Here is a 576,716-nt window from a genome sequence, read left to right as displayed (position 1 = left end):
AGTTTGTCCTGGGGGGTCTACACCCAGGAAAGTACACCCAGGGCTCCAGAGGGAGAGGGCAGTGCTGAGGGAACACCATCAGAGAGAGAACCCCGCTGCCCTGCGCCACCAGAGGGAAAGCCACACAGCCTGGCGCCATCCCTGGTGGAGAAAGGAATGGAGTCATTGCAGGAATACAGATCTGGGTGCTACCCAATGGAGTCGCCACGGGCAATTCAGAGTGAGCTGACTCCTGATCAGGGGAAGCATTGCTGTATCGCTGGGTCAGGTGAGAGGGCCGATCGGCCATTATCTACTAATGTTCATAGGAACTGCAGTCTCTGACCATCTCCTGTATCATGTCTGCAGTCTCTGACCATCTCCTGTACTATGATTGCAGTCTCTGACCATCTCTTGTATCATGTCTGCAGTCTTTGACCGTATAATGTCTGGGGGCTCTTTCTGGTGGTGTGGGGGGGGGCGGCATTGAAGGGCCCGGCCTTGGGGCGGCAAAGGGAGTAAATCCGGGCCTGATCCCGTACAAATCTGTCAGACCTTGGTGTAATCGTGTGTAGCCAAGTCTGTTCGTTTGAAAGTCCGTCGGAAAGACCGTCGGACCTTTGATGCCGAAAAGTCCGCCCGTGTGTACACGGCATTAGAAAACAGTGACTTTCCTAAGCCCAGTCTCTGCAAAGAACTATTACTGCCTGAGAAAACATGAAAGAAATAGGGCGGGTCTAACCAGGACTGAACTAATTAGCTCTAAACAGGAAGGGAGGACAAGGGGAGATACCAAATCACATAGGTAAACAAGTTGCAGTGGATTTAAATCCATGGTGTCCGTGGCCAGCAGAACAATAGTAACATGATACTGTTTAATACAACAGCAGAAATATACATATAAATAGGGCAGAACAGTACAAAACTATATAAACAAGAAGGAAAAGGTAGGTGAGAGGGAAAGAAGTGAAGGAAAGAATCCTCCCTGTTGTGTCATTGGATTCTGACAGTGGGACTCCCCCACTGTCAGAATACAATGAACAAGGCTGAAGCCGATTGGCTGAATGAGAAAGGCCATGGATCAAAACAGGTCAAATTTCAATCCATTCATGGGCAGCTTAGGTCCTTCTATAAAATTGGGTTATGGTGGTAAAACAGGGTTAATGGCTAGTTCATTGCTAAGCCAGTGTTTGGACAAATATTTGGTTAACTGGGTACAGTGCATAGATTTTCTTTGTTGTGTCAGTTTTATTGTTAACATGTCTCTAAATGACTGATACTGGGTGGTCATTTATTTCTTTTCGAGAATCCTGTACGTTCACAAGAATAAAAGGTTAATGCATTTCTATGCCTTTTTGTTTTCAGAGTGCATAATGCTTTTATAATTTTAGGATTAAAACATTATTTCTTGTCCTTGTATATAATGGTTTTCTTAGAAAAGACATTTCTGGATAAAATTGTATTCATTATCCCTAATCCCCTCTGGAGAAGAAGCTTCTGATATTGCTATGTAAAGACAAAAGTGCTTTCAGCCTAAGTAGTTTGAGAGGAGTAATTTGGGAATGTGACGGCACTTTAGCGTATCCATGATCCATTCTAATTCATCGTGATGCCATATAATAACTTCGTTTGACAAACAAAAATTGGTAAATGTGTATGAAAAATATTTACAAAAAAAATGGCACAAGGAACTATGATGGCTACTTCCAAATAGACTTAAATGTTAAATCATGGAAATAAGAAACCTGAATGATTAAAAAAGTTTTGAGTATAAAAAACAGAAACATATTGTTTCTTCTATATATTGTGACACCAATGCAGATTTAATATGACAAAGATATATGTTCTTTTTAATTCTGTTTTACTGAGTTTTAAAATAGTAAAAAACAAAAAAACGAAACAAAAAGAGGCAAGACAGTGTATAGTATACCATTAATAGAAACAGCCAATACAGCAGGGACGTGCATTGAGGTCAGTGGCTGGTGAGGCACTGGCTAGTATCAGAATCATATACACACAGGTTACATACACCGCAAACATTAAAGCCTGAGTAAAAATTCTAGCACTAGACCTCCTCTGTAACTCTAAACATGTAACCTGTAAAAGTTCACTCTGCGTAACATCATCTTTCATAGTATACAAAAAAATCTAGCTAACTTTAGTGGTTTTTTTTTTCTCTTTATTCATGAAACAGTTTCTTTAAAAAAAAAACGTGTTTGAAAAATTGCTGCGCAAATACCGTGTAACATAAAAAGTTGCAAAGACCACCATTTTATTCCTTAGGGTGTCTGCTAATATATTTTTATATATATATATATATATATATATATATATATATATATATATATATACACGGCTGTGTATGTCGGCGGCGATCGTGGCGAGTACACAAAGCTGCACTGGCAAGGCTGCACTGGGGCAAAGCTGCACTGACAAGGCTGCACTGACAAGGCTGCACTGACAAGGCTGCACTGGGGCAAAGCTGCACTGACAAGGCTGCACTGACAAGGCTGCACTGGGGCAAAGCTGCACTGACAAGGCTGCACTGACACAGGGAAGGCTGCAGATGGACACCGATAACGCTGCATTGATGGGCATTTTAATGTAAGTTTTTCTTCCTTAAACTTTACTCCTAAAAGTTTTTTTCCTTAAAATTCCCTCCTAAACTTGGGGTGCGTGTTATACGTTGATAAATACGGTATATATACATACATATTATATATATATATGTTTTGGGGTTCTCAGTAATTGTCTAGCAAAAAAATTATGGTTTTTACACGTAAGAGAGAAGTGTCAGAATTGGTCTGGGTGGCAAGGGGTTAATTACCATAAGTAAGTAATATACAAATAATTATTATTTATTGTTTTTAAAGTCATTTACTTTATTTTCAAAATCTGTACTCAAGCAGGTGGCATAACGGACAAATTACTAAAGTTTGAAGTTATAAATTCAAACTACTTGTTCACCTGCCAAACAACAGTGAGCTCCTAATTTCCTGTAGTGAGCAGACAATGTTGCATTGAAGACTATTGTAGTATTTGCATCAATCTAGACTTTAAAGGTGTCACACCATCAGTCATAAAAATACATTTGTTGTAATCTCATTTACAGATCGTATCAAAAATGATACAAAAGATACCATTAAGGAAACAATTTAATGTACTAATATTTCCGCCAATAGTATCACATACATTCACTGTATACCTCCAAAAGTTTTGGCAAAAGTGTTTGCAACTTTCAGTCAAAAAATGTTTTCTCTTTCAAATTGCATTGTTTGATTGTAAGTTAGATACACATTTTGAAGCTCTTGTCTACTTCTTTGCACCATATATACATACACTATATTATCAAAAGTATTGGGACGCCTGCCTTTACACGCACATGAACTTTAATGGCATCTCAGTCTTAGTCCATAGTGTTAAATATTGAGTTGGCCCAACCTTTGCAGCTATAACAGCTTGGGAATACCATAACATCCATCTGGGAATGCTGTCCACAAGGTTTAGGAGTGTGTCTATGGGAATGTGTGACCATTCTTCCAGAAGTGCATTTGTGAGGTCAGGCACTGATGTTGGAGAGAAGGCCTGGCTCGCAGTCTCCGCTCTAATTTATCCCAAAGGTGTTCCATCGAGTTGAGGTCAGGACTCTGTGCAGGCCAGTCAAGTTCCTCCACCCCAAACTCGCTCATCCATGTCTTTACGGACCTTGCTTTGTGCACTGGTCCAAATCATTTGGTAGAGGGGGGGAACTATGGTGTGGAGTTGTTTTTCAGGGGTTGGGCTTGGCCCCTTAGTTCCAGCAAAGGGAATTCTTAAAGCATCAGCATACAAAGACATTTTGGACAATTTCATGCTCCCAACTTTGAGGGAACAGTTTGGGGATGGCCCCTTCCTGTTCCAACATGACTGCGCACCAGTGCACAAAGCAAGGTCCATAAAGACATGGATGAGCGAGTTTGGGGTGGAGGAACTTGACTGGCCTTCACAGAGTCCTGACGACAGCCTAATAGAACACCTTTGGGATGAATTTGAGCCTGCGAGCCAGGCCTTCTCGTCCAACATCAGTGCCTAACATCACAAATGCGCTTCTGGAAGAATGGTCAAACATTCCCATAGACCAAGTGTTACTGCAGTGCTGGTTTGTCTACGACAAGGACATACTAGGCTGCTGGTGCTTGCCAGTTCACCAGAAGGATGAGCGGCGCTAGCACTGGCTCTCCGCTGCATACGAGAACCATGCGGTTGTTGCACCTCAGCAACAGAAGAACGGGGTTGGGTACGCCTGATCTTAGCAGGGACCGCTACTCCATCGTCAGAGCTATCTGTCAGGGTGCCGCTGCTCTCTACAGGTTCGTATAGTGAGCCTGAATCAGATTGTGATTCTGACAGTGAGGCTTCCCCTGCGCTCTCCTCTGTCTTGGTCAGTATTCTGTAGGCCCATTCATTAGTGTACCTTTCGTTTGACATTTTGGCCACTAAATTTACAGGTACAGCTAGTGTGACTCACAGGTAAAAATACACCTGGTTGTCAGAGACTGCTTAAATCGCTACAAAAAAAAAAAAATAACTGTTAGTTTTAGCAGGGATCAGGCCTGACTCTGCTAACGCTGCAGTTTTGTGTGCTGTGTTTTGTAAAGTGAAAAATCAGAAAACTGCACTTGGTCACACTGTGGCAGGGAGTAAAAGGGTTAACTGGGGGGGCGATCAGGGGGTGATCAGGGGGTTAAAAGTGTGCCTATATGTCCTGGTATTAGTGTAGTGCTTGGTGTACTCACAGTAGATGTCTTCTATTCTCGCTCTGGAACCAAAAGGGCTCCACGAGGGAAGATGACATCACTTCCTCTCCTGTGTTTACATTACACAGGCAGAGGACAGTCTGTCATTTGCCAGAACTGATCAGCAGGTCCAGGCCAGAAATCATTGGCCTGGGCCTGTAGACTGATCCATTCTGAAACAAATCCGATCGCTCCTGGGGATGGTGGGGGCGCGCGCCCCCCTACTCGTGGGCACGCACACCGTACCAGTGCGTTGTTTTAAGCAGCCGGGCCGCCCTGCCGCAGTATATGTACAGTGGGTGGTCACACTGGTTAAAGCTGAACTTAAATCATCTTGTATTTTGCCTTTACTAGTTCCTATACACTCCCTTATGATAATAACGTTTTTAAATAAAATCTTTCATTTATCATTACATACATGTCATCACTGTGTCTCTGTGCTTCTCTTTATGCAATACAGGCAGATTATGGATAGTGGGAGGGACTGGAAGGATAGCTTTATAAAACTGTCACAGCACCCTTCCTCAGTTCTACTCTCAAGAACCCTCCGACCTGACGCAAGCAGTGGACTTGCTTTTGGGTGCAAATATCAAATACCTTGATGGATGCATATCAGTTTAGTGGAGTGAATATTTGCATGCCAACTGTCCTAGGTGATGACCACATGTGATGCTGAGTCTCCATGATTGATAAAAACTGAAATCCAATTATTGAAAGGGGCAGACCAAGGATAGTAGGGCTTGGGAGCAAAGTGTTAGATGATGATGGAAATCTGCCAGCCAGGAAATAAAGCGGGCTCTTTTTTACTTACGACAGTAAACTGTGAGAAGATCACAGTGTGTGGTGAAATCAGAGTAAGACCATAGACAGTGCAAATTTCTTTCCTGCAACCACGAGTTGCAGGAAAGAAATTTGCATAATTCCCCCATCAACACAGACAGTGCTGACAGGGGAGTCCGTCCTGCCAAGCTGGGAGAAGGCGGGGGAAGCCGTCCTCGCCAGGAGAAGGCAGTGACTTTTGCTAGTGCTAATCGCAAGTGAATCCAGCAGGCTGGCTGTACCCAAGTTGATCGATAATCAACTTGGTACATTCAGCCTGCCCATACATGGTTGAAATCTCGGTTGGTTCCTGCTAAACCGGCCGAGATTCAAACTGTCTATGGCCAGCCCAAGTAAAGAGAGGAGCCTGTACAGCTTTGCAAGAATTACATTTAGATTTACCTGGTAGAACTTTTTACTTGGCATGATACATCAAGAGTCAATTTTACAATATAATTAATAAAATGTATTTTACGCTTTGAAGTTAAAATGATATAGTTCATCATACATCTCATCAAAATGAAATCACCATATATTACAATGGTTTAATCTCACTTAGCTAAGCACTGTGGTAAAATATTATTTGTGAAATAATATGCAAACTGGGTGGAAAAATAAAAAAAAAAATTACAAATTTCTCTAGATGCAAATTCCTGAATGACTGAAGTCAGCCATTCGTTTTACTTTCAAGAAACGCATAATCGTAAACGCTGGATTGTGGCTCAGGGGGAAGTTGATGCTTTTTTATTGGGAGGCATTTTAAAACTCATTTTGTGGAAAGTTTCATTATAGTAGCAAGGCTCATTACGCAAGACAATTAAATTGTTTCGTCTTTTTTTTCCTTCGCCTTTCGAAGACATTGCTGAACATGCATGGTGACTGTTATGATAAATCATTCATATGTGATGTTGGACAGAAGGTACAAAGCTATTCTTTGCGGGTATATTTTCCTTAGTAACCTTGAAGCACCTTTTCAAAAATAACCTTGCACAAATGTAATAGAAACCTCCCAGATATATTTGTTTGTATTTTAGTTCCATCGTGTCTGCTGAAAACCATCTTGTCTCTTGAATTTTCCATTTTTAGGTAACATTTTTACTTTTGTAAAATCATATAGGTATAGTTTTATACTCTTGGGCTCCTTTGATTTTCTTTAGCTCTCAAAGGTTCCTATGGCAGGATTTGTCTGGTGTGCCCTTCTACCACCCCCTCACAGAATGAATTCTGATGCAGCAGAGGACTCCTTTGCCAAGGCAGGTGGGTGGAACTGGGAACCTCCGTGTGCCAAATGTCTCATGCTCATTACATGTTTAGAATACATTTAGAGTGACACTTTTGGTTTTATATTGAACAGTTAGCAATGTTTTTAATAAAGCCATTTTCTTCCAATTTTGTATACCTTGATATTTTGTAAGAATGCACGCAAGGTTCCTTTCTTGAGTGACAGGTGACCTTTCATGGTTAAAAACGGGGGGTACAAAAGGTAAAATGATGGGTGAATCACAAACACATCTGCTTCTGCGTAATTACATCTTATGCCCTCGCTTCGGATCCAAGAGGAACAATGCCCTTTCTCATTGTAGCCACCTTGCAATGTTTATGGATGTAATCTAATACTGTCATTTTGACCCGGCTTCCACCTCCCACCTACACTCACTTTACTTTGCATTGTCACAGATGCTTTTATAGAACTGCTGATTTCAGGTGACAAACAGACATTTCATCTTTCTGGAAAAGGAGAACCCTGTAAAGTGTTCACATGGTGGGCCTAGCTGTCTCACCTGCACCAACAGAAAGATGTTACTGTCATGTACAAGGTTAAGACTAATGCCTGGTACACATGATGAGATTATTGGACAAATGATCGTCCGTTTTTTTTTTTTTTTGCTTGCTAATCTCATATTGAAAATGAAGAGGTTACTAAAGTTACGAAAATTCTACTACGGCAGAATAAAAATTCGGAAGTAATGTAATGTGTTGTTTTGTATTTGTATTGCATTTTCGAACAAAAACAGTACCGATTAAACGAACATTGTATGCTCCGGTATTGTGCAGAAAAAGTTTCATGTTTGTCCCATCGGATAATATCGGATGAACTGTTGTGATCTGCTCTCAAAAGCTGTGTACTAACAATAAGAATATTGTCACTTCAAAAGCGGTATTTTTCGTATGATTTTCTGATCGTGTGTACGGGCCTTAAGGTTTCATGTACACTGGCCTACATTTACCGTGGCTACGGGAAAACGCAAAACATTCTGTGTTTTCCCATGGCCAGTGGTCAAAACCTTCCTAGAGGGGGGTTGAAGCTCACTTAAACACGGCAGCTCCTAAACTGCTAAAAGGCTATGTGAACATTGACACATAGGCTTTTATGGAGTTGAGTTTAAGAGCTTTGGCAAAAAAAAATGCCAAAAGCTCCTAAACTCAAGTTTAGGAGCTGCCAGTGTAGGCTAGTGTACATGAAGCCTAAGGGGGCCTCTCTTGCACCTCCTGTCCAAAACCCTGGAAGTGGCAACAGGGAATGCAATGACACAGTGGAAGAAGGGCCAGTGTTACAGGCAGTACTGGATCTGTCAATGCTAGAAGGTGTGTGGCTTGATTGACTTTAGACCACTGGACAGGAACTAGATGCAGGAACACTGGGGTACCAGAGCAGGAGACAGGAAGTGGACAGGATACAAGTTGAGGTCGGTAACAACTGAGCAGAAGAGGTACCAATTCAGGAGACAGGATTGAAGTTGAGAGATGAAGCCAAGACTAGTAACAGCCAGGCAACCTGTCATGCAGCGTTCAAGTTTTTATAAGTCAGTTGGCACCAACACCAGTACAGAGCAATGAAATTTTAATATTCTTGCTTTTTTTTGGACTGGCTGTTTACCACCAACATTACAGTAGATTGGGTGAAGTTTGTTGTGGATAAATTATTCACCAGCAGTTAAAACTTATTGACTTATTTACTTGTTTATAGCTAGTCCTACAAGTGCAATATATAAAGAAATTGTACAATAAAACAGATCGTGATTTCGGTTGTTCTCTGCTCATACATTTTAAATACATTTTAAATAAAAAAGAAATACGTCACTGGTTAACCATTTGATGTTTTTTTTTTTTTTGTTTTTTTTTACTGGAGTGAGTAAAAGCTGCACCACACTGCATTGAGATGCTTCTTATAGCTCTGGGTTGGACAACACCAATATGGTATCTGTCAGAAACATGTAAATGCTCCTGTTCTTTGACTGCTGCTGGTCTCATTCCAGCATCCTGGTTTTGGTTATGATGCATCCCTGTCTATCTGTCCACCTGCAAGGTGATTGATGTGGTCAGTCTCTGGGTAGAGACCAATTATGATTGAAGCCAGCCAAGTCTGCAATCTCTTGCTTGTGATAATGTTTGTAATATGTGTTCCAAGATCTCTGTTTGTCTGCCCTGCTAGATTGGATTGCCTCACTGAGGACCTCGGATTGGATATCTACTATTCCCTGGACTCTGCCTGCCTTTGACTATGGATTGACCCCGACTATTCAGAACATTGCCTGCCTTGTACCTGGAATGTCATTGAACCACTCTGCCTGTCTGCCAACCGCAAGTACTCGTTTGCTTTGCTCAGTTCACACCTGCCTTGGCGTGGTAGCCAGGCACTATATTTTACACATTGTGTATAAGTCCTGGGGGCAACCGAGTACTGGGAGGCCTGCTTGCCTTATAGGAAAGGGGGCTGCTATAAGTGAAGAACATAGAAGCCAGCTAGAGTGTCTGACCACCTGCATTAGGGGTAAGAGTGACAGTAACTATGTTTATAGTTTAACTGCTTCCCAACCACCTCACGCAGATATACTGCGGCAGAAGGGCATGTACAGGCAGAATCATGTACCTGTACGCTGCCCTTTAGGAGGCGGCTTGCGGACGGGCGAGCGGCCGCCCGCCGGCCGATGCAGTGTGCGCACGTCCGCCGGGAGCTTCGTGAGAGTGATCGCGGGTCCCTAATGTCCTAATGTAATGTAAGTCCTAATGTAAACAAGCATTTCCCTGTTCTGCCTAGTGACACTGTCACTGATCACAACTCCCTGTAATCGGGAGCAGTGTTCACAGCCCCCCCCCCCCACAGTTAGAATCACTCCCTAGAACACACTTAACCCCTACAGCGCCACCTAGTGGTTAACTCCTTCACTGCCACATTTACACAGTAATCAATGCATTTTTAATTGCACTGATCGCTGTATAAATGTGGATGGTCCCAGAATCGCGCCAAAAGTGTCCGATCTGTCCGCCATAATGTCACAGTCACAATAAAGATCGCAGCCATTACTAATAAAAAAAATTATTAATAAAAATGACATAAAACTATCCCCTATTTTGTAAAAGCTATAACTTTTGTGCAAACCAATAAATAAACACTTATTGCGTTTTTTTTTTACCAAAAATATGTAGAAGAATACGTATCGGCCTAAACTGAGGAAAAAAAAAAATTTTAATATATTTTTTGGGGATATTTATTATAGCAAAAAGTGAAAAATAATGCGTTTTTTTCAAAATTGTCCCTTTTTTTGTTTATAGTGCAAAAAATAAAAAATCGCAGAAGTGATCAAATGCCACCAAAAGAAAGCTCTATTTATGGGAAAAAAAACACGTCAATTTTGTTTGGGAGCCCAACCGCGCAAATGTCAGTTAAAGCGACACAGTGCCAAATCGCAAAAAGTGCTCTGGTCTTTGGCCAGCCAAATGGTCCAGGGCTTAAGTGGTTAAAACAAAAGTTTTTATCCACATATTTGTTCAAAAAGCTGGATCATTGAAGATCCTAAAATTGTTAAGGCAATTGTATAAACCCAACCATAAAAAAAATTACTCAAAAAATGACCAATCACAAGATAATGGACCTATTCACCTCATAAATGGCCTATATCTCTATAATAACCACTTTTTCATAATGATTTTGTGCAGTCTATAGAATATTGACTGAGACCCTTGATAGGGATATAAACGCATCACCAAGAAAGGTTGAATAAAAAGGTGTACAAGGTTTAAAAGTGATAAGAATATAAAAGCATCACCAAGTAAAGTTGAATAAAACAATCTAACAGTGCAGTGCAACTAGAGGCGAATTCTAATTACCAATTAGACAGTGATCAGTTCATAGGGTCCAGGGATCCAAGGTGATTCATGTAGTGAACCAAAGTGAGCGACGACACACCAGAATCTGACGTCCCTGGGTGAAGCCTTTAAGGGCACGGCCATCACACGCCCACCAACGTCACGTAGGCGTGCACTGCAGGAGGGAGGCGAGCTTGGCTGGGCAGAGAATCGCCAGGCGTCGGTGCCATTACACTCCTCCATCTAGATGGCACTGCCGTGGAAAGGAGGGGCGGTGGGGCGGTGCCAACGCAGTGACACGGCACCCACAACACACAGAAGGTGACGTTGATTCATGGTGGAAGGGGAGGAGGAGTGTCCGCGGCATGCATCACAGCTCCCGGGAGGGATTGGAGCCAGAAGGCTCCTAAACCAGATCACATGACACACTAAAAAGAACAAGGAAGGCTGTTAATCAAGGGATGGGGTAACAGTCCCATCCTAAGGGTGTTGGCCCTAGAGAGACATGGAATTAAACAAACCAGTAATATGAGTATAATTACTAGATGTGTAGATGTTATCAGACCTAGCTAAACCTAAACTACGTGCTTCTATCCCTATATTACTATAAGGTAAAAGAGAACAGTTGGGACTTTATATAAGGCATTGATCTGGTAAGGTCAATTGCCTCCATCCCTATCTATATGTCAAAAAAGAGGAGAAAGGGGATTGGGACTTTGAATGAAGCACATAGGTAAAAAGAATTCAGTTTATTATATGAATTAACATACAAATGCATAATCATGAGTACCGTATATACTCGAGTATAAGTCGAATTTTTCAGCCCTTTTTTTTGGGCTGAAAGTGTCCCCTTCGACTTATACTCGAGTCACCGCCGTCTGTCTGCATGATCATCGTGTCATGCAGGCAGACGGCGGCCGGCGTGTGATGATAGTGTTTGGCGGCTATTCCAGCATTCAAAAGCCACGCCTCCTGCTCGTCTGTGATAGGCTGAACAGCTGTCAGTGTACAGCCTATCACGGACATTCTCTCATCCTCGTCCGTGGTATGAGAATGAGAGGATGTCCGTGATAGGCAGTCAGCGGTCAGCCTATCACAGACGAGGAGGAGGCGTGGCTTTTGAACTGTGGAATGGCCGCCGAACACTATCATCACACGCCGGCCGCCGTTTGAGGATGGAGATTGCCACAGGGAGGATGGAGATCGCCACAGGGAGGCTGCACAGGACACAGGTAGGCTGCACATTCACACAGGACACATGCACACAGGACATGTACAGGACACATGCACACAGGGACAGGACACACATGTACAGGACACACATGTACAGGACACATGCACAGGGTACAGGTAGGCTGTACAGGACACAGGAGGCAGGCAGCTGCAGATGGGCATTGTTGACCCTCTGCATTTCTCACCCTCGTCTTATACTCGGGTCAATACATTTTTCCCAGTTTTTTGTGGTAAATTAGGGGTCTCGACTTATACTCGGAACGACTTATACTCGAGTGTATACGGTAAGTGTATATCCAATACATTTATAATAACTGGTACAATTCATAAATTATATACTGTGTCCCTATGATTCAATTGATATCTGTCAGTATGTATAATTTTTGATATTAATCGTTTACAATCATGTGGCAACCTGTCTATATTGTATGTATAGCTATACAGTTTTATGAATCGTACCAGTTATTATAATTGTATTGGATATACACTTACTCATGATAATGTGTTTGTATGTTAATTTATATAATAAACTGAATTCTTTATACCTACAGTATCTCACAAAAGTGAGAACACCACTGCCACTCACATTTTTATAAATATTTTATTCTATCTTTTCATGTGACAACACTGAAGAAATTACACTTTGCTACAATGTAATGTAGTGAGTGTACAGCTTGTATAACAGTGTACATTTGCTGTTCCCTCAAAATAACTCAACACACAGCTATTAATGTCTAAACCTCTGGCAACAAAAGTGAGTACACCCCTAAGTGAAAATGTCCAGATTGGGCCCAAAGTGTCAATATTTTGTGTGGCCACCATTATTTTCCAGCACTGTCTTAACCCTCTTGGGCATGGAGCTTCACAGGTTGCCACTGGAGTCCTCTTCCACTCCTCCATGATGACATCACAGAGCTGGTGGATGTTAGAGGCCTTGCGCTCCTCCGCCTTCCGTTTGAGGATGCCCCACAGATGCTAAATAGGGTTTAGGTCTGGAGACATGCTCGGCCAGTCCATCATCTTTACCCTCATCTTCTTTACCCTCAGCAGTGGTCGTCTTGGACGTGTGTTTGGGGTCATTATGTTGGAATACTGCCCTGCGGCCCAGTCTCTGAAGGGATAGGATCATGCTCTGCTTCAGTAAGTCACCGTACATGTTGGTATTCATGGTTCCCTCAATGAACTGTAGCTCCCCAGTGCCGGTAGCACTCATGCAGCCCCAGACCATGAAATTCCCACCACCATGCTTGATGTAGGCAAGACACACTTGTCTTTGTACTCCTCACCTGGTATCCGCCGCACACAATTGACACCATCTTAACCAAATAAGTTTATCTTGGTCTCATCAGATCACAGGACATGGTTCCAGTAATCCATGTCCTTAGTCTGCTTGTTTTCAGTAAACTGTTTGTGGGTTTTCTTTTGTATCATCTTTAGAAGAGGCTTCCTTCTGGGATGACAGCCATGCAGACCGAATTGATGCAGTGTGCGGCGTATGGTCTGAGCACTGACAGGCTGACCCCCCCACCCCTTCAACCTCTGCAGCAATGCTGGCAGCACTCATACGTCCCAAAGACAACCTCTGGATATGACGCTGAACATGTGCTCTCAACTTCTTTGGTCGACCATGGAGAGGCCTGTTCTGAGTGGAACCTGTCCTGTTAAACCTCTGTATGGTCTTGGCCACCATGCTACAGCTCAGTTTCAGGGTCTTGACAATCTTCTTATAGCCTAGGCCATCTTTATGTAGAGCAACAATTCTTTTTTTCAGATCCTCAGAGAGTTCTTTGCTATGAGGTGCTATGTTGAACTTCCAGTGACCAGTATGAGAGAGTGAGAGTGATAACACCAAATTTAACACACCTGCTCCCCATTCACACCTGAGACCTTGTAACACTAACAAGTCACATGACACCAGGGAGGAAAATGGCTAATTGGGCCCAATTTGGACATTTTCACTTAGGGGTGTACTCACTTTTGTTGCCAGCGGTTTAGACATTAATAGCTGTGTGTTGAGTTATTTTGAGGGGACAGCAAATGTACACTGTTATACAAGCTGTACGCTCACTACTTTACATTGTAGCAAAGTGTAATTTCTTCAGTGTTGTCACATGAAAAGATAGAATAAAAAATTTACAAAAATGTGAGTAGTGTACTCACTTTTGTGAGATACTGTAGGTATAAAGAATTCAGTTTATTATATAAATTAACATACAAACGCATGTGAGCACCAGCAGTTGTGTCTACAAGGTCTACAGGTAAATCGCATGCATAAATTATGTTAATAACACACATAACGGGAAGATTAATGAATGATCTGGTGGCAGGGTCTTTAATTTAGTGCTGTGACTTTTAGGGTAACAAGTTCTTCTGCTCACTTTGCCCGCAGTGTCTGCACTATCCCTCCTCTGCCGGTTATAATAAGGATTCCAGACCACAGGTTTGCTTTAAGCACTTTTCTTTCTACCATAGTTATTTCAGCTACATTGTACCATTCAATCTCTTTAAATGACTCTTTGCTATTGGAATTGTATCGCCAGAAAACAAAACAAGTATATAATGTAAAAATAAACGCCTCAGAGAACACAATTCCCAGGATGTCTTCCCAGGCTAAGTCAGTTACATATTCACTTTTGAAATGTGTTCATCAATTTTACCAGCGTTGGACTGATGCATAAAGATTGCAAGGTGCATTAGACTGGAAATGTGCCACTTCCTGAAGTCACATTACCGTCAACAAGCCATTATAATTACTGGAGAGCGATGGTAGTCATTCCAGCCTGGAAAAGCATGTCATTATTCAGGCAAAAATGTTTCAGAAAAAATAAAATAAATTACCTATAAAACATTATTTACTTAAAGATAAAGTGTAGACTGCTTAAAGCGTATCTAAACCCAGAAACAAAAATTTAATATATGACAGCTTACCCATCCTTAGATTTGACGGCTGCATTTGTTTTCACTTTTCAGGATAAGAGCTTTTTCATTGAGTACAGAACATGCCTATTAATCCTTCCAGAAATGCAAAGAAATCAGAAATATCCTTATCTTTGAGTATGTAGCGGTACCCCCGTAGAGGCTGCTGGATGTTGTGGTCCCACTTGTCACCTTTGCCCAGCCCAGCATTCAGTTTCCATTCACCTTAGAGGCAATGAACAGTCCATATGTTTGTTTTGTGTTTTATTGAGGGGTTTTCAACTTAGTTAGGGTAAGAGAAATTATGGGATGCACAGAATCAATAGAAAAATCAATTGAAAGATCAGCAGGAACCTCTATTTACTCTTCTAGCTGCCTCCTCCAGCACAACACGTATTTGCAGACTGTTTCTCTCTCTCCTGTACAATACTTGGTTCCTGGTACAGCTAGCACATGGTAGGCCCAACTCTGACTCTGTCAGGCCTTAGCAACTGCCATTTGATATAGCTACAAAATAGAAAAGTCTTTAGTGCTAGCTGACCTTCGGTGGACTACTGCTGCCAGTCAGTCCTCTTCAGACCCTGCCAGCCCTCCTGGCTGCAACTGCCCAACTCCACTGCCCATGACATCACAGTCTCTCTTGCTGTCTCTACATCCATCCTAGACTGCACACTCCCAGTCCACTCCGGCATGCCTCCCCAGCTATCCCAACTGTGCCTGTCACTCATCAGCCCTCCTGGCTGCACTCCGGTGGATCCCTCCTGGAGGCTTGCCCAGCAACACTAGCTCCCGCTGTCTTTTTCTGTCCTTCTGTGCCTCCTGTCCAGATCTTCCTTTGTTACTCAGAAAGGCTCCAACTTACACCCAAACCCCTCAGGCCCTAGGTCACCCCCCCTCCCCTCCCAGACTGGGGAGTGCCTCAAAGGCCCCGACAACCTAGTGCTCCATTTCCAGCTTCTCCTACCTGGCTCCTCCCCAGCTGGGCTGACCCTGGGTATATCAAGGAGGCCTGTCCCCTGCCAATCCCAGTTAGGGATTGGTCAGAGCTGCCTGAGACACCCCAGACAGCTCCACCTTTCTTCCCCTCCATTCTTCTAGAACCATCTAGAAGCCAGAGGGAGGTAACCGAGAGATGATGCTATCTGTGAGTCACCAGCCTACTCTGAGCCACTCCCTGCCCACACAGATCAACACAAACAGCTTATAGCTAGGCCTGTCTAAATTTACCTGCTTTGACAAAAAAAACTCACCTCTAGCACCTACCTAGGTAGATTTATATGTAAATTACTAATCCCAACAATCCACCATGTAATAGTGGTGAACACGTCCAGCCTGTGTAACAGCCATTGCTGCTCCCACTGATATAATGGAGAAGGAAAGTGTGGACACCATGGGGCAAGAAGTTAGTTAATTGAAGGACTACCAGGTGAAAATGAAGGGGGAAATAAAAATGAATGTTGTAACCACAACTAAGGACTGGTAGGCTGTAATATATAACATTTGTGTAGTTTTTCAGTCTAGATACGTTTTAAAGCAACCTGTTAGCCCATTAAAGGGCTAATTAAAGGTTTAATCTCCCATATACTCCCAGTATATACTTACATATCCTTTACTTCCCTGCAGGTCTGTTAAGCTTAAGGAGCCAAAGGAAATACCTGGTATTGTTGAGTATGGAGGAGCATGAAACAGTGCCCTATGAGACAGTGCTCCAAAAGACAGTACTCCATGAGACAGTACTCCATGAGACAGTGCTCCATGAGACAGTGCTCCATGAGACAGTGCTCCATGAGACAGTGCTCCATGAGACAGTGCCCCATGAGACAGTGCCCCATGAGACAGTGCCCCATGAGACAGTGCCCCATGAGATAGTGCCCCATGAGATAGTGCTGGGCCACTCAGCACTATCACACAGGAAGTCCATAGCCCTGTGTAGGCCACAACATAGGGCTTTCATTTGGGTCTCAGTGACATGGGAATGAAGGGAAGAAAATATGTGCTGCTGGGGAGGTCTGCATTAATGTCAACCTGTTGCTTTGTCCTGTATTGGCAAGCACAAGTTTGCTTTAACTATGCATGCTAAAATGCAGCTTTACATAGACATTACGTAACTGGGTTACTATAGTCGTTTGTTGGACACTTCTAGACAATCATTCTCTGGACAGAATAGCAAAAAAGAAAAATATTTTCAATTTCATTGCTTCGTTGTTTGTCCATAGCCATGTTTAGACTGCTTATGCTACGTCAAGAAAGCAATGGAAAAGCTAAATACATGAGTACACCTTTCCACCATATCAATGTGACCAAAATTTGTAACTCCAGTCTGGTTCAGGTGATATAATCAACACTGTGCTTCTGGGAATGCTTAACAGAGAGTAAAGTGGGGTACACACTATGAGAAATTCTGAAGAAAAAATCTGTATGAGGAAGGAACGTTCGACTTTCGTATAGTGTGTATACAGCTTTCGATATCGGCTTAGGACTTTCCATATGAACATTTCCATATGAAGGGACAAACTCCAAAATGTTTCTCGTACATGAACAGAACTAATGATTTTTGCTTAACGTGTACTGTTTTCGTAGGAGAAGAATTGGATATGAAAGACTGCACATGTTCAGAAACAACAACAAAAAAAAACCTTGGCGTTCGAGAATTTTTGTACAATTTAGTACCATCTTGGTTTTGACCTGCTGTGAAAAAGCAGACGATCGTTCATCCAATTTTCTCATAGTGTGTACTGGGCTTAAGCAATATCCATGGGCTATATATTCAAGCCTTCCTCAACAGCACATTTACAATTAGTACATTAAGCCTCTATTTTACAATGTACTCACAATATTCTGACTCTTTAAAGCTTAAAAAGCCCAATTTCAGCCATTTTTTATTTTGTTTTAAAAAGTGTAGGTTACCATTATTGCAAATTATTGTTTCTGTTTGTGACCCCCCATTGGGGAGATTTTCTGTCACTTCCTGTTCCTGTGATGCTCACACAACAAGGGAGTGCGGGTATCACCAAGAGAGGAAATCACAGAGGGCAATAAAAACATTGGCAGAAGTTCTAACCCTTACTCAATATCTTTTTGTCTTTTCCATGTGTTCCCATTGGAGAAAAGTCCTCCCAGGAAGCGGGGGTAAATCTCAACAATAGGGACACAGCAATAAAAGCAGACAGAGACACTAACCCTTTCCTGCTCTATACAAAAAAAAAAAAAATTTGGGCTGAAATTGGGCCTAACACGATCTTAGGCAAAACATTTTTTAACAAAATAAATAATTGTTTGAGGTACACGTGAAAAATTTGTGTATGGTTAAAAATGCTATTATTTTATTTGTAATATACATTTATTGTTGCTATATATGTAAAGTTTAACCATAAAAATTGTTTAATTTATGTGCATGTCGAAAATCATATTTTTTTTCCATTATGTATATTTGGGATGTTGGTACGCTTTAAAATGTGTTGAACAGGGGAGTCTTTAAATACTTTGTTCTATTATTTGTTTAGTTTTGGAGAGGGTGAGGAAGGCTTAGAAGTTCTGTGGGGTTTTACTGGCTAGCTTCTACAGTTTATATAGTAGTTCTGTAAACTTTAAGAAGGTCATTATAAGATCAATGTTCATGTTCACTAGAGGTGTCCTCTCTTCAAAATACATAAGACATAAAGACATACATAAATACATAAGAGCATCTATTTCTACAGTACATGATGGAATTGCACTTTGCGCAATGGTTAATTTGGGTTCTTTGTCTACAGGTTTAAAACATTAGGGAAAATATATATTTTTTTCTTCCAGACACCATACCTAAAAACAAACTGTAGACATTTGTATACTAAATAGATATTTAGTTGACTTTTTTAACTTAATTTTTTTTTTCTCTGACATTTTCCTTTAAATCCAAGCAGGTATATGCATTTCAATTCAGTACAGCTTTAGTTTAACTATTCATTACAGATGTATAAGTCTTGCTACAGTGCTTCAAGTCAGATGATGAAAAACTAATTTCTTCAACCAAAGATCAAAATTAGCATTTTAAAATTTTTCAAACAAGTCAATTTTTTTGTTGTTAACTGACTCCCAACATTCACTGATTCATGGCTGCATGGATTAGCATATTCATAGCACGAGTGTAAATGGTATCATAAAGTAGGAAAATGGAGCACTGTTGTATGAAACAGAAGCACAACATTGCTTAGGAGCCGAGATAAATGTTTCAGTGAGCTGGAATGACAATGTATGCAAATGAAGGCGACGGTCCAGGAAAAATGTTCAGTTCTTTGGGTGTGTAATTGTGCTGTGCTGGCCAGAAAACTCTCCGAGGACAGGAGCAATATGCAGTGAAACTTCTCTCAGGTTTTACAGCATGCAGAATTGCATTTTATTTGCTTTTTAAAGTTGAGTCAACCTAAATCCGATATTACTGTGGAGGATTTAATCTATATGCTTTGCTTCAACTCATTGATCTTGTTGGGAATTTCACCCAGAACTTTCATAAAAGTAGAACTTCACCCAAAACTTTTCTTTTTGGATGGAAGACCTCAATGTTTTAGTTCTTAAAGGGAATTTCAGAACTATCCAGGAAAGGAAAACGTTTGAACTAAGAATGATACTTCTTTTTGACACGAAAAATAGTGGCCTGAATTTAGATATTGGTTTCCTTACACATTATGCTAAAGTTTTACGACCCCTCTGTGACTAGTATCCCCCCCTGCATTCTATAGCTCTCTCCTCTGTCTTATCTCACTAACTCTGCTGCTATCTTTATTACCATTGATTTGTATGTGTTTGTTTTTCTCTTTTATTTTTTTTTTCCTTTAACATTCTGCTTAAAAATTTGTGAATCAATACTGCTTGGACCTTGAAGAAGGGGACATACCCCGAAAGCTTGTCCTGAAAAATTGTATGTTAGTGCAAATTAAAAAAGTATCACGGACAGTACTCAATTTTCTCTGTCACAATTGCACTAATACGGCTACAATCAAATCAAGTGGATGGAATGGGGAAAGGCTCAGGGTCCTATTGAGTGTTAATTTGTTGTTTGTGAGTTTGACGCCAATGGAGATATTTTCCATTTCCCAAATCCTGCCACGACAGCTAAAACTTACCTGTTGGCTTATTCTCTGAAATGTTTTCTTCAAACAGAGGAAGTGATCCTTGCATTATTGTAGAGCATAAATATGGCTGCCGCAGAAGAGCCAATAGTGAGAGCAGATCTCACAGGGATCACAGACAGCAGTAATGCTGAACATCAAATGTTCGTTTTTCTTCAGTGTTGAAGAACCAAAGCAGTCATTCTATGGCCCATTCCCTCCATGTGAACAATTTTTGAAGGCTACAAGGACATCCATTACCACATACTATCCATCCTAGAAAAGGTAATCTGCTTTTTCAAACATGCTTGGGACAAACATAGATCTATACTCAGACAAAAAAGTTAACACAAAAAAAAAAAATTAATAAATAAATAAAAATGGGCAGACTCGATGGATTACTCTGTCTTTTTCACTTTTCCATATTTCTATGTTTCTATCCAACCTTTCCTCATTTTACCAAAAGCTATGTATGATCCCTAGATTGGGGTAACGGAGGTAAGGCTAACTGACATATTTACATGTATCTCACCCCAAATAGAGGTCTGTAATTGTTAACAATTTTTGAAGGCTACAAGGACTTCCACTACCACACCTTATCCATGCTAGAAAAGGTCATCTATTTTTTTCATATATGCAGTTATATTGCCAAACTTCAAAAGCAAAAATAAGCAACACTGATATACTGATAGTTGCAGCACTGGTGACAGTGGAAGAAAAGATGAATGGATAATGAGCCCTTGACATATTTGGGGACAGGCCAAGCAGCCCCCACCCCAACTCTGCTAATAGTAATAATGCATCAGCAAAAGTAGCCATCAATCACCTGGCTAGAGGACATAGTAGATTTAATCCAGGCTTTTGTTGGATCAAACTGCATACCCCTTACATTAGATGTGCCTTTATGATGACCCTTGTGATACATCCTGTTATAGACTCTCTAATTATATCTATGGAGAATACAGCAAGAGCCAAGAAAAAAAGTCAACAAGACCTTTGAGAAGATAGGCCATCCCAGCGTCATGGTCTCTGAGAATTATAACAAGCTAGCTGTATCTGTTCTGTGAAAAGCACATTGTGGTATAAACCACCTAGGAGCATATTTGGTACATCTGTGATCTCTTCCTGTACCAAAAGACATCCTTTCGGGTAGCTGTCTGTTATAAGTACTGATTTGATTTAATCGTTAAAAAATGGGCAGATGTACTTGCTCAACATTGATCCATTCATTTTTATTAACATATACATTTTCCCTTAAAATATTTTTGTATGTATATGCACAACTATATAAACTAAGCCAGAAGAAAAGGCTTTAGCATTACATACTAGCATTATAGATTATTTTATGGATCATTAATCTTCAAATCCTGTCCAGCTTTATTTGACTAGAGCATTAGCAGAAATAGATAAGACTATTGGATTAAAAGCAAACACTTAAAGATGTCATTTTAATGATCGCTCAGAGTGCTGTCTGGAAAGAAGAAATTCCAGACGTATTTTTTAGGACTTGTTATAACTATTAAAAAAAAAGTTGTTTTCAATATTTTTAAATCCCCCTCCAGTTTATCATGAATGCTGCTTGACTCATCCACCTTACTAACTGATCTGTGACAGCTGCTCCTCTCTGCCAATCCCTTCATTGACTTTCACTAGCTCAGCATATAACTTAAAATACATCACCAACCTCGTCTACCATATCACCCAAATTGTCTGCACCGCTCCTGCCAAGACCTTCTTCTCTCTAGCTCCCAACTCAACTCCTCACACACTTATTTCCAGGACTTCTCTAGAACCGCCCCCATCCTCTGGAGCTCCCTACCCCAATCCGTCCAGTTATCTCATACCCTGCCTGCCTTTAGTGGATTCCTTAGGCTGTCTGTTCATTTATACCCGACTACCATCCAATTCAATTATAGATAAAAAAAATCAGAGCACCAGGGGTTTTGTTATGATCTTCCTCAAGGCTATAGTGGCAGCTAAGAAAACCCCACAATCCCAATGGGGAAACAACATATAAGACCCCTTTCACACTGGGACGATTTTCAGGCACTTTAGCGCTGGAAATAGCCTCTGTGCTTGCGGGACGGTCCAAAAAGTCCTGCAAGCAGCATCTTTGGGGCGGGTTGGGAGCGCTGTATTTACCGTTAACCATACGAGCACTCAGTGTGTAAGAGGTCTAAGTAAAAACAGCGCTCATTGAAAATAAACAGAATGTACTTCTAAAGGTCCAATCCAAAAAGTGTCCTTCCAAAGAATTTATAGAATCCCCAAGTACAGGAGGCAACATCACTGGAGTTGTTTGACGCATTTTGGACTTGGGTTGCATTTCATCCATTTCATATCCTATCTTTCTATTACCCCTTCTGTAGGAACTTTATTTGAACATGGATTCCTCTGGTGTGCAATAGGGTCCCACTGGATATTCTGATACTTTGTCTATTTGTGTCTTCTCCCGTGGGGGGTCCATTACCATCTGTCCATCTTATCTTACTTCTTAGTTCCGTCAAGGAATCAATTTATTTAATTTTTTAATTGTTTAATTTTTAATTTTTACTTTTATTATGCAGACGGCCATCCACCCGGAGAACACACTAATATATAACATAGTGCCCACTAATGGCGAGGTGTGCAGTGTCAATATAAACTCACTGGTCCCTCATATGCATTTTGACATTGAATGACTACACCAGGTATGTTGGGCTCTTATCTCTGGTAGTCGTGATATGCTTTGATGTCCTGTGCTCATATATACACCTCTTACCTGATTATTACCACCTCCTGCTATCTTGACCATTGGTCTTTTTGATTACATGGGTTATCTGTGTGATATATATGTATACTCTGACTGTTATGTGTTATCTGACAGTGTCTCTTTGCAATTTTAGAATGTATTTTGAACACTAAACTTTCTGAACCCTTGGCCCCTGAAGAAGGTATTGGAACATCTGATACCGGAAACGCGTCGGGCATTTATATTGTATGCGATTTTACATAACACATTGGTTTGTCTTATGCAGCACATGTTGTGCATCCTTTCATATATGTGATCTTTTGAATTTGCATTTTAATCCATTACATTAAAGATTAATTTTATATAACCTTTGAGTTGGTGGTCCTTTTAAAGTCCCAACTAGGGGGCATCTACTTCTATTTCTATTAAAAGGGATGGGACCACCATACTCTATATGAGATGATGGGAGCCTCCTTCTTGGGAATGTTATAAAGCCTTTGGAAGGACACTTTTTGGACTGGAACTTTAGAAGTACATTCTGTTTATTGTTAGTGAGCGCTGTTTTTACTTATATGCCATCCGATCTGCCAAGCATTTTTAGCACATCAAATCGGATCAGATGTCGGCGGGTGTCAAAGGACACATGTCTGTTGACACCCGCCACTCTATAGTGGAGACTGGAGGGTCCGATCAGGTCCACCTGAAAAACTGACAGGTCCTGCCTGCATTCCAGCCCTCAGTTTCTGGCTCTCCTTCATCACGCTACCATCTAGCCGACCAGGACAGTCGCAGGCGTGGCCGAGACGGTTCTCAGCACAGGCCCAGTGCGGTTTTTAGATTACTGGAAGCCTGTAACCTAATCATGTGCTTTATATTCACTTCTCAAATGTGAGTTTTACTTATTGTGTTTTTAATTAAATATACCAATATTCTACACTCAGAGGCGCCTGTACATTCTTTTTTTGCATGTTTGGAGATCGCTTCCGCTCCCCTACACAAAGCCAGCCCTGAATCAGTGGACTTTTTTTATCCTTACTCCAGGAATACAGTTTAATAGCTCAAAGACTTTTTTTATGATGGGTTTTGTATCACGGTAGAATTACCTTCGCTTGCGCCACTATTTTTATGTTTGAACCGATTGGTTCGCCCCTGTGAAAAAGCCCTACAAACTAATTTATTCAGAGGAGCCTAAGCTGCCTCCATCTAAAAAACTGTATGTTGACAACCTCCATCAGCTTTTCCCCCACAGCTATCACCTCTCCCTCCCTTTTAGATTGTAATGCCGCGTACACACGACCGGCTTTTCCGTCGGAATGAGCTCTGACGTTTTTTTCGACGGAGTTCTGATCAAGTTCTGCTGAAACGGACTTACCTACACACGATCACACCAAAGTCTGATCTCTTAGAACGTGATGACGTACGACGGGGCTAGAAAAAGGAAGTTCAATAGCCAGTAGCCAATAGCTGCCCTTGCGTTGTTTTTGGTTTGTTGGAATAGCATACAGACGAACGGTTTTCCCGATAGGAATTGATTCTGTCGGAAAGATTTAAAACATGTTCTATTTCTAGGTCCGTCAGAATTTTCGAAAGGAAAAGTCCGATGAAGCCCACACACGATCGGAATGTCCGATGGAATGATTCCGTCTGACCTTTTCTGCCGGAAAGTCCGGTTGTGTGTACACGACAAGCAGGGTCCTCCTAATTCTGTATTTAACTGTATTGTAATTGTACTGTCTCCCTTTATATTATTAAGTGTTGCACAAACTGTTGGCACTATATACAGTAATTTCTTTATAATCTAATCGCCTCTATGATCTTGGGGGACCAGAACGACGTTATAACGTCACTTCCGGTCTACAGCTGAAGTAAACATTTTTTTTTTTAAAGCAAAAGATCCAATTTTTTTTTGATCTTTTGCTTTTAAATGTAGAGGAGAGATTTGGGGTCTTATAGACCCCTGCTCTCTCCATAAAGAGGAGCTGTCATCCATTTCTATTACAAAGGATGTTTAATAAAAGTGATTAAATAAATAAGGAAAAAAAAATTTAAAGCGCCCCCATCCCTCTGTGCTAGCGTGCAGAAGTGAATTCATACATAAGTCACGCATGCATATGTAAGCAATGTTCACACCACACTTGAGGTATCGATGCGAACGTTAGAGCATTGCTTATGGAGATTTTTAGGTATGGTTATCGTAGTTTGTCGCCATTCCACAAGCGTGCACAATTTTTAAGCATGACATGTTAGCTATCTATTTACTCGGTGTAACATCAGCTTTAATAGTTGACCATAAATTGGGTTATGTGTTGTGTTTTTTGCATTAAAATTTATCAAAGTGTATTTCCCCCCCCCCCCAAAAAAAAACACCACGTGGCATAAAAAATTGCAACGATAGCCATTTTATTCTCTAGGGTCTATATATAATGTTTGGGGGTTCTAAGTAATTTTCTAGCAAAAAATACAAATTTTTACTTGTAAACAATAAGTGCCAGAAAAGGCCTGGAGTGGATAGTAATAATCAGCAGTTTTCATGCAAATAATACCTGGGTATCTTGCCTTAAAGTTCCTTGTTCAGATACTTACTGTTGTAGAGAGAAAATCCTTTGTCTCTTTGTCAAAGCTTTGCGCCTAAATTGTCAGCCTGCCACACATTGTCACAATGGACATTACAAGCAGCTGTGCCCATATACAGTGGGGACGGAAAGTATTCAGACCCCCTTAAAATTTTCACTCTTTATTATATTGCAGCCATTTGCTAAAATCATTTAAGTTCATTTTTTTTCCTCATTAATGTACACACAGCACCCCATATTGACAGAAAAACACAGAATTGTTGACATTTTTGCAGATTTATTAAAAAAGAAAAACTGAAATTTCACATGGTCCTAAGTATTCAGACCGTTTGCTCAGTATTTAGTAGAGGCAGCCTTTTGATCTAATACAGCCATGAGTCGTTTTGGGAAAGATACAACAAGTTTTTCACACCTAGATTTGGGGATCCTCTCCAGTTCTGTCAGGTTGGATGGTAAACGTTGGTGGACAGCCATTTTTAGGTCTCTCCAGAGATGCTCAATTGGGTTTAAGTCAGGGCTCTGGCTGGGCCATTCAAGAACAGTCACGGAGTTGTTGTGAAGCCACTCCTTCGTTATTTTAGCTGTGTGCTTAGGGTCATTGTCTTGTTGGAAGGTAAACCTTCGGCCCAGTTTGAGGTCCTGAGCACTCTGGAGAAGGTTTTCGTCCAGGATATCTCTGTACTTGGCCGCATTCATCTTTCCATCGATTGCAACCAGCCGTCATGTCCCTGCAGCTAAAAAACACCCCCACAGCATGATGCTGCCATGCTTCACTGTTGGGACTGTATTGGACAGGTGATGAGCAGTGCCTGGTTTTCTCCACACATACCACTTAGAATTAAGGCCAAAAAATTCTATCTTGGTCTCATCAGACCAGAGAATCTTATTTCAAACCATCTTGGAGTCCTTCAGGTGTTTTTTTTAGCAAACTCCATGTGGGCTTTCATGTGTCTTGCACTGAGGGGAGGCTTCCGCCGGGCCACTCTGCCATAAAGCCCCGACTGGTGGAGGGCTGCAGTGATGGTTGAGTTTCTTCAGCTTTCTCCCATCTCCCAACTGCATCTCTGGAGCTCAGCCACAGGGATCTTTGGGTTCTTCTTTTCCTCTCTCACCAAGGCTCTTCTCCCCCGATAGCTCAGTTTGGCCGGACGGCCAGCTCTAGGAAGGGTTCTGGTCGTCCCAAACGTCTTCCATTTAAGGATTATGGAGGCCACTGTGCTCTTAGGAACCTTAAGTGCAGCAGAATTTTTTTTGTAACCTTGGCCAGATCTGTGCCTTGCCACAATTCTGTCTCTGAGCTTTTCAGGCAGTTCCTTTGACCTCATGATTCTCAATTGCTCTGACATGCACTGTGAGCTGTAAGGTCTTATATAGACAGGTGTGTGGCTTTCCTAATCAAGTCCAATCAGTAGAATCAAACACAGATGGACTCAAATGAAGGTGTAGAACCATCTCAAGGATGATCAGAACAAATGGACAGCACCTGAGTTAAATATATGAGTGTCACAGCAAAGGGCCTGAATACTTAGGACCATGTGATATTTCAGTTTTCCTTTTTTAATAAATCTGCAAAAATGTCAACAATTCTGTGTTTTTCTGTCAATATGGGGTGCTGTGTGTACATTAATGAGGAAAAAAATGAACTTAAATGATTTTAGCAAATGGTTGCACTATAACAAAGAGTGAAAAATGTAAGGGGGTCTGAATACTTTTCGTCCCCACTGTACATTGAATAAGCATTGCCACTTGTAATGTCCATTGTTGCCGCTATCAGGAAACCTGTCCTGTGAAATGCCACGCAAACCTGGTCATCACTGGTCATGGGCAAAGATGTGAGAGTCCCTTTAAGGAACCCAAACCCGATAGGTAAATAAATTCTGAGTCTTCAGTTTTCATTTTTTTTTCGATTGATACAACAGGTGCATATACGTTGTAGAATGAGGGGCCTAAGGTATTTAGAAAAAGCAGCAATTGTATGTGTACAACGTGGGTTTTTCTATGGCGTGTGATTCACTAGTCATGGGTCTTTCAGCCTCTGCATGCTAATCAGCAGCAAAACAACCCCACAAATCAGCAACATATCACCCCCTACAGAGATGCCAACTGCAAAGTGTAAAGCACAGTAGTGGAAGTGGGCACAGCTTTGTGAAAGTGGGATTGCTAATGGGTGTTAGCAATTTAGCAGTATAAAGCCTCCTGTGCATGAATAGTCAACTGCATTTTATATGCTGAGAACATAAAGCTTTGCTGGTGAATAGCATCATTTTATGATATATAACATTGGAGGAATAATGAACTCTTTTCTAGAAAATGTACTATACAGGATACTGTATAAAACCACATAAATACTGTATATATCATTTGTGTGTCCTTTATGAGAATAAATGCATTTAGGGTAGTAGAATGCATAAGGAATTAGAACTTTTGTTTTTCCAGTACAGTTAAAGATTCAGTTAGCACCCAGGGTGCTTTTTTTTAATATATAACTGGTCCTCTTTTTTAGCATTTCCCAGCTTCCTTGCCAAATTCTTAAAACAGAAAATAAGTACTGGTAGGTGCACAATCGTACCTATTTGGACACATCCAAGGACATTTATTGTGAGCTTTAGAGCCCATTTAGGTATATGCGTGTGTGTGCAGGTGTGTTTTTTGTAGTGTTCGGCAGATGTGCATCAATATGCCTTTCCTTTGTATGTGGGCATACATTATTAACACTCATTTTCACTTCCAATAGATTTTTATTAAGCTTTTTTAAACTACAATTATGTCAAAGTACAAGTAATGATGTAAAGTAGCAGGCGAATGTGACCAATGCACAATTACATGCCACATGCTTGTTTTCAATGTGTTTTTCATATTTCAAGAATCATGACCAAGGCTTGTTAATTTCTTTTGCCAACGCTTAAAAACGCATGTAACATACATTTTGTTGTGTTGCCATTGACTTCTATGAGTGTTCTGGTGCACTAAAACACTGAAAAAATGGACATGTTGTATTTTTTAAAACTGCCCTGTAGTGGTGAGATGGGAACAGATAGTTTTTATTGTGGGGAAGTTGGACACATGCCTTTTAGCGTGCTGCAATGTGAGCATTATAATGCCACAGAGTAAATGGGTACTGATGGCACCCTCCACAGTAGCAGCTACTTACCTTCCCATCAACCTTCTGCTGCTCTATTCAGCTCATGTGGCTGCTGCCTGGCCCGGCGCTGTCACATGGAGTTGCTTTGTTCAGAGCTTATACAGGATTAACTTTTATAGGGCAGGTGAAGCCCATGAAAGGGATCATTTTTAAGTTTCCTGGCATTGGGCTTTAAGAAAGACAAAAACAGAACATTCCATAGCTCAACTCACCAACCAGTCTGCCAACCGACCAAATTAACCTGTCCAACAGTCTGCGTTAAAAACAGGGGTTTAGTTAGCATGCATTTGCAAATGCATGCATAAGCTGCAAGGCCTCTTCACGGCACCCTGTGTATGCTTGCAGTCCTAACACTACTGAATTTATAAGTGTCTCCACAATGGAAGCACATGCATTAAATGGATAGATGAGAGCAGGTGGGCCTGGAGGCAGCCCAATCCCCCTTAAAGGAACAGGAGCACACTGGACACCCAGCAAGAACACAATGGCAGCAAAGGTGTACAGTGTGTCCCCGGTCCAATATACATCAGAAACAAACAAATGGCCCCTGCCCCCACCTATAACTGGCCTTCACAGCAAGGAGCACATGGAAGGGCTATCACATGAAAGACAAAAATAAAGGTGAAGGGCAGGGCATGAAATGTCCCTGCCCCACCACCTGTGGGATCGTGGCAGACCTACTTTTTAAATTTAAATAAAGTTATTTAAATAAAAATAAATAAATAAATAAATAAATAAATAATTATTAATAAATTACTTACCTCTGATTGGTGATCGAGTTTGACAGTTGCCCCAAACGGTCCTCTGGCACGAGTATACAGCCTATAAAAGGAAGAGGATGCGTCATTACTGGGCAGAAGACGGCGAGGATTTGAAGAGGAGCACATCCCACCCCCCCTTCCCTGTCGTGGCCTTATTTATGAGGTTTTTTATGTCCTTTCTTGCAAAGGGATAATTGTTTTTGGTTTTACATTATATAGCTTGAGTTTACATGGCTGAGCTATTTATATATATATTTATATTGATATGCTATTTCAAATATGCTTTTAACTCACGTTAAGTGTGTTTGATAATTTCTGATTATAAGTTGATATTTTAATTATACTTTATACCTATAAATAAAAGGTCATGGCCATTTCAAACCACAGGCATTTCTATGTATTATTCTTTAAAATATTATATTAGATTATTAAATATTAGTTGTTATTGGTTATGACTACGATCCCACAGAACATTCCATAGCTCAACTCACCAACCAGACTGCCAACCGACCAAATTAACCTGTCCAACAGTCTGCGTTAAAACTAACTAAACCCCTGTTTTTAACGCAGACTGTTGGACAGGTTAATTTGGTCGGTTGGCAGACTGGTTGGTGAGTTGAGCTATGGGATGTTCTGTTTTTGTCGTTCATGTGATTGCCCTTCCATGTGCTTCTAGCTGTGAAGGCCAGTTATAGGTGGGGGCAGGGGACATTATTCAATATTGAGTTGGCCCACCCTTTGCAACTATAACAGCTTCAACTCTTCTGGGAAGGCTGTCCACAAGGTTTAGGAGTGTGTCTATAGGAATGTTTGACCATTCTTCCAGAAGCGCATTTGTGAGGTCAGGCGCTGATGTTGGATAAGAAGGCCTGGCTCCCAGTCTCCACTCGAATTCATCCCTAAGGTGTCCTATCGCAGGGGTCTCCAAACACCGGGCCATGGCCCACTACCGGGTCGTGGTCCCACTGCAGCCGGGCGGCGGTTGCGGCGGGGGGGTGGATGGCATGAGAGAGCAAGGTAGGTGGGCCGGCGGATGAGAGAGCCGGCTGGATCAGAGAGGTGGGCGTGCTGATGAGAGAAGCGGGCTGGTGAACAGAGATGACATCATCTCTCTCCGCCTGCCCCGCATCACCGCTCTTCTGCCCTCACAGCGCGGGCCTCTTCAATGTCAGAGCTGCGGCGGGGAGCAAAAAGATGACATCATCTCTTACCGCCCACCCCACATCACCAATCTCCTGCCCTCACTCAGAAACGACCACTGCACAGAGGCCTGTGGTCGATGAACCAGTGTTGACACCAATGCAGTGACATTCCTCATCTGGTAGCATTGGCATGCAGCGTGGCAAGTGACAATCCCATCTGGTGGCAGGCGAAATGGCAAGTGACATTCCGCATCTAGTGGCAGGCTACGTGGCAAGTGACATGCTCAGGGCTCCCACTGATTCTGCATTATGGTGAGGTGAACTATTTCATTTTATATTACAGTTTAATAATAGAAATAATGTGCTTCAATCATCCTGACACCATATCAACCATGGTGCTGTGATGATTGAAGCGCCAACATCAGCCATTGCCCCGACAAATTGCTCGCAAAAAATCACTTGCCCCCCACCCCCGCCTTGGCACAATTTTCTTCCACGCAGCCGGTCCCTGGTGCCAAAAAGGTGGATGACTGCTGTTCTATCGGGTTGAGGTCAGGACTCTGTGCAGGCCAGTCAAGTTCCACCACCCCAAACTTGCTCATCCATATCATTATGAACCTTGCTTTGTGCATTGGTGCGCAGTCATGTTGGAACAGGAAGGGGCCATCCCCAAACTGTTCCCACAAAATTCAGAGCATGAAATTGTCCAAAATGTCTTGGTGTGCTGACGCCTTAAGAGTTCCCTTCACTGGAACTAAGGGGCCAAGCCCAACCCCAACCCCTGAAAAACAACCCCACACCATAATCCCCCCTCCACCAAATGATTGGCTTGCACAGAGTCCTGACCTCAACCCGATAGAACACCTTTGGGATGAATTAGAGCGGAGACTGCGAGCCAGGCCTTCTCGTTCAACATCAGCGCCAGACCTCACAAATGCACTTCTAGAAGAATGGTCAAACATTCCCATAGACACACTCCTAAACCTTGTGGACAGCCTTCCCAGAAGAGCTGGAGTTGTTATAGTTGCAAAGGCTGGGCCAACTCAATATTGAACCCTACGGACTAAGACTGGGTCATTAAATGCCATTAAATTTCATGTGCGTGTAAAGGTAGGCGTCCCAATAGTTTTGGTAATATAGTGTATGTAAGCGCTGTATAAATGTGTATATGTAGCTTGCCACTAAATACTTCTCCACAAAAGTTAAGGTGTCTTTATCTTGCACAGATGAGAGCTAAACAAGCCAGAAACAGCTGCACGGACGTTACATGGATGGCTCCATATTTTAGGCCAGTGGTGCTCAGCTCATCAGCAGTGTATTATGTTCAATTCTCATTCCAAAATCACAGATGAAAAAATTCCGATACATTAGGTTTCAAAGCTGGAAGGTTTCGGCTCTGATAGTTTTTTGTAGAGAAATCTTAGCGCTGAGTAATGCTCTAACCTAAGTTTCCCTCACACTAACCCTCTCTTATGTACACTTAAAGCGAGTTCCACCCAATAGTGGAACTTCCGCATATTCGTCTCCTCCCCCCCTCTGGTGCCACATTTCGGGGGGGGGGGAACGGGGACCTGCTTTTGACAGGTCCCCTTCCCCACTTCTGGAGATGGCGCAGCAGTGAAGCTCGATCCCCCTACTCCGTCCTCCACTGCCAGGCCAATTAAAAAAGTGCAGCGTGCTTCGCGCATGCGCAGTGGGGAACTGGCTGTGAAGCCGAAAGGCTTACCGGCAATGGCGGTGGTAGCACCCGGCAGCTGATCCGAAGATCAGCTGTGGAGCCGACATCGCGGGCTCCCTGGACAGGTAAGTGGCCATATATTAAAAGTCAGCAGCTGCAGTATTTGTAGCTGCTGACTTTTAATTTTTCATTGGGTGGGCGGACCTCCGCTTTAAAGCTGAAATTGTGTTTTTAAATGGTCACTTTTTTTTTTTTTAGTAAAATACCAAACATAGTATACTTACCCGTTCAGTACAATGGTTTTCTCTGGACCCTTGCTGGCACTCCTCGCTCCCCCCCCCCCTCCCCCTGCCGAGTGCCTCCATTGCAAGCCAGTTGCTTGTTCATTGACACACAGAGTGCAGCTCAGCCCCACCTTCTGCTCCCTTGTCACTGGTTGTGATTGACAGCAGCAGGAGCCAATGGCTTCCACTGCACTCTCTGAGCCAATGAGGAGGGAGAGAGCCAAGAGAGACATTGCTTTCGTGCACATAGCTGGATGGAGATTGGGCATATAGCTCCCTCAGGAGTTTGAATGTTCACACAGAATGTTTATCTAAGGAAGATCTCTGATTCTACACCATAAATCATTCATTAAAGAGTATGTATACCTTCTGATGGTGTGCTTTATGGAATTATTTTTGTTAAAGCCAAAAATGTATGAATTTATGTTATTCCAAATATGGCTGTTTGGGCTTGTCCTGGCCTATATGCCATTTGTGTTATTTATGTAGGAGCTCTATCCCCTGTGTCCGCCCCACAGATGTTATGATGCCCTTGATGTCCTGCCATGCGTTGCTGTGAGTTCAATAGATACGCCTTTACGATATATCGAATTAATTAAATATTATCGATTATTAAAAAATATATGAACACTAATGGATACTGATATGTATTTATGTTATATCTAGCAGAATATGATAACTAATAATAGGGTCTTGAGGAAGCTACGCATTTAGCGAAATGCGCTGACCTTTGGATGATTAAACAACTCACACACTTCCAGCTTATTGCTTTACAAAATAAGTATATTTGTAGAAGGTGTTATGTGATTATCTGTATTATATTTAGGCTTTTTCATTATGTTTTTATATTAATGTGCACCTTGCAATTTTTTGAATTTCAATATGTTGTAATTTTTTTTTATATTTTTATGGAATTTGTTCCTGTTCCATGCTATGCCATTAAAGTCCATTACAAGCAGGGTGGGTCCCTGCAACCCTTTTTTCTAACCTGATAAGATGTTATTTCAAGCAAGTGGGTCCTAATACAGATGAGAGAGCCCAACACCAGCTCCAGGGGTGAAGGTAAAATAGCACTTGGCACCCAGGTGTAATAAAGCAAACTGCTTACCAGATAACAAGGACCCTCAGATTATAGAGATTATTAAGCTCATAGATATAGCAGGCAGATAACGCAATCTTTCCAGGGCTAAAATGATCACCAAATAACCAGCACCAACACGCATGGGGAAAACATATCCTCATAATATTAGAAGAGCTTCCATAATGTAACACGTTCCAATAAAAATTATTTTTTAAGTAATAAACTCACTCGCGGCTTCCAGCGCGCTGACGTCATACATCATGGATCCCGCTTACGCATTTCATCACAATTGATATTAACATTCAATTTGGGAGTGAATTGACTTTCCTGAATGAAAGCCACATTTACTGTTAGAAATTTGTTTATTTAAAAAAAAAAAAAATTTACTCTTTCAAATTTTTTCATTACTTTGACAAAACGAAAAGAAAATCGAAGAATGCTCTAAACATTAAGAAATGTGAGTGAAATTCTACCAGTGTAATGCCAGCTTAAAACTGTAGTGGTGTTGTTTGTCTGGCTGTGCCGGTCTGTGTAAATCTCACGAATGGAAGTACAGAAATACAAATGCTTTGCAAGTTAAGCAGTTCTTTTATATGTATTTTATCTGTTCAGCTTTAAATCCTTATTTGCATACTTACCTCTATTGCACTGGAATCCTCTGTGCCAAAGAAATCCCATTTACTATTCTGAAATTGTTTCCTTTACTCATACACTTGTGCGCTTACGTGCTTTTGGTGAAAGGTTTTGTTTTTTATTATTATTATGCAGTTGTGCCCTTACCTGGTACTGGGGGAAGATAAACTACATACCTGCCAACATACCCAATCCCTGTAACGCTGTCACCCCCACCCAGAGTGCACACTTAAAATGGAGGTCCCACCCCCTCCCGACCATGCCCACTTTATGTTTGGTCCTTTCCAGATCCTGCCCCTAATTATGTGGGAAGTGCCCTGCTGCAGAGACAGAGCGATTTTCTTTCCATGCAACCAGTCAGTGTTGACAGGGGAATCCCTCCTGCTGAGCCATTGTGTAACCAATTAAGGGCCAAACCTCTTTTTGAGGTGTGTTGTTTACAAGTTAAAAACATTTTTTTTTTTTTGCTAGAAAATTACTTAGAACCCCCAAACATTATACTTTTTTTTTCTAAGAGAATAAAATGGCGGTCGTTGCAATACTTTCTGTCACACTGTATTTGCGCAGCAGTCTTACAAACGCACTTTTTTTGAAAAACAAAAATACACTTTTTTGAATTAAAAAATAAGACACCAGTAAAGTTATCCCAATTTTATTTTTATATAATGAAAGATAATGTTACGCCGAGTAAATTGATACCCAAATTGCGCCCGCTCGTGGAATGGTGACAAACTTTTACCCTTAAAAATCTCCATAGGCAACGTTTAAAAAATTCTACAGGTTGCATGTTTTAAGTTACAGAGGAGGTCTGGAGCTATTGCTCCCGCTCTACCGATCGCGGCGATACCTCTCATGTGTGGTTTTAACACCGTTTTCATATGCGGGCGTTACTCACGTACGTATTCGCTTCTTCACGCTCGGCGGGACGGGGTGCATTTAAAAAAAAAGGTAAGCCCTCTCCCGCCACCGATAAAAGTGATCTTGCGGCGAATCCGCCGCAGAGACCACTATTATCGGAAACTGGACCACCGGCTGAACAAGAGGATACTGGGGTTATGGCAGTTAGCTGCTGCCATAATAATGATATCCCCCTTCAAAGTAAGGATGTATATTGGCGTGCGGCGGTCCGGAAGTGGTTAAAGCGGTTGTATACCCGCAAAAAAATGTATTATTTTTTTAAAAACCTGTAAGGCAAAAGGCTTACCTTAGAACGAGGCGTCAGCAGCTGATTCCGGTCACCGCCGAGGGAGCTGACATTTCCCCTCGGCGTGTCTTCCAGGATCGCGGTTCCAGTGCTGTGAGTGGCCAGAGCTGCGATGTCGTCACTCACGCGTATGTGCGCGGGAGACTTCTTTCCGGCAAGGCAGAGCCATCTTAATAGCATCATGGGCCCCTGAGCAAAGTAATCCTCTGGGGCCCCTACAATGGAGACAGCCAGGGCCGGTGTTCTGCCGAGAAAGTTCCGCTCGGCGGATAAGTTTCCCCCTCTACTGCGCCTGCGCAGTAGGATCCGGCGGAAATAGCCGAAGCGGAACAGCTGAAAATCAGCTGTACACGGCGCCTGTAAGAGGGCCCCTCGCGGGCTCGCTTCGCTCGCCACGCTTCGGGCACGGCCTCGCTTCGCTTGGCTCTTTTAGATTCCCCCTCTAGGTCCACTTGGATGGTGGGGAAGGAACCTGGACCTAGGGCGCAGGCGCCGTGTACAGCTGATTGAAGCGTTTGAGCTTCGGCTATCTCCGGCGGCAGACAATAGTTCGTACTGCGCAGGCGCTGCGCCTGCGCAGTACAGGGGGGAACTTATCCGCCGAGGGAACTTTCTCGGCAAGACACTGGTCCTAGACGGGGTGCACGGGGTGCAGTGCACCCAGGCGCCAGAGAGGTGGGGGCGCTGAAGCGCCAGAGTGCTCTGGGGTCTGTACTGGGGGTCTGTACTAATGGAGGGGGGTCTGTACTAATGGTGGGGGGTCTGTACTAATGGAGAGGGGGTCTGTCCTGGGGGGTCTGTACTAATGGAGGGGGGGTCTGTACTAATGGAGGGGGGTCTGTACTAATGGAGAGGGGGTCTGTCCTGGGGGGTCTGTACTAATGGAGGGGGGGTCTGTACTAATGAGGGGGGTCTGTCTTGGGGGGGTCTGTACTAATGGAGGGGTGGTTTGTCCTGTGGGGGTCTATACTAATGGAGAGGGAGATCTGTCCTTGGGGGGTCTGTACAAATAGAGGGGGGGTTACCTGGGGGGGATCTGTACTGAGTAAGGTCTGTACTGAGGGAGGGGTTTATACTTAGTGCGGGTTCTGCACTGACGGAGGGGGGTCTGTACTGAGAGGCGACTATAGTTGGTGGAAGGGGGGTGACCCTAACCCTAGTGAAGCCAATGCAGCTGCGGGCTCTCCTTTCCCCCCTCCCTCTCCTTTCCCCCCCCCCTCTCCTTTCCCCCTCCCTCTCCTCCTGCGTGCTGCTGTACTAGTGAGCGGTGCTTGCCAGCACAGCTGCCCACTATGTTTCTTCCCCCGCCTTCATATCAACCAGGGAGGAAACAGAATAGAAAAAGGAGCAGAGAAGAGGATTGTGGGACATATAGTCCCGAGGACTGGCAGCCCCACTGTAACACGGAAACTGCAGCCCACACAGCATGCTCAGCTGAATGGGAAAGAAAGAGAGACAGGACCCTGGGAACGCTTTCAGGGAAGTGCACCCAGGACTCCAGAGGGGGAGGACAGTGCTGAGAGAACACCATCAGAGAGAGAACCCCGCTGCCCTGCGCCACCAGAGGGAAAGACACACAGCCTAGCGCCATCCCTGGCAGAGAAAGGAATGGAGTCATTGCAGGAATACAGATCTGGGTGCTACCCAGCGGAGTCACCATGGGCAATTCAGAGTGAGCTGACTCCTGATCAGAGGAACCGTTGCTGTATCGCTGGGTCAGGTGAGAGGGCCGATCGGCCATTATGTACTAGTGTCCATAGGAACTGCAGTCTCTGACCATCTCCTGTAGTATGTCTGCAGTCTCTGACCATCTCTTGTAGTATGTCTGCAGTCTCTGACCATATCTTGTAGTATGTCTGCAGTCTCCTGTTCTATGATTGCAGTCTCTGACCGTCTCTTGTATCATAACTACAGTCTCTGACCATCTCCTGTACTATGTCTGTAGTCTCTGACCATCTCCTGTACTATGTCTGCAGTCTCTGACCATCTCCTGTTCTATGATTGCTTTCTCTGACCATCTCCTGTACTATGATTGCAGTCTCTGATCGTCTCTTGTATCATAACTACAGTCTCTGACCATCTCCTGTACTATGTCTGCAGTCTCTGATCATCTCCTGTACTATGTCTGCAGTCTCTGATCATCTCCTGTACTGTGTCTGCAGTCTCTGACCATCTCCTGTTCTATGATTGCAGTCTCTGACCGTCTCTTGTATCATAACTACAGTCTCTGACCATCTCCTGTACTATGTCTGCAGTCTCTGGGCATCTCCTGTACTATGTCTGCAGTCTCTGATCATCTCCTGTACTATGTCTGCAGTCTCTGGGCATCTCCTGTACAATATCTGCAGTCTTTGACAATCTCCTGTACTATGTCTGCAGTCTCTGACCATCTCCTGTACTATGTCTGCAGTCTCTGACCATCTCCTGTACTATGTCTGCAGTCTCTGACCATCTCCTGTACTATGTCTGCAGTCTCTGATCATCTCCTGTACTATGTCTGCAGTCTCTGACCATCTCCTGTTCTATGATTGCAGGCTCTGACCATCTCCTGTTCTATGATTGCAGTCTCTTACTGTCTCTTGTATCATAACTACAGTCTCTGACCATCTCCTGTACTATGTCTGCAGTCTCTGGGCATCTCCTGTACAATATCTGCAGTCTCTGACCATCTCCTGTACTATGTCTGCAGTCTCTGATTATCTCCTGTATCATGTCTGCAGTCTCTGATCATCTCCTGTATCAGGTCTGCAGTCTCTGATCATCTCCTGTATCACGTCTGCAGTCTCTGATCATCTCCTGTATCATGTCTGCAGTCTCTGACCATCTCCTGTATCATGTCTGCAGTCTCTGACCATCTCCTGTATCATGTCTGCAGTCTCTGACCATCTCCTGTATCATGTCTGCAGTCTCTGACCATCTCCTGTATCCTGTCTGCAGTCTCTGACCATCTCCTGTACTATGTCTGGGGGCTCTTTCTAACAGACTGTCAAGTCTCTCACTTACCAGACCGGTGAGTCCACTTGGGCAGAGGGGAGGCTCCCTTACGTATCCGACTTGGTAGAGCAGACAGGAGGCCCACGAGTGCGGAGTGGTATGAGAGCCTGTGCAGAAGTCCGTGTTCCGGAGGTTAGCAGTCTTCAAACAGCAGATGATAGTCAGCGGCACAGACAACAGATGCTGAACAGGAGCTGGAGACAGGTTAGTGCACAAGCTGGGTTTTGGCAACAGGCGGGCAGCAGAGGTACAGAAGGAGCGGGCAGAAGCGAAGTCAAACAGGCCGGGGTCAAATGCAGGCGGAGGTCAGGAGAGTCCAAAAGGCAAGCCGGGTCGTCAACAGATCAGGAACACAGGAATCACAGGAACTAGGAACAGGAAACAGGAAACAGGAAACAGGAACTAGGCACGGAGCTGTTGATCAGGCAGCACTGATCAGAGGGAGAAGCAAGCCTAAATAGGCTGATTGGTGCCAAACGCCGTGTTCGTGCACGCACTGTTACGCACAGGCACCCGCGCACCCGCACGCACCCGAGCGCGCCCCCGGACAGCGGCATGCACACCAGCGCCACCAGGCGAACGCATAGCAGCGCCCATAGGCATACGTGCCCGTGCACCACCGCGTCCCCCACGGCCAGCCGGCATGCCAACACCAGTGCCCACAGAAGCAGCCGCAGGAAAACACGCAACGACGCCCAATCAGGTAAGCTCTCTGACAGTGCCCCCTCCTCAAGGGCAGACACCGGATGCCCACATGGGCCAACTTGGAGGCATGTGAGTCCTTGAAAGCTTGCAGGAGTTCCCCGGCATGCAAATTATCTTCTGGTTCCCATGAATTGTCTTCAGGGCCATATCCTTTCCACTTTATGAGGTATTGGGTTTGATTTAGTCTTTTTCTGCAGTCTAATATTGCCTCTACTTCAAATTCCTCCTCGTTGTTTACAAGGATGGGTTTGGGTGGACCGACAGTACGGCCAACAAAAGAATTGGGGATAACCGGCTTTAAGAGAGATACATGGAAGACCGGGTGCACCTTCAGGGAATTCGGCAGATCAAGCTCGTAGGCAACATCATTAATTTTCCTCCTTACCAGGAAGGGACCCAGGAACTTAGGGCCTAGTTTTTTGGATGGACATGCCAGTTTTAGATTGGCGGTAGATAACCATACTGGGTTACCAGGTTCCAACACGAGTTCTCCACGCCTCTTTTTGTCAAACACCTTCTTATAACCTTCTTGGGCCTTGGCCATGATATCTTGTAACAGCTTATTGTTCACCGAGAAGAAATTCAAGGTCTCAGATACTGCAGGAACAGAACATTCAGGTATTGATCCAGGTAAAAAGGTCGGATGAAAGCCATAGTTGGCATAGAATGGAGTCTGGTTGGTGGCTGAATGCAAGGAATTATTATAAGAGAACTCCGCAATAGGGAGTAGGGGGGCCCAATCATCCTGGGAGAATGCGGAGAAGCAGCGGAGATACTGCTCCAGCGTCTGATTCGTCCTCTCAGTTTGCCCATTGGACTGGGGATGGTAGGCCGAGGAGAATGCCAACTCAATTTCCAAGGAGCCACAGAGGGCCTTCCAGAATCTGGAGGTGAATTGGACACCACGGTCAGAAACTATATTCTTCGGAACTCCATGCAGCCTGACAATTTCTTTAATAAACATATCAGCCGTCTCCGTGGCCGATGGGGTACCCTTCATTGGGAAAAAATGAGCCATTTTAGACAATCTGTCTACCACGACAAAGATAGCGGAGAAGCCTTCTGATGGGGGGAGTTCAACGACAAAATCCATTGAGATCATGCTCCATGGTCTCTCTGGGACTGGGAGAGGTTTTAACAGTCCCCAAGCTCTGGCCCGGCTGGTTTTGCTTCTAGCGCAAGTATTGCAGGAATCAATGAACCTTCTACAATCCCTGATGAGATGAGGCCACCAGAAGGTGCGTAGTACCAGATCACTTGTTTTTCGTGAGCCGAAATGTCCAGCTAATTTGTGATCGTGACACAGTTCCAATACCTGTACCCTTAGTTCTTCGGGGACCACAATCTTGTCTTCATGCCAAAATAGGCCATCCTTGGTACAGGTCCCAGCGGGCGGCGTCGCCCCCATAGAAGCCCGTCTGATTCGAGAGATTAGATCTTCCTGAAGAAGCAAGAAATTCTCAGGGGGAAGGATGGTATCTGGAGGTGCGGTTTCTTCCGAATCATGGAACATTCGTGAGAGTGCGTCAGATTTAATATTTTTGGATCCGGGTCTGAAGGTGACATGGAACTGGAATCGAGAAAAAAAAAGTGCCCATCTGGCCTGCCGGGGTCTTAACCTCTTAGCCGTTCTCAGGTATTCCAGGTTTTTATGGTCCGTGTAGACCAGTATGGGATAAGCAGCACCCTCCAGAAGGTAACGCCATTCCTCCAAGGCCGCCTTAATAGCTAGGAGTTCACGGTCACCCACATCGTAGTTTCTCTCGGAAGGTGAGAGTTTTCGTGAGAAAAACCCCACAGGGTACAGAAGAGCTTTGGTGCCTTGTCGTTGTGAGAGTACGGCCCCTACTGCAATTTCGGAAGCGTCAACTTCCAACACAAATGGTAGAGCTGGGTTGGGGTGTTTCAAAATAGTGGCTGAGGTAAATAGAGCCTTGAGTTCCTCGAAGGCCGACTGCGCCTTAGGAGTCCAGCAAAAGCGACTTCCCTGTTTGGTAAGTTCAGTAATAGGAGCGATTATCAAAGAGAACCCTTTTATGAATTTTCTATAGAAGTTGGCAAAGCCAATAAAACGTTGTACCCCTTTCTTATCAATAGGTGCAGGCCAGTCCAGGATAGCAGATACCTTTTGGGGATCCATCGTGATGCCCTCAGGGGAGATGATCAGGCCCAGAAACTGAATGCATTGAAGCTCAAACTCACATTTCTCAAGTTTTGCATAGAGCCCATGTTGCCTAAGTCGGGTGAGAACATTTCGCACATGCCTGCGGTGGTCGGTCAGAGAGGCGGAGAAAATCAAAATATCGTCCAGATAGACTATGACATAGAGGTCTAGGAAGTCACGGAATACATCGTTGACAAAGTGCTGGAAGGTGGCTGGTGCGTTGCACAGGCCAAAGGGCATGACAAGGTACTCATAGTGCCCGAATCGAGTACGAAAAGCTGTTTTCCACTCATCCCCTTCTCTTATGCGAATTAAGTTGTATGCCCCGCGGAGATCCAGCTTGGTGAAAACTCTTGCGGTTCCTAGTCTCTGGAATAACTCGGGTACTAAGGGTAACGGGTATCTGTTCTTTACAGTAATTTTGTTTAATTCCCGGTAGTCGATACAGGGACGTAGGGTGTGGTCCTTCTTCTCCACGAAGAAAATGCCTGCACCGGCTGGAGATGTGGAAGGGCGGATAAACCCTTTCTTTAAGTTCTCGTCAATGTAGTTTTTTAAGGTGCCCAGCTCCTGCTCAGTTAGTGGAAAAATCCTTCCAAAGGGAACTTCGGTTCCAGGTAAAAGTTCTATTGGGCAGTCATAAGGCCTGTGAACTGGAAGAGTCTCTGCCCCTTCTTACTGAAGACATCCTGGAAGTCCCGATAGGCCTCGGGAAGAGATGGGCAAAGTTTGGTATCCGAATCCAAACAAAGACATTGAGTCGGTGAGACGGGGGTCCCACGTAAGCAATGTTGCCTGCAGTAGTCAGATGAGAATTGGATTCTTCCTGTGGACCAGTCAATGCTGGGGTTATGTGCCTGTAGTCAGGGCATTCCGAGAATGATTGGGAAGAGAGGGGAGGAGATGACATCCAAACGTAAGAGTTCCTGATGTTCCGGGCCTATGGTGGCCAGTAGCGGAACAGTCTCACAGGTGACTGGACCTGAACTAAGGGTAGAGCCATCAGCTAGGAATACTGCAAGACCCTGGGTCTTAGGTTGAAGAGGAATGCCATGATTATTGACAAAGGTTTGATCGATGAAGCCACTGCATGCTCCAGAGTCAATAATGACCAACACCGGGATGTTCTTTCCGGGGAGCTGTAATATAACAGAGATAGTCAAATGGTTACCAGGTTTGGGCAAAACAGATGCACAAGCGGAAGAAGATGTCAGACACTTACGTATCTTGTTAGGGCAGGTCCTCACAAAATGTCCTTGTTCCCCGCAATACAGGCATAGGTTGTGCGTACGTCTGCGCATCTTCTCTTCCGGGGTAAGGGATGGCCGGAGCAGGCCAAGCTGCATGGGTTCGGGTGCTTCCGTGGTTGAAGTAGAGGAGAGAGGCAATTGGTTGGGGGAACTGGGAACTCTAGGGAGCATCCAAATAGGACGAGGGTGAACAGAGGACCTCTCAGAGCGTCTTTCTCTCAGACGTCGGTCAATTTGAATAGATAGGTTAATAAGTTCATCCAGAGTCTGGGGTATTCCAACACGTGCCAGTTCATCCTTAAGGGGATCAGATAACCCCATCCGAAATTGATGACACAAGGCAGCGTCGTTCCACTCTGTATCAGAGCTCCAACGACGAAACTCAACTGTGTAGTCTTCGGCCGCTCTGCGGCCTTGCTGCAGGGAATGCAGGGCTGCCTCAGCAGTAGTAGTAAGTTGAGGGTCCTCGTACAATTGGGACATTGCCAGAAAGAAAGCGTCCAGGGTATCTAAGGATCTGGACTTCTGCTCCAGTAAATGATGAGCCCAAGTCTGGGGCTCGCCGGACAGCAGTGCAATGACAAATCCCACCTTAGTGGCGTCCAGAGAGAACGTGCGAGGCTGTAGCGCAAAGTAAAGCTCGCAGGCGTTACGGAAGGCCCGGTATTTGCTACGATCTCCAGTAAATTTCTCAGGTGTGGGTACCCTGGGTTCCGGAGGAAGCATTACTACGGAGGGTGCTGAGGAGAGTCCGGCAGATGGTGCCCCTTGGGGGGGAGGAGCAGCTGAGAGGGCTTGGACCTGACCCTCTAATCTGGTGTAGCCTTCTTGTAGGCTCTTGACTGCTTGGGTAAGGCCCGCAAGGTGCCTACAAAGTTCATCCATGGGGGAGGCCCCCTGCCCGGACTCGGTCATGGCTGCCTGATACTGTCAAGTCTCTCACTTACCAGACCGGTGAGTCCACTTGGGCAGAGGGTAGGCTCCCTTACGTATCCGACTCGCGGCCCCTGGTAGAGCAGACAGGAGGCCCACGAGTGCGGAGTGGTATGAGAGCCTGTGCAGGAGTCCGTGTTCCGAAGGTTAGCAGTCTTCAAACAGCAGATGATAGTCAGCGGCACAGACAACAGATGCTGAACAGGAGCTGGAGACAGGTTAGTGCACAAGCTGGGTTTTGGCAACAGGCGGGCAGCAGAGGTACAGAAGGAGCGGGCAGAAGCAAAGTCAAACAGGCCGGGGTCAAATGCAGGCGGAGGTCAGGAGAGTCCAAAAGGCAAGCTGGGTCGTCAACAGATCAGGAACACAGGAATCACAGGAACTAGGAACAGGAAACAGGAAACAGGAACTAGGCACGGAGCTGTTGATCAGGCAGCACTGATCAGAGGGAGAAGCAAGCCTAAATAGGCTGATTGGTGCCAAACGCCGCGTTCGTGCACGCACTGTTACGCACAGGCACCCGTGCACCCGCACGCGCCCGAGCGCGCCCCCGGACAGCGGCATGTACACCAGCGCCATCAGGCGAATGCATAGCAGCGCCCATAGGCATACGTGCCCGTGCACCACCGCGTCCCCCACGGCCAGCCGGCATGCCAACACCAGTGCCCACAGAAGCAGGCGCCCGAGCACCCGCAGGAAAGCGCGCACCAACGCGCCCCGGCGCGCCCCGGCGCGCGACGACGCCCAATCAGGTAAACTCTCTGACACAGACTCTCTAACAGAAGCCCTCTTTGTGTGCATCAGAGAAACTCCCCTCCAGGTCTCATTAGTGTACGCTCTTCCTGTATTTTTTTTATTGTTAAAAGATCATGGGAGGATCCTAAGGTAACAAAGACTTCTTAGGGGAGCATCTCTGTGTTTGAGTCGTTGCCATAGAAACATTTATAAAGGGGAGGAGTTGGTAAGATGACCACGCCCATGTGGGGGCGCCAGAAATATTTCTGCACCCAGGCGCCGGTGACCCTAGGATCGGCCCTGGAGACAGCACAGGTAAACAGACATCAAGTAGGTAGGAGGCAGACAAAGGGAGCGTCCCCTTTTGGGTGGAGCTCCGCATTAACTACATGAACAATCATTCTGTACAGCAAAGAAACAGTGGTAAAATACTACATACATAAAGTAACCGAGCTGTCCTAAAATAAAAAATCAGCACAAGGAACATAACTTACAGTCAATAGGATGTGTCCTTATCTTCCTCTGTCTGTGTGCCCCCCCACCGTTCTAACCTTCTGGTTAATACAACAAATACAAACTAAGAATGGAGAACAGCCAGACGTTTAATGCTCTGCCTACTCCATTCATAGATAATGTTTCATTTATAAAAGCTCTTATACAGCTTCTTTGAATAGAGGAGCTGGGTGGAAGGGGCATGCATAGTTGGCATTCTTGATGAGACCCCCTTAGTTGTATTAACCCAGCTGCACTAGAAGGTTTTGGTGGCGGGGGAACAAACAGAACAAGACTTCTAGTAACAGAACAGCACAGGGGATACATCCTGCTGACCGTATGATATGTCGCTTGTGTTGGTTTTCATATTATTAATTTTAGCTACACTAATGCCGCATACACACGATCGGACCGCCAGCAAAAGTCCGATGAGAGCTTTTGGTCGGAAAATGCGATCGTGTGTATGCTCCATCGGATTTTTGCTGGCAGAATTCCAGTCAGCAAAAGGTTGAGAGCAGGTCCTCTATTTTTCGGTCGGAAAAAGTTCCTATCCGAAAATGCGTTCGTCTGTATGCAATTCGGACGCGCAAAAAATCACACATGCTCGGAAACAATTCAATGCATGCTCGGAAGCACTGAACTTAATTTTCTCGGCTCATCGTAGTGTTGTACATCACCGCATTCTTGGCGGTCGAAAGTTCATAAAACTTTTGTGTGACCGTGTGTATGCAAGACAAGCTTGAGCGGAATTCCGTCGGAAAAACGATCCAAGTTTTTTCTGACGGAATTTCTGATCGTGTGTATGGGGCATTAGGCTTTAATGTCCTTTTCTGAGTAATAGGGGGTACACACGGTCGGACTTTGTTCGGACATTCCGACAACAAAATCCTAGGATTTTTTCTGACGGATGTTGGCTCAAACTTTTTTTGTCTACACACGGTCGCACAAAGTTGTCGGAATTTACGCGGTCACGTACACCACGTACGACGAGACTAGAAAAGGCCGGTTCAGAACCAAGCGCGGCACCCTTTGGGCTCCTTTTGCTAATCTCGTGTTAGTAAAAGTTTTGGTGAGAGACGATTCGCGCTTTTTCAGACTCGTGGCTTTCAGATCGTTTTCTGCCGTTCAGTTTGTGCTTGTGGGTTTGTATCTGCTCTTCAGTGCGTGCAAGCAAGTTCCGCGTGACTTTAAGTAGACATTGTATTCTTGTTTGTTCGTTACTGGTTTTCAGGTCGCTCTTCACAGGCCTTGCTGTTCTTCAGTGCGTTCTGTTACTTCGTTCTGAGCAGCCGACCGTTTTCTAGCCATGTTTCGTATGCGTACTCCTCGTAGAGTTCGTGCTGTGCGGGGGCTTGGTGTTGGGGTCCTGACCTTGACACAAGTCCAGTCCATGAACAGGGTGGGGAGGAGTTCATGGACCAAGAATTGGTTGCTTCAGCGTGACCAGTTCTCTCATATGCCTTTGCTCCGTGAGATCCGTGAGAATAATCCTGATGATTTCAGGAACTTTCTCTGGATGACGGACCCCGTGTTTCACCGTTTGTTGGCTTCGCTGACCCCCTATATCAGCAGGCAGGATACCTGCATGAGGCAAGCCATCACTCCGGAGCAGAGGTTGGTCGCTACCCTGCGGTATTTGGCCACAGGGAGAAGCCTGCAGGACTTGAAGTTCTCGACAGGCATCTCCCCCCAGGCTCTGGGGATCATAATCCCAGAGACCTGTTCTGCCATCATACAGGTCCTGCAGAAGGAGTATATGAAGGTAAGATTTTTATCCTTTTATATCACATTTTATTGTATTTAATGTTTGCTAATATATTGTATTTCTTTCCTCATTCCCTAATTACCATGATTGTAATATGCTATGAATGTCCCCTTTGTTCTCATGCATGCTGGATTTTTATGTAATTATTATTTTAGGTCCTTCATACATATTTGCCCTTCAATAACCTCCCCAGCATGGTGTCTCCTGGCCTATATTCACCTCATGTAGTCACTTAACAATGTATTTTATCAGCTCTATAGTAGTGCTTTACCCCAAACACCCCCTAAAATGTTTGGAAATGTTATTTTTGATTTAAATTCTGGCAGAGTGCCAGAGGCTTTTTTTTGTTGGTGTCCCCAAATAATTTTTTGTAACCCTCCCTCCCCCAAGTCAGCTGATCCCAATTCTCTATGTATCCTCAATCATCTATCTGCTGACTTTGCCAAACCCATACACACTATACCCACCTCTTTACTGGTCAGATTTATGGATGAATTGCCCAAAGCATGTAGTGCAAGGGCCTGCCTGTATACTTTCCAATGGTACTGTTTCAAGTTTTTGTATTCTATTATTATCTTGATAGGTAATAGCAGAATGTCCAAATGTCCTCAAATGTGTACAATGTGTATTTATATCTTTGTATTATGACACTTCTTACCTGTCCAGTGGTCTGCCAATAGCGTAACTAAGGAGGGGCTGTTCCAGGTAATACCCATTATTTAGGCATTCAGCTCTCAATGAAGTGAAGAGGGTTACCTGTCCAAGATTCCCCCCCCATAATGTTAGAAATGACCTATGAGAGGGGGGGAGGGGGAATATGATAGGTGTACCTTATACTTTGGCCTTTTTAAATTCCCCTTACTAAATGCTATCTGGAGGTTGCCACATAATGTTTGTGCCTAATCTGCTTGCCATGTTTCTGTGAAAAAATAGTAATGTTTATTGTTTTTTCCTCAACAGTTTCCTTCCATGCCACAGGAATGGCAGACTGTGGCCTCCCACTTTGCCCAGCGGTGGGACTTTCCTAACTGCGGAGGGGCAATTGATGGGAAACACGTCCACATCGTCCCACCACCCAACTCGGGGTCGTACTATTATAATTACAAGGGGTTCAATAGTATAGTGATGTTGGCGGTGGTGTCGGCTAATTACGACTTCCTGTATGTGGACGTGGGGAAGAATGGCCGGATGTCCGATGGTGGAGTCATCGCCCAGACGGAGTTTTACAGGCGTCTCCAGAATGACAGCTTGGACTTGCCAGCTCCAGAGGACAATGTTGAAGGACTCCCATTTGTGTTTGTTGCTGATGAAGCGTTTGCGCTGGGGGACCACCTGATGCGGCCATTCCCAATGAGGACCCTCACCCCGGAACAGAGGGTTTTTAATTACCGGCTGGCTAGAGCCCGAAGAGTGGTGGAGAACACATTTGGAATCCTGGCCAGCCGGTTCCGACTATTTCTGACACCCATCCATATGGCGGAGTATAAACTGAACCATATTATACTGGCGTGCTGTGTTCTCCATAACTTTTTAAGGAAACATTCGTCCAACTATGCTGGCTCAGTAGGGCCTGAGGCTGGAACCCTACATCAAACCACACTGACGGCGCTTGAAAGTGGCCGTCCTGGCTTGCCCTCCCTGAGTGCCCGTGATGTCCAGTTACGCTACCTGGATTTCTTTGCGGGTAGGGGGGCTATCAATATGCCAGACAATCTGTGAAGCCTTTTTATAATTAAAAAAAAAAAGAAATTCTTTGTGGACATTTACTGCTTGTGTTTGTTTTAGCTGACCCTGACAGAAATGTGTTGAGTCCAGAAAATGTCGTGATTGTGTTACCTTATACAAAGCACTGTTGGCTGTTATTTCCTAAATGCAAAAACACATTTCACTACAAGTGCACTTGCAAATGCACTGAAACTGCACTTGTAGTGCAAAGAGGATTTGCCCTTAGGAAATAACCCCCATTTTTGCAGAAAACAGCAATTACATCACCCCAAAAGTGTTGTATTGTAGTGTTGAGACAATAATCCACACATTCTTGAGTAAGCAACTTTTTATACCTGCACAATCACATGTGCATTTACCAAAGGTTTTTAAAACAAACCAACATGTTTGTTGTATAACAATTTTTGCAGTAGCATTATCAAAAATCGAAATGTCCATTTCAGATAAAACAGGCCTGTGTAAAACCAACAAGAAAGCCAAAAACTTACAAAGTTCACATTAGGTAAAACCTGAAGGCTTTTTCAGACATCAGTATTTAGGAACTGGGTTTGATATAGCGTTCAGATGGGGGGAAATCACCCCTGGAAAAGCCAAATTTGGAAGATGCACACCAATTTACGAATGTCAACATGTGCTATCTGCCATCAGGGGGGATCAAGGGACGTGTTTTGGGGAAGCAAGCCCTTCCTCAACGCTACTTTATAATTGAGGAAGGGGTTGCACCCCCAAAACGCGTCCATTGATCTCCCGTGATGGCAGATAGCACATGTTGGCACACTGTGTGCATCCTCCAAATTTGGCTTTTCAAAACATTGCAAAAAGATTTAAAAGATTGGACCACAATCCAAAAAGTGATTTTGTGGGGTTTTAAATTCGCCCCAAAACATCAATGATGTTATTATTTTTTTTAATCACATCATTGATTTTTTGCTGTATGTTTTGCAGTTCGACATTACACCCCATGATCTCCCCGATCAGGATCTGGGCACTTTCTGATGTGAAACGTTCTGGATCCCTCACATCACGATCACCTAAAAAGAGAGAAAGAAAACAAAAACAGGTCTCAAAAATCTGCCACCATCCATCTCTTTTACCTGAGCCTGTGGTCGCAGACACTCACCTGTTGTGGTGCCAATCTCCACCACATCTTCTTCTTCCTCCTGCTCTTCTTGGGTTGGTGTTAGTTCCCCTTCTTCCAGAGGTGGAGGGTCTGTGGTCTCCTCGGATGAGGGGTGTCCTCCGAGTCTTTTCTCCCCTATGTAAAACAAAAATGGTATAATTAGCACACAGATATTTGATGGCAGAACTAGAAATAGGAAACATTGCTTGGAAGTGGGGTACAATTGTCAATTTTAGCCGAGTTCCAAGATGTATTTTTTTTATTGGCCTTTGTCAAGCTGCAATACTTTACCTGTTTAGTACAAGCTTCACAGATGGAGACCCCCCTATAGTATACACTGGAGCACCTGTGTGCCCCCCTAATAAAAATGGTGTTCTTGTGTCCCACACTAGTGCTCCAGTGTCCAGATGTGAAAACAGCTGCTCAGTGTCCTCTCCTCACACACAATCTAGTTGGCATTTCATTCTAGTAACAAACCCATCTACACAAACAACTATTTGGCATCCAAGTAGGCCCAAAAAAAATGTGGGAAAATGCATATGGCCTAAACAATGGTGTTTTAGAGGACGAAAGAAAAATGTTTGATACGAACGAATAATGGGCCCATGAACATTAAAGTTGCCCTTTTAAACTGTACAATTAAGAACAGAAAGACAGAAAGAATAGGAACATAGCACAACTACTTACTTTTTTGCAGCACTCTCCGGATCTTTCGGTACTGCTCTGGCTCTCTCAATTTCAGGTCCGACCACCGCTTCCTGAGCTGATCTTTCGATCGTCGTACCCCGAAATTCTTCTGCAGACTTTTGATCACTTTCGCCATGATCTTGGCCTTTCTGATATTGGGGTTGGGGTAAGGCCCATACTTTCCGTCATAGTCGGACTTCTTCATGATGTTGACCATCTCCAACATCTCCCCAAAGGACATATTTGTGGCCTTAAAACGTCTCCTTCTGGATCGGGACGTGTCCGGATCTAGGCTTTCCTCCTCCTCCTCCTCGTTCCCGCAATTAGCACGCACCTGCTGTGACTCCGCCATGTGCTCTTCCCCCACTGCGCCGAACGAAAAGGGGCAGGGAATAGACTAGAAAGAACGTCAGGGGCGGGCGGAGTTACACGCATGCGCAGTGTGTATAAAGCGTAACACGCGTGCGTATTACGTACGATCTGTGAGCGGAGGAAGGAGCATTGGACGCACCGATCGTAAGAACGAAGGTAAGAGACAAACTTGTGCCTATACTGCTTCTACATTGAAGCCTATATTGTAACAAGATTAGGAGAGTTTTGTCTGACCTTAGGCTTTGTCTTGTGTTGTGTCTTGCAGTGAACATGGATATCTTAGTGAAAGACAATGACTTCATGTCAGTATTCATAGATATCTTAAGGGAGCTGCCCTGTCTGTGGGAGATTAAACACCCCCATTACAAGAACCAAACAAAGAGGAAGGCAGCACTGGTGCAATTGTGTGAAATTGTGAAGCAGGTGATCCCCACGGCAGACATCACCTTGTTAAAGATCTTCATTGGTGGCCTGAGGAGCACATATCTAAGGGAGCGCAAGAAAGTCCTGGATTCACAGAGATCCGGAGCAGCAGATGACATCTATGTCCCCAGGATGTTGTACTACGACAGGCTGCATTTTCTGGCAGGCCAGACTGAACCCAGGCCATCCCTCTCCAGTCTTCCTTCCACGCTTCCTTCCCCCCCGGCTGAGGCTTCTGACGCCCAACCTGGGCCTTCCAGGCAACATGTGGAGGAGCACAGATTGAGCCAGGTATAGCATTCCTCTAAATATTTCTGCTTGTCCAATCAATGATGTTAACTAGATGTTAGTTGGGAGTACTAATTTAGGATTGTGATTGATGATGCAACAACTAAAACCATGTCCCTTTTTCATACACAGGGAAGTCTCAGCCAGGAGGTGGCCGGGCCGAGACGGCTGGCTGATCTGCAGGTCCCTCCACCCCCCCTGAAAAGAGAAAGTGGCAGTAGGAGGAGTGCCCTAGAGGAGGCTACTGGAGGACTCTTTTGGAGGGCTACAGAGGTCCTGGGAGCACGACAGACCGTGGAGGAGGACATTGCTGCCGTCATTGCATATAAAATGCAGAGGATGGAAGAGGGACAACAAGTCATGTGTGAGGCGCTCATATTGGAGGCTCTTAACAAAGGTATGAGGGGCCAAATGACAGCTCAGACACACCTTTGCGATGGTCCTCCTCTTCCTCCTGCAGGTCCTCCTCCTCGTCCTCCTTCTCCTCCAGGTCCTCCCAGTCCTCCTCCAGGTCCTACTCCTCCTCCTGCCACATCTCCAACTGCACAGCCACAGCCGGGAAGGAAGCGTGAAAGGAAGACCAGAAAGTGAGGACCCTGGATGCAGTCTGGTCGGCCAAAAAATGCAGCCTCTTGTGGTACCACAGCCTGGGGACACACATGTCATCTGCTGCTATCCGGATCTCTGCGAATTCTGGACCAGATTGCCCTCCCTTACATATGGACTCCTCAGGCCACCAATTTTGATGTTCAAGAATTGATGTCTGCCGTGGGGGTCCCAGGCTTCGCTAATTTCTCCTGTTGATCCAGTGTTGCCTTCCTCTTTGTTTGGTTCTGAGCCCTTAATAAAGGATTTTTGTTTTGAATTATACTCTCCTATGTGTTTTACTTCAAAAAGGACACTTTGTGAGGATTCAGGTACATTTCAAATATACAATGTGAAATGAACAAGGGACACCAACACCAAACAATCTCCTTGAGATTAAATAATAAAAGATATCAATGGTGTTGGGGTAACTTGACACACAAAACACACACAAAAATATTCTGGAGTAAAAATAAAAATAACATTAAACAAAGATCAGCCTTTGAAAAAATTCAAACATTAAAAAAAAAAGGCTTAAAAGGCTTAAAATCCCCAAAAAAATTAAATAAAAAAAAAAATTCTGTCAGATGTGACAACTAATAACAATATATTCAGGGAATCCCAATAAAAAAACAAAAATAAAACTTTGTGAGAAGTGTGTGTGAATATGAGCAGCAAAACTACTTCATTCTTGTCACATTATAAAGAAGAAGAGATTGCGCTGTATTAAACCATTTTTAACATTGCAGCGTGACGAAAGTGCTGTATCCATTGCGAACGCTAAGTTTACCAGAACGAGCTGTTCCGTCTTGGAATTTCTTCTGAGCATGCGTGGCACTTTGTGCGTCGGAACAGGCCACACACGGTCGGAATTGACGTGATCAGATTTTGTTGTCGGAAAATTTTATCTCCTGCTCTTAAACTTTGTGTGTCGGAAAATCCGATGGAAAATGACAACACGCTCCGATCGGACATTTTCCATCGGAAAATCCGACCGTGTGTACAGGGCATTACTGAGCATGCTCAGTAACTCAAACAAGGGTGATACAGTGATTTCAGGAAACAGCCAAAATGAGAGCACATAGATGAGGGCTTATCCCAGCAAATGTGGGACAGTTGTCATCTATGGAACTATTGGTATGCCTGGAGAACTGGAGTTGAGCAAGCTTGTACTGTAGCTTATGCTTTTGAGTAGCAGTTTTGGATACATTATAGGGGACATACTCAAAAAGAGTAAATGTTTTGAATCCCTATATAAGAAAAAAAACCTTTATTTTTGATGTGAGGTGAATGTGAATGTATGCACTGGCAAGCAGCAGCTACCATAGAGATTCACATATCCCATTATTTTTATTTAATTACAGCCCTAGGTAGCACTAGGTTTGGACCACGGATTCATCTTGCCGGCATTTGCCGACACTTATTTTATAATTCCAGGCCAGCTCAGTTAGTCCCTGGCAGAGTGCTATGCCCTCAAACTGCAAAGGAGGGAGTCACTGTGCAATCTTAACTCCTCATTGTTGCCTGTGTCTCTCTTTGTAGCTCCCTGTAGTAAAAAAAAATTACCATTTATTCACAACCCCTACCTACATTGACAGATTGGGGAGTCTCTTGTTGCTGGGGGGGGATTATAACGTTGCTTGCTGATGAAGAGTCTATTGATGATGGGCGGGGGGGGGGAATCTATTGCTGCTGGGGGTGTTGTTTTTCTGGGAGGGGAGGATCTACAGTATTGTGATAGGGAGGGGTCTTTTGTTACTGACTGTTAGGGACTCTATTGTTGCTGGCGAGGGTATATTGTTGTTTGGGTGGATCTATTGTTGCTCGTGGGGAAACTATTGTTTCTGTAAGGGGTCTTTTGTTGCTGGGGGGATCTATTGTAACAGGCAAATCTATTGTTGCTACGGAGAAACGATGCTGCTGGAAGGGTCTATTGTTGCTCTGGGATTCTGTTGTTCTTGGGGAAATCTATTGTTGCTAGAGGGGGGTCTGTTGTTGCTTGGGGGGAAACTATTGTTGCTAGAGGGGGTCTGTTGTTGCTGGGGGAATCTATTGTTGCTAGGGGGGTCTGTTGTTGCTGGGGGAGATCATTATTGGTAGAGTGGGGTCTGTTGTTGCTGGGGGAATCTATTGTTGCTAGGGGGGTCTGTTGTTGCTGGGGGAGATCATTGTTGGTAGAGTGGGGTCTGTTGTTGCTGGGGGAAACTATTGTTGCTGGGGGGGTCTGTTGTTGCTGGGGGAATCCATTGTTGGTAGAGTGGGGTCTGCTGTTGCTGGGAGAATCTATTGTTACCAGGGGTCTGTTGTTGCTGGGGGAGACCATTGTTGGTAGAGTGGGGTCTGTTGTTGCTGGGGGAATCTATTGTTGCTAGGGGGGGTCTGGTGTTTGCTGGGGGAATCCATTGTTGGTTGAGTGGGGTCTGTTGTTGCTGGGGGAATCTATTGTTGCTAGAGGGGGTCTGTTGTTGCTGGGGGGAGACCATTGTTGCTATAGGGGGTCTGTTGTTGCTGGGGAAATCTATTGTTGCTGGGGGGGGGGGGGTCTGTTGTTCCTGGGGAAATCTGTTGTTGCCGGGTAGGTCCATTGTTGCTGGAATCTAATTTTAGAGACAAGGAGACATGAGATGATGCTCAGAGGTGGGTATGGGGTGGAGACAAGGGTGACTCGGAGTGGGTGAAGTGTACCTGCATCTATACTTCAGAAAAAAAAGCTATGCTTGTAACTAACTTCTGTGTCAAAAAGGCAATGCTGCACTTTTGTAGACAGAGGCACACAAGCCTTGCACTTCCTCTTTGCAGTAAAGTGGATTCTTTTGCTTAGGCTGTCTTTCTACATCCAGGAGATTATCACTGTCAAAATGTGTGTTCTCACATCTGTTCCCCAATGCTATTTATTTCTTTATGTTGCTAACCTGTCAGCTTGGCTGCTCACTATGTTTTTTTTTCGTTAATCTTGTTGTTTAATCTATATGTCTGGATTTGTGCCGGAGATGATGGGGAATTGCACAGACTTCTGTAACCATGTAGAGTAGCAGTAAAACCATAATCTGCATTTGCAACTATTAACATGACTGGCTGGTGCAATGTTTGGGTCATTTCCTGCATAAATTACATTAGGGTGGTCTATTCATAAAATTACATATTGTGAATTGCACCAATGCTCTAACATAGTTACATAGTTAGTAAGGTTGAATAAAGACACTGGTCCATCTAGTTCAAGTGTCTGTGTGTGTTTATGTAACTATCATGTTCCATATCCATGTACATTGAGTTCACTAGGAAAGACATCTAAAAGTTTTTTGAATTAATCTTTACTCCCTGCTGACACCACCAACTTTGGAAGGGAGTTCCACATCCTTAACGCTCTAACAGTAGAGAACCCCTTACACAGTTTAAGACAGAACAATTTCTCATCCGACTTATTGTGTGGCTGCGTGTCTTCTTTAGAGACATAAAATGAAATTATTTTCTCACAAAGATACAGTCACTATTCAAAGATTTGTATATCACTATCATATGCCCTCTTAAGCACCTTTTCTCCAGAAAGAATATATTTTATGTTAGGAGTTCCTCATAACTTCATAATGGAGGTCCTCCAGCCCCCTTAATAGCTTTGTGGCTCTTCTGTGAAATCTCCCAAGTTCAAGGACATCCCTCCTGAGGATTGGAAACTACAACTGTATGGCATACTCAAGATGTGGCTGAACCAGAGTTTTGTAAAGTGGTAGAATTATATTTTTTTCACTTGAATCATGCTAATAGTCTGCTAGTTTTGTATTAAGCAGCTTAGGATTTTATGGTATTGCTGAGTCTGTGATCGACAAGGGCCCCCAGATTCATTTCCATCCTCAATTCCCCCCAGAGGTTCTCATTCAGCGAGTATCACACATTCATATGTTTAGCTTCCAAGTGCATTACTTTATATTTTTCAATTTTAAACCTCTTCCATCATTTAGCTGCCCACCTCTCTATTTTATTAAGGTCTTCTTGTAAAGTTGCTATATCCTGTTATGAAGTTATTGCCCTGCTTTGTTTTATAATATTAGCAAACACTGATATTTAACTTTTTTTTCCAACCTCTATATCGTTTATGAACAAGTTAAACAGAATTGGTCCAAGGACAAGGCCTTGGGGTACACTGATCACAACTCTAGACCATTCAAAAAAAATGCCATTATTCACTACTCTCTAAATGCACTCTTGCCACCAGTTTTCTATCCAGGTACATACAATATCATCAATAGACCTTAATTTGTAAATTAAGCATGTGTGGGATGCCATATCAAATGCCTTAGGCCTCTTTCACACAGACGTTCCAATGGAGTCCGATCAAAACCTCCATTCTTCTCTATGGAGTGGCGGGTGAAAACAGACATGTGTTCATTTACATCTGCCTACATCCAATCCTATCGCATCCGCCAAAAAGAGAGCAAGCGGATCGCAGCCACAGTCTGTAAAGGAGGCTTAGGGAAATTTAGATACACTATGTCCTAGAATATTAAAAGGTTGGTCTGGGAAGAACTTTCATAAATCCGGTTGGTTACTACTAATAATACTATTTTCCGCAAATTCATGGATATGGTCCTTTAGCATTCCTTTCAATAGTTTACATACTATCAGTGTTAGGCTTACTGGTCTGTACCAGGTATATACAGTATCTCGGCCCTTTTTTTTTAACATTGGTACCACTTTGCTTTTCATCAATCTCCCAGTACTATTTACTATTCCAGTCAGTAAGTTGTGTATATATATTATATATTAGAAATAATGGTCTGGCTGTAACTTGGCTAAGCTCTTTGAGAACTCGGCTCTTTGAGAAGGGGTAATCCATCTGGTCCTGGTGATTTATTCACATTAAGTTTTTCTAGTGTTTATTTTAACACAGGTTTCTGTCAGCCAAAAGATGATATCCACCATAATGTTATTGACATTACTGTCTTGTTTATTATATCCCCTCTTTTTTGTCGTATAAACCAAGGAGAAGAATGTATTTAATACAGTTGCTCTTCCATGCTTTGCTACTTCCAATGTCAAGTTTATTGCCCAATGCTTTGGGTGGAATGGCATGGTTAAAATGTATAAAGGCATTTTTTTTTAGTTTTGGATATAGTAGGTAAGTGTTAAATCTTCTTTTAGGTTTTCATTGATGTCTGTGACACCACAGGGGAGATTCACCCATTTATTTGTTCCGATGACCTATGTCACTGAGTCAGAAAATGACGGGAGATCCAAAATTTTACCGTTGTCATCAGAGCAAGAGGTGAGGGAAAAACTACCAATGGGGGCACCTGTTCCCTTGACAACTCTTTTATGGTTCTTTTACACGGGTGGCCAAGGGACAGTAAAAACAGGCAGCCAAGCCACCCTCAACCGATCACGCAAAGTCACCAATACAGTCAGCAGGGTCTGTTCACACGCCACAGCAAATTTAAAGCTTGTGGTTGCGGCACATTAGTCCCAATGTAAATTGCGGTTTGGCAACAAAAAGAAGAAGGCATTGAAGAGATAAGAGGATCACCTCCTGAATGCCTGACAGTGGCTAAATGGATGAAATCAGTGTGAACCTACCCTAACATGGGAATTCCATTCACTTTAGAGACTATTCCTCTCATTTCCAATTGCATCTCTATGACAAGCAGTAAGGGGAAAAGTAAAAAGTTTTATCTAAAAATAAAAAAGTTTTGCCTTTACTTTCACTTTAATCATACTTGCAGAAGGCAATGTATTCTGGAGCTGGAAGTGGATAAGCCCTGCCTAAAATGAAGTAAGAGCATTGTGTGTAACTATGTAACTATGTGTGGACTGTCTGGACCTAATTTTACACAACTGGGGATGTAATTCATTTTTTTCAGATGCATTAATTTTATGTCTTGTCATGAGCAAATTTATAATTAACATCAACGTGATACATTGAAGCAGAAAAAGTCAAAGATTTTCCCCCAGAAGTTATATTTATGCTGGCTCATTAGGTCATTTATAATTGCAGGTCACAGTGGTGGCCCGTGCATTGTGGGCACACGGGCGCCGCCCACCCTGACACCTCCGCCGCCCTCCCTATTCATGTGCCTGGCCCCTTTCAGGACGCTGGATACATGAAATACTATGGTGGGGATAGGCGGGGGGGTGTATTTTGAAGCACGTGATTAGAGCCAGAGGCTCTAATAAGCTTCAAAATAGGGTGGGCTCGATCCCACTCTGTTGTGTAACATAGCAAACTAATTTTCGCCATTTTCACATTATCGTTCCTCCCTGCCATTTAGGAGGCAGGTCAGTGAGACCTGTCTCCCGATTGGCCAAAGCATTAGGTGCCTAACGCTTTGGTGGAAGAGGAGGCACGGCGGAGGAAGCCTGAGGAGCTGAGCGGACACAGGAGTTGCCGCTTCCTGCCATTGCAGAAGAAGAGGAGGAGAGCCCCGTCACTCCAGGAGAGGAGCAGAGCCCCACCACACGATCGGTAAATGCCGCCGGACCGGCCGCGGGGGGTTAGTTAAAGTGACAGCCGGGGGAAACACGCCTGGCTGCATATGATGGGCACAGTGGCTTTATTTGGTGGGCACAGTGGCTGCACATGATGGGCACAGTGGCTTTATTTGGTGGGCACAGTGGCTGCATATGATGGGCACAGGGGCTGCATTTGATGGCAAAGTGGCTGTATTTGATGGGCGCAGTGGCTGCATATGATGGGCACAGTGGCTGCATTTGATGGGCACAGTGGCTGCATATGATGGGCACAGTGGCTGCATTTGATGGGCACAGTGGCTGTATTTGATGGGCACAGTGACTGCATATGATGGGCACAGTGGCTGCATTTGATAGGCACAGTGGCTACATATGATGGGCACAGTGGCTGCATTTGATGGCCCAGTGGCTACATATGATTGGCACAGTGGCTGCATTTGATGGGCACAGTGGCTGCATATGATGGGCACAGTGGCTGCATATGATGGGCACAGTGGCTGTATTTGATGGGCACAGCGGGTGCATATGATGGGCACAGTGGCTGCATTTGATGGCACAGTGGCTGCAATTGATTGGCACAGTGACTGCATTTGATGGGCACAGTGGCTGCAATTGATGGCACAGGGGCTGCATTTGATGGGCAAAGTGGCTGAATTTGATAGGCACAGTGAGGCAGCAATTGATTTTTTTTTTTTAAGTATTTTTCAGAATTTTTCAGTTTGTTTGCGCCCCCCAGAAATTTTGAGCACCAACCGCCACTGGCAGGTCAGCATTGAAAATTACGACTATCCACTAACGTGCTAATGGTGTTGACCAAAGGTGTTCTAGCTAACACTATCTGTGATAAATACACAGCTCAGTTCAATCCCAAAGTCATTCCCTGTTTACATACGCTTCACTCCATGATACCAATAATGGTCCCCTTGTCTGACCTCCAGTTTGTAAACCAGAGGGGGTTCCCTGATTGCATGAATGAAAATTAGGGAATTATAAGAGAGATACTGCTACTGCCATTCATAATTTTATTAGCTAACATACAGAAGGTATTGTAACTGCAGTAATGCAAATACATATTCGGTCATTATAGTGGGCCTATCATTAAAAAAAATTACACTTTATGAATCAGCAGGGCACAAGTCAACCATACCAAATACCATTATGTTGATAAATAAAAAGTACCTATTTGTTGCCATGCAGGCGGGTCAGATCACATTTTCTGTGTGTTGATATTTAAGGTAACATTAAAGAAGAAAAAGAAAGACCTACAATCTCAATGTACCGCCATTCCTATAGGTAGAGACAGGAATAAACCTACAGTAGGTGCCAATCAGAGACTGTTATGTGTAACAGGATGAAGCCAGCTTGAAAACACAAATGTAAAGGTCAGAAGACCATACCTATAGTGAAAACAAAATGGCAACACAGATCCCATTCTATACTATACCATTATGTGTCTAATATTGGGATTTCACTATAGCCCTTATGAAGGGAATCCACTAATACACTGAAATGCGTTGGTAAAATAGAAATCTTAACTTTTAGTGAGAATCATTTATAGGATTTGCCATTTTCAGATGTAATTTTTAATATTCAAAGCAAACCAACTCATCTATCCATGTCTCCATGCTTTCTTTTGTTGCAAAATCACATTGAAAAATATCCCCTAGTAATTTTAGCTTCCATCTTGAGTAAGGGCAGATGATACTGGTGGCATTTACTTCCTGGAATTCATCTGCCATTGGCTTAGACATGCAGGCAGGAGGGTGTTCTTAGCTGAGAAAGCCAATTTTTGCCTAGGCCAGAAACCAGGAAGCAACTGAAAAGAATTAAAAAAACAAACATACTGAACACAAGTAAATATAATATACCCACCTATTTATTTACTAAGGCTAGCAGCATAAGGATTAAAATAGGTAAAGTTAATTGAGAGTTTAGGTCCCCTGTAACTCCTTTTCCCACAACTGCCTGAGTTTCTGGACAGCGAAAAAAGTTTCTCAGCTTCCTTCCCACAGAATTTTAAATAGGTTACACCTAATAAGACAGAAAACGATCTGAAGCCAGGTAAGTAGTCCTCAACCAGTGGTGAGATGATTTGAGCTTTGTGACATGGTGCATTATCCTGCTGGAAAGAGCCATCAGAAGATACACTGTAGTCATAAAGGGATGGACATGGTCAGCAACAATACTCAGGGAGGCCGTGGTCAGAGGCGGCTCTAGACTTTGTGAGGCCTTAGGCAAAACTTAGACATGAGGCCCCACTAACTCCCATAATGGGAAAATAATATAGGTGATAAAAATTAACTATATGAATGCATATATTAACAGCCTTAAATCCTACAAACTCACAGTTTCTATAATTTTCTCTGACCAAGTATTCTTTATTCAACTATCATTAAACATAGGATATCTCTCATATATACACACACACACACACACACACTTGCTCATTATCCTTGGTGCTGTCTCTTAAATGTGAAATAAATTTGTCAACAAAGTATAAAACAAAAAGAAAATCATTTTACAACATATTCTTGCACATAACCTGTTTAATGTAACAACAAGTATGCAAAAAGTGATTTTACTGTGCCCAATCAAATGCAGCCTCACTGTGCCCAATCAAATGCAGCCTCACTGTGCCCAATCAAATGCAGCCACACTATGCCCCTCAAATGCCACCACTGTGCCCATCAAATGTTGCCAAGGGACAAATTACGCGCAGCCGGTCTGGAGATTCACCGGCCGCTTATGGTGGCACCAGTCCCCCCGGCCAAGCATGCCCATAATATTTACAAGTGCGGCGCTACATACAGCAAGCCGGCTGCCTGCCCGCCTGCCTGGGCTGTATTTGTGCAGGAGGCGGCCGCGGGAGCTGGGACTCGGGATGATGGGTCAGGGGGGGACTTTTTTTGTGCGGGGCGGCTTTTTTGCCGCCCCTGCAAAGTGCCGCCCTAGGCCTGAGCCTTGTTGGCCTAGGCCAAGACACAGCACTGAGACAGGATACAGACCATGAGACAGACAGGGCACTGGGGACAGACCGTGAGACAGACAGGGTACTGGGGACAGACCGTGAGACAGACTGGGGGCTGGGGACAGACCGTGAGACAGACTGGGGGCTGGGGACAGACCGTGAGACTGACTGGGGGCTGGGGACAGACCGTGAGACAGACTGGGGGCTGGGGACAGACCGTGAGACAGACTGGGGGCTGGGGACAGACCGTGAGACAGACTGGGGGCTGGGGACAGACCGTGAGACAGACTGGGGGCTGGGGACAGACCGTGAGACAGACTGGGGGCTGGGGACAGACCGTGAGACAGACGGGGTGCTGGGGACAGACCGTGAGACAGACGGGATGCTGGGGACAGACCGTGAGACAGACGGGGTGCTGGGGACAGACCGTGAGACAGACGGGGTGCTGAGGACAGACCGTGAGACAGACGGGGTGCTGGGGACAGACCGTGAGACAGACGGGGTGCTGGGGACAGACCGTGAGACAGACGGGGTGCTGGGGACAGACCGTGAGACAGACGGGGTGCTGGGGACAGACCGTGAGACAAACAGGGTGCTGGGGACAGACCGTGAGACAGACAGGGTGCTGGCGACAGACCGTGGGACAGACAGGGTACTGGGGACTGACCGGGAGACAGACAGGGTACTGGGGACAGACCGGGAGACAGACAGGGCACTGGGGACAGACAGGGAGACAGACAGGGTACTGGGGACAGACCGGGAGACAGACAGGGGGCTGGGGACAGACCAGGAGACAGACAGGGTACTGGGGACAGACCAGGAGACAGACAGGGGGCAGGGGACAGACCGGGAGACAGACAGGGTGCTGGGGACAGACCGTGAGACAGACAGGGTGCTGGGGACAGACCGTGAGACAGACAAGGTGCTGGGGACAGACCGTGAGACAGACAGGGTGCTGGGGACAGACCGTGAGACAGACAGGGTGCTGGGGACAGACCGGGAGACAGACAGGGTACTGGCGACAGACCGGGAGACAGACAGGGTACTGGGGACAGACCGGAAGACAGACAGGGTGCTGGGGACAGACCGGGAGACAGGCAGGGTGCTGGGGACAGACCGTGAGACAGACAAGCTGCTGGGGACAGACCGTGAGACAGACAGGGTGCTGGGGACAGACCGGGAGACAGACAGGGTACTGGGGACAGACCGGGAGACAGACAGGGTACTGGGGACAGACCGGGAGACAGACAGGGTACTGGGGACAGACCGGGAGACAGACAGGGTACTGGGGACAGACCGGGAGACAGACAGGGTGCTGGGGACAGACCGGGAGACAGGTAGGGTGCTGGGGACAAACCGTGAGACAGACAAGGTGCTGGGGACAGACCGTGAGGCAGACAGGGTGCTGGGGACAGACCGTGAGACAGACAGGGTGCTGGGGACAGACATGGTACTGGGGACAGACAGGGTACTGGGGACAGACAGGGTACTGGGGAGTGGGGATAGACAGGGTAAAGACCATGACCATGAGACCATAGAAGACAGGGTAATGTACAGACAGCATTTAGTAGAGATGTGACATGTGAGTGTACAATACACTATACCTGCTCCTCGGTCCCCTATCCTTCTAAAGGCAGCATGAGAAGCTGGACACTGGACAGGTGAGTGATGTTTCTTCAAGCTCCCTGCAGGCTGCAGTGCAATCTGGGAGTTGTAGTGTCTGCACAGCACAGGCACCAGAGGGCCAAGTCTGTTCTGTGCTGTGAAAAACTACAACTCCCACCACCATGCACTAGGGGGGACAGGCTAAAAGGACGGCGCCGCGGCGGTGGAGCATGCTATTGGAGGATGCTGCAGCCTGAGCCGACTGAGCCGAGAGCCGTCTGCGGAGCCAGGCTCAGAGTCATCAGCTCACTCACAGGCAGCGCCGGCGGCGGCGTCAGTCGTGCAGCGCTCGGCTCGCTCACCCCACACTGCCGGCTTGTCAGAATGTCCCATCCATCTTGTCAGAATGTCAGGCAAATTAGGCAGCCGCGGCCCGCGAGGCCCTTAAGGGGGCGAGGCCTAAGGCAATTGCCTAATTTGCCTAATTAAAGAGCCGCCTCTGGCCGTGGTGTTTAAACAATGCTCAATTGATATTAAGGGGCCCGAAGTGTGCCAGGAAAATATCCCCCACACCATTACACTACCTGTTGTGGGGGATATGTAGGGAGATAACTGTTGATACAAGGCAGGATGGATCCATGCTTTCATGTTGTTTACACCAAAATATGACCCTACCATTTGATGTGGGCACATGGGCGCTGCCCCCCGACATCTCCGCCGCCCTCCCTATTCATGTGCCCAACCCCTTTCAGGAAGACAGAAACATGAATAACTATGGCAGGGATAGGCGGGGGGTGTGTATTTTGAAGCACGTAATTAGTGACAAGTGGCTGCATTTGATGGGTACAAGTGGCTGCATTTGATGGGCATAGGTGGCTGCATTTGATGGGGCACAAGTGGCTGCATTTGATGGGCACTAGTGGCTGCATTTGATGGGCATAAGTGGCTGCATTTGATGGGTACAAGTGGCTGCATATGATGGGCACAAGTGGCTGCATTTGATTGGCACAAGTGGCTGCATTTGATTGGCACAAGTGGCTGCATATGATGGGCACAAGTGGCTGCATATGATGGGCACAAGGGGCTACATTTGATTGGCACAATTGGCTGCATTTGATTGGCACAAGTGGCTGCATATGATGGGGCCCCAATGGCTGCATATGATGAGCACAAGTGGCTGCGTATGGTGGGCACAGTGGCTGCATTTGATGGGCACAAGTGGCTGCGTATGATGGCCACAGCGGCTGCATTTGATGGGCACAATGGCTGCGTTTGATGGGCACAGTAAGGCTGCAATTGATGGTGGTGTTCAGTATTTTGCAGTTTGTTTGCGCCCCCCCCCCCCCCCAAAAAAAAATTTTGAGCACCAGCCAGCACTGGCGGGCAATGTTTTTTCAATCTTCAGTTGTCCACTTTTGGTGAGCCTGTGCAAATTGTAGCCTGTTGTTTCCTTTTCTTAGCTGACAGGAGTGGCACCTGGTGTGGTCTTCTGCTGCTGTAGCCCATCTGCTTCAAGGTAAGATGTGTTGTGCGTTCAGAGGTGGTATTCTGCATATCTTGGTTGTAACGAGTGGTTATTTGAGTTACTGTTGCCTTTCTATCACTTGCCCATTCTCCTCTGACCTCTGACATCAACAAGGCATTTTTGTCCAAACAACTGCCGCTCTTTGGATATTTTCTCTTTTTTGGACCATTGTCTGTAAACCCTAGAGATGGTTGTGCGTGAAAATCCCAGTAGATCAGCAGTTTTTCAAATACTCAGACCAGTCCATTTGGCAACGTTCAAAGTCACTTAAATCCCCTTTCTTCCCCATTCTGATGCTTGGGAACTTTAGCAAGTCGTCTACACTACATCTAGATGCTGATTAGCAATTTGTGTTACCAAGCAATTGAACAGGTGTACCTAATAAAATGGCCAGTAAGTGTATATGTATGTGTATATTTATATAGATATATATATATCTATATATATATACGTATATGTGCTATGGGTGAGTCGCACATGTAGTTCTAATGTAACAAAGTCCCAGGTCCCTTTAGGCCTAATGGTGACCTCCAGAGTCAGGGACAGCTGACATCCTTCTGTGTAGAGTGGGTTGCAAGGCATGGTGGGTGTAATGCAGGATGAAACGATGGGCGCCAGACACTTTTAGAATGCAAAGAGATTTATTGTCTCTTAAACAGAACTGGGGAGAGAGGGTAAGGGCCAGGACACCCTTAACTAAATGCAATGTTAATTGGAAGACTCTGAGACTTCTATAAGCAGACAGCTATACAGGTGAAGACCTCCAGCCGGACACCACTTCTGTATAGGTAGGACACTGTCTCCTATGGCAACAGTCTTGTAGAAGTTACTAACTGTAATTGTATCCAACTATTAGCAACTCAAACAGTTCTTAGCTTACCCCACACTCACTGTGGCTCTTCACACAAGGAGCTCCCAGTCTCTCTCACTAGCTTTCAGATCCAATAGCTACTGGATCCCCTGAGCTCTTCCACTGTTAGCACTCAGTATCTTCCTCAAGCTTCACCCTCGCTTCCCTCCTGGGTCCCTAGCTTAACACTCACCGATGCTCCACAAGCATCTCCTCTGCTGTCCCGCTGGGTCACTGACTTGGCACTTACTGAGGTTTTTTCCACTTCTTCACCGTCCCCGGCTGGCGAAAAGTCTGCTCTGGTACTAGCTACAGCTTACTCACGATGGTCTCCGGTCACAAGGTGGATGGTCCCTTAGTGGCGACAGCTTCCCCTTCACCTCTGATCACAACTGATTCCCCGGCCGGTGGAACCGTTACTTCTGGTTGGACTACAAGCCTGCAGTCCCACTCTCTGCTGCTCTCCTGCTTTTGGATAGGCCCTCAGATAGCCTAGCACCCAGATGTTCCCAGGATAGGCCTAAGGCTTACGGCCTAGCAGCCCGGGGCAACATAACACACGTCCACCCAGACAGCCGTCCAGGTGGCACAGAACCCCGATCACCTGACTCCACCCAAATAAATAGGCTCTCCCAGCAGGCCAAGGGACCCAAGAAAATTCGTGTCCATTGGCTGAGACACCAAATTCATTCATAATCTGTTCTTGCTATGCCCTTGTCTTATACAATGTCACCAGATGCCAGGCCATCTAGTGAAAGATGTGAAAAATAGGGAAAAAAATTGCGCTAAGATAAATGTTAAATAGAGCTGTATCCGTAGCACGGCCCCCCAAAAGCTGCAATTCTCATGTAAACATGAATACAAGAAAAACAATCGGAAAAAAAACAGAATAGCGCTATCAAAGTTTGATATCAATAATCAAAAATAAATCTCATACATACATCCATTAATAATGAATGCCTAGAGAACGTTTGAATAAAAACCAAAACATCTACATGTGCATAAACAGATTAATAATAAACCGAAATATGTGCTATGTAGATAAATTGTGGTACACAAATATGAATATGAGTCAACAGTTCATGAAAAAATCCCATGAAATTATAAAAAAGTGAAATAAAAATGTTAATAAATTGATGATGAACATCTAAACACCCGTGCAGAAAGTGTATAAATGAAAAGTCCATAAGATGTAAGCTGAATATCATCAGAAAGATGTTGGGTGAAGGTTTTAGTTGAATCCACCACCAAAACAGCAGAAATGGACTCTTACCAGAGCTCCATGATCCCCCATAACAGAGGATCTAGGAGTGCATGTATAGAAATACTGGATGGCTTCAGGAAAACCAGAAAACCTCAATACCGGGCGGTCCCCTCCCGACCAATCAGATCACGGTGGAACTCCTCGTCTGCTGCCACTTCTAGCAATGTCTCCAGGCCATCTAGTGAAAGAAGAGAGAAGTGCAGCAATTCCAGAATTAGGGGGAAAACAATTTATCTCCTAACAATTGGCAACTATCACTTGGCAACTAAATTTAATAGCAACCCTGCCTAAACATCAGGGTGCTACACTAACAACAGAATTGGACTTCCAAATCAAGCATGCTCCATACTTACTGCTTTCATAAAATCAATCAATAGATAAGGAGTCCAGATCTAGTCAATGATCTCTTTACTTATATGTCCAATGCTTTATTGCGATATGTAAATTTGTACACTTGGATATACAATTAAAGAAAGTATTGACCATATCTGGACTCCATATCTCTTGAATGATTATATCTCTATCTATACATTTTATATGTAGCAGGCATGTTGTAATGCAATTTCTCCTTTTGGCCACAAGATGGAGACAGAGAGATGCTGACTTGGCATTCCAGAAAACTCAGACACAAAGCACACTGGGAAAAAGGGGAGTTTCAGGATGTGTTGGGGGGGGGGAGAGAGAGAGAGAGAGAGAGAGAGAGAGGGAGAGAGAGAGAGAGAGAGAGAGAATGAATCAGGAGCCTGAACTAGCACCTGGGATTATCGTTGTGTCATCGCACAGAGGATTGGTAAGAGGGTGCAAACCCATCATCCTCCTTGACACCATACTGGCACTGCATGCAGACACCAATTTCCCTTTTTAGTGTCACAGGATGCTTGCTTGGAGCTGCCATCTCTAGTAGTTTGCCCTTTTAAAACCCTACCTACCGAAACATTCTAGAGGATTACTGCTCCCTGCAAGGTTGTTTAAACCTACTCTTTTAAAACAAGGGCCCCACCGTTTGCTAGCAGAAGACACTAGTATTCTTCACCTCAGGACCTGCAACATTACAGAACTGTGCTTACTGTACTTGTGTAACCCTTTTCTTTTTATTGTGTGTTTGCCTCTCAAAGGTGTTTACGGCCCAGAAGGAGCTGAGCAGTTGACAAGTCTTCTCTCCTCCCTCTTAGCACCTGTGTTAAGAGCATATAGATTACTGCCCTTTCTATACCTGCGGTTGCTAAATATTGTAGGTTGTCTTTTCTAATGTATTAGTTATTTGTAGCAAGGTTTAACAGTGTTGTGAGTTTCCATATACTTTAAACCGTGCTAATATATTCAACTTGTTTATCACTACCAGGTGTGTGTCTATTTTTGGTGATAATCCACAGCCAGGATGACGGTATTTACCGCATGTGTCCTTAAATGTGTTTGCAGAAATATACAATATATATACATTACATATATTTATATACATATACAAGAAATATATATATATATATATATATATATATATATATTATTTTTACTTCTTGAATAAAGAACCTGTCAAATAGTCATGCCTGAGTACTGACAAGTATTCAAGTATTTTGCAGGGCAGTGCTGTTTTGTGAGCTTTTTATTTTTACATGATAGAGTTCTTTGTATAAAAATTGAAGTCACATGAACCTGTTATTGTAGTCTTCCATGGTAATAGAGCATTGAAAACACCTGTCAGCATATGTAACAAGTAATTTTTTGTGCTTTGTATTTATTACCCTAGAGAGTAACAAGAGGCATAAACTCTAGAAAAATACTGTGTGCCTTTAACCACCTCAATACAGTGCACTTACACCCCCTTCCTATCCAGACCAATTTTCAACTTTCAGCGCTCTCACACTTTACAATTACTCAGTCATGCAACACTGTACCCATATGAAATTTGCGTCTTTTTTTTCACACAAATAGAGCTTTCTTTTGGTGGTATCTAATCACTAGTGGGTTTTTATTTTTTGTGCTATAAATAAAAAAAAACTTACATTTTGTGAAAAAAATGCCCTTTTCTTTGTTTCTGTTATAAAATTTTGCTAATTAGTAATTTTTCTTGTTTTGGCCAAAATTTATACTGCTACATATCTTTGGTAAAAATAACCCAAATTAGTGTATATTATTTGGTCTTTGTGAAAGGTATAGAGTCTACAAACTATGGTGCCAATCACTGAAAATTGGTCACATCTGATCAGGCCTTCAGTACATCAGTTGTGTATCTCATTTCTTGAGACACTAACAAGTCAGGAAAGTAAAAATACCCCCCAAATGACCCATTTTTAGAAAGTAGACATTCCAAGGTATTAAGTAAGTAGCATGGTGAGTTTTTTAAGTTGTAATTTTTTCCCACAATTCTTTGCAAAATTAAGATTTTTAAATTTTTTTTATTTTTACAAAATTGTCATATTATCAGGTTATTTCTCACACACAGCATATGCATACAACAAATTACACCCCAAAATACGTTCTGCTACTCTTCCTGAGTATGGCGATACCACATGTGAGAGACTTTTACACAGCCTGGCCACATACAGAGGACCAACATTGAAGTAGCACCTTCAGGCGTTCTACAAGCATAAATGACACATCTCATTTCTCAACCACCTATTACACTTTTGAAGGCCCTGGAGCACCAGGACAATGGAATTGCCCACAAAATGACCCCATTTTGGAGAGCAAACACCCCAACGTATAATCTATGAGGCATAATGAGTCTTTTAAAAAGGTTCATTTTTTTCCAGAAGTGTTTAGAAAATGTGGAAAAAAAATGAAAACGCATTTTTTTTACACAAAGTTGTCAATTAATAAGATATTTCTAACACATAGCATGTATACAGCAAAAATTAGACCCCAAAATACATTCTGCTACTCTTCCTGAGTATGGTGATACCACATGTGTGAGACTTTTACACAGCCTGGCCACATACAGAGGTCCAACATTGAAGTTGTACCTTCAGGCGTTCTAGGAGCATAAATTACACATCTCATTTCATTCCTACCTATCACACTTTTGAAGGTCCTTGAGCACCAGGACAATGGAATTACCCACGAAATGACCCCATTTTGGAAAGCAACCCCAATGTATATTCTATGAGGCATTGGCTGCAAATAGGAACTTGGGTATTCTGATGGGCTGCAGATAGGTACTCGGTACTCTGATGGGCTGGAGACAGGTACTCGGGTAACTTGATGAGCTGCAGACAGGTACTTGGGTACTCTGATGGGCTGGTGACAGGTACTCGGGTATTTTGATGGCCTGGTGACAGGTACTCGGGTACTCTGATGGGCTACAGATAGGTACTTGGGTACTCTGATGGGCTGGTGACTGGTATTCGGGTACTCTGAAGGGCGGTGACAGGTACTCAGGTACTCGGTACTCATATGAATTGTGACAGGTACTCGTATGGACTGCGACAGGTACTCATATGGACTGTTACAGGTACTCAGGTACTCGGGTACTCATGGACTGTGACAGGTACTCAGGTACTCAGGTACCCTGGTACTCATATGGACCGTGACAGGTACTCATATCGACTGTGACAGGTACTCAGATGAACTGTGACAGGTACTTGGGTACTCGGATGGACTGTGACAGGTACTCGGGTACTAAGATGGACTGTGACAGGTACTCGGGTACTCAGATGGACTGCGACAGGTACTCGGGTACTCTGATGGACTGTGACAGGTCTCACTTCAGCCCTTTTAGAGTCACTGATCTGGAGCAAGTACTGTATGTAGATCAGAAAATTAGTCTTACCAGCTATACCGATTTACCCAGTACAACACCAGTGTTCAAACATGACTGGTGTATTGCTGATTTTTGTCTGCCAAGACCAAACCATACTTCCCGCCTTACCCACCTTATGTAAATAAGACACGACCACCTTAGAATGGATTTTAAACGGCCATAGCAGCCTTTTTATTAACAAAACACAATTCAACAAATATATCTTTTATTACATTCCATGAAAGATAAACTTTACCACTAATGTATAATACTGACTCTCTTAAATGCAGGTATTTGGAGGCAAGCATGGTCTAACGAAACGGCAATTAGTTACCACATTACCACCCGATACAGCCCCAATACTGATATCGCCATACTGACGTCACATCTACGGGAAGGTACCCATACCAAAGATGGGCCCAACCCATCATTCTCCACAGACAATTTTGACCATGCCCACCTTCAAAAGCCTGAAACTCCTGCCCCCTGCTATGACATCAGCTATACCCACACGCCAATAGCGTGCCCAATGGAACACCACCGCCCACCAAAGAGACCACGGGAAAAGAAACAACTGAAAAAGAACTTCATTCAACAGTAACAAATAGGGGAGGGAGGAAAAAGTTTCTCCTTGGCTGACCAAACTCTGACCCTCAATCAACTCCCACTTCTTACTAGACCCCTAATGACTCCTCCCAGCCACACCCTGCTACCATCCAATCAGGTTGGCCTCTAAACCTGCCTAGCTACAGCCTAGACTGCAAACACAGTCATGTAGGCCCTCCTCTTAAATGCTGGGCATCCCGTTCCAGGCCTGCTCTTGATGGATGTATTGCTGATTTTTGGCTGCCAAGACCAAACCATACTTCCCGCCTTACCCACCTTATGTAAATAGGACATGACCACCTTAGGATGGATTTTAAACAGCCATAGCAGCCTTTTTATTATAAAAACACAAATCAACAAATATATCTTTTATTACATTCCATGAAAGATAAACTTTACCCACTAATGTATAATACTGACTCTCTTAAATCCAGGTATTTGGAGGCAAGCATGATCTACCGAATTGGCTGTATCAAGCACCAAGTTGCTTACCACGGCCCCCAGCTGCAATTACACAAACTCGGGGACAATTAGTTACCACATTACCACCCGATACAGCCCCAATATCAATATCGCCATACTGATGTCACATCTACGGGATGGTACCCATACCAAAGATGGGCCCAACCCATCATTATCCACAGACAATTTTGACTATGCCCACCTTCAAAATCCTGAAACCCCTGCCACCGATGCCCAAGTGTGACACCCCTCTGAATAACCTCCTGTAAATTCAAGAACCACAAATCTATGCCGATGGCGTTCAGGTGAACCCCATTCCCCCTCAAATAGATCCAGTTATCCCCTTCTAACTCCAGAAGGCACAAGGCCAGGCCGCCATTCCTGACAAAATTATATTTTTTTGCTACTTCCTTGTTCATTTTTACCCGAGCCTTATTGAGCTTATCCACGGAGCGGGCCAGGCAGATATGGCCACAATGTCTGAACAAACCAAAATGGTGTCTGGGAAAAATGATCTCAAGCACAGGAAATCCAGTTTAATGTCCCAGCTCAATTCCTGTGCCTCCCGGAGCCCGAGATCGTTACCCCCCAACATGCAAAAGTAATATGTCCGGGGGCCGATCCAATCTGGATAACGATGGACTTCCGTCAACTGCCGGGACCGCAGGATGCCCGGGACACCGATCCACCTCACACTGGCTGTACTCCGTGGAAACCCCAACTGCCTGCTCTCTGGTCTGACTGCAGCCATCTTGGCACCCCAAAAAACGTAGGAGTGACGAGTATCCACACCAAACATTCTCTGCCTGAAAAACATAAAATTGTACGTTTCACAAGCAACGTCCAGAATGCAAAACAGACAGAGACAAACAAAGAACCAACCAGAACAATGACAGACAGGAGCACAGGGAAAACAGAACAAGAAGCAAACTTATAAGAGATGAGGACGAACATATAAACTGAAATGCCGGGATTCCCAGTGCCCAATGCTCTGCAAAACCCAATCACCCAGTCCCCATCTAGCAGCCTCTGTGGCAGCTCTAATCCTGAAAGAATGGGAAGCTAAGTCCGTAGGAGTTGACCCCACAGACAATAAGCACTTCCTAAAAAACTGAGATAAACTGAATCTGCGACAACGCCGAACCGTCGGCATGTGTCAGAAAAGAAAGGCCCACTTGACCTGAGCTTCAACCAATCGATCATGGCAGCGACCGGGCAAGAAGAGGAATGGGGAATTCGTCCGAGCGTGACATTAGACCCACTGCCCATTTGATCAGTCTTTTACCTTCGAATAAACAAAAAAAACCCTGTCACCATGAACTGTGATATCTGAAGCCCCCAAAACTCCCCCAACACGGGTAGACAGACTGACCAGTTCCCCCACTCGTAGGGCCCTAAAAAAGGCCATAATGAAAGTGGTCCTAAAAAGAGCCGCTTCGAAAGAAGAAGAGCAAATGTTAGGTAAATGCTCCAAGAATACTCCCAGAATGTCGAAGGTAACAGGACAACGAGAATCCAGAACACGCCCACCCTTCCTGTAAACCAGCAGAGCTTTTTTAACCAAAAAAGATTTTGTGATGTCTGCCAACCCTAAAAGCCGAAACAAAAATGCCAGGCGATGCCATTTTGCGATTCACCAAGGAAATAGAGACTCCTTCGTTGAAGTTCTTGCCAATGAAATATAACAAAACATGCAACCGGTCCTCCTCCTGAAAGCACCCACCCACAGAACTTACCAACTCGTACCATTCCCGCCAGACCTGGTCGTATGCTGTCCACGTGGAAGGACAAACTGACTGCAGAATCAAACCTGCTACGGTGGCAAGGCGACGTTCCACAAATGACTGGGGCACAGAATTCCGAGCTGCTACACCTCCGGTACCAACTGACAGTATTTTTCCCACTGTAGGCAAGAAAGGGCATCAGCCACTGTATTAGTCACTTCGGCACATGGACAGCATACACAAGAGCATTGAAACTCAGACAGTGTAGAACTAAACGCCTAAGCAACCACACAACAGATGGAGAAGAAGCCGTAATGGAGTTAATGGCATTCCCTACCCCCAGGTTATTGCAGTGAAACCGGACACGCTTGTTCCGGAATTCCTGGCCCCATATCTCAACAGCCAACACTATGGGAAATAATTCCAACAGCACAAGGTTGTGGATCAAGTCAGAATTACTCCATGCCTCTGGCCATCGACCCGCGCTCCACTGGCCCCTAAAATAGGCCGCATAGCCCACATCCGTATAGAGGTCCAAATCAAAGTTGGACACCGCCACCTCCATCCACAGGGACCGCCTATTATATTTGTCAAGGAACATCTCCCAGACGAGCAGATCATCCCGATATTCCTTGGTTAGTCTCACAAAATGGTGTGGGGAGTTCGCCCCAGCAGTGGCCGCCTCCAGTCGTCAGCAAAACACTCGACCCATAGGCTTGATGCGGCATGCAAAATTGATCTTTTGCAATTTTTTGCAACAATGAGCACCGATAACTGACCCACAAAGATCTTCCTGCTCATCCACGGGTAGCCAGCATTCCATCCGAATCGCATCAATGATGATACCCAAAAATTTCAGTTCCTCAATTGGGCCATTGTTTTTTTCCGGTGCAGAAGGCGCCCCAAAAACCTCAATCACGTGCTGGACTGTGGCCAACAAAATCTGGCAAGTCCTAGCCCCGGAGGGGCCGATAACCAAGAAATCGTCCAAATAATGAACTGTAAACCAGACAAATCCCGCACCACCCATTCAAGAAAGAACCTGAAAGTTTCGAAGAACATGAAATGGCGCAACCCATCAGGAAACAACAATCAACAAAATATTGATCCTGCCACACGCAACCCAACAGACGGAAACTCTGTGGGTGGACGGGCAGCAATTGGAAGGCCGCCTCAATGTTAGTTTTGGCCAGTAATGCGTCCTTGCCAAACTTGCAAAATGGTATCGTCAAAAGAGGCATAGGACACCACACACAGGTTAGGAACAATTGCGCCATTGACCGAACCGCTTGGAGGGTTGGATAGATGGTGGATAAGGCAAAATTTATTGTGTTCCTTCTTGAGGACCACCCTGAGAGGAGAAACCACCAAGTCGGCTAGCGGCAGGAAAGAAAATGGGCCAGTTATCCTTCCCAAGGACACTTCCTTAGCCAATTTCGCGGAAACCACCTCAGAGCGCAAGTTCGCCACCACTGGAGGGACACTAGACATTGTACAGGGAATTAAAAAAACAACCGTATACCCCTGCAACAAAAACTGTGCAGCGGCCCTGTCAGGATACCTATGGAGAAAGGGCACCATTTTTTCCACCCGCACCGGAGTTTTCCCCCTTTCCAGCATTGGTCGACTTACCCTTTCCTTGCTTAAAACATTTTGACAAGAGGTGAGAGCCCTCGCATCCGGAGCATGCGTGACAATAACGTCAGGAACCCCTGAATCTGCAGGTCCCGTAGTTAAACTACCAGCAGTACCCCTTTCTTTGTGTGGTCGATGGCGCTGAGGTAGCTGCACCCCCGGCTCCCCTTGAAAGGGATGGGTAACGGCCCTGGCTTGGGTCATCAGTTTCAACCACAAGCTTATGTCATGTGGTCCCACCTAAGGGAGGGCCTAACCACCTTACGCTGCCTGAACTACTCATCATAGCGCAACCAGGCCACTCCCCCATACACGCGCTGGGCCTTACTAATACAGTCGAGGTAGCAAAAAATAGCAGAGCAATTCTCCCGTGCCTTCTCACCTATCAAACTGGCCAGGATATTGAAAGCCTGAAGCCAATTCCCAAACGGCAGAAGGGAAAAATCTCAACATATTCCCCTCATTCAGATCTTCTCTCTCACTTCCAGCTTAAGATGCACGCCTAATGGGCCCTCAAAGCAGACCTAAATTTTGCATCGCACTCTGTCGGAGGCCCCAATCGCCTTCTTGGATTCTGATGCTGCCTTCTGCACTCCATTTGACAAAGCCACAACAGGATCTGAGTCAACCGAGCCAGCTTTTCCACCGCTAGTCATTGCAGTGCCCCCTGGGGCCTTGACAGGAAGTACTGGCGGCACTGGTTTGGGTCCTGCGATGGGTGTATTCTGGTCCCCCGCAGTCGTCCAGGCTGAAACCGGCAAAACTACCTGAGGGGAAGCTACACCCGCAACACTGCGCACTAACAGCTCCCTGCACCCGAACAACCAGGTCTGAAGCACCTGTGCCATTAAACCCTCCTGCCCAGCAGGCCCTGTCGGAGCCGCAGCAGGGGGACCACCCAAACTACTACGCCCAGAAACAGGAAGCTGAACAGGGGGTTGCACAGAACAAACAACATGAGGAATGACATGGCATAGGGACAGACATACAGTCAGACTTACCAGGTTGACTCGGTATGTGAAGTCACACAGCCGTGCCTCTGGATCCCCGCTGATCTCCGGCTCCAGCAGCAGCTTCTTCCTCCTCCCCCTGGGACACCTCCCCAGCCTCCAATCTATCCTCATTGGAAGCAGCAGCAGCAGTGCCCAGGGAAGGTATTAACACTGTGAGCCCCGGCCAGGCGCTTGCTGATTTATTTATTTATTTTATTTCTTACCACTTCAGCGAACTCTGTCGAGAGACTTTTTTTCAATTTAAGTTAATTTTTGTCCCTTCTCGTTTTCACATCATTGTGACAGTTATCAAAAGCTTCTGTCATTTATTTATTTTCTATTATCCTTATATATTAAGCCTCTATTCTTCCTCCTACAATTACTTAACCCCCCCATACCCTTCCCACTCCCTGCCCATTTGGTTTGTTTTATTCTAGGCCCTCTTTGTTTCCGATTCTACTCAGGTCCTTTCACCCTTCATCATCTTTTCCAGGTATTTTTCCGAGATTTTAAAGTTTTTCCATCTTCCTCATATTACATGGTTTTGGTAAATCTAAAGACAAAAAGAAAGAAAAAGATCTGCAGAAAAATCAAAACATGTGTACGGGCCTTAAAGGCCCGTACACACGCTTTGATTTTCGGACGTCAATTGTGTTACGACGACCGATCGTCCACTAATCTTACCGTTAGTACGGTGCTTTCGACAGCCGATTTCACTTTTTCGGCAGACAAAAGCTGGATGTGCAGACTATAAAATTTTTGTCGGATGTGAACTCAACGTCTGATTTCCATTTCATTAGTATGATTTTCATACGAAAAAATCATAAGAGCAAGACTACGTATGCTCAGAAACGAAAGAATACATACAAAACTATGCAACATGCTACGTCACTTCTAGCGTTGTATTCTGTCAAACGAAAATTCTTGTATTGTTAGTAACCTCTTCACTTTCGACATGAGACTAGCATGCCACAAAAATCAGACGTTCTGTCGTCTGAAAATCAAAGCGTGTATACGAGGCTTTAAGGTGAGAGGGTACAAGGGGTATTCTGCAGGTAGAGGGGTATTTGTACTGGGGATATATGGAGTTTAGTAGAACTGCAGGGGTGAGGGCATTGTGGCTGTTTGATCAGGGGAGAGTAGTTTGGGCAAAAGGGAGTGAGAGTTATATATGTTTTTTCATTTTTATCTTTTGTCCTGAGGTTTATGTGTGTCTGCGGGACTGCCACATGTGTCAAAATAGTTAATGCATATTTTGTGGATACAATGACTACAAAGAAAGGTCATTGTATACATAGAGGAGGCTTAAGCTTTTTTTAACCATGTTTTAAGTTATGCCTATCTGTTCAGTGTGACATAGCTAGGCAGGGTGTACCTTTTTTCCCCCTTTGAAAAAGTCAGAAGTCCTTTTCTTCAAATACTGTATGTTTCAGGCCAGTGACTCAAAGATTTAAAGTTAACCATAATAAAGAAGCATTATCAGGAGCATGTCAGCAATGGCAGACTTCATGCTTTTCCCATGGTAAGTCACTTTGAAGCAAACCTGAAAGCAGGGCTGCTTTATTCTAATGCCCCGTACACACAATCGGACTTTCCGACAACAAAACTGTGGATTTTTGCTTAAAGGATGTTGGCTCCAACTTGTCTTGCATACACACGGTCACACAAATGCTGAGGATGACTTCAGTATACTGAAAATTCATATACCATCCAACCAAGAAGTCTGTTAATGTGGACAACCATTACATACACTGGAAAAAATACTGGACCACCAATGTATAAAATAAACAATTCCAGACCTCCTGCCCTGAATTATATCACTGTAGAGCAGTGTTTCTCAAACTTTTTTGTCTTGCAGCACACCAAAAAGATCTAAAAATTTTCATGGCACACCTGAAAAGATTTAACAATTTTTGTGGCAAAGACCTTATTTATTTTTACATATATATTTAATTTTAAATTTAATGTGAAGGATGTGCCTGCTTTCGAGAGCAAATCAGATTTGAAGCGATTGTAATCTTCTTTGTACTTTCACTTGCTTCCTTGTTCATTTAACAGTTTCTCTTTCAGAGTTCCAGACTTGATTAAGCATTTCTCCATGAAAAATGAACAAACTGTATTTATAAGCATCAAAGTGTAATGGGACGGTCTCTATTATAATAATAAATTTGGAGTGATCGAGTGCTCCCAAGATCTCGCACAAGTCTCGCGTTACGAAAGGAACCAATGAATAACAGACTGATAGAGATTGCATTTTTATATATGTGACTTTTTTAACTTTTGCAACATTGATTTACCATTTAATTTTTTGATATGTTCAAGGTTTCAAAACGCTAGCGATTTTAAATATTTTTCAAAACTCCCACAACACACCTGCAAATCTCACGTGGTCGCAGCACACAGTTTGAGAATCACTGCTGTAGAGAGAGCAAAACTTCATGCCTGCTAAGACTTTTAGTTCCACCAATCAGATGACTCTCTCCCTCTTCTTTGCTCTGTCTGGTGTTGCCATGCATTTAAATTTTGAGGGTATGAAAAGATGGAATGGGTCCCTTGAGATGTTAGCCCTGGGCTCACCAGTGTCTTAAAACAGAGCTGATAAGAACTGCGTTCATGTAAGGCATACATCTACAAAGAGTATATACCATCCTTAAAACTAACAGCTGGCAACACAATAATCACTTTGAGTTTTTTATTTACTTATTGTAAGCACGTGTCCACAAACTGAGATTCAGCACATCAACATGTGCAATATGTTGTTGTTTGTCTGGGATTATGAGTCTTCAAAGAAGAGAGGTTAGTTGGCAGGGCTGCAGCCCATCTGTTTCACTAGCCACGCTCCTGTCCAGAGAAATGTCCCTGCCAGATCTGGCCATGACACTTCAGATTCAACCTTCCCATATCAACTTAATGCATTCCACTTCTATCACATTTGTGTCAAATGCATCTCACTTGGAATCTCTTGTAAGAATCCTGCTCATATTTAGAGGGTCAACAATGCCATATTTTCTATGGTATCTCTAAGTCAGATTCGCCACATTTTGTTTTCAGATTAGTTCTAAAATAGATTTCTTTTGTTGGCAATTGTCTAATGTATTGACTCTTTACTCAAAAATATATGAACTTCTTCACGCCAGCCACACATATTTATGCCGAGCAGCCGCATATATGCGGCCCTGTGAAACCACTTACCATGCTGAGAGTGCACTCCCTGCGTGCGCCCAGCACAGTAGCCGGCAGTTACCGCAAAGCTCCCTATGCATGCAGCCAGATTGCTATGGGAGCACTCAGTAAGGGGGAGGAACCAGGACGTTGGCGGGGGCCCTGTGAACAGGAGGATCAGGGCTGCTTTGTGCAAAACCATTGCACAGAGCAGGTACTGTAAGTTTAACATGTTTGTTATTTTTTTATAACAATTTTTTTATCTTTACAATTACTTTAAGATTATATTTGTGATGGAATATTCTCAGTGTCGTTGTTATATTAAATTATCCCTGTACACCAACTGAAATGCACCTAGCAGTGTAAGGTCCTATTTACATCAGCACATTGCGCTAATGCACCTTGCTGACTTGCACGCTTTTGCGCACGTCAAAATGCATGGTAACCAAATACGATGCATTTTGGTGCAGCACAATTTTAAAAAAGACCCATTTGTTTATTTTGTGCGATTTTCCTTCATAGGGCAAGCCCATTGAAATGAATGGGCTGCCCTAAACACGACACGTGCGATTGTACAAAATCGAACATTTGAAATTTGAAATTGAACATGCATAGGTGTGAGCAGAGCTTAAAGTGGATGTAAACCCGATTCATGAAATTTGAGCTGGACAAATATATCTGCAGTGTTTTCTTATCTTTCTTCAAAGCACTATGTCCCGTGGCTTTCTCCTGCTCCGTTCTTCTGTTATCAGCATGAGAACTTCTGTGGAGATAAAACCAGCCTGAGTTTTGTGTCAGGGAAAGCAACTTTACTCACAGGACAGCTCTAAAAGTCTCTGCCTATGTGGAGGCAGGGTGTGTGCCTTTCCTCCAATCAGCTGTCTCCCAGTGTAATCTAGCACTACACTGCTACTGCTGAATGAGGAAGTGGAAAATCTACAACAATGTGCACTTTCTAAAAAGTATATAAAGCTGAAGACAGCAGAAATACATGTACAACTTATGTAGGTAGATTGGTTTCATCTCTCTGTATCATCTGAGGCTGTTCACTTTACTGAGTATATGTGAAGGTTTACATCCACTTTAAGGCCAGCCATACAGTGCATGAGTCGAATTCCGAAAGAATTTCTTCTGAAATAATTTTTGTGCAAATTTCACACCATTAGTATATCACAGCAATTGACGATTTTCGTGCAGCCATCGAATTTGAGTGATCGGACATGTTTGAAATTTTTTGAAAAACTAACAGTTTTTTAATCAATGATGGGAGAATCATGTGAGAAATATAATCGGAAAAAAATGCGCATGAGCACAAGAAATTTCCAGGAAAGAAAAGAAAATTCCCGGAAAGAAAAGAAGATTCCCGGTCACAAAAAATATTTTCTGTAGCAACATGAGGTCAAATTGAAGGCTTGGTTGGTCGAATTTTAAAATCAATGGTGGCACCAACGGATCACAAAACACACAAAATTTCTGATTTTTAAAAGAAAATTTGTTCAGAACTCAATCCATGTAAGGCCTGCATAAATGATATTGTCAAATTACATGCTGGGGTCTTACAACACATGCCTTGATGAAACACGTGAGATGAAACGAAGTTCAAACATTTGGAAGGAGTTGGAGCTGAGAATACTACAGTAAACATTTTGGAATTGGTAGGTGACCAGTAACGGCTGCTCCATTAGCGATGCAGGGGCGCCGCCCCCCTAATCCATGCGCCAGGCCCCTAATCTACATGCAGGGTGCCAGACGCATAGATTTAATTGGGTTCATTTTTTTAAGAACATGATTAGAGCCTGAGGCTCTAATTGGCTTAAAAAAAGGGTGGGCTCTGCACCCGGAGCCCACCCAGTTGTGTGACAATAGTGAATTAATATTCGCTGGTGGGCGGACGAGCGAGCGACAGGCGAGGTGGCGATTGGTCTGTTTGTCACTGTACCTATGGCACTGTAGGTGACAATGATAATTTTCCAAGTAAAACATCTTTAACGTGGAGGACACAAGGAGAACCAAGTGGCAGTAGCCTTTAAAACTCAAAACCAGGGTTTTCTATTTAATCTCAGTGTCTCTAACAGTACCTGGCCCTTGTGAGGGGGAGGGGTATGTAAAAGACATTATCATTAGCGTTATTCATTTTCAAGTGCATAGATCCTTTCATAATTATGAAGGCAAGTAACGATCTTCACAGGTCAGCACAGTGGAGCTGGTAGTGGTGCGAGTTTTAATAAAAGTGTTGAGAGACATTAATTATTCATCAGCACCTGCTCTCAATGTAAAAGACTCAAATTCATATTATGCATCAGGAAAGCATGTTTCAATCACCTTTATTTTTAATGAGTATATTGAACGCAACCATGATAGAATTTACCAACTATTCTAACAGGCAAAGTCATATTCTGAAAACAACAAAAAGAGATAAGAAAACAATAAAGAAAAAAGTATGAATAAGGTAAGATAGTAACCAACGTTTCAAACAAACTTGCAATGCTTTGCTGTTGTACTGCAGTACCTTGGCAAGCAAAGTACGATATCTCCAATGATGGGAAAGAGGGACACATTATAGCATGAATTATGTAGGCAAAGGACACAACCCTGCCACCCTTCCAGTCACCCAGACCATAAAGCTTAAAGGGAGTGTAAACCTTCGTGGTTTTTCACCTCAATGCATTCTATGCATTGAGGTGAAAAACCTCTTGCAGTGCAGCAGCCCCCTAGTGCCCCCGTTTTACTTACCTGAACCCTCTTTTTCTCGCGCTGGGGACGAGCACACCAGCTCTAGCCGGTGTCTCGTGTCCTGATTGGCTAGATTAATAGCAGCGTAGCCATTGGCTCCCGCTGCTGTCAATCAAATCCAATGACCCGGGAGGCGGGGCCGAGTCATACATTCTGCGGCTATGGACGCCGAATGCTGGGAGCGCGCCCGCAAGGTAACCCCCTCGGGAAAGCGCTTCCCCGAGGGGGTTATCTGATGCGGGGAGGAGTAGCGAGAGCCACCGAGGGACCCCAGAAGACCAGGTTCGGGGCCACTCTGTGCAAAACGAGCTGCACAGTGGAGGTAAGTATGATATGTTTGTTATTTTAAATAAAAAAAAACCCCTTACAAATCACTTTAATGAGCGAAAAAATGATTGGTTTAACCCAAAATTGCTTTTTTTGAATCAATACTTTTCCTTCATTTTGGCTTTTCAAAATAACAAATTGAATAATTTGAAGGTTATATAATGGGTTAAAGTGTTACCCGGGACCCTGCATTTTTTATATCTGGTCTCCCACAGTACACAGAACATGGAAATGCAATTATTTTAGTAAATATAAACTGTTAAATACCCTTTCTTGTGACTTCTATCAGTGTCTGGTTAAAGCTTGTAGGAGGAGTTTTTATTCTACTCTGACTCTCCTATGAGGCTGCAGGACCCCTGACCCTCTGTCTGGACAGTGCTGATTGGCCTTGTGCTGATCACATGCACCTTCCCCAACAAAAAAAAACTCTTTAGCAATACACACCAAACTGAGCAGGTGTAGAGTGACTTCAAATGCTCTATTTTCCATGATGCTCATTCACTTTGCAGTGTAGTTGAGCATCATGGGATATGTAGTTCCAGAACATCTGGAATGCCAAGGTTCACCATCACTGCTCTATACTATCAGGAAATGGATTGGGGACAGAGGGAGAAAGGGAGGATCAGAGAAGACAGGCTCAAACAGCCTTTTTAGTCAATGCGGAGGATTAACCCCTTAGGTTTCAAAGTGAGTATAACAAGCATGCTTTACTGCATATACAGACTGATATTACTGTTGTGGGTTTAGTAACACTTTAAATACAGTACAACACTATTTTCACTTAAAAGGGAAGTGTGAGTTTTTGAAAAAAACAAAGTGATGTTACAGAACAAAGTGCACTTCAGTGACCCACAGGAGAAGTAGGGCCAAAAGAGATTTAAACCCCAACTCCAGGAAATCGGAAAACTCCCCCTTACAGTGGGTTTGCACCTACACTGCAAGGTTTAAACCTACAAAATAGGATTAATCCTCACTAAAACATACAAGCAGCCAGCAAAAAAGAACGAGATATAAAGTCCTTGTATATAATCTCATATGAACTGCAATGCTATAAATGAGACTACTTGAATGTTGAAGTATACATGTAATATTAACGGGCCATTTCTTCCACAACAATCCTAAAAAATTCAATCCTAAATTCCCGGGGATCAGTCCTTCAAGCTGATGGGGAAATCTGTGCACAAAAGTGTTTAAGTGTATCATGGACACCAACCACTACCAAGTGATCTAGGTGAACTTTTAGCAGACAGTAGGACCTGGCGTATACAACGGTCAATACACATTTGCTTCCATAATTAAAAAACTCCAGCACTTTCCGCTTTTCCCTAGTTATGCAGGGATGGTGAATGCTCTCCCAATCCATAGGAAAAAATTACAGAAAGGTTCCAAATAGTTTAATACCATTGATAAAGTGTATTAAAATAATGGGCAAGTTGTAAAACCAGCCATCTAAAACTTACAGCAGATGCTGTCTGATACAAATGCACATTGACGTCTATGTCTGCGAGGTCCACCCAGTGTACACCCAGATCACTTGGAAGTGGTTGGTGTCTTTTATACACCTAAACACTTTTGTGCACAGATTTCCCCATGTCTTGAAGAAATTTAGGGTTGGACTTTTTAGGACTGTTTTGGAGGATATGGCCTCTTAATATGAGATGCATATTCTGACACCCAAGTAGACTCTTTTATAGCTTTGCAATTCCTATGACACTGCAAAGTTTAACTATGTTGATTCTAGAGCAGGGGTGTCAAACTGGATTTTATCACAGGTCGCATCAACATTATGGTTGCCCTTAAAGTGATTGTAAAGTCTTGGTTTTTTTCTAATAAAAATAACAAACACGTTATACTTACCTGCACTGTGAAGTGGATTTGCACAGAGCAGCCCAGATCCTCCTCTTCTCGGGTCCCTCTTCGGTGCTCCTGGCCCCTCCCTCCTGTTCAGTGCCCCCACAGCAAGCAGCTTGCTATGGGGGCACCTGAGCTGAGCTGCAGCTCCGTGTATCCATTCAGACACAGAGCTGCCATTTGGCCCCGCCCTCTCTCCTGATTGGCTAACTGGGTTTGATTGACAGCAGCGAGAGCAACGGCGTCGCTGCTGTGTCTCAGCCAAACAGGAGAGAGAGTCCCGGACGGCTGAGGCACTCATGGACATCGCTGGAGAGAGATGGGGCTCAGGTAAGTATTAGGGGGTGCTCGGGCGGCTGCTACACACAGAAGGCTTTTTATCCTAATGCATAGAATGCATTAAGACAAAAAACCTTCTGATTTTACAACCACTTTAAAGGGTCGTTTGTATCTGTAAGACTAGATGTCTAGAGCATCCCACCCCCCTTTACATCAGATGGCAAGAGCCCCCCACCATTAGAAGTCAAGAGTTCCCCACCCACCCTTACATCACAGTGCACCACCGTTATCTTGTGATGCTGCTGAAAAGAAGCTGGGGGCGGAACTGGGAAGGAGGAGGACCAGGGTCTGGAGGAGGACCAGAGGATGGCTGAGGTCAGCTGAATGCATAGATCAGAGGAGCTGGAGATGAGGGGTGCTATGGCTGCAAGGAGAGGATCTGTAGGAGGAATTATGTCCTCCTCTCGACTGCCGACTGCAGAGATGAGCCTCTCCTCGTTTGCACAGAGAAGTGCAGGATCTGGTCAAGGAGTTCTGTCCTCCTCTATTGCTGACTACTGAGACAAGGTGGGGGCAGAAACAAGGGGGTTGCCGCAGTTGTAGGAAAGATGCGAGGGCCACATGAAATGGCCTGGAGGACTTGTGTCGGACTGCGGGCCTTATGTTTGACACACGTGTTCTAGAGGAAAGTAAAAACAGTTTACTTGATCCTCTACTCCTCTGGCAGATGATGCTTTAGCGATCAATTGTCACTTTGCGTCATCATGTCCAATGCTTACCTTTGGACCCTACATTAGTCTTTATGATGTCAGGACCTTAGACAGCTTCAGCATGGTGGAGAAGACACTCTAGGGACTGGTCTAGCAGCATTGAGGAGCAGATGACTGAGTAAGTAAACCCCTTTTTTTTTGTGCCCCCTAGTCCTAACCAAACAGTTAACCCTTTCAGTGTGGACACAGCCCCGCCACAAGGAAAGTTTTTTAAGTTCCCAGGAGTTGGGTTTTAAATAATATATTTTGTATAGTGATCTATATACTAGGCCAAACAAAAAGGGACAGAGGCATTTGGTTTCAAAAGAGGGACAATCGCTCCAAATGGGGAATAGTTGGAAGCTGTGCAATACTATGCTACCTGTGGGGAACAAGACTTAGTACAGACCAACGCTGTATCCTGGCCTAGGCCAACAAGGCCCAGGCCTAGGGCAGCACTTTGCAGGGGGGCAGCACAGAAAGAGTCCCCGCCGGCTTGCGCTACACTGTTAGTGTAGCACCAGTCTTATGGGGCGGACTGAGAGGCAAATTAGTTTAGCGCCCCTATAAAACGGCCACACTGCTTCCGGTATGTGGGCGGGGCACTGCTTCCAATGTTGACTGTCCTATCATCCTGGACCACAAACCTTCACACTGTGCTATATGTTTTCTGCCGGTTATATCTATTTAGTCCTCTCCATAAAATTATCAGAAATTTGTGCTTAAAGTAGAACTATGGGCAACACTTTTTTTTTCATTTTGGATAGGGAGTAAGGGAGGGTTATAACCCCTGTCAGTTTATTTTATACCATCCCAATCCCATTGCAGAGATTTCCCTTCAATTCCTGCCCCATAGCCAAACAGGAAGTGAGAGGAAATCTATGCAAATCAAGGGAATCCATTGCCCACCCCTTCCCCCCCAGGCCCTCAGAACTAGTGTCCCCACTCGAAAATTTCAGGACGGATCTTAAACAGCAAGAGGTGTGGCCTTGACAGGAAGGGGTGGGACATATTTAAATTAGGGGGTGCACGAGTTTAGTCAGGCCTAGGGCAGCACAAAACCTAAATACACTACTGGTACAGACATAGCAGCCCAGGGAGCTGCAATGGGACCAGGAGGGTTGGATGAGGGCCAGTAGAGTGGGAAGGTAGCTGGCACTACTCTCAGTGAATATTACTATATTGCAGGGAAGTATGCTTTTTTTTCCCAGTCTAGGCTGACTATGAAGATCCAGGCTATTGAAAATGACAGGTCCCATGATTGGGCTTATGCATTTGACCTTAGCAGTGAGAGAAAAAGCATTCTTGTCTGTGCTGTTCTGCAGGGCAGTAAACAATCTAATCTCCTTCTGCTGGCTTGTTCCCCTCTTTACTTCTCTAGGCAGTTTTCTCCTACTCCAGTCTAGTCTCTTGAGGTCAGTGTGTCCTTTACAGCCGACCCTGCAATAAAATTGATGGCCTGCAAGGTCCGCTCATTAGGTCAGGGCGCCCTCCCCTGTATAAAAAGCTATATATTAGAAAGGAAAAAATGTACCAGTGGGCAAAAAAAAAAGTTGGAATAATCACTTACATAAAGTGATACTAAAGATGAATTTATTTTGAAGTATTTAAGATGCTGTCGAAAAACCTTGCTATTTTTCCTGCTCCTTGTTGTATTCCAATGTCATGTTCCTGCAGTTTTCTTGTTCCCTGAGCCCTGGTGCTGACATCTGCTTTTGGGGTCGCTCTGTTCCCTTGCAAGTTCCCACTAAGCCACCCATACATGCACACCTCCAAGAGACAGACCGCAAGCCTAAATGTGATGCTGCCTGTGAAATGCAGTAGAAGTGACAGTCAACATGATCTGTTCAGCACCAGTCAGCTGTTTAATGAGTGTTCTCTGTCATTGTAACTTGTACCATTCAAAAGCAGTGGCGGCTGGTGGTAAATTTTTTTGGGGGGAGCAGCAAACAATCTACCCGCCGCCACTCCCCACCACCGCGATAGGTCGGGTTAGAGGTAACCCCCCCGTCGGTCACCGGCCTCACACTTACCCCATCTAGGTAACAGGTAGTTCCTCTGGGCAACGTCTCCTCCTACTGGTGCTTCACGGTGGCTTCCCCTGCGTCTCTTCCCTCCTCCTCCTCGGCAGCAAATAGGATCGCTTCTCGGCCAATCAGGTGACGGGTCTCAGGACCCACTTCCTGATTGGTCAAGGAGAATCAGGAAGACAATAGTGAATATTCATTTGCTATTGTCACACAATTGGATAGGCTCGGGGCGCAGTGCTGTTCGCCCCGAGTCCACCCTTTTTTGAAGCCTTTTAGAGCCTCTGCTTCTAAAAAAAATAACCCCATTGGGATCCATGCGTCCGGTACCCCGCATGTAGATTAGGAGATGAACACATGGATTAGGGGGGCGGCGCCCCTGTGCCCCGTATGGGAGGGCCACCACTGTTCAAAAATTCTGGAACTGCAGCCAATCAGGGGGTTCTGATACTGTCATATGACAATGCTAGCTCTTTTCCAATTGGCTGCCGTTCCAGAAGTAAAAATGTAGAAGAAATAGAAATTACAGAGTTCACTCACTAAATGGCTGACTAATTGATTAATGTATGTATGGCTGCAGACTAAACACAGTACCCTGAGAGCCTGGTGAGAGGGGGGAGAACAGAGGGGAAGAGGAGGAGGCATGGAACACAGGAACAGACATGACAAAGGGACACAGCTTTACTAACTTCACACCAACCGTTTGATGTCAGTGTTCCTCAGCCCCTGACTGTATCTGTGTGTACACACATAGCAAGACATGCACTGTGCTCTCTCATCCAAGGTCTGTGTGTACTCATGTGGGAGGAATTTTTTTTATTGATCTTTTAGGTTTTTGTAAGTGAGACTCTCATTCACAGACAGTGAAGCAGTGTTGCCAACTTCCCGCATCATTTTTTACTGACAAAACATGAACATTTTACTGGCAGAGCATATTTTTTTACTGACAACCTGCAAAGTGACCAAACTCTGATTAAAAACTAAGATAATCGCTATTTAAACACTATAAACACACTATAGAAACACTGACAATACTCATAACAAGTAATTTGCCTGATTTATACTTAAAAAGTTATCATAACATGACAAATTATTAGCCCTTGATATCTACAGACAATTGTAAAAATCAATGATTTTTTACAAAATGTCAGCAAATTTAGTGATGGTTGGCAACGCTGTTGTGGAGTATGTTGTGGGTACAAGACCTGCAGACTGTGTACAGTGTATACTGTATGTAAGTTTATACTCTAACCATGCTCCTTTAGGCTAACTTTCACACTGGGCTGGGCGGGTGTCGTTTTAGCAGCGCTATTCGGCCGCTAGCGGGGCTGCATCGGCGGTTTGCCGGCGCTGCCCCATTGTTTTCAATGGGTAGGGGCGCTGAAAAGATGCGGCTTGCAGGACTTTTTTGACCGTCTTGCAAGTGCACCGCTCCAGTGTGAAAACCCTCAGGCTTTCACACTGGAGACACAGGAGAGGCTCTTTACAGGCGCTATGCAGACGCTACTTTTAGCGCTGTAGCACCTGTAAAGTACCTCAGTGTTAAAGTAGCCTTAGACCTGGTTCACACCTATGCATGGATGTAGTTCACATCTGTACATTTTATGGAAAGGGCCAGGGACTTTTTTCTGGTTTTTGGTTCCATAGACTTCAATGGTTTAGGCCCCTTTCACACTGAGGCGCTTCTAAACCGCCAGTAAAACACTGAGGGCTTTTGAAGAGCTTTTCAGGTGCTTTTAAAGAGATTTCTATTAATTTTAATAGAGAGGGGTGTTTTTTCACCGCCCTGCCAGCGCACTGCCCCAATGTGAAAGCATTCATTGATTTTAATAGAAATAGTTTTCGTGAGCTTTTCAGGCGCTTTTTTTTAGCGTGAAAGTGCCTGAAAAGCGCCTCAGTGCAAAAGGGGTCTTAAAGATGTGTATTGAAAAAATGAAAAATGCACCTGCAATATGCAAACTGCAACCTCCACAAGTGTGAATCAGTCTTTAAGCCATGCCCAATATTCAGCATACTTTAGCCACGCCCATTATTGTCACAGCAGGCATTGCTAACTGCATATCTTCTCCATCCTCCCGATTCCTCCCCATTCTTCTCATGGTGGCTATTTTGCAGATGAATCCATCTCCCTTTACTATCAGGAACTGACTAGAACACTGGGTCTGCTTCCTGGAACATGAGACAGGAACTTCCCAGGATGCAGGTAAACAGGGACCATTAAAATGAATTGGACTTGGCTTGTTGAGCATTTTAGAGTTACAAGCAGAAAATTGCTCAGATGTAAATGGGGCCGACCACAACCATGCAGACCAGTTTGATGCTGTGTGTGGCGTATGGTCTGAGCATTGACAGGCTGACCCCCCCCACCTCTTCAACCTCTGCAGCAATTCTGGCAGCACTCATACATCTATTTCCCCAAGACAACCTCTCGATATGACGCTGAGCACGTGCACTCAACTAGTTCTTTACCATGAGGTGCCATGTTAAACTTCCAGTGACCAGTATGAAAGAGTGAGAGCAATAACACCAAATTTAACACACCTGCTCCCCATTCACACTTGAGACCTTGTAACACTAACGAGTCACATGACACCGGGGAGGGAAAATGGCTAATTGGGCTTGATTGCGAGAAGTCATGTGGGGGACACAGCAAACGTGTGGAAGAACATCCTCTAAATACAAATGCACGCCACACTTTTCAGATATTTATTTGTAAAAATAGTTGAAAACCATTTATCATTTTCCTTCCACTTCACAAAATTTCAAGGGGTGTGAATACTTTTTCAAGGCACTGTAAATGTAATTGCAACACTGGCCTTTTTGTAATGGAATGTTATTACAAATATCCTTTTACGTTTTTAACCACTTAAGGACCAAAAGGATTTGCCCTCTTAATGACCAGGCCATTTTTTGCGATACGGCACTGCGTTGCTTTAACTGACAATTGCACGTGCAACGTTGCACCCAAACAAAATTGACGTCCTTTTTTCTCACAAATAGAGCTTTCTTTTGGTGGTATTTGATCACCTCTGTGTTTTCTTTTTTTTGCGCTATAAATAAAAAAGTCAGACAATTTAAAAAAAAAACAACAATATTTTTTACTTTTTACTATAATAAATATCTAAAAAAAATGTAAAAAAAATTATTTCTTCATCAGTTTAGGCCGATATGTATTCTGCTACATATTTTTGTTAAAAAAAATCACAATGAGCGTATATTGATTGGTTTGCAGAAAAGTTATAGCATCTACAAAATAGGAGATAGATTTATGGCATTCTTATTATTTTTATTATTTTTTTGTTTACTAGTAATTGCGGTGATCAGTGGTTTTTAGCGGGACTGCGACATTGCAGAAGACAGATCGGACACTTTTGACACTTTTTTGGGACCGTTGACATTTATATTGTTATCAGTGCTAAAAATAGCCACTGATTACTGTATAAATGTCACTGGCAGGGAAGGGGTTAACACTAGGGGGCGATCAAGGGGTTAAGTGTTCCCTAGGGAGGTGTTTCTAACTGTGGGGGCAGTGTAGTGACTGGAGGAGGAGACAGATCGCTGTTCCTAATCACTAGGAACAACAGATCTGTCTATCCTCCCCTGACAGAATGGGATTTGTCTGTTTACATTGCCAGATCCCTGTTCTGTCTCTCTCAGGAGTGATCGCGGGTGATCGGCGAACATAGCGGTCGCCGGCCATGCGCACCGCCTCCGGCATCACGCAGTGGGCGTGCCCCCTAGTAGTCTTAAAGCGGCCGACGTACAATGACTGTGATTTGCCCAGGAGAGCCAACCTGCCGCAGTACAACTGCAGTGGCTGGTCCTTAACTGGTTAATCTGCTGTCATGTTATATAAACTGCAATGCAGTATGGCAACCTGGAGGCGTTCTGTACGTAGTCGGTATACAGAACACCCCAGAAATGTTATTTTATGCTTGCGTGATTGACTCACTGATTTTCTCAGAAGTGTGCACTGAGATCTAAGTCAGATTTTAGGCATCCTCTGCTACAAACATTTTTTTTGTAGTGAGATGCTCCTAAAGGGTTATCCAGGGCCATCTTTAAGGCAGGGCAAAAGGGGCAGCTACCCTGGGCCCCACCATTGTTGTGGAGCCCAAAGTAGCTGCCTCATACTTGTCAGCTATCCCAGTTTAAATTCCCTTGTCCCTTGAAGTTTTAGTCCGGTGCTGTGTCCCAATATCTCAGTGTGAATTCCTGTTACTAATGCTGCCCAGCTCTGCCCTATTGCCGTCTACAGATGACTCACTTTCAGACCCTGTGTTTACATGTAAATAACCTGCATTGATATGTAAGTAGTGACAGCATTAATATGTAAATAGCCGTTGACCAGCGGCATCGATATGCAAGTAGAGGCAGCTTGCATATGTATATCATGCCCCCCTGAGGTCATATCCACCATCACTTCTGCTGAATGCTGCCCACTGGGGAGGTAAAGGGGCATGTTTGAAAGTCCTGCCTACAACTATAGTCATTAAGCTTAACATCAGCCTGTTCTGCAAAGGTAAGCAAATTGGAGGTGGAACCCTTTTTCAAAATAACATGGTGCATGTGAATATGCACATCTCAGCAGATGTGTGAGGGTGTCATTAACAAATAATGGCATTGCTGTGTATCTGCTAAAGAACAGCGCGTTTCTGTGGTGTCAGGAAAGCGGTTTTGCATGCGTTCCCGACACACACAAATTTGAACGCAGGCTAAATGTCTCAGTTACATTGGTGCTCAGTGAAAATCTTCCCATTACATTGGGGATTGGTGTACAATCCTTTCATTTACACTAGTGGCCAGTGTGAAGGTCTCCCTTACATTGGTGGTCAGTGTAAATCCCTCCTAACATTGGTGGCTACAGTGAATGCTCCTATTACATTAATGGTCAGTGTAAATTCCCATTACATTGGTGGCCAGTGTAGAAACTCCTCTTTATATTGGTAATCAGGAAAAAAAACTTGCATTTGTGGTCAGTTTCAAATCCTTCCTTACATTGGTGGTCCATGTAGAAGTCCCTTTTAAATTGGTGGTGATTGTAAATCCCCTTTACATTTGTGGCCAGTGTAGAAATCTCCCTTTATTGGTTGTTCATAAAAATTCCCCCCTTACATTGGTTGCCAGTGCAAAACCTTCATTACATTGGTGATCAGTGGCCATTTGCCTTTTCATTGGTGGTAAGTGCAGAACTGCCCTTCCATTGGTGGTCAGCATGACTCCCCCTTTACATTGGGGGTCAGTGTAAATCCCCCCTAACATTGGTGTTTGGTGTAGAGGTGTCACCTTACATTGATGGTCAGTACAAATCTCCTCGATAATGGTTGTCAGTGTAAATTCTCCCTTACATGGAGGTCATTATATATTCATCTAACACTGGTGGTTGGTTTAAATGCTCTTATTACATTGGTGTCAGTGTAGAAATCCCTCTTTATATTGGTGGATGGCTTAAAATCCCCCATTACATGGTGGTCAATGCAAATTCCCCCTCACGTTGGTGGTCAGTGTAAATCCCCCCTCGCGTTGTTTGGCATTGTAAATTCCCCATTACGTTGGTGGTCAGTGTAGGATCCACCACTATATACTTGCCCAAGATTTCCAGCTTTGCTCTACATGATTCACAATATGCCAATGTACTGCCTCCTAACTAATCCCACCCCCCCCACCACTGCCACTGATCCCATCAATCCCTCAGCATTGCTACTGATCCCAGGAGTCCTAGGATCCCTAGGAGTTTTCTGTCTATTGATGGGTCCCCTCACCTTCCCAGTTCATGTTGTGTAGGCAGTGAGCAGTGGCGGAAGTATAGGGTTCGCTGAGGTCACCATGATAAGAGGGGCGGCAAGGGCGGCCGAACTGTAATCGCCACTGCAGGGAGCTCGTCACATTGATTTGACCTAAAGTGAAAGCACAGTGTGTGCTGTGCGCTTTGTTTCTCCCTACAGTGCAGTACCCGGCAGGAAGCGGTAAGGTAAAGGACTGCTGTTTTTTATAAGGCTATCTATCTACTGTATGTATGTTTATATGTGTGTGCATGTGCGTGTGTGTGCATGTATGTGTGTGTGCATGTATGTATGTGGGTGTGTGTGTGCATGTATATATGTGTGTGTGCGCATGTGCATGTGTGTATGCATGTGCATGTGTGTATGTATGTGTGCATGTATGCATGTGTATGTATGTATGTATGTATGTGGGTGTGCATGTATGCATGTGTGTGCATGTATGTGTGTGTGCGTGCGCATGTATGTGTATATGCATGTGCATGTGTGCACATGTATGTGTATTTGCATGCATGTATGTGTGTGTGTATGCATGTGCATGTATGTATGTGTGTGTGTGTGTGTGTGTGTGCATGTGGATGCGTGTGTGTGCATGTATGTATGTATGTATGTGTGTGTGTGCATGTATGTGTGTGTGTGTGCATGCACAGGCATGTGAGTGTATGTGCATGTATGTATGTGTGTGCATGTACATGTATGTGTGTGTGCGCATTTGTGTATGTGCATGTATGTATGTGTGTGTGTGTGTGTGTGTGTGTATGTATGTATATGTGTGCATGTATGTATGTCTGTGCGTGCATGTGCTTATATGTGTGTGCATATATATATGTGTATTTATATATGTGTGCATATATATATATACAGTATATGCGTGTGTATTATGTGTGTATTTATATAGATTGTAAGCTCTAATGAGCAGGGCCCTCTGATTCCTCCTGTATTGATTTGTATTGTAAGTGTACTGTCTGCCCTCATGTTGTAAAGCTCTGTGCAAACTGTTGGCACTATATAAATCCTGTATAATAATAATATGTATGTATGTATGTGTGTGTTTGCATGTATGTGTGTGTGTGTGCATGCACAGGCATGTGTGTGTGTGTGTATGTGCATGTATGTATGTGTGTGTGCATGTACATGTATGTGTCTGTGCATGTGTGTATGTGCATGTATGTGTGTGTGTGTGTGTGTGTGTATGTATGTATGTATATGTGTGCATGTATGTGCATGCATGTATGTGAGTGCATGTGCTTATATGTGTGTGCATATATATATATATATATATATATATATATATATATGTATTTATATATATGTGCATATATATATATATACAGTATATGCGTGTGTATTATGTGTGTGTTTATATAGATTGTAAGCTCTAATGAGCAGGGCCCTCTGATTCCTCCTGTATTGATTTGTATTGTAAGTGTACTGTCTGCCCTCATGTTGTAAAGCTCTGTGCAAACTGTTGGCGCTATATAAATCCTGTATAATAATAATAATAATAATAATATATATGTGTATGTATGTGTGTGTGTGTTTAAATGTATGTATGCACATTTTATGTATGCTCTTTTAATCCTGACCCCCTATATGCGTACAAACAGAACAGATTTTTTTTTCTTGCTTGTTCATAGTACCAGCAAAAAAATGCTATTCCTCTGAAAAGCGATCCATGCTCAGATCGCTTTTTATAGGCATTTGACGGCCGGTAAAGGGGCAATATGTTGCCTCCTGACCGCCTGTTTTAACCCCTTAAATGCATCATCACTATGCTGCAACTGCATGCAGTGCACACAGTTGCAGGGTGGTTGCAGTGCAGCCCCATTCACCTAGTATACTTCAAGAGTGCCCTGGCTGGAAAAAGATTGAGAAACACTGGCATAGAGGAACCATTTTCCTCCTGCAGCAGATGAATGCCTGGGGGAGGGAGAGGAGGAGAAGCGGGGAGGGGGGGCAAATGGAGAAATCGGTTCCTTTATATGCAGCCACCCACTTGCAACCAGGACCTGTTGTTCCGCCACTGGGCTCGGAGGAAAGGGCCCTCTCCGGGTGTCAGGGGGGCCCTTCATGGTTTCTTGCATCGGGGCCCTGAAGGTTCTAGTTACGCCACTGGCAGTGAGGATATAATCTGCTGTAACCTTTAGCAACCAATCAGTGAGCAGTAATGATGTGCACTAACCTCTTGCAACTAATCATTGAGCAGTAATAATGTGCAGTAACCTCTAGCAACAATTAGTGAGTGCTAAGGATGGCCAGTAACCTCTAGCAACCAAGTGAACAGTATTGATTAACAGTAATCTCTAGCAACCTATCAACAAGCAGAAGTCATATGCTCTAACCTCTAGCAAATAATCAGTGAGCCATAATATGTTCTGTAACCTCTAGCAGCCAGTCAGTGAGCGGTAATGATACACTGTAACCTCTGGCAACCAATCGCAATCGCTGCCTGATCTGATTTAGTAAACTGCTATATTTTGTATGTCTCAGAGTACGTGGAGAAGGAAATTGCATGGAAGGGGGGAGGAGGGGCAAGAAAATGTTTGCCCAGGGTCCAATCAATATTAAAGGGGGCCCTGGGGTTAAACAATTCTAAAGGGATGCAGACCTTGCAGCTTTTCTCATTGGAGCACTGCAAGTGCATCAGCTAGTCAGTATTGAAAAATCACTCTCATTCAGAATCAGTATCCAATAGGCATACGAAAACAAACAGCTTTTTCTTCAGAGCAGAAACAGGTAGGAATCTGAAACAAAGTTTGTTAACATCCTTGCAATATACTGTACATTGATCACCCAGAAGGGGTTGTTGTTTTTGTTTTTTCAAGAAAAGTGAAGTTGCTCCTAACTTTTATTTTCTTGTATGTTCTAATTTAAAGTCTTTTTATTTTATTTCCTAGAACATGTTTTCAGTACTACAAAGAGTTTATCACTGCAAGAAAGAAAATATACTATACCCACCCCAATTTAATGCAGTATTAAACTCAAAAGCAAACATTTCTACCAATTTTTAGATGTGATGGTTGCATTAATGTTCTTGTTTAGGCTTTCTTTCTTCTATTTCCTTGTTGTAATCCAGCCAATAAGTCTGTTGTTTCTCAAAAGAACAATCTCTTTTGCAATTACAGGAATGAGACAAGCCATTAAACAATGACAGATGTGCTTACAATGAACAGCTTTTATTTATTTATGTAAAACCTTTATCCTTAAAGGAAAAAAATGTTTGTTTAAACTGCTTATAAAGTGTTAGATGGAGTTTGGCTTCAATTTGTTAGTGTATTTAAATCTGCTAGTACATCTAACACTCCCATCCCCAAAGACTAACAATGCTGCTGTCCAAATTTGCCCCCTGTGCTCATTCATCCAGAGTGGAGGCACTCTAATACAGGAGGTGTGTTACTGGCCAGATCATCAGGTGAAAATAGAGTGAAAAAAGCCTAAAAAAAGAAAACAAATGCAGCCATCGCATGTATTGATTGGTAAAGTCCAATACATGACATTTTTGGTTTGGGTTTTAATGCCACTTTAATTACTAAATCTAAGGGTAACACTTCTAAGTATTAGTTTATTACCTGTTTCACAGATCACAGTTCTCTCTTTGACAATGCTTTCGGTGTAATCAGTGATAGAACTTTTTTTATTGGTGGAGAGGGCAGGAGGGGGTGTGTCCATCTTGCATCATCTTTAGTTACAGCTCAGCCCGGAGACTTAAGCTATTAACTCCCACAGTACCAGAAGTCCAGCAGCAGGAAGAGGACAGGGCAGCCCTTCAGAGAAGATTTCTAGAGAATCCAGGAGCCTGCAGATTGTGGGACATACTTCATTACAGGTGTAGCGGTACCCCCTGTAGGGGCTGCTGAAATGTTGGATTGTCAGTCACCCTGCCCAGACCGGCATTCACCTCTCAGACACTCAGAGACATAAAACAGTCCATGTTCTTTGTTTTTTTTGTTTTATTGAGGGGATTGAACTTGGATGGGGTAAGGGAAATATGGGATACCCATTAGAATTAGTAGCACTTGCTTGGGACAACTATATACAGTCCAGTATATAGACTCCATTTCTCCTCCTGCACATCACTTCCTCTCTAATCTTCAGGTCTTTCTCCTCCAGCACATCATTTCCCCTCCAATCTTCAGGCACAAAGTGGTTAGGCCTGACACTGGCTCAGCCAGTCCTTTAGCAATTGCCCTTTGTAGGCAGGGACCGTGGGCCCCTATGGTATAGAAAAATAGAAAGTCTCTGGTGCTAGCTGTCTTACACGTGGATACTGAGCCCAGTAAGCCATCTTCAGGCCCTGCCAGCCCTCCTGGCTGCAGCTGCCTCTCTTCACTGCCCCTTTCAACACAGTCCACACTTCTGGTTCTGCACCCATCTCAGATTGCATGCTCCCAGTCCTCTCAGGCATGCCTCCCTAGTCCTCCCGACTGTGCCTCACTCACCTCTTGGCTGCGACCAGTTGTCCTCCCTGGAGTCTCTTAGGAGTGGTCTCTCCTGCTGTCCTCTCTTTGCTCTCTCTTGTGCCTCCAGTCCAAGATCTCTTCATGCGTTCCTGAAGGTGGTCCCGACTGCACCCAAGCCCAGGCCCAAGGTCACCCCCCCCAGACTGGGGACCTCCCTCAAAGGCCCCGACAGCCTCCACACTCTCTCACTCCAGCTCTTCCTCCCAACAACTCCTCCTCTGCTGGGCTGACCCTGAGTATTTAAAGAGGGCTTGCCCCTTGCCAATCCAGGTTGGGGATTGGTCAGGGCTCCCTAAACACCCCAGGCAGCTCCACCTCTCCTCTCCACCTCTCTTTCCAGAACTTTCCAGCAAACTCTAGAAAGAAGAGGGAGGTCTCAGTGATGCTGCCTGTGAGTCACCAGCTGCTACCATGAGCCCCTCCGAGCCAGCCAGGCCTGCCTAAATTTACCCATTCTAGAAAATCCTATCTCTAGCACCTACCTACCTAGAGGGTGCTACACAGGTAAGTGTTTTTTTCTAAACTTCAGCATTGCGTCATGTGGATTGGATAGAAAAGAGCTCAGCGCCCATCTGCAAAAAAGCCAAATATCGAATAGTCTGTGATATTGTTCAGATCCCTTTTGTATACAAACCATTACGTGTTCTTATAACTTTGTACCATCTAATTTAGTCCAAATGGTGTGAAACCACTGAATCAGATAGAAATGGAGATTCAGTGGACCACTCAAAGCTTTGAAGTATTTCCATTTTGTATAACTGAATTTTTTTACATTCTGGCTATGTCTACCCTTCACAATCTTCTGCATGTCTTACAAACACACCAAATTTAATCACACCTAGACAGCTTCTGTCTTCCTGGTTCTCTCCTACCATATAATCAAGGTGTCCAGAGCAGGAAGTTTCCCCAACTTTTGTGAGATGTTGTTTGACTTCCTATTTCGGAAGAAAATGGCCTGTCATACTTGTCTCCAGACAATAAGCGATTGTGATCTTCCGTACAAATGAAACATTTTTATGGCTCAAGGCTTGATTGCTAGTTCTCTCCATAACTCAATCTTTGAGAGCTCGAATGAAGGTCAGTAAATGAGAGTCAGATCTTAAATCTTCAAAGTCATGACATGAACAAAATGAATTCTTATGAGAGGCTAAGTAATTATATTACCTTTTGGATGTGAAATGAAAATGGTCCCCCGGACAAGCACAGTTGAGGAGTCAAGTGCTTGTTTCAGGTATTACATACTTATGAGAAGATGAATTAAACCACAGAGGCAGAATTTGCTTCATAATTGCAAGATACCAGAATTCAATAAATTATTTTAGGCCTTTTCTGCATTTCTTTGTTATTATCTAGATCAGTATGGTTAACATGACACCATAGGTGAGCAGTAGATGGCCATGTGCCTATAAAACTAAATTGTGGACATCCGGATACAAGCTTTTTTTTGTACCAAGAAGAAAGTATATATTTTTTTCTTGATATCAGACAGTGTATGCTGATGTTCTACACTGGTGTGAATCATGAATACTTTATTGTCTAATGAGAGGATCAGGACCCTGTAAGATAAAAAGTGAATTCTCTAAACAACATGCTATTAGTTGGTCTCTGTCCTTCTTTTGCATACATGTGCTCTCTCCCTCCAACCCATACATTCCTATTGGCCCATTGCTATGATGGGCTGCAGCCTAAATCTCCAGGAGCCTCCAGGTAATCCCTGCTAGTGCCTGTTTTTTTATTTGTTAAATTGACAGTCACTTTAACTCCCATCTACCTGAACATTTACATTTAAATGAACCCACAACACCTAACCACTAAAGTGAGCCATTGACCCTTAAAGGGTAACTCCACTTTCGTGGGGAAAAAAATAGCAAATAAAGAAAAAATAATATAGCATATATTATTATTATTATTATATACAACTGCAACACAAGTCATATTGTAATTGAATGTTATTAAATGGACGGACGGCCCTGCGCTGCCGGAACTGCTCGTCGTACCTTAGGTATGCCGATCCCCAGTACACTCGGTGAGCCTCTCCGATGGTGTCTATGTAACAAAAAAGAGCTGAATGGTGTTCAGGGCTCTTCTCCCCTATAATGCTCGCCATAATGGCAAACGACTGCAGCCAGTTAGCGAACGTCCGCGGAATCAATCTGTACCTCCGCTTCTCCTCATCCTCCTTCTTGGAGTTGTCGGGCTTGAGCCTATCCAAGTTAAATTTCTCTAGGGGTAGTAAAGAGAAGATCTCCACATACTCACCCTTGCAAATTTTTCCCGGACTTCCTGTTTCAAATGTGCCCCCAACGGCCCCTCAAAGCACACGTATACCTCACATTTTGCTGCATCAGCAATCCTGACCACATCCATCCTACCCGTGACCTCCTGCGACGCTCCAGCCTTCTCCACCTGCCTTCGTACTTACCGACACCGTGGCTGGGGGTGCTACAGTAAGCTCATAGGGGCAGGTGTGATACCTGTGACCGGGGAGGGGGCCACTCCGTTCAGCCCCGTCCCTCTGCCACCCGCCATAGCCCTGCCAACTGACTGGACCCACAGTGACACCTGCTGGGGCTGGTCTCCCTTTCCTCCCGCGAATCGCTGCACAAAATCCCACAGACCACCCAGCAAGTTTTGCAGCTGCGCCTCTGTCCAGGAAGTGGCAGGCGGAGCGCCCACCACCTGTGGGCCAGATGCCTGCAGCAGGCTGCGGCTCTGGCAGGCACTGCAGCACTCCCATTCACTACACCCAACAACCCACACAGTGCAGCATTAAAATAATTTGTAGATAATGCAATGGACTTCGATGGCGAAGATTCCGTCCAGGAACACCACCCGCGGAAGCCGATGGGCGCTTTACCGGTGCGCCTGACAGTTACCGTGCGGGGCTCCTACCGTGGCACACAGTTCTAGGGGAGGGTCCCGGTGAGAAACGCTCCAGAGGCCTAGCCCTCCAAGCCCGTTGGGATTCCTGTCCCCCCGCTGCTGACCCTGATGCCTGATCCTGGAGCAGAGAGGACACTTGGCTGTGCAGCCACTCCGGTCCCTGGGTCGCGGCAGCCGCCCGCAGCTGGGCCAAGATCAAATCTACATCAGCCGTTGCACTGACGTCCAGCAGCGTGGAAACTGCTTCTTAATCTCTCTGCCCCTTCCACTGCTGCCCAGGAGCCCCACCTCCCCTTAAATAAATGAAACCCCTCCCACTCTGCTCATTTACACCAATCCTTCTACTCCCCTTCCTTGCAACAACTTCCTTGCTATTAACCCTGTGTTGCCTCCCCTTTACACACTGTCATGCCCGACCCTTCACTATTTGTCTCTTCTTTTGCTTTCGCTCTGGGCCTCACTTTTCCTTTGCTATGAAGCAAGTAAAAGAATCAAAGTACCGCACATGTGCTGCTTTGCCTGTCAAAGAAGGATCACAGAGGGTGCTGGCACTAATGTGTCATGTGTGAGGACAGGCAGATGTCTTCGGGCTTGTTGTACTCAGGAGATATCCACCCTGCTGTGGTCAGCTTTACTGATTTTACTTCTATAGTTACCGGCAGCAATCATAATGGAAAATCAATCCGTACTATTGTGGAACACCTACAACAAAAAAGATTACAGTGTTTACACTTAACAATAGATAGAACACAGATAGAAAGGGCTGCAAGGGCTGGGGGAGTGATAATAACGGGGGATTTTAACTACCCAGAAATTGACTGGAGTAATGGCACTGCAGGAACAGGTAAAGGGCAAAAATGTATGAACTTATTAAAAGACAATTTCACAAAAGTGAGTACACCCCTCACATTTTTGTAAATATTTTATTATATCTTTTCATGTGACAACACTGAAGAAATGACTTTTCTACAATGTAAAGTCGTGACTGTACAGCTTGTATAACAGTGTAATTGTGCTGTCCCCTCAAAATATCTCAACACACAGCCAGTGGCATCGCTAAGGAGTGGCTACTGGGGCTATAGCCCCAAATCTGGGGCCCATAGCCCCGAGTCCCTTACCGGGTGCAGCGGTGCCGGATTGACATAAGGGCGTATCTGCCATGTTTGCATCGGGCAGCATTCTACAGGGGGCAGCGCCGCACGTACGCCCGCCCACAGAAGGGATACTAGCAGTGGGACTGGGCTGCCGATCAGTCAATCCCAAACCTAGGCCACCACAGAGGCACTGATATACCAGAATGAGAGCCACCATAGCGCTGGCTCCATCTCTGCCCCCACCTCCACCACTGACTGAGGCTCTTACTGGTCCGAATACTTTCCGTCCCCACTGTATATACATGTGTATGCCTGCCCAAGCTTATGACTTTCTTTACTTCGCTGCTATGGGCTCTAGCCCCAGATTTTTGTAGACCTAGCAATGGCCCTGCACATAGCCATTAATGTCGAAACCGCTGGCAACAAAAGTGAGTACACCCCTAAGTGAAAATGTCCAAATTGGGCCCAATTAGCAATTTTCCCTCCCCGGTGTCACGTGACTCGTTAGTGTTACAAGGTCTCAGGTGTGAATGGGGAGCAGGTGTGTTAAATTTGGTGTTATCGCTCTCACTTTCTCATACTAGTCACTGGAAGTTCAACATGACACATGGCAAAGAACTCTCTGAGGATCTGAAAAAAAGAATTGTTGCTCTACATAAAGATGGCCTAGGCCAGGGATATGCAATTAGCGGACCTCCATCTGTTGCAGAACTACAAGTCTCATGAAGCATAGCAAGACTCTGACAGCCACAAGCATGACACCCAGAGGCAGAGACATGATGGGACTTGTATATTTGCAACAGCTGGAGGTCCACTAATTGCATATCCCTGGCCTAGGCTAAAAGAAGATTGCCAAGACCCTGAAACTGAGCTGCAGCACGGTGGCCAGGACCATACAGTGGTTTAACAGGACAGGTTCCACTCAGAACAGGCCTAGCCATGGTCGACCAAAGAAGTTGAGTGCACATGCTCAGCGTCATATAGACCAAGATAAACTTATTTGGTTCAGATGGTGTCAAGCGTGTGTGGCGGCAACCAGGTGAGGAGTACAAAGACAAGTGTGTCTTGCCTACAATCAAGCATGGTGGTGGGAGTGTCATGGTCTGGGGCTGCATGAGTGTTGCCAGCACTGGGGAGGTACAGTTCATTGAGGAAACCATGAATACCAACATGTACTGAGACATACTGAAGCAGAGCGTGATCCCCTCCCTTCGGAGACTGGGCCACAGGCAGGGGCATTACTAGGTGGCAAAAAGACCAGGGGCTTCAGCCCGAAGTCCGAGCCCGGCACCAGGGGGGTGTTACCTACCTGACACCCACTGACCTACCTGACGCGCACTGACCTACCTGACATACACTGACCTACCTGACACACACTGACCTACCTGACCCACACTGACCTACCTATCTGGCATACATTGACCTACCTGAAATAAACGACACACACTGATGTACCTGACACACACTGACCTACCTGACACACACTGACCTACCTATCTGACATACACTGACCTACCTGACACACACTGACCTACCTGACATACACTGACCTACCTGACATACACTGACCCACACTGACATGCACTGACCTACCTGACTAGACTTCAGGTGACGTGACCTCCTCCTGCAGCTCAGCAGCGCGCCCATTCTAGTAGATTAGACAGCAGGCACTCCAGGCAGCCAGAGCCATTACAGGACAGGACAAGAGAACCGCCCACCCGAGTGCTGAGTGGGGATCTTCTCACAGTGGCGCGGGGGCCGCATTGTAATTCCCGCCTTCTGGAGCCTGCAGCGCCTCTGATGGATGTCACATGTCCCGCAGTCCCAGCATTGGACCAGTGGGACGTCCATCATAGGCGCTGCAGGCTCCAAAAGCCAGGACCTGCTATGTCACTCGGCCACGCTCGGGGTCAGATAGGTCCCCGCTTGGCGGAGGCGCTCGGGGCTAATAACACAACTGTGCATGCCCAAGACCCGGGGCTTTTTTGGCCACCGTCAGCCCCCCCTCCCAACGCCACTGGCCACGGGGCAGTATTCCAACATAACGACCCCAAACACACCTCCAAGATGACCACTGCCTTGCTAAAGAAGCTGAGGGTATAGGTGATGGACTGGCCAAGCATGTCTCCAGACCTAAACCCTATTGAGCATCTGTGGGGCATCCTCAAACAAAAGGTGGAGGAGCGTAAGGTCTCTAACATACATCAGCTCTGTGATGTCGTCATGGAGGAGTGGAAGAGGAGTCCAGTGGCAGCAACCTGTGAAGCTCTGGTGAACTCCATGCCAAAGAGGGTTAAGGCAGTGCTGGAAAATTGGTGGTCACACAAAATATTGACACTTTGGACCCAATTTGGACATTTTCACTTAGGGGTGTACTCACGTTTGTTGCCATCAGTTTAGACATTAATGGCTGTGAGTTGAGTTATTTTGAGGGGACAGCAAATTAAAAAAAAAATGTGAGGGGTGTACTCACCTTTGGGAGATACTGTACCTCCCAACTTTTGAACTTGAGGGCATTTCAGGGAGCCAGTGAAAAAAAGTGGGTGTGGCCAAACATAATAGTGGGAGGGCTTATGGGCAGTGGTTAAACAATACCTGGGCTTTCTTGTACCTATAAAATATGCTTTGATTGCTGCACCAGAAGCTGAAGTCTCAGGGATACATATAAACCTCAACACAATAGTTAGACAAAAACTTCCAATACATCTGGTTTTGTATACACTGAAAATAGACAGAGAACTTAAAATAGAGGATTATGAAGGACCTGAGGAACCCTGGGATGGAGCCAAAAAATAAGTACTGCAGTACGTGAAGCACATAGTAGCAGATGATGGTCATGGTCAAGCTGCACCTAACAGTGGGAGTGGCTTAAAGAGGGGTAATTAAATGGAAGCTGAGCCTAGTTGCTCTATACAATGCAGCATTGCTTGAACAAATAAACATCAAAAGGAAATCTTATCTCAAATGTCAGAAATATGCAACATATCACTTGTAGGGGAGGTAAAACCGTGGCTCAACCATAGGGTTTTACCACCTCGCCAAGTGCTCCCCCTTTAGCTGCAGAGGCAACAGTGGGGGGTGTACATATGCTGTAGCAGCGATGTTTTGCTTTGTGGCTGTGGCAGGAGTTATATCCCCTGATGCATTGGCGGGCATTACTGCTCACTGACCATGACCCATTCAAGTGATTGGTGAAGCTGTGCAAAACACTAATCTTTCAAATCGTACCACACCAAACCACATAGTACAGCAGTACAATTAATGGCATCTGCATGCGGAGCACGCCTTTCCTGCACTGTGTTCCAGTGTAAATCAACCCTTAGGGAAAGAGAGAGAGAGGGAAGGATCACTATGGTATATGGAAGAAAGGAAGGAGGGATCACTATGATACATGGAAGGCAGGAAGAAAGGATCACTATGGCACATGGAAGGCAGTAAGGATCACTTTGGTATATGGAAGGCAGGAAGGATCACTATGGTACATGGAAGGCAGGAAGGATCACTATGGCACATGGAAGCCAGGAAGGATCATTATGGCACATGGAAGGCAGGAAGGATCACTATGGTACATGGAAGGCTGGAAGGAAGGATCACTATGGCACATGGAACGCAGGTAGGATCACTATGGCAAAGGTAAGGCAGGAAGGATCACTATGGTACATGGAAGGCAGGAAGGAAGGATCACTATAGCACATGGAAATTGCATAACGTGCATAAATTGCAAAATGCAAACCAAAGTGCATCAGAGACTAGTGTCCGAAGAGCACCACTAATGTATTGAAGAAACCACTAACAACAATTGACATCAATTTGTTCAAAAATTTATAAATAGATGAACACGTGTTACGCTAATAAATTATCAAGTTACATAAGAAATGTTAATACATATGTAAAGTGCAGGGTGCAATTTAAAGTGCATCAAAAAGAAGTGTCGAAAGAGTCAAACAGGCCAATGTGATGACAAATCACTTAGGGAATCTTGCATTAATCAGGCATAAGGCAGGTCATACGCTCCCATTAAGACTTGGTATGAAGGGCTCAGTTTATGCAGTTCAATCTCCCATTCCATGGATCCATGTAAAAACATATTGAACATCCACACATAGTGTAAATCTGTAATACAGTATACTGTTTATTTAAAAAGTGTTAAGCACACTTAAATGTAGAAAAACAGCACTGTAGGTTAAAAATAAGCTCACAGAAGATGATCCTCAAAACGCACTGATCTTGATAGGGACTAGACCCGATGCATTAAGTCAAATCTGACATTATCTGGGGTGAAGGACCCTTCTGGGCATTGCGTTTATATAGATAGAATGACCAATTGAAATTCATATAGTAATTAAATAAAAACATACACCTGGATCACTATAACGATCACTGTCTAGTGAAAAATGGCACCGGCCGTGTGTTCCAAGCCTCATTCTGAAGAGTGCATCCCGCAATTGTATCGTGACATAATTTCGACCATGTCAGGAAGGCTGCTCATGCGTATAATACAAATTACGTCAACCATACAGCAGAGTGTCTCTCCCAAAAGACTCAGCCGTCCAGGTGGGACTAGGCATGCATTACAGGTAAGGAAGCCTGGAAGTGGAACCAGGCTTGCTTTGGAAACCAGCTACTGAGAATACTAATGTAATGCACTTCATTGAAAAGGTACATCTCAATAGAAAACAGAGACAGGGTAGCTATTTGCATTAGAGAGATTATAAATAATCAAAGTTATTATATCAAATTAACCCCCTCAGGATCCCCTTAAAAGGCTAGAGAATCAAGAGAGGGAAACAATGTACAAGTATGAGTGTCCATTGGGTAAAAGAGAAGAAGAATAAATAAATGATAAGAAAGAATGTAAAAAATATACATAGAATAAAAATAAAAATCTACATCAATCAATTGTGAATATTGCAAAACAAAAAACAAAAAAATAAAAAGAATATTAACCCAAAGGGAGTCATTATGCTGTATTAATAAAAGCATTGATGTCCCGCTCCACATTCATATCATGTGGAAAGTAGGACTTCAACTCATAGATCCAAAACGTTTCTAATTTAGAAACCCCTCTCTTGATGGAGCTACCCCTCTATGAGGACACATATTTGTCAATCACCAAAAATGTTGTCCCTGTTGGGTCCTTGTTGTGGTAATGTAAATATTGTTTGGGGACACTATGAGTACCCCCTTCTTGATGTTTTAGATGTGCTCATTGACTCTTGTGGACAAGGACCGGATAGTCCTCCCCACATATTGCTTCCCCCAAGGATAGGTCAATAGGTAGACAGTAGACTATATTTTTGGTGGCACATGTGGTTAAGTGTTTAATGTGGTAAATACAATTTGTTGTTGTGGATCTAAATGACTCTGAATGAGTCTTTTTCTTACCACAGGAATTATGGTGTCATATGTTACATTTTTTACAAGGGTAATAACCCACCAAATTGTGAAAAAATTTTTTGGACAGGGATTGATAACATGGGGGGGGGGGGGGGTGACTTTATTTCTCAAAGACCCTAGCTCTTTCTGGTAAAAGAGGGCCTATTATGCAATCCTTTTTCAAAACATCCAAATGTTTATTAAAAATCCTTTGGATTTGCCTATGTTGGATGGAAAAAGAGGTAAAGAAAGACTATTTGTCATCATGTTTGATAGATGGTTTATCTCTTAACAACTTTGCATCCAGGCCAATTCTGACACTTCGCTCCTACATGTCAAAAATCATCATTTCTTTGCTATAAAATTACATAGAACCCCCAAACATTATATATGTTTTTTTTTAGCAGAGACGTTAGAGAATACAATGGCGGTCATTGCAACTTTTTATCTTGCACAGTATTTGCGCAGCAATTTTTCAAATGCATTTTTTTTTTAAAAAGACAGTTTCATGCTTTAAAAAAAAACAATACAGCAAAGTTAGCCAAATTTTTTTGCAAAATGTGAAAGATGAAGTTACGCTGAGTAAATAGATACCTAACATGTCACGCTTCATTGCACACGCTCGTGGAATGTCGCCAAACCTTTGTACTTAAAAATCCCCATAGGCGACGCTTTAAAATTTTTTACTGGTTACATGTTTTGAGTTACAGAGGAGGTCTAGGGCTAGAATTATTGCTCTCGCTCTAACGTTCGCGGCGATACCTCACATGTGTGGTTTGAACACCGTTTTCATATGTGGGCGGGACTTACGTATGCGTTCGCTTCTACGTGCGAGCTCACGGGGACAGGGGCGCTTTAAAAAAAAAATTTTTTATTGTTAATTTTACTTAAAAGTTTTTATTTTGACACTTTAAAAAAAAAAAATGTGATCACTTTTATTCCTATTACAAGGAATGTAAACATCCCTTGTAATAGGAATATGACATGAACGGTCCTCTTTACAGTGAGATATGGGGTCAATAAGACCCCACATCTCACCTCTAGGCTGGGAAGCCTAAAATTAAAAAAAAAAAAAAAAAAAAAAAAACGATCACCGCTTCCCAGCCAAGGCGGCGCCGTTTTTTTGAATGCAGAGGCCGGGCGTGACGTCATAAAATCGTACCCAGCCTCCAAACGATCATAGAGACTCCGGGGGCCATCTGGTCCGCCGGAAATCTCTATGATCTACATCCGGCACCGGCGGATCCGCTCTCCGACTCACCGATCGCTGAGGTGAGTCGGTAGAAGCACCGGAGGGCGGCGGGGGGGATGTCCCCTTTCACTGCCCGTAAGAACGATCAAGCGGCGGAACAGCCGCTATGATCATTCTTATGGTGTACGGAATCGCCGGCTGAAAATGCCGATATCTAAATGATGTCTGTAGCCTCAGGCATCATTCAGATATAACCCCGGAAAGTCGAGGCCATCATATGACGGCCTAAGGATATCAAGTGGTTAAAAGGGTATTCCTATCCAAGTTAAAGGCCTTTGGAATTTCTGCATCTACCTCCTGAATATTATAACCCTTTTCAAGGAATTTATGTTTCAGGATAGAAGTTTGTTGTCTAAAATCATGGACTGTAGAACAGTTGCTGCGTAGTATGAGGAACTCACTCCAGGGTACAGAGCGGTGGTGGCAACTGTCTACTGGAATAAACACATTCTGATCCGTAGATTTAAAATATGTTCTGGTGATTAGTTGTTGATTTTGCAACTCAATGTATAAATCTAGAAAGTGTATTTTATGTTGACTGGCCTCATATGATAGAGAGATGCCTCTATTGTTGTCATTAACCTGGGAAATAAATAAATCCAAACTGTCTAAACTGTCATTGCATAGGAGGAAGATGTCGTCTATATAACAAGATCAAAGGACCAACTCTGGTCTCCTCTGGGTATAGACGACATCCTCCTCCCACTTGGCCATAAATAAATTGGCCAAGCTGGGGGCAAACTTTGCCCCCATGGCTATGCCCCTTTGTTGAAGGTATAACCTGCCATCAAACCAAAAGCAATTGTGTTCTGTGGCAAAATGTAGAAACTTCATGATAAAATCACGCCACGTCTGCAGTTGCCATCCAATAGTCACCATCAATCCTAATTCCCTCGAGCAATCTGATAGAGTCCTTAGTGTCCTTTAGGAAAGAGGGCATTTTTCTAACCAAAGGTTGTAAGTAGAAATCTATTTACCTTCCAATTCTGGAAGTGATGGAATCAATCCCACTCATTATGGGACATCCTGGTGGATGTACAGGATTTTTGTGCACCTTTGGAAGATAACATAACCGGAATTCGAGGGGGCTGAGGGTAGACGTGCCTTCTCTTTCTTATTAAAAATATAATCTTTGTACCTTTTATTGATTAACTGGACTAAAGCTTTTTTGTAGTGTGAAGTAGGGTTACCAGGTAATTCAGTGTATGTGTCATGATCACTCAATATCCTTATCTCTTTCTGGTAGTCTTCCTTATAAAGTCCCCCTTATCAGCAGGGTGTATAATGAGGTCTTTCCTATCATAAAACATTTTTATACTCAAATAATGGAAGTGTCCAAGTGGTCTTTTAATAGATAATTGATCCAGGTCTTTTAAAACCAACTCTTTGAAGACATTGATGGACAGGGCAACAGGATTAAAAAGAGGGGTTCAAGAGGCCCAAGTGAATTAAAGAATCAATTTTTAGATGGTTGGCCGTAGGATTAGAGATTAGATACCTACGTTTTTTAGGGGATGTATTTTAACTCTTTAAAATAATTTGTTTTTCATTTGTTAGTTCAGTTTTACTGAAGGAGGCAGGAACAATCACTATGGTACATTGAAGGCAGGAAGGATCACTATGGCGCATGAAAGGCAGGAAGGTCACTATGACACATGGAAGGCAGGAAGGAAGGATCACTATGGCACATGGAAGGCAGGAAGGATCACTCTGACATCTGGAAGACAGGAAGGATCACTATGCCACATGGAAGGCAGGAAGGATCACTATGGCACATGGAAGGATCACTATGACACCTGGAAGGCCGGAAGGATCACTATGGCACATGGAAGGCAGGAAGGATCACTATGTATCGCATCGCCCAACTGAACCAAATGTAATGAGAACGTGGGCTCATTTTATCATATGGTTTGTGACTGTCCCTGTATTTGAACTTTCTGGTCTGAGTTCACAAATTTTGCTAGCACAACCCTCCAAATCCTGAATATTTGTAATCCTTTACGTTGTTAACTGGAATATATTGAAGAGAATACTCTTCCAGCAGGGAGGAAAAAACTTTTATAGTTATTCTTTTTTTTATGTTAAAAAAGTCATACTTCTAGTTCTAACCTGGAAGTCCGCAACTCCCTCTCTCCCTCTCATTGTGGCTTACTCTGATTAATAGGGCTCTTCCTATGTATAATGTAATTTATGATCAAGAGGCTTCCCTTAAGAAATCTGGTCCCCCTGGTTAGATTCACAGGCTACGGGGCTCCAGAATAGTCCTATATATAGATATTTTGTTCATGGTTTATTTTTCGCCTTCTATCTTTTGCATTGTTTTGATAAAGTATGTGACTGTTCTGGGTTCTTCTTCTGCAATAAGATTACTTGGTATAGATAAATGGACTTCTCCTTTTCTTGTGTATTTGACCGAGGTGCGTCTCCGCACACTGTTTTGTTTGGCATGTTTTGTTGTACTACTGCTGAACTTTGGCAATGGATGTACTGTTCATAAAAGTTTAATAAGCTTAACCCTTTAAAAAAAAAAAAAGGAAGAATCACTATGACACCTGGAAGGCATAGGATTGTATAGATTTTTTTTTCCTTTTATTGGTTAAAGTAGATGGACTTGTAGAGAGGGTGGTGGTGTGGGTTGGTGACAAAATCAAGACAAGCACCAACATCCCTGAATAAACAATAATGGACTTGTGTTTTTTTTTTCAACCAGACTATCTATGTAACAAGACAGGAACAGGCGTTTTCCATCGATCCGCCCCTCCGGGGTAGGCATTGTGGGCCACATGTATTAAACTCGGAATGTTGCTGCTCTCAGCCTATACTTATAATAGCTCTTTTGGCATCTGTGGGTTTTGAGTGTCTTTGCAGCCCTAGCACCTACCCCACATATATGCATATATATAGTGAGCCTTTTCTGGGAGAATAAAAACCCCTCAAAGCACTATGTGATAGAGGCTTTATTGCCCTATATCATATGTCTCATATATATGTATTCCTTAGAGCTTGATGAGCCTTGCTACGTACCACACCCTCACAGTTGCCATTAGGATCCAGAGCTCTCTGTGGAGATCCTGTTTACCTGCCTGCTTCACCTCAGTGACAAACTACATTATATTCTATGTTTATATATATATATATATATATATATATATATATATATATATATATATATATATATATATATATATATATAAATAGCTCCAGGAGAAGCGCGTCCGGAGCGCGAAACTAGTCGAGTAATTTGAGCACTATTTTAAATACATTTTCTGAGCATTGGAGTTGAAGTGACCCACTCCGGTTTGACCTTACCTAACCCTCTATAGGTTACTATCTGATACATGATGAAATGATCGTGTATGCATATACATGGGCATTTCCCTTTAAGGGTTTGTTAGTCAATCCATAGGAACTAGTCACAACTCATCAACCTGATTCAGTTTAAACCCTGGATTATATGCATGGTCACTGAGACATGATTTAAACCACTTTCACTTTGTATATGTGTTTTATCTTTGTCTTAGTCTTTTTTCATTGATGTTTTGTCAACCAATAAAATTTTGACATTTGCATGGTGGCATGGTGTACCATTAATTGTACTGTCCACAGTTCCACTTTGTGGGGACAGTACCAAAATATATATTTATGTTATCTATGAAACAATATATAGATGTTTTATTGTGTTTGTATTCTTCTTTTACATTTAAGTGTTCAATCTGATTTCAGTAGGGGCATGCTAGGTTTGGGTCAGCAGCTCAGAAAGCAAGAGGACCTCCATGACAGCCAACCAGTGTTATTTCGTTGACTAAAATATTTTTGCTGATTAAGTAAACACTATGTTAGTAAAATAAAATACGACTAAAACTGAAACAATTCAGATGACTAAAATAGCATTTTAGTCAAAAGACTATGACTAAAAGTAAATTGAAATTTGACGTCAAAATTAACACTGCAGCCAACCCATTAGCAATGATCAAAGTAGTTCAACAATGGTACCCTACATTTTTTGTTCATTAGAGAATTTGCTTTAAAGCGATTCTGAACCCAAAAACAAAATAAAAAAAAAATTTTAGGTTAAACTCCAGGTATGATCTTAATTTCTTGGCACCATGTAACTATGCAGATCTCATACTCGAGCGACCATTTTGGAAGCTAACAATCACTATAGTAGTGGAAGGTGGCTACTACTAAAGTGATCGTTGTGATCTTTGGGGTCCTGTGCTGAGTAGATGCCCCACTACATACTGACTACAGGGGTCGCTTGCTGAACACCATCGCCATTCACAGAACTCCTTGTATTTTTTTCAATGAATATAACATGTTCTCTGATTGGATTAGGTGGGCAGGAGGGGCGATGATGCCTTGATCACTGTAATGTGGTCTACTATAGTGATTGTCAGCTTCCATAGTGACCCCTCAGGTATGAGCTATGCATACTTACATTGTGCCAAGTTGGACCAATATAAGTGTGTGATTAAGATCATACCTTTAGGGATGCTGGAAGTGTGCATGCAAAGGTGGCTCCATGGGACCCTAAACCTTCTGTCTGGTATCTACTTCAAAGAAAAAAAGAAAACATTTTTCTTTGAAGTAGATAGCAGGCAGAAGGTTTGGGGTCCCATGGAGCCACCTTTGCATGTGTGTTCCTAGTTTCCATTCTGAATAGTGAATGTGAGATACTCATGGCACCTGCTACCCTACCCTGGCGTTCAGGGAAACATTTGGTGAAGATGTTCTGTAGTGGACAAGGTTGATGACACTGTTTGAGATAACACCAGAGAGAGCACAAGAACGTATAAATGTATTAGCAGGATCAAGAGGAGCCTTCTTGGTGTGGAAGATCGTTTTCACACATTTGGCTTTGCAAAGATTGCTAACTGTATATTGACCTCTATATATGCTGTGATCTTCCCAATTCCAGTCAGTGCATATCTTGATTGTCCGGTGGAGGTGGCGGGTTATAATGATTGGATTACTTATATCACTTGCTTATTCTACTCTCTTTTGCTGTTACATCTGGTGAGTGACTTCCAGTCCTACTATGACAACAATCACTGAGCCCATATAACAGGAACACAAACAAGATAGGACTAGGGAACCCCTCCCCTATTATCCATACACAAAGGGCACAGTTCCGTAGTCCTCACAGAATAATATATTTGATAACAGTCAGCATAGGCAGAGCCCTTGGTAAGTTAATAGCTCACAAGACTTCTGCCCACAATCAACAAGTACTTTTTGCACTTATCAAACAGATCTAATAAAAGGCTTTTGATTCTAAATTTACCATACTAAAAGGACCAAATAATAGAAGTTCACTATTGGGGTTTATATATATGATCCCTTGTGAGGGCCGCTGGTAGAATCTGTACCCCACTGGTTGCCCCGACTCTGCAAGTCCTCTGACACACTGGGTTCAGTCATTTTTTTTTACCAGTTGACCTCAATGACAATAAATTAACACAATGCAGTTAAAAGCAGTTTAAATGTGTTTACTGTGACAAAAGTGACACATAGAAATGCATAACATAAAACTGTACGTCATAAGGATGACTTGTCTGGAAGCAATATAGTACCAGTATGAAATGTGACTGTGCAATCTAAAGATTTCTATTTAGCAAGACAAAATGCAAAGAGACAGTGCAATCCGACCTTGTTAGTTCACTGAGGCCTATGTGAAGAGGCAGCAGAAAGGAAGGGGACCGACACTTATGCCTCGTACACACGTTCCGAATATCGTACGACCGATCGTACGACCGTTCTCGCTTAAATAGTCGCAAGTAGTAATTGAATAGCTAATAAAGTCACGAAAATTCTCGTACGACAGACAAAAAAATCGGAAGTGATGTCATGTGTTGTAATGTATTTGTATTGTATTCTCGGACGACAGGTATACTGACTAAACGAAAATCGTACGATCTGGAATCGTACGAGGAAAATTTTCATGTATGTCCGAGGGAATAATATCGGATGAACGGTCGTGATCGGCTGTCGAAAGTAGTGTACACACGATCCGAATATCGCACGATCCTTCCTTGGACGACTGTCTTCGTACGATATCGGGATTGAGTGAACGGGCCATTAATAGATCTATGTCAGGCTATGCCCCTCTGTCCCCTCAGCCCACAGGCACTTAAAATTAAACAACTGACAAACATTCAGCAAACTGTTGTGTTTAACCACTTCAATACAGGGCATTTTCACCCCCTTCCTGACCAGGCCAATTTTCAGTTTTCAGTGCTGTTGCACTTTGACTGACAATTGCGCAGTCATACAACACTGTACCCCTGTTAACATTTTTTCCCCACAAATAGAGCTTTCTTTTGGTGGTATTTGATCACCTCTGCGTTCTTTTATGTCTTGCACTATAAACAAAAGAAATGTGACAAGTTTGAAAAAAAAAAACAATATTTTTTTACTTTTTGCTATAACAAATATCCCAATTAAAAAAAAAAAAAAAAAAGTTTCCTCAGTTTAGGCCGATATGTATTCTTCTACATATTTTTGGTATAAAAAAAATCGCAATAAGCGTATATTGATTGGTTTGCGTAAAAGTTATAGTGTCTACAAAATAGGGGATAGATTTATGGCATTTTTATTATTTTTTTTTTTACTAGTAATGGCGGCGATCTGCGATTTTTAGCGTGACTGTGACATTGTGGCGAACATATCAGACACTTTTGACACTATTTTGGGACCATTCACATTTATACAGCGATCAGTGCTATAAAAATGCACTGATTACTGTATAAATGTCACTGGCAGGGAAGGGGTTAACACTAGGGGGCGATCAAGGGGTTAAATGTGTTACCTAGGGAGTGATTCTAACTGTAGGGGAGGGGACTCACAAGGGGAGAAGACTGATCGGTGTTTCTCTGTACTGGGAACACACGATCTGTCTCCTCTCCCCTTACCAGCAATCGTGGGGGCCCGGCGGACATCCCGGCCCCCGGGCACGTGCATGGGTTTCCAAGTGACGCGGCAGCGTGTGCGCCCCCTAGATGGCCGGGGAGCCGAGGACGTTATATGACGCCCGCCCAGAATGGGAGCTCCTTCCTGCGGACGTCATTTGACTATGGGTGGGGAAGCAAGTGGTTAAATTGGCTGGCTCCTTTAAGCAGAGTTCCAGAGAAATGAGAGCAGACCCCTTGTATTTGACAACACTCAGTCACTTGTGAAGATGAGGAGAGGATGAAAAGGGGTTAATGGCAACCCCACAGAATCCAGCAGATCTTCAGCTAGCACTTAAAATATGATGAAGGGAATAATCCTTGATGTTAGAGCAGAGCAAATTTAGCTGGTATGTAATTAACCCCTTTGAAAATGCAGACTTTTCCTGTATGACCTAAGCACAAGTGGTCACCATATATGTTGCTTCAATAGTATTGTATTCAGTAGGACTGCAGATGACAGGGAGGTGAGCAAAGCACAGATGTCTGAATATAGTGTCTATGGGATTGACTAAACTTGCATCCAGTAGCACTACAAGTATCAGGAATGTGGGCAGAGACAAAGATGTCTATATGCAGTGTTTATAGAATTAAATGGGCAGGTGCCCGCTCACCGACAACGTAACAGAAGTTGCTGGTAGTGATGCAGATGATGATGAGGATTCTTTCAGAATCTCCCTCTGGGTCCTGGCTCAGGGAATGGCGTCTGACTTCCATCACACCACGCCACGGCCTACCCAGATCTGAAGTGCAGGTAGCGCTGAAGGATCAGGAACAGCCTCCAAACCGCTGTAGATAGGAAGCGATACTGTCCACAGATTTCCCCCTGCTTGCAGCTATATAACTCTCTCATATGCAGCTCACACTGGCACAGAGCTCCTGCTGGCAGATCCAGGTTGACGTCCCAAGAGAGCGATCTTGGCCTCAACCAGCCTTTTTAGAACCTCTCCCAGCAGTCTGTTCTTCTCTCCTCAGCAATCTGGTGGTTGTCCAGTCCTGCTGGTATTGAAACCCCAGCCTTCTGAACTACTAATCCCACGATGCTTTGCTCTGCTCTAGGCTCTGTCTTTAAGAAATGATACATGGAGTCCAAGCCAACACTAGAGGGAGATAGCTCCACATTAACAGCACTGCATACCGTCCTTGAATTGCAGGCACAATAGCTGTCTCCTGACTACATTTACTTTAAATAAAGCCCAAACTTTCTTTTTCATTTGGATAGGGCACGAAAGAGTCTGTTTTTTTTTTTTTTTTTGTGCTGTGTCCCATTGGGGAGATTTCTCTTCACTTTCACTCTCAGAGACACAACAAGAAGTAAACGCCACCACCCCAGCGCCTCAGTGTGAAAGTGCCCTTATACAAGCAGTACACTCACAACTTTACATTGTAGCAAAGTGTCAATCCGTCAGTGTTAAAAAGTAGATATTTGCCAGCACCCCATGGATCGACACAAGGAGTGTGCAACGTTTCATCACATGCCTGACGAAGGGGTCCTGCGTGATGTTGCACTCTCCTTGTGTTGTGATCATGCAATAAACTATCCGTTTGGACTCTACTTTGTGTTGATCCATGGTGTGCTGCCAAATATCTACTTTGTGACTTGAACCAGTATCCAGCTGGTTGTTGCTGCAGCACCCAAATTTTGAGAGCTTATCCAGGAACGTGTGTGATGGGAATATGAAGTATTTCTTCAGTGTTGTCACATAAGAAGATATAGTAAAATAATTACAAGAATATGAGGGGTGTACTCACTTTTGTGTGATAATGTACATGGTCATTAAGTAATGAATGTGTATGAATAAGGCACAGCGGCTAAGTGGTTAGCACTTCCACCTGGCAGCACTAAGGTTGTTGGTTTGAATCCCAACCAAGGCGCTACCTGCCTGGAATTTGCATGTTCTCCCTGTGCCTGTCTGGATTTCCTCTAAGGCCCCATGTACACGGGACGCTGAGGCAAAGTCCTCTGAATGAATTTTTTTGACACCTTAAAACCGGCGTTTAAAACGCCCATTTAGCCGCGTTTGCATGCCGCGTTTAACCGCGTTTGCGTCTAGAAGCGTTTATTAAGATTACCTCATTTAAGACCTTCCCCAAGCTCAAAAAACATTGTTAGTTAACTATTTCAGCCATTTTGATCAGAGTGAGTAGCAGCAGCAAAAAGAGCAGTTGTCTACTTGTATTTGCCTCTATTTCTGTGCTTTTTTTTGCAATGGATCCGATAATGAGCATAATTTGGATACAGCAATGCCAGTGGTGTATTGTATTGCATCAAGGGCTATATATGGTCTATGAATCATCGCAATTAATTAAAACATTTTTAACTATTTTTTTTTTATGTTTTTTACATTGTTTTCCATTATTTTTAGGTTTTTTCAGGTCAAAAAAATAGTGTACCTTTAAGTTGCGGATTGTCATTTGCCACGTCACCTGCCACAAGTTGTGGATTGTCCACTTGCCACGTCACCTGGCACAAGTTGTGGACTGTCCACTTGCCACGTCACCTGCCACAAGTTATGTATTGTCCACTTGCCACCCACAAGTTGTGGATTGTCCACTTGCCACGTCACCTGCCACAAGTTGTGGATTGTCCACTTGCCACGTCACCTGTCACAAGTTGTGGATTGTCCACTTACCACATCACCTGCCACAAGTTGCAGATTGTCATTTGCCACGTCACCTGCCACAAGGTGTGGATTGTCCACTTGCCACGTCACCTACCACAAGTTGCGAATTGTCCACTTGCCACGTCACCTGCCACAAGTTGTGGATTGTCTACTTGCCACGTCACCTGCCACAAGTTGCGGATTGTCACTTGCCACGTCACCTGCCAGAAGTTGCGGATTTTCCACTTGCCACAAGTTGCGGATTGTCATTTGCCACATCACCTGCCACAAGTTGCAGATTGTCCACTTGCCACATCACCTGCCACAAGTTGTGGATTGTCCACTTGCCACATCACCTGCCACAAGTTGCTTGTTCAAATCTAACAACATATGGGTCAAATTACAATTATACTTCTGATAACCACAATACTAGTGGTGTATTGAATTGGATCAAGGGCCTCTGAACGTGTGTTTGGCAGCGTCCCATGTACATGAGGCCTAAGTTCTCCGGTTTCCTCCCACACTCCAAAGACATGCTGTCTAGATTGCCCATTGTATGTGTAGGTATGAATGTGAGATAGGGACCTTAGATTGTAGGCTCCTTAAGGGCAAGGATTGATGTGAATGTACAATATAAATTGTCAGTGCTATACACTATCTCACAAAAGTGAGTACACCCCTCACATTTTTTGTAAATATTTTATTATATCTTTTCATGTGACAACACTGAAGAAATGACACTTTGCTACAATGTAAAGTAGTGAGTGTACAGCTTGTATAACAGTGTAAATTTGCTGTCCCCTGAAAATAACTCAACACACAGCCATTAATGTCTAAACCACTGGCAACAAAAGTGAGTACACCACTTAGTATAAAACGTCCAAATTGGGCCCAAAATGTCAATATTTTGTGTGGCCACCATTATTTTCCAGCACTGCCTTAACCCTCTTGGGCATGGAGTTCACCAGAGCTTCACAGGTTTCCACTGGAGTCCTCTTCCACTCCTCCATGATGACATCAAAGAGCTGGTGGATGTTAGAGACCTTGCGCTCCTCCACCTTCTGTTTGAGGATGCCCCACAGATGCTCAATAGGGTTTAGGTCTGGAGACATGCTTGGCCAGTCCATCACCTTTACCCTCAGCTTCTTTAGCAAGGCAGTGGTCATCTTGGAGGTGTTTGGGGTCGTTATCATGTTGGAATACTGCCCTGTGGCCCAGTCTCCGAAGGGAGGCGATCATGCTCTGCTTCAGTATTTCACAGTACATGTTGGCATTCATGGTTCCCTCAATGAACTGTAGCTCCCCAGTGCCGGCAGCATTCATGCAGTCCCAGACCATGACACTCCCACCACCATGCTTGACTGTAGGCAAGACACATTTGTCTTTGTACTCCTCACCTGGTTGCCGCCACACACGCTTGACACCATCTGATCCAAATAAGTTGATCTTGGTCTCATCAGACCACAGGACATGGTTCCTGTAATCCATGCCCTTAGTCTGCTTGTCTTCAGCAAACTGTTTGTTGGATTTCTTGTGCATCATCTTTAGAAGAGGCTTCCTTCTGAGATGACAGCCATGCAGACCAGTTTGATGCAGCGTGCAGCGTATGGTCTGAGCACTGACAGGCTGACCCCCCACCCCTTCAACCTCCACAACAATGCTGGCAGCACTCATATGTCTATTTCCCAAAGACAATCTCTGGATATGATGCTAAGCACGTGCACTCAACTCTCTTTGGTCCACCATGGCGAGGCCTGTTCTGAGTGGAACCTGTCCTGTTAAACCGCTGTATGGTCTTGGCCACCGTGCGGCAGCTCAGTTTCAGGGTCTTGGCAACAATTATTTTTTTCGTATCCTCAGAGAGTTCTTTTCTATGAGGTGATGATGAACTTCCAGTGACCAGTATGAGAGAGTGAGAGCGATGACACCAAATTTAAAAATAGAGTTGTGTTCATTTGTGTCTTTTATATCTGCCTAGAGTTCAACTTTAAAATGGCATTAAACCCAAAAGTGAACATTTATTATACCGCAGATTACAAATTCTTAGATGTGATGGCTGCATTTGTTTTCCTTTTTAGGCTTTCTTTCCCTAATTTTTACCTGGTGATCCTGCCAGTAAGTCTGTTGTTTTTCAACAGAACAAGCTGTTCTGCTGATGTAGCAGTTTAGAGAGATGAGACAAACCATTTACTTCTAACAGGGGTGCTTACAATGGTCAGTTTTATTCATTTAACCTTTAAGGCTGGTTCACACCACAAAAACGCACTCTAGATCCGCGCCGAATGCATTTCTACATGCACGTTTTTAAAGCGTTACGCTGCATTTTTAATGCGTTTCCAGATGCTTCTTTTCTTCCTGTTTCACTGTATTGGAGTCTGGTGTATTTTTGGTGTGTTTTTTATGCGTTTTACTGCGTACCGGTACAATCCAGTGCAGGAAAAATGCAGCATGTTCTACTTTTTTTTGTGGAACTGACTGCACTGGTGTGAACTATGCCATTGGAAACCATATAATCTACTTTCCATGCATTTGTAATGCGAGAAAAAAAAAACCACTGGACTGCATGTAATGTGAACTGTTCCTTAGGGTCGGTTCACACCACAAAAACACACTACGGATTTGTTCTGGATGCTTTTCTGCATGCTCTTTTTCAACACGTTTTTGATGCATTCCAGTGTGTTTTTGTTGTGTTTTTGATGCATTTCCGGATGCACTCTAGGTGTTTTTTTTCTGTAGTTTTTTTCACTATACTAGGGTCTGGTGCGTTTTTGATGCATTCCAGTGCATTTTTGATGCATTTCCGTAAGCATTCCAGATGCTTTTTTCTTCTTTCTTCCTGTCGTTTTTTTCGTTGTACTGGGGTCCGGTGCGTTTTTGATGTCTTGTACAGTCCAGTGCAGAAAAAATGCAGCCTGTTCCCTTTTTTTTTCTGGAATGCACTGGTGTGAACTATGCCATTGGGAACCATATAACTTACTTTTCATGCATTTTTGATGCAGAAAAAAAAATGCACAGGGCTGCATGTGGGGTGAACTGGTCCTTATTCTAAAAGAAAAAAAACTGTTTGCTATAACTACTTAAAAAGTATTAGCTGGAGCTTGGCTTAAAGAGAAACTGCAGTCTGCTCACATAATTTGTAATAAAAACATCTTTGCCATTCTGAAGCTTCCCTCCAACAACTTTGCATATTATTTTATATATACTGTGATTCTATACTCGCCAAATATGCTGCAGAAATCTTCCTCCACTGAGTCTGGCTGCATCAATTTTAACTGTGGGCAGCTGAAGCTGCTGCCTGTTCACTTCCTGGATTTACACAGATGCACAGAGGCACACCTCCAGCTCTGCAGCTCTCATTGGCCCTCTAATTACTCATCCCCCCTCCCTTTTTGGCACACTCTCAGGAGAGTGAGAGAGAGCTGTACATGATGTCATAAGCCTAGGCTTTTTACCTGACAAGAAACAGTTAGTGGGCTGTATAAGGGATTTACTGGAAGAAAAAAAAAAAAGTTTTACTATCCAAAGTTAAAGTAACAAGGGCAGAAGATTTAATAGATGGAAAGATGAAAAAATGACTGAGGTTCCACTTTAAATTTGTTATGCCGCGTACACACTTTCCGTCAGAAAAGGTCCGACGGAATCATTCCATTGGACATTCCGATCGTGTGTGGGCTTCAGCTGACTTTTTCTTTTGAAAATTCTGACAGACCTAGAAATAGAACATGTTTTAAATCTTTCCAACGGAATCAATTCCTATCGGGAAAACCGTTCGTCTGTATGCTGTTCCGACGGACCAAAGCTATTGGCTACTGACTATTGAACTTCCTTTTTCTAATCCTGTCGTACGTCATCGCGTTCTAAACGATCGGACTTTGGCGTGATCGTGTGTAGGCAAGTCCATTTCAGCGGAAAGCCGCCAGAATTCCGTCGGAAAAACCGTCAGCATTTATTCTGATGGAAAAAACGGTCGTGTGTACGCGGCATAAGTGTATCTAAATTTGGTAGTACATCTAATGGGGCGTACACACGGTCGGACTTTTCGTCTACAAAAGTCCGACAGCCTGTCCGACAGACTTCCGGCGGACTTTCGGCAGACTTTCTAACGAACGGACTTGTCTACACACGATCACACAAACAGGGCCGATCCTAGGGTCACAGACGCCTGGGTGCAGAAATATTTCTGGCGCCCCCACGTGGGTGTGGTCATCTTACCAACTCCACCCCTTTACAAATGTTACTATGGCAACGACTCAAACACAGAGATGCTCCCCTAAGAAGTCTTCATTACCCTAGGATCTTCCCATGATCTTTTAACAATAAAGAAAATACAGGAAGAGAGTACACTAATGAGACCTGGAGGGGAGTCTCTCTGATGCACACACAGAGGGCTGTCTGTTAGAAAGAGCCCCCAGACATAGTACAGGAGACGGTCAGAGACTGTAGACATGATACAAGAGACGGTCAGAGACTGCAATCATAGTACAGGAGATGGTCAGAGACTGCAGACATACTACAGGAGATGGTCAGAGACTGGAGATATAATACAGGAGATGGTCAAAGACTGCAGACATAGTACAGGAGACAGTCAGAGAATGCCGACATGATACAAGAGATGGTCAGAGACTGCAGACATGATACAGGAGATGATCAGAGACTGCAGACATAGTACAGGAGATGATAAGAGACTGCAGTTCCTATGGACCTTAGTAGATAATGGGTGATCGTCCCTCTCACCTGAACCAGCGATACAGCAACAATGGTTCCTCTGATCAGGAGTCAGCTCACACTGAATTGCCCGTGGCGAGTCTGCTGAGTAGCACCCACATCTGTATTCTGGCAATGACTCCATTCCTTTCTCCGCCAGGGATGGCGCCAGGCTGTGTGGCTTTCCCTCTGGTGGCACAGGTCAGCGGGGTTCTCTCTCTGATGGTGTTCCCTCAGCACTGTCCTCTCCCTCTGGAGTCCTGGGTGTACTTCCCTGAAAGCTTTCCCGGACTCCTGGCTCTCTCTCTCTCTCTCTCTCTCCCATTCAGCTGAGCATGCTGTGTGGGCTGCAGTTTCCGTGTTACAGTGGGGCTGCCAGTCCTCGGGACTACATGTCCCACAATCCTCCTCTTTGCTCCTTTTTTTTTTTTCTTCCCTGGCCGATATGAAGGCGGGGGAAGAAACATAGTGCGCCTCTCACTAGTACAGCAGCGCGCGCGAAGAGGAGAGGGAGAGGGGTGTCACCCAGTGCGGTAAAACATGGTATCACCGCCCCTCCACCAACTATAGTCGCCCCTCAGTACAGATCCCCCTCCACTAAGTATAGACCCCCCTCCGTCAGTGCAGACCCCCATCAGTATAGACCCCCCAGAACAAAACACCCCCCTCTATCAGTATAGACCCCCCTCAGGACAAACCAACCACCCCTCCATTAGTACAGACCCCCCTCAGGACAACCCACCCCCCCTCCATAAGTACAGACCCCCCAGAACAAACCACCCCCCTACATTAGTACAGAACCACCCCTCCTCCATTAGTACAGACCCCTCCTGAACAAACCACCCCCCTCCATTAGTGCAGACCCCCCTCAGGACAAACCACCCCCCTCCATTAGTACAGAACCATCCGACTCCATTAGTACAGACCCCCCAAAACAAACCACCCCCCTCCATTAGTACAGACCCCTCTAAAACAAACCACCCCCCCTCCATTAGTACAGACCCCCCAGAACAAAACCACCCCCTACATTAGTACAGACCCCCGGGACAAACCACCCCCTCTCCATTAGTACAGACCCCCCCCGGGATAAACCACCCCCCTCCATTAGTACAGAACCGCCTGGACAAACCACCCCCCCTACATTAGTACAGACCCCCTCAGAACAAACCACCCCCCTCCATTAGTACAGACCCCCAGGACAAACCACCCCCTCTCCATTAGTACAGACCCCCCCCGGGATAAACCACCCCCCTCCATTAGTACAGAACCGCCTGGACAAACCACCCCCCCTACATTAGTACAGACCCCCTCAGAACAAACCACCCCCCTCCATTAGTACAGACCCCCAGGACAAACCACCCCCTCTCCATTAGTACAGACCCCCCCCGGGATAAACCACCCCCCTCCATTAGTACAGAACCGCCTGGACAAACCACCCCCCCTACATTAGTACAGACCCCCTCAGAACAAACCACCCCCCTCCATTAGTACAGACCCCCAGGACAAACCACCCCTCTACATTAGTACAGACCCCCCAGAACAAACCACCCCCCTCCATTAGTATAGACCCCCCCAAGACAACCCCCCCTTCATTAGTATAGACCCCCCCAGGACAACCCACCTTCATTAGAATAGACCCCCCCAGGACAACCCTCCCCTTCATTAGAATAGACCCCCCCTCCATTAGTATAGACCCCTGACAAAGCAGCCCCCCCTCCATTGAGCTAATTAAAAAAACCCAGGCGGCAGCTGGAGAGGAGAGGACGATGTGCAGCTGCGCCGCCCGGGTGGAGAGCAGAGCGTGTCAGGCTTGGGCAGCAGGCAGGAGTTACACAGGAGGAGGAGAGCTGGAACATGTCGGGAACGGACCGCCCCCCCCCCCCCTGTGACGTCACTGCGCGGCTGGTCTCTCTGCACACAGAGACACAGCCGCTACGATCTGTGGCTGGTTCTGCTCTCCTCCTCTGACAGGAGGAGGGAGGGGGGATGGCTGGGCTTCGGCAAGAGACACAGCGACGGTGGCTGCGGTGACTGGCAAAAAGAGCCACCTACAGACATGGAGAGGAGGAGGAGGGAGGGGAGCACTCTGGCGCTTCAGCGCCCCCACCTCTGTGGCGCCTGGGTGCACTGCACCCCGTGCACCCTGGCCAGGACCGGCCCTGCACACAAAAGTCCGACGGATTCGTACGTGATGACGTACACCGGACTAAAATAAGGAAGTTGATAGCCAGTAGCCAATAGCTGCCCTAGCGTGGGTTTTTGTCCGTCGGACTAGCACACAGACGAGCGGATTTCGGGGTCTGTAGCATGTTTCAAATCTAAAGTCCGTCGGATTTGAGGCTGAAAAAGTCTGCTGAAAGTCCGGAGAAACCCACACACGATTGGATTACCAGCCAGCTTTAGTCCGTCGGCGTCCGTTGGACTTTTGTAGACGAAAAGTCCGACCGTGTGTACGCCCCATAACACTCCCCCCAGACTGATAATGCTGCTCTCCATATGTGCCTCTGTTGCTCCTTCATCCAGAGTGGGGGGCACTCTTATGCCCCGTACACACGATCGGACATTGATCGGACATTCCGACAACAAAATCCTAGGATTTTTTCCGACGGATGTTGGCTCAAACTTGTCTTGCATACACACGGTCACACAAAGTTGTCGGAAAATCCGATCGTTCTGAACGCGGTGACGTAAAACACGTACATCAGGAGACTATAAACGGGGCAGTGGCCAATAGCTTTCATCTCTTTATTTATTCTGAGCATGCGTGGCACTTTGTGCGTCGGATTTGTGTAAACATGATCGGAATTTCCAACAACGGATTTTGTTGTCGGAAAACTTTATAGCAAGCTCTCAAACTTTGTGTGTCGGAAATTCCTATGGAAAATGTGTGATGAAGCCTACACACGGTCGGAATTTCCGACAACAAGGTCCTATCACAGATTTTCCGTGTGTACGCAGCTTAATACAGGAGGTGAGTTACTGGCCAGATCACCAGGTAAAAACAGAGGGAAAAAAAATCTAAAAAAAATAAATCTAATGCAGCTAAAACTTCTAATGATTAGTAAGCTGTAATATATTATATTTTTAGTTTTGGGTTTAATACCGCTTTACTTGTCTGATAAGTTTTACTATACTCACAAATACAATAAAAATAAAATCCTTACTTTTCATTTAGCCCTGCTTACCTAACAGATCGATAGAAATTGGAATTGTTTGCCTCTTTAATCAGCTCATATTTATTTTAATGAAGCGTAGAAGCAAATACGTCTGATGCCATTCATTAGAACGAGCCATGCAGGAGATTGAGGTGCAGCAAAATAAATACTATCTCCCTTTAACTTCTGTCAGCCCCATTCTGCTGAGCGCAATGGAATTTTACTGACATTAATGAATGCTTTTCAAGACGATTACATAAATCCAAATTTTGGAGGGAGAAGAATGAAAGGTTTGTGCTTGTCATTCAAAAACTAGGTTAAAACCAATCAGCATGAGCCGCTTCTCCAGATAATGTTATCAAACAGTGGCTTACTCATTCTAGATGACACCAGCAAATTGGCAGAGCAGAAAGTGCCCTGAGGGGAGCGCACAGCTATTAAACGGCTATAGTAAAACCATTTAACTGCTTACAGAAGCACAAATATCACTTGTTTAATATGAACCCCTCGGTGATCTCCCAGAAGTCTCAATCAATTTGCAGAGCCCAAGTCACAGCAGGGTAAAAAGTTCTGACAAACTTAAAATACATTTTAAAAAATGAAAAAAAGTTAAATAATTTTTATTCTTTAACAGTAATGCCCCATACACACGGTCAGACTTTCCGACGGAATATGTGCGATCGGAGCTTGTTGTCGGAAATTCCGACCGTGTGTGGGCTCCATCTGACTTTTTCCATTGGAATTTATGACACACAAAGTTTGAGAGCTGGCTATAAAATTTTCCGACAACAAAATCCGTTTGCGTAAATTCCGACCGTGTGTGGACAATTCCGATGCACAAAGTGCCACGCATGCTCAGAATAAATTAAGAGATGAAAGCTATTGGCTACTGCCCCGTTTATAGTCCTGACGTACGTGTTTTATGTCACCGCGTTCAGAACGATCTGATTTTCCGACAACTTTGTGCGACCGTGTGTATGCAAAACAAGTTTGATCCAACATCCGTCGGAAAAAATCCATGGATTTTGTTGTCGGAATGTCCGATCAATGTCCGATCGTGTGTACAGGGCATAAGGCCTCGTTGACATAGGTGATGGAGCCACAGGTTTACTGCCCCCCCCCCCCCCCCCCCCCCAAAGTGAAGTTTACTGACATGACATTTTTACTGTCAGTTCAAAAAGTTAGCCAAAATTACAGTTTTCAGTGCAAATATCAATATTTATTGATTTTACCTCCTTCCTGACCAGAGCACTTTTTGCGATTCGGCACTGCGTCGCTTTAACTGACAATTGCACGGTCGTGCGACGTTACACCAAAACAAAATTGACGTCCTTTTTTTCCCCCACAAATAGAGCTTTTTTTTTGGTGGTATTTGATCACCTCTGCGGTTTTTCATTTTTTTGCGCTATAAACAAAAAAAATAGCGACAATTTTGAAAAAACAGCAATTTTTTTACTTTTTGCTATAATAAATATCCCCCAAAAATATATATATAAAAAAATATTTTTTTCCTCAGTTTAGGGCGATATGTATTCTTCTACATATATTTCTTCTACAAATATGCTGCAGAAATCTCCCTCCAATAACTCTGGCTGCAGACATTTTAACTGTGGGCAGCTGAAGCTGCTGCCTGTTTACTTCCTGGATTTACACAGACACACAGAGGCACGCCTGCAGCCCTGTAGCTCTCATTGGCCCTCTTATGACTCATCCCCACTCCTTCCTGGCAAACTCTCACGAGAGTGAGAGAGAGAGCTGTGCATGATGTCATAAGCCTAGGCTTTTTACCTGACAAGAAACAGGAAGTGGGCTGTATAAAGTATTTACTGGCAGAAACAAAAATGGTTTACTATTCAAAGTTAAAACAACAAGGGCAGAAGATTTAATAGATGGAAAGATGAAAAAATTACTGAAGGTCCGCTTTAAGCTGAAAACATGTAGCCAATGTGATTAGCAAAGTGCTTAAGATATAACAAAAGGCAAAAAATATATTTTCCTTTTACATGAAGCGCAGTGGCGGTGTGTCCATTAGGAGCGCTCAGGCACCGCCCGCTTTCTCCAGCCCCCCCCCTGTGTACTATGGATAGATTCATGCATTACATGAATCTATCCACGGCCGCTGTAGCCTCCCCCTATTCAGGCGTCCAGCGCCTTTTCGGAGGGGGGGTGTTTTTAAAGCACCTTTTTAGAGCCATAGGCTCTAATAGGTTTCAAAAAAGGTGCACTGCAAGTGCAAACCATTGCGCTCGCAGTGCACCCAGGTGAATATGAATATTTGCTTTGCTAACACAGAACCACCTCTCAGCCAATCAGGAGGCCTGGATGTAATACCGGGCACCTGATTGACTGAAGGCAGGGGCGATCCCATTGGCGCCAAGGAATACAGGAAGAGTACACGCACGGAGGAGTCGGAGGACACAGCATCCATTGCCGCGTTACCGTCCCACAGCTTGCCACCTGACCAGCTGCCTGACACGCCATCACGATGGGGTAAGTACCAAGAAGGCAGCGGGCACAGTGGCTGCATATTTTGGGCACAAAGGCTGCCATTGATGGAGCACAGTTGGCTGCATTTGTGGGGCACAGTAGCTTCATATTATGGGCACAGAGGCTACAATTGATGGGGCACATTTGGCTGCATTTGATAAGCACAGAGTCTGCATATTATGCCCACAGAGTCTCCATATGATGTGGCACAGTTGGCTGCATTTGATGAGCACAAAGGCTGCATATTATGGGCACAGTTGACTGCATATGATGGGCACAGAGTCAGCATATGATGGGCACAGTTGGCTGCATATTACGGGCACAGTTGGCTGCATATTACGGGCACAGTTGGCTGCATATGATGGGCACAGGTGGTTGCATATTATGGGCACAGTTGGCTGCATATTATGGCACAGTTGGCTGCATATGATGGGCTCGGGTGGCTGCATATGATGGGCACGGGTGGCTGCATATTATGGGCACAGTTGGCTGCATTTGATGGGCACAGTGGCTGCATATGATGGGCACAGTGGCTGCAATTGATGTTTTTGTTTCAGTATTTCTCAGAATTTTTTAGGTCGTTTGCGCCCCCCTAAAATTTTGAGCACCAGCCACCACTGCATGAAGGTCATCTTAATACAGTGAGGGAAAAAAGTATTTGATCCCCTGCTGATTTTATACGTTTGCCCACTGACAAAGAAATGATCAGTCTATCATTTTAAAGCAGAGTTCCACCCAAAAGTGGAACTTCCTCTTATACGCTCCCCCCCCACCTTTCAGGGGGAACAGGGACCTGTTTTTGACAGGTCCCCTTTCCCACTTCCGGAGAGGGGGCCGTGGCCTGATCTCCTGGAAGTTTAGCCCCCTCCTCCTTCCCCTGCCGCCGGGCGAATTAGAAAGCACAGCGCACTTCATGCATGCGCAGTAGGGTACCAGCTGTGAAGCAGAAAGGCTTCACTGCCGGGTTCCTTTACATGGAATGGCAGCGGCAGCACCCGGGATTCGATCCAAAGATCATCTGGGGTGTTGACATCACGGGCTTCCTGGACAGGTAAGTGCCCTCATTTTTTTCACCCAGTCTGGACCTACTCTGTAATGATAGGTTTATTTTAAAAGTGAGAGACAGAATAATAACAAAAATATCCAGAAAAATGCATTTCAAAAAAGTTATAAATTGATTTGCATTTAATGAGTGAAATAAGTATTTGATCTCCTATCAATCAGAAAGATTTCTGGCTCCCAGGTGTCTTCTATACAGGTAACGAGCTGAGATTAGGAGCACTCTCTTAACCACTTGCCGACCAGCCGCCGTCATTATATGGCGGCAGGTCGGCACGTTCCCGCGAACTGTTGTAGCCGTACGTCGGCCCTTTAAGTTGGGACAGCAGGCACACATGCGCGACTGCTGCGCTACGGGGGTGCCGATGCGCGGGGCCGGCAGTAGCGATGATCGCGGGCATGAGAGCCAGAACAGGGACGTGTGTGTGTAAACACACAATTCCCTGTTCTGTGAGGAGAGGAGAGACAGATCGTGTGTTCCTACTAGCTAGGAACAATGATCTGTCATTTCTTCTAGTCAGTCCCATCCCCCCTACAGTTAGAACACACACTAGAGAACACAGTTAACCCCTTGATCGGCCCCTAGTGTTACCCCCTTCCCTACTAGTGACATTTACACAGTAATCAGTGCATTTTTATAGCAATGATCGCTGTATAATTGTCAATGGTCCCAAAAATGCGACAAAAGTGTCCGATCTGTCCGCCATAATGTCGCAGTCCGGATGAAAATCGCTGATCACCGCCATTACTAGTAAAAAATAATACTAAAAATGCCATAAATATATCCCCTATTTTGTAGACGGTATAACTTTTGCGCAAACCAATCAATATACGCTTATTGCAATTTTTATTACCAAAAATATGTAGAATACATATCGGCCTTAACTGAGGAAATAATTAGCTTTTTAAAAAAAAAAAACGGGGATATTTATTATAGCAAAAATCACAAAATATTGTTTTTTTCAAAATTGTATAGCGCAAAAAATAAAAACCGCAGAGATGATCAAATGCCACCAAAAGAAAGCTCTATTTGTGGGAAAAAAAGGACATCAATTTTGTTTGGGTTCAATCAGATTCCAATCTCTCCACCATGGCCAAGACCAAAGAGTTGTCCAAAGATGTCAAGGACAAGATTGTAGACCTACACAAGGCTGGAATGGGCTGCAAGACATTTGCCAAGCAACTTGGTGAGAAGGGTGACAACAGTTGGTGCGATTATTCGCAAATGGAAGAATCACAAAATAACTGTCAATCTCCCTCGGTCTGAGGCTCCATGCAAGATCTTACCTCGTGGAGCTTCAATGATCATGGGAACGGTGAGGACTCGGTCAGCCCAGAGCTACACGGGAGAATATTGTGAATGATCTCAACGCAGCTGGGACCAGTGTCACCAAGAAAACAATTGGTAACACACTACACCTTGAAGGACTGAAATTCTGCAGTGCCCGCAAGGTCCCGCTGTTCAAGAAAGCACATGTACAGGCCCGTCTGAAGTTTGCTAATGAACATCTGAATGATTTAGAGGAGAACTGGGTGAAAGTGTTGTGATTAGATGGGATCAAAAGCAAGCTATTTGGCATCAACTCAACTCACTGTGTTTGGAGGATGATAAATGCTGCCTATGACCCCAAGAACACCATCCTCACCGTCAAACATGGATGTGGAAACATTATGCTTTGGGGGTGTTTTTCTGCTAAGGGGACACGACAACTTTGCTGCATCAAAGGGATGATGGACGGAGCCATATACTGTCAAATCTTGGGTAAGAACCTCCTTCCCTCAGCCAGGGCATTGAAAATGGGTCGTGGATGGGTATTCCAGCATGACAATGACCCAAAACACACAGCCAAGGCAACAAAGGAGTGGCTCAAGAAGAAGCACATTAAGGTCCTCGAGTGGCCTAGCCAGTCTCCAGACTTTAATCCCATAGAAAATATGTGGAGGGAGCTGAAGGTTCGAGTTACCAAATGTCAGCCTCGAAACCCTAATGACTTGGAGAGGATCTGCAAAGAGGAGTGGGGCAAAATACCTCCTGGGATGTGTGGAAACCTGGTGGCCAACTACAAGAAACGTCTGACCTCTGTGATTACCAACAAGGGTTTTGCCACCATGTACTAAGTAATGTTTTGCGAAGGGGTCAAATACTTATTTCACTCATTAAAATTCAAATCAATTTAGAACTTTTTTCAAATGCGTTTTTCTGGATTATTTTTTTTTGTCATTCTGTCTGTCACTCATAAAATGAACCTACCATTAAAATTATACACTGATCATTTCTTTGTCAGTGGGCAAACATACAAAATCAGCAGGGGATCAAATACTTTTTTCCCCTCACTGTATAACCCAGCATAGAATCTTACATAAGATTCTAAGATTTCCCCTTTACAGTGCAAGGGGGAACTCTGCAGACCCTGATGTAAAGGGGAATGCTGCAGACTCTGGCGTAAAAGGGAACTCTGATGTAAGGTGGTCTCTGGTCACCAGAGTAAGGATATTTGCCAGCACACCACAGATCATCAAGTAGAGTCCAAACAGTTTTTATTGAAGCATGATCACATCACAAAAAAAGGCAGTTACGCAGGACCCCCCCTTCGTCATCACATGCCTGACAAACAGGGTCCTTCTTGACTCCGAAACATTGCATTACCTTTTTCTGTGATGTGATCATGCTTCAGTAAAAAACGTTTGGACTATACTTGATGATCCGTGGTGTGCTGGCAAATATCCTCATTGTGGTTTTCTGATCCAGTCTCCAGCTGGTGGTTGCTGCAGCTCTCAAAACTTTAGAGCTTTCTCCAGGAACGTGTGCGATGGGAATATAGAGTACTTCTGGTCACCAGGGCCCCTCTTACAGCAGAGTCTGCAGAGTTCCCCTTTACATCAGCGTTGGGGGGGGGGGGGGACTCTGGTGACCACAGACTACCTTTTGCAGAGTGAATACACTAACGTAAGTGGTGGTGGTGGTGGGGGGGGGGGGGGTTCTGGTATAAAAAAGGAACACCTTTATATCAGTGTCCTCCCCTTACATCAGTGACCCCCCCCCCCCCCCATAGTGTATTTAGGTCTTGTGCTGCCCTAGGCCTGACTAAACTCCTGTACCCTCTAATTTAAATACGACCCACCCCTACCTGGCAAGGCCACACCCCTTGCTATTTAAGATCTGCCCTGAAATTTTCGAGTGGGCCTGGTGGGGGGGGGGGGAGCAGGAATAAATTCCCTTAATTTGCATAAATTTCCTCTCACTTCCTGTTTGGCTATGGGGCAGGAAGTGAAGGGAAATCTCTGCAATGGGACAGGGATGGTAAAAAATAAACTGACAGGGGCTATAACCCTCCCTTACTCTATCCAAAATGAAAAAAAAAAAGTGTTACCTATAGTTCTACTTTAAGCTCAAACTTCTGATAATTTTATGGAGAGGACTAAGAAGATATAACCATGCCAATGGTGCAGGAGAAAACATAGCACCATGAGGAAGGCTTGTGGTCCAGGATGATGGGACAGTCAAAATTATAAGCACCCCCCCCCCCCCCACAGTTGCAGAATGCCGGCCGCCGCCCGCATACCGGAAGAAGTGCGGCCGCTTTATGGGGGCGGTAGACTAATTTGCCTTTCAGCTCAGTCCACCCCATAAGACTGGCGCTACACTAAAAGTGTATCGCAAGCCGGCGGGGACTCTTTTCGTGCTGCCCCCCTGCAAAGTGCTGCCCTACACCTGGGCCTTGTCGGCCTAGGCCAGGATACAGCATTGCCCCTACCCCCACAGACTTTGTGTGGCCTGGCTGAAGGCTAGAGCTATCAATGACCCACCTCTTCCACAAGACTGCTTGGGTGCAGGACAGTGAGGCACTGGGGGGCAGGCCCAGTCAGACCACAGTCCTCCTGTGCTTCTTTGATCCTCCATTCTGGACTCCTTCCCTGTCCCGGAACTCCCGCTCCTGGCTCCCCCTCCTACAATTCAGAAAAGGCACCAAGCAGAACCATGATGCCACCGCCCGAGCCCCCCTAAGCCCTGCTGCAGTTTCGAAGCCGGCCCATGGCCATATTTTTTTGATGGACAGCTGTCATCCATAAAAGACATTTATGGACACCATAAAAATCAGCTGATTTTTACAAACTGTCTGTAAATTTACAGACGGTTGGCAACCCTGCCCCCAACAACAATTGTTGGAAATACACCCTTAAAGCCTAACTTCGGGGTACTTGGAAATTTTCTCTTGCAGTGGGGTTGTGCCCACACTGCAAGAATTAAAGGTTGTAATCCCATTCACATATCTAATGAAGTGACAGAGATTAAACAAATCATCCTACATAAATTGTACCTGTTTATCCACAGTCTTCTCTTACTGTATCTACATCTGTTCAAAGTTCGGAATTGATAAAGCTTGTCTGAGCTGTCAGAAAACAGGGGGGTGGAGAGCTGAATTACACACTTCATGGCTAAGTGAGGAGAGTTCTGAGCGCTGATTGGATGGAAGGAAAACATTTCCCTTTACACAGTACACAGGAACAGAGCAGATGCTCCTTTTTTCTTTTGGTGTCAGGAAAACTTGTCAGAAATGATTCATGCTAATAGCAGAGGAATGAGACAGCAGACAGAAATGACACTTAGTGCTCTGGATTGAGACAAGTAGTGTTCATATTTCATGTCAGAGGTTTACAATAACTTTAAAGCCCAACTACGGGAAACTTGAAAATGATCCCTTGCACAGGGCTGTTCCCGGACTGCAAGAGGTAATTGCTCATTTAGTCTAGGGGAGAGTAAAAGCCTAACAGCACTAGGGTCATTGGTTTGAATCCCAACCACAACACTACGTGCCTGGAGTTTGCATGTTCTCCCTGTGCCTGGGTGGGTTTCTTCCGGGTACTCCGGTTTCTTCCCACACTCCAAAGACATGCTGGTAGGATAATTGGCTCTGGTCGATATTGACCTTAGTATGTGTATATATGAATGTGAGTTAAGAGCCTTAGATTGTAAGCTCCTTGAGAGCAGGGACTGATGTGAATGTACTACTGCATATGTAAAGTGCTGTGTAAATTGATGGCGCTATAAAACAACCTGTAATAAATTAATAAAGTGTTTGTACTTACCTAAACCTTTTTCCTGGCAAACGGTGGTCTCCCAAGCTTCAGCATCATCTGTCCTTCAGCATCATCTCATTCAATGCAGACTTATCTACATTGCATTGATCTTAATGACATCTGGACCTTAGACCATTGGACCATGGGGGAGAAGATACTGCAAAGATTGGTTTAGCAATGCAAAGGAGCAGAGGATCAGGTAAGTAAATCTTTTTTTTTCTATTCCCCCTAATGAGCAATTAATCTTTGTGCAGCCGCACTGCAAGGGATGGATCATTTTTAGGTTTCCCAGAGTTGGACTTTAAAAATAGTTCCAGACCTGCTATTGAATCAAATCCCAGATGTATTAAAATAGGCTTCATTAAAACATATATGATTTTTCTCCAACAAAAACCACATTCACAGTGCGGTTAAGTTGCGGTTTTACCACCCCCAACTGCCCACTCAAACACAGAAATGCAGTCGCTCTGGGCTGTATAACTGTCACAGGGCGGAAATGATGGTCACAAGTATAAAGGAGCCTTAGCCCTGCTCACATCTGGTGTTTTGTGATCTTTGGCAGAATCGGTGTGATTCTGCATGCAATCCCAAATCGCACTAGAGTAAATGAGAAAACGCACCACGCATGTTCAGTGGTGTTGCTATGGGGGTGCGGGCCACACCAGGTGACACCCGCCAGAGGGGTGACACCAGGGCCGCTGCCCACCACTACACAGTACTATATTGCTTCTGCTTGCAGAGCTGCAGTGGAGCGAGCAAGGCACCAAACGGCGCGGGGGAGGCTGCCTGTAACACTCACGTCTTAAGCTGTCCCTCAGGGATCTCCAATATCTCGGGAGGCATCTGGAGTTGGTGGGCAGGGCTGGGGGTGTGGCTGCCTCCTCCACTCCTCCCACAGACTCCTTCACTCTGGCTGATCCTGCAGCTGAAGGAAAAAAAGGTGAGAACACAGCAGCCCCTGGGTGTCTTCATCTCTGGGCATGCTTTAAGTTACTGCACACTGTCTGTCTCTACATAGAGTCCTAACCTGCCCTATGCCACAGCAACCTTCCCCCCATGCCACCGCAACCTGCTCTATGCCAACCCAGCCTGCCCTACGCCACCGCAACCTGCCCTATGTCATCCCAACCTGTCCTATACCACCCCAACCTGCCCTATACCACCCTAGCCTGCCCTGCAGGGGGCTGGGCAGGATAGACAGGAGGGGGGGGTGATGCCATGTTTTGCAGCACCAGGTGACACCAACCCTAGTGACGCCACTGTACGTGTTCGAGTGCCATTCATTTTCATTGGCATCTAAACGAGGTGTGGTTTTGCCACGTAAAATCGCAATCACAGCAAACTGCAACGTGTGACACCTGTCTACCAAAAAGGAGTAGGAGCTTCTTTTGGGCTACAAGCTTTGCGCATTGTGGTTGGCTGCTCAACAATCGCAGCAAAACCACACCACGCTTAGGTGCCAATAAAAATGAATGGCACTTGAACACGTGTGGTGCGTTTTTTTCATTATTGTAATGTGATTTGGGATCACGGGCAGAATCTCAGCGATACCAGATGTGAACGGGGCCCTAAAAATACTGCTTCATTGTTCTGTGATAAGTAAGGGAGTGGTTGTAGAGTCCCGGAAAAAGCTGCACTATTGTGCTTTATCTGAAGCTATTTTGGATGACGACAGCTGCATCTACTCCCAGATAAAAAAAATGCAAAAATTTCATAATAGACATAGAAGAGTGACTGCAGAAAAAAACCCATGTGATCCATCGAGTCTGCTCCATTTTTTTTTTTTTTGTTGGTTCAGAATTTGTAGTGTTTGGTTTAGAGATAGGAAAAAAAGTCTATTTTTTTTTATTTTGGATAGAGGAGAAGGTAGACCCTTTGGCCCCTTTTACACGGGCCACATCTGTTTTTGCTTAGCAGGGGGTCTGTCTGCTGATCCCATGCTGAGCTGAGCAGATCGACTGGATGACAGGTCTATGCCCACTCCTCTTATGCAGAACAGACACAGCCCACTCTGCTCTATGGGCATCTGGATGTAAACGGACCAGCTGTTCATTTACACCTGACTGCCTTCCGATGAACAGCAATCATTAAGTCTGACCACAGATTTTCTATTGGATTGAGGCCTGGGCTTTGACTAGGCCATTCCAACACATTTACATGTTTCCCCTTAAACCACTCAAGTGTTGCTTTAGCAGTGTGTTTGGGGTCATTGTCCTGCTGGAAGGTGAACCTCCGTCCTAGCCTCAAATCACACACAGAATGGTACAGGTTTTGCTCAAGAATATCCCTGTATTTAGCACCATCCATCTTTCCCCCAACTCTGACCAGTTTCCTAGTCCTGACTGCTGAAAAACATCCCCACAGCATGATGCTGCCACCACCATGTTTCACAGTGGGGATGGTGTTCTTTGAGTGATGTGATGTGTTGGGTTTGTGCCAGACATAGCGTTTTCTTTGATGGACAAAAACTTAAATTTTAGTCTCATCAGACCAGAGCACCTTCCTCCATACATTTTGGGAGTTTCCCACATGCCTTTTCGCAAACTCAAAACGTGCCATTTTATTTTTTGCTGTAATGGCTTTCTTCTGGCCACTCTGCCATAAAGCCTAACGCTATGGAGCGTACAGCTTATTGTCGTCCTATGTACAGATACTCCAGTCTCTGCTGTGGAACTCTGCAGCTCCTCCAGGGTTACCTTAGGTCTCTGTGCTGCCTCTCTGATTAATGCCCTCCTTGCCCAGTCCGTGAGTTTTGGTGTGCGACTATCTCTTGGCTGGTTTGCTGTTGTGCCATGTTCTTTCCATTGGTTATGAAAGATTTGATGGTGCTCCTAGGGATCATCAAAGATTTGGATATTTTTTTATAACCTAACCCTGACTTGTACTTCTCAACAACATTGTACCTTACTTGTTTGGAGAGTTCTTTGGTCTTCATTGCAGTGTTTGGTTAGTGGTGCCTCTTGCTTAGGTGTTGCAGCCTCTGGGGCCTTTCAAAAAGGTGTGTATATGTAATGACAGATCATGTGACACTTAGATTGCACACAGGTGGACATCATTTCACTAATTATGTGACTTCTGAAGGTAATTGCTTGCCCCAGAGCTTTTAATGGGCTTCATAACAAAGGGGGTGAATACATATGCACATGCCAATTATCAGTTTTTATTTCTGAAAAATAGTTTTGTGTATATATTTTTCTAATTTTACTTCACCAACTTAGACTAATGTGTTCTGATCCATCACATATAATTCAAATTAAAAAAAACATTGCACTAAAGGCTGTAATGTAACAAAATAGGTAAAAAGCCAAGGGGGGGGGATACTTTTGCATGGCACTGTATATGAAAAAAAGTGCCCATATGGAGTAAAGAGACGCAGTTGTAGGAAAGACACAGAATCGTACCTGTGCTCAGATACAGACTTTTATCAGTACTATTGTATAGTGTGCAGGCCATTTATTGAACATGTATTATAATACGCAAACCAAGATGTTTTTATTAAAAAGTTTGCTTGAGAAGACATGTAGCAGTGTGTGGAGAGTTATATTTAATAGTAACGTGTACAGTAGATACACTTGTTGGAAAGAACAGCAGCATGGTTGCTAATAAATTGACAATACTGTATGCATTATACCTATCTAAGCAGCAGGTTTGCTTTCCTTACTGTGTACTTTTATGCTTCCTGTTCCTGTCTCATGATGTAAAGACATGCTTTTTAATCTTTCATGAAGGTAAAGTATTCTCTGTAAATAAGAAGCTTCCAGTGCATTATATCAATACCCTGGACAACAGGTCATGGCCCAGCAGACCCCCCAGGTATTGGAAAGGATACTACAAACCCAGTGCAACCAGCTGCACCCAGACACTGGAAAGAGAACTCTGCAACTCAATGAGTACAGTGAGTAATGTTTACAAGCTGCTGAAAGATGGCAAGTGGTTCAGATGTGAAGTTTGCAGTTGCAAAGCTGAACAATGGCAACTACCAGCTGTGTAAGTTTTTAAGCTAGAAATGACTCTCAGTAAGGGTGACTTGTGGCAAGTGCTGAATACAGACAGACCCACAAACTCAGAGACAGAGGACTGGGACAGGAAGGATAGATAGGCAAAAGTGACTATAGGCTTACTATAAGTTGATCAGTTTATCCACATAAGAACAGAGAAAACTGCTAAAGGTATGTGGACTTCATTACAAAACTGCATGAGCGTCCAAGTCTAAACAAGCTGTTTCTACTAAGAACGCTTTCTAGTAGGCTACAGCGAGCAAACTAAGGGTTACAGAATCCTACACCCAAAGACTGACAAAGTGACAATAAGCCATAGTGTTTACTTTGATGAGAGCCCATCACCATAAACACTGATCACTGAAAGCTCTGAAGTGAATATGCCAAGCAAACCAGAAGAATGGGTCAACCAAAGCAAACCTGTGCAGGAGTCAGAACAAAAGGTGGAACTCACAATGCCTAAATCCAGTTCCCCACCAGAACCTGCTAAACTGCCTGAAGTCAGAAGATTCACTTGGACTTGGATACTACCCTGCAAGCTATCATACACTGTCAAAACACACAGCATACTTAGACCAACATCCTGGGAAGACATAGAAAAACTGCCAAAACATGAAGCTAATAAATGGAGAAAGGCAGCAGAAGAATTAAAGTCACTTCAAGAAAATAAAACCTGGACACTCACAGAGCTCCCTCCTAACCACAAAACTATAGGAGGTAAGTGGACTTTCAAAGTAAAGTCAGGCGCAGAAGGGAATATCCACAAACACAAAGCCAGACTAGTTGCCAAAGGTTACTCCCAGAAATTCAGTGAAGATTACGATGAAACATTCACTCCCATCGTAAAACACTCCACCATCAGAGCGCTTCTTAGCATTGCAGCAGGGAAGGGCACGCAAGTGAAACACCTAGACGTTAAAACTGCTTTCCTATATGGAGACATTAAGGAAGACCTCTACATGGAGCAATCACCAGGGTTTAAGCAAGGAGACAACCTTGTGTGTAAACTTCAGAAGAGTATCTACGGTCTTAAGCAATCTGCATGGAATTGGAATGAGAAAGTGAATGAAGTGCTTACCAGAGAGGCATTCTCAAAAAATAAAGCAGACCCCTGTCTCTACTCCAAGAATCAAGAAGACGGATGGATATACATCCTTATCTATATTGATGACATTATAACCTATTTTGAACAAGAAAGGGATTACAATCAGATAGTTCACAAGCTGAAAGAAAATTTTGAGATTAAAGAACTGGGGAACATTAGCTACCATCTGGGAATCCAAATAGAGAGAGAAGATGATCACAGATTTTTTTTTTACCTTAATGCAGAGAATGTTTTAGACCCCTTTCACACCGAGGGTGTTTTGCAGGCGCTATAGCGTTAAAAATAGCGCCTGCAATCCGCCCTCAAACAGCTGCTCCATTGTCTCCAGTGTGAAAGCCTGAGGGCTTTCACACTGGAGCGGTGCACTGGCAGGACGTCAGGAAAAGTCCTGCCAGCAGCTTCCTTGGAGCGGTGTGTTTACCGCTCCTCCACTGCTGCTCCCCATTGAAATCAATGGGGCAGCGCTGGGATACCGCCGGCAAAACGCTGCTATTGCGGCGTATTACGGGCGGTTTTATTTCTCGGCCGCTAGCGGGGGTAAAAGCGCCCCGCTAGCGGCTGAAATGCGTTGCAAATCCGACGGTAAAACGCTAAAAATAGCGCCATTTTACCACCGACGCCAATGGCGGCTCGGTGTGAAAGGGGTCTTAAGGTAAAAAACCTTCTGCTTTTAGAACCACTTTAGGTAGATATAGATCCAAACTGAATGACATCTGATTTTCTACAGCACTGTGTATCATAAACAATGGCTATTAAAAAAAAAAAAAAAATGGAAACGGGGACAACATGTTTTTACCTACAGTTATGCTCAGAAGTTTGCATACCCTGGCAGAAATTGTGAAATTTTGGCATTAATATTGAAAACATGACTTATCATGCCAAAAAACTGTCTTTTATTTACTCGCTTGCCGACCGGCTCGTGCCGATATACGTCGGCAGAATTGCTCTCCTGGGGGAAACCCCATATGGGTATGTTGTACCCTTCAATAGCCACCAGAGGGCATGCAGGTGCACCCACTGCACGGCGGGGGGCCCAATGCGCATAAATCACAATTAGTGTCTGTGTATAAATAGTGAATGAATTTGTTAGCTCTCACATGGATGAACTAAGCAGGCTAGACACTGAGCCATGAGGAGGTAGAAAAGAACAATCAAAAGACCTGTATAACAAGGTAATGAAACTTTACAAAGATGGAATAGGATTTAAAAAGATATCCAAAGCCTTGAATATGCCAGTCAGTACTGTTCAATCACTTAAGAAGTGGAAAATGTGGGGGTCTCTTGATACTAAGCCAAGGTCAGATAAATCAAGAAAGATTTCAGCCACAACCGCCGCAGGAACTGTTCAGGATACAAAGAAAAACCCACAGGTAACCTCAGGAGAAATACAGGCTGCTCTGGAAAAAGATGGTGTGGTTGTTTTTAAAGAGCACAATACGATGATACTTGAACAAAAAAGAGCTGCATAGTCAAGTTGCCAGATAGAAGCCTTTACTGTAAAAGTTCCACAAAAAAGCCTGGTTACAATATGCCCAACACATTGACATGCCTCATTGGCTTTTTTGTGGCATTGGCGCAGTAAAAGCTTCCTTCTAGCAGCTCAACCATGCAGGTCTTTTTTGTCAAGTATCGTTGAATTGTGCTCCTTAAAAACAACCACACTGACTTTTTGGAGAGCAGCCTGTAATTCTCCTGCGATTACCTGAGCAATTCTTCCACCAATTGTGGCTGCAATCTTTCTTGGTCAACCTGACCTTGGCTTGGCATCAAAAGAGCCCCTAATTTTCCATATCTTAATAAGTGATTAAATAGTACTGACTGGCATATTCAAGGCTTTGGATATCTTTTTATATCCTTTTCCATCTTTGTAAAGTTTCATTACCTTGTTACACAGGTCGTTTGACTGTTTTTTTCCACCTCCTCATGGCTCAGTGTCTAGCCTGCTTAGTGCATCCATGTGAGAGCTAACAAACTCATTGACTATTTATACACAGACACTAATTGTGATTTAAAATGCTACAAATGTGGGAAATTAACCTTTAATTGCCATTTTAACCTGTGTGTGCCACCTTCTGTGTCTGTACCAAGGCCAAACATTCCAGGGTATGTAAACTTTTTATCAGGGCCATTTGGGTGATTTCAAAAAACTATGTGATAATAAATGGCTTCATGTGATTGCTATCCTTAAATAAAAGGGCAGCAATACTGCTTGTACAAAACACCCCAGAAATCAAACTTTCTGCTCATATGATTGGCTCACTACTTTTCCTAAAAATCTGCAGAATGTAGGGTGAAAATGCAAGCATGCCCAGGAGTATTCTTAGCTTTTTGCAGTAAATAGTGGTGATATCCTGGTATAATTTCTACACCCTGGGAATAAACCTACAGGGGTGCTGGGCTTGCATTGTTTGCAACACTAGAACTAATCCGGTCATCAGATCAGGCAAGCCCTCCCATTAGCAGTCAGATTATAGAGCAGGAATATGCAAGTAGCGGACCTCCACCTGTTGCAAAACTACAACTCCCATCATTCCTCTGCCTCTGAGTGTCATGCTTGTGGCTGTCAGAGTCTTGCTATGCCTCATGGGACTTGTAGTTCTGCAGCAGCTGGAGGTCCGCTAATTGCATATCCCTGTTATAGAGGTTACTGCAATGGTCTGTCTCAGTAGATGATCTGCAAATTAGTTTCCCAAAATACAAATAGTGGAAATTCACTTCAACAGTTTTATAGTAAATGCACATGTAGACATGCACATATTGTTAATAAATACAGAGAACAATTTATGGCAGAAATACACCCTAATAAAAGCCTGGGTTGCAAGAAATGTAGATATTACTTGTGGCAGTCAAGTCATTTAGGGAAAAGCTGCAGATTAATTGGGGGCTTTAAATTATATGAATTGTAGTTTTGTACATATTTACTCTATTTATTATGGCCAGCACTAAAAAAAATGTAAAAAATGTATGTTAATTTTTGAAACCACCAATATAAAGTATTGAATTGTAGTATTTTGCCTTCTTGGTTTTAGTCAGCAGGTGATACTTTAGGCTGACTTTTTTTGAGTTTTACAGGCTTCCCATTTCTCTATGTTTTGGAGTAAATTGGGTACCCAGGTCAGTTTCCATTTCAAGATAAAAGATGGAGTGTACCCAGTTTATGGCCGGACCAGTGAAGCATAGATGGAGAAAAGACAATGACGGATTGGTTCCCCTCTATGTTAGAGGCTCTCCAGTTCAGTAAGGAGGCGTGCAAATATTTACTAAAGGCAAATAGTAGGCTGTTCACTTTGCAAGGGAATTTTCCCTTAGTTTAGTGAATGAGGTGAAGCTCTGCTGACTTTGATCATCCAATCAAGTGCAAGCAAAAATATTTTTTCTTTGCTTGCATGTGATTGGGTATTCTTTGCAAAGCGAAATTCACTGCATTACATAAACTAAGGGAAAACTAGAGGGAGACGCATGAATATATTACTGCAGTCTTCTAGCTGGTCTGGTGACATCAAGGCAGCTTTCTCTTCCTCTGGTAGCTGTTGGCATACTTCAAGGACTGAACGATGCTTATGTAATGAGACGTGAGCACCACTCAATCCTGGTGTACTGTGCGACCAGCCTGCATGATGGCACACCCCCCTAGGGGACATGACAGGTTAGGTTCACAGAAAATGGCCAGAATGGCATAACTGTCATTCTGCAAAAGAGGACTTCTGGCATGGGGCTAAGGAGGATACTGGAGACTGTACTGGAGTTTGGAGAGAGCAAGTAGAAATTGGGAATTTATTTTTTATATGGAAGGTATCCAAAGAAAAAAAATTGTTGGAGTTCTACTTTAAAAATAAAACCAGCACTACAAAAAGTCATATCTTCAATCCAACACCAAGTTCCCCATTCTGAAAACTTCCTGAGAAGCCAGGATGAAACACAAGCAGGAATTCAGAAGGACTGCATTTGTATCAGATGGTATTAATGAGGTTTAATTAAAGATCAGAGCAGAAGTATGGCAATTAGCCATCCCCGCAGTGTCTTTGATCAAACTCCAGCACTCCCCTAGTGTCAGGATTCACCAGAACACTCTACGCCTGGTAAGAGATGGGTCATTATAAAAGAAAAGTTTCTCCAAATTTATATTTAGACACAAAAATATCAGAAACATAGAAAACATTCCCCGTTCGAAAGTAAACTTTTTTGTATGAAGATTTGGAGATCTATCTTTTCATTGTGTAGCATACTTTTGTATAAGTAAAAGCCTTCATGCCTTTGTAACATGTTTTCCAAAAGTAAAGCATAGAAGAATTGATTCAGTTGCCTTATGATATCCTGAAAATACTTTTCAACCAACCTTGAAAATGTCACTTGAAAAGAAACAGCTTACCTGCCCAACTTGCTGAGTAAAAATGTCTAAGTCTACACTATATAGCCAAAGGCTTGTGGACAGCTGACCCCCACCACCACTACTATATGGATAAGAACCATAATTTTGCTGGGTTCAGTGAAGGGTGCTGGTAATACTACCACACAAGGCCTTTTTTAATAATTGTATGTTTCTAACCGCATGGAAACAGATTGTAGAAAAACCTTCCCTGACATCCCCTATGTTCCTCTATACATCACAACAGTAACCACAAAATGAAATGAGCACTAATAATGGGCAGAACAGAATATGAGGACTGAGAAGATTTCCTTTAGTTGAACTAACAAAAGTGTGGCCATTCTAGAGTTGGTAACAGTGAGGATATTCAATATAATTTTAAAGCACTGTTTTTATGGGTAGGAGGCCTAGGGGAGGAGTATGGATGGTATAAAAGTGGGAAGTATGTGCAGGTAAGGGAGAGGAATGTGGAGGGTATAACAGTGTGCACTATGTACAGAAGAGGAGTGTGGAGGGTATGGCAGTGGGCAGTATGCACATCAGTATGCACAGGGGGTATGACAGAGGGTAGTATGTACAGTAGAGGAGTTTATGAAAGTGGGCAGTATGTACAGGAGAGGACTGTGGAGGCCTGACCGTGGGCCCTATGTACAGGAGAGGAGTGTGGAGGGCATGCCAGTGGGCAGTATGTACAGGAGAGAAGTGTGGGGGGGTAGGACAGAGGGTAGTATGTACAGGAGAGGAGTGTGGTGGGTATGACAGTGGGCATAATGTACAGGAGTGGAGGATATGACAGTGGGCAGTATGTACAGGCGAGGAGTGTGGAGGGTATGACAGTGGGCAGTATGTACAGGAGAAGAATGTAGAGGGTAAGACAGTGGACAGTATGCACAGAGAGAAATGTGTAGGGTATGACAGTGGGCAGTATGTATAGGAGAAGAGTGTGGAGGATATGACAGTGGGAAGTATGTATAGGAGAAGAGTGTGGAGGATATGACAGTGGGCAGTATGTACATGAGAGAAGTGTGGGGGTTATGACAGAGGGTAGTATGTACAGGAGAGGAGTGGAGGGTATGACAGTGGGCAGTATGCACAGCAGAGGAGTGTGGAGGCTTGACAGTGGGCCCTATGTACAGGAGAGGAGTGTGGAAGGTATGCCAGTGGGCAGTATGTACAGGAGAGGAGTGTGAAAGGTATTATGGGGCAGTATGTACAGGGTATTACAGTTGGCAGTATGTACAGGAGAGGAGTGTGGAGGATATGATGGGGCAGTATGTACAGGAGAGGAGTGTGGAGGGTATGACGGTGGACAGTATGTACAGGAGAGGAATGTGGAGGGTATGAAAGTGGACAGTATGTACAGGAGAGGAGTGTGGAGGGTATGACAGTGGGCAGTATGCACATGAGAGAAGTGTGGGGGGTATGACAGTGGGTAGTATGTACAGGAGAGGGGTGTGGAGGGTATGACAGTGGGCATAATGTACAGGAGTGGAGTGTGGAGGGTATTACAGTGGGCAGTATTTACAGGAGAGGAGTGTGGAGGGCATGACAGTGAGCAGTATGTACAGGAGAGGAATGTGGAGGGCATGACAGTGAGCAGTATGTACAGGAAAGCAGTGTGGAGGGTATGACAGCCGGCACTATGTACAGTAGAGGAGTTTATGAAACTGGGCAGTATGTACAGGAGAGGAGTGTGGAGGGTATGATGGGGCAGTATGTACAGGAGAGGGGTGTGGAGGGTATGAGAGTGGGCAGTATGTACATGAGAGAAGTGTGGGGGGGTATGACAGAGGGTAGTACGTACAGGAGAGGAGTGTGGAGAGTGTGACAGTGGGCGTAATGTACAGGAGTGGAGGGTATGACAGTGGGCAGTATGTACAGGAGAGGAGCGTGGAGGGTATGACAGCAGGAATTATGTACAGAAAAGGAGTATGGAGGGTATGGCAGTGGGCAGTATGCACTCTATGCACATCAGTATGCACAGGGGGTATGACAGAGGGTAGTATGTACAGTAGAGGAGTTTATGAAAGTGGGCAGTATGTACAGGAGAGGAGTGTGGAGGAGGGTATGACAGGGGGCAGTATGTACAGGAGAGGAGTGTGGAGGGTATGATGGGGCAGTATGTACAGGAGAGCAGGAGAGGAGTGTGGAGGGTATGACAGTGGGCAGTATGTACAGGAGAGAAGTGTGGGGGGGTATGACAGAGGGTAGTATGTACAGGAGAGGAGTGTGGAGAGTGTGACAGTGGGCGTAATGTACAGGAGTGGAGGGTATGACAGTGGGCAGTATGTACAGGAGAGGAGTGTGGAGGGTATGATGGGGCAGTATGTACAGGAGAGGGGTGTGGAGGGTATGACAGTGGGCAGTATGTACAGGAGAGAAGTGTGGGGGGGGGTGACAGAGGGTAGTATGTACAGGAGAGGAGTGTGGAGAGTGTGACAGTGGGCGTAATGTACAGGAGTGGAGGGTATGACAGTGGACAGTATGTACAGGAGAGGAGTGTGGAGGGTATGACAGCCGGCACTATGTACTGTAGAGGAGTTTATGAAAGTGGGCAGTATGTACAGGAGAGGCGTGTGGAGGGTATGACAGTGGGCAGTATGTACAGGAGAGGAGTGTGGAGGGTATGATGGGGCAGTATGTACAGGAGAGAAGTGTGGGGGGGTATGACAGAGGGTAGTATGTACAGGAGAGGAGTGTGGAGAGTGTGACAGTGGGCGTAATGTACAGGAGTGGAGGGTATGACAGTGGACAGTATGTACAGGAGAGGAGTGTGGAGGGTATGACAGCCGGCACTATGTACTGTAGAGGAGTTTATGAAAGTGGGCAGTATGTACAGGAGAGGCGTGTGGAGGGTATGACAGTGGGCAGTATGTACAGGAGAGGAGTGTGGAGGGTATGATGGGGCAGTATGTACAGGAGAGAAGTGTGGGGGGGTATGACAGAGGGTAGTATGTACAGGAGAGGAGTGTGGAGAGTGTGACAGTGGGCGTAATGTACAGGAGTGGAGGGTATGACAGTGGGCAGTATGTACAGAAGAGGAGTGTGGAGGGTATCACACTGGGCGGTATGTACAGGAGTGGAGTGTGAAGGGTATGATAGTGGGCAGTATGCACAGGAGTGGAGCGTGGAGGGTATGACAGTGGGCAGTATGTACAGGAGGGGAGTGTGGAGGATATTACAGTGGGCAGTATTTACAGGAGAGGAGTGTGGAGGGCATGACAGTGAGCAGTATGTACTGGAGAACATTGTGGACTGTACGACAGCAGGCACTATGTACAGGAGAGAAGTGTATGACAGTGGGCAGTATGTACAGGAGTGTATTGTGGGGGGTATGACAAGGGGCACTATGTATAGGAGAGAAGTGTGGCGGGTATGACAGTGAGAACTATGTATAGGGGAGAAGTGTGGAGGGTATGACAGTGGGCACTATGTATAGGAGAGAAGTGTGGCGGGTATGACAGCGAGAACTATGTATAGGAGAGAAGTGTGGAGGGTATGAAAGTGCACACTATGTATAGGAGAGGAGTGTGGAGGGTATGACAGTGGGCACTATGTACAGGTGAGGAGGCTGAAGGAATGTGGGAAGGAAAAATGTAAAGGTTTGTGGAAGGATGTTTACGGCCTGCGTAGTGGTTAAGTGGACCATACATGGATTTCCCAAAACAATCAGTGCTGCCAGCTCAGCTATAGTTTGCAACACTGATCATTGTATTCTGTGGGTAGGGAAGGCTCCCCAATGACAGAACACAATAACACAGTGGGAGTGATTCCCCCATCCACAGGTCAGCAGGTGAGAGGGTGTGTGGGGACAGGCTGGGGAGAGAGGTCTGTCAGCAGGGGAGTGTGAGGTGGTCATAAAGGGATATCAATTAGCGGGTGGGGGGAGTAACTGGGAGTGATATCTTTTGGAATAGGGTCTGTCATCTGCAGGTTGGGAAATGGTCACCTGTATCTCACTCTGTCCTCCTCTCCGGTTTAGTGCTAGTTAGTAAGTCCTAGCTAGATCCGCCCTGTTTCTTCCACGTTCCCCCCAGTAAGGCTCGATTCAACGCCAAAAACCGCAAAATGCGTCAAAAACACTGTAAAAATGTTTTTGATGCTGGTCCATCGAATTCTATTACATGCAAAACGCTGCATTTTGCTTGAAAAAAAGTTCCTGACCCTTTCCAAAAACGCAGAGGTACAAAAATGCATTGATGTGAACATGTTCCATAGGAACCCATGTTAAAGAATTCCCATGCATTTCTGCAAAATGCATAAAAAAACGCGTTAGTGTGAATGGAGCCTTAGTGTTGGTAGTTTATAGAGACATGGATTAGGAAAGTCATTGTGCTCTGATACTTATACAAAAGACTGGAAACACATCTTCTATACCGCAATTATTTAAAGTAAACATAAACTGGATTCAATATCTGTGTCCTATCGAAGAGTTAATTTGCCTGTGGATGGTGCCAAGTCAGCAGGTGATCATACTGTATGGACAGACTGGGTGTGAGAAGGTATGTCAATGCATAAAACGGCATTTGAAACAGAACAGTTATAGACATAAAAGCGGGGGAAGCTCTATATGAATGACCATCGTTTTGAAATGGGATGTCCAACAAGCTTGTATTATGTTTGTGTAAAGGTCAGAGATACACATACTTTTGACCATACTGGACATTACCAACTTCAGCCTTTGGTCTCACATTGATTTTGATCTGATCATGTACACTAGAGAACATTCACTAATAAACGATTTGTGCCCTTGTTGTAACTCCACTGCAGCCTAAAGTAAGCATTACATGCAGAGAGCTATAGGACTGGGGTGTCATTGACTTTGCATTGACACCCGCAGCAGTTCGCAGGTGACATGCGATGCGGGAACCCGCACTGGAATGGCACTAGTTCCTGCATCGCATATATGTGAACCCGGACTAAGATGGGCTGAAAAGCTTGCAGTGATACTGTGAAAACTTCACCCAATCTGTATGTGAACCTTGGGTTATAAAAGTATATTTGGGAATCTGCATCAATGAGAATCCATCAGTGGAGCACTTTCAAATTATGAAAAACATTTTTCCACATGACACAATTAACAAATCACTGGAATTGCAAAAAAGATATAGAACTTTTGTTTGTGACTCAATTTATAGGCACCCATGCAAAATTTAAAGATCACTTCTGAGTGGAATTGACCCTTATGCCCCGTACACACGGTCGGATTTTCCGACGGAAAATGTGCGATAGGACCTTGTTGTGGGAAATTCCGACCGTGTGTAGGCTCCATCACACATTTTCCATCGGATTTTCCGACACACAAAGTTTGAGAGCAGGCTATAAAATTTTCCAACAACAAAATCCATTGTCGGAAATTCTGATCGTGTGTACACAAATCCGACGGACAAAGTGCTACGCATGCTCAGAATAAATAAAGAGATGAAAGCTATTGGCCACTGCCCCGTTTATAGTCCTGACGTACGTGTTTTACGTCACTGCGTTCAGAATGATCGGATTTTCCGACAACTTTGTGTGACCGTGTGTATGCAAGACAAGTTTGAGCCAACATCCGTCAGAAAAAATCCTAGGATTTTGTTTTCGGAATGTCCGAACAAAGTCTGACCGTGTGTACGGGGCATTAGTTTTAGTTTACACTTGCGGTTGGAAGGTGGTAAAAACATGTGGTTGAGTCACATTTTTAACACACCACAACCGCTACCCCTAATATTGCAAAGGCAGCTGCACGTAGGTATACACACAAATATAATCCTCTCTTGCGTTCAGGGGGCCAATCCACAATAAGGGAAATGCACATATTTCTGGCACAGCGGTGTGGGCTTTTAGGGATTAAGACAAGCCTATCAAACACCCCCTGAAAAGCGACCCACTATGGACTACATTTTAGAGATCAACACTAGTTTAAAGGAGACCTTAATGAGCAAAAAAAAAAAAAAATTGATTACAAAATCAATGTGTGCTAAACTTTTTTATTAGCTTATTTTTCTTTTTAAAATGTCTGAAAATATGTATGTAACATTATTTACAAATCATAAATAAAAACAAAGGGTTAACAAGAAAGAACAATTAAAAAAAGTATGTTCCCAGCAGTGCTAAAAAGTTGTTTCATAGACTTTTAAAAAATGGGTCTACGGCCATTTAAACATGCAGAAGGTGCTTCATCTGGGGTCTCTTCACATATGGAGTATATGGATTGTTCTGGTACAAATTGCTTAATACTTCACATAAATACAACACTTGATTAACTTTTTTTTTTCCCCCATCACTATCGGTAAACAACATGCCAAATGGGTAGACACACTCCTGATTGCAATATTCAATATCTGACAGTTACGACAAAATGGCTGTTACTTTCGGGCATCCATGAGGTTAGAAGTGTAGGAATGATCAATAGCTGCACAAGTTCAAGTCCGGATCCATTTCTGCTGTGGTGAGATCGGTACGGTACTGTAATCACATGTCTGCAGTCATGTGATCTTTCCACTCTGGGCAAGTAATAGGTGATAGTCATAAAACTTTTTCACAGATACAATCTGCACTAAACAGGATTTAGAATTTGTTTTCTTAAATACACATATACAAAACAGTAGGCTGAAGAAATTTTGTGCTACAACTGCAGTCTCGAGACGCCAGTCAAAAGATCTGCCTATTTAGAGGCACAGGACACAGGTTACGCATTGTACACAAGTACAAATATGGAAATTTACAGAAAATGGGGAACACCACAGATGTTAATATGTAGACATGAGCATGTCAGGAAAGTTACTTGGTTGTCAAACTTCAGATAAACTTTTGTTTTTTTCCTTAAAGAAATGTCTATTACAAGTTTTCGGGAATGTTGAAATTTAGACGTTCTCAAAACATTCCATATCCTCTGTCAATTCTCCTTTAGATGCTCGACTTAGAAGCTCCATCCACTTCATCAGTAGTTCCCCATCTTCAACACTAAAAAACAACGTTTGCTGGGATTGGCTTAATTTGAATACATGCTTTAAGTCCACCTTATCACTGGCACTTGGTAAGCTGACGTCATAGCCTGGCAGAGGTATGGCACGTTGAGGTCGGACATCCTGCAAGAAAGAAAGGACATTTAAAAGTAATCATACTGTTGTTTTTACTACTAGAACAGGTTGTTACCCCATGTCCCTCAACCTTTTCCTGACCAGGCTCACTTTGTTCCTCAATGACCAAACAGATTCTGATCAGAAAGCTTACCTTCAAATAATTAACGGAATCATTGTATTTAGTTCTCCTGACCTTTACATTATCAATATTGATTAGTGGCTATTGCTATTATGCGTATGAATGTACACACTTTTATTCAGTTTCTAGAATGTCCTTACACAAGCACATATGCATAGGGGGATATACGCAAACCATTGCAGATGCCTTCATGAGCACTTTATGTGGTTAAATAACCAAAGGTGCATGTTCAATTAGAGCAGGGGTCTCCCAAACTTCTATATAAAGGGCCACTTTACTGTCCTTCAGACTTTGGGGGGTGAACTGTGGCCATTGGGAGTAGAAAAGGTCCTGATGGCAGTGGGAAAAAACAATGCCCCATTGCTGGTTTCAGTGGGAGGAGGTGTGCCCCATTATTGGTGTGAGTGGGAGGAATTGTGTCCCATCCTAGGTGTTGTTGGACCCAGGACTGGTGAAAGGTTTTTTGACACCCTAGGCGAAACCTCATTTTGCCCCCCCTGACTCCACCCCCTTTGCCCTGCCCACGTATACCCCACCTTTTTAATAAAGCGCCCATCAAATGCAGCCCACCAGTGCCCATCAAATGCAGCCTCACCAGCGCCCATCAATGCAGCCTCACCAGCGCCCATCAATGAATGTTTGCTTGCTTCTATTCATTTGGGAGTCGGGACAAAGACATAGTCCTCTGCCACCGCTGCGCCTCTGACACTATGTGCGAACGGAGCGGCTGATGCTGAGACTTAGTTGCTTGCTGCAGAGAGAAGAGAGTAGGAACACCAGTGGCTGGGCGCCCTAGGCAGCAGTGCACCCTAGGCGGCTGCCTAGTTTGCCTAGTGGTAGCACCGGCCCTGGTTGGACCCCTTTGCTGGTGTCATTGGGAGAAATTGTGTCCGATTCATTAGTGTCATTGGGAGGAATTGTGTCCCATCATTGGAGTTTTTGGGCTTCATTGTTGGTGTCATTGCTAGGAATTGTGCCCCATCATGAGTGTCATCGGGAAGAATTGTGCCCCACCATTGGAGTCACTGGGCCGCCATTGTTAGGGTCAATAGCAGAAATTTTGCCCCATAATTAGTGTCATTGGGAGGAATTGTGGCCCATCATTTGTTTTATTGGGCCTCTTTGTTGGTGTCATTGGAAGGAATTGTGTTCCATCATTAATGTCATTGAGGGGAATCATTGTTGGTATCAGTTAATGAAATGAAGCTCTAAGGTCCAAATAAAAGCATGCAAAGTGCCACATCTGGCCCCCCGGTCCACAGTTTGCAGACCACTGAATTAGAGCATAGATCTAAGTTGGCTGTTCCTTAAAGTGTTAAAAAAAGATTGAATTCTGCAATATTACTGTGAAGTATGTAAGTATTCTAGTTATTTATGCCATCGCTGTAACCAAGCTTGGGGAGTACATAGTCTTGAAACTGTACGGTAGCACCAAAAATGTCCATACATATAGGAACAACATACAAGGGCTCCAGCTACAGTGGCCAATGTATGAACGGTCATCCCTGTCAACTAGTAGGAACATTGTCATACATTGTTGTCTGAGGTTTTAAAAACACCACTAAGGGCAGCTCCACAACATCAGCCTTTCAAATGCTGCAATGTATTGTTTTCTGTGACATTTGGCCTGTCTGTAAATGCAGGGAAAATGAGAGTGAGGATGTAAGTCACCTCTATACTGGCACACAAAGGAGATTTGTCTACTGAACAGATCTGTGAACAGATAATTTTTTTCATCTGCCACAAACCCACTGCATTGTCCAGCACATAACACCCCTCCCCCCTCACTTTACCTGCGATCAGACACATCTAATATGTAATCTCACGCATTGCCCAAAAAATAGGTAAAGGATAAATACTGGATGACAGAAGCAAAACAACAAAATGTTATCATTTCTAATGTAGGAATTTTGGAACACGCTGCGACCAGCTGTTAATGTAGGCCTGAGAAGGAGCTGAAGCTCCACTTGTTAGATCTGCCGCACTTCCTCATCTGGTGTAAAAGGGATTCCGCAAAGAGCCTCTCAATTGCTGATGACACACTAAATACTCGGGGTGTTGGAGGAGAGGATTTGGCTTTCCTATTAGGAAGGGATATTACATTTAAAGTGACAGCACTTAACATGGATTTATAATTGCATGCTGCGACCTGCCAGCACTTTTCTGGAGGCAGGTTAGAATATAAACCCCTTGGTGTGCAGTGATAGCAGTCAGCTGGTATTACTGTACAGTATGGGTGGGAGTAACTTCTGATTTGTGACTGGACTTGTGGTTAGAACAATCAGCCCCTATCAGCCTTGCTGGCCTAGTTCCAAACCCCCATAGTTCCTCTAGAAATCCAGGAGATACTTGGAAATATTTACCCCTTGAATAGTCAGTCCCTAAATGTTTGTGCCTTGGACAATCAGCCTCGCTGGAATATTCAGTCCCTAAATGTTTGTGCCTTAAACAATCAGCTTTGCTGGAATAGTCCCGGACCCCCATGGTTTCTCTAGAAATCCAGACTGAGATACTTGGAAATATTTGCCCCTTGAACAGCAAGTCCCCATTAGCCTTGGTGGCCTAGTTCCAGACCTCCATGGATGCAGCCACTGAGCTTTTAATATAGGACTTTATCCTGATCTACTTTTTGATGCATCTCACAATTATATATTTGATACTCATTTTTTACACCACGTGTTTTTTTGATTCCCAGTCCACATGTAATCTTTGTACATTACAATTGTAAACAGCTATTTATTAATATCACTGTCTGTATACGCATGTGATTATGTAGGTCATGTTTTGTGCACAGGCACATGTAACTCTTCACATGTGATATATACTAGGATGTTTTACACAATAAATTTGAACACTTTTTATCACCCCAACCTGTCTACTGCCTCATTTAAAGTCCCATTTGCCCCCCCCCCCCCCCCTTTTTCTCTTGTATTTGGGATGGAGGCAAAGCCCCATGCCTCATTTAAAGTCCCACCCTTTTCCAGTTAAACCATTATTAGGGATGGAGGCAGTAGACAGTTTGTAGGCAGTCACCCCCTGCCAGCTTTGTTTGGGGTTGATTTTCGTGTGTTGGTGCACCTTTTAGGTCCACACACACACTTTTTGTGCAACTACATGTTGTTCAATACACTGGGTTCATTGCACACAATCCAACATGGTGGTTGGGTCCTGGGCTTTGGGCTGTTCTTCTTCCGGAGCTGCGATGCGCTCTGCGTGCCCTCCCCATCCCCCCCACGTCCGCCCGTGTTTTGGGCTGGTTTGGTGTGGGGGATCAGGCGGGTGCTCACACCGCATCGGCGTCACGCATTGCTCCCGCGCATGACGTCACTAGTTGGCGCCGTTGTGCGGGCGCATATTTTTCCACTCTGTGCCGACGTAGCCAGACGCAGTGGCGTCATCCTGGGCGGGTCCCGCCCCACGCACCGTCGGCTCAGCGTGACGTTGGTGGCAATCACCGACACAGGCGGGACGCCTATTTAGGCATCGCCTCGAGTGCGGCTCTCTCCTTCTCACACAAGTGCAGACGCTACAGCGGTGGCAAGTTTTTGCTTCAAGCACATCCAGGTAATACTTCATCATCTCACCACATTCATTCACTTCTTGTCATTACTTAGTTATAGTATCCCTGACTCTTCTCATGGGTTCAATTATTGATTTAGATACCCGATCATTACTTTATCTATCTGGCAATGGTGTGGAGGAGATGCCTGCGTTTTGGGGATGATGCCGGTGGGCGCCTGTTGTGTGTTGTTTGCCACCTCAGCTCCGGGGAAGGGCGCGTTTTCCAAGCCCAGTCCCTACCGTAGTCCACATGTTTTGGTCATAATGTGAGTACCCAGAAATTGACATTTTGTCTTTTCTGGTTTTTTCATTTTATTTTATATATTTTTCTGATGGTGTTATACCTTGTTATTTCAGAAGTCCTGTAGCATCCGCCCCTGAAGAAGTGTATTCACAGAAACGCGTCGGGCACCATGGATGCAGCCACTGAGCTTTTAATATAGGACTTTATCCTGATCTACTTTTTGATGCATCTCACAATTATATATTTGATACTCATTTTTTACACCATGTGTTTTTATGATTCCCAGTCCACATGTAATCTTTGTACATTACAATTGTAAACAGCTATTTATTAATATGACTGTCTGTATACGCATGTGATTATGTAGGTCATGTTTTGTGCACAGGCACATGTAACTCTTCACATGTGATATATACTAGGATGTTTTACACAATAAATTTGAACACTTTTTATCACCCCAACCTGTCTACTGCCTCATTTAAAGTCCCATTTGCCCCCCCCTTTTTCTCTTGTATTTGGGATGGAGGCAAAGCCCCATGCCTCATTTAAAGTCCCACCCTTTTCCAGTTAAACCATTATTAGGGATGGAGGCAGTAGACAGTTTGTAGGCAGTCACCCCCTGCCAGCTTTGTTTGGGGTTGATTTTCGTGTGTTGGTGCACCTTTTAGGTCCACACACACACTTTTTGTGCAACTACATGTTGTTCAATACACTGGGTTCATTGCACACAATCCAACATGGTGGTTGGGTCCTGGGCTTTGGGCTGTTCTTCTTCCGGAGCTGCGATGCGCTCTGCGTGCCCTCCCCATCCCCCCCACGTCCGCCCGTGTTTTGGGCTGGTTTGGTGTGGGGGATCAGGCGGGTGCTCACACCGCATCGGCGTCACGCATTGCTCCCGCGCATGACGTCACTAGTTGGCGCCGTTGTGCGGGCGCATATTTTTCCACTCTGTGCCGACGTAGCCAGACGCAGTGGCGTCATCCTGGGCGGGTCCCGCCCCACGCACCGTCGGCTCAGCGTGACGTTGGTGGCAATCACCGACACAGGCGGGACGCCTATTTAGGCATCGCCTCGAGTGCGGCTCTCTCCTTCTCACACAAGTGCAGACGCTACAGCGGTGGCAAGTTTTTGCTTCAAGCACATCCAGGTAATACTTCATCATCTCACCACATTCATTCACTTCTTGTCATTACTTAGTTATAGTATCCCTGACTCTTCTCATGGGTTCAATTATTGATTTAGATACCCGATCATTACTTTATCTATCTGGCAATGGTGTGGAGGAGATGCCTGCGTTTTGGGGATGATGCCGGTGGGCGCCTGTTGTGTGTTGTTTGCCACCTCAGCTCCGGGGAAGGGCGCGTTTTCCAAGCCCAGTCCCTACCGTAGTCCACATGTTTTGGTCATAATGTGAGTACCCAGAAATTGACATTTTGTCTTTTCTGGTTTTTTCATTTTATTTTATATATTTTTCTGATGGTGTTATACCTTGTTATTTCAGAAGTCCTGTAGCATCCGCCCCTGAAGAAGTGTATTCACAGAAACGCGTCGGGCACCATGGATGCAGCCACTGAGCTTTTAATATAGGACTTTATCCTGATCTACTTTTTGATGCATCTCACAATTATATATTTGATACTCATTTTTTACACCATGTGTTTTTATGATTCCCAGTCCACATGTAATCTTTGTACATTACAATTGTAAACAGCTATTTATTAATATGACTGTCTGTATACGCATGTGATTATGTAGGTCATGTTTTGTGCACAGGCACATGTAACTCTTCACATGTGATATATACTAGGATGTTTTACACAATAAATTTGAACACTTTTTTATCACCCCAACCTGTCTACTGCCTCATTTAAAGTCCCATTTGCCCCCCCCTTTTTCTCTTGTATTTGGGATGGAGGCAAAGCCCCATGCCTCATTTAAAGTCCCACCCTTTTCCAGTTAAACCATTATTAGGGATGGAGGCAGTAGACAGTTTGTAGGCAGTCACCCCCTGCCAGCTTTGTTTGGGGTTGATTTTCGTGTGTTGGTGCACCTTTTAGGTCCACACACACACTTTTTGTGCAACTACATGTTGTTCAATACACTGGGTTCATTGCACACAATCCAACATGGTGGTTGGATCCTGGGCTTTGGGCTGTTCTTCTTCCGGAGCTGCGATGCGCTCTGCGTGCCCTCCCCATCCCCCCCACGTCCGCCCGTGTTTTGGGCTGGTTTGGTGTGGGGGATCAGGCGGGTGCTCACACCGCATCGGCGTCACGCATTGCTCCCGCGCATGACGTCACTAGTTGGCGCCGTTGTGCGGGCGCATATTTTTCCACTCTGTGCCGACGTAGCCAGACGCAGTGGCGTCATCCTGGGCGGGTCCCGCCCCACGCACCGTCGGCTCAGCGTGACGTTGGTGGCAATCACCGACACAGGCGGGACGCCTATTTAGGCATCGCCTCGAGTGCGGCTCTCTCCTTCTCACACAAGTGCAGACGCTACAGCGGTGGCAAGTTTTTGCTTCAAGCACATCCAGGTAATACTTCATCATCTCACCACATTCATTCACTTCTTGTCATTACTTAGTTATAGTATCCCTGACTCTTCTCATGGGTTCAATTATTGATTTAGATACCCGATCATTACTTTATCTATCTGGCAATGGTGTGGAGGAGATGCCTGCGTTTTGGGGATGATGCCGGTGGGCGCCTGTTGTGTGTTGTTTGCCACCTCAGCTCCGGGGAAGGGCGCGTTTTCCAAGCCCAGTCCCTACCGTAGTCCACATGTTTTGGTCATAATGTGAGTACCCAGAAATTGACATTTTGTCTTTTCTGTTTTTTTCATTTTATTTTATATATTTTTCTGATGGTGTTATACCTTGTTATTTCAGAAGTCCTGTAGCATCCGCCCCTGAAGAAGTGTATTCACAGAAACGCGTCGGGCACCATGGATGCAGCCACTGAGCTTTTAATATAGGACTTTATCCTGATCTACTTTTTGATGCATCTCACAATTATATATTTGATACTCATTTTTTACACCATGTGTTTTTATGATTCCCAGTCCACATGTAATCTTTGTACATTACAATTGTAAACAGCTATTTATTAATATGACTGTCTGTATACGCATGTGATTATGTAGGTCATGTTTTGTGCACAGGCACATGTAACTCTTCACATGTGATATATACTAGGATGTTTTACACAATAAATTTGAACACTTTTTATCACCCCAACCTGTCTACTGCCTCATTTAAAGTCCCATTTGCCCCCCCCCCCCCTTTTTCTCTTGTATTTGGGATGGAGGCAAAGCCCCATGCCTCATTTAAAGTCCCACCCTTTTCCAGTTAAATTAAATAAATACAGTATGGGTGGGAGTAACTTCTGATTTGTGACTGGACTTGTGGTTAGAACAATCAGCCCCTATCAGCCTTGCTGGCCTAGTTCCAAACCCCCATAGTTCCTCTAGAAATCCAGGAGATACTTGGAAATATTTACCCCTTGAATAGTCAGTCCCTAAATGTTTGTGCCTTGGACAATCAGCCTCGCTGGAATATTCAGTCCCTAAATGTTTGTGCCTTAAACAATCAGCTTTGCTGGAATAGTCCCGGACCCCCATGGTTCCTCTAGAAATCCAGGCTGAGATACTTGGAAATATTTGCCCCTTGAATAGCAAGTCCCCATTAGCCTTGGTGGCCTAGTTCCAGACCTCCATGGTTCCTCTAGAAATACAGGCTGAGATACTTGGAAATATTTGTCCCTTGGACAGTAAGTCCCCATTAGCCTTGGTGGCCTAGTTCCAGACCTCCATGGTTCCTCTAGAAATACAGGCTGAGATACTTGGAAATATTTGCCCCTTGAATAGTCAGTCCCTTTTAGACTCGTTGGCCTAGTTCCAGACCCCCATGGCTCCCCTAGAAATCTAAGCAATACTTGAAAAAATGTTTGGGCCCAGGCCTTTAAGCAAAATTACTTCTACTAGCTCTGACATTTGGGTAATGATTATTCTGTGTAGTGTAAAAATGATTTACAAGTATCTTTTACACCCAAATCCATAAAATATGTTCTGGCTATGACTAACTACTGTTAATATTCAGTAATAATTCTAACCATTCAAAGGATCACAGGATTGCCAACATATGACCATTGGGAAACTAGAACAAAGGGGACCCCTCCATCCTAACACAGTGACCCCCTGACAATGACAGCACCATTGCTGTGCACACATGCTCACGCAACATGTCCTGGAATGATGAATCACCTTCATCCTCATGTACTTGTATATACTGACAATAAAGGGGTCAGGCAGTTTTACGAGGATGGGAAATGACAGGAAGAGAAAATAATACACAGAAAGATAAAAAGCATCATAAAAAGCAGAGACAATATGACACTGAAAAGATCTGCAGGTTCGGAACGGTTGGCAGATAAATTATTTTTACTTTCGGAGTAAAGGCTTATAAATCTACATTATCCCCATCCTTCATGGCTTTTGTGATCAGGCTGTAATGAAAACACAGATTTTTAACCTGTTGGTTGCTGCACTGACACAGTTCAGTCTAAGTTTTGCATGCTTGACATAATGTACATGCAGCCAACAAGCAAAGGGGTTGCAATTCCATATGCAGGTTAGGGATGACACCTCATACAATGCTCCCTTCCAGCCCAGCCCTCTTAAATACAAGGAAAAAACATGTGTTTATGGGTATAAGATTTACCCATAATTCCATGTTTTTCCTTACACAGTTAAGAGGGAGGATCTGCTGCTGTTGAAAAAGTACTGTTTTAATCAAGCTAACTAACATATGATTATGCTATATGTTATAAGATAATAATTTATTATTTATCTATTTACTGTGAAATTACTTGTTTGAAGCTATAACTTCAAACTTCAGAAATTTCTCCATTAAGCCACCTGCTTGAGTACAGTTTTTGAAAATATTGTAAATTACCTTAAAAATAATATATAATAATTATTTGTATATTACTTATGGTAATTAACTACTTGCCAGCCAGGCCAATTCTGACACTTCTCTCCTACGTGTAAAAAATCATATTCATAGAACCCCCAAACATTATATATATTGTTTTAGCAGACACCCTAGGGAATAAAATGGCGGTCATTGCAACTTTTTATGTCACACCATATTTGGGCAGCAATTTTTCAAACGCGTTTTTTTTTTTTCGTTTTAAAGAAATGGTTTCATGAATAAAAAAAAAAAAAAGTTAGCCTGATTTTTTCCTATAATGTGAAAGATGATGTTACGCCAAGTAAAAAGATACATAATATGTCACGCTTTAAAACTGCGCCAAACTTCAGTACTTAAAAATCTCCATAGACGACGCTTTAAAAATGTTTACAGGTTACATGTTTAGAGTTACAGAGGAGGTCTAGTGCTAGAATTATTGCTCTCACAGCAATAATGATGATGATTTGGTCCCCACAGAGCCCTGATCTCAACATCATTGAGTCTGTCTGGGATTATATGAACAGACAGGAGGATGTGAGGCAGCCATCATCCACAGAAGATCTTTGGTTAGTTCTTCAGTGTGTGCAAGTGTATTTTGAAGAATTGATGCTGTTTTAAAGGCAAAGGGTGGTCACACCAAATATTGAATTGATTTGAATTTCTCTTTTGTTCATTTACTTTCCATTTTGGTATTTGATAAACTATTAACACTTCTACTTCTGAAAGCATTCCTAAATTTACAGCATTTTTTCACACTTGCCTAAAACTTTTGCCGTGTAGTGTACATCCTTCCTTCATGTGTTACCCTGGTTACTTCTTCTTTTTACTTCACACTAATGCCTTTTGCATAGCTCCCAACTGTCCTTGATTTCGAGGGACCGTCCATGATTTGGAACAAAGTCCCTCGTTCCTCCTCATGTGTTCCTCGCTTTGGTCTGATCTATATAGTTGTATATAAAATGAACTTTATATCTTTCAAAAAGTGCTTTCAAGTGCTAAACCTTTCATCCAATTTCTAAATTGATGCATTTGTAAATTTTAAGAGCCAATATGAAGGAATAGTAGTGGTAAAAAAAAAAAAAACACTTGTGGGTTTTTTAAATTCTCCTTTAAAGGGAGTGTGGCAGGGTGTGTGTCAAATGTCTACATATTTTTGTTAACAGGTGTCCCTGGCTCCCGTCTCAAAAAGTTGGGAGGTATGCCTTTTGAGCTGACCTTCTGAGTGAAGGTATCTCCAAGGGGCACTTCTGAGGCTAAGGGGGCACTAAAAAAATTCAGTGATAGTACTTTCTTACTTTTGTTTAATTTAGCTAACCAAAGTGTGTTTGTAAACTGGTAGAAGGTTCCTACAGAGATATTAAAGCTGTACCACCAGCAGGTGGAGCTGAAGTGAAAATTTCAAATCCTAACTACCACTTCCCTAAAATGGGGTGCTTTGGGCAGTTCATACACCTATTTGGAGAGGATTAAATTATAAATTCAGAGGGCTGAAACACTCATCAGGAGTTTACAAAATATTTGTGACTACAGCTGGAGACTATAGCATTCCCATCTTTGTTGGCAGCCATTATCTGAATCAGCTTCAGGCTCAGTTCACATTTGTATTGCAAGAACCCTGCGAATCCACTGCAGGTTTCCGCATCACACCGACTCACAGGCAGTTCACACCGCCATATGTGGACTGCTGGGAGTGTCAATAGAAAGTCAATGACACCCCCAAATCAGTTCACATATCGCAGTGCAAACTGTCAACTGTGAACACCCATGTTATCCGATTCGGGTGTGGACAAAAAAAAGGGTCCTATGTTTGGTCCGAATGCGATGCAAATTCAGCCATACAGATCGCATCGCACAGACATCGCATGTGATTTGCCCTGCAGTGCGGTGCGAATCACATCCGATGTCAGGCAGCGCACCAGTGTGAACCAAGTCTCAGACTAGTCGCTTTTTTTTATTTTGCATTCAATGCTTCATTGATTTTTTTTCAAGCAAATGTTAACAAGCATTATATAGTATCTCACAAAAGTTAATACACCCCTCATATTTTTGTAAATGTTTTATTATATTTTTTCATGTGACAACACTGAAGAAAGGACACTTTGATACAATGTAATGTAGCGAGTGTACAGCTTGTATAACAGTTGAAATTTGCTGTCCCCTCAAAATAACTCAGCACACAACCATTAATGTCTAAACTGCTGGCGACAAAAGTGAGTACATCCCTAAGTGAAAATGTTCAAATTGGGCCCAATTGGGCCCAGTCATGTGACTCGTTAGTGTTACAAGGTCTCAGGTGTGAATGGGGAGCAGGTGTGTTAAATTTGGTGTCATCGCTCTCACTCTCTCATACTGGTCACTGGAAGTTCAACATGGCACCTCATGGCAAAGAACTCTCTTTGGATCTGAAAAAGAATTGTTGCTCTACATAAAGATGGCCTAGGCTATAAGAAGATTGCCAAGACCCTAAAACTGAGCTGCAGCACAGTGGCCAAGACCATACAGCAGTTTTTCAGGACAGGTTCCACTCAGAACAGGCCTCGCCATGGTCGACCAAAGAGGTTGAGTGCACGTGCCCAGGGTCATATCCAGAGGTTGTCTTTGGGAAATAGACGTATGAGTGCTGCCAGCATTTTTGCAGGGGTTGAAGGGGTGGGAGGTCAGCCTGTCAGTGCTCAGACCATACGCCGCACACTTCATCGAATTGGTCTGCATGAGAAGGAAACCTCTTCTAAAGATGATGCACAAGAATGCCCTCTAATACTTTTCTAAAGACAAGCAGACTAAAGACATGGATTACTGGAACCATGTCCTGTGGTCTGATGAGACCAAGATAAACTTATTTGGTTCAGATGGTGTCAAGCGTGTGTGGTAGCAACCAGGTGAGGAGTACAAAGACAAGTGCGTCTTGCCTACAGTCAAGCATGGTGGTGGGAGTGTCATGCTTGAGTGCTGCCGGCACTGGGGAGCTACAGTTCATTGAGGGAACCATGAATGCCAACATGTACTGTGACATATTGAAGCAGAGCATGATCCCCTCTCTTTGGAGACTGGGCTGCAGGGCAGTATTCCAACATAACAACCCCAAACACACCTCCAAGACGACCACTGCCTTGCTAATGAAGCCAAGGGTAAAGGTGATGGACTGGCCAAGCATGTCTGCAGACCTAAATCCTATTGAGTATCTGTGGGGCATCCTCAAATGGAAGCTGGAGGAGCGCAAGGATTCTTTTTTTTTTAATTATCTCTTTATTAAATTTTATCAAGTTACATTTCAATATGAAAAGGCAAGTAACACAGACTGCACAACTCAGTTTTCTTCCTCACAATACATTCAATACCCCTCCCGCCCCCCATCCCCCCCAGGCCCCCTCTCACTCAAGCTACTCGGATGATTTGTACCCTTATCGACTTTCTCCCTACTCTCGACTGGTCATCACCTCGACATATCTCCACGTCTTCTTAAACTCCTGCCAGCAGTTCCATTTATCCATTAGCCCTTCGCTTACATCATGCTCACTATATCTCAGACCCTCCATTTCGTATGTCCCTTCTACGGCTTTGACTCAATCCTGTAATGTGGGGCTTTCTACTTCCTGCCATTTCTTTGGTATAAGGCTTTTCGCCGCATTCAACAAATGGGGTATTATTGATTCCCTATATTGTTTCACGGAGCCCTCTGTACCATGGAATAAAACTATCCATGGATCTTCTACCACTGCTTTACCTGTGATTTCTAAGATCAACTGTAGTATTTCTTTCCAGTATTTATTAATTTTGGTGCAGTCCCACCACAAATGAACCATCGTTCCAGTAACCTTACAACCTCTCCAACACTCATGTGATTTCTCCAAGTGATATTTACTTAGTTTGTCAGGGGTGGCGTACCACCTTGTCAAACATTTATAATTCATTTCAACCGTTCTAATATCTATAGCAGAACTATGTGTTAAATTCAAAATCTTCGCAATCTTGTGTTTATACTCAAGTGACCCTAATTCTATACCCCATTTCGTTAAGAATGGCGGTACCTCCAGTTCGTCAATAACCAAAAGCATCCTGTAGATCCGAGAAATATCCTTTTTTGCCTTTTTATCTATACATAATCGCTCAAATGGCGTTAGTTCGTCAACAGTTCTAATTGGTTGAGGCAGATTTCCACAAAGTGCTTTAACTGGAGATATCGCCATTCATTAATCGACATTAGGTCCGAGTTTTGTGGCAACTCAGACAATGTGCTTATTTTCCTCAAATTAGTTATTTCCCTTAATTGTGCATTATCTCTTTTTATCCAATTCCCTCCTATTGTCCTTTTCCCTGGTGCAAAAAAATCATTGTCTTTCAAACAAATCAAAGGTGAATTATATTTCCACTTACTTTGTTTATGGATCAATTCCCATATATTAAGTGCATTACGTGTAATCTCATGCGTTTTGACTCCCAATACCCTGTACTGAGGGGGATTCCATATTAAATTATTTAATCATGTTTCACATAAATTATTTTCTATTTTAACCCACTGTCTTTCACTTTTCTCTCTGGCCCATTCCACCACTTGTGATAGTACCACTGCGTGGTAATATTTTTTAATATCGGGTACCCCTAATCCCCCTTGTTTTTTCTCCTGTAGCAAAACTGAGAAAGATACTCTGGGCTTTTTATTTTGCCAAATAAAGTTCATTAATATAAGTGTCTGGAAATAATATTGAGGTAGGGCTATGGGCAACATTTGGAACTTATATGTGATCTTCGGAAGTATAACCATTTTAACCGTATTGATTCGTCCTATCCACGAAAGGGGTAGGACGAATCAATACGGTTAAAATGGTTATACTTCCGAAGATCACATATAGCGCAAGGTTTCTAAAATCCTCCAGCTCTGTGATGTCATCATGGAGGAGTGAAAGAGGACTCCGATGGCAACCTGTGAAGCTCTGGTGAACTCCATGCCCAAGAGGGTTAAGGCAGTGCTGGAAAATAATGGTGGCCACACAAAATATTGATACTTTGGGCCCAATTTGGACATTCTCACTTACGGATGTACTCACTTTTGCTGCCAGAGGTTTAGACATTAATGGTTGTGTGTTGAGTTATTTTGAGGGGACAGTAAATTTACACTGTTATACAAGCTGTACACTCACCACGTTACATTGTAGCAAAGTGTCATTTCTTCAGTGTTGTCACATGAAAAGATATAATAAAATATTTACACAAATGTGAGGGGTGCAGGCCCTTCGCGACAGGACAGGCAAAACAAGCAATTGCTTGGGGCCCCGAGCTGGCCTGGGGCCTCAGCTGTGCCGCTGCTTCCTATAAGCTGCAGCCTGTAGCGTAGCCGAACTTCTCTTTCTTCCTCCTGCAGTCTGTGCGGTACAGGAGATTCAGTTTCCTGTTCCCGGCCGGACTGACAGTGCGTGCTCACTTCCTTTCAGTCCGGCGGCCAGGAACAGAAAACTGACTCTCCTGCCACGCGGTAGGGACGGGGGTTAAAAAGAGCACGTGGGGGGCAGTCATCAAGACCCATTTAGTAATAAAAATATGGTAGCTTGCTGACTATAATAAAAACAATTACCATAGCTTTCTTTCCATTTTCTTCTTTCTTTACCATCCCATTTCCATCTTTTTTCAATCAGTGGTACAGTGGTGTTTTTTGCAAATGTTCAATTGTTGAAAATGTTCAAATTTTATGCACATTATATGCAACAGCAGTATTTGCACTGTAAACCTTTTTTATTTATATAAAGTGTTGGTGAACTTAAACTGTATCGCTATGCTGTGATTCCTGTAGGCTTTGCGTGCGGGGGGGGGGTTGGATGGGCCTCCATGTCCATTTTGCTTGGGGCCCCGAGGGGTGTACTCACTTTTGTGAGATACTGTATGTGCTATGTAGCAGTGTAAAAAAAGGCATTTACAAAAAGGATCCACAAAAGGAGAGAAATCATTTGAAATACAGCCAAAATTGAAAATATAACCTTTATACTCCAGTTTTCATTCGTGAATGGGTCTCAATATAGAACTTAAAAATCTTTTAAAAAGGGAGAAAATAAGATAAAACTTTTTTCTTTACATTTTAAAAACAAGCTGTATCTGCACAAGCAGAAGTTACCATGTGATAAAATGTTAATCCATTTATGATGTAGCTGTATAACAAACATTCTCATGTACTTCTTACTCTGAAAAGTACATTAGGGCAAGTCACACGTTTTATTCTTGCTTTGGTAGAAGTGGCATTTATATGATCACCTTGAGAAGCATGCAAATGGAAGAGCTGAAACGCGTGAAAATAATTTGTACGCCACGTCTCACTCTCTCGTTCAGAGGGAACATAAAGTTTATGATTGCTGAGCACAGGAGAGACTCTTACTATGGTGTGTAGGTTACAGGCAGGATAATTAAACTGCAATTTTTTTGAAGATATAATATTTATCTTGGTATAGAATAAAAAGCCAGATGGCTCTGAGTACTCAAACTATTACAAACACCTTTATATACCTATATATCATGTGTGTGCACATTTATGTTAGCATTGAGAATATATTTTAAAACTTAATTTCAAATCAAAGTAAAGACAGCCCTGAGCAGATAAACAGGTGATGAGCAGGGCTAGGCCAAGGAATAGAAAGGCCAGGCCTAGGGGTGCAGTGTTATAGGCCCAATAACTGGAACGCCAAAACTGTTAGTTTTGGATAGGCCGAGGAAGACTTAAGCTGGCAAGAACCAAGAGTAGGCTGAATGTACCAAGTCAGAGGCGTAACGAAAACCTTCAGGGCCCCGGTGCAAGAAACCATGAATGGCCCCTCCACTGACCTCCGGCCAGGGCCCTTCCCACTGGTCCTGGGAGCAACAGGACCTGGATAGGAGGGACGGCATATGGAGGAACAAATCCCCTCCATTTTCCTCCTGCAGCCACTGAATGCCTATGGGAGGGAGGAGAAGGAGAAGCAGGCTTTTAGCGGCTGCAGGAGAAAAATGGAGGGAATTTGTTCTTCTATATGCCCCCCTCATCCAGGTGTACAGGGGCAACATGTGCGCCATTGCAATTATGACCCCTGTAGTTACGCCCATGGGATGTGTAGCAGCGGTGGTGGTGGGGGATGGGATCAGTGGCAACAGTGGTGGTTGGGTGGGTGGCAGCAGTGAGGGGGGATAAGATCAGTGGTAAGGGTGATGGTTGGGGAGGTGGGGTCATTGGTAGGGGGGGATTGAATGGGATGGGTACCAGAGGTGGTGGGGGGGAATGGGATCAGTGGCAAGGGTGTGGGGGGGAATGGGATCAGTGGCAAGGGTGGTGGTGGGGGAGGATAGGATAGGATGGGATGAGTGGTAGTGGAAGGAGGGATTGGATGGCATGATGGCAGGGGTGGGGGGCTTTGGATGAAATGAGTGGCAGCAGTGGTGGGAGGATAGGATCTGTGGCGAGGGTCGTGGTTGGGGGGATGGGATAGGAAGAATGGTAGTGGAAGGGGGATTGGATGGGATGAGTTGCAATGGTGGTTGGGGAATGGGATCAGTGGCAAGGATGGTGGTTGCGGGATGGGATCAGTGGCAGCAGTGGTCGTGGTGGTGTGGGGGGTGGATCAGTGGCAGCAGTGGTGGTGTGGGGGGTATTAGTGATGGTGGTGTGGGGGTTATTAGTGGCACTAGTGGTGGTGGTGTGGGTTGGTATCAGTGATGGTGGTGTGGGGGTATCAGTGGCGGTAGTGGTGGTGGGGGGTATCAGTGGCAGCAGTGGTGGTGGTGTGGGGGGCATCAGTGGCACTAGTGGTGGTGGTGGTGTGGGGAGTATCAGTGGCAGTAGTGGTGGTAAGGGGGTATCAGTGGCAGTAGTGGTGGTGGTGTGGGGGGACAAACCAGTGACAGCAGTGGTGGTGGTGTGGGGGGCATCAGTGGCACTAGTGGTGGTGTGGGGAGTATCAGTGGCAGTAGTGGTGGTAAGGGGGTATCAGTGGCAGTAGTGGTGGTGGTATGGGGGGGGCAAATCCGTGGCAGTAGTGGTGGTGGGGGAAACAGTGGCAGTGTGAGTACATGTGAGTGCGGGCGGAAAGGATGGGTGAAGCGCATGGGGACTGTGCCCGTGAGTGCGGGCGGAGAGGATGGGTGGACCGGGCGGGGACTGTGCTCGCGAGTGCGGGCGGAGAAGATGGGTAGAGCGGGGCAGGGACTTTGTGCCCATCAATGACCAGTGTACTCTCCCGGGTGGCAGTGTGCCCCCCTACGGTGGCAGAACTCAAGAGCCCAGTCGCAGGTGTGACTGCTGCGACCCTGGTAATTCCGCCACTGTACCAAGTTGATCGATCGCCTGCCAGATTTGCATACGTTTATCGCAAGTGGCAGCTATAACTGCTAGCAATAATCACTGTCTTCTCCCAGTGGGAACGGCTTCCCCCGCCTAGCAGCACCAACTTTTTTATTCAGCTTCTTGCTGGTGCAGAAAGTGCTGCTGTAATCTGGAAGCTAATACAGCAATGCGGAGTCTCTCTAATAGCAGGCAAGAGAAAGCTGAGTAGCAAACTGTCAGCTCTTGGATCACTACAGCTCCTCCTACAGCAAGAAAAAATAGGCTCCATCAATTAGGGTATACAGTACGTGCAAACTAAAATAAGGAGGGGGAGTCTGTTACTAATGAGCTAGGATGCAACCACAATACTACCTGGAGGTTTATGTGGGCTGAAAAACGGCTCCACTGCAGTCTCAGTGTAAAAGCCCAAGTGCTTTCACACTGAGGCGATGCGCTGGCAGGACGTTAAAAAAACTCCTGCAAACAGCATCTTTGGAGCGGTGAAGGAGCGTTGTATACACCGCTCCTGCCCACTGAAATGAATGGGCAGTACCACCTGCAAAGCGCCGCTGCAGGTCGTTTAAACCCTTTTTCGGGTGCTAGCGGGGGTTTAAAGCGCCCTGCTAGCGGCCGAAAACCTCAGCAAAAACGACGGCAAAGCGCCACTAAAAATAGCGGCGCTTTAAAAATAGCGGCGCTTTACCGCCGATGCCCACCTGCTCCAGTGTGAAAGCAGCCTAAAGATTATGTAAATACTTTACTATCCATAGACTGGTCACAATGTCACTTTAAATAAACTAAATGGAAAATTATACAAGCAGTGTGAGATCACATTTCAAAGTAAACCTGTATTAGAAGAAATACAAAGCCTTTTTATTTGACCCGGCATCTGTGTATATCCCACCCTTCCTCCCAAAATAGGAATTGGACCTTGGCTGGTAAACAAAGAGAAAAGATTCCACAATTCGCACCAAAAACCTCCATTGCAACCAGGGTGCAAGAGACCATTTATAAGATCATCAATCAGTACAGGGTCCCCACCACTCTTCATCGAATCTTCCCCCAAGGTCCTAGCTCCTGTTGGAGGTGTGGAGAGGAGGGTGGCACAATGGCCTATATTTTCTAGAAATGCCAGAGAATCCAGCCATTTTGGCAGGAAGTGACTGGAAGTGACTGGGGTAATTAAAACACTTATGGGTGTTGATTTAACTGGCAACCCTGCCGCAAGTCTGTTGTATTTATCGTCGAGACCTATCAACAAAAAAAAGGCAAGGCCTCCCTTGCCATTCAGTTACTGAATGTGGCTAAGGCCTGTATCCTTCTACACTGGAAAGATGTGAATGTGCCTTAAAAGTCCCTTTGGTTTTCAAAGGTCAGTGATCTCAGGGACATGGAAGAACTCACGGCTACTTTGCAAAACATGGAGGATACTTACCGTGAAACCTGGAGACCATGGCAGTATTTTGTATAAACCTAGTCCTATCTCAATGCGTTTACACAACCTGTGTGACATGTTTTGGTCCACCTGTGTTTCTCCTTGGGAGATTCCTAACTTTCTCCTCTGGTCCACAACCTGGTTTTTCTATTTCATACTCACTCTTCCTCCTTGTTCTTCCCCCTTCCTTCCCTTTCTTATTCTCCTCTTCGTTCCCCTACCTCCCTCACTTTATCTGTCTCCTTGTCCCCTTGTCCCCTTTTTCCCCACTTCGTTATCTAGCTTTGCCATATGACCGTCTGCCGGATACGTATACCAGTATGTTTTCCCCATGTATCAGCCTTTTTTAGCAGCGTCGTGAATTGGCTTTTTGTGTTCTCCCCTATCCAGAACTATGTTCATGTGCTGTGCTTCACTTTAATTGTTTATTTGCATTTCATTACACATTACTGGAGGTGTCATTTTCTATGTCAATTAGGCTACCTTTGGAATTGCTATATTATCTGACTGTATTGTTTTTAGATGATTTGCTCAAGCTGCTTGCTCTACTGTTTTCATCACAGTCTACTGTCCAAGACTTTGTTTCCCAGTTTCATTTTGTATTCAATGCCTTTTGTATAATGCAATTTTTTGCTCAATAAAGGAATGTAAAAAAAAAGAAAAAAAAAAAGCCTTTCATGTTACCACGTTTTTAATCTCAGTTCTTTCTGATACGCTTACCTAGAACAAGAATCGAAGCAGTAAAATCTTAATGTACATGCTTTTTGTTACTCAAAATGTCAGCATGACAGAAAGGCAACTAGCATTTTTAGAAAGAGATCTGTGATATATATTTCTCTCAGTACAGGTTTCATTTTAAAGTAGAACTAGCACCTTCATCTATTGGCTAAAATATCAGTTTTGGGTGGACCCACCCTGAGCAAGACTTCTATAGAATGATTCTAGAAGCACTGTCAAAGAACAAACGCGTCCAACTATGAGCCACTGAGACATTCTTACCTGACTGGAGCCCTGGAGATACATGACAAGAGGTTCGTTCTTGGGGACACAAGCCCACATTTTGTACCATGTCTTCCCCTTTTCCAGGAAAAGGATGGTGCTATTCATGACACTGCTTTCCGGAGACAGGGAAATTTGCCTCTGAAACAAAGGAAAACACAAACTCTTCTGTAAGCGCTTGCCAAGGCAATGAATTTCATGTCTATAAAACTGGTCTTATACCAATTTTATAATGCTATTAATTAATGTGCTACATTGATCCATATTAAACTCTCTTGTTGCAGGATTAAATCAAGTGGTCATTTCAGTGACATGGTTAATTATAAAAGAACAGACTGCAATAAAGTAACAGTGCTTACCCATGCCTTGCATTATAATAAAACTATGTGATAATGAAAAAGCTCAACATAAATCAATATAACAAATAACAACCATATATTACAATCCAACTTCGAGCAGTTTGTGGACTGAGGCAGTAAAATAAAATGTTTAAAGCAAAAGTAAAAAGAAAGCATCACATTTAAGTTTAATACCAGTTCTGTCCAAAATGGATATTAAAGGTTTGTACACCTACACCGTAGTGCAGGATTGGAGCAGCCCCCTTGGACTTTTTAGGCAGAAATGGTCATAAAGATAATTTTATAGTAAAAGGCAATATAATGCCACTTTTATTAATATGAAACATAATAACTTGTTTATATATAGACATAGCCAACAAGGCAAATAATGTAAAACACACAGTACAAGATTAGAAAAAATATTGGTGCATCAAAACATATTTGTCAAACCCAACAAAAGGCAAGTATGCCCTGTGCTGCCAGAGACGAGCTGTGGTCAGTCAATAGGGATTTCTTGCGTATAGCCCAACATGTTTCGGAATGAACAATGCGTATTCCTTCATCAGGGAAGATTATGTCTGGGTGACTTTAATTCTCATTGTCTGAAATGTAAACATAGTCGCATGATAATCACACTGTAAAGCACGATGTGAACATAGCAAGCAATATAAGAGTATACATTTGGTATATAATATATATGACCATTCTAATACTCACATGATGATCCACAGTACAATAAACAAAAAAGGAAACACAAGGAATAAAATCAATGGGGACTCCCAAAGTGACTGAAGCAGTCTGCAGAGCAGCAGATGGGTGGGCGTGCATCCCAGGATGAGCAAGCTGCAAACATCCACAAGTTTGCTGCTTATTTGTCTGCTTATATAGGGAGTTTTCCTCAGGGAGAGCCAATAAGCCATGGGGAGGAGGTGCTGGAACCCTGACATCAAAGATGCCGCCAATCAGGGCGGCTCAGGACAGGGACAAGGATGCATTAAGGTGGAAAAACACGAGGGTTTACAACCCCTTTAATATATGTTGATATATGCGTTTCCAGAATTCATTTATAGTTTTCCCGACATAGTAACATCCACAGTCGCAAGAGGGTAGATATACTACGGTGGGGGTCCTGCAATTTACATAATGTTTAGGGTGAAAAGTGTGCCCATTGGGTAACCGAATATTTTTGAGTCTGTCCATATATAGACAGTAGGCACATTACCCCGCAGGGGAAAGTGCCTAAAGTTTTACACGTCACCTCTTGAAGCATTATATTCACTTGATACCAGCTTGTCACCCACAGAGGGGGCCCTCCTGTAGGCGACAGCTGGTACCTCCGACACAAAAGGAGCAAGCAATTTACATAATGTTTAGGGTGAAAAGTGTGCCCATTGGGTAACCAAATATTTTTGAGTCTGTACCTCCGACACAAAAGGAGCAAGCAAAGGATCCATAAGAAGCAGATGCCAATATTTGTTTAGGATACGTCTAATTTGCTTGTGTTGTGTAGAGTAGGTAGTGATGACACGTATTGTGTCATCATTTACAAGTTTTTAAGGGTGGAAAGCAATTCTCGACGAGATAGCCTAATTGTTTTCTGATACGCCTTTTTGAGGGAGTCTGGTCCTCAGGACATCAGCTTCCTTTTGAAATCTGATATTGTCGGAACAATTACGGCGAGCCCTTAGGTACTGGCTGTAAGGGATAGATGCCATCAATGGCATCCCATTGATGGCATGCTACCCACCATGGGTTTGCGGTAAAGCTCGCTAGATAAACTGCCGTTGATTTGCTTTTGAATGGATACATCCAAGAAAGTGATTTCACTCATACTGTGTTACATTGTAAATTTTACATTTAAATCATTGGTATTGATACGAGTCAAATTCATATTCGAAGATCATTCGATCCATCACAGAATATTAGGACGTCATCTATGTAACGATGCCATGTTATAACATGGTTCATGTACATAGACAGCATGTCGTCTGCCAACTGATGTTCCCACTCTCCCAGGTACAGGTTGGCATAGGATGGGGCACAGCAGGTCCCCATAGCCACGCCCTGTACCTGGAGGAAGTGGGAACCATTGAAGGAAAACATATTGTGTTGAAGTATGAACTCCAGTGACGTCAATATGAATTAGTTGTATTGGGGTTCATATTGATTAGATTGAAAAAGAACATGGCGTATCACTGCAAGGCCCTTATTGTGAGGAATTGTGCAATACAATGCCTCAACGTCTATAGCCACTAGTTGTGTGTCCTCACTGATATTGATATCTTGAAGGATATGTATCAAGTGAATAGTATCACGTACATACGATGGCATACATAACACAAATGGTTTTAAATGATCATCGACTACAAGGCTGACGTTTTCCATAAGGTTGCCACATCCGGATAGGATTGGTCTATTGGGAGGGTTCTTAAAGTGTTTATGCTGCTTTGGTAGAGCATAAAAGGTGGCTTCGCTAGGGAAATTAATGTGAATGCATTCCCAGATTTGTTTCAAGAAAATATTTAAGTAAAAAGCTTCATCAACCATAAGGTAGAATTCCTTTGTAAACTTAGCCAAAGCCAAATTTAATATAGGGCGATACCGCTCATATTGTGAAGTATCCTTGTGCACATTCTAGTATACTGGGCATTGTCCATATCCACAACATTGCCACCCTTGTCAGAGGGTTCAGTGACAATGTCATGGTTACAGGCCAAAGCATCCAGGGCCTTTTGTCTCATCAATACTCAAATTAGAGCATGATTTGTAATGATCCTTCAATTTTTGGATATCAGCAGATACCATTTTCAGAAAGGTTGCTGCATTGGGATTGAAGCTGGGTGAAGGGTATAAACTGGATTTCTTAAAAAAAACAAAAACAAAAAAAAACATGAGTGTGAGATGTATCCATTGGGGCAGTAGCTGTGTTGTTCGCTGCTATAAGGACAGCCTCTAAATCCACTGAATCAATAAGACTCGTGGACTCATTATCCTACAATAGTGATATCAGATCATCCAGAGCCTGGGTGTTCCGCATGGTTTGCCTAGGTTCTGTAATGTGCTTTTTGGCGTATATATTTTAAGTAAGATATTACATACAAATAGATCAATGTCTTTTATAGCTCCAAATTTGTCAAGACTGGAATTGGGACAAAAGGTATGACCACGTGCCAGGACACCCTCTTTCATCAACTTTTAAAGGGTATGATAATAAATTGACTAAATGTAGTGTGGCTTTGTTGTGTTGCGTTTTTGTGTTTTGGGTGGATGTATTTGGGACTTTTTCTGATGGGTCTGCATACGACCCCTCATTTGGTCTAAAAAAGTTCCAAAGGGTGGTTGCTGTGTTTGATGTGGGTGCGGGGTACTACACAACACAAGCAAATTAGACGTATCCCAAACAAGTATTGGCATCTACTTCTTATGGATTCCTTTGCTTGCTCATTTTGTGTCGGAGGTACCAGCTGCCGCCTACAGGAGGGCCCCCTCTGGGTGACAAGCTAGTATCAAGTGAATATAGGGCTTCAAGAGGTGACATGTGTAAAACTTTAGGCACTTTCCCCTGTGGGGGAAGTGCCTATTGTCAATATATGGACAGATGCAAAAATATTCGGTTACCCAATGGGCACACTTTTCACCCTAAACATTATGTAAATTGCAGGACCCCCCACCATGGTATATCTACTCTCTTGCGACTGTGAATGTTACCATGTCGGGAAAACAATAAATTAATTCTGGAAACGCATATACCAACATATATTAAGTATACGCAAACGTGATCCTGACGTACCCATTGGCTGACACATGGCCTCAGTCCATGCTGCGACTATCCCTAAGGTACATTTTCTGGCCTTGGATCGCCTACATCCTAGCCACAGAAGTGGCGATCTCAATAAGCAACTGCTACCATGTGAACTTTTCAACCTCAAGGCCACCCTGCCACTCAAGCCCTTCCTCCTTGGTTTTATGTCAGGGGGATGCGAGATGAACCTCTAATTTCTGGTATTGAGAGTCTTGAACTCCAGAGGAATTAATGCTTTGCGACATTGCTGTGTGCCCCTATGACATGACATCCTGGGACCCCCATGCTAAATATAATACCATATACAGATTTCTTTAATGATTAATCTTTCATTTTAGATCTGCTTGAGCCTGTTTTCCATATCCTTGGCTATTTTCTTTCCCATTATATTTTATATTTTTTCTTCCTTTCCCTGTTTGCTTTTTCCATCTATATAATTTTTGCTTAATCAATCACTGTTTTTTGTTCTTGTATGTTTCTCCATTGTGGTTTTTGAATCATTTATTGCTCACTATAACTGTCATGGCCCGCAGATCTGCTAGATGGCGATGTGCGTGTCCCCTGTACAGTCTTTTGCTTACACCACGGGTAGGCTTCACCCGCTTGTGGCCGGTGGATGGCACTGGGGGTTTACACTTCCTGCTATCCACACGACCATTTTGTGTGGGGGAGCTCCTATGCTGCAGGGGAATTCTTTGCGCTGGTGACGATCTGACGGGGGACAATATCCCGCTGGATGATCAGGGGCTGTGCCGCGCGCCCTTGCATCAGAGAACCACCTTTTCCCTGTCCTGAGTCGCTCTGATTGGCGGCATCTTTGATGTCAGGGTTCCAACACCTCCTCCCCATGGCTTATTGGCTCTCCCTGAGGAATACTCCCTATATAAGCACACACCCCTGACAGGCATGTCTCTCATTAAGCATTGCTGCCATGGTGTGGTTATCTGCATTAGTGTGTTGAAAGGTAATGTACTCTATGGTGGGGTGATGAGATACCCGATTCCCCTATCTTATTTCTATGCAACATTCACTCTGTCTGCTGATATTTAAGTTTAGGAAGTATGTGTTAATAAGCTCTTCCAATTGCTTTTTTTGCTTTAGATATTGATACCTTTTTTGGCTGGTGTAGCCTACAGGGCATTTCTTGTGAATGTTTGCAGCTTGCTCATCCTGGGGTGCACGCCCACCCATCTGCTGCTCTGCGGACTGCTTCAGTCACTTTGGGAGTCCCCATTGATTTTATTGCTTGTGTTTCCTTTTTTGTTTATTGTGCTGTGGATCATCATGTGAGTATTAGAATGGTCACATATATTATATACCAAATATATACTCTTATATTGCTTGCTATGTTCACATCGTGCTTTACAGTATGATTATCATGCAACTATGTTTCAGACAATGAGAATTAAAGTCACCCAGACATAATCTTCCCTGATGAAGGAATACGCATTGTTCATTCCGAAATATGTTGCGCTATACGCAAGAAATCCCTATTGACTGACCACAGCTCGTCTCTGGCAGCACAGCGCATACTTGCCGTTTGTTGAGTTTGACAAATATGTTTTGATGTATCACCATTTTGTCTAATTTTGTACTGTGTGTTTTACATTATTTGCCTTGTTGGCTATGTCTATATATAAACACGTTTTTATGTTTTGTATTAATAAAAGTGGCATTATATTGCCTTTTACTATAAAATGATTAAGTCCAAGAAGTCTGCTCCAATCCTGCACTACGGAGTAGGTGTATGTTTAGGATGCTGGCAGTCCAAACACGAATATATTCCATTTCCTCTTCAAAATGGATATAACATATAGATATTCAATAAAAGCCATTTTATTAACATTAAAGCAAAACTCCAGGCATATATACAGTAAACAGCATAAATAAATGTAGCTTTGTAGTCCTTAATGTATCATTACTCTTTTTTAATGCAAGAAGTGTAATAACCTTAATTGGACCTGGTATTAGCCTCTTGGAGGGAGCCAATCAGCTGTGCTCATGAGCTAGCAAAGAGCATGCTGATAGGTGTATCAGTGTGCTGCTTCTCCTTTCACGGAACTGTCAGCAGTAATTGGCAACAAGACATTGTATTGAGGTTTTCCAAGAGTCCGCATTGCCCTGCTCATGTAACTGGATACTCTTCACAGAGTATTATGGACAAAGTATGAAATACATTTATACATAGACTTTGTCTTTAAAGCAAATTCTTTCCCCAAATGTAAGTTAAATTCTCTGTGTAATAAAATGTCTAAATAACCAACCCTCTTAAGGTTAACCCTTTTGTACCAACTTTAGGACGATGAATTATTTAAGAAGGTTTACTGCGCTTAGAGTTTCTCTGATTAAATGCTAGTTGTAATCTGGGAAGCCCAAGATCACCAGCCACCCATTTGTAACAGCAAACAGTCTTTATTGCATTTTCAAAAAAGAAAAACCCCCCCAAAAAACAAAAAAAACCCAGCAAGCTAAACAGCCTTCTTCAGCAAACAAATGAAAAATAGTCCCCAACATTGGTATAATGGAAAAAAAAACATTGGCTCACCAACAGTTTCACTTGACCTTTAACAGGTTTTTTGAAAGTTCACGCCTGCCCTGGGTCCCAAAGAGGAGGTCTCGGCTGTTTAGTAACTGTGCCTTAGTCAGCCAGTCCACACTGTTCACTCAGCTGTGTGCTGCTACACAGTCCATTTCACAGACCCCTGCTAAAGGCTTCCTGTTCCTCTTTAGGCTTCTCTTGCAGGTGGATTATCCCCTCCAACTTTGAAATCACAAACAAGGACTTACCAATCCTGAGAGGGCTGTAATCCTCTCCTCTGCAAGTGGACTACCCTGGAACCCCTTACTATGCATGGGTGAGTACCCTTGAATACTCAAACATACTTACAAGTCACCCCCTTCAAAGGGACCACAACCCAAATGGGGAAACATATCTCCCTTTCAGGACCCATCCTTGTCGACCTGTACATAGTACAGTAATTGAGTGCTTACATCTGAGTGAATACATTTTATCTATAAGCAAGTCTCCAAGTCATATCGTTGTTAAAACCAGCATGGAGTACATGTATGTACCACTGAGAATCTGAAATGCAGTATAAAGGGATAGTTCATAAAAAATGGAGGTTAAATCTGTGGGTAGACTCCCTGGTGCCAAACAACCAATTCTCCAATAGAAAAATCTTACAACTAGTCATCTAAGTTCTGTTCCTTGTGTTATAAAGTCTCGTGCCTTAAGATGGAGCAGCAAAAGTCTCAATCTTTCTGCTGCATTCTTAGTTCATTCACAGAGTTTGAGATTCCTTACAATGGTTTTTTGAAGTGAAAAAACCTAAAAAAAAGGAATAACCAGTTTGAAAGAAAGGACTCTTCAAACTTGACCATTTGGCTGAAAAATGTATGTGACTTTGTTACTGACTTATTAATAATTGAACTATGCACTATTTTTTGGCAAGCGGCCCTACTCAGAGTGCTTTGTCATAACCTGTCGGCATTTACATTTTTTATGTTTCCAGCAAAAAGTGCAAAATGTGCTAATTTAAAGAAAATTTGTATAATTCTTGCTGCTGAAAATGCCTTTAGGGCACATTTAGAAATGTGTTCTAGTTTAGAGTTATCATGTGCAAGATAAAACCAATTCTTCTCTCCATTACAAACTTTCCTCAAAAGCTTTTTCTGAAGTAAGCAGTTAAAAAGTGTTTATCACTTCAACCTGAAGTTGTTTGTTAAATCTCTAAAAGCATTGACTGTCAAGGCTATACTATAAAAATGTGCCAGCAGAGTGAATGATGGCTTTGAAGACGTTTATTAAGAAGTCTGTTTATACACATCATAGTTGATATAAAGAGCAGAGTTGCTGGAAAAATGACATCAAAAGTTAGAAAAGTATCAGTCACAGTGCAGACGGTGGCAAAATCCAGAATCAAACTGGGTTATCTCCTTTCCATAAAAAAGTGGTAATCTCAAATGAGCTGCAGAACCCAACAAGGTAAGGATGTTCCTCTAGAGGTTCACTTATTGTTAGATAAAAGGTCAGGGTTATAGTTAAGTATTAGAGGATAAAGCTCAAATTTGGGCTCAGGATTACTCCCCTCCATTTCCCCCTTTCTCCACCACTGCAGCACACACTGGCTCATTAAAAAAAAAAAAAAAAAAAACTTTCAGGTGTCTTTGGGAAAGGGACATCACAGGTTCTCTTGCTCTTTGAGATAAAATCAAAGGAGTGAACAGCACTGATCAGCAGAGATAAATAGGATCCTCAGAGGCAAACTAAAAATGTTTTATTATTGTTAAAAAAATAATAAAATGTTCACCAAGGCATACAGCAGTCAATTGATGGTCTACATTTTACTTTGCCTCTGAGGGTCCTTTTTATGTCTGCTGATCAGCGTTGTTCACCCCTTTGATTATATCTTTTGTCCTCATTTGTCTATGAGTTTTGGACAGCAACGGCCACGGTACATATAATTTTTCTTTTTGACTTTTTACTTGGCCTCTGGTTTGGGTGCCTGGATTTTTGTTTTTAGCGTTTGATCTTACTCTTTGAGACCTGGGTGCATCCTGAATATAGCAAAGAACGGGCACCACTTAAAGACATGTGGCCACTCTATGTAGAATTTTCCACTGAGCCAATGGCTAGAGAGAGGTCGGCCTTTGACATCCTGGGAGATACAAAAGTAGTCCTGAAGCGCTACAAGGCTGTGGGTCAAGTGAAAATTATTATAAACAATCCGTGATTGATGAGGGTTCTAGCCCAGTGCAGCTGACAATGACACTGGAACAATGTAAAAGAACAAGGAAAAAACTATGTGTAGCGCTCTGTAGGCTGTATCCAAGGTGTCGTTTTCATGAAACAGGCAGTTCCAACCAATCGTAATGGATAATCATAAAGTATTTAATACCATCATAATGAAGAATATGACACAAGTATAAAATGAATGAAGGGTTAAAAACAACTGCAGTAACAATGATGTGATGAATGGTGTTGTGCATCAATGTTACCAGTGCTGACTTCAAAAACTTTGGGAGAGGGGTTAGCAATCATCCGAAGGGCTCGCTGGTGTAGCATGGGGGACGGAAATCCGGTTCACTGTGAAGAGACCCAAGGCCGCTGCTGGCTTGTGGCAGGTGTGTGGATACTTCCAGGGGGGAAAAGGTACCGCAGATGGCAATGTCAAAGCACAGGAGTGGGAAACATGTAGCCACAACAACAGCAATTGTGCTTGTGTTCCACGGCTGACTCAGGACTTCCTTCCCCTTGCAATCGCAGGCATGTCGCTGACGTCATCCAGGCGCGTCGGCTCTCCTCAGCTCCATCAAGTCCCTGTGCTTTCCTGCCACAATCTGGTCCCAGGCTATAAGATCCACTGGCACCTTGTGGGCACAAACGGCTTTACACTCCATTGCCATCTGCAGTGCCTTTTCCCCCCTGGAAGTATCCACACACCTGGCACCAGCCAGCAGAGGCCTTGGGTCTCTTCACAGTGGACTGGATTTCCATCCTCCCCAGCATGGCCATTAGCGCCCCGCCCTATGCTACACCAGCGGGCCCTTCGGATGATTGCTAACCCCTCTCCCGAAGTTTTTGAAGTCAGCACTGGTAACACTGATGCACAACACCATTCATCACATCATTGTTACTGCAATTAATTCATTTTATACTTGTGTCATATTCTCTATTATGATGGTATTAAATACTTTATGATTATCCATTACGATTGGTTGGAACTGTCTGTTTCATGACAACTACACCTTGGATCCAGCCTACAGAGCGCTACACAAAGTTTTTTTCCTTTGACATCATGAGCTCAATCAAAGCAAGCTGAATGACATCATTCAACCCAATGGAGAACCAGCTCTGGATCAGTAGGTGGGTGGGTCTGCAGAGGCCAGTGCTGGAGGGTGAGTACTTTAGCAAGAGCATTTTTTTTTATCTCTATAGGTGTCAGGGCAGTGCTTTACTTACTTTTTTCGCCCAAGATGGACTTTGTCTTTAGAGGTAGGATTTTTGGGGGTGGGGAGGAGGATGATACTATTTTTCAGTCAAGGCTTCCTTTTAAATGTTAGATTAAGGTGGTTATAAACCCTGGCATGTACCCAGTGCGGTGACTGGCCTCAGGTGACACACAGATGAGAAAAATCCTCCTACAAAAGTTGTAGCTGTGTATCTGCAGCCATTTATTCTATGTAGATCATTCTGAAAATAAACAGAAAATGATTTCTTCTTAGTTCTAGGAGCAGGGGAAAGATCTGTAGTCTTCACACAGCCAACAACTCTGAGCCCCGAATGGAGGGAAGGGACACACCCACCTTCACACAGTAAGGAGAACAAGCATAGCTGTGGGTATGAGTCACAGGCTGAGTGCTGCAGCTCCCTCCCACATCATCAATGTAACTCTTGGTGTCTGGAAAAGCTGCCAGAAGTGACTCATGCCGATAAAAGAGGAACCAAACAGCATAGAGAAACCACACTTTGTACTTTAGAGACAAGTACTCAATATGGAAGGATAAGCTTTTTCATATTTTATCTTTGAGGTTTACAACCACTATAAGGAATAAAGTTATTATAATGTTTAGTGATCGTATATAATAGGGACCGACTAGGAGATGGGGTAGGGCATCCTTGATTCCATCCTGATAATTGAGGGGACATGGATCGATTGTCTTTATTTAATATTCTGGTACTGAATCTAACACGAGCTAACACCCACCTTTCATTTTTTGCTAAATTCCTATAGTATATTTTCTTTTCCCCCCGTTTTGGTTGGGGATACTGTTCGTAAAAACATCTGTTGTCCAGGACGGCCTGCACCTTTTTGTGACTTAAAATAATAAAGAGATTATTTAAAAAAAAAAAAGTTATTGTAATGCTATATGTTAATTTGTAGCTTAACGCATCTCTCTTGCTAAACCTAATTTGTTAAAACGAGTGGTTCCAATACATGACAATACAACTTGTGCTGTGATGCCATCATTTTGATCTCTATATTGCTGACTAACTTACTAGCTTTATCAATCTACAGTAAAAGTGATTTGTAGATTGAGGTATTTTGGCATATAAATTATACTGTATGCCTATTTTAAGTTTAAGTTTGGCCCTGCCATGTCCCAAACCAATATTCTGATACATTATAAAGGGCAAGCTCACTGACCACTATGGAGACTGACTTCTAATGTTAGCTGCCTATACCACTGGATCTGCTGATCAATCTGACATTCCGTTTTCAGTAAAGGTATCTCCTGCTTAGGTATGCTTTTGCTGTAAGCTCATTTTGAATAGCCCAGCAATTATGACAGATGTACTGTGAAGAAAGGCTTGTGCCTTAAAAGATCCTGTCTACCTGCAACCTGTAACATCACATAGCATTATCATTATATTGGGACAAAACCACGGTAAACAGAGTAACCTTATGTCTTCCTTTGAGGCTATTATATGGCTAAGCTGGCCATATATGGAAAGAAATTTGAACAAAAAATGCTTAGGAAAAGTCTAAAGCTGGCCATAGATAGATTGAATCCCAGCCAGTTCAGCAGGGATTTGGCCCAGATTCCATCCATCTCAGGGCAGGCTGGTTGTATTGAAGATGATCCATCGATCAACTTCAGTACAAACAGCCTGTTGTCTTTTTGCATGTGATTACTGACAGTGGCTATAGCCGCCAGCATTAATCATTGTGTTCTCCCCCCCCCCCCCCTCAATTTTCAACCAGGTAAGAAAATTGCATCATCTATGGCTTGCTTTAAAGAAATTCGTACAAAAAGTCTAAGAATATCTGAATGTCGTTCAAAAGATTTTGTTTGCTTTTAACATTTGATTTTGGAATGAATGGACTTTACTGAATGAAAACCGAGTATACTGTTTGTTCATTCGAGAAAAGTTTTCCATCCTGCTTTGTTCGAAATTCTATCAATTCAAAAAAGCTTTGGCCATACTCCTCTTTTAATGTTACTCTAGTCCAGTGGTCTCCAAACTGTGCCCTGGGGGTCAGATGTGGCCCCTTGCCTGCCTTTATCCAGCCCTTGGGGCACTATTCCCTCCACAGACACAAATGATGCGGCACAATTTCTCACTGACACCAAAGATAGGGCACTATTCCCCTCACTGATGCCAACAATGGGGCACTATTCCTCCCACTAAAACCAACGATGGGGCATTGTTTACTCTCAGTGATGCCTGGGCATTTTTTACTTCCACTGTCCACAATCCGGCTCCCCTAAAGCCTGAAGGACAGTAAACTGGTACTTTGTTTGGAAAGTATGGAGACCCCTGATCTAGTCCACCATCAGTTTTAACACAACCATAAAGAATCTATTGTCGTGACTGATTAAATTAAAGTGGATGTAAACCTGAATTTTTTTTTTTAATTAAGCCTTGCACCTTGTACAGTGTAGGATTTCATGTCATCTGTGCCCAGTCTTGCCAAAAAAATAGTTAATCCAGCTCTGAGAAGTCCTCTTATCTTTTTTTCAGTGAGATAAAAATGGACAGAGAAATAGGAGTCTGTTTCTCCCCCTTGCTGTTAGTGACAGGTAATTTACATATCTCAGGCACCAGCCTCAGAGACAAATTCTGTGTACTTCAGATCCCCTCATACTTTTTCTCCAGCTCTCCCAGGATTGGCTGTTCCACACCTCGGCATGATTGGGCATGCTGAAGTCATATGGTGACCTTTCTGGGTTTTGACTGGATGTTCGTGATCTTAGCAGAAGTTCAGTGTAAGAAATACACAGGAGAAAATGCATGTTGACAAGGGGAGTGTAGAGGTGGGCGGGGAGTCTACTGACATCACGACTCCACCCACCGAGCTGCGGACAACAGACCCACCCATAGAATCTGCAGTTTTTCGGGTCTCATAACAGACAGAGGGGAGACATTTGACAGCATAAGGATGAGCTCAGGCGTGTTCGCAAACAGCGCGTGCAGAGAGCTAATCACAGGCAGTGAGACACTTCCCGATCTCTGCAGCCGCGCATCGGGACAACGTCTTTTTCTTGTGATTAGCGCTGTGCAGTGGCGACTTCATGGCGGGCTCTGCACGTGCTGTTTGCGAACACGCCTGAGCTCATCCTTATTGACAGGTAAGGATACATGCAGGAGACATGTATATCCTTATACATAACCACTATGGCAGTAGTTTAGAAAGGATGAGAGTGGGTTTACATCCACTTGTATTCTATTTAGCTATGTACTTAGAAATGTTCAAGTTTATTATTAGAGTAGCTCCCAGATCTCAGTGTGAGGCAATATGAAAGCCCTCCATTCTGAAATCTCTTAGTGTTATTACTAAAACGAAAGGTTTTTTTTTTTAACTACAGATTTTCGGTACATTCAAAAAAACTACAGTACTTTAGCCAGATCAAGGAAATCTGTTTGGTTTCTATGAATCACAGAACTCTGAGCTAACTTAATGAACAAGGCCTAAAAATGGTGTTCAGGCTATGATGTATGTCCAATTAAATTCACCAGAATCTATGCCCCTGATGAACCAAACCACATTGTAGCCACACAATTCTCTTTTTTTATAGCCAAGTCTGTAAGCCATATTCCTTCATGTGAGGTCATGGCCCAAATGCTTATCCAGGTTTACTTTCACACTCTAAATTGTTTTACAGGTACTGCCAAAAGCTAAAAGAAAAGGTTTCACTATACAATGGTGCATCATGCTTCCTCACACGTGTTGAGTGAGGCTTCTGTCGGTTGACGTAGGCTCCACGTCATGTGTCTCACCACATGTTCTCTTAGGACAACAGAAATAAATTAGAGGTTCGTGATTGTGCTTGTTGTTCATCTCTTAGTAAGGTGGACTAAAGGAACCAAAAAGCCCCCCATCCCCAGACCAATGTGAAGAACAGAAAAGCCTTAAAAAAACAGAAGGTATCGACAGGTCTTACTTTCATCACTTATTTCTGTGATTTGTTATGATGCATGCATATGCCTTTTCTTTTAAGAACACTTTACTGTTCTTTCCACTGGCTTAGTGCGGGGCTTTCTGGTTTCTTTTAGCCCACCTCACTATAACCTGGCTGGTTATCGTAGGCATGCGCACAGGGTGTGCCAGGTGTGCCCGGGCACATTCTAATCACCCCATGCACATTAGCATAATCGCTCTGTGTTTCAGCAGGAAGATGGGAAAAATCTCCCTCTTACTGGCTCTGTCATACGAGAAGTGTTTACACACTTCTCCTCCAATGTGCCGACAGGGAGATCAATGTGCTGGAGTCATATATATACATATGTGTTTGAGCTTTAGAGTGCACACCCTAATTAATAAAGCTGCGCACACCTATGCTGGTTATCCTTTACCATTGCTCTAAGCCCTACTTAGAGGTCAGTTTTCTGTGCACTGTACAGATTATGCCACATCTGTGCTGCTGAACAGTAGATTTGGATGCACAGTTGGCTTTGGTATACAAGAATAATCTGATTCACCTACTGTTCTAAAATAAAGAAAAAAAAACATTTTTTGGGGGATTTATAATGGAAGTGAGACATGCAGGTATTTTGTCAATTAAGAAGGCACAGCTGTTCTCATAATATCATAAGATCTCACAATATGACTAGCATAGCATCGAGCAATCACATGACGCTCCCATGACCATTGACCAGGAAAGGAGACCTGCAAGGAAGCTGTGTGTGGGCACTGCCACAGGATAAAGAGCAACTGTTCATGGAGACCACTACAACCTCTGAGCAGTCTCTTGTATCTCCTGTTACCCACTTGCAGTCTCCTGATCAGCCAGGAATAGTATGTTGCAAGCAACAATTCCCTGCCAGGCACTTCCACAAATCAATGGCAGGCTATATGCCTCTAAGAAGTCTCTTGTATCTTCTAATACGCACTCGCAGTCTACTGATTGGCCAGGAGAAGTCTGTTGAATGCCACAATCCCCTCCCACCTATGGACAGCACACTATAGGATGTCTGAAGAACACTCTAGAAAGTTTTGCAGAAAACAAGTTAACCCTCATCTCTAATAGCACTCCATTATTACAGTACTCTCAGAAGGCCATTATACCTAAAAGGCAAATATTTGGCAAAACGGGAATATCAAGGAACACATGGGGGTTGATTTACTAAAACTAAAAGTTAGAAACTGAATGGCTACTATGCACAGCTGCACCAGATTTTGCACTCTCCATTTTTAATATATCAACCCCATAGTCTTTGGCAGATGATAAACATTGACTGGGGTTGTGATATCACCGCTATGCTGATTAGAGGGTTTGTTTATTAATGCTGATTGTGTTGTGCTGTGGAAAACACTATTCTATGTGAGTTCTCTGTGGGAAGTGGTTTAAAGGCTAAGTTCACCTTTTCGGGCAGAATTTCACTTTTCTTAATAGATAGAAGTCTTTTAATGTCCTTTCTGTCCCAGCCAATGTGCTTTTCATTCCCTTACCTCATCTATAACAGTTTTGAAGTTTCATCTATCTTTTCGAGTTTTTAAAAAAATGCATTCGGATTCTATCACTTCTTGTAGGTCATATTCCATCATGCACTGTCTTGCTGGATCACAGAATAGGGCATGATAGGGCGTGCTTACCAGTCTGGACCACACCTCCCTCATTACCACCTCTTGTTTCATTTCCACCCACTTTTTGTACAATCTGATTGTACAATCTTCTTTAGATCTACTATCAGCTATATAGTGTAAGGGCCTGCCTGATTTGATACAAATAGAATAGTTTGTTCAGATGGGTCGTCCTATTCCACAGTTTTGGTAAATCTAAAAAAACTGTACAGAGATTGTACAATTAGATTGCATAGTGTTTGCCCATCTTTATAGAAATACATAGAAGGGAGTGGACAGAGACACCATCAAGCTCTATTCACATCTCCGCATAGCAGGAACTCTCATTCCTCCACACTTTTTTTCTTCGGGTGTCTTGGAGCGTTTCGGCTTGTCACACAGAGCAGCCTATTCCCTTGAATAGGCTGCTCTAAGTGCGACATACGTCCCAAAGAAGCTTCATAACTTTTTGTGGAGTAGAGCGCGGCACATTTTTTAACCTCGCTTTTTGGTGTACTTGCAGCACTCTTGTCGCACGGCAAACTTTGCCAAGTTATGGAATTTGTTGTTAAATTGAAGCCAAAATGGAAAAGGACATGAGCTTTTGTGGATGTGAATGTAAAATGGATGTAAAGCCACTTTGTCATGTTAATACAATAGCCTCTGTTAGATAACAACATGTGCCCCAATGTCTTTGCTTCATAAAAAATATGGTGATTTCTACCTTATTTCACAGCGTCTACCGGCGCTCACATGACTCCTCTGCTCTCCGCTCTCCCAGGCTGACAGCTACAGTGGGAGGGGCCGAGAACGGCCGCTGATGTAGGCCAGGAGGAGGGGAGGAGAGGAGGAGAGAGCCGAGGAGTCATGTGAGCGCCGCTCTGATATAATGTACAAATCCACATATTTTTTTATAGAGCACAGACATGTTGTTATCGAACAGAGGCTATTGTATTACCATCACATTGTTTTGTAGCAGCGGGGAGGGCACTGGTAAGAGCTGACCAGCAGGGAGGGGAGGGGTGGAGGGAGGAGGACAGGGGAGGACACAGGAGAGCTGCAGATAGCTGCGGATGACAAAGGCACGTAAACTGACCACGGTGTCAGGGCTCAGAAGCCATGATAGACCGTGGTCAGTTTGCAGGGGGGGGGGTAGAACCAGGCAGAATCAACCAGGTATTTCAGGTGATACAGTGGGAGAAATTACACAGCACAAGCACTGTGCTGTATAACATGTTTTTAGGGAACAAGATCCCTTTTTTTTAGGGTAACAAACACTAAGTGTTTATTGTTGTTCATAGCCCCAATAGGAAGATTTCAAAAGAAGAAAAAAACATTATTAAGCTTTTTTTTTTACATCTTTTTGTCTACAGATTGCATAAAATACCTTTTTATGCCAGACAATATTATCAAAAGGAAGCATTGTTTGTCCTGAAAAAATAGCAATATATGTAATACCCTCCCACTCTCTCTGCAGGCTAGTCAGTGTAAAGTTAGCACTGGTTCTCCTGCATATGCACACTAACCAACATACTTGAATGAGACATACCTATACTACAGGGCCAAAATCACATTCAACTTTTTAAAAATGTATTGTTCAGGCATGGGCAACCCAGCACTAGATTAATTACCAGTTGGGCTGCAAACGGTTCAGAATGCAGCACTTTCAGACAAGGTAGGTACAAACCTGCAGGAAGGGGGGCACAGCTAGAGGCACTGTGGTGGATAAAAAGGGGGGCTAGGAGTTTTATTTATTTTTTTAATAGGTGACCATGCACTTTATGAGGAATTCAAAAATTCTTTTGGCGGTAAACAATATCCTGTAGAAAAAAAAAATCCAACAGTCTATTATAGGCACTTTTCACATTGGCAGCAGTGTTAAATGCCACCATCCTCCCGCAAATAAATCCATGTTTGCTTTTCAGAGGCAGCACTGAGGAGGTTTGCAGGCATTCAGGAGGTGATACTGTCACCTCCTGAATGCCTGATTTTTTTATTTACATTTTTTTAAACAGCTGAAGGCGAATTTTGCATCGGAATATCTCACAACAACTGCCAGCCAGTGCCTTCCCATTGACTTCAAAGAGCTACATAATACAACAGAGCGGACAGACACTAGTATAATTAACTGTGAAAGCAATAAAGCATAAAACACATGCCTATTGCCATTAATTACCTAACTTGGGTTGAATTTTTTTTTTTTTTCACAAAACAAAAATAGTGGTTTAAATATATTTTTTCTATCAAAGCTACTTTTTTCGATTTAGCATCCATCATTAAAACTTGTTAATGAAAACTGTCGCTAAAGAACTTAAGTCATACAAGAGCCGCTAATGAAGTGGTAAGAAGCAATTCTATTATTGGATTGATGCCATAACACCACACTGCTTTAATTAATATCCTGTTAGTGGCTTCCTGAAAGATTACCTCTACATTAGCTTTCTTCTTAATTTCTGGGATGTCAGTTCCCCCGGGACTAGACGCCGCAGAGTTTGGAGAGAAGCAGTCTTTACAAACACGATTATGACGATTGTTTTCCGCAACGTGCTTGAATTCTGAACACTTTGCACAAATGGCCTACAAGCAGCAAAAAGTACATATCAGACAAAAACAATGGAGAGAAAAAAAAAAAAAAAAAAAAAAAGAACAGACCTGTTTGAAAAAGGACCAAAAAGGAGTTTACTATTAAAACACATACAAACGCTAACAATGAATACCTATTTTTGGTATGTTAAATATACCATTGAAAGTGCTTTGTTATATCTGTGCAAACAAAAACTTGTTGATCCTGCCAGACATCCAGCAAGCTTATAACTTTCTGTGCTCTCTACCTCTGCTGCACTGTTTTCAGACAGCTCTTTTATTTGGGCTACAGAACACCTTAACCTCCATGTAATGGAGATGAAGAGAGGGGAGGTGTTCTTTAGTTCTAAGATTTACCTCCTATCTTACCTTTAAAGCAATTTTTTTTTTCATGCGATTCTAAATGAATGGGCTGGCTTGCACTTCAACGCACAAAAATGAGACCCGCACCTCTTTTTGAAAGCGAAGAGCGTTAGGATACCATTCAGAGTGAATGCTTTGCGTTACAGTAACACTCACGAATACATGCGCGTTCCCACAACGCGATAGTGTGAACAGGGTCTCAACAAATTTCTTATTCCAGGGGAACAACGCTGCGCCTTTATAAAGTACAGACTGAGTGTTCTTACCCTAGGACTTAAAGTGATGTTGCTTGTAAGACTACCAGATGAAAAAAAAGACAATTCTGGTTAGAAAATTATTGAAACCAGGCACTGGCTATCCGATAGGCATAACAACTGAAAATCTTGATTTTTATTTTAATTCCTCTATTCATCTCCTGTATCTGGCTACCAGACTCCTTAACCCCTGTGCTCCTTAACCCCTGTGCTTGTTAATATATATTTTCTGAATCTGAAGGACAGCAAGCTAGTAATCTAGCCCCAAAACTGACAAGCACCACTGAAGCAGCCATATCGCTCATGTGCCTAGTAGCTAGGGCCTTCTTTAACGCAGGGCAAAAGGGGCAGCTGCCCTGGGCCCAGTCTTTGCAGTAGGGCCCAAAGCAGCTGCCCTTTCAGCCCACGTTGCCCGTAAATAGTTGATAAGTGGATTAGGGGGGGGAAGAAAATGTATGCCCAGGGTCCAATCAATATTAAAAGATGGCCCCGCTAGTAGCACATTAAGGACCTGAGCTCTGAGTATCAGCAAATGGTGATAGCAGCCTAGCTGTTCCATGTGACAAGAAGCTGCAATATGGCCTAATGAATCTGTCTGCAAGTGATAACAGAAAATCAAATGCATTCTCCATTACTCACCGCCCCACACTGCTTGCAGTGATGTCTTCTTTTTGTAATCGAGTTAAAGGTTTCTCGACAGCCTTTACAACCATGCTTTTCCTTGTCCCGTTTTATTTTAGAAGACTTTCTAAATGATTCTGGCTGCAAAAGAAAAATTACCAATTTAAGTCATTGCGTGTACAGAAAAGCAAATACATCCAATGTTTTATTAGAATGTGCAAATTAGTAAAGTTAAAGTGACTGTCAAAAGTAAAGCATAGGGGCTGCCATTGCTGATCTTATATTTTAGCTCCCTGGCTGTCATGATGAAGCTTTAGTTTTAATGCTTTCTGGGTCGTGGACCTGGAACAAATATAGAGATGAGGAATTTGGACACTATTTTGACATTCATTTACAGCAGGGGTCTCCAAACTATGGCCCTCTATGAGATTTTAACCAGTCCAAAGCTAGGATCAGTATCGTATTCTCTGACTCACAGACTGAGGATGCAGACCAGTTAGTCTGCTCTTCTGATGGGAACCCTACTGTAAGGGAAGACTCTGTTAGGAACCTTGATGTACAGCATGGGTGAATTCTGATAGGGAACCTAATGTACGGGGGAACTCTGATAGGGACGACTCTGATAGGGACCCATGTGTAAGGGGAAGATACCGATAGTGACCCTGAGTTTGGGGAACTCCGATAGGGACCTTTATGTGAGGAAAGACTCTGATAGGGACCTTGATGTATATGGGAACTCTGATAGGAACCTTTATGGAAGGGAAGACTCTGATAGGGACCCTCATGTAATAGGGGACTTTGATAGGGACCTTGATGTGTAGGGAAACTCTGATAGGGACCCTTATGTAAGGGAAGATTCAAATAGGGAAACTTATGAAAGGGAGAACTCTGATAGGGAAACTTATGAAAGGGAGAACTCTGACAGGGACCCTGATGTATGGGGGAACTCTGACAGGGACCCTGATGTATGGGGGAACTCTGATAGGGACCCTGATGTATGGGGGAACTCTGATAGGGACCCTGATGTATGGGGGAACTCTGATAGGGACCCTGATGTATGGGGGAACTCTGATAGGGACCCTGATGTATGGGGGAACTCTGATAGGGACCCTGATGTATGGGGGAACTCTGATAGGGACCCTGATGTATGGGGGAACTCTGATAGGGACCCTGATGTATGGGGGAACTCTGATAGGGACCCTGATGTATGGGGGAACTCTGATAGGGACCCTAATGTATGGGGGAACTCTGATAGGGACCCTGATGTATGGGGGAACTCTGATAGGGACCCTGATGTATGGGGGAACTCTGATAGGGACCCTGATGTATGGGGGAACTCTGATAGGGACCCTGATGTATGGGGGAACTCTGATAGGGACCCTGATGTATGGGGGAACTCTGATAGGGACCCTGATGTATGGGGGAACTCTGATAGGGACCCTGATGTATGGGGGAACTCTGATAGGGACCCTGATGTATGGGGGAACTCTGATAGGGACCCTGATGTATGGGGGAACTCTGATAGGGACCCTGATGTATGGGGGAACTCTGATAGGGACCCTGATGTATGGGGGAACTCTGATAGGGACCCTGATGTATGGGGGAACTCTGATAGGGACCCTGATGTATGGGGGAACTCTGATAGGGACCCTGATGTATGGGGGAACTCTGATAGGGACCCTGATGTATGGGGGAACTCTGATAGGGACCCTGATGTATGGGGGAACTCTGATAGGGACCCTGATGTATGGGGGAACTCTGATAGGGACCCTGATGTATGGGGGAACTCTGATAGGGACCCTGATGTATGGGGGAACTCTGATAGGGACCCTGATGTATGGGGGAACTCTGATAGGGACCCTGATGTATGGGGGAACTCTGATAGGAACTCCAATGCAAGGGGGGCTTTGATTTGTAAGGGGGGCTTTGAAGAGATGGAGGGCTTCTGATGTAAAAAGGGATCTCTTATCTGAAGGGGGGATTCTGATGTGGAGAAGGGACTTCTAACATGACAGGGAGCTTCTGAAATTAAAGCGAAGTCCCCCCCCAGCAAAAAAATGAAAAGTCAGCAGCTACCATAATTTATACATACTGCTGACTTTTAATATTAGGACACTTACATGTCCTGGAATCAAGCAATGTCAGCACTCCTGCCGATGTTTCCATCGGCTCTCGGGTGCGTTCCCACCACCATTGCCTGTAAGGGCAACCAGCAGTGAAGCTTTGCGGATTCACAGCCGGCTCCCTACTGTGCATGCAAGAAGCGCTGTGCTTTCTGAGTGGCCCGGCGGCGGGGGAAGGAGTACGGGGGGGCGAACTTCAGTGTGATCTCGCCGTGGCGAGATCTCTCAGAAGCGGCAGCAGGTACCTGTCAAAAACGGGTACCCGCTCCCTCCTCCCACCCGGAAGGTGTCAAATGTGGCACGGGGGGGGGGGCTAGAGGAGGCAGATAAGCGGAGCTTCCACTTTTGGGTGGAACTTCACTTTAAGTTTTCTCACCTAGCATGTTTATTAATTCCTTTAAAAATTTATTTTATTGCTCCATGAAAATTAGTAAAATATACAATATGGCCCCTGTACTGGAATTCTTGGAAATCCCTGATTTACAGCATGTCTTGTTCTGTGGCTGAAAAGTATTTAAAGGTGAATTCCACTTTTTGCAAAAAAAATAAAAATAAATGCACTCATATTGCAGAAAGCAAGAATAAGCATTTATTCTTTTTTTTTTTTTCACTTGCAAAGCATTGCAATTGCAATCAGTGGATCAAGGGTGCATTGCTCTGGGTCCTGCAGACTTTTCCTCCAACTCAGTCTCCATACCGAGCTGGATGAAGTATCAATGTACTGACATTGTCGTCCTTGTGCTCCATTGAAAACTACAGTCCCTCTGCCATGGTAGTAGTCTTTTCTTTTAGAACTCTCTGTGATTGAATGACGCTGCAGTGCACATGCAGAATTCAAACTTGACAGGAGGCAGCAGGAAGAAGAACCCCTGGGATTTTGTAATTGGGGGGGATGTTTGCAAGTAGTGGGCTGTGGACTATGACGAGGTTTCATGCTACACCCAAAATATAGGTGTAACATGAAACATGATGCAAAAGGTGGAGATAGCTTTTAAGCTAGACCCAGCCGGGTGGTTAGCATTTTCAAAAAAGGACCAACAAAGGCAGTCCACATACTTGTCTCAAAAGTGACAAAATCACTTTAAGGACAATGTCCAAAATAGTGCAATCCTTAAAAAGCAAGTAACAAGCATCTTCTATTGCTTTCAATATTTTAAGCCAGCCATTGCCAACCAGGGATCCTCCAGAGATTGTGGATTAGTAACCACTGACCACAATTTTTATTTTTTAGCTACCTGTAAGGAGGAATTCTTTCCAGTGACCACAAATATAAAGAGCATTCTTCCCAGTGACCTTCACAATAATGTACTTTGGGCTGTTGATATAGAATTATTAGCAGGGGTTCCCTGAACCCAGAAAGTAATTTCCAGGGTTACCATTTATTTTAAAAAAATATTTTTTTTTTTTAGAAAGGCTGTTCTAAGCCAAGAGGTGAAATGGATAAGTGCACATTATTGCGGTTATCCAAATATGTAATAAACATAAAATAATAAAATATGCATATATAACTAGATATAGAAAAAAAAAAAAAAAAAAAACAATTGAAATGGACAAAGTACATGAACAAGGTATCCTTTTGTTGGTTACAATAAACCTGTATCTGTATAGAAACAGCAACTACTCTCTCTGGGTAAGGCTGTCACCAGCAGGTTTATTAGCGTATTACATCGCTTATGAAGACTGTAGGCTGCTTTTGCTGATTAACAAACAATTCAACATGTTATAGTCAATACTGCTAAACCAGGCTAATTCACAAAACCCAGAGTACTAAGGAAATGAAAAGTTACTTCCCACAGATCCTATCCTTTATTATCTTAGCACTAGAATATGGACAGGAGGAACCTGATTGGCTGTTACAGGCAACATGTCCAGTTTCTATTTCCAGCTTTTTCAAATTAGTCCCAATGTCTGCATTTATTTTAGAATACATATGTCCTGATTAATTTTCCTTTTCACAACACAATGATAGAGAAAGCATGATATTGCAAGGAATAAAATAAATGAAAAGAACAAAGCTGGTCATAATCACTAGGCAGTGATCAGACATGTAGACAATTCGATCACACAAGCGTCTCAGCATGGCTAACCGAGGTGGAAAACAAGAACAATATAAACCCTTACATATGATATGGTTATCCCAAAATCAGACTATGATTACTGTCTAAACACAGTAGACACCTTGGCTGGTTGACACATCTCCAGTGGAAATGTTTACTAGCCAGAGGTGATTATTTCTTCTGATTGACTATAATTCCCAATACAAGCTTCAAGGAGTCTCTGGCACTCCTTCAGTTTGACCATGCATGTTGATGTGCTTCTCTATACACAGAAAGAAAAAAAAAAAAAAAAAAAAAAAAGCAGTCTAGTGGGCATAAGCATTAAAGGATTGTTGCTTGGTCCAGCTGATTTCAGCCATGATCTTTTGGCAGTGGTCTATCAACAGCGGTAAACACAGCCAGCCAAGAGATCTTCAGGGAAATAATTGTATGGATAAGAAAACCTCATCCAACTGTCGCTCTGTTCACAAGATAAACCAGGAGCGGATCTTTTGTCTGTGTCTCCCTCCTCTATCTTCTGTTCAGTTTAAGTATTAAAGTGTGCCCCATAATCTGTTCTGGAAAGGTAGTTTTTATTTTATTGTATGTATTCATTTTAAAGGTTTGTGAATAATTTACTGGAAGTGTCATTATATTTCATTAGTACATCCAGATGGCAAGGACAAACCTTTCATGCATGTTTGTAACATAAACAGCATCCAGAATGATCGGAGGACAGTTGAGTAAGATGTGAGGGTCCAAATGTCCTCTTACAATGAACCTAATGTGCTTAGAGCTTAGAGACCTTTCCAAAGCCTCTCACACTAGTTGCGTGTGGGCAAGTGCAGTTAGCCCTACCTGCCTGTAGGTGGCTCTGTGCCATTATTACACAGGAAAGGGAGTTTCGAAAAACTACAAGTCCCATGGGGGCATTGCAAAGCCACTGACCGTTACAAGCATAACTCCCAAAAGGCATAGGAATGATGGAACTTTTAGTTCTGCAGCAGCTGGCGGCCCACAGGTTGAGCACTCATGCCTTAGGGATTCCATACAGTGCCTTGAGAGGAGAAGTGGTCTGATTGGACACTGAACTCCTGATTGACTTTGAGGGCCATTTTGGGTGAAGAAACTTTTTAAATAAGGGAACTTTGGTGCTTTTCTGATGATTATATGATCATGGACAGCAACCCACTTGTGAGAGAGAGATGACAAAGCATAGGGAAGGGTTCCTGTGAAGTTGGGACAGCTCAGGGAAGCTTAGTCATTGCTGATCCTCCAGTGTTTGAGACAGAGATGTAGAACTGGTGCAAGGTGCTACTTCCACTTAAAGTGGTTGTAAACCCTTACATATACCCAACGAAGTAACTGGCCTCAGGCGATGCACAGAGATTAAACAAATCCTCCTACATAAGTTGTACCTGTCTGACTGCAGTCTTCTCTTTTCTACATCTGTTCAAAGTGCTAATTATTGAAAGCATGTCTGAGTTAAAAAAAAGGGAGAGCTGAAGTCAGAGAGCTCTAAGAGCTGAGTGGAGGGAAGGGACACACCCACCTTCACGCAGGAACAGAGCTGAGGATGTCAATCAGCTGGAGGTCCCTCCTCTGTCACCTTTTTTCTCTTGGGGTCAGGAAAACTTTTCAAAAGTGACTCATACTAATAGCAGAGGAATGAAGCAGCAGACAGAAACGACACTTTGTGATCTTAATTGAGACAAATACACACTATAGGGGGATATGCTTTGTTCGTATTTCATGTCTGATGTTCACAACCACTTTAAATACATCTTAGGGAAAGCATCCCCTGTTATCCAAAGCCGTCCTCTGATGACACAGTTGGTAAATGCAGTACTGTACAATTCAGCAACACTGTGCATATACTGAATATATCTATATATCGGTGCCAAAGACTGTATGCTTGTTTGTACTGCACAATAAGAATTACTCATATAAAGGATATTGTGCATTATACAAAGTGAGTGGCTGATTACTCCCAACTTAAGGTATCTAACTTAGGCCCTGCCTTCACACGGGTGCTGGCCAGACTTTGGGTGTTGTCACCTTGGATCTAATAACAAACCAAAAAATTTAAGGTTGCACAATGATTGCACTATGAATTCAAAAGCATAGATGTCCTGTAGTCCTGACACTTCCTGTCTTGTCCTGACACACTTCCTGTCCTAGGGTGACAACGCTGTTCCTCCATATAGTAGAGTGAGTGAGCGTTGTCACCCTAGAACAAGTAGTGTGTTACTAGCAAGATCACCAGGTTAAAAAAAAAAACCCGCTTAATTAGAAAAAATTAAAACTATTGCAAAATATTCATTTTTTTATTTAGATACACGTTAACCACTTCCGGACCGCCACACGTTGATATACGTCCTTTCTTTGAATCGGGATATTGTTGTTAAGGCTGCAGCTGGCTTCCATAAACCCGGTATCCTCTTGTTCGGCCGGCGGTCCGGTTTCCGATAATAGTGGTCTCTGCAGCGGATTCACCGTGAGATCACTTTTATCGTTGGTGGGAGATGTATGCTGCTGCCACTGCTCCAGAATTTAGAATGGTCTTTCATTTTCCCAGCAGAAACAAGTACTTCTGGGAAAAGTGGCAGTTGTAAGGCTGGGCACCATAAAACGTGCGCTGCGAGGCATCCATCATTTTCTATACTTTTATGGCATTTTCAATTTAGATGGAGCCGCCAGCTGTGTACTTCCAGATTATTACAATATATGAATTCTTTCTGGCTTAATACCAGTCACTTTAATGTGCAATGAGTCATGGGCCACAAAATGGAGACGTGACATGTAATCCATCTAAATGAGATAGATCCCTACTCATGAACAATGTGCGAGAGCAATGGCTACATTATAAAAGACTCTGAAACATTTTATAATAATAAAAACTTCCAAAATGTCACCAAGGACCTTTAATAGACTCAGTGCAAAGCTTTCCATATCCCTGAGAGCTGGAATAAGCAAAAAGCAATCATAACTGGATAAAAAGAACGGCCATCATCATTTCAATTATTCATTATTCTCAACGTTCAAGCATCTAAGTGACAATTATGACAGAGAAGCTGGCTGCTGTAAAGCATGTGATACGTAATTAAATCGATTATTGTATTAGAAGAAGAAGACAGTGGCTTCCTAGCAGTGACTATCGAATTGAAGCTCCTACATTGGACCATCACTCACAGGCCAAAGCAGTGGGGCCCATCTGATAAACCTGGGGCCACATGTGGCTCTTCTTCCTAGGGACTGGCATACTCTACGCAGCTGCTTCATAGTTGGTGTGACCGTTTTCAGCTAAACAATCGCAACCGCTTTGACACCACAAAACACCCCAAAATAATGGTAAACACAGCCAGAAAAAAAAAAGTATCCTAACCAAACAATGGATTTAATAAACCTGAAAAAAAAACACTTAACACCTTTGATCTGACCCCTAAGGCTTAATGTATACGGGACGTTTTAAAACCTCTCCTGAACTATATTAACTTGATAGAGAGTAACCGATGTTTAAAAACGTCCATTTTGCCACGTTGACATGCCGCGTTTAGCCGCATTTAGAAGCATTGTTTTTTGCAAATTGTCAAAAACGAAAAACGCCTGTAAACGAAATGCGGCTAAACATGAGTTACCGCGTTTACACACGTTTACAAGCTGTAAAGTAATTAGTTCCGTCGGAATAATATAGAACATGTTCTCTATCTAAGTCCGTCTGAATTTTCGAACAGTCCGATGGGGCATACAAATGGTCGGAATATACGATGAAAAGCCCCCATCGGACTTTTTTTGACGGACATTCCGCGCATGTGTACGCGGCATTACAGCTGAAGTCAAGGCAGATATAAAAATCAAAGCACCTCTGTAATCATAAATACATCGTACATGTATTATTTAAAAGTACTAGAATACGACTTGGTATCATCTCCAAGCAGTCTACTGTACAGCAGAGCTCAGAAATTTGGAGGGAGAAGCAGCACAAAGAGGTAGTCAGGTATGCTGCAGTCCAAAAAGCAATGCTGACAGGAGAAGAGAACAGAGTGACCGAGCGATGAGCTTATCAGTGTGCTGCTGCTTCTCCTTTCACTGTCCAGTCACAGGGTGGAGGGCCTGTAAGTGAAAATGAAGCTGCAGTAGTAAAAGATTATGTCTCCTGCTGTGCAAACATATGTATTTAATGTTTATTTAACTGCCTGCAGTTCAGCTTTAAAGTGGACCTGCAATTAGATATATTTTTATGTTACATCTATGCACACCAAGTATTGTGTAGGTGTAACAATTGTACATAGTTAAAACCTCTTAGGCCCCTTTCACACCAGCAGACCGATCAGGTCCATCTGTCAGTTTTTCAGGCGGACCCGATCAGACCATTATTCTCTATGGGGCGGCAGGTGTCAGCGGACATGTGTCCACTGTGTCTGTGTCTGCTGTGCATAGCGACCTGTCATCCGCCTGCTCAGCGGGGACCAGCAGATAAAACCCCCGCTGAGCAGGCATATCCACTTAGATGAATTTCAACCCGTGAGAAACGGGCCTCATAGAGATCACAATATGTCATGAGAAATGAAACTGAAGCGCCACACCACTGCTCAGAGGTCAAATACAACTTTATTCCGTTAAACGACAGGGGTACCATCCAAAAAGTAGCCAACATGTTTTGGGGGTCCAAGAGTGCCCCCTTTCTCAGGATTAGAAAGAACATAACAAAATCTCCATATCAATCTGATATCAAAACAATATCACGTCCAAAGGGTAAGATTTAAAACCAAATAATCAAAAGTAATAAATGGATTTCTTTATGCATGTATTAATGTCCTGATGCTGACATCTAGTGCTAATTCAGTGTTACTATAACTTGCTATTTCTGTATTTGTTATTGGTGTAACCCAGCTCCCCTGTCTGTTGATGCTAGTTTAGTCTTTTAGATAGACCCCCCTTTCTTCTCCATGTTACCTCAGTGAGCTGCTAGCTTTCAAAGCAGGCATAAGACTATAAGTGTCTCTTTACACATTAAATGGCACTTTAAGTGAACATCCTATGTATTACATTTTAACCACTTCAATACTGGGCACTTACTCTCCCTTCCTACCCAGGCCAGCTTTTAGCGATGTCGCAGTTTGAATGACAATTGCGCAGTCATGCAATGCTGTGCCTAAACCAAATTTTTATAATTTTTTTTTGAGACAGATCAAGCTTTCTTTTGGTGGTATTTAATCACCACAGATTTTTTTATTTTTTGCTAAACAAAAAAAGACCAAACATTTTGAAAAAAAAAATTTTTTTCTTACTTTCGGTTTTAAAATTTTGTAAATAAGTAATTTTCTCCCTCACTGATGTGCACTGATGAGGCTGCCCTGATGGACACTAATATGCAGCCTATCAGTGCCCGTCAGTGCAGCCTATCAGTGCCCGTCAGTGCAGCCTATCAGTGCCCGTCAGTGCAGCCTGACGGGCACTGCTAGGCTGCACGGACAGGCACGGATGAGGTGGCATTGACAGGCTGCACTGATGAGGTGGCATTGACAGACACTGATAGGCTGCACTGATGGGCACTGATGAGGTGGCACTGATAGGCTGCAATGATGGGCACTGATGAGGTGGCATTGACAGGCACTGAAAGGCTACACTGATGAGGGGGCACTAATATACAGCACTGAAGGGCGGAACTGATATGCAGGGCTGATGGGCACCGATAGGCAGCACTGATGGGCAGAATTTATGGGCACTGATAGGCAGCACTGATTTTGGCATCACTGGTGGGGCTACACTGATTATCACTGCACTGATTATCAGTGCACATCTCCCCTGTGAGGAAAGCCACTTATCGGCTCTCCTCACCTCACCTCACACACTATTAGTGTGAGGAGAGGAATGCCGATAACTGACACTTCCTATTGTGATTGGACACACCTAACCACATGGTAAAGAGCTTACGTCATAGACTCTTTACCGTGATCAGAGATGCAGTGTGTCTGAGGGACACACTGCACCACCGATCGCCACGCTGTGCGGCCCCCGGGACATGCATAAGCGGCTTGTTCCTAAGGACGTCATATGACATCCAGAGCAATGAAACTGCCAGCGGTTAAGAAGTAAAACTACATTGGATCAAACTTCCATGTCTTATTAGAGAGTTAAACTGTCTGTTGAGGGTGCTTATTCAGCAGGCCGGACATCAAGGTCCAACGGAGGTATGTGAACGCATAAAGCGCCACTTGAAACATAACACGCTGTTTACCCCTTCTAATTACTGCGAAGGATGTAAAGGCTGTACAGCCTTTTAAGCATAAAATGGGCAACTGCTTCAGGTATACGCTTAAACACAAGGCTACCTATTGCAAGGTTTTTTTTATTTAGAGTAACAATATCCGTTATCAAATCTAAGTGCATCAGACCCAGTATTAATTAGAACCTATTTTTTCAGTAATTAGTACAGAGTTCCTGAAAAGTCACTGCTGATTGCTGGTGATTATGTTCTGAAGGTTACAACAATCACTTGAGACAGCAGTTATTATTGGAATGACATGTACCATCAACCATGCCTCTTCTGCCTGCAATCACAAATCATTTACAAGTGGCAAACACAAAAAATCTGGAGGCCGGAGGTGATCAGAGGTTAGAAGCATTTCTTTAGCTGCCCATCACTGCCATCTAGTGATCAAATTGATTATACACACGTCACACAAATCTGTCTCATCAAATAATGATTGCAGAACAGAAAACAAATCCCCTAATCTCTGCCAGAGCCAAAACACACTGCTCTGAATTATTTGTAATTGCGTGCAGCTCTTAGTCTGTATTAACCGATTTCATGGAAATCCTCTCAGACAAAGGAGTAGGACATAGAATCCTGGAATGAATTTTTACGCATGTCTGACCATCTATAGCAGACAACTAAACATAATATTATATAAGCTACACGGAAACAATGTTAAAAAAAGAACATTCCAAATTGACAGTCAAATCACAAGGCATGTAGGCAAAAACCATACTTATTCTTTGTACAGGCTGCACTCCTTCCTTTAAACCCTTTCTATTTAACCACTTTAAGACCAGGCCTTTTCTGACATGTTTTGTTTACATGTAACAATCAGTATTTTTTGCTTGAAAATTTCTTCGAACCCCCCAAACATTATATATTTTTTAAAGCAGAGGTCCTAGAGCAGTGTTTCTCAACCAAGGTTCCACAGAACCCTAGGGTTCCGCAAGAAGTCCCCAGGGGTTCCACCGCGATCTACCAATCAATCACAGGCAGACGGGTAGATCAGGTCTCAGCCAACACATGCAGAGTAGCGCAGGAAGGGGCTGTAATAAGTCTTCTCTCATAGCGCTGTGTACCCCTAAATATGCACCGTGAGCTGCTGTGTGCCCCTTAATGTGCCAAATGTTCTGCTGTGAGCCCCATAATGTGCCCTGTGATGTTCCCCATTTTCTGCTGTGTGCCCTGTGATGTGCCCCTGTAAATGTGCCCTGTGTCCTGATGTGTGCTCCTTAATGTGCCCCATGTTTTGCTGTAAGCCCCATAATGTGCCCTGTGCCCTGCTGTGTGTCCCTTAATGTGCCCCGTGTTCTGCTGTGAGCCCCATACCCTACTGTGTGCCCTGTAATGTGCCATGTGACTTGATGTGTGTCCCTTGACGTCATTCACCACAGCATAAGCAATGAGTAAGCACGTTTAGTGTGAAACGTGTCTGCTGAGTACCCTGTCGGTTTGTGTGTCATGCTTTTTATACTTATGGACTTCTAAATAAACTTCAATTTTTCATCTTGGATGTGCCGCCATTCTTCTCTTTATTGTATGGATTCTTTGGTCGTGGACCCAGGCAGTTTGAGACCTTCCATTAGCTTGGAGCGGTGTGTACCCTTCTGCTCTTCTAACGATCTAAGGGTTAGGTGTGCTGCTAGGGAGTGATTTCTAACTGTGTGGGGGATGGACTGCTTGGAGGAAGATTAGCAGAAACACAAGAGCTCTCTTTTCCTCTCTGACAGAATGGTGGTCTGCCTCTTCAGTGAACGATCAGCAGGTCCCGGCGGCTGTCCAATCACAGTGGGGGTGTGGCTCTGGCGGCGCGCACCCCAGAGCCGACAACAGCAATCACATACAGGTGTAATTTTGCGCTTAAGGGCTGCCCTGCCACAGTACATGTACGTGGTTAAAGGCTAAGTTCACCTTTATAACATGTTTTATGCTTCACCTGTAATTAGGGTGTAGATGTAACATTTTCTTAATCCCCCCCCACCCTCTGAGCCCCCCCACGACAGCATGTCGGGGCTCCTCTCCTCTGCCTGCATAGCTGTGTCGTTCATTCATAGAGATCTATGCATGAACGAACTACAAGTCCCATCCTCCTCTGCAGCAGATGAACTTGTAGTTTCATTGGACGAGTAATCACTCGTAGTCCATTGATACTTCCTACAACTTTCTAACAGAAAGCTGAAGGAAGTACGGCAGAAAGTTGGAAGAAGTGTCTGCAGGAGCGGATGTTGCACCTGAGATCCACTGATTATGGATACAATGCTTTGCAGCCCCCTGTAGAAAAAAAATAATAAATGCACATATTTTTTTTACTGCAAAAGCAAGTGCATTTATTGTTTTTTTAAAAGGTAAACTTAGTCTATAAAGGTCCACTACTGCAAAAAATTATATTCTGATAACTGTATGCTGTTAAAACATGTTATGATAGTATTCAGTATAGTATATTTTATTCTAGCATTTTTCTTTAATTTTAAATGCAGACCAATCGGACCAGCAAAAGAGACAGTGACAGAGGTTGAGACAAACTATAACAACTGCCAGGGGTGCTTACAGCGATCACCTTTTAATGCAAAATTTTCAAATATTCAAGGACCCCTGGCAGTGGTATAGTTTGTCCCAACCACTGCCACTTTCTTTGCAAAATAAAAAAGTATTCATGTATTGCATGCGCTTACTACAGTACTACTACCAATGAATTAATGAATCCATGCTGTCATAGATAAATGATCCTAGTCTGTGAATGGTGATGCAGCACAGCTCATCTGTCACTATGCCTTCTCCTCCTATCACCATGTTTGTCAGCATGTGAACTAAGTGGCTTCTTGTACTGCTTCTTCTTCTCATACTCTGAGCTCTGCTGTTTAGGAACTGCAAAGGGCTAATACCAAGTGAAATTTAATGTTGAATTTATAAATACAGCGCTACTGTATCTTTTTATATCCTTACAGCAGAGAGTAACATTTTTAATGAAAATGAATCACTTACTCCTCCAGGTGAATTGCAGCCATCTGATCCGGGTGCAGACTCACATGATACAGGGGTTGCTATCTGGATTGGAAACAGGTGAGAGTTTTAGATTGGGTAGTACAGTATCTGCTAAACCTTTTTTTAAGATGTCTTGACCAATTATCAGCCAAACCAAGCAAAACTAATTTGCCATTATGGAAATTCAAGCGTATTTCTTACAGATCAGATTTCTCAGATTTATTCATTTATACATGATCAAATCCATCCACCCAACACACAGGCACATTCCTTCATCTCACAGGTCTCTTGCAAGCAAATGTGAGATCCTCAATCCTTTATCTGTCTTATTTGCTCCCCATAACAAATAGCCATCATAGAAACTATATTAGTGAGCAAGAACTGAAATCTCAGTTTCACCAGTTGAACTGCAGGTGAATTTGAGATTAAAGTCTCCCATTACAAAAAACTGTGAAGATCCCACTATGTAAAAAAAGGAAGCTCCAAACCATCTAAGAAGGAATTGTTGAAATGTGGATATCTCCTTCAAGGTGTATGGGTAATTTTACTATTCACCAACTGGGTGTTTATATCTAATATTTATTACAGGTTTTTAATACAGTGCCGACAATTTATGCAGGGTTATTTCAAATTTCCTGCTCTCAAGGAGCTTACAATTAAAACAATCTTACATGCATATACACATATAGTAGGGCCTATTTGGAAAGGGGATAATTAGGCTACCAGTATGTCTTTGGAGTGCGGGAGGAACCCGGAGTACCTGGAGGAAACCCATGCAAGCTAAACACCCCCAGTCATTGTGCTGATTAATGTCAAGTGGAACTAAAGGCATGAGAAACCATTGAAAACATTACAGTGGAAGTCAAGCCTAAAACTAAAATCTCTAAATCTACTTGTAGGCACCATCTAATGCCTGGTACACACAATGGGAATATCAGACGAATCATCTGTTTTTTTTATGCTAATTTCATATCGAACTGAAGAGTTTTCTAAAGTTACGAAAATGCTCGTACGACAGAATAAAAATTTGTAAGTGATGTAATGTGTTGTAGTGTATTTGTATTGTGTTTTCGGACGACAACTGTACTTATTAAAGGAAAATCATACGAGAACATTTTTAGTGCTTGTCTGAGCGGATAATATCGAATGAACTGTCCTGATCGGCTCTTGAAAGCTCTGTACTAACCAGATAATCGTACAATTGCTTCGAAAGCGGTATTTTTCATATTATTTTACAATTGCGTGTACGGGCCATAAGACTAACCTATCCAGCCCTGTACAGCAAAACTCGCTATACATACCTTTTCTGAAGCCAATTCAGTCTGGTCTCCAGCGGCGGAAGCTCTGGGCAGGACACAGCTGAAAATGCGTGGGAAGTGACATCAACCATAGACTTTCTATGGGGCTTCCATTGTCGCGTCTCTTCTGCACCCGCCTACACAGAGAAGTCACCACTGACAGCTCAGTGTGGGATCAGATTGGCTTCAGAAAAGGTATATGTAGCGAATTTTGCTTTACAGGGCTAGATAAGTAAGTCTTAGATTGTGCCTGCAAGTAGATTTAGAGATTTTCGTTTTAGACTGGATTTCCACTTTAAGGGACCATAAGAAAGATAAGACTCAGGTTTAATGATTGAATATTCCTAAAAAAACAATAATGTTCTTTGATGACCTAGTAACAAGTTATTGTTTCCCTTTCATGATTCAGAGGGAAAAAAATGAAAGGGAGAACTTGATTGGCTTTAATGGATAAAATGGACCGCTCTTCATTTAGACTCTTTTCTTAGTTCTATTGCTCCATACTTCTGGTATTCTTAGAATTGTGGCACCAGGATTTTGAAGCCTTTTCCAAGAACAACTCAGTTCTCTTTTACTAAGAACACTACTCCTACATAAATGGTCTGCATGTTAACACAATTCATTTCAGTTGACTCCTATAATTAAAGCCATAATTTGCAAGCCCATTATATTATTTTGTGATAATTACCGGCGAGTCCGGACAATGGTCTTCTTCGCGGGAGAAGGAGCTGTTAAACGCTCGAAATGTTTCACTGTTCTGTTTGTGCTTTTCAATCGTTGCTTGGATAACCTGATTAAATACAAATCATACATTCAAATGAATTATTCAAATTATGTATTCAGAAAAATTTTATTTATCTGCCAATGTGCAAATGGGCCAATTACTCAGGATTAATATCATATTTATCAGTGTATAACACGCACTTTTTTCCCCTTAAAATCAGGGGAAAATCGTGGGCGCGTGTTATACACCGATCCCTACTGTCTCTGAGGGAAGAGGAGCGAGCGCCGCTGAATTACATAGAGCCGCGATCTCCTGTGTACCCAGCGCTCCGTCACTCACAGCCACGCCTCCTGAGCCCTGCATTGGGCCACTGTTCTGTCTATCATATGAGCAGGGCCAGGAGGCGTGGCTGTGAGTGAAAAAGCGTCGGGTACACAGAAGATTGCGGCTCTATGTAATTCAGCGCCACTCGCTCCTCCTTTTTCCTCGGAGACAGCAGGGATAATCCAACACTGGCAAGGCTGCAATGATGGGAAAGGTGAGGCTGCAGATGGGCACTGAACAGGCTGCATTGTTGGTCAATTTATACGCTGCAGATGGGCAGTGAGCAGGGTGCATTGATGGGCAATTTAGAGGCTGCAGATGGGCACTGAACAGGCTGCATTGTTGGTCAATTTATACGCTGCAGATGGGCACTGAGCAGGGTGCATTGATGAGCTCTGACCCTAATTTTGCTTCAAAGTTCTTTATTTAAAATGTAAGTTTTTTTCCTTAAACTTCCCTCCTAAAATTGGGGTGTGTGTTATACGCCTGTGTGTGTTATACATTGATAAATACGGTAATCTAAACCCAATCAATAAAATATCATATAAGCTTTAACATGTCACTGCTGATCGAAAAAAAGATTTCCAACTTTCCTGTTAGATAGACGTCAATCTAACAATCGACTTCAGTTGAACAGGGAATGCCACAAACTGATTGAAATTTAGCCGGTCTCTGTTGATCCCTCAATGGCCACCCTAAGTCTAATGCTGTGTACAGACGATCGGACATTCCAACAACAAAATCCTGGATTTATTTCTGACGGATGTTGGCTCAAACTTGTCTTCCATACACACGGTCGCACAAATGTTGTCGGAAATGCCGAACGTCAAGAACGCGGTGACGTACAACACGTACGACAAGCCGAGAAAAATTAAGTTCAATAGCCAGTGCAGCTCTTCTGCTTGATTCCGAGCATGCATGGAATTTTGTGCGTCGGAATTCTGTACACACGATCGGAATTTACGACAACGGATTTTGTTGTCAGAAAATTTGAGAACCAGCTCTCAAATTTTGTTTGTCGGAAATTCCGACAAAAAAATGTCCAATGGAGCCTACACACGGTCGGAATTTCCGACAACAAGCTCACATCTAACATTTGTTGTACCAATGGGACTAATGCACCACAACCATGATGCTGCTTGTCAACTCAGCTTGCTGCCTTAAGTTTACTATGGACACCATGAGTGAACAGCACCCTCCGGCTGTATGGTGGGCTTTAGGTGGGCGGCCAGGATAGTAGCAGTAAAACCACGATTCAACTGCCTGTTTTTGAAGTGTGGTCCCCCCCGACCACCTAAGTTAAAGAGGCCTACCAAAATCATTAATGAAACATTGTCTTTACTGAATATTTTTTAACATTAGCTATACAGTATATGGACAAAAGTTTGCCGAGACCTGATCATCACAGCTATTTGAATTTGTTAGACATCCTATTTTAAATCCATGGGCATGTTGTGAACTTGCTAGAACAGCCTTAACTCTTCTGGACGGGCTTTCCACAAGATTTTGGAGTATGTTAGTGGGAATTTGTGCCCAATCAGCCAAAAGAGCTACTTATGCTGGATAAGAAGACATGGCTTTCAAACAGCGTTCCAATGGATTCCAAAGGTGTTAAGGTCAGGGCTCTGTGCAAGTCACTTGAGTTCCTCCACACCATACTCATCAAACCATGTCTTTCTGGACCTGGCATACGCACAAGAGCACAGTAATGCAGGAACAGGAAAGTGCTTTCCCAAAACAGTTTCCACAAGGCTGGAAATGCACAACTGTCTAAAATGTCTTTGTATGTTGTAGGATTAACAGTACCCTTCAGTGCAAAAACTCAATAATTCACAGGACTGTCCACATACTTGACATTTAGTTGGTGAAACATGATTGCTTAACATATTTTTGGTGACCCCATCAAAAAAGTTGTAAAAAATCATCTAAGTGAAAATAAATTGACAGCAACTCTACAAACAACCAATCAAATACATTAATAATGTAAACGAGTCATTCAATTAAATAATGGAGGCTGTACAGTGTATTTTAGCTTCTACTAATATATTTGTCCTAGAATGTACATTTTATAGAAACATTCCAAATACACTTGCTGATCCATCCCTGCATTACACACAGCATAATGTGATAAGACAGGGTAGTCATATCTTTCATGATTACATTCACAAGTAAGACAGATCTCATTAAAGCAGCCTGTCAAAGCCATCTTGCCATGAATACACTGACTGTGGTGAATGTGATTGCTTCTGCTGGATAAAGCGGTGTTTACCGCAATGTGACTACACAACAGGAGCAAAAATGGATACACATACAGTGGAATCTTGGTTAACAAGTAACACGGCTAACAAGCATTTTGAAAGACGAGCAACTTTTTTTTTTAAAATCCTGACTCGGTTTGCGAGTGTTGTCTCGAAAAACGAGCAGAATTCAAGCTAATGTGGTGTGCAGTACCGCATTTGACCAGAGGTCCGCACCTCTGACACCGGTGACGCTCGGAAAGGTTCGGAGCCATTCGGAAATACTCAGATCCACTTGGAAACACTCGGAAATACTCTGTTCCCGAGCCTTTCCGAGGGTTTCTGAGTTCAGCCGAGCTGTCCACGAGTATTTCCGAGGCTCTCCGGCACCCCCCCACCTCTGGCCACATGCAGTATTGCATGCAATAGAAATCAATGCGGAACAAATTATCTTTGTTTCCATTGACTTTTATGGGAAAACTCGCTTTGGTATGCGAGTGCTTTGGATTACAAGCATTCTCCTGGAACGGATTATGCTCGTAATCCAAGGTTCCACTGTATATGAAAATGAACTACACAAATAATGGTAACATCATCTACCCAAAGCCTTTTAGGCCACTTTCACACTGAGACACTTTACAGGCTTTTTAGCAGTGCCTGCAAAGCGCCTCTCCTGTCAATCCAGTGTGAAAGCCCGAGTGCTTTCACACTGGGGCGGTGCGCTTGCGGGATGTTAAAAAAAGTCCTGCAAGCAGCATCTTTGGGGCAGTTTAGGAGCGGAGTGTACAAAAAAATGCCCTGCCCAAATACCTGCAAAGCGCTTTGGCAGCAGTGATTTGCAGGCGCTTCTAACCCCTTTTTAACCCCTTCGGGGGGTTAAAAGCACACAGCTAGGGGCGGCAAAGCGCTGCTTAAACAGCGGTTAAGCGCCACTAAAACTAGCGGCACTTTACCGCTACCACCCCCATTGCCTCAGTGTGAAAGTGCCCTTAAAGTGTATCTAAAACCTAAAAACAAAAATTTATAGCATTTCAGCTGATCGGTCTTTCTCTAAACCTGGGTATACACAAACAGTTTTTCTTTTAGTTCTATGTACGGTGGGTTAAACAAATAAAAACCGACAAACCCCTGTTTCAACACAAAAGATGTTGATGCAGGGATCTCTCCTGCTGTGTCTTTATACTGTGACAGGGGGACTGGGGACTCACCCCCAATGCCAAAATACACCGATCAGCACATGCAGCCATTAGTTGGATCAGCAAGCGCTGATCAAATACTGCTTTTTCAGCATAACCGTTCGACAGAAGCCAGTCGTTGGACCAGCTTCTGTTGAACAGTGAAGAGTTCGCACATACGGAAAGTTGCCCGGTCCCTGCTGAAACAGTCAACTTTCAGTAAGTGTGTACCCGGCTTAACTTGCAGAAGGCGTGTTGGAGCTCTGCACGAGTCCAATGCTTCCACACAGAAAGTAAGAGTTCTTCTCTACAGAAAGCTGCCAGGGGACAGGCTTTTTTTCTCAGGCTATGGCTACCTTTTAAGGAAAAACTAAGACGGCACAACTTTTGCTTTGATGCATTTGATGGAACTTTTTTCTAACCCAACTTCCTAACTATGTAACTATATCAAACTGGACTCCAGTTATAATGATCACCTGTCCCCCCCACAGATGACCCTTCATTATAGTATAAGCTCCCACTGGAAAAAGAAAGACATCTCCAAAAGAAAAAAAAGTAAGACATGTCCTCTTTTTCAGTAAAAAAAAAAAAAAAAAAAAAAAGAAGTAGTGGTCACATAGTCTTCCTCCTTCGAAGTAAAGCACATCAGATATGGCATAACTGAACCTGTTAGCAGTATTATGCAGAAATTGCAATCTGCACAGAGGTAGGAAGGTGACACGAATGGCAACTCTAAAGGGGCTATGTGGCAGCAGTGGCAGCTTTCTATGTAGATATTGCTATGCCAGACTGGTTTCCACTATTAAAACACAGGTTTGATCAGCAATAGCAGCAGTAGCATTAAAAAAAAAAAAAGAGATTGTAGGTAAATAATATTAAAGCATTTGCATAAGCCTTTCTGTCTATACTTCAACTTACACATACTTCTACCATATCATTCTATCTAATGGCCTATATGTTTTTATTATTATAATTTTTTATAAATTTCCAGTATACCAAAGAATAAAAAACAGATTTAACACACATTTTTACAACAATCTACCCATTTTCCCTCCCTAACTCATCAACCCCCCTCTCCTCCGAACCGCGCCTTTATATTCATTTGTTTGTTTTTCTTCCTCTTTAATATTGTTGTCTCTCTCCTTCCATATATTAACACATTTTTCTATTTTATCCTCTCCACTCTGGTACAGATGTTGCATATTGTAAATGTATTCTACTCTTTTGACCCAGTGAACTGTTGGACTCTCAGGTTCCTGCCAAAATCTTGGGATCAGCCCTTTTACTATATTCAACAAATGTGGTATTACTGTGCTCTTATATTGTTTTATTGTATGCTTAGTACTGTGGAATAGGCAGGTCCACGGACCATCAGGCATATCTACTCTCGTGATCACCTGTATCAGTTGCAATACTTTCCGCCAAAATCCCTGTATTTTAGGACATGCTCACCATAGATGAGCCATTATTCCCCTCATTTTACAACCTCTGCAACAAAGTGGTCACTTCTCTGATTGATATTTACCGTATTTTTCAGACCATAAGACGCACTTTTTTCCCCCAGAAATATGGGGGGAAATGTCTCTGCGTCTTATGGTGCGAATATACAACAGGCCCCTGTGCCCCCCCCCATCGCCGCCGCCGCCACCGGAAGAGAGACAGGAGAGCGGGGGACAGACATTCAACCCCCCCTTGGGCGATCCCCCTGCTCTACCAGACACAGAAAACATAGCATTCGGCTGCTCTGTCAGCGGATGGGATAACATCAGGTAAGGCTGTGTTTGTGGCAATGGTCACTCTGCAATGTTGGTCACTCTGCGTTTATGGCAATAGTCAGTCTACGTTTATGGCACTGGTCAGTCTGCGTTTATGGCACTGGTCAGTCTGCGTATACGGCACTGGTCAGTCTGCGTATACGGCACTGGTCAGGCTGCATTTCATAGGCATTGGAAAATATCTTAGTACACCATTTGGTTCAGAATATTTTTTTTCTTGTTTTTCTCCTCTAAAACCTAGGTGCGTCCTATGGTCAGGTGCATCTTATGGAGTGAAAAATACGGTATGTGCCCTAGAAGGCGTTATATACCATCTTGCCAGACAATTAACCACTTCACCCCCGGAAGGATTTACCCCCTTAATGACTAGGCCATTTTTTGCGATACGGCACTGCGTTACTTTAACTGACAATTGCGCGCTCATGCGACGCTGTCCCCAAACAAGATTGATGTCCTTTTTTCCCACAAATAGAGCTTTCTTTTGGTGGTATTTGATCACCTGCAGTTTTTATCTTTTACGCTATAAACAAAAGAAGAGCAACAATTTTAAAAAGAAAAACAAGATTTATTTACTTTTTTGTAAAAAATGTCTTCATCGGTTTAGGCCAATATGTATTCGGCTACATATTTTTAGTAAAAAAAATTACAATGAGCATATATTGATAGGTTTGCGCAAATGTTATAGCGTCTACAAAATAGGGGATAGATTTATGGCATTTTTGTTCATATTTTTTTTTTTTACTAGTAATGGCGGTGATCAGCAATTTTAGCAGGTCTGCGACATTGCGGCGGACAGATCGGACACTTTTGACACTTTTTTGGAAGCAGTGACATTAATACAGTGATCAGAGCTAAAAATATCCACTGATCACTGTATAAATGACACTGGCAGTGAAGGAGTTAACACTAGGGGGCGATAAAGGGGTTAAGTGTGTCCTAGGGAGGTGTTTCTAACTGCGGGAGGAGTGGACTTACTGGGAGTACAGAGAGATCGCTGTTCCTGATCACTAGGAACAGATGATCTCATTGTACTCTCCTGTCAGAAAGGGGATCTGCTTTGTTTACATTGGCAGATCCCCGTTCTGCCTCTCTTTCCCGCTGGTGGCCGGCGGACCCGTGGGCAGGCTCCCACGCCTGCTGTTACCACATGCACAGACCAAAGTACAGGTATGTTGGTTTGTGCAGCCAGGCCGCCTTGCCGCAGTATATGTGCAGAAGTCGGTTGGCATGCAGTTAAAATTTATTTCAATCTTGTTTGTATCTACTGCTGTACTGCGTACCATTCTCAATATTGTTTCAGTTGTTCATTCATATGTGCTCCTAATTCTATTTCCCATTTTTCCAAATATGGCGGTATTTTAGGTTCAGCCATCATAGTAAGTATCTTATAGATCTGAGAGATACCATATTTTAACTACTCCTGTGAATTACACAAGCGTTCAAATGGAAGTAAATTTTCCTCAGCTCTTATTGGCTGTGGCAATGTTCCTTCAACATGACTTAACTGAAAATACCGCTAATCATCTATCACAATTAAATCCCTCCTGTGCCTTAAAGTGTTACTAAACACAGGACTCTGCATTCACTATATCTGCTCCCCCACAGTACACATGGAAATGCAATAATTTTAGTAAATATAAACTGCTAAATACCTTTTCTCATCAGCAGTATATATCAGTCTTGTGACTTCTATCAGTGTCTGGTTAAAGCTTGTGGGGAGGAGTTTCAATACTGCACTGGCTGCCCTATCAGGATGCAGGACCCCTGACCTTCTGTCTGGACAGTGCTGATTGGCCCTGTGCTGGTCACATGCACCCTCCCAAGAAAAAAAACTCTCTAGCAATACACTTTAAACAGAGTTAATGGAGTCAGGCTTCACATGCTCAGTCTTATCCGGACATGTTTTGGGGGCAATGCAAGAAGGGGAGGATCTGTGCATACAGGATCAAACAGCCTTTTTACACAATGCAGAAGATTAACCCCTTAGGATACACAGTGAGTGTAACAAGCATGCTTTACTGCATATACAGACTGATTTTGCTGTTGTGGGTTTAGTAACACTTTAATTCCTGGAGTGAACATATCTTTCCTTAAATCAGGAAGGCTGGCAACTTGGATGCTCTTGAATAAAAGTACTTTATTAGTTACGTGGGTACACGGGTACAGGCTATACGCTGACATGTTTCGGCTAAGAAGCCTTCATCTTTCCTCCTTTCATAATATCTTTCAGTTGTGCATTCTTAGCTTTAATCCATTCCCCAAAAAGTGGCTCCTTTCCAGGTATAAAATAATTTGTCTCCGTAAGTGATAATAATGGTGAATTGCATTCCCATTTTGCTCGACTATAAATTAAAATCACAAACCCTCAATACATTCCGTGTTAAAACATTTGTCCCCTTATCTAATATTCAATACTGATGTGGAATCCATAAAACTTTGCCCAAAGGTGCTTTACTTAACGTGTTTTCCATTTTAACCCATCTTTTTTCACTTAAAGTGTTTGTGAACCCATTTATAGACATCACTGCCAGCCCCTCTATTAGAGCCTGGCATAGTACACTGTACATGTCTTATACAAAAAAAACAAGGCTTGTAAATACCTGTTTAGCGCGATCTTCAGGCCGGTCATGTGATTCGATTCATGGCTCCTGCAGGAGGGGCTGAGATCTCCCTCTGTTGTCAGCTGGGGAGGTCACATGGTCGCTCAGCCTCTCCTGAGGTAGCCCTGGAAACCGGCCCAGAGTCACGTGACCGGCCTGAAGATCGCGCTAAATCGGCATTTACAACGCTCGTTTTTATAATAAGGCACGTACAGTGTGCTATACCAGGCTATAATAGAGGGGTTGGAAGTGACCATTTAGACTTTTTGATTTATATTAATAGCGGTGGTGGGGGGGGAGACAGAGACACAGACACAGAGCTGACAGGCAGAGAGGAGGGGGTGAGGGGGAGAGAGGAGAGCTGAGAGCAGGCTGCGGATGATGGAGGGATGTACACTGACAACGGTGGTCAGGGCTCAGCAGCCCTGATTTTCATGGTCAGCGCAGAGCGGGGGATACAGGAAGCAGCAGGTTCAGGGAAGTGTTTTTTTTTTACAGTTTAGAGGGGGAAGATTACACATCACAAGCACTGTGCTGTTTAATCTGCTTTAAGGGACCAGGAAAACGATATTTTTTTTGGGGGGGGGGGTTAAAAAAAACACTTTAACTTCGTGTCCACTCCACCAATCATGTAAACCATACAGCATTATAATACCTTTTAAAGTCTGGCACAGCTAGACCCCCTTGCATTTTATCCTTGCTCAATACCGAGAACTGTATTCTTGGCTTCTTATTCTGCCAAATATACTTTAGGATCATTACTTTTAATGTACTAAAATATTGCTAATGCAGGTTTAATCAGCAATAGCAGCAGTAGCATAAAAAAAGAAGGTAAATAATATTAAAGCATTCACATAAGCATTTCTGTTTATACTTCAACTTTAACATATAACTCTATCTAATGGCCTATATTTTAATAACTTCAGGGACTTTAGTGTTATTTCTACTGCTTGAATGTTCTCAATGATATATTGACAAGAGTAGTGTATTACTATCTACATTAAAAGAATTTCTAGTAGCTATTGTCTGGCATTCCAAGGTTATATAAACAATCAATAGTGGTGTACTTACCTGGATCCATTCTCTTTTCTCCTCTTCAGTCCTACAAAGAGATAAACCAATCCAAGTTATTTAACTTGAGGACCTCAAATATAATATACAATACAAAAACTGATCTGTGATGAACCACTTAGTATATTTCTATGAATGCATCTTAAACTGTCCACTTAACACACAAATAAGTTGTGAGAAAACAGCTGATCACACAAGTTACTGTAATACTGTGCAGTGAATTGAAGACCTTCACCCTTGTGTAACAGCAGATGTACAATTATCAGAGCTTTATTCTGATATAACATACTATGCCAACACAGCTGCTGATGCAAATGCCAAACCACTTTCCAGGGACACTTGGCTGCTTGGCAGACACATGTAACACATAAGACGTTTTCCTTATAGACAGAATATGGCAGTTTGATTTCCATCATCATGGACTGAACTGGGACAATCTTCAAAGGCACTATACTTTAATACTGCAGTGCTAGGGCAAGCTTTTTTACATGCTATCCATGCTTCCCTTGTCAGATTTTAATGCTCCTACTTCATGCACATATTTAAAGTGATTGTAAACCCCTGAAATAAAAAAATGAACAAAGCAAATTATTCCATACTGTGCACTTTCCTTTATCTAAAGCACCTAGTGTGATTTCTGCTCTGCTCTGTCATTTTTCCGCTATCTGCATGAGTTAATTTTGACAGTCTATGCCAGCCATTCTCAACCAGGTTTCCTCCAGCTTTGGTTGACTGACCTTCCATTAGATGGTACCTGCATAGTTCCAGGGTCAGCACCACTTGGCAGAGGCAGATGCATGAACCTAATGATCATTCTAGCTGTCTGTAAAGGTTGCATTCTGACCAGCACTTTAAAGTGGAGTTCCACCCAAAAGTGGAACTTCCACTCATCAGGTTCCTCCCCCCCTCCGGTGACACAGTTGGCACCTTTCAGGGGGGAGGGGGGTACAGATACCTGTATATTACAGGTATCTGTACCCACTTCCGGCGTAGATAGCCGCAGAATCTGCGGTTATTTACGCCACTTCCTGCTCCCTCCCCGAGGCCTGCTGGGAAACACACGGGTCCCAGAGGCAGCAGGGAGCATTCGTATTGCGCGGCGCGACTCGCGCATGCGCAGTAGGGAACCGGGAAGTGAAGCCGCACGGCTTCACATCCTGATTCCCTTACCGAAGATGGAGGCGGCAGCACCCGAGGACGGAGAAACGCTTCGGCCTCGGGTGCCGACATCGCGGGCGCCCTGGACAGGTAAGTGTCCATGTTTTAAAAGTCAGCAGCTGCAGTATTTGTAGCTGCTGACTTTTAAAAAAAAATTTTTCGGCGGCGCTCCGCTTTAAGTAGGGCATTCTTCCTACTGGACACCAATGCAAGCAGTATTCTTTCTACTAACCACCAATGAATTGTTTTTTGCAAGGGTTCCCTGAGACCTGAAAAGTATTTTAAGGGTTTCTATGGGGTAAAAAGGTTGAGAAAGGCTGGTCTATGGAGATACCCAGCAATCCTGGGACACAGCCCACCCCCTCCCCTCCAGCACACAGCAGATCACTGACAGAGGGGGGGTGTCCACAGGGCCGAAACTAGGGGGTGCAGGGGGGGCGCCTGCCCCAGGTGACACATCTAGGGGGGTGCCACTAGGGATGCTGCCCCCACCCGCACTGGGAACTGCTGCTCTAAGGGTGTGACTGCTGCCTGATTAATTGTAATGGACAGGCGGGTCTCTCTCCTAATCCTGCCCAGTGCCCAAACAGCCTATGTCTTTTCTGCATGAGGCAGAGAAGAGGAGGCTTCAAAGAAGGCCCTGGACTGGGGGGTGGGGTGCAGAGCAGGCCCTGGGCTGAGGGGGGGTGCAGAGGAGGCCCTGGGCTGAGGGGGGGGGGTGCAGAGGAGGCCCTGGGCTTGGGGTGGTGCAGAGGAGACCCTGGGCTTGGGGGGGTGTAGAGGAGACCCTGGGCTGAGGGGGTTGCAGAGGAGACCCTGGGCTGAGGGGGGGTGCAGAGGAGACCCTGGGCTGAGGGGGGGTGCAGAGGAGACCCTGGGCTGAGGGGGGGTGCAGAGGAGGTCCTGGGCGGGGGGGGGGGGGGTGCAGAGGAGGCCCTGGGCTGGGGGGAAGCAGAGGAGGCCCTGGGCTGGGGGGAAGCAGAGGAGGCCCTGGACTTGAAAAGTGGGGTTGATAAAGGACCTGGATTCGGTGAGCATGGTGCAAGGGAGCCTCCTATTTTGGGGTGGGCTGTAAAGGAAGCCTTGGACTAGCAGAGGAGTGCAGAGAAGGACCTGGAATAGGGGGTGGGTGCAGAGGAGGCCATTGGCTAGGAAATGGTGGTTGGTGTGGCAAAGACCCCTGGATAGGTGGGGGACAAGGGAGATACTAGACTAAGTGAGGGGGTGCCTGGAGGTCCTGGATTAGGAGGGGGGTTGTCTGGAGGCCCTGGACTAGGGCAGCAGGTGTCTGGAGGCCCTAGACTATTAGAGGGGGATCGTGGAGGCCCTCTGGACTAGGAAAGAGGGTGCCTGAAGGACCTTCCAGCTTCAGAAAAGGGAGCCTGGATTTAAAGCCTGGGCTGAGGAAGAGTCTCTGCCTGGCCCTAGAGGGTAAGTTCACAACATAAATGGGGACATTTATCAATTGTTGCAAGTAATGCCAAACAGGAGCAGAGAGACAGTTTGTGTGATAGATTTATTAAAGGAGAAGTACAGTACTGTTTGGTTGTACTTCTCCTGTTGAGCATATCAGTGCAGATTGTTTTGCACTCCTGTGACCCATTTTCAGCTGACATGGGCTTAAGCCTGCTCTCAGCTGATGTCACAGAACTGGTCCAGGTTGGGGAAAGATTGCAACCATATGGTTAGGATCTGCTCACATGCCTGGACCGGCACCCAGCTTAGCCTCTCAGCGAGCCTCTGAGAGCCCGATGTGGCCACTCCTGCCTCCCCCCTCCACCCCCACAGCCCAGTGTTTCGGTGAGCACCCGGGGGACAGAGCAGAGCCAGAGACTGACAGTCACCAGCTCTCTGCTTAGGGAGCACTGAGAACTGAGTGATCAGCTGTTTGATTTCTCGGTTCTCAGCCTTAGAGCCGGTGGGGGACAGATGCAGCATCTACCTAGGTAAGTATGATTCATAAATAAAATTCCCATACTTCTCTTTTAATTACCCAACATCTTCTCTTTCCTGCTATCTGGCCCACATGACAATTAGGCCTCATTCACATGGAGCATATGCGTCCATGTCCAGTGTGATGGCCGTGTACAGCATGGGGATGCATGGTGTCCTGTGCATCCCTGTGCAGGCAGTCCAGTCAAAGTCAATTGAAACGCAGCAGCTGCATGGACATAGTAGAATGTCAAAATTTGACATGCAGACAGGAAGGGATGCATGTATCCAAACGCACAGTGTCTGCATTCGGATCTGTGCACCCACTTCTATAGGTGAAGCTCTCTGGTGGATGCAGATGCAGCAAAAAGGGACTCAGCATACAGGACCTGTCTGCTTAGCCTTTAGGGGAATTTATCAAAACTAGAGCAGACAGAATTTGGAACAGCTGTGCATGGCAACCAATCAGCTCATAGCTTTCATTTTTAAAGCTGAACAAGCTGAAGATAGAGTAAAGTGGAAAATCTGCGCTGCCCCAAATCTTGAAATAAATTAATGTATAAAGATAGTGAATAAATAATTGATACTTAAAGTACAAAAAAAGAGAAAAATGATTATATGACTGTGTTCATCTAAAACAAATGAACAAGATTTTGAAGCCAGCCAGCTGATACATGATGACGTCAAAGACTGGTGCTCCACCCGACGCGTTTCCTCATACAAGGCATCGACTGAGAACGGAGGCTATGTACGGGGAAACGCGTCGGATGGAGCACTAGTCTTTGACGTCACCACGCACCAGCTGGCTGGCTTGAGCTGCGGCTGTTTGAAATCTTGTTCACTGCTTTTGGTTGACAGTGTTTTTTAAGCTTATAATAAATCTTTTAATGGAGATACTGCACCATGAAGCCTTTTCTTCTTTTCACCTGGTAAATATTTTCCAAAGTGGAAGACCATACAGAACGATTTGTCAGTGCCTTTGTAAAGAATAGCACATGAGAACCACAGTCCGCTGTATCGGGAGGGATACCGGCTCTGGAAGGTATGCATGAAGGTAAAAAACCTTCTGTGTGCAGCAGCCCCCCCCAGCCCCACCTAATTCTTACCTAAGCCCCCTCTCAATCCAACGATGTCCACTAGAGTCTTGGCTGTCTGGGGACTCGCACTCCTGATTGGCTGTTGGCAGCAGCGGGAGCCCTTGGCTCACACTGCTGTCAATCACAGCCAGTTAGTCAATCAGAAGACGGGGGGAGCGGAGTTGAGCCATGGCTCCGTGTGTATATGGACACAAGCTGCTTGCTGTGGGGGCACCCAGAAAGAGGCAGGGGCCAGGGGTGCCGGCGAGAGACCCAAGAAGAGGAGGATCCAAGCTGCTCTGTGCAAAACAATTACACAGAGCAGGTAAGTAGAACATGTTTATTTAGAAAAACAAACAAAAAACAAGACTTTAATATCATTTTATGGTTAGCTGTGTGTAGTAAAGGATATGCATTAGAACAGTTTTATTTTATTTTGATTCAGCTGCTATGGGTATGGGGAAATCAATTTCAGAAATACCCAGCTGGAGAATGCATTGTTTTCCAGATAGTGTATATATAACTTGAACAGTTTTGTTTTGTGATGTATTATTATGAGAGGGGTATTAAGTATTGCTAACACTAGAAAAGTATAAACAATACAGTGCCTTGAAAAAGTATTCATACCCCTTGATATTTTCAATACTCTGTCAATACTTTGTAGAACCACCTTTTGCTGCAGTTACAGCTGTAAGTCTTTTTGGGGATGTTTCTACCAGCTTTGCATATCTAGAGAGTGAAATGTTTGTCTGTCTGGTGTGTTCCTTGGCATTCATGATGCTGTTTGTTCACTAAGGTTCTCTAACAAACCTGTGAGGGCTTCACAGAAGAACTGTATTTATGAGATTAAATTACACACACAGGTAGACTCGATTTACTAATTAGGTGACTTCTGAAGGCAATTGGTTCCACTAGATGTTAGTTAGCAGTATCAAAGTAAAAGGGGGCTGAATACAAATGCACGTCACACTTTTCAGATATTTATTTGTAAAAAAAGAATGAAAACCATTTATCATTTTCCGTCCGCTTCACAATTATGTGCCACTCTGTGTTGGTCTATCACATAAAATTCCAATAAAATAAATTTACGTTTTTGGTTGTAACATGACAAAATGTGTAAAATTTCAATGGGTATGAATACTTTTTCAAGGCACTGTCCATACATTTTTTGGGAATAGATGTTAAAGAATATCAAGAAGACAAGAAATACCTGGCTTGCAGTTCTAGTGACCGCTTCTTTCCCGTTATCAGAAAAGTATGAGATGAGTTTGGTTTTACAATCTCCTGGACCTGGAAAGAATTAAAGACAGTTATTTTTTTGCCAATAATAAGATATTATTAACAGCTGCTTTCTTGTGCTATCCCTACTGTAAAATATAGGCATACGGTAACTCATTTACCAAAGTGTTACTAATATGAACAGTCATTGTTTCTTTGCAGCCAATCAGATTCAAACATATATTCCATTTGTCACTTTTAGAGCATGTTTGAATTAGCGACAGTTGGGAATTAACATCAGTTCCTGACAATGACTGGGCTAGGGTTGAACAGACTGGGCAGATTACACAGGTGCACAGGGATCTCTGAAACCTGTCATCCTGCAACCATTGTCAGGTAGATCTGGAAACTGGTCACTTCTAGGGCAGGTAAAAAGAGGAGAGGATTACTATTATTATACAGGATTTATATAGCGGCAGCAGTTTGCGCAGTGCTTTACAACATGAGGGCAGACAGTACACTTACAATACAATTCAATAATGGGGGAATCAGAGGACCCTGCTCGTTAGAGCTTACAATCTTGGAGGAAAATTAAAGTACAGTTGTTAGGTGAAGGCAGAATAGGCTTCTCTGAAGAGAAGGGTTTTCAGGGATCGTCTAAAAGCAAACATATTATGAGATAGTCGGACAGATTGGGGTAGGGAGTTCCACAGGATAGGAGAGGCTTTGGAAATGTACTGGAGGTGAGCATGGAAACTAGAGAGCAGGAGGTCTAATGCCCCGTACACACGAGCGGATTTTCCGTCAGAAAAATCTTGGGTAGTTTTTCCAACGGAATTCCGCCCAAGCTTGGCTTGCATACACACGGTCACACAAAAGTTCTCTGAACTTTCGACTGTCAAGAACGCAATGACGTACAACACTACGACAAGCCGAGAAAATGAAGTTCAATGCTTCCGATCATGCGTCGAATTGTTTCCGAGCATGTGTAGGAATTTTGCACGTCAGAATTTGTAGATACAATCGCATTTTCCCACCAGCAAAAGATTGCTCTCAATCTTTTGCTGGTGGGAATTCCGCCAGCAAAAGTCCGATGGAGAATACACACGGTGGCATTTTCCGACCAAAACCTCTCATCTGTCTTTTGCTGGCCGAATTTCCAATCGTGTGTATGCGGCATTAGAAGGAACGAAGGGAATGAGTAGGTTGGTATTTTGAGACTAGGCTAGTGATGTAGCTGGGGGATGAGTTTTGGACGGCTTTGTAAGTTGTTGTTAGAATTTTGAATTTCATTTGTTGGGTGAGCGGAAACCAATGGAGGGATTGACAGAGAGGGGTAGCAGACACTGAGCAGTTGGTAAGGCAGATGAGCCTGGCAGCAGCATTCATGATGGACTAAAGGGGGAAATAGCCTATGTAAAGGTAATACCATGAGGAGTGAGTTTCAGTGGTCGAGGTGAGAGATGATCAGGGAGTGAATTAGGAGCTTTGTGGTGTCATTGGTTAGGGACATATTTTGAAGATGTTGCGGAGGTTGAGGCGACAAGATTTGGACAGTCTTTGGACGTGGGGCCGAAAGGATAGTTCAGAGTCTAAGGTTACACCTAGAACCAAGGCATGTGGGGACGGGATGATAGTAGTGTTATTGATCTTGACAGAGAAATCAGGGGAAGGGGCACATGGGGGAGGAAAAATCATGACCTCAGTTTTGGATAGGTTGAGTTTGAGGAAATGGTGTGACATCCAAGCTGATATGTCTGTTAGTAAATTAGTGATAAAAAACAAATGCTCCTGCGCTCAAAAGGTTGCTGTGGGTTTGACTCGAGAAGTGGGGGGATTCTTCACAAATCAGACCACTGCATCAGCTGTGCTGCCACTCTCAACAGGTCAGGGAGAACCCAGGCATATTCTAAAAGAAAATAAGGACAGAGGGCGCACCAGCCTTTAAACGCATCAGCTCATTTTGGACTTTTATCATACCACCCTGGTTCTACTGGGCAGCAGATCCTCGTAGGACAAGGCTATGGATGGACTTTTTATATTTCGTGCTTGATTTTACCAATGTGTTTGTGAGTATAATACTTTTATAATAAATATATTTTATGTTACAAAGGTAATGCGCAAGGCTGGTGCACCCTCTGTCCTTATTTTCTTTTAGTAACTTAGTGATACGCGAAGAGACTGAAGGAGTGAGCTGAGGGGTAGAGAGATAGATTTGGGTGTCGTCAGCATAGAGATCTATTGGAAGCCATGGAAGGCTATTAACTGACCCAGGGAAGAAGTGTAGATGGAGAATAAGAGAGGTGCAAGAACAGAATCTTGAGGACCTCGACAGAGAAAGGGAGAGGAGAGGAGGAAGTAGAATTGTAAGTAACGCTAAAGGTGCGGTTGGATAAATAGGATGAGAACCAGCGAAGAGTACAGTCACGGAGACCAAAGGCATGGAGTTTCTTTTTTGAGGAGGGGGTGGTCCACTGTGTCAAAGGCAGCAGAGAGGTCCAGGAGTAGAAGTACAGAATAGTGAATTCTTTAGGATGCCCTAACCATTTCACCTGAATTATAACTATATATCTATTGTTATACAGTATAATAATGTAGCAGGGCAGCTGCTTGGCATGGGACCCAGAAGCTAGCAGCAATCACTATAGTAGCGGTGCCATACCTAAAATTCAGCTTTAAGGTTTCCTGGTACATGACCACTGTATCCAATTCAATGCAATTGTATTCAAGCTGGCCACATCTAGATATTGCATACTGACTCTATAGCTGGCCATACACGGTTAGTTTTTTTTCATTCAGCCAACAGATTTCTCCAATCACACAAATGAGATGAATGGAGGAATCTTCCCTTCCCTTCACCCCTGTTGAAATACACTGATCAGTTGGCTGCAGTGTTAATTTTGGGAGCAAATTTTCAATTTTCGTTTTAGTCTTAGGACTACAATGGCATTTTAGTTTTAGTCCCATTTTAGTCTTCTGCAAGCGTTTTCGTTTTAGTCGTATTTAGGCGACTAAATCTCCAGTACATTTTAGTCGACTAAAACTAAAATCTCCAGTACATTTTAGTTGACTGAAATCAAATGGGTTTAGTTACATTGTAATGCATTATTTAAGCATTTCTCTACAATTTCCAAACTCCTTATATACTCCTGGAGTGAAAAATCAAATAAGTTGATATTTATGGTATTACGGTTTGAACGTGAGACAGATTTAGTCGTTATATAAGGTCTTTAAAGTAAACCAAGTTTTGTTACAAGAATATTGCTTTTTTTGACAGAAGTGTAACGTTAAAATAGAGAAAAAAAATCTTTGCGTGATGATGCCACCATGCAGTGCACATTTACATGAACTTGTCTGCTTTAAGAAAATATATAATGTTTGGGGGGGGGGGTTTATGTAATCTTCAGGCCTAAATTGATTTTTTTTAAGCATGGGTGCAAAAAAAACAGCTCTGGCAGCAAAAGGGTTAATCCTGCACAGATCAGATAGTGTGCTGCTCTCCTGTAGTGGACAAGCTGTGAAGCCTATTGACAAGGAGCAGGTCTCCTTCAGGGAGCCTCTATATATCAGTATGAAGTGAGTGTGTGGCAGTGTGTGAAAGGGTTAACTACACAGCCGAGCCCCCACCATCCTAATAGAACATCCCCCTTCAGGCTGCAGATAACAGACATTGATAGTCTAATCTTTCTGTGACAGCTTCCTATCTACAAACACAGGCCTCCATACAGAGAAAGCAGGAGCTCCGTGGAAACCGGAAGTCCTGAGGGTAAACGTCCCTCCTTCACATTTTTGTTTAGTTTTTAATTCGGTAACGAAAACTGTCACTGTAAAAATTCCACAAATGAAAACGTTTTCGTTAACGAAATTAACACTGGTTGGCTGCAGCCACTGATCATTGCAAAATTTTTCAACATGTCACTCTGACCTAGTCAAATAATCAACTTCTGTCAAGTGGTAGAGGCCACACATTGATTGGAATTCAGACAGTCCCTGCTGGACCGGCTAAAATTGGATCAGTGAATGGACAGCTTTAGTCACACACAAAGATGCAATTGTTTTGTCTTGGTTGACAGCACATGGGGTCTTTAAGCAAGCCATAGATGACTCAATTTTCTTTTCTTCCATCACCAGTGGAAGGAAAGAAAACTGCGAAAATCCCCTTGCACAGCACTATTATTTTCTGCTGGCGCCTTCCTGGCCGGCAGAATATAGTGATTACTGCCAGCGGCTATAGCCGCTGGCAGTAATCGCATATAGATAAATCCGACAGGCTGCTTGTGCCTAAGCTGAATGGTGTATAGACTTGGGTATCATCAGGCTGCCCATACATGGATCGAAATGTGGCCGGTCCCTGCTGAACTGGCTGAATTTCAAACAGGTTTTGGGCTCCAGAGCCACCAGGAAAAGCGATCTAGAAAAACAATAGACACAGGGATCGTGTTGCTTCCATACTCACCTGAATTCCAGCAATGTCAATCTTTTCCCGTACACTGAACTTCTGTCCCATCAACCTGAGTTTTGGAACGCAGTATAGCATCATGCTGTTAAACTAGAACAGAACACAAAAACAAAATCATGGATGAGTTTCCTGTTATTACGTCTTTCATGGTCTAAAACGATTGTGCTCTGGCAACAAGTGCTAGATGGTTCATAATTCTAAGGTAGAAATTGCTTGATAAACACCAAGGGATATACACATATATATATGTGAAAGTGCATGTACATTCGTTCTTTGTGAATAGGGCAACAAACAAATGTCAAACAAATTGCTATTTCCTGTGCTGATAAAATGTTTTTCATTGATTTAAAACGTAAAATACCACATTTGGCCACTAGATGGTGCCAATTATCATAAAAGCCTTCCCCACTCTATTCCAAGCCAAAAAAAAAAATGTTTTGGCTGGAGTTCCAATTAGAGACAATGCTTTTGGAAAAGGGATGTGTTCTACGGTTGAGTCATTAAGGTCTATTTTGCACAAAAGCAGTAGAAAGGGCTTGTAGAGATGTCTCGCTCCCTGCTGGTTACAAGTGGTAAATATAAAATATTCATAAGCTGTATGTTTCATATTTGACTCATTAAAAAATGTATGTTATCAAAATCAGTATGAAGCATAATAAAATATTAAAAATGTATGTTCTATTGAAGTATGAAATATATGCAAAATATGCAATTTCCCGTCTAAAATATGATAGAAATATAATCGTTTCGTAAGATCATTTTTACTGATGCACAGCAGTGCAAAAATAGGTGATGGTGTTTACAAGGTAAAAAGAAGAATCATGTATAAGTGATCTGCTACAGCTGTGACATGGTTTAAATGGTCTTCTGATCATAGAACATTCACTGGTTTACATCTGAATTCCAGATATATGGCATTTTTATATAGTTACATTGATCCAGCTTGGACCATACCTGTACAGTGGGTATAGGAAAGAATCACCCCCCATTAAAATATTCACATTTTGTTGCTTTTCAGCCTGAAATGAAGTCAGACACAGTTTTTGTTTTATCCAGCTGTATTTACTCATTGCAACTTCTAACATCCAAGTAAAAGATAAAAAAAAAAAAATGACATTTTGCTGTTATAATGAAAAACAAAACCCTGAGTTGGAAAAGGATCACCCCCCTTCTAAAAATTACTTGTAAATTCAGTCAGGTGTAGCTAATCACCTTCTCAGTGGCACACAAAGCCATTTGACTTTCAACTGTGATCAGCTGTGGTCATTTAGATTAGCTCAGCATGAAAAGAGCTTTCCTGGAGCATTTTAGTCCCTGGTAGTGCAACTGAAGCAAACGATCAACTATGGGTGGCAAAGCACTGTCAAAAGATCTCCAATATAAAGTTGTAGACAGACACAAGTCAGGAGATGGAAACAAAAAAATGTAAAAAGCTTTATCAATACCTAGAAGCACAGTGAAGTCTATTATGGAAGGTATTTGGTATCAACACAGACCCTCTCTGGATCAGGATGTCGCTCCAAACTGGATGAAAGAGCCAGGGGGAAACTGGTCAGAGAGGCTACCAAGAGGTCTACAGTAACTCTGGAGCAGTTGCAGGAATTTATGACAAAGAGTGATTATTGTGTGCATGTGACAAAATATCACTAACGCTCCACAAATGTGGCTTGTATGGGAGGGATGCAAAAAAAAAAAAAAGCCACTCCTCAAGAAAGGCCACATGCAGTCATGACTGAGCTTTGCCAAAACACACCTTGAAGACTGTGAGGCCACATGAGAAAATGTGTTATGGTCAGATGTGACTTAATTGAATTATTTGGCCTCAACACCAAACAATATGTCCGGCGGAAATCCAATACAGCTCACCAAGCAAATAACACCATTCCTGCAGTAAAACATGGAGGTGATAATATCCTGTTATGGGGGTGTTTCTCTTTAGCAGGGACAGGAGCACTTGTCAGGATAGAAGAAAAATGGATAGGGCAAAATACCATCAAATTCTTGAGGAAAATCTGCTGCCCTCTACCAGGAAGTTGTCAATGGGAAGAAGGTTTACCTTCCAACATGACAATGACCCAAAGCACAAAGCAAAAATGAACACACAGTGGTTGAAGGAGAAAACGTCCTTGCATGGTTTAGTCAGAGCCCAGACTTAAACCCCATTAAAAATCTGTGGAATGAATTGAAGACTGCAGTCCACAAACGATCACCATCAAATTTAACTGAGCTTGAGCAGTTCAGCAAAAAAGAGTGGGCAAATACTGTAAAGTCTAGCCGTTCAAAGTTAGTAGAGACATATCCCAACAGACTAAAGGCTGTAATTAAAGCAAAAGGTGGTTTAACAAACTACTGACACAAGGGGGTGATCCTTTTCCAACTCAGTGATTATGTTTTTATTTATTTTTTATGACATGTTAGTGTTATATCTTTCACTTGAATGTTATAAGTTATACCGAGTAAATAAAGCTGGATAAAACAAAAACTGTGTCCGTTGTCATTTCAGGCTGCAAAGCAACAAAATGTGATTATTTTAAAGGGGGGGGGGGATTATTTTCTATACCCACTGTAAGTACTGTTACTACAGTGATAGCTTCTAGATACTGTGCCATGCAGCTGCACTATTGCTAACTAAACACAGGATATCGGCCCCCTTGGCACGGGCACCATCCAGAGGACACTTTATATTTTCTCAATTGATTTGAAGTGTTCTTTGCTTGCAGGAGGTGGATATCTTGATGCCACTGCCCCACCTCCCCACCTTATCCAAATAGAGAATGCTTTGATATTATTATTATTGAGAAAATGCTAAGTGTTCTTTAAATGGTGCACATACCAAGCGAGGGCGCCAGTGTAAATGAGTCCTCATAGTAGAGTGGGGAAAGTTGAAGACCGCTTTGCAATTTCTATTGCTGTCTGTGTCTTCCTGTTCTGTGAACCCTATTATCTTTTTTTCTTACCCTGGTGTCACAGTAATAAAAGGTCAGAAAAAAGCAATAGATACCATAAAAACTTAAACTGTATGTAAACTTAACAAAAACCTTTTAGTACACATTTAGTTATATCTGTTCGAAAAGTGCAAAAAAAAACTACCTGTGAATCACGCCAGCAATTAAGAGGTGCCCTGTGTCCTCTCCACACTTCCTGTGTTATCTCAAGGGGGTTGATTTACTCAAACTGGAGAGTGCACAATCTGGTGCAGCTCTACACAGAAAACAGTTTTTTTATGTCAAAGCTTAACCGCTTAAGGACCGCCCACATACATATATTGAGGCAGGGCGGCCCTTAAGTGCAAAATCACGTTTCTGCTAAGCAGAAACGCAGGTCTCTGGTTTCCCCCAAAGCACCCCCCCCCAGTTAGAAAGCACCCCCTAAGGACACACTTAACCCTTTGATCGCCCCTTGATGTTAACCCCTTCCCTGCCAGTGTCATTAGTACAGTAACAGTGCATTTTTTTTTTTTTAGCACTGATCGCTACAATAATGTCACTGGTCTTCAAAAAGTGTCAAAAGTGTCAGTTAGGTGTCCGATTTGTCCACTGCAATGTCGCAGTCCCACTAAAAATTGCTGATCGCCGCTGTTACTACAAAAAAAATTCCATAAAAACATCCCATAGTTTGTAGAAACTATAACTTTTACGCAAACCAATTAATATACACTTATTGGGTTTTTTTTTTACCGAAAAATATTTAGCAGAATACATATTGACCTAAATTGATGAAGAAATGTGATTTTTTACATTTTATTATTGAGTATGTTTTATATCAGAACGTAAGACCCCTCACACTGAAGGCGCTTTTCAGGCGTTTTAGCGCTAAAAATAGGGTCTGTAAAGCGCCTGAAAAGCGCCTCTCAAGCCTCCCCAGTGTGAAAGCCCGAGTGCTTTCACACTTTGGCGGTGCACTTGCAGGACCGAAAAAAAGTCCTGCAAGCAGCGTCTTTGGGGTGGTGTGTATACACCGCTCCTAAACCACCCCTGCCACTGTAATCAATGGGCGCTTAAGCAGCGGCGCTTTACGGGCGCTTTTAACCCTTTCCTCGGCCGCTAGCGAGGTTAAAAGAGCCCCGCTAGCGGCCAAAAAGCGCCGCTTTAACAGCAGTAAAGCACCGTTAGTTTTAGCGGTGCTTTACCGCTAACGAGGCCCGCGCCCCAGTGTAAAAAGACTCTAAAAAATATAGTTTTTACTTAAAATTTTCAGTCTTTTTTTGTTTATAGCGTAAAAAAAACTAAAAATGCAGAAGTGATCAAATACCACCAAAAGAAAGCTCTATTTGTGGGGAAAAAAGGGCATCAATTCTATTTGGGTACAATGTCGCACTACAGCGCAATTGTCAGTTAAAGCAACACAGTGCAGTATCACAAAAAACAGCCTAGTCAGGAAGGGGGTAGAACCTTCCCGAGATGAAGTGGTTAACTGAACAAGCTGAAGTTAGAAGCCGATTGGCTACCATACAGAGCTGCACCAGATTTTGCACTCTTCAGTTTTAGTAAATCAACCCCAAGGAGTATAATTTACTCTCCCAGTTCTTATCTTGGATTACAGAAGGATGAGCCTCAACACATTAGAGAAAATAACATGGGGGGCAATAGCCAGCAACACTGATCATTGTATTGTGACAGTAGGGCAGGCTCCCCACTGTCAGAATACAATAACACAGCGGGAGGGATTCCCCCATCCACCTCAAATGTATGGATCAGGGAAACCGTTTTTTTTTTGTTTTTTTTCGCTGAATGAAAAAAATTATCAATGTATGGGCTGGCTGCTTTACAAAATGAAAAAGGAGCTGTAATGCACGAGTATTGTGTGTGTGGGAAAAAAAAGCCTAATGATTATCTATGGTTTAAAACAATGGTCTCCAAACTGCGGCCCGGGGGCCAGATGTGGCCCTTTGCTTATCTTTATCCGGCCCTTCTTCCCTCTGATAAAAGGCACTATTCGCCTCACTGACACAAACTATGGGGCATAATTTCTGTCACTGACACCAATTATGTGGCATTATTCCTCCCTCTGACAGCTACGATCGGGTACTATTTCTCCCACTGACACCGATGGGACACTATTCCTCTCCTTATTCCCACTGACACCTCAATATTTTACTCTTGCTGTCCACAGTCCGGCCCCCCCTAAAATCTGAAGGACAGTAAACCAGCCCTTTGTTTAAAAAGTTTGGAGACTGGTTTAGGCGTGCACCGCGCCTGCCGCATGCTCCGTGACCGCAGACTCTATGTCCGCTGGGTGCCGGTGATCATGTCACGGAGCAGAAGAATGGGGAGGTGCCTTTGTAAACAAGGCATTTCCCCATTCTGCCTAGTTATATGACAGAGATCTACTGCTCCCTGTCATCAGGAGCAGTGATCGCTGTCATGTGAGTTTCAGCCCATCCACCCACAGTTAGAATCACTCCCTAGGACACACTTATCCCCTTGATCGCTCCCTAGTGTTTAACCCCTTCCCTGCCAGTGTCATTTACACAGTAATCAGTGCATTTTTATAGCACTGATCGTTGTATAAATAACAATGGTCCCAAAATAGTGTCAAAAGTGTCCGATGTGTCCGACATAATGTCGCAGTCATGTTAAAAATCGCAGATCGCCGCCATTACTAATAATAAAAAAAAAAATAATAATAAAAATGCCATAAAACTATCCCCTATTTTGTAGACGCTAGAACTTTTGCGCAAAAATATGTAGAAGAATACATATCGGCCTAAACTGAGGAAAAAAATATGGTTTTTTATCTATTTTTGCGGGATATTTCTTATAGCAAAAAGTAAAAAATATTGCTTTTTTTTCAAAATTGTCACTTTTTTTTTGTTCATAGCGCAAAAAATAAAAACCGCAGAAGTGATCAAATACCACCAAAAGAAAGCTCTATTTGTGGGAAAAAAAGGACGTCAATTTTGTTTGGGTGCAACGTCGCACGACCACGCAATTGTCAGCTAAATGGCTTTAACTGACGTAAATCCTTCTGGGGGTGAAGTGGTTAAAATATACATGTACTTCCCCTATGCACATTCACAATTGCTAGGAACATGATTTCAAAACATTAAAAAAATTGCAATGATAAGATTATTACAATAAAGCAGATTGCTTTCACAAGCATTTCTAAGAAGAAGAAAAAAAGGCAGACTATAAATTCCCTTTAAACTCCTGCAAGATTATAGAAAGAAATACTCAACTTTTTTCGATGAATTCCCTGCCCCCGACATTTGTGCTCGGCACCCTCTGTTTAATACCATTGCATCTTTCTGTACCGTCTTTTGCTTCAGATGGTTTCATTGAACTTTTGCAGATATAATGGCAGCCATTACACAAGGTAAAGAAACCTCTAAGGGGCTATAACACAGAATTAGTTTTTCAACCCAATTCTCAAAGCACTAAATTAATTTAACACCTCTGATGGTTCTTAGCACTACGAGACCTGAAACTATATCCAGGAGGAGACGGAAGGACTTGTAAAGGCAATCTTTCTCAAGATGCCCAATTAAATAAATATTGTATGCTAAAAGTAAACATACCCCAGCAGCCTGTGGCTTGTAGTTCCCCTTTACCTGGGCAGTCTTAAAGGGTAACTCCACTTTCTTGGAAAAAAAAAATTAGCAAAAAAATAAAAAAAAGCGTATACAATTTTGACTCAAGTCATATTGTAATTGTATGTTATTAAAAATGTACTTTTCTTTTAAATCTGCAGCTATGTAATTTTCTGTAAAATGTAATGCAATATGGCTACCTGAAGGTGTTCTTTACACAGATGGTGTACAATATGTCATTTCCTGCTTGTGTGATTGGCTTACTGATTCTCCCAGAAGTCTGCACCAAGATACAAATTCAATTTTGAGCATCCCTTCAACTAAAATGGCATTTTTGTTGATACTCCCAAAGGGAAATCCCATCTAAAGGGATGCAGACCCTGCAATTATCCTCATTGGAGCCCTGCAGGTGCAGCAGCTGATTGATAAATATAAAACCACTTCCATTAGCTTAATTCTGCCCATGGTCACAGACAAACAAACAGCTATTGCTTGAGAATAACAAAAGGTAGAAATCTGTAATAAACAGGGCTGCAGGAACTCCGCCTTTCGGAGTTCGTCCTTGTCTCTACTCCTACCCACCTCTGAGCACCGTTACTTGGTTCCACCCCCTATCCACCTCCCAATACTGCCCCTTTTAGAAAATACAGAACCAAGTAACATTTGTGGTACTTAGTAATATGTATGGAATTTGTTAAAGATAACAAGAAAAGCAGTAAAAAGATCCCCTGCAGCCACCAATAGACCCCTTCTCCCCCCCCCCCCCAGCAACAATGGATGACCTGCAAAAAATACCCCCTCCAGCAACAATAGACCCCTGGCAGCAACAACAGAACTCCCCCCACAGGCGTGCTTTAATAGACCCTCCAACAGCCAGCTACAATAGACTGCTCCCTCATCAGTAAATCCCCCCAACAACAACTGACCCCCCAGCAACAATAGATCCTCCGCCAGCAACAATAGATCCACCGCCAGCAACAACAGACCTCCCCCTGCAAAAATAGATTGCTTCCAGAGACAACAGGTCCTCCAGCAGCAACAATAGACCTCCCCAGCAACAATAAACCCCTGCACCTCCAGTAACAATAGCCAGCATCAATAGACACTGTAACACAATCCAGCACCCCTTGCCATTACATATATTCAGTGCTGAAGGTGCCGGAATTGCGTTCCCCCGCATTCCTGCTCATTCCTGCTGAAAAAAGCCCTGGTAATAAAGTTTGTTCAAATCTGTGCAATGCGCAGAGATCACCCAGAGGGGAATCTTTTTTCTCAACAAAAGTGGAGTTACGCTTTAAGCAGGGTAAACACACACAGTTTTTTTTTTTTCATTTAACCAGTGTGTTAAATGACAAAAAAACAAACACAAACAAGCAATGCACATGCAGGAATCTTCCCCACAGCTCTCTTGAACAGAGAGAGAAAAAGCCACATGTACCGAAATTCGCAAATTTGGTATTTCAGGACGTGTATACCCAGATTTAGAATGTTCATCAATGACCTTTATAACTAGCAGCCCACTTAAAATGATATTTCACATTTGGTGAATGCTAGAGAGTAGGGATGAGCTTCTGTAAGGAAGCTGTTGGTGCCGGCCTAATCAGCATGGAACGACGTTACCACCTGACTCTCCACCTTGTCTAATGTTTTGCATTCAGGCTGTTTTCACACTGAAAGAGGCGGCCGTTAGCGGTAAAGTGCCGATCGTTTTAGTGGCCCTTTACCGCTGTTTAAGTGGTGCTTTTGCGCTGCTTTTCGGCCGATATCGGGGGGGTTTTAAAAACTCACATGTTTCAGCGCTGGACTAATGTAAATATGCAAAAATATGTATACCTAAACTTCAGCTTTACAGTGTATTTCCACTTTTGAAATCAAATGGAGATAACCGCTTTATATCTGTTACATGTCCCCATTCATATAGCATAACTTTAAATATTTAAAAATTTCTGCTTATCATTTTAGATGTTCTTTTCTGATAACTTTAGCACTGAAAAATCTTTCTTAGTTCTCTTTGTGCTTGGGGGTGGGGGGGCAGGACTGGAGAGCTGTATTTGAAATAATAAACCTTGACTGAACTGTGCTTGCAGATCTCATTAATAGCTGTAAACGCGATGTAAACACTGTCCTAACAAAGGGTTAAAGATTTAGAAGTCGGCATCCTTTATTGTATGTTAATGAGGGGAAACTAAAGCTGGTCATAGATGGGTCATGTTTTTTTCCGTTTACACAAGTAATTGAGGGAATCCTTCCTGATAAGACATTGTATTCTGACAGAATACACTGATCAGTGGCTGCAGGCGCCGATCAACAAAGTTTTCCAACATTCCCGTTCCGTTGAACAGGAACACCCACACATGGATCGAAAATTCGGACAGTCCCTGCATAACCGGACACATTTCAATCCATCTATGGCCAGCTTAAGTGTATCCTTCGGAAATTGCTCAGAAATGCTTGCAGTCTGCCATAAGCTCTTCTCTTTAGAAACATCTAAATGTAAGAAATACAGTTGTTTATTTTTCTTAGGTATGTTGTGTGAATTTGAGCACATACCAAACATATACATGTTGTATACATATTTTACTGCAAAAGTAGAAATACACTTTAAAACTTGCTGCCCACTGCCCCATTTGCTGCCAGAAGTGAAGAGAAGAATCTCTGGTTAAAATATATGTCAATAATAGACAGAGCTAACACAGGACTGGCACCTCTTTCCCTATTCCCATGTGATGGCACCAATGCTGGTGTGCCAACGATGGAGGCCGAAATTGAACAAATTGTGTACTCCCTCTAGTGCAGTGGTTCTCAACTTGGGGGTCGGGACCCCTATGGGGGTCGAATGATGATTTGCCAGGGGTCACCGAATTCTGGTCTGTTCCAGAACAGACCCTGGAGCTTGTGGCCGTCCACCTGAGCTGTTTCTGGAGCCAGCGGCTGCCCACTCAGCCTCCTCACAGCCACCCTTTCAGTTCCCAGCATGGCTAAAGACTAGAGGTCAGCTGACTGGTGAGGAATGTTAAGTGGGAGGGGCTGGAGGAGACCCTACCTCCTGATTTCGTATAAGTGTCACTGCTAAGAGACACCACAAAGTTGGAGACACAGTGAGTAACACTACCTGTGATTATAGTTGCCATTAAAAGTCCCCATTATAGTTCTCAGTTTTTAGATCAGCAGATGACCTTGATCAAGAGCACCTAAGTTGGCCAATCAGAACTCCCCCCAGCATTGCCACTCATCCCAACTCCCCGCCATCACTGCCACTCATCCTGTTCCCCCCAACCAAGGAGTAAGAGAAGGAATAAAAATAGAGAATACATGGAAGGGAGATGACAATAGGGGGAGGAACAAAGAAAGAGGGAGAGAAAGATTAAGAGAAAGAACAAGAAAGACAGCTAGAGAGAGGGATGGGGGAAAAAAACAAGAAATTAGGACAGAGAGATAAAAGGGAAAGAAAGGAGAACAAAGAAAGAGTGGTACATCCTAAAATGTACCATAAGGGGTTTTAATACTGTACGAGTGGAAGGGACTCAGGGAGCGCAAAATGTCCATGGGTTAGGGGAGCAAATTACTTGTCTTGGGTGCTGACAACCCACGCTATGAAAATAATTTTACTGTTAGGTGTCCCCACAACTTGGGAGATTTTACCAAGGGGTCACGGCACTAGAATGTTGAGAACCACTGCTCTAGTGGCTAAACTACAAACCTACTGAAACCTACTACAAAACTACCTAACCTACTTTTACAAGTATGTAAAATTTGACAGTCACATTAAAGAGTACATTTTTCTTTTAGACAAACACTATAATAGTAATTCAATTTATGTGCATATGCTTGTTACTAAATCCCAATCTGTGTCATAAATAGTGCCTCATCCCTATTGGACTGTAATTACTCAAAAAGGGGGAACCAGATGGGACTTTAGTGGTACCAGAATGACCAATAGAAGAAAAAGGTAGTAAAATATAAACTTTATTGACAAGGATTAAAAATGACCATCCATCAAAAGTATATAACAGATAATGCATCAGTAAAGCTCTGCATCATATGAAGTTCCATCCACTAAGGTGTCTTTCAGATGGCAACAAGAGAACCTCCAACCGTTTCAACTCATAAATAGTTTTCATCAGGAGGAAAATAATATAGAAAGGGAAAAAAAAGAAAAAAATGATGTGGTCCGTGGCACCATCAGTAATTGGCCTCCATCCCAAATTTGGACAGAAAGAAAGATAATTTTAGTCAGGGGGACTTTGAATGAGGCCAATCCCTATATAGAGTAAGGACAGGGAATATAGAGCACAGTATAAATTGTATGAGTTTATTACATAATATCCAACAAAAAGGGTATTTTTTTGGATTTTAAATGAGAGATGTATACCAAAAGGCAGTCAGTCATTGCAAAGAACATTTTACTGTACCTTGTGAGATCATATGCAGCATACTCAATGACAAAAAGTGCATACACAAAATCGCATAAATGCAAGGCATGTTAAAAACCACATATACATATTGACGCCATAGTACTTTGGCATATCATGGGATGAAGACAAGTCCTACACAACTTAGGCCACTGGAAGGGCTGGATGGTATTTAAAAGTCTTGAGTGGAACAATGTAAAAGGCAGATAAAATCATCTGTATGGACATCATGCATCTATGTAGGCCCGACTTGTTTCAATGGGGTATACCAACTCTTCAGGGACGAATGCAATGGTGATGTCAACTGCATAGATGTGAACAGAGGATTGGAGCTGCTCGAGATGTCTGTCATGGGAGCCGAGGTAGAGACACGTGGACAAGCCGGGAGCACTGTGGATTCCCCAAAGACAATGGCAAGTATAGGTGACAGTGAGCCAACACTTCTTGTTGGTTCACATAGAACTGGGAACATAATCACAAGTGAATGCTTACATGTGAGGTGCTGCCAGGAAAATGATATATTCTAGAATGTAAATATATGTAAGTATCCATTATACACCAAGTTAATAGTTGTACAAAAATACAAAAAAAAATTTTTTTTTTTTGTATACCTATTAACTTGGTATAGAATGGATACTTGTATATATTTACATTCTAGAATATATCATTTTCTCCTGATAAAGACTCTTTACGCGTTGAGGTTCTCTTGTTGCCATATGAATGACATCTTAATAGATGGAACTTTATATGATGCAGAGCTTTACTGATGCATTGGTTGTTTTATACACTTGATATATGGTAATGTTTAATCATTGTCAATAAAGTGTATATTTTACAACATATTATTTTATTAGTCATTCTGGTACTGCTAAGTCCCATCCAGTTCCCACTTTTTGAGCAATTACAGTTCAATTTAGGTGCTCACCGATGACGCACTATACTTTTCCTTTAATGAATGTGATTGTGCGGCGTGCCTGATCCCCTATAATGACCTGACTCAAAAAATAAAAAATAAACTCTCTGAAGGAAATAGAAGCATGAGGCATAAGTGCTTCCATGCTAGCACTTACAGTATTGTACATAGAATACAATACAGACATTACCTGCACCCTACTGTCACTCTCCTTATACAATGTATACAGTACAGTAAAAGCAGTATAGTACATCTGTATGTTCTTGGCTGTGCTGGAAACCGTTAAAATACATCTCCAGCCTCCAATGTTGCAAGGTATTTTAATACATCATCTGTTGAAGTCGGACCCTGTCTCCTATTGTGGAAGACATATTGCATTGTGCAAAGCACTGCACATTTATATTTCATGTGTGAATTCCAGCGGTTTTTCTGTACTTTAAGCGGAATCTATGCTACATACCAGCTGCTCTGGATGAGCAGTTAGCCAAAGTAGAGCAAAGGAATGTTTTGCATGCTTCCACATCTATACTAAATTAAGAAATAAACTTTTTTTGGTTTCTGTTGGAAAACGAACATGTAAATACCTACTATTTTAATTAGACATAATATTCTCTGTATTCATATTTTAATATGGATATGTTAATTGAAGCTTTTTGTGTGAAATCTCACCAGATAATCCCAAAAGGGTCCATTCAGACCTGTTTAATCTTGTGCGTTGTTAACATGTGTATGTATTGCATTAGAGTAGCCCATTCATTTTGAATACACTGCTAACAGAAGAAAATGAATCAAAATACAGACAAGTAGTATTTTTTTTCTTATGCAGTGTAACACAAGGCATGGTATTGTGTTACTGTGCATTGTGGTGCGGTGCATCATGTGTGTTTGAACTGCATTGGGGTGCCATTTAAAATGAATAGCACAGAAAGGTGGCAACACACGTAGTCTGCATTTACACATGTGGTAACGTACCACAGCGCAAAAAATGTGTTTCAGCCCTGACAAATATTAGAAATTGATATTAGAAGTATTAGAAACTTGGCACTATTAACAACCTAAGTTTAAGTGTAAGTGTCCCATGTCGCCTTATCCGTAATTTAAACTGTTCAGAGGTCTTAGTCTGATGCCACGATGGAGTCTTATGTAAGATTCTGATACTCGAGTTGTATTATTGTCATACGTGAAAATTTTCTATGTTATTGAAGTACATTCTGTATTCAATTTACATGGCTGTATGACTTTGTGACATCTCAATAAAACTTTTACTTTATTTAAAAAGAAAAAAAAAAGAAACATTAGAAATGGACAAGTTGATTAAAGTGGTTGTAAAGGCTAAAAGTTTTTTACCTTAAAGCCCCGTTCACATGTAGAGATTTGGGATCACGGGCAGAATCACCGTTATTCTGCCCTATGATTCCAAATCACACTGCAATGCTGGCAAAACAGTATGTGCGTTTGTGTGCCATTCATTTTCAATTGCACCTAAAATGCGGTGCAGTTTTTGCATTGAGTCAAGCTTGTCATCCAAAAAAAGAGCATGTGGTTCTTTTGGGTGACAAGCTTTGCGCAATAAATCACACAACTAAAATCGCACCACGTTTTAGGTGCCATTAAATGGCACAGAAACACGAGTCCTGTGCTTTGTCAGCATTGCAGTTCAATTTGGAATTGCGGGCAGAATTATAGCAATTCCACCCGCAATCCCAAATCGCTAAATGATAATTTACAACCATTTCAAAGGTGCCAGCTGTATTAACTATCAGCTATAGGTGTTAAAGTTACCCAATTTCCTGGCCAATACAAAAGATATGAAATGCATGCTTCACTTTACCAACAAAAAATATGGAAGCCCATTTAATATAGGAGTATGGCTGAAGGCTGAGGTCATTTATCTGAATTGGTTATAATTGGTCTTTGGTTGTTAGTTAGAGAACTCAAAGCTGGTTGACTCTTCTCTGGATGACAAGAGAACCCAAAACCATAAAATGAACATCAGCATCTTTAAAAAAAAAAAAAAAAGTATAGGTATTTATTGTATGATAAAAAGGAGCTCCTCAAAAAGCAAAATGCTTGCTGATAACTATTTATTCTGAAATAGAAGACCAGTAAGTGAATGATCATCATGCAATTAAAGCTTTATAAAGCATTGCCAGACAAGAACACACACTTACAGTAGTAATAAAGAGATGACCTCACTTCAAACACTCAAACATTCCCCCTATTCAGATGCAGGCCTTAAGGCGTTTGTTCATCCATGCTCTATGTGGACAAGTAAAGTCACAATACTTACCTCCTCGCCAACCGTCCAATGTTCCCTCGCTGGCATCTTCTCCATGGCTTTTTCTGTCTGAGTGCTGGTCTTTGGACATCTTGATTGGCCGGTGCAGGATGACGTAACTGTCTTAAGTAGCTCTTTAAACTTTCCAGAGAGAAATGCATTAGGGGGCGGAGTTTGAGCAGGATGTGCAATAAACTTTTAAAGACTGGTATCTCGGTGCAGCATTTATTTTTCTTGGATCACGGACAGTTAAAGTGGTTGTAAAGGTAAATAAAAATATGTGCCAGCCCTTCTGTTCTATCACTCTATCCTACACTGTGTAAATGTTTCTATAAAACGATGCCTGTAAATACCTCATCTCATATCTTTTATGGCTGGTCACATGACTTTCAGCTGCTTTCCTCCTCTGAGCTAAGGGCTAGAGATCCCCTCTGACATCAGCAGGGGAGGTCATGTGACTGCTGTGCTGGCTGCTCTGTCCCTTCCGCTGTTGCCCTTAGATGGGGGAAGAGAGCGGCCAGAGGTCATGTGACTGGCCATAAAAAGGCGGGGGGTGGAGACAGCTCACAGACACAGGAGCTGACAAGCAGGGAGGGAGGGGAAGAGAGGAGAGCAGCGGGGTGACGGAGTCACTTAAACTGACCAAGGTAATCATAGATCAGCAGCCATGAGTACCATGGTCAGCTTACACAGAGGGACACAGGAACAGGCAGGATCAACCAGGTTTTTTACAGCTTAGAGAGGAACCGATTAGACAGCACAAGCACTGTGCCGTTTAATCTGTTATAAAGGAACAGGATCTGTTTTTATTTTATTTTAAATGTTACAACCACATTTTTTACTGTGTCCTATCAGCAAAGGATTGGTAGCTTGTGCTTGTTTAGCACCACAAAAATAACTTCACTGGGATTCTAACAAGTATGATAACCTCAGCCAATGCTCCCTGCAAAACTTTACAAGTTTGTATGATGTCATAGACGCCTCAGATAACACTGTTTTTACAATGATGCATTTTATAATTTAAACATTATTATACCACTGCACAGACATTAAAATAACTGGGCTCTGATATCATTTTCAGATATGACTGCTTGTTAGCCTGACCAGGGAACCAGTCTAGACTCATCAGACAGAGACCTGAGCTGCCCCCTGGAAAATGATGATGAAATATTCTAATTAACACATGCAAACAGGATCCAGGCACTATTATACTTGTCTGGATTATTTTTAGCCAGCCTACTGTGCGTATTTTATATGCCATCTCCCTCATGTATCCACAAGGCAGGGGGTTTTATCTGTCTCCTTCAGCTACAAAAAACCCTTATGTGTTCTTAAAGAAGATCTGGAGTCGTTTTAGGGATAAGCTACATGGGCAATTTTAATCTCTTGCTTCTGAGAGATTGAAGCTATAGTCTTATCACGCTAGAGCTACATGGGAGATTTTTATTTGTTCAATCGTGCTACTAAAACTGATAGGAGTAGCAATTGCAAAGTAATTGGCTCCCTGTAGAGTAAGGTACACCACTAACATTTTCAGTTATAATTAGAAGTCCTTTCAGACATAGGTGCCCACAATGCAGACATGCTGCTAATCACATGACTTAACTTGCCAGTTCCAGGTCATGTGACTTAGGACTGACGGCCACTTACATTTCACAGCTTGGAGGTTTCAAAGATCAAATTAGGAGCATTCCTTTTATTAATTTTGCTGTCTATGGTCCCCCTAGGTCTAAAATAGAAGCATCTGCCAGATGATGTGTCTAAGTATAAGTAATGTTACATATAACCTCTTAAAGTCAAGGAAGACACCTATAAATTGACACTGTCCAATCAGGAAAGGGCTTTTGGCATTGGTGACTGTTGCAAGAACTGGCAGTTCTGAAATCTCCATAAAAGTTCAAGTAGGTGACTGATTTATGAGACAGATCAGCTCATGATATATATAGATTTTTTAAAAATTTTGCATTTGCAGACTAAGGGCTCCTTTTATAAACCAATGGCATAACCCTGTTTAAAAAAATTATTTTAACAACATACTTATGTGCTTTATAAATGTGTTATATGACCACTTCAATCCACAAAGCCAGGAGGGGCAGAGCACAGTCAGGTGACCAGTTTTAGGCATGTGACATTCCAAGGAAAGCGGAGCACCATTTATTCCAATTAATTTATCAAAAATAAATAAATAAGCCAGGAGGGGCAGAGCACAGTCATGTGACCAGTTTTAGGCATGTGACATTCCAAGGAAAGCGGAGCACCATTTATTCCAATGAATTTATCAAAAATAAATAAATAAGCCAGGAGGGGCAGAGCACATTCATGTGACCTGTTAAAAACATGAAACCTTTCTTCGTACCACAGGGTTTTTCCTGCAGTGATATGGACATTTATACTGCTCCAGGTGTCCAGCATTATCTGCATTGCACTATAAACAGGCCTCTTAGTGCAAAGATTTGACAGAACATTTACTAATGTCTGTAAAGCCAATGAATAATCATTGCATGACATACCCCAGAGAAGGAACCTACACGATTTTCTATGTAGTCATTTATTAGGATTGCAGGGAAAAGAGAACCAGTAATACAAATACAATCTTGTATGACCTCACAGGATGTCTGTCAGGTTGCTATTAGTCTTATTAATTGTAAAGATTATATTATAACTATACAAATTACTTGGAAATTCAATAAAAAGGAACACGACTCCTATTATTTTGAGAATTCTGCAATTTGATAATGATTATAAATAATTCAGTCTGCCTACTGTGCTGATCATGTGACCAAAAATATAGGCATTGGTCATGTTATCTCTGTTAAAAGATCACAGTTCAGTTTGGCCTATCTAGCTCCTTCAGCAAAGATCACATGTGACGTGAGTAATTGCTTTTGGTCTTGTATCCTGTACTGGGGAATGGAGCAGAGGCATAAAGCAGCTTGATAATCTCCTGCAGTTTTCTTTTAGATGAAAAGATGATTGTGTTCAGTTCCCATAAGCATTGGATCAGTATGAATCATGTATTATTTCAAATCAGGACAAAACATTCACAAGCAGGTCTCAGTCTGCGGCATGTATGATTGCAACATCAAATCTAGGCTGATGTGTTAGCATTTATACAATATATGCGTTATCATTTATACAATCATACTGGTAGTTTAAACTAAAAACCTAAAATGCGATATTGTATAAACCATACTGGTAGTTTGAGCTAAAAACCTAAAATGTGATATTGTATAAAACTGGTTGTAGTGTTTTTGTGTTCCTGGGTAACAGTGAGTGTCTCTTTAGCACAGCTTTAGAGATAATCCTCTTAGTATTAGATTTGCAGAATCTAGGTTTTATGATAATACCCTCTTGACCACCCGCAGTATGATCCTCCCTACAACATAGCAATTGTCACACCATAATCATCTCCTCCGTGTGCTCACTGATTACTTCCTATGACTGTAGTATAGACTAGATATCAGGACAGGCTTCATTATTAAGGTCACATAATTATTTACCAGGTACAGGTAGCGGTCCTGCGCGGTCCCATTCTTTGCGGATAGTTTTTGGATGTGTCCCTCCTTAATAAGTTCATTGGCGGGATTCACAATGTCCTCTTCCCCTCCCAGCCGTTCATACACCTCCAGCAGTTTATTCATCTTTTCCTTTTAGAAACATAACGAAACTGTTAGGAGCGCTGAATAAAATATCACAAAATCAAATATGCAAATATCTGAAAACCAGGATTACAATTCTAAAGGTGACGCCAATGAGCACCTCAGAAACATTTATATTATTGTACTCAAGATTTGCGCTTTTCTTCATTTGATCTTTTACATTTTCTGGTCTCTTCTAGTCATCCAAGCACTATTGCATTGTAAATTGATCACAGTGTCAAAAACAGCACCAACCATATTTTTGCCACTAATACAGTGGACAGTGTAGAAAATGATAAAATAGATATTGCTGTTCTAAACTGCATTATAAATAATGGCCTTTGCAAACCATGTGAATTCAACAGGGCCCTGCAGCACAGGGCAATGATAAAGCAATAGTATCAGCCATAAGCAAATAATTTTGGACAGCTTTAATGTGTATGTGCATATATTCAGTATAAATACATATAGTATGGATATATGAATGGAAGCCTCAAAAAGGAGATTACAAGCAAAATCCAGCAGGAGCTACAGATTATAAAAGAGAAGAGAGGCACCTCTAAGTGTAGCAATATGGTTACATTTAATGAAGGTACAACATTTAGCAGCTCACATGGTTGATGATTAAAACAGACGCATCTAAGTATGTAGGCATCCGGGATAAAGCTGTCCACATACACCATCCTCCGCACCGTCGTCTCTCACTGCTGTCAGTCTGCAATCATGACCGGGAAGACTACCCTGCAGTAGAGCGATCTGAAAGCAAGGCTTGGAGCGATCGTGGAGTGCAGTGTGGAAGGGATGAGGTTGATGGTGGTGCGGAGGATGGTCTATGTGGACAGCTTTACTCCGGATGCCTGCATACCTAGATGCTCTTGTTTGAATCATCAACCATGTAAGTTGTTAAATGTTGGACCTTCATTAAATGTAATCATATTGCTACCCTTAGAGGGACCTCTCCTCTCTTTTATACTCAGTTGTGACATGATTCTACTTGTATAACAAGTCAAAATGTATAAAAGAAATTTGCTTGTCTTGCAAAACACTCATCAGACCAAATGACTCTCAATCCAAGCTTTTAGTTTGTATACACACACATACATACACATATACATGTATATACAGTGGCTTGCGAAAGTATTCGCCCCCCTTGAACTTTTCAACCTTTTGCCACATTTCAGGCTTCAAACATAAAGATATAAAATTTTTATTTTTTGTGAAGAATCACCAACAAGTGGGACACAATTGTGAAGTGGAACGAAATCTTTTGGATTTTTGAAACTTTTTTAACTAATAAAAAAAATGAAAAGTGGGGCGTGCAAAATTATTCGGCCCCCTTGCGTTAATACTTTGTAGAGCCACCTTTTGCTGCGATTACAGCTGCAAGTCGCTTGGAGTATGTCTCTATCAGTTTTGCACATCGAGAGACTGAAATTCTTGCCCATTCTTCCTTGCAAAACAGCTCGAGCTCAGTGAGGTTGGATGGAGAGCGTTTGTGAACAGCAGTTTTCAGCTCTTTCCACAGATTCTCGATTGGATTCAGGTCTGGACTTTGACTTGGCCATTCTAACACCTGGATACGTTTATTTGTGAACCATTACTTTGTAGATTTTGCTGTATGTTTGGGATTATTGTCTTGTTGGAAGATAAATCTCCGTCCCAGTTTCAGGTCTTTTGCAGACTCCAACAGGTTTTCATCCAGAATGGTCCTGTATTTGGCTGCATCCATCTTCCCCTCAATTTTAACCATCTTCCCTGTCCCTGCTGAAGAAAAGCAGGCCCAAACCATGATGCTGCCACCACCATGTTTGACAGTGGGGATGGTGTGTTGAGTGTGATGAGCTGTGTTGCTTTTACGCCAAACATATCGTTTTGCATTGTGGCCAAAAAGTTCGATTTTAGTTTCATCGGACCAGAGCACCTTCTTCCACATGTTTGGTGTGTCTCCCAGGTGGCTTGTGGCAAACTTTAGACAAGACTTTTTATGGATATCTTTGAGAAATGGCTTTCTTCTTGCCACTCTTCCATAAAGGCCAGATTTGTGCAGTGTACGACTGATTGTTGTCCTATGGACAGACTCTCCCACCTCAGCTGTAGTTCTCTGCAGTTCATCCAGAGTGATCATAGGCCTCTTGGCTGCATCTCTAATCAGTCTTCTCCTTGTCTGAGCTGAAAGTTTAGAGGGACAGCCAGGTCTTGGTAGATTTGCAGTGGTCTGATACTCCTTCCATTTCAAAATGATCGCTTGCACAGTGCTCCTTGGGATGTTTAAAGCTTGGGAAATCTTTTTGTATCCAAATCCGGCTTTAAACTTCTCCACAACAGTATTACAGACCTGCCTAGTGTGTTCCTTGGTCTTCATGATGCTTTCTGCGCTTTCAACAGAACCCTGAGACTATCACAGAGCAGGTGCATTTATACAGAGACTTGATTACACACAGGTGGATTCTATTTATCACCATCAGTCATTTAGGACAACATTGGATCATTCAGAGATCCTCGCTGAACTTCTGGAGTGAGTTTGCTGCACTGAAAGTAAAGGGGCCGAATAATTTTGCACGCACCACTTTTCAGTTTTTTAATTGCTAAAAAAGTTTAAAATATCCAATAGATTTCGTTCCACTTCACAATTGTGTCCCACTTGGTGATTCTTCACAAAAAATTAAAATTTTATATCTTTATGTTTGAAGCCTGAAATGTGGCAAAAGGTTGAAAAGTTCAAGGGGGCCGAATACTTTCGCAAGCCACTGTATATATATATATATATATATATATATATATATATATATATATTATATATATATTATCTCACAAAAGTGAGTACACCCCTCACATTTTTGTAAATATTTTATTCTATCTTTTCATGTGACAACACTGAAGAAATTACACTTTGCTACAATGTAAAGTAGTGAGTGTACAGCTTGTATAACAGTGTAAATTTGCTGTCCCCTCGAAATAACTCAACACACAGCCATTAATGTCCAAACCACTGGCAACAAAAGAGTACACCCCTAAGTGAAAATATCCAAATTGGGCCCAATTCGCATTTTCCCTCCCTGGTGTCATGTGACTCATTAGTGTTACAAGGTCTCAGGTGTGAATGGGGAGCAGGTGTGTTAAATTTGGTGTTATCACTCTCACTCTCTCATACTGGTCAATGGAAGTTCAACATGGCACCTCATGACAAAGAACTTTAAGGATCTGAAAAAAAGAATTGTTGCTCTACATATAGATGGCCTAGGCTATAAGAAGATTGCCAAGACCCTGAAACTGAGCTGCAGCACGGTGGCCAAGACCATACAGCGGTTTAACAGGACAGGTTCCACTCAGAACAGGCCTTGCCATGGTTGACAAAAGAAGTTGAGTGCACGTGCTCAGCGTCATATCCAGAGGTTGTCTTTGGGAAATAGACGTATGAGTGCTGCCAGCATTGCTGCAGAGGTTGAAGGGGTGGGGGGTCAGCCTGTCAGTGTTTAGACCATACACTGCATCAAATTAGTCTGCATGGCTGTCGTCCCAGAAGGAAGCCTCTTCTAAAGATGATGCACAAGAAAGCCCGCAAACAGTTTGCTGAAGACAAGCAGACTAAGGAAATGGATTGCTGGTACCAAGTGTGTCTTGCCTATAGTCAAGCATAGTGGTGGGAGTGTCATGGTCTGGGGCTGCATGAGTGCTGCAGGCACTGGGAAGCTACAGTTCATTGAGGGAACCATGAATGCCAACATGTACTGTGACATACTGAAGCAGAGCATGATCCCCTCCCTTTGGAGACTGGGCCGCAGGGCAGTATTCCAACATGATACAACCCCAAACACACCTCCAAGATGACCACTGCCTTGTTAAAGAATCTGAGGGTAAAGATGATGGACTGGCCCAAGCATGTCTGCAGAGCTAAACCCTATTGAGCATCTGTGGGGCATACTCAAATGGAAGGTGGAGGAGGGCAAGGTGTCTAACATCCACCAGCTCCATGATGTCTTCATGGAGGAGTTGAAGAGGACTCCAGTGGCAACCTGTGAAGCTCTGGTAAACGCCATGCCCAAGAAGGTTAAGGCAGTGCTGGAAAATAATGGTGGCCACACAAAATATTGACACTTTGGTCCCAATTTGGACATTTTCACTTAGGGGTGTACTCACTTTTGTTGCCAGCGGTTTAAACATTAATGGCTGTGTGTTGAGTTATTTTGAGGGGACAGCAAATTTACACTGTTATACAAGCCGTACACTCACTACTTTACATTGTAGCAAAGTGTAATTTCTTCAGTGTTGTCACACGAAAAGTATAAAATATGCACAAAAATGTGGGGGTGTACTCACTTTTGGGAGATACTATGAATATATATATATATATATATATATATACACACACACACATACACACACACATACAGTGGAGACGGAAAGTATTCAGACCCCCTAAAATTTTTCACTCTTTGTTATATTGCAGCCATTTGCTAAAATCATTTAAGTTCATTTTTTTTCCTCATTAATGTACACACAGCACCCCATATTGACAGAAAAACACAGAATTGTTGACATTTTTGCAGATTTATTAAAAAAGAAAAACTGAAATATCACATGGTCCGAAGTATTCAGACCCTTTGCTCAGTATTTAGTAGAAGCGCCCTTTTGATCTAATACAGCCATGGGTCTTTTTGGGAAAGATGCAACAAGTTTTTCACACCTGGATTTGGGGATCCTCTGCCATTCCTCCTTGCAGATCCAGTTCTGTCAGGTTGGATGGTAAACGTTGGTGGACAGCCATTTTTAGGTCTCTCCAAAGATGCTCAATTGGGTTTAAGTCGGGGCTCTGGCTGGGCCATTCAAGTCACGGAGTTGTTGTGAAGCCACTCCTTTGTTATTTTAGCTGTGTGCTTAGGGTCATTGTCTTTTTGGAAGGTAAACCTTCGGCCCAGTCTGAGGTCCTGAGCACTCTGGAGAAGGTTTTCTTCCAGGATATCCCTGTACATGCCCGCATTCATCTTTCCCTTGATTGCAACCAGTCATCCTGTCCCTGCAGCTGAAAAACACCCCTACAGCATGATGCTGCCACCACCACGCTTCACTGTTGGGACTGTATTGGACAGGTGATGAGCAGTGCCTGGTTTTCTCCACTCATACCGCTTAGAATTAAGGCCAAAAAGTTCTATCTTGGTCTCATCAGACCAGAAAATCTTATTTCTCACCATCTTGGAGTCCTTCAGGTGTTTTTTAGCAAACTCCATGCGGGCTTTCATGTGTCTTGCACCAATCAGAGGCTTCCGTCGGGCCACTCTGCCATAAAGCTCTGACTGGTGGAGGGCTGCAGTGATGGGTGAATTTCTACAACTTTCTCCCATCGCCCGACTGCATCTCTGGAGCTCAGCCACAGTGATCTTTCCGTGGTTCTTTACCTCTCTCACTAAGGCTCTTCTCCCCCGATAGCTCAGTTTGGCCGGTTGGTCAGCTCTAGGAAGGGTTCTGGTCGTCCCAAACGTCTTCCATTTAAGGATTATGGAGGCCACTGTGCTCTTAGGAACCTTAAGTGCAGCAGAAATGTTTTCATAACCTTGGCCAGATCTGTGCCTTGCCATTATTCTGTCTCTGAGCTCTTCAGGCAGTTCCTTTGACCTCATGATTCTCATTTGCTCTGGCATGCACTGTGAGCTGTAAGGTCTTATATAGACAGGCGTGTGGCTTTCCTAATCAAGTCCAATCAGTATAATCAAACACAGCTGGACTCAAATGAAGGTGTAGAACCATCTCAAGGATGATCAGAAGAAATGGACAGCACCTGAGTTAAATATATGAGTGTCACAGCAAAGGGTCTGAATACTTAGGACCATGTGATATTTCAGTTTTTCTTTTTTAATAAATCTGCAAAAATGTCAACAATTCTGTGTTTCTCTGTCAATAAGGGGTGCTGTGTGTACATTCATGAGGAAAAAAAATTAACTTAAATGATTTTAGCAAATGTCTGCAATATAACAAAGAGTGAAAAATTTTAGGGGGTCTGAATACTTTCCGTCTCCACTGTATGTGTGTTTGTGTATATATATATATATATATACACATATATACACACATATATATATATATATATATATATATATATATATATATATATATATATTCATAGTATCTCCCAAAAGTGAGTACACTCCTCACATTTTTGTAAATATTTTATTATACTTTTCATGTGACAACACTGAAGAAATTACACTTTGCTACAATGTAAAGTAGTGAGTGTACGGCTTGTATAACAGTGTAAATTTGCTGTCCCCTCAAAATAACTCAACACACAGCCATTAATGTCTAAACCGCTGGCAACAAAAGTGAGTACACCCCTAAGTGAAAATGTCCAAATTGGGCCCAAAGTATCAATATTTTGTGTGGCCACCATTATTTTCCAGCACTGCCTTAACCCTCTTGGGCATGGCGAATGGCTGCAGTATAACAAATAGTGAAAAATGTAAGGGGGTCTGAATACTTTCCGTCCCCACTGTGTATATATCTATAGATATATCTATATATAGCACTCTCTGGTGTGCTACTAGAATAATGCAGTCAAATGTATTGACTCATGGTAAGGTGAGTCGGATCCTGGGTCAGGGTTTACTGCAGGTCAGGCTGGATGACTCACAGAGGCAGGTCTCTGGTGCCTCTCCCTGGATCTGGAAGTTTGGAAAGTTTCTAGAAGTTAGTGGACAGAGGTCAGGAAGGTTGATCTGCATACTTGAGGGAATCTGGCAAGTCCCCAGGGGTACTGTCCTGGCAGGGTGGCTAGGTCAGCCCTTAAATATGGATAAGTCACAATAGCAGGGGAGTTGGGTAGAAGATGGAGTGCTGAGAAGGCTATGTGTAATGTAGGAGGAATCACCTAGGTCATAGGTGCTCAACCTGTGGCCCTCCAGCTGCTGCGGAACTACAAGTCCCTTCATGCTTGTAACTGTCAGCCTTGATATGCCTCATGGGACCTGTTGTTTCACAACAGCTAGGGGGCCACAGGTTAAGCACCCACGCCCTAGGTCTAGGGGGGTCTGTACCTGCAGGCTGGGCTCGGGTTGGCTTAGGAAGATCCTTTCAGCATCATGGTTTGACTAGGAATCTTGCCTGAGAGCAGTTGGAGCAAGAAGGACAGAGTGAGTACATCAGCACATCCAGAGACTTACAAGGGGAGAGACTAACATATGTTGCAGACTTTCTAAAGGACAGTGTTGTGCTTAACCCATTATTACCTTGCCCTAGGAGATCTTCAGTGTAGCAGCAAGGAGGGCTGGTAGTACCTGCAAGCAGTGGAGCGGGGAGCAGTTCTACAGAGGAAAAGAGATACTCCTGCATGCAGTTTTCATCACTGGTGCTATTTTTTCAAAGGGGACTAAGAACTCCTAGTCTGTAAAGGACTTTTGCTACTGACCTTCAAAAGAATGTGTGTACATAGAAAGGAAGTTGCCCCCATATATTGTTTTTGTCAAGTTGGACATCCCATAAACTCCTCTACCCCCATCCAAGTTGTTAACCCTAATAAAACAACAAAAAACAAAGCCAAGGGACTGATATCCTGGGAACCAGCAGCCATTACAGGGGTGGAGCTATAATATTATATACACACATACATACACACACACACACACACACACACACACACATACACACACACATACAGCTTGCCCGTTCAATTGGCCATTTTTGGCAGCTGTTTGAAATGCAGAATCCTTAGGCACAAGTAGTTCTGCAAAAAGATTTCTTTATGCATTGCAATTGAAACACTCACCAAAAATCAATGTAATTCTTATTAAATGCTCATTACGAGTGCTCAGAAGAGTTTTCAATGCCCAAACAACCAAAAACATGCTTAAAGTGTATATTAAGACAAATGTTTCTATAAAGCTTTGAGCAGATTGAGAAGTTTAAGGTTTTTTAATGCTGTATCCTCCCTGCGAAGATTCACCCCGTTTACTTGCCTTGTTGACCATGGTCTTAAGCACAAACAATTATGGAAATCCAAAATTTTGAGTTTTTAAAGTAATGGGAGCTAAGGAAAATTTTTAAATGGAGACACCTGTTCCAGTGGCAACTCTATAAAAGGGGGATTTCCTTGGCCCAAAAGGGACACAGTAAAAAATAAAAATAAATAAAAAAACCCGACAGGGGTCTTAAAACATGCTCTACTCTATCCAAAACTAAAAGGGGCTTTGCATACATTTTAGAAAAGATAATGTTAGTAAAACACTTGAAATGCTATAAACATTTTTAACTGTCTATGTGTAAATGCTAATATGTCTCGCATTTTCAAGTGCTTCATGTGTCAATTAAATGATGATGTCTTATTAGGATGACTGATTTGGAGGTTTGATAGCCAAGGTATGCTTTATTGATTTGGCTATGAACCCCATTACAAATAGTTATGTAATTTTTGACAAATATAATTTATTGGCTAAGTGCATGCAAGCGGATTTATTTTTTTATCACCATCCTCCCTTTCAATAATGAGGATGCTGTTAACAGCTGCAAGTCTCGCTTCAAGAACAAGGTGATGATTCTATTATAAAGAATATTCATATGCTAGCTATCTTTCTGGAACACGATTCTTTCTAAAGTTGGAAAGCAAACAGTGTTTTTCTTTTGTTCCAACCCAATTACTGGAGCGGCTGCTGTGATCCAACTGAGAGTCTGACCTCTCCTGTCTACAGAAGTACTCCTACACGCGAGACATTTTCGTGTAGGCTATATTGAGTCAGAAAATATCAATGGAACTCTGATGTGCCTTCAAGTGACAGTCAGAAAAGGCCATTAGCACATTTTATAAAAATCTGTTATTATGGCCCTATAAAAGGGTTAACTCATTTTATAACAGAAAAAGGTACAAGATAATTTAGGACCAATTAAAGTACCCCTGTCTTCCACATACAATGATTATTGGTTCATCCAATTTGTACCTTCTCAATTCTCTAGGTAGGAGCCTAAAGTAGAAAAAAATAAAATGTTGTCATAGCAGCTAATCATATTCCACATTGCTCATACAAGGAGAATTGCTTTGTTTTTACTGTCCAACCAAAAGTCTGATGCTGACCCGCCAGTCAGTCAGCTTGGCAGCACCCCCTTAAAAGTCTGACCAGATCTTAGTTTGCAAAATACTGTATGTATGAATTTAGGGGCACAAGACCGTGGCCAGGGGTGGGGGTACAAAATGCTCCAGGATTGGTGGTTCGTGAGCATAAACAAGGTCTCAAGCTTGGTGGTCAGTGGGCGTAAAAAGATGACTTGGCACCTGTGGTCATTGGAATGAGGATTAACGCCCCATTTTTGGTTTCAGTGGGAGGAATAGTGCCCCTTCATAAGTGTCAGTAAGAGAAAATGAGTAAATGAAAGGAATTATTGCCCAAGCAATGGTGTCATTGGGAGAAATAGTGGCCCGTCGCTGCTGTCAGTGGAAGAAATGATGCTTCATCCTTGGTTTCAGAGGGTGGAATAGTTCTCAATCATTGGTGTCAGTGGGAGGAAGTGCCAAATTTTTGGCGTCGGTGGCAGGAATAGTAACAGAAATAGTAATGTGTATTTTTGACCCATTTACTACCCTAAGCATTGCAGATTTAAACCTGGCTGCAGATATTAGTGTAGAGACCATCACTAGCCACACTGCAAACAAATATGTAAAATGAACCTCGCATTCCTACAGTCTAGACCTGCATCTCAAATAAAATTGTTTGTAGCCATTGAAACAACCAATTAATTTACTAACTGGGGATTTACCATTGGGCCTATATCTATAGGTGCTAAAGACAAAGCAAAAAGCGGTGGCCTTTCTCTTTTATTACTGGCTACCCATTTTCAAATTATATATGAATAATCATAGCTACAGAGGGTATCTCCTTAGGGCACCTCAACATATGTTCCTATATGCTTTGATTGCAGAACTCGACTCCTGATTGGAAGCAGACCCACAGATGCACATTTATTTATTTATATTTTTTGAAGCTAGGGTGGACTATTTTACATGAGACATCATGGCACTAGTTCCAAGACTTGGGAAGTGCTGCTGTTGCTCTGTCCTGCATCTCCCTGCAACAGTAGATTACTGCCAATAGATCACAATTAGTGATCTGTTGTTGTAGAGCTGCATAAGGGGTATGAATCTAGTTTCCATTGTCCAGATCCAGCCCGCCTCATTAAAAAAAAAAAAAAAAGTGACAAAAGTGTTTTTGAATTTTTAGCAATCGCAAACCCTTAAGCCCCGTACACATGGGCCAAATATCCGGTGGTATCGGCCAGTTCAATAGAAACCGGTTGACATTTGGCCCGTGTGTACAGCAACTGGTCTGGCTTCTATCAAAGGGGCATGACCGAAAAAGGTCTGGCTGGGGGGCAGTCCCCCTGTCAGGACACAATAACTCAGCGGGGAGGTCACTGTACTAACATTGGATTGTTATTACAGGATCTCCTCCCGAGCTCTTCAGTTTTTTTTGGTTCAGCCCTCTGGGTTGAACGCAAAAAAAAAAAACTGATAGAGTGTACTAGGCTTCAGCCTTTGTGCTAATTTGTGCCTTCCTGAACCTGACTTAATCTTATCTTTTGTTCATGATAATAATCTGTGCAGAATTTTTCTGTGTATTGCAATGTAGCTTTGAAAGGGGAATAAAGCTTTTCTAAGTAAAATGCATACATTCACAAAAAAAAAATTAGTAAGTTTATAAAACTATTTATAAAAAAGTTTGCAGAAAAAAAGATAATTTCCCCTAATAATGGATCACTGCATCAAGTCTGTAAATAAACATTAGCATAATTATCACATTTTTAAAGATGAAGTCAGTCAGTAAATAATTCATTTACTGAAATTCTCTGTTAGAGCTCTTGAGAAACTATATTATATTGCCATCTCTATACAACAACCTTGGTTAGCCATTGAGACTATCACTGACAACAACTTCCTCTAAATTTCCAGCCCAACCCCCAGAAAATTCTGAAAATAGGTCTGCGTTTTATAGCTACAGCAGCAGAAAAACCACTGTGAAGGGAAGAAAAGTGCCTAGACTAAGCTGCCACACAGTCTAGGTATCGAGGTCAGACATACGCTAAGTGCAGTGTTTATAATGTGGATGATCAGATCATGCATACCCAGCCTGAGGGAGAAGAGAAGCAGAGAGGGAACAGTAATGAGCAAAACGGATAGCTCACATCATTTGGATATATTTGGATACAGGACAAGGACATGAAATTGTATTAATCTTGAATTGCTATGTCTTCCATTTACAAGAAACTGACAGTATACAAAGCCTTAAAGTTAAGGAGCTTTAGTTCTGTACCAACAACCCAGCAATTATTTTGATATAGACTATGTTTAAAAAGAATGGGATGCAACAGAATTAAACACCTTAACATCTTTTATTACAAGTCCATATCAAAAGTTTGATTAGGTCATATTGTATAGATTAAATACATTGAAATAACTGGAAATCTCCCAAGCCTCTAGTCCTATTCATCCTTATTAGGGCCCTTTAGAGAAATATAATCATTGTCAAATACCAGTTTAATATAATATTTCTATGTTTTTGCCTCCAAAATATGTGCCAAAAAAAGGATTGGTAAAGCTATATTGACTATTCTATGCATTTCTTAGACCAAAAGTCCACTTCTTCAGGAGACAGTAGGAGGCACATCTGCAAACATACTACCATATACGGTACATTGGTCTTAAAGTGGAACTAAAGGCACAAATAATTACCTTAGCTGCAACAGTCCAATGCTCGTGAGGTCCCTCTTCGGCACCAGTATCTTCTCTCTGGGTCTTTGGCCTTTTTTATTGGCTGGCACGGGTCACCCCACACATGCACGGGTGTGCTGCCACCCAGGCAGCATGCCAAAATGTAAACTGAGCTGCGCAAGTGCAGCTTAGTCTACATCCCGCAGAGGATTGCAGACAGGCAATTGCATGTTTCTTCTGCAAAAAAGAGCTGCCGTTTGACAATAAATAAATAAAAGAAAGCATTTAGTTCTGCTTTAGCCTACTTGATCATAAAACCATCACACCTAGTTCCAGAGAGTCTGAAAGCAGGGGCTGCAGGGGACCAGGAGGCGTCACATTTACCATCTACGCCCACCTCAATAATCAGCCTTGGTAATCCCCAATACAATAAAGGCTTTATTAAAATATGGCTATACTTAGGATGTTGTAGGGGTAATATAAGTATGATAGTTTTAGGTAGCGATTTTAATCAACCATATTACTGCCCAACATAGTAAAGGCTCCCTCATTGATAGACCACACTGTTAGATGCTGTACCATGTAGATGATTTAGAAGGTAGTGGATATATACACTAGCTTGCCAAAAGTATTGGGACGCCTGCCTTTACACACCTATGAACTTTAATGGCATCCCATTCTTAGTCCGTAGGGTTCAAAATTTAGTTGGCCCACCCTTTGCAGCTTCAACTCTTCTAGGAAGGCTGTGGTTTAGGAGTGTGTCTATGGGAATGCTTAACCATTCTTCCAGAAGCGCATTTGTGAGGTCAGGCACTGATGTTGGACAAGAAGACCTGGCTCACAGTCTCCGCTCTAATTCATCCCAAAGGTGTTCTGTAGGGTTGTGGTCAAGACTCTGTGCAGGCCAGTCAAGTTCCTTCACCCCAAACTCGCTCATCCATGTCTTTATAGACCTTGCTTTATGCACTGTTCCAAATAATTTGGTGGAGGGGGGATTATGGTGTGGGGTTGTTTTTCTGGGTTAGGGCTTGGCCCCTTAGTTCCAGTGAAGGGAACTCTTAAGGAATCAGCATACCAAGCCATTTTGCACAAAGTTATGCTCCCAACTTTGTGGGAACAGTTTGGGGATGACCCCTTCCTGTTCCAACATGACTGCACACCTGTGCACAAAGCAAGGTCCATAAAGACATGGATGAGCAAGTTTGGGGTGGAGGAAATTGACTGACGGAGTCCTGACCTCAACCTGATAAAACACCTTTGGGATGAATTAGAGGGGGTCAGGCCTTCGTATCCAACATCAGTGACTGCACAAATTCGCTTCTGGAAGAATGGTCAAACATTCTCATAGACACACTCGTAAACCTTGAGGACAGCCTTCCCAGAAGAGTTGAAGCTGTTATAGCTACAAAGGGTGGGCCAACTCAATATTGAACCCTACGGACTAAGACTGGGATACCATTAAAATTCATGTGCATGTTAAGGCAGCCATCCCAATACTTTTGGCAAGAGAGCATATATAGTGGATATCGATATAAGTCTCAGTGTACTGCTACTCAACTTGCAGCCATAACGGACTGTTTCTAGGAAAATAAAGTAAAACCTGGAAAAAAGAAAAATTAAACAAATGCTGCCACCACATCTAAGGCCTGGTAACCTTCAATATAATACAACTTTGATTTTTAGTTTGAAGTAAGAATCATTATCACCCCGTCCTGTCTTACAATGTCCTATTTTTCAAAAAAGAAGAGTTGCCCTTTAACAGAAGAACCTTCTGCTATACCACAAAACAGAGTACGATTTCACCTACCATCTTCCGAATGGCTGCATTTGAGTGATTTGCTGCAGTGGAAATAAGCTCAAGGGACTCTGTAACGAGATCCAATTACACATATTAAACATTCATTCAGAGTAGAGATTGCGGTTCGTCATCCTGCACTGCAAGGTTATGTTAAGGTGACTAATTGTCAGAGGCAAAATTGCTTTAAGTGTACACTGTGATTCAAATACAAACAGTCATTATCAAACACAGCTGATCTTGTAAGAGATGGAGAAATAAAAGACAGTTGTGCTAGTAATGGCATCTAACAAGAAATGGATATTAAATATCATACTCTCTGAATCCTTGCTATCGAGCGAGTCCTCCGGCAGTTTCTTTAAATAATCTTTCAGAAGAAGTTCATAGCGTGGAATCCGCTGAACCGGCTCCAGCATGTGATGCTGCAGTGTGAGGTTCCCACAAACCTCATCTTTCTGCAAAGAATCAACACAAGACAGACATCAGACACATATCAGGGTATCTATGCTGTAAAGAAATACTTATTCCATCCAAACTGGCCACATAACATATCCCCAGTTCAATTTCTGAACAACAATCATTTCTTTGAAATAAATATTTAAGAAAAATTTATTGAGTGAAGTATGTAGACTGCCATTTCAGATCGACTGTTTACAGCCTTAATGGTGATCGTTAAACCGGAACAAGCTTGCAGCCACTTAGGTCAATGGAAAGTCAGAGGGGAAGGGAGGCACCCCCCCCCCCCCCCAAGTACAGTCACTCAGGGGAGTACTCTTACCCCCCAGCCCACCCCTCACTTTACTGCTCTGTAATGGTCTTTGCAAAGCTACGTATTGTAATGATTGCCCATTGGCTGCCAAAATATTGTAACATGACTATTTTGTGCCTACTTATTTTATATAATTGCCCATTTATGATCCCTGTATTGTCAACTGTGCCATTATTTCCCAAGCTTATGCAGAAGAATTAAAGTCCACCTTTTGAAAAATAATTACACATGTACCTATATTTGCATGTATTACATTTTTGCATTGGGGCTTGCGAAACATTGCAAGAATGATCATGGTGCAATGCACAAGCTCATGTAGACTTCTTGTAGCAGCTGATCCATACAGTGGGAAAAATAACTATTTGCCCCCCTGCTTCTCTGCTAAAAGGTACAGGCCGACTTTGCTGCATTGAGGGGCCAATGGACGGGGCCAAGTATTGTAAACTCTTGCATGAGAACCTTCTTCCTTCAGCCAGAACACTGAAGATGGGTTGTGGAGGGGTCTTTCAGCATGACAATGACCCAAAACATAAAATCAAGGCAACAAAGGAGTGTCTCTAGAAGAAGCACATTAAGGTTATGGACTGGCTTAGCTAGTCTTCAGACCTTAATCCTATAGAAAATTTATGGAGGGAGCTGAAACTTCGAGTTACCAAGCGGCACCCAAGAATCCTTAAGGATTTAGAGAAGATCTGTAAAGAAGAGTGGACCAAAATCCCTCCTGAGATGTGTGCAAACCTGGTAACCAACTACAAGAAACGTCTTACCTCTGTGCTTGCCAACAAGGGTTTCTCCACCAAATACTAAATCATGTTTTGCTTGGGGATCAAATACTTATTTTACTCACTGAACTGCAACTCAATCTATAACATTTGTATCATGCGTTGTTTCTGAATTCTTGGTTGATATTATGTCTCCATCATTTAAAATACACCTATGATAACAATTATAGACCCTTCATTTCTTTGTAGGTGGGCAAACTTACAAAATCTGCAGAGGATCAAATAATTATTTTCCCAGTTGTACCAAGGTACGGTCCTTAAATTTTAGGGCTGTGGGATGTGTTAATTGACTACTCACCATACTTGTGTTTCATAACTACAAGTCCTTCTGGTGTGGTGGCACCATGTAACATGTTACACCCTAAATATGGGTTAACAAAAAAGAAAATACAAATTCTCCTCCTCAGTATCGGTTAGCTAAGCGGGTCCTAAAGAAGCTTCCGTACACTGGCCCGTACTGTTAGTCAATATGGTGGAGCAGAGAGGCCTAGGTAGTTTTTCTATATGCTAATTTAGTCATAGAAATTAAAACACTTGTCCACCTTTCAGGCAATCTAGATTTTAAGTAGGACAGTAAAAAAAATCCATGTTTGAAGCAGAACTCAATTCCTTTTATTTCTTTATGATCCCTGTTTAGCAGAGTTGTAAAAAGAGGGGTTGCGGTGGTCACAGTCAGTAGATCCCTGTAGAATCTTCTACTCCTGAACATATAGGGCCTATTAACACCAAAAAACAACACACAATGTTTGTGTGTTGAGGTGCTTTGTGTTAAACAGCCCATTCATATTGATTAGGCTATCAACACATGAAAAAATAGGTCCTGAAAGATTTTTCAAAGCACAGCTCACAGCATTGTTGATTGCATTTGCATTTCTTTTGGTGCAGTATAGTGCAGGTGTGTCGCAACAAACTATAGATGTGTTTTGGGGTGCAATTGGAAATAAATGGCAATGCACAGCAACATCGCAACCCACATCGTAACACACATTGCGCTGTGAATGAGCCCTAAGAAGTTAGCAGTCACATGGGCGGGTAGGAGGCTGAAATGACCAATCCACAGGGAGATCACAAATTTTGCCCATTTAGAGTTGTGATCAAGACCCAACAATATCTGAAACAAGAAAGCAATGTCCCTAGGAAGCAATGGAAACAATTCAGAGGCTTTCAGCTGGGACATGTAAAACATCAGAATATTTTCCACTTGAATACACTGTGTTAAAAGTGTTTTATAGCAGTATGTTTGACAAGATGACAGCCCTTATACATTACTCCCCAGTACAGCTAAGTGCTACATTAACACAAAATAATGATAGAAAATTCTCTTGCGGTGATTTTACATTTCGTGTTAACAAAAGGAACAGTGCAATGGAGAACCAGCCCTTATTTCTTTAGAACACAATACATGAACCATCTCCATTGAAAGGAAATTGCTTACATTTACAATTATTCGACATACGGTACTTCTCTGCAGCAGTTTGTATTTCCTGGGATAATGAGAGGATTCTAATAACATGTACATCAGAATAAATGCAAGATGACATTTTATTGCACTATCCTTTATCAGTTGCTGGAAATGTAACTGGTAAATAGCACATTTAATGGCTCCAAAACCATGCTGCATTTTATTTCTATTAAATTACTCAACATGATAACAATACTTTCTTTAAAAGAGCAGCAATCTAGGCAATTACTTTAAGTCTAAGTTTAGACAAAACATTTTTTTTAATCAGCACAAGGGACTGTACTTAATGGAGTGCCCCCCTGTGCTGCTGGTTGCACATTTAGTTGAAATCTTCACTCATCTGATCCCCTCCCCCACAGCCATAATTTTCTGGTGCTGTGGAAGATAAAACGAGCTAAGGGATCTGTCGTAAGCACTCGTCACGACTGGCCACTATGGCCGCTCTTTCCGTCTGCCTCCTCCATTCATAGCAGATGTACTATAGCTTCCATGAATGAAAAAGGATCTATGAATGGAGGAGGAGCACCCTTCAAGAACACATTCTCTATTCATAAAATGCTTTTTTTCCTATGGAAGCTATTAGTACCACTTCTATAAATGAAGGAAGGGGGGCACAAAGGGTGGGCGTAGTCGGCACTCCTGACAGGTGCATATGACAAGTTCCTTAACCTTTTTTGGCATGGGAAGATTACCGCTGTGGGGGAAGGGGGGATCAGAGGTTTGAAGATTTCAACTGAATCAGCAGCAAGCAGCACAAGGAACACTTCACAATGATTGTAAGCACTGTCCCTTGTGCAGATTTCTTTAAAAAAAGAAAAAAACGGTTTTGGTTAAACATGCATAGGCAGTACAGTATACAAGTATGTGGCAAATTAAGTCATTTTAGACAGGGTTGCAGGGAAATTTTTAATGAGTTTTTGTTTAATGATTTTGTTCACTATAGGCATATGTCAGTTTGTCGCTTCTCCAGTTTGCTTATTTGTCATTTTCTATCTATTAGCCATTTTTGCTGTTACTTCCTGTTCTGTCTGACACCCGCCAAATAGAAGCTGGGGAGATCTCTCCTAATTTCCTCTTCTATCTGACACCTGTCAAATAGAAGGTGGGGAGATCTCTCCTAATTTCCTCTTCTGTCTGACACCTGTCAAATAGAAGGTGGGGAGATCTCTCCTAATTTCCTCTTCTATCTGACACCTGTCAAATAGAAGGTGGGGAGATCTCTCCTAATTTCCTCTTCTGTCTGACACCTGTCAAATAGAAGGTGGGGAGATCTCTCCTAATTTCCTCTTCTGTCTGACACCTGTCAAATAGAAGATGGGGAGATCTTTCCTAATTTCCTCTTCTGTCTGACGCCTGTCAAATAGAAGATGGGGAGATCTTTCCTAATTTCCTTTTCTGTCTGACGCCTGTCAAACAGACAGGAAGTAAAGATAAAAATTCCCAAACTGGAATACTGACAACCATAAAAAAAAATTTAAAGAGAGATTCTAACCCATCCACACTGTATCCAAGCTAAAACTGGGGGACAAGGAGTTTGACACTCCCAGAGGCGTCGGCTTCTCAGCAGAAGGTTTCCTTAAATGGGGAAGCATTTTGGCAGCACAGTTAAGAAATGGTATATATTTACCTATTCTTTATTTTCTGAATGATATTTAGGTATTTTTTAATCACATCCGTCATTTGATGTAAACAGAGAGCCGGTTGCTAGGCGATTGGCTCTCCTCTCCTCACACATTAGTTGTTGGTGAGGAGAGGAGAGCGAATCGCTGCAGGCAGCTGGTGATCAGTGTGTATGTGCTGTTTTTTACAGCTTTTTACACACTGATCACCAGCATAGTAACACACAGTGTAAAACACAATGTCCCAAAACACATGTCTCTAAAACACATGTCCCCACATATGTCCCAGTAAAATCACATGTCCCAATGATTATCTGCACACATATGACCGTGATCACCTGCGCACATCTGTACATGATCATTTGCGTACATCTGTCCATGATCACACGACCAATTATTATACACTTAACAGGATTTTTTTTACCAAAGACATGTAGTAAAATACATTTTGGCTTAAATTTATGACAAAATTCGACTTTATTGGATTTCTTTTAAGATAGAATAAAGAAAATATTGTTTTTTTTCCAAATTTCCGCTCTTTTTTTTCGCTTATATCGCAAAAAATAAAAAACAGAGTCGTGAATAAATACCACCAAAAGAAAGCTCTATTTGTGCGAACAAAATGATAAAAGTTTAATTTGGGTACAGCGTAGCATGACCGCGCAATTGTCATTGAAAATACGAGAGTGCTGAAAGCTGAAAATTGGCCTGGGAAGGAAGGGGGCGAACGTGCCCAGTATTGATGTGGTTAAAAAATGTATTTTTTTTATTACAAAGTGGCTAAAGGGAAAACAAAACGACAGTTAAAAAAGAGGAAGGGAATGGTGTGTGGGGGAGTTGCTATCGGGTGTTTATTGCTGTCTGCATCTCCCTTGGGTAGAATTTCTCACTTTTTGCTCTAGTGAAACGTGGAACAGAATTAAGGAGAAATCTTCACAACAGAGACAAAAACAGCTATAAAAAAATAACTGGAGGTTCAATTTCATTCCCATTCTATTACATTTTTTTTAACTGCTATGTGTGTCCCAGCAAGAGGAATGTCCTTTCACTTCCTGCTCAGGTGTCCCCTTTGCTGGGGACAGGATATAAGCGGAAATCTCCCCAACAGGCACACAGATAGCAATAAAAAAAATGCAGAGATTCTAACCCTTTAAGCACTTTTAACCAATACAAAGCTTTTTTTTTACTGCTGTCTGTGTTTCAGCTAGGGGGATTTTCATTCACTTTATACTCTGTTGACCAGTAAAGGGAAATCTCCACATTAGAAAGACAGACAGCAATTAAAACCTGACAGAGGTTTCCTCCTTCGTAAAGCCTTGTGCACACAATGCGATTGTTGGTAGGGGATTGTCTGTTGACAGACTGTTGTCCTAAAATCTTACACTCTTTTTGACAATTGTTGTCCAACTTTCGGCCAACAAATGTTGGATGGCAGGCTAGTAAATTTTCGGTGGACAACGGTTTGACGTCAGATTTTGTATGGTCAATACACAATACACAAAAACGCATGCTCGGAATCAATGCTCACCAAACACGAAATTAGCAGAAGGGGCCCAAAGGGTGGTGCTCAAGAGTTTAAATTCCTCGTAGTACGTCACTAAGTTCTGGTTTGTTTCAGGACAATTATGTACCATTTGTATGCAAGACAAGATCCTGGCACACGCCCTTTTGACAAAAATCAGACGCTCGGTTGGTCAACAATCCGATCGTGTGTACGAGGCTTTACTCTTTCAGCCTCAGGCGTGACATAAAAGACATCATGTTTCTGAAGTCTGTTTCTCATGTTTATCCTCCCACAATACACCAGAATCAGAAGGAATTGTAAATGCTGGATCGAAAGAAACTCAAATGATGAAAGCCTGAAGTAATTTTGCAATAAAAGGTATTTAATTAAATGAAAGTCTTGAGCTTACAAGGAATATCTATTTTTAGTATAAAATGAAGAGCGTTCCTGATTCACCACAGGCATTAGGTTGCAGCTTTGGTTTTTCGATTTCTGAAAATTGGTTTGGCTGTTTTAGCACAGGAGACTCTCCACCAAAAATTTCACTGGCCATAATTTTTGGAAAGAATGCCATTATTGCATGTTCTATTCACTTATCACATCAATAAAATGCATTTATCAGTCACAAAAAAGTAATTGATTCCGAAATAAAAAGACACTGTCACTTTGTCCCCTCAGAACAAAATGATGGTGTCCACCGATAGCTCACCTCCGCCTTTCCAGCAAGGTATACCTACTGGTCAATGCTACCTCCCCACCTTCCTGTTACATCAGAGGTCACGTTTTATTGCTCTAGCGCAATGTTTCTCAACTCCGGTTCTCAAGTACCCCCAACAGGTCATGTTTTCAGGCTTTCCATTATTTTGCACAAGTGATTTGATCAGTTTCACTGCCTTAGTAATTACCACAGCCATTTCAACTAAGGGAAATCCCGAAAACATGACCTGTTGGGGGTACTTGAGAACTGGAGTTGAGCAACCTTACTCTAGCTGAGCAAGGTTTTCAGGTATGGGGAAGCAAGTGACCTCCCACATGTGACAGTACACCAATCAAGATATAGGGGAAGGGCTCTGATATTATCCATCTAGGTAAGTTTTGACACCACACCATCTGACAGGGTGGACTTCTGTGGCTCCATACTGCACAGACTGCCAGTGGCAGAAACTTTTTAGTTAGAGCTATTGTTCCTTTTCAATCAAGTCAAGCCACATTTAGAGATTATACAATACACAAGGCTTAAAAAAGGGTAAGTATAGCTCCCAACTGTCCCTGATTTCGAGGGACTGTCCCTGATTTGGAACAAATGTCCCTCTGTCCCTCTTTCCTCCTCATTTGGTCTGATCTATATAGTTGTATATAAAATGCACTATTTATGTTTAAAAAAAAGTGTTTCCCAGTGCTATACCTTTCATCCAGTTTCTAAATTGCTGTATCTGTAAATGTCAAAACCTAATATAAAGGAATAGTAGTTCCTACAAATACACTTGTGGGTTTAACTATTTTTTTTTTTTTGTATAATTCTCCTTTAAGGGGGTGTGGCAGGGGTGTGTCCTATGCCTGCATACTTTTGCTAATAGGTGTCCCTCGTTCCCATCTCAAAAAGTTGGTATGTGTAAGTGTCTGAACCAACCCTCCTGTTGGTGCTGCCTCCTGTGGCTCCCAGGGAGCCCGGGAAGGGGTAATTTACTTCAGGATGGAGAACAAGAGGAGCTCAGGGAACAACTGTTCCCCCCATTTCCTCTGAGATAAATGAACCTGGAAGAGACTAGCACTTCATCACTTTTGGGTTTCTGAGTGGTCATTCCCCAGATACTGTAGCCAGGTGAGCAGCTAATCAAGCAGGATCTGTGCTTGAGTAGCTGCAGTAGATTGCAGGGAAGACATTGGTGGGTCTAGGTCCCATTCACGTTTGTAATGTAATTGCAATGTAATTGCTCAAGCAGTGATTACCTGCAAACGATTATCCCTGAATGCAGACTGTTTGTAACCAGGGCTGATCATTCGCAGGTAATCACTCCATGAACAATTACATGTCTGTGGCTGTGGGATCTGTCAGCCTCCTCTTTCTTTCAATAGGACTTCATCATGCCACTAATCCCCGGGAACCCCTGCTAGGGTTCCCACATCTAAAATGTGCACACCATCACCAGCCGTTATACCTGCTCACCTCAACAATGAGTCATGAAGACTCAGAAAATTTCTTTACTCTCACTCCTCCACATCTGACCTGCTACTCTGTATCAGCTCTCAAATAATCAGCCTCCCAGGTGAATCAAATGGATTGAGATAATGATCTCTCCTATACAGATCCCCGCTACTTTTCTTCTTCCTCCACTCCAGCAATACCACTTGATATTTCCTCTTTAGATATGGCTCCAATGTCATGCAATATCAAATAAAGGATACATGGTGCTCTCCGTTTCACTATTTATTAAAAGGCCCCAATAAAAACACACTTACAGGATTTTCAATAAAAACTGGTGTGGGATTGTTTTTCAGAGGTTGGGCTTGGCCCCTTAGCTTCAGTGAAGGGAACTCTTAAAGTGGTTGTAAACCCTTACAGACCACTTTGTGCTACAGTTAAGCCTATAATAAGGCTTACCTGTAGCTACCCTGGATATCTCCTAAACCTGCACGGTTTAGAAGATATCCCGTGTATTTGCATGTGCCGACGTCTTCAGCACATGCGCACTGACACAAACTGAAGCCAGGGCACGTAAGTGCCCTGGCTTCAGTGAATGCCGTTACCGTGCGCGGGAGTGTTGTCTTTGCGGCTCTGGCCAATCACAGCGCCAGAGCCGCAATACCCGGAAGTAACCCCCAGGAGTGATGTCGGCTGCCGGAGTGGTGTACGGGCACCGCAGCGAGGGCTTCGAACTCAGGTGAGCATTACATAATGAGCTAGTATGCTACGCTGACGCCTTAAGATTTCCCTTCATTGAAACTAAGGGGCCGAGCTATACCCCTGAAAAACAATCCCACACCATAAATCCCCCTCCACCAAATGATTTGGACCAGTGCACAAAGCAAGGTCCATAAAGGTGCCATCAATCAAATCCTGAGAGGAGGGAGTGGGTGACGGGGCTGAGTGGCGCTGTGTGTGCGTGTCTATGGACACAGAAAGCATGGTTTGGGAGGTTGTCCCCATAAGCAAGCGCTTGCTATGGGGGCAGACACAGAAGAAGAGAAGTCCACAGCACAGATGGCAGACCCCAGAAGAGGAGGTTTAGGGCCGCAATATGCACAGAGCAGGTGAGTAGAACACTTTAATTGCTTTAATAATTGTAATGATGTATTTAGTATATGAATTACCGGTACTTTCTTTTTTTTTGCAGGTCTTTACCTATATTAATAAACCTACACTTACATACAGATCAAGCATTCTAGCAAAAGTACAGCAAGTTGGAACAAGCCATGTAGCATTGCCAGTGTTTGTCATTTACTTAATACCATCTAAAACTACATGCCTAGCTAAGACTGCACTGCTCACAGGGTGACAATACTGTAGTGAGTTTACTGCAGAAGGAGCAGCACTGTCATTCTTTTTAATAAAATAGAAAAATAACAGAACTACTGGCAGGATTATGAGATAAAAAGATTCTGGACGGCTGCTCTTTAAAAAAAATTCTCTTTATTTGAGACCAAATGACAGGTGGTTCACAGATAGATGGAGCAGGGCTAACAGGTAATAAAATGATGTTATGAAGAAATAAAAATGGCCGTGTTAATAATAGTGACAGACTACACCATACATGTCATTTTTCATTTTGTCCATATTTCCATTTAAGGAATATAAATCATTTGATAGTGATAGAGGATTCAGAATGACTTTGTTGGCCATGGAAATATACAGTGCTTTCCATTTTATACTTAAGGCCCCTTTCACATGGATAGAATATGTCCGTTTTTCATCCATCCGTTTTCGGATGAAAAACGGACATATATGTATCCCTATGGGATAGCAGATGTCAGCGGATGAACATCCACTGACATCCGATGACATCAGTCTCCGCTATGCTCGGATTCTGATGACGGAGGAAAACCCTACTTTTCCATCCGTCTGCGGATCAGATCGGATGAAAACGGACTCTACGGTCCGTCTTCATCCGATCCCCCATAGAGGAGAGCGGCGCTCTGACAGCTCGGTCCCTGCACAGCGTGCAGAGACTGACAAGTCATCTGCCTGCTCAGCAGGGATCGACAGAGCGATCTTCCGCTGAGCAAAGCGGAGCCGGTATACGGACACGTCCGTGTGAAAGGGCCCTTAGTCTGCAGGTCTTTGATGGGCCTGGTAAACTGGTACAGAGGGCTATTAGCGTTCATTGTGCAAACTGCAAAGGTCTGCACCCATGGGCAGTGGTGTATTTAGGTTTTGTGCTGCCCTAAGCCTGACTAAACTCGTACACCCCCTAATTTAAATATGACCCACCACTTCCTGTCAAGGCCAGACCCCTTCCTGTTTAATGCCCACCCTGTCATCTGTAAACCACACCCCCTCCTCTTGATGCTCCACCTTTTGCTCTTAGAGCTCCACCTCAACTGCAGTGGACTCCTGCAGTTGGATTTTCAGGTGCTTGCAGACAGTTGAAGCTGCTAAGGCTGTTCAAAGCAATGAAAGGCTGACAGCAGCTGCAGCCATCCTCAATGTTTACATGTAATCACTTTATGGAATGATTATCTATAGTGAGGGACAGATGACTGTCCTTGGACACAAGCTGTTTGTGTCCTGGAGTGATCATCTGTCCCGAACCCCAGGTAATTGCTCCATGTGAGATTACATTGGAATACCAGTGGACAACTACTACCAGCCTGTCACCGGTTTGTATGGGCTGAGCTGTATGTTTTTGTGCAGGAGCCAGGAGAAGGGGCTTTTTTTGTGCGGGTTGGGGGGAGTGAGGAGCTTTTTTGCTGCCTCCTCCTGTAAAGTGTTACTCTAGTTGGCCTAGGCCAAGATACAGCGCTGCCCATGGGTCTCCCTTACAGAGCCTCAGGCTGCCACAGTTACCACGTACCTAACACCCCCTGAACTTCTTGTGTCAAGGAAATGTATTTTGCCTCCGGAGAACAGATTTCTTTTCCTTGGCAACCTAGAATGCTGAACTTACTGACACTCAGGTGGTCCCAGTGTTACAGAGAAAAGCCACAAGGACAGGACCTAAGCCTCTCCTGTGTCCTGGACTTTGAAAGCAAGAGATCACAGACAATGAACGGTTGTCGGCATCAAACACTTGTGCTACAAGCAGACGGGGTTGTCTGAAACCCTAAGCGGTGGAACAAAGTGAGCGCAGCACTATATTTAAGACATTAAAGATAACAATTATGGCAATAGATTCAGTGAGTCATGATACCTGAATAGTGCTGATAACCTCTTTGAAGACAGGAGACCTCTGAGTCCAGGTATTTACCATATCCATAGCCTTATCAAAGTTCTTTACATATTCTCCGTACATCTTAAGGAATGGCGCCAGCTTTTGTAGGATATCTCCAATCCGTGGGTTTGTACTCCTAGAAAGTTGTTTTAAAGAAAGCCTGTCAGCAATATAAAAATTGCACACAATAGCACAGACAAGTCATGTATTTTAAATGCTTACTTGCAGTGTTTCCTTTCCACACTTTATTTTTTGCTTACTTGCAATGTGCCTTTTGTCTTCCTAGAAAAACTGACTACTTAAAGAAGAGCCAATTCTCTAGCACAGCCCCCTCCTCTCCTGTTCTGGGAGTGTCTAATTGTTCTTTGTGCTGGCCCAGCTCCTCTTTTCCTCCCTTAACTTTCTTACATAACCTTTTATGTAGCTAACAGGGTAGGAAGGAGGAATTCTATAGCGTATTAAGAGTATGACATCTTTGAATCTGCTAGAGCTCCCTACATCACATCCAATCTGGTTGCATCCATATAATCATATGGAAAGATTGTTGGTTAAATAAATTGTCTGTAAAAAGGAACTCTTTAAAGCCAAAGTTTACCTACAAAAAAAATAAAAACAATATAGCACAAAGGACATTACTTGCATTAAGTGTACCTTGTGCTACGGTCTTCTATAGTTCAGTGGAAAATTTTCCATACTCCATTGACCCCCACCCCTCATCCTTGCCACCGTAGTCTTCTGGTGCAGCGGAGGTTGCTAGAACTGAGGAGCTGTCAGTCTCTCATCAAGAGTACTCGTCTAAGCCCACCCTTTCTGCCCAGCTCCTCCATTCATAGAAGCCATTACTACAGCTTCAATAAATGAAACAGAATCCATGAATGGAGAATGGACAGATGATTGAAAGGTCTGCTCTCTCCATTCATAGGTCACATTTAATTTGCAGAAGCTGTGATATTCAGATTTAAAGTGGCCGTAAACCTCAGTCATGAAAACTGAAAAAAGCACATATCTTCAGTGTTTATTTATCTCTCTCTCTCCAAAGCTCTAAGGCTTGGTCCACACCTATGCAGGTTGCAATTTGCATATTGCAGGTGCATTTTGCGTTTTTTAATACACATTTTTGATCCACTGAAGTCTATGGAACCAAAAACCAGAAAAATAAATCTCTGGCCCTTTCCATAAAATGCACAGATGTGAACCTGTCCCATAGACAACCATGTTAAATTGACTGTAGTGTGTTTCTGATAAACTGAAAACACACTAAAAAATGCATAGGTGTGAACCAGGCCTAAGTGTCCTTTCTTTTTGGTGCTTCGTTCCTACGTTATCAGCATGAGTCAATCCTAAGGAGTTTTCCCAACACATGTGATAAATTTGTGATGGGGAGGGAGCTCAACACATAGCTTGACTATTCAGATCACAGCTCTATATCCTTCCTTCGTCCCTGTGCTGTGTGTGGAGGGGAGTGTGTCCCTTTTCTCCAATCAGCTCTCACACACTAACTGCAGCTCTCTACCCCCTCCTCTGTGATACTAACAGATGGAGAAGGATTTGAACAAGATTCTGCCCTTTTGAAGGGGTGTAGGGAAGAGAAGGCTGCAGATAAACAAGTAAAACTTGTGTAGGAGGATTTGTTTCATCTCTGTGTATCACCTGAAGCTATTCACTTCACTGGGTATATGAGAGGGTTTACAACCACTTTAACTGACTTAATGATGTCGTTTTCTGGACTAGTAATGGCGTACTTAAAACCAAAACCACAGGCAAATTATAAACCCAAATATAGAATTTTTTAAATAATGGGCACGGACATGACCAAAAGCTTCCAAACCTAAAGGAACATTACATTAACTTTGGCTGTTCAAACAGGTTATTTTATGAAAGCTGAAGTTTAGGTATGACAATTTTTAACCGCTTGCCACTACTAGAGTACTAAAATGTTTAATTGGCAGATGGGAAAAGAGTTAAGGAACGCACCATTCCTGGGTAATCCGTGTCTTTAGTTCAGGCAACAGGAACTGGCCATGAAAGCAGTAGATGGATGAAATATTAGAAAATATACCCGTCGTCACATCAGGCGGAATTCCCGCTGCAGCTAATTTTGTGCAGAATACCTGAAATAGTTTAATTTAGCAAAAGTTCACAAATACTTACAGAATATGGGCATTTTATAGAGGTCAAGGAAACAGAAACTACACACAAATTGGTAATACAGTACAAGCAGTCAATATTCTATTAGAATAGAAAAACATGGGACCGGACTTGGGGGAGGAGAAAGAATCGGCGCAATGCCATAAAATAGCAGCTAAGACATTTACAAACTACTGTACCTCAATTATTGAAGCAATTAAGGTGTTGCTAAGATGGTTTATTGGTTCCATCCCGATTAGCCTTACTTGTACCTGATGCTTCACCCAGTTGCTACAGGATGCGGACAGGAAGGCCCGGCACAGCATATATGGAGGTCTTGGCCAAAAGTCAGGAAATTCTCAACTAAACCATATTATTAATTATAATCACTCACCCAAATAAATCTTAGTAAGTCTCCATACAAAGCACTGCTAAACAGATATAGTGGGGCGATTCCTGGATGATCCAGGAGGCTGATATGCTTCATTTTTAATGGCAGAGTTTCCACAGCCAAATACATCATGTATCCCATTAGATTTGCTAGAAATTTAACTCTCCTGGATAATGATCAATAAAAAATGATCTGCAGTACTAAATGACATAATAGAGACAAAGTATAACTAAAGGCAACTTTTTTTTTAGTTTTGGATAGAGTGAAGAGAGATTAGAGCATCTAACCAGGTTTTTATTGCTGTCTGTGCCCGTGTTAGGGAGATTCGCCCTCTCTATTTGACCTATTTACCATTATCACCAAGAGTGTTTCCCAAATCCCAAAGTTTTGGGTTGTCACCCGAACAGGAATAGAGGGGGCATTTTCCAATGGGGCACTAGTTCTGAAGACCCTGCTGACAACCAGGGATTCCCTTACTTTGGAGAGATTTCCTTAAAATTCCTGTTTTGGCTATGGGACAGGAAGTGAAGGGAAATCTCCCCAATGGGACACAGATGATAGGGGTTATTAACCCTCCTTCACTCTATCCAAAATAAAAAATAAAAATGTTTTGCCTATAGTTCTGATTTAAACACTTATTTTACTTTGCAGCTGACAGCTCGTGCAGGTGGATTCCAGCATTCGCAGCCTATGAGAACAGCAGGGAACACAGGGGCGATCGGATATGACATCACTTCCGGATGCAGGGTGAGAGGAGGTGGCTTTGCGTTTGGAGCATGCTTGCTCCTTCCTCGGGCCATGGCCAGTAGAGGGGTGGGCAGAAGAGTGGCAATTGCCCCCCAGGCCGCCCTAACTTATGTTAAAAAAAGGCCGGCGCCTGCTGCCCGCTGCCATTTTTTTCTTCTGTAGGAAGTCTGGCCGGGGGTACGGCTGCGGTGGCCAGGCGCTGTTCTATTCCGGGAGTTGTAGTCCACACTCAAGCTCCCAAGCAGCGCAGAGGAAACTACAACCCCCAGAGACCAGAGTCTTGTAGGCAGGGTGTGCGTGACTGGCTCGGGCTGTGGGGCTGGGCGTTGGCCGTGGCGTGCAAGCTGATCTGCCAGATAAGAGACTCTGACACGCCCCAGCTGACCCCCACATCTCATCCCCCCCATACACCCCATTTACCCCACCCCAGTGATCAGGCTGCATTGGATGGGCACTGGTGAGGCTGCATTGATGGGCACTGATCAGGCGGCATTGATGGGCACTGATGGGGCGGCATTGATGAGCACTGGTGAGGCTGCATTGAAAAACCAGCTGGGCATGAATGGTGAGCTGATTTGGTGGTTCAATGGGCCACTTGACTGGACTTGCCCCCACAGGCCTAAGGCTGCCAGCCCTCCCCTTGCCATGGCCATTATTATACAGGATTTATATAGCGCCAACAGTTTGCGCAGCGCTTTACAAAATGAGGGCAGACAGTACAATTACAATACAAATCAACACAGGAGGGATCAGAGGTCCCTGCTCGTTAGAGCTTACAATCTAGAAGGGAGAGTTAATTGAAACAAAAGGTGATAACTGTGGGGGGTGAGCTGATGGAGAAAAAGAAAATACAGTTGTTAGGTGTGGGTAGAGTAGGCTTCTCTGAAGAGAAGGGCTTTCAGAGATTGTCTAAAAGCTAATAGAGTAAGAGATAGGCAGACATGCTGCGAATGCTGGAATCCACCTGCACAAGGTGTCAGCTGCACTTCAGAGACACGGACGTTTAGGAGAAAACCACCCCCAGATTTTGCTGCAGGATTACTATCATGCTTGTGTTTATGCTCCCTTTGTCAGTAGTTTCACTTTTGACTTATAATTAAATGGTTTACCAATACTGCACTTAGGAGGCGCTGTGTTTCTTTTCCTTTGGAGATGTCCAAGTGCTTTTTGTCATTTTATCACAGTCATGATTTGCTTTAGGCAGTTGACACTATACCGGGAAGTTACTGAATATATTCATATCTTGTGCTTTTTTGTACGCGTTTTTTAAAAGTTAAAAACTCTTTAAGTTAGTCCTCTTTCACATGAATGATTCGTTCAGGTTGGCCTGTCAGTTTTTTAGGCGGACCTGAATGGACCCTCCATAGACCTCTATGGAGCGTCGGATGTCAGCGGTGACATGTCCACTGACATCCGACCCGCTCCGATCCGAAAAAGTGTAACGGAGGAAAAACCTACTTTTCCATCCGTTTTCGGATCAGATCGGGTGACGACGGACTCTACGGTCCGTTGTCATCCGATCCCTCATAGGGGAGAGCGGTGCTCTGACAGGTCCGTCGCTGCACAGTGTGCAGCGACAGACCTGTCATCTGCCTGCTCAGCGGGGAAAAAAAAAAAATTCATACCTAAAAAAAATAATTCATACCTAATAGCTGTAACTACTCTGCCTACTTTCTCATTCAGTATTGAATTGAACTAATCTGCACGTACAAGGTGCAAATTCATATTGATTGAAGAGTAAAGGACTAAGCAGGGAGATGCTCCTCACACACAATTGGTTGACTTCTCTGTCACTCACTTGTCAGAAACAGACTGCTACCACTGTCCCTCTTACATCCTCCTTCCAGTCTAACTAACCATATAGCTATGCATAGTATAGCTTTGTCAGTGACTGGACTGGCAGGAAATAAGCATTGCAATCGACAAGTGGCACCCATATTTAGGAGACACTGATGAGAAAATGAGAAATCTATAACTACCATAATATCCTTAGGAAAGGGTCATGCTAATGACTATGCAACAACATATATTTTCTTCTCAGTCCTTTACCATTTTTCAATAGCCTGTAACAGTATGTAGTATTACTCAAGTGGTCAGATGTACTGCACCCACAGCATCAACATTTGTTTGGATCCCAAATAAACAGTATTGTACCTGATCAAGGAGATGTAGCCTTTTCACATAGGCTTCTTCAGTGTGGAGCAGCTCATTTGCAATATTAAACAGCTTCTGGGCTTCTGTGCACTGCAAAACAAGTGGGTAGAAATTGCATTCAGAGGTCTGTACCAGCTTGAACAATTTTCACACTTTGCAGAAAACATCTACTGGAATAATTAACACATTTGGGAACATGTTGATGTTGGCTCCATGCCGATATCTAAGAATTCATTTTTCACATGAAAAAAGGACTAATTTCCTTGCCTGTACCTTCTTTATATGGTTCCATTCACTGATAATATTAAGAATGCTACTGAAAAATACTCCTACGTGCATCCTCTATTAGAAGAAAGTGGTTCTAAAGGTAAAAGGTTTTGCCACTTGCTGTGCCACCCCCCCCCCCAAATACTTACCCTGCATCGATCCAGTGCTGTGCCCATCTGATGGTCTTCTCTCCCAGCAGCAGAAGCCAAAAGCTCCTGCTACTGCCAAACAAATCCTGTGAGTAAAAAGCGTGGGCAGGGCCGAGGTGTGCTGTCTGGGTCAATAGATGCACACAGCACATCTCGGGATCAAGCCCGCACGTCTACCCCCACAGCACTTGGTATGGGGCAGACCCAGAAGAGAAGGAACCAAATTGCCAGTGGGTAGGCCCCAAAAGAGGAGGTTCAGGCTCTTTTGTGCAATACCATTGCACAGAGCAAGGAGCATAAAATATTTTATTATTTTAATTTTAAGAAATTGCCTTTAAAACTACCATGTTTCCTATTGATTCAATCATAAGGTCATGTGAAGTGTATCCTTCACTTTCTGTCCTAGAGACGCACAGAAAGTTAGAGGACATCTCCCAAAATTAGGAGAATTCCCCTTTTAGACCGTTGTCCCCAGAATAATTGTCCCCATTGGAAGATCCCCACCTAACCTTTTGTTCTGGTGGCAACTATAACATTTTGGATTTTCCAACACTTTTTGGGGGACAACAGTCATCAGTACAGAAGGATGAATCTTACCAATTAATATAAATCTAATTGTTTGCCCTCCATCCCCTTTTTTAAGATGTCTTCAGCCTAGTTACATGATGTTCGGGGGACTTTCCGCCTCGTTTCCACAACTGTTCTATGATGTAGAGCAGTGGTTCTCAACCTCAGTCCTCAAGTACCCCCAACAGGCCATGTTTGCAGATTTTCCTTTATCTTGCACAGGTGCTTTAAAACAGAGTCAATGGTTCAGTATTTTGGACAGTTATTTTATCTAAGAGAAATTCCCAAAACATGGCCTGTTGGGGGTACTTGAGGACTGAGGTTGAGAAACACTGATGTAGAGTGTGGTGGCGAAGTCAACACTGCTCTCTGAAGCATTACACTAAAAATGCAGGTCAGGTGGACGGGTCCATACCACCTTGCACTCATAAGACGTCCTGCTGGGCATCATTCAACCCAAAGAACTGAGGACATCTATTACTGAAAAGGCATTACTACAGGGGACAGCACTGGAGAGCAAGTGAGTAGAGAAGATTTATTGCTTTAATCCCCTACTGCTGGGGGACCTTTAAGAAAAATAGCTTGGAGTTGGGGTTTAAAGAAAAGACCTTATTACTGTATCACAGCTCATTCACAGTGCCATAAGCAGACTGCAGAAATTGAAATAATTGCAAGATTCACAGTTATGGGATCTGAAGAGTGATGTCAAAAAACACATCAATTTAATGAAATGTAAGAGGAACTGAACAGAATTGCAAATGTTTTGGCAGATAAAAGAATTTGCATGCATCCATCCTAACTGCGTATTTAGCGTTTTAACAATCTGAAGTGTAAGATATTAAGTATTCATTTATTGAAGCTAAAGAAAATGGGGAAGAAAACTTAAAGTAGTTCGCTTTTCAGTCAACGATTTTAAAGAGGAACCTTGACTGAAGAAGCTAAGATATAGGATCTCACACTTTTCTATAAGTAAAAACCACAGACACAGACCTATCTGCTGAGAAGCAAAGATGATGTTTAAAGTACAAAAGCCTACAGCAGACCATTTGGATATCTGCATACTATAGCAAGATTAGTAAAAGAATATGGCAGAATGCTTGCACTCTGCTACAGCACTCAGCCCTCTGCTCTTTTAGCCTGGTGAATATTCTAAAGCATGGTAAATACTGTAAATGGCACTTGAGATGAGCAGTATGTGAATATATAGGTATGTGTTTTCATAACCATCTAAATGCCTCCTTTAATTTTCTGCTTTCTCAGGGTTGCCCTGAGCAAGGTAGCAGCTTTGTCACCCCATTTGCATTGTCTGTACTTGCATGGCTTGCTCCATCAAACATCAACTACTTGCAAGTACAGCTTTGACCATTTACACGGGGCCCTAGGGTTCTGTCTTGGTTAACTTTTGGTTGAACCAACTCTGGCCTTAAGTCATTTTTAAACTGAAATAGTCTGATTACACAGGAATATAATACAAAGGATGCTCATAAATGGACCAATATTTGCAAAAAAAAAAGGGTTAACACTGTGAAGGGGATGGGACTGCCTGGGGGAGGTGACCGATCGGTGTTCCTATATACTAGGAACACACGATCTGTCTTCTCTCCCCTGCCAGAACGTGGATTTGTGTGTTTACACACACAGATCCTCGTTCTAGCTCTATCAGAAGCGACCGCATGTTCCCAGCGGCAGTACCGCGGCAGGCGCCGTATAGCTACAGCGATTCGTGCAAGGGAGCCATTCTGCCGGTGGCGGTCGGCAAACGGTTAAGGCTAGTCTTTCATAATGTACTAGCATGCGAAACATACTAGCACATTATGGTCCTAAAAGAGTTGTAAAGGCAGAAGGTTTTATCTTAATGCATTAAGATAAAAAACCATGTGTGCAACAGCCTCCACAGTACCCCCTAATTACTTACCTGAGCTCCATCTCTATCCAGCGATGTCCACGAATGTCTAAGCTGTCCAGGACACTCCTCCTGATTGGCTGAGACACTGCAGCAGCGGCATTGGCTCCGGCGCCTGTCAATCAAAGTCAGTCAGTCAATCAGGGGAGAGAGGGGGTGGGGCGGGTCGGCGTTCCATGTCTGAATGGACACACGGAGCTGTGACTCGGCTCCAGTGCCCCCACAGGAAGTTACTGACTGTGGGGTCACTCGACAGGAGTGAGGAGCCCAGGAGCAGCAAAGAGGGACCCGAGAAGAGGAGGTAAGTACAACACGTTTGTTTGTTTTTTAAAACAAGACATTACAATCACTTCAACTTGCAGGGGGGAAGATTTTATTTTGTTTTTTTGCGGTATACTATCGTTTTAATGTACAGTTTGTGAAGTGCTGCATAAATTGTGCTATATAAATACCTGTACAAAATAAATATAATAAATGTACTGTCAGCAAGTAACCAGGAAATCTTTTCAAAGGGAGGGGAAATCTACTCTGTCAATTGTCACTGAAACAGGTGTCCCCATTGGATGATTATCCCTCACCTCCTGTTTCTGTGACAACTCTAAAAATTCCCATCATTTTCTATACCTGAGAAAGTTGTCACCAGAACAAATAGAGATGGTGAATCTCCATAGACTGCAAAAAAATGACAGATATGTGAACACTTCCTCACTCTAAAACCCCAAAAAGAAGTTTTGGTTTTGTATATATTTTTACGCAGGAGAACATGATTGCTTTCATGGGAACCTGACAGAAATGTCTGAACTATATATATACATTTTTATAGGGCTGAAACAACTAATCGATTAATCGACTACTAATCGATTATGAAAATAGTTGTCAACTATTTTCATAATTGATTCGTTGGTCAGCCGATTTGTTGGCCTGCATACAGAATGCATTAGTTGTTTACATATCAGGAAATACAGTGAACATACTGTATACAGCTCAGCACACCATCTGCATATGTCAGAAAGTCCTGAGAACTTGTGAATGTGAATGTGTGAGAAGCAATGGCTCATGGAACATGTAGTCCAGGGCAGGAAGTGAGTAGTTCTAAAGGCAGAAGTTTTTTTTACCTTGCTATAGGGGTACTCTATACTCTACTTTGCAGCTTGCTATTAGGGTACTCTGGAGGCAGGAGGAGCCAGAAGCATCAGTTGGGGATCCAGAAGAGGAGAATCAGGGCTGCTCTGTGCAAAACCATTATACAGAGCAGGTAAGTATAGCATGTTTGTTGTTTAAAAAAAAAAAAATCACTTTAAAGACAGGGAAGGTCAGCATCTGAACACAAAGAAGGTTGAGGTAATAGAAGGCATGATTGCTGAGGCACAATGGGCCCAGGTACAAATCAAATGTAACATAAATGGATAGAAACCCTCACCCTTGCCCCCTCACCCCATTAAATAAACACACTTACAACCATTAGGTTGGAAAGGGCAAGGCCACAGCTTTATTTAAAATCCAACACATAACATGTGACGGTCCCAGTCACAGTTATACTGTGAGCATGCAATTCCCTGGGGCAATACTTTTCTGAGCTCAGGCCCAGCCCATCCCCCATAGTTCAACCAATCCTTGGTAACCACTCAGCCACCTTGTCCGGCACCTGGCCATGCCTTCATCAGTCAAGGCTCTTTCTCTATAGGGGCTCAAGAGGCCTTCAGTACAATTACATTTCCAGTAAACTTTTACCAGTATTGTGCATTATATTTAAAATGATTATATCCATGAAAAGTCTCAGCTTTTAGTACTACTTTAATATAAAAGATTTATATCTCCCTTCCACCCTTCATATAGCTTCATGTCTGACTCCTAGTTAAAATACCCATATATCCCACTTCTGTGTGTATTTATAGATTACATATACAGTATGACCCGGGTCCACAACCCGTTTGCGGTCCACAGGTGGACTGTGAGCAGGTGAGAGGTGGATCGCAAAGAGATCCCCAGGTTGCCGACACCGTCTTCCCCTACAGCTTCTGAGCGCGCTCAATTAATCCCAGCCTACAGAGACAGCCCCTTGCCTATGTGCAGCTAGCCTTGGAAATAGCCCAGGAGGGTTCGGCCTTGTGACCCAACATGCCCAATGTCTTAGGTTTACTGCTATTGCAGTGCGGACCTCTGGACCGACCCACCCCCTCTGATCCATCCAAGAAACTTGAAGGTAATATGTGAGAGGTGGGCCGGTGGGGATCAGGACATTTAGCGCCGCCATGACAGCTTCCCTGTGCCACTCTGCATAACTAAAAGTGCTTTCTTGACCCCCAATGTTATACCCTCCTAACCTGCCTGCACCACATCCTCCTGACCCCCCTGTACTCTGCCCTCCTAGCACCCCAATACCATACCCACCTAGCCCCTTAGTACTGTACCCTCCTGACCTCCCTGCACCGTACCCTCCTGGCACCTTAGTACTGTACCCTCCTGACCTCCCCTGCACTGTACCCTACTGGGCCCTTAGTACTGTACCCTCCTGACCTCCCCTGCACTGTACCCTACTGGCCCCTTAGTACTGTACCCTCCTGACCTCCCTGCACCGTGCCCTCCTGACCCTCCAATACCATACCCTCCTGGCCCCTTTGTACTGCGCCCTCCTGACCTCCCCATACCATGCCCTCCTGACCCCCCCCCCCCCCCCAATACCATGCCCTCCTGGGCCCTTAGTACTGTGCTCTCCTGGCCCCCCAGTACCATACCCTCCTGACCCCTCTGCCCTACTGATCCCTATACACTGCTCTACCTACTACTGACCTCTGTACACTGCCCTACCTACTACTGACCCCTGTACACTGCCCTACATACTACTAACCTCTGTACACTGCTCTACCTACTACTGACCCCTGCACACTGCCCTACCTACTACTGACCTCTGTACACCGCCCTACCTACTACTGACCTCTGTACACCGCCCTACCTACTACTGACCTCTGTACACTGCCCTACATACTATTGACCTATGTATATTGCCCTACATACTACTGACCTATGTACATTGCCCTACATCCCACTGATATCTGTACACTACCCTACATACTACTGAGGCCTAAAACTAGTCAAAGAAATCAGCCTGCAGTATCAGATGCTCTGCTTTCATGATGAACTTTGGCATCAGTCTTGTGGGGGGGGGTGACCAATTACTCACCAGACATGAAAAAAATAGTGATCACCGAGTCTCACTGAAACTAAATAAGGTAGGCTACGTTTATATTTCTCTAGTGAAATTTGTTTTAAAAATTTTGCCTAACCCTGTTGTATGATATAAGTAATATATTACTACTTTCACTGTTTCACATTATAAATGAACCCCTTATAGTAGTGATTATCTAATCTTTTTGTACTATAAAGGGCTAATTTTTGTTTTTTTGACCCCATTATGACCGGTGATACAAAAAAAAAAAAAAAAAGCATGCTGCTGCTACTATCTTAGGCTTGGTTCACACTTATGCATTTTTTGGTGCTTTTTGCAGAAACGCACTACAGTTCATTTAACATGGTTTCCTATGGGACACGTTCACATCTATGCTTTTTTAAGCCGATGCATATTTGGAAAGGGTCAAGGCCTTTTTTCAAATGCAAAACTGCTTTTTTTGCTGTTTTGGTTCAATAGACTTCAATTGAGAAGCTGCAGAAAAGCATGTAGTGCATTTTTGCCGCGATTTGCGGTTTTTAATCTGCCCAACAACAAATTGGGCAAAAAAAACATAAGAATGCAAAACGCAAATAGCAGCAAAATCGCGAGTGCAAAAAAGCAAAAAACCCACAGCAAAAAGCACTGCAGAAACGGATCAAAAGCAAACTGCATAGGTGTGAACCAAGCCTTATGCTGGCCATACACGCATCGATTTTCGGACGAGAATATTCATACGAAAAAATCTTTTGTTGTGCCCAGAGTGCCCCTTAACATAAAATGTGCCCATCAGGGTGACCCTTAACATGAAATGTGCCCATCAGCATGCTACTTATTTTATGTTAAGGGTCATGCTGATGGGCATATTTTATGTTAAGGGCCACTCTTATGGGCATATTTTATTTTAAGAGCAACACCGATGGGCACATGTTATGTTAAGGGGCACGCAGATGGGCACGTTTTGTTGTGCCCATGAGAGTGCCCCTTAACATAAAATGTGCCCATCAGAGAGTACCCCTTAACATAAAATGTGCCCATCAGCATGCCCCTTATTTTATGTTAAGGTTCATTCCGATGGGCACATTTTATGCTAAGGGGCAAAATGTGCCCATCATCGTTTAAATGCCACGGCCTACCTGAGTATTGTTGCTGACCATGTCCATCCCTTTATGACTACATTGTACCCATCTTCTGATGGCTCCTTGCAGCAGGATAATGCACCATGTCACAAAGCTCAATTCATTTCAAACTGGTTTCTTGAACAGGAAAATGAGGTCACTGTACTCCAATGGCCTCCACAGTCACCAGATTGCAATCCAATAGAGCACCTTTGGGATGCTCAATTGGTTTTAAAGGGCCCAAGAAAATATCCCCCACACCATTACACCACCACTAGCCTAAACCGTTGATACAAGGCAGGATGGATCCATGCTTTCAGGTTGTTTACGCCAAATTCTGAACCTACTATGTGAATGTCGCAGCTGAAATTAAGATACATCAGACCAGACAATGTTTTTCCAATCCTCTTTCTTTCTTTGGTGAGCCTGAGCGCATTGTAGCCTCAGTTTCCTGTTCTTAGCTGACAGGAGTGGCACCCGGTGTGGCCTTCTGCTGCTGTAGCCCATCTGCTTCAAGGTTCGATGTGATGTGCATTTAGAGATGGTACTCTGCATACCTTGGTTGTAAAGAGTGGTTATTTAAGATTCTGTTGCCTTTCTATCATCTCGAACCAGTCTGCCCATTTTCCTCTGACATCAACAAGGCATTTTCGTCCACACAACAGCAGCTCACTGGATCTTCTCTCTTTTTCGGACTATTCTCTGTAAACCCTAGAGATGGTTTTGCGTGAAAATCCCAGTAGATCAGCAGCTTTTTAAATACTCAGACCAGCCCGTCTGGCACCAACAACCATGCCACATTTAAAGTCACTTACAGTGGGGATGGAAAGTATTCAGACCCCCTTAAATTTTTCACTCTTTGTTATATTGCAGCCATTTGCTAAAATCATTTAAGTTCATTTTTTTTCCTAATCAGGTCCAATCAGTATAATCAAACACAGCTGGACTCAAATGAAGGTGTAGAACCATCTCAAGGATGATCAGAAGAAATGGACAGCACCTGAGTTAAATATATGAGTGTCACAGCAAAGGGTCTGAATACTTAGGACCATGTGATATTTCAGTTTTTCTTTTTTAATAAATCTGCAAAAATGTCAACAATTCTGTGTTTTTCTGCAATATGGTGTGCTGTGTGTATATTCATGAGGAAAAAAATGAATAAAAAAAAATGAATTAAAAATGAAAAATGTCCCCACTGTAAATCATGTTTCTTCCCCATTCTGATACTCGATTTGAACTTCAGCAAGTCGTCTTCACCACATCTAGATGCCTAAATGCATTGAGTTGCTGCCATGTGATTGGCTGAGTAGCAGTTTATATTACCAAGCAATTGAAAGGTGTGCCTAATAAAGTGGCCGGTGAGTGTTAGTTTCAATGCATAATTATTACTAAAAAGAGGGAGTTGTTAAAAAAAAAAAAATTCTGCTCTGGCAGTCACATATGCCAAGTGTGCTACGCTCTTATTCACTCCTATATGTATACTTACGCTAATGCAACAAAAGTTATAGATATAACCATATCCAGGCACCTTTGCCATGGGTTTACTGACCCAACTGCCCACCTAAAGTCTAAAATACAGCCACAGAAGGTTATTCACATGCCACAGGTGGAACACCACTGGTCAAACTGGGCCATTCGGGTCAATAGGGCCAAGCCGCAACTGCTGCTAAATGCTCAAGTTTGTGGTATTCAGGGGAAGGCAGAATCACCTCCTGAACGCCTGACAGCGCCTGCTGTGGATTGCATTTCAAAACATGGGCTAGTGTGAACCAAGCCTTAAGATGTCCTTAGATTAATCAAAATTCAGGCTATTGAGCAAGGACCGGCCAAAATTCAATTCATCAATGGTGGTTCCCACTTTACAAAAGTTAATCTAATGATTGACTTTTGTTGGACAGGATTTTGGAAAATTTTCATTCAATCAGCTGCAGCACCGATCAGTGTATTCTGGCAGCAGAGGAGTCCCTGCTGTCAGAATACAATAGCACAGAAGGGGAACATTCCACCATCCACCTTGCTTGTGTTTTTTTTTTTTTTTTTTTTTTTTTTTATCAATCCTCTGGCTGATCAAAAAAAATGGCCAGGTTTACCTAGGTATTAACAAAATAATACTAAAAAAGCCACCCCCAATGACTGAATCAACTCATGTAAATCAGCAGATTGTATATGATCTATACGGTTCGCCAAGCTGACGGGCTCCTTCCCAAGTAGCAGTAGCAATATACCTAAAAAGAAAAGAGAGGGTCCCTGGAATGCCAACAGAAGGAGAAGCTACCACGTGTTTGGATCAAAATGGTACAAAGAAACTTTATTGAAATTCCGTATAAAAACAATTGTAAGGGATCCCACGTCTGCGGGTCTGATCCACACAGGTGGGATCCGTTCCTCCACAATATCAAGAGACCATGAAAAATAAAAAAAGCAAAAAACAACGTTGTATTAAAAATAGACAGTGGTGGGTCGACCCACCTTACCCCAAATACCCCTTCCAAACCCCAAGTCCGGGCATTTGGGGTTTGGAAGGGGTATTTGGGGTAAGGTGGGTCAACGCACCACTGTCTATTTTTAATACAACGTTGTTTTTTGCTTTTTTATTTTTCATGATCTCTTGATATTGTGGAGGAACGGATCCCACTTGTGTGGATCAGACCCGCAGACGTGGGATCCCTTACAATTGTTTTTATACGGAATTTCAATAAAGTTTCTTTGTACCATTTTGATCCAAACACGTGGTAGCTTCTCCTTCTGTTGGCATTCCAGGGACCCTCTCTTTTCTTTTTAGGTATATTGCTACTGATACTTGGGAAGGAGCCCGTCAGCTTGGCGAACCGTATAGATCATATACAATCTGCTGATTTACATGAGTTGATTCAGTCATTGGGGGTGGCTTTTTTAGTATTATTTTGTTATTTTGTTAATACCTAGGTAAACCTGGCCATTTTTTTTGATCAGCCAGAGGATTGATAAAAAAAAAAAATTTGGATCAAAATGGTACAAAAAAACAATTGTAAGGGATCCCGCGTCGCGGGTCTGATCCACACAAGTGGGATCCGTTCCTCCACAATATCAAGAGATCATGAAAAATAAAAAAACAAAAAACAACGTTGTATTAAAAATAGACAGTGGTGCGTCGACCCACCTTACCCCAAATACCCCTTCCAAACCCCAAATGCCCGGACTTGGGGTTTGGAAGGGGTATTTGGGGTAAGGTGGGTCGACCCACCACTGTCTATTTTTAATACAACGTTGTTTTTTGCTTTTTTTATTTTTCATGGTCTCTTGATATTGTGGAGGAACGGATCCCACCTGTGTGGATCAGACCCGCAGATGTGGGATCCCTTACAATTGTTTTTATACGGAATTTCAATAAACTTTCTTTGTACCATTTTGATCCAAACACGTGGTAGCTTCTCCTTCTGTTGGCATTCCAGGGACCCATCTGGTTCCTCTCTTTTCTTTTCAGGTTTACATAGGAGCTGACCCTTCTGCATCCAGCACCGTTGCATACATGTCCTAGCAAACAAAAGACAAAAAACAAACCTTGGAATCAGCAAAAAAAACAAGAACATCAACTTGTTCCTCTGTGGTTCTGCTCACCAGACTGTAAATTCAAAGGTTACTGCATTGGCCTTTCCACACCACTAATTATGCTAATCGGCTATTTACTTTGTAAGTGTCTTATAATTAGCAGCATCACCTTCAGTGCGTGTACAGCATTAACAACCATTGATTAACAAAAGTGCTGGCTCAAGCCAAAAGATCCATCTTCATTTTTCGAACATTATTTCACATTTGAAGAGACTGGGGATGACTTAACATTTGCAAAATGTGTTTAATTGAAAAGAATGTAAATGTTATGTTGGTAAATTGTATTTTTTGGCAATTAGAGCTGCAGACTCAAGGCAAATTTCTGTTTATTGGCTTTGGTAACAGTGTTCCCACAATAGAGTATAATTAAACATTTTACATAAGGAACATTAAGGCTGTATTCACACCTGAGCGTTTTTACAGCGGTTTTACATCGATTTTAACGCGTTTTTACCACGATTTTGCTGCACAGAGCAGGTGATTATACACGTTTGTTATTTTAATAAAAAAATGGCTTCAGAAACACTTTTTTTATTAAAATGACCTTTCCTTTTCAAGCTGCAGCCGCTGTAATTTTCTTTAAAATTCTATACAATACATAGCAACCTAGAGGTGTACTGTACACCAGTGGGGTATGGAACAATCCCAGAAATGTCATTTCTTGCTTGTGTGATTGCTTCGCTGATTTTCCCAGAAATCTACACAATTCACATTTTTTTTGCACCCTCCGCAATAGGAAATTCAGTTTTGGTGAAATAATCCCCAAAGGTAAAATACTTCTAAGGGGATGCTGACCCAGCAGCTTTTCTAATCAGAACACAAAGAATACACCAGATGATTATAATGAACCAAACTCTCTAAAAGAAAGTCAGCTGATAAAAGAAAATACATTTGCAGATTTGGAAGAGGCTGAGAGCAAAATGTGGTACATTTTAAAGCGGACCTTCAGTCATTTTTTTCAACTTTCCATCTATTAAATCCTCTGCCCTTGTTGTTTTAACTTTGGATAGTAAAACATTTTTTTTCTGCCAGTAAATACCTTATACAGCCCACTTCCTGTTTCTTGTTTGGTAAAAAACCTAGGCTTATGACAGCATGCACAGCTCTCTGTGAGAGTTTGCCAGGGAGGGAGGGGGAATGAGTCATAAGAGGGCCAAGGAGAGCTACAGGGCTGCAGGTGTGCCTCTGTAAATCCAGGAAGTGAACAGGCAGCAGTTTCAGCTGCCTACAGTTAAAATAGATGCATTCAGACTCAGGGAGATTTTTGCAGCATATTTGGCAAGTACAGAATCACAGTATATATAAAATAATATGCAAAGTGGTTGGAGGGAAGCTTCAGAATGGCAAAGATGTTTTTATCACAAATTATGTGAGCAGACTGTAGTTCCTCTTTATATATGGGAAAAAATACTGGAATTCATATATTATTTTTAAATCATTAGTTTAGGGGCACTTTAACATGGTTGTAAACCCTGAAGGTTTTTTACCTTAATGCGTTCTATACATTAAAGTAGAAAACCTTCCGCATGCAGCCCCCCCCCCCCCCTTTTATACTTACCTGAGCCTTATCTCGACCCAGCGTTATGCACAAAAGGCTCTCTCTGCTCTCTCCCTCCTCATTGGCTCAGAGACAGCAGTGGGAGCCATTGGCTCCCGCTGCTGCCAATCGCAGCCAGTAACGATGGAGCAGGGGGGTGTGAGGCCAAACTGCGCTCTGTGTGTCTATGGAAACAAGCCCACATGAGTGCCCCCATAGCAAGTAGCTTGATATGGTGAGCACTCGGCAGAGGGGGGGGGGGCCTGGAGCGCTGGTGGGGGGATCACAAAAGGGGAAGATCAGGGCTGCTCTGTGCAAAACCATTGCACAGAGCAGGTAGGTATAAAACATTTTTTATTAAAAAAAACCCCATAGGATTCAATCCTTTACGGTCACTTTGAGGAGTGCTTTTTAGGCCTCTTGCACTTGGCCATAAAGTGAATCATACACAGTAGGCTACGGGGTAAAATACGTCTCTTGTTGTGAAGCCTGTGAGCCACAGCTGCAGTATATTTTAGCCCACAGGACGTTTTACAGAAAACATTGTGAATGCGTAAGCGCCACACCGACATGTATTTGCACGCATATAGGCGTATTTTTCAAATCTTACATTTTACGCTCATAAAAGCAAACCTGATTATTTGCCCTTGACAGACAAAGTCCAGATTTGCTACGAACAATTACTATGAACTAACTATAAATATTCCTGTATTATACAGGGCTTTTTGTGTCCTCAGGGTCTCATACATACTATATGATTGCACATTTCCCTGTATTTATTCATCATTACATCTAGTATGATAACACACACAGCAATCACAGTAGAGATGTATCCTGTATATCAAATTTAAGGAGAACGGTATGGCTTGTGAGGATTGAGAACTCAACACTCAATCCTCAATCAGTTTTTAGAGTGAGAATTCATCTCCTGAAGCAGATAATGGACTCTTGTTCACCTCTCCAGTCCTAGAAGTAAAATACACTGGTAGTAAAACTCCCATTCCATGTTCTGTTGCCATTAAGACTGTACTTCCATTTAACCTTAGACTGAGTTACATCTCCACCCTTCAATCCCTTTTTACCCTGAATTTTGATCCACATTTATTATTAATCACAATGTGGTAATGAGGCAATCTTGAGAACCAAGGGACTTTTTTTTTATAAGGAAACATTCTAGGATCTCACTCTAGAAAGATTTTGTAATTCTTTTGGAGGGTTATTAATAAAAGAGAAACTCCAACCACCTTACACCTTTCATATCGTATAAGATGGTGGGGTAGGTGGATCCAATTTTCTAAAGCAGTGGTCTCCAAACTGCGGCCCTGGAGCCGAATTTGGCCCACTGTTTGCCTCTATTCAGCCCTTGGGGCACTATTTCAACCACGACTGACACTAATCATGGGGCACCATTTCCCCTACTGACACCAAGGATAAGGTGCTATTCCTCCCACTGATATCAACCATAGGACACTATTCCTTCCACTGACACCAACGATGGGGCATTGTTTATGTCCACTGATACTTGGGCATTTTCCACTCCTACTGGTCACAGTCTGCTGCCCCCCCCAACCCCCCCCCCCCCCTAAAGTCTGAAGGACAGTACACTGGCCCTTTGTTTAGAATGTTTGGAGACCCCTGTTCTAGAGCATGGTTTATAAATAGTGCTGCTGAATACACACACGGTCAGCCTGCGTGTCCTTTGTGTGTTTACATTTGACGGCCCCGTCCTTCCTCTAACAGCTTGATTGAAGGATGAAAGTCAGGAGAGGTGGAGAAAGGCAGCACCAGAAGAAGGTTTGTGATTCAAGGTGGCGGAAAGGAAAGGGGGTGGGGGTTAAAATGCCACTGTTTACCAATGATGGGGTGTAAGGGGGGGGGGTGTTAAAATGCCACTGACCACCAATGATTGGGGGAGGGAGGAATATCTGGCTTCGGTGGGTGACCTTTAAGCACCTAAATTCCAGTAATTTTTCCTCTTTTCCAAAAAATTGTGGTAAAAATATTAGATCACCTTTACATCTACTGTACTTTAAATAAGAGGCCATTTTGTACAAGCACGGGAGGCACTACTTGGACAACCTACTGACTCAGAAGTTTTACTTTTTTCTGACAGACCCTATGCATGCTTTGTCCACAGTCTATAAACTTCTTGTTAAAGACTCATACCCGTCAAACCCGCATTTCTTCTCCACATGGCAAGAGGAACTTAACCTCACTGAAGAGGATGTTGACTCAGACAAGGTACTGTTATACACTCAAAGCTTCTGTATCTATTAAAGCACAAGAAGAAACTATAAACTCTTGTTCAGGTGGTATCGATGTCCTGCAGTCTTATACAACATTGATGCTCCCATACCAAATCTATCCTGGAGATGTGTGAATGGCCCAGACACCATGGCCCATATCTGTGGAACATGCCCTTTATTACCCCATTTTGGGCCAAAATTCTTCAACTGTACTCTAAATTGGTGGGGGATAGGATTCCCAATACCCATATGATCACAGTTTTATTTATGCTGTTTAACTCTTACAAACAGAATAAAAAGGGCTTGCTTCACCACTTTTTCACGGCACGTCGAACTGTTATATCCAGGAATTGGTGGAAAGTGGCTGGGGGATGGCACTGGGCTTCATTGCTGGTCTCCTCCATACTCCGTGTTCCCTCCCTCTTTCTTCCTGACCCTTTTTCCCATCAAGTTTTTTTTTTTCTTCCCTCCTTCTCCCTTCTTCCGTTTTCTTTCTTACACTCTTTCTTTACTTTTTTTATCTTCTATTTCTTCATATCCATACATCATGGACAACCTTTCTATAATGGGGTGCAACTAGAAGGGGCTTTCCACCTTAACAGGGGACTTCATGTAGGCATTCATACTCTACTAGTGTCTCCATTACAATGTGGGATCTCATATCTCTCAACTTAGAGGGTTGCTTTTCTGTATTTTGTCATGGAGTGTATATAATCTTATACATTTTCAGATTTTATGGCTCTGTGGATAATCCTGCACTACTATGCTCATCTTACAGATGAGGACCGAGTCGTGTGCAGAGAATTGCTATGCTGGGCCATCTGGCTGCTTACTCACCTGTCATTTTGCCAGCAAGAAAGCTGCAGTCAGCTAAAGGCTGTGAAAGACCCCAATTAATATGGTGCAGGCAGTGCTGTATGGGAAGCATGAGGTGCTCACACTCAATTGTTACTTTTTAAATAGAAAAGAGAAAAAAAATCAAAATACTAAGCCAGCAAGCCGCTGTGGCAACCCTAAAGTATAGTGAGCGTCACTTGGATAACAAAAATGAAAAAAACCCTGTACAAGATAGTTTTCAATACCTACCAGCCCAGCTGGTGGTGAGTGTTTGCTCTCTGCAAAGCTATAGGCGCTACTGCTGTCTAACACTGATGCATGTCCTTCCGTCATGTGGCGGTTCCTCTTACCAACTGCTGTCACTACAGGACAAAGTAGTACATAGCGGCCAAAGGATGAAACCACAGTGTGCATTGGGGCCATGCACCAGAAGAGAGCAAACAATGAGCCTGGTGTAAAGGTAAGTATTTTAACATTTTCTTTTAACAGTTCTTTTGTTTAGTTTTTTTATGACTATATTAGTGTGTGTGGGGAAGGGGGGGGGGGGGGGCTGGCTCTGGGGTTGATGATTTTTTGCTTTATAATAAGCTTAAAGTGTAATTCCAAATACAAATGTAAATCCACAGGCGTTGACGGGGGGGGGGGGGGGGGGGGGCCACACAGGGTGACACCAGCCAGAGGGTTGACACCTGTGGGCAGCGGCACCACTCGCTAACACCGCACAGTCCTCACCCCTACACAGCGATGCGCACAGCAGAGCGGACCGAAGCCGCCTCCCCCTCCTCTCTGTTTACGGAGGGGGAGGAGTCCGAGGGACACATGCCGCTGTGCCTATCCCGCACTGTTCTGAGGTCTGTAAAGTTTTTATCCAAATAGACATGCACTGGAGGGAACGCTATGGGAGGGGGGTCTGCACTGATGGAGGGACGGTGGTCTGCAATGAGGGGGGTCTGCATTGATGGGGTGGGGGTCTGCACTGAGGGGGGTCTGCACTGAGTGGGGTCTGCATTGATGGAGGGGGGTCTGCACTGAGTGGGGTCTGCATTGATGGGGGGTCTGCACTGAGGGGGGTGTGTGCTGATGGAGGGGGGTGGTCTGCAATGAGGGGAGTCTGCATTCATGGGGTGGTCTGCATTGTGGGGGGCCTGCACTGATGGAGGGGGGATCTGTACTGAGGGGGGTGTGAGCTGATGGAGGGGGGGTCTGCAATGAGGGAGGGGAGGAATGGAATGATGGAGGGGGGTCTACACTGGGGTCTATAGTGATAGAAGGGGTTCTATACTGATAGATGGGGGTCTGCACTGAGGGGGGTCTATACTGATAGATGGGGGTCTGCACTAAGGGGGTCTACACTGATAGATGGGGGTCTATGCTGATAGAAGGGGGCTATACTGATAGATGGGGGGTCTGCAATGAGGGGGGCTATACTGATGGAGGGGGTCTGTACTTCGTGAGGGGGGTCTGTACTTAGTGAGGAGGATCTATACTATGAGAGGGGGGTCTGCAGTTAGTGGAGGGGGGTCTGTACTGAGGGGGGCTATAGTTGGTGGAGGGGGGGTGACACCATTTTTTTCCGCACCTGGTGACACCAACCCTAGTGACGCCACTGTGTAAATCTGCCCTTGCCTTGTTTGTTTAATCAAACTTTTATATTATGCATAATTGCAATTGATGATTGATTATTAACCACTGTCTAATCTAGACAATCATTAACCCTCCTGATCTTTACCAACAATGTTGTTAATGTGCAGTGAGTGTGGCTGTGTTATAGGCACTTCCTGGAACTTCCTGAGTTGTAGGCACTTCCTGGAATCTGTGTAAGGATCGCAGCACAGCTCCACCCAGCCCCGCCCCTGGCCCGACCTTGCCCCACCCCACCCCACCTGATCATGCCCTCGTCCCACCCGGCCTCGGCCCCTGTCCCTTCTGCCTGGCTTCCTGTTAACATAGAAATGCTCTCAATGTTGATGCACATCACTTCCAGAAATGACACCACTATTAGGCAAGAGTCATGCCCAACAGCTGCTGGACCTGTATAACATCACAGTCAATGCGGCCACGTGAGGGGGGATAAATTTTAAAGAAAAAAAAAAAGTAGAAAGAAACATCAACTACACATTTAAAAGAGATCAATATTGTAGTATGGTGTAACTTATTGCAGGGATTTGATAGCAAGCCTTTCCTTCAATTTTAATAGGTTCTGTTTGGGTGGAGCTTGTAGGCTTTGTAGAGCTTTGGGTGGGATAAGGCCTCCATTCTTAGGCCCACATCTTATCTGGTAACCAGACCTCAATATTACTCTCAGCTGTCGATAGGCTGTTATATATGTGATCTGACTGATGCTAAGCACTCTGTCTACTGTGTGAAAAGGCTGAGTGTTGACATAACACCTAAAAGGTATGAGTTTCTGGTTTGCTTTGGGGAACCCACTGGTGGTGAAACATATTAGTCAGGAATGCTATGGGCTTGCTGAATAAGGCCACCCTACATTAAAACAGTGTTTTTTCTTAAAGCGGGGTTCCACCCAAATTTTGAACAATATCTGTATGTATTCTCTTCCTTGCCTAGATGCTGACATGCCGTTCAAAAAAACGTAAATCGCCGTAATTACCTTTTATTTTTCTATTCTTCTTTGCACTTCCTGGTTCTCCTCCTGTGGGAGTAGGCGTGTTTCTAGCCTCTCCCAGACTCCTGGGAGCTAGTCTCAGGCTTCCCAGGATGCCACTGAGCATGTGCGGGAACGAGCGGTGAATGCTGGGAGCACAGCATTCACCACATCCAGGAAATAAATGCTTGTGGGCTTCAAATGCCCACAATGAAGATGGAAACCGCCTGCAGTGAATAATATAAGTTATTCTTTCCGACGAAATCTGACACAGGCGGACATATTACACACAATATGTGAGTATGTAATGCTGAGAAGAAAAGTTTGTGAATGAACTAAAAAAAAAAAAAAACCTTTATGCCCGTTTTATATCCTTCAATACCTAGATAGAGACACAACTTTACTGATTGTTACCATAGAAGTTACACTTGCTCGATCACATTACCGTAGTTTGTCACAGTTACTTGTGACCTGCTTATGGGTTTGTAGCGAAACCCTTACCATCTATCTATTATTGTCACCAAATGTTTTCTTTTATTATGCACGGTTTATGTTTACACTTCTATTTTTTACTACTTTGTGCTACCCAACAATGTCTTATCTTGTTACTCAAAACTTTAATAAAAAAACTGACACAGAAACAGTGTTTTCTGCCTTACTAAATATAAGTGCAGGACAGACCTACTTGTACTGTATGGTTTACCACTTCCAATAACCCCTTACAATATACAGACACGCACGCACATACACACCTATAAAATTAGTTATCAGCTACATTACTAGAATACATTAAGAAAGTTACATTTGCATTAGTTGTTTGATTTTAGCTACCTACCTTTGTGGTGTCGATAATCTCTGTTTTTGTCAATTCTGTGCTTTCGTGTTCTTCACTGCTTCCTTCATCCATGTCACTATCTTCATCCTGAGTGGAGTCCCTCTTCTGATCCACAGAGACACTGTTATTTATCTCAAGTGTGGTGACAGGTAATGTAAGTTTCCGCTGCTCTACAATCTCTTCATTTGAAAATACCTCCCCTACCACGCTACACGAAGGGCTGTCAATACCGCTGTCTCGATTGGGGATTTTACCATTATCGTTCTGATCTACTGTAAGTTCCTCATTGCCATTGTCCCTAGTAGGTTCCCCATTTCGATGCACGGATGAGCTTTCCCCACAGTTATTAATGTCAGTGATACTTAGCTCCTTAAATTTAACATTATCAGGACTCGAGAGGTCTGTATTGTGAGAAATAGCAGGTTCATTATCCTCCGCGCCAGTCAGTTCATCAGCAGACAATTCACCCTCAACCGCTGAATCTTTCCTTGATGGGCAAGGGCATTTGGAAGGTCCTGAGCCAGGTTCCATTTTGAGATAGGCGTTGTGACGATTGCGTTTGACAAGTTGTGTAGGTTGTCTGAGGAAATGCAAAGCAGAAATTTAATCGGAGTTATCATTGTAATTTCCAAAATTATAAAGAATGCTTAAAAAGGTATAACTAAAGGCAAGGCTTTTTTTTTTTTTTGTTTTGGATAGGGTGGAGAGGGATTAGAACCATCTGCCAATTTTTATTGCTTCTGTGCCCCCCATTAGGCAGATTCACCCTCTCTTCTTGTCCTGTTTACCATTATCACATAAAAGTGAAAGTAAAAGAAAATCCCAAAATTTGGGTTGACGTCAGAACAATAATAGAGGGGAAATCTTCCAATAGGGACATTAGTTCTGGCGACACTCCAGGATTTCCTCACTTTGGAGGGATTTTCTCTCCTTTCCTGTTTTCGTTATTGGGCAGAAAATGAAGGGAAGTCTCCCCTTGGGATCCAGAGGGCAAACAAAAAAAAACCTGGTAGGGGTTTTAACCCTCCCTTTCTGTATCCAGAATGAAAAAAAGCCTTTAGTGACGCTCTCAAGCTGTGGTCATCAACCCCGTCCTCAGGGCCCACTAACAGGCCAGGTTTGCAAGATAACTGAAATACATCACAGGTGATATAATTTGCTGCTCAGTGATTGCAGTATTCTAGTCTGCATCTCCCCAAGGTAATACATAAAACCTGGCCTGTTAGTGGGCCCTGAGGACAGGGTTGATGACCACTGCTCTAAAGGACACGAATTTACGTTAACTTCCATGCCAGGATTTGTCTCACACTATCCCTTTTAGATAGATTGTACATTTGATCTCCCATGGTAATATTTTTGTTTTTGTGTTTAATATTCTGTCCTCACATTCCCAACAACAGCTTCTGCTCAACAATCTACAAGGTGATACTCGTTCTTTGGTCATGTGACCAACACCATTGTTCCCCATATAATCTTTCTATCATTGCCCATATCCTGCATTCAGAAAGCAGACTGCGTGTGCAAAACAAAGACATCGGAGACAAGAAAATAACAATTTTGTTTGTTTCATGAAAGGTATGCAAAAAAAGCAGCTTGGCAGGTTTGCTTGACTGATCATCATAAAAATTCACAGTACATATGAATCGATACAAAAACACTTTAACATTTTGTTTCACATTTAAAAAATGCTTACTCATGTAACCTAAGGCCTAGTCAGAGATTACACGGCCCCTTTGCTACTTGCAGTAGTTGGTTGTTTCATATATTAGAGGCCGCTAAGAATCAACTGTTTTCAATCAGACAGGTAGTAATAAGAGAGGACTGGCAAGGTTCAACCATTGTGCAGCACTACTGAGCAGTAAAGTACAAGCTTGATAAGTAATGAGCAAATATAGCTGCCAACATGTATGCATATACCTATACAGTAACCCACTTATGATACATATATAACAAGGTTTAAAAAAAGTTAACAAAACTTTTTTTTTTTTCAAGATGAGCTGATTACTTCTGCATGTATATCTAACAAGTATCAGAAAGGCTATAGTCTCCCCTTGAAAGTGAACCCGCACTTTTCCCACACAAGGCAAAACAATATGCTCACTTTAAGGCTGGCCCCAACAGCTGCACATCCATACCTTTTCTTCACCCCACCCCAATTCTCTGTTTGTCCACCAGGAGTCCTGTGCACAAGGCTAAGGACTTTTTTCCCACCAGCCAATCACCTGTGTTGTCATGTATAAGGTAATCACATGCTCCCACATACCTGGAAGTACCAGGGAAGGAAGGGAGTTGGATATGTATGGCTGGTAGGACTGACATTTAAACTGTTACTAAACCCAGGGCCCTGCATTCACTATATCTGGTCTCCCACAGTACACAGAACATGGAAATGCAATTATTTTAGTAAATATAAACTGCAAATACCTTTTTCTCAACAGCAGTTAGAGCAGTCTTGTGACTTCTACCAGTGTCCAGCCAAGCACTGGTTTGTAAGAGGTTTTCTGACTGTCCTATGAGACTGCAGGACCCATGACTCTCTGTCTGGACAGTGCTGATAGGAGAGTGCATGTGATCACCACAGGTCCAAAGAAAAAAAAAAACTCTCTAGTAATAAACACCAAACTGAGCATGTGCAGCCTTACTCCATAGACTCTGTTATCAGGAAATTATCAGGGGACAGTGGAAGGAGGGGAGGATCAGAGAAGCCAGGATCAATTGGCCTTTTTACACAATGCAGAGGATTAACCCCTTAGGTTCCACAATGAGTATAACAAGCATGCTTTACTGCATATACAGACTGATTTTACTGTTGTGGGTTTAGTAACACTTTAAATAAAGATTTGACCTTTAGATCACAATCCTTGTAGTTAAAGAACAGTGAAAGAAAACATGGGAATAGGTGGAGAAGTGAACTCCCCCAACTGTCATAGAATGTTTAACCTCTTGCCGACCAGTGCACGCCGATTTACATCGGCAGAATGGCGCTGGTGGGCAAAAGGGCACACAGATACGTCCCCTTTAAGAAGCGGTGCTGCGGGTGCGTGCGCGACGCGGTCTCCGTGACCGTGGGTCCCGCGGACTCGATGTCCGCCGGGTGCCCGCGATCGTGTCATGGAGAGGTAGAATGGGGAGATGCTTTTGTAAACAAAGCATTTCCCCATTCTGCCTAATGACAGGACAGAGATCACCACTCTCTGTCATCGGGAGCAGTGATCGCTGTCATGTGAGGTGTAGCCCCTCCCCCCACAGTTAAAATCACGCCCTAGGAAACACTTAACCCCTTCACTGCCAGTGTCATTTACACAGTAATCAATGCATTTTTATAGCACCGATCGCTGTAAATGAAATGACAATGGTCCCAAAATAGTGTCAAAAGTGTCCGATCTGTCCGCCATAATGTCGCAGTCCCGATAAAAAAAAAAAAAAAAAAAAAAACGCAGATCGCCCCCATTAGTAATAAAACAAAAATTAAAAATAAAAATGCCATAAAACTACCCCCTATTTTGTAGACGCTATAAATTAAAACCAATCAATATAAGCTTATTGCTATTTTTTTACCAAAAATATGTAGAAGAATACATATCGGCCTAAACTGAGGAAAAAAAAAAATGTTGTTTTATATATTTTTGGGGGATGCTTATTATAGCAAAAAGTAAAAAATATTGCATTTTTTTTCAAAATTGAAGCTATTATGCAAAAAATAAAAACCGTAGAGGCGATCAAATACCACCAAAAGAAAGCTCTATTTGTGGGAAAAAAAGGACACCAATTTCGTTTGGGTACAACATCGCACAACTGCGCAATTGTCAGTTAAAGCGACGCAGTGCCGAAAAAAGTGCTCTGGTCAGAAAGGGGGTAAATTCTTCCGGGGCTGAAGCGGTTAAGGTATCCAGCTGTACACTGACAGAAACGAAGCATGAAATAAAACACTGAAAATTACTACAGGTACTAATTCAATTCTAACATTTTTTCATTTGATGGCACCATTAATGTCCTAGCATAGATGGCACATCGAAGCAGATGAATAAAGGATGGGTAAATCCTGGCACATTCATGCAGTTATAATGTGAATGTGTGCAGAGGGTGAATGCAAATTAGGATTTTAGGCTAAAATTGCAGTGCATAATATGCACAGAGCTTGGCCGGTCAATCATTGTCCACTCTATAAATATGCCCCATATGACACTTAATGATGGTTGTTCTGTAGGACAGCTGCTGCTTGATGCTTGAGGTTGGTGCACAACAACCTATGCTGGTTACTAATTAATAACATAAAATTCTGGAAAAGTCACTAAGCCTATTACCAACTGACAATGTTTCTAAGGCTCATTAGAATTCAATTCATTATTTTTGATGAGCATACAGACCAAGAGGATGACATGGTTTAACACAAAGGAGTCATTACATCTTGGCATATTCCAGGTAAAGATCAGGACAAGTAAATTGGACAACAAAAGAGTAACAAAGCTCAGGGAAGTATAAGCCATATAATGAGAAATAAGTACCACGTCAAAAGACATAGAAATTAGTGGTCAACTACAACTGAGCAACAGGGGTTTCTCCGGCTGCATAGCTCCATTTTCCATAAACTGAAAGGGTGACAGGTGGAAGAAAGCAAAGGGGAGTGAGGGAGGGGGATTAAACTAGGGGTTGAAAATTGAAAGGGGGTAAGGGGTTAATTAGACGGTCATATAATAAGGTTTAATTTAATTCTGTCCTGCTAGAAGGTGCTTCATCCTTTCAATCTCATCACTTCAACTTTATTTATCCATAAATGATTTGAGGGAGGAGTTTCTGTTTGCCGTCGCCAGCAGGCAGGGCTGCAGACCTTAGATGTATTCAAGTGATGTCTCAGAATCAATTTTCTATATCCCTTTCATGACTAAGCCTATTTTTGAAATTTGGTGTTTACAAGTTAAAATCCGTATTTTTTGCTAGAAAATTACTTAGCGTTCCCAAACATTATATATATTTTTTTAGCAGAGAATCTAGAGAATAAAATGGGGATTGTTGCAATAGTTTATATCACATGGTATTTGTGCAGCGGTGTTTTAAACGCAAATTTTTGGAAAAGGGACACTTTCATGAATTTAAAAAAATCCAAACAGTAAAGTTACCCTAATTTTTTTGTGTAGTGTGAAAGATGTTACGCCGAGTAAAGAGATACCAAACATGTCACCCTTTATAATTGCACGCACTCGTGGAATGGCAACAAACTACGGTACCTATGAATTTCCATAGGTGACGCTTTCAATTTTTTTTACGGTTACCAGGTTTGAGTTACAGAGGAGGTCTAGGGCTAGAATTATTGCTCTTGCTCTGACGATCGCGGCGATACCTCACATGTGTGATTTGAACACCGCACGACTTTCCTTTGCATTTTCTTCCCTGCGCGAGCTCGCAGGGACAAGGGCACTTTAAAAAAAAATGTTTTTATTTATTTATTTTATTTATTTTTATACTTTATAAATTGTGTTTAAAAATTTTTATTTTTTTTTACTTTTATTGCTGTCACAAGGAATGTAAACATCCCTTGTGACAGTAATAGGTGGTGACAGGTACTCTTTATGGAGGGATCGGGGGTCTAAAAGACCCCCGATCCCTCCTTTGCACATCAAAGTATTCAGATCGCCGAAAACGGCGATTCTGAATACTGTATTTTTTTTTTAAACCGGCGCCATTGGCAGTCGAGTAAACGGGAAGTGATGTCATAACGTCGCTTCCGTGTTTACATTGAGAAGGCTGGAACGAAGCCACCCACAGCTTCGTTCCAGCCCGCCCACAGCCGCCGGAGGCAGCCGATTGGACACCGGGCCTCCCGATCGCACGGGAGGCCCGGTAAGAGCGGCAGGAGGGGGGGGACGTCCCCTCCCGCTCCTCCGGTATAACAGCCGAGCGGCTTTTAGCCGCATCGCTTGTTATACTCGGGTAGCCGATCGCCCGCTGTAAACAACGGTACCGGGATGATGCCTGCAGCTGCGGGCATCATCCTGGTATAACCCCGGAAAGCCGAGTACGCATATCTGCGTACGGTCGGCGTGAAGGGGATATACTTTATCTAACTTTATTTTTATCTATTGACCACGTTTCCCATGTAATGGAAGTTGTAACATATTTTGTCCGGTCAATTAAGCCATATAAGAACGTTACAGGTGTACAGGCAGTCCCCGAGTTACATACATCCGACCAACACTGTATCTTGGCATAGGCTGACAAGGCCAAGGCCCTAGGGCAGCACTTTGCAGGGGGGCAGCACGAAAAGAGTCCCTGCCAGCTTGCGCTACATTTTTAGTGTAGCGCTAGTCTTATGTGGAGGACTGGGCCGAGAGGCAAATAGGTCGGACGCCCCCATTAAGCAGCTGCACTGCCATCAGGGTGGCAGCCCATACATATGTAGTTGTTGTGCGGCCAGCTGGTGGGGGAGGGGCCCGTCGCTTCTATTTTTGACTGTCCTATCATCACAGCGGACCTCTAACCTGAGTTCTGAGCTACAGAGAGACAGATGCCATGTCGGGATGCTAAAACTGTCTGAAAGAGAAAGTTCGCTGATGGGAGCGGGCCTATAGAGTGAAGGGGGAGGGGCTCACCACTGTGTGAGGAGACCCCATGTCTGGAGAGGTGCAGATGGAGACATAAGAAGGGAGCCAGACAGGCTGAAAGGGAATCCACACCAGTTAAGTGGAAATTGAGGACAACTACCTAACTGCCACTTGGCTTCTAATCTGGGTAGTAGGGATGGTGCAGAAGCAAGGGAGACTGAGATGATCACCTACATTTAGGAGGTAGGTAGTAAGACTTTACAGCAAACATTTGGGTGATCACAATCTAATATACTGTCTATACTAGAAACCCCGGAGGGCTTTCGAGCTTGCAATTATGCATATGGCAGTTAAATATTAGGAAATCTTATTTATTTGCCTTTGGCAGAGTTGCTATATATTATAGTGACTTACCATAGATATCAGCTACTGGTAATCTATATAGAAGGTAGGTGTTAATGTTTGTACAGTAGCCGAATAGATTTTATAGCATGGGGTACCCAGGGTAGAAGGAAAGCTACGATATTTGGGTGAAAAGGCTTTTAGTCAAGGGATGGTGCAGACACGAGGGACACTGACATGGTCATCTATACCTGTCAGGTAGGTAGTAGGACTCTTCTGCAATCCTTTGCTTGTGTCAGTTGTACATATTAAGGAATCTTAATTTTATTTCTGTTGATTGCTGATGAGAAAAATAAACAGATGGATTTATTTGTTTCTGCCCCCAATCCTTCCTTTGCTCAATGCCTGGCCAACATACCTTCATCACTGTGCTATATGTTTTCTGCTGCACCACTGGCATGGTTATATCCTCTTAGGCCCCTTTCACACGTTCGGACAAAACTGACAGGCGGACCTTAACGGGTGCTCCATGCTAGTCTATGGAGCGACGGATGTCAGAGGCGACATAGTAGATAAGTGAAACGAGACCATAAACGGCGCTGCCCTCTATAATATTAATGGGTACCAGGTAAAAATATTACAAGATCCACACTGAATCCAGATGACTCCGATACATAAAAACTCCACCAATATCAAAACATACTAAGGTTTAGGCCAAAAATGAACCATATATTTGGAGGTGAGCAAAATTGCAAAAAACACCAATACTTAAAAATTGCTAAATAGGATGTGTTCCCCCAGCGGGATATAAGTGTCATCCAGAGTGAAATATATAATACCTGAGTGAAAAAATATATAATACCTGAGTGAAGAAAATTTAGGTTGGACAGTGCAAACCAAAGAACAGTGTAAAAAAGGGGACAAGTTAAAAAAATTGTTTTAAAAAACTTAAAAGTATTGGGACAAGATGGCGCCAAAGGAAACCTATTAGGTATTATAAGGATATATGTGCTTAATATTATCAGTGTGGTGTCTTTGGTTTGCACTGTCCAACCTAAATTTTCTTCACTCAGGTATTATATATTTTTTCACTCAGGTATTATATATTTCACTCTGGATGACACTTATATCCCGCTGGGGGAACACATCCTATTTAGCAATTTTTAAGTATTGGTGTTTTTTGCAATTTTGCTCACCTCCAAATATATGGTTCATTTTTGGCCTAAACCGTAGTATGTTTTGATATTGGTGGAGTTTTTATGTATCGGAGTCATCTGGATTCAGTGTGGATCTTGTGATATTTTTACCTGGTACCCATTAATATTATAGAGGGCAGCGCCGTTTATGGTCTCATCTCACTTATCTACTATGCAATTAGACCCTTAGGGGTACTAATTAGAGATAGGCAGCAGCTCTTACTCTGTCCTAAGCGCGGATTTATTCTTTTATGTCAGAGGTGACATGTCCACTGACATCCGACCTGGTCCGATCTGCTAAAAGCAGAAGGATGCCTCTATGTTCAGATCCGTTGCTGGCGAATCGGGTGGGAACTGATGAAAACGGACATGCTGTCTGTTTTCGTCCGATCTCTCCATAGAAACCAGTGGCGCTTGACAAGCCCCTCCCCGCTCAGTGAGCAGAGAGGGACCTGTCATCCGCCGGCTCAGCGGAGATCAACGGAGAGATCTACCGCTGAGCTGGCGGACTGAGGTGGACTCCGTGGAAGCGGATCCGCCTTATGAGAATGAGGCCTTAGTCCTCTCCATAAATTTAGCAGTTTAGTCAGGCCTAGGGCAGCACAAAACCTAAATATACCACTGCATCCGACTTACAAACGGAGAGAGACAACAGGAAGTGAGAGGAAATCTACACGTAGGAAGGGAAATTTACTTCTGTAAGAATTACCATGGAAAAAAGGTGACTCTTTATCACCAATCCTTGTTTGCAATTTTCAAAATCCAATTGTCACAGGGACAGAAAGTGAATTGAAATCTTCTGAACAGTGGCACAGACAGCAAAACAAACATTACAGGGTTGTTAACCCTTCCCTATGCTATCCAAAAAACTTGTACCTGTTCTAACGTGCATACAAATTCAACTTAAGAACAAACCTACAGACTCGTGTTTGTAACCTGGGAACTGCCTATATATGGAGTTTATGTAAGAAAAGTGTGCTAACGAGAACATTTCGCGTCAAGAAGCCAATCAAAAATTGTGGACTTCAGAAAAGACTGCTGGAAGCTGAATGGTTTCTGTGAGTCTACGTGTACTTTTAAAAAGGTTCTTGTACATCCCAAAAGCCCAGAATCCCAGGGTGTTCCCATATATCCAATTAGAAACTAAATTTATACAGGTATGTTAGAAATAACTTACCCTCTCTTTCACCTTCCCGGTAGCCAATATCATAATGGTGCACCAATGGAATGGTGCAGCTGTTGTCACTATAAGAAAAATGTAATTTTGCGTATTACACTGCTCTGGGATTTTGGGCTCCCAGGTCACTAAAAAAGTTTTCAAAAGGTATATTTAACACCACTATGTTTTAGCACTGTGGCCAGTTTGAAAAATTTTTTTAACAAGATTATACAACCAACAGGCATACCTTTATTCTTGGGAAAGGGTTTCATTTAAAAAAAAAAATGCAGATGTTTTCTGCAATAACCAAAACTTTTTTTTTTAGAGAACTTTAACAAATCAAGTGCACACATATTGCATACTTGTGTTATGATGGCTAAGGTGCAGATTTACCTGATGTTTTCAAACTTTTGGATGAGAGCGCTGATGTCGGATCTGTCAGACTGGATCTTCTCCTTTATTCGCCTGGTGACTTTCGGTGCAGAAGGCAGAGGTCTAGAGGGAGCAGGAGGAATTTTCTGGCCAGGCTTCTCCTGGCCTCCTGATAGTAGATGGATTGGCTTAGGAGGTACTATAAAAACATAATTTCATCAGAAGGGTAATCGATATAAGGGCCTCAAACAGCACACGTTAGTTTACATAATACATAATATCATATTTCACATACCACCCCAGACGAGATCAGGCTCCATAATCCATGATCACATCTCAGGTGCTGGCTTAGCCCATTTTCGCTGAAACAATCAATTGTACCAGCAACAGGAACACTGCACACCGAGATGAAAATTATTATTCTTACTTTATTAAAATAGATAGCAGGTACAAGTTCTATTCTGACATGTTTCACATTAGGCACAGTGCTTTCTCAAAGAATCATAATTCTTTGAGAAAGCGCTTTGCCTAGCATAAAACATGTTGGAATAGAAATTGTTCCTGATGGTTATTTCACTAAAGAAAGAATTAAAAAAAAATTAAATGATTCATTTAAGCTCAAGTCTACCTGTTACAGGTATGGTATAACACTGTAAGCTAGGGCAGTGGATCATCAACTTTGAATTCAGTATTTTTCATTTACCATGCGCCTTTATGCTGGCTCCTGGGACTGACTTCACAACCTTTATCATTAAAGCCCAATTCTACATTAAACTGGTCCTCTGGCAAACAAAACAAAACCTGATCTCTGGTGTCGTTTCCAACACACTCATCATGATCCAGGTCTTGGATATCACTCCTATGGGTTGAAGGACACCCAATGTGATTCAACAAGCTTTCTGTGGGTCAAGGTTGTGTCCCCAGTGTGGACTCACAGAAGGAAAGCTGCAGAAAGTAGCAGAATAATGTGGCACTGCTCTCATTAGAGGACTAAAAGGGCAAAATGGATCTGTGACATCACCAGATCTCGCCAAAGACATCTTGAAAAAGTACAGTATATAGATACAGATAGTATAGTATATAGATTTATTTTAAGGTGCTAAAGCAGCTCCAAAGGGAGGTGGGGGGGCAGGTAAACTAGAAAGGACCTGAGCCCGGAGTTGGGCTTTAAAGCCTTGGCACTGGAACAAATGCACACTAAAAGAGTTAATCATGAGTAAGCCTTTGCAAGAATATAACTATTACATTTGTAAATTATTTGTTGGAGGCCTACTTAGGCCCCTTTCACACTTATACGACTTGTCCCACGATTTTGTACTGCAAAATCGTATGACAAGTCATTCTCCATGATTTTCAATGACTACCATTCATATTGGCACGACTTTAAGTCGTGCCGACTTCAAAGTAGTCCCTGCAATACTTTGGTCCAACTTCCATGCGAGTTGATGTCCACAGACCTCAACGTTAAACCCTCAAGTAGCCTGCAAATCATACCTGAATAATATAGACACGATTTCAGTACGACTTTGTAGGCACAAGCTGAGAATGGTTAATGCCAAAGTTGTGGCAAAGTCGTACAAAGTAGTACAGCTCCCAAATCGCGGGAAAATCACAGTAAAATTGCGCGACTTTGAAGTCACACAAGTGTGAAAGGGGCCTTACTATGAGAGATTCATAAGTGCCTTTTTTAGTTTTACAGAGCCTCTTAATAAAACCTGAACTTCATGTTTCTTAAACTGCAAAACAATTGCCTGGCTTAATGTTTTTTTTCCCTTACTCTAGTCTGAGCTCTACTGTACAGAGGACTGCGAGAAGAATTAACACATTATTGGGAGTCTTCTCTCATACACATTTTAAAATTAGATTCTTCCATGGTAACAGAAAATGTAAAAAGGCTTATATTCTGTCAATAGCAAAGCTTGAACCGCAATCACAGGCTGGTAACCCTAAGCCGGCCATACATAGATCGAAACCCATCCGGTTCAGCAAGCACTGGCTGCATTTTGATTCATTGTATGGGCACCTTGGTTCATTCATGTATGGGCACCCTGGTTGTACAGAAGTCGATCTATTGATCGACTTCTGTACAACCACCCTGACGTTTTTTTCTGAACGATCAGCGCCGCCGACTGTAGCCAGCAACTCTGATCATTGTGTTCAGACAGCGGGAAAAGCTCGCTGCCATGAGAGCACAATAGCACAGCGAAAGTGATTCCCCATCCACCTCGAATGTGAAGATGGGGAAATTGGCAGATTATTTTTTTTGTTTAACCCGTTGCTTGAGTGAAAAAATATGTATAATGTTTGGCCAGCCATAGACCGCAGGGCATTCAGAGTTTAGTGATCTACAGCAGTGGACAGCATGGTCCATATTTACAATAAAAAAACAGTGTTCAGTAGAAAATAATGCTAGAAAAGTGGCCATGACAGTTCACCAGAATTCCTATCCTGAACTCATGACTGTAACTGTTCCCTGAAAATGTCTTAGCTAAAAACAGTGTGTGCATTGTACAGGATGCATTGCTATTTTCAGTGATTACGTACTGGATGTTTTTTTTTGCAAAGCATATGCAAAATTAAAAGAGCTACTGTCAGCCATAAGTGTGGGTTAAAAAAAAAAAAATAAAAAAAAAAAACAAAAACAAAAAACACACACATGCTGCACATTTCTGCAATTCAGGCACATTTCACCATGTTTCATCCCCCTAATGACCCCATAGTACAGAAAAAGGCATTTTAATCTGCCAGAAATGCACTTGGCTCCTAATTTCCTATTATGGGGTGAAAACACACAGGATTTTTGTGGACTCGTTGGTGTCAGCCCTGTCCAGTTTTATTTTGTGCTAAGCTACTCAACCACTCCCACTTAACCACCAAATCATAGGTACTAATTGTTGGTTATTAACGAAAACTGGAGAGTGCAGTTCTGCATAGAAACCAATCAGCTGCTAGGTTTTATCGCCAAAGCTTAAATGAACAAGCTAAAGTTAAAAGCGGATTGGCTACCATGCACAGCTGCACCAGATTCTGAGTGCTCCAGTTTTATTAAACCCGCCCCATTGAGTTGTAGTTCTGCAAACTAGAAGGGCTAAATAGCCTCTTTGAGAGAACGAAGACAAAGAATACAAAACACAGGAAAGTTCTGAATTTCTGACAAGATCAACATTTTTATTTGCACTTATAAAACAGATATGCATTCATTATATTTACTAGCCCAAAAGCGAGTAAATAAAAGAAGTTTATTTTTATGGGTTTAGATACATAAATTCTGACCCTCATTTGTTAAAGTGTGTGTAATCCCAATCACTTATATCTCCATAAGATATAAAATGTAATGTAATTCCAAAAGTAATTTTCAATATTTTTCTGCAGCTTCTATTAAAATAATCTCTCATGATGCAGCTATGATGGTCATTTTTTGAGAGACTCCTTAGTACAGGTATGTCCAGTTAATATCCTCCCATAATGCCCCATACACACGATCGGACATTGATCGGACATTCCGACAACAACAAAATCCATGGATTTTGTCCGATGGATGTTGGCTCAAACTTGTCTTGCATACACGCGGTCACACAAAGTTGTCGGAAAATCCGATTGTTCTGAACGCGGTGACGTAAAACACGTACGTAAGGACTATAAACGGAGCAATAGCGGAAAATTTTATAGCATGCTCTAAACTTTGTGTGTCGGAAATTCCAATAGAAAAAGTCCGATGGAGCCCACACACGGTTGGAATTTACGACAACAAGCGCAGATGGCACATATTCCATCAGAATGTCCGACCGTGTGTACAGGGCATAACTCTACGCCAAAGACACCCAAAATCCCTACTCGTCAGGTCACCCCTTCTATCGCCTCACATATCACTCATCTAGTGAGTGACTTATCAGGGTGGATGTCACAGCACTTCCTCAAACGTAATCTGTCATAAACTAAGATTGTAATATATCATTCTCCCTTAACTTTACCATCAAGATAAAACGCACAGCTATGTGTCGCTCCACACATGCCAGGGTGCTAGGTGCCATCATAAACTCTGACCTCTCCTGCAGGCCCTACATTCAACTGACTAAATCGTACAGCCTTAACCTCCATAACATTTCCAAAATTCTCCCCTTTTTAAACACCACCATCACATAGCTACAAGTTCACTTCCTGGTTATCTCCTGCCTCCACTATTGCAGCTGCCTTCTCTGGCCTACCTCTACACAGGATATCCCACCTTCTGTCAATCATGCTGGGCCGAAACTACAGGGGGGCATGTGCTCCAGGTGTTGCATTGAGACGGGAGCTGCCATCAAACCTGCACGGGAAGGGGAGATGGCATTTACTAGGACAGATCAGCTGTATTTTCCTTCAGCAGCCGCTGAAAGCCTGCTTCTCCTCTCCCTCCCGCTGGCATTCAGGGGCTGCAGGAGGAAAATACAGGCGATTTGTTAAGTGCTGCCCCCCGCCAAACCTCCAGTCCAACTTCCCCTTCCCGCTGGTGCTCAGCCCACTTGTCTTTTGCCCTGGTCCTCCCCTGCAGTGCTGCCATGTGCCACTAAAGCGTTCGGGTTCGGCTTGAGGAAAAGATGGCAACCCTTAGCCTCCTCGCCAGAAGAAAGCAGCAGTACTTTATAAGGTGATTTCAAGCTTCACCTCCGTGGCAGATTAAAAGGGGACCACTAGAAAAGAAGAAAATCCAGAAGCGGGTCATTACAATTCTTCTTTCCCAGTGGCGCCCCCCCAATCCGCACTGGAGGTGAGGCTTAAAAATGCTTCATTCAACCCTCACCTCTGCGAATATTAGAAGGGGTGCCACCACAAAGAAAAAAAAACATCCCAGCGGGGTGGGCCTTTAATAAGCCAGCGATGATTGTAGAATGAAGCGATTTCAGACCTCACCTCTGCGACAGATTAGAAGGGGCACCGCCAGGAAGGAAGAAGAGGGCACAGAAGCAGGCCTAATTAAAGAACCGCTTCTTGGCTCACTTTTTCTTTCCTGGTGGCGCTCCTCCTAACCTGCTATGGAAGTGAGGCCTGAAATCGCCTCATTCAAAGCTCACCTACATAGGGACTGTGTATGCCTTCACGCTACAAATGCAGTGAGTCACTACTACTAAAACGTTGAAATTACCATTAATATTACCATCTTACAGCTTACTTATTTATTACAATTGAACTTCTCTCTCTGGGCAGGGGGCTGGGGGTGTGTAGATGGAGAACTTCTCACTTGGGTGGGGGTCGTGTACTGCCCCGGGTGAAAGAATGTCTAGCTTTGCCACTGCTATTATGACTGCTGCTGCTTGATTCACCCACCTTGCTAACCGATCTGCAGTTGCCGCCCTTTTTTGCAGATCCCTCCACTGGCTTACACTCACCCAATGTGAGTTTTTTAAAATACTAACTACAACATACAAAGCCATCTACAATTCTGCCACAGCTACATGACCAACCTCATCTCCAAATATCACCCAAATCATCCACGCTCCTCCCAAGACCTCCTGCTCTCTAGCTCCTTCATCAACTCTTCTCATTCTTGCCTCCAGGACTTGTCCAGAGCCTCTCCTATCCTTTGAAACTCCCTACCCCAATCTGTCTGGTTATCTCCTGCTCTGTCTGCCTTCAGAGATACCCGAAAACTAATCTCTTCAGGGAAGCCTACCCCACATCTACTTATGTATTTTTACCTTCTCAACGAGCTTATCCCCCACAGCTATTACCTTTTGTACCATTTGCCTTTCCCTTTTAGCTGGTAAGCTCCATGAGCAGGGCCTTCCAAATCCTAATACAAACTGTTTCCGCTATATAAATCATGACAAATAATAATACAAATAATATAAAAGGGAATGTATAGCCACTAGGCCAAGTCGTCAGCCACAGGAATGAGGTGCACATCACGACTTGGAGGCTGTCTGTTTACTTCTTTGGTATGGCAAGTTCTGTACCTGAAAAATTCTGTTCAAATAGTAAGAATGTCCCACAACATCCAGGACAGTGAACATGCTGCTCCACTGTTGTCACCATCATGAAAAATACCTTGAGAAATGCAATTAAGTCATATTGTCAAGAAGTGGCTGTAAATGGGCTTTAGGAGATCAGCAGCACTAAAATGCAACACCCAATAAAAAAGGCCTCATTCACACAGGCACTGAGGTCCATAGAGCGTGAATGAGGTGTTTGATTAACATCTAGAGCTGCATATGGGCAACCCAGGTGACTAGCCCTGAATACAGCTGCTGCATTTTTATTCAGGCACCCATCCGTGCATGCCTGTCAAACCTGGATGCTGAGTGTGTCCATACAGTCGCTGAATCTCCACTTACCAATATAGGCTGCCTGCACGCAGCTCCAGGTGGCTCCAGATGCATAAACAAACACCTCATTCATAGAGTATGAACCTTGGCACCCATGTGAATAGTAAGTGTGTGAAAGTAAATGCAAGCATTCTAATAAAATAGAAAAAAAGTGGATATTTCCTTTATTATACGGTGCTCTAGCAAACTAAAAGTCAAAGTCATTCAGTCAGGGTATACATCTAGTTTAATAAAAGTGTGACCCAGAGAGGCCTTGCCCTCTTTTCTCTCTTGCCAACACTCTTGGCACCTGCAGTTTTTGGTCTTTGCCACCGTTTCATAGAGACTTGGTCAGGTCACTAAGTTCATAGAAGGGAAACAAAGCACAAAAAGCCAGCACAAGTCTAAGGAAACAAAAGGTTTATTATTTAATTATTTATTTATAATTTTATTGTAAAAGGCTAAATGTCTTGAAAGAGTTTAGGGTGAACCCATATAGTAGCGTTATGAAATGTACACATAAGTGCACTGACATATTCCTATTTCCTCCCACACATAAACATATAATTCTTTATATTTGTGGCTAAGCTAACCACTGTCACGCTTCCTTCCTCCTATGCAATATTTGCTACATTCTGAGTAACTCAAGATTCTAACATACAGAGCAAACAGTGCCAGACCAGGCTATAGATAAACCCTGGGATATAATGAGCCCACGTGCACATTTGTTTATATGGCTCTTTTTAGTCCAGGAGAAGCAATAAAATATATACAGTATCTCAAAAAGTGAGTACACCCCTCACATTTTTGTAAATATTTTATTCTATCTTTTCATGTTACAACACTGAAGAAATGACACTTTGCTACAATGTAAAGTAGTGAATGTACAGCTTGTATAACAGTGTAAATTTGCTGTCCCCTCAAAATAGCTCAACACCCCTAAGTGAAAATGTCTAAATTGGGCCCAATTAGCCATTCTCCCTCCCGGTGTCATGTGACTAATTAGTGTTACAAGGTTTCAGGGGTGAATGGGGAGCAGGTGTGTTAAATTTGGTGTTATCTCTCTCACTCTGGTCACTGGAAGATCAACATGGCACCTCATGGCAAAGAACTCTGAGGATCTGAAATAAAGAATTGTTGCTCTACATAAAGATGGCCTAGGAAGATTGCCAAGACCCTGAAACTAAGCTGAAGCATTGTGGTCAAGACCATACAGCGGTTTAACAGGACAGCTTCCATTCAGAACAGGCCTTACCATGGTCGACCAAAGAAGTTGAGTGCACGTGCTCAGCGTCATATCCAGAGGTTGTCTTTGGGAAATAGACGTATGAGTGCTGCCAGCATTGTTGTGGAGGTTGAAGGGGTGGGTGGGAGGTCAGCCTGTCAGTGCTCAGATCATACGCTGCACACTGCATTAAATTGGTCTGCATGGCTGTCATCCCAGAAGAAAGCCTCTTCTAAAGATGATGCACAAGAAAGCCCACAAACAGTTTGCTGAAGGCAAGCAGACTAAGGACACAGATTGCTGGAACTGATAATGTCCTGTGGTCTGATGAGACCAAGATAAACTTATTTGGTTCAGATGGTTTCAAGCGTGTGTGGCGGCAACCAGGTGAGGAGTACAAAGACAAATGTGTCTTGCCTACAGTCAAGCATGGTGGTGGGCGTGTCATGGTCGGGGCTGCATGAGTGCTGTTGGCACTGGGGAGCTACAGTTCATTGAGGGAACCATGAATGCCAACATGTACTGTGACATACTGAAGCAGAGCATGATCCCCCTCCCTTCGGAAACTGGGCCGCAGGGCAGTATTCCAACATGATAACGACCCCAAACACACCTCCAAGATGACCACTGCCTTGCTAAAGAAGCTGAGGGTAAAGGTGATGGACTGGCCAAGCATGTCTCCAGACCTAAACCCTATTGAGCATCTGTGGGGCATCCTCAAATGGAAGGTGGAGGAGCGCAAGGTCTCTAACATCCACCAGCTCTGTGATGTCATCATGGAGGAGTAGAAGAGGACTCCAGTGGAAACCTGTGAAGCTCTGGTGAACTCCATGCCCAAGAGGGTTAAGGAAAATAATGGTGGCCACACAAAATATTGACACTTTGTGCCCAATTTGGACATTTTCACTTAGGGGTGTACTCACTTTTGTTGCCAGCGGTTTAGACACTAATGGCTGTGTTTTGAGTTATTTTGAGGGGACAATAAATTTACACTGTTATACAAGCTGTACAATCACTACTTTACTGTAGCAAAGTGTCATTTCTTCAGTGTTGTCACATGAAAAGATATAATAAAATATTTACAAAAATGTGAGGAGTGTACTCACTTTTGTGAGATACTGTACCTTGAAATCACTGTTGCAACAAATAAGGTATAGTAAAATATATACTATTTAGACATGACTATATGGAACAGCTGATACAAGCTCATAATGGGCCACAAATACTTTCAGACTGAAAGATGTGGCCTTTTGTGGAGTTACCAGGCTTCCTGTGCAGTCCTGATCACAAAGAGAGTTTTCACCGAAACCAGTCATTCTCTGCTGTCATCTTATGTTTATGTGCAGTTCAGGTGTAGTGACACCTTTATGCTGGAATTGTAGATTGGGTGCATTCCAAATAGTACGTGACCTTGTGATATGGCAGAGTGCTGTAGAGGCCAGCAATGGCTGCCCTTGTGGTGAAACAGCAACGTTTTGGAACCACAAACAGGCCCATTCATTACTGATGGCTGATAAAGGATCCTGTTTGCGGCTTTGAAACATTATTTTTTATCGATGTGGATAATAAAAAAGCTCAACTTGAGTAGTTTGGTGTGCTGGTGACACTTTTGCAATTACATTTATATTATAACAGGATAGTGGCAGGCATGCACATATAAGCTAGATGCCTATTGTTTACGGCTGCCAATACCATATGATCATTCACCACTTACTATATAGAGATATATATATATATATATATATATATATATATATATATATATATATACACATACATATACACACACACACACACACACTGCTGTAAAAAAGTATTTTCCCTTTTACTGATTTTTTATTAAGGTAAAAAAGCTGTTCAAACCTGCCTGGCCCTATGTGAAAAAGTAATTGCCCCCTCCCATGCTGAATCATGAATGAACTGTGATTAACCACAATTTTTTGGAAAGCGGAGTTAAAAATTTCACTTGTCACACCCAGGCCTGATTACTGCCAGACCTGTTGAATCAAGAAAATAACATGAATAGAAGCTGTCTGACAAAGTGAAGCACTGTAACAGATCACAAAAAGCCACACATCATGCCACAATCTAAAAAAATTCAAGAACAGATTAGAAACAAACCTGCATCGGTCTAGGAAGGGTTTCAAAGCCATTTATAAGGCTTTGGAACTCCAGTGAACCACGAGAGAGCCATTATCTACAAATGGAGATAACTTGGAACAGTGGTGAACCTTCCCAAGAGCATGATGACAACTCATCCAGGATGTCATAATGAACCCAGAACAACATCTAAAGAACTGCAGGCCTCACTTGCCTCAGGTAAGATCAGTGTTCATGATTCAACAATAAGAAAGAGACTGGGCAAAAATGGCATCCATGGGAGAGTTCCAAGGCCAAAGTCACTGCTGACCAAAAAGAACACAAAGGCTCATCTCACATTTACCAAAAAACATCTTGATTATTCCCAAGACTTTTAGGCAAATATTCTGTGGACTGATGAGACAAAAATTTCACTTTTTGGAAGATGTGCCTTCCGTTATAGCTGGCATAAATCTAATACAGCATTTCATAACAAAAACATTATACCAACAGTCAGACATGGTGGTGGTAGCGTGATGGGCTGGGGCTGCTTTGCAGCTTCAGGACCTGGACGACTTACCATAATTGATGGAACCATGAATTCTGAGCTCTACCAGAAAATCCTAAAGGAGAATGTCCGACCATCACTTTGTGACCTCAAGCTCAAGTGCACTTGGGTTATGCAGCAGGACAATGATCCGAAACACAACAGCAAGTCCACCTCCAAATGGTGGAAACAAAGCAAAATTTATGTTTTGGAGTGGCCTAGTCAAAGCCCAGACCTAAATCCAATTGAGATGCTGCATCATGACCTTCCACAGGCTGTTCATGTTGGAAAACCCTCCAAACAATTTTGCAAAGAAGAATGGGCCAAAATTGCTCCACAGCAATGTGAAAGACTCACTGCCAGTTATCACAAACGATTGATTGCGGTTGTTGCCGCCAAGGGTGGCACAACCAGTTATTAGGTTTAGGGGGCAATTACTTTTTCACATAAAGCCAGGCAGGTTTGGACAGCTTTTTTACCTTAATAAATGAAACCATCATTTAAAAAATGCATTTTGTATTTACTCGGGTTATCTTTGTGTAATAATAAAATTTGTTTGATGATCTGAGTGATTTAAAGCGGAGTTCCACCCTAAAATGGAACTTCCACTTTTCAGAATTCACATTTGGCAACTTTCAGGGGGGAGGGGGGAGCAGATACCTGTCTAATACAGGTATTTGCTGCCACTTCCGGGTATTGATAGCCGCAGTATCCGCGGCTATCTATACCATATCCTGCGCCTCCTCCGTCCCCCCCGCTGTCTTGTGGGAGACACACAGGTCCCAGAAGACAGCAGGGACCAGTGGACTTGCGCATGCGCAGTAGGGAACCAGGCTGTGAAGGCGCAAGGCTTCACTTCCTGATTCCCTTACTGAAGATGGCGGCGCCTCCACCCGAGAGCCGAGGGACGGCTTGATCAGGTAGGTGTCCATATTTTAAAAGTCAGCAGCTGCAGTATTTGTAGCTGCTGACTTAAAAAAAAAATGTTGGCGGAACTCCACTTTAAGTGTGACAAATATGCAAAAAAATAAAAAATCAGAAAGGGGGCAAATACCTTTTCACAGCTTTATATATATCACACACAATATTACCAAAAGTATTGGGACGCCTGCCTTTGCACGCACATGAGCTTTAATGGCATTCTAGTCTTAGTCTGTAGGGTTCAGAATTGAGTTGGCCCACCCTTTGCAGCTGTAACAGCTTCAACTCTTCTGGGAAGGCTGTCCACAAGGTTTAGGAGTGTGTCTATGGGAATGTTTGACCATTCTACCAGAAGCGCATTTGTGAGGTCAGGCACTGATGTGGACGAGAAGGCCTGGCTTACAGTCTCCGCTATAATTCATCCCAAACATGTTCTATCGGGATAAGGTCAGGACTCTGTGCCGGCCAGTCAAGTTCCTCCACCCCAAACTCGCTCATTCATGTCTTTATGGACCTTGCTTTGTGCACTGGTGCGCAGTCATGTTGGAACAGGAAGGGGCCATCCTTAAACTGTTCCCACAAAGTTGAGAGCATGAAAGTGTCCAAAATGTCTTGGTATGCTGATGCCTTAAGTTTTCTCGTCACTGGAACTAAGGGGCCAAGCCCAACTCCTAAAAAACAACCCCACACCGTAATTCCCCCTTCACCAAATGATTTGAACCGATGCACAAAGCAAGGTCCATAAAGACATAAATGAGCGAGTTTGGGGTGAAGGTACTTGACTGGCTTGCACAGAGTCCTGACCTCAACCCGATAGAATACCTTTGAGATGAATTAGAGCGGAGACTGCCAACCAGGCCTTCTCGTCCAAAATGAGTGCCTGATCTCACATACGTGCTTCTGGAAAAATTATCAAACATTCCCATAGACACACTCCTAAACCTTGTGGACAGCCTTCCCAAAAAAGAGTTGAAGATGTTATAGTTGCAAAGGGTGGGCCAACTCAATATTGAACCCTACGGACTAAGACTGGGATGTGCATGTAAAGGCAGCTGTCCCAAAAAATACAATACACACACACACACACATACATTATATATATATATACACACACACACACACACACACACATACATACACACAGTATCTCACAAAAGTGAGTTCACCCCTCACATTTTTGTAAATATTTTTTATACTTTTCGTGTGACAACACTGAAGAAATTACACTTTGCTACAATGTAAAGTAGTGAGTGTACAGCTTGTATAACAGTGTAAATTTGCTGTCCCTTCAAAATAACTCAACACACAGCCATTAATGTCTAAATCACTGGCAACAAAAGTAAGTACACCCCTAAGTGAAAATATCCAAATTGGGCCCGATTAGCCATTTTCCATCCCTGGTGTCGTGTGACTCGTTAATGTTACAAGGTCTCATGTGTGAATGGGGAGCAGGTGTGTTCAATTTGGTGTTATCGCTCTCACTCTCTCATACTGGTCACTGGAAGTTCAACATGGCACCTCATGGCAAAGAACTCTCTGAGGATACGAAAAAAATAATTGTTGCTCTACATAAAGATGGCCTAGGCTATAAGAAGATTGCCAAGACCCTGAAACTGAGCTGCAGCATGGTGGCCAAGACCATACAGTGGTTTAACCACTTGCCGACCGCCTAACGTATATATACGTCGGCAGAATGGCACGGGCAGGCAGAATCACGTACCTGTACGTGATCTGCCTCCCGCGGGCGGGGGTCCGATCGGACCCCCCCCCCCCCCCGGTGCCAGCGGCGGTCGGCATTTGACTGGGAGCGTTGGGAGGCGAGGGGGAGACCATCCGATCGTGGCCCCCCCCTCGAGATCGCTCCCAGCCAATCGGAATCCTCCCCTGCCTGTGTGTAGTTTCACACAGGCAGAGGATGTGATGTCATCTCTCCTCGGCTTGGCAGTTTCCGTCCCAGCGCCAAGGAGAGAAGACATGTAAGTGCACAACACACACACACACACACACACACAGTAGAACATGCCAGGCATACTTTACACCCCCGATCCCCCCCCAATCGCCCCCCGATCCCCCCCCAATCACCCCCCCCCCCTGTCACAAACTGACAGCAAGCAGTATTTTTTTATTTTTTTTTCTGATTACTGCATGGTGTCAGTTTGTGACAGTTACAGTGTTAGGGCAGTGAGTATTACCCCCCTTTAGGTCTAGGATACCCCCCTAACCCCCCCTAATAAAGTTTTAACCCCTTGATCACCCCCTGTCACCAGTGTTGCTAAGCGATCATTTTTCTGATCGCTGTATTAGTGTCGCTGGTGACGCTAGTTAGGGATGTAAATATTTAGGTTCGCCGTCAGCGTTTTATAGTGACAGGGACCCCCATATACTACCTAATAAATGTTTTTACCCCTTGATAGCCCCCTAGTTAACCCTTTCACCACTGATCACCGTATAACCGTTACGGGTGACGCTGGTTAGTTCGTTTATTTTTTATAGTGTCAGGGGACCCGCCGTTTATTACCGAATAAAGGTTTAGCCCCTGATCGCCCGGCGGTGATATGCGTCGCCCCAGGCAGCGTCAGATTAGCGCCAGTACCGCTAACACCCACGCACGCAGCATACGCCTCCCTTAGTGGTATAGTATCTGTACGGATCAATATCTGATCCGATCAGATCTATACTAGCATCCCCAGCAGTTTAGGGTTCCCAAAAACGCAGTGTTAGCGGGATCAGCCCAGATACCCGCTAGCACCTGCGTTCTTCCCCTCCGCCCGGCCAAGCCCAAGTGCAGTATCGATCGATCACTGTCACTTACAAAACACTAAACGCATAACTGCAGCGTTCACAGAGTCAGGCCTGATCCCTGCGATCGCTAACAGTTTTCTTGGTAGCGTTTTGGTGAACTGCCAAGCACCAGCCCCAGGCAGCGTCAGGTTAGCGCCAGTACCGCTAACACCCACGCACGCACCATACACCTCCCTTAGTGGTATAGTATCTGATCGGATCAATATCTGATCTGATCAGATCTATACTAGCGTCCCCAGCAGTTTAGGGTTCCCACAAACGCAGTGTTAGCGGGATCAGCCCAGATACCTGCTAGCACCTACGTTTTGCCCCTCCGCCCGGCCCAGCCCAGCCCACCCAAGTGCAGTATCGATCGATCACTGACACTTACAAAACACTAAACGCATAACTGCAGCGTTCGCAGAGTCAGGCCTGATCCCTGCGATCATTAACAGTTTTTTTGGTAGCGTTTTGGTGAACTGGCAAGCACCAGCAGCCTAGTACACCCCGGTCGTAGTCAAACCAGCACTGCAGTAACACTTGGTGACGTGGCGAGTCCCATAAGTGCAGTTCAAGCTGGTCAGGTGGCAAGCACAAGTAGTGTCCCGCTGCCACCAAGAAGACAAACAGGCCCGTCGTGTCCATAGTGCCCTTCCTGCTGCATTCGCCAATCCTAATTGGGAACCCACCGCTTCTGCAGCGCCCGTACTTCCCCCATTCACATCCCCAACCAAATGCAGTCGGCTGCATAAGAGGCATTTTCTTTATGTCCTCCCGAGTACCCCTACCCAACGAACCCCCAAAAAAGATGTCGTGTCTGCAGCAAGCGCGGATATAGGCGTGACACCCACTATTATTGTCCCTCCTGTCCTGACAATCCTGGTCTTTGCATTGGTGAATGTTTTGAACGCTACCATTCACTAGTTGAGTATTAGCGTAGGGTACAGCATTGCACAGACTAGGCACACTTTCACAGGGTCTCCCAAGATGCCATCGCATTTTGAGAGACCCAAACCTAGAACCGGTTACAGTTATAAAAGTTAGTTACAAAAAAAAGTGTAAAAAAAAAAAAAAAAACACAAACAAAAATATAAAATAAAAAAAAAATAGTTGTCGTTTTATTGTTCTCTCTCTCTCTATTCTCTCTCTATTGTTCTGCTCTTTTTTACTGTATTCTATTCTGCAATGTTTTATTGTTATTATGTTTTATCATGCTTGCTTTTCAGATATGCAATTTTTTATACCTTACCGTTTACTGTGCTTTATTGTTAACCATTTTTTTGTCTTCAGGTACGCCATTCACGACTTTGAGTGGTTATACCAGAATGATGCCTGCAGGTTTAGGTATCATCTTGGTATCATTCTTTTCAGCCAGCGATTGGCTTTCATGTAAAAGCAATCCTAGCAGCTAATTAGCCTCTAGACTGCTTTTACAAGCAGTGGGAGGGAATGCCCCCCCCCCCCCCCAACGTCTTCCGTGTTTTTCTCTGGCTCTCCTGTCTCAACAGGGAACCTGAGAATGCAGCCGGTGATTCAGCCAGCTGACCATAGAGCTGATCAGAGACCAGAGTGGCTCCAAACATCTCTATGGCCTAAGAAACCGGAAGCTACGAGCATTTTATGACTTAGATTTAGCCGGATGTAAACAGCGCCATTGGGAAATTGGGAAAGCATTTTATCACACCGATCTTGGTGTGGTCAGATGCTTTGAGGGCAGAGGAGAAATCTAGGGTCTAATAGACCCCAATTTTTGCAAAAAAGAGTACCTGTCACTACCTATTGCTATGATAGGGGATATTTACATTCCCTGAGATAACAATGAAAGGAACAGTTTAAAAATAAGATAAAAAAATAATAATAATAAAGAAAAAAAAAAAAAAAAAAAAAGCACCCCTGTCCCCCCTGCTCTCGCGCTAAGGCGAACGCAAGCGTCGGTCTGGCGTCAAATGTAAACAGCAATTGCACCATGCATGTGAGGTATCACCGCGAACATCAGATCGAGGGCAGTAATTTTAGCAGTAGACCTCCTCTGTAAATCTAAAGTGGTAACCTGTAAAGGCTTTTAAAGGCTTTTAAAAATGTATTTAGTTTGTCGCCACTGCACGTTTGTGCGCAATTTTAAAGCATGTCATGTTTGGTATCCATGTACTCGGCCTAAGATCATCTTTTTTATTTCATCAAACATTTGGGCAATATAGTGTGTTTTAGTGCATTAAAATTTAAAAAAGTGTGTTTTTTCCCCAAAAAATGCGTTTGAAAAATCGCTGCGCAAATACTGTGTGAAAAAAAAAATGAAACACCCACCATTTTAATCTGTAGGGCATTTGCTTTAAAAAAATATATAATGTTTGGGGGTTCAAAGTAATTTTCTTGCAAAAAAAAATTATTTTTTTATGTAATCAAAAAGTGTCAGAAAGGGCTTTGTCTTCAAGTGGTTAGAAGAGTGGGTGATGTGTGACATAAGCTTCTAGATGTTGTGCATAAAATGCCAGGACAGTTCAAAACCCCCCCAAATTACCCCATTTTGGAAAGTAGACACCCCAAGCTATTTGCTGAGAGGCATGTCGAGTCCATGGAATATTTTATATTGTGACACAAGTTGCGGGAAAGAGACAATTTTTTATTTTTTTTATTTTTTTTTGCGCAAAGTTGTCACTAAATGATATATTGCTCAAACATGCCATGGGAATATGTGAAATTACACCCCAAAATACATTCTGTTGCTTCTCCTGAGTACGGGGATACCACATGTGTGAGACTTTTTGGGAGCCTAGCCGCGTACGGGACCCCGAAAACCAAGCACCGCCTTCAGGCTTTCTAAGGCCGTAAATTTTTGATTTCACTCTTCACTGCCTATCACAGTCTCGGAGGCCATGGAATGCCCAGGTGGCAAAAAACCCCCCCAAATGACCCCATTTTGGAAAGTAGACACCCCAAGCTATTTGATGAGAGGTATAGTGAGTATTTTGCAGACCTCACTTTTTGTCACAAAGTTTTGAAAATTGAAAAAAGAAAAAAACAATTTTTTTTTCTCGTCTGTCTTTATTTTCAAAAACAAATGAGAGCTGCAAAATACTCACCATGCCTCTCAGCAAATAGCTTGGGGTGTCTACTTTCCAAAATGGGGTCATTTGGGGGGGTTTTGTGCCACCTGGGCATTCCATGGCCTCCGAAACTGTGATAGGTAGTGAGGAGTAAAATCAAAAATGTACGCCCTTAGAAATCCTGAAGGCAGTGATTGGTTTTTGGGGCCCCGTATGCGGCTAGGCTCCCAAAAAGTCCCACACATGTGGTATCCCCGTACTCAGGAGAAGCAGCTAAATGTATTTTGGGGTGCAATTCCACATATGCCCATGGCCTGTGTGAGCAATATATCATTTAGTGACAACTTTGTGCAAAAAAAAAAAAAAAATTTGTCACTTTCCCGCAACTTGTGTCAAAATATAAAACATTCCATGGACTCAACATGCCTCAAAGCAAATAGCTTGGGGTGTCTACTTTCCAAAATGGGGTCATTTGGGGGGGGGGTTTATGCCATATGGGCATTTTATGGCCTTCAAAACTGTGATAGGTAGTGAGGAGTAAAATCAAAAATGTACGCCCTTAGAAATCCTGAAGGCAGTGCTTGGTTTTCGGGGCCCCGTACGCGGCTAGGCTCCCAAAAAGTCCCACACATGTGGTATCCCCATACTCAGGAGAAGCAGCTAAATGTATTTTGGGGTGCAATTCCACATATGCCCATGGCCTGTGTGAGCAATATATCATTTAGTGACAACTTTTTGTAATTTTTTTTTTTTTTTTTTGTCATTATTCAATCACTTGGGACAAAAAAAATGAATATTCAATGGGCTCAACATGCCTCTCAGCAAATTCCTTGGGGTGTCTACTTTCCAAAATGGGGTCATTTGTGGGGGTTTTGTACTGCCCTGCCATTTTAGCACCTCAAGAAACGACATAGGCAGTCATAAATTAAAGGCTGTGTAAATTCCAGAAAATGTACCCTAGTTTGTAGGCGCTATAACTTTTGCGCAAACCAATAAATATACACTTATTGACATTTTTTCTACCAAAGACATGTGGCCGAATACATTTTGGCCTAAATGTATGACTAAAATTGAGTTTATTGGATTTTTTTTAGAACAAAAAGTAGAAAATATCATTTTTTTTCAAAATTTTCGGTCTTTTTCCGTATATAGTGCAAAAAATAAAAACGGCAGAGGTGATCAAATACCATCAAAAGAAAGCTCTATTTGTGGGAAGAAAAGGACGCAAATTTCGTTTGGGTACAGCATTGCATGACCGCGCAATTAGCAGTTAAAGCGACGCAGTGCCGAATTGTAAAAAGTGCTCTGGTCAGGAAGGGGGTAAAACCTTCCGGGGCTGAAGTGGTTAAGAGGACAGGTTCCTCTTAGAACAGGCCTCGCCATGATCGACCAAAGAAGTTGAGTGCACGTGCTCAGCGTCATATTCAAAGGTTGTCTTTGGGAAATAGACGTATGAGTGCTGCCAGCATTGTTGCAGAGGTTGAAGGGGTGGGGGGTCAGCCTGTCAGTGCTCAGACCATATGCCGCACACTGCATCAAATTTGTCTGCATGGAAGCCTCTTCTAAAGATGATGCACAAGAAATCCCGCAAACAGTTTGCTGAAGACAAGCAGACTAAGGACATGGATTATGGAAACCATGTCCTGTAGTCTGATGAGACCAAGATAAACTTATTTGGTTTAGATGGTGTCAAGCATGTGTGGCGGCAACCAGGTGAGGAGTACAAAGACAAGTGTGTCTTGCCTACAGTCAAGCATGGTGGTGGGAGTGTCATGGTCTGAGGCTGCATGAGTGCTGCCGGCACTGGGGAGCTACAGTTCATTGAGGGAACCATGAATGCCAACATGTACTGTGACATACTGAAGCAGAGCATGATCCCCTCCCTTCAGAGACTGGGCCACAGGGCAGTATTCCAACATGACAATGATCCCAAACACACCTCCAAGACGACCACTGCCTTGCTAAAGAAGCTAAGGGTAAAAGGTGATGGACTGGTTAAGCATGTGTCCAGGCCTAAACTCGCAAGGTCTCCAACATCCACCAGCTCCTTGATGTCGTCATGGAGGAGTGGAAGAGGACTCCAGTGGCAACCTGTGAAGCTCTGGTGAACTCCATGCCCAAAAGGGTTAGGGCAGTGATGGAAAATAATGGTGGCCACACAAAATATTGACACTTTGGGCCCAATTTGGACATTTTCACTTAGGGGTGTACTCACTGTTGCCAGCGGTTTAGACATTAATGGCTGTGTGTTGAGTTATTTTGCGAGGACAGCAAATTTACACTGTTATACAAGCTGTACACTCACTACTTTACATTGTAGCAAAGTGTCATTTCTTCAGTGTTGTCACATGAAAAGATAAATAGTATGTATATATATATATATATATATATATATATATATATATATATATATATATATATATATACACACACACACACACACACACACACATATACACACACACTAAAGATTATATATGTTATTATAATTGGCATACAGTATATGAGCCTTAAATGTTTGTCTGTAAACGTAACTCTTTGGCCAAATCAAAATGTCAAAAATATCACAACTTATTAAATACCAACCTTGAGGTTTTTCTAGATTTGACTTCCTGATTGGCAGTGCTTTTGCCCGCGGCTTCTTTCCAGCTTGCTGAATACATGGTATTGGGCTAGCGTGCTGAGTCTTAATGAGTGGACTTAATTCAATGTGACACTTGACTTGAAAAGTTGTACAGCCACAACCTGAAAAGAAACACAAACAAATGTAACAATTTCATCAGCTGATCTAGTGGTGAGTCTACGGTCATCGATAATCTGAATGAACACTGATGTGACCATACAGTATCAATTAATAATGGAAACAAATGCCATACATTTCCCCAATGTAAAACATAAGTATATTTTTAAAACAAAGTAGCTCTTTATATGTATTTCAGAATACAATGCAACTTTTCAAATATAATCATTATGTCTGCCTGATCTTTTCCTATGCTCTCTGAGCTATCATCAAAAGCTCAGACCAGTGTAAGCTACATCTTTACTGCCAAATCCATAAGTGATGATTTATGGGCTGCAGTGCACTCATTAAATCACTGGAGATCACAAACTGCCAGATACAGGCAGTAGCGGCATAAGTTTAACTGTGATGTAGACAGCACATGTCTCCAAACCAGGACTGAGAACAGGAACAGCAGTGGGGGATCTTCTTGACAGGACTGAATTCACCATTAGGTAAAAAATGGTTTGTGCCTATAGGCTGCAGAAGCAAAAAGGCAGTTTTTTTGTTTTATAGTGATGGACCATGAATTTTTTTCCCAATCTTTATAAATACAGTAATTTTTACAAGCATATGCACACACTGACATAATATTTATGGCTAGTCTAGGACAGTTAATAATAAAAAAAATGTTGTATAGAAGAGATGGTCTTAGCAGAGGGGGTTTACTTTACATGCCCAATTTTGTGCAATTACATGCTCCAGTGATGGATATCCAGCATTGCCCCCGTTTCGTATTCTACTTTCCAAAATGTCCAGAATCACATGTACTGTAAGGTAGCGAAGGGCAGGGCCTAAGTCAGAAGTCTCAAACTGGCGGCCCTCCAACTGTTGCAAAACTACAAGTCCCATGAGGCATTGCAAGGCAGACAGTTACAAGCATGACTCCCACAGGCAAAGGCATAATGGGACTTGTAGTTTTGCAACAGCTGGAGGGCCGCCAGTTTGAGACCCCTGGCCTAAGTAAATGAATGCAGGGGTTTCCTGTTTTTAGCAGTGCATTGCTCCTCCAAATTTTTCATCTGCTCCATGCTCCTATTACTTCCTCTACAAAGTACAGCAGCATTTCTCACCGCTGTGATTTGTTTGCTATTCTACTGCATAGTCAAAAACATGGTTCGCATTAAAGAGATCCTGTCACATCATTAAACTATTTTACCAAAGCATATCTGTAAAGAGACTGAATACTTGCCACTCTGTGTGGCCAAGGTACTGAAACATGTTCTGTTGCTGAGAAATGGTCCCCTGAAGTCTGCTGGAAAACTTCCAGTAGTGGAAGGAGTGGGGAGAATGTAAACAGGGCTACTCCAACAAGGCCCTACCTCCCCTAGGGAAGAATATTGGACTATTCCGGTACCCCGGAATTGGGTACCGGAATAGTCCAATATTCTTTCCCAGGGGAGGTAGGGCCTTGTTGGAGTAGCCCTGTTTACATTCTCCCCACTCCTTCCAATATATCATTATAGGATGGTACCCGTTACAATCCCCTTTGTTAAATTCTTGTGGCAACAATCCTTTGTACACTTCCAGTAGTGTCGATCTCTGGTGTCCCCCACAGGCCTCACTGGTTCCTCCTGCTGACCTTCACGATCATTACCCGTGTACTGCAGTGACATGGAGGTCAACAAGAAGAAACGGGGAACCACAGAGACTTCCAGAACAGTCAGTTTTTCAGTGGATTATGAGTGGCCACCGCGTTTCAGTGACAGAGCAGTGTTTATCGGTGCATGTAGCAGGAAAAGTAAGAATTCAATTTCTTTGATGCAGGTATGTGCTTTGCTTAAATTGTTTAATGATATGACATTCACATGAGCGCCCTCCATTATGATGGATCAATCAGACAGAAATCTATGTCACATATACGACTTCTGTACCTGTTATGTTTTCTCTCCCATGTTGTGATGGAGGAAAAATGTACCCGTGTAATCCCTATGGAAAGCCGACTGTAAAATGGCAGGGTTTGGCCTATATTTGCCCACATCCAGTCTGGTCCACAAAAGTTGACCTGGTTGCAACCAACCAACGATTCAAAAATGACCCGGATGTACACAGACACACCTCTGCTTACATCTGGCCTCCCATAGGGATTAAGGTTGCTGTCCGTTTTCGATTTGTCTAATCATGGGACAAAAGGAGGATGACAGAATGCTCTTCTGAATGGGGCCTTATGGTAAACGCTATAATAACTCAAATTTTTTGCTTTCTAAAAATACACTATACGGTCCCCTTAAAAATCTTGTGTCTGTGTCAGTACAGTCCCAGAAAGTTATTGCTTAGAGTAAACTATGCGCCACAGACCCCTTGTCCCTTTCTCCCAGAGGGGTTACGTAAAATATGCAGTTTTTAACCAGAGATGTTATGACCTTAAACAAGCAGTTTGCTCAGTAGCTGGAAACCGATGAGACAATGGAAGAGGTATTTAGGTCAGAGGGAAATGAGCTGCCTTAAGGATAATACAATGAACTTTTCATATAGAGCCTTGTGGCTTGCTCTGGACACCGCGCTCTATGAAGAGACACGATTCTGAATCTTCCCTCTGCAAAATGACAAGAATGTGAGCCACAGCGTGACCTATGGCAAAAATGCAAGTGTTTATCTTATAGCTTAGAAAGCCATTCTTCTCCAGCCAAAGAAGGAATTAAATAAGCTATTTTTTTTTTTTACTTTCAAGGGCATGAGCTGGCACTTATTACATGAAAATTATGTCTACAGAATATTTCATAAACTTCTCAAAAATCAACTGAAACACGGTTGGCCCGGCCTTGACTTTTGTTTGTTCATCATTCCATTTTGTGCAGTTTTTTGTTTGTTGACAGCACCCTGGTGTTCTGGGAACACCAAGATTCTGAGCCCGAGATTCCACAGGCCTGGAAATTACAATCCTGCTCAAAGTTTCTCTGGGGTACAGTTCAGTAGTGTATTTGGGTTTTGTGCTGCCCTAGGCCAGACTAAACTCGTGCACCCCCAATTTAAATATGACCCACCCCCTTCCTGACAAGGCCACACCCCTTGCTGTATAAGACCCGTTCTGAAATTTTTCGAGTGGGGACACTAGTCCTGAGGGCCCTGGGGGTGGGGTGGGGGGGGGGGCAATGGATTCCCTTAATTGGTATAGATTTCCTCTCACTTCCTGTTTGACTATGGGGCAGGAAGTGAAGGGAGATCTCTGCAATGGGACAGGGATGGTAAAAAATAAACTGACAGGGGCTATAACCCTCCCTTACGCTATCCAAAATGAAAAAAAAGTGTTGCCTATAGCTCTACTTTAAGCACAAATTTCTGATAATTTTATGAAGAAGACCAAGAAGATATAACCATGCCAATGGTGCAGCAGAAAACATATAGCACAGCGAGGAAGGTTTTTGGTCCAGGATGAGAGGACAGTCAAAATTAGAAGCGGCGTGCGCCCCCCCCCCCCCCCCCCCCACACACACACACACACACAGTTGCGGAATGCCAGCCGCCAGCATACCGGAAGCAGTGCAGCCACTTTATGGGGGAGCTAGACTAACTTGCCTCTCAGCCCAGACCGCCCTATAAGACTGGTGCTACACTAACAATGTAGCACAAGCCGGCAGGGACTCTTTCCGTGCTGCCACTCTGCAAAGTGCTGCCCTAGGCCTGGGCCTTGTTGGGCTAGGATACAGCGTTGGTCCTGTTAGGCAAAGCCTTGATCACTCAGTAGAAATTGTTGACGAGTTTCTCAATCCCCGCTACAGTGTACAGAAGGAGTACGAAAAGCAAAGACTTTGAATTATTCATTTTAGTAGCAAAACGTTGACTCAATTACTTTTTTTTTTAAAGGGGCAAACACACACACTATATATATATATATATATATATATATATATATATATATATATACACACATACATACACACACACATTATTATATACATACATATACACACACACTAGCCCCAGTTCAAAAATCGATTTTCAGTCCATATACTGTATATCACAGACGCTTTCATACCACTGTTACGTGCGTTAGCATGCTTCAGTGACATTTATTATGCAAGCACCACAACCCACAGTAAGGCTAGGTTCACATTTTTGTGCACACATCACAGGTACAACAGCCCATTTATTCGAATGGGCTGCTGTACCTGCGAGAAACATGGGGAAAGAAGCCCTCGACTTTTTTAAAAATGCACTACGTGGAACTGCATGCAGTTTTGCACAAGGTGCTAATGTGCAGGGGTGCCGTCACGTTTCTGTGTGGGTCAGGAATATGTGCGATTATGTACGTGTTCCCGACCCACACATATGTGAACCTAGGCTTATATACTACTGCACTTTGAAGTGTGCTGCCTTACAAAAAATTCAGCTTGCACCATTTTCGACCCATTGGGAAGTATTGGGTATAGCTCCCAACTGTCCCTGATTTCGAGGGACTGTCCCTAATTTTGAACAAGGTCCCTCTGTCCCTCATTTTGGTCTGATCTATATCATTGTATATACAATTCACTTTTTATTTTACCTTTATCAAAAAGTGTATCCCAGTACTAAAAAGTGCTAAAAGTTCTAAATTACTGCATATCTAAAATTCAAAAGCCAGTATGAAAGAGCCGATGATATGGCTTTTTACCCATGTGATTAGCTGTGTCCAATCACAGATGATCACATGTAAACAAGGAAATGCTGGTTATAGGCTCTCCTCACCTCACACTGACTTTTGCAGCTAAAATTAATTAGCCTGGGTTTTTTAACCCTATAATCAGAATTTTTCGAACTTCTACTGAAAAACATATAGGGGATAGTATGACAACTAGATTACATTTAAGAGCAGCATACAATATGCCTAGAGTATAATTACATATATTTTTTCTTGAAAAAATGTAATTCATCCGTGCCCTGATTATCAGTGCAGCCCAACGGTGCCCAGCAGTGATGCCAGTCAGTGCCCATCATTGATGCCAATTTGTGCCCATCAGTGATTCCAATCTGTCCCCATCAGTGATGTAAGTCAGTGCTGACTTTCAGTGCCACCTCATCAGTGCCGCCTCATCAGTGCCCATTAGTGTAGCTTATCATTGCCACCTCATCAGCGCACATCAATGAAGGAGAAAGATTACTTATTTACAAACTTTTGACAGAAATTAAGAAAAAAATTTTTTTTTTTTTAATCAAAAAATAAAAAACCCAGTGGTGATTCAACACCACTAAAAGAAAGCTCTATTTGTGTGAAAAAGATTATAAAAAATGTAATTTGGGTACAGCGTTGCATGATTGCACAATTGTCATTCAAAGTGTGACAGCGCTGAAAGCTGAAAATTGGCCTGGGCAGAAAGGGGGTAAAAGTGCCCAGTATTGAAGCGGTTAAAGGGGAGTGACAGAGTGACAAAGTGCATTGTCAGATCGTGATCCAAGTACTGATGACAAAGGAAAGGTGAACACATTACAGGTATATTTTTTTTAGACTAGAATTATACAGTACAGAGTATTCTTTATATTACTATATGACCTGCTGCTTAGTAAATTACTGCTTGGTGAATCATAACTGTAATGGTAAATTTAAATCGGCTTTACACATAAGTAATACCCATATTGTTCCCAGACTCTTCCATCTTAAGAACTAAATTATTAGGTAGAGCAAAATAAATACGTATCCGCATATAATCTTATAATTGACACAGAAAAAAAGGACTTGTGTACAAAAACTCAGGCTTATACGGCCTTAGGACACCAATAAATAATGATGCCCTTTTAAACGGGTTCCAAACCTTTCCAACAACCCTCATTCGACAGAATAAAAATTCTGAAGTGATTTAGGCCCCTTTCACCTGGGCTTTCCGAGCAGGTCCGCCTGTCAGTTTTTCAAGTGGACCTGATCGGAGCCTCCATTCACTCCTATGGGACAGCGGATGTCAGCGGTGACATGTCGGCTGACACCCGCTCCTATCCGATCCTCTATGTGGAGATCGGATGAAAACGCACCGCCTGTCCATTTTCATCTGATCCCATCCGTCAGACGGATGGAAAATAGGGTCTCCATCCGTCTGACGGATGGGATCAGATGAAAATGGACAGGCGGTGCGTTTTCATCCGATCTCCACATAGAGGAGAGCGGGGCTCTGACAGGTCCGTCTCAGCACAGTGAGGGGAGATGGACCTGTCATCCGTCTGTTCCGCGGGGATTAGCGGATCGATCCCCTGTGAGCAAAATGGAGTCCGCTGGGCAGACCGCCCGTGTGAAAGGTCCTGTAATGTGTTGTAGTATATTTGTATTGTATTTTCTAATGACAACTGTACTGACGAATATCTTACGATCTAGTAACATACAAGAAATATTTTCGTGCTTGTCCCATCGGATAATAAATCGGATGAACTGTTGTGATCGGCTCTCGAAAGCTGTGTAATAACGATCAGATTATCGTACAATCACTTCGAAAGCTGTATTTTTCGTACGATTCTCTGACCGTGTGTACGGGCCATAATTGAACACGCTAAAATGAGAAGCTTAGCTTAGTTTAGAAGTTAGGTGCACTGCTGCACCAGATTCGATGTGTGCACTAGTTTTAGTAAATCTCCCCCATTGTGTCTGCTTTATATATATATTATATAAAGTGTGATTTGCAGTCATACTTAAAGGACCTACAGCCAGGAAAAAAGAAGCTATGGATGTTATTAAAATAAATTATTTAAAATTATTTAAAATAAATATAATAAAATACGCAGGAACTGTCCACTCGCAGCCACAATCCCCTTACTTAAAATGGTTGTAAAGCCTTAATGTTTTTCACCTTAATGCATCCTATGCATTAAGGCAAGGATCTTCAAACTACGGCCCTCCAGCTGTTGCAGAACTACACATGACGAGAATTGTAGTTCCTGAACAATTGGAGGGCCATAGTTTAAAGACCCCTGCATTAAGTTGAAAAACCTTCCAGGGAAATACCCGATGAAGAGGAGGAGCCAGGAGTGCTGGCGGGGAACTCCAAAAAAAGACAATCAAGGCTGCTCTGTGTAAAACCATTTCACAGAGCAAGTATAGACATGTTTGCAATTTTTATTTTTTTAAAAGTCATAGGTTTACAATCGCTTTAATAAGCTTTTTTTCACTTTGGACGTATTGCACATGCTCAGTGACATCACAGGGTGATGCTGTGCTCGCAGGACATAAATTGGTACACAGCATCATTAGGACAGAGGTTTGAGATGTAGGACTGTCCTGGCAAATCCAGGCCAGTTGCTGGGACATTTTGCGCTGCCAGGAAAAGCCATACGTGTGCTAGCATACAGGCCATGTACACTCCTTGATGAATTTTTAGGAATACCCTATGAATTATAGTAAATTCAAAGTCATATATAAAAAAGAAACTATACAGGGCTAATTACCAGGCAGTAGTGCTGAGTTAAAAGGCTGAAGGGCGCAACGAGGAAATAAAGGAAAAGTGAGTATGTGGTGCTGCTGGGGAGGGGAAAGTCCAATGAACCTGTTTTCTGTGTAAAAAGGTAAAGGGAAAAACCTAGACGGAAGGCCAACATGACTGGTTAGAAGAGGTTTGAGAATAGGAGTAGTTATGCGAGTGTAACAGTCAAGGAAGAAGGTTGTACTAACTGGATTGGTGGAAAGATTGGCGCAGTAGGGATTTCAGGAGTTGGGAACGCTGGAGGGGTCTGGGAGGAGTTAGTCGGAAGAGAGCGTGGACAGGACAACTTCCCACCCTCCCTCCCTAAGAGTTTTGGATTATTGTGGTTGTTTTGGTCTTTTCTGTATTATTTACAGGTCACGGAGCTGGGGCATTTCTGTCATAGCAGCTGGCTGGGCACGAGGTCCTTATAGTTAGGGGCAAAAAGGTACATTTGTAGGGACCCGCCTGAGGTACGGCTCCCATTATTCTGGCTAGTGGTACCTGTGATGTTGGTTTGTCTCCTAGCCAGTGCTTTCTGCGGCTGGAGGCCTAAAATGGTGGTTACGCAGGTACTTTGAGTGCATGCCCACAAGGACCTTGGGGTCCCTGGAATACTGTCTGATGTTCATGTGTTAAGTGTTTGTTAACCCAAAAAAAAAAAATTCAGATTTTGGTCCCTTAAAGCAGATTACACAGCGCAGTGCTTGTGCTGTGTAATCTGCCCCCTCTAAACTGTAAAAAAAAACCTCCCTGAATCTGCCACTTCCTGTATTCCCCTCTGTACAGATCATGATAACCTGGGCTACTCAGCCCTGATCACCGTGGTCTAAATGCATCCCTCTGTCATACGCTGCCCTGCTCTCCTCTCCTCCCCTCCTCTCACCCCCTCCTTCCTGCCTGTTAGCGGTGTCTGTGTCCGCCCCACCGCTACTATTAAAAATAAAAACCCTACAATGGTCACTGCCAGCCTCTCTATTAGAGGCTGGCATAACACACTATGCAAGTCCTTTGTAAAATGAGCGTTCTAAATACCTCTTTAGAGCCGTCTTCATGCCAGTCACCTGACTCGCGGCCGTTTTACAGCTCCAAGACATTGCTTCTGTGGGAGGTCACGTGATCTCCTCGGTTGATGTCAGAGGCAGATCACGTCTCCTCCCACAGAAGCAATGTCTTGGAGCTGTAGAGACTCACGTGACCAGCCTGAAGACAGCTCTAAAGAGGTATTTAGAACACTCGTTTTTACAAAGACTTGTATGATGTGGTATGCCAGCCTCTAATAGAGTGGCAGGCAGTGAATATAACATTTGAGTTAACAAACACTTTAATATGTTAATATGTTTAATATGTTACCTATATATTTGGTTAATAAAAGGCTGCTATGGCCATTAAACTCCAGTCGGTCAGTGGAGAGGTAGTCAGGCACTTTGGGTCAAAGCCTCTTTGGTACCCTAGTCAAGTATAGGCTGCCCTACAGGTATGCATAGCAATAATAAATCCAAGGTATGTACTCTCTGAAAATATAATGTACTTTCCTGTTACAAAAATTATCTACTTTTTAAACCAGAACTTTTCCCTTCTTCGTAGTGGTAATAGAAACACACAAATTGAATTACACAATTGATTTACAGTGATAATTCTAAGGAACTTTACAGATTTAGATCACTACAGTTGATCAGATAATCTTTGTTTAAGAACATGTTTTTTGGGATTTATTTTTGTTACACTTTGAAGTTTTGCGAAGGAATCACATTTTATTTTATGCCTTATTATCTGGTAATCTCCTGGATAGATTTTCTGAGGCAGTCAGCCTCATTCAATAAAGGGTTGTTAAATCTTATACGGTGTGCAAAGCCAAAGTTTTCTTTTTTCTAACTTTGGTTAGAGTGGGAATGATTAGCACCTCTCTCTTTTTTTCCTGCTGTCTATAGGATCAGTGGGGAGTCTAAAGCCTTGTACAGACGGTACGATTGTTGGTAGGGGATTGTCTGTCGACAAACTGTTGTCCTAAAATCTTACTGTTAGTACTCTCCTTTTGACAAGTGTTGTCCAACTTTCATCCAACAAATGTTGGATGACAGGCTAGTACATTTTCGGCGGACAACGGTTTGACGTCAGATTTTCGTATGGTCAGTACACAAATGACGCATGCTCGGAATCAATGCTCACCAAACACGAAATTAGCAGAAGGGACCCAAAGGGTGGCGATCAAGAGAAGAAATTCCTCGTAGTACGTCACTACGTTCGTGTTTGTGGCACGACAATCGTGTACCATGTGTATGCAAGACAAGACCCTGGCACACGACCCTTAAGACAAAAATCAGACGCTCGGTTGGCCAACAATCATACCCTGTGTACAAGGCTTTCGGCCCCATACACACTATTAGATTTTCTGAAGATTTTTGTCTTAAAGCGAAGTTCCACCCGTTTTTCTTAGTTTATTAAAGGTCAGCAGCTGCAAAAAGCATAGCTGCTGACTTTTAATAAACCGACACTTACCTGTCCTACGGTCCAGCGATGCGGCCGCCCGGAGCCTCGCTCCTCTCCCTCTCCTCTCCTCGGCGCCTTCATAGCAACTGTGGGCACCCGGCCGTGACAGCTTACGGCTTCATGGGCGGGCGCGCACTGCACATGCGCGAGTCACACTGCATTTTGCTATTGGCCAGCCAATCTTCTGGGACCTATGTTGTGTCCCAGAAGATCGCAGGGAGGGGCCGCCTAGGGCGAGAGGAGTCACCACCAAGAACAGGAAGGAGGAAGTAGGACAGGAAGTTCCACTAAAAAGAGGGTATACACCCCCCCCCCACAAAAAAAAAATGACATGGCAAATGTGGCATGTCAGGGGGCGAGGAGTGCTTAAAGCGAAAGTTCCACTTTTGGGTGGAACTCCGCTTTAAGGTTTGACCTGATATTATGTGGTTTTGGTAAATCGGAAGAGTTTCAATTTGTATGCAGTCAGACAGGCCCTTGCACTACATGGTTTTGGTAAATCTGAAGACAAAAATCTGCAGAAAATATAATAGCGTGTATGGTATGGGGCTTTACTCTATTTGTACTAAGGACCATTGTCACTGGGGCTGAAAATAAGGGGAAAATACTAAGGACTATTGTCACTGGGGCTGAAAATAAGAGGAAAATTCTAAATTGTATGTTGTCACTGGAACAGGAAAAGAAGAAAAATCTTACAGTAGGAATATTTGTTAGGGGCCATGCACACTTAGAGCAGAAAAAAAATGCCAGAACCTCTGGCAGAAAAAGCTGCATAAAAAATGTTCATAGTAGCTTACATTCCAAGAGTTTAGAAGAACTTAGAAGAGTTTATGGGCATTGCTTTTGAGTGTTTCTGCAGTGCTTTTTGCTGTGCTTTCCGCATTTTCAGACACAAGTTTTTTATGGTTTTTCCTTTTTATTTGGCCAATTTGTTGTTGGGCAGATTAAATAATGCAAAGAGCAAAACGTGTCAAAAACACATTAAAAACAAGCTAAAAATGTACTACACGCGTTTTCTTCGCCATCTCCATTGAAGTCTATTGAACAAAAAAAAGCAGTGTTTTGGGTTTAAAAAAGTCTGACCCTTTCCAAAAATGCAGAGGCACAAAAATGCATTGATGTCAACATGTTCCATAGGAACCATGTTAAAAAACTATGTCCTGCGTGTCTGCAAAAAGCATAAAAAAAAATTAATTGGTGTGAATGGAGCCTTTGGGTATTTCCCAAAACATTCCCCCTCTAAAATTGAAAACACTGAATGCTCCTAAATGCCACATTTATGCGCATTTATGAGTGTTTAGTGTTTCTTTCTGCCTGTAAATTGCTGTCAAAAACGCACTTATGATGTTTGTTTTTGTTTTTTTGCCTCTAAACTCTCCTCTTGAATTATGCCCCTAAACACATAGGATAACACTGAGCTGCTTCCACAGGAGAAAAAGCAGGAGAAAAAAAATGAAATTCCTGTAGAAGCAGCGTTTTATTAGCCCAATGTGCAACATAATGAGATTATCAGACAAATGATCATCCATTTTTTTTTTTTTTTGCATGCTAGTCTCATATAAAAAAATGAAGAGTTTACGTAAGTGATGAAAATTCTCGTGCAACAAAATAAAAGTTCGTAAGTGATATAATGTGTTGTAGCATATTTGTATTGTATTTTCGAATAACAACTGTGCTGATTAAAATGAAAATCGTATGATCTGGTATCTTACGCAAAAAATTTTCATGCTTGTCCCATCGGATAATATTGGATGAACTATCGTGATCGGCTCTCGAAGGCTGTGTACTAATGATCAGATTATCGTACGATTGCTTCGAAAGTGGTATGTTTCGTACAACTTTCTGATCACGTGTACGAGCCATTAGGGTTCTTGCACACGGGCCGGCTGAGCCTGTTTAGTATAATTCCCAGCATATTTCCTCCACCTAGGAAGCCCAGGTGCAGTGTAAAGTCTGTCGTTGACATAAATGGCTGTGCACTCATGTATATGGTGGTGTGATCGTAAACACAGGTACAGTGTATGGTAATAGTACATTTTCTATTTTTTGTCTACAACCATATGCTGTACTTATGTCAAGTAATTAAACCAACTGAAGAAACATTCATAGAATTTTAGCAAGTGGTGGTCTAACCACCTAGACCTAAAGTGATTGTAAAGGTTCGTTTTTTTTTTTTTTTTTAAGATAACAAACATGTTATACTTACCTGCTCTGTGGAAGGGTTTTGCACAGAGCAGCCACGATCCTCTTCTTCTGGGGTGCCCCGTCGGTGCTCATGGCTCCTCCTCTTCATCGGGTGCCATCTACGGAGAGACCCTTACTATGGGGGCACACGCGTGGGCGCGCTCAAGGGTCCCGCTGCTGCGTCCATTGACACTGGCTCCCACTCCTATCAATCTATCCAATAAGGATGGAAACAGTGGCTGGAGTCGCTGCGCTTGTGCACATCGCTGGGACGGATGCACAGATGCAGCACAGGAAGTCTTTCTCCTTAATGCATAGAATGCATTAAGGTAAAAAAACCTGGAGACTTTATGTTATAGACTCACCCAGGACAGAGGCTTTTGGAGGGGACTGAACGCTAGCCTCTTGCCTACCGACTATGGGCCCTGGCATTTGAGGGAGCTACAAGTATTTAGGAAGATATTCTGTTATGTAATGCAAAAGGACATTATTAAAGGAGGCCATGATGGTCTCTGCCAGCTTGGGACTCAGTGGACAGATGTATGTGAAAGGAAAGCTGATTAATGAGACTTGGAAAGCCCAGGTCTTTCACCCAATAGTTTGTCTCATTTTGTTGTGTACTCTTTGCTGGGTCGTTTGGGGTGTGGCTGTATTCCAATGTTCTATTGTGTCTGTCTGCCTTGGATATTATGGGATGTGTATGTAGATTAGCTGTGAGATTGGTGGGGGCGAATTCCTCCCACAGCTCTCCCTGCTGATTGGACAGTCTACCCCGCCCAGAATGCAAATGAGGGGGGGAATTATCCCGAGTATTATCTGTGTACCTGTTTTTTCAATAAACAGTCCATGTTCAGCAACCAAACGAGTATTGTCTTGATTGTGGTTGTTAGTGGTTGGAATATCGAACGTATATTCAGACTGGGAGGAAGTGGTATATGACGAATGCACTCAAGCGGAGTGTGGGATGTTTCGTTACACTTCACAACCCCTTTAAAGTGCATCTATGGTCAAAATGTAAAATCATATATTTCCACACTGTATTCCAACTATTTCTATCCTACTCTCATAAATCTGAACATTCCAGAAGTTTGTAAACTTACTTTATGAGGATCCCCACACATTTACTTCCCTAAATTCTATGACACGTATTCGCTATGCCCTGTGGGTAGGCACTGCTGTGTCACACATTTCACAGATCCTGCCTTCTGAACTACAGAGGTGCTGAGAGGAGTTTCAGGAGGCAGAGTCAGTAATCACTGCTTGCAGGCAGCAATGTACCATGGGATATGTAGTCCCTTTAGAAATTGGGAGTAAATGTATGCGGTAAGCAGAGAAACTCCTTTAACAACAAAGCTCTGGTACACGACCTCTGGGGACAACATTGTTATATTGACGTCCTTATTGGTTCCTGGCCCAGCTAGTCAACAATTTCATTTTTCATTTTTTCCACCTTTTTATACTTGCAGTACAGATCAACCTCAATAATGGCAAGGTTGCACCCTCTACACACACTATGTGCATGATGTCTGAACAATGCCAGTCATCTGCTTACACCTCTTACTTGCCAAGCTGATCTGCACTTGTTTTCCATTTCTCCTTTCCTTGGTTGTTCTCTCCACCCCCTCCCATACCTGGATCCTTGGTTTTTGAAATGTTATTCCTACATATGGTAAATTGTTCTTTGCTGACGTATATACCGCATACGTTAATTGCACTTGACAACAATGCCAGATTATGGTCTATCACAGTATGGTTGGCTTTACTTTTGAGTATTTTTTTTTGAGAAATACACATCTGAACTAAAAGGTACTTTCTCATATTTGTCTGGAGAGTTCCTTAAGTCATTGCTTTGGTAAATGCAGTGGGCTGCTGTAGTATGTTAGTAACGCAGAGCCTGTTCATTAGTATCTAGTATAGATTCCGTTTTCTGCTGGTTGGGAAGTATTGTAGACTCCCAGTCATTGATCCATGGTGGTCAGTGTAGAACAGCGTAAAGGGCCTATTAGACTGAGCTGGAGAATTAGTTCATTTTGTTTTCCTGCTGTGAATCCTGATTGCCTGCAGAGCCTCAAATTAGAAATGGAAATTGAACGCAATTATCCTTGTATAAAATAGATTATTAGTCCAGGTTCACATGATATCCTGTTGTCCGTGCATTTCAAGGGAACAAGAAAATGTATAAAAATGGCAATTGAAGAGACCTGGAAGATCCTACAGCACAGGAGGACAAACACTGCTCGTGTTAAAGTAGACCTATAGCCAATCATTAAACTCTCACATAAGCTTTAACATGCTAATATTTTTATAGTGGTTTTCAAAATTTTACATCTGCAGCTTTTATTAAAATAATATACCCTGGGATCCTGCTATGAGGGTTCTTTTTAAGGCACTTCATGTGGGGTGACAATGCTCTGCTCTATCTATGCTTCTGATGGAGACTACAAGTGGCCGTGCTGAGGCACATTGCACATTCAATTATAAATAATCCATAAGGGGTCAATTCACAAATTGTGACTGCACATAAAAAAATACATTATTCTATTCACAAAAGAATTGCCTGCAAGCACATAATACAAATAGTTACATAGATAGTAAGGTTGAATAAAGACACCAGTCCATCCAGTTCAACCTGAGTGAGTGTGGGTGTCTACATTTGCTCCTATCCCTGTACATTGTGTCTCATTAAGATTTTCATTTATTATTTTTTTTAAAGTGGAGTTCCACCCAAAAGTGGAACTTCCACTCATCAGATTCCTCCCCCCCTCCGGTGACACAGTTGGCACCTTTCAGGGGGGAGGGGGGTACAGATACCTGTATATTACAGGTATCTGTACCCACTTCCAGCATAGATAGCCGCAGAATCTGCGGTTATTTACGCCATTTCCTGCTCCCTCCCCGCTGCCTGCTGGGAAACACACGGGTCCCAGAGGCAGCAGGGACCATCCGTATTGCGCTGCGCGACTCGCGCATGCGCAGTAGGGAACCGGGAAGTGAAGCCGCACGGCTTCACTTCCTGATTCCCTTACCGAAGATGGAGGCGGCAGCACCCGAGGACGGAGAGACGTTTCGGCCTCGGGTGCCGACATCGCGGGTGCCCTGGACAGGTAAGTGTCCATGTTTTAAAAGTCAGCAGCTGCAGTATTTGTAGCTGCTGACTTTTAAAAAAAAAATTTTCGGCGGCGCTCCACTTTAAGGTACCCATATAGAGCTGTCAATTTATGCAGCGCTCCACACATACATCGCGCCCTCACATCGGTCCCTACCCTCAAGGGGCTCACAATCCAAGGTCCCTAACTCACATTCATATACTAGGGCCAATTTATACACAGGATCTGATTAACCTACCAGCATGTCTTTGAAGTGTGGGAGGAAACCGGAGTACCCGGAGGAAACCCACGCAGGCACAGGGAGAACATGCAAACTCCAGGTAGGTAGTGTCGTGGTTGGGATTTGAACCAGCGACCCTTTTTACTGCTAGGTGAGAGTGCTACCCACTACACCACTGTGCCGCCCAAATACTTGTTTCTTAAAGTAGAACTGTGGCTTCTCATTAAAAAAAAATGTATTGCAGCACTTAATTACAGTACAGGTTCATCTGTTTTCTCTTAGTCCCGGTTCACACATATGCGATGCAGGAACCAGTGAGATATCGCATGTCACTAGCAGGCTGTTCACACTGCCCTCTGCAAAGCCCTGCGGGTGTCAATAGAAAGTTAATGACACCCCCAGATCGATTCACAGATCGCAGGACGAGCTGTCAAATGGTGCAGGAATCGAATCGCATGGGTGTGAACACCCATGTGATCCAATTCCAGTGTGGACCAAAAAAAGGGTCCTGCATAATTTTGATGCAAATATGATGCGATTTCAGCTATATAGTTTGTATGAGTGAATTTGCATCGTACAGACATTACATGTGATCTGCACAGCAATGCGGTGCCAATCACATGCAATGTCTGTGTTCGCACAAGTGTGAACCCAGCCTTAGTCCTTCTACAAAGGCTCCAAATACCTGTTGATCCTGCCAGTTAAATTCACCTCATGCAGCTTCCTGTGATGGGGTGAAAATGCCGATGTACCGTTTCTGAATTCAGAGCAGCATGGTCACTAGGGATAAGTTTCCTCCAAATGTAATTTGCCGAACTCATGTGATTTGTTTACTCCGATGAGCTGCAGATGCTGCGTTATTCTTGCCCCGCAGCCCGCCTCTTTGCTTAAAGCTAAAGTTTAGGAATAGCAATTTCTATATAATTACATTATACAGGAACCAATGTAAGTATGTATGTACCATATCCTTGAGATTCCCATAGAAACTGGAAATCACTGTAGAAGGCACCCCTACTGCAGTGATCTCCACTAGCTTCCAGTACCCAGCCTGTCGCCACTCCTGCTGCGTTGTGAGCAATGCTGTATCCAAGCCTAGGCCAGCAAGACCCAGGCCTAGGGCAGCACTTTGCAGGGGGGCAGCACAGAAAGAGTCCCTGCCAGCCTGTGCTACACTGTTAGTGTAGCACCAGTCTTATAGGGCGGACTGGGCTGAGAGGCAAGTTAGTCTTGCTCCTCCATAAAGTGGCTTCACTGCTTCCGGTATGCGAGCGGCTGGCATTCCGCAACTGGGGGGGAACTAGTGTACCCACTCGAAAATTTCAGGGTGGGTCGTATACAGCAAGGGGTGTGGTGCTGACAGGAAGGGGGTGGGTCATATTTAAATTAGGTGGTGCGTGAGTTTAGTCAGGCCTAGGGCAGCACAAAACCTAAATACACTACTGGTTGTGAGCACAGGAGGTTGCTAGATCAGCACAGGGATCATTTATATTATTGCAGCTTACCAATTTTTGGATGTGATTGCTGCATTTGTTTTCTTTTTCACTTTTTCCTTCTTTTATTTTTGCTTGATGAACTGTCTAGTAGGTCTGTTTTTGTAGAACACGCTGTACTGCAGAGGTACAGTAGCAGTTACAGAACTGAGACAAACCATTTAGCACTGGCAGGGGTGCTTACAATGATCAGCTTTTTTTAAAATGTAAAACCTTTATCCCAAAAGAAACAAAACGGTTGCTGTAACTGCTTAAAAAGCGTTAGGTGGAGTTTGGCTTCAATTTGTTAGTGTATCATATTCTGTTAGTCCATTTAACCCTCCTCTACCCCCAGACTGACAATGCTGCTGTCCAAAGGTGCCCCCGGGTGCTCCTTCATCCAGAGTGGAGGTACTTTAAATAGGAGGCGTGTTACTGGTCAGATCACCAGACGAAAAAAAGCCTAAAAAAAAACAAAAAAACTAATGCAGCCACCACATTTACTGATTGGTAAGCTGCAACATTTTCCATTTTTGGGTTTGGGTTTAATACCGCTTTAAGTGACCTGTGGGAAAGGAATGACATGGCCCACAAATAATGAGTAAAAGAAAAAAAAAAACAATTTAGATTTATTCGGAGGACACCTAAGCTCATCTCTAGTGGTCACCCTCATGTCACAGAAATGATCACTTCTTAAAGCCCATATCCTGGAAAAGAAAAATGACTCCCTGGCGTAATGCAAATCTGCGGCCTTCAGGTTGAAGGGTTTGTACTGGGGTGGTGCCTGCAGCTGCACACATCTTGGTACTGTTTTTTTTAGAGCCGACGGTCAGCTTTCTTGTGATGACAATCGATGCAGCTAATCAGCCACTCAGTTGTTATCCCAAGCAGCGGGAGGGGACGTCTCGTCCCTTCCCTCGGCTCGCCCGGGCTCCAAAGACTTAAAGGCGCCAAACTTACTCCATAAAGAGTCTCTGGTGGCTGGTGTTTTTTTTGGGGGGGGACGGCAAACAATCCACCCACAGCCACCCCCCCCCCCTGCCCAGTTGGGTCACAGAGGACGCTCCCCCATCGGTCAGCTGGCCGCACCCCCCCTCCCCTGTGTTGGTCAGTCAGTAGTCGGGGCACCCCACTTACCCCATCTCTGGGGCAGCGTCGGCTTCTCACCGACTGCTTCCTCGCTTCCCCTGCGTCTCCTCCCTCCTCCTCCTGGTGGCCAATCTGATCGGATCACCTTTGGGCCAATCAGGCGATGGGTCTCACAACCCACTTCCTGATTGGCCGGGAGGAGAATCAGTGTTACAATAACGAATATTCATTCACTATTGTCACACAACTGGGTGGGCTTGGGGCGCAGTGCTCTGCGCCCCAAGCCCATTCTTTTTTGAAGCCTATTAAAGCCTCTGGCTCTAATCACATGCTTTAAAAAAAAAAAACCCTGATTGGAATCCATGCATCCGGCACCCTGCATATAGATCAGGAGGCCGGACGCATGTATGGGGGGATAGCGCCCGTGTGCCCCTAATGGATGGGCCACCACTGCCTATTACAGTTTACATCCCTTGTGACAGCAATAAAAGTGATCAGAATTTTTTTTTTTTTAAAAGGGACAGTGTAAAAAGAAAAAAAAAAAAAAAAAAAAGTAAAGCGCCCCCTCCCTCCATTCTCACTCGCAGAAGTGAAAGCATGCGTAAGTCGCTCCCTCAAATGTAAAAAATGTTCAAACCACGCACATGAGGTATCGCCAGGATCGTTAGAGTGAGAGCAATAATTCTAGCACAAGACCTCTTGTGTAACTCTAAACTGGTAACCTGTAGAGATTTTTAAAGTGTCCCCTATGGAGATTTTTAACATCATCTTTCACATTAGGGAAAAAACTTGGGCTAACTTTACGGTCTCTTTTTTTTTTTTTCATGAAAGTGTATTTTTTCCAAAAAAAATTGCATTTGAAACATCACTGCGCAAATACAGTGTGATTGCGACATAAAATATTGTAACAATCACCATTTTATTCTCTAGGGTCTCTGTTAAAAATATTTTATATATATATATATATATATATATATATATATATATATATATATATATATATATATATATATATATATATATATATATATACATACACACACACACACACACACACACATACATACATATGATATATATATATATATATATATATTATACACATATACACACATACATACATACATATATAAAGGGTTTGGGGGTCCTAAGAAATTTTCTAGCAAAAAATAAGGATTTTTAACTCAGAAAAAGGCTTAGACATGAAAAGGTTAAGTAGGGCTGCCCCTGCACTGCGAAGGTTATATGCTGGTTTCTGTCATGACTTCATTGGCACTTGCCCCTGCCACCCTGATGAGGACTGGGAACCTGTCTCCATGTAACACAAAGTATATTCTATCAAAGACCCTGGACGTAAATTCGTTTTTCAGCACTAATCAGTGGCTCTGCATCCCAGTGACAAGTGTCTGTATTCTCAATCCTCAATGATGACAGCATAACATGTAGAGGAAGAAATAGGGAAGGAAAATAATTAGTCACGTATTTGTCAATGTTTAAAGGAAAGCCAGACAGCTATAAGGAACATCCACCCACATCTAGAACATGTATCAGCTGCTAATTAATTACACATCTAGGGGGCTAATAGGAGCAGGGCCGCTGATAAGGCAGTGCAGCCACCCCTCCTGTACTGGGCCCGGACCCAATCAGTTCAAAAGGGGGGCCCAGGAACCTGCTGAGCAGGAGGTCTGGCTGTACTGTCTTATTGCAGACACCGATCCTCTTCTCCCTCACCCTGCAACACTGCCAGCTTCTCCTCTTCTTTCTCCCTCCTGCTGCATTGCAGAAGGATTGGTTCTAGTACATGTGCCCCTTCAATCTGCTGTCCGGGCCCCTGTGTGCCCCCTTCCCATGCAGCGCTTCCAGCTTCCCTCCTCTCCTCCCCTGCCAGAAGCTTCTGTGGGCCCACAGGGGGATGTTTCAGGATGGAGAGCAGTGAAAGGGTTCGGTAAATATGTAATTTATTGGCCTCTGGCATTCCAGAATGAACACAGTGAGCAATCGGTAAAAATCACTCATGTGTCCATTCCTCACTGAAGCATAGTAAACAGTGTTTACTATGCTTCAGTTTGTGAATGAGCAGGAAGCCTCAGAGCGCTTCCTATTCATTCATTTGTGCAGCTGAGGCTACAGAGAAAGGGACTGATAAATCTATGTCACTTTAGCTGGGGGAAGAGGGCCCTGTAAGGTAGGCTGTATAGGGCCTTGCGATTTCTAACAGCAGCCCTGAAAAGGAGGCACAACACCTCCAATGGTGAGGAGTTTAAAAGTGCACTAAGCAGCAAACAACATCAATTTCACCTAGGGATGAGCCGGGAGACTGCTTTGTATCTCGTCATATCACATTGAGCCCTTGTCATTTTTGGAAAATTAAACTCATGTATGAAGACTTGAGTGATTTTGCATATATAAATTAATCACTTAAGGACCGGAAGATTTTCCCCCTTCATGACCAGGCCATTTTTTGCGATACAGCACTGCGTGGCTTTAACTGACAATTGCGCAGTCATTCGACGCTGTACCCAAACAAAATTTACTTTTTTTTTTCCACAAATAAAGCCTTCTTTTGATCACCTCTGCAGTAATAGTAATGGCGGTGATCAGCGTTTTTTTAACAGGACTGTGACAATGCGGCGGACAGAGTGGACACTTTTGACACATGCCAGCCATGCGCATCAGCTCCTCCTCCATGCAGCCGGTGTTCTGCCGAGAAAGTTCCTCTCGGCGGATAAGGACCCCCCTCTACTGCGCAGGCGCAGCGCTTGCGCAGTAGGAGCCGGCGGAACTAGCCGAAGCCGAATAGAATAGAAATCACTTTCTATACAGCATCGCTTCATGGCATAATGTCCTTTTACAGTAGCCATTCTCAACCAGGGTTCCTACAGAGGATGCCAGGGGTTCCTTGACCTATGGCTGACTGACCTCCCATTTCATGGTGCCTTCTTAGTTCTGAGGCCAACACCACTTGGCAGAGTCACCTTCATGAACACATTGATCTTTTTAGTGGTCTGTAAGGGCGGCATTCTGACCACCATTATAAGAGGGACATTTTTTCCCACTGACCACCAACGTAAGGGACATTTTGCCACTGACTTCCAATGAACTAGTATTATTAGTTTGGTTTCCCCAAAGCCTGAAAACTATTTTAAGGGTTCCTCTGGGGTAAGAAGGTTGAGAAAAGTTGTCACACAGTGTTCCCAACTGCACAATGCTGTGACCCAACTGTAATGGCAGCTTTGCGTTAAAAGAAAGGTTTTTATTTTAAGCACCAAACCGTGCTTAGATTCAAAAATAAATTATGCATCCAAAAAACATTTTTGATACAATTTCATCAATATTAGCTTTGGAATTTTCAACAAACCATGAGGGTCGGTTCATACAGGGATGACTTGTTAGGCGACCTTGCCGCCTGACAAGTAGCGTCCCGTTCTGTACAATGGAACCGTTCTAAACGTCGCTCCGACTTAGAAAAAGGTTCCCGTACTACTTTGGGGGCGACTTGAGGCGACTTGCATAGACTTCTATATAGAAGTCGTTTTGCAAGTCGCCGCCCCTGTCGTGTCCAGGTCGCCGGAGGCCTCAGTGTGAACCAGGGCTAAAGAGTCAAAATCAATGGGCAACTTAAATGCCTAAGTTTTTTTTTTTTTTCTTAATATGTGCTTTAGCTTTTAAATTAAATATACTGTTTTTTTTATTGGTTATATTTTGTATATTATGTTCAGGACTACTTATTTTTAGTAGAACCACTCAAAATTTGCTTACTGAAAATACACTACTTACTCTTGAAATACTTATTTGTAAAAATTTTAAATAAATCATATAAAAAGGATGTAAAATATCATTTTTTTAAACTAGTACCTAAAGAAAAAAATCCATCCTGAGCCATTATAGTGTCCTTTAATAGGACTGTAAAAGTACTGGGCCTAAAGTAGTAATAAAACCTCAGTAATTTATAGCTTAAAGGGGAAACCCACATCCAATTCCTAATAGTGTGAACCCAGCCTGAATGCATGGCTCCTTTCCATTGCAGCTTCATATGGAGCCACCCAGAAACCGGAAAACTGGGGCAGCAATCATGGCACCAGAGCTGGAATATAGACAAGAACATCAGATCAGCTGCTGAAAGTACTTAAAAAACTGAGGGTTTAACAGGACTTTATTTTCTTCAAAATGTAATTTCACTTGAGTGTTTTCATTTGCCTACTAAAATAGCAATTTTGGGTTAAGATGGTCACAAGAACTCTGAGCTGAGGAAGTGTGTGCCCTTATTTCCAGGGAAATTAAAATGCACAGATCAGTCTTAAATGACTTTGGCTCTATCAAAAGTCAAATATAAGTAATGCTCTGTTTCTCGTTACTGGATGCTAAAAAGTGGAAGTATTCAGTAATAAAACCACCCACTGGTGTACAGAAGGAGGAAGTCAAAGTGAGAGAACTTTCACCAATCGGTTTAAATGAACAGAAAAGAATTAAACAGCATATGTATATATATATATATATATATATATATATATATATATATATATATATATATATATATATATATTGAGCATTTAAGTGTGTTAATCAGGCCTATAAAAATGATTGCTAAAAGCATAAAAACACCTATCGTGCAGTTTTGTGTTTCTTAAAGTACATTATTATTAGTATTAGTAATATTATTCAGGATTTATACAGCAACACCAGCTTGCACAGTGTGTTACAATGTAAAGGGAAGCAGTAGGGTTAAGTTAAAAGCTTAGCCTATAGAGGCTTAGGCTAGACATAGACGATTCCAAAACTCGAACGGTTCAGCCAATATTCAAACCATGTATGGGCAGGCTGAATGTACCAAGTTGATTGATCGATCAACTTGGGTACAACTAGCCTGCCGGATTTTACTTGCTATAGCCGCTAGCAATAATCACAGTCTTTTCCCGGCATCTGTATTTGATAAAGATCCGTTGAACGTGCATGTGATAATGCCATCATTGTATTAAAATGTTTTCCCCACTTGTTGACATATTATTGATCGTCAACAACATAAAATGGTCCATTCTTTGTCAATTGCATGATTAGCAGAAATTATGTAAAGATTTTTTGGACCTTTGTGAACCCTTCCACTCGCCAACTGTATGTATTTCTTGTGCTTCCATTTTACCAAGCATATGCGTTGTATGTTTTTTTCGAACGAACGGTTTCCGATCGATTCTACTAATGTTTAAAAAATCATTAGTTTATGCAACAAAATTCCAACATAAGGGTTCGTTTTTTTTTTTGGCATGAAACTTTGCATTTCGAGAATCGAAAAAGGTCCACTAATATTTCGAAAGTCGAACAATCGAGCTTACACGTGTATTTCGGAGGCAGTAGAAATGTGGCAGCTGGACTGAGTCGTCCCATCCCAGAGTCTGTCCTACTAATACTGCAAAGTCAGCAGAGGGGGGCATACATAAACAATCTTCACTGTTGCGTTCAAATGAAAGGGGGCACACTGCAACCCCCCCCCACACACAAAAGTTTCAGCTCACTAATGTGGGGTTTCAGGCGTTACAGCAGGCAGTGAATGCGGCATTGCCTCTTCACCAACTGTCAAATGCTCCCTGACAACAACACTAATGTGAACTAGCCCAAAGAGGGGATTCCCCCTTATTTTGGAGAGGTTTTTACTCACTTCCTGTTGTGTCCCTGGGCCAGGAAGTAGAGGTTATTCTCCTCAACAAGACACAAACAAGAAAACCAAAAAAAAAAGTTTAAAACTTTAAAATGTATCTGCTTCATTAAAAAGTCATATTCTAAAAAAAAAAAAAATCTCTTACTTTGCATAACTATTAAATAAAATATGTTTAAACTACACCAAAAGTGTGTATTAATCCCAATAGCCATGAAAGTCACCCGAGAGTCATCTGTGTAGCTTCGGGCCATCCTTATACTCTACAGACCCTCTAGGTTTGTTTTCCGCTATCTTGGTTTTCTAATCTTGTTTAGTCTGAGCAATCAAGCAATTGCCTGTTAAAAGCAGGGATTTGATTACGTACTGCAGCCAAATTAGCCATTGCACCATTAATTTTGCAACATTTTCTTTATGTAGGCTTACTGAACAGCATGATTGCAAGCTGTCACTGTGACAAACTGACCATGACAGGTACTCTTAAAGGATAAGCCCACACAAAACTGATATTTCAGCTCTTGGAGAAGTCAATAGGCTGAATCATCCAATGGTTATCTTTAGGCTCCGTTCACCACACACAGGTGCGATGGAGAGTGCTTTACAAAACACCGCCAGACATCCGATGCCACCAGGAGAATGATCAATACAATCCACCATGCTGGGGTTTCCCAAATGCCTTCTCTGCTTCTATCTCTGGTTGCAGAAAAGGCATTCGACAGGATCCTTTGGAATTACCTTCAAAGGGTTCCAATATGCTTTCTCAGCAATTAAAAAATTCTAATGGCACAAGACAGGTGTGCCCCCCTCTCTCCATTCATTTTTAACCTCCTCATGGAACCCCTGGCAGAACATATAAAGGTCCAACCTCCATATCTCAGGTTTCATTATTGGCAAATTAACCCACAAGATCAGTCTATTCGCCGATGATGTGGTGCTAATGATTACTGACCCAACCTCATCATACAAGACAATTACACTGATTTAGCAGAGTGTCATACTATAAAGTAAAGGAGTCCAAATCAACCATCCTTGACCTCCACCTAGATGGACTCACCAGAAATCTACTACAACAACAATTCCCCTTTCACCTGGGTGGAAACAAGTACATCATACCTAGGTATCCAATTGACTTAAACAGTAAAAAATTTTTTCCGCACAAACTATCTCCTGTTTCTAACCAAAATGGAGACTGAACTAAACTTCCTTCAAAAGCATTTAAAATGTTAATGTTCCCCCAACTTTTGTACTTATTCAGGACTTTACCAATTCACATACTGAAATCATACCTCACCTCTATAAAAGCGACATTGGGCAATTACGTGTGGGCCAGATATGCAAAAACAAAACCCAAAATAACGCAAAATAACAAAAACCCAGATATGCATACCATAATCTAATCAAAACACAGATCAGCAGGAGGAGCAGGATATGTAGACTTTAATGACTACTATACTGCCACCCTTCTCACACAACTAAGAGACTGGATACAACCCATACCCTATACCAAATGGGGCAAATAGAATCCACCTATGTGGATAGGAAATTCTAAAAACTTGGCTTTTAAGCACACCTTACGACCCTCCATTGACATCATTTACCTCACCCCCTAAGGTGGCTTCATTAACAGCTTGGCGCTCCTTACTAAAAGTCCAAGACCCTTCCTCACAACTACTTTCTCCACCTATCCCCATAGAATCCCTCGCTCTTACAAATCCCGACATATCTCTAGAGGAATGGAGCCTCCACGGAATCACTAAGGTTCAAGACCCTATCAGCAATTCCACTACCAAATCCTTAGAGGAGATCCAAAAGGAATTCCATTTACCACCTACCACATTTTTCACATATCTCAGGCTGAAACATGGTCTCTCTAAAATAGATAAACCCCTATATGCAACACCCAATTCAGCGTGGCAGTTCCTCTCCATTTCCAACCAAAAGGGGTTATCATTCATTTATTCTATCCTCGGGTCAAAAAAGTAATTTGCAAAATCCAATAGAAAGACCTTAAACTCACATTTACTGAACGTCAATGGACTAATGCCCTTAAAAGTATATACAAAGCTACAAGCTGCTCCACATTATGGGAATTACCTCAAAAAATCTCCCTCAGATGGTATGTAACTCCTGCCAAACTGGCAACCTTCTATAAACAAGTATCCCACAAATGCTGGCGGAATTGCGATCAAACGGGTGACATACTACACATTCTATGGGAACGCCTGGCCCTCCAGATATACTGGCGGGAGATATTTCACATTCTCTCAATGGTGACACCGACTCGAATGCTTCCCTCACCTGAGTTAGCTCTATTGAATCTGACAATCGATAACCTTGCACCATCAGTTCGTCACTTAGTGACACACATTCTCCTAGCAGCCAGGCTCAATATCACAAGACATTGGGGAAAAAAATGCACCCTCCCACGATACTAGACACCCTAGATCTGATCCATAAGCATTGCACATATGAAATATTGCTTGCATCTAGTGCTAGAGGCTACTACTGGAAGTCTCTCTCCCTATGGTAACCTTAGCGGCAATGGTACAGCTCTGCAATCCAGCAACATCCTCCATGATTCCACGAAAGACCTCCATAGAACCAAAAACTATTGACCTGAAGCGTACATATCACGGACACAACAATGGTTCACATATAAAGCAAAGTTTCTGTTATATAAAATACTTTTGATGATTGATTGTTATTTATTATATACAAATGCTGATCTCGACCCATTACAGCAGCTTAACACTGCGTCTGCATAACTGTTGACAGGTATTGATTCATGTATGATGACTACCAAGCTGTTACCTACATTGTATTGTTATGTAAAACTTGTTTCTTCAATAAAAAACAATGAAGCAAATGTCAGATCACAGGGGAGAAGAAGCTTCGGGGACCAGCCCTGCAGCATGGAGGAGAATGCAGGAGTGGAAGATCAGGAGATTAAAACAGCTTGACCTGGTCCTCTAAATCCTGACCCTTGCAATGCAAATGGCAGCCTCACTACAGAAGGATTTTCACTTTGACCAGAGTTCAGCTTTAAGAAATTTTGCCCTGTATTCTCTGAGAGCTTTACACCAGTCAGCCATAACTTTATGACCACCCACCTAATATTGAGTAGGTCCCCCTTTTTCCGACAAAACAGCCCTGACCAGTCCAGGCATGGACACCACTAGATCTCTAAAGTTATGCTGTGATATCTGCACCAAGTAGGGGATCCTTTATGTACTGTAATTTGCGTGGTGGGGCCTATATGAATTGGACTTGTTTTTCCAGCACATCCCACAGATGTTCGATTGAATTGTCAACGCCTTGAACTCGTTGTGTCCCTCAAACCATCCTTGAACCATTTTCGGCAGGGCGCATTATCCTTCTGAAAGAGGTCACTGCCTTTAGGGAATACCATTTCCATGAAGGGGTGCACTTGATCAGCAACAATGTTTAGGTAGGTAGTACATTGCAAGTAACATCCACATGAATGGTAGGATCCAGGTTTCCCAGCAGAACACTGCCCAAAGCATCACACTGCCTCCGTCGGCTAGCCTTCTTCCCATACTACATCCTGGTGCCATCTCTTCCCCAGGTAAGCCACACACCCAGCCATCCACATGATGTAAAAGAAAATGAGATTTATCAGACCAGGCCACCTTCTTCCATCGCTCTGTGGTCCAGTTCTGGTGCTCACGTGCCCATTGTAGGCACTTTCGGCTGTGGACACCGATCAGCATGGGCACCTTTACCAGTTTGTGGCTATGCAGCCCCATACACAACAAACTGCGATGCCCATTTTTCTGCTTTCAACAAATCAACTTCAGGGACAACACGTTTACTTGCTGCCTAATATAATATTCAATATTATAACATTGATTATCTAATCAATGTTATTCACTTAACCTGTCAGTGGTCCTAAAGTTATGGCTGATCGGTGAAAGCTGCTGTAAGATATCACACGTTATGAATTTTGGGTGAACGAACATTTTCATCTACAAACACAACTTACCAAATCCTTACCGATCCAGTAAGGATTCAAATAGCATATAAAGATAAATATTTAAAATATTTTTTTTTAATTTAAAGTTAATCTTCCCATCACCGCCTTGATGGTACACAGCTACAAAGTCGAATGACAGACATGTCTTTAAACCAGGAGGAGTTAAACTTTCCACACTGACTTGCAATTGAGCTGTCTAGTTGTAGCTCTACATAAAAGCCATCTTCTCGGAATATACTACAATCAAACCTACTGAATACAGAGAACAAGTTCTTCTAAAATGTACAGCCTGAAATAAATGCAGCAATCACATAAGACATTAAAGTTGTAGCACAATACCCAGGTACCGTACCTTGCAGGGAGAGCAGTCTTGTCTGAGTCTGCTGCACATCACTTCCTGAACATATACTACTCTAGTTCCTATTTTGAAACTTCAAGAGCGTCTACCAGAGTGACCGAGCATTACATTTCTGGTGTGTTACGTGTGAAGACGACCGAGCAGGAACTGGCTGCAAGTCATATTTCACATGCATCAAGGATGTGTCATATGCATTGCATTGTTGTCAGTAAATATAACCCTACAGCCATCTGCAAATCCCCAATTATAAACAATGTGGAAAATACCATCATTTCTTGCTGAGAGATACTTCAGTTATGTTATGTCATGGTGTCTGGTAAACATCTCTGCAGAAGCGCTTTCCTGAGTCCTAAGAACAGACTCTTTGGACTTTGTTCACATTATGTGTGGTGACCTGGGTTTTTCCGCACTGGATAAACACAGGGCACCACTATGGCACATAAAAAAAAAAACAATTCTTGTTTTCCATGTGCCCCTGTTCACACCATGTTTTCCGCAGGATGTCACCACACAGCAGCGCAACACACCACCAATGAATGAATAAAATGCAACATGAATGAAATGTAAATGTGGCAATTTAAATAAAGTTAAAAAAAAAAAGTGCATTGTGCTGAAACAGGAATTGAACCACTTCCTACCACACACGACACTGACACCAGCCTGCAGGCTAAAATACTGTGAATCGAACCTACAACTGTGTCTAAAACCAAGAAGACATTTAAATGTATTGCAGCCTAAAGTGGTTCTAAAGGCAAAACTTTTTTTTTACCTTAATACATTCCCTGCATTAAAGTGGTTCTAAAGTCATAAGACTTTTTTTTACCTAAAACTGTAGCTGCTGACTTTTAATAAACAGCCACTTATTTGTTCCACTTACCCTAGCCATTTTCACTTCCTGCAGTCTGTCCCCGGCATCTTAACTGTGGGCACCTAGCTGTGACAGCTTGCGGCTTCACAGCCAGGTGCCCACTGCGCATGCACAAGCTGCGCTGCGCATTGTGAATGGTCCCGCAGTCTTCCGGGACCTGTCCCAGAAGACTGGGAGGGGGGGGGGGACAGAGAAGAACTTCTGATCGGCTAGGCCAGGATTTCCCAACCAGGGTCCCATGGAACCCTAAAGTTCCTCCAGGAGGTTGCTACGGGTTCCTTGAGCAATTAACAATGTTTGCATCTCAGATAGGTTCCCACTGACTCAATTGATCTTTTTAGTGATCTGTAAGGGGATAATGCTTCCAAATGCACCTGAACGACCGCAACATACAGGGATATACAATGTAATACTGACCTATAATCACACACATAGGTTGGACTTGATGGACTTGTGTCTTTTTTCAACCTCACCTACTATGTAACTATGACCACAAGTGTAAGAAGCCTTCTTCCCACTGACCATCACACTAATGTATCATGAGTTGTAGATATAATAATTTTTAGCAGGGGTTCCCTTTAACCAGAAAGTTATTTCAAGGGTTCCTCCGTGTTGAAAAGGTTGAGAAAGGATGGTCTAGGTGGTTGGAGCAGAAGTGATAATGGGTACCTGTCAAAAATCAGGTACCCGCTCTCCCCTCCTCCCCAAAAATGCCATTTCACAAACAGGTGGGGGAGGAGGCCTTGAAGCGGAACTTCCCCTTTTGATTGGAGCTCCGCTTTAAGGTAGCAAAAAAGTTTCAGCAGCTGGTTCTCTCCCCACCCAATACTTACCAAAGTCCTGTATCAACCCAGTGCTGTGCCTGTCTGCAGCAGCTCTCTTCCCTGTCTGTTCTCTCACAGGCCTAGCTGAGAGCAGCGGGATCCTTTAAGTCCTGCTACTGTCAGTCAAATACAGTGAGGAGGGATTAGGGGCAGGCCTGAACAGCACTGTGTGTGTCAATGGATACACACAGACTGGCTTTAGGAACAAGCTATGGGGAGCTATGGTCACCATACGAAGCGGATTTCGATATTCATATACATGTGGTTGGCTCTATATACACATATACATAATCGTGGGGTTCCAGGTACATTTCCATTTTTTTTGCCCATTACATTCCACAAAAGAGGGCACACTCTGGTTTTAGTGTTTCAGCTATAGTGGTTCATGATCACAGCAATATATGGTAATTACCAATATTTTAACTTATTTACTAATTTTTTTAAACTTACTTTTTAAATTTTCTATATGTCCTATGTTTACTTTCAAACTACCGATGAGGCCAGCTCTATTGCACCTACACACGCAGGAGTATGTGTGCATTTAAATGTGTATGTATATTTGTGTGTGCACCTTGGGCACATGTGCGTTGCATGCACACAGTATGGGTTTGCATACATGTGTACATGGGTGTATGCACATGTGTATGTACATAATTATGTATGTATATATATATATATATATTCATATATGTATTTGTGTGTATATATACAGTGGGGATGGAAAGTATTCAGACCCCCTTACATTTTTCACCCTTTGTTATATTGCAGCCATTTGCTAAAATCATTTATGTTCATTTTTTCCTCATTAATGTACACACAGCACCCCATATTGACAGAAAAACACAGAATTGTTGACATTTTTGCAGATTTATTAAAAAAGAAAAACTGAAATATCACATGGTCCTAAGTATTCAGACCCTTTGCTGTGATACTCATATATTTAACTCAAGTGCTGTCCATTTCTTCTGATCATCCTTGAGATGGTTCTACACCTTCATTTGAGTCCAACTGTGTTTGATTATACTGATTGGACTTGATTAGGAAAGCCACAAACCTGTCTATATAAGACCTTACAGCTCACAGTGCATGTCAGAGCAAATGAGAATCATGAGGTCAAAGGAACTGGCTGAAGAGCTCAGAGACAGAATTGTGGCAAGGCACAGATCTGGCCAAGGTTACAAAAAAAATTCTGCTGCACTTAAGGTTCCTAAGAGCACAGTGGCCTCCATAATCCTTAAATGGAAGATGTTTGGGACGACCAGAACCCTTCCTAGAGCTGGCCGTCCGGCCAAACTGAGCTATCGGGGGAGAAGAGCCTTGGTGAAAGAGGTAAAGAAGAACCCAAAGATCACTGTGGCTGAGCTCCAGAGATGCAGTCGGGAGATGGGAGAAAGTTGAAGAAAGTCAACCATCACTGCAGCCCTCCACCAGTCGGGGCCTTATGGCAGAGTGGCCTGACGGAAGCCTCTTCTCAGTGCAAGACACATATAAGCCTGCATGGAGTTTGCTAAAAAACACCTGAAGGACTCCAAGATGGTGAGAAATAAGATTCTCTGGTCTGATGAGAACAAGATAGAATTAAGGCAAAAAAGTTCTAAGTGGTATGTGTGGAGAAAACCAGGCACTGCTCATCACCTGTCCAATACAGTCCCAACAGTGAAGCATGGTGGTGGCAGCATCATGATGTGGGGGTGTTTTTCAGGTGCAGGGACAGCAGGACGACTGGTTGCAATTGAGGGAAAGATGAATGCGGTCAAGTACAGAGATATCCTGGACGAAAACCTTCTCCAGAGTGCTCAGGACCTCAGACTGGGCCGAAGGTTTACCTTCCAACAAGACAATGACCCTAAGCACACAGCTAAAATAACGAAGGAGTGGCTTCACAACAACCCCGTGACTATTCTTGAATGGCCCAGCCAGAGCCCTGACTTAAACCCAATTGAGCATCTCAGGAGAGACCTAAAAATGGCTGTCCACCAACGTTTACCATCCAACCTGACAGAACTGGAGAGGATCTGCAAGGAGGAATGGCAGAGGATCCCCAAATCCAGGTGTGAAAAACTTGTTGCATCTTTCCCAATAAGACTCATGGCTGCATTAGATCAAAAGGGTGCTTCTACTAAATACTGAGCAAAGGGTCTGAATACTTAGAACATGTGATATTTCAGTTTTTCTTGTTTAATAAATCTGCAAAAATGTCAACAATTCTGTGTTTTTCTGTCAATATGGGGTGCTGTGTGTACATTAATGAGGAAAAAAAAATGAACTTAAATGATTTTAGCAAATGGCTACAATATAACAAAGAGTGAAAAATTTAAGGGGGTCTGAATACTTTCCGTCCCCACTGTAAGTGACTTTGAACGTGGCATGCTTGTTGGTGTCAGATGGGCTGGTCTGAGTATTTAAAAAGCTGCTGATCCACTGGGATTTTCACGCAAAACCATCTCTAGGGTTTACAGAGAATAGTCCGAAAAAGAGAGAAGATCCAGTGAGCTGCTGTTGTGTGGATGAAAATGCCTTGTTGATGTCAGAGGAGAATGGGCAGACTGGTTCGAGATGATAGAAAAATGTCAACAATTCTGTGTTTTTCTCTCAATATGGGGTGCTGTGTGTACATTAATGAGGAAAAAAATGAACTTACATTATTTTAGCAAATGGCTGCAATATAACAAAGAGTGAAAAATTTAAGGGGGTCTGAATACTTTCCGTCCCCACTGTATATATGCGTTTAACACTCTGGATAGATTTTATACTGTTCTCTATAGATATATACATATATATCCATAATCCAGATTTTTTTTATATATTACGATTCTAATATTTGTATTATAATCTGCAATTCTCTACATATGTCTATTTGGTGTCTGTTTAATATAGAACAATGCGATGTGGAAGGATAAATCCCAAAAGTGAAGGATATTTCACTCATATGGTGACACCACTCAACTAGAATTATACCGCCCATCCAGTTGTCTCTCTATTATAACACGCAGACCAAGGCTCTGCTGAAGAGGAAAACCCTTGAAACGCGTTAGCCAAGTATTCATCTCATTTTAACCCTTGTATGGGTATTATTTTATGTCAATCCATCTGGTGACAACATTGTCGTTCGCTAGCATTATTACTATTTTAAATATGAAAACGTAGTATCCACCCCTGTATTAACTCATTTGTTTATTGGAATAAACTCTTTACTATGATTCATGCATCAGACCTCGCGCCTTCCTTTTTTTTTTCTACATAATATTTCGGACTTCCCCTAGTCGGCCTAGGCAGCGGCCTACTTGTACTAAGGCCCTCTATATCTTTTCTACTAATACCTTTACCATACGAAGCGGCTTCCTATGGTGGTGGCACATGGAGAAGAGGAGGTGCCTAGAACTCCAATGGGGGACCCCAGAAGAGGAGGTTCAGGGCTGCTCTGTGCAAAACAATTGCACAGAGCAGGCAAGTTTAAAATGTGTTTTATTTTAGAAAAAAAAAGTGCCTTTACAACTGATTTAAGGCAAAATAAAAAATGTCCCATTAGTTTTAAACCCCCCACCCCACCCCACCGAATGTATACTCGATCCAGCACTGTGCCAAGCTGCATCTCTCCTCTCTAAATGCTTTAAATCACTCACCTGAATAAGTATGCCACCATTTAGACCACAACTACCGATGCAAATTATTTTAATGAATCTGAAGATATAGAGGTCAGGAGATCAGTATAACAATCAGGCAACTGGTATTTTCAGAACGGAGGTTTGCACTCCCAGCACATGCACTTCTTGTAGCACAGGTTTCCTTCATTTATTCAAACTTTCAGAAAAATATTACAATAATAGTATTTCAGTTTGAAGATCTAGGTGAATGTATCAGCTTCAAGTTGAAACCTTTTGTTTAAAACCCCCATCAGTATTTTATTGCCTTCTGTGCTCCCATTTAAGACATTTCACCACACTCAGACAGAACAGGAAGTGAGGTAAAATCTCTCAACTTTCTGTCAGTTTGCTGGTTATCAGACAAAACAGGAAGGGAGGGGGGATCCCCATAATTAAAACACCACAAAACACATTTCTAGTAGAGTGAGGAAGGATTTTTTTCATCTGACAGGATATTATTTCTGTCTGTGCCCCCATTAGGCAGATTTCCTCACACTTCCTGCTCAAGTGAGCAAACAGAACAGAGGGGAGGTATAATCTCCTTTATGGGCACACAGACCGCATCAAAACCCTGATGCAAAACTCTCCTCAGTGGGACACAGATAGCAATTAAACTTGACAGGTAAACTTGACAGGGGGGACCTTATGCAAATACTGATTTTAGGAAACAAACGCTTAGGCCTCATTCACATGAGTAAAAAAAAGCAAAAGCATTCAGCCCCAATGAATGGGACTGCCTGCACAGGGATGCACAGAACACCTGTGCATCCCCTTGCAGGCAAACATGGCCCTCGGAGGGGAAAACAATATAGTATGCCCGTGTGAACGAGGCCTTATTCTGTAAACTATTTTTTGTTTACTGCTGCTAGTTTACTAGTTACATTTTTTTCAGGTCATTCACTCTAAAGGGAGCCTAACTGCATAGAACTAATTGGGACAGCAAGTGCTGATTTCAGGGCTGTTATCTTTTTTTTTCTTACCTACTTCTCAGACATAAAACAAGCCTGCAATATCGGAGTCCCAGCTTTTCACTCTACGCTGGCTGCATACTTATTCCAGGTCAGTTATTTACTAGACAGAAAAGCAAGGCTGAGGATGACAGCCCTGGAACCTTCACCTTTAAAAACAAGGCACTGTAACTGGGGTGACAAATATGGAAAATCCAGACTTTTGGGTTGTCACCAGACAGGAACAGAGGGGAAGTCTTTCGAAGGGGGGATTTACTCTTGTGAAAGCGGTCTAGATTTCCCTCACCTTTTTTTCCTTTCACCTATTTCCCTTCAGGGAGATTTCATCTCATATTTTGTTGTGTCCCTGGGAAGTGCAGGAAGAGCTTTTCAAAGGGACACAGACGTCAAACCTGGCAGGGGTTTTAACCCTTTCTTTTTAATGCATTTCCAAAAATCTCCAAAAACACTGGTTTCAGATAGACCTTGAAGTTGAATTTCAGGTATGGCAACCTTGGACAAATGTAAGTATGTATGTGCAGGGCTGTCATTAGAAATCATGGTGTACTGTACAGGCTACCTAACAGGGTCCCCCCCATCGGCGGCCCAGCCCACTATGGCACACTCTGTACCCCCCTCTCTTACACCTTACTTTACATCCCCTGCATTACCCATTTCTCAACATTCTGCCCCACTTGCATCTCTCAGTACTCTGTGTCCTGGCCTATCCCCAGACAATGTTCTATGTGACAAAACGCGTGGGGTGGAGCCTACGATGGCGACGTCATCACGCTATACCTCCCGAGAGGTTGACACACGAGTAACCAGGAAGTGAAGCTCGTAGGGACGCCGCTACTCGTTGGATTCGATTACAAGCTATGATTTTATATCTTGTATGTGCAACCTTTCATTATCATTAAATTTGGATATTTGATGTACTGCACTATAGGAGCACTTTTTGTTTTTACTTGCGAGTTCCATGTGAACAGTGGGGATTCCAGTGGGCATTAAGGTTCCTGGGGAGACCCAATTCACTGCGCATGGTGTGACAATTTTTTAGTGGTCACGGGCAGCTGGTAAGCAGGATATATTTACTTTCACCAGTTGTGTGGAGCAGGATTCTCTCTGGTATGAAGGAATATCACTCTCTTCACTTACAGCTCTTTATTCACATGGAGCACGGATGTTTGTTTTCTGTTTCCAACCTTCTACATATGGACTGTTGATTTGGGACTATTATTAGTCTTATTTCTACATCTTTTTTGTTTCTCTGGTCATAATTTGTTTTGTTTAGCGCTGCACCATTTGCAGTACTCTATCTATACCCTCATTACACATCATTTGTATCCCTCCCCCCCGCATTCCCATTACCTACATGCTGTATCTCCCAATATCTCTGCACTCTATATCCCCAATTACACCTCACTCCGTATTCCACATTACTAAGCTTTTTGCACCCTCTGAATACCCCAATAAACTCTCATTCAGGGCCCCTCCCATAGCATTGTCATTGTGCTATTTGCACAGCTTTCTTCTAAAGTTTTCATGCAGCAAGTTTCACCTGAACTCGACAGACCAAACCCTCCAGTGCCCTCCCCCGTTGAGGATTCTGAGAAAGATGGTACCTAGGGTTAGGAAGTTCGTAGAGAGCGAGATGCCCACGGGCAGCTGCTGCCAGGCACCCCCTGATAGCCTAATGGAGCCCAGGCCCCATACAAGAGGGCTACCTGTACCCCCTTCTCAGTAGCCCTGTGTATGTGCCATACCTGTGTGATCCCTGTGGAAGCTGAAAACTCACTGTAGTAGGAACGAGCACCATTCAGAGAAGGCTTTCAGTTTTCTCAATTAATGCAACGTTTTCTCCAAATGGCTCTCATGCCAAGCAAGCGCGAATTTGGACAGGAGCCAATTAACCTACAGTACTAGCATGTCTTTAGAGTGTGGGAGGAAACCAGAGTACCTGGAGGAAACCCACCCAGGCACAGGGAGAACATGAAAACTTCAGGTAGCTTGTGCCGTGGCGGAAATTTGAACGTCAACCCTAGTGATACATTTTCTGAACACTGAAAAAAACATATTACCATGTTGGCAAAGTTAATTATTAAAATGTCTACATGTTTTTGAACCTCTGGGACAAAATTTTAATCGACAAGCTAAAAATCTTAAAGTGATTGTAAAGCTTTGTGTTTTTTTTTTTAAAAACATGTCATACTTACCTCCAATGTGCAGTTCGTTTTGCACAGAGTGGCCCCAATCCTCCTCTTCTGGGGTCCCTCGGCAACGCTATCAGCTCCTCCCCACATCGTATAACACCTTAGAAAAAGCACTCTCCAGGGGGGGTTACCTAGCGGGCATGCTCCCAAGTCCAGCATTTGGCATCCATATATGTCGAATGTAGTATTCGGCTCCACCCCCTGGCACCCACGCCATTGGATTTGATTGACAGCAGCGGCAGCCAATGGCTGCACTGCTATCAATCTATCCAATCAAGAGCCGAGAACACCAGGTAGAGAGGTAGAGCACGTCTCCGTCGAGGGATCGAAGGGGGTCAGGTGAGGAAAACGGGGGGGCTGGTCAGTGTCAGAAGTTTTTTCACCTTAATGCATAGGATGCATTAAGGTGAAAAAAACATGAGGGTTTACAACCCCTTTAAGAATTTGGAAATTAGTAAATAAGTCAAGATAAAGCAGGTGCTTTCATAATCACAAGCATAGCATACAGTGCCTTGCAAAAGTATTTACCCCCTTTGGCATTTTTTGTGTTTTGTTGCCTCACAACCTGGATTTAACATGGATTGTTTGAGGATTTGCATCATTTAATTTATAGAACATGCCCTCAACTTTGAAGATTTTTTTTTTTTCTTTTATTGTGAAGCAAACAAAAAATAGGACAAAATAACAAAAAAAGTCAATGTGCATAACTATTCACCCCCTAAAGTCAATACTTTGTAGAGCCACCTTTTGCGGCTATCACAGCTCCAAGTCGCTTTGGATAAGTCTCTATGAGCTTGCCACATCTTACCACTGGGATTTTTGCCCATTCCTCCATGCAAAACTGCCCCAGCTCCTTCAAGTTGGATGGTTTGCGCTTGTGAACAGCAATCTTTAAGTTTGACCACAGATTTTCTATTGGATTGAGGTCTGGGCTTTGACTAGGCCATTCCAACACATTTACATGTTTCCCCTTAAACCACTCAAGTGTTGCTTTAGCAGTGTGTTTGGGGTCATTGTCTTGCTGGAAGGTGAACCTCCATCCTAGCCTCAAATCACACACAGAGTGGTACAGGTTTTGCTCAAGAATATCCCTGTATTTAGCACCATCCATCTTTCCCTCAACTCTGACCAGTTTCCCAGTGCCGACTGCTGAAAAACATCCCCGCATGATGCTGCCACCACCATGTTTCACTGTGGGGATGGTGTTCTTTGGGTGATGTGATGTGTTGGGTTTGCGCCAGATATAGCGTTTTCTTTTGATGGCCAAACAGTTCAATTTTAGTCTCATCAGACCAGAGCACCTTCCTCCATACATTTTGGGAGTCTCCCTCATGCCTTTTCGCAAACTCAAAACGTGCCATTTTGTTTTTTGCTGAAAGTAATGGCTTTCTTCTGGCCACTCTGCTATAAAAGCCCAACTCTATGGAGCGTACGGCTTATTGTCGTCCTATGTACAGATACTCCAGTCTCTGCTGTGGAACTCTGCAGCTCCTCCAGGGTTACCTTACGTCTCTGTGCTGCCTCTCTGATTAATGCTTGCCCGGTCCGTGAGTTTTGGTGTGCGGCTGTCTCTTGGGAGGTTTGCTGTTGTGCCATGTTCTTTCCATTTGGTTATGATAGATTTGATCGTGCTCCTAGGGATCAAAGATTTGGATTTTTTTTAAAACCTAACCCTGACTTGTACTTCTCAACAACATTGTCCCTTACTTGTTTGGAGAGTTTCTTGGTCTTCATGGCAGTGTTTGGTTAGTGGTGCCTCTTGCTTAGGTGATGCAGCCTCTGTGGCCTTTCAAAAAAGTGTGTATATGTAATGACAGATCATGTGACACTTAGATTGCACACAGGTGGACATCATTTCACTAATTATGTGACTTCTGAAGGTAATTGGTTGCACCAGAGCTTTTTATGGGCTTCATAACAAAAGGGGGTGAATACATACGCACATGCCAATTATCAGTTTATTTCTGAAAAATAGTTTTGTGTATATATTTTTCTAATTTGACTTCACCAACTTAGACTATTGTGTTCTGATCCATCACATATAATTCAGATTCAAAAAACATTGAACTAAAGGCTGTAATGTAACAAAATAGGTAAAAAGCCAAGGGGGTGAATACTTTGGCAAGGCACTGTACATTGTCCTACTGTCAGCTTTCAGTCCAACAACATATTTGATCCTGCAAAGATGGAAATGTTTCTAGGGGCAGAATTCTGTCTAAATGAGAAAAATCATCTGTCAAGATGGAAGTGGGTTAATCAGGAAAATTACAAAATAGAAAACACGATTCACAAAACATTCATGTCTTCTAGGAATATATGTAATAGTGCCACAGGAACACATGGCAAGCTTTAGAAGATACGAATCCAAATACAGTATGTAGTGATATTGGTAGCTTATTGCTCTCCACTCAGAAAGGATGTTGCTGAATAACTATTTACACACCTTTTTAACAAACCTGGCCTATAGCTTTCCTCTCTAGTTTACTGTAGATAGGACTCAGACACAAGTCTTATCACTTTCTCCTGACTTACAGGATTCATTACAGCCCAACCTCAAGCAAAAATTAAACCCAAATAGTGCATTGTGCACCTTACGCCTCGGTCCTGATTTCAAACACCTTTTCTTAAGCCATCCTGCAGTTTTTTGTATCAAAGTCACAATTTCCTCTATGAGCCAAGCTAATCTCCTGCGCTGGAGACCAGGGCAATTTTTTTGAACTTGTTGACCATTGAATTTTTCTTGCTCGTTACCTTCTTGGGCACTGGTCCCCTCACCACCCCTGTGAGTTCTCCTGCATCTGGAGCCTATGAGAGAGAACCCAGCCACTGGAAGTGACACCTCCACCAATAGGAGGGTCCATATCATGCAGGCATTTATATGGACACCCAAAGAAGAACCTCAATAAGTACACAGAAGACCGAAGGATTGTCATGTGACCGTGGCTTCAGGTAAGTAAAATGGGCATTTGGATAGGGTTCTTTTTTATACCAGTGCTTACTCAGAGGTGGTGGCAAGAGGGTTGATAATGTCTTGGAGTTGGACTTTAACATGAATATTGCCAATGAATGGCTCTCAAATCAAAATGTCCAAACTCTGTCAGTGCCCAACCATTCCTTAGATTCAGCAAAAGAGAAGCTTCACTCTGCATTTCTGGAACAAGATGCTGTGTTACCTCCCTCTTGAAATGAAATACCAAACATGATTCTACTTCTGTGATAAAATGTCCATTGTCCCTTTTTCCCCTTAAAGAAAATTAGCCCTTTATGGCTCAACCATGGTGACTTTTGCCTATGGTGGATTTTGAAGAAAGATTATGCTGGTTTACAGCAGAGCATGCCTTATGCTAGGATGGCCAAACATCTCAGCAACAGTCATTTGTACTGGGAAGTCTGCTCGCCTCTGACCAACCTTTTTCATAGATGAATAGGTTTCTATAACACATGGATGACAGCATCTTTCAAGAAGCCAAACCCTGTACTGTGAACATTTCTTTGCTTTGGCCTCTGTAAATGGTTCTGTTCTTGTGTAAGTAATGGAAGATCTCACAGTAAGTAAAAGTGTTTGGATGGCTTCTTAAAGATGATCTGAACCCAGTCCTTAAGTTTCCATGTGAGCTTCAACAAGTAAATGCCACTGCAAAGGTTGTTTTTAATATTTTTACATATGCATCTTACAGTGAAAAAAAATACCAGGTGATCCTGGCATGAAGCTCCTTGTTCAGGCACTTCCTGTTATGGATTGACAACGGTCTCTGAACTCCGACATCTGCTTTGTTACTTGTCACATGCAGTTGGCAAATGTTATGCCTTTGCAAGTCTAACAAGCCAGGTATTTTGTTTGCAAAAAGCACCAAAGGATGCAAGTGGCCAAGGGAGGTCAAATTGTGCATGCATATCTTGTGCATATATATTATATATACACACACACACACACAAACACACACACAGTATCTTACTTATTCCCTTTTAGGTCTATGGCTATATCTTACTGCTCTTGTATATTGTGTACAGTGTTTTGCCGCACTTGATGACACACAATTTATGCTGGGGGAAGATTGTGAATGATTACAGCAGCTATTGATTTGAACTTTTACGTCTGTGGGCAAATTTTTTTTATTAATGGGACTATTTTATTTGAATTCATTGAGAACATACACATAAGTTGATTATGTAATTGTAGCACCGTGATGTTGAGGCAGGGTTGCTCTTAAAGGGGTTGTAAAGGCAATAAAATAAAAAAAAAAAAAAAAAAAAAAAAACAACAACAAACATGTTATACTTACCTCCATTGTGCAGCTCGTTTTGCACAGAGTGGCCCCAAACCTGGTCTTCTGGGGTCCCTCGGCGGCTGTCTCAGCTCATCCCCGCAAGAGGATGGACTTGTGTCTTTTTTCAACCTGACTAACTATGTAACTATGTAAGAGCTAACCACCTTCACGCGAGCTCTCTCGCATGGTGGTTAGTGATTGCGGGCGCGCTCCCATGATACAGCCGGCGGCTATAGCCGTTCACTGTATCACTCGTCCCCGGCGCACCACATCATTGGATGTGACTGACAGCAGAGCAAGCCAATGGCTGCGCTGCTTTCAAGCCATCCACTCTAGCCAATCAACGGCCAGGCTTAGTGGCGAAGAGGACATCGAGCGCAGCAGGTGAACGGGCTCAGGTAAGTAAAACAGGGGGGCTGGTATTGTCGGATGTTTTTTCACCTTAATGCACAGGATGCATTAAGGTGAAAAAATGCGAACCTTTACAACCCCTTTAAATTTATTTGCCAAGTGATAGTTGCCTCGGTTAATTGTCAGGAGGTCAATTGATTTCACCCCAATTCTGGAATTGCTGCACTTCTCTCTTTTGTCGCTAGATGGCCGGGTATCTGGTGGCATTGGATAAAACAAGGGCATTGCAAGGACAGATTAGGAATGAATGGGATGTCTCAGCCAATGGGCATGAATTTTCTTGGGTCCCTTGGCCTGCTAGGAAAGCCTATTTATTTGGGTGGAGTCAGGTGATTGGGGTTCTGTGCCACCTGGACGGCTGTCTGGGTAGACGTGTGTTGTATTGCCTTGGGCTGCTAGGCCAGAAACCTAAGGCCTATCCCGGGGACATCTGGCTGCTACGCTGTCTGAGGGCCTATCCAGAAGCAAGAAGCAGCATAGGGCTGGGACTGCGGGCTTGTAGTCCAACCAAAACTAACGGTTCTGCCAGCCTGAGAACCTGTCGTGGTCGGAGGTAGAAGGGGAAGCTGTCGCCACTAAGGGACCATCCACCTTGTAACTGGGGACCACTGTGAGTAGCTGAAGTACCAGAGCAGTATTCTCACCAGCCGGGGATGATGAAGAAGTGGGAAAACTTCAGCAAGTTCCAAGCTAGGGACCTAGCCAGGGAGGTGACACTTGCAGAGTATTATTGTGTGCCAAACCAGGTACCAAGCCGGCCAGTGACGCTTGAGGAGTATCTGCGAGTGCCAAGCTAGGGACCCAGCAGGGACATGGGGCGACGCTTGAGGAAGATACTGAATGAGAAGATTGGAAGAGCTCAGGGAATCCAGTGGCAGTGTATCAGGAAGTCTAGTTTAAAGTCTGGGAGCTCGGTGGAGTGAAGTTCTACAGTAGGAGACTGTAGAAGAAGTGAAAGAGTTCATTGCAACCTTTGTTAGAAACGGTTACAAGATTGTTGCCATGGGAGACAGCGTTCCTACTCATGCAGATGTGGTGTCTGGCTGATGCCTTTCCCTGCATGGCTGTCTGCCTATAAAAGTCTTGGAGTCTGCCAATTAACATTGCATCTACTGTCCTGGCCCTAACCCTCTCTCCCACAGTTCTGTTTAAGAGACAATAAATCTCTTTGCATTCAAGAAGTGTCTGGCGCCCATCAATCCACCTTGCATTACATCCACCGTGCCTTGTAACCCACTGTACACAGAAGGATGTCAGCTCTCCCTGACTCTGGAGGTCACCATTAGGCCTCTAGGGGTCAGGGCCCTTGCTACATAATGTTTGCACTTTGTAATTAGCACTTTATTTCCTTTGGCGCTGCACATTTTAAGTTAATTGATTTTGTCAGCTTGGCATATAAAACTGCTCTGCAAGCTGCCTTTGTAGTACTTTGTCCCATCTTCCTAGGTGCCCTGTAACACTATCTGCAATGTGGGACAGAACATCGCAGCTAACAATGAGGCGCCTGTCTCTGGCTCCCAGCACTGGCAGGAGGAAAGCAGCAGCAAGAGGAATGCAGAGGCAAGTGGGGCTGGGAACCCCCCCCCCCCCCCCCATTCTCTTGCCGATGCTTGTGGGAGCCAGTGTCAGGCGCTACAAAGCAAAGCAGCCATCTCCTCACTAGCTCTGGTGTCAGGCAACCCCATCCAACATTGCAGCTACTGTTACAGTTCACCAAGAAAGATGGGACAAAGAACTACCTATACATTGCGAACTCAATGTAAAAAATAATGATAATTCCTCTTTAGGGTACCATAGCCAGTAAAGGACTGGTGGTCCAATCTAGCCACGTTTTAACCAATATTGCCTATAAGGCACAACCAGATGTCACTGTTTGAGATTTATATGGGGAAATAGCAATGGGACTGCTAAGAAAACCTTGCCCAATTATTGCTGTCTACAGAGCCTTCTTCCTGTGGTTTTTTATTTGCCTTGAATTCAGCTTTAAAGATCAGCTTTTACTGTAAGCAGCGTTTAAATACTATAGGAAAGGAATATAGCAGGTATTTTCTGTGAAAAGAAATTCAATGCAGTGAGATTTTCCAGCCTACACCAGAGAAAATCTGAAGGAATCCAAAAATTTTCCTCCAAAAAGGAGTTTGACAATCACAAGGAAAGAAGAAAGGGAAGAGGAGTGTTACAGAGGGGACTTCTTCTTCTTGTTGGAACATGGAAGCATTCCCACTGACAGTCACGGCTAATTCCTCTGTATGTTTTCTTATCTTCTTCCTTTCTCTAGAGATAACTATTAAATGTTAAACGTTTGATTGCATTATTTGCGCAGTAAAAGAAGATACATAGTTTACACGTGCTCCAAGTGAGCCTGTGCAGGGATGAGGATAAGCCCTTCTGTCTATTCTCAAGATCATTTAATCTCTGTACATCTCTCAGAACAAGGATGATTCTGCTCCATATTGGTTTGGCAGTTGCATGTTGGAGTTATTAAATGGAGGGAATGAAATAATTACAGCAGTCTTTAAGCAGACATCTTTAAAAAGAAAAACTGTCTGCAGCAAAAAGGGAACTGTCATGTATTTCCAGTAAGTTAGTTGAATTGTGAATGCAATGTGTAACTAAAAGTGTCAATATCATTACACACATTTATTAATATGCCATATTTTCTGCAATTTCATTTCTTATACAGATAAGTGCTCCCCCCATTGGCTATTTGTGCATCAGTTCAGTCAGGGTCATTTGAGAAACCTGATGCCAGAATATCAATGGAATAAGCCACCCTTAAGGTACGCCATTTTCAACAATACAAAAGATTTGGTGCGAGAGCTCTGTCATAGACAGAGCCGCGGCGGCCATGGATAGCATGAATCTATCCATGGCCCCCGCGGCTACCCCCAATTCAGGCGTCCGGCCACTTTCAGGACACCGGGCGCTGGAATTACAGCAGTGGGTTTTTTTTGTTTTTTTAAGCACCATGTCATTTTCAACAATACAAAATATTTGGTGAGAGAGCTCTGTCATAGACTTATACTGTACTTAGGTACACTGTCTGTATACTGGGCCTTGCACCCACACTCTTGCATGGCTGTCACATTGGGAGCAGAGCAGTGGCGGCCAGTGGTAATTTTTTTTGGGGGGGCAGCGGCAAACAGTACCACCCCCCCGGCAGTCGGTCGGCGGGCGGGTCAGGTGCACTTACCCCATCTATGCAGCGCTTCACTGGCAGCTTCCCTTGCTCCTGGGAGGCAACAGCTCTCTTTTCCCCTGCTCTCCATGGGCGTCCGTTTCCTCCCCCCTCCTCAGCAGCCAATCAGAAAATGGGTCTCAGACCTGCTTGATCCCTGCTTCTGATTAGCTGGATTGAGGATCAGCGTTACAATATTAATTCTCTGTTGTAGCACCTGGGTGGGCTCATGGCGCAATGCTCTGTAAGCCCTCCCTATTTTGAAGCCTATTAGAGCCTATGGCTCTAATCAGGTGCTTAAAAAAACCCCACCGCTGTAATTCCAGTGCCCGGTGTCCTGAAAGGGGCTGGACGTCTGAATTGGGGGGTGGCCACGGCATCTTTTGTATTGTTGAAAATGGCGTACCTTAAGGGTGGCTTATTCCATTGATATTCTGGCATCAGGTTTCCCAAATGACCCTGACTGAACTGATGCACAAACGGGGGGAGCACTTTATTTGTATAAGAAATGAAATTGTGAAAATATGGCATATTAATAAATGTGTGCAATGAGATCGACACTTTTAATTACACATTACATCCACAATTCAACTAACTTACTGGAAATACATGAGAGTTCCCTTTTTGCTGCAGATAGTTTTTCTTTTTAAGGAGGTCTCCTTAAAGACTGCTGTAATTATTTCATCCCCTCCATTTATTCACTCCAACATGCAACTGCCAAACCAATATCGAGCAGAGTTATCCTTGTTCTGAGAGATGTACAGAGATTAAATGATCTTCATGCTATGCATGAATCTATCCATTATTCATATAGGGGGTGGCATGGAGAGAGAGGGGGCGGCGCTTGGGTACCCCTAATGGACAGGCCGCCGCTGGAGCAGGGGCTGTGTCCATGAGCTGCTGCGTCCCATCCCAGATGAAATGAATGGGGCTGTCTGCACGAGGATGCATACAAAAAAACTGTGCATCCCAGTGTGGGTAAACACGGCCCTCGCATGGCACAGGCGTATGCTAGAGTAGCCTTATAGTTTGCTTGTTTGTCTTCAATGAATAACTAAGTAAGCATGCCCATTCACGAAATAGCGGTCTTCAAACTTTCTAAACAAAGGGTCAGATTACTGTCATTCAGACCTTAGAGGGGGCAGATTGTGGCCAGTCAGAGAAGAATTAAATAATGCATCAAAGATTAAATACTGCCTCAGCTTGATTATCAGTGGGAGTAAGAATATTGCATAACACTAGTAGTCAGGAATAGTGCCCCATCCTTGGTATTAGTGGAAGGAATAGTGCCACTTGTTGGTACCAGTGGGAGGAATAAGGAATAGTGCCCCATCAGTGGCGTCATTGAAAAAACTAGTGCCCCATCTTTGGTGTCAGTGGGAGAAATAACAGCCAGTTGTTATTGTCAGTGGAAGCAATAGTGCCCCATCATTGATGGTGGAAAGAATAGTGTCTCATATCAGTGGGAAGAATAGTGTCTCAGGGGCCGCAAAAAGGCAAAGGGTCACACCTAACCTATGGGCCTCATTTTGCAGACCACTGCCCTAAAATGATCAAAATTAGAAAAGTGTCTTTTAACTAAAGCCCCACTCTGGGTGTAAACTATTTGTTTCCACCCCTTTCTCCCTCCCATCCTACTAGGCTTTGGTTTTGTGAATCTAGCAGAACAATGAAGCCAGGGATCACTTGTCCTCTTCACTCCCGTCAGCTAATGTTAGCCCTTTTCTAGATCCTGTCAGTACCCAGACAGAGGAATATCCAATAAGAATTGTCTATGTCATGCAGATACTGTTGGGAACATACAAAGAAGGACCCAAGCAGTAGATAACTAGATGAGGAAAAGACCCAGGCCCGCAGTTTCACATGACCGCAGCCCAAGGAAAGTAAAGAAAGGTACGATAGGATTTCTTTTTGAATCCAGCAAGCGGATAAATAGGGTGAGAGGGAGGGGTCAGCAGTGGATGAAATGCAACATGGTGAAGGGCTTTAAAGCGCCAAAATACAAATCAAAAGCAACCTATTGTGTCCTGCAGTAATGTAGGGGCTGGTGAAGAAACAATTGAGTGCAGTTGAGGATAGGAAAGATGGACACTCTAAGATGTGTCACTGTCCATGTCAGAAGAAACTTCAGCCACCCATTTCTCTGCAGGAACAAGGCAGCTAAGGATTTGGTATCTTCTTTTCAGATAACAGGTTAAGATCAATTTGGATTTTGGCAACATGAGTTATGTGTCTTATGTTTTATGCAATAATTGTGAACACAATGATTTTAGTAAGGCTCCAGAAATTATAATCATGGTTGCACTAGAGTCGTACCGCCATCATTGTTGAACGTAAGACTCTTCAAGTTTCACTAGCAGCTTGCGCATTCTAGTCACTAACTCAGTAGGCAATATAAAGTATAGACATACAAACAGCAGCCAAACCACAATGTGAAAGAGTTCAAAGATCCTCTAAATGTAATACCATCATATAAAAACAGTCAACAAGTTTCAGGGGCAACAAAACCCTCCCTTCATCAGGACGTAGAAGAATGGAATAAGGACTTTAACTCAAATAAATATATAACCAAATGGATGAATATCTGATCTGTTGCTAAGCCTCCTTTTGGATTTGTAAATCTAACAATTTATCAGCAGCAGTCACATTAGAATTTAATAGTTCCAATCTAAAAGGAGATTATGTACCACATTGATCGTTGACCCATCCGTTTATTGCTTTCTTTGAGTCCATTTGAGTTCTTATTCCATTCTTCTACACCCTGATGAAGGAAAAGTTTTGCTGCTCCCCGAAAAGTATTGGCTGTGTTTATGTGATGGTATTATGAACAATTAAAGGCACTTTGGACTCTTTCACTTTGTGGTGTGGTGCCCATTTGTAGGTCTATATTTTGAGTCACTTCTGGATACCCACTGAGAGGGGCCTATGTTTTTGGGCGCTGCCACACCAAAGCCAGTGAGCTTGTTTGGAGATTTGCTGATATTTGCAACCTTGGAATAAGCTCTGAAATTCCAGCATCATTTAAATATATTTCTGGCGTTCACTAGGCACTAAAATCCGGAAGAGCATGATAGCCGAAAAACTTGTACCCTTAAAACCAAAGTCTGCAATAGCTGCTGCTATACTGCTGTTTTCACAGGTTCATTTTAAAGAAAACAAAAAGCAAAAAATAAAGCAGGTAACAATATTAAAAGAAACACTGTAGCTTCAATAATAGCAAAAAGACTATATGCATCCAAAGAGCATACAAGGCTTGCAGCTTCCTTTTACATGACTATGCTGTGCATTGTCTTTCTTGGGCTTTGTTTGTAGTCAAGACCTCAAAGGGCTTAGGTGGTGGTGTGTGAACCAATAAAAACTCAAGCCTGCATTCTGACATGTTCCCATTCTAGGCTACCCAGAAGGCAAGGATACTGAAAACCATAGTGGGACAACCAGTCACAGAACAGTCTGGTGGGGAGAGCTCTGGACTAGACCAGGTTGAAAGCTGATATTTTGCTAGGCTTCTTTGAAGTCTTTGAAAGCAAGAAAAAGACTGATGTTCCTCCCGTATTGTGGTGTGAGTGCCTGTTCACATCTTTTGTCTTTTCATGGGAAGATTTCTCATTCATAAAATGTTTGGCTTCCTCCCAGCTGCATTGTAACTTCAATCACACTAAATATCCTATAGAACGTACAGTCAGGTGCCAGTACAAGTACTTACAAAGCTGTTGATACAGGCAAGAAACTGCACCAAAAATCATAATGATAGATTTGTACTTCTGTACAATTTCATTCACTCCAATCATAATTGTTTCCAGAATCAATGCTGAACTGATCATAAGAATCCTTTGTTTTCAAAGTTACAGTAACTAGTTTCCACTTGCGGTTGGAAGGGGGCATTAAAAACAGGTGGTTAAAGTGGTTGTAAACCTCAGGCATGAAATATGAACAAAGCATATCTTTCTATAGTGGGCACTTATCTCAATTAAGAGCAATAAGTGTAATTTCTGACTGCTGCTTTGTTCCTCTGCTATCAGCAAAAATCACTTCCTGACACCAAGAAAAAAATGGTGACAGGGGATCTCTAGCAGATTGACAGCCTCAGCTGGAGGGGATGTGTCCCTTCCCTCCAATCAGCTGTGAGAGTTCTCCTCACTGAGTTCTGTAGAGTGTAACTTCAGTTCTCTGCCCCCCTTTTTTTTCTGAACTCTCAGACAAGCTTATAAATTCAGCAACTTTAACAGATATAGAGAAGAAAAGACTGCCGATACACTGGTACAACTTAAATAGTAGGATTTGTTTCATCTCTGTTTATCACCTGAGAATAGTCCCTTCACGTGGTATATGCAAGGGTTTACAACCACTTTAAGTCGCATTTTTACTGCCCCCCCCTAAGCTGCAAAGGCAGTCGTACGGGGCATACACGTCACAGAAAAAATGATTCTCCGCCACATGTGCCTGGATGCAATGCATTCAAGCAATTGGGGCTGTGCTGCAACCACCCTGCAACCCTGTGCACATGATTGTGGTGCGGGCTGTGAGGGGTATAAACAGGCAGTGAAAAAGTGACAAAAGGCCTCCTTACCACCTGTTAAAATGTTCTCTAAAAAGCAATTTGCTGCAAATCATTGGAGGGCTACCACAAGTGTAAACCAGCCCTCACACAGGTGTAAGCTTTAGTACACTTATGTGAATGAGGCCTGATATGGAAAGACCCAAAACGTAACATTTAGCTATAGTCATTTAAGGAAGGTCTGTACTTTGCCCTTGTTCACTTTACATCTGCCCCTGATGCAGCTTGCACTTACCTTCCTTCTCTCACCAAGGCCTCATTTACAAGTGTGTTTGCCCTCTGAAGAGCAATCTGTGGTGGGTCACTTTTCAGAGGGGGCATTTGACAGAGGATGAGGAAAAGTTGTCACCCCCTTACTGCTTGTTTTAGCTCTTAAAAGCCAGCACCACAACTGCATGCTTTGCGCACGGTTATGGCACTGCCCAATTCACTTAAATAGGTCATGTTCTGTGGGCAATACTGCCTATACCCCTGTACGGTTTCCTTTGCAGCTTAGGAGGAATGGTAGGGGGCAGTAAAAATGTGGCTCTACTGCATGTTTTTACCGCTTCCCCCAACTGTAAGTGTAAACGAGCCCTGACTGTTCCATTTTCTGCAGGAAACAAGAAAATAAGGCCCCTTGCATGCTCCAACACAATCCTACTTGGAGGATACAAAGGGCTGAGATGCTGGAGCCTGAGAAACCAATAGACAAGCACCAGCACTGACACATAGGAGAAAGACCAGTATGTCAAATGCTCCCCTATATCCAGAAGTACTTGGCTTTCTCTTTTCTCCAAATTGGCAAATAGAAAAAAAGAAAAAGTAAAGTATAAATGGCATTACAATGAATCAGTTGTTTTGTCCTGTATAATCAAAGCACAGGTTCACTTTAAACCTGACTCCAGGCAGAAGTTAGGCTCACCGCCATGTTTTTATTACTGTCTGTGTCGCCGTTTGCCAGGGACCCCCATTTTTTTTCTGAATCTACATTAGAACAATGTGGCCAGTTAACATTCAAATGGTTCTTAGTCCCAGGCACTCAGTCATAGTAAGCATGTCTATTACAATTGTATCATTGTTTGAGAAAACCCTTGTGTACGACGCGGTCCATGGTTACATGAGCTTTGCAATTTTGTGATTTACAGCTGAAATCTAAAGCTAAATGCATTTTCTCTAAATACAAGAGCCATCTGTAATCTTACTTAAATCTTGGTGTCCTTTGTGTATTCCTTCCAGAACTGTGCAGTAATCCAGCGTGGAAGAACCCGTGCACTGTGCCTCAAGCTGGCCATAGAAAGATTTTTTTTTTTTTTCAATCAGCTTGTAGGCTGAACGAAAAACAAAAATCGAACAAATTCCTCCATCCAAACCTCCTTCAGCAGCTATTGTATTCTAATGCCCTGTACACACAATCGGACATTGATCGGACATTCCGACAACAAAATCCATGGATTTTTTCCGATGGATGTTGGCTCAAACTTGTCTTGCATACACACGGTCGCACAAAGTTGTCGGAAAATCTGATCGTTCTAAACGCGGTGACGTAAAATACGTACGTTGGGACTCTAAATGGGGCAGTAGCCAATAGCTTTCGTCTCTTAATTTATTCTGAGCATGCATGGCACTTTGTGCGTCGGATTTGTGTGCACACGATCGGAATTTCCGACAACGGATTTTGTTGTTGGAAAATTTTATAGCAAGCTCTCAAACTTTGTGTGTCGGAAATTCCTATGGAAAATGTGTGAGGGAGCCCACACACGGTCGGAATTTCCGACAACAAGGTCCTATCACACATTTTCCATCGGAAAATCCTATCGTGTGTACAGGGCATTACAGTTGGCATTTGTGGCTGTCAAAATACCCGATCAGCAGCTGTAGCGGATGCAGCCTCAGTTTGGCCCCTTTCACACAAGCAATCTGATCATGTCTGCCTTTTTCAGAAGGACCTTGTCGGATGGTCCATGCATCCCTATGAACAGATGGGAGTAAACTTTTGTCCATTTACATCCGCCTACCTCCTGGTCCAATTCGGAATTTTGAAAAAAAATAAAATAATAATAATTAAAAAAGGGGACCCTCTTCCATTTAGGCGGATCGCAGGGTAATCGGGTGTAAATGGACAATCAGAGTCCGTTTACGCTTGGTCACCCATAGAGTAGACTGGGCTCTGTCCATGTCCATTCTGCAGAATCTGAGCAGACATGAATGTGTCATGCACCCGCTCTGCTCTCCGATCAGCAGGGGATCTGTGAGCTGGTCCCCTACTGATCAGAATGGATCAGTAGGCCCCCAAGTGTGGAAGGGACCCTTGGCAAAAATTTCATGTGCAACTTCTTTGGCTTTTCGATTGAAGAATGTGGGGTAGGAGTGTGGTGACAAAGCCATCCATGCAGTAAAATCAGGAACCGGCTGAAATTTGCATAGTGTATGGCCAACTTAAATCTGTACTGGGAATGTGACAACGCAAACAATCCTTGCATTGAGCCCCCAACTACCACACTACATGGGTTAAATGCTTGTTTATTCTACTGCAAAGGTTGGAAAGCGCCCTGCAGGAGTTTTCTGTAATAAAGACCAGTCACTGCTGTTCTCTCTGATTGTGCAGGGTGACTGGTCATGTATTTGCCCCCGTCCTGCAATTTCCTGCAGGCAGCCTGTGGAAGGTGGACATGTTGGGTGCCTGCCACAGCTCTATGTGCAGAATAGTAATCATCTCACTGCTATTTACATAAGGAAGTATCTAGATTTGCAATTGATGTTCACAAAGTGAATATATATTTATGTGGCTGTTGCGGAAAGCACAGCAAGTGCACAAAGAGGAAGTTTTCTTCAATATTTTCAAATACCAAACATAAGGGACATTCCCACTTGCCAAACTCCAGACCTGAGCCATTCCATAGAAATAAGGTACATAGAGAAATTCCATTTAACGTGGAACTGTATATTTCCGAACCATAAACATTGAGCAACTGAAAGCTGATGAAGGTCATTCAGACTCATCAAGTTCACAAAATCAAATTAATCTTTGCAGATTTCAGTAATATTTCCACATTCATCCATGATTTTTGGGTGGACTCCAGTGGATTGTATACTATATGACCAAACGTTTCTGAAAACCCGACCATCACGCCTATATGAGCTTCTTGGACAATGAACATCCTTTCCAAAACCATTGGCATTAATACAGGAAGTGCCCCTCCTCACACACACACACCCTTTGCAGCTATTACAGCCTCCCGTTCTTCTGGGCTTTCCACAAGACGTTGAAGTGTGTCTGTGGGGATGTATGTCCTTTCAGCCAAAACAGCATTTGTGAGGTCAGGTTATGATATTGGTCAAGAAGACCTGGCTCACAGCCAGCATTCCAATTCATCCCAAGGGGCTTGTTTACACAGGTGGCCAGGGGGCAGTAAAAACAGGTAGTCGAGTCACGGTTTTAACTCCATTCGACCGCCTCCTTTAAGCTGCCATGGCAACTTTTACCCCATTTCGCATTAAGCAGGCAGCAAATGCGTCCCTTTCAAGTAAATGTAATGCATGTGGTTGCAGAGCAGCAGTGTTGACTTCTCAGGGTTAAAACAGATGGTGGGGGGAATATTGTCTCCCAGATAACTATCAAACTCAAGGGTTGTGAATGAAACCAAAGGCATTTAATAAGTTTGAGTTTAAAGCTATGTGTGGACCACTTGAGTTTCTCCACATCAAACTTGTCAAACCATATCTTTGTGGAGCTGGCTTTGTCCACTTGAGCATATAATATACCCAACTATTGTGTCCATATGTTACTTCATATATTTTGCTATGCACGTGGATTTTATTTTGGTTTGTAAATTTGTAACAAGAAGATTGAGGGTTGCCTGGTCAGAGAGGACACCACATCCCATTTTTTATGAAAAATACATGAAAAAAAAAGAAAACTGTGGGACATTTAAAGTGTCAATAAATGAGGAATATAGTATTTTTTAAATATAAAAAATATATTTTATTAATGTCAATAAAAACATTTTCATAAAAATCCCTTGTTGCATGTCAAGTTCAATTCATATATTTGTACAGACACTACCGCTCTACATGTTTCGCTTCAAGTGAGCTTCTTCGGGAGATTCTAGAGTGGTGTATGAAATTATTAATATTAATGATTATAATAATTTCATACAGCACTCTAGAAACTCCTGAAGAAGCTCACTTGAAGCGAAATATGTAGAGCGGTAGTGTCTGTACAAATATATGAACTGAACTTGACATGCAATAAGGGATTTTTATGAAAATGTTTTTATTGACATTAATAAAATATATTTTTTATCATTAAAAAATACTATATTCCTCATTTATTGACACCTTAAAAATCCCCCAGTTTCCTTTTTTTTAATGAATTTGTAATTTGCATGTTTTTTCTATCCTGCAATGCAGACTTTTCTATCATTCTCATTGAATGATTTTAAATAGCTCCCCCTGGATGAATATGGGTGGAGGGTGTATATGTTGATGCTAAGGTTCAGATAGTATCATGCTTTGACTAAGGTCACCTGGCTGAAACGTGCAAGCTGTTTTATCCGGTTATCACCTTGCAGCAAATAAAGATTCATGCACTTGAATGTTTTGGGTTGGTGGCTGTCTATTTTCATTTATATTTTGTCCATATCCCAGTCCCAGCCCTTTTAGCAGGCGCAATTACATCAATACTGTAGTTATTATTAACTAGATGTAATTGGCGTTATTCACTTAAGCAGAAAGATGAAAGACAAAGCTGGAATCTGAACCTGCAATCTAAACATTAGAGACTGAACCCAGAGAGAACCAGTGATCACTGCTCTGTGTCAGTTAGCTGGATCAGCCTCATTCCAGTTCTGATTACATACAAGAATTTAATCCAGGTCAGTGAATAGAAAATGACTAACGTACAAACTTGCATATTCAGTTTAGCTTATAATGTGCATTTTATTCATAATTGACTAAAACGTTGGTGACGTCACTTGGTGGAGGATATCGTTGGATACCACATATTTTTTGAAACTTCAATTCAACACTCATTGCTGATCTTAATGGATCATTCAGATCACTTGTTGGACTATTATCACTTATTAATGTATACCTAGCGCAAATTTTTCCTATTATTACATTATTTGCTGATCAGCCCCGTATCAGTACAATATCAGAAATACTGCCAATACACATTCTGTAGCTGATGGTCATTCATATATCATAGTTATTAGGGGATCCCATAAATATTTCTCATTGGGCTTTGCTTAAAGAGACCCTTTTGCCAGACCACTCTTTGCAAACTTTCAAGCTTCTCTTGTGCAGACATTGCTGCTGGGTCCCAGAATTCACTCCTTTGCCGCAGCTACGTAAAAATATCAGTAGTGTGATGAGGGGAGGGGCAGAGGCGCTTGGTCAGCACAGAGCAATTAGACACTCCAGAAAATGGAAAAGAGCTAGGATGTGCAAAAGATAGCTATGCTAAAGATTTAACTCCTACTGGAATAGTCAAATACTCCTGTAAATGTATTACAAGTGAATAAAAAAAAAAATTATGGAAAGGAAAAGCACTGCACATAAGCATTTAAGTGACAAGATCTCTTTAAGATTGAAAATGCAGATCTACAGTACGTCTGCTAGTGTAGCTTGTTTGTCCCAATGTTGAGGGCATGTGGCCTGGTACGGTTCAGGAGGGGGGGCGCTCTCTCGTCCCCTCCTCTTTTCCTGCGGCCTGCCAGGTTGCGTGCTCGGATAAGGGTCTGATATGGATCTTTGGGGGGACCCCACGCCAATTTTTTTTAAAAATTTTGGCGCGGGGTTCCCCTTAAAATCCATACCAGACCTGAAGGGTCTAGTATAGATTTTGAGGGGGACCCCACGCCATTTTTTTTTTTTTTAATTTTGCCCGGGGTTCCCCTTAATATCCATACCAGACCTGAAGGGCCTGGTATGGAATTTAGGGGGACCCCCCACGTAATTTTTTTTTTTTTTTTTTAATTTTGGTTTGGGGTTACCCTGTGGGGAATTCTCATGCTGTTTTTATAAATGAACTTTTATGTGTATTGTCGGACCGGCAATTCATTAATAGCCGCGAGTAGTTTTAAATGACTTTTTTTCCTTTGAAATGTCATTTTGCTGTCAGACTGTTCTAAACACGGCAACATGCGCCCCTTTACAGGCATACTATAGACACCCCCCAGGTACAAAATTTAAAGGAATATTACACTTTTATTGTTTCACTTTAAGCATTATTAAAATCACTGCTCCCGAAAAAATGGCCGTTTTTAAAACTTTTTTTTGCATTGATCCATGTCCCCTGGGGCAGGACCCAGCTCCCCAAACACTTTTTATGACAATACCATGAATATAAGCCTTTAAAATTAGCACTTTTGATTATTCATGTTCTTGTCCCATAGACTTTAACGGTGTTCGCGCAAATTTTTTGCCTGTTCGCAAGTTCTGGTGCGAACCGAACAGGGGGGTGTTCGGCTCATCCCTAGTTCAGAGATATAATTATGTGTGATGAAACCCTTAGCAAAATTCTCTAATATCAGTCTCAAGGACAATACCTTCTTGGGGTACAGAATACTATTTGTTTTCATAATAAAAGTATAGAGTTTCCCAAACTATATATTTTATCAAAATGTATTTGCCAGATGCTAATGCTACCTGCATTATACACTATGTAGTAAGAGCACTGGACTGTTCGATGGTGTGGCTAACATTATTAATGGACTGACATTCCATAATGTTAAAGACTAGCTTTGCTACATTTTGAGTTAGAGAACGAAACAGGCCTATGGCAAAACCATTAGAAAATTTAAAAAAAGGCTGGCCCATGTCATCGGGAGCCTGAATTCAGGAGAGGCAGCTGGCTTCCAATGACTAAGGAAGCCCTACATGGAGATGTAGGATGTGGGCTGTTGCACTCGGTCAGTGGATTGCAGGAGGACAACACCATAGGTGAATATCTGAATAAAGGACAATGCTGGATAATAGGTAAGGGGGGAAAAAGGTGACGAGTGAAGTTCTTTTGTAGACGTTACTTAGAAATCTAAAGAGCTCTTCTATAAGAAATGATTAAAATATTTTGATTATAATGGAGTTTGCCTTTAAAGTAAACTTATCACTAAACCAGGAAATTTGAATGGGATATAAAGACATAATGTATAAGCAGTGTTTAACATGTGAGAAAACTGTTGTCAACATGATCAACAAATCCAGAGTTATAGACAGCGCAAGTATTCCTGTAAAATTCAAGCTTGGCCCTGCCTGATTCCACCTTCCATTGTGATGGGCAGCTTTACTAATAGGATTGCTCGAGAGAAAGGAGGGGGCAGGGCCAAAAGCATCTTTTCTTGAAGTTGAGATTTGGGTATAATTTCAGAGCTGATAGTTCTGAATCTGTTTTTATTTTTTTATTTTTTTTAAAAAGAAGATCGAAGGCCGAGGACAGAAAAATATTAAATTGTCCAATAAGTCTGTCCTTTTTTTATAGGATGGACCTATGTTTAAATTTACTTACTGTTGACTAACTCACTACCCCTACTGGAAGCATATATTACTCTTTCAGTAAAATACATTATGCGGCCAAATGTGTGTGAACACCTGACCCTCAGACTTATTGTTTGTGAGTTTATTGGACACCCCATTCCTAAACTCGAAGCAATAATATGGAGTCCACCCTCTCCATATCATAGCCCCAGTTTTCTGGGAAGGCTTTCCACAAGATCATGGAATGTGTCTGTAGGAATTTGAGCCCATGTGGTCTATAGATTATTTGTGAGGCCAGGTACTGATGTTGGTCAAGAAGACCTTGCTTTCAATCAGCATTCCAATTAATCCGAAAAGTTGTTCAGTAAGGGTTAATGTCAGGGTTCTGTGAAGGCCACTCATGTTTCTTCCACACCAAACTCATTAAACCATGTCTTTATAGACCTGGCGTCATGCATGGTCTGGTTGTAACAGAAAAGGGCCTTCCCAGAACTGTTGCCAAAGGTTGAAAAAGCAGAATTGTCTAAATATTTCCTTTACCGGAAAAACCTGAACTCAGTAATTTGCAGAGAATATACCATATATTATAAAACTTACTAATGTTACTCTTGAACGTTTCTCCTGCTAGTTTGAGGTTTCAGCTTCATATTGAAAAGGGTCTTTTGAAACAATATGTCTGAAATCCTTAAATACATAAGGAGCATTAATGTCTCTCCTGTCTTGAGGAAACCTATTGTTTCTACTGAAGATAACCTTTGCCTTTACTATGTGTTCAGGTTTTTTTTTTCCCAGGTTAATAATGTGTTTATTTAAAATTACCGTATGTATATTGAAAATGAAGGCACGCTATGAGTTAATATACAAACAAGTGGCCACTGCCCTTGTTCTTAACGCATATTGTTAGACAGGTCAATTCAGTTGGTCGCTGGCTGGTTGGCAAGTTTGAGCTTGGAAATCTCTTTGCATTTGACATGTGTTGCCCTTCCACTGCTCCTTGCTGCAATAGACCAGTTATAGGTGGGGGCTACTTGTTTGCATTTTGATTATATTGGTCAGGCAACGCACTGACATCTTTGCTGCCATAGTGCCATGTGCTGGGTGTCCAGTGTGCCCCTGTACCTTTAAAGAGGGGTGGGCTCCTTCTAGGTCCACCTGTCCTCACATATCCATTAACATGCATGTGCTCTCATTGTAGAGACTCAGAAGTCAGAGTTAGGGACTACAGAAAACAGGGTGCCTTGACGGGGCCTGTAGCTTATGCATGTATTTGCAAATGTGTGCAGACTAAACCCCTGTTCTTAATGCATATTGTTAGACAGGTAAATTTGGTTGGTCGCTGGCTAGTTGGCAAGTTTGATATTGGAAATCTCTTCGTATTTGTTTTACACTACGAGTTAAGTCTAGCAAGCTGCATGACACCTCTTGGGCTTAGCTCTATTATTTATATTTGACAGCTTTATTAGTACTACTGAAACACAGCCATCGCTTTACTTCCAGAAGCACAACACTAATCCTTCTGAGCCATTATGTGAAAACATTCAAAAAAATACAAAGGCTTCTGCGAATGGGTAACAGAGGGGGGTGGGCATAGCTGCTCTGTGTGCTTCTCTCTCTCAGATCCCAAAGTGTTTCTCCAGCAGAACAATAAACCTGTCAAATGTAAATATTAGAGATAAGCCTAGGAGATCTCATGCAGCTCCTTGGACTTAACTCGTAGCGCGTCTTCACTTTTTAGAAAGTGGCTGAATTCCTGGAATTCATATTGTATTCTGCTGAGAATATTAAAATGACAGTTTTACAGAAACTGGAGGAAATTAACACATGTGCCCCACAGCAACCTATCTGGTTTTACCCTTCAATCCAATCAGGAAATCTTGATTGGGTGCTTCATTTAGGGTTAGTAGGGTCAAGGTTGGGATTAAAGGTCATGGTCAGAGTCAAATGTCAGGGTCAGTGTATTTTAGGTAGGATTAAAAAAAAACCTTTTTTTTAACTTTGTATCAGTGTCGGTGTGTGTTAGGTAGGATAATCCAATCAAAATGCTCACTACTGTTTTTGGGCCCTACTACGGTTATTTGCAACAAAATACTGATATTTTTGATATCTGTACGGATAATGGATACTGATATTTATAGGTAAATGTTATCCAGGGAATATCCAATCGCCTTTCGGGGGATCAGGAAAGATTTTTTTCCACTCTGGAGCAAATTGGATTCATGCTTTTTTGGGTGGTGGGGGGTTTGCCCCTCTGGATCAACTGTGGGTATGGGTTAGTGTATATGGAGGTTTTCTTATTTAAGTGTGTTGTTTTTTTTTTTGTTCTTTTTTTTTTTTCTCGTTTGGCTGAACTGAATGGACTTTTGTCTTTTTTCAACCAAATTAACCAAACATCTATGCAGGAAATAACACACACATATGTGGTATCTATGCGTTTGACAAGAGCAGGAGAAATTTGTTTTGGGTTGTTTTTTAGTGGTAGGTTATGGTAATAGCAAGAAAAGTACAGCTACATTTTTAAAAAATATTTTTCTTTTTACCATTTTGTGCCAGGTTTTCCTTTGTTAATAAAAAAAAGTCAGGAGATTTCTATTACCATTAGAATTTGTTTTACCATTAGTCATGAAAGGGTTAACCTATTGTAAGTCTCACGTGTCATACTATAGACTAGTCTGTGTTCTGTATTCTGCAGAAAGGCTTTACTTCCATGAATTAACATACAACCCATAATTAAAAAATGGGTCATTCCATGCCCAAAGAAGTTTTTGTCTGTTACTCAAAGTCTGGAAAAAACAATATCATGATTTAATTATACCTTTGATAAACATCTGAACAATAAAACATTCCTATTCATGACTGACTTGCAATTATAAAGCATGGCTTGACACCTCCTACATTAATTTAACTAGACTAAAATTATAGGCTCATCTGAGCTATTAAAATTAGTGGTGATTGTCTAGGAGATGGCATTAATGCACTGCACGTGCGTCTTAACACCAGCTAGTGGGTTTCCTCTAAGCATCCTTAGGCTGCCAAATAAAAACTACCATAATATTTCCAGCTGAAGCTTTCCATGAAAAAAGGCGTCCCCTCTCCCAGATATACAAACAGAAGAGTTATTTTTTTTTTTTTTAGGGTACCTAATTGTAACTTTTTTTCCAGGTCTCAATTGAAGAAATACATTTCATGGTGAATTTTGAGTTTTCCTTGATCTCATCCCAAATAAGCTAAGATCTTACTCCAATGTAATAGAAAAGGAAGGGCAAAAACATACCCTTTTCCCTTACATCCTGTTTCAAAACATAACAGAAAATGAAGGATCTGTCCAGAGAAAGAGGACTAAGCACCCATTCACACTATTACTAAATTAGTGTGCGTAATTGTGTTGGTGCGATGTGGTATCATTCAGTATGAATGGCACCCTACTGCACATTGCTGAAAGATGTCCTGCAGAGCAGCAATCATCAACTTACCAATGTGTGTTGTGATGCACTGCCCTGATGCACTGATGGTCCTGTGTGGGGAGTTGGGAAGCCCATTCAAATGAAGTATTAAACAAATGTGAAGCGGTTAATGCACCTCAACAGACCAGGCTGGTGTGAATGGGCCCTTAGACTGTCTGTAGCTGATGTGTTCCCATTGGTAGATAGAAAAGAAGAAATTCCCCTGAGTGGACTTTATCGGCACTATGCTAAGGATACTAATATATATAATTGCGTAATAATTGTGTATAACGAAGTATAAGAAGTAACAGAATTTTTATTTAAACATAACAATTTAAAAGCATAATGTTTCATAGATTTCACAAAGCATATTACATAGTTACATAAATCATTAGTGTGGTCTTCTTCACAGAATAATGAGTTGTGCGAAAGCTCTTAATTAACACCCAACGCGTTTCGGAATAAAACAGTATTGTCCTTCTTCAGGGATGTAACAAAAAAAGAGCAGTTCATTCTGTAATATGCTAGACTGAGTTCCTTTAAAAATCTAATACTGGAATCATATTGGGAATTATTGCTGGTGCATTTATCGTAGAAGGCATCAGGGTTGATGCTGAATGATGTCAGGGCGTTCAAGGCGTTGTGCACGCTGGACGCTGGGATGCGGTGCTGGCAAACTTTGAATCTAAGTTAAAAAGGGGACCTTTCCTGTTTTGCCTCAGTAGTCGCCTTGGCCTGCACGCATCCGGGAGGGACGGGGACAGGTGAGACACCACATCCCACTAACAGTGGGACCCCCACTACCTGACATCATTCAGCATCAACCCTGATGCCTTCTACGATAAATGCACCAGCAATAATGCCCAATATGATTCCAGTATTGGATTTTTAAAGGAGCTCAATCTAGCATATTACAGAACGAACTGCTCTTTTTTTGTTACATCCCTGAAGGACAATACTGTTTTATTCCGAAAAGCGTTGGGTGTTAATTAAGAGCTTTCGCACAACTCATTATTCTGTGAAGAAGACCACACTAATGATTTATGTAACTATGTAATATGCTTTGTGAAATCTATGAAACATTATGCTTTTAAATTATGTTATGTTTAAATAAAAATTCTGTTACTTCTTATACTTCGTTATACACAATTATTACGCAATTATATATATTAGTATTATATATATATTAGTATCCGTAGCATAATGCCGATAAAGTCCACTCAGGGGAATTTCTTCTTTTCTAAATAATATTTGGATGTGGCACAGCTTTGGCATACCTAGGGAAACTAACTAGTCCATATTGATTTCCCATTGGTAGATCTCCCATGGGTTACTGTGCCAATGACAACTCAAAAATTTGGATTTTCTCTGATGTTTTGTCCTTGTAACCATAGTCATCATGACAGATAGTGGGTGAAGCTTCCCAGCGCAGATATAGACAGCAAGAAATACTGAAAGAGGTTCTAATCCTTCCAAAAGGGAAAAATGGCTGTAGATACAGCTTAACTGTCAGGAATCAGCTTTGCATATTAGTAACTAAACAGGGAATACTTTCAGACAAGTGTTCCGAAAAGATCTGCCTGTGAATATTTTGGGAGGATCTGGACAGAAGCTCAATTTTAGTCAATAGGTAGGCAGATGTAAATCCACATGCATCTGTTTACATCCATATACCTCTGAGTTCATCTAGGTCCAGAGACACAAAAACTGAAAAGGTTTGCATTGGATTGGAGGTAAAAAAAAGGTAAATGAATGTATATCTGTTTACATCCGCCTGCCCATAGACCTAACACTGGTCTTGTTTCAGGTGGGAGGTAAAACCTGAACGGACATAGATTTCACAAAAGTGACCAGCAGAGAATCTGTTCAAGGATCCCCCTGCTAATTGGAATGGCCACCTCTCATCGGAAAGGACCCCAAAGCTATTTAAATGTAAAGATTTTAAAGGGGAATTAAAGCCATTGATTTACCTGTTTCCCAAAACAGTTACATTCAAGGTATACTGTGAATGACAACTGTTACAGTTGCTTGTGCTCCCAGGCCAAATAGCTGGGGTCATAACTGATCAGATGTGCAGCACTATGGCAACTCCAGATCAAACAAAGCTTAGGATGGCATGTCCATAAAAAAAAAGGAGGCTTTAGTTCCACATTAAGGACTTTAAAACATCCGTCTTTTTACATGCACTGAAATTCTAATCTGAAGTGCACCCCCCACCAGTTCACAATGGGGGTTTAGTATGAAATATACAGTAGCTCGAATTATCAATTCCCCAAAATAGACACTATTACCAAGGTACAAGGCAATAAGTGTTTCAGCCCAACATAGGACATTCTTTAAACAGTTAAAGCGTTGGTAAAGTTTTTTTCTTAAAAAAATAAACACGTTATGCTTACCTGCCCTGTACAATGGTATTACACATAGCAGCCTTGAACCACCTCTTCTGGAGTCCCCGGTCAGCGCTCTGGTTTCCTCCTCTATTCGTTGTGCCACCATAGGAAGCTGCACACAGCTCTGCCTCCCAATCTTTGCTCACAGAATTTGAGAGCCAATGGCTCTCGCTGCTGCCTCTGAGAGCAAGAGAGAGGAGAGAGCCACTGCAGACAGGCACAGTGCTGGATAAAGATCAGGCTCAGGTAATTATACAGGGGGGGGAGCAAAGGCGATACAAATACAGGGACAATTTTTACACTAATTCAAGGAATGCATTAAAGTGTTACTAAACACAGGACCCTGCATTTACTATATCTGGTCTTCTACAGTACACAGAACATGGAAATGCAATTATTTTAGTAAACCTTTTCTGATCAGCAATATATAGCAGTCTTGTGACTTCATAAAGTGTCCAGCCGAGCACTGCTTAAAGCTTGTGGGAGGAGTTTTCATTCTCACTAGCCTTTAGAACCACTTTAAAAAAAAGTTTTGCCTTTAATTACACTTTAAAGTTATGAATGGAGTGGATAGGGATTAGAACACATCAGTTTTTATTACGGTCTGTGCCCATTAGGGAGATTCACCCAGTCGATTTGTCCTGTTTACCGTTATCATCGAAAGTGATTGTGAAAGTAAAAGAAAATCACAAATTTTGGGTTGACATCAGAAAACACAGTGGGGAAATCTTCCAATGGGGACACTAGTTCTGGTGACACACCAGGCTTCCCTAACTTTGGAGGAATTTCCCCCACTTCCTGTTTTGGCTTTTTGACAGGGATTTAAGGGAATGTGACACAGATTGCAAAAAAATAAAAAATAAATAGGGGTTATAACCTTCCCTTACTCTATCAAAAATGAGTTACACTTGAAGGATAACATCTCTGAAGCTGTCATCATAGACAACAAGCTGGTGGGTTTGCTTCACTGTTCCACTGGACAGTCAACTCAAGTTTGTTTCTGGTCTATAGGGTGGTTATCGGCTTAAAATTTCCCAAAGCTTAACATTTTACTCACCCTACTCACGATTGGCCAGAAGATGCCTCTTCTGAATATAAAGAACATGGACATTTTAGCAAGTCACGCATTAAGACTGCAGATTTATGGGAACGCCACCCTCTTAAAAAACTACATTTATTCCAGGTCTTAGCTTGTGTGTCAGCTTGTCCTGAAATTCAGCGACTGTGAAAAATGTTAGAGAAAGGAGGCAGGAGACTTCCCATCCAGATTCTTGACAGGTTAATAAGTAGGCAGAGTGATAGGGAGACAGGACAATACTTTGTGACTCCTGATTAAACACCCTTAGAACAAGCAAAGCTCCACCACTTCTATTACTCTTACATCAGCCTATTCTTCTGTATCTGTACACCTCATAATCTGACCTTGTTTCATCATTATGGCTTCCCACTACTTTGTCTGCTGAACTCAATGTTGTGGTTATACTGTATTTCTAAAGAACTATTGATGCCATTGTTAATCAGTAACCTTTGATTTTTATTTACATCTCCCCTTCGGTTCCTATTAGAAACCCAATTGCTATCAATTCCCATACGCTATTGATCAAATCTGTCTTTAGAAAAAAAACGAAGGTTGCCACTGCTGACCAGTTTGTGACAATGCTAGTTGCCTGGCTATCTCTGACTTCGATAATTTCAGTCCCTGACCTGGAACGAGCATGCAGCAAGCAAAGTTGAGTTCATAACTCCCGATCAGTGGCTCAAAGTATTATACTGAGAAAGTCAGGATGACAGCTAGGCAACTAGCATTTTTAGATAAGGTCGTCAGCAACAGCAGCTTCCATATTTTAGTCACTATAGGTTTACTTTGAAAGATTAGCCAACTCAAAACTGATAATTTCTTCACTGTTACACACTAACATTACATCTCTGGAGCAGCTGTAGTTGAATTTTCTTCTCCTGCTGCAGTTCTTCCCCCACCCCCCTACATTATATCTTGGCATGTGAGAAGGCCCAAAAACTCAAGCGCTAAATTCTTACCATGAGAGATAAAACAAACACTGTGAAATCCATAGTGATCAATTAGCTGCTTTTATTTTCTGTTTTGCAAAATAAAGCTGGATCTGATGTGTTGATATGAGATCATTCTTACTTCTTTCCTTTCTTGTATTTGCTTTTTGAAGAACTCATTGTGTAACGAGGAAGCTCTATTTTATAAGCACTCAGCTTAGACATATAGTATTCTCTATTTGCTCATCACCGCCGCCCCAGGGCACTCCTCCCAGCTCTTTTAGTTTTGATTGACCGGCTCAAAATACACTTCACTCATCAAAAAAGGATCTAAAAGTTTTGTCACAGTTTGTGTCACAGTTGTTGACCCTGATGTAATGGATTTTGACCAAGCTGTGCACGGTTCCTTCAGAATAGAAAACCTCAGTCAGCTCATCAAGAGCCTCAAAGATAAGCTTATTCTTCTGTAGAAGAAAACAGGAAAACAAAGGCCTAAGCTGGTGGTATTGTTCATGAAACAGCTGCTTGTAGCTGCCCCTACTCCATGCATGCCACCCAGAACTTCTATTGTAAATGCACTGCTGCTGAGACAGGGTAGTTCTGTTGGACAACCTTTCATCTGGAAACTGGCACAAGCAGCGTACCCATAAACCATTAATGGTGCATCTACATTCTTAGGTTCATGTATATAACAAGATGACTATTGCTGTCTCTTTGGTCTTGTGGCCATTTTCAGATGACAAAACAGGCTGGGGTCACCAATGAAAAGGATCACTATGCCAGCCTGGTGGGTCAAAAAGCATATTCTGCAAGGATACAGTATGTGGTGCAAAGCAACGGGTTTACTTTAATGCAACTCTCCCTAGTGGATTATTTATATATATATATATATATATATATCACCTAAGATTCTATGCATACACATGGTTAGGGGCTTTAGGGTTTATAACTGATATGACGTTTTGTTTTTACAGAATGTAAAGTTCTGTTCTGGGCCATGGAGTCCAGAGGTTCTGTTGCACCCTGGGTTGGATAATGCCTCTATTTCTAGGTCAACATCTTACCTGATCTCATTATTAGTCTCAGCTGTCCAGAGGGCCTTTATATATGCAAGCTGAATGATGCTCAGGACTCTCTCTCCCACTTTCTACTGTGAGAGCCTGCTGATATGTGAAACAGCTGAGTGTTGACAGAACAAGTGCTTCTTTATGGACTTGCTGAACAAAACCCTTCTGCCCGATCAGTGGTGTCCTCAATGCTGAGAAATACAGGCAGATACCTATCCATTATGCCATACCATCAGGAAGGCGTGTGATTGGCTCCAAATGTATTCTACAGCAGGACAACGTCTTGGGAGTGATGGTTTGGCCCACACAGAACACTGATCTCAACATCAAGTCTGTCTGAGATTACGTGAAGAGACAGAAGCATTTGAGGCAGCCTACATCCACAGAAGATCTGTGGTTAATTCTCCAAGATGTTTGGATAACCTACCTGTCAAGTTCCTTCGAAAACTGTGTGCAAATGTACCTAGTAGAATTGATGCTGTTTTGAAGGCAAAGGGTGGTCACACCAAATATTGACTGGATTTGGATTTCTCCTCTGTTCATTTACTTTCTAATTTTCTATTATTCTGTTTTGTTAATTGATAAAAAAAAAAAAAAAACTATTAAATGCTTCTATTTCTGAAAGTATTCTTCATGTACAGCATTTTTTCACACCTGCCTAAAACTTTTGCACAGTGATATTATAATATATATATATATATATATATATATATATATATATATATATATATATATATATATATATATATATATATATATATATACATATACACATACATATATACACACATACATACACAGTATCTCAGAAAAGTGAGTGCACCCCTCACATTTTTGTAAATATTTTATTATATCTTTTCATGTGACAGCACTGAAGAAATGACACACTGCTACAATGTAAAGTAGTGAGTGTACAGCTTGTATAACAGTGTAAATTTGCTGTCCCCTCAAAATAACTCAACACACAGCCATTAATGTCTAAACCGCTGGCAACAAAAGTGAGTACACCCCTAAGTGAATATGTCCAAATTGGGCCCAAAGTGTCAATATTTTGTGTGGCCACCATTATTTTCCAGCACTGCCTTAACCCCCTTGGGCATGGAGTTCACCAGATAGTCACAATTTGCCACTGGAGTCCCCTTCCACTCCTCCATCTGGTGTATGTTAGAGACCTTGCGTTCCTCCACCTTCTGTTTGAGGATGCCCCACAGATGCTCAATAGGATTTATGTCTGGAGACATGCTTGGCCAGTCCATCACCTTTACCCTCACCTTCTTTAGCAAGGCAGTGGTCTTGGAGGTGTGTTTGGGGTCATTAGCATGTTGGAATGTTGCCCTACCACCTCTGGATCAGGGGCGTACCAAGGAGTTGGCGAGACCGGCGCCCACCGATGGGGGGGGCGCAAATCAAAAACCTGCACCAGTTTGTTTGTGTAACTTCTCTGAATTTCCATTAACTGCTGTGTCCCCTGCGATCCGGCCGCCATGTTGCGGCAGCTGGGGCCCTGTGATGGGGCGAATGTGGTCATGTGCTGCGTCGGGGCTGGCCAGTCCTTGAACGCGGGCGGCGCATGCGCAAAGGCTTCTCTGCCTCCTGGAGTCCCGCCCGTGCTTCTGTAAGCGGCTGCCATCTTCTCCTCCACCCCTCCTCCTGACCGCGCCGTATCTGGAAGTGCAGTGGGACTTCATTTGGGACTAGGAAATCATTCCCCGTTGGCAGTGTGGCAGGTGAGTGTGTGTGAGCCTGTGAGGGAGGCAATACGGTGGGTGCTGGCTGCATTCATGGCAATATGGTGGGTGCTGCATTCATGGCAGTGGAGTGGCCCACTCCATTGCCATGAATGCAGCACCCACCGTATTGCCATGAATATGCAGCACTCACTCCATTGCCATGAATATGCAGCACCCACTCCATTGCCATGAATATGCAGCACCCACTCCATTGCCATGAATATGCAGCACCCACTCCATTGCCATGAATATGCAGCACCCACTCCATTGCCATGAATATGCAGCACCCACTCCATTGCCATGAATATGCAGCACCCACTCCATTGCCATGAATATGCAGCACCCACTCCATTGCCATGAATATGCAGCACCCACTCCATTGCCATGAATATGCAGCACCCACCGTATTGCCATGAATATGCAGCACCCACCGTATTGCCATGAATATGCAGCACCCACTCCAAGTAGGTGCTGCATTCATGGCAATGGAGTCGGTGCTGCATTCATGGCAATACGGTGGGTGCTGCATTCATGGCAATACGGTGGGTGCTGCATTCACGGCAATACGGTGGGTGCTGCATTCACGGCAATACGGTGGGTGCTGCATTCACGGCAATACGGTGGGTGCTGCATTCATGGCAATGGAGTGTGGCATTCATGGTAATGTATTGGGTGCTGCATTCATGGCAATACGGTGGGTGCTGTATTCATGGCAATGGAGTGACCCAGCGTACTGCCATGAATGCAGCCAGCACCCACAGTATTGCCTCCCTCACAGGCTCACACTAACCTGCCACACTGCCGACAGGGAATATTATATATATATATATATATATATATATATATATATATATATATATATATATATATATATATATATATATATATATATACACACACACACAACCATACCTTACACTGCTGTCCTCAGCCGCCACAAGCATTCCTGTGTTACCTTACAGTCACTATAATTTGTACAAAGGGTAATGGATTCTTCATGTGACATTACCGATTGGCCCAGGCCCTGTCACATGGGGTGAGTAATATTTTCCCCCATACTCAGCATTTCCTTTGGCTCCCAGTGCCAAGTATAGCAAAAGGGAGGCGAAGGAAAAGTAAGTATGTACTGCTGGAAATAAGGGGGTTAAAGCAAACATGTTCTGCCCTAAATGGACAAAGCACAGGTTTGGTTTATGGTAACCATAGAGGTGAGATACCAGCCATCCAATCTGGCTATGGATGCAGGCTAGGATACAGGAAAGGGGATAGAAACAAGAGAATTTCACAGAAATTCACATATTGCACATGCAAACCAACATAGTCTATAGCAGTCTCTCTCAAGCAGGTTTCTGTGAGTTCCTCCAGAGGTTGCTAGGGGTTCTTTGAGAAGAGAGCACTGGCAAATTGATCTCCTGTCTACACTGACCCCCAATGTAGGGAGGAACTATAATTGTCACTGTTTCTCTGTTCTGGATTGTCTTGATTTTTAAGCAAACCCCATTCTTTTATTAAACATTTTCTAAAACCTACTAATAATGCTACTGTACCATGAGCTGTAGGTCGAATAATTTTAGTGGGCATTTTCTGAGACCTGAAAAACAATTGAGGGGTTCATCAGTAAAAAGTTGAGAAAGGCTTCTCTATAGCATAGTGAGAAGGTGTGGCCAACAGAGAGTGCAGGAAACAATACTAACTGATAACAGTGATGCATATAAAGTTACGAGCTTACTAAATTTCTGGCAGGAACAGTTATTTTTTGCTTTTATCGAACAATTAAAACAAACCCCATTAAGGGTACTGTATATTTAACATACCAAACAGGGGCAAATAGGAAAAATTAATTGATGGGGTTTGCATACACTTTCAAACTCTTATGACTTCATGGTAGGGTTGCCACCTCATCCCTTTAAAACCAACCACATAATAATGACACAGGTTCTGAGGCTGGTTAGGCTGGTAATTAAACTCACTGGGTGTGGCGCCTTATCTGCATTAAATTAGCCTCAGAACCTGTGTAATTCATATGTGTTCGGGTTTATAGGGATAAGGTGGCAACCCTAAAAGAAGACATTAGTATGCCAGGCCTGTCTGTCAGCAGGTACATCTGAGAAGTTCACATTTATTTCTTCATTAGCACTATCTTTCAAACTTAGGCTCTGCTGTTTCTTCTACTTTCGATCTTTCCCGTGATTAGAATCTTCTCCAGTGAATCGGGTCATCTAATTACATGGCTGAAGTATTTGAGTTTTACCCTCACTATCAGTCCTTCTAGAGAGCAGTCTGGTTTCATATCTTGTAATATTGATTGGTTTTATCTACTTGCAGTCCAAAAGTTTCTGGACTTTGCAATCCTTTACTAACCATGTGATACCTCTGTTTCTTAAAGTTAACAAAAACTTTGCCTATATTGTAGAAATTACCAGATCATTTTAAATGAGGGACAGAGGAGCCGATACCTATATACCCACATCCTCAATCCTCCATTAGACTGCCTGAAAAACAACTTGCCCTTCCAAGTTGGCAGAGGGGAATATGTGTCATGCTTATTCTCTGTGTAATATTCAACTTGTTCAATGGATCTTTGCAATTAGAAATATACAATAGATCATTGCTTCCATTGTTTCCAATATCCTTGCCGTCTTCTCTGATCCCCACCTTCCTTCCACAGTCTACAAACCATCCACTGATAGAACAGACCTTTGGGTGCACTATGCACATGCTCCATTTGGTGTGTATTGCTAGTTTTTTTTTTTTTGAGAGTGTGCATGTGATCAGCACAGGGCCAATCAACACTGTCCAGACAGAGGGTCGGGGATCCTGTAGTAGAGGAAGAGGAAAATGAAAACTCTTTGTACATACTTAACCAGACACATATAGAAGTCATAAGACTGCTATATACTGCTGATGAGAAAAGGTATTTAACAGTTTATATTTACTAAAATAATTGCAATTTCATGTTCTGTGTACTGTGGGAGACCAGATATAGTAAATTTAGGGTCCTGGGTTTATTAACACTTTACGTGCCCGTTAAGTTTCTTTTAAAGCGGAGTTGCACCCAAAAGTGGAACTTCGCTTAATTGCTACCCACCCCCCCTCTGGTGTCACATTCGGCACCTTTCAGAGGGGAGTGAGGGGGGGGAACAGGGACCTGTTTTTGACAGGTACCGTTCTCCACTTCCGGGAGACCATGCATGCGCGTGGGAGCAATCGGTCACGGCACTCACTATTAAAAAACAGGACAGGCAGTGTACAGCAAATATCTCCTAAACGGCGCAGGTTTAGGAGATATTTACAGTATCTATAGGTAAGCCTTACCTATAGGTACAATTTACCAATGGAGGTTTACAACCTCTTTAAGACTAAAAAAAATTGTATATAAAAATATATGTTTAGTGAAAATACACCATATTTTCTATAGTTACAGAAATGTCAGGTCAAAACCTAGTACTTAAAAATGAAAATTGACCCCAAGACATCATAGCGTCACTTTATGGCACTCCTGGGCTCAATTCTACAAAATGTCATTTCACTTGAGTGTTTTAATTTGCCTACTAAAATAGCAATGTTTGGTTAAGATGTTCACGAGAACTCTGAGAGCTGAGGAGTTTTTGTGCTCTTATTTCCAGGGAAAAGAAAATGTGCAGATCAGTCTGAGATGACCTCGGCTTTATTGAAAGTCAAACTAATTTGTTTAGTTAGCTGGAGAGACAATAACTGTAGGCAGTGCAGGGCCTCTAATTCGCTCCCTTAACTCCCTTTTCCATGTATAAGAAAACAACCCACAAGCCAAGTGTGCATTATCCTTATGATCAGAAAGGGGTAATTACTTTTTACAGTGCTGATGTTTCATTCCAATAACAACATTTTTGATTCTTGCTTTCAACATAAACCAAGCCTGTAACCTTTTTGATTAGAATCTAAAAAAGATGCAGATAGGCTCCACTCACACTTTGCAATTTGGGATCCCAAATCACATGGCAATTGAAACACAACACACTGCGTCTGTTTAGGTGCCCTATTGTTTAATGACACCCCAAATACAATGCGCTTCTGCCACAAATGTCGCACTGCAATTGCGGCAAAACACTTCTTTAAAAATCATGCAAAACTTGACGTCCAAGGTGACAAACACACGTAGGGACAGCCCATATGCGCTACACAGAATTGCGAGAAAATTGCATGTCAAAATCGCATAGTGGGAAAGCAATAATGTAAACGTGGTCTACAGTCTATAGAAAAGATGCATGGAAAAACACTTTATTTAAAAGTCTATTTACAGATTTATTTTAATAGTTAAGTGCTAAGTAAAGGTTAAATGGAACCTTTTCTTTGCCCATCATGTTTCTCAACCAACTTCCTTTGCACCTTCTGTTATATTCACAGACTAGAGCAAAGTAAAAATGCCCAGTACTTCCAAAAGTGGACAAAGCGTGTGATTATTCAGATTTTTTTTCCCCACAACTCAATGCGAAGTGCCCAATTAGCCAATGACCAAGCCTGCTTGGTATCACATGGGGGCTGGGGAGATTCTATAGCTCAGTGTAAGCTCCAGGCAGATTGATCCAGAGCTTACACCAGGGGCTTTATGGCTTTGTTCTAGCAGGAGAAAAAAGGTGGCAGAGTAGGGGGGAGGGAGCCATAAGGACAATTAAATGAACCTTTTTACTTTTCCTTGTATGAGCTCTTTTAATAATTTTTAAACAAGTTTTATCCAAATAATTACATTTAGGCAGGCTTTACAGGTTATCAGTGGTCAAATACAATATAACCAAGTTATAAATTGCATTTTGGATTATCATATTGTATTATGATACAATATATATAATGTATCATGAACAAATGGGCTTCAATATTTATTATAGGTTAACGCACAGGTTACAAAAACCATGTAACAGTCCTACAAGGATGGAAAAGGAAAAAAGGACTAAATTGTTCATCTACCCTGGAGAAAAAGCTACAGTTTTCCCCAAGTACTGACCTCATGTCCCCTGCTGCACTCATTGGTCTCTCCTTCCAACTTTCACTTCACTACAGGATACAGTATTAAAGACAGGATAAACCATTGAGAAATGTAGCAGACAGAGAAAACTTTGTAGCAGAGTCGTTTTTTGTGGCGTAGGCAGCGGAGGAAGTAGATCTCTTTGTTTGCAGTGGCTAAGCAGTGGTGGGGAAAAAGGTTAACCTGTTACTTTGTCCTGCATCAGTAAAGCACAGGTCTGCTTTAAAATACAATAAGTGTCGGTTCACACTGCTGCGCTGCGAATTTGTTCTGTTTTTTTGTCCTGTGTGAGGTGCGATTTTACCGCGAATTTACCGCGATTTTAACGCGATTTTACCGCAAATTTCAGGAGTTGGTCATAGCTGCGATTGATGTTCTAGCCAATGGAATCATAATGGAAAAAGAAAAAAGGTGTTAACTTCCTGTGTATTTCCTGGTTTTTGTGGAGAGTAGTGTGGTGGAATTCGCACATATCTGAACCAACAATGCGATTCCAGAACGATTTACATTGATGTCTATGGAGGCTAAATTTGCAACGCAACGCAGTAAACTCGCACAAGACCCTTTTTTTTATCGCATCGCATTCGTAGGGGAATCGCAACGCATGTATGTGAACGACGGTCATTGAAAACAATGACTTTATGGATGACATGCGAATTTAGAATGTTTTTGACGCATCAAATTCGTCATGAACTCGCATCAGTGTGAACCGGCACTAAAGGCTCCTTGTGAATCAACTGTGAAAATGCTGATAGCCATGCCCTATGCAAAATCTTTTCATCCCACTGTTGTGAAAACAGGCACCGGCTCAGTGGCGGCCCATCCATAGAGGGCACACGGGCGCCGCCTCCCCTATCCATGTGTCAGCCCCCCTGCTCTATATATCAGGGCACCGGACTATGGATTCCAATGCGGGGTGGGTGGTTTTTTGAAGCACCCGATTAGGGCCAGAGGCTCTAATAGGCTTCAAAAAGGGGTGTGCACGGAGCGCAGAGCAGTGTGCTCCGAGCCCACCTAGTTGTGTGATGATAGCGCACTCATTTTCCCTATTTGCACACTAAAGTTCATCCCCGCCAATCAGGAGGCAGGGCGCGAGTTTGCCGACCCCCCCCCCCCCCCAAAAGAAAAACCCACCAGCCGCCACTGCACAGGCTACACGAAAGTGGCAACTCTGCTCTGAATTAGGGAGCATGCAGCATTGTTGCCACACCATCACAGGAAGCTGCATTAGGTGAACTTCACTGGCAGGATCAACAGGTATTTGTGGAGTTTTGTAGAACGATTAAGAGAAAATTGTAAGTGAAGGTGCACTTATAATTGAGGCACATATTCTTTTGATGGAAGCCCAATACTTACTGTTTTTTTCCCATGTCTGTTTATGAAGCATAAAAACACTAAAATATTGTTATTTATTTTACATATAATATGTACTATATCTGTATTATACAGATGTTTCTCTTACATAATGCATGTTCTATGTATCCTATAATAAAATGGCTTCATAGAGCAAACATAATCTTTAAATAACTAAAGAGTTCAGCACGAGGTTGTTTACTATTCATTCTCGAGTAACAAAGAAATAGAGTAAGGACAGCTACAAATTTAGCATGAAATGTGACAATGTGACACTGTATATATTTAAACAGAAAAGACATTCCCCCCAGGCTGCACGCTAGATCCGCATCCCATTGATAAGAGCAGATGACAGCTTAAATCATTATATATGATGAACCATGCAAGACATAGGTCAAAGCAGAAGAGTCTATGCATCATCCCTTTATCTAATCACCATCCTGCGGGACTGTGTTTTAACACTTTTGTGCAGACAAGTCCAACCGTGATGGCAATGTACATATCGACCTTGGAAGGGATATGTGCAAATCAATAGCAAGGGAGCCACTTCCATCCTTTTAACTACTGACCCCATTTTGTGGTTTTATCTGGTTTTCAGTTTTAAACTCATCTAAAATCTTCATCAAAGAGCAATTCACTAAACTAAAAAGTATTTTTCTAAAACTAATCTCTCCTAAATACTTTTCAAGATTAAACCTGCTTGGTGTTAGAATAATTGACCATAGACATTAGAGGTCGACCGATATGGGTTTTTCTCTGGCCGATGCCAAAGCCGATATTTAGAAATCGCGGTGGCCGATATATGATGCCGATTTTTTAGGGCCGATATATTAGGCCGATTTTTTTTTTTTTTTTTTCCCTTCATCTCATAAAATCTAACAGTTAGACCCCTTTCACACTGGGGCATTTTTCAGGCGCTTTTGGGCTAAAAATAGCGCCTGTAAAACGGCTCCCCTGCAGTCTGTGTGAAAGCTCGAGTGCTTTCACACTGAGGCGATGCGCTGGCAGGATGTTAAAAAAAAGTCCTGCAAGCGGCATCTTTGAAGCAGTGTATACACTCCTGCCCATTGAAATGAATGCGCACCGCTGCCGAAGCGCCTGCAAAGCGTTTCGGCAGCAGCGCTTCAGGGGCGCATTTAACCCCTTCTTCGGCCCCTAGCTGGGTTATAAGTGCCCCGCTAGCAGCCGAATAGCGCCGCTAAAATGACGGTAAAGCGCCGCTAAAATTAACAGCATTTTACTGTCAACGCATGCCCGCTCCAGTGTGAAAGCAGCCTTAATAAGTGATGCAGAAATTTTTTTATATTTAAACATTTATTAAACAAAACAAACCTCCAATCAGTTCACTTGTATGTAGAATTTAGATAAAAAAAAAAAAAACTATATCTTAAATATTAAATACACAAAAACAGGTAATCAAAACTTTTGGACGAAAAAAAATGGGCTAACTTTACTTTTTTTTTTTTTTTTTTTTTTTTTTTTTTAATTTCATTAGTGTATTTTTTTTTAAAAAAATTGCGTTTGAAAGACCGCTGCGCAAATACCGTGTGACATAAAATATTGCAACAACCGCTATTTTATTCCCTAGGGTCTCTGCTAAAAAAAATATATATAATGTTTGGGGGTTCTAAGTGATTTTATAGCAGAAAATACAGGATTTTTACTTGTAAGCAACAAGTGTCAGAAAAGATTTAGTCTTTAAATGGTTAAACTGAAAACTTCTCCACGGAGTTCAGTCTATTGATAAAAGAACCTGAAAGAGATACAAATGTATCTTCTTATCAGACTTGGCAGGCTGCCCAGGGAGGAGAGAAGAAAACTTCAGACAACTTGCAATTGACTTCAATTACAGAAGTCATTTGCAAGTCCCGCTGAATCAGCTTTTTTTATCAGCACAATCGGCCGATGCCGATTAAGTAAAAAAAGCCAAATATCGGCCGATATATCGGTCGACCTCTAATAGACATTAAAGTTGTTGTAGACCCTGTACAACCACTTTTACCTACAGGTAACCCTATGTTAAGGCTTACCTGTAGGTGCTGGAAATATCTTCTAAACCTCCACGGTTTAGGAGATATTAACAATAAAGCTGTGCGGCGATGTCTACGGCGCATGCACACTTTAGAAAGGGCAGATTGTGCCGTTTCTAAAGGGGCCATGCCGTAACTGGCGGCTCCCGCGCGCATCTGACGTCACGCGACTCCGGTCAGTCACAGAGCCGGAGTTTGCGGCCCCGGAAGGAAGAGGGGTGAACATGGACGCTCGCTGCTAGTGGGGACAACGGTGACATCACAGGCTTCGGTTTCAGGCAAGTGACACATAATGGGCTACTATGTGATGCACAGTAGCCCATTATACTTTACCTTTGCAGGGAAATAAAGAGGAAGTAAAACCCATCAGGAAGGAACTGTCAAACGTATACAAAATATTTAAGCACCACAATTTCCCAGTTACCCCAACATACTCAAATGCATGTTCACATAATTTTTTTTGTTCAAATCTGTGGCATAAGTGTTTATTTGGGATATTTAACCACTGGACTAACTTGCTCAAAATGACTTCCCTGACCCAACATCTCCAGCTACACTGACCAACAACTAGGCCACATACTGAGTACTGTAGACATTCTACAGGAAAAAAAAGCTATTGACAAAATAGAACATTTTTAACCGATAACCCACTATTGCACAACACTAAAACAGACAGACATTCATGCACATATGAAAGCTGACAGGTAAACAAAAAATGTTTTCAATCAGTCAGATTGGATGTTATTATATGATGCCCCCTTAAATTATCAGGACCCAGGTCTGAACCTGTGACCTCTCCTTTGTCTGGCAATGTCTCCTTTTGCTGAGCCACCTGAGATGCTGGGCAGCACCCTGTCTGATCCATTGAACAACCCTGCCTTGTGCCTTGTTTCTGCTTAACCTTGAACTCCTTGTTCCTTCCATGAACTTCCTATTTAAGCCATGTCTTTGCACTGTTTGCCAGATTATTGTGCTCTCTCAGCCAATATCGCTCTTGTCACTCCTGCAGCAGTCCGTATCTCCGCTACCACTTGTTACCGACTTTTGGCTTGTTCTTCTGCTTAATCCCAACCTGCGACCACTTGTTACTGACCTTTGGCTTTTTTATGGACTACTCTATATCTGATGCTGGACTCTGGCTAGCTCACCTCCTGGTTGGGCAATACTGAGGACCACGACCTAGTACAAACATGCAGCAAAACCCATCCCCACCATCAGGAGCTCTGGTGAACACTGGTCAGTGCTTAGATTGCACACTTCGGTTGAGCCTGCATCATCCGCTAGGGTGACCTGCTACTGCACTTATCCAGCTGGTCGATGGGAACTTTTCTATTGCTATAGCTACTGGCCTCCGAGCCTGACCCCTGACCATGATACCCTGTCACTGTAGATATGTAAATTTGTTCGCAATTTCATACTTGTATATAAAAGGAGACAATTTACTTACATTTTGGTGACCAATTTATTAAGGTGTGGCCGCATCGCTGCTCCTTGGCTTATATCTGTTATTCATTGAAAATACACGCAAAAAAACTATGACTATGTCCAAGATTAAATCTCTGTAATTTATTTTAGACAGCCAGCTTCTGAAGGTTTTGAGATTCCCAGTACACAAGAATACAGTGTTGACTCAGGATTAAAAATATGTTGCTCCTCAGTAAACCCCATCGTTAGAGATTTACAGCCTGGCTGCACACAACCTAAATTATTTTGGGATCCTGATTTAATTCCACACTGCAAAAGATTTAATAAGACGAACATCCATTCAACTGGGGTTTGTTACAATTCAAATGCTGTAAGCCATTTATAGGTTAAACTGATCATGTCTATCCTCTTATGTGTTTCAAATTCCTGGGGAAAATAACAGTATTGTAACCATTTAGGATTACTCCAGATGAAAAGGGTTTCCTAAAGTACATGAGCCCAAATCATTGAGGGCCAATTTGCTTCTTTGCTGCATTAAGGCAGTCAATTCAAAATTAATGGGCTGCCAATGCACCTCAATATACTTAAAATCGCACATGACCTTTTTTTGTAACAAAATGCACAGCGTGCATTGCAGCATGCAAAAAAGCAGGTGTGTTGGCTTAATGCAGGGGACTGAACAAGAGAATTAAAGAGAATTATCTATATATAAAGCAATGTAAAGGCTTGTCTAAAATCTACCCAACACAATATATATATTTTTTAAACAGGCTGAGCAGTCATTGTTCTCTGACCATGTTTTTCCACCAAAATGAACTGGTGCTACATCAGTAATACCTGCTGCAGGCAACATCTACATGCACAAAAACGCTCTGCTAATCACTCATACATTCAATAAAGTGGTAAGTCCACCTGTAATCAGGTGCTTACAGGTGTCGTATAGAATAGAGTTCACTTTATTTTGGTATTATCGTTTGTTGCCATGTGTAATATTGGTACTGTTATACTAGGGGAATGTGTACATGCTATGGGTGAACCTGCTGTTATAATGTGAATGTTTATTTCAATGTGCTCTGTAGAGTAAGTTGCTAGTAAGTTAGCAGGCTGCCCAGGTGTTAGTAAGTAGTTAAGGTACTGACTCCCGGGTGTCCATGGTTATACCTCTTTTTGGTGGACTATAAATAGGAGGCGAGGTAACCTGTGAGGAGTCCTTGTATGGTAAAGTTACATGTGATTTGGAATGGGAGACGGTGACTCTGGTAGTGAAGAGGCCGTAAGCTTGACCCCCTCCCTAGTGACCGGTACCCCACATACTGATCTCATAGCACAGGGAACCCATGCGCCTAGCCTGGAGGTTACCAGAAGAAAGAGAGAAGTGTATCCTAGTAAAGTGCTAAAGCGTATTCATAACATAGGTCTGCTCTTTGTGTTAAGCAGTATGCTCGTGGTGTCATTGGGAGTGAGGTGCAAAGATGGCAGCGCCAGTGGAGCAGGACACAGGCTTTGTGATGTCCCCTCAGAAATGCTGCATTCGTGAAGAGAGGAGAAGGTGTGCAGTTACACCGGAAGAGTGCACAACAGTAAAGCTTACTGTACAAAGAGTTACCTGCAAGGTGTTACAGCTCCTTTCTAAGTCAGGTGTGCTGCCTTAATGTTGATGTCACATGACCTCAGCCCCTGAGCCTATAATTCTGGCCATTAGCGATGTCCCCTATGAGCAAACTAGGCCCCGCCCACACACAGTTTTCAAAAATATTGTTAATGCAGTAATATTGATCTCATGATCAATGTACATTTACAATTTTTTTGCAATGAAGAGCGCTGCAGAGTGCTGGACCAGAAGGGGATGAGGTATTGACAGAGCAGCTCTGCACAGTTCCCTGCTATGGTAGTAGATGGGGCATGCAACTAAGGGAATGGATGGCGCAGTTTTGCAGGTGGAGCCATGCACAGCCAAGCTAAATTCAAAAGATTACAAAATTCTGCAAGAAGAAGCAGAAAGGGAAGGGGGGCTTTGAGAAATTATGTATATGACCATGGTTTTATCCTAAATATGGGTGTAACATGAAACATGCTCTAAAAGCTGTGCTTGGTTTTTATACTCCAGCATTAGGTTAGCAATTCCAAGGGTAGTCAGAAATATATATAGTGTGCTCCCCCTTTTGACACTTATGTCTATAGGCTCTAATGAACATATTTATTTTACCCAGGTTTTAATCCAACCAATCTAACTCCAAAGAAGAAACGTTTGGAAAATGTTTGTTCATTTTCCTTGTAGTTGTGGCATGTATTGTATAGTCAATTTTTTACCCATTCTATTTAGAGCCCTGGTGCCCAAACTTTTGGCACTTTTTGTGTGGCCCTTGGGGCCCTGCAGACATTGATCTTTGTGTCCTTATTACACTGTTAGAACAGTAATTCCTAGTAGTGTCATGTAATATGTCTCCAATCTATGACTGTCTCCTGAAGCATTTCCCCAGTCTCCAACAACTCCTATAGCACATTCACAGTTTCTAACCATCTCTTGTCTCATGTCTGCAGTTTCTGACCATCTCCTGTACCACGTCCACAGTCTCTGACCATCTCATGTATCATGCCTATAGTCTTTGACTATATCCTGTTGTGCCTGTTGTCTCTGACACTGAACATTCACTAAATGTAATATGCAGCCCTTTGGTGATAAGCTCCACACTTGAGGCCCACCATATTAAGAAAGATATTGAAAAAACAACTGAAACAACGTTTTAATGCAACCAATTGTAATTATGATCAGAATTGAACAAAACTGCAAATACATATTAGAGCCACTATGGAAATAGTAAATAGCTTGTTTTTAATTAGGTTTACTAGGCAATTATACTTCACAGAATATGTGGTTACCAATGTAATATATTTGTTAGTTACTTTGGGTTCCTTACTTTCTCCCAGTTATTTTAACTCCAGTCACAGTAAATGCACCCAGTTGTCATACCTGGGCACTTTTTGTTGCGGAGCTACTACATGCAAGTATTGCCGATGATGGTGAAAAAAAAAGTTAATTCCAGAGAGGAGCATAATACCTTACAATACATCAACTGTTTCTAGATTTGTTGTATATTTAATCCAGTGTAAAACTTGCATGTAGCAATACGTACACAGCTCCTTCACCCTCATCTCTCCAAAGAAGGAAATTTATCAGCAGGGCACAGTGAAATATTCACTGAAATGTTAGGCCTAGTGGTGCTCAGGTGGTGCCGGAACATCTGAGTACACTGTAGCTCTATGGTTAGGATGGTTTTTGTTGGCTGATGGCTGTTGTTCCCAAAGAGAACAGCAACACAAATGCACCCTTGCATGGATCTACACACGTGTGAAGGAAACCTACATCTTTCAAGGATGACCTTATTTATGCGCTCCCAACCACTTTCTAAACTCTGTTATCAGGTTTTTCGTTTATATGACGTTGAACTCCAAATCTCCTTGGCCAGTCCTGTTGTTAGGATATTTTATATCACATGCATTACATAGTTTTCATGGACAATACTTTCAGTTGGTGCACAGAACCAAGTATAACAAATTAGATGCTTTAGTCCAATTGAAGTATATCTGTTTAAAGAAGTTTGACACAGTATCTAAAAGCCAGAGTATAAAACAGACTAACCATTAGTTCCATTCTGGGCAGTGGTTAAAACCTCCACATATGTTATGTTCTCTGCATATTTTAAGGGTATATATGTGGTCACAAAAACTCGTGTTGATCAATTTCCATCCTACTTATTTGGGAATTCTAACACCTTTTCCATAGCATAACCCAAGTTCCAGCTCAAAACTGCTACTATTCTTCTCACAATATACCCTTCAAATTTCATAAGTGTATATTTGAATGCTACCCTACGACATATGAGAACTAACATTTAATGTCTCTAATTTGTTCTTGAATTTAGTAAATTTTTGAATTCTAACAGTATCCTTTCCTAAGTCACAGATGTTGTTCTTTAAACTGCAGCATCAGTTTAGTTAATTGAACTTTCAGCATGTTACATAAAACAACAAAGCTTATAATGACTGCATTATCCTACTACTGTAATTTTGAGCTCCAGTTTGTTTATATATTAGGAGATATCTGGAGAATGTAATCTAGTCTATGCTGAGCCAAGTCTGCTGCTGTAAATCCATCACAGATCTTTTAAACGTTCCACTGACCTAATTCTTAACCCGAGAATCTATTCCCAGCTATTTGTGTTCCTTAATGTGTCACATTACATTTTTTAAGCTACAACAGGAAATATTGGAACTTTTATGAAAAGCTCTCAGGAAAACATATCAATCCTGCTCCAATTTATCGGATTTGTCATGCCTTGAACATACCAATATCTCACATATATATAGGGACAGTCCTGGTAAAACTTGAACTGCTGTCAGTACTTTTAAATCATGGTCACAGCAAAGAACAGTTTGACCACGAATAACCAAAGATTCCCTCTTTTTAAGGGTAGACAATGGGGCAGTTTCTGACCTAGCCAGAGGATGATAATATGCCTCTGGAAATATCTCCCTGAGAATGAGTGGTGGGGAGATGTCTTCCTTCAAATGAGTCTTGGCTGGACTGAGACATACCTTGTGCTTGGCCAACACATGGTAGTTTTGTCTTTCCACTTCTCCATAGAAGGGGAAAGATCAGACCGGATGAAAATCTCTATATGCAGGGACAACCTTCTCAGTAGAGAATTTTAAGCCTAAACTGGTCTGATTCTTTCCCTTCTATGGAGAAGTGGAAAGACAAAAAGTACCATGTGTTGGCCAAGCACAAGGTATGTCTCAGACCAGCCAAGACTTATTTGAGGGGAGACATCTCCCCAGCACTTACCTTTACAGGGGTGGTTACTCACATCTTCTAGTCTAGTGTAAGGTTCCAAGTTCAATTCCCACCAAGGAACTGCCCACACACAAACATCTGACTTTCCTTTGGGTGCTCTGGTTTCCTCACAAAATCCAAAAATATATTAGTAGACAAACTGACAGTCTTCAAAACAAGCCATACTTTGCATGGAGGTCAAAAGGGTTTAGATGTCCTGTTTTTTTTTTTTTTTAACTGTATACCAATGTGTCAATAGAACAGGAGATGAGGTAAATTTCCCCAAAAGGGTCATAGACAGCTTATTATCCCTATTCTTTTCAAAACAAAACAAAAAAAAACGTTTAGGCTAGAGTTGAATTTCAAAAGGTTAATTGTTCTCCATTGAGCACTTTGTAATACATTTGCACTATACAAAAGATCAAAATCGCCAGTAGAAACAAACAAGCTTCTCAGGTTCATGTCCTTAATGCAGAAAGCGCTGACTGGTTGATAGCCACAATAGAGTTTGCCTTTCATGTCGCTAGTTTCTGCAAGATCCCCCACATGTGTGTCAGCCTTATGTACCTCTCAAATTTTCTTAATCAGAGAAGACATTACAGATTTTCCACTTCTATCAGCTAGTAAAACATTGTATTACTGCATAACTGCAAATTACAAAGGTTATCTACAAAAATCATTGTATTTAACTGGCCTAACTCAAGTCTGCTATGTAATGTAGGCAACAGCAAGAAGTGGGTCTCACCATTGATTACAAGAGAGGTATGGGAGGTAGAAAGCCCAAACAAACAGGGAATTTCCATTTTTCTTGGAAATCCTTTTAAATTACCTCTGCAAAGACATAAATCTCAACATGAGTACGATTTTAATCTAGAACAAACACCCACACAATACAGAATGTGCTTTTGAATAACTAGCTATTCTAGTCTGGCTTGTTGGGAGTCTTGGAATATACAGAATTCTTCTATACACATACGGTATATACTCACAGTCAACCTCTACTGTTACACTCTGGGGGATTCCAACTAGCATTTACAGTGACAAAGGTTTTTTACCCCCTATGAAAGGGCACAGGTAAGCCCGACCGACTACTTTGATGCACGAACAACAATGCAAACAACTATACATGACTTTTCAGTCAGCATTAGCTAAATTATTATATAGGTATGAATATACCCCCTGGTTTACACTTACCTGGTAAGGGGTTCATCCTACAGCAAGATAAAGACCCAAAACATATCTCCTAGGCTTCAAGCTATAGAATGTGAAGCAAAATCTCCAGATTTATATTATAAGGAAAGGTTAAGTGATAAAACAACATTTAAATGTGTCCTCCCATTTTCCCCCTATGCATACTTTTCTAACAAATTGCACTGTAAATATATATATATTTTATTTTTTTGAAAACATTTTTAATGCAAAGCTCTGGCTCCTCTATGTGATATGGAGGGCTGACAATGGGGGGGGCGAATTCCACAGAGCAGTGACGTCAACCACCAACATCCATGGTTCTAGCCAGAGTGGGAGAGAGTTCTCTTCCACCAGCTGTATCAGGCCCACCAGAAGAAGTGAGAGAATGGAGCTGTGTGGTCACAAGACTGCATAGATAAACCACTATAAACAGGTATCTTTAAAATACAATTTCCTACAAAATGTATGCTGGACCATGGGGAGCAAAGTGGAGGAAACATTTGAATGTTGATTTATAGCGTAACCTACTTTAAACCCCATTGAGCTGGTTTGGAATGAACTGGACAAAAAGGTAAGAGCAAAGCAATGAGTACAACATATTGCATTTGTGTTGAGAAGAACTTTGCAGACAATGGTTATTTCTATTGAAAAAAAAATGCCATAAGTATTCTCAGCTGCTGGATCTGCAAAGGATGACTTATGCTGGGTACACACGGAAAGTTTTTTTTCTTTCAACCCAGTGGGCTGACTGTAAAAAAACCACAGATCGCTGTACTAACACATCCAATGTTAATGCAGCGATCTCCCTGTTGGGTTACTGTGTTCTTGTGTTCTGACAGGGGGATTGCCCCCACTGCCAGGACAAATTGATCAGCGCGCATTGCCATTGGTCGTGAGCACTGATCGGAAGCTGGTTTTCCGCATGCTCGTCAGCTGGTTCCTGCCGAGCCGACTGTTTGAGGGCGATTTTTGGCCTGTGTGTACCCAGCTTAAGTTTCACATTTAGATTCAATTTTGCTAAAAAAGATGATTTCAAAATGTAATATTCATCTCCAATTGTTTATTTGTTTTCATTTTAGACACAAGATATTAAAAGCTTCCAAAAAAAATTGAAAGTCAAAAAATTGAAAGTCAAAAACGTTTGACTGGCAACACACACACATTATATATATATATATATATATATATATATATATATATATATATATATATATATATATACACACACACACACATACACACACACACACACATATACATACACACGCATATACATATGCACACACAGAACACTTCAGAGAATAAACAGAACCAATCACATCAGAACCAGCCCCAAAAAAGAGCTTTTTATCTAGTGATACAGACCTAAATCCTTATGCAGTTTCTTCAAATGCAAATTAACCTACAAGCATTTTTCTGGGTTGTCAGATGATATTGGAGCATCATGCAGGTAACTCAAAGAAACTGTAAATTTTTCAATTTGTTTTATATCTAGGACCCCACTGTTGGAATGCAAAAAAGTGCATATTTCCCCAAATACTACATACCCCATATACTACAACTCCCACCGTACTTCTGGCCCACTTGCCAACATCAGCCATGCGCGTATGAAAGACACAATCTTGATGTTGTATCTGCATCCCCATGTCTACTTGGCCAATAATAAAATGCAACCTGTGTCCATCTAGTCACCATGTCAAACACAATCCTGTCTCCTTGGGCCCTCAACATTCACCGTTTCTGTTCTGCCCTGATACAGGGGGTCCCCGGGTTACAAACAAGTTAGGGACTGTAGGTTTGTTCTTAAGTTGAATCTGTTTGTAAGTTGGAACAGGTACATTTTTTAAGTGTAGCTCCAGCCAAAAAAACTATTTTTAAGCTTTTTGGATAGCATAGGGAAGGGTTAACACCCCTGTAACATTTGTTTTGCTGTCTGTGCCTCTGTTCAGAAGAACACCTCACTTTCTGTCCCAATGACAATTGGATTTTGAAAATTTTGGGTTGTTGTGGAAACAAGCCTTGGTGATAAAGCATCAGTGGAGGTATCTTTTCCCCAAAATAGCTCTTACAGGAGAGAATTTCCCTTCCTAGGGGTAGATTTCCTCTCACTTCCTGTTGTCTGCCTCCTTTTGTAAGTAGGAGTCGTAATTTTCTAGCAAAAAGTCGGATGTTTGTAACTAGGGGACCCCCTGTATTATACTCCATCTACTTCTACTAGGCTTCTGTATTCTAGTCTTTCTACAGTGTTTTTTTTAACCTTTTTTTCAGTCAAGGCACCCTTTAAAACTCCACTCAGTCTCGAGGCACCCCATTCTAAAATTAAAAAAAAACGAAACTAATAGTTTTGCATAATGTAGCAACACCCAGATGAGTAGGCCAACATTAGCGGTGATTTATTCTTCCAAAGCAAATACACCTTTGCACACTGGTACTGGCTAGTATTCCAATGTTTCTCTTCTCCCTCACTCAGCTAATGTGACCCTGGTGCTGAAAAAGAGAGGCAAACAGGGATGCTGTGCAGGTGCCCGATGTCCTCCTTATTAACCAATGACATTATTGGTTGTTAGGACACCGGCAGCTATTATGTTGTAAAGGTGCACAATGAAAACCTGTAGCTTTGTGTAACTAATAGGCAGGCTTGATTCACCCACTGGCTTGTATATAGTTTTTGGGCATTTTCGAGGTATTTTGCCAAGGCACCCCTGAGGGCACTCTGGTTGAAAAAAGGTGCTCTAGAAGTAAAAAAAAAAAAAAAGGGACCTATTCACACTAGCATGTTGCAGTAACACGTGTACATGTGGCATTTTGAATGGGCTACCAGCACACAATAATGCACAGATGGCTCACATTTGGGCACTGTCTAGGTACCTTGGCTGGCATTTTAAATGGCATCACAACACACCTCGCTGTGTTTTTTGCATTACAGCAACATACTAATGTGAATAAGCCCTAAAGATTGCCAGTGATTAGATGGTGTATGTGATGGGCATATGGCACAGGGCTGGGAATTCAGATGCAAGATCTTGTTTCTGGAACCCATGGGCAATACAACCCATCAAGTATCTTTCAGCTGACCATATGTATATATTGTGACTGAAATACTGGCTGTCACACTGCTAATGTGGTAAATTACACTGCCAGACAATTCTGGTAAGGATAAGAGAAGGTAGCCCAATGGGGAAGCCTAATCAGAGACAGATGGGCTTTCTGATGAATGTAGAGTCTGCAGTCAGTCAGGCCTACCTTGTGGAAGCTGTTGCTGCTGAGGCAGTGTGTGAGGACACATTGGGAGCATGTGTCCAGGCCTGTCTGGCCCCAGATATGCACCTGATTCAGACCAACATTACACCTAAGTGACATTGGAATACTGTTTAGAGAATTTAATCGTATCTAAATATCTATATCTATATCTATATACATACACACACATATACATTATATATATATATATATATATATATATATATATATACACACACACACATATATACATTATATATATATACATACATACACACACACACACACACACACACACACACACACACACACACACACACACACACACACACACACACACACACACACACACACCCTTCGTCTTCCTGGCACCCACCGATCATCCAGTAAAGAAGGCAGATCGCCGTTCTGACAGGAGGGAAGGCATGGAACCTGTGTCTCTGCAAAGCAGGGACTAGGATCCATGTCTTCTCCTAGTAAAACATCTCCCACAGTATAGTAAAACACTGGCTAGGCACACAGTTAACCCTTTGATCACCACTGATGTTAAACCCTTCCCAGCCAGTGTCATTAGTACAGTGACAGTACATATTTTTTAGCACTGATAACTGTATAAGTGTCACTGGTCCCCAAATAGTGTCAAAAGTGTCAGAATGTCTGCCGCAATATGGCCGTCCCACTATAAGTCGCTAATCGCCGCCATTACTAGTAAAAAAAAATTTTTAAATAAATAAAAATATCCCATAGTTTAGACACTATAACTTTTGCGCAAACCAATCAATATACGCTTATTGGGATTTTTTTTATACCAAAAATATGTAGCAGAATACATATTGGCCTAAATGTATGAAGAAATTAGATTTTTTAAATTTCTTTATTGGATAGGTTTTAAGCAGAAAATAAAAAATATTGTTTTGTTTTTTTCAAAATTGACGCTCTTTTTTTGTTTATAGCACAAAAAATAAAAAAGGGCAGAGGTGATTAAATACCACCAAAACAAAGCTCTATTTGTGGGAAAAAAAGTCCACAAGTTTTATTTGGGTACAGCGTCGCACGACCGTACAATTGTGAGTTAAAGTAACGCAGTGCCGTATCGCAAAAAATGGTCATGACGGATGGTAAATCTTCTGGAGGTCAAGTGGTTAAAGAAGAACTAAACCATCCTATCCTTTACAGCCAAGGAAGCTGCCATCTTAGCCCCTATTTAGAGCTGCATGATTCTGGCCAAAAAGAACAATCACAATTTTTTTGCTTAAAATAAAAAGATTCGGATTTTTGCGGTTTAACATCCTCTTTCACATTATACAAAAAAAATTGGGCTAACTTCACAGTTTAGTTATTCATTTCATTTTAGTTATTCAAGATATAATGTCTGGGGGTTCCAAGTAAATTTCTAGCAAAAAATACTGATTTTAACTCGTAAGCAACAAGTGTCAGAAAAAGGATTAGGGGTTGTAAAGGTTCATGCTTTTTTTAAATAACAAACAGGTTATACTTACCTCCTCTTGTGCAAGGGTTTTGCAGAGAGCGGCCCGATCCTCCTCTTCTGGGGTGTGCCAGGGGTGCTCCTCCCCGGATCGAGTGCCCCCTCAGAGACCCTCATTCCAAGGGGGCACCCATGCGGGCGCGCTCCCGAGTCCTGCTGCTGCATCCATTGACACAAACAGCAGGACTCGGCCCCATCCGACTCCCGTGTCACTGGATTTGATTGACAGTGGGAGCCAACGGCTGCTGCTGCTATCAATCTATCCAATGAGGACCCGAGACAGCGCTGGAGCAGGTGGAAAGATCAGGTTCAGGTAAGTAAAAAGGGGGACTCTGGGGGGGCTTCTGCACTACAGAAGGTTTTTCACCTTAATGCATAGAATGCATTAAGGTGAAAAACCGAGGGTCTACAACCCCGTTAAACTGACCTCATTTACAGACTGAAGTTCATTCCTTTGATCCAAAAAAACAGAAGATACAATGTTTCTCTTTATCTCCACCTAAGATGTTGTGATAAACTTGGCAGGCTGCATGTTTTTTTTTTTTTTTTTTTACAGCCGTCTGCAGAAAACTCTCTGCACTGAATCAGAAAATGCTGCGTTAAGATCGTGAGGGGGGTAGAATTGTGATCTCGATTCTTTAACGATTAATCGTGCAGCTCTACCCCCATTTGACCTGCAGTTGCCATGGTGCTGCACATGTGATCAGTATTGACACCAGACATTTGAGGGAATGACAGTTTGGTTAAGAGCACAAACAACTGACAGTTATCAATCACAGCATGCCTTTAATGTAACAGTTTTGGGAAACAGTTAAATCGATGGGTTTAGTTCCACTTTAAGCATGCCATACAGTATATACATGGCAACTTTCAGGCAATTTCAACCACTTTCATTCAACTAAGAATTAAACATAAGACTGAACGTTATTGCCTGAAAACAAGCAATCTACCACCCATGATTTTGATCAACCATGTGTGAGCAAACTGGGCTATAAACTAACAGCTTCAATACAGTTCATTAAAAAAGCAAGAGTAAATGCGATTCGATTTTTCCTTCAAGTCTAAAAGAGGCAATTTCATTTCCATCTCTTTGACCTTAATTGAAACCACTAATTTTTATCTTTATTCAGGATTTTGATTCTAGCATGATTAGAAAATGTCTGAAATGGCCAGAAATTTTCCATGTGAGCAGACTAGAAGTCTATTCTGGAGACGGAGAGAGAACCAATCCAGCACAGAGGCTGAAACTGGAGCAGTGTGGCCCGGCTAAGGGAGTAGACTGTGCTGTGCAACAAATAGCCAAGAAGCTGGAAAATATTTGTTATTGTGTTAATTTATTCCAATCAGGGCCGTTGCTACCACTAGGCAAACTAGGCAGCTGCCTAGAGCGCACTGCTACCTAGGGCGCCCGGCCACTGGTGTTCCTACTCTCTTCAGCAAGCAACTAAGTCTCAGCATTGGCAGCCAGAGGCGGAGGACTGTGTCTGTGTCCCGACTCTCTAAAGAATGGAATCAAGCAAACATTAATTGATGGGCACTGGTAGACTGCATTGATGGGTGCTGGTGAGGCTGCATTTGATGGGCACTGGTGAGGCTGCATTTGATAGGCGCTGGTGAGGCTGCATTTGATAGGCGCTGGTGAGGCTGCATTTAATGGGCGCTTCATTAAAAAGGTGGAGTATACATGGGCAGGGCAAAGGGGGTGGAGTCAGGGGTGGGGCGGCAAAATGTGGTTTTGCCTAGGGTGTCAAAAATTCTTGCACCAGCCCTGATTCCAATGCAACATTTGCAATATGATCCTTCTTCATTGATGAATAAATGTGGATTGGAATCCTTAACATATCTTTGCGAGAGTCTTTGAAAGCGAACACATACACTGTAACTACATATATCTACAGTCCTCTTACAACATACCTCCCCTTCCTCCAAAAAAACATTCCACTTACACAGGAATAGCTTCTAATGAGACCAAAATATCAATTTCTACACTAGCCAAGGGATTTCCTTGCAGTGTTTGTGCTTCTACCCAAATATGCATCAGCTGTCTTCATTATGTGGCAATTACCACTATGTATAGCAATGGTAGCTGCTGGGGGAGGGGGGATTTCACTGTATGTAGTCTCTGAGCTGACAATGGGTTTTATGTTGGTAATGCACTCACTATCAAGAGCATTTGTAGTATGCTAAGAAAATCTTTTACTAATAAGACAAAACACTTGGCAGGATTAAGAGTTACAGGTGCTGCCTATCATCACCCGTTGCTCAGAATCTTAAAAATCTCAAATCGTAAAGGATAAGCTCACCTTAAAAAAAACAAATAAATGCACATCTTCTTGCAGGTAAAAACATGTGAATGGATTATTCTTTTTATTAGTACACAGTAAAGCATTTCACCCGTGATCAGCAGATTGTGGGTGTAATCTCAGGCTCCTGCAAACTGTCTGTGGAAGTGGTCTGCTCGTACCTCGCATAGGCTGGTAGTTACACAATGACAGGAACCATCAATGAACTATCTAGAGCTCTCACCAGAGCTCTGCTAGATCATTGAAAACTTTTTTTTTTTTTTAAATGTGACAGTAAGTTCAGGGAGAAGATCCCCGGGTCGCTGTCACTATAGGCCAGGGTTCTTCAAACTACGGCCCTCCAGCTGTTGTGGAACTGCACGTCCCATGAGGCATTGTAAAACTCTGACATTCACAGACATGACAAGGCATGATGGGAATTGTAGTTCCTGAACAACTGGAGGGCCGTAGTTTGAAGACCCCTGTTATAGGCGGTGGATCGGGGAACGGCTGCAGCAGTGGGAACATGTTACATGTTCCGCCCTAAAAACAGATGTAACATGTTCCCAAAGGTGAACTTATCCTTTAACCACCTCAATACAGGGCATTTTCACCCCCTTCCTGCCCAGGACATTTTTCAGCTTTCAGCGCTTTCACACTTTGAATGACAATTGCGCGGTCATACAACACTGTACCCAAATGAAATTGTTATTTTTTCCCCACAAATAGAGCTTTCTTTTGGTGGTATTTGAGCACCTCTGCGGTTTTTATTTTTTGCGCTATAAACAAAAGAAGAGGGACAAGTTTGAAAAAAAAAAAAAAAAAAAACACAATATTTTTAACTTTTTGCTATAATAAATATCCATTTTTTTTTAAAACAAATTTTTTCCTCAGTTTGGGCTGATATGTATTCTTCTACACATTTTTGCTTAAAAAAAAAAAAAAAAATCGCAATAAGCATATATTGATTGGTTTGCGCAAAAGTTATAGCATCTACAAAATAGGGGATAGATTTACAGCATTTTTATTATTTTTTTTTATTTTACTAGTAATGGCGGCGATCTGCGATTTTTATTGTGACTGCGATATTGCGGTGGACAAATTGGACACTTGACACATTTTTGGGACCATTCACATTTATACAGAGATCCGTGCTATAAAAAGGCATTCATTACTGTAGAAATGTGACTGGCAGGGAAGGGGTTAACACTAGGGGGTGATCGAGGGGTTAATTATGTTCCTAGGGAGCGATTCTAACTGTAGGGGGAGGGGGTTCACAAGGGGAGGAGACCGATCGGTGTTCCTCTGTACTGAGAAGACACCATCGGTGTCCTCTCCTCTGACAGGACCTGGATCTGTTTGTTTACACACACAGATCCACGGTCCTGCTGCGTTACCGGGCAGTCGCGGGTGCGATTGAGACCCCAGTGACACGGCGCGCGCAAGTGCCGCCGGCGGCGCGCGAGCCCCCTGGTGGGCCAGGAAGGCGAGGGCGGCACGAGAGCAACGAGAGCTGCGCCGCCTGGCTGTCAATTGACAGACGGCGGTCAGCAAGCAGTTAAAGAGAAAATAGCTTTCGCAGACACAAATTGGTAACCTAGAATTTACAGAGGTCACCAAGATATTAAAAGTGATTGTAAAGTCTCATTTTTTTCTATAAAAATGATAAACATGTCATTTGGATGTGGATTTGCACAGAGCAGTCTGGATCCTCCTCTTCTTGGGTCCCTCTTCACTGCTCCTGGCCCCTCCCTCAGCAAGCAGCTTGCTATGGGGGCACCCGGGCCGAGCTGTGGCTCCGTGTATTCATTCAGAATCAGCCCCGCCCCCTTTCTCTCCTTATTGCCTAACTGACTTTGATGGACAGCAGCGGGAGCCAATGGTGCCGCTGCTATGTCTCAGTCAATCAGGACGGCCGAGGCAGTCATGGACATCACTTGACAGAGATGGGGCTCGGGTAAGTATTAAGGGGGCTGTTGCACACAGAAGGCTTTTTATCTTAATGCATAGAACCTTCTGTCTTTACAACCCCTTTAAGTTTTGACAGCCCACCACAGAATTACAGTAGGCAGCCAAAGATCTATTCTAAACAATATGTGACACCAATAAGGAAGAAACTAAAAACTGAAGCTTTATTAAAAGTCAGAAGCCGCATTCAGTTTACTTTAGCCTGTATTCTGTATAATCCACTACAGCAGGAACACAGCAATCTCCACACAGGGTCACTGGAAGTGTACTTCCTAAAACAATTCTTCAGAGCCTCACTGGGAAAGTACTTTTCAAAGCAAACACTGCTAGATTTTCTCACTCTGTTTTTTTTTTAACTAGGTTGATCAATGAGAAACTCCAGAATTTGTGAAAAGCCGTTTCTATGCAGTTGAGTTTAGAGAAGCATTTTTGGAAAGCAAAAAAATGCGTACAGGACAAATGTTGCGAGGCATTTGAAACGCCAAATGCCTGTAACAGCTTGTTAACGTGGTAACTCAGCTTTAGCTACGTTTCGTTTACAGGCGTTTTAATGGAGATACATTTTTGACTATTTGCAATGCGAAAAACGCTTCTAAATGCAAACGTGGTAAACCGCGGCTAAACGTGGTATGTAAACGTGGCACAACGAACGTTTTTAAACGCCGGTTACTATCTGTCAAGTTAAATCGTACAGGAGAGGTTTTGAAACTTCCCAGGTACATGAAGCCTAAAGATGTAGGAAAATACCACAGTACTAAGCAGACACTGACAGTGGTGTTGATGTGGCACTCTCATGCCGCGTACACGCGACCGCACTTTCCGTCAGAAAAGGTCTGACGGAATCATTCCATTGGACATTCCGATCGTGTGTGGGCTTCATCAGACTTTTTCTTTCGAAAATTCGCACGGACCTAGAAATAGAACATGTTTCAAATATTTATGACAGAATCAGTTCCTATCGGGAAAACCCCTCGTCTGTATGCTGTTCCGACAGACCAAAAACGACGCATGCTCTGAAGCAAGTACGAGACGGAAGCTATTAGCTACTCGCTATTGAACTTCCTTTTTCTTGTCCCGTCATACGTGATGTACGTCACCGCGTTCTAGAGGGTTGGAAGTGTGTTACTGGGGACACCAGACCTTTCCCCTTTCGTTCTAGACGGTTGGACTTTGGTATGATCGTGTGTAGGCAAGACAGTTTCAGCGGAACTCCGTCGGAAAGTCCTTCAGAGTTTATTCTGACGGAAAGACCGGTCTTATGTACGCGGCATTATCCTTGCCTCAACATCATGACAGCTAACACATTATAGGACCTGTCTGCTTTATTATTCAACCAACTTACATATCATCCTCTCCCACTTCCAAAAAGTTGACAAGTTATATTTACAGATCTAAACAGTTTTTGGCTGTTTTTAATAGAACAGGGAAGGATCAAAGCCAAACATGTTATTTTTGTCTGGAAATCCACCACACGTCGTGCCTTGGTGTCACCTCTCATGAAACAGGAAAAAGAAGAATCTTCTCTCTATTGAAGCAATACAATCCTCGGACAGGGTTCCCGACTCTTTCCCACCTTACTATGAAGTGTCCCTGTAGAGGGGATTTCCCTCACATTCTGGCACAGGTTTTAAGCCTCCCCCAACTTTTGTCTGGAGCTCCAATTTCAATTAAAGGATAATTCTACTTTTGTGGAAAAATATAGCAAATAAAAAAAAAAAAAAATAGTATATACAAGTGCTACACAACCCATGCTGTAATTTATTGTTATTAAAAATTACCTTTCAATTTCAACCTGCAGTCACTATAATTGTCTGTAAAATTCAATACAGTATGGCAACCTGGAAGCATTGTACAGAATACTAACCCACTACCACCTTCATCTCCCTAAGACCGACTATTGATGGTTCGAATCTCAGCCAGTTCAGCAGGAGCCAGCCAAGATTCGAACCCTGTGTGAGCAGGCTGAATGCACCAAGTTGATCAATCAACTTGGGTGCAACCAGCATGCTGGATTCACTTGCAATTATCACTAGCGGCTGCTATAGCCACTAGTGATAATCACTGTCTTGACCCAGCGGGGGGGGGCAGACAATTTGCTCAGCAGGAGGAAGTCCCCTGTTAGCACTGTCTGTGTTGATGGGGAAATCGTGTGAATTTCTTTCCTGCAACCCGTGGCCTGTCATGGCTTATATAGGGTTTCCACAAATTCAAGGTTAGATCAGTTAGGAAAACAGATTTAGCTCTAGTTAACAAACATTACTGAACTTTAGCAAATTCTCTCAACACTGTGTTGAATTTAAATTTATATCTTACTTAAGAAGACTGGTGGTTACCAAGAAGGTGGCCAAGTTTGGTCCTTATTGATATAACATTCACTTTATAATTTTCATTAATTCTTTCACCAATACCTAAAAGTGCAATAACAGGAAAATGATCTTACATGTATTGGAAGCCAATTTGCAAAAAAAAATTGATCTTTAGAAGTGCACTATAATTTAAAGGGGTTGTAAAGGTAAAAATTTTTTCACCTTAATGCATTCTATGCATTAAGGTGAAAAAACTTTTGACAGTACCGCCGCCCCCAGCCCCCCCGTTTTACTTACCTGACGCCTCGAATCTTCGCTCCTCGTCCTCGTCAGCTTCATTGCAGCTCAGCCTGGTCGCTGATTGGCTGCAGTGGATGGATTGAAAGCAGCGCAGCCATTGGCTCGCGCTGCTGTCAATCACATCCGATGACGCGGCGCGCCGGGGGGCGGGGCCGAGTGATACAGCGAGCGGCTATAGCCGCCGGCTGTATCACGGGAGCGCGCCCGCAAGCACTCACCACCGTGCGAGGGAGCTCGCATGAAGGTGGTAAATGCTTGCGGGAGGAGCTGAAACAGCCGCCGAGGGACCCCAGAAGACCAGGTTCGGGGCCACTCTGTGCAGAACGAGCTGCACAGTGAAGGTAAGTATAACATGTTTGTTATTTTAAAAAAAAAAAAAAAATAACTTTACAACCCCTTTAACCTAATCTAATATGTACAGTGGTGTCCTATTTTTTTTTTCTTTGACAGATAATTATTATTATTCCATAGCATGCATTCCTCTATTCAGCCAAAAGATGGAGCTCAAGTCTCTTTTTCACACATTGAGCCATTTCAACTTTCCATCGTGCTGAATTAAGCCCAATATTTACAGAAGTAAAAATTTCTCATTTCTTATCAGAGGCTTAAAGGGGTTGTAAAGGCAGAAGGTTTTTTATCCTAATTCATTCTATGCATTCAGATAAAAAGCCTTCTGTGTATAGCAGCCCCCCTAACACTTACCTGAGGTCCCTCTCTGTCCAGCGAATATCCATGAGTGCCTCAGCCATCCAAGATTTTCCTTCCTGATTGGCTGAGACACAGCAGCTGCGCCATTGGCTCCCGCTGCTGTCAAAGTCAGCTAGCCAATCAGGGGAGAAAGGAGGCAGGGACAGGTGGGGGCTCCGTGTCTGAATGGATACAGTGAGCTGTGACTCAGTTCAGGTGCTCCCATAGCAAGCTGCCTGCTGTGGGGGCACTGAACAGGAGGGATGGGCCAGGATCACAGAATAGGGACCCAAGAAGAGGAGGATCTGGGCTGCTCTCTGTGCAAATCCACTGAAACAGAGCAGGTAAGTATAACAGGTTTGTTATTTTTAAAGGGAAAAAAAAAACGAGACTTTACAATCACTTTAAGTAAGAGATTTTAGTGAGACAAGGGTACCTAAAACAAGAAGTGTCTGCTGAGCCGTCTTTCTAATTAATCTGTAGTGCTTTGGGAATCCTTTTTCATGTAATAATTTGTAAATAATTGTAAAACAAAGATTGTATCAACATGATAAAAACCGGTATAAAATGGTTCTAAAAAAAAATAAAAAAACTTAAAAAAAAAAAAAATTTAAAAATGGGCCCAAAACCAATTTAGTTTTCCTAAGGGAAAAACATAAATAAAAAGGAAACCTACATAACATCATAACATGGCATTTCCTTTTATTAAAGGAAAAGCTCATCTTCTGTAACATGCGACATGTTACACCCATCTTCCCATCCACCCACACAGCCGCGTCTTTCATTCACAAGGTTCTATGAATGAACTACATGTACCATCTCACACTGCGGCAGATGGCTTGTGGTTCTCAACTGAACAGTTAGGGCTCTGGTCAGGGCTGTCATAGTGACACTTCCTGCACTTTAGTAACTGTTAGCCCATAAGGGAGGTACGAGCAGACAGCTGTACTGAGAGTCTGCAGGAGCCTGACATTGCACCCGCAATGCTTTACAGGCTGCAGTGTAATAAAATATTAAATGCACATATATTTATTTTTTTAGAAAAGGTGAACTTAGCCTTTAGTGTTGGTTCACACTGGAATTGCACAGAACGCAGTGAACATTCCTGTGCTATTCCTTGCAATGCATTTTTCAGCCCATTCATTTGAATAGGCTGAAATCGTACTGCATCACACCAAAAATGATCTACTTTTAAAAACAGATTGCAACTGGATCGCATGGTACTGCGGTACCATGCAATCCGGTGCTGGCAAATGCATTGTGTTTGCAATCTGCATTTGGGTTGTCATTAGGAATTGATTGACACGTGCAGCAGATCGCACACCCAGTGCGTTTGAATGCAGTGCTGGAAACATGCACAGAACATGGGTTTCCAGCACCACTTTCTGATGTGAACAGGCAGTTAAGCGGCTGCAGAAGTTCTTGAGGCGAGATACAAATCACTTCCCAGCAACAGAATCTATATTTGCAGTCCCAACTGTGAGTGTTTATATAGCTAGCATAATGTGAATATTGACAAAACCTTCCATGCAGCATAATGCAAAGACATTAATAAGGGAAGGGTTCAGTGGTAAATATTGCTACAGTGTAATTGTAAGTAAATGACAGCAATTCAGGAGCTGAAGTTTATGTAATATTTTATAACATTTTAATAAAGAGTTTAAAGTTAGGGACCATACTGATTACAGGTTCCTTGACCTTGCAGTGTTGTTTTCATATGTATTTGCAGATGTAGGCAACATAAGCTGGCCATACACTATACAATTAGATTGTACAATCTTCATATAATCTTTAGATTTAACAAAACTATGTAATAAGGACATACCTAAACAACCCATTCAATTTGTTTCAAGTCATCCAGGCCCTTGCATTACATACTGTATGGTTTTGTATACTGCCCTGCCCTTGTACACCTTTCCCTTTTTGCCAGTTTCAAGCAGATCAGAGCAGCTGCCATTGTTCTTTTTTTTTTTTTTATGTTTTAACACGACATTGGTGATATATGTCATACAAGCACATGAAAGGGTTTGCAGGGTTCTCTGCTCTTGGTAGATGTGTGTCTACTGCATCTAATCCTCTCCATTAATGAACCCCGTTGGATCCAACAGTATTAAATGTTGTCACTTGTCACTGCCCTTTAAAGTGTTGCCATTTTGTTGCATTGATTTCTACATTCAATTACATTGTGTGCAATGGCTACTCTTCTCAAAAGCTGCCTTCTTTTTCTGTGACAGCCCCAGAACTTTGTGGAGGAATGGTGCATTTTACACCCCAAGCAGTGCATTAGAAATGAAAACGCTGACTCAGCTAAACAGCTACTCTAAGTGCGAATTACAACAAGCGATACCACACACACACACACACACACACACAACTACGCAACTACAGTACATTACTATAATCATAATAATGAATATTTAAGGCCTTACTTGTCAAACCTCAGCAGAGCGGAGTCCCTTCCAGACAATTAAACCTCTCTAAATGGCCTAGTTTACACTGAACTCAGCAATAATGGCTGTACAAGCAGCATTAGTACAGCTGGCTGAATGGAACGTGCGTCTCTCCTGAGCTTGCTGCGATGATCCTGAGAGGCTGAGTCGCCTCTGGATTCTAAAACGATGAGCAATATCTGAAGACCCCTGAATCATCACCATTATCTCGCGCGCCATCACATAGGACCACCGGTTGTCAAGGCAACACTGCTGACAGCGTGCTTGTCAAAATGAATATATACAGGAAAGTGAATTGGATTCACATTTCCCACCAATCAACGGGACGGCTCTGATAACCCAAACATAAATCTTAAGGATTTGCAATCTAGGCTGCTATTAAACCCGGGAATGGCAGGAAATCTGGAATGCAGACTGTATTAAGCAGCGTACTCTGAGCACAATAATCTGTTACTGTTAATCATTTAAACTTTTGGCATGATTAAAATTGTAAAGCAAAAATTTCAATTCTCTGACAAATTAGTCAAGGTGACAATGCATAAATCGGTTCTAATTACCGATGTCGCTGTATTATGCCAATACAGTATCTATTGCAGCCAAAGAAAAAAGGTTCAAATTCTGTACATTCCCACGTGTTGTCTATGGTTACCTAGCTGTCTAAAGAGGGGTTCCAAAATTCCATGTGCTTGCACAAAGCCAGGTGTACACATCCAAGATAGAGAATTCATTCGATTAACAAATTGTATTTTTTTTTCCCACCATTTGCTGCTCTGCCAGCTATATTTAAAGACGAGACTAATTGTGTTCTAAAACAGATTGCATGCTTCTTAATTTACAACACAGTAAAGATCCAATTTGCAAACGTATTCAGTTCTCAAGTTTTAATTTTCTAAAAAAAAAAATAAATAAATAAAAAAGGTTATTCAATGAAGCATGAATGTGCAACTTTACGTCAGCATTAAATACTGACTTTTTCGGCAATGTTCAATAACCCATAGAAACCAATCAGCATTAATTATTCAGGAGGTCCAACTTATGTGAACTGAACTCAGATAGGTTGCTATGGGTTACTACTCTTTGCGGTCTTTGCACTGCGGAATAAGCCCAGTCAAGCTCACAGAATAAAGCGGAAAGCAGCCGTGCGTGTCATAACCAGCCTGGATCCAATGTGATGCTGGTCATCAGGGCTGGAGACATCCTCAAGGACATATGTAACCAAAGCTCAGAGGATGCAGATCAATTCGCAGACAATTAAGGATGCAAGAGAGACATCACCAGACTCCTTGGAAAACCCACAAGCCATCAGATAGCAGCCCATCAAGCTTACCAGTAATGCAGCACCATTTGCCCGATTCTGAAACGTTCCATCCAAACCTATACCGGGATCAATCCGAAATGCTCACTTTGGACCAGTACAAGATGATGAGGTCATTTGAAGGTTGTTTGTCCTCTCCCAGTCCTTGGGCCCCTCCGGTAACTAGCCATCTCCTGCCCCTTAATTCATTGCGAGCTGTGCGGACGCACTGAGCCCTGACAATGCCAGCTTGCGTGGAGAAAGTAGTTTGCAGCCTGCAGAATGCCTTGGAATTGTTGCCATGGAAATAAATGTGCAGAGGGGAGGGAAAGGAGGAGGGGGTAGGGGATGACAAAAGCACCCAGTGAACACAGAGGATCTGCAAGAGGACTGCTTGGGATTCTGCAGCCAAGAGAACTTTGCTCAATGTCCTGATTTCTTTTTTTTCTTGTCCGCTTTCAGCTCTAGCCAGATTTAAAGGAAGCCCCTTGGTTATTTATAAACATATGTTCATCAGGGCTTTGTCATCGGACGCATTGTTTTGGGGACAGGAGGAGGATTCCTTATTGGTCCACATTTCAAAGGACCGGTGTCTCTTCCACTTGTCCCATGTGAGATCCCCCTCCGTTGCTTAGGACAAGAGGCTTGAATAGAGCTGTCAATCATTGCTCCGCCAGGGAAATCTCCTTTCTTTAGGTTTTACCTTTCATTGACGTAACAGATGCAGCACATAATGTGTTTGGAACTAACTTATTGTGTTAAAGTGGAATCAAACCTATATTAAAAAATTGCAAGTAGGCAGCTTCTTAGGCTTCTTGCACATGATACTCCTGTTTGAGCATTTACTTTTTCACACTCTCTTTGGTATGTACCTGCGCGTATTTACCGTAATTATTCTCACGTTCTCTTTCTGCACAACATGTAACTGAGCATTTGGCACGAGGCGTAAATTACTGACCAAAAAAGTTGATTTTTCAATTTTATTTTTTTTTTTACTGAAGAAGGCATGGCACTTGTTGATGCACCTGTGTGCATAGGCACATTACAATTAATGGGCTGTATTTTAGTCCAGTAAAAAAAAATAATAATAATAATAATAAAAGCTGTACTGAGTTTTTTCAAGCTGCAATGTGCAAGAGGCTTTACTGCAAGAGAGACATGCGTTCGCTGACTCCGCTCTAATTCATTCCAAAGGTGTTCTATCGGGTTGAGGTCAGGACGCTGTGCAGGCCAATTAAGATCCTCCACCCCAAACTCGCTCATCCTTGTCTTTATTGACCATGTTTGTGCACTGGTGCGCAGTCGTGTTGGAACAAGAGGGGGCAATCCCCAAACTGTTCCTCCAAAGTTGGGAGCATGAAATTGTCCAAAATGTCTTGGTATGCTGACGCCTTAAGAGTTCCCTTCACTGGAACTAAGGGGCCCAAACCCAACACCTGAAAAACAACCCCAAACCATAATCCCCCCTCCACCAAATGATTAGGGCCAGTGCACAAAGCAAGGTCAATAAAGACATGGATGAGAGAGTTTGAGGTGGAGGAACTTGACTGGCCTGCAAAGAGTCCTGACCTCAACCTGATAGAACACCTTTGGGATGAATCAGAGCGGAGACTTTGAGCCAGGCCTTCTTGTCCAACATCAGTGCCTGACCTCACAAATGTGCTTCTGGTAGAATGGTCAAACATTCCCATAGACACACTCCTAAACCTTGTGGACAGCCTTCCCAAAAGAGTTGAAGGTGTTATAGCTGCAAAGGGTGGGCCAACTAAATATTGAACCCTACGGACTAAGACTGGGATGCCAGAAAGTTCATGTGCGTGTAAAGGCAGGCGTCCCAATACTTTTGAGAGTATAGTGTATACGCGGTAGGGCCTTAAAGTGGAACTAAAGTTCCACTGTCACACACTGCAAGCAGACAGGATCTTTATTGCAGAAAAGACATGCAACGACTTGCCTGACTGACTCCTGCACATGTGCAGGAGTGATGTCATCCTTGGCTGGCCAATGACGAGGGATGGGGACAGTTATAGAAAAGGTAAGTTTAGCTCAGCTTTAAGGTCTAGCTGCTGCATATATAAATTGCTGTCTTGTTCAGTGGCACCCCCAGAACTGGTAACGAGCTGTCACAGACAGCTTACATTCAACTCTCAATGACCAGGAGCCAGTAGCATGGGTTCTCCTTGACACCAGCACTGCACAATTAACACCAGTGCTGCATGATCAGTAGCCCCCCCATCGGCCTCAGACAGCAGCTCTGGCCAGTGTAAAGGGGTTCAAGTGGAACGGAAGTTCCTTCCAAAAAAATTGCTAACAGAGGTTTTTTTTTTTTTTTCTTAGCAGAAGAGACTATGTTCTGGCGGAAGAGCCTAAAAAATTCAAACTAATGCAGATACCACATCTAAATCTGACCATACACCAGCAGAATTCCACTCAAACTTTTGTACAGAAATTAAAAAAAAAACGTTTTTCAAAGAATTTGATAATACATTACGGTCTTAACAAATTTCAAAAGAAAACCCCTGAAAATGTTTGATTGCCTTGTCAATGTTTTAAATTCTCTGGTCAATTTCAGGATGTACTTTGCAAAAATCACATTCACAGTCAGAAGGGACTCCTATAAGCTGTAATACATAAAATTATAGTTTATGGGCTTAGATACATAGTATCCTGTATCCTACAAGTCCTGGAATGACTTTTGAAAGAACCACACAAACAGCATAATGTCCAGTAATAAAAATGTCTGTTTAGTTTATGCTGTAGTGGTAATGTGTCACTTTCAAAAGCAAATCTTTTAGTTAATAATTTCCTTGTTGACCTTCTTATGCCGCGTACACACGACCGGACTTTTCGGCAGAAAAGGTCAGACGGAATCATTCCGTCGGACATTCCGATCGTGTGTGGGCTTCATCGGACCTTTTCTGTCGAAAATTCTGACGGACTTAGAAATAGAACATGTTTCAAATCTTTCCAACGGACTCAATTTGTATCGAAAAAACGTTCGTCTGTATGCTAGTCCGACGGACCAAAAACGACTTTTCTAGTCCAGTCGTACGTCATCACGTTCGAAATGATTGGACTTTGGTGTGATCGTGTGTAGGCAAGTCCATTTCAGCGGAACTCCGTCGAAAAGTCCTTCGGAGTTCATTCAGACGAAAAGTCTGGTCGTGTGTACGCAGCATGAGTGAATAGATCAGGGGTGCCCAACCTTTTGAAGAGCGAGGGCCACTTTAGCGACTTGGTAAGCCACAATGAGCGGAGCGGGCAGATGACAGGCCCGTGGACAGTCTGCATATGCAGACACATACCACTCTACTCTATGGGCCCTCCGATTCAGCCAGACAGAAGGGGACGGATCCACTTCTGTTTTTTTTTTTTTGTTTTTTAAGTGGATGGGCATGGTAATAGGACGCAAGAGATAAATGGAGGGTCCGATTGGGTCCACTTGAGAAACAGATGGACCCAATCGGACCGATTGTGTGAAAGGGGCCTAAGGCTGCTTTCACACAGATGCACTGCTGTACCTGTTCCTCAGCTGACCTCAATCTTCACTGCTTTCTCAGGATTCCTGCAGGTATCGCTGGGTTGCTGCTGTCCCCCAGGCAGATATGGCTGGTGGCTGCTGCTGGCTCTCCTCCAGGGCTAGTACTACTGGTAGGTCCTGCTGGCGGGTTCCCAACCCACCATCCCCAAGTATCAGTGTGACAGGAGCTGGCGCTGGAGGAAGCATGCGGCTGCAGTAGAGTAGAGCTGATGCTTCCTGTATCGCACTCCTGTCACAGATGAAGTACATTTGGTATCACTCTGCCTGTGACAGGAGGTGGCGCTATACAGGAAGCATCGGCTCCGCTTCCTCTAGTGCTGGTGTTCTGTCAAAATAGCCAACTCATCGAAATCTCCAACCACGTCACTTACGGTTACTCTCCAGCATCAGTAAATGGAGATTCCGACGAGTTGCCTGTTTTGACACAACACCGGCAATTGTTTGAAATTATTTGAAATAACAGCGGCTAAGGAGGAAAAAGTTGTCGCCGCCTTGGAGGCGGCCATGTCGTTGGTTAGTAGCGGGCAGACTAACAATGTCCACTCATTATATGGTGTACCATAGTGTATACGCTGCCGGTGTTGTGTCAAAACAGCAAACTCGTCCAAATCTCCAATTACTTATGCTGGAGAATCACCGGAAGTGACGTGGTTGTAGATTTAGACAAGTTGGCTGTTTTGACAGAACACCGGCTCTGTTCTGTGATGCTCGGGGGTGGCGGGTTGGGAACCGCGATCTGGGCTTGCTGGCCCACCATCTCAGAGCAGGAGGTGGTGGGCCACATGTGGTCCACGGGCCAGCGGTTGGGCGCCCCTGGATTAGATCTAGAAGTGGTTTAATTATTGGGTTGTAATTTAGATCTTATTGGATTATTATTGCTTGTCTCAAAAATCAGAGGGGGTAAAAGTATATTAATTTCAACTTTAGCAGTCATGCCTTCCTTGCACAGTCCAGAGGTCTGCCCATATCTTAGTGCATCTGCAGTTGACAACACACAGATCTATTTCTCTTACCTTGGAAGGTCAGTAACAAATGTTCTCTACAGATTATCTTCCCGATTATAGGCAACTTAAAGACTACCTGCCATTTTGGACTTCCTTTGTCTGGCTCTGCCTGGCTTCGATGCTTCCCGAGTCACTGACCCAAAGCCAGTACACAGACTAAAATCACAGTTCCTGATCTGTATATTGACAGGGCATTGATTAGTACATGGAAAACCAAATACATTTTTTAACCTAGGCTCATACTAGTGCTGCTGCGTAATCAAGAGTTTTCCGTGCGGTGCTGTAGCGCATTTTTTTATGTCCATTTTTAATGTGTTTTCATTCTTTATGCTTTTTTGTAGGAGGGGGGAGGTGCTGGTTGTTAAACACAAAAACATGCCAAAAATGTAAATACATGCACTTTTCATGCTTTCCCAATGAAGCCTATGGCACCAAAAATCGCAACATTCTGCACCAAAAGAAGCACCTACACCTTTTAAAAATTGCACCACACCACGTTCCATTGATGTAAACAGGCACCATAGAGAATAATGTTATTTCCTTTGGGCCTTAGGCATGTCTGGCATTAGACCTCACTAAAAAAAAGTTTTCTTAAGCAAATCTGTTGCAGTGGTTTATTCCCAGAAAACCTGCCAGTATTGGCACTTCCTGGTGTAGGCTGACAACATTAAGCCACTGCCCTCACAGTTAGCAGCAGCGTTGTCAGCCTGCCCTGTTCACTCCATCATTTTCCCATTGGGTTACCCCTTAGGTCTGGGCATGGCTTCTACAGAGAAGGGGCTCACACAAAGCCTTTTCCTCCACTTTAATATTCACACTTCACACAAATAACAGGGGACATGTAAGCATTAATAGTAAACCGCAAAAAAATTAAAAAATAAAATAGAAAAAAGTTGGTCTCCTGCAGAATAGTGTGATAATGTGCTAGTATTCACCGCATACTATAGCACATTATAAATGAAAAAAGTGAAATGTAGCAAGAAAAATTAGACACCAAACAGTTAAAAAGTCCTTAAAGCAGACCTTCAGTAATTTTTTCAACTTTCCATCTATTGAATCTTCTGCCCTTGTGGTTTTAACTTTGGATAGTAAAACATTTTTTTCTGCCAGTAAATACCTTATACAGCCCACTTCCTGTTTCTTGCCTGGTAAAAAGCCTAGGCTTATGACATCATGCACAGATAGATCAAGTGGAGGTGTTCCTGGCATCTAAGGCCAATGATACAACACTATGAAACTTGGGGTGTCCGTCTGGATCGCAAACTGTCAGCTGACAAGCCAGTTAGCAGTATGGAATGCGCCAGGGGCGTCATCCATTTGGAGACCTCGGAATAGTCAGGTGACGTGTTTTAAAGCATCCGCTTCTTCTTCAGAGGTCTGTGCGTTCTACGTTGGTTACCGGCTTTTCGGCTGACAGTTTGCTATACGGAGGGACACCCCAAGCTTCACAGCTTTGTATCATCTGCTGTTAGATGCCTGGGACACCTCCACTTGACTAAGACATTTTGTCTAACATATGTGGGTTATAGCACCACCTTTGTGGGTAGGTATTATACATTTTTTATTCTAAATTTGGGTCGTTAAACTACTGCACCCAGGCTGGTGCTCCCGTTTGTTCCCCCTATAGCACATTATAAACAGACTTACTGTATTTATTGGCGTACAGCACTCACTTTTTCACCATGAAAATCGGGTGCAAAAACCGTGTGCGTGTTTTATACGCCAACACTCCAATTTTAGCTGCCTCGGAGGGGACAGGGAGGGGGCGGGACGAGCGCCATCGGATTATATACAGTGAGAATCTCCTGTTTACTTGGCGGCCTCTGTAATAGGAAGTCCCATCTCCTGTGCCACCATTGGACCACTGTTCTGTCTATCATAGGAGATTCTCATTGTATATAATCTGTCGGCGCTCGTCCCGCCCCCCTCCCTGTCCCCTCTAGGCTGCAGATGGACATCGATCAGGCTGCACTGATGGCAATGGTGAGGCTGCTGCACTCATGGCAATGGTGAGGCTGCTGCACTCATGGCAATGGTGAGGCTGCTCCACTCATGGCAATGGTGAGGCTGCTCCACTCATGGCAATGGTGAGGCTGCTCCACTCATGGCAATGGTGAGGCTGCTCCACTCATGGCAATGGTGAGGCTGCTCCACTCATGGCAATGGTGAGGCTGCTCCACTCATGGCAATGGTGAGGCTGCTCCACTCATGGCAATGGTGAGGCTGCTCCACTCATGGCAATGGTGAGGCTGCTCCACTCATGGCAATGGTGAGGCTGCTCCACTCATGGCAATGGTGAGGCTGCTCCACTCATGGCAATGGTGAGGCTGCTCCACTCATGGCAATGGTGAGGCTGCTCCACTCATGGCAATGGTGAGGCTGCTCCACTCATGGCAATGGTGAGGCTGCTCCACTCATGGCAATGGTGAGGCTGCTCCACTCATGGCAATGGTGAGGCTGCTCCACTCATGGCAATGGCGAGGTTGCTGCACTCATGGCAATGGCGAGGCTGCTGCACTCATGGCAATGGCGAGGCTGCTGCATTCACGGCAATGGCGAGGCTGCTGCATTCACAGCAATGGCGAGGCTGCTGCATTCACGGCAATGGCGAGGCCGCTGCATTCACGGCAATGGCGAGGCCGCTGCATTAATGGCAATGGCGAGGACGCTGCATTAATGGCAATGGCGAGGCTGCTGCATTAATGGCAATGGCGAGGCTGCTGCATTAATGGCAATGGCGAGGCTGCTGCATTGATGGTAATGGTGAGGCTGCTGCATTGATGTGGACTAATAAGTCTGCATTGATGGCACTTGTGAGGCTGCAGATTTGCATTGATCAGGCTGCATTGATGGCAATGGCTGCAGATGGGCACTGACCCTTATTTTGCTTCAAAGTTCCTTATTTAAAATTTAAATTTCTTTTCCTGAAACTTCCCTCTTAAAATGAATGTGCGTGTTATACGCCGATAAATACGATACCTGCAAAACAAAGCCCTCCAGTGGTGAGCTGTCACCAATGCAGGAGCTTCAATCTTCACCCAGTCTTCCTTCCGGGTTTGTGGGCCTTGGTCATATGATAAAAAATGAAAGACCCTTTATTTCTTTGTAAGTGGACAAACTTACAAAATCTGCAGAGGATCAAAAAATTATTTTCCCCACTGTACATGCAGTAAAATAATAAGAACAGCTAGGCAGCAACATTAAGCAAGAAAAAGAGCCTATATATGTAATAATCAAAATAGGTCTGCCCCCACTATCACTTATATTCACACACTATATACAGAGACAGGGTTTGTAAAATATTAACCAAACACTGATAAAAATACCCATCACATTCAGGGCACTTTCACACTGGGGCGGGGGAGCGTTAGCGGTAAAGCGCCGCTAATATTAGCAGCGTTTTACCGCTGTAATAGCGGCACTTTTCGGCCCCTAGCGGGGTGCTTTTAACCCCCACTAGCGGCCAAATAAAGGGTTATAAGTGCCCGCAAAGTGCCACTGCCAAAGAGCTTTGCAGGCGCTTCAGCAGCGGTGCCCATTGATTTCAATGGGCAGGAGCGGTGGAGGAGCAGTGTATACACCGTTCCTTCACCACCCGAAAGATGCTGCTTGCAGGACTTTTTCTAACGTCCTGCAAGTGCACCGCTACAGTGTGAAAGCACTTGGGCTTTCACACTGGGGCTGCAGGGGAGGCATTTTTCAGGCAGGTTACAGGCGCTATTTTTATCCCAAAAGCGCCTGAAAAATGCCCCAGTGTAAAAGGGGTCTCAGGTGATTTATTTCACGTGTAGAAAGGAAAAAACAATGAAATACATTATTTTCCAGTGTATATACAGTATAAACAAAAGACCAAATATGTAATTGCAGCTCATCAGTTCTTAGATGTGGCGGCTGTATTAGTTTTTTTTCCTCTTTTATTTTACCTGGTGATCCTGCCTTTACCACAATTCCTGTCCCAGGGTGACAACACACAGTCACTATAATGCATCTGTACCTTCACCTCTCCCCATCTCCATAACATGGGGCTGGGGTGTTCTGTGGTTTATAGCAGTGAGCTGAGTAGTGCTGATAGCACTGCTTGAGATTTTGCAGCAACATGGACAGAGCGCACAAGAACTTACACGCTCACTAGTTTTCTGGCAGGATCAATTTTAAAGGGGTTGTAAAGGCAGAAGTTTTTTTTATCTTAATGCATTATATGCATTAAAAAGCCTTCTGTGTGCAGCAGCTGCCCCAGCACCCCCTAATACTTACCTGAGGTCCCTCTCTGTCCAGCAATGTCCACGAATGCCTCCGAGATTCTCCTTCCTGATTGGCTGAGACACAGCAGTGCCTGCAGCTGTCAATTAAAGTCAGCTAGCCAATCAGGGGAGAAAGGGGGCAGGGCCGTGACTCAGCTCAGGTGCCCCCATAGCAAGCTGCTTGCTGTGGGGGGCACTGAACACCAGGGAGGGGCCAGGATCACAGAAGAGGGACCCGAGAAGAGGAGGATCTGGGCAGCTCTGTGCAAATCCACTGCACAGAGCAGGCAAGTATAACATGTTTGTTATTTTTATAGGAAAAAAAATGAGCCTTTACAATCACTTTAAGGTGTATGTAATAAAGGTACTGTTTGTACTTCTCAGACAGATAAAACACTTTCCATAGCAAAAGACCAAAGATGGGCAAAAGAAAAGTTAATTGTCAGCATTTACATGACATTAAATTGCCTTAACATTCCTAAAAATAAATAAATAAAAAGGATTCCAAACTTATATATGTACCCCTAGGTGTACTTTAACCACTTCAGCCCCGGACCATTATGCTGCCTAAGGACCAGAGGACTTTTTCCAATTTGGCACTGCGTCGCTTTAACTGCTAATTGCGCGGTCATGCAATGCTGTACCCAAACGAAATTTGCGTCCTTTTCTTCCCATAAATAGAGCTTTCTTTTGATGGTATTTGATCACCTCTGCCGTTTTTATTTTTTGTGCTATAAATGGAAAGAGACCGACAATTTTGAAAAAAAATGATATTTTCTACTGTTTGTTATAAAAAAAAATCCAATAAACTCAATTTTAGTCATACATTTAGGCCAAAATGTATTCGGCCACATGTCTTTGGTAAAAAAAAAAGTCCATAAGCGTATATTTATTGGTTTGCGCAAAAGTTATAGCGTCTACAAACTAGGGTACATTTTCTGGAATTTACACAGCTTTTAGTTTATGACTGCTTATGTCATTTCTTGAGGTGCTAAAATGGCAGGGCAGTACAAAACCCCCCAAATGACCCCATTTTGGAAAGTAGACACCCCAAGGAAATTGCTGAGAGGCATGTTGAACCCATTGAATATTTATTTTTTTTGTCCCAAGTGATTGAATAATGACAAAAAAAAAAAAAAATATTTACAAAAAGTTATCACTAAATGATATATTGCTCACACAGGCCATGGGCCTATGTGGAATTGCACCCCAAAATACATTCAGCTGCTTCTCCTGAGTTCGGGGATACCATATGTGTGGGACTTTTTGGGAGCCTAGCGGCGTACGGGGCCCCGAAAACCAATCACAGCCTTCAGGATTTCTAAGGGCGTAAATTTTTGATTTCACTCCTCACTACCTATCACAGTTTTGAAGGCCATAAAATGCCCAGATGGCACAAACCCCCCCCAAATGACCCCATTTTGGAAAGTAGACACCCCAAGCTATTTGCTGAGAGGCATGTTGAGTCCATGGAATATTTTATATTGTGACACAAGTTGCGGGAAAGTGACAATTTTTTTTTTTTTTTTTTTTGCACAAAGTTGTCACTAAATGATATATTGCTCACACAGGCCATGGGCATATGTGGAATTGCACCCCAAAATACATTTAGCTGCTTCTCCTGAGTATGGGGATACCACATGTGTGGGAGACTTTTTGGGGCTATTTGCTGAGAGGCATGGTGAGTATTTTGCAGCTCTCATTTGTTTTTCAAAACTTTGTGACAAAAAGTGAGGTCTGCAAAATACTCACTATACCTCTCAGCAAATAGGGGAAGGGAATTACGGGAATTACGGGCGCTGCAGAAGCGGTGGGTTCCCAATTAGGATTGGCGAATGCAGCAGGAAGGGCACTATGGGCACAACGGGCCTGTTTGTCTTCTTCTTGGTGGCAGCAGGACACTACTTGTGCTTGCCACCTCACCAGCTTGAACTGCACTTATGGGACTCGCCACGTCACCAAGTGTTACTGCAGTGCTGGTTTGACTACGACCAGGGTGTACTAGGCCGCTGGCGCTTGCCAGTTCACCAAAACGCTACCAAAAAAACTGTTAGCGATCGCAGGGATCAGGCCTGACTCTGCGAACGCTGCAGTTATGCGTTTAGTGTTTTGTAAGTGACAGTGATCGATTGATACTGCACTTGGGTGGGCTGGGCTGGGCGGAGGGGCAAAACGCAGGTGCTAGCAGGTATCTGGGTTGATCCCGCTATCGCTGCGTTTTTGGGAACCCTAAACTGCTGGGGACGCTAGTATAGATCTGATCGGATCGGATCAGACATTGATCCGTTCAGATACTATACCACTAAGGGAGGCGTATGCTGCGTGCGTGGGTGTTAGCAGTACTGGCGCTAACCTGACGCTGCCTGGGGCTGGTGCTTGCCAGTTCACCAAAATGCTACCAAAAAAACTGTTAGCGATCGCAGGGATCAGGCCTGACTCTGCGATCGCTGCAGTTATGCGTTTAGTGTTTTGTAAGTGACAGTGATCGATCAATACTGCACTTGGGTGGGCTGGGCCGGGCGGAGGGGCAAAACGCAGGTGCTAGCAGGTATCTGGGCTGATCCCGCTAACGCTGCGTTTTTGGGAAGCCTAAACTGCTGGGGACACTAGTATAGATCTGATCAGATCAGTTATTGATCCGTTCAGATACTATACCACTAAGGGAGGCGTATGCTGCGTGCGTGGGTGTTAGCGGTACTGGCGCTAATCTGACGCTGCCTGGGGCGACGCATATCACCGCCGGGCGATCAGGGGGCTAAACCTTTATTTGGTAATAAACAGCGGGTGCCCTGACACTATAAAAAATAAACGAACTAACCAGCGTCACCCGTAACGGTTATATGGTGATCAGTGGTGAAAGTGTTAACTAGGGGGCAATCAAGGGTTAAAACATTTATTAGATAGTCTATGGGGGTCCCTGTCGCTATAAAACGCTGACGGCGAACCTAAATATTTACGTCCCTAACTAGCGTCACCAGTGACACTAATACAGCGATCAGAAAAATGATCGCTTAGCGACATTGGCGACAGGGGGTGGTCAAGGGGTTAAAACTTTATTAGGGGGGTACCCTAGACCTAAAGGGGGCTAATACTAACTGACCTAACACAGTAACTGTCATAAACTGTCACCATGCAGTAATCAGAAAAAAAAAACAAAAAAAACAGCTTGGTGTCAGTGTGACGGGGGGGAGGGGGGGTAGAGGTGATTGGGGGGGGGATCGGGGGTGTAAAGTGTGCCTGGCATGTTCTACTATGTGTGTATGTGTTGTGCACTCACAGTGAAGTCTTCTCTCCTCGGCGCCGGAACGGAAACTGCCGAGCCGAGGAGAGATGACATCACATCCCCTGCCACACAGGCAGGGGAGGATTCTCATTGGCTGGGAGCGATCACGAGGGGGGGGGGCACGATCGGATGGCCTCCCCCTCATCACTGAATGCTCCCAGACCAAAGACGACCGCCGCTGGCACCGGTGGGGGGTCCGATCGGACCCCCCACCCGTGGGAAGGCAAGGACGTATATGTATGTCCTTTTGCCTGCCCGTGCCGCTCTGTGGACGTATATCGTCGTGTGGCGGTCGTCAAGTGGTTAAACATGCTGTTGGTCAAATTATTCTTACTTTTCCAGCTTAAGAGTATAACATGTACAAAACCATCTACATAAGTTATCTTGGATATTATTGTAGCACCCTGGGGTTTAGTCAGGGGCTCCTCACCAAATTCGTTATCAGGAGTAGCTACTGTAGATAGTTGTTAGAGATCCATTGATTTCTCCCTAAGTTTGGCCTTGTTGTAGCTTTCTCTTCTGCCACTAGGGTTTTCTTGAATCCCTTAGCCTGCTGGGAGAACCTATATATACGGGTGGAGTCAAGTGATCGGTGTTCTGTGCCACCCGGACTGCCGTCTGGGTGGACGTCTGTCGTCTGCCCCGGGCTGCTAGGCCAGAGATTGGGCCTATCCCGGGGGCATCTGGCTGCCAGGCTGTATGAGGGTCTACCCAGAAGTAAGAGGGCAGCGCAGGGTTGGGACTGCGGCTTGGAGTCCAACCAAGAATGACTGTTCTCCCGGCCGGAGAACCTGTCGTGGTCGGAGCTAGAAGGGAAGCTGTCGCCACTAAGGGACCAACCACCTTTACCAGGGACCACTGTGAGAAACTGAAGCAAGTACCAGAGCAGTATTCTCACCAAACGGGCATGGTGGACAAGGGGGAAACTTCAGGCGGTGATCAAGTCAGGGACCCAGCCAGCGGAGGTGATGCTTGCAAAGCAGCCTTGTGTGTCAAGCCAGGGACCGTGCCGGTTAGCAGGGGTGAAGCCTGAAAGGTATCTGGAGTGCCAAGCTAGGGACCCAGCAGGGAAGCGTGGGTGACTCTTGAGGAGCTCACGGGATTCAGAGTCAGTAAATCTCGAGAGTCTAGTGAGATACTAAGAGCTCAATGAGCTGAAGATTTACAATTGAAGATTGTAGTGAAGCTGAGAGAACTGTTAGATATTGTTGCCATAGGAGACAGCAAACCTGCACGTGCAGAAGTGGCACCTTGTTGGGGCCTTTCCCTGAACAGCTTTCTTCCTATTGAAGTCTCTGAGTCTGCCTATTGAAATTGCAACCACTTAAGGATGTCCCTAACCCTCTTTCCCTTGCAAAATATAAAAAGGAATAAAAACCTCTTTTGCATCCAAGAAGTGTCTGGCGCCCAATGACTTTCACCATCTTTGCACCCACTATGCCTCACAACCCACTACATATTGAAGGATGTCAGCGGTCTGTGGCCTCAAAGGTTCTCATTAGACTGGAAGAGGTTAGAGATTCTGCTACATTATACACAAAAGAAAATCATTGTCTGGGAACACATTGATCCATATGTACAGTAGAAGATATGGAGATGCTAGGTGCTGAAAGCAGACAGCCCATTCATGTCTATGGGAACATAGGGTAGCAGCTGTACGAACACAGTCGATTGTCCCAATTTGGCCCCATACTGATCCATACACCCATGTGCAGGACCATCTTCACCCATGTGGGATCAACAGGCATACAGTGAGGGATGCACTTGGATCCTTGCAGCTATCTATCTGCCATTGCTCTGAACAAGCTGCCTGCATGTGGCTGCAAGGAACTCCTGTGCATCCCAAGCAGGTGAATAGGGTGAGAATGAGGCCTTAGGCAACGGTGGGGAGGGGCGTCTCTAAACCCCAAACTTGGGCTGTCAAATTTGGATGAGCACCTGGTTCCATTTAGCCGTTGCGTCCCCATAGACATAAATAGGCTAACTGCATGCAGCATCTGGTGGTCCCAGCCACTTAAAAACCCAGCCCATGCATTGATGAGGGGCGCAAGCGCCTATGTGAATGAAGACTTTGGGGAAGGGGTATCTGGTATAAACCAACACACACCATGGGTACTTGATAAATATCGGAGGTGATAAAGCGGGTGCATAAAAAAAGCCATAGAGCTCTAATAGTATGCATTTCCTAGGGAACAGACTGCATGCCATGCATATTGTTCAGCTCATTGTACATTAATACTTATCTTCAGAATTAATCAAAGGTTACAGTCTGTTAGAGTTACACAGCAAGCATCATTGTTATTCACTATGACCAATCAGCTTATTGACTACAGAGTCCTTCTGATCGAAGAACAGTTCATTAAAGTCAATGCTTATGTTTTCGCATGCAAGTCACATGTTCAAATCCTAGAAGTCCTATTATTACCTGACCTACGCAAGTACTATTCATTAGCTCCAGTCTAGCTAGATACCTTGTGACAGATGTATCATATTACTCAGGTTTCTGTAATACCTACAAATTGCAAATAATCCGAAAATTGTTCTTTGATGTTATACATCCTGCACATCTGCACAAGGAGAATCCGGGTTCTGTAAATTCTATCAAGCTTCTGTTTTGCCGTACACTTAAAATCATAACGAATTGCTCTTAAACTTTATTTTATTTAGTTAAGTAGACCATAGACATGGAATGACAATCTCTTGATCCAAATTTTTATGGCCAGACTAGGCAGCAATCCAATGTCTGTAGGGGCAGGAAGGTGCCCATCTACTGCTTTAAAGGCTGAGGGGGGGTGGGTATGGACTATGATTCTACATACAGTAGGTGCTGGAGAACAGATGTATTGTACCCTCCTGTGTCATAAAATTTTGAGTCAATTTATTTCAGATTATCATTGATGCCCGTTCTTCATGCAGGCCACATTTGTTATTGTGCCTGCATCTGACCCAAACTGTGCAGGCAGCCTATGGAGGTGGATGCAGCGGCTGTACAGATACATCCATGTCAACAGGCAGATCTGTGCACCTGCAGCTGTGTCCATGCAGCCACTGCATCTGCATCCACCGCTATAGGCTGCTGTGCATAGCTGAAGGCAGGTGCAGGCACAATGACAAGTGCTACCTGCATGCAGAATAGGTGTCAACATCTGTCTGAATTAAGCCAAAAGGTTGTTTCACTTTGCGCTACCTAGCACTTCTTGATCATATCACTCTAAATCTTGTCTATGAAATTACAGTCCTTAACCACTTCAACCCTGGAAGATATTACCCCCTTCCTGACAAGAGCACTTTTTGCGATTCGGCACTGCGTCGCTTTAACTGACAATTGCGCGGTGGTGCGACGTTGCACCCAAACAAAATTGACTTCTTTTTTTTCCCACAAATAGAGCTTTCTTTTGGTGGTATTTGATCACCTCTGCGGTTTTTATTTTTTGCACCATAAACAAAAAAAGAGCAACAATTTTGAAAAAAAAGCAATATTTTCTACTTTTTGCTATAATAAATATCCCCCAAAAATATATATAAAAAACAATTTTTTTCCTCAGTTTAGGCCAATATGTATTCTACATATTTTTGGTAAAAAAAAATAAATAAATAACGCAATAAGCGTATACTGATTGGTTTGCGCAAAAGTTACGTCTACAAAATAGGGGATAGTTATATGGCTTTTTTTTTTAATTATTTTTTTTTTATCATTAGTAATGGCAGCGATCTGCGATTTTTATCATGACTGTGACATCATGGCGGACACTTGACATTATTTTGGGACCACTGTCATTTATACAGCGTTCAGTACTATAAAAATACACTGTTTACTGTGTAAATGACACTGGCAGGGAAGGAGTTAACCACTAGGGGGCGATGAAGGGGTTAAGTGTGTCCTAGGGAGTGATTCTAACTGTGGGGGGGGGCTACCTAGGTCATGACCGCGATCACTGCTCCCGATGACAGGGGAGCAGTAGATCTCTCTCATGACACAAGGCAGAACAGGGAAATGCCTTGTTTACATAGGCATCTCCCCGTTCTACCTCTCCACACCGCAATCGCGGGCTGCCGGAAAATGAGTTGCGGTGGGTGCGTGCCCGAAAGGCGGCAAATTTAAAGGGACGTACCTGTACGCTCATTTGCCTGCCTGTGCCATTTTGCCGACGAACATCTGCATGCGGCGGTCGGCAAGTGGTTAAAGTGTTACTAAACCCACAACAGAAAAATCAGTCTATATATGCAGCATGGCATGCTTGTTATACTCACTGTGGAACTTAAGGGGTTAATCCTCTGCATTGTGTAAAAAGGTTGTTTTATTCTGCATGCACAGATCCTTCCCTCCCTGCACTGTATCTGGGGAAGGCCAGCTAACACAGGCAGGGTAGCTGACCTGCACATGCTCAGTTGTGTCTTTTATGTTGGAGAGAACACTGACTTGTTCTCAGAGCAAGCCAGTTTACATGATATTGACATCACACATGTGGGCATGTATACAGGCTGTAGTGGAAATCTCCTCCTACCTGAACTCTGAACACTGGAGAAACTGTGCAGTTTATCCTATAACCGTGGGATACACAGGGCTCAAAATTTCAAGTCCTGAGCTACTAGCCAGGCTCAAGGGTTACTCGTCACCAGTTGCCCCACCCAACCCCTACCCTGTCCCGCCCCTAATTCCATCCCTAAACACGCTCTCATATATTATCTCATGAAATGACAATGTTTTATGCAGAATTAAGTTACAAAAATAATTATTAACAACTTTATCAGTGCAGCCTCACCTCTGCCCCTCAACGCAGCCTAACCTGTGCTCATCAACGCAGCCTCACTGTGCCAATTACAGACACACTGTGCCCACCATTGCAGCCTCGCTGTGCCCACCATTGCAGCCTCGCCTGGGCAGAGGAATGCATGACTGGAGGAAGAGGAGAGCCGCGTGATCACAGAGCAGGGTAGCGCGCTGTTACAGCTTATGATACAATTGTCTCCGCTCGACACAGCCCCGCCTCCTCCTAACCCCGTGCCTGGGATAGACAGAAAGCATCCCAGAATTGGACCAGCGTTCTGTCTATCACAGGCGCAGGTCAGGAGGAGGCGGGGCTGTGTCGAGCAGAGCGGAGACAATTGTAATGTAAGCTGTAAGAGTGTGCTATCCATGCTCTGTGATCCCGCAGCTTTCCTCTTCCTCCATGCTCTCTTCCCCCCGGGCCGATCGCTGGGAAAACGGCTCCCAATCAACCCGCCCTCCGGCGGTGCTCAAACCCCCCACCCCCCCCCCACTCCCAGGCAGCCTCATTTTCCACTGGCAAAATGCGAGTAGGTGAGTGGAAAATTTGAGGGCTGGTATACAGATCACCCGAAAAGGTATATAGTGGCAGTATTTTAATGTAAAAATAAGATTTATAAGCTGTGGACACTGAGGGAGGGGGCTGTGGGCAGATGAACTATTTTCATATTACTGGGTTTAGCAACACTTTAAAGCCTGACTCCAGTAAAAGTAGAACCCCTGCGTCCACACTGCAAGAGTTAAATACAATACTCATTTTTGTCTAGGGGTTCGTAAAAGCACTTTATTTACCTGATCTTCTGCTCTCTTGGCAGATGGAGCTCCCCTACACTCCAGCAATGGACTGTTCCTTTAGGTCCTCACAACCACTGCAAGGCTATGGACTCTGTATCAGTCTTGCTGATGTCAAAGATTTTAGACCGCCAGAGTGCAGGCGAGAAGAGGCTGTGGGGACCAATCCAGCTGTGTGGAGGAGTCTGTGGGAGGGGAGGATCAGGTAAGTGAAAAGAGCTTTTCCAAATCCCCTAAACGAGCAATTAACACTTGCAGTGTGGGCACAGCCCCACTGTAAGACCCCTTTCACACAGGGGCGGTTTGCAGGCGCTATTGAGCTAAAAATAGCGCCTGCAAACCGTCCCGAAACAGCCGCTGCTGTGTCTGCAGTGTGAAAGCCCGGGGGCTTTCACACTGGTGCGGTGCGCTAGCAGGACAGGAAAATAAGTCCTGCTAGCAGCATCTTCGGAGCGGTGAAGGAGAGGTGTATACACCGCTCCTGCCCATTGAAATCAATGGGGCAGCGCGGCTATACCGCCAGCAAAGCACCTCTGCAGAGGCGCTTTGCGGTGGTTTTTAACCCTTTCTCGGCCGCTAACGGGGGGTAAAACCGCCAAATACCGCCGCTATTAATAGCGTCGCTTTACCGTCGACGCACCTCCCGCCCCGGTGTAAAAGGGGCCCAAGAAAGGAGTTTTTCTTTCTTGGAGCTCAGCTTTAAGGAGTAACTCCACTTTGGTTGAGAAAAATACCATTCTCCTCTGGTGGATCTACAGTGCCTTGAAAAAGTATTCATACCCCTTGAAATTTTCCACATTTTGTCCTGTTACAACCAAAAACATAAATTTATTTTATTGGGATTTTATGTGATAAACCAACACAAAGTGGAACATAATTGTGAAGGAGAAGGAAAATGATAAATGGTTTTCAATTTTTTTTTACAAATAAATATGTGAAGAGTGTGGTGTGCATTTGTATTCAGCCCCCCTGAGTCAATACTTTGTAGAACCACCTTTCCCTGCAATTACAGTTGCAAGTCTTTTGGGGATGTCAGTTTTGCACATCTAGAGAATGAAACTTTTGCCCATTCTTCTTTGCAAAATAGCTCAAGCTCTGTCAGATTGGATGGAGAGAGTCTGTGAACAGCAATTTTCAAGTCTTGCCACAGATTCTCAATTGGATTCAGGTCTGGACTTTGACTGGGCCATTCTAACACATGAATATGCTTTGATCTAAACCATTCCATTATAGCTCTGGCTGTATGCTTATTGTCGTTGTCCTGCTGGAAGGTGAACCTCCGCCCCAGTCTTTTGCAGACTCAGCAGGTTTTCCTCCAATATTGCCCTGTATTTGGCTCCATCCATTTTTACATCAACTCTGACCAGCTTCCCTGTCCCTGCTGAAGAAAAGAATCCCCACAACTTGATGCTGCCACCACGTTTCACGGTGGGGATGATGTGTTCAGGGTGATGTGCAGTGTTAGTTTTCCGCAACACATAGCGTTTTGCTTTTAGGCCAAAAAGTAAAATTTTGGTCTCGTCTGACCAGAGAACCTTCTTCCACATGTTTGCTGTGTCCCCCACATGGCTTCTCGCAAACAGGACTTCTTATGGCTTTCTTTCAACAATGACTTTCTTCTTGCCACTCTTCCATAAAGGCCAGATTTGTGGAGTGTACGACTAATATTTGTCCTGTGGACAGATTCTCCCACCTGAGCTGTGGATCTCTGCAGCTCCTCCAGAGTTACCATGGGCCTCTTTGGCTGCTTCCCTGTTTAATGCTCTCCTTCCCAGCCTGTCAGTTTAGGTGGACGGCCATGTCTTGGTAGGTTTGCAGTTGTGTCATACTCTTTCCATTTTCGGATGATGGATTGAACAGTGTTCCGTGAAATGTTCAAAGCTTAGGATTTTTTTTTATAACTTAACCCTGCTTTAAACTTCTCCACAACTTTATCCCTGACCTGTCTGGTGTGTTCTTTGGCTTTCATGATGCTGTTTGTTCACTAAGGTTCTCTAACAAATCTCTGAGGGCTTCACAGAACAGCTGTATTTATACAGAGATTAAATTACACACAGATGGACTCTATTTATGAATTAGGTGACTTATGAAGGCAATTGGTTCCACTAGATTTTAGTTAGGGGTATCAGAGTAAAGGGGGCTGAATACAAATGCACTCCACACTTTATACATATTTATTTATAAAAAAATTGGAAAACCATTTATCATTTTCCCTCCACTTCACAATTATGTGCCACCTTGTGTTGGTCTATCAGATAAAATCCCAATAAAATACATTTACATTTTTTGGTTGTAACATGACAAAATGTGGAAAATTGTACAGGGGTATCAATACTTTTTCAAGCCACTGTATGCACATTGTGCCGATTTTACCAAAACTGTGTCGCAGATTCCTACCTTTTGTTATTCTGAAGAAATCCCTGTGTGTTTGTCTGTGTCCATGTACTGGTTGAATCTGTGTAGGAATGATTTTATAATTATCAATCAGCTGCTGCACCTTCAGGGCTCTAATGAGGAAAGTGGCAAGGTCTGCACCCCTTTAGACGGGCTATACATTATACAATTTTATTGTTCAATTCCCTTTAGATCTACCTTCAACTACTGTATGTAGTGCAATGACCTGCCTCATTGCATACAAATTGAAAGTGTTTAGGTTTGACCTCATATTATATAGTTTTGGTAAATCTAAAGTAAATTGTACAAGAAAATCGTATAATGTGTGGCCAAGCCTTAGACATAATTTCCCTTTGGGAGTATCTCACAAAAAATGTCATTTTTGTTGCAAGGGATGCCAAATATCTGACCTGTATCTTAGTGCAGACTTCTGGGAAAATCAGTAAGCCAATCACAGAAGCAGGAAATTACATTTTTGGGGGGGCGTTCTGCACACCATCTGTGTACAGAACTCCTCCAGGTAGCCATATTGCATTTTACAGAAATTTAAAACGCTGCAGATTGAAAAGGAAAAGTAATTTTTCATAACATTTAATTACAATATACAGTGGAACCTTGGATTATGAGCATAATCCGTTCCATTTTCCATGGCATTTGGCCAGAGGTGGAGGGGGGGCACCAGAGAGCTTTGGAAACATTTGGGAACAGCTCAGCTGAACTAGGAAACCCTCTAAAATAGAGTATTTCTGATTGGCTCTGGCGCCCCTGCACCTCTGACCAAATGCTGTACTGCACACCACAAAGGCTTAAATCCCACTCATTCTGCAAGACAACACTCGCAAACTGAGTCAGGATTTAAAAAAAAAAAAATGCTCGTATTGCGAAACGCTCGTTAACCGCGTTACTCGCAATCCGAGGTTTCACTGTATTAACTTTTTTTTTCCTACGAAAGTGGAGTTACCCTTTAAAAGTTATAAAAAGACACAAAAGTTAAAAGGAGAAGTATAACCAAAGCTCATTTGTCTGTACTTCTTCTATGGATCACTTGAGTGCAGTTCATTTTGCACTCCTGTGACCCGTTTTCAGCAGAGAGCGGGCTGAAGTCCGCTCTCTGCTGACATCACAGAAGTCGGTCCAGGCACGTCATTATCATGACAATGGAAGTCGGGATCCGTCAGGTGCTTGGACTGACCCCCAGCTTAGCCTCTCGGCGAGCCGATGGGCGCCTGAGCTGGCCACTCCCCGCCCCTCCACAGCCCAGCGCTCCAGTGTGAATGGAGGGGGCAGAGCAGAGAACTGTGACTTACAGTCTGCAGCTCTATGCTCACAGCGGTGTTCAATCGCTCAGTTCTCAGTGCAGAGGCGCCGGGGGAACAATCCTGCATTCACCTAGGTATGTATAAAACTGCAAAAAAGCCAAAAACCCTCTTTTAGTGTAGTTTTGCATTAATTAATAAATTAAAATGTGAGCAGTATGAGTAACCGACTGTGACTTTGTATCATCCTCTAACAGTCTCTGCAAAGCAAAGCGCAAAGTAGAAGTGGAATAAGTAGTGGCACAAGAGTTCACTCTGCTTTCTCCAACATCAGCATGCTCATTGTCAGCACAATCAGTTCATGTGTTGACAATGAGCATGCTGATGGAGGAGAAAGCAGAGTGATTGAGAGCTGGTTAATCAAATCACTTTGCTAGATCTCCCTCACTGTTCAGTCAAAGTCTGGAGGCAGATCCATGACAGCCTAGGCTCATGAATCTTCCCCTAGGTCCATTATAAAGCTTTGGACAGTGACAAAGGGTCTAAGTCTTTCTCTCTTTATCCAACCCAATTTAAAGAAAGTTTTTGAATGGAGATACACTTTACGTTATGCAAAATACTGCAGAAAACATAAAGCTGGCCATACAGTGAATTTTGGCCGGTTCCTAATTAACCAAATCAAAATTTGTTTAGTGGGAGGCCCAGCCTGCACCATTCTGCCCGACAACCTTCAATTGAAAAAATTTAAAGTAACCAGCATAGGGTATGTCCGGGAAAATTTGAAAGGCTATGGGCACCATGGCTGGACACCTCTGGCCTCAGTCAGCCTGAGCTTGTTCAAATGCGGTTACTGCAGTGCCCTGGGCACCCAACATAATTCACACACGGTTTTGATCTTATCTAGGTAGTGGCTGCCTGAGTCTGACTCAACTGTTTTGCCCAGAATAGGTAAATGAGGATGTTTTTGTAATCCTACTGATCTCATTGATGATGTACTACTTGACATGTTTGCCTTCTCTATACACTACTGTATGGTGAAATAATGCTGTGGAGATACGTCCATCCGAGTTGTTTAGGGTGGAATCTAAAGAATGAAAAAAAAATCATCTATATATGAATGGCCAGTTTAAGGCTGAATAGCGGAAGAAGCTGGATATATTACTATTTAGAGCCAGGATCTGGTCACTGGTTGTTTTAAGCAATGCTATACCCTACACCATCCTAACAACAACCTTTCCTGTAAACTTAACATTATGGTTATACTCACACCTTTGGTGTGTTGCAGGCGCTGAAAATAATTCTGCCTGCAACATCATAGGTGCAATTTCCAATAACATGCACTTTATCTAGGGATGAATGACAACACAAGACACGCAACACTTAAGCTGCACTGCATGAGAAACACAGAGGTGTAAATGAACCCTACACCCCCCCCCCCCCCCCTCCTAGTAACACCAGTCCCAACATTTATCATCTACTGTAAGCTTAACCCCTTGTTTACTCCTAAACATAGATTTTCCTTGCTCAGTTTTACCAGTGCCAGAATCTACTGTTTTGGGAGCAGAGCCAGGAAATATAAAGCAGGTCAAAGATAGCCAGTCTGATCAACCAATGTTTGCCTTAAAAAAAAAAAAAAAAAGAAGAAAACCTGGCATAATCATTCAGCACTAGAAATACCAATTGGCTGACAAATTTCAACTTTGCCAGTGGATTACTTATTAGCCTGGGTTGTCTGCTAGCATCATTTTCTGCTTGACCATAACCCACATTTGTAAGTAATAACAGCGTTTCATCCATGAATGTCACAAAGAATGAAATAGGTGATGACAAATGATCCCAAGGTGAAGTTGGGACCTTCACAATCCTGGGGTACTGGGGTGGGCCTGCTGCTCTGTGCCCAAGCTTTCCCTACTTACCTTTCCCCCTCTTTCATTCCTCTTTTTCTCTCTCTATTTAAAGCGGAAACTCCACCCAAAAAGGTTCCTCCCTCCCCTCCCACTTCACATTTGGCTTTGACAGGTACCCGTTCCTCCACTTCCAGGCAGATTGCTGTGGCGACCCGACCGGAGGTTCGCCCCACTCTACTTCCCCCACAGCCTTCTGGAACATGTCAGATTGCAGAAAGCTGCAAGACCATTCATAAAGTGCTGCGCAGCTTGCGCATGCGCATTAAGCAGCCGGATGTGCAGCCACAAGCAGTCACAGCCGGCTGCTCACAGTTAGTATGTCGGTGCCCGAGACAGAAGCCCGGTGAAGAAACCATCCGGGTGAGGACAGCACTGGATCGTGGGACAGGTGAGTGTCCTATTATTAAAAGTCAGCAACTACAGTTTTGTAGGTACTGATCCTTAACTTTTTAAAAGAGGACTTAACAACTGCTTATACACACACTCAAAGAGTAACTTTGACTTAAAGAGCAGCTCCACTTTTGTTAAGAAAAAAATATCCCCCTCTGGGTGATCTATGTACCTTGCAGGGATTTTAACAAACTTTGTTGCAGATTCCTACCTTTTGTTTTTCTGAAAGAATAGCTGTTTGTTTGTCTGTGTCCAAGTGCGAAGTGAACCTGTATGGGAGTGGTTTTATAATTATCAACCAGTTGCTGTACCTGCAGGGCTCTAATAAGGAAAGCTGCTGGGTCTGCATTCATTTAGACCGCTTTCACACTGGAGGCGCTTTTAAGGCGTTTTAGCGCTGAAAATGGCGCGTGTAAAGCGCCTGAAAAAAGCCTCATCTGCAATCCCAGTGTGAAAGCCCGAGTGCTTTCACACTGGGGTGCTGCGCTAGCAAGATGTAAAAAAAAGTCCTGCAAGCAGCTTCTTTGAGGCGCTTTAGGAGCGGTGTATACACGTTAGCGCTAGCGTTAGCATTTTTGAGCGTTTTTTTTTTTTCAAATTTTTTTTTTTTCAATGGATCAAAAACGCTAAAAAACGTTGGTGAATGACGTTTTTGAGCGTTTTTGAGCGTTAGAGTATTTTTACAGCTGAAAAACGTCTCTCAGAACCCACTGGTCCTGGGTTTTTTTTACAGCTTAAAAACGCCTATGCCACTTGCAGCTCAAAAACGCCTAGGTGGGCATGAAGCCATAGACTAACATAGACAGGCCTTTTTAAGCTGCAAAAAAAGCTCAAAAAAGCAGCTGTAAAAACGTCCGTGTGCATGAGGACTAAGAGTATCTCACCAAAAATTACATTTTCATTGCAGGGGATGTCAAAAATCTGATTTGTGTCTTAGTGCAGAGTACTGGGAAAATCAGTAAGCCAATCACACAAGCAGGAAATGGCATATCCGAGAGGTGTTATGTACACCATCTTTGTAGAGAATGCCTCCAGGTAGCTATATTGCATTTTACAGAAAATTAAAGCACTGTAGATCAAAAAGGAAAGGCAAATATTAAATAGGTTGTAAACCCCCCAAAAAAACCTGTAAGACAAAAGGCATAATGAGCTAGTATGCATCGCATACTAGCTCATTATGAAATACCTTAGAACGAAGCTCTCTCAGTGGCGCCCGCGCACCACTGAGATGACTGACATTTTCCCCGGAGTTTCTTCCGGGTTCGCGGGCTCCGGTGCTGTGACTGGCCGGAGCCGCGATGACGTCACTCCCGCACATGCATGCGGGCACCGCCGGTCACGGCCATTTCTTCAGAGTGCATGCGCTGATGGCATCAGCATATATAGTAAATAGCTTCTAAATGGTGCAAGTTTAGGAGATATTTACAGTACCAGGTAAGCCTTAATATAGGCTTACCTGTATGTACAATTAGAAAGGAAGACTTTACTTCTTTAATAACATTCAATTTTGACAATGACTTGTACAATGTATATGCTATATAACTTTTATTTTGCTATTTTTTTTCCCCACGAAAGTGGAGTTACCCTTTAAGCTGGCCATACACACGCTAAACAGTGTGGATCGGCATATTTCCCACTGCAGCTATTATAGTCTGACAGCCGACACCACTATCTGTCAAAATACCCAAACGGTGCCCACTTCTGATTGGCTGCTGGCACTGTTTGGCCAACAATCTTCCACCTGACTCCTTTGATTTTTTTAATTGGATACTGGGCTGGAGGCAGTCAACAGCTGACTGCAACTGGCCGAAATTGGTTCCCTGTATGACCAGCTTTACCGATCGGCTCTAGAACATAAATCCTAGAAACTGCTAAAATATTTGCTGAGCATACATGACCTGTGTGACATTTCTAATATGCCCAAGGTTATGTACTGACTATTGCATAGATGGTGGCCTGGATTGTCTGCCTACTGTACATTTTTATTTTTTTTAACATACTTTAAATATGTTAAAAAAAAAATTAGGCAATGCAGTAATTTCTGGGTTGGCTGTCCTAGGTAGGATCACCTTTGCTTCCCAAAAAATGGGATTCATCAATGCAGAAGTATATTTTATTTAGATGTTTGCTTAATTTCCAATATCTTACTCTATATTTTTAAATGATGTTTTCTAAGGCCTTGTCCATGTGGGTGTATCTATGCATATACCTGTGCGAGGGCCGTCTTTGCCCACACGGAATGCACAGGTGTTCCATTCATCCGTGTGCAGGTGAGTAACCCTGGAAGGAAGACAGTGTACATTTGGGGATGCACACCTGCACCTGTGCAGTCACTGCGTCCCAACAGACATGAATAGGACTGCCTGCACAGGAATGCGAGGAACACCTGTGCAACCCTTACTAGCCACTGAAGCGCTTTCACTCGACACTCGACAGGGGAGCAGCAGTGAAGAGCTTAGCCAAGAAGTCAGAATTTTAATATGTGAAACTAAATCACGGGGGCACACAGAAGAGGGTTTTTGGCTAATACAAATGAGAGCAGGCATTCTGCATTGTCTAATAAAAAGAGCTATAAGCTTCAGGCCCCATTCACACTGGGAATTGTAACTCAAAGCTCCAAAATGCTCAACATCCAAAATTGCATGGTTTTCAGTTGTGCCTGTTCCCACCTGAGCGTAGTGTCTCTTTTTAAAGTGGTTATACACTTTATAACCACTTAAAAACCCTAAAAAAAAAAATGATCCTGTTTCTTTAAAGCATGAACAGCACAGTGCTTGTCGTGTGTTATTTGGACCAAACTTTCATCTAAAATACCTGGCTGATCCTGCCTGCTGCTGCCCTCCCCTCTGTAAACTGACCACGTTTATCATGGCTGCTGAGCCCTGACACCATGTTCAATTTACGTGCCTCAGTCATCCTGCTGTCTTTCCTCCCCCCCCCCCCCGCCTGTCAGCTAGTCTCAGTGCCGATGTGCTCCCTACCCCTCCCCTCCTGCTGCTATTATAATTTTCTTAACAGAATACCCCGTGGTCCATTAAGATATGTGGTTAGGTCCATAAAGACATGGATGAGCGAGTTTGGGGTGGAGGAACTTGACTGGCCTGAGTCCTGACCTTATCCCGATAGAACACCTTTGGGATGATTTAGAGCGCAGACTGCGAGCCAGGCCTTCTCATCCACATCAGTGCCTGACCTCACAAATGCCCTTCTGGAAGAATGGTCAAACATTCCCATAGACACAGTTCTAAACCTTGTGGACAGCCTTCCCAGAAGAGTTTAAGCTGTAATAGCTGCAAAGGGTGGGCCAACTCAGCATTGAACCCTATGGACTAAGACTGGGGTGCCATTAAAGTTCATGTGCGAGTAAAGGCAGGCGTCCCAATACTTTTGGTAATATAGTGTATGCTAAAGTGGATGTAAACCTTTATATATACCCAGTAAAAAGGGGCTATCCTCAGGTGATACAGAGATGAAAAAAATCCTCTTACATAAATTGTATCTGTATATCTGCAATCTTATTTACAGCCGTTCAACATGCTGAATTTATAAGCTTGTCTGAGAGTTCCGAAAAAAGGGGGGTAGAGAGCTGATCTTACACTCTGCAGAGCTCAGTGAGGAAAAGTCTGAGAGCTGATTGGAGGGAAGAGACACGTCCCCCTCCATTGCAGCACACAGGACAGAGATGAGGCTGTCAATCTGCAGTAGGTCTCTTCTCTGTCACCATTTTCCTCTTGGTGTCAGGAAAAATAGTAAATCATGCCGATAGCACATGAACAAAGACGCAGATAGAAATGACACTTAAAGCTTTTAACCACTTAAGGACAGAGCCTCTTTCTGAGATTTGTTGTTTACAAGTTAAAAACAGGTTTTTTTGCTAGAAAATTACTTAGAACCCCCAAACATTATACATTTTTTTCTAACACCCTAGAGAATAAAAAGGCGGTTGTTGCAATATCTTCTGTCACACTGTATTTGCGCAGCGGTCTTACAAGCGCACTTTTTTGAATTAAAAAATAAGACAACAGTAAAGTTAGGCCAATTTGTTTTTATATTGTGAAAGATAACATTACGCCGAGCAAATTGATACCCAACATGTCACGCTTCAAAATTGCGCTTGCTTGTGGAATGGCGACAAACTTTTCCCCTAAAAAATCTCCATAGACGACGTTTAAAAAATTCTACAGGTTAAATGTTTTGAGTTACAGAGGTCTAGGGCTAGAATTATTGCTCTCGCTCTACCGATCGCGGCGATACCTCACATGTGTGGTTTGAACACCGTTTTCATATGCGGGCGCTACTTGCATATGCGTTCGCTTCTGCATGCAAGCTCGGCGGGACGGGGCGCGTTTAAAAAAAAATTCTTATTTATTTTACCTTTTATTTTTACATGGTTTTAAAAAAAATAAATACATTTGTGTCACTTGTATTCCTATTACAAGGAATGTAAACATCCCTTGTAATAGAAAAAAAGCATGGCAGGACCTTCTAAATATGAGATCTGGGGTCAAAAAGACCTCAGATCTTATATTTAGACTAAAATGCAATAAAAAAAAAAAAAAATTTAAAAAAATTTGTCATTTAAAAAAATTATTTAAAAAAAATGGCCCTTTAAGAGCTATGGGCGGACGTGACGTTTTGACGTCGCTTCCGCCATGCAATGTCATGGAGACGGGTGGGGGCCATCTTCCCCTCACTCGTCTCCATGCACAGCCACAGAGAGGACCGGATCGCCTCCGCCGCTGCCGACGGCTCCGTTAAGTGGTGGAGGGCACCGGAGCGCAGTGGGAGGAGGGGGGCCCTCTCCCGCCGCTGATAAAAGTGATCTCGCAGAGAAACCGCCGCAGAGACCACTTTTATCTTGTAGCGGACCGCCAGCCGAAAGCGAGTATACAGGGTTATGGCAGCTAGCTGCTGCCATAACAACGATATCCGTCCTCAAAGTAAGGACTTATATCGGCGTGCGGCGGTCCGAAAGTGGTTCATTGAGTCAGGTACACACTATAGTGGGATATGCTTTGTTCATATTTCATGTCTGAGGTTTACAACCACTTTAATTCAGTCTGAATCAGCAAACTTCACACTTTATTTTTTTAACACCCAGTTTAAAAGGATGTGTTGCCATTCCAGTAGCCATGCTGTTTTCTCTCCTGTTGACTCACAATCTACACCAGCGGGCGATTTGGACGCTTCTACCTTGTCTCTTAGCAACAGAAGATTTACGCTGCACCTCCACCTCAAAGGCTCAACGTACGGTCAGATGAAGGGACCCTTCCCCCCAGCTCAAGTAGGCCTGACTAGGATTTTGTTTTTCATTCATCCATCTAAAGCCAACAGAGCTCCCCCCTGGGACACTTATCCCTTCAACCCAATTCACATAGTTTTCCCACTTCAAATATCAAAAATAGAGTAGGCTGCATCCCATGGATCACCACGGGCTAGTCTGACTGAGGATGATACATGGCCAGATGCCGATAATTATACCTCAACAGTACAAAGGTCAAAAGATCAAACGTGATTTATTCACAGCCCATCAGCCACCATCATCATATGCCTCCTAGAAAAAACAACAGGAAAACCTGTGTGAATGAACAGAGATGTTCTATGAATAGCTGTGGTAACATAGTATTTAGCTTCACCCAAGTGTTTTCTGCTGGAGGCTGAATTCCCAGCAGGGAGGCAAGAAGTCTAGTCAATGGCGGAATAAAGAAATGAGTTGGTGGTATGCTTTGGACCAGGGAGCTTGGAAAATGTGTAGCTAAGGCTGGAACATAGATGGAAAAGGTTATTAGGAGCCCCTGTAAGCACTCAGGGTCTGTTGCTTTGTAGTAATAGGCAAAGAAATGAAAGCAAGTGTGTGATCCTTGGAGATAATACACCTGTGTGTTTTTAATAGTAGTGACATCACTGAGACACAATGGTAGCGTCCCCCTGAGGCACGTCTCTTAGTGTGGATGAGATTACCTCATGACTCTGTTATGTCAGAACACCCTAGAGGCCCACCAAACTCAACATTGCCTCAGCTGTAATAAGAGGTCTGCCACAGTTGTAAATACATGAAACTTGCACTTTAACTACCTCAGTACCGGGCACTTTCACCCCTTTCCTGCCCAGGCAATTTTTCAGCTTTCACACTTTGAATTGCGCAGTCATTCTACACTGTACCCGTATGAAATTTATATAATTTTCTTCACCCAAATAGAGCTTTCTTTTGATGATATTTAATCACTGCTGGGTTTATTATTTTTTACCCAAAAAAAAGACTGAAACTTTTGGAAAAAAAAAAAATGAATAAGTTTTTCTTAGTCAGTAAATTTAGTAAATAATGGGATTTTTGACTTACCTTAAAGTCCATTTCTCCGATTTCATTGACAGACACAGCATTCCATTATTCAGAACCATAGGGTTATACCGCCCCCTATAGGAGTAGGACACTAGGCAGAAAAAAAAAAAAGACTTGGCTATGCCTATGGGCAGTCCTAGGTGGTATACACTCCCCTCTCTGCTATAGGCCTAGTATTAAAACTCCTTAGAGGGGGTAGGTGCTGTGTCTGTCAATGAACCCAGAGAAATGGATTTTACGGTAAGTCAAAAATCCAATTTTCTCTTTCGTTCATTGACAGACAGTGCTCCATTATTCAGAACCATAGGGACGTCCCAAAGCAGTGCCAAACATGAGGGGTGGGACAACGAAAAATCCCAAGGCTAAACACAAGAGCCAACCTGGTAACAGGAGCTCAACACAGAACAATACCCCTTCAAGAGGGAATAGACCCTCTAAAACAGCAGCCTGCAAAACCTTGTGGCCAAAAGAGGCATCAGCAGATGCTTCGTAGAACGTTGTGAAAGTGTACACCGACGACAAAGTGGCCGCCTTACAAACTTGCACAATGGATGCCTGATGACAGAAGGCCCAAGAAGCACTAAGTGCCCAAGAAGAATGCGCCATAACAGGGAAAGAAGGAACCCGATCCCAGACAGAATAGGCCAGAGTCACCTATTCAGAAATGGTCGCAGAAGAAGCAGACAGCCCCTTTCTTGACCCATCCGTGATCACAGTGAAGCTGACCTCCAAAAAGACTCAGTGGCTGACAATTACACCCGAATCCCCCAAACCACATCCAGGGCAGATAAGGCAAATTCCTTAGGATATGTTGACCAGGGACACAAGGAAGGCAACACACTGTCCTTATTCAAATGGAAAACGGCGAAGAACCACCTTAAATCTTGTGTAACCCTGGGTAAGGTGTAAGACAAGATAACACTACCATTTCCAACACCCTGCAAGCAGAGGTGATAGCCACCAATAGGCCACCTTCCGAGAGAGTAAGCAGTGGAATCTCCAGAATATTGTGAGAGAGAGACTTCTGGAGAACCGGAATCACCAAGTTCAGATCCCACTGCGGTAGAAGAGACCACACCGATGGAAAGTAAGTAAGCATTTGTGATGTTGATAGAAGCCAGAGAGTCCCTATAATGAAGGGGTGCCACCGCCGTGCGGACGGACCCCATCCTGAACTTCTGTACCCACACAAGGCAGGTCAGGGCCTTGAGGTCCAGAATTGGACGTACCATGCCCTCCATCTTTTGGACTGAACAGGTTTGAATAAGACCCCCGAAATTGTTCCCGACACAGGAACCGGGACAATCGCACTCTGAAGCAACAGTGCTTGCTGTCTAAGCACCACTGCGGAAACAGAGACTTAGCAACCAGAGGAACTGTGGCCAAGAGGCATAGCAGACCAACAAGTCCGCCAATGCAGCAAAGGCAGGGGGATTCTGCTCCCCCCTCCAGGTATGTCAGCTGGATCTTTAGAAGCCAAAGATTCCTCTATTTGAATCACGGTTGCCTTGAGCAGCCTAGAGACAGGGGGTTCACTACTTGTGTAACAGTCTACTTCTGAAGGAGGGACTCCTCAAAGGGGTACCTCACAGCAAGCATTTTCGGCCACTTTGGACACTCCCAGTCTTTGGCAAAATAAGAGGGAGAAGGGAACGCTGTCGCCGCACAAGATGGCTTATGGGTGCCAAAGGGGAACCTCCGCCGCAGCCACTGCTGCATCCCTATCTCTAAAGGTTTCCGCACAGATGTAATAAGTGCGACAACCAGTGACTTTTCGTGCACCACTGCGGTTGTGGAGGAATCATCCTCCCTCCCTGACAGGACAGGGAGTGTGGCCACCAACACCGCAGGGTAGAGGAGGTAGGGGAGGGCAGGGGGTGCCATTTACTAGGCTATATCCCTAAGCGCCACCACAAAAAACTCAGGAGGGGGCCACCAACTGAAACCCCCACCACCCGAGGCCAGCACAAGGGATGTCGAACGAGGCCCCGCACAGGGGGCGCTGACGAATGCCGCCCACTGAGACCCCTCACAGAGGCCCCTCACAGGGAGCGCCAGGACCACCCATGCCGGGCCCACCTAAAGGACCCCGAAATGGAGATCGCCCTCAGAGTCCCCACAGCGCCGCCCCTCCGGTAGGAGGCGGCCACAAGGCCTAGCTGGCTGCTAAAGCCACGGCCTAGCAGGCCGCAAAGAGCCACAGCCTAGATTTTCGGACGCCCTCCGCGAGTGCAAGGCCCGCGGGGGACTGGACCGATCTGAGCCGCTGGACGGAGGGCAGACACCCAAAAAAACGGAAGCGGCGGCCTCCGCCGCCTGCCCTGGGGCCGCCCACCAAGCAGCAGGTCGGTAGGTTGCAAAGCCGCGACCTAAATTTTTGGTCGTCTGCCGCGAGTGCGTAGCCCCCGGGGGGGCGGGGGCAGACTGATCCGAGCCGCTGAACGGAGGGCGGACACCCAAAAACGGATAGCGACGGCCTCCGCCGCCCGCCCTGGGGCCGCCCATCCAGCGCCTGGTCGGTAGTCCGCAAAGCCGCGGCCCAAATTACGGGAGGGCCACCGCAGGCAGTCCCCCGAGGGCGTCCGGTCATCCGCCTCCTAGGCCCAACCACTGCAGAATTTTGGTTTTTTTTTTATATATATTTTTGTTATGTTACTAATTTAGTTTTGGAATTAGTTTATTTTCGCTTCGTTTAATTTAGTTTCATTGATTAATTTTCTAACAAATTCCAAATTTTCACAACGATTAGAATTTGGATAGGTCGAAAAATCGACCAATTCGAATTCTGTGCGAAGAATAGCTGGTTGTTAAGCAGCGGGCCATTAAGCCGCACAATAGAGGTATATACCAAAAGGGGTATTAAAAAATAAATAGACACATATAGTATTATTGTGACATAAGTGCCATAAAAATATATGTAATGTGATAATGACAATGTATACATGTAAATCAAAACAATATTAACAATAAAGTGCTCCTGTGCATCCAAGTGGTCTGTAATACTGATAATGTTCAGTGGGCTATGAAGGACATCGATAATCCCACTGTGCCAAACAGACCTTATTCAAAAAATGTTTGTTTAAAAACCAATAATGTGACAGTCCTGCTGAAAAACGTGCTAAAGTGCATATGCATGATATCCAGTTATAACACTGCTGACATGCTTACACATCCATGCGTGCTGTGGATCGTGCATTGGTGCTCATATTCCGGTGACCCCCTAGGTATTGAATGCTCACCTTGGAGCGTGTGACTTAGCAATTACGCTCAGTCAGTACACGCTTTTGAACCACCCCTGGGTTCTATACTGGTAACGGGATCCTGGACTTCCAATGCAGTATCACGAAAATATATGGAGAATAAAAAAACCTTGATGGTGTGATATTGTTTAAAAAGTTTTATTAAACAAATACACTCCCCAAATGGGGTACTCACATATACCAGGTGCACCAGTGCACCACTCTATGTAAAGTGTAAAATATACCAGCCGGTATTGGAATGGTATGTGCTTCCTCCTAGACAGATAGACTGCCTGTCGTATCGTCTTGGCCCCTCCCCTAGGGGGAGATACTTTTTTTAATGTCATGTGACAGTGGCACTTATATGCGGCACTAATGAGGCTTGGACTGTGTCAGTAGGTTTTGATATAATTTTTTTTACAGTTTTTTTTTTTTTTTTTGGGGGGGGGGGGGGGGGAGTGGACTGTGTCATCAGTGTTTTTTTTTTTTGTTTTTTTATAATTTAACTTTTTAATATTACAATTCTTTTTTTATAATTACCACTTTTTTTTATGAGCCCTGATGGTGGGGGGGCTTTGGTAAGAGATATTGAGGGTAACAAAGACAGAGACACAGATTCCTCAGTCCCTTTCTCTGCAGCCTCAGCTGCACTGAAGATGAATGAACAGGAGACAGTGGCTGTTCATTCATAAACTGAAGCATCATGTTTACGATGCTCAGTTATGAATGGACATAGCCAGTGATCACCGACTGTGCATTCAGAAAAGGAAGGAACCAGTAAATTACATATTTACCGGCTCCTTCCTTCATTCTCCATCCTGACAGATCTGGGAGGGGGGGACCGGTGGAGGTCACATGGGACGGTCGGGGGTGATTGGTGCGGCAGTGGGGGCAGTTACAAGCACCGATCCCCCTGTATAGCTTTCAATAAAGCAGCTAACAGCCGCGGGAGGGAGGAGGAGGAGAAACGGCTGTCAGCTGCTTTATTAAAAGCTATACAGGGAGATCGGTGCTTGTAACTGCCCCCACCGCACTGATCGTCAGTGCAAATGCGCAGTATTGGCATCGATACCAATACTAGTATCGGTATTGGTGCAACCCTAGTTTTTAAACAGGTCTGGACAGGCGGATGAATGCCAGCAGGGGCTTGTTCTCTGCCCAACAGATTGCACAAATCCAAAGTAAGCTTCACTACCAAAACAATTTGAAGGCTGGTAACTTTACAGGTTGTGTTAATTCAAAGGAATAACTGGCTGCACTACCAAACAAATTTGATTGCAGGTAAGAGGAGGAGATCCCAGACAAGTTGATGTTGTCCAGTTGAATAAACTATGGCCCTCCAGTTGTTCAGGAACTACAATTCCCATCATGTCTAGTCGGGTCTGAATGTCAGAGTTTTACAAAGCCTCGTGGAATGTTTAGTTTTACAACAGCTGGCTGGGCCGTAGTTTGGAGATCCCTGAGGGTATTCTGCTCCCCAGCCATGCATGCGGTCACCCATGGAGGACAGGCTGCTTAACGCCAGTATAGGCTCGTTCTCTGCCCCACAGATTGCACAAATCCAAAAGTAAAAGACAAGCTTCACTACGAAAAAAATTTAAACGCTGGTAACTTTATTCAACTGGATAACATCAACTTGCCTGGGACACATTCACATTTGGATCACATTTGTTGTGTAGTGCAGCCAGTTATTCCTTTGAATTAACACAGCCACAATGTCAGAGAAATCTTGTTCTTAAAACTCTGCCTCTTCGTGCAAAGATCAAATCTTAGAATCTCTGTTGCCAACTGAGGGTCTGGCATTTTACAGCCCAGTGACAGGTGGAAGGCTTTTGGTAGCCTGGGCATAGAGTCTAAAGGGAATCTACAAGTCCACATTGATCAATCTAAAGACTATCACAGATACTAGCAGGCAGCACAAGGTGTCTACATTTCAGCGTGTGTATTTTAGACCTTTTTATGTCAGGTCAGATTCACTTAAAGTGATAGTAAAGGATCGTTTTTTTTTTGTTTTTTTTTAAATAACAATCATGTCATACTTACCTCCACTGTGCAGTTCGTTTTGCACAGAGTGGCCCCGAAACATCCTCTTCAGGGGACCCCCGGCAGCTCTTGCGGCTACTCTTCGCAACAGATAACCCCCTAGGAAAAGCGCTTCCCCGAGGGGGTTACCTTGTGGGCTCGCTCCCGAGTCCAGCATTTGTGCCCGCAGACACGTATGCCGGACCTGGCCCCACCCCTGGGTCATTGGCTTTGATTGACAGCAGCGGAAGCAAATGGCTGCACTGCTATCAATCTATCCAATTAAGTGCCAGGACCCCATGAAGAGAGGGACAGCGCGTCCCCACCGAGGAGATGAAGGGGCTCAGGAAGTAGAACTGGGGGGCTGGTGACTGCCAGGTGTTTTTTCACCTTAATGCATAGGAGGTTTACAACCCCTTTAACATAAAAAAACAGCAAAATGGAAACACAGAAGCTGCTATTGCTCACCTTCCGAAGATGCTAGCTGCCTGGCTGTCGTGCTGACCACCCTCTTGCTTTAAAATTTTCAAAAACGAACCTGCAAAACATGCAGATAAAGACGTTTCACTTTCCTGGACTTTTCTTATCTGCATACTTGTTTTAGGTCAGTGAAGCAAAAAGACTTAAAAGCAAGAGGGTTAGCATGATAGCCATGTAACTAGCATTTTCAGGAGGGCAGTTATAACCTCCCAATATTTTTCTCATGACAGGACTATGTTAATGCAAGACCTAATTTGAATTCTAAACTTGTGAGCAGAAAGGATTTTTATTGCAGAATATACTAAATATCTTCTGCAATATATGCTACTTACCTTCCTTCTCAAAAGATGCTATAGAATGTACACTAAGCTGCGCATGCATGGGAGTTACGTCATTCTGGTCTGTCTTGTCAAGATGACCACAGACTCCAAACTCCGAAGAAGCTGGGAGAAGATGTCAGCATCACTGAGGAAGCTTGCAGTTGTCGAATGACTTGCAGAGGCTTCTCTCCAGGATTTAATGCCTATATGAAAAGTGCTCCCGGAATGCTGTGGCCCCTCCAGCAACGCTGTATCCTGGCCTAGGCCAACAAGGCCCAGGGCTGCAGGGGAAGAGTCCCCGCTGGCTTGCGCTACATTGTTAGTGTAGCACCAGTCTTATGGGGCGGACTGGTCTGAGAGGCAAATTAGTCTAGTGCCCCACAACGCGGCCTCACTGCTTCCAGTATGCAGGCGGCTGGCATTCCGCAACTGTGGGGGGGGGGGGGTTTGTCGCTTCTAATTTTGACTGTCCTCTCATCCTGGACCACAAACCTTCCTCACTGTGCTATATGTTCTCTGCTGCACCATTGACATAGTTGTATCTTCTTAGTCCTCTCCATAAAATTATCAGAAATTTGTGCTTAAAGTAGAACTATAGGCAACACTTGTTTTCATTTTGGATAGAGTAAGGGAGGGTTATAGCCCCTGTCAGTTTATTTTTTACCATCTCCGTCCCATTGCAGAGATTTCCCTTCACTTCCTGCCCCATAGCCAAACAGGAAGTGAGAGGAAATCTATGCAAATTAAGGGAATCCATTTCCCCCCCCCCCCGCCCCCAGAACTAGTGTCCCCACTCGAAAATTTCAGGGCGAGTCTTAAACAGCAAGGGGTGTGGCCTTGACAGGAAGGGGTGGGTCATATTTAAATTAGGGGGTGCACGAGTTTAGTTAGGCCTAGGGCAGCACAAAACCTAAATACACTACTGCCCTCCAGGATAGGATGCGATAGGATTCATCTTAGAGCAAAGGGTAAACCAGATCATTTCCAAATTAAGGAAATTAATTGAAAAGCATTTTTCTCTTTTTTTACCCCCACAAAAATACTACACTGTAATCCAAACTAATAGAATATCACTAATCTACTCATCTCGCCATCCCTAACCTTTAACAGCATCCGATTGTGCCTTAGTAATGTGAAATATTAAACAACTACAGCCACCTGCTGGTCTGACTGAGAAATACACCCAGGACAGACTTCACTGACATAATCACTGTTACAGCAATTGTCAATTTGCCCAATTTTCATCAGTCTGTCTTGCCTGTAGCAACCGACTGTCCTCTTCCTGTTTCCGGTTTCCAATGCTGTCTGTGAGTTGAGAAAGAATCTTAAAGGTTTTTGCAACACAGAATGTCTGACAACTGTCTCATATACAGTGAATTAGGGCTTGTTCACACCATATCCATTCAGCTGCGCTGATCTGCATAGATCAACACAGGCTAAATATAAAAAGGCACACATAAAACAATTACGCGGTGCAGCATGTAAGCATTTTTGCACACTGCAACTCACTGCACTACATGTGGCCGCAGTACCTGGCAATGTGCTGCAGTGCATACAGTTGAATGACATGCCATTTTATGACGCTAAAAAATAAAAATAAATAGTGTGATGTGTTGTAACGATGGATTACACCGCCACTACACAACTTATACCAGCGTGCACTTGTTTTAGCATGTGGGCTGGTGTGAACGAGCCCTAAAGGAATGTTTAGATAACAGGATAAAGTACTTAAAGTGTTACTAAACCCACAACAGTAAAATCAGTCTGTATATGCAGAATAGCATGCTTGTTATACTCACTGTGGAACTTAGTGGGTTAATCCCATTGTCTAAAATGGCTCTTTGATCCTGTATGGTCAGATCCTCCCCTCCTGCAGGGTCTCTCTTGGCAAGGCCAGATAAGACACTGTGAGGGTAATGGTGCTGCACATGCTCAGTTTGGTCTCTATTGCTGGAGAGAACATTTCCTTGTTGAGCTGAGCTAGTAAAGTCACATGATATTGACATCCCACATTTGGGTGTGTATGCAGATCCTAAATGACAGCCCAGTCCCTCCCTCCTCCTCCATTCCCATTAACTAAAAAAAGAACACAGTGGGTAGGATGTCACATCTTGATTCATGGATGATCCGCCTCCCATAACAGCAAGAGGACACAGGCTACAGTGGAAATCTCCTCCTACCTGAACACTCAGCACTCAGGCAGACCCTGCAGTTTATCACGTGACTGTGGTATACAGATCAGCCAAAAAGGTATATAGTGGCAATATTTTAATGTAAAAAGATTTATAAGCTGTGGGCACTGTGGGGGGGGGGGGGGGGGGGCAGATGAACTTTTTTCATATAACTGAGTTTAGTAAAACTTTAAGCAGTCCATAGATAACTCAATTTTATTTCCTTCCACCATAGGTGGAAGGAAACAAAATCACTCAAATCCCCCATCCACACAGTCAGTGTTGATGGGGAAATGCTTTCCACAGCAGGGAGTGGGAAAGCTTCCTGGCAAGTAGAACACAATGATTACTGCTAGTGGCTATATATTGTATTGTGTCCTCCATCAAACGGTGAGGAGGATTGCTTGCAGCCATGATAATCGTGAGATCCCGCATGATCCAGCAGTTGGATTACTAATGTTTGGATTGTTAACAAGTTTTGTACAGACATGTCTGTTCACATTGGGAAGATACATATGCTTGTTCCTGTAGAATGTGGCTCTGTTGGCACCCCAGACATTGGGGTTCTCAGAACGGGGATTAATTATAATGGGCTGGGAAAAATACATCCACACCAATCAACACCTAGCTTGAGGAGCATTAAGGCTCCATTTACACTTGTACAACAATGATGCAACTTTGGATGGGCGCAACTTGGATGTGACCTCTGCAAAGTCTGTTCCATTGTTGCATTCATGTATGACTTTCCCAACTTTTGAGGGTTAACATTGAAGTCTATGGCCCTCAAGCTACATGAAAGTCGGACCAAAGTAGTACATGAACTACTTTGACCTTACGTTTGTCACACACATATGAAGAGTTATCATTGAAAAACACGGGGTGTAAGGCCCACAAATGCACAAACACGTCCTAACGTGACCTGAAATGGCAATATTGAGCAAAAGTACTGGGGTAGATATATACTTATACATTAATATATCATTCTAGTACATGTTTGGACATTATCCCTTATATCATGAACTATAACTTCAGAACTGCAATTATTTTTTTTAAAGTCTGTTTCCACTAAAAAAGTATTCAAATTTTTGGGTGGGTACCAGAGTCTTAAATAATCTGATGGCTTCTCGTGCCTCCTGAAGTCTCCGGTGGTTAGATTTATTTCCAGTAGCTCATGTCTCTGCTCTCTTCCTCAAGGTCAAATCAATAGTCGCCAATTAATTATGTATTCTGCTCTATGAAGGCTCCATTGCGGGAGTATGACACCACCATTTGTCTTTGCAAAGGTTGAAGCACTTGTGTAGAACTGGGATTTCAGTTGGTCATATGTTGCCCTTGGAGTTGAAAAGAGCTAAGAAGTCATGCAATTTAGTTCAACAGCAAGCACAAAAAAATGTCACAATGTCACAATGTTGGAACTCCAAAAACAACTATACCTTTCCAACATGCTACAGAATGTAAATGCTGGAAGAAAATCTAGCCAGGCAATGCTGGGATCTGGAGGCTGGTGTTCAGGACAATTTGTGGTCTGCTAAAAAAAAAAAAAAAAAAAAAAAAAAAACGCATCCAGGTTTTAATAACCATAGAACAACATATCCAGATTTTGTCACCAAAACAGAACTAAAGGTCATGGGAATGTATGAATATTATGGTGCTGCTTACCATGGAAAATGTGGATGTATTCACAAATGTGTAGTGATCTCCATCATAAGGGAGGGCTGCTTTTCAATCCTTATCTTGGTTAAGCGCACACGTTTTGTGGTCCAGGGCACAACTATCCATTCAACCTACTTAAAGTCACACTCCAGTTTAGTATTAAAAATGACCCCTGCACTCAGGACCAGCATTTACATCTCAGGAGCTTATAGGCAGAGAATTCAAAACACTCACCCCTAAGCATATGTTCCTTCTGCAAGTAACAATTCTCCGCAAACAAAAGTGCAAAAAATCCCCAGCCTCACAGTACATATTTTTGCCCCGCAATCCCACCTTCCAGTTCAACCCCCCCCCCCCCAATTCCCCCCTCTTAGCACACATCCTCCTTCCTTCCAAATACCCCCTCCAAGCACAAATCCTCTCCCCCAAATCCCCACTCCTAGCGTAGAGCCTCCCCCCAAATCCCCCCTCCTAGTGTAAGTTCCCCCCTCCTAGTACAAATTCTCTCTGCCAATCCCCGCTCCTAGCACAAAATCCTCTCCCCCAAATATCCCCATCTAGCTTAAATCCTCCCTCCAAATACTCACTCCTAGTGTAAAGCCTCCCCCCAAATTCCCCCTCCTAGTGCAAATCCTCTCCCCCAATTCCCCCTCCTAGTACAAATCTTCTTTACCAATCCCCCCTCCTAGCACAAGTTATCTACCCCAAATATCCCCCCTCCTAGCATAAAGCCTCCCCCCAAATCCCCCCTCCTAGTGCAAATCCTAGCCCTCCAATCCCCCCTCCTAGTACACATCCTCTCCCACAACATCCCTTCCTAGCACAAATCCTCTCCCACAAATCCCTACTCCTAGTGTAAATCCTTCCCCCCAAATCCTCACTCCTAGTACACATCCTCTCCCACAAATGCCCCCTCCTAGCACAAATCCTAACTCCCAAATCCCAACTTCTAGCATAAACCCTCCCCCAAATCCCCACTTCTAGCGTAAATCCTCTCCCCAAATCTTCCCTCCTAGTACAAATCCTCTCCCTCAAATCCCCCCTCCCCGCACAAATCCTCTCCCCCCAAATCCCCCTTGAAGTACAAATCTTCGCCCCCAAATCCCTCCAAATTACCCTTCCCAGCACAAATCCTTGCCCACCCCCCCCCCCGTTCTTCCCTCCTAGCACAAATCTTCCCCAATTCTGCCCCCTAACACATACGTCTCCCCCCCATTCCTCCCTTTAGCAGAACCCCCCTTTCTCCCCATTACCCTTCCCAGCACCCCTCCAATCTTACAGGAGCAGTGAGGTGCGGGCTCTCTGTGCTCCCCGAGGCTGGCTCCCCCATGATCATTGTACCTATGCCTGCTGCAAGTCCGGACAGGAGAAGTGTCAGCAAGGAGAGAGCTGGGATAATGGCACTCCTCCATACAGTAGGTAACACAGGATCCTATACAGCTTGATTACCCGTCCCCTACCTCCTCCAAGGACTGCTCATTTCCCCTTGTATTCGTGTTGTGGGATAAACAAGGCAAAAATCAGCAGCCAATTGATTTCAATAGGCTTCCTTACGCAACAAACTCAGCAAACTAGCTCATGAGGCATTTTGGTGTGTTGCAGTTTACACGTTTTTTTACTGTGCCTTTTGTTAGCACTGACACACGTTTTTGCGGGTGCCAAAATGCGTACCTGCTTCTGTTTTTCAGGGTGCCGTTAACAATTAATGGCACTGAAAGTGCAACTAGTTCATTTTAGGTGTATAAAGGTAACCATACACAATCTGATTGTACAACGTCTGTGGTAGATTTACCAAAACGATATAATAGGAGGACACACCTATTTATTCAATCAGGCAGGCCCTTGTACTACATAGTGGATGGTAGATCTAAACGAGATTATACAGACTGTATAGTGTACGGTGAGCTATACAGACTTCCAGAGACACACTTCTGTTTTAAATATTACAGCTCTGCTCCACGTAGGCTAATATGTTATCGCTCAGCTCCTGCACACTCTGCCAAAGGAATGATCAATGCAAGAAGAAGGTAAGGTACAAAAACGATTGATCGGCAGAGGAAGACCCTGGCTGTGTATTCAGTGAGGATGGTGTTCATTGAATGTATATAAGTACCAGGAAGTAATGGAGGAGTTTTCTATAGGAGACACTGGAGGCTAAGGTTATGCCTGTCCTAGAACATGAATAAAGCATTTCCTTTTCTGCAACAGAGGTACGTTAATAGTATATTTGTACATAGGGAATCTGGAATTTAGGGGGAAAAAGTGAACTTCGCCCTTAAAGTGATTGTAAAGACACTATTTTTTTTTTTTTTTTAAATAAACGTCATAGTTACCTGTTTTATGCAATGGTTTTGCACAGAGCAGCCCCATCTCCTTTTTGGGTCCCACGCCAGCACTTCTGGCTCCTCATCCCCACCAAGTACCCCCATAGCAAGCCGCTTACTATGGAGGCACTCCTGCTGCCTCACTCCCGAGCCAGCTGTGTGTGTCCATAAGACAGCCTTGTCACTGGCTGTAATTGACAGCAGTGGGAGACAACGAGGATAGAGAAAGCGTGTGCTCTTGGGCTCACCTCAATATTCTCAAAATGGTGAAGTGGAAGGACAGTTATATCTTGGCCACAGCTGATGTTTCGTTCCTATATACGATCATATGCCATCAGCACAGTCGAGAGACAGTGAGACATTACCTCGAATCTGACAACTTGGTGGTACCCCAATGGGTATTTTTCTTATCGCTTCTTGACTTTGCTATGGGGCAGAACTATTTTTGGTTTGGTGGATCACATTACTTGCAGGATAGAGGGGTGGCCATGGGTGCCAAGTTAGCGCCCAGTATGACCAACCTGTTTATGGCCAAGTGGGAGGAGGACGCAGTCAATGCGAGACATAGACTGGAGTTGGTCCTCTGGAAAAGGTACATAGACAAGGTCCTCCTCATTTGGGATGGTGGACAATGCTCACTGGATGAGTTTATGGCTACGTTAAACATTAAATGAGAGGGGTATATTACTCCAGCAAGAATCCAGTAGGACCGAAATCCATTTTTTAGATCTGCGGATTAAAGTGTCAGATGGAACCATTGTTACGTCTACCTTTTTCAAGGAGACTGACAGGAATGGCTTCATCAGCAACAAAAGTTGTCACCACCCTGCTTGGCTGAGGTCTGTTCCAGTTAGTACATTTTTACGGCTTAGGAGGAACTGCATGAGATATGAGGATTTCCTGCAGGAGGCCTCTTTAAAATTGAGGTTTGTAGAGAAGGGTTATGACCTGATGGAACTTGACCAAGTATTTGAGCGTGCAGCTGGGAGAAATAGGGATGAGTTGTTGGTCCCGAGGGATTGTACCAACTGATACTTTCAAATATGCTTTCTTTACCACTTATTCCACCCAGCAATACGCCATAAAAAAGATTTTACAGAAACATTGGAACATACTGCGTAATGATAGGGTTTTGGGATCTCTTCTCCCAGAGCTTCCTGCAGGTGTGTTTAGAGGGGCTCCTCCTCTTATAGGGCGTACACACGGTCGGACTTTGTTCGGACATTCCGACAACAAAATCCTAGGATTTTTTCCGACGGATGTTGGCTCAAACTTGTCTTGCATACACACGGTCACACAAAGTTGTCGGAAAATCCGATCGTTCTAAACGCGGTGACGTAAAACACGTACGTCGGGACTATAAACGGGGCAGTGGCCAATAGCTTTCATCTCTTTATTTATTCTGAGCATGCGTGGCACTTTCTCCATCGGATTTGTGTACACACGATCGGAATTTCCGACAACGGATTTTGTTGTCGGAAAATTTTATCTCCTGCTCTCCAACTTTGTGTGTCGGAAAATCCGAGGGAAAATGTCCGATGGAGCCCACACACGGTCGGAATTTCCGACAACACGCTCCGATCGGACATTTTCCATCGGAAAATCTGACCGTTTGTACGGGGCATTAGACTTCAGGTTGCTCCAAATGTAACAGATCAGTATTGATAAGTTCACTGGGAAATGGAGGGGAAGCCATATGACCAGAGGAGTTTCTCAATTAGAAACTCAATGGATTTATAAGGCCAAGACATATAGCCCCATGGTATGAATATTTAGTGGGATGTAAATCCATTTATCAACAATGCATAATTAATGGTGTCCTTTGGCCCCTTTGCTTGGGTCCGTTTTAGTATTTTGTGGAATTGGAACTATGTAGTTTAAACTTTTTATATTTTATCTTATGTAAATTTTTGTGAATCATTATGGTTTAGAATTATTAGTATCTTAGTTAGATTTGTTATCTATGTAAATACAATGTATTATCCCCTTTGACCACAAGATGGTGCTACGTCCGAGCATTACTTTTTTGTGACATATTTTTTATTATTATATTTAATCTAGGGTTTAATTGTCCATTATTAATACAAGAGAGTCTATTTAGTAGATTCTTATGATGGATTTAACTATTGAATTTGTTTTTGCTGTTTTTGAATTGATTTTGTTTTTTCTGTGAAACGTATTTTTTAGATTTAATGCTGCTGTCTATTGGCCGGGATTGTACTCATTACTTCCGGTGATTGGAACGCAGCCTATTTCCACCATTTGCATATCTTGTCCCGCATATATAAGGCAATAAAGCGTCCATCTAGCCACGCCCCTGACGACATGATTCTATGACGAAACGACTTAGGGAGGAGTCGGCGATGTGGCGCTGGTGTATGCTGGGATGCGGCGGCCATCTTGCTGGTGGGGATTGCTGAATGTTTTGAGAAACAAATGTGTTTTTATTTTGGAGCATGTGAGGTCATCTCCCTTTTACATTTACTAAACCCTGATTGATATACTGCACCATGAGGTCTATTTCTCTATAATCACATGGGATGGAATAATCTGTGGTTACCGTTGCTGGAGCATTTTGAAAAGAAAAGCTGAAAATGGGGGTTGTTGCATCTATATTCCAGCTTGCTGTCCCTGACCCAGATGTATGGAATTCAAAGGGTTTCCTTTACTATTCAAATGCTTATGTGGCCTTTGTGATGAGGGTCCACTAATGAGGGTAAACGGCTGTGTGATCGGGTGCCAGTGATGGTTCCTTCCTCTGTTCACCTTCTGTTAACCATCTAGTGAAGTGTGTTGAACATTGTCTCTGGATATGCTTCCTGTGGACTTATTTTTTAAGCACTGCACCTCACCTATACAAACTTTTTTTATTGTCGATTTCTTCAATATTGTGCTAGCTGCTGTTTATTTGATAATTTTATTTCAAGTGTGTTTATAAGCGCAGCAGTCATTTACCTATTTATAGCAATTAAAACCTGACAGAGGTTCTAAGGCCTCACCACTCTTAAAGAATATCTAAAAGGCAAAACTTTTTTTTTTTTTGTTTCAGATAGAGTGCAGAGGGATTAGAACACCTGTCAGGTTTTAATGCTGTCTGTGCCCCCGTTAAGAAGAGTCAGCCTCTCTATTTGTCCTGTTTATCATTAAAAGTAAAAGAAAATTCCAAATTTTGGGTTGTCCCCAGAAAAGTAATAGCAGGGAAATATTCCAATGGGGACACTAGTTCTGGGTGACCTGGGGGTCCCCAAGGAATTCCCCTAATTTGCAGGGATTTTCACTCACTTCCCGTTTGGTTATGGGACAGGAAGTGAAGGGGAATTTCTGCAATAGGACACAGATGGTGAAAAAAATCTGACAGGGGTTATAACCCTCCGTTGCTCTATCCAAAATGAAAAAAAAAAAAAGTTTTGCCTATAAAATTCTACTTTAAATCAAGAAAAAAAGTTTTGGTATTACTGTAAGGGAAGTAAGTGCCTATCCATTTGAAGCAGTGGCGTCGGCAGGGGGGGCTCACCTTGGCTGAAGCCCTGAGTGGGGCCCCAAAAAACCCCGAGTCTCGAGTGGGCACCGTTCTATTTATAGCCTCCGAGCGGGGACCGATCTTATGCTGAGCGCCGAGTGTGGCCAAGTCACATAGCAGGTCCCGCCTTCTGGAGCCTGCAGCGCTGATGGACGTCCCACTGGTCCAATGGTGGGACTGTGGGACGTGTGATGTCCATCATGGGCACTGCAGGCTCCAGAAGGCAGGAATTACAATGCAGCCGCCGTGTGAGATCCCCGCTCAGCTCTCCTCCTCTCCTCCTCTCCTCCTGCTGCCTGCTGGGAAGATGGGCGCGCACTGCACACCACGACTGAGCTGCTGCTGCAGGACACATGAAGTCTCCTGGTCAGGTAGGTCAGTGTGTGTCACTACCGTCAGTGTATGTAGGTCAGTATGTATGTCAGGTAGCTATTCAGTGTATGTCAGGTAGGTAGGTCAGCGTATGTATGTCAGGTAGGTAGGTCAGTGTATGTATGTCAGGTAGGTAGGTCAGTGTATGTATGTCAGGTAGGTCAGTGTATGTTAGGTAGGTCAGTGTATGTATGTCAGATAGGTAGGTTAGTGTATGTATGTCAAGTAGGTAGATCAGTGTATGTATGTCAGGTAGGTCAGTGCGTGTCAGGTAGGTAGGTCAGTGCATGTCAGGTAGGTAGGTCAGTGTGTGTATGTCAGGTAGGTCAGTGTGGCAGGCAGGAAAGTTTAGTGGTCAGCATTGGTAACCGGTACATTGGGCACCTTACGCCAGGCAGCAAGTGAGCTTACCCCCTTCCACACAACCCCACCTCCCAGCCAAAAAACCCCACCTGGCCACCGCAGCCTGCCCCCTGCCGGCCTTGGGACTGAAGCCCCTGGTCTTTTTGCCACCTAGCAACGCCCCTGATTTGAAGTATACTCTAAGGATGTGAGACTGGCAATGGATGTGGAACCAGCAGTAATTTAATATTTAACATCCACTCAATGCCCTAGTTTAACCCAGCACAGCGAGTCTGGGACCTTTCCTTATCGCCTTTCTGACACAGGAACTCATGCTGACAATCAGAGTAATCTTCCAGCTGCAGCACACAGCACTAATCTCTGCTAATAGGCACACTCATTTAATCTAGTTTTAAAACCAAGCGCATTGAATAATGGACTTCATTTCGAGGAGGCGCTCTGAATAAATTACAAGACTCATCCACAGCTTTGGAAAAATAAAACAAGATATCAGTACATGTTAATGGAACTGTCAATTACACAAGTACAAAGCCTGTGAGATTAATCTGTGTTGCTGATGAGACCATACTGAAAGCCAGGGAGTGTCAGAGCCATTTGCCTTGTTTCACTGTCACTTTTACATTACATCAAAAAGAGAATGATCTTACTGTCAAAAAAAAAAAAACAAGACGTATGGTACAAGGATTTCTCAGGCCCAAACTAAAGCGCACTTGAAATTTAGCAGTACACATATGCTGTGAGCCGGTAAGGATGGAAATATGGGAGGCGACACTGCGAGGGAAAATAGAGGGTCAGAGGTCACCTGAAGGCTGACCGTTGATGGCCTATCAAATGCTTGATATAGCATACAGTCTCCCATCTTCTAAATGTGCAGTTTGAGGTCTGCAGTTCATAGGCGTGCAATTCTCAAAATGGCAGGTGATCCGACTCCCTGACATGGAGGAAGACATTCCAAACAAAGATAAACTTGCAAAAGATCAGAGTATATACTTACTTATCCCGCTGCTCGTGCCGCCAAACACTACGGAAGTCCCCCTGAAGTCTGTTGGGAAACAAACCTCTGAGAGTGTCCATCTCCTGTGTCCTCTTCAGTGCTCATTGGTTCCTTTTTGCCAACTACAAGGACATATTAGGTTACAATAACAACAGATGTCAGCAGGAGGAATCACAGGAGACTGACACTCCCAGAAGTGTCAGTTCTCAGCAGTCTTCACAGGAAGATAGAGCCACATATGATGAGGTAGGCAGTGGGATAGGCGAGTATATTTAGGTATTTAGCAGATTTTCATGGCGCCAACCTTTCCTTTTTTGCATTGACTGTATTTATTTATTTTATTTATTAAATTCCAGGTACTTCTATAACACCATCAATTCACGCAGCACTTTTACATACAGTATATATTGCACATTCACATCGGTCCCTGCCCTTAAGGAACTTACAATCTAAGGTCCCCAACTCACATTTATACACATACTAGGGCCAATTTAGACAGGATCCAATTAACCTACCAACATGTCTTTTGGAGAGTGGGAGGAAACCGGAGTACCAAGAGAAAACCCACGCACACACAATGAGAACATGCAAACTTCCAGGCAGGTAATGTTGGGGTTGGGATTTGAACCGGCGACCTTAGTGCTGCTAGGCGGAGGTGCTAACCCCTTTCTCACTGTGCTGCCCTTATGGATGTTTGCAGAGACGTCCCAGTGCTGTGTCTTGGTGTAAAAATATTAACCACTTGTCGACCAGCTGCCGTCAATATACTGCGGCAGGTTGGCACGGCTGCACGAATCGCTGTTAGTGTACGGCGTCCGTTAAAAGAGCAATAGCAGGCGCGCGTTCCCTTGGAGTGATGCCGGAGCCGGCCACCCGCAATCGCTCCACACAGAGCCAGAACGGGGATCTGTTCATGTATACAAACAGATCCCCTTCCCTGCCAGTGTCATTTATACAGTAATCAGTGACTATTTTTAGCACTGATTGCTGCATAAATGTCACCGGTCCTAAAAAAAAAAAAAAAAAAAAAAAGTGTCAAAAGTGCTGCAGTCCCACTAAAAATCGCTGATCACTGTCATTACTAGCAAAAAAAAAAAAAATCATAATAAAAATGCCTGGAATATATCCCCTATTTTGTAGATGCTATAACTTTTGTGCAAACCAATCAATATACGCTTATTGCGATTTTAGATATACATATTGGCCTAAACTGATGAAGAATTTTTTTTTTTTATATTTTTTTTTTTATATTTTTTTTTTTGGGATATTTATTATAGCAAAAAAGTAAAAAAAAACATTTTTTCTTTTTTCAAAATGGTCAGCCTTTTTTTGTTTATAGCGCAAAAAATAAAAACCACAGAGGTGATCAAATACCACCAAAAGAAAGCTCTCTATTTGTGGGGAAAAAAAGGACATAAAATTTTGTTTACCTGACAATTGCACAGTCATGCAACATTGTACACAAAGTGACGCAGTGCCGTATCGCAAAAAATTGCCTGGTCATTAAGGGGGTAAATCCTTCAGGGGCTGAAGTGGTTGAAGTGGTTGAAGTGGTTGAAGTAATTGAATTAGCAAATAGCTGATAAAACAAGTTGTGGACACATATTCATTTTTGTAAGATTCTTTTATATTTAAGTGAGCCCAGAACTCCCTAGAAGTCTCACCACATCTACCGAAGGAAGCAGATATATACCCATTGCTGGACATCCCATAATGCATTGCCTAGCGCTTGGGTGACCTACCATCAAGTCCAGGAATCACCACATGGGCAGAGTGGACATGCCTTTGGTGCTCACCTTTTGCGAAAATTGGCACTGCCACTTAATTTGGATTGCAGATGGTGCGATGAAAATGGAACGTGATGTTATGTTGTCAGCTTTTTGCTAGAGAGGTTATTTTAGAATTTAGTATTACACTTAATGCAGGTTCACTATAATAATAATTATATAAAAAAATGGAGATCTCTCTTTTGTAGTCACCCACCCTATAAAGAACAACAGACACTTGTCCAAGGGCTTGTCATCCAACAACCCTTTCATTTTTTAACTGTGCTGCAATACTCAACTTCAGTTGTGAGTGGTGCTGCAGACCCGATTTGAAAAAGAAAAAAAAAATTCCTGGTCTCTAAAGAATATAAGATCTGCAGAAAGGACTTGCTCAACGGTCAGTTTTTTAAGACCTCCAGGTTGTTAGAAATTATATTTCCTTGATAAGGTTCTGTTAAGAAATGTGGTGCAGAATGACAACTAGGGTCCCAAAAATGGAATACTGACAGTTGAGATTGCATTACTTATAGATGGGCTTGCAACTTGAAAAGGTAGAAGTAAATCTACTATAGAACGCTCAGTTATCCAGCACATACAGCTACCAACCTAATTCTCCTAAAATATTACCCAATCATTGTTCAATTTCTGGACTTTAAATGTGGAATTCTGGAACTGGTTAGTCCCAATATAGACACCAACTCTACCCAAAAACTATTTCAGTCTTGCATGGTTGCTGGAAAGCTGAAGAATTTCTCTGAACTAGAATTCTCATTTCCATCAAAGTGTCACTGACCTGAGATAGTCAAATGAAGAAGTCATGATTCTCCATATTTGCCATAGTATAAAACAGATAGTCCAAGTAATACCTTAATATAGCCTCATGGGAAAGGGTAGGGGCACAGGTAACCAAGAAGTATTGCCATTATTTTCAACAGGAAATATTATAAGATTATTCAAGCAAACTGTGCCTTTAGGAACCCAAGTTAGAATCGAATGGCTCCAAAAAGGTGCTAACTCTATTTTGTTGCTTTGTCCACCTGGCCACGCAAAATTTACCCAAAATTGGAGTACAGAATGTGTTGATTAGGCACAGATCTCTTTAAGCCAAACCTGGGCCAGATATTAAACCAGCCAATTATGTTTCAGAAATGAAATTTCTATTCATTTAGGCAATATGAATTTCATTTATCAGTCAAATTAAGTAATAATCACCAACACATGAAATGTCATGGTTAACAAGTAATAATCCAGTCCCTTGTGTGTTCCGTTAATGTGTTCTATCTCACAGAGAAGGATGTGTATGTAATATCTCTGAGCAGGCAGAATCTCGGTCTTGGAAGACAGGATTTATGGTGACAGCTCATTAGCTGGATCAGAAAACCTTCCACATCACAGTAAGTCGCAGAATACACAATCTTTAATATACGATTCTATGATTTGTGACCAAGACTCAAATGTGTTCATCACAACAACTTGGCTTTGTCAAATTTTCTTTCTGAATATTAGAACATTAATTAGAATCCATACATTTGTACAGCTCGTGGTTGTATTTTTTTTGTTCGGTAACCACTGAAGTATTCTCAGATGTGCAAAAAAGGGTACTAAATAACTATGGCCTTGATGTATTAAAGCGGAACTAAAATCAGCAGTGCTTATCTCCTCTCCAACGGTCTCCAACGGTCGTAAGATCCAGGGACGTGCGGTGAGGTCAGTGGCTGGTGAGGCACTGGCTAGTATCAGAGCCAGATACACACAGGTTACATACACCGCAATCACTAGAGCAGGAGCAATAATTCTAGCACTAGACCTCCTCTGTAATTCTATACATGTAATCTGTAAAAAAAATTGAAAGAGTCGCCTATGGAGATTTTTAAGTTTGGTGCCATTCCACGAGTGTGTGCAATTCTAAAGCGTGACATGTTGGGTATCTATTTACTTGGCGTAACAGCATCTTTCACATTATACAAAAAAAATAAAAATAAAAAGGTTATCTTTAGTGTTTTTTTCATATTCATGAAACAGTTTTTTGTTTTTTTTAAAACGAGTTTGAAAAATTGCTGCGCAAATACTGTGTGACAAAGTTGCAATGACCACCATTTTATAGGGTGTCTGCTAATATGAATATATATATATATATATATATATATATATATATATATATATTTTATATATTTGGGGTTTGAGTAATTTTCTAGCAAAAAAATTATGATTTTTACATGTAGGAGAGAAGTGTCAGAATTAGCCTGGGTGGCATGGGGTTAATTACCATAGGTAATATACAAATAATTATTATATATTGTTTTTAAGGTAATCGACTATATTTTCAAAAACTGTACTCAAGCAAGTGGCTTAACGGACAAATTACTGAAGTTTGAAGTTATAACTTCAAACAAGTAATTTCACAGTAAATAGATAAATAGAAAATCATCATCTTATAACACATAGCATAATAATTTATGATTTAGCTTGATTATAACAGTAATTTTTCAGCAGCAGCAGATTCTCATTCTCCCTCTTAACTGTGTGAGAAAAACATGGGATTGTGGGTAAATCGTATACACATAAACAGGTTATTTCCTTCTAGTTAAGAGGGCATTTGTCTTTTAGACACATGACCCTTCTTTGACACTGCGAGAGGCGTGCCTCCACTGCAGCATTTTTATTGGACAGCTGGGGCTAATGGTAATTTACCATTGGGCCAAGACTCCAAGCTGTCCATTGAGCTCAGTGCCTCTGACAAGAAGTGAGGAGAGGCACTGTGAGCTCATCCTCTGTCTGCTGCAAACAGAGTGTGCCAGCTTGTATTTAAACTGGTCGCTCTGTATGTAGCTTCTGGTAGGCTGCGCAAGGAGCCCCGTATCTCTGGAACCATAGATTATAGGAGCCCCAAATATTTACCAGTGGTGGGGGAGGACTTAGGCTACCTACCCCCTGAGCAGAAAACTGAAAATAATAAAGAATCTGGTGGATCAAAACAGGACAGAACATCACAACTGCAAATAAGCCTGCACAGGAAACTGACAATTGGAGAATAAGGATTTGAATTTGGCTTGTTACTCTATGGCAGGGGTGTCCAAACTATGGCCCTCCAGTTGTTCAGGAACTACAATTCCCATCATGCCTAGTAATGTCTGTGAATTTCAGAGTTTTACAATGCTTCATGGGAAGTGTAGTTCTGCAACAGCTGGAGGGCCGTAGTTTGGACACCCCTGCTCTATGGTAATACACACCATTTTAAATAAAGGAAAAAGTAAAGCTCAACCTCTTCTGGAGTGCCCCATGCAGATATACTGCGGCAGGGTGGCCCTCCTGCGTGAAATCACGTACCTGTACGCGATTTCGTGCACTGGGTCTGGGGCGTGCGCAGCCAGCGACCTGATCCCGCTGTGATTGGATACAGAGGGAGCCAATCATCGGGTCTCACAGACCTGATGTTCCCCGGCACCCCACGATCGTTCTCAGGAGAGGCAGAATGGCGGTCTGCCTATGTAAACAAGGCAGACCGCCATTCTGTAAAAGGAGAAGATGTAGATCTTGTGTTTCTGCCAAGCAGGAACACGGATCTCTGTCTTCCCCCAGTCAAAGCATCCCCAACCCAGTTAGAAAGCACTCCCAGGGAGCACATTTAACCCCTTGATCCCCCCTGATGTTAACTCCTTCCTTGCGAGTGTCATTAGTACAGTGACAGTGCATTTTTTTTAGCATTGATCACTGTATTAGTGCCACTGGTCCCCAAAAAGGGTCACTTAGTGTCAGATGTGTCCGCTGCAATGTCACAGTCCTGCTAATAAAATCGCTGATCACCGCCATTACTAGTAAAATAAATAGATAAAAATTCCATAAATATATCCCATGGTTTGTAGACGCTACAAAATTTTGCGCAAACCAACCAATATATGTTTATTGGGATTTTTTTTACCAGAATACATATGGGCCTAAATTGATGAAAAAATTTGATCTTTTAAAAAAAAATTTTATTGAATGTGTTTTATAGCATAAAGTAAAAAAAATAGTTTTTTTTCCAAAATGGTCCAATCATTTCTTGTTTATAGCGCAAAAAATAAAAACCGCAGGAGGTGCTCAAATACCACCAAAAGAAAGTTCTATTTGTGGGGAAAAAAGGACATAAATTTTATTTGGGTACAGCGTCGGAGGACTGCGCAATTGTCAGTTAAAGTAATGCAGTGCTGTATTGCAAAAAATGGCCTGGTCATGAAGGGGGTAAACCTTCTGAGGCTGAAGTGGTTAAAGTTCATCTAAACCCAAAAACAAAAATTCAGTATATTGCAGCTTACCAACCTCTAGGTGTGGTGGATGATTAGTTTTATCCTTTTAGGCTTTTTTCATGGTTTTCACCTGGTGATCTGGCCAGAAACACACATTTTCTATCCTAAGGTGGCTCACTCCTCTACTGAAAAAGAACAGTTTTTAAAGACAGATGGTAAACCACAGGTTCTGAATTCTATAGGTGACTACATAAGCCAACACCGTTCCCGTCAAGCACCCTCTAAGCTGTGGTATTTATCTTCTATTGTACAGAGGTCAAACAGTTATGAACTCCTAGACAGATCAAATGTGTTTATCCTTTTTTTATATTGTCATTCAACTTTCCAGCAGTGATACTGACATGTTTTACTGTTCCAGTACTATGTGGCTCCTGATTCAGACAATGCCAGCTTCCAACAGAGGTTTCTCAGACAGTTAGGGCTGCAACTAACGATTATTTTCATAATCGATTAGTTGGCCGATTATTGTTTCGATTAATCGGTTAAAAACCTTAAAAAAAAAAAAAAAAAAAAAGTGTGGTGTATAATTTAGTTAATATTTAAAGTTTAAAAAAAAGGCAATTTATTCTTTAACATCTCTATGCAGTGGTAATTATAAATAACCAACTATATGGTTGGAGAGCAAAATATCGAATCCACTCTGAGAATAAGACAGAAATATACTGTATATATACTATTAGAGGAGAGATATACTGTATATGCTATTAGAGGAGAGATAAGAACGTTCGTTCGATTTTCTAATTAGTGGGGTCAAATCGACATTCATTTTCAACCACAGTGAAGGGAACATTTTGAAATAATAGAAAACTTCTTGGTCAAAGGAATTTTCAGACAGTGTATGTGGTTTTCGATCAGAAATTACAATTATTTTAAAAACAGAATGTTAAAAACAAGTGAAAATTTCAAACATTCTTTCATTCAGTGAATGTACAAAGATTTTTCGTCTGAAAATTGATCCGTGTGGCCAGCATAAGGGGGACGTACTAAACTGCATATTGGGATGATTGGATTATTGGCTGCAATACTGAGAACTCTCACTAGATGTCAGTGTGCCATATACACATATATATGGTAATGACTCTGTTGTTTCTCAAAATATATTATTCTTTACTGCAGTGCTTGATACAATGTTGCAAGAAGCAGTTGCTAATGTTTAACTCTTCACTTGCTGATATATATGCAGCTGTACAACAGGATACAGAAGTAATATAAAAATTACATTTGACCTGTTTTTGATGGGAATATGGGTAGAATTATTATTGCTCATGGGGATTATTGGAGGAATATCATGTTAACACCCGACAATGAACATATTTAATTAACAATAATAATATGCATATACTTTTTCTACATAGGGATTATGGGTGGAATATTGTAGTTAGACATACATAGGAATATATTAAACCTATTTCTGATATAAATATGTATATAATTATTTTTCTACATGGGGATTATTGGTGGAATATTGTTTATAAATATACATAGCAACATATTAAACCCATTTCTAAAGAGAATATGCATATAATGATTTTTCTACACGGGGATTATTGGTGGAATATTGTTTAAAAATATACATAGCAACATATTAAACCCATTTCTAATGAGAATATGCATATAATTATAATTCTACATGGGGATTATTGGTGGAATATTGCTTATAAATATACATAGCAACATATTTAACCCATTTATGATATGAAGATGCATGTAATTATTTTTCTACATGGGGATTATTGGTGGAATATTGTTTATAAATATACATAGCAACATATTAAACCCATTTCTAATGAGAATATGCATATAATTATATTTATACATGTGGATTATTGGTGGAATATTGTTTATAAATATACATAGCAACATATTAAACCCATTTCTGATGAGAATATGCATATAATTAATTTTCTACATGGGGATTATTGGTGGAATATTGTTTAAAAATATACATAGCAACATATTAACCCCATTTCCAATGAGAATATGCATATAATTATATTTCTACATGTGGATTATTGGTGGAATATTGTTTATAAATATACATAGCAACATATTAAACCCATTTCTAAAGAGAATATGCATATAATTATTTTTCTACATGGGGATTATTGGTGGAATATTGTTTATAAATATACATAGCAACATATTAAACCCATTTCTGATGAGAATATGCATATAATTATAAATCTACATGGGGATTATTGGTGGAAAATTGCTTATAAATATACATAGCAACATATTAAACCCATTTCTGATGAGAATATGCATATAATTATAATTCTAAATGGGGATTATTGGTGGAATATTGCTTATAAATATACATAGCAACATATTAAACCCATTTCTGATGAGAATATGCATATAATTATTTTTTCTACACGGGGATTATTGGTGGAATATTGTTCATAAATTTACATAGCAACATATTAAACCCATTTCTGATGAGAAAATGCATATAATTATTTTTCAACATGGAGATTATTGGTGGAATATTGTTTATAAATATACATAGCAACATATTTAACCCATTTATGCTATGAATATGCATGTAATTATTTTTCTACATGGGGATTATTGGTGGAATATTGTTTAAAAATATACATAGTCACATATTAACCCCATTTCCAATGAGAATATGCATATAATTATATTTCTACATGTGGATTATTGGTGGAATATTGTTTATAAATATACATAGCAACATATTAAACCCATTTCTAAAGAGAATATGCATATAATTATTTTTCTACATTGGGATTATTGGTGGAATATTGTTTAAAAATATACATAGCAACATATTAAACCCATTTCTGATGAGAAAATGCATATAATTATTTTTCTACATGGGGATTATTGGTGGAATATTGTTTAAAAATATACATAGCAACATATTAAACCCATTTCTGATGAGAATATGCATATAATTATATTTCTACATGGGGATTATTCTCATCAGAAATGGGTTTAATATGCTGCTATGTATATTTATAAACAATATTCCACCAATAATCCCCATGTAGAAAAATAATTATATACATATTTATATCAGAAATAGGTTTAATATATTCCTATGTATGTCTAACTACAATATTCCACCCATAATCCCTATGTAGAAAAAGTATATGCATATTATTATTGTTAATTAAATATGTTCATTGTCGGGTGTTAACATGATATTCCTCCAATGATCCCCATGAGCAATAATAATTCTACCCATATTCCCATCAAAAACAGGTCAAATGTAATTTTTATATTGCTTCTGTATCCTGTTGTACAGCTGCATATATATCAGCAACTGTTGTACAGCTGCATATATATCAGCAAGTGAAGAGTTAAACATTAGCAACTGCTTCTTGCAACATTGTATCAAGCACTGCAGTAAAGAATACCATATTTTGAGAAACAAATATAGGTGTGTATGGTACACTGACATCTAGTGAGAGTTCTCAGTATTGCAGCCAATAATCCAATCATCCCATCATCCCAATATGCAGTTTAGTACGTCCCGCATAAGGCTCGGTACACACCTATGCAGTTTGCTTTTTATCTGTTTCTGCAGTGCTTTTTGCTGTGCGTTTTGATTTTTGCGCACGTGATTTTGTTGCGATTTGCGTTTTTGCATTTTTTTTGGCCAATTTGTTGTTGGGCAGATTATAAAACACAAATTGCTGCAAAAACGTATTACATGCGTTTCTGCAGCTTCTCCATTGAAGTATATTGAACCAAAAAAGCACTGTTTTGCATTTAAAAAAAAAGTCCCTGACCCTTTCCAAATACACAGCGGCTGAAAAAAGCATAGATGTGAACGTGTCCCATAGGAAACCATGTAAATGAACTGTAGTGCGTTTCTGCAAAAAGCACCAAAAAACACATAGATGTGAACCAGGTCTAAGATGTTTAGTAACATAATGGGGTTAAAAAAACTAAAATGAGCCCTTTATAGTACAAAAAATGCAGATAATCACTACTGTAAGGGGTTCAATTTTTTACTGTAGAACTGTGAAAGTAATAGTTACAGTAGTGATTATTTGCTCTTTTTGTACTATAAAGGGCTCATTTTAGTTTTTTTTTAACCACATTATGTTACTGGCCGATTAATCAATTATGAAAATAGTAATCGATTAATTTCATAATCGATTCGTTGTTGATTAATCGATTAGTTGTTTCAGCCCTGCAGACAGTTATTTCATTTCATGACAGATTCAATTTATTATACAGGAGAGATCTTTTTAGTATGGTCAAACATTAAATTTTGATTTGATAATATCTGTAATATCTCATTTAGATTTACCAAAACTATGAAATGGTAGAGCCTACCTGAACATCCTTTCACTTAGTACCTAATCACACATACCATTGCATTACAAACTTGTTGGTAGATAATAAAGGATAAAGGATAATAATCTTATGTGACCATTCTGTATATGCCCCTCACTTGCTTTCTAGGCCAGTAGGTATCTCCTGTATTTAGATACTAAACACCTATTATGGAAGATGGAGGTTGTAGGAGAGCTGTGGTAGGGTCATACTGGCAACTCTGATGTTGGCAACACCTCACCAATTACCGAGCTGTTAAAATTTGACTTATATAGTCCTATAGCAGGCTCTCTCATCCAGAATTTTGTGAAAACCGAAAGCTTCTCTAGAGGTCGCTAGGGGTTCCTTGAGCTGTTAGGAATGACAGATTGACCCCTCTCCTACAATGACTTCCAATGTAAGAGGGCATTTTCCTACTGACATTCCGTGTAGGGGCCCAACTCTACACCGTGTTCACCAGTGCAAGACGGATGTTTTTCCACTGTCCCCCAATATAAAGAGGCGTTTCTCAACTGTCCACCAATTTATGGGGCCATTTCTCCACTGACTATCAATACAAGGGGCATTTCTTTACTGGTCACCAGTGTAAGGGGGCATGATTCCAGTGACCACCAGTGTAAGAGGGCATTTCTCTACTGATCACCAATGTAAGAGGGCATTTCTCTACTGGACACCAATCTAAGGAGCATTTCTCCACTGACACCAAAATGTAAAGGGGGACATTTATTTTCTGACCACCAATGTAAGAGGTGCTTTTCTTCAATGACAAAAACTGACACTTAGTATTAGGGGACACTACAATTTTCCCAGTCTGTTTCTTATATGGTCATTACTATTATCCATTTTTCATAATTATTATTGACATATAGAGCAAGGGAGTGTTGTAAAATAATTGGCTGTGGGTGGGTTCAATACTCTAGGTATCTTTTTTGCCTATTATTCAATTTGAAACTTTCAACTGCTTACTAGTCATGCCATTCCATCATGAAATGTAGAATTAATCAATTCAAGCAAAGGTTCCCTGAATATGCAAAATTATTTCAAAGGGTTTCTCCTGGGGAAAAAATGGTTAAGAAAGGTTGTCCTATTGTCATCCCCTCACAGCCTAAACCATTGATAAGTGGCAGACAAATAAACATGAAAGAGATTCCCAAGTGACTGGTCCTATGCTACAGATATTAAAAAGGGAGTAAATGACCATTGTTGATGGTCAAATGTGCCAAGTCCCATACCACCTACAAGAGAACAGGTGAATATGATATGAATGGTGACAGGGTGTCATTTGTTCTTGTACACCTGCAGACTTGTAGCATTTGAACTTGAGTGTTTAGAAAGAGAGATTATAATTACAAAACCTATTTTCATGATCGCTTTGTGAAAACATAACCCTTTTCTGTAGAAGTGGACTTTCGCTGTATTCAAGTTTCTGTTCCACAAATTACTATTTACTGTGGATTCTAAAAGCAAACAGAAGATTGCTATCTGGGTGAACATTCTATTATCCCTCCATTACTCTTTCAGCTGAGATGTCTACTTCCAACTTAAACCAATAGCTGTATTTTTTCTATATAAGCCCACTGGCGACATCTAGTGCCAGATTTAGGGTAGTAGGAATGTAATTCATTTTGACAATCTGAGGCCATTTGCGGTCATCGCTGAGCTGACTTGCATAACATGAAAAGAAAAAAAAAGTGGCTAAAAATATTCTGAAATTATGGATTATTCAGCTCCAGTTGGTAACAAGGAAAAAATATTCACTGTAGGAGCACTTTAAGCATAAAATGACCGGTGTTCAAAGCTTGTGTATTCTGCATGAAAGCCAACTGTACTCCAAATGTGTACACGTATACACACACACATATACACACAGTGCCTTGAAAAAGTATTCATACCCCTTAAAATTTTCCACATTTTGTCATGTTACAACCAAAAATGTAAATGTTTTTTACTGGGACTTTATGTGATAGACCAACACAAAATGGCACATAATTGTGAAGTGAAGGTTTTTGATAAATGGTTTTCAACATTTTTTACAAATATGTGAAAAAAAGAGAGTGGCATGCATTTGTATTCAGCCCCCCTGAGTCAATACTTTGTAGAACCACCTTTCACTGCAATTACAGCTGCAAGTCTTTTTGGGGATGTCTCTACCATTTTTGCACTACACATCTAGAGAGTGACATTTTTGGCCATTCTTCTTTGCAAAATAGCTCAAGTCAGATTGGATGGAGAGCATCTGAACAGCAATTTTCAAGTCTTTCCACAGATTCTCAATTGGATTTAGGTCTGGACCTGGACTTGGCCATTCTAACACATGAATATGCTTTGAACTAAACCATTGTATTGTAGCATTGGCTGTATGTTTAGAGTCATTGTCTTGCTGGAAGGTGAACCTCCGTCCCAGTCTCAAGTCTTTTGCAGACTGACAGGTTTTCTTCTAAGATTACCCTGTATTTGGCTCCATCCATCTTCCCAACAACTCTGACCACTTTCCCTGTCCCTGCTGAGGAAAAGCATCCCCATAACATGATGCTGCCACCACCATGTTTCACAGTGGGGATGGTGTGTTCAGGGTGATGTGCAGTGTTAGTTTTCGGTCACACATAGCGTTTTGCTTTTAGGCTAAAAAAGTTCAATTTTGGTCTCATCTGATCAGAGCACGTTCTTTCACATGTTTGCTGTGTCCCCCACATGGGTTCTCACAAACTGAAAATTGAACTTTTTATGGCTTTCTTTCAACAATAGCTTTCTTCTTGCCACTATTCCATAAAAGGGCAGATTTGTTGAGTGCACGACTAATAGTTGTCCTGTGGACAGATTCTCCCACCTGAGCTGTGGATCTCTGCAGCTCCTCCAGAGTTACCATGGGCCTCTTTGCTGCTTCTCTGATTAATGCTCTCCTTGTCCGGCCTGTCAGTTTAGGTGGACGACCATGTCTTGGTAGGTTTGCAGTTGTGCCATGCTCTTTCCATTTTCAGATGATGGATTGAACAGTGCTCTGTGAGATGTTCAAAGCTTGGGATATTTTTTTATTAAACAAACCCTGCTTAAAACTTCTCCACAATTTTATCCCTGACCTGTCTGGTGTGTTCCTTGGCCTTCATGATGCTCTTTGTTCACTACGGTTCTCTAACAAACCTTGGAGGGCTTTAAAGAACAGCTGCATTTATACGGAGATTAAATTACACACAAGATTTACTATCAGGTGACTCAATTGGTTCCACTAGATTTGAGTTAGGGTTATCAGAGTAAAAGGGGCTGAATACAAATGCAAGCCACACTTTTCACATATTTATTTGTGAAGAATTTGGAAAACCATTGATCATTTACTTCACTTCACAATTATGTGCCACTTTGTGTTGGTTTATCACATACAATCCCAATAAAATAAAATACACACACACACACACACACACACTTATAAAATTGCCAATATTAAAAATAATAAAAGTGGCAGAACACCACATAATAGTGAAAGTGAAAAAAATCCCAACAGTGATTATATCAATGAAAAAAAGTCCAACAATTAATTCAAAAGAAAGAAAGAAAAGTGTTGATTGTTGATCCCGTGCCTTGTGATATACACACCACCGCTATGTGCTCTCAGGACTCTCACCTTAAGGGCATAGATAATATGCCTTAATGAATCCACTGGGGAACAGCCTCAATCCGAAATCCAGGATCAATGGCAGTGTCTGCTCGCTACTAAGAATTACATCCCCTCTTTTCTTGTGAAAAAAAGAATTACATCCCCTCCAGAACGTTGATAAGATCCATATGTAAAATAAGTGAGCCTTCAATAGTGTAATATCAAAGATAACTGGGTCTATTAAATAAAATAACTGTTTACACTATAGCAGCAGCAAGCGCGCCAAACGTGAACAAAAATTGGCATTCCACGCCACCTCATACGTCATTTCCGGTCCGCGATAAATACTTCCGGTTACATCCTGCGCGTTACGTCCATATCACATGACTTCCTCAGGGAACCGGATTGGCTAGAATGTCAGTCTATTTATATCATGCGGACGGGTAATGGAAGAACCGCCATTTTGTTGAAGACTAATCATTAGATTGCAATGTCAAGACAGCGGCCATTTTCCATAAGATAAATAAAAAACGATACTGGTTTACATAAAGTTTGTTGAACAACTTAAAAAATGTAATGATTAACAAGGGGGAAATTAAATCCACCTGTAGACAAAGGACCCCGTGCATCCGGTCGACAAAAGGAACCAAACCAATATATAAGCTTGAATGATGATCAGACGTACTGAATCTACAAACATGTACCAGCTCCAAAAACTGCCAATAAATGTATGAGACCTGCTCATATGATAACATGAAAATATACATATAAAAAACTAAATTAACTTTTTATTATTAGATTACAAAATGCAATTAAAATCAAAAAAAGTTTTTTTTTTAATTTAAAAAACATGATATGAATCCTCATAGATATCAATACCCAGAGGTGTAATTACAGTAAGCTATCTTGACAGGGGAAAGGAAATATTTATCGCAATAATAAAACTGAAAATATATTGCACACCAGAAATGAAATATGAGGTTTACATCAGTTAGACATATCAAATTAATAACTACTAATAAGACAATTCAAATCAAAATCTATGTTTAACCCCTCAGGTGCAAGTGTTCTCATTTTATGTATCCACTTAGACTCTTTCTGCCTGAGGGTTCTGATTTTGTGATCACCTCTCCATGATTTGTTGTATCTCTCAATACCCCAAAACAATAATCCAGTTGGATCATTGTTATGCACTAGAGCAAAATGTCTAGACACATTATGCTTTGGACAACCTTTCATGATATTTTGAATGTGTTCTTTAATCCTCACTTTTAATGCTCTTTTAGTTCTCCCTACATATTGCAATTTGCAAGAGCATTGTAGGACGTAGACGACTCCTGTGTGGCAGTTAATAAAGTCTTTAATTGGATATATATTTCCTGTACTCGTTGCTTGGAATTCATTCTTTTTGCCTTGACATTTTTTTGCATGCTGACAGGCAAAACAATATTTACAAGGATAAAAACTTTTTCCAGTAAAGAAAGAATTTATTTTTGGAAGGTGGTTCTACTACATTTTTAACAATTTAGTCTCTCAATGTTGGAGCTCTTCTGTAAACAATAACTGGTTTATCAGGTAAAATTCTTTGTAGGTGTTTGTCCCCTTTCAAAATATGCCAAGGTTTTTTAATATTTTTTTCTACATCCTTGTGTTGGACATTGTAATCAAGAACTAGAGTTGGTACTTCTGAATTGGATTGTGCTTTTGTGTGTTCATAAATCATTTGTTTCCTGTCCATTGTGTGCACAGATTGAATTTGTTTCTTGACAAACTCTTCAGAGTAGCCCTTCGTAACAAACCTTTTACCAATAAGGTCAGCTTGGGTCACATAGTCTGAATCCTTAGTGCAATTACGTCTGACTCTTACTAGCTGTCCTTTTGGGATGTTGAATAACCAAGGCTTAAAATGGCAGCTTGTGATAGGTAAATAGCTGTTTGCTACATCTTTGAAGTGTGTTTTTGTTAATGTGTCCCCTTCAATACTTCTTTCCAAATCTAAAAATTCAATATCCTTTGCATCAATTTTCCAGGTCAGAAGGATATTTCTATCCTATCCTCAAAAATTGTTCCAGTGACTCTTTACTGCCATTCCATACTATTAGTACATCATCAATGAATCTTTTATACAGTCCTAGTTCACATGGTGGATTTTTATGGACCGCCTCCTCCTCCCATTGGGCCATAAAAGCATTAGCCACACTGGGGGCAAATTTCGCACCCATGGCAATGCCAGTGGTCTGCTTGTAATAGGCTTGATCATGCCAAAAATAGTTGTTTTTAAGAGAAAAAAAGTCTATGCATTTAAATCAGGAACTTTCTCTGCATGCATGTACTATGTTTTCTCAGAACCCACTTGGTGGCTTTGCATGCCTGATGATGTTTAATAATTGTATAAAGGGATGAGACATCCGCAGTCGCCAGTAGGGTTCTTCCCTCTGAAACTGGGGGAACTTCTAATAGTTGTAGGACATGGTTGGTGACATTTGCACACACACATATACTACCCCCAGGTAATTGTGCAGGGGTGGCAATTGTGCAGACTGGGGGAGTGGCAATTGTGCAGACGGGGGTGGTAATTGTGCAGACGGGGGTGGCAATTGTGCAGACGGGGGGGGGGGTGGCAATTGTGCAGACGGGGGGGGGTGGCAATTGTGCAGACGGGGGGGGTGGCAATTGTGCAGATGGGGGGGGTGGCAATTGTGCAGACGGGGGGGGGGGTGGCAATTGTGCAGATGGGGGGGTGGCAATTGTGCAGACGGGGGGGTGGCAATTGTGCAGACGGGGGGGTGGCAATTGTGCAGACGGGGGGGTGGCAATTGTGCAGACGGGGGGTGGCAATTGTGCAGACGGGGGGGTGGCAATTGTGCAGACGGGGGGGTGGCAATTGTGCAGACGGGGGGTGGTAATTGTGCAGACGGGGGAGTGGTAATTGTGCAGACGGGGGGGGAGGTAATTGTGCAGACGGAGGGGGAGGTAATTGTGCAGACGGAGGGGGTGGTAATTGTGCAAACGGGGGGTGGTAATTGTGCAGACGGGGGGGTAATTGTGCAGGATTTGTGAGACATGCTATATACAAGGACAGTGGCTGCGTTTGATGGGCACAGTGGCTGCAATTGATGGTTTTTTTTTTCAGAATTTTTCAGTTTTTTTGCGCCCCCCCAAAAATTGTGAGCACCAGCCACCACTGTCTGGTACCATAGACTTTAATGGAAGGAGCTGACAAGCTTTAACTGCCTCCCAGACTCAACATGTAGCCTAATTTTGGTAGCACAGTGACGTGAAGCATGTTTTTCATATGTGAACAGCTCTGTCTGCTGTCCATATTAACAATTGTAAGCTGCTTTGATAGGAGTTCAGGGAGCAGTAAAAACATATGCCAAAATGCCTGTTCCTAATGCCATTGTGAACAGCACCATATTCTCATGCCCATTGTCTATCAGACAATTAGATATCATCTCACCAGGTGCATTCACACATGCAATAGTTCAAAGATCTTTTCATTTTTATATTCTGATTGAAAACTATGAAAACCTGAACAGTGTGTGGGCCCCCCCCCCCCCCAACAATCTTTTATTTTCTCAAAGCCAAATTAGCCACCGCTGCAAAAATTAAAAGCCTGCAGCTGCACATACTGCAGCTGCTGACTTTTAATAATAGGACACTTACATAGTTACATAGTAGGTGAGGTTGAAAAAAGACACAAGTCCATCAAGTCCAACCTGTGTGTGATTACCTGTCCTGGAGTCCAGCAATGTCGGCACCGCAGCTGATGTTTCCATCAGCGGTCAGGTGCATGCCGCCCCCATTGCGAGTAGGAGAACCCGGCAATGAAGCATTATGGCTTCATGCTGGGAACCCTACTGCGCATGCGCGAGGCTCCGCTCCTCTCTCCGCCTGGCGGCCGAGGAAGGAGGAGGGAGCCCGGGCGGTGACATCAATACCCATGGCTGAGGCTCCTGGAAGTGGGGACAGGATACCTGTGAAAGACCGGCAAGTTGCTGAGAGCCTAAGCCGGCAGCTCCCCCCCCCCACAGCTCAGCACTCCAGTGAACCGGGGGACAGACTGACAGTTACCAGCTCTCTGCTCAGGGAGTTGTGAGAACCGAGCAATAGGTGGTGTATGATAAAAAAAAATTATTCCCAAACTTGTGTTTTAAGGTGGAAAGTTTCTGATCTTGTTAGTGCAGTATGTATTATGTCTTAAATTATTGTTTTTTTTTTAGCAATGCTCAACTGAATATCAAAATGAGCACAATTTCAATGATAATTACCTTCATAATTTCAATGAAAGAAAATCAACAAACACACAAATGGTATATTTAAAGACAGACATTCATTGCAAAAGGTTTGGAAATTCTGATACAAGCAAAGAAAAATTTACACAAAGCGGACGTGTGGATAACTACTAGTTTAAACACTATACAAATCTGTATTTGGTTTGCTTGTCTTTGATCACTGTTGCCTTTCATCTAAACCAGAGGTCTCCACACTGCGGCCCAGGGGCCGGATGTGGCCCTTTGCTTGCCTTTATCAGGCACTTGGGACACTATTCTTCCCACTGATACAAGGTATGATTGCGGTCACTGACCCCAACAATAGGATACTATTCCTACCACTGACCCAAACAATGGGGCACTGTTCTTCTCACTGACACCAAGGATGGGGCACTATTCCTCCCACTGACATCAACTGTAGTGCTCTATTCTTTCCAAAGACACCAATGATGGGGTACCATTTCTTCCCCTAATACCAACAATTGGGCAATATTCCTCCCACTAATACCAATGATGGGGCATTTTCTACTCTTACTGGCCACAGTATGGCTCCCTCAAAATCTGAAGGACAGTAAACTGGCCCTTTGATTAGAAAGTTTGGAGATCATCAAATGCAGCCTTACTGTGCCAATCATATGCAGCCTTAAGCCCCGTACACACGATCCGATTATCGGATGAATGATCTTCCATTTTTTTTTTTTTTGCCTGCTAATCTCACGTCGAATCTGATGAGTTTACTAAAGTCCAGAAAAATCCTGTATGACAGAATAAAAATTCGGAAGTGATGTCATGTGTTGTAATGCATTCGTATTGCATTTTTGAACGATAGCTGTACTGATTACAACGAAAATCGTTCGATCTGGCACTGTACGAAAAAAATTTCCGTGCATGTGCGATAGAATAATAATCGGATGGACTGTCCTGATCGGCTCTCGAAAGCTCTGTACTAACGATCCGATTACCGTACGATCGATTCGAATGCGGCATTTTTTGTACGATTTTCGGATCGTGTGTACGGGGCATTACTGTGCCCATCATATGCAGTCAATTGTGCCCATCATATACAGCCAACTGTGACATCCGCCCGCTGTCTGTCCGGCATTTACACCATCATGGTTGTGGGTCAGGCAGTGGGTGATGGCGACTAGCAGTGGGACGGGTAGCGCGGGTCAGATGGCGGCTCCTGTGTCTTGCATCTCTTCTTGCCCTCTGCTAGGCGGTCAATGGGATCGCTTGTGCCTTCAGCCAATCAGGTGACAGGTATTAGATCTGCACCTCCGGATTAGCTAAGAGGTGGTTGGGTGTTAGAAAAAAGTGAATATTCAATGCTTTGCGCCACAAGTCCACCTTTTTTTTTAAGTCTATTAGAGCCTATGGCTGTAATTCAGGCGCCCGGCGTCCGAAAAGGGTCCAGATGCCTGAATAGGGGGTGGCAGCGGCGGCCATGAACAGATTCATGCTATGCATGAATCTATCCATGATACATAGAGGGGGGTGGCTGGAGAGAGGGGGCTGCGCCTGTACGCCCTTAATGGACGCACCGCCACGGAGTCCTACCAACTAATTTCTGAACATAAAACTTAAAATTTTAGGACTTTTTGTCGAATGAGCTCATGTCATAAAAGAAATCTGTTCATGGACCATTACATAGTTTTGTTTTTCTTTCCAACATGGCATAAAAATACCCATTACATGAAAGGATAGTGTGTTTCCACTTCAAATGTTTATTATTAGTGGAAAGTTGGAAGATAAGGATTTATTGTTTGCTTCAACATTACACATTTCTCACTGGTACTTAAAATAGCCGACATAGTCACAGTACTTGGAGAAAAAGATGTGCTGAAACTTCAGTGATTTACTGAGATGAATTATGACATTTACATTTAAAAGGTACACTACTGTCAATGCTGAAATGTAAACCTTGATATGTATCTAGGAATTAAAGTCTACTTACTTGTCATTTCACCCTGCTGATCTCCTTGGGTGTCTTTCAGCCATTCCCTGTAAATATGCTCCATTGTGGGCTTATATTAGCGCTCAGGGTGATGACGGTGACAACAGTGAAGCATGTCTGCAACATCGGAGTAGCAACTTGAAGTTTTCCGCCAAGAGAGCATGTGACAGAATAGGAGCTCAACTGGGAGACAATTGTGACCAGGAAATGCTATGGACCTTCATGGCAGGATCACTGAGTATTATTTTAATGAAAGCTACAGATGTCCCCTTTCAACTGGGAATCTACCCACCTACCATATTTCGGGGTTTATCTTACCTCCTCTTAGATACTTTTACTCAGCCAATAAGTTTGTCCTATTAAGACAATTCCACTTATTTTGACCCAAACAGACAAAATTTAGGTGCCACTCAGGTAGAGAGGTAAAGTCCAACTAGACTGCTATGAGTGCAGGCAGGGACAGGGAGCTCGTCCTAGCTCAAAGCTGCAGCAATGTTAAAGCGGGGTTCCACTATCTCGGATAAAAAATTTTTTTGGCAAAATGACAAAGATTAGGATCTATTAATATAGAACTCACTTGTTCCGTTTTTGAGGTTCAGTGCTGCCTGTTTTCTCCTAATAAAGAAAGTTATAAATTCTGCTCGAGACGGTTGCCTGTCTTACCAGTATGCACCGCCCGTTCTATTTCCGATCTCGCACATGCGCAGTACACTGATATTGGAGCGCCGTCAACAGCTCCGGTTGCCATCACAACGAGCGGCGTCGTAGGAAGTCCCGCCCCGTTGTGATGGCAACGCTGATAATGACGTCACTTGCAGGATAGAAATCCCGAGATAACTCAGGCCAGGCCGCCGCACTGACTCCTGGGAACAATGACAAAAGCTCCCAGGAGCCAGTGCAGCTAATAGGAAGTGACGATTTAGCCGCAGTAAACACGCCCATAACCGCAGGATGGACTTCCTGGAAGACACAAAGATACTAACAGCAACAAAGGTACAGTAGGAAAAAAAAAAAAAAAAGTGCCGTTTAGTCATTTGGACATTGCGGTAATGCTCTTCATCTATTGTTTTAAAAACGGGTGGAGATCCGCTTTAAAGGAAAAGGTCCATAAATCACACATCATGAAGCAGACTCATGTGCATGAAAGGAGATGAATGGCAGCCTCAGCCCAGACTCCATCCACACCCCCAACGTGTTTCACTCTGCTCCTTGGAGCTTAATCATAGGGAACCTACTTACTGAAATGTGGAAAAATACCAAATCTACTGGTTGCTGTGCATCACTGCATTCAAAATGACTCTCCTTGCTAAACTCTTTAATCCCTTCTGAATGCCCCTCATCAAAATTCTATCCCATATACTCAACGTTCCCTTCAGAAACAACTACTGACCTTCAAATGAGGCCATACTAAAAATTCACCATAAACCAGAAAATATTATTCCATACCAAACAAACATCAGGACAACCTATCAGTTCCAACTCTTGGCTTATCATAATACAACAAACCGCTGCTTCCAATTTGGGTCAGAGGTAAGCCGGATCTCAGCAGAATCCTTACTTTGGATCCCTCCATACTCATGAAAATAATTTACCACTCATGGCAAAGGCAGGACAGTATGAAATATTCAGGAAAACTAAGTCATTCACCATCCTCATCTGTAATCCTCTGAAATTACCAGAACCAACTCACTTTTCGCTGGTGGGTATCACAGGGTCTTTATAAAATTTACATTTCTGTGATTCTTTCAGGGAGTCGTCAGCTTTACCTCCTTTCAATGTTCCCACAAAGTTCCCCCTGCTAGTGGAAATCTTCCAGTTCCTCCAGATCAATAAGTTTGCTACTCCCATCATTAAACATATAACTCCTTACATACTGTGGTATGAAATTTTTTCATCAGCGATGGTTTAAAAAGCTTAATAAATCATCAGTTTAGAGTTAACCGTGAATTATGGCCCCAGATTTATTGCTCTCACTGTCACTGATGTTTGTAGCAATACCTCACATGTGTGGCGCAATCGCTCTTAACATAAGCACACAGGATCTATACACGTGTCTGCATTTGAGCGTATCTGGGGGTGGGGGTCAGGGTTCTTTTTACAATGTTCTTTTTTCCCCATTTGGAGAGCCACCCTAAAATAAAAAATAGCATCAAAAATCGTAAAAAAAAAAAAACAAAAAAAAAAAAACATTTAAACTTACCTGAAACCCTTGTTGCTAGGCAGTCTTCCTAATCTGCCTCTTCCTATTCCGCGGCGTGTCCTGCTCCTCAGTGAGCGGCCCCGTTGCCTTCTGGGAACTGTGTGTGTCCCAGAAAACCATGGGGCCATTCACAGAGGCTCGCGCGTGCGCAGTAGGAAACTGGCAGTGAAGCCGCAAGGCTCCACTGCCGTTTCCCTTAGTTAGGATGGTGGTGCCGGCAGCAGATCCGATGGACGGATCGGCCTCGGGAGGGGGGGGGGGGGCGACTTTGTGGGCTCACTGGACAGGTAAGTGTCCTTATTAAAAGTCAGCAGCTACAGTGTTTGTCGCTGCCGACTTAATAAAAAAAAAAAAGTCCGGAACCCCCCTTTAACTTTATTGTTATCACAACAGGGATAGCAACACCCTATGTGACAGCATTGGAAGGTGACAGGAACTCCTTAAGGAGACATCAGGGGACTGATGTCTCCCCCTGCTCTTGAATGCAGCTCATCAAGCACGGACTGTGGATGAAGAAGTAGCAGAGCCACCTTTGGGCAACAGTCTGGGGGGAGGGGAGTGTTAGATGCACTAGCAGGACGCCTTGTTCTGTTGAAAAATAGACTTTCTGGGCAGATCAAGTGAAAATAAAGTAAAAAGGCCTATAAAAGAAAACAAATGCAGCCATACACATATAAGAATTGGTCTGCAGTAATATAATAAAAATTTTTGCTTTTGAGTTTAACAGTCTTTAGGTGTGGCTACTGCATTAGTTATCCTTTTTTTCTTTATAATCCTGCAAGTAATACACTTTCTGCTCATGGGTAACATGAATCAATTACTGTATTAATGGAGAAGCAAAGTTGTGAACCCAAGTGTTTTAACACTATAGAACACCTTCCCTTCTTTCCATAACATATGGGTACGCGGTTGGGTAGTCCACAGAGAGAACTAGGAACAGTACTTACTGCTAACAATCTACACAGGCACGTTATCAGCTCACTGGATTTGTGGCAGAATCAACAGGTATTTTTTGCACTTATTGAACAGATGCAATAAAAAAAAAAGCCTTCAATGGTATATTTAAGAGACCCAAAGAGAGCAAATTAAAACAAGTTGATTTTAAAGGATGTACATAAATCATTTCTGCTTACGCAAAGAATAATATATTAAATCTTACCTGTTTATCTGGCTGCATTCTAGGTCCCTACACACATAACAGAGGGCAGTGAGTATCCTAGCAGAGGCGGCAAATTTTTATAAACCAAGCTCCGGTTACAAAGATAGGATAGATTCTGGGTGTGAACACCCCTCCCTAATATTCCCACTCAAAGAGCTTAATTAACACACGATGAAACAGCGCACACAAAATATTATTTTCCATTTCATGATGTCAAAGCTTATCAGATTAGTGTTCATTATTTCCATACAAAGCCTAAAACTATGTTTAATGTTTAACGAATGCTTAGCCAAATAAAACAATGATATTAATTAATGATACTTCTTTCTAAACAGGTTCTCACTTCAGGCAAAGAAAGTGCAATGGATGTCCCTCTGCACACTGATCATAAAAGAAGAAATACAGCATCCATTATATGCATTTCTTGTGTTTCAAGTTGAAAAGAGTTCTTTTTCATCCTTTGTGATAAATGGACAGTGAAAAATATGGACAATTACAGCTCTTTGTCAAGTTTCCTACCTAAAATAGGCAAAGGGGTTAAAGAGAGAAAAAAAAAAGAAGGATTGACAGATATGGCCATAAACTTACCTTATTTATCGGCGTATAACACGCACATTTTAAGAGGGAAGTTTCAGGAAAAAAAAAAAAAAAAAAAAAAAAAAAACAGTGCTCATCTGCAGCCTCACCATTGCCATCAATGCAGCCTGATCAATGCCCATCTGCAGCCTCACAAGTGCCATCAATGCAGCCTCATCAGTCCACATCAATGCAGCCTCACAAGTGCCATCGATGCAGCAGCCTCACCATTGGGGACCCCCAGGTTTTCTGGGGACAACCCAAAACTTGGTATTTCTTTTACTTTCACTTTCAATGATAATGGTAAACAGGACAAATAAATAGAGAGGGTGAATCTCTTTAACGGGGGCACAGAGAGCAAAAAAGAAAAAAGACAGGGGTCCTAATCCATCTACACTCTGTCCAAAACTAGAAAAAAAAAAAAAAAAAAAAAAAAAAAAAAAAAAAAAGGTTTTGCCTTAAGTTATACTTTAACCACTTTAAGACCAGCCGCCACAGTTGTACTGCGGCAGGTTGGCTCCCCTGCACGAACCACAGTCATTGTATGTCAGCCCCTTTAAGACGAATAGGAGGCTCACCTGTGGCGCAACGCCGTCCACCCGCGATCACTCCACAGACAGACAAAAACGGGGATCTGTCAATGTAAACAGACAGATCTCCATTCTGTCAGTGGAGTAGAGAAAGATTTGCTGTTCCTAGTGATCAGGAACAGCTATCCCTCTCCTCCTCCTGGCAGTACACTGCCCCCACAGTTAGAAACACCTCCCTGGGGAACACTTAACCCCCTGATCGCCCCCTAGTGTTAACCCCTTCCCTGCCAGTGACATGTATACAGTAATTAGTGGCTATTTTTAGCACTGATCGCTGTAAAAATGTCATTGGTCCCCAAAAAAGTGTCAAAAGTGTCCAATCTGTCCGCTACAATGTCGCAGTCCCACTAAAAATCGCTGATCACCGCTATTACTAGTAAAAAAAAAAAAAATTAAAATGCCATAAATCTATCCCCTATTTTATAGATGCTATAACTTTTGCACAAATCAATCAATATACGCTTATTGCAATTTTTTTTTACCAAAAATATGTAGAACACATATTGGCCTAAACCGATAAAGAAATCTGTTTTTTGTTTTTTAAATTTGGGATATTTATTATAGCAAAAAGTAAAAAATATTGTTTTTTTTGTTCAATATTGATGATCTTTTTTTGTTTATAGCGCAAAAAATAAAAACCGCAGAGGTGATCAAATACCACCGAAAGAAAGCTCTCTTTGTGGAGGGGGGGGGACATACAGCGTCGCATGACCGCGCAATTGTCAGTTACAGCGACGCAGTGCCGTATCGCGAAAAATGGCCTGGTCAGGAAGGGGGTAAATCCTTCTGGTCCTTAACTAGTTAATGTAATGGTCAGTGTGAAGAATGCTCCTTACACTTGTGGTCATTGGGAAGAATTACACCATTACAGATAGGGAAAAATGATCATTGGTGTTAGTGGGAGGCAGAAATTGCTCAAGGAACCCCTAGCAACCTCAGGGGAAACCTTAGGATTCCATGGAACCCTGGTTGAGAAACCCTGTTCTAGACAGACAAAATCAAAAGTTAGGGGCTATTATTGGTATATATTAAGCTGGCCATACATGAATCAAAATTCAAATTTTAAATCATGTATGGGCACCAAAAAAATGATCTTCCAATCGACTTCTGTACAACCAGCTTGTCGGGTTTTTCTCGATCGATCAGTGCCACCGGCTGTAGCCGGCAGCACTCGTCATTGTATTCAGCAGTGAAGGCTCCCCGCTGTCAAAACACAATAGCGCAGCGAAAGGATTCCCCCCCAACCTGCTGGTTGAACGGAAAAAAAAAAGAGATGAATGTATGGGCTGCCTTAGACTTCATACAAATAGATGTACAGCGTGCAGAGTCTGTGTAATCACATGTTACATGCCCCTGCTGAGATATTTAGCTATATCTAATATAGTAAGTTTCATTCTTTAACAAACCTATAAAGTTTTCTCTGCCCAAATGCATATTCTCGCTGATTGACGCTGGTTGCATTTGCTTTAATTTCAGCTTTATTACTGCTGATTGAACTTTCTCATGCTACCGTGACTTGCATGATTTTGCATTCCAATTTAAGGTACCGGCTTGGTGTTCTTTCCTATGCTCGCAGTTGTTTAGCGCATTATTTTTATCGTTAACAGTTTGTTTATGTGTTAGTTGTGTGTGTCTAATGACATTATATCTCATTTTAGATAGAGAGACATATTCCCTTCTCTGTCTCATCTGTGAACCTTGGCCGTGTCCTGAGGAAGCCTAACGGTGAAACGCGTAGACATACAAGGGCTCACTGCACAATAATCATAGATGCTATATGTTACAATTGTCATTGTTTTTTAGATATTGTATTTTTCAATAAATTTATATTTTTTATACTGCTATATCTTCTCCACTGTTCCTTAGCCTAAAAAGTCCGCCTCCCTGGTAATACTCAGTACTATCTTATTTTGTATCAGCAGTGAAGTCTTATTCTGACAACGATTCCTTTGAATTCACACATTATGTATGTATGTATGTATGTATGTATGTATGTATGTATGTATGTATGTATGTATATATATATATATATATATATATATATATATATATATATATATATATATATAACTATCTATCTATCTATCTATCTCTATATCTATATCTAAATATCTATCTATATATATATCCGCAGTAATATCCTCACAGCAGGGGGCAGTTCCCTGAACATCATAATGATCAAATAGCTTTAGTAGCTTCCAAGCCAATACCCTGGAAGAAGTATGCATATTAGATGTTCTGGCTTCATTTTGATCCAGAGAAGGAAAGACGGTCATGTAGAAGTCTCAGAAGGAAATAAATGGCTTAATATTTTTTTCTCAGTGCCAACTAAGAGGGGTTTCCTTTCACTTTGGAGGAATCCCTCTCCCTTTCGTTTATGTCACCATGGGAGTAAAGTGAATGGAAATCTCCTCCCAAAAAGACTTGCACTTTAAACCTGAACTTTGGGGCATTCCATCCTCAGATTAAAAAAAAAAAAAAAAAAAAAGTATTGTGTTAGCTGTACAACTGTGTCAATTTTATCTAAAATCAACATCTTTAAAAATTCAGATTAAAATGTACCTCCCATGGTTCCAAGCAGCTGTACTGAAGTGATCTTCTATTACGTGTGGGAGAGAGCTTACACTACACATGTATCTGCAAATGCTCACTCATTTTTCCATACAGCTCGCAAGTACTGAATATCGTTAGCAAAACATGAACCTGAGTTTGTTTGCAAATGGTGACCCAGACTGTCTAAAGAAGTTAGAAGAAGAAAAAGAGCCGATCAACAGAGTCTGGACAGGCGCATTCTGTGATCGGTTACAAAGCCTTCAGCAGCACTGAATGTGCATTCAGAAAGAATGCTGGATGCAGGACAGGCCAGTAGCTCAATTGCATATTGAGCAAGCTCTGGCCAGTGGTCCATCTTCAAGACCCAGTAACCCAGTGGATGTTCTGGTGGAAAGGTCTCCAAGTCTGATCTTTCCCCTAGATATTCCTGCACCATGTAATTCAGACGCTGGCGATGGTTGCTGGAACCGATCAGACCTGGGCGCTGAGGACTGAAGAATTGTCTGAAGGCATCAGTCAGCTGGCCACCTTCTCCACCGCTCTTTCTGTGACTGAATGAAGCCTTAGCAACACGTTGTCCAGCACCAGGAAATTGTAACCTCCCAGGCTCTGGAAACGCATTGCACAAACCTTTCTGCAAGGCCTCCCGAAGAGGTTTCATCCTCTGCTCCCTCTGCAAAGGCTGGATAAGTTCTGCAACCTTACCCTTGTAACGTGGATCAAGAAGGGTTGCCAGCCAGTAATGATCCCTCTCCTTGATACCACAAATCCTAGGGTCCTTTCGCAGGCTTTGCAGGATCAGGGAGGCCTTGCAGCGTAAGTTTGCAGAGGCATTTGATCCCGAGTTCTCTGGGTCACTAAGGATCACATGATCCTCAACCACCTCCTCCCAGCTACATACAACTCCATGGGTTTCTGGGGACTGCAAATGATCCCTTGAAGACTGCTGCTGATGCCGAGTGTTATCCTCCACCTCCATGCTGACACAATCCTCCTCCTCTTCTTCTTCCTGTGTGATCAGCGGGCCTGCAGGAATACTAGTATCTGGATAAAGGGGGCCTTGAGAGGTAAGGAAGTCCTCTTCCTCCCGCTGTTCTGCCTCAAGTGCCCTGTCCATTATTCCACGAAGCGTGTGCTCCAACAGGAAGACAAAAAGGTACAGTATCACTGATGCATGCACTGTCACTGCTCACCATCCTCGTGGCCTCCTCAAATGGTGACAGGACAGTGCATTGCATCCTTGATCAGTAGCCACTGGCGTGGCAAATAAAAGCCAAACTCCCCTGACCCTGTCCTGGTGCCATATTCACACAGGTACTCATTGATGGCCCTCTGCTGCATGTGCAGCCGCTGCAGCATTACCAACGTTGAGTTCCACCTGGCGGGCATGTCACAAATGAGGCGGTTCTTGGGCAGGTTGCATTATCTTTGAATGTCAGACATATGTTGCAAACAGCAACAGTGTGATCTACTGCACTCGTGTCAAAAATGGCCACACCAAAGAACTTTTCAAAATATGTGGGGAGTCAGCAGCGCCCTGCACCTGCTTAGCTCTGCGGTGTGATGCAATAGGGTGGCTGCCCTTAAGCTGCCCCCTGGAGGGCATCCTGCCTCGTTGGAGATGTGCCTCCTCCTCCTCTCTATCAGGCACCCAAGTAAAGTCAGTGACCTCATCATCCCCTCCCTCCTCGTCACTGGAGCAAACGTGGCAGTATGCTGCAGCTCGGGGAACATGACTGCCAGTTTCTTGACCTTTCCGGGCACCCCCCTCTATCTAGGCTCACATTACTCCCTTCCTCAACCTGGGTACCATGATCGGAGCCATCAAATCGCTGCGCATCCTCCTGCAGCACGTACCCAACACTGTGGTCGAATAGTTCGGGGGACTCCTCCGTGCATGATGGTGGGGCTGGGGAAGGAGTGACTGTTGACATGGAGCCAATGGAATAGGCCACTTTGGCAGCTGCATTGGAAGGCAAACTACTCTGAGCCTGGGTGACAGAGGATGAGGAGGATGAGGAGGGCTTTGTTATCTATTCCACCAACTCTTCTGCATGTTGTGGCTCAATAACACGGTCAGCTGCAGAAAAAAAGGACAAGCGTGCTCCACCGCCACATGCTGAGGATGCACCCGGTCCACGACCAGCACTGTCGACTGTAGACACAGAGCCTGCTTGCCCTCTTTTAGTGGCCTGTGAGCGTCTGCCTCTCCTTGGTGGCCTTCCGGACATGCTGTAAATTTTGTTTAGCAAAACCACACTACACTGTATTGTGTACTGTGTACACCACCAGAAAAGTAGTAGCAAGTGCACTAGGGGTGCACGGTACTGTGTACACCAACAGAAGTGTAATAACAACTATGGGTGTACTGTATGTATTGTGTACACCACCAGAAAAGTAGTAGCACTAGCAACTCCACTACAGGTGCACGGTACTGTGTACACCAACAGAAGTGTAATAATAGCTATGGGTATACTGTATGTATTGTGTACACCACCAGAAAAGAAGTAGCAACTGCACTAGAGGTGCACGGTACTGTGTACACCAACAGAAGCGTAATAACTATGGGTGTACTGTATTGTGTACACCACCAGAAAAGTAGCAGCAACTGCACTAGAGGTGCACTGTACTGTGTACACCAACAGAAGTGTAATAACTATGGGTGTACTGTATGTAATGTGTACACCACCAGAAAAGTAGTAGCAACTGCACTAGAGGTGCACGGTACTGTGTACACCAACAGAAGTGTAATAACAACTATGGACGTACTGTATTGTGTACACCACCAGAAGAGTAGTAGCAACTGCACTAGGGGTAAACAGTATTGTGTACACCACCAGAAGACTAATAGCAACTATGGGTGCATTGTATGTATTGTGTACTGTGTACACCACCAGAAAAGTAGTAGCAACTGCACTAGGGGTGCACACCAACAGAAGTGTAATAACAACTATGGGTGTACTGTATTGTATACACCACAAGAAAAGTAGCAGCAACTGGCCAATTAAACAGCAATGCACTGCGCTCCCGCAGTGCATTATGGGCCGTTACGCGCCGCTCGAATTTGGTGCGAACGGCCCATAATGTTCGATTTTTCGACGAACAGGCAAACAGCCAATGTTCGACCCGAACAGAAAGCTCATCTCTAACGACCACTGTGATCGGCTGTCACATAATCAGGAGCTGGTCCTGCCAGCTCCCAATCATTACTAGAGACTGGAAGCTGTCTAACACCTCGGTCACTGTGTTGGGAGTACACGGTCAGCACAGAAACCTCTGCAGTCCATTGATGTATATGTGTGGCATGTGGGCATTTAAATGATACAAGGGCGGCAAATAAAGCTGAACTCTAGGATAAATAAACATTGTCATGCGTACTACCACATGAATCTTGGCGTACGTCTTCCAAATCTGTGCAGTAATCCAGTGTGAAACTTTACCTCTGTGCAGGAGCTTCCTGTAAATAAAGACCCGTCACTGCTGCTCTCTTCCCTTGTGCAGGGTGACTGGTCTTGTCTCCGCCCCCTCCTGTAGATTTTAGCAGGCAGCCTGATGTGGGCGGAGCTACTGGACTCCTCTTACAGCCCTGCTCTCTGCACAGGCTATATACAGCACAGTGATGGTGTCACAGCTAATTTACAAAGTAAAATCTGGGTTTGCAAAGACAATAAAGTGCACACAAATTGGATTTATATCCTTTCTGGCTATTGAGAAATATATTTAAATGAAAGGATGTATGCACAATCAGTCTTCAAAAAAAAAAAAAAAAAATGCATACACACTCATAAAACCAGAAACAAATAAATGAGCTTTCAGCATACATATGTATCAATACATTGTATATTTTGCACAGAATTCCCCATTTATGCATATTTAGCCATTCCCCATAGAGCTCCCCATTTATATGTGTCTTATATCTACTAAAAACTTTAATTGATGTCAGGCTTTTCCAGAATTGGAAGTTCTTCACACATACATTAAAAGTGACTAAATGAAATGTTCTAATTAGCGTGTCTTCCTTCAACGGGAATTATCTCCTTAAGCCCTAATCTGTTTAAATATGACCTTCCCTTGAAGTGTGCCTCTGCTGAATACGCTTCAGTCAGAGTCTTACCGGCGAATGATATTCTTAAACTGCACACACGAGATTTGATGCCAGAAATTTTAAATTCAATCTGTTCAGGACCCGATTATCCCTCGCCCAACCATTCTGCAAAATCAGCACTGTGAAGTGGCGCTGCCAACCCCAGTGGTCTCTTCTAAACCCCAGATAAGGATTTGTCAAGCTGTCAGCATGTTGAAGAGGAAAGAAACTTTTCAAATAACTTTTTTCCGTGTTCCATTCGCTTTGAGATAAAATAAAATCCCTGCATTACTAGAATGTCTCACATACAGTATGTACGGCATGTTTATTTGAATCACATACCGCTGGCACATGAAGATGGAAGGAGAATGTGACGCATAAGTGTAGGCAGATAAAAAAAAAATGTAAAGGGTTAGTTCACCTTTACCAAAAAACTGCCTATGCAGATAAGTGCCGTCTGTAGACAAAAAAAACAAAAAAAGTCTGTAAAACAAACTGTGCAGCTCTGACCAAAAAGTTGAATAATGCCCTTGCAATAGGGGGGGGGAGCCCATTTACATACCTGAAGCCTGACTGGAATACACCCAGGACATTGCTAAGTGAGGCCTAGTCATCACTGCTCACCTCCCCTATCACAGGGGCAAGTTCTCAAACGCTGTGCATGCAAGGGAGTTTAAATCAGAGAAAGAGCTCACTCCTGTGATGGTGGAGGTGAGCAGTAATGATTAGGCCTCACCTAGCAATGTCTTGGTAGTATTCCAGACATAGAACAATGAAACGGATTGCTGCTCCAGGCGAGTATAATAATCCACCAGAAAGGAAAGTCTGCGTGCTAGCTCCGGCTCGCAACCGTAAACATTTAGACCAAGTAGAAGAAATTAGCTGCAAACCAACATCCGTCCAACAGGTATATTGAAAGACTGCCACCAGGACTGACAAGGGACCAACGGGTGACGACATTTCACACATACATTGTGCCTTGGTCCCTTGTCAGTCTGGTGGCAGTCTTTCAATATACCTGTTGGACGGATGTTGGTGTGCAGCTAATTTCTTCTACTTGGTCTGGTAGTATTCCAGTCAGGCTTCATGAGGTATGTAAATAGCCTACATCTATAGCAAGGGCATGGTTCAACATCTCCTTCTAACCAATCATAGCCTAGTCTAAGCTGTGTTGCTTTCACTGTAGTGGAGAAATGTAAACGGTTGGGATTTGTTTGGCCAAAAAAAAAAAAACTACTACTACACATGCTCATTCATGTATATGCATTTAGCCGTTTACCTACACTTATGCCGCGTACACACGGTCGGACTTTTCAGCTACAAAAGTCCGACAGCCTTTCGAAGGACTTTGGGCAGACTTTCAAATGACCGGACTTGCCTACACGCATAAGTGTAGGTAAACGGCTAAATGCATATACATGAATGAGCATGTGTAGTAGTTTTTTTTTGGCCAAACAAATCCCAACCGTTTACATTTCTCCACTACAGTGAAAGCAACACAGCTTAGACTAGGCTATGATTGGTTAGAAGGAGATGTTGAACCATGCCCTTGCTATAGATGTAGGCTATTTACATACCTCATGAAGCCTGACTGGAATACTACCAGACCAAGTAGAAGAAATTAGCTGCACACCAACATCCGTCCAACAGGTATATTGAAAGACTGCCACCAGACTGACAAGGGACGAAGGCACAATGTATGTGTGAAATGTCGTCACCCGTTGGTCCCTTGTCAGTCCTGGTGGCAGTCTTTCAATATACCTGTTGGACGGATGTTGGTGTGCAGCTAATTTCTTCTACTTTGATCAGACCAAAGTCCGACGGATTCGTACGTGATGACGTACACCGGACTAAAATAAGGAAGTCGATAGCCAGTAGCCAATAGCTGCCCTAGCGTGGGTTTTTGTCTGTCAGACTAGCATACAGACGAGCGGATTTCTGGGTCCGGCGGAGTTACGACGTAAAGATTTGAAGCATGTTCCAAATCTGTCCGTCAGATTTGCGACTGGAAAAGTCCGCTGAAGGTCCGGTGAAGCCCACACACGATCGGATTGTTCGCCGGATTTGGTCCGTCGGCGTCTGTCAGACAAGTCCGGTCGAAAAGACCGACCGTGTGTACGCGGCATTAGGTTTGAAGACGTTTCCATGAAGAAAGAAAAAAACAACTCCTTCCCACGCCAATTGTTGGTGGCCATGGTTACGCGCCATAGGAAACACACTCCGCTTAGTTTGCACTCAAATTGCTAGAACCAGTTCCTTTGGACAGCTATTTCACGTTTTAACATTACAGTAAAGAGTGGTTTCTCTTTAGAAAAAAAGAGGTTAAAATGACTTGTTTCCAGTAACAAGGAGTGGCTTTGTATCCTGTGTGGTGACCTAAAAGGGAACCTATACCTTAACAAATATTTTTAACGGTACACTGAAAAATCATTTCCTCCTGCAGTGCTCTTAGTGACATGCCTGTGCCTAGGCCCTCCTGCTCTGTAGCCTCATCGCTGTATATCTTCTGTGTGAGAACATATAAGGCACTGCTGCTTCTGTTGGTGAGAGTTGGTGGTGTCACTGCGGTGCTGCTCTCCCTTACTGGAGAGGAAGATGTATATGAACACCTACAGTGCAAGGATACCCGTTTTTGATTCATTCATTTTGTGGATAAGTGCTTCTTCCAGCTTTCCTGCTAGACCTTGAACATTCTTCAACCAATCATCAGACTACCAGTCATCAGGAATCAGCGGGGCAACTCTGCCATGAGGAAGCAAAGCCCTTCCAATGGCTGCCTACACACCATGACACAGTGCAGAACAAGGCATGGTAATTCCGTCCTGGGGAACATCAGCTGCAGGAGACGACATGCAATATTGATGACAAGTGACTAGTCCTCTGCCCTCCTCTTTTTTTGGGTGAAGCTTCCATTGTTATTTTTACTCCTTATTTACCTCTGCTCATTGATAAATAAAATATATCTAAAGACTCCTGTGTAACCATCTAAACAGATCTCAATTACAGTTACTATGTTATATAATGCAAGAGCCTCATAAAAATTAAAAAATAAAATAAAATACCCCTCTTTAAACAGCAAAATCCTTCTTACTTATGTCTCACATGCTCCCCATCCAAGAGACTGCAGCTCACATTGGGAGGGTTTCAGCAGTACAGTAAGTTCTGCCAATCCAGAATGCAGCTGCCAGGACTAGGTGTGGCCAGGTGCTGATTGACAAGCTACAAGCATATAAAATCACAAGAAACAGGACGATAGCCGCGCCCCCTGTAACATCATCTTATCCCATTAAAGGGCAAGCAGTGTCAGCCTAGATGACAGACAGTGCTGCTCTGAATTGAGGGGCAGTGCAGCAGCATTGTCACCCCATAACAGGTACCTGCATTAGGTGGGCTTCGCCTGTAAGAGTCTCTGTAGATGTGCAATTTTGCAGGGGAACTAAGGGAAAACTACATGATATTGTCAAAAGTATTGGGACACCTGCCATTACATGCACATGAGCTTTAATGCCATCCCAGTCTTAGTCCGTAGGGTTCAATATTGAGTTGGCCCACCCTTTGCAGCTACAACAGCTTCAACTCTTCTGGGAAGGCTGTCCACAAGGTTTAGGAGTGTGTCTATGGGAACGATTCACCATTCTTCCAGAAGCACATTTGTGAGGTCAGGCACTGATGTGGATGAAAAGGCCCGGCTCACAGTCTCTGCTCTAATTCATCTCAAAGAGGGAAAAGAAGAGGAGGAGAAAAAAAAAAAAAATGTCCAGCATATAACCCTCCTTCCAAAAAAAAAGGTTCCAAGCATCACACTGCTGCCCCGCTGACAGAGTGTACCAACTCTGGCGCTCATTGTTATGAGAACTGGGCACACCAAGTTGAACGCAGTCTGGCTGGAGTTTTGACTTCACCTTCTGCCTTCTTATTCCGAGTCAAAGATTGAGAAAGTATAGGCATCAAAGGATTAGCCTGACAGCTAGGCAACTAGCATTTTAGGATTAGCTATGCCAGCCTGCTTATTTCTCTGTATGATATCAGGCTTGTACAGGCCTCTTATGTTTAAGTGCTCAGTAACACAAACATACTGCTGAGATTTTTCTGCATATAACTGACACATTGTTCTTCCATAGCTATACTATCCTACATGTGTATATAAACATTTGGCTTCTGGCAGTTGCTGGCCACGAGGCTTACAAACAGGATCACATGTCAGCGGCACAGCTGCCCAGTTCCTGCCTGCCTCTCAGATGGCAGCTATGTCAGTGCCGGGCCTCGCCGCCTTCACCCGCCCTGGCTCTACACAGCTGTTTTACAATGAAAGTTTTACAAGCCTGTTCTGCAAACAGCTCCGGGTCACAAGCCGCTATACATGTGTGACATCTCTGGCTCTCCTCAGTCTACTCTACAGCTGTTAAAAAAAGCAAATGTTCATGACTAAACTACGACATAACAGTGTAGTGCTTATAAACATGGCGGAGCCCACCGATTTCCAGTCAGTGAAGCCTCCAAAATAAAAAGAATGGCAAGCTTTGGTGGTTCAGCCTCATCTCATAATATGATGTGCTCTTCTTTCTTGTCAGAGGACAGAAACTCTCTATTAAAGCCAAACATTTATCCTCAGTTTCGGAGAGTAGTGGGGGAGCGTTAGAAGCCCTGACAGGTTTTTATTGCTATCCGTGGCCCTGTAAGGCCAAATTCAGACATGCTGTTTTTGGTGGTAAAAATGCACAGTTGATCTGCCTATCAATCGCCTCTGAACAGCAGATCATTCTTCAGAGGAGCAGTGGATTTAGATGCACATCTAAAACTACCTTTTAGTCTGGTACACACGAGCCGAATATCGACCGGTTCAACAGAAACCTTTGGACAATCAGCCCGTGTATACAGCAACCTGTCAGACAGAAGGCGGGCGAACGCCTAGCCTCTGTTGAACAGGCATGCTGTAAAAACAGATGCTAATCGGCATCCGATTAGCACTCGCAGCCATTGGCTGGTGTATTCTGGTGGGGGGCAGTCCCCATGTCAGAACACAATAGCTCCAGGGAGATTGCTTTACATTGCATAGTTAGTACAGCAAGTTCCTCCTGAGCTCCTCTCCAGTAAAATTTTATCTATTTAACCACTTAAAGACCAGCCTCGTTTTGGATTTTAGGTGTTTACAAGTTTAAAACAGGTTTTTTTGCTAGAAAATTACTTAGAACCCCCAAACATTATATATTGTTTTTTTTCTAACATCCTAGAGAATACAATAGCGGTCATTGCAATACTTTTTTTTGCACCGTATTTGCGCAGCGGTCTTCTAAGCGCACTTTTTTTGGAAAAAATTCACTTTTTTGAAAAAAAAAATAAGACAACAGTAAAGTTAGCCCAATTTTTTTTTATATTGTGAAATATAATGTTACGCCAAGTAAATTGATACCCAACATGTCACGCTTCAAAATTGCGCCCGCTCGTGGAATAGCGTCAAACTTTTACCCTTAAAAATCTCCATAGGCGACGTTTAAAAAATTCTACAGATTGCATGTTTTGCGTTACAGAGGAGGTCTAGGGCTAGAATTATTGCTCTCACTCTACCGGTCGCGGCGATACCTCACATGTGTGGTTTGACCACCGTTTTCATATGCGGGCGCTACTCACGTATGCGTTCGCTTCTGCGTGCGAGCTCGTCGGGACAGGGCGCTTTAAAAAAAATTTTTTTTTTTTTTTAATTATTTATTTTATTTTATTTATTTTTTCACTGTTTTTAAAAAAAAAAAAATTTGGATCACTTTTATTCCTATTACAAGGAATGTAAACATCCCTTGTAATAGAAAAAAGCATGACAGGTCCTCTTAAATATGAGATCTGGGGTCAAAAAGTCCTCAGATCTCATATTTAGACTAAAATGCAAAAAAAAAAAAAAAAAGTCGTTTAAAAAAATGACACTAAAAAAATTTGTGCCTTTAAGAGAGTGGGCGGAGCCGTCGTAATGACACATTTTCCTGCATTTTCCTGTCACACATTTTCCTGCAGCAGGGCGGCCCAGCTGCAAGAAACAACGTACCTGTACGTTGTGTCTTCTCCTGGGTCTGGGGTATGTGGCGACCCACTCCTGCTGTGATTAGACACAGCGGGGGCCAACTAGCGGGTCCAGCGGGCGCGATTTCCACCGGGATCCGCCCATCGTTGACAGGAGAGGCAGAACTGCAGTCTGCCTATGTAAACATCAGAGAGAAAGATGGAGATCTTGTGTTTCTATTAAGCAGAAACACAGATCTCTGTCTTTTTTCCAGTTAAGCCATCCCACACAGTTAGTAATCACTCCCTTGGAGCACACTTAACCCTTTGATCGCCCCTGATGTTAACCCCTTCCCTGCCAGTGTCATTAGTACAGTAAGAGTGCATTTTTTTTAGCACTGGTCACTGTATTAGTGTCACTGGTCCCAAAAAAAGTGTCAATTTGTCCGCCGCAATGTCACAGTTCCGCTAAAAATCGCTGCTCGCCGCCATTAATAGTAAAAATAAAAATGCCATAAAAATATCCCATAGGTTTGTAGACGCAACAACTTTTGCGCAAACCAATCAATAAATGCTTATTGGGATTTTTTTAACCAAAAGCATGTAGCAGAATACATAGTGGCCTACCTACATTGATGAAGAAATGTGATTTTTTTTTTTTTAATTGGATATGTTTTATAGCAGAAAGTAAAAAATATTGTATTTTTTTTTTTTTTTTCAAAATTGTCGGTCTTCATTTGTTTATAGCGCAAAAAATAAAAACCAAAGAGGTGATCAAATCCCACCAAAAGAAAGATCTATTTGTGAAAAAAAAAGGACATAAATTTTGTTTGTTTAGGTACAGCATCACATGAACGCGCAATTGTCAGCTAACGCAACGCAGTGCCGTATCGCAAAAAATGGCCTGGTCATGAAGGGGGTGGAACTAACCAGGGCTGAAATGGTTAAATAAAACGGATCTGATCTACTACACTATGACGTTTCTCTCTCACCTTTCCTTTGATTTAGTAATAGATGAAAGCAGAGAAGAGATTGATCCTTTGTGTTAACAGTTCTCCCTCACATTCAGCAGGGTTTCTTGGGCCATATTAGCACATTATGACAGACTTACCTGGAAATGGAGCCCTCCAGCGCAGCGCTGTCACGGCTCCCTCTGCGCTTCCATCTTTGCCTGGTCTTCCTACCAGGCTTCCCATCTTCGGCCGCTGGAATGGACAGTCTACGGTCACTGCACTCCCGCACATGCGCACAGAAGTCACATGGCCGTGGCACACGCAGCGGGCCTTAAATGTAGTCTGAGCTGCGCATGCGCAGCTCAGATCACATTGCCCGCTGACAGGCGGGGGGGGATTTATGACAAAAGAGACCCCTATGGTCTCTTCTGTTATAAAAACCCTGCCTGTCAGTGGATTTTTCCCTTTTGACTTTACTACCACTTTAAGCTGGCCATACACTAACAATGCCAGATAGAAGCATTTCAGCCAAACAGCAGCTGCATCCAATCAGATGCAGTTGCTGTTCAGGTATTCTGACAGCCATCATGACAATAGAAGCAGCGGGGAATTCGTCCATCAGTACTGTATAGAAAGAAAGGAGGAATCTGATAGATTTGTTTTAAATTTAGCCAGCAGGCTAAATTAAACAATCTAGGACTACATGGCCAGCGCTAGGCAATTCTATACGGAAGCTGGAAAAGGGCAGATCTTGTATATGGCATAAAATCCACAACTAGGGTTGTATTCACACTTAAGCCTTCCCAGAGATGTGCTAAAATGTGGCAAAACACGCAACGGGTTTGTGGTGCCATTATTTATTAATGGTGCCCCAAACGCAGGTAGCAGCCCCGTGTTTTATCACATAAAAATAAAATAGGCAAAATCTGCTTTGCTTAATGCCAAAAATAATACTGGTGCTACTTTGGTGCGTTTGTCGCACATAGGGCAGCCCACTGAAGTGCTGTCATGCAACAAATGAGGCAAAAAAGATGGCGCATCGCATAGGTGTGAATGCCACCTGAGAATGAGGCTGCATTCAAACCTACATGTTCCCTATGCGATCGTACGACAAACACGCTAAAAAATAGATCCCATAGTCCATGGATTATAGGAAATATTCCCACATTTGTCTCTTCTGTGATGGACAGCATTCAAGTTTATGGAAAATAACGGCCAGAAGGACTTATGCAAATCCTCTAAATAGGTACAATCTATAGTATAGACAAGGAATGTGAGAGGCTCCACACATATTGTACACAGATGAAATGCAGATAATGGATTCACAGAGGTATTCTGCTTTATAGATAATTGTTGTAATGCCTTATCTAATGTGGATTACATGGTACGCTGCAATAAGTGCCCTCCAGAGAGATCTGTAATAAAGTAACTAACCTAACTGTACACACAGATGAGTGAAAACCCTGAGGACACACCGGTGGGACTGAACTTCTACAGACCAGGACACCACATGAAACATATGAAAGTAGTCAATCTTCAAACCTCAACACGAGAGGGACATCTGGGAACGTGAACTTATAAAAACAATTCACAGAAACCTTTCCTGGCCGTCATACTGACAAATAGGACTTCTGACATTACTTTGAATTTCCTCAGCATTCTGGGTTAGTGACCCAAACCAATGAAGCCTCCACGTTTCTCTTAGGAACTTTGTGCTTTTGGCAAATGTCACTTTAAAAGGCTAGGTGCCTGCCTGTCATACTGATCCAGTGGCTTCAGTTCTTTCACTGATCCTGAATATAGTATACAGATCGGAGTGCTTACTTAACTTATGATACACGGCTTGAATTTCACCCGATTCCTGCTGATTTGGCCATGGGTGGTCCTGTTGATTCAACAAACTTCAAACAAAAAATAAGTAAATAAATAATAATCAAAAAAAAAAAAAAAAATATCGAAGGACTCAGGTGGAAAATTGTTGGTTTAACCATGACTACATCCTAGATGCAGTCACTGTTTGGGTAATCAGTCAGCCACGGGCCCTGGGGCTGTCTGAATACAATAGCAGGCAGGGTAGGTTCCTCTATCCACACTATTTAGTATGGATTCGGGATTCTATTAGATTTCTCTGCATGTATGGCTGGCCTTGGTACTGCAATCTGGTTCTATGATCTGGAAAGTGTTCATGACAGAGAAGCCGGTATTTTCTGAAGTTAGCCAGCCAGAGGTTTCCTTGAATACATTAAAACAAGGACTACATTTGGTCATTGGCTTCATGACAGCATTCCTTCTGTTCCAAAACCATCCTGGGAGTTCACCTATATTTTTACTTGGCCAAAGGCTATGTCATATAGCAATGGTAGATTAAAGGGGTTGTAAAGGTATTTTTTTTTTTTTTTAAATAACAAACATGTTATACTTACCTTCACTGTGCAGCTCGTTTTGCACAGAGTGGCCCCGAACCTGGTCTTCTGGGGTCCCTCGGCGGCTGTTTCATCTCCTCCCCGCAAGGACTCAACACCTCAATGCGAGCTCCCTCGCATGGTGGTTAGTTCTTGCGGGCGCGCTCCCGTGATACAGCCGGCGGCTATAGCCGCTCACTGTATCACTCGGCCCTGCCCCCCCGGCGCGCCGCGTCATTGGATGTGACTGACAGCAGTGCGAGCCAATGGCTGCGCTGCTTTCAATCCATCCACTGTAGCCAATCAGCGGCCAGGCTGAGTGGCGAAGAGGATGTCGGGAGCGAGCGCGGGACTTTCGAGGAGTCAGGAACGTAAAACGGGGGGGGGGGGGGGGCGGCGGTATTGTCGCAAGTTTTTTCACCTTAATGCATAGAATGCATTAAGGTGAAAAAACATTTACCTTTACAACCCCTTTAATATTGAATCTGAAAGTGGATTTCCACCCACTTTGACAACTCTTCAGCATCCCTCACTAAACTGTGCACTGTAAACGGATTGGATATTTTTTTTTTTCTCAGCACCTACTGTATACCTGCTGTATTCATTTTTCACTTCCTCCTCCCTGGCCACGGCCCATCGCATCATTTCCTGTTTGCAATGCCTTCTGGGAAGGGGCGGCAACTTCCTCTGACACTGCCGTTGCTATGGAAACCTGACCTGAAACCTACTGCTTGTGCTGCACTGAGCATGTGCGAGATCTCCAAGGATGAGATCCAGGAAGAAATACAGTCTGGCTTCAGATGCCCACACTTAAGATGGCCACGGCCTGCTGTAATTTTATAAAATAACAAACTACTGCTATAAACTAACAAAACAGACCTTAGTTTACAGACTGACTTTACTAGAATACATTAAGCTTGTGTATTATAGGGGTATTTTTATTTAAAAAGTATAATTTCAGCTGGAACACCACTTTAATATCCAGGTATTAAGCTTGAATCGTCACCTGTCACCCTATCCATTCAGAGAGGCCCTTTGCGTTTTTAGTTCAAAGCCACAGTCTCTTCTGGCCATACACAGACAGATCAATAGGATTCCCCCATCCACACTAAACAGTGTGGATGGAGGATTCTCCACTGCCAGCTATTGTATTCAGCAGGCACAGCACCCATGGCTACCAGAATACCCAAAGAGAGACTGCATCTGATGGGACCTAAAAGTCATGTCACATAAGCAAAACTGTCTCAGACAGTATAAGGGCCTGTGTCAATGGGCTTTGAGCTTGTGCTGATGACATCTATTTGACATCATTCTGAGATCCTTCAGGAGATGATTCAATTAATTTACAGATGCATTCCCATAAACTTGTATAGGAATGTAAAACATGCCCGATGCTAGCAAACACAGGCCCCTAAGTTGTATGCAAACCCTAAGAACAAACTTCTCCTATTTAGGCTCAGGTCACACTGCCGCGACCTAAAAGTCACTTGACTTTGCCAGGCGACTTGCTGGCAATTTGAGTACTACTTTGATGCGAAATTTGGGAATGCCTGGGTAATCTTCCTGTAATGTCAGATCCAAATCACATCAATCTAGATGAGGATACGACTTGGAGGTGACTTCCATTAGACCCCTTTCACAGTGAGGTGGTTTTCAGGCGTTTTAGCGCTAGAAATAGCACCTGTAAAGTGCCTCCCATTGATTTCAGTGTAACTTTTCACACCTGGGCAGTGCGCTTGCAGGACGTTAGGAAATGTCCTGCAAGCCGCATCTTTGGGGCGGTTTGGTAGCGCTGTATACAGCGCTCCCAAAATGCCCTGCCCATTGAAGTGAATGGGCAGCACTTCCAAAGCGCCTGAAAAGCGATTCGGAAACGCCGCAACAGGGGCGCTTTTAACCCTTTCTTTGGGGTTAAAAGTGCCCCGCTAGTGGCCGAAAAGTGCCACTCAAACAGTGCTAAAGCGCCACTAAAACGAGTGGCACTTTAGCAATAATGCGGCCGCAGCCCCAGTGTGAAAGGGGTCCTAAAGTTTATGGGCACAAGTCGGATAGAAGTCGCCTTGAAGTAGTACAGAAACCTTTTCTAAAGTCAGAGCAACTTCAGTAGTGCTAAGAAGACAGCTCGCTTTGACCAACATGGAATTTCACGTCATGCAACTTGGGGTCTCACAAGTCATGGCAGTGTGAACTGAGCCTTATTCACTTAAAATATACCATCAGAAGTATTTGGATATACCTATTTGATATATGCAAAAAAAAAAAAAAAAACTGTTAATATGAGAAACTTACAGCTGTCCTGAGTCCTCTGCACCCTTCTGGAGTTACCTCAAACAGTCTCCTAGTTCTTATCATGGACTACAGAATGATTAGCCTTTATGTTGAGAAGATAGGAGAGTGGGTGGGTTTGGGTGGTTTAGCAAAACACAAGTCCATAAGACACACAGAACGGGGCTCAGCCCCACCTCCACTCCCTCCTCACTGGTTTTGATTGACAGCAGCGAGAGCTAATGCTGTCTCAGCCAATGAGGAAGCAGAGACTGAGGAGAGCAACTTCCTTTGTACACATATCTGGATCACGATCAGGCTCAGGTAAGTATTGGGGGGGGGGCTGCATGCTGAAGGTTGTTAACCTTCATGCAAAGAATGCATGAAATTAAACAACACAGGGCTCGCTAAAGAGTGTAGCGATGTGGCTTTTTTTTTTTCTCATCGCTTTGTAAAAGCAGCACACTTTACACTGGTTAGGCACACATTTAACCCTTTGATTGCCACTAGATGTTAACCCCTTCCCAGCTAGTGTCATTAGTACAATGTCAGTGTATATTATTAGCACTGATCACTGTATTAATGTCACTGGTGATGTCAGTTAGCCAGTTCCCATAAAGTGTCAGTTAGTGTCAGATTTTCCGCCGCCACCCTATCACATTGCCACTATAAGTCGCTGATCACCGTCATGACTAGAATAAAAAATAAATAAATAAAACACAAATTCCAGTATATACAGTGGATATAAAAAATGTACACACCCCGGTTAAAATGTCAGGTTTCTGTGATGTAAAAAAATGAGACAAAGATAAATAATTTCAGTACTTTTTCCACCTTTAATGTGACCTATAAACTGTACAACTCAATAGAAAAACAAGCTGAGTAATAATAAAAAACTAAAAAAAAAAAAAAAAAAAGTGGTTGCATAAGTGTGCACACCCTCTTATAACTGGGGATGTGGTTGTGTACAGAATTAAGCAATCACATTCAAACGCATGTTAAATAGGAGTCAGTACACACCTGACATCATTTAAAGTGCCTCTCACTAACCCCATATAAAGTTCAGCTGTTCTAGTAGGTCTTTCCTGACATTTTCTTAGTCGCATCCTACAGCAAAAGCCACGGTCCGCAGAGAGCTTCCAAAGCATCAGAGGGATCTCATTGTTAAATGGTATCAGTCAGGAGAAGGGTAAAAAAGAATTTCCAAGGCATTAGATATACCATGGAACACAATGAAGACAATCATCATCAAGTGGAGAAAATATGGCACAACAATGACATTACCAAGAACTGGACCTCCCTCCAAAACTGATGAAAAGACGAGAAGAAAACTGGTCAGGCTGCCAAGAGGCCTACAGCAACATTAAAAGGAGCTGCAGGAATATCTGGAAAATGCTGGCTGTGTGGTACATGTGACAACAATCTCCCGTATTCTTCATATGTCTGGGCTATGGGGTACAGTGGCAAGACGGAAGCCTTTTCTTGCGAAGAAAAACATCCAAGCATGTGGGAAAACGTGTTATGGTCTGATGAAACCAAGGGTGAACTTTTTGGCCATAATTCCAAAAGATACAGTCAGGTCCATAAATATTGGGACATCGACACAATTCTAATCTTTTTGGCTCTATACACCATTACAATGGATTTGAAATGAACAAGATGTGCTTTAACTGCAGACTTTCAGCTTTAATTTGAGGGTCTTTACATCCAAATCAGGTGAACGGTGTAGGAATTACAACAGTTTGTATATGTGTCTCCCACTTTTTAAAGGGACCAAAAGTAATGGGACAATTGGCTGCTCAGCTGTTCCATGGCCAGGTGTGTGTTATTCCCTTATTATCCCATTTACAAGGAGCAGATAAAAGGTCCAGAGTTAATTTCAAGTGTGCTATTTGCATTTGGAGCCTGTTGCTGTCAACTCTCAATTGGAGATCCAAAGGGCTGTCACTATCAGTGAAGCAAGCCATCATTAGGCTGAAAAAACAAAACAAACCCATCAGAGAGATAGCAAAAACATTAGGTGTGGCCAAATCAACTGTTTGGAACATCCTTAAAAAGAAAGAACGCACCGGTGAGCTCAGCAACAGCAAAAGACCCGGAAGACCACGGAAAACAACTGTGGTGGATGACCGAAGAATTCTTTCCCTGGTGAAGAAAACATCCTTCACAACAGTTGGCCAGATCACGAACACTCTCCAGGAGGTAGGTGTATGTGTGTCAAAGTCAACAATCAAGAGAAGACTCCACCAGAATGAATACAGAGGGTTCACCAGAAGATGTAAACCATTGGTGAGCTTCAAAAACAGGAAGGCCAGATTAGAGTTTGCCAAACATCTAAAAAAGCCTTCACAGTTCTGGAACAACATCCTACGGACAGATGAGACCAAGATCAACTTGTACCAGAGTGATGGGAAGAGAAGAGTATGGAGAAGGAAAGGAATTGCTCATGATCCAAAGCATACCACCTCATCAGTGAAGCATGGTGGTGGTAGTGTCATGGCGTGGGCATGTATGGCTGCCAATGGAACTGGTTCTCTTGTATTTATTGATGATGCGACTGCTGACAAAAGCAGCAGAATGAATTCTGAAGTGTTTTGGGCAATATTATCTGCTCAAATTCAGCAAAATGCTTCAGAACTCATTGGACGACGCTTCACAGTACAGATGGACAATGACCCGAAGCATACTGTGAAAGCAACCAAAGAGTTTAAGGTTAAGAAGTGGAATGTTATGCAATGGCCAAGTCAATCACCTGACCTGAATCCGATTGAGCATGCATTTCACTTGCTGAAGACAAAACTGAAGGGAAAATGCCCCAAGAACAAGCAGGAACTGAAGACAGTTGCAGTAGAGGCCTGGCAGAGCATCACCAGGGATGAAACCCAGCGTCTGGTGATGTCTATGCGTTCCAGACTTCAGGCTGTAATTGACCAAAGGATTTGCAACCAAGTATTAAAAAGTGAAAGTTTGATGGATGATTGTTAATCTGTCCCATTACTTTTGGTCCCTTAAAAAGTGGGAGGCACATATACAAACTGTTGTAATTCCTATACCGTTCACCTGATTTGGATGTAAATACCCTCAAATTAAGGCTGAAAGTCTGCAGTTAAAGCACATCTTGTTCGTTTCATTTCAAATCCATTCTGGTGGTGTATAGAGCCAAAAAGATTAGAACTGTTTCGATGTCCCAATATTTATGGACCCGACTGTACGTTTGGTGCAAAAATAAACACTGCACATCACCAAAAGAACACCATACCCACCATGAAGCATGGTGGTGGCAGCATGGTTTTTTTTTTTCTTAAGCTGGAACAGGGGCCTGAGTCAAGGTAGAGGGAAATTTGAACAGTTCCAAATACCAGTAAATATTGGTATAAAACTTTCAGGCTTCTGCTAGAAAGCTGAACACGAAGACGAACTTCATCTTTTAGCATGACAACGACCCAAAGCATACATCCAAATCAACAAAAGGAATGGATTCACCAGAAGAAGATTAAAGATTAAAGTTTTGAAATGGCCTAGCCAGAGCCCAGACCTGAATCAGATTGAAAATCTGTGGGGTGATCTGAAAAGGGCTGTGCACAGGAGATGCCCTCGCAATCTGACAGATTTGTAGTGTTTTTGCAAAGAAAAGTGGGTAAATATTGCCAAGTCAAGATGTGCCATGTTGATAGACTCATACCCGAAAAGACTGACTGCTGTAATAAAATCAAAAGGTGCTTCAAACCATAGTTTGTAGATGCTTACATTCGCACAAACCAAATATATGCTTATTGGGATTTTCTTTTTACCAGACATGTAGCAGAGTAGATTTTAGCCCAAATTTATGAAGAAATTTGATTTCTTTTTTTTTTTTGTAGTATAAAGTAAAAAATATTGTTTTTTTTCAAAATCTTCAGTATGTTTTCATCTATATAATACAAAAATAAAAAACCCAGTGGTGATCAAATACCCCCAAAAGAAAGCTTTGTGTGATAAAAATGATATACATTTCATTTGAGTACAGTGTTACATGGCCATGCAATTACCAGTTAAAGTAGCACAATGCTGAATAGCAAAAAATGGTCTGGTCATTAGGGGAGTAAAACCTTCCAGAGCTGGAGGTGAGGATTTTAGTTTGAATAATGGAAAACTAGGAGCTATAAAAATACACAGCAAGAAAAAAAAAAAAAAAAAAAAAAAAAAAAAACGGGAGTAAATGTGCTCTTATTCTTGGAGAAGAATTGACGGCATAGAAATCCATTGCCCTTTTTTGTATATTCATTTTTAGCGGCCGCAATTCATATTTCACATCTGCATATTTTGCTTTTCTGTGCCGACTTTAGCATGTTTTTAATTGCGGTCGACATGTTTTGCCTGTAATTAGCCATCTGGCAACTAGACTTGTAATCTCCGATCATTACAGTTCTACACAAGAATAGCTGTTTGTGCACAAAATATAATCACACCCCGCAGTACGCTATTAAAATTGATGTTGCGGAATAGCTCGTCTGCAATATGGAACCCAAACAAACGCACAGTCTAAGCAAGGGGGGGGGGAGGCGCTAGACATACAGAGGCCGCAGGCGAATATGAAAAATAGAAAGAAAGATTTATATTAAATGCTGAGGAAGGAGAAAATGTTGCTCATAGTGACCAGGAAGGATCTATTTTTCTTTAATGTTCCCATTTATTGCCCAACACCAGACTATTCTTATTTAATTTTGGATGGAGCAGAGAAGTGTTATAGCCTTTGACAGGTTTTTATTGCTTTGTCCCTGCTGGGGAGATTTTCTGTGGACTTCCTTCCTGTCAGAATATAAAATCTCTCTCCAACTAGCGCGCGCGTGCGTGCGCGCGCACGCACACACACACACACACACACACACACACACACCATTATGACCACCCATCTAAAAGATCCTTTAACCACTTCAATACCAGGCACTTTTGTCCCTACCTGTCCAAGACAATTTTCAGCTTTCAGCGCTGTCGCACTTTGAATGACAATTGCGCGGTCATGCTACACTGTACCCAAAACACATTTTTTATCATTTTGTTCCCACGAATAGAGCTTTCTTTTGGTGGTATTTGATCACTGCTGACATTTTTATTTTATACACAAATAAAAAAAGACCAAAAATTTAGAAAAAAAAAAAAAAAAAAGTTATCTTTTTTCTGTTATAAAATTTTGTAAATAAATAAGTTTTCTCCTTCACTGACGGGCACTGATAAGGCTGCACTAATGGGCACTGATGAGGTGGCACCAATTAGTTGGCACTGGTATGCAGCACTCATGGGCATTGATAGGCAGCACTGATGGGTGGCACTGATTGACGGTACTGATGGACACTTCTGGGCATCACTGATGAGATATCTGGCAGGCACTGACTGACTGGCAATATGTGTGGACACTGATTGGCATTGTTTGGGCACTTACTGGCATCCCTGGCAGTCTAGGGTGGCATCCCTGGTGATTCATCTGTTATGGTCATCCCTGGTGGTCCTAGTTGTGTCCCTGGTGGTCCAGTGTGGGCATCCGCGGAGGGGCTGCGCTAACAATCAGCACAGACCTCCCCCCGCCAGGAGAGCTGCCGATCGGCTCTCCTCTACTCGCATCTGTAAGACACGAGTGAGGAAAAGCCAATCAACAGCTCTTCCTGTTTACATTGTGATCAGCTGTGATTAGACACGGCTGATCACGTGGTAAAGAGCCTCCATCAGAGGCTCTTTACCGAGATCGGTGTAGTTGTGTGTCAGACTGACACACCGCACCACAGATCGCCGTGATGCGCGCCCCCACGGGCACGCGCCGGCTGTTATCCTGCTGGACGTCACATGACACCCAGTCAGGATAACTGAACCACCACCCGGCCAGAACTCTGGCCAAAAACAAAAAAAAAAATAAAAATGAATAGTCCATTAGGAAAGTAACAGAACCATTCCCTGCTGCAATATTCATCTTTCATATTTTTATTTGCACATATGGAGTGCAGTGAACACTTTTATTTCACTTTCAGCATCTGTAAGGCTTCATGTTGACAGGTGTTTTTTTTTTTTTGGACTTGATGTGCATTTAAAATGCACCTCAGATGCAGGTCAGCAAAATCCTATTGACCCTAACTGAGCAGTATGCTAACTAAAAAAGAAAAAAAAAAAAAAAGGGAAGGAGGTAGAAGAAGAAGGAAGAAGGAGGAGAGAGTGCATGAATAAAATCATCAATAAAAACTTTATTTTTATGTTAATATATAAATATATAGTAATATACTCACAAGAGAACCTTAAGTTTATGCATGTCACAAAATAATGCATAAAGTTTCTGACCAACAGACACAACTGTCCGACCCTCAACACATAGTCCTCATGCACACGGACGTTTTTACAGCTGTTTTTTTGCAGCTTAAAAAGGCCTGTCTATGTTAATCTATGGCTTTATGCCCACCTAGGCGTTTTTGAGCTGCAAGTGGCATAGGCGTTTTTAAGCTGTAAAAAAAACCCAGGACCAGTGGGTTCTGAAAGACGTTTTTCAGCTGTAAAAACGCTCAATTGCTCAAAAACGTCATTCACCAACGTTTTTTAGCGTTTTTGATCCATTGAAAAAAAAAAAAAAAAAAAAAAAATTGAAAAAAAAAAAAAAACACGCTCAAAAACGCTAACGCGGAAAAACGCTATTGCAAAAACGCTGAAAAAAGCTGAAAAAAGTTTAAAAAAATCACTGCAAAGATACTGGCGTTTTCATAACGTTTTTTTAACAGCCTGTGTGCATGAGGGCTTAACCACCAACAACTCAATGTAACATCCTCGCTTACGAGTTTTGAGGGGGGAAATTTCTTCATCAGATCCCGATAGCTAAAGAGCGTGTGCCCTTGAAACATGTCAGCCAGGATATTACACTGAGTGTAAAGCCGCGTACACACGATCGGATTTTCCAACGGGAAACGTGTGATGACTGGCTGTTGGCGGAAAATCCAACCATTTGTATGCTGCATCGGACAATTGTTGTCGGATTTTCCACGAACAAATGTTGGATGGCAGGCTTTAAAATTTTAAAAATGTCCGGATTTTCAGAGCGTGTGTACACAAGTCCGTTGGACAAAAGTCCAAAGTACAAACACGCATGCTCGGAAGCAAGGATGGGCCAGAAGCGGTCAGTCTTGTAAACTAGCGTTTGTAATGGAGAATTAACATTCGTGACGTGGTAAATAATGAAATCTCGAAATTGCAGCGTACAATTCTCTTCTTCTTTAATGGGATAATAATGAAGCTGCTTTGCTGGTGATACTGATGGAAACTTATTGCAAACTAATTTTCAAATACTTTTTTTTAGTGATCCCAAGATTAGTATTATGCTTGTTTTTTTGTTTTTGGGCAAGTTACCACAACACCATTATCCCGTAGTTTTTAAGAACAAAGATACAACTATGTTGGCGTCCCTTGTTAATTTTACATTGTATTTTTTTTAAATGTAACTGCCTACTCGCAAACTGTCATTTGAAGTAAAACACATAGCCAAATATTATTCTCCACAATTTTTTTTATTGTGCATTAAAAAAAGAAAACAAATAAAATAAGACATACTATCTGCCAATAGAACTTAACCAAAAAGTGCATTCTATGCATCCAAAAATATATAAAATATATCAAATCATTATTCAATCAAAAAATAAAATAAAAGCCTCATGCATGTGTCCTGCTTCTTAATATAGGGGGTCAACAATGCCAAGAGTTGGTGAAAGCAGGGGTCCGTCATCCAGAGATAATTCTGAAAATCATCCGGATTATTCTCCTGAAGCTCCCGCAGCAAAGGCATATTACATAATTGGTCACGATTAATAAAGCAACCAATTTTTGGTCCAAGAACTCCTCCTCCTCCTGTTCCTGGACTGGACTTGGGTCAAAGCAATAACTCCAAGGCCAATAGGTCAAGCACAGTTTTTTATGGACAAACGCTGTGTTTTCTATTTGAACGCAGCTGCGTGGATTTGAATGGAAAATGCAGCATTTGACTAAAAAACGCCTGTCAACATGAAAAAATATGAAGAAAATACCACGCTAAGTGAGCAATACAAATAAGAAAAAAAAAAAAAAGGAACAGCAGCAGCTCAATATGAGATACACATATAAACAAATAGAAATAATAAAATGGAGCTGTGCTTAAGAATGTATTCACCATAAATAAATACAACACAAAAAATGCAAACAATATGCATAAATCTTGGAATTACTCCTGACACTACCAAATGAATATTGTAAATAAGTCCATAAGACATAAACCACACATGTGAAATCTTGGTATGACTTGTGACAACACCACAAACTCATGCTCCTCCACCACATAAAATGCGTGCTAACCAGAGGCAAGCTAAAATGGGCTTGCGTCTGTTGAGGGCCTTGATCCAAAGAAATGGCGATAACAGCTCCCAAATGCTTGATGTATTGAAGCAGGAACACACAGCAAGCAGCCAAGGGGACTCGATCATTCAATGGTCTCGACTGAGGACCAGAAGGTAATCCAAAATAAAGAGGAGCTCACCATAGTGTAAATCGTAATATGAACATTTATTAAAAGGTAAAAAAATTGCACTTACACGTAGTAAGAGATAAACTTGCAAGAATTATAAAAGCCGGCCGGAAAGTGAACACCCGTCCACTAAGGTACACAGCGTGATGACGTCAGCACGCCACTCCTCCCTGTCAACATGAACCTCAATGGAGTCAGGTGTGGACATAATGAAAGGAAAAGGGGGGAAAACATTTTTAAGCTCCCCTTCCCTCATGGGATTGCGGCAGCTGGGTTTCAAGTATCCCCTCAGGTTTGAAAAGTGCGGGAAGGCTTCCCATTGGATCTTGACTTCTGGAGATGTCAGGTGACCATTGTATCTGGACAGGGAGGATTTGTAGGAAAATTTCAAATAAAAAAAATGGGGTTCTGAGCCCCAGAGGTTCAGGCCCCTCAATAGCGTCAAGCTGTGGTGTTCCCTCCCTCCCTTCAGTCACGGCTAACGTATTATGTAGCGGTCTCAGCTTAAAGGGGATAGTTTATTTATACTACTGAACAATTATATTGTTTCATTAATAAAGAGTTGTTGGTGTTTATTGAAGTGAATGTTTGAAATATGGGGCGATTCCCCTTTTCTTTTGACGGTACAGCTCGAGTCGTAGTAGCTGAGCTGTTTACATGTTTTTAAATGTAAAATAAAAGTCTATATTATTTATCTTAAGCCAATAATAGTAATAAAGGCCACGGCCATAATTTGATCCAAAGGAAAGTGTAGTGTGGTTATTAGTTATAAGAAATCTGCTGTCTGCTATCCCATGCATTTCCAACATGCATGGTTAGTAGTTGGTTGCCCAATGGTCTAAGAAAAAAAAAAAAAAAAAAAAAAAAAAAAAAAACAACCATCAGGAATGGAAGAAGTGGAGCAGCAATAGGGAACAAGGACCTGTGAGCACTGGAGGAGGATGAACTAAACAGCAAGCCTGTTGTATTGGGTCAATATGCTGTGCATACTTGTATATTATAGTACGAGCTCCTGACCCCCCAGAACAGTTTTGCTTTCAAGCAGAAAAAAAAAAAGAAGTCAATAAGCATTTTTTTTTAATGCAGTCAAGACATACTGTCTTGACTGCATAACATTTCTTATCTGCCTGCCCGCACACGGTGTACAATTTTGGCATCTGCCAAGATGAATGAACTCCAACGCATGCCCATGAGTGATGTCACCCCAGGCTGGCTAATCAAAACAGTTGAAGATCTGAAACCAGAACCATTGGCCAAAAGTTGTCAGCGGCCAGTGAGGGTGCCTCGGGACACCGCAGAGCTGGAATGAAGTATAGTTCTGATTTTAAAGTACAATATCAGGGCAAAAAAAAATGTTGTCAGGCGATGACTTCATAAAATGCAGCATAAGATACAGTGTATATAAAGCACACATTAAAATTGCGCGTAAGACACATGCAAAAAAAGCACATTATTTCATGCACTCTGAATCACCCCTGGCATGTCCTCTCTCTTGCACTGCCTGTCCTTTAGCCCCCCCATTCACACTGAACGCGGAAATTGTGCGAGTTTAGCTGAACGCCACAATTTCAAACCCGCATTTCAGTGCGAGTTTGGGTGCAATTTGAAACACATCTATGCAGGTTCATGCACAGATGTCTATGAAAAACGTCGCCAAAAGTAGTACAGGAACTACTTTTGGAAATCGGTGCAGTGCCGCAAAATCGTTGCCGGCATGAGACTGCAATTTGGCATGCGATTAGCATGTGAAATCGCGCCGATGTGAACGGGGGCTGACTGAAATATAGTGCATTTTCTACACGTGTATGGGGTACCATTTAAACTGAATGGCACCACAATTTACCATGTAGTAAGAGATTCGGGGTACAGTTGTTAATCTGACATGCAGGAGACAAATCTTCAAAAATATAAACCTGTAATTGAAAATTTCAGACACATAAATTCCACAGTAGAGCATCGTGCTCGGTCACGTTCGGTCAGGGCCCATTCATTCTTGTGTGAACATATAATTGCACGCTTAGCGCAACACGCTGGGTATTTTGCCTTTCATTTTAAATGGCACCAATGAGTCAACAAGGGGCAAAACAAAACACACCTGCCCCTTAGTGCACTGCAACACGTGCAATAAGGAACATTTCCTTGGGGTGTGCTAGATAAAAGGAAGGGCAAGACTGAATAAACTGACACCCTAAAGCTGGCCATACATGGATAGAAAATCGTTCAATAACCCCGATCGTTCGACTTTAGAAACGTTAGTGGGCGTATTTAGATTTTCGAAATGCAAAGTTTTATGGCAAAAGAAAATAGTTCGAAAAATTGTACAGCGTATGTGCATTGATCAACAAAAAATGTACCATTTATGCTGTTGACGATCGATAATATGTGGAAAATAATTTGCTACAATGATGGTGTTAACACACAGTCCTTTGACAGATTTTTATCAAAAGTGAAAGTTTTTCCAAATGATTTTATATCCACGTATGGCCAGCTTTAGTCGGTTTACATTAGAGCTGCTGCACAATCATGCATTTTTCAGTAGGGATGCACCGAATGGGTTTTTTGGTGCCGAAACTGATACCGAAAATAAATCTTCCTTGATCCCGAAAACCGAAACAACACTGATACCGAAAGTGACTGTTTTTAAAAATATTTTTATACAGGAGATGGTCAGAGACTGGGGACATGGTACAGGAGATGGTCAGAGACTGGGGACATGGTACAGGAGATGGTCAGAGACTGGGGACATGGTACAGGAGATGGTCAGAGACTGCGGACATGGTACAGGAGATGGTCAGAGACTGCGGACATGGTACAGGAGATGGTCAGAGACTGCGGACATGGTACAGGAGATGGTCAGAGACTGCGGACATGGTACAGGAGATGGTCAGAGACTGCGGACATGGTACAGGAGATGGTCAGAGACTGCGGACATGGTACAGGAGATGGTCAGAGACTGCGGACATGGTACAGGAGATGGTCAGAGACTGCGGACATGGTACAGGAGATGGTCAGAGACTGCGGACATGGTACAGGAGATGATCAGAGACTGCAGACATGGTACAGGAGATGGTCAGAGACTGGGGACATGGTACAGGAGATGGTCAGAGACTGGGGACATGGTACAGGAGATGGTCAGAGACTGGGGACATGGTACAGGAGATCAATGCAGCCTCACCAGTGCCCGTCAGATGCAGCCAGCCAGTGTCCCCAGTAGTGCAGCCAGTGTCCCCGGTAGTCCCATTGGATGGGTGATCTGTCTATCAAAGTGCCCAGACAAGGGGGAGGGGCTGTATGTGACGGCACGCAGCGGGGAACACACAGCTATTGAAATGAAACTTCTGATGTTCCCGGCGCTGTAATCAAACAGACGGCGGCAGCTCTCCTCTCTTCTACGATATAGGAAGCCCCCTGATAGGCGGCACCAGGGGCGGGGGCGGAGCCCCATACCTGCCCAGGAACCGCCCCATTCGGTTTGGGCAAATATTCTCTTTCGCTTTTTGCCGAAAGGGCCATTTTCGGCGATATGTTTCGGCGGCCGAAATTTCGGTGCATCCCTATTTTTCAGTGTGGTTTTTTTTTTCCCCTAATTTTTTATGTTTTTGTGCTTTTTTGTAGGAGAAAGAGACCGTTTTTTATGCAAAAAATTCTGCCAAAAGCACATGCAGTTTACACAAGCTCCAATTGAAGTCTATGGGGCCAAAAACGCACTAAGTTGCACTAAAAGAACCACCTGCACCTTCTCACAATACACCATGTTGCATTGATGGGACAGGTACCACAGAGAATCATGTGATTTCCATTGTGCAGTAGCAATCGCAATAGCATGCACGGGGCTTTAGGGTTCATACACACTAGTGATCAAGGGGTGGTAAAACCCCACGATTGAGCTGCGTTTTTACAGCCCCCCCAATTAATCCCCATTTAGCTGCAGAGGTGATGGCCTCAACATGGATAATAGCCCTGTTGCTTTCGGCAGGCACAGCGCAAACCCATTCAAGTGGATGGGCGGTTCTGCAAGCTCCCCGAAACTGCGCGCAATGCACATGGCTGCACGGCGCTAGTGCAGGCTTTAAGGAGTTATAGCAGACGGTGAGTAGGTGATACAGCGCCTCCTCACTACCTGTCAAATACTCTCTGAAGAGCTATCAGAACGTGGATCACACCTCAGAGGCCAAAGAAAGTGTGAATCTGCCTTTACAAATGCAGGTTGGTGCACAAAAAAAAAAAAAAAAAAAACACATGCACGTGAGATCGGGCCCTACAACCGATAACTTATAAGGCCAGCTGCACAGTAGCTGGTGCACCCCAGCCAATCAATTGAGTCACTCATCTCTACAACAGAATGCACTTATTCATTAAAGGGTTAAACACACTGACCAATTATCTACATTCCATGCTGCTCTGTGAGCTCTTCCTGCTAAGCGGTCAATGATTTCCAGTGGAATAACTGACAGCTGCAGGGGTGACCGTAGTCCAGACATCATTGGGTTAATGTAGACATAAAAGATTTCATTTGCAGAGTGTGGACCTTTGTCAGCTTTATATACAGTACAGCTAATAAGAGCCGTTTAAGCCTCTCTAGGAGAGAAAAAAAAAACCTTCCATCCCAACTGCTGTAGTCTGGACTATTGAAAGCAGACACTAAGTACAGACAATATAGTCTTTATATTACTGGAGAGGAATTTGTCAGAGAGATCCCTATACAAAGTCATATGTCCCGGACGTTGCTCTCAGCGCTTCAGCAAGAACGCCAATATCTGGGGGGGTACAACCCAAGACTTAAAGAGGGACTCCAACCAAAACCGATATCTGCATTAATCTTAGATTCATTGAAAATTTTAATCTCATCTCTCGTGGACTCTGGTGGTAAGATACCGGAACTTGGCTACGCTGGACTGCTCACCATCACATCACTAAAAAAAAGCAGTAAGAATGAAATGGTCTTTGCTGGAGCTGAAGACGTGAGCCTCCAAGGTGGCAGTAACAGAAATGCATGCATTGCTACTGCCACGGAATATAAACTCACAGCTCAGGTAAAGAGAACCTGTGAGGTCAGAGATATGGATACTTGCCTTTGTCGATTTGTCTTAAAGGCTTTGTTTTAGATGTGCAACTAAATTGCCGCACAGCTGAAAACCGATCCACATTTGAATTGCTTTTCAGGGGTGTTTGACAGGTGGTGAGGAGGCAAAACGTCACCAGCAGTTTTAGCCCTGTTAATGCCGCACCAAAGCGCCCAACCATGTGCATTGCACGCGGTTGCAGGGCATTTGCGGTGAAACCCCCATTTGCTTCAAGAAGTTGCATTCGCTGGCGGTACTTCTTACCAAATGCAACAGAGGGGATCATTTAGACCCATGTTTTTAGTGTACCCTGCAACGGTCCCCCTTTAAAAGACAGTTAAAGGGGCTGTTCACGTGACACAGTCGCAAAGCTTTGCTTCGCACCAGTGTGTTCTTTTAATACCTCCCCCCAACTAGCTCTAAATTCGCAGGGTCCCAGACTGTCATTTTGACCCTTGATGTTAAAAAAATAGTGAGTCACTGACCCAGAATAAGCATGCACCCAGCAAAGGTTGAAATGTCTATTCGCCTGCCCAGCTAGATGTTGAAGGTCAGTGGCTTACAACATGGTATTGAATAGAATAAAGCTAGCAATAGATGGATCAAATCTCGGCCGGTTCAGCAGGGAATCAGCCAAAATTTGATCCATCTATGGGCAGGCTGGTTGTCCTAAAGTCGATCCATCGGTCGACTTCAGGACAACCAGCCTGTCAGATCTTTTTGTCTGCGATTACTGCTGGCAGCTATGGCCGCCAGCAGAAATTGTGTTCTACAGGCAGGAAAGGCTCCCCAGCAGCAGAACGCAATAGCGCTGCAGGTGGGATTCCCCTGCAGCCCACTGTGTTGATGGGGGAATATGAGCAATTTTCATTCCTTTCAACTGGGGTAAAAGGAAGGAAAATTGTATAATCTATGGCAGGGGTCTCCAAACTATGGCCCAGGGCCATAGTTTGGAGATCCCTGATCTATGGCTTGCTTAGCTCATGAGCCTGTCCCTTTAAGTCAGCAATGGCAGTTTCCATATATCTAACCTGATGATTTCACTTTAAGCCTAATCCTAGGTGAGCCAAGCAATGACAGCAATCAGTCATGGACTGCAGTAATCATACACAGCATCCTTTTCCTTATGATCACAGACGATGGCAGCTGCAATAGGGCCCCCCTGGGAATTAGGGGCCCCATTTACACTATATGTGGGCAGGCGGGTGCCAGGATCTAGGTGGTGTTCATGGTCTGTCCCCGGTTGTACATTAGACTATTAAAGGGTCAAGGTGTCAAAAAGACTACTCTTTGCATGTTTATTTTTATATCCATATACTTGATAGCTGAATGGGCCCCCCCCAAAAAATTTTTCTTGCATGACTGCGTTTGCCACAATCGTTTATAATAGATCTCACACAACGGAAACAATGCACAATTTACATTTTTTACTACGATTGCCCGTTAAGCCTAAACCAACCCGTTCTTCGGTCCGCCAGCCGTCACCCACCACCAACGCCATAACACTCCAGTTGTAAATGAGCAGATTTACCATCCGGGCTCGTCAATAGTAATCCAGCACTGGGCAATTGTCTACTATCAGTCCTGGGACTTCCCCAATGCAGACATCAAATTAACAAATAACAAAGCTGACTTAAATCGGGGGGAATAAGCCCTATCGCTGCTTTCCAGAAACAGGACGGGGGGAGGGAAGGGCACAGGTTAAATCACACAGCACAAATCTGCTCTCCCAAAAGCAGCTTACAGGCATTGTGGATTTATAAAGAGGAAAAAAAAAAGTTTCCAACTTACCATCTGCCCCCGGCTGAGTGCTGGATCTGATCCCAGTCATCCTGCTCATAGTCCCCCTGGAAGGATGAGACTCCTGCACTTCCAGTTTGCTTTGCTGACAACTCCTTTCTGCAGATGAGAAGACAGAGCCTTAGAGATAGGGTGGTGGTGTGCCAAGGACCATAGTCCCTGCTCAGAGGATGAGCCTTGCTAACAGCGCTGTCTTGTGCTCTCTATCACTCTGGAAGCTTGCAAGTCTCCCAGGCATACACCAGCCCACACTGCAGCTGACCAATCACAAGTGGAGGGGAGGATTCTGGGAAACACTTGGGGCTGTCATCGTACAGGCTGGGAAGATGTGTGCACGTACAGAAGGGGATGCCATCAAATGTCATGCTTTTCTTTATTTATACATTGATTTTTTCAGCATTTTGGAGAACTCATACAATTGCATTATCTCCAAAATAAAAGTACTGTGCATTATAAATGGCATGCATTTTAGGAAAACCGCATACAATGTACAGCACCTGATAACCAATCCTGGGTAAAGAAATGTCCCTCGAAGCTTTTCTCCACACTCATTTAGGCTCGATTCACACTAATGCGTTTTTTGATGCATTTTGCAGAAATGCATGGAAATTTTTTAACATGGGTTCCTATGGAACATGTTCATATCAAAGCATTTTTGTGCCTCTGCGTTTTTGGAAAGGGTCAGGGACTTTTTTTCATGCAAAATGCAGCGTTTTGCATGTAACAGAATTCAACGGACCCGCATCCAAACGCATTTTTAGCGTGTTTTTGCAGCAATTTAATTTCTTTTTTTTACACTGTATATAGCTGATTGCTAAGCAACCACAGTGTAAAAAAAAACTGTAAAAAAAGAAACGCGCTAAAAACGTGGCAAAAACGCATGTTCAAAAACGCGGCAAGCACCGCAAAAAGCACTGCAGAAACGCTCAAAAGCAACATGCATAGATGTGAATCGAGCATCACCCTAGGTTCAGATATCTGCAAATTGTGTGTGCCGCGTTTGCGCGGGCACGGCAGCCCATTCAAATTAATGGGCTGCCGTGCCTGCGTTTCTGCAAAACAAAAACAAAAAAAGGTGCAAGCACATTTTCAAAAACGCAGCCGCAGGGAAATGACATTGTCTTTATGACCACGCAATTTCCCTGCGGATCGCGCACACGCACTGCGATTTGACATGCGTGGGGGTGCCATTCAGAATGAAAGGCAGCCCCAGACATTTCCGCAGAGCAGTGCGTTTTCGCTGAGAGTGGTTGCGGGTATCGCTGCGATACCCGCAGCCACACGCAGAGATATAAACGTAGGGTTAGGCTGCCATTCTTAATCAATTACTTCAGTCCTAATGGCATAACCATGCATCTGTGAATGCACACATTTTCACATGCGCCAAAATGCATGGTGCCATGTGTTTTGGTGCAGAAGGGACAATGGGCTGCCCTACACACAATGCACAGAAACGCACCAAACCGCACACACTCCGAACCTAAAGTCTAATACACATGGGCCAAATGTTGGGCGGCATTGGATTCTATTGAACCGGCTGATGCCGCCCGACATTCAGCCCATGTGTATGACAGCCGTTCAGCCGGCTCTGACTAAGGGTCATGACCAAAAAAGATCTGCCGGCCAGCTCCAGATCAGTGCTCTTAGCCAATGACTGAGAGCGCTGGTGGGGGGGGGGCGTCCTCCTGTCAGAACACAATAGCACATCAGGGGAGATCACTGTACTAACATCGGATAGTTAGTACAGCGGCTTTGACCTGAGCTGCCAGGTTTTTTTTTTCGTTCAACCCAACGGTGTACAAGGCTTTAGACTCCATTCACTTCTGAGCGTAGCAACGCGTTCTCCATCATGCATTTTAGCACATTTTTTGCTCAACAGCCCTTTGAAATAAAGCTAGCTGTCGTGCAACAAACGCGCCATAGAAGCTCAAGTTAAACAATAGGGCCTCATTCACACCGCAGCATTTTGTAGCTTGAAGCTCCAAAATACTGGGGGGGATAAAAAAAAATCTATTATTCTCTATGGGGTTGGTTCACATCTCCACTATAAGTTGCCAGAAGCTCCAAAATGTTTGGAGATTTTTTGCAGCTCGAATCAGACAGATTGTGTGTTTAGTGTTTTTTGTCCCAGTGTAGGGAAACGTTCCTTTGATTCAAGCGTTTTTGAGCATTTTACAGCATTTTGTCACGCTTTTTTTGCTCAAATGCAATAGTTAAATGAAAAAAAATATGAATAAGAAATAAATAATAAAATACATAAATAATAAAAAAATAGATATAAATAAATAAAAAACCCCAACCCTAATATTAACCCCTATTACTAAAACCCTAACCTAACAAAATAAATAAATAATAAATAAATTAACCCCTTATATAAATAAATAAATAATAAATAAAATAACCCCTAACCCCTTATATAAATAAATAAGTAAATAAATAAATAATAAAAGTGGATGAAAAAGCTGAAAAACATAGCAACAAATGATATTTTTCTCTATTGGCTAATTAAAAACACGCAAACACTTTGAAAAAACACTCAAAAATGAGACGTTTAGGTGTTTATGCAGCCCAAAGGTCTCTCAGCACTCACACTAATGTTTAGTACACATGATGAGATTGTCGGATGAATGGTTGTCCTTTTTTTTTTTTGCATGTTAATCTCGTAACAAAAATGAAGAGTTCATTAAAGTTCCGAAAATTCTCGTACGACAGAATAAAAATAGTAACAATAATAAATTATAAATACCGTAATACATTTGTGTTGTATGTTCGAACGACAACTGTACTGATTAAATGAAAATTGTACAATCTGATATCATACAAGGAAAAATCTTGTGCTTCGGATAATGTCAGATGAACTGTTGTGATTGGCTCTTGAAAGCTGTGTACTAACGATCATAGTAAGTACACAGTACACTAACAATCACGAGCTTCAAAAGCGTTATTTTTCGTATGATTTTCTGATCGTGTGTACGAGTCCCAAAAAACCCTTTTCAAGATGAAATAGGTGGCAAAGGGGAAATCTTCAAGAGAGAAATAAAACAAAATGGTCAATAGTTCTTATTCCTGGAGATGGAGCTCCAAAGCTGTTGGAGTAATGTGATGGTAGCTGAGGGTGATGAGTCCAAAAGACCAGCAACCTGGGTGGCAGCCAATGTAAAGTGAAGATCAGGGATGGATGGATGAATGGATGGGAGACATCCACAGCTGGGCACATCAAATCCTGCATACTGTAGATGGATGGATGAATAGATGGATGGGAGAATTCCGCAGCTAAGCACATCAGATCAGGGAAGGATCCTCAGCAACATGTAGAGAACACAGGATAGCCAAGGAGCAGGAATAAGTGATAAACATTGTAACATTTTATTGAAAGACAAATATCCACATTTACATTAAAATAATAGAAGTGCTTATTGACTGAGGAGGGAAAACACAGTGTGTATCTGGTTGAAAAGAACGGTGGTGTCAGTGGCCGTCCTCAATGAACCGGGCAAGCATCGGGAGTGAAAGAGGGGACGTGTACAACACAGCTAGGGTCCTACAGCTGCATGTATAGAAGAGATGTATATATCTCTGGGGCCAGGAATAACCTGGCTGCTTATGATTGGCCCAGTACAGGTGACAGCTTCCTGATAGGCTCGCTCAGGCGGGCTCAGGCTAGGATCCAAGCGTGCTTAAGCTCATCCTTATTGGCAATAAATGGATCACAACACGCTAACACACATTTACCTCCGCACCACTCTAGAAAGGTGTGATGGGTCCACAACAGTAAAATCAGTCTGTATATGCAGCATGGCATGCTTGTTATACTCACTGTGGAACTTAAGGGGTTAATCCTCTGCATTGTGTAAAAAGGCTGTTTGATCCTGTATGCATAGATCCTTCCCTCCCTGCACTGTCTATCTGGGGAAGACCAGCTAACACAGGCGGAGTAGCCAACCTGCACATGCTCAGTGGTGTCTTTTATGCTGGAAAGAATAATAACTTGTTCTCAGAACTAGCCAGTTTACATGATATTGTCATCACAAATGTGGGCGTGTATTCAGGCTGATGTGGAAATCTCCTCCTTCCTGAACTCTCAGCACTGGAGAAACTGTGCAGTTTATCACGTGACCGTGGTATACAGATCAGCCAAAAAGGTATATGGTGGCAATATTTTGTAAAAAGAATATTTATAAGCTGTGGGCTGGGGGGGGGGGGGGGGGGGGGGGGGGGCTCCCAATGTGCCCAGGGTGGAAAAAAATCAATGATTTAAAAAAAACAAAATACTGATTTTTTTTATTTAAATCTGATTTTTTTTTTTTTTTTATTTAAATCTGATTTTTTGGGATTTTATCAAATATATTTTAATAAACTGCTTTTGGAATAAAAATCTAAAGATAGTTTTCTGTTTAAGATACATTATTAATTTTGTTTATTCAGCATGAAATGGAGCTTAGTTATGTAGCATGAGGCTGTATATTCTGCAATATTTTCATTTTTGGTAAACTCATTCAATGAATCAAAGCCCTCCAAGCTGAGATAACATGCACTGCATTGATGTATTCACACAATTTCATAGTAACCATGAGATAAAACAAAGTTCAGGAATATTCCTTAGTCCCATTGCTTTGCAAATCTATGTACACTACAAACTGTATGATTGAATCTGTTTTGATGCCGCTGCATTACTAACCCGACAGCTTATTATTCTAAATAGGAGACCTTCATTTTGTTTTCGAATATTAAAGATTCTAACTACCAGCAAGAATAAGTCCTTACATTTAAAGAGCACCTGTCATTTCAGATCCATCATGGCAGCGCCTGTTAGCGGGCATCCACTCACCTGCTGCTGCCACATCCTTCACCTTGTCGTGTCACTGCCACATCCGCAGGCCTGTCTCATTAGGACAAGAGGCTGTGTCTGTGGAGATGTGCGGTCTAATAGACTTCAATGGGCTGCATGCAGTTGAAGTTACCGATACTGTAATGGGCATCTTATACTGGCATAATCACCTGTGTGAATGAGGCCTACATTTGGGATTTAAATCCACCTTTATCAAAATACTGGCTGAAAAAAAATAAAAAAAATTATTGAATGATTACTTGTTAACATCAGTGTACACCTTGCCTTCCGCAGATGCACATGGGTGTCATTAATTTATAATGACACCCCCGTGCATCTAGCAAATGCAGGTGTGTTTGTGCCCGCCAAAACGCATGGTACTACAGTACAGTACAGTGTGGTGTGTTTTAAAAAAAAAAAATGCAAAAACCCATGCTCACTCAGATGCACCTTATGGTGCTAGTTCACACCACAAAAACGCCCTCCAGATCAGTTCCGGATGCGTTTCTGCATTTTAACTCGTTTTTGGCACGTTCCGGTGCATTTTTGATGCGTTTCTGGATGCATTCCAAATGTTTATTTTTTCTGTTTTTTCACTGTACTGGGGTCCGGTGTGTTTTTATTGCGTTTTTGATGCGTTCCAGTGCCTACTGCTACTGTTTTTCTTGTAGCACCCCCCTCCCCCCCGGATTAAACTGTAAATTGGGAATGTGAGCAACTTTCTTCAGTATGGAGCAAGATATCCGCTATAGCAGGGATATGCAATTAGCGGACCTCCAGCTGTTGTAAAACTACAAGTCCCATCATGCCTCTGCCTCTGGGTGTCATGCTTGTGGCTGTCAGAATCTTGCTATGCCTCATGGGACTTGTAGTTCTGCAACAGCTGGAGGTCCGCTAATTGCATATCCCTGCGCTATAGCCTCAGCAATAACAGGCACTCCTTTAAACCTAACAATGCAGATGTGCCTTATTGGTGCTCCGATACCAAGCGGGTACCAGTAAAGAGGAAAGGTTAATTCACACACCTTATGGACCATTGCTTTACACTGGAAATCCTCAATGGTTCCCTATCTATAATTCTGGATAGAGTAGATGATGTCATGTTAATGGAAAGGATCCTATATACGTACCTATTTTCTCATAAATGGGATGCGTGGAAGTCCCATCGTCATATGCTAGTACCTTGAACTTATACATGTTTACATTACTATAGGTTACAGTGGTCTCCAAACTGCGGCCCGGGGGCCGGATGCAGCCCGTTGCTGGCCTTTATCTGCCTTTACCCCTTGGGGCACTATTTCTCCCACTGATACCAGACACTATTCTGCCTACTGACACCAACAATGAGGCACCATTTCTGAAGCTGACACCAATAATGGGGCACCATTCCTCCCAATGACATCAACAATGGGGCACTATCCCCCCCCCACCCCACTTATACCAAATGTGGCGATGTTTAGTTGCACTGATGCCAGGAAAATTTCCACTCCCACTAGCTACAGTTCGGCCCCCCTGACAATAAACTGGCCCTTTGTTTAGAAAGTTTGGAGACCCCCTGGGTTAGATGCTTGGTGCCATTGGGCGCTCTTTTGATTTTCTATTTTTCTATATGTGTAAATTTAACAATTCAAACGCTTTGGAGATTCTCAATATGCTTGTAAATTGTTGTTGTTTTTATGGTATATATTTGTACTTGTAACATATGTTATCTTTGGTATATTGTCATGATACTATGTACTATACCTACCTTAATAAATAGTTTGTAAACTACAAAAAAAACACTGTCAATGGGGTGGCTGCTCCTCCTGAATGCGCACCCAGCCCCTTGTCCTAGCCCTGCACCATAGTGTAATGTTGACTTCCCAGCTCCAGGCCCAGCTATGTACTGCAGGTGGCAAAGAAGAGCAAGGTAGCAAATAATCTGTATCCTAACCTCCTGAAAAAATGTCTATACACGCTGAGAGAAGTGGGACCAGGTAGACCACAGGACATCAGCATGTGACATCATCAGTAACCCCGGACATAGCTGGGAGTAGACACACCCCCTCCCCTCCCTCCTTCAGCTCCAGGCCAATCATAGAAATGTTGCTAAGATGGATTACCTTAAAGCCATCCAGGCTGGGGACACCATGGTTAAAGCTGGACAGAAATATAGACACGTTCTTTTAACCATGGAAAAAATGGGGACAATTTTTTCGAGGGACAGAGCCCTAAAATTGGGGAATTTCCCCTGAAACCGGGGGACATCTTTTCTTTCCTGCCCTTCTGTATTGGTCAGCCATGAGCAGCACACAAACTACACAGTACTTCCAGGTATGGAGGAACATGTGACTCACTCCCATTCCTTTATTTGTAAAGTGCTGGTGATTGGCCCACAAGGGGGCGGAGAGAGAGTCATCAGTCTTGTGTAAAGCTCCAGCTAGAGTGACTCTGGGCTCACACAGGTCTCCCCCCACCCTTTGGCAGCTGAACGGAACAATGGGGGAGTGAAAGAAAGGTGAGCAGGTCTGATCAGGCAAGTGTCAAGGCTTACCGCTAAGCCCCCCCCCCCCACACACACACACATTCCTATTGACCCATCATTATGATGGACAAGCCTACTGACCAATAGAAATGCAAGGAAGATGGCCAAGCTTTACTAAAGCAGGAAGTGCTAAAAGAATTGTATGGAGCCCCCCCAAAAACTTACTATTTCTATTCAATGGTCTGTAATGACTGCACAAGTGCTAGATCAGTACTTATATGTATGGTACATTATTGAAATTCCACCCAGTCCACTCTTTTGCACACTTTCCAGTAAAGTACATCACATACGTCAGTGTCTTTGGTTGATCCTTAATAATGACTGAGAGGTAAATATCATTGCACTGGGGCCTTGAGGTTATGGGGCCCATGCATACCTTCTGTTTATTTATCAGTTCACATTGTACAGCATGAAGCAGAACTCCTCTGACCTTTATATATGGTACTTGTTTAGCGCTGCTGTCTTTTAAGCCTTTACTAGGACTATTCTTCTGGATATTTTCTTATATACAGTACATGGCATAAACGACATGAAAATAAAGTAAACTTAGTGGGATGTTTGCTATAAAATAAAATATTTTGCCAGCAGGAAGTATTTTTTTTGCAGGTGTTTCTTTAGACCAGTGTTTCTCAATCAGCGTGTCGTGGCATGCTAGTATGCCTCCTCTGCATTTCAGGGGTGCCGCACTATGGCCAATATTTTTACAAAGCATCATGTGTTTCTTGCCCGCCTGCACCATGGAAAAGCATACACCAATCCAGTGCAGGTGGCATTCAGGGCGCTCCAGTATTTGGAAGGAGATGAAGTTCACCTCTTTCTGAACCTTCTCCATCTCCCTCCCACTGCCATGCTGCCATAGCTGCACTGTGGTGATGTACAGAAGGTAGGACTCTTGTGAAAAAGAGGGGGGAGGGGAACTGAGGACACTGATGTGAAAGGGAGGACTGAGGACTCTGATGTGAAAGGGAGGACTGAGGACTCTGATGTAAAAGGGAGGACTGAGGACTCTGATGTGAAGGGATGGGGGGGGCTGAGGACTCTGTTGTGAAAGGTTGGGGGGGCTGAGGACTCTGATGTGAAAGGATGGGGGGCTGAGGACTCTGATGTGAAAGGGGGGACTAAGGACTCTGATGTGAAAGGGAGGACTGAGGACTCTGATGTGAAGGGATGGGGGGGGGGGCTGAGGACTCTGATGTGAAAGGATGGGGGGCTGAGGACTCTGATGTGAAAGGATGGGGGGACTAAGGACTCTGATGTGAAAGAATGAGGCAGAGCTGTGCAAGAGGGACCGAGGACTCTTATGTGAAAAGATGGAGAGGTGGGGGCTGAGGACTCTAATGTAGAAGGGGGGATTAAGGATTCTGATTTGAAAGGATGGGAGGGGGAACTGAGGAATCAGATGTGAAAGGATGGTGGGGGGAACTGAGGACTCGGATGCGAAAGGATGGTGGGGAGAACTGAGGACTCTGATGCGAAAGGATGGTGGGGGGAACTGAGGACTCTGATGCAAAAGGATGGTGGGGGGAACTGAGGACTCTGATGTGAAAGGATGGTGGGGAGAACTGAGGACTCTGATGCGAAAGGATGGTGGGGGGAACTGAGGACTCTGATGCAAAAGGATGGTGGGGGGAACTGAGGACTCTGATGTGAAAGGATGGTGGGGGGAACTGAGGATTCTGATGTGAAAGGATGGTGGGGAGAACTGAGGATTCTGATGTGAAAGGATGGTGGGGGGAACTGAGGATTCTGATGTGAAAGGATGGTGGGGGGAACTGAGGACTCTGATGTGAAAGGATGGTGGGGGGAACTGAGGACTCTGATGTGAAAGGATGGTGGGGGGAACTGAGGATTCTGATGTGAAAGGATGGTGGGGGGAACTGAGGACTCTGATGTGAAAGGATGGTGGGGGGAACTGAGGATTCTGATGTGAAAGGATGGTGGGGGGAACTGAGGATTCTGATGTGAAAGGATGGTGGGGAGAACTGAGGACTCTGATGTGAAAGGATGAAGGGACTGAGGAATCTGATGTGAAAGGATGGGGGGGGGCTAAGGGCTCTTATGTGAAAGGGAAACTGAAGACTCTGATGTGTAAAGATGGAAAGAGTGAGACTCTGATGTAAAAGGAGGGCTTCTAATGTGAAGGCAAACCCCATTTTAGGCTGGGGTGCCTCAGGATTAGAATACTTTAAATGGGTGCCGCTGCCGTGACTGATAAAAGATTGAGAAGCACTGCATTAGACTGTACATACACAGCTCGGCGTACTTTCTCTGCAAGCCTCAGGCTGGGATGGACTCCTTACTTAGAGCAGAACTAAACCCTCCTATCCTTTACAGCCAAGGAAGCTGACATCTAAGCCTCTGTTTATCTGCAATGGCTATGGTGCTGCACATGTGATCAGTTATGACTCCAGCCATTTGACAGTTCAGTCGGGAGCTTAAGCACCTGTAGCACCCTGATGTTTAGGCAGGGTTGCTCCTAAATTTACCTGCCTAGTGTAGTTACCTTGGTTCATTGTTAGGGGTTAATTGAGTTCATCCTAGTATGGAATTGCTGCACTTCTCTCTTCTACCACTGGGTGGCCAGGTACCTGGTGTAACATTAGATAAGAGAAGGGCAAAGCAAGGACAGATTAGGAGTATATGGGGTATCTCAACCAATGGGCAGGGGTTTTCTTAAATCCATTGGCCTGCTGGGAGAACCTATATATTTGGGTGGAGTCAGGTGACCAGTGTTCTGGGCCACCTGGATGGCTGCCCGGGCTGCTAGGCCGGAATTTGGGCCTATCCCGGGCACATCTGGCTACTAGGGTGTTCAAGGGCCTCTCCAGAAGCAAGAGAGCAGCACAGGGTTGGGATTGCGGCTTGCAGTCCAACCAGAAGTGACAGCTCTGCCGGCCAGAGAACCTGTCGTGGTCGGAGGTGGAGGGGAAGCTGTCGCCACTAAGTGACCAACCACCCTATTACCAGGGACCACAGTGAGTGGCTGAAGCAAGTACCAGAGCAGTATTTTCACCAACCGGGGACGGTGAAGAATTGGGAAACTTCAGCAGGTATCAAGCCAGGGATCCAGCCAGCGGAGGTGATGCTTGCAGAGCAGCCTTTTGTGTCAAGCCAGGGACTGAGCAGGCCAGTGGGGTGAAGCTTGAGAAGTATCTTGAGCGCCAAGCTAGGGATCCAGCAGAGAAGCAGGGGTTATGCTTGAGGAAGATACTTAAGTGAAGATTGGAAGAGCTCAAATGATTCAGTGGCAGTGAATCAGCAAATCTAGTGAGAGAGACTGGGAGCTCGGTGGGTTGAGAACCTACATTAAGTCACTGTAGGAGGAGTAAAGGAGTTTGTTACAATTTGTGTTAGGAACTGTTCTAAGACTGTTGCCATAGGAGACGACATTCCTACAAATGCAGATGTGGTGTCTTGCTGGATGCCTTTTCCTGCATGGCTGTCTACCTATAGAAGTCTTGGAGTCTGCCAATTAACATTGCAACTACCTAAGGGTGTCCTGGCCCTACATCCTCTCTCCTGAAGTTCTGTGTAGCCTCCCTGATGGTATTCCCGAGTGTGGCTCGGGGTTAAATTTCAGTCCCATTAGCGGTAACCCCGAGCCACACTCAGGATTACATTGCAGGATCCTGGTGCGGCTTTACTTACCTTGTCCCCAGGATCCTGCGACGTCCCCCCGCAGTGTGCGTGGGCTGTGTCTCCTCAGAAGCCTTTCTGTGCCAGGCTCCGTTCCCTGCGAGCGGCGCGACGCACGGGGGCGGAGCCTGGCGGCAAATTCAAAAAAATGTAAAAACCATAACACATACAGTACTGTAATCTTACAGATTACAATACTGTATGAAATCATTTCACATCCCTTTTGTCCCCAGTGCTTTGGTCCATGCCCTGCATGCAGTTTTATATGATATATACTGTTCTTTCTGCCTGGAAACTAGAGATTGTCCATAGCAACCAAAAAGTGTCCCTTTATGTCAAAAGTGGCTTTAGATCAGCTAGAAAACAGCGATAGTAAATTAGAACACTTGCAGAATTGAGCGATAGTGAATCGTGGGGAAATTTATTTTATTATTATATTATTTTTTTTTTAATTATTTATATTTATTTATTATATTATAATTTATGTTTTTGTGTTTCAAACTTCATTATACCCGGGATATCTACTAGACTCTTGTTTGGACAGATTTAAGTGTGTTATTGTTAAGAATTAGAGGCCTACAATATAAAACGCCAAATTTCCATGCAAAATAATTGTACCGCTTTCAGGACCTAAAATCCGAAATAACCATACCGCCATGGAGGTTAAGAGAAATAAAATCTCTTTGAATTCAAGATGTGTCTGGCGCCCATGAATCTATCTTGCATTACACCCACTATGCCTTGTAACCCACGCTATACAGAAGTATATCAGCAGCTCTTGGCTCTGGAGGTTCTCATTAGACTAAACGAGGCCTGGGACCTTGCTACACACCTGTGACAGATAGCATTCATGGCATGTCTGGAATGTAACGCTTTGGGCGATTAAATCGATGCATGGGAGATACACCATCCTGGGCCAGCCAGTTGTGGTGGCTGAAGATGCTCAACCTGGAAAAAGCCTATTTGAAGATGGCAGTGCCAAGAAGGGAGCTCGCTGACATGGCTTCACTGTGGAAGTGAGTTTATTTTCTGCTTTAAAGTATATGTAATCCCAATCTGTAAAATGTTAGTAGCGCTCGGGGCATCATCCAGTCACAGCTGCAGGGTTGTACAGGCTGCCAGTGATGGGGCTTCATGGTGCACCTGAATCTCTAGAATCTCATGCCCAGGGGCTCAATGCCCAGTGTGTATGGGGCCTTATTGGTTGCTACAGGTTACGGTATGCTGTCATGCTCCCTGCACCATCTAACTAAATCAGCCCGGTATAGTCTGCTGTTAAACAGACTGGGCCACATCAGTCTTAGTTCCGGAATGTCATAATGAAGATGATCAGATCATTAAATGTCACCTCCATTCTTCGGGGCGGGATTATAATTCACAGTAAATGGCATCATCCTTCTTGGAAATGTCCAGTGACATTCTAATAGGCACCTAGTGAGAATTAAGCTGTTTAAAATGACCAGGGAGAGTGCTCAGGTTCCAGCACAAAATGGAGGATGGCGTTATCCGCAAACAGAAACGGCTGCTACAAATCATGTCAATCTGAATGTGTGTGAAGTGCACAGCTGTGGGAGGACGTGACCAGATCTCTCCACAAATGTCCCGTCTACGGGGATTTACTAAAACTGGTGCACACAGAATCTGGTGCGGCTGTGCATAGTAACCAATCAGCTTCTAGGTTTTATTGGCAAAGCTTAATTGAACAAGCTGAAGTTAGAAGCTGATTGGTTACTATGCACAGCCGCACCAGATTCTGTGTGCTCTAGTTTTGGTAGATCTCAAGATGACACTAAACAATATCTTTATTTGGCAAAAATAATCCGGACATGTCCAGAGCTTCATGGCCCTGTAATCTATTTTCTGTGAAATGCTTTCCTACTGTGTTTTTTCTTGTAATGTCCTCCATGAGCTCCCAAACCTCTGCATTTCCCTTTCACTTCTGTTTTTTGGAACAAGCAGTGCACGTTATTTGTGGACTTGTGCACTGCTCTATGCACACTTATAGAGGTGAAGATCTACCTGAACAGCATAGGAGAAGTCAAAGATAGATCACCGGGCACAGTGTCGCCTCCTCACATCTGATTTAAACCTCTAATCGCCGTACTACTGTGTCGCAACCACGTGCATTGCACGGCAATCATGGGTTTAAATCAGGTGGCGAGAAGGCAAAATATCGCCTCCCCACCACCCCCGTCAAACACACTTGGATTGCTTTTCAGAGGAGCACCAGTGCCTGCTGCACTTGTGAATGAGCTCTTAGCTGAATTCGGCAGCCTAGGGGCTCATTCACACATAAAGTTGGGGGCTGGTAAAACCCTTTGGTTTAGTTGCGGTTTTACTACCCCAATCCCTACTCCCTTTACAGATATAATATCTGTATTTTTGAATACTTTCACCGGATGTCATCGCTACCGAGTTACAATCACAAACAGCCGATCAAATCCAATCCCAGCTTTCCTTGGCTGTCGTATGTCGTTGAGTGGTTAAAGACTTGCCATGGTAGAAAATTGTTTAAACATGGAAATTCACTTAAGGCCCCTTTCACACTGCCGCGACCTGAAAGTCGCACGATCGATTTCGCCGCAATTTTGTAGCCTTGATTTCAGTGAATGTAAACTTGTGGTCTGTGGACCTTAAATCACATCAAAGTCTGACCAAAGTAGTACAGGGACTACTTTGAAGTCAGCGCGACCATATGAATGGTTATCATGGGACATGACTTGTCATGCGACTTTGATGTCCAAAGTCGCAGGAAAAAGTCGCACACGTGTGAAAAGGGCCTAAAAGTGTTTTAGGGTCACAAAATATGCTTTCATTTTTACATCTGCATTGTAATAGCAATACAAAAAATAGTTATATTTGACAGTGCAATGTAAGCTTACTTGAAATATCGCCTTCCCTGTGAGTTCTGTCTGTTTGCTGGCCATCTCTTTCCACAACTACCTGGATTCCCTGCATGCTTTGCAGCTTCTCCTCGCAATTTCTAAGGACTACATATCCCATAGTACCTTGCTAGCTGCAAGCTGTGATTCCTATACTGACTCTGACTCCTAAAACCCCTCCTCTCAGCACCTCTGTAGTTCAGAAGGCAGGCTATGTGAAATGTGAGACACGGCAGTGCCTCCTCACAGGAAATAGTGATTATGGGGTTGATTTACTAAAGGCAAATAGACTGTGCACTTTGCACTTGTGCACTTTGCAAAGTGAAGTTTCTCCAGAGCTTAGTAAAGGGGGTAAAGCTTCAGTTTGAAAAGAATACCCAATCACATGCAAAGAAAAAAAAACAGCATTTTCGCTTGTATGATTGGACGATGGAAGTCAGCAGAGAGTCTGCTCATTTACTAAGCTCTGGAGCAACTGCAAAGTGCACAGTCTATATGCCTTTAGTAAATCAACCCTTAAGTGCCAGTTTTCAGTGCCTGATGCTTTGCATTCCAATTACTTGATCATGCAACACTGCACCAAAATGTTTTTTATACCATTTTTTTGACAAATAAAGCTTTATTATGGTCAGGGCTTTTTTTCAACGGGAACGTGGGGGAACGCAGTTCCGGCACCTCCAGCACTGAATAGCATGGGGTGTGGGGTGTGCTAGAGGGTCTATTGATGTTGGCTGCTGGGGGATCTATTGTCATCTGATTTTGTGTGAGGGTCTATTGTTGCTGATGGGGAATTTATTGTTGCTGGGGGGTCTTATGTTGCTGGAAGGGATCTACTGTTGAGGGAAAGGTTTATTTTTACTGGCTGCTGGAGGATCTGTTGATACTGGCTGCTGGGAGATCTGTTGTTGCTGCTGGGGGGGTGGTGTCTAATGTTGCTTGGGTGGATATTTTGTTACTGGGTGTGATATTTTGTTGTGGGTGGTTCACTGTTGCTGCAGGGAATCCATTGTTGTTGGGGTGGAGTCCATTGTTGCTGGGGGAGTCTATTGTTGTGTGGGGATCTATTGCTGGGATTCTATTGTTGCTGGCTGCAGGGGATCTTTTTACTGCTTTTCTTTTTATCATCAACATGTTTCATACAAATGATTTAGCACCACAAAATGAGACTTGGTTCTGTATTCTCTAAAAGGGGCAGTACTGGTAGGTGGGTAGGGGGTGGAATCAAGGGACGGTGGTCAGAGGTTGGTAGGGGGCAGAGACAAGGGGTGACTCAGATGGGGGGAGTTCCTTCACCTATTCTCCGAGAAAAAAAGCCTTGATTATGGTGGTATTTAATAAACACTGGATTTTATCATTTTAACTATATAAAGGAACTGTGGCTGCCCTGGTATCAGGCAGTGGTGAGGACATTATAATTCTGACATACACACCTATCTGTGTACTGTGTATACTACATACCTCTCTGTGTATATAGAGCCCTATAATACATGCATACATACCTGCCTGTATACTCTGTGTGTAGAGCCTACTCATTCATACCTACCTATATGCTATGAGTATATAGGGCCTGCTCACACATACCTTCCTGTATAGGGCCACACTGCAACCATGTGCAAGGCACTCCATTTCGCTGCAGTAGTGCAAGCTTTTAGGGGCTGACATTGAAGCGACAACACAACGCCTCCTCGCCGTCTGTCAAACGCCTTCTGAAAAGAAATCCACTGTGGATTGCTCTTCAGAGATCAAAGCATGTGCAAACAAGCCCTTTCAAGAATTCCAGCACAGTCAGTTCTCTATGGCTACCTTTTTCTGTCTGTCATATAGAACAGCTTTCTTTCAGATCATCTGCAGTATAAATTAGACACACCACAGACTTACTGGGTTACTTAGTGACAATGACGTCATGTGCCTGCCAGGATGACCCTCGTGCTCTTGCTCAGTACAAAAAGAAAACACAGCTTATTTGTGCTACATTTCCAATTTTGGCATAGGCCTCTTACATGGGCTTAGGGATGCGGCAAAAACAAGCGTTTTTAATGCTCCCGCACTACTTGCCAACATACTATGTAGTTCAAGTGGTTATAAACCTCAGACATGAAATATGAACAAAGCATATCTCTCTATAGTGTGTACTTGTCTCAAACCAGAGCACTAAGAGCACTTGAATGGGTTACACTGGGCAGTAGTACTGCCCGCAGAATGCGATATGCTATTTCATTTTTGTTCTGACCATGAAGCAAAGCATCGGGGCCGTGGCATGTGTACAGCCCTGAGCGGCTGCCTACCATACTATAGTTGGGTGGTCAGGGGCAATAAAATTGAGGCTCAACAGTCTGCTTTTACCCCCCCCCCCCGTCCTCTCAGTTCCCTGTGTGTCCCCTCAGTTCTCTGTGTCACCTTCATTACTGTCCTCAGTTCCCTGTGTGTCCCCTCAGGTCCCTGTGTCACCTTCAATACTGTTCCCTGTATCACCTTCATTAGTGTCTCCTCAGTTCCCTGTGTGTCACCTTCATTAGTGTCCCCTCAGTTCCCTGTGTGTCCCATCAGTTCCCTGTATCACCTTCATTAGTGTCTCCTCAGTTTGCTGTGTGTCACCTTTATTAGTGTCCCCTCAGTTCCCCGTATCACCTTCATTAGTGTCTCCTCAGTTCCCTGTGTGTCACCTTTATTAGTGTCCTTTCAGTTCCCTGTGTCACCTTCATTATAATTCTCTCAGTTCACTGTGTCACCTTCATTACTGTTCCCTGTGTGTCTCCTTTATTAGTGTCCCCTCAGTTTCCTGTGTCACCTTCATTACTGTCCTCTCAGTTCCCTGTGTCACCTTCAATACTGTCCCCTCAGTTCCCCATATCATTCATTCGTTTCTCCTCAGTTCCCTGTGTGTCTCCTTTATTAGTGTCCCCTCAGTTCCATGTGTCACCTTCATTACTGTCCCCTCAGTTCCCTATTTGTCACCCTCATTACTATTCCCTCACTTCTCTGTGTCACCTTCATTACTGTGCTCCAGTTTCCTGTGTCACCTTCATTATTGTCCCTCACTGTGTCACCTTCTTCGTAACTATTCCCTAAACTTCTATCCACTCTGGTGAGGGGCTCCTCCTGTCCTCAGTCGGGCGGGAGGAGGAGAAGTTGGGCAGCCATCGATCTGAGCCAGCAGTGCAGCAGCAGCACACAGAACAGAATATGATCACACCAGTGCAAGTCACTCCCTCTGCATGCCACCGGGCCCTGGAGAAGGAGGAGACGGGCGGAGAGTGAAGATGATCACACCAGTCCCTGCTGCAAGTCACTTCCTCTGCATGCCGCCAGAGGAGGTGGGTGGAGACTGGAGCTGAGCAGCAGTGCAGCACTAGGCATGGGCCTTGCTCGGCCTCACTCTGAGTCTGTGACATCATTGGTTGCTAGACACCAGACAGGGCGGCCCTAGCAACCAGTTCCAGCAATGTAGCTGGTAGGATGGCTGTGTCCTCTGTTTCGTTCCGGGACACTGTATTGTTCCGGAATGAAGGTGCCGGGAACCGAGGCCAGACATGCCAATTGCGGGACAGTCCCGGGCAATTCGGGACAGGTGGGCACCCTACTGCTCATCAGGCTCATGTTCATAAGATTTCCTTGAATTTTACGGTTTATGTTTTCATATGTCAAATGCCACAATAGCGGTCTGATGAAACAAAATTTAGTAGCCAAATTATAAATCCCAGACAAGAGCTTTTAATGTTAATCAGGAAATGACTTTAGATCACAGAATGCCATGTTTATTTTTAGCACATTCGTTCTTTTAAACTAGACCATACTGTCACTGAATGGCAATTTATTTTCCAGCGTCCCATGGAATTAGACAGTCACTATTTCCTGCTAAGTCATCCATTCTGCTCACCAGTTCAAAGCGATCTGGGGGCAATCTAGTGCACTTTGCCATCATTATCCTTATTAATGTCTGCATTTTAGTGCTGTGATGTGTCCTGACTGAGAATGGGAGAGATATTGAGATTAATCTCTGTAAAGAAAAAGCTGTTAAAGAATATATTTTAAAGTATGAAACTTGATGAAAATTCTGCAGTCTGCATATATTTTTTCATAATACCAACAGTAGTTATTCTTTATTGCTGAACTTCAGTCAAACAGTTACATTTATCTACTTCAGCTCCAGAAGATTTTACCCCCTTCGTGACCAGACCATTTTTTTGCTATTCATCACTCAACTACTTTAACTGGTAATTGCTCGGATACTGTGTCGCTTTATTTTGGTGATATTTGATCACCACTGGGTTTTTTATTTTGTATTAAATAAACAAAAAAAAAAAAAAAAATACCAGAAACTAAATTGAAAAAAATATATATTTTTTTTTAATTTCTGCTATAAAACAAATCCAATAAAAAAAAAAAAGTCTTCATAAATTTTCGCCAAAATGTTTTGTGCTATGTCTTTGGTAAAAAAATCCAAATAAGTGTGTATTGATTGGTTTGCCAGAAAGTTATAACGTCTACAAACTATGGTATATATACTGGAATTTGTATTTATTTTTTATTCTACTAATGACAGTGATCAGCAACTTATAATGGAACAGTGCAGGGGGAAATCTGACACTAACTGACACTGACATCACGAGTGCCAATAATACAGTGAGCAGTAGACATCTGCATTTCGTTTCGTTCCGAATTTCCGAATTACAAAGGTAACGAATTTAAACGAAACCGAAAAAAAACGATCGAATTGGAAAACCAATTCTATTCGAATTGGAAAACAAAATCGAATTAGAAAAAATTAGAAAAATAGAAAACGATTTTCTAAAAAATACAATAGAATAGAATATAAAACATTAAAGCAATAGAATATATATATATATATATATATATATATATATATATATATATATATATATATATATATATATATATATATATATAATTTTTTTATTATTCTGTTCTATTGTTTTTATATGCTTTTGTTTTCTATTATTTTCTATTCTATAAGTCTTTTCTATTCAAATTCGAATTCATTCTATACGAAATTCGAATTTCGGAACATGGCTTCTAAAGTTCAAATTTCGTATAGAATGGATTTGAATTTGAATAGAAAAGATTAGAATAGAAAATAATAGACTAGAAAAACAATAGAACAGAATAAAATATAATATATATATATATATATATATATATATATATATATATATATATATATATATATATAATATTTTTTTTTCTATTCTAAACTTTTCTATACGAATTTGCATTAATTCTATGCGAAATTCGAATTTGGGAAGATGGCTTCTGAAATTCGAATTTCGTATAGAATGAATTCGAATTTGAATAGAAAAGATTAGAATAGAAAATAATATTTTTTCTATTCTATTGTTTTTCTATTCTATTCTAATCTTCTATTTGAATTTGAATTCATTCTATACGAAATTCGAATTTTGGAAGATGTGATATATATTATATATATCTAGATATATAGATATATTTTTTCTATGCTGGTCTATTGTTTTTCTATGCTATTATTCTCTATTATTTTCTATTCTATTGTAATCTTTTCTATATGAATGCAAATTCATTCTATACGAAATTCGAATTTCGGAAAATGGTTATATAGAAATAGAATGAAAATGAATTCTAATAGAAAAGACTAGAATAGAACAGAAAAAATATAATATATATTGGAATATTTATATATAAAACCATCTTCCGAAATTGAAATTTGGTACAGAATGAATTTGAATTTGAATAGAAAAGATTAGAATAGGATAGAAAATAATAGACAAGAATAGCATAGAAAAACAATAGAACAGAATAGAAAAAAATATAATATATTCTATTCTAATCTTTTCTATTCTAATTAATTCTGTACCAAATTCCAATTTCGGAAGATGGTTTTATATATATATATAATATTTAATATTTTTTTTTCTATTCTGTTCCATAGTTTTTATGTGCTATTCTTTTCTATTCTATTCTAAACTTTTCTATTTGAATTCATCCTATACGGAATTAGAATTTTGGAAGATGGCTTCTGAAATTCAAATTTCGTATAGAATGAATTTGAATAGAAAAGATTAGAATAGAAAATACCGTATATACTCGAGTATAAGCTAAGTTTTTCAGCACATTTCTTTGTGCTGAAAATGTCCTCCTTGGTTTATACTCGAGTCAAGCACTTTTCTGCAGCAGAGAATGACATTTTCCGAACCGAATTTGGGGCCCCGTATCTCGGGGCCACTTGGTGCTAGGAACCCCAAATTTGGTGTGCAAACCCAGTGGGACTAGCACTACAACATCCTATCACCAAATGGTCACGAGATACGGGGCCCCAAAATCGGTTTGGAAAATGTAATTCTCTGCTGCAGAAAAGTGTGTGACATTTTCCGAACCGACTTTGGGCCCCGGTATCTCAGGGGCACTTGGAACCCCAGCTTTGGATGTTGTAGTGCTAGTTCCACTGGGTTTGCACACCAAATTTGGGGTTCCTAGCACCAAGTGGCCCCGAGATACGGGGCCCCAAAGTCGGTCAACTGTGTCCATCTGCAGCAATGTCATTTCGGGACCCTTTGAATTCGTTGCGAATATTTTATATTTTATATTTTTTTCTATTCTGTTCCATTGTTTTTCTATGCTATTCTTTTCTATTCTAAACTTTTCCACTCGAATTTGAATTAATTCTATACGAAATTCGAATTTCGAAAGATGGCTTCTGAAATTCGAATTTCGTATAGAATAAATTTGAATAGAAAAGCTTAGAATAGAAAATAATAGAAAATAATAGACTAGAAAAACAATAGAACAGAACAGAATAGAATATAATATATATTTTTTATTCTATTCTGTTCTATTGTTTTTCTAGTCTATTATTTTCTAATGTTTTCTATTCAAATTTTCAAATTCGAATTCATTTTATACGAAATTCGAGTTTCGGAAGATAGTTTTTTATATATATATATATATATATATATATATATATATATATATATATATATATATATATACACATATATACATTTATATATATATATATATATATATATATATATATATATATATATATATACATATATATACATATATATTATTTTTTCTGTTCTATTGTTTTATTGTATATCTATTCTATTCTAATCTTTTCTATTTGAATGCGAATTCATTCTATACGAAATTCGAATTTTGGAAAATATATATATATATAAAACACATCTTCCAAAATTCGAATTACGTATAGAATGAATTTGAATTCAAATAGAAAAGATTAGAATAGAGTAGAAAAGAATAGACTAGAAAAACAATAGAACAGAATAGAATAAAATATATTATATTATATATATTATATTTTATTCTATTCTATTTATTTTTCTAGTCTATGCTTTTCTATTATTTTCTATTCTAATCTTTTCTATTCAAATTCATTCTATACGAAATTCAAATTTCAGAAGCCATCTTTCGAAATTCGAATTTCGTATAGAATTAATTCAAATTCGAGTAGAAAAGTTTAGAATAGAAAAGAATAGCATAGAAAAACAATGGAACAGAATAGAAAAAAATATAAAATATATAAGTGTGTAACGTGTATAAAGTGTTCTGCTTATACTAAAGATCTCTTTGCAGGGATAAGAAACAGAGAGATTGTTCCCTCTTTATAGAGCCCTGTGTTGATTGTCAATACAGGGCTCTGGGCTGTGGTTGAACAGCCAATCAGCAGGTCCGAGCCATGAATCATTGGCCGGGATCTGCAGACAGTTTCCTGCTGTGTACAATCACATCGGACGTAGGCTTTTAAACCCAGAAGCAGCGACGTATGGGGATGTCGCTATGCTTGCACGGGCTGCCTGTCTGCAGTACATTGCGGGCAGGGTCCCCAAGTGGTTATAGATTGAATACATTTATAAGATCTGTTTACCTACCAAAAGGATTTTATTTTATTCTATACTGTCCTGAGATTTACACAGCTTTGCCACAGCCCTGCATGGCAGGGGAGGGGATTAGATCTTTCTCTGTTGCAGCTTCACTTTCACTTACAGGTTTCCTCCCCACTCCCACCATGTGATTGTATAGTGAAAGGAGAATCAGCACACTGTTAAGCTGATTTCTCGGTCACTCTGCTCTCTCCTCCTGTCAGCACGCCCCTTGCACTGTAGTACACCTGTGCTCCATATGCTGCCCCTCTCTCTCATCCTTTTTGAGCTCTCCTGTACAGGGACTGAAAGAGGCTGATACCAGAACAAATTTAGGTTCTTATATTGATAATACATTTAAGGATGTATTAATGAATATAGAGCTACATTATTGTGTGTCTTTTATCTGCTTGCAGTTCGGTACCCAGCCCCCCCACCTCTCAGACTTATGCTCATCTGTCAATGCTCAGGGCCCATGGAGAGCCACATAGCTGCCATCGCAAACTCCCCTGATACAAATCCTTTTCATTCCTATGAAAGAACCATGTATTATGCTTTTCAACAATAAATGCATGCATTTATTAGCTCTGCATTTCATAGAAGTTAATGGGATCTGTTTATGCATGTGCAGAAAAAGCAAGGGACAGGCATGAAGAGTTGGCAGCAGCAGATGTGCAGCTACTAGTGAGCCATACAACTTGGATCTGCCACGGCATGGACAGGTAAATGTACAGTAAGACATTTGGGAGGTGCTTAGGGTACGTAAAATGAAGACTGCACAAATGTTTTGTTGTTTAAAGTGTTACTAAACCCACAACAGTAAAATCTGCCTGTATGTACAGAATAGCATGGTTGTTATACTCACTGTGGAACTTAAGGGGTTAATCCTCTGTATTGTGTAAAAAGGCTCTTTGATCCTGTATGGACAGATTCTCCCCTCCTGCGGGGTCTCTCTTGGCAAGGCCAGATATGACACAGTCAGAGTGGTAAGGCTGCACATGCTCAGTTTGGTCTCTATTGCTGGAGAGAACATTTCCTGATTGATCAGAGTTAGCCAGGTCACATGGTATTGACATCACACATTTGGGCGTGTATGCCCAGTAACTAAAAAAAGAACACAGTGGGTGGGATGTCACATCTTGATTCATGGATGATCCGCCTCTCATAATAGCATGAGCACACAGGCTATAGTGGAAACCTCCTCCTACCTGAACACTCAGCACTCAGGCAGACCCTGCAGTTTATCATGTGACCATGGTATACAGATCAGCCAAAAACATAGCTCCCAACTGTCCCTGATTTAGAGGGACTGTCCTTGATTTGGAGCAATGTCCCTCTGTCCCTTTTTCCCCCTCATTTGTCCCTCATTTTGGTCTGACCTATATAGTTGTATATAAAATGCACTTTTTATCTTTCAAAAAGTGTTTCCTAGTGCTAAACCTTTCATCCAAATTCTAAATTGCTTCATTTATAAATTTTAAAAGGCAATATAAAGGAATAGTAGTGGTAAAAAAAAGTCCTTGTGGATTTAATTAACCTTTTTTGGGGGGTTAATTCTCCTTTAACCACTAAGCCACCGCCCACCGTCATATGACGGCTGGACGAGGCTTCTGTTGTTCTGGGTGGACGTCATATGACGTCCTCGCCCTCCCGAGCCACTAGGGGGCGCGCGCGCGTGCCCGCTGCGTCACTCGGGACCCGGTGCGCGTGCCCGGCGGCCGCGATGTCCGCCGGGCACCCGCGATTGCCGGGTAACAGAGCAGGAGCGTGGATCTGTGCATGTAAACACAGATCCACGTCCTGTCAGAGAGGAGAGGAGACCAATGGTGTGTCCCTTGTACATAGGGACAGCGATCAGTCACCTCCCCCAGTCAGTCCCCTCCCCCCACAGTTAGAATCACCTCCTTAGGTCATACATTAACCCCTCGAGCGCCCCCTAGTGTTAACCCCTTCCCTGCCAGTCACATTTACACAGTAATCAATGCAATTTTATAGCATTGATCGCTGTATAAATGTGAATGGTCCCAAAAATGTGTCAAAAGTGTCTGATGTGTCCGCCGCAATATCGTAGTCACAATAAAAATTGCAGATCGCCACCATTACTAGTAAAAAATAAATAAATAATAAAAATGCTATAAATCTATCCCCTATTTTGTAGACGCTATAACTTTTGCGCAAACCAATCAATATACGCTTATCGCAATTTTTTTTTACCAAAAATATGTAGAAGAATACGTATCGGCCTAAACTGAGGAAAAAATTTGTTAAAAAAAAAAAAAAAAAATTGGATATTTATTATAGCAAAAAGTAAAAAATATTGTGTTTTTTCAAAATTGTCCCTCTTCTTTTGTTTATAGCGCAATAAATAAAAACCGCAGAGGTGATCAAATACCACCAAAAGAAAGCTCTATTTGTGGGGAAAAAAATGATAAAAATTTAATTAAGGTGCAGTGTAACATGACCGCGCAATTGTCATTCAAAATGCGACAGCGCTGAAAACTGAAAAATGGCTTGGGCAGGAAGGGGGTGTAAGTGCCCTGTATTGAGGTGGTTAAAGGGGTGTGTCCTATGCCTACATACATTTGCTAGTAGGTGTCCCTCATTCCCATGTCAAATGTTGGGAGGTATGCAAAAAGGTATATAGTGGCAGTATTTTAATGTACAAAGAAGATTTATAAGCTGTGGGCACTGCGGGGGGGGGGGGGGGGGTGAACTATTTTCATATTACTGGGTTTAGTAACACTTCTAATGCCCTGTACACACGATCGGACATTGATCGGACATTCCGACAACAAAATCCATGGATTTTTTCCGACGGATGTTGGCTCAAACTTGTCTTGCATACACACGGTCACACAAAGTTGTCGGAAAATCCGATCATACTGAACGCGGTGACGTAAAACACGTACGTCGGGACTATAAACGGGGCAGTAGCCAATAGCTTTCATCTCTTTATTTATTGTGAACATGCGTGGCACTTTGTGCGTCGGATTTGTGTACGCACGATCGGAAATTCCGACAACGGATTTTGTTGTCGGAAAATTTTATAGTAAGCTCTCAAACTTTGTGTGTCAGAAAATCCAATGGAAAATGTATGATGGAGCCTACACACTGTCGGAATTTCCGACAAGGTCCTATCACACATTTTCCATGGGAAAATCCGACCGTGTGTACGGGGCATAAGGCTTTGTGCACAGATACAAGTCCATAAAATATGCAGAGTCTGCGCAGTGATATTCTCAGGAATGAGAATGAGATGTAGATTACCTAAAATAAAAAAGAGGGTCATATTTACCTACTCTGTACACTGGTATTGCACAGAACAGCCCCGAATCGAATCTCCTCTTCTGGGGTCCCCCGCTGGTGCTCTCTGCTCCTCTTCTACTGTGTTTGCCCCCATGGCAAGCTGCTTGCTCCAGAGCCAGACTGCTTGTGTCCATAGACACACACAGTGCAGCTTGGTCCTGCCCCTCACTCCCTTCTCACTGGATTTGATTGACAGCCAATGGCTCCTGTTGCTATTCATCTGCCCTGTAAACCCATGAGGAGAAAGAGCAGCACTACTGCAAAGGAGCACAGCGCTGGATCGATATTGGACTCAGGTAAGTATTAGGCAGAGTAGGGAGGCAAACAGGTAGGACAAGGTTTTTTACCTTAATGCTATACCTCCCAACTTTTTGAGATGAGAATGAGGAACACCTATCAGCAAAAGTTTGCAGGCATAGGACACACCCCTTGCCACGCCCCCTTAAAGGAGAATTGTACAAAAAACAAGATTGGCTAAACCCACAAGTTCTTTTTTTACCACTACTATTCCTTTATATTGGCTTTTGGAATTTACAAATGCAGCAATTTAGAAATCAGATGAAAGGTTTAGTGCTGGAAAACACTTTAATAGATAGATAGAAAAGTGCATTTTATATATAGCTATATAGATCAGACCAAAATGAGGGACAAATGAGGAGGAATGAGGGACAGAGGGACATTGTTCCAAATCAGGGACAGTCCCTCCAAATCAGGGACAGTTGGGAGCTATGTTAATGCAGGTAATTATTAAAAAAAAAAACTAATTCTAATGTACTTGCAAAAGTACACAGTAGAGTGCTCAGGGCTCTGAGGAGGGTATCATCTTTGAAACGCGTAGGTTACACGCTTGTGGATGGACACGAGTTGAGTTCAACGCTGGGACTGGATTATGTTATATGCACTCTACTGTGTACTTGTGGGAGTACATTGGAAATTGATTTTATGTAATAAAGGGTCTTATGATGATGCACTAGGCCCCTGCACCTTTTTCTTTTGTTTGCATTTCAGTTTTGGTCCTCTCCGATCTGGAGTGGGCAGCAAGGCCTGTGTGGAAAGATTGAAGAGGTGCATTGGGACCTGCATTTGGACTGCCTTGGGGGTCTTTCTTACCTGTAGCGCTGACAAGAGTGATTATTTTGTTTCCATGCTTGCCCAGCCCTATTTGACCCTCTTACCCTGCTCATATTTTATATAGACAGTTCTTGTTAAAGAGGAGTTTCGGTCTGTAAAAAAAAAAAATTAAAGTCAGAAGCTACAAATACTGTAGCTGCTGACTTTTAATATAAAGACACTAACCTGTCCGGGGCCCCCGAGATGTCGGCACTCCTAGCTGAATCATCAGTTGGCTTCGGGCATGGGCGCAGACGCCAGCATCTGTAGTAAAGGAAACAGGAAGTGAAGCTTTGCGGCTTCACAGCCGGTTTCATACTGCACCTGCGCGAGTCGCGCTGCGCTTTCTGAATGGTCTCACCGTCTTCTGGGACCTCTGTGTGTCCCAGAAGGCAGCGGGAGGGAAGGAGGAGGGGCCAGAAATGTTGTAGATCGCCGTGCGGCAATCTTACCTGGAAGTGGGAGCGGGTACCTGTCAAAACCAGGTACCTGCTCCCCTCTCCCCACCAAAAAGTGTCAAATGTGGCAGTGGAGGGGAGGGGGGGTACAAACAAGCGGAGCTTCCCCTTTCATTTTAAATAGAACATGGGAAGATTAGACCCCTGTCACCTTTCATTGTGGGTTGTATGGGAGGAGATTCACCCATCTATTTGTCACTTAGACAGAAAGTGATGTGATATTCAAAATTTTTGAGTTGACACCAGAACAAGAGGTGAGGGGAAATCTTCCAGCTGGGACACCTCTAAGAAAACTCTCCAAGATGGGGGTTCCCCTCACTTTGGTAAGATTTCCTACCATTTCCTGTTGCATCTCCATGGCAGGAAGTAAGGGAAATCTCTCCAGCAGGGCACAGGCAGCCCTGTTTGCTTGCTTTCTCACAATAAAAGCTGATATTGCACATATTTCAGAGTTCTCAGTTTAAAGCTGAAATCCAGGAATAATTTGCTATAACAGACTTACTGTGGGCCAGATTGGTTAAATCTGACCATCCACAAGGCTGCTGTTGTAGCATTTGCTATATACAGTAAGCCATATTCCTCTGGAAAGGTAGAAGCGTCTTCCCTCTGCTGCTGGAAACACCTTGTATTTTTGTCAATGAATACTAGACAAGCTCCGATTGGTTGAGGTGGAGAGGAGATGGGGATGACATCACAAGCTGTACCTATGCCAAACAGAGCCCGCCTAACATTCACAGACAAAAACACAAGGCCGCTGTACAAACTGGCAGAATATCAGCTGATTCAACAAAAACGGTCCGACATTTGCCCATGTGTACAGCAGCCTGTCCAACCTAAGCCGCTCTAACGACTGGCTTTTATCAGAGGGGCGTGCTGGAAAACCAGCATCTGATCAACGCTTTTAGCCAATGGGTTATCAATGCTTTCTGCTTATGTATAAACAAATTATTTATGTGGAAAAAAAGATTTTGTTATATAAGAATCTGAGAGATTGATTATGGGCTACGTTTATTAACTATGTAAAAGTTTTTATTAATCCTCATTATAATGCATTAATCATTTTTACTGCTTGCAATACGAAAAATATTCTGGACACATACTAGTGGACTGGGGGCTCTCTTACTTTTTTCAGCGTTGTCACAGGAACCTACCTAAGGCCTGATTCACACCAATGCATTTTTAGTACTTTTTTCAGATTTGCACTACAGTCCATTTACCATGGTTTCCTATGGAACATGTTCTGTAGTCCAAATCTGCAAAATGCAAAAAGCACTAAAAATGCATAGGTGTGACTCGGGCCTAAGGCCTCTTGTGTAAAGCTACGTTCTCCAAAAAAACACTCCAGCACTAGGACCAAGGGTATTTTATAATCCTATGCAGTGGCGGCTCATCCATACGGGGCGCAGGGGTGCCGCCCCCTAATCCATGCGCCCGGGTCCCTAATCTACATGCAGGGCGCCAAATGCATGGATTCCAATGTTTTGTTTTTTTTTTGAAGCATGTGATTAGAGTCAGAGGCTCTAATTCAGTGGTCATCAACCCTGTCCTCAGGGCCCACTAACAGGCCAGGTTTTATGTATTACCTTGGGGAGATGCAGACTAGAATACTGCAATCACTGAGCAGACAATGATATCACCTGTGATGTATTTCAGTTATCTTGCAAACCTGGCCTGTTAGTGGGCCCTGAGGACAGGGTTGATGACCACTGCTCTAATTGTCTTCAAAAAATGGTGGACTCGGGGTGCAGAGCACTGTGCCCTGAGTCCACCCAGTTGTGTGACAATAGTGAATTAATATTCGCTAATGTCTTCCTGCTTCTCCTCCCGGCCAATCAGGAAGCCGGTCCTGAGACCCAATTGGCCAGGGAGTTGGGGGGGGGCATTCGTTTGCAGCCCCCCAAAATATTTAGCACCAGCCACCACTGATCCTATGTCAAATCAAAGAAACTGTGCCATGCAAAACTTCTATTCCAATACACTATTCACTATACTTCTTATAGTATAATGCATACAGTATACAGTCAGGTCCATAAATATTGAGACATCGACACAATTCTAATCTTTTTGGCTCTATACACCACCACAATGGATTTGAAATGAAACAAACAAGATGTGCTTTAACTGCAGACTTTCAGCTTTAATTTGAGGGTATTTACATCCAAATCAGGTGAACGGTATAGGAATTACAACAGTTTGTGTATGTGCCTCCCACTTTTTAAGGGATCAAAAGTAATGGGACAGATTAACAATCATCCATCAAACTTTCACTTTTTAATACTTGGTTGCAAATCCTTTGCAGTCAATTACAGCCTGAAGTCTGGAACGCATAGACATCACCAGATGCTGGGTTTCATCCCTGGTGATGCTCTGCCAGGCCTCTACTGCAACTGTCTTCAGTTCCTGCTTGTTCTTGGGGCATTTTCCCTTCAGTTTTGTCTTCAGCAAGTGAAATGCATGCTCAATCGAATTCACGTCAGGTGATTGACTTGGCCTTTGCATAACATTCCACTTCTTCCCCTTAAAAAACTCTTTGGTTGCTTTCGCAGTATGCTTCGGGTCATTGTCCATCTGCACTGTGAAGTCGTCCAATAAGTTCTGAAGCATTTTGATGAATATGAGCAGATAATATTGCCCGAAACACTTCAGAATTCATCCTGCTGCTTTTGTCAGCAGTCACATCATCAATAAATACAAGAGAACCAGTTCCATTGGCAGCCATACATGCCCACGCCATGACATTACCACCACCATGCTTCACTGATGAGGTGGTATGCTTTGGATCATGAGCAGTTCCTTTCCTTCTCCATACTCTTCTCTTCCCATCACTCTGGTACAAGTTGATCTTGGTCTCATCTGTCCATAGGATGTTGTTCCAGAACTGTGAAGGCTTTTTTTAGATGTTGTTTGGCAAACTCTAATCTGGCCTTCCTGTTTTTGAGGCTCACCAATGGTTTACATCTTGTAGTGAACCCTCTGTATTCACTCTGGTGAAGTCTTCTCTTGATTGTTGACTTTGACACACATACACCTACCTCCTGGAGAGAGTTCTTGATCTGGCCAACTGTTGTGAAGGGTGTTTTCTTCACCAGGGAAAGAATGCTTCGGTCATCCACCACAGTTGTTTTCCGTGGTCTTCCGGGTCTTTTGGTGTTGCTGAGCTCACCGATGTGTTCTTTCTTTTTAAGGATGTTCCAAACAGTTGATTTGGCCACACCTAATGTTTTTGCTATCTCTCTGATGAGTTTGTTTTGTTTTTTCAGCCTAATGATGGCTTGCTTCACTAACAGTGACAGCTCTTTGGATCTCATGTTGAGAGTTGACAGCAACAGATTCCAAATGCAAATAGCACACTTGAAATGAACTCTGGACCTTTTATCTGCTCCTTGTAAATGGGATAATGAGGGAATAACACACACCTGGCCATGGAACAGCTGAGAAGCCAATTGTCCCATTACTTTTAAAAAGTGGGAGGCACATATACAAACTGTTGTAATACCTACATCGTTCACCTGATTTGGATGTAAATGTCCTCAAATTAAAGCTGAAAGTCTGCAATTAAAGCACATCTTGTCCGTTTCATTTCAAATCCATTGTGGTGGTGTATAGACCCAAAAAGATTAGAATTGTGTCGATGTCCCAATATTTATGGACCTGACTGTATGTGTATCAATCCCTATGTGCAAAGCAATGTGTCTCCATACACTGTGCAATCATGTGCTCCAGTGCTTTATATACAACACATACATAAAAAAAGTATTAAAAAAGGGTGATAAAAAATAATAAAAAAAATAAAATGGCCACACAAACTAATAAAGCAATAATAAATTGTGAAAAAATTTTATCACTGTGCAAAAACAAGTTTATAATAAAGAAGTTAATTCATAAATGTATATTTTCTCCAGTGCTTCCAGTCTCTAGTTGTCCTTTTACTCTGTGTGTGTCTTACAACATATAATTATCTTCATCAATGAGAAATTCAATTATCCATGTACTGAATTGCTGATACATGTAGTGCTTCTCTCCCACCACCAACTTCACACGTTCTCTCACCTTATGAGGTGGACCCAATGTAAATCAGGTCTAAACAAGGTGTGTGTGTTGCTTCTCTGTAGATCTTCATTTGTAATCTGGGTGGTCATCCTTCCCTACCCGGGCATATCCTTGCCAATACGACCCATAAAAGAATAACGCTTATAATGCTCACAGTATATATAACTTTAGTTTTGATAAAGAACATATAATATTCACTCACATTAAACTTAAAAGAAAACGGCCTGTCAGTGCTTGCAGCCTCTATTTACTCCTATGTATCTCCAACAAAATAGCGTTCCGCTCAATTCCTGTAGCGGCGTGACGTCATCGGCTCCACCTCCCTACGCATTACATCACTATATCACCTGACTTCGTCAGGGGATTTTTGGGGTTTTTGCGTCAGTAGCAGAACATTTATTGCACTTTTATTTGCTTGCGCTGGAGTATCACGAATATATAGTCTTCAATCCTGCTTCTTTTAACATTGCCAATCAATGGTGCACCCCCTCCACAGATTGGGAAGTCTTCCAAACAAGCTGCAAAAAACTTTGTCCCTTGTGTAAAGCTGCTTGTTGATGTCACAACTGGGGCCTTAAATGAACAAAAAAAAATGCCCAATACTCCTTTACCCCATTACAAAATGTGTCTCTCTTTGGGGGAGAAAATCCAAAATTTTAAGTTGTCACCATACAGGAGGGGTAATCTTTTTGTGTAGAAACATGATTTCTCCATCTCTTCTGCAGATGTATCAGTTAGACCAGGGTTTCTCAACCAGGGTTCCATGGAAGCCTAGGGTTCCTCCCAGAGGTTGCTTGAGCAATGAGCAACTTTTTGCCTTTGAAATAAGATCCCACTGACACCAATGATCTGTAAGGTGGGAATTCATTCCAATCACCATAAGTGTAAGAAACATTCTTCACACTGGTGTATCATGAGATGTAGATATAGTAATTAGTAGTATGGGTTCCCTGAGACTGGAAAGTTATACCAAGGGTTTCTTTGCTTTGAAAAGGTTGAGAAAGACTGAGTTAGACTGCAAGAGGGTTGAGACAAACCACTACTGCAGGGGTGCTTACAACAATCACTTTTTTATTTAATAAACAAAAAAACATATAAATCACCTATATGGCACAGCATCGCCCACCAGCTCTAAGCCTGAGAACTGAGAGATCATATGATTGCTGATTGCTCAGTTCTCAGTCCAACTGTCAGTAACTGCCCCCGCTGTTGGCTGATTCTACATCACAGGAATACAAATGTAAGTGTACTCCTGTGACACACAAGAGAAGTAGGACCAAAAAAACTTTGGCTGTACTCCTCTTTGAAGTGCAGCTTAGCTGTACTATGGGTGCCTATTCTTATATCCTAGTTGAGATATGTGAACATCGGGTTGGAAGCATAGTCCTTAATGGTCCAAGTTATGCAGCAGACGTGTATGTAATTACTTGTAATATTCTGAGTCTTCTAACATCCAGCAAGATTCACCTTTTTTCCCATAATCCTCTGCAGCTCCACTCTCATTAGCCCAAGATAGTTCCTGCGCTGTCAGGCTCTGACCTCATTATTACTAGTTTACCTTTTCTGTATGCAGGCCTCCAGGGGTAATCCTGATAGCGAGCTAGAAGATTCTGTCAGCACTACATTTTAACTTTCAATTCTCCTGCGAGTTTTCCTAAATCCTTCCAGTAAACCTGCACTGTCAGAACAGCCTATCCTTAGCACAGGAAGGAGAATATGAAATACTTAATAAGCGACAGGCAGACAAGAATAATGAGTTTAATTAACTTCTATTCTATGAGATATGAGCTCTGCAAGAGCTGTCACTCAGCGTGACCCATATACACACAAGGAAGTTTAACTCTGCTAAAATGATTGTCAGTGTCTTAGGCAGGTCCTCATTTTTTACATTCAAATATTTTAGAGAAAAACTGAATTGGTTCTGAAAAAAGTGCCACACAGCGAAAAAACACGCTTTGGAAAGTTTTACTATCTTGAAAAGATGAAGTTTCCATGTTTATATATAGTAAATAGGTGATAAATACATGGAAATCCAGTGTTGCTTTATATAAAGCTGCTGCAGAACTTTTGGGGCTTCCAAAATAAACAGGAACGAAAATTAGATGTTTCACCTACAGATCAGGAAATTCTAGGATTGACATTCAGCACTCTTGAAAAGCTAATAATTGCTTGAATGTGATTAAGCCCCGGTTCACACTGCCGTGACTTATCATGCGACTTGAGAGTTCATATTCGCATGCCAAGTCCTGCCCCATTAACGGCAATGGAACCTTTCTAATCAGTGCAAGTCAAGTCGCTCTGAATTAGAAAAAGGTTCCTGCGCTATTTTTGGTGTGACTTGCATTGACTTCTGTTAAAGAAGTTGTATGCAAGCCCTGATTAAATCGGGCTGAGATGTCGGATTTAAAGTCACATCAAACTTAAAGCAGAACTATGGGCAAAATTGGTATGGGTTATAACCTGTCAGAATTTGTTTTGCCATCTGTGTCCCATTGCAGAGATTTCCCTTCATCTCTTGTCCCATAGCCAATCAGGAAGTGAGAGGAAATCCCTGTCCTCATTGAAAGATTTCCCCTCTATTACTGTTCTGGGGACAACCCAAAATTTGGGATTTTCTCTTACATTCACTTTCAGTGATAACGGTACACAGGACAAATAGAGAGGGGGAATCTCCATAACGGGGACACAGACAGCAATAAACACTGACAGGTGTTCTAATCCATCTCCACGCTATCCAAAACTGAAAAAAAAAAAAAAAAAAAAAAGTTTTGCCTTTAGTCATTCTTTAAAGAAGAACTCTTTGCAAAAAAAAATGAAGATAAAAATGTGAAGCCCATTAATAGATAAAATAAAAAAGCCGCTTTTGTGGCAGTATTCACTTTCATTCTGGAGTTTCCCTTGCAGTACCTTTTTTTCGGCACAAGATGCCCTCAGTCTGATAACTAAGATCATTCAACCAGCTTCTGCCTGTCCTGCACCCACCCCCGACTGTGACTGGACTGTGAAAGAAGAAGCAGCACAGTGATGGGTTCATCTCTCTGTCACTGATTGTTTAAAAAAAAAAATTGATTACAGAGTTGCATTTATGTCTAAGGGCTTGTTCATGCAATAGAATCACAGATTTATCATCCCCCTACCACCAGCCTGAACAAATGCATGCAGCCACTCGGGGCTGGACATGTGCTGCGGTCATGATGCATTTGCTTCACAGCAGTGGCAAAAATTTAATGGCATATTGCCATTCAAGTGAATGGGGCAAGGTCGCAACTGACTCACAACTATGTACAATGCACATGGCTGCGCCACAGTTGTACAGAATTTTGTGGGTTAAAACAGGCAGTGAGGAAACAACATATCCCCTCTTTCCAGCCTGTCAAACTCCTTCTGAAAAGCAAACCACCGCAGTACACTTCTAAGAGGAGTGGCTATGCTTGCCACACAAGTGAATGAGCCCTACATGACTGACTTTTTATTTGAAATACTATAGACTCAAGTTCACTAAGCTATAATAGTGAGAGCTTCCTGCCATAATTCTGACACCGCTCTTATCCACCTGGGAGCTTTGGGGTCTCCTGACCACCCTTGTGTGTTGCGGCTCCTCCTGTTACATTCTTCATAATATATAAAAATGTTGTGTGTATATATACAGTACTGTGCAAAAGTTTTAGGCAGGTGTAAAAAAAATGCTGCAAAAAAATGCTTTCAGAAATAGAAGTGTTAATAGTTTGTTTATCAACTAACAAAATGGAAAGTAAATGAAGAGAAATCTAAATCAAATCGATATTTGGTGTGATCACCCTTTGCCTTCAGAACAGAATCATCTCTTCTAGGTACACTTGCACACCGTTTTTGAAGGAACTCAGCAGGTAGGTTCCAAACATCCTGGAGAACTAACCACAGATCTTCTGTGGATGTAGGCTGCCTCAAATCCTTATGTCTCTTCATGTAATCCCAGACAGACTCAATGATAATAAGATCAGGGCTCTATGGGGGCCAAGCCATCACTTTCAGCACTCCTTGTTCTTCTTTACACTGAAGATAGTTCTTAATGACATTGGCTGTATGTTTGGGGTAATTTTCCTGCTGCAGAATAAATTTGAAGCCAATCACACACCTACCTGATGGTATGGCATGTTGGATAAATATCTGCCTGTATTTCTCAAATGGTTACAAAGAAAGAAAATAAAGCTGCTAGAATGGCCCAGATAATCACCTGACTTGAATCCAATAGAAAATCTATGGAAAGAATTAAAGATCAGAGTCCATAGAAGAGGCCCAGGGAACCTTCAAGATCTGAAGACTGTGTGGAAGAATGGTCCAAAATCACACCTGAGCAATGCATGCAACTAGTTTCTCCATACAGGAGGCGTCTTGAAGCTGTCATTACCAACAAAGGATTTTGTACCAAGTATTAAATACATTTCAGTTAGCGTGTTCAATACCTTTTCCCTGTGTCATTCCATTTTATTACACATAACTTCATTTTTGAACTTATTTGTTGGTGTCTTTGTATGTATGGAGTGCATAAATTGTTACGTGGTGAAAATGTCATGTCAATAGCATGTTTAGAAATATATTTACCTAGAAAAATGATGTGTTCATGACTTATTTTACCCGCTGTATATAGATTTCTTTCATTCAACAGATTCCTCCATCCACCCTAAACAATTCGCCCATACTCCCTGAAAATGTCACAAGACGCGTGACGAAACGCATCAGCACAGGGCCTGGTGACGTGAGCGTGCACACAGAGGAATTCTATATCCTGGTTAATCTTACAACATCCAAGTGTTCCTTAAGGGTGCTGCACACCCTGAATGTGCTATGCATGCTGTCTGAGTGCACCAGAGTCAGTGCACTGAAAAATGTGAATTTTTATCTTTTATGCTTTTTTATTAAAGAATTTTAAACGATTAAGCACTATGTCAGTTTTCTTATTCTTTTATGAGCACCACTGATATGGATTCTTAAAGAATACAGTGGATGTACTAGGAATAAGGATCTAGTTACGCACTAGTGGATCTATATGCCCTTTAAAGGGGAAGGCGCATAGTGACCTGCGGAAGGTCAAAAGTGGAGGGGAGCGCTTTGTTTGGAAGGTGGAGGGGCACTGGAGGGGATTTGTAACTTCTGCACAAAATTCACTGAAAAGATTTTCTACATTTGGACTTTGTTTACTGTGTTTTAATACTGCATGTAATATCGACACTGCAATCACAGTGGTGTCAAGCTTTGATGTGTATGCTGTTTTGTTATGCATAGTTATTATACACGTGTATGTGTGTATATCTATCTATCTATCTATCTATCTATATATATATCTATATATATAGATCTATATAGCTCTCTATATTAAGGTGACCAGACGTCCCCGTTTTCCGGGGACAGTCCCCGTTTTCCGACTATGATCCCCTGACCCCGTTTGTCCCCGGTTTTGCCGGTTGGCATTTGGGCAGCCAGGCTGTAGCAGTTTCCTGATGGATGGGGGCGTTTCCCCGATGGACAGGGGCGTTTCCCGGTGGACAGGGGCGTTGCCCCAAGAGATAGCACATGCAGAGCTATGTAGAGTGACTGTAGAGGAGGAGCTGGAGCGGCTCCAGCCTGCCTATTCTGTGCTAGTGTAGTTAGTAGCCGCCACTCCTCCTCAGCTGAAAAATCCATCACGTGACTCTTCCAGCATCCTGCCCCTCTCCTCCTACATCTGCTCCCTCCTCCAATTGTCCTCCTGGCAGCATAGAGGAGAGGACAGAGTACAGCGTTCCTCCCCTTCCCTCCGGTCCTGCAAGGCACTATGGGAATTGTAGGCAAGAAGTAGTACAGAGTGAATGGCCACAAGCAGGTGAGTTTTTATGCTAGCAGCTAACATAATATTTTTCTCCTTCACTGGTGGGCACTGACAGGCAGCACTCATGTGGCATTATATATATCTATAGATATATATAGATATCTATATATAGATATATATATCTTTATATATAGATATATATATCTTTATATAGATATATATATCTTTATATAGATATATATATATCTATATATATATCTATATATAGATATATAAAATATGCGATTATATAAAAAAAAAAAAAACCAAATATATGCGATAGTTTTCTTGAATGTGTGCGCTGTAATATGTTTCCCCACTAATTCAGGGTACTTTGTCGCAGTAAGACCCCTTTCACACCGAGCCGCCTATAGCGTCGGCAGTAAAACGCCGCTATTTTTAGCTGCGTTTTACCGTTGGATTTGCGGCGCATTTCGGCCGCTAGCGGGGCGCCTTTACCCCCCGCTAGGGGCCGAGAAAGGATTAAAACCGCCCGCAATGCGCCGCAATAGCGGCGTTTTGCCGGCGGTATCCCAGCGCTGCCCCATTGATTTCAATGGGGAGCAGCGGTGGAGGAGCGGTAAACACACCGCTCCTTCACCACTCCAAAGAAGCTGCTGACAGGACTTTTCCTGACGTCCTGCCAGCGCACTGCTCCGGTGCGAAAGCCCTCAGGCTTTCACACTGGAAACAATAGAGCAGCTCTTTGAGGGCGGATTGCAGGCGCTATTTTTAACGCTATAGCGCCTGCAAAACGCCCTCGGTGTGAAAGGGGTCTTAGTGGGCTTAGCACTATATGACCATATAGTGTGACCAAACCCCCCGTATTTTTTTGAATATGTTCAGGTGTTTTTAACTAGCCTTGCAGGAAATGTCATTCTTGAATGTGTGTGCTGTAATCTGTTTTGTACTGTTTGTAGGTCTTATAGCAGCACCATCTTGAATTTGAACGCATTGTAGGGTGTGCCCCCCAAATATGTTTTTGTATATGTGATAGTCAATCGTGCAAAAACCATACAATTATAGTCCAATTAGAGCTGTGTATATCAAAACAGTCCAAAAAAACTGTATTCGTGAATCCAATGAAACATACAGGAGCTCAGTCCACAAATGACATCTGCTGTAAGGCTGCTTTCACGCTGGGGCGGCGTCGGCGGTAAAGCGCCGCTATTTTTAGCGGCACTTTACCGTACATTTGTAGTCTTATAACAGTTAGCTATTAATATTTTGTTATTTATGTTCGAAGGTATCCGTGTTGTATCCCAAAAAATTCAAAGAATTTTTTTTTTTTTTTAATCTCATGGACAGTATATAGATATATATATATATCTCACAGGGTACTGTAATCTATTTTTAAGTGAGATATAGTGTGTATACAAGGAGGCACTTTTTTTTAAAAAACTATAGGGGAGCACTGTACCATCCTTTTACTTTACACATTGAGCACCATATAAGAACACAATTAGGTACACAACAGCAGGCCCTAACACTTATACTGGTCACTTTCCTATTCAAATGTGTTCATTTTTATAGTGCACATAGTAGCGCAGGGGATCAGGCACTTTTATATTACTTATTTTGCCCGCTGTATATAATATACCCCACCCAATGTCCACAGCCGGTGTGACGCCCCAGTAACTGAAGTGCAGAGATCACACGGTAAGAGCCAAAAAAAATAAATAACTGACACTGTCAGGTTGTTAAACTCTCCAGCATCTGCCAGAAACTGAAATATCAGCTTGTAGTAGACTGATCCTATATATAAAGGATGTCTATGCTGGGAGGAATAAATGTTGCAATTGCTTTCCTCCCGAAAATCCTGGCTCCCTTGCAGAAAGACTGATCCTCTGACTTAAAGCCCACCTCTTTTTTATATCACTATTTAAAGAAAAATGTTCAAATTTTACAAATAAGTAAAAAGGAAAAATCCAGTAAGATATACCATGAGTACCAGAAATCACTGCAACATGAAAATGTAAAGCTCGCCTCTTTGACCTTCCCCAATTTGTCTAACACTCTTAATGGAGCCAGCCCTGCACAGTATAGAAATCTACATACTTACCTCCTTCCAGTGATCTTGGGTCCAGTCCAGGGATTTCACAGGTCCTCTTTACCCCCACTCTGATACTCTGGGCTCACAGGAAGTGGGTTAAATGATGCTGGTAGTCAGTCAACCTGAAGATGTGCACCTCTGGATCAGGGACGTGCGGTGAGGTCAGTGGCTGGTGAGGCATTGGCTAGTATCAGAGCCAGATACACACAGGTTACATACTACATGAACGTTAGAGCGAGAGCAAAAATTCTAGCACTAGACCTCCCCTGTAACTCTAAACATGTATCCTGTAAAAAAATTTACAGCGTCGTCTATGGAGATTTTTAAGTACTGAAGTTTGGCACAATTCCACAAGCGTGCGCCATTTTAAAGCGTAAAATGTTGGGTATCTATTTACTCAGCGTAACATCATCTTTCACAATATACAAACTAACTTTAGTGTTTTTTTTTTTTTTATTCATGATACAGTTTCTTTCAAAAAAAGCGCGTTTGAAAAATTGCTGCACAAATACCGTGTGACATAAAAAGTTGCAACGACCGCCATTTTATTCCCTAGGCGGATGTCTGCTAAAAAAATATATATAATGTTTGGGGGTTCTGAGTAATTTTCTACCAAAAAAATGATGACTTTTACATGTAGGAGTGTCAGAATTGGTCTGGGTGGCAAGTAGTTAATTACCATAAAGAAGTAATATACAAATAATGATTATATATTGTTTTTAAGGTAATTTACTAGATTTTCAAAAACTGTACTCCAGCAGGTGGCTTAACGGACAAATTACTGAAGTTTGAAGTTATAGCTTCCAACCAGTAATTTCACAGTAAATAGATAAATAATAAATTATGTTATAACCTATAACATAATATATGATTTAGCTTGATTAAAACCGTACCTTTTCAGCAGATTCTCATTCTCCCTTTTAACTGTGTGAGAAAAACATGGGATTGTGGGTAAATCTTATACACATAAACACATGTTTTTTTCTTGTAGTTAAGAGGGCTGGGCTGGAAGGGAGCATTTGTCTTTTAGACACATTCCCCCTTCTATGACACTGCAGTGAGAGGCGTGCCTCCACTGCAGCATTTTTATTGGACAGCTTGGACCAATGGTACTTTACCATTGGTCCAAGACTCCAAGTTGTCCATTGAGCTCAGTGCCTCTGACGAGAAGTGAGAGGCACTGTGAGCTCATCCTCTCAGTCTGCGGCAAACAGAGTGTGCCAGCTTGTATTTAAATTGGCCGCTTTGTATGTAACTTCTGACAGGCTGCGCAGGAAGGTCTGTATCTCTGGACCCCAGGTCGCCGAGCTACAACCCTTGAAGCTCAATCGTTTGTTTTTTGCTCCGCCTCACCTTAAAAGGAACAATCAAGGGGTTAATACAGCGCACTCTGGAGCTATGTACATATAACTGAAAGAGCTGGGGGGGGGGGGGGTTAGAGAGGGGAAGGTTGAGATCAGGCGAAAATGGGAGGGGGAACTCAGTGGTAAGTGTTAATGTTTCCCAGTAAGTTCAACATTTAGTCCATGTTAGGATGATAAAATGCTGAGTATGTAAACGGCAGCCAGTCTGTGAAAGCTAGAAGGAGCTCTGGAACAAGACAAGAGAAAGAAGGACGGCGCCCTCTAAATGCAGCGTGTTTTAAAACACGCTGCATTTAGAGGGCGCTGTCCTTCTTTCTCTTGTCTTGTTCCGCCTCACCTGCCTCCCCTGACTGCTCGTCCGTGCTCTGGATCCCTCAGCAGCTGAGTCTGCAGTGCTCAGAGCTGGAGATCACACTTGTACAAAGACGGGAGCTGCGTTTTGTATGGACTGCTGAAAGATCCACTCTTTGGTTCATTGGCCAGACTGGAATTGGGCTCTAATTACACTTCTATTGGGCTGGAACATGCATGCTTCAATGGAAGTCAGAGCTCATACCTGCAGAATACTTCCAGGCTGATGCCTTAGAAAAGAACTAATTAAAGATAAATTCACAATGCTTCTTTTAGCACAGGTTCACTTTAGGATATATAACTGATCATTAACAGTTTAGTGAATCAAGTCTGGAAGCCCATAAGAAAACCTGTAAAGGGTTTCAATTCTATATACTGCATAAGGAAGGTAAGGATGCAATTTTTATTCCTTTCCAAATGCTCCTTGTCCCAAATATTATTCTAAGAGAATATTCCTAACATTCTCTGCACCAAGAATTATCCACTTATAGTAGATCAAACCACATATAGAAAACAACTGCCTTGGTGTGTGACATAAGAATTATATCCATTTCCACAAAGTAATGGGACTGGAAAATAACAACCGTGGAATACAAGTTAAAATATAGTTGCCGAGCCATACAATAACTTTTTTTTTTTAATTTCAGAAACTTTAATAAATCAGGCCTAGTGCTAGCTGTCAGTCTTTCTTCCAATTATGATTTAGCTTTGATATATTGTGGAATTTTCTGCCATCTAGTGGACAAATATATGTATAGAGCATATTTTTAGCTTTCAATGGGAAAATAAATATACTTGTCCATTCCTCTAATGGCAATAAAACACCTTTTTGGAGTAGCAAAGGTTAAAAATTCTGGCATGCTATTTACATCTGAACCCTTCTTTTTTTTATTAGAAAGTTTTTGTATTATTTTTTTTTTACAAACATTCAAACAACCAGACAAAACATTTGGCATTATAAGAGCAAAAGGACAGAATTTCCAAGGATAATATGACATTTCTCACAACTTGCACAGAACGATTTGCATACTCAGGTGAGTGGAACAGCAAGATAATTCAGTAAACCATATTAACCACTTCAGCCCCAGAAGGGTTTACTCACTTCCTGACCAGGCCATTTTTTGTGATACGGCACTGCGTTGCTTTAACTGACAATTGCGCAGTCGTGCGATGCTGTACCCAAACAAAATTGACGATATTTTTTTTTCTCACAAATAGAGCTTTCTTTTGGTGGTATTTGATCACCTCTGCGTTTTTTTTTATTTTTTGCGCTATAAACAAAATAGAGCGACAATTTAGAAAAAAAAAAAAAAACAATATTTTTTACTTTCTGCTATAATACATATCCAAAAACAATATATAAAAAAAGTAATTTATTCATCAGTTTAGGCCGATATATATATATTCTTCTACATATTTTTGGTAAAAAAAAACAAAATCGCGATAGGCGTATATTGATTGGTTTGTGCAAAAGTTATCACGTCTACAAACTATGGTATAGATTTAGGGACTTTTTAATTTTTCAAATCTGTCCCCAAATGACACTTTTTGGGGACCAGTGACATTACATTGATCAGTGCTTAAAAAAAAATGCACTTATGAATTTATAAATGACACTGGCAGGGAAGGGATTAACACAAGGGGGAGATCAAGGGGTTAACTGTGTTCCCTGGGTGTGTTCCAGTGATAGGGGGGATGGGCTGCCTAGAACACCACAGGGATCGCTGTTCCTGATGACTGGGAACAGCAGATTTCCATCATGTCCTCTGTCAGAATGGGGATCTGCCTTATTTACATAGGCAGATCACCGCTCTGCCTCTGTATACCATGATCACGGGTCCCGGGCCAATATCGAGTCCGCTGGACCCGCAGGCACGCCCGCTATATCACCTAAACGGAGTGATGTACACCTACGGTGATTTGTGCTATCCAGCCACCTTGCCGCAGTATAACTGTGGCAGGTGGTCGGGAAGCGGTTAATATACATATCTATTATTATCTGGTATGAGTCCTATACACGACATTTGTATAATACAGAATAATCTTATGCCCCGTACACATGGTCGGATTTTCCGACGGAAAATGTTCGATGGGAGTTCATTGTCGGAAATTCCGACCGTGTGTAGGCTCCATCGGACTTTTTCCATTCGGAATTTCCGTCACACAAAATTTGAGATCTGGATTTCCGATCGTGTATACACAATTCCAACGCACAAAGTTCCACGCATGCTCGGAATCAAGCAGAAGAGCCGCACTGGCTATTGAAGTTCATTTTTCTCGACTCGTCATACGTGTTGTACATCACCGCGTTCTTAGCGATCAGAATTTCCAACAAGATTTGTGTGACCGTGTGTATGCAAGACAAGTTTGAGCCAACATCCGTCGGAAAAAAAACATGGATTTTGTTGTTGGAATGTGCGATCGTGTGTACAGAGTATTACTGTTAAGAATGGGGTATACAGTGAGAATCACTAAACGTAGCTCTGAAACAATGCCACTAAACATTCCTAAACTAAAACCAAGTCTACTACGAGCAGAAGAGTTCTAAGTTTGACTTCTTTGCCTACGTCTTTCACAATCCAGACATATCAACTAATGTTTTGGCTTTGCCTACATTCGCATGCCTCAAAACACCATTAGAGGCCTTGCAAAATTTGCATAGAGACAAGGGCTATAGGGGCTAACCCTGGAACCTGTAACCAGGGGTTCCTCTGAACCCTTTTTTAATGAGATTTTTTACCATTCCTGTCTAGGTGACACCCTTCACCATCAGTGGTTGGGGTAGAGAGTGCTTCAGTGTGGACACAGCAATAAAAGCCTGATATGGGTTCCAGCTCTCTTCCCCAGCTGAACTCTAAGCAGATATAAAAGTCACAAAGTAATACAGCTCCGTAATCATTAACCACTTACCGACCGGCTCACGCCGATATACAACGGCAAAGTGGTTAATTCCCGCGAATCGCTGTATGGGTACATCTGTACCTTTAAGGGCGATAGCAGGCACGCTAGCTGCATGGCGGGGAACCCGATGCGCGTGGCCGGCGGGCGCGATCACCGCTGGCCACACGCGATCGTGTGCACGAGAGCAGGAATATGGATTTGTGTGAAAACACACAAATCCCTGTTCTGTCAGGAAAGAAGAGACATATCGTTTGTTCCTACTAAGTAGGAACAACGATATGTCTCCTCCTCCAGTCACTCCTATCCCCTCACAGTTAGAACACATCCAGGGAACACACATTTAACCCCTTGATTGACCCCTAGTGGTAACCCCTTCCCTGCCAGTGACATTTACACAGTAATCAGTGCATTTTTATAGCAGTGATCGTGGTATAAATGTCAAAGGTCCCAAAAATGTGTCAAAAGTGTCCGATCTGTCTGCCGCAATGTCGCAGTACCGCTAAAGATCGCAGATCACCGTCATTACTAGTAAAAAAGAAAAAATAATAATAAAAATGCCATACATTTTTCCCATAAAAAAAGAAATTCAATCCGGTTGGCCGTACTCCAACGATAATTTCTTTATTGGTTAAAAACCATACAGCAAGAGATGGAATCAACAGCTAACATGTTTCACACCGTAACTACTGGTGCTTACTCATAGCTTGTAGGCGCTATAACTTTTGCGCAAACCAATCAATATACGCTTATTGCGATTTTTTTTTTTACCAAAATATGTAGAAGAATATATATTGGCCTAAACGGAGGAAGAAATTCGTTTTTTAAAAACATTTTTGAGGATATTTATTATAGCAAAAAAGTAAAAAAAAATGTTTGTTTTTTTTTAATTGTCGCTCTTTTTTTGTTTATAGCGCAAAACAGAAAAAACCACAGAGGTGATCAAATACCACCAAAAGAAAGCTCTATTTGTGGGAAAAAAAGGACGTCAATTTTGTTTGGTTACAGCGTCGCACAACCGCGCAATCGTCAGTTAAAGCGGCACAGCGCCGTATCGCAAAAAATGGCCTGGTCATTAAGCAGCCAAATCTTCCGGTCTGTAAGTGGTGAATACACTACAGACCGGAAGTGTGAGCATAAGAACAATGAGCCAGACAAGAAGCATGCTGATAGGAGAAGACAGCACAGTTACAAATGAGTCTATCTCTGTGCTGCTTCTTGTTTTACAGCACAGGCTGTGGCTTTTCCAGGACAGTTTGGGCTCAGGGCTAGCTGGTTGGATCTTAGGCATTAGACAGAGGGCATCTAAGGAAGAGACCTGAATGATTGTACAAAAAACACAATAACTATTGATTCTACAACACTTTCCACATGTACATATGGTCACTTAAACATACATATTTAACACAGGTATTTATCGAAAAAGGGCCCTTTGTATCTTTGTACAATCATGCAGATATAGTGTTTTTTCCAAAAAAAGTCTCCTGAGGAAGCAGGCTTGTGCCCTGAGAAATGTGTTGAGGCGTGGAAGAACTTTGTGGCATCTCAAGGAGTGATTCTTCACATATGGCCAGTAGTCTAAAATACAACCTGAATATTATTTAAGACCATTTACCGTGGGGGAAAATTAATCATTTGATCCCCTGCAGATTTTGTAAGTTTGCCCACTTACAAAGAAATGAAGGGTCTATAATTTTTATCATAGGTATATTTTAAATGATAGAGACAGAATATCAACTAAAAATCCCCCAAAATACATGATACAAATGTTAGAAATTGAGTTGCAGTTCAGTGAGAAAAAGAAGTATTTGATCCACAAGCAAAAACATGACTTGGTGGAAAAACCCTTGTTGGCAAGCAGAGGTAAGTAGTTTCTTGTAGTTGGTGACCAGGTTTGCTCACATCTCGGGAGGGATTTTGGTTCTCTCTTCTTTACAGATGTCCTCAAAATCCTTAAAATGTAACTTCAGGCAAAAACTAACTCTAAATCTGCTCTCTGCCACATTCTAAATCTAATCTATCTAATCCTGTAAAGCAAATATTACAGAACAGGTTAGTACAGCAGCTGATCCGGTCCAATCCCAGTATCAGCTGCAGCAGCTTCAGTGTGGAGGCGGGTGCAGAAGAGGCAGCCGACAACAGAAGCCCCATAGTAAGTCTATGGGTGACATCGCTTCTCAGCCATTTCACAGCCATTGTTGGTATTTTCCAGCACACAGCTTCCGTCGATGGAAATCGGACCGGATTGGCAGCAGTATAGGTAAGTACAGTGATTTTTGCTTTACAGGGTTAGATAGATTAGGTTAAGAATGTGGCAGAGAGCAGGTTTTCAAGTTAGTTTTGCCTGGATATACACTTTAAGGTTTCTTGGCTGTTGCTTGGTAACTCAAAGTTACAGCTCCCTTCATAAATTTTCTATAGGATTAAGGTCTGGAGACTGGCTAGGCCACTCCATTAACCTTAATGTGCTTCTTCTTAATCCACTCCTTTGTTGCCTTAGTGGTATGTTTTGCTTCACTGTTATGCTGGAAGACCCATACACGAAGACCCATCCACTACCCATCTTCAGTGTTCTGGCTGAGGGAAAAAGGTTCTTATACAAGATTTTACAATACACGACCCCATCCATTGGCCCCTCAATCCAGCAAAGTCGGACTGTACCTTTAGCAGAGAAACAGCCCCGAAGCATCATGTTTCCACCTCCGTGCTTGACTGTAGGGATGGTGTTCTTAGGATCATAGTCAGCATTTTTCTACCTCCTAACACGCCGAGTCGAGTTAATGGCAAAGAGCTCAATTTTGGTCTCATCTGAGCATAGCACTTTTTCCCAATTCTCTGAATTATTTTGATTGTTCATTGGCAAACTTCAGAGGGGTACACGTGCCTTCTTAAGGAGGGGGATCTTGCGGGCACTTCAGGATTTCAATCCATAGCGGCACATTGTGTTACCAATGGTTTGTTTGGTGACTCCTCCATTTTAGTTCTGTGCTGATCCCTCACTTTTCCCATGATCATCCATACCCCATGAGGTGAAATCTTGCATGGAGCTCCAGATCGAGGGCAATTGATGTTTTTTTTTTATATTTCTTTTAGTGCAAATCGCTCCACCTGTTGTCTGCTTCTCACCAACCTTCTTGCTGATGGTCCTGTAGCCCATTTCAGCCTTGAGCAGGTCTACAATCTTGTCCCTGATGTCCTTTGACAGCTCTTCGGTCTTGTCCATGATGGTGGGTTTCAATGGAAGAAAGAGATTCTGTGGACAGGTGTCTTTTTATACACATAACAAGTTGACGTTAGGAGCACCTCCTTAAATTGACTGGACTAATCTTGCCGCGCTTCCACTGAGCGGATCGGTTCGGGTCAGTACAGTTTGGAAGGCCTAGAATGGTCTGGCCTATTCAGGTGAGCATTTCCACTGCAAGTGGGACCGCCAGGGGCCATACGTGGGTTTAGAAAAAATGCCTAGCATGGCATCACACGTCCACCAATCAGTGGAATGTATCATAGCTCCGCCCTAACCGAACCATACCATTTTCTATGGCCCCACATCTGAAGCAGGACCCAGAATGGTGCAGTTCGGTTGTATGGGCCACTTTCATAATGGAACCACTCAAACTAGCGTACCGTACAAACCGAACCGATCCGCTCAGTGGAAACGAGGCATCTGTGTACCACATGAGCACTTACTGTAGCCCGTCTATGGGAGCCAGAATTATTGTTGGTTGGTAGGGGATCAATTACTTATTTTACTCACTGAACTACAACTCAATTTATAACACTTGTATCATGTGTTTTTCTGGATTTTTGGTTGATATTCTGTCTCTATCATTGAAAATACATCTATGATAAAAATGGTTGACCCTTCATTTCTTTTTAAGTGGGCAAACTTACAAAATCTGCAGGAGATCAAATAAATATTTCCCCACTGTATAGGGTTCCCCAGTTAAAGAGGGAATGTGACAGTGGAGAGATGTTTTTAAATGTATTGTAAAACACATATGTTATGGTTAATTATACTATTCAATACAATAGTATACATTTTAGCTATCAATGTGTGACCCTTGGGTACCTTAAAAATAAAGTATTCATAATCTTGCTCAATTTTAGACTAATACAGATGTGGTGGTCATAACTGTACTTACCACGACCCATTTTTAATTAAAGTGTTACTAAACCCATAACAGTAAAATCAGTCTATATATGCAGCATAGCATGCTTGTTATACTCACTGTGGAACTTAAGGGATTAATCCTCTGCATTGTGTAAAAATGCTGTTTTATCCTGTATGCACAGATCCTTCCCTCCCTGCACTGTCTATCTGGGGAAGGCCAGCTAACACACTGGGCTTGTATGGTGTGCGGTGGCTGAGATTTTTCTCTCATTTGTTCTGTGGACAAGGCCACCATCAGTGGGGGACAGCCCATACGCATGTGGGGGCTCTGTCCTCCTGAGGAGGCCAGCAGCGTTTCCAAGCATTAGTAAATTCCCAGTTCCAGGTGCCCACTGCCACCGCCCACAGTCCACCTCTGTCAAATTTACTGATTGCTAGGACTGCCTAGTGTCTAGCAACCAGTGAAGTGCATGCAAAGGTCCCAGAAATCCGAGTGGAGGAGTAACTTCCTCTTCCAGAACTGACCAAAGCTGGGACCTGGGAGGTAGGTGTGCGGCTGGTCAAGGCTTCTCCCCAGGGCCAGGACAAGGGCACAGTCTGCCAGGTACTGCTGTGACCAGAGCAGAATATATGTATCACATTAGAGAGCGGCTTTGGTCCTCCATGTAGGGCAGATCATAGCCCTACACCCGTCCCATATCTGCACAGTACTATTCCGCCTGCAGAGTGGAACAGGCAAGGCATGTAAGGTTGGCATCATAGGAAAGCATTGGTTATTAATACTTTCCTACATAAGGCATTCCCACTCCTTGGTTTGCCTCCACAGTGGCTTCTCTCTTCCCACTCACTTCATTTGTTTCACTGCTACTTTCTCTTTCAGTGTCCTTGATGTAGTCTGCGTGACATCACCAATTCCACCCCCTATCCTCACTGTTTTTTTTCTCTCTGCCGGTCTTGAAAGATCTGTCACTGTAGCCCATTCCTCCTCTGTGTACTGACTGCTTCCCTTGGGTCCCTTCCTCTCTAGCCCACCACCAAATTTCTTAACTGCAATGAGTGGTGCTCTCTCCTCTGTTACTTTGCTGTTGGCACTAAATTCTCAGCTGTTTTTACCCGTCTCCTGCACCAGGTAGACTTTCAGGCTTGATATCACTGTTATAGCTTTGGAAACAACTATTCTTCAGCTTCTATTGTTAATAAAGACATGGACACTGACACTTATGCCTGGTACACACGATGAGATTATTAGACGAATCATCGTCCGTTTTTTTTTTTGTTTGTTTTTTTAATGCTAGTCTCATATCATAAATGAAAAGTATTTGTACAATAGAATAAAATTTCGGACGTGATGTGTTGTATTTTCTAACAACTGTACTGATTAAACGAATATTGTATGATCTGGTATTGTACGAGAAAAATTTTCATGCTTGCTCCAACTAGACAATTTTGCATGAATTGTCATGATCGGCTCTCGAAAGCTGCATACTAATGATCAGATTACCGTAAGATCGCTTCAAAAGCAGTATTTTTCGTACAATTTTCTGATTGTGTGTAAGGGCCATTAGGCTAGGTTCACACTGTAGCAGGTCCACGTGGGTGTGTTTGCATAGGTATTGCAGCCCATTCATTTGAATGGACTGCTGTACCTGAAGGAAATGAAGGGAAAAAAAATCCCGTCCCTATTTAAAAAACGCAGCGGAGATGGGATTAGAGGAGGAGGACGTGGGATGGAGGGGATGGGACTGAAGGAGGACATGGGATGGAGGGGATGAAATTAAATAAATTAAATAATAGTAGATTTTTTAACAAGGTACCTTTTTGTTTTTCAGAGTCCCCCCCCCATAATTGTCTTTATACATCAAGAGGTAAAAAGACTGAGGAATATGGAGCTCAAAGTAGACAAGTTGCTTACATTTGGCTGGCCATACAGGGTTATTTTTTTCTGTACAGCCAGTGGGCAGGAAAAAAAAAAAAACTAACAGAATCCCTTATCCACACAAACATGGTGGACTGGGGAATCCCATCCCACTGCGACACTGTATTCTGACAGCCGCTGCTGTCAGAATACACTGATCAGTAGCTGCAGCTTTTAATAATGAGAAATTCCCCGACATATCCCTTACACAGAAGTCGATTAGCTAAATGACTTCTATTGCACAGAGGAGACCACGCACTGATGAAAATTGGGCTGGTCCCTGCTGCATGTATAGCCAGCTTTATACAAAACCACAGCTGAAGGGTCAAAGACTGACACACTTAATCACAATGTAACTGATAGTTCTAAATCAGTGGTTCTCAAACTTGCTAGTGCCGTGACCCCTTGATAAAATTTACCAAGTTGTGGGGACCCCTAAAAGTAAAATTATTTTCATAGCGTGGGTTGTCAGCACCCAAGGAAAGACAAGTAATTTGCGCCCCTAATGGACATTTAGCGCTCCCTGAGTCCCTTCCACCCGTACAGTATTGAAAGCCCTTATGGTACATTTTAGGATGTACCACTCTTTGTTCTTTCTTTCTTTATCCTAAATTTCTTGTTTTTTTTTTCCCCCATCCCACTCTCTAGCCGTCTTTCTTGTTCTTTCTCTCCCTTTTTCTTTGTTCCTCTCCCTTCCATGTATTCTGTATTTTTTCCTTCTCTTACTCCTTGGTGGGGAGTGGGGGGGAATAGGATGAGTGACAGTGCTGGCAGGTAGTTGGGATAAGTGACAGTGCTGGCAGGGAGTTGGGATGCGTGGCAATGCTGGGGGGAGTTCAGCCAACTTAGGTGCTCTTGATCAAGGTCATCTGCTGATCTGAGAACTGTAGTGGGCACTTTTAACGGCAACTATAATCACAGGTAGTATTACTGTGTCTCCGACTTTGTGGTGTCTCGTAACAGTGACACCTATGCCAAAATCAGGAGATAGGGTCTCCTCCAGCCCCTCCCACTTCACATTCCTCACCAGTCAGCTGACCCCCAGCCATGCCGTGAACTGAATGAGAGGCCACGGGCTCCGGGAACAGCCCTGCTGGGTGGCCGCAAAAAGGCTGGAAGAGGGGTGCGGGCTTCAGGAACAGCCCAGGATAGGATTCAGGTGATCCCTGGCAAATCATCATCCGACCCCCAGGTTGAGAACCACTGTTCTAAACAAATGAAAACATAACTGCTCTCGCCATGAATGAACAATGTGTTCACAGAAAGAGAAATAGTAAATAATGGATTGATTAGTTACCTTTCAGAGTGGAAGCACTTGTGAGAGTAATCCACAATATCCAAAGTGCCTCCGCCTGGTGAAAATCTTGTATGATGGTTCGTTGAAGCTGAATTACAGACAGAGGTGGACAGCACTTCTCTGAAGCACATTGATTGACAAGTCTCCATGCACCCACTGATGTATTTAGGTTTTGCGATGCCCCAGGCCTGACTAAACTCGCACCCCCCCCCCCCAATTTAAATATGACCCACCCCTTCCTCTCAAGGTCACACCCCTTCCTGTTCAAGACCCATCCTGACATTTTCCAGTGGGGACACTAGTTCTGAGGGCCAGGGGGGGGGGCTATGGATTCCCTCAATTTGCAGAGATTTCCTCTCACTTCCTGTTTGGCTGTGTGGCAGGAAATGAAAGGAAATCTCAGCAATGGGACAGGGATGGAAAAAAATAAACTGACAGCCTATAACCATCCCTTACTCTATCCAAAATGAAAAAAAAAAAAAAAAAAGTGTTGCCTATAGTTCTAGCTTAAGCACACATTTCTGCTAAATTTATGGAGAGGACTAAGAGGATATAACCATGCCAGTGGTGCAGCAGAAAACATATAGCACAGTGATGAAGGTATGTGGTCCAGGCATTGAGCAAAGAAAGGATTGAGGGCAGAAACAAATAAATCCATCTGTTTATTTTTCTCATCAGCAATCAACAGAAATAAAATTAGGATTCCTTAATATGTACAACTGACATAAGCAAAGGATTGCAGAAGATTCCTACTACCTACCTGACAGGTATAGATGACCATGTCAGTGTCCCTCGTGTCAGCACCATCCCTTGACTAAAAGCCTTTTCACCCAAATAGTGTAGCTTTCCTTCTACCCTGGGTACCCCATGCTATATACTCTAGTCAGCTACTGTATAAACATTAACACCTACCTTCTATATAAATTACCAGTAGCTGATATCTATGGCACGTCACTATAATATAAAGAGCAACTCCTCTTCCAAAGGCATATAAATACAATTTCCTAATATTTAGCTGCCATATGCATAATTGCAAGTTCGAAAGCCCTCCGGGGTTTCTAGTATAGACAGTATATCAGATTGTGATCACCCAAATGTTTGCTGTAAAGTTTTCCTACCTACCTCCTAAGTGTAGGTGATCATCTCAATCTTCCTTGCTTCTGCACCATCCCTACTACCCAGATTAGAAGCCAAGCGACAGCTAGGTAGTTGTCCTTAATTTCCACTTAACTGGTGTGGATTCCCTTTCAGCCTGTCTGGCTCCCTTCTTATGTCTCCATCTGCACCTCTCCAGACATGGGGTCTCCTCACACAGTGGAGAGCACCTCCCCCTTCACTCTATAGGCCCGCTCTTGTCAGCTGACTTTCTCCTCCAGACAGTTTTAGTCTCCCGACATGGCATGTCTCTCTGTAGCTGAGAACTCAGGTTAAAGGTCCGCTGCGATGATAGGACAGTCAAAACTAGAAGCGGTGCCCCCCCCCCCCCCCAGTTACGGAACACCAGCTGGCCGCACAACTACATATGTATGGGCTGCCCGCCGCCCCCCCCCCCGATGGCAGTGCAGCCGCTTAATGGGGGCGTCAGACAGATTTGCCTCTCGGCCCAGTCTTCCACATAAGACTAGCGCTACACTAAAAATGTAGCGCAAGCTGGCAGGGACTCTTTTCTAATGCCCTAGGCCTGGGCCTTGTCAGCCTACGCCAAGATACAGTGTTGCATGCACCTATGAATGCGCAGGACACTCATCCTGACCTGAGAGCTCATGGGCCACAAGCAAAGACTTGACGCCAACCCTACTCAGCATTTCAGCTTCAATAAGGCCATCAGGGGATTTTCACCAAGGAGGCACTTTGAATATTGTGGATTACTCCCACAAATGCTTCCACTATGAAAGGTAACTAATTATTGTGAATTTAATTATGTACACTGGTTATCTTTGAACACGTTCTATGTTACTCCTGCCAGTGAATTCGTCATTTTCACCTCATTTACACAGGGTAGCTTTAAATAGACTTTAAAGTGTGTTTTCCACTTCCGCAGTCAGATTGAGAAACCACTATGTGTCAGTTGTGTGTTCCCATTCTCACAGCATACCTAAAAGTAAATTAAATATATTTCTGACCTTTCGAGTTGTTTTTTGGAGCAGTGGTATACATAGTACTTGATAGGCTTCCATGTTAAGAAATCACTTTCAATGTGCAATTAGGAGAAAGACAGGAACAACATTTTAAATTGCATTAAAGTGTTTGTAACAAAAAAAA

General features: G+C 42.9%; 1 protein-coding gene across 1 annotated transcript; it reads right to left on the bottom strand.

Annotated features, from left to right (window-relative positions):
- Positions 1–148,621: 148,621 nt before the first annotated feature.
- Positions 148,622–524,197, bottom strand: FGD3 (FYVE, RhoGEF and PH domain containing 3). The gene is made up of 19 exons (XM_073592317.1): positions 523,962–524,197; positions 319,333–319,491; positions 299,890–300,067; positions 290,261–290,840; positions 271,443–271,532; positions 267,998–268,134; positions 266,003–266,159; positions 254,835–254,973; positions 254,531–254,589; positions 240,906–241,052; positions 223,271–223,363; positions 218,807–218,886; positions 213,431–213,461; positions 204,213–204,314; positions 202,227–202,289; positions 188,842–188,964; positions 187,430–187,579; positions 169,356–169,496; positions 148,622–149,736 (listed from the first exon to the last, which is right to left on the bottom strand). The coding sequence occupies exons 1-19, from the start codon at positions 524,008–524,010 to the stop codon at positions 149,512–149,514; spliced, it is 2,703 nt and encodes a 900-aa protein (XP_073448418.1). The 5' UTR covers positions 524,011–524,197; the 3' UTR covers positions 148,622–149,511.
- Positions 524,198–576,716: the final 52,519 nt, after the last annotated feature.

The sequence above is a fragment of the Aquarana catesbeiana genome, linkage group LG07 (genome assembly GCF_042186555.1).
Source record: "Aquarana catesbeiana isolate 2022-GZ linkage group LG07, ASM4218655v1, whole genome shotgun sequence".
NCBI lineage: Eukaryota > Metazoa > Chordata > Amphibia > Anura > Ranidae > Aquarana > Aquarana catesbeiana.
The sequence above is the reverse complement of the archived record's forward strand: the minus strand, read 5'-3'. Positions and strand labels throughout refer to the sequence as shown.

Bases quoted from the DNA above. Each gene is read 5' to 3' on its own strand.
- FGD3 (XM_073592317.1), bottom strand. From the start codon at position 524,010: ATGAGCAGGATGACTGGGATCAGATCCAGCACTCAGCCGGGGGCAGAT. The intron at 300,068-319,332 runs GTTGGTATTTAA...ATGTTTTTATAG, and splicing joins AAATCTAGAAAAACCTCAAG to TACCTCCTAAGCCAATCCAT. The intron at 271,533-290,260 runs GTAGGTAGCTAA...CTTGTTTTGCAG, and splicing joins AGATTATCGACACCACAAAG to TGCACAGAAGCCCAGAAGCT.